Source organism: Mus musculus, chromosome X (assembly GCF_000001635.26).
Source record: "Mus musculus strain C57BL/6J chromosome X, GRCm38.p6 C57BL/6J".
Classification (NCBI taxonomy): Eukaryota; Metazoa; Chordata; class Mammalia; order Rodentia; family Muridae; genus Mus; species Mus musculus.
The window spans coordinates 98,504,801-98,979,768 of record NC_000086.7 but is presented as its reverse complement, the minus strand read 5'-3'; the positions used below and the strand labels follow the sequence as shown (position 1 = coordinate 98,979,768).

Sequence of the window (474,968 nt, the reverse complement as noted above, 5' to 3'; positions counted from 1 at the left end):
CAAACAATATAAAGTATCTTGGTGTGACTCTAACCAAACAAGTGAAAGATCTATATGTCAAGAACTTCAAGTCTCTGAAGAAAGAAATCAAAGAAGACCTCAGAAGATGGAAAGATCTCCCATGATCATGGATTGGCAGGACTAGTTTAGTAAAAATGGCCATCTTGATGAAAGCAATCTACAGATTCAATGCAATTCCCTTCAAAATTCCAACTCAATTTTTCATAGAAGTAGAAAGAGCGTTTTTTCAATTTCATTTGGAAAAACAACAAGAACAAAAAGAAAACCCGGGATAGCGAAAACTATTCTCAAAAAGAACTTCTGCGGGAATCAGCATGCTTGACCTAAAGCTGTACTGTAGAGAAATAGTGATAAAAATTGCATTTGTACAGTGACAGTCAGGTAGATCAATGGAATAGAACTGAAGACCCAGAAATGAACCTAAACAGCTACAGTCATGTGATCTTTGACAAAGGAACAAAAACCATTAAGTGGAAAAAAGACAGCATTTTCAACAAATGGTGCTGGCACAACTGGCGGTTATCATGTAGAAAAATGCAAATTGATCCATTCTTATCTCCTTGTACAAAGCTCAAGTCCAACTGGATCAAGGACCTCCACATAAAACCAGATACACTGAATCTAATAGAATACAAAGTGGGGAAAAGCCTCAAACACATGGGCACAGGAGGAAAGTTCCTGAACATAACAACAATGGCCTGTGCTCTAAGATCAAGAATCAACGAATGTGACCTCATAAAATTGCAAAGCTTCCGTAAGGCAAAGGACACTGTCATTAGGACAAATCAGCAACCAACAGATCGGGAAAAGATCTTTACCAACCCTACATCTGATAGAGGGTTAATATCCAATATATACAAAGAACTCAAGAAGTTAGACTCCAAGTCTGGTGGTTCCTCAGAAAACTGAACATAGTACTACCAGAAGATCCAGCAATACCTCTCCTGGGCATATACCCAGAAGATGTTCCAACTTGTAATAAGGACACATGCTCCACTATATTCATAGCAGCCTTGTTTATAATAGCCAGAAGCTGGAAGAACCCAGATGTCCCTCAATAGAGGAATAGATACAGAAAATGTGGCACATTTACACAATGGAGTACTACTCAGCTATTAAAAACAAGGAATTTATGAAATTCTTAGGCAAATGAATGTATCTGGAGGATATCATCCTGAGTGAGGTAACCCAATCACAAAAGAAGTCACTTGATATGCACTCACTGATAAGTGGATATTAGCCCAGAAACCTAGAATACCCAAGATACAATTTGCAAAACACAAGAAAATCAAGAAGAAGGAAGACCAACTCGTGGATACTTCAGTCCTCCCTAGAATACGGAATAAAATACCCATGGAATGAGTTACAGAGACAAAGTTTGGAGCTAAGACGAAAGGATGGACTATCCAGAGACTACCCCACCTGGGGATCCATCCCATAATCAGCCACCAAACGCAGACACTATTGCATATGCCAGCAAGATTTTGCTGAAAGGACCCTGATATAGCTGTCTCTTGTGAGGCTATGCCAGTGCCTGGCAAATACAGAAGTAGATGCTCACAGTCATCTATTGGATGGAACACAGGGCCCCCAGTGGAGGAGCTAGAGAAAGTACCCAAGGAGCTGAAGGTGTCTGCAACCCTATAGGTAGAACAGCAATATGAACTAATCAGTACCCCCAGAGCTTTTGTCTCTAGCTGCATATGTAGCATAAGATGGCCTAGTCAGCCATCATTGGGAAGAGAGGTCCCTTGGTCTTGCAAACTTTATATGCTCCAGTACAGGGGAACGCCAGGGCCAAGAAGTGGGAGTGAGTGGGTAGGGGAGTAGGATGGGGGGGGGTAGCAGTATAGGGGACTTTTGGGATAGCATTTGAAATGTAAATAAAGAAAACATCTAATAAAATAAAATAAAATAAATAAAAATGGGGAACAGAGCTAAACAGAGAATTCTTAACTGAGGAAATTTGAAGGGCTGAGAAACACCTAAAGAAATGTTCAACATCTTTAGTCATCAGGGAAATGCAAATCAAAACAACCCTGAGATTCCACCTCACACCAGTCAGAATGGCTAAGATCAAAAATTCAGGTGACAGCAGATGCTGGCAAGGATGTGGAGAAAGAGGAACACTCCTCCATCGTTGGTGGGATTGCAAGCTGGTATAACCACTCTGGAAATCTGTCTGTCAGTTCCTCAGAAAATTAGACATAGTACTACCAGAAGATCCAGCAATTCTTCTCCTGGGCATATACCCAGAAGATGTTCCAACTTGTAATAAGGACACATGCTCCACTATGTTCATAGCAGCCTTATTTATAATAGCCAGAAGCTGGAAACAACCCAGATGTCCCTCAACAGAGGAATAGATACAGAAAATGTGGTACATTTACACAATGGAATACTACTCAGCTATTAAAAACAAGGTCTTCATGAAATTTTCAGGCAAATGGATGGAACTTAAGAATTTCTTCCTTAGAATTGAAGACCCAGAAATGAACCCACACACCTATGGTCACTTGATCTTCGACAAGGGAGCCAAAACCATCCAGTGGAAGAAAGACAGCATTTTCAACAATTGGTGCTGGCACAACTGGTTGTTATCATGTAGAAGAATGCGAATCGATCCATACTTATCTCCTTGTACTAAGGTCAAATCTAAGTGGATCAAGGAACTTCACATAAAACCAGAGACACTGAAACTTATAGAGGAGAAAGTGGGGAAAAGCCTTGAGGATATGGGCACAGGGGAAAAATTCCTGAAAAGAACAGCAATGGCTTGTGCTGTAAGATCGAGAATTGACAAATGGGACCTAATGAAACTCCAAAGTTTCTGCAAGGCAAAAGACACTGTCTATAAGACAAAAAGACCACCAACAGACTGGGAAAGGATCTTTACCTATCCTAAATCAGATAGGGGACTAATATCCAACATATATAAAGAACTCAAGAAGGTGGACCTCAGAAAATCAAATAACCCCCTTAAAAAATGGGGCTCAGAACTGAACAAAGAATTCTCACCTGAGGAATACCGAATGGCAGAGAAGCACCTGAAAAAATGTTCAACATCCTTAATCATCAGGGAAATGCAAATCAAAACAACCCTGAGATTCCACCTCACACCAGTCAGAATGGCTAAGATCAAAAACTCAGGTGACAGCAGATGCTGGCGAGGATGTGGAGAAAGAGGAACACTCCTCCATTGTTGGTGGGATTGCAGGCTTGTACAACCACTCTGGAAATCAGTCTGGCGGTTCCTCAGAAAATTGGACATAGTACTACCGGAGGATCCAGCAATACCTCTCCTGGGCATATATCCAGAAGAAGCCCCAACTGGTAAGAAGGACACATGCTCCACTATGTTCATAGCAGCCTTATTTATAATAGCCAGAAACTGGAAAGAACCCAGATGCCCCTCAACAGAGGAATGGATACAGAAAATGTGGTACATCTACACAATGGAGTACTACTCAGCTATTAAAAAGAATGAATTTATGAAATTCCTAGCCAAATGGATGGACCTGGAGAGCATCATCCTGAGTGAGGTAACACAATCACAAAGGAACTCACACAATATGTACTCACTGATAAGTGGATACTAGCCCAAAACCTAGGATACCCACGATATAAGATACAATTTCCTAAACACATGAAACTCAAGAAAAATGAAGACTGAAGTGTGGACACTATGCCCCTCCTTAGAAGTGGGAACAAAACACCCATGGAAGGAGTTACAGAAACAAAGTATGGAGCTGAGATGAAAGGATGGACCATGTAGAGACTGCCATATCCAGGGATCCACCCCATAATCAGCTTCCAAATGCTGACACCATTGCATACACTAGCAAGATTTTACTGAAAGGACCCAGATGTAGCTGTCTCTTGTGAGACTATGCCAGGGCCTAGCAAACACAGAAGTGGATGCTCACAGTCAGCTAATGGATGGATCACAGGGCTCCCAATGGAGGAGCTAGAGAAAGTACCCAAGGAGCTAAAGGGATCTTCAACCCTATAGGTGGAACAACATTATGAACTAACCAGTACCCCTGAGCTCTTGACTCTAGCTGCATATGTATCAAAAGATGGCCTAGTCGGCCATCACTGGAAAGAGAGGCCCACTGGACACGCAGACTTTGTGTGCCCCGGTACAGGGGAACGCCAGGGCCAAAGGGGGGGAGTGGGTGGGTAGGGGAGTGGGGGTGGGTGGGTAAGGGGGACTTTTGGTATAGCATTGGAAAGGTAAATGAGCTAAATACCTAATAAAAAATGGAAAAAAAAAAAAAAAAGAATTTCTTCCTGAGTGAGGTGACTCAGTCACAAAGGAAGAAACACGGTATGTACTGTCTGATAAGTAGATCTTTGCCCAAAAGTTCCGAATACCCAAGATTCGATTCACAGATCATATGAAGTCTAAGAAGAAGAAAGACCAAAATATGGATGCCTCAGCACTTTTTAGAAGGGTGAACAAAATACTCACAGGAGGAAATATGGAGACAAAGTGTGAAGCAAAGACTGAAGGAAAGGCCATCCAGAGACTGGCCCACCTGGGGATCCATCCCATAAACAGCCACCAAGCCCGAACTTTATTGTGGATGCCCAGAAGTGCTTGCTGACAGGAGCCTGATATAGCTGTATCATGAGAGGCTCTGCCAGAGCCTGACAAATACAGAGGAAGCTCGCAGCCAACCATTGGACTAACCTGGGGGTTTCCAATGGAGGAGATGGAGAAGGGACTGAAAGAGCTGAGAGGGTTTGCAGCCTCCTGGGGGGAGCAACAATGTCAACAGGCCAGACCCCCTGGAGCTCCTGGGGACTGGACCACCATCCAAAGAATGTATGTGGAGAGACCCATGCCGCTGGCCACATATGTGGCAGAGGATGGCATTGTTGGGCATCAGTGGAAAGAGAAGCCCTTGGGCCTGAGGGTATTTGATGCCCTAGTGTAGGGGAATGCCTGGGTTGGAAGAGGGAAGTGGGTGAGTGGGGGAGCACCCTCATAGAGGCAGAGGAGGGGGGAGGGGATAGGAGGTTTCAAAGGGGAGAGTTGGAATGGGAAAAACATTTGAAATGTAAATAAAGAAAATATCCAATCAAAAATCTATTTTCAATTTTAAAAATTAAAAATAAAAAGTTGTTACCACACAAAAAGAAGGATGCACACACACACACACACACACACACACACAAAGGTGATGTAAATGGAAATGTTCAATAATAATGAGAGAGACAGAGCCCCAATTGAACATTTCTGATCTCCAAATGAATTCTCCCGTGCCAAGAATGGGTTACATCTAATGAGCTGTTGGCCAAAGGGGCACCCATGGAAACCCCAAAATAGCACAGTCTATTTCCAAGGCTATTGGTTGCACTCCTCAATCTGGTGGTATGGCCATATTGCTGGAGACAACACTTCAATAACTCACCAAAGATGGATAAGTTGACTTAGTGCCTAACTAGAGCCTGCACCCCTACTAGAAAGTACTTTTCATGCTGCTAGAGGAGAAAGGAAAACATTAGCCCAGCTACAAACTCTGTGATTTAAAAGAGTTACCTACTAGTGAGACATGCTAGTACAATAGTAGCACAAAGCTTGTGAGAGTAACCAACCAGTATCTAATTGGAATTAAAGCCTACTCCATGAGATGGAACCAATCTCCATCACTGCTTGGGTAGCCAAGAACCTGAGACTAGATAACCTAGGGACCTAGGGGGAAATTAAGGACTACAGTTCTGCTAAAGGAACTTAGCAATAAATGACTCCTAACAAATCATTTTGTGCTGGTAACTCCTGCATTATCCATGCATCAGCACCCCACCCAGTCATCACCAGAGAAGCTTCCTTCTCTGGTAGAATGGGAACTAATACAGAGACCCAGAGCTAGACAAGACGGAAAGACTTGGAGACCTTGAAACACTCAGTTCTAAATGAGATGTCTCCATCAAACCTCTCCCCCCCAGGGCTCACAGAATTCTGTGAACAAGAAGGTTGAAAGATTTTGAGAGCCAGTGAGGATGGAGGTAACCAAGGAAACAAGGTCTTCTAGACACAACAGGACTAATGCATATATGACGTCACTCACAGAGACCGTGGCGGCATGCACAGGGCCTGCACAAGTGTAAGCCAGCTGGAGTCCCAACATTGAAAGAAGAAGAATACACAAGCCCCCCATCCCTAACCCAGAAGCTATCTCCAATTAATAACCTCAGGCAAAGGAAAAAATTTGTTTTCTCCAACAGAGTCTCACTGGGTATAAAAGCCACACTTAAGGGAAGCCCCATGCCCAGCATAGATGACCAACACAAAATAAACTCACTGATATTTTTGGGAGGGGGTTTTGTCTCACCATGCTTTGTTTGAGATTTTCTTTTTAACCTTACAGATAATTTGCTTTTAAAAAATTAATTAATTAATTTACATGCAGATTGCAGTTTCCCTTCCCTCTTCTCCTCCCAGTCCTCCCCCCACCTCCCATCCCACCCATCCACTCCTCCTCCCTTTCCCTTCAGAAAGGGGAGGCCTGCCATAGTTTCCAATCTTTAATGACTTTTCCTTGTGTGCAAATCTCTGTGTCTCAGTGTGGATAAGTCTTTCTGGTGCTTTTTCTTGGGCTCTTTTTTTTTTCCTGTTGCTTTGTTTCTTTTGTCCAATTTACCAATTTTTATTGTATTTTTCCAGATGCCAGTTTGTTTTCAAATGAAAGAAGAAAAGGGAGTTTATTTGGGTGGGTGGGGAGGTGGGGAGGGTCTAGGAGAAGTTGGGGGAGGGGAAACCATAATCAGCGTATGTATTTAAAATCAGAGTATCTATGTATTTAAAAATCTATTTTCAATTAAAAATAAGTAAAAGTAAAAGTATTTTATTTGGTTCATATAATATAACTATTATAAACACTTATGTTCCTGACAATCCCCAAAATATGTGAAACCAAAATTTCATAATTGAAAAGGTAAATAGACAATTTAACAATAAGTTTAAAGATTCTGATACCCCATTATTTTTATTGTGGATATAACAACTAAATAGAAGCTTAATAAGAAAAGCTGAATAATACTATATTTCTATTATGCATCTATAAACTATTTCTCACAACTAAAGCAAACCATTCACTTGCATCAGTTGAACTTGGACTATTGGCCAGGGTAGACTGAAATGTAAGGACAGTTTTCAAAATCTTGACAAACTTAAAAGCCTGAAAAATCATATAAAATATCTTCAGTGATGATAGTGGAATGATTTTAGTAATTATGCCATACATCGCTTCTCGGCCTTTTGGCTAAGATCAAGTGTAGTAATTATGCCATACAAATTGGGTTGCACAATTCTATTTTCTATTTTATCTTATTATTGAGGGGACTAGGGCACTCACATGCCACAGCAAATATGTGGAGGTTAGACCTTTAGGACATTAATAGCTGTCTGACAGAAATGAAAAAGATGAAATGCAAATGTATGAAGTTGTATGGGCAACTGTAATTCACATATATTAAGTAACTTAGATAAATTAGACAAATTTCCAAAATTATCCAACTACCAAAAAGAACTGAAAAAGAAAGAGAAAATATGAATAAGCAACAAGTAAGGCAATTTTAAAAATTATTAAGAAACATCCTACAAAGAAACTCCTGGAGCTAAAATGGTTTCAATAATGAATTCTATCAAATATTAGCACCAATCTTTAACAGGAGATTCCAAGTAAATAAAAGAAGAACGAATGAGGTGCTTATTATCCAGCTGCAAAACCCAGACAATAATATCACAGTAAAAATCATCTAACACCGATGTATCTTAAGAATACAGACATAAAAATCTTCAATCAATACTAAAATACTGGGCCAATAACATAAAAAGACTTATTAGTCACAAGACAGTGTGCTATCCCAGGATGCAAGGTTGATTCAAAATACAAAAAAAAAAGCCACTGATGTAATAGATATGATAGAACAGAAAACACCTAATTGTCTCCAATTATAAAATCCTGTTCATTACTTTTTCACAAGTCCACCAAACTAAGAATAGAAGAGAGCTTATCCAATCTGTTAGAAGCTTTCGATGAATTATCTGACAGAAATTTTTTTCCTAAGACAAGACTAAAGACAAAATATGTTTTCATCATTTCTATAAGAAAAAGAAGTGAAAGAAATCCATATTAGAAAAGAATGTGAACATATAACTATTTGCAGATGATATTATATTGTGTGTAAAAAACACTGGGGACAGAGTGTGGTGATACATATATGCAATCCCAGAATTCAGGGGGTGAGGCAGGAGGATCACAGATTTGAGGCTATCCTGGGCTACATATTAAGACCCTGTATTAGAAAAATAAGGTAGAAAAAGTAACTATGGTAAACCCACAAAGATCTGTGTAAGAAAAAGCAAACAAACAAAAACCAAGGTCAGTAATGTTGCAATACTGAAAAACAAAATGCAAAATAAGTTTTACTTCCATTAATTAGAAATGGACAGTTTCAAAATTAAATAAAGAAAATACCACATTGGAATTACCTTCAATCTTTAACATGTAAGAATTAATTTTTAAGCCAGGCAATGTATCACACACCTTTAGTCCAAGCAGTATAAAAGCAGAGGTGAGCAGATCTCTGTGGGTTCTGGGACCAGCGTGGTCTACACAGCAAATTCTAGCATAATTATAGCTACACATTGAGATGCTGTCTCAAAAAAATCTATATTTAAAAGGAGGACAAGATTTAGATCTCAAATAAAGCAAAATACCATTCAGTGAAATTAAATGATTAATACATTAAAAAAAAATCCTAGGCTCCTAGGCTTTTAGACTGAATGTTAAGAGGGCAATATTCCACATTGATTTACAGATAAATGTTATCCTCATTAAAATTGCAGCTAATGTTTTTGCAGAAGTTAAGGAAGTGATTCTAAAATTCATATGAAAATGAAAGAGCCTTGGACTAGACAAAACAGTCTTAGAAATTTAACTTTCTAATCTTGACATTTTCTATAATGTAGGGTTCCTGAGGGCATAGCTCAATGGTAGAGAATGTGTGTATCTTGAGTGGGGCCCTGGGTTCAATGCTCAACACCAAAAGACTAATATAGGCTTAGAATAAGGAACTACACATAGAGAAATGGAATACAGTTAAGGTGCCAGGTATACAGTTTTCCATTTAAGGTCGATTGATTTTAGACAACTGTGACAGTATGATTAAACAAGGGAAAGAATAATTGTATCCACAAATGTTCTGGCACAAAGGGATGTCCACACGCAACAGAATTAAGATAGACAATCACCTCACATATACACAAGAATTTAACTCAAAATAAGCCAAAGATCTCCAAGCCAAACATATAAAGCTCTGAGAAGAATACATAGGTGAAATTTTACTTTCTTTCATTCAGGCTCTGGCTCCTAATACATGATATCAAAGCACAAGCAACAGCATAAAATAATAAATTTGGTTTCATCAAAGCTAAAAATTGGTGCATCAAAGAATGTTTGCTAGAATGGCCATTCTCTAAATAACTAAGAATTATGTTAGAGCCCAGTATGAGGCCCAACACACACTTGGAAGGTTTTGACAAGAGCATTGTGAGTTCAGAGTTAGCTTATGTTACAGAGTGAAACCCTGTATAAAAACGCACAAGCACAAATGCTGATGAAATGCGGAGAATATTGAACTCTCGCACATATTACTTAGGTAAAGAAGGACAAAAGCCTTTTAGATTTTAGAAAAGTTAGATTGACCTACTGATATATGACCTAGCCTAGCCAGTAGATCTCTCTTTCTTCCTATCTCTCTTCCTCCCTCCCTCCATCCTTTTCTTTTGTCCTTGTTTCAGTCTTTCCTTTGAATGTGATTCACAAGCCATCAGCTTCAAAACAAAACAAAAAACAAAACCCTGACAATACAAAACTGAGGAAAGAAACTTCTGCTTTTTTTTTTCATCCAGAAAGAATCCAGATTTCTGTGAGTCACTGTCATCAACCTCTGTCTCTATTGTTTATTGCCAAGCAATGCAATAAAATTAGAGTTTCTCTTTCATCTCAAAGTGTTATGTATACCATGGACACACATAAAGTGAAATACAGGGATTAAATCATGCCTAAAGGCCAACTAGAAGAGATGAGAGATACTGAATTCCAGACAACACCCTCAGAACCTAAGAGGTATTGTCTCCATCATTATTATTATTCATAGCAACTCTCAGAAGACAATGTTATTCATATTCTACAAATAAAGACTGATGTACATTTGAAATCACTCACAGAGACTGTGGCAGCATGCGCAGGGCCTGCATAGGCCTAAGCCAGGTGAGGCCCCAACACTGAGTGAGGAAGAGGATACAAGCCCCGCCCTATCCCTAACCCCAAATTAACTCCAATTAATAACCACTAGCAAAGGAAAGGTTAGTTTTCTCCAACAGATTCTCTCTAGTTATACTACTAACCACATTAAGGACAGACCTCATACTCAATGGGCTATTTGGAACCTTTTTGTTTGTTTGTTTCATTGTGCTTTGTTTGGGCTCTTTTTTTAACTATACAGATCTCTTGCTTATATATGATGTTTTTACATTTTTTTCTATTGGTTTTCTTTGTATGCAAATGTGTGTGTCTTAGTGTCTATATGGGTTTGGTTTTTTTCCCCCATTGGTTCTTTTTTCTGTTTGTTTTGTTCTGACCTGGTTTGTTTGTTTTAATTTTTATCTTATTAATATATTTGTTTTTTGTAGTTTAATGGGAGGAAGAAAGGAAATATGTAGACTTAGTTGAGTGGGGAAGTGGGAAATATCAAGGAGGAGTTGGGGAAGGGGAAACTATAATCGGAATATACTGTGAAAAAAAATGTTTTTGTTTAGTCTTATCTTTCCTGGAACTCACTCTGTAGACCAAGCTGGCCTTAAACCCATAGAGATCCACTTGTCTCTGCCTCCTGAGTGCTTGGGTTAAAGGTGTGTACCATCACTTCCCAGCTGGAAAAAAAAATCCACTTTCAATATCAAATAAAATCTTAAGAAGAAAATGCCCTATAGCCTTTCCTACAGCCCAGCTCTTATGATGGCATTTTCTTGATAGAGGCTCCCTTCTTTCAGATGATTTTTGCTTGTGTCAAGTTGACGTAAAATGAGCCAGGACAGAAGGTATAGGAATTTCTTTTTTTTTTAATTTTTTAAAAATATTTTTAGTATTACGTATTTTCCTCAATTACATTTAGAATGCTATCCCAAAAGTCCCCCATACCCTCCCCCCTACTTCCCTACCCACCCATTCCCATTTTTTGGCCCTGGCGTTCCCCTGTACTGAGGCATATAAAGTTTGCGTGTCCAATGGGCCTCTCTTTCCACTGATGGCCGACTAGGCCATCTTTTGATACATATGCAGCTAGAGACACGAGCTCCGGGGTACTGGTTAGTTCATAATGTTGTTCCACCTATAGGGTTGCAGATCCCTTTAGCTCCTTGGCTACTTTCTCTAGCTCCTCCATTGGGAGCCCTATGATCCATCCATTAGCTGACTGTGATCATCCACTTCTGTGCTTGCTAGGCCCCGGCCTAGTCTCACAAGAGACAGCTACATCTGGGTCCTTTCAGCAAAATCTTGCTAGTGTATGCAATGGTGTCAGCGTTTGGAGGAATTTCAATGTGCTATCCAGGTCAAATTCCTTTTGGAATGAGGTGGAATCTAGAAAAGAAATAGAGGCCACTTAGGTTCTCTTAGTCCCTCTAAGAGGACTCTTAGGCTTTGCTAGAATCTGGCCTTGGAGAGAGATGCTGCTGGCCTCTGCTGGGGACAGCTATGAAGATGGTGAGACCATGCTCACTCAGATCTGAAGCATCTGAAGCAGAGTGGATGGGCATTGCTCATGGATTGCCTATGGAGTTTGAGGAAAAAAGAATTCAAAGATGCCTTTGAAATTTTCTTCTGTTTCGTTAAGAGTCCCGAGAACCAGGCTCCTGTGGATGACTCCACATGCACAAATTGAAGCACAAATTGGAGTCCATGCGTTATTCAGGTTTTAAAAAGAACATGAAGTTGGGTGGGGTGTAGGGAAGTGGAGGCAGATCTGGGAGGAGTTAAGATGAGGAGCTGGGGTGAATGGGATCAGAATACATTGTGTGAAATTCTCAATGAATTAATCATTTTTTTAAAAAAAAATAATGGGTTAGATGAGCCAGGGCTTCAGCAGCAATGGCATCTGGTTTCCAGCCTCAGCAGAGCCAGCCCCTCCTTCCCACCATAGCAGGCCACTTTCCATGGTGATCAAAAGGCCAAAGCAATGCAACAGGACTCAGTGCAGTGTGCTCCTAGGGCTTTGGGAAAAGCTAATAGAGAAAGCGGTTGTGGCCCATATCAAGGACTTTGACAGCCTCACCTGGCTCTGCATCGTGAGGTAAAAGTACAGTAATGGTGTGACACATATAACCCAGGCATTTCATCTTCCATTAGCTGAACCACATGGCCATTCTTCTGTTCAAAGGCAGTTAAAATCATGGACTGTGCCAAACACCTCATGATCTACCCAGAAACAGGGGCTGCAGCTTAGCATACAAATATCAGAGACTGACACCCTAGGCCTTGCTAAGTGAGCCTCTTGCTTCCAGTCTTGATTATGTTTTGTACAAGGTGGCCTCTGTACTAGTTTGTGATCACAAAGTAATTAATAAGCACAGTTTGCATTTATTTATTTATTTATTTACTTATTTATTTATTTACTTATTTATTTATTTATTTATTTATTTTCGAGACAGGGTTTCTTTGTATAGCCCTGGCTGTCCTAGAACTCACTCTATAGACCAGGCTGGCCTAGAACTCAGAAATCTGCCTGCCTCTGCCTCCCAAGTGCTGGGATTAGAGGCATGTGCCACCACTGCCCAGCATGTTTATTTTTTATTCTGTACTTCTGTGCCCCATCTTTTCCTTGGTGCATTCCTTTAGAAAATAAATCCGTTGGGGGTTATAAGAAAAGAGTGAATGCGTAATAGTTGAGAGGATAAAAGGAAAGGAAAGCTCTTTGTATAGCACCCAGCTGGGGAGCTCTTGATAGTTGACCTATGGAGAAGCATGATGCATGATCAAGAATGGAAGAGTTTGTTTATAGGAATGAAGTCTTTGACTTGACAGTAGGCTATGAAGTGTGAGTTGGAGCCATGCTAAGGGCCGGGTGGGCTTGTCCTTTGTATTACCAAAGGCAGAGAGGATGAGGATAGATGTTGGTAGAGTCACGGGTTTAGTGGTGGAGGGAGAGGCTGGTTCTCTTTCAGACTATTTCTTTTTGAACGCCAAGTAGCAAAGTCATTTCTAAAAGCAAAGGAGAGAAAGGTAGGTAAGGAGACATTTAGAGCCAAGAAAAGTAATGGCCCATGAAATAATAAAAAGGTTGTACTTCCTGTGGTACCTCAGAGAATCAAGAATATATGGCATGATGTGTAATAATCAGCTCTGATCATCTTATAAAGTGGCTCTGAGTGCTCTGGCCTCCCCCCCCCCCATTACCCAAGGACATTGGTCATTCGTGTCCGAAGCTTTCCACGACTTGTTCTTTCCCCTTTTAAGCCCCTTCTCCATGGTCACTATTTCACTGTAGTCAGGCCTTCATTCAAATGCCTGCTTCTCAGCTGTGCTGGCCCACATCAGTCATCTTAGCACTCAGGCAACTAAGGCAGGAGGATCAGGAGCTGGAGGACAGCCTGGGATATTTGCAAGATCCTTTTCAAACAAACTAAGAAACAAGAACTCTAGAGAAGCCTTCCCTTACCACTCTGTCTAAAACAGAGACCACTCTTTTTCTTGCTATCTCCTTACTCTGCTTTTCTAAAAACAGCTTTGTTGAAGTACAATTGATATACAAAAGCCGAATATATTCCATGTATACAATTTGAGAAGTTTGCAAACACTTGTGGCATCATCAACACAATCAAGGTAATAAATGTATCAAATAGCTCCCATAGTTTCCTTTTGTCCTTTTGTTGCATGCATGTGTATGTGTTTGTTTGTTTGTGTGTGTGTGTGTGTGTGTGTGTGTGTGTGTGAGTGCGCGTGCATGAGCGCGCGCATGTGTATCTGAGTGATAAGAACACAACGTGACATTCATTTTCTTTTCAAAAACATACTTATTTTTCTCTTATGTGTATGAGCATTGGCCTGCATGAACACATGTGTACCGTGTGCATGCTTGGTTGAGGAGGTCAGGTGAGTGTCAGATTGCATGGAACTGGAGTTACAGATGCTTGTGAGCCTCCATGCTGGTGCTGGGAACTGAAACCACATCCTCTGGAAGACCAATCAATGCTTCTAACTCTCATTCCCCCATTTATAGCATTTTAAATTGCAGAACATCACTCTTTTAGTACACCTGAAACTGTCCTGCTGGCTATTTTTGGTTATCAACCTGACTATACCTGGAATGAATTACAATCCAGAAATGAAGGGCACACCCGGTGTGGAACTTGAGGCAGGAAGACATGACTTTGATCCAGATCTTGAGGCAGGAAGACACTGGCTTTTGATGTGGACCTTGAGGTGGGATGACACACGCTTTTGATCTGACATCCCTTTAATTTATATCGCGAGGCAGAGTGGCCATGCTTGTAAAGATCTATAATAAAAAGGAATTAAAGAACAGCTTGGATCTAGGCATGGTGGTACTTGCCTTTAATCCCGGCCCTTAGGAGACAGAGGCATGCAGATCTCTGAATTCTAGGTCAGTCTACAGAGCAAGTTCCAGGACAGGCAAACTTAGGCAGTGAAGGAGATGGAAAACAGAAAGCTGGTGATAATGTAATTGAACAAGGGGGCCATACTCCAGCCCCAGCCAGCAGCAGAACTTGGCAGCTTCAGACACATCACCCTGGCTTTAGAGTCAAGAATAGAAGTGGCTTATGAAATCTCCTTCCTGTGTGGCAGGGGTGTCCCTGTATGGAGGCCCAGAGAGGCCATGGCATGAAGCTGTGAAGGCAAAGCCTGGGTTGTTTTGGAGACCCTAAGAGGTTAGAAATGCCAGAGCCATTTACTAGGCTGTCTGCTTAGTAAATCTGCTAACAGGAAGTGGAACCAGCCCAAGGGGGAGAACTGTGTTGCAATCAACAAAGATGAAGAGAATTAGAGATCTGAAGAGCATTTTGACATCAGGCATGGAAATACAGGGTTTGGAGTCTGCCCAGCAGGTTTTTGGTCTTGCTTTGGTCCAGTATTTCTTCACTATGCTCCCTTTTGGAACAGTAATGTATATCCTGTGCCATTATGAGTTCAAAGTATGTGATCTGTGGTTTGATTTCGATTGTATAGCAGGTTATAGTTAAGAGATTGCATGAATCACAGAAGAGACTTTGAACTTTAACTTTTTAAGCATTGGTGAGACTATGATACACTACAGGCACTTTTGAAGTGGAACTGAATACATTTTGTGTTATGCTATGGCTACGAGCCTATGGGGGCCAGAGACTGGAATGTGGTGGTTTGAGTAGGTATGACCTCCCCCATCGACTCAAGTATTTCATGCTTGGCCCTTAGGGAATGGCATTATTAGGAGGTGTGGCCTTATTGTAGGAGATATGTCACTTCGAGGTTTCCTACACCTAGTGTGGTACACACTCTCTTACTGGATACCTTTAGATCAGGATGTAGAAGTCTTGGCTCCTCCAGCACCATGCCTGTTTGCATGCTGCCATGATGATAATGGACAAAACCTCTGAAACTCTCAGGCAGCCCCAATTTGCCTTTAGAAGAGTTGAGTTTCCCTGGTCATGGTGTCTCTTCACATCAATGGAAACCCTAACTAAGACAACTCTATACCTATTGGGAAACAACTGTACAGTTCCCTATTCTCTGCCCTGTATCTGCTGTCCTATTTCTTGCTAAGAAGACTTTGGCATCTCATTATACATGACTCATGTAAGTGTAACTATGCTGTATTGTCTAATCTATCTGTCACTTGCTTATTTTACTTAGAATAATTTTGTCCCTTGTGACCACTAGACATATCATCTACATGATCTCAAGTCTATGTGCCTGTCAGGAGCTAAAAGAACCCTTATATCCTCCCTAGTCACCATGAAGGCATTGAGGGGTTCTTATTCTGAAGATGTGGAATAGTGCCAGGGACAGGTTGACTAGTGTGCACCAAGGTTGCTTTCATGAAAATAAGGTAGACCATGGAGCAGAAAGGAAGCCTGATTAGCTTCCATATCAGGCTCTCACGCGGCTAGCAATCCTTCCTGTTCCCCTGTCTCAGTGAGCAGTATGAATCAGTGAAGAGCACCAGCCTAGAGTTCACAGAGCTGAAGCAGTGAGTGGAGCAGGCAAGTAGCAGAGAGAGCATCTCTTGTTACTGATGGGTAATGGCTCTAGGTAGAAGTGTGTAAGATATCAAACTTGTTTATCAGGGAGGGAAAAGACAGAAGTCAATGTTAGGTCATGACTTCTGTACCTCGGGGGCATCTTCTACACTCTCAAGAATAATATACAGTGTTAGATATCTTATGCTTAGTTGAAGTGGGAGGGGAGGGGAGGGGAGGAGAGGAGAGGGGAGGGGAGGGGAGAGGGGAGGGGAGGGGAGGGGAGGGGAGGGGAGGGGAGAGGAGAGGAGAGGAGAGGAGAGGAGAGGAGAGGAGAGGGGAGGGGAGGGGAGGGGAGGGGAGGAGAGGGGAGGGGAGAGGAGGGGAGGGGAGAGGAGAGGAGAGGAGAGGAGAGGAGAGAAGAAGGCCAACCTGCCTAAAAGGGAATTCTTACCTAGCAAATCTTACACTAACTACTTCATCCTCTCTAAGAACTTTAAGACCTGGTGTCTGTAGAGCCTTTCAACTAAGTGTCAAAGAGTACTTCATCCAAAACCATTTGGGCATAGCCACAGAGGCACCAGGGCACTTGGAGGAAGAAGGGATTTGCCAGCAGAGCTGCAGTGGGGTATTGAAATCTCCCTTTGACCCCACTTCAGCCATATTCAGTATGTATTACTGGATAACAAACAGATGACTCCCTAAATCAAAATATCTTTACAAACCATTTTATGGGGCAAAAATCAGGAGCGGCTTAGCTGGGAAGTTATAACTCACGCTATTTGCATGCTGGAGTGAGGATTTTTGGCAAGGGCTATAGGATTGAATGGGACTGGAGGATCTGCTTCCATAATGGCCAAGCCAAATGATTGTTGCCAGGAAACTTCAACCCTTCACAATGAGGACATCCACAAGTTACTCATATGTCATTGTGGTGTAGTAACAGTCTTATTCTGAACTGTGATGGCAAGTGTTTTGGAAGGAAGTGGTAGAAACGTCAAGAATTCTAGAGCTTAAGAGATGCCGCTGAAGGGGAAAAGTGGTTCTGGAGAGGGAGGGAAAGGAAGTGCAGCCTCTGGGAGTGACAGTTCTGACAAGAAATCTTGGGGTCCTAAAGGTGGTGGCAATGCAGTAAAGGTCAGACACATTCTGTGTGAGAAACATGGGAAAATCATGGAAGCCATGGAAAAGTTAAAGTCTCGGATGAGATTCAGTGAAGTGGCCACACAATATAGTGAAGATAAAGCCAGACAAGAGGGTGACTTGGGTTGGATGACCAGAGGATCCATGGTGGGGCCATTTCAAGAAGCAGCGTTTGCCGTGCCTATAGTGGGATGGATAAGCTTGTGTTTGCAGACCCACCAGTTAAGACAAAATTTGGATATCATATTATTATGGTTGAAGGGAGAAAATAAAATCACATGAAAGACTGAAAAAAAAAATTCTATAGCAGCCTGGGTTACAGAATAAAACCCTGTCTCAAACAAACCACCACCACCATGACCACCACTAACAAAACTTCTCCTGGAGTGAAACATCTAATGCAGAGCAGCCTGCATGGCCATCTCTTTGACCTGTTCTCTGAAATCACCTTTAAACAGGTTACCCAGTCTGTCTTTAGCAGATACATCAGAAGCAAGATGTTACAAGTGCTCACTTCCGGGCTGGAGAGATGGCTCAGTGGTTAAAAGCAGTGGCTGCTCTTCCAGAGGACCTGAGTTCAATTCCCAGCAACCACATGGTGGCTCACAACCATCTGTAATGGGATCTGATGCCCTCTTCTGGTGTGTCTGAAAACAGCAAGTGTACTCATATACATAAAAATAAATAAATGATTCTAAAACAAAAACAAAAACACAAACAAAAACAAAAACCAAAACAAGTGCTCACTTCCAAGTGAGGAGAAATCTGCATCTGCCTTATGAAAGAAGAAATAGAAAGGAAAGCACGGACATGTTTCTAAACTACTGCAGTCCTCTAATCACAGCAGCAGTTCAAAGATTTTCATCATCTCCAGCAAGGCACACACACACACACACACACACACACACACACACACACACACACGGCCCTCCTCTTTAAGTAAACTTTAAGTAGAAATCTCAACCTAATGACCTATGAACAAATTACCAGCCCCAAGTCAGAGGTTAACTTCATTGACTATTATTGAACAAAAAGGGGGTGGAGAGCTGGACATAGCGGAACACACCTGTGATCCCAGCATCAGGGAGGATGGCCTTGAGTTAAAGGTCAGCCAGAACTATATGGTGAGATCTTGCCTTAGAAAAAGGACTGGGGATGTAGTTCAGTTGCCTAGAATGTACAAGATCCTGGACTTCACCTCCACTATCCCCAAATGGTGGGTCAGGCACACACACAAAGAAAAGAAAAGAAAAGAAAAGAAAAGAAAAGAAAAGAAAAGAAAAGAAAAGAAAAGAAAAGAAAAGAAAAGAAGGGAGGAGAGAGGGAAGGAGGGAGGGAGGGAGGGAGGGAGGGAGGGAGGGAGGGAGGGAGGGAGGGAGGGAGGGAGGGAACACTGGAAAGAAAAGCTATTGTAGCTCTTGCAGAAGACCTGACTTCAGTGCCCACCACCCACATCAGACAGCTCAGAAGTGCCCATGAGTCCAGTTCTGGAGGATGTGATGCCTTCTGGCTTCTGTGGACACCCAGCCATATGCAGTGTGCATAGTCATACATAAATAAAATAAAGTACTTTTTAAAAGGAGAATGATTCTGAACACCCCCTGAGGAAATATGGAAAGGTCCTGGCTCAGATTGTACTTCTCCTCCTGCCTGGAAGTAATTAGCCACGGCGCCTGATTCTGGTCCCTGGGCTCTTGGGTACATCCTCTGGCTCATCTTTCCTTTCCAAGCAAAAAAGCATCCGTGTTTGCAACAGCATGTGATTATTTCAGCTTTAGTCTCACCAGTTTGAGCAGCCCATGGTTTCTTCTTCTTTTTATACAGTCTCTATCCGTTTTAGTCCATGCTGGAACAATTTTCTAAGTATAGCTGTCTTTCAAACTCTGTGAATCACATTAAGGTTTAGTCTATTACACCAAAGCTTCACCGGAAAAAAAAAAATCTTTGAGCTAAATCCCTCCTCACCTGAGGCTTTGGCAGATATCACTGAAGAACAATGCCTTTAAGCTTCTTAAGTACCCGACTGACTTGAGTCTTAGAGCCACAACCTTGGATCCTCTTATGGTTTTAGTGGTAAAGATTTTACAGTCCGACCTTTGGCTTTAGTTTTAGGCCACGCCTTCCTGAGAGTGCCCTGGATTTGATGTTTGTTTCCAAGCCATTTCTTATTTTAGTACTGTTCACCACGTGGAGGATTTAGGAATGCATCTTCAGAGACAGTGTATCCATACTCCCAGCTGCATGGTCCTCCACTGGTGTTCTCTCTGTCCTTGCATAGTTTGTTATCTGCAGTGGGAAGAAAGCAGGCAGCACCTTGTAGGCAGTTGGCAGGACGTTTCTCTAGCTGGACCATCCATCTCATCAGACACATTTCCTCCTTTTCAAAAAGTTTCATCTAAGGATGTTAAACTTCCAGTTACTAAGTAACACAGCATTCCTTTGTTTTTCAATAACTAGTTTTCTTTTCACCTATATCTGTACCCTTATTGGCAGTCTCCTCAAAGCCCAGACTGCTACTAACAATATGCTCAAGAAAATGTAACCATTCATTAGCCCAGCTTCTGCCAACTGCCTAATTCCTCAAATAGTCTCAAAATTGTAGATGTTTATCATTATAGCATCCCACTTCCAGGTAGTTCTGGATTACTACTACTGTGTAAGATGTAAGGATGACTCCAAAATTCAAATACAACAAACCTAGTGTTTTGTGGTATTTTTTAAAGATTTATTTATTGTATATCTATGAGCATTTTACCTGCGTGTGTGTGTACCCAGTGCATGCCTGGTACCCACAGAAGCCCAACAAGAGCCTCAGATCCCCTGGAAGTAGACTTATGGATGGTTGTGAGCTGCCAGGTAGGCACTGTGAACCTAGATCCTCTGCAAGAGCAGAAAATGCTCCTAACCACAGAGCTCGTATTAACCACCTGATGCTTGTATTTTTTTCCTCAGTACTGTAAATTTAATTGAGGGCCTGGCTGGACCTTATCCAGTGGTTCATGCTATACAAGCATCCAACCACGAGCTCCACCCTCACTGAAAATTGTAATTGTTTGTTATCTGACAGTTTCTGTCAGTTAAGGATTAGGGAGTGGTTCAGCTGGGAATTTTGGCTAAGGGCCTATCATGTGGCTGCACTTGAGATAGAACCAACTCGGTGGTCATCTCAAGCTTGAATAGTGATGGACGGTCTACTTCCAGAGGGACTCCTTTCCATGCTGTGGACAGAAGACTCATGTCCTCACCACATAACCCTGTCCTCAGGCTATGTTATTGTAGTGTCCCCATAACATGGCCAGTGACCTCCTTGTAAAAAGGAAAGCTCAAAACAAGGAAGCCTGCTTCTAAGAACCTAATCTTCCAAACTGCCTAATGTCTCATCAGTTTTCTATGCTTATTAGGAGCAAGTCTGAAAGAAAATTGAATTTAGATTTCACCTTTTTGAAAGGAGGAGCATCAAACAAAATTTGCAGCAGAGGGTCTTATGCATTTATTTATTTATTTACTTATTTATTTAGACACTTCACTATGTATCCAAGGTTACCCACAGACTTGCAATGCTCCTACCTCTCTATCTCTTCAGCGCTGGAATTGCAGGAGCATTCAGTGCCCATGCTCCTGCTGTTTGTAAATTACCATAGTCTCCTGTTCTCCCAGATGTTATAGCCAGAGAAGGTCTACAGAGTTCTCTAATCTAAATAGGGAAAAGGTAAGGCTCAGTCAGAGAAACTGTTTTTATTGAGACACTTTAATAATTTTCGTGACTCGGTAGAGCCAGGTATGGTGGTTCACGCCCATGACTTCAGCGTTCGGGAGCCGTAGGCCAGCCTACACCACAGAGCAAGACCCTATCTCAAAGCAACAGCAGAAGAAAATAAACAGCAACAAAACCCTAACCACAAACAAAGTCAGTAGAGCTTTCAGCTTGGGTAGGACTGAAGGTTGCCGGAGCAGATAGGAAAAGTCAGATGACGCTATGCCCTTGAAGAGTAATTCTCAGCAACAGTCTTTGTTCTCTCCCCCAGAAGATAGCTCATTTATACCAAGTGCCAATTTCGCCAGATGTGGGTCTCTACACCAAGTATTTTGCATACAACAGCCTAGGTAAGACTCATGAAACTACAGTAAAGGTTTGTATCTTTTTTTTATTTTTAATTTTTTTTTTTACAGTCCAGTTGTTACCTCCCTCTGGGTCCACCCTCCCACAATTCCTCATCTCATACCTCCTCCCCTGTCTCCAAGAGGATGTCCCCACCTTATCCCCAGTTCACAAGGCCTCCCCACTCCCTGGGGCCTAAAGTCTCTCAAGGGTTAAGCATATCTTCTCCCATTGAGGCCAGACCAGGCAGTTCTCTGATGTCAGTAGACTGGAATCAGCTGGTGTATGCTGCTTGGTTGGTGGCTCAGTGTCTGAGAGTTCTCCCGGATCCAGGTAGTTGAGACTGCTGGTCTTCCTATGTGGTCACCCTCCTCCTCAGCTTCTTCCAGCTTTTCCCTAATTCAACCACAGGGGCCCCTGGCGTCTGTCCATTGGTTGGGTGTATCTGCATCTGTCTCAGTCAGCTGCTTGTTGGGCCTATCAAAAGGCTAGGCCCCTGTCTATAAGCACACCATAGCATCAGTAATAGTGTCAGGCCTTGGAGTCTCCCCTTAAGCTAGATCCCAATTTGGGCCTGTCACCGGACCTCCTTTCCCTCAGTCTCTTCTCCATTTTTGTCCCTGCAGGTTTTTTGTTTTTTGTTTTTTGTTTTTGTTTTTGTTTTTGAAAGGAACAATTCTGGGTCAGAGTTTTTGACTGTAGGATGGCAGCCCCATCCCTCCACTTGATGCCCCGTCTTTCTAGTGGAGGTGGGCTCTATAAGTTCTCGATCCCTACTGTTGGGCACTTCATCTAAGGTCCCTCCCTCTGAGTCCTGAGAATCTCTCACCTTCAAGGTCTCTGGTACATTCCCCCCAAGCCCCCTTCCCGAGGTTACATATTTTTATTCTTTCTGCTGGTCCTCAGGGCTTCTTTCCTGTTTCCTACCCCCATACCTGACCAAGTTGTCATTTTCCCTTCCCCTTTCCCTCTCCCATCTAGGTCCCCCTCACTTGGGCCCTTCTGCTTCTTAACCTTCTTGAATTCTGTGGATTGTATCCTATGTAGCCTGTACTTTTTTGGCTAATATCCACTTATTAGTAAGTACATACCACGGATGTCCTTTTGGGTCTGAGTTACCACATTCAGGATGATATTTTCTAGTTCCATTCATTTGCCTGCAAAACTCGGGTTATCCTCATTCTTAATAGCTGAATAGTATTCCATTGTGTAAATGAACCACATTTTCTGTATTCATTCTTCCGTGGTGGGACAACTGGGTTGTTTCCAGCTTCTGGCTGTCACAGATAAGGCCAATATGCACATAGTGAAGCCTGTGCCCCTGTGGTATGGTGGGGCAACTTTTGGGCATATTCCCAAGAGTGCTGTAGCTGGGTCTTCAGGTAGATCTATTTCCTATTTCCAGAGTGGTTGTACCAGTTTGCAATTGCTTTCATATGTACAGAATATATGGCTCAAAAGAATTATGGTGATCCAAATGAAAATGGCTCCCATAAGTTTACAGGGACTGGCATTATTGAACATGTGGCCTTGTAGGAAGTGTATCACTTAGGGATGGGCTTTGCTACCTGTGGATCTGGATGTAGAACTCTCAGCTACCTGTACACACACACACACACACACACACACACACACACACACACATTTTTACCCCTCCAAGTTCTCAGATTATCCCCTTCCCCAACTTAAATGTATTTTTATACTTATTTTGTTGGTGTGTACATGTATGTGTGTGGGATGTGTGTGCCATGTCCTGCATGTGGAGGTCAGATGATAACATTCAGGAACCAGTTGTCTCCCTCTCTCATGTGGGGCCCAGGGATCAAATGCAGGTCTTTAGGCTTTGACATCGGACCCCTTTACCCACTGAACATCTCACCAGCCTACTCCTTAGAAACACATTTTAAAGACACAGGGGCACAGAGAGGTGATGTGACTTGCTCAAAATGGTCCTGTGTGATTCTGAAACCTGGGGCCACACCAGTGAGCTTTCACGAGTTCAAAATAGACCGGGGATTAGTAGAGCATTGGCAGGTGTTTACCTCACTTAGCCAGGGCTGTACCTCTGTGCATCTAGAGGGATATAGCAAACTCCTTCACAGGAGTTCAGTTGAATCAAGAATAGCTTGGTTTTAAAAAGAGGAGAAATATCCCACATGAGTCTTGCTCTCAGAATTTGACCACCTTGTTTCATAGTTCACTCGCCCCTACTATCCTAGAGATTTGCCAAGGGAACATAACTTGGTCTTCAGGGAAATAATCGAGATGTTATGTTGTCAGTAACTGAAAAAGACGGCACTTGTGACCGTGAGAACACAGCTGGTTTGTTACATTTATTGATTCAATGATTTGCTGGGAATGCCAGGGATTGAACTAGGCCTTTCTGTAAACTAGGCCCGCTTCTGTACCACAGAACCCCCCTACCGCCCCACCCCCCGCCACCGTATTACTGTCATTAAAAATAATAATTACTAAGGATTAGGAATATAACTCAGTAGTGGAGTGCTCACTGAGCTCGTGTAAGTCCCTGGGCTCTGTTTCCAGAATCCCGAGGAAACAAACAAACACTCCTTAAGATGACTGGAGTCTCAGTCAGCTGTCTCACGGAGTGCAGTTCAGAAATCTGACAGATTTGAAGACTCTGGAAAAGCAGAGTACTGGGAGGATTAGGAAACGTTGGAATTGAAAGTACTCACCACTGTTGAGCCTACTCGTCTCAGGGCCATGCTCTGAATCTAGCTTGGATTCAATAGGGTGCCACCTGAAAAGGAGCTCAGTTCTAGAGGCTGTCTGGCGAAGCCCTCCGATTCCCATACGAGGAGCTGAAAAGGGGGTCTCTCTTTTTAAAATATTTCTATTAGGTATTTTCCTCATTTACATTTACAATGCTATCCCAAAAGTCCCCCATACCCTCCCCCCGACTCCCCTACCCGCCCACTCCCACTTTTTGGCCCTGGCGTTCCCCTGTACTGGGGCATATAAAGTTTGCGTGTCCAATGGGCCTCTCTTTCCAGTGATGGCTGACTAGGCCATCTTTTGATACATATGCAGCTAGAGTCAAGAGCTCCTGGGTACTGGTTAGTTCATAAAAGGGGGTCTCTTAATGCACTAAAGAGAATGAGAGCACTTTCTACCCACTTCTCTTGTTTCCTTCTTCTTTTTGCCTTCTCATTCTCTGGTACCCCAGATCCCATGCATCCCTGTGCATCAGTGCCAAGAGCAGCATCCTTGTCCCTTGGGATGCAAAAGGAAAACACTGGAGGAAGCAAAGAATTCATCTCCAGATGGAACTGCCATGGCCCTGCATGTGCCGGTGGCATTTTCACCTCCCTTTGTCCTCATTCGACTTAGCTAAAATGTGAGCAGATTCATGCAGTAGATGGCAGAGCAGGCTTCCTGAGGTCCCTGCTTTCTGGCTAAAGCAGCCAGAGTACTCCTGAAAAGAACGCGTCAGGCAGCTCAAGGGGATATCTTTAAAGATGGTCATGGACCCTTACACGTATGCATCGGTCAAGCAGAATGTGCATGGATTTGACTCAAACGAACACAAAACAGATTTTTAAATCTAATACCTATTAACACTAATATTAAAAATACCATGGTGGGTTGTGATGTTGCCATGCATGCATACAGCATGTGCTAATCGAATTCAACGTCTATTTCTCCATCTTTACCCTACTCTGTACCCATTTTAGTCGTTAGTAATATTCCAAGTGTGCTTTTTAAGGTTTACATATGAAAGAACGTGTTGCACTTGCCTTTTAAACTACCAACCAAGGAGTACACATGGAGGGACTCATGGATCCAGCCGCATATATAGCAGAGGATGGCCTTATCTGGTATCAATGGGAGGAGAGGCCCTTGGGCCTGTGAAGGCTCGATGCCCCAGTGTAGGGGAATGCCACAGCGGGGAGGCAGAAGTGGGTGGGTGGATGAGCAGGGGGAGGTGGATGGGATGGGGGTTTTCGGAGGGGAAACCGGGAAAGGGGATAACATTTGAAATGTAAATAAAGAAAACGTAAAAAAAAAAAAAAAAAAAAAAAAAAAAAAAGATTGGAAGGAAAATAACACTGCAAAGTCTCACATTGGCCACTGGGTGGCGCCAGCCTGAGCAGCTTTGAATAGTGTGGCTGCTGAAAACAATGGTCCCAGAGACTGCAGCCCACTTGCAGGTCAGAGCCTACCCGCCCAATTGCTTGTGGCAACAAAAGCTATAAACACTCTCTTTAAAGTTTAAAGAGGAAATGATATTATTTCAAATGTTCAAGATACTTCCCAAAATTACTGTGTTTATGACGAACTTACAAGGAGAAAAAAATCCAAAGATTGATCAATACCCCAATAGCACAATTCTTGCTAATCTGACAAAAAATAACTTGCTTTAAGTCCTTTAAAAAATCTATTTTAAAGCCGGGAATGGTGGTGCACGCCTTTAATCCCAGCATTTGGGAGGCAGAGGCAGGCGGATTTCTGAGTTAGAGGCCAGCCTGGTCTACAGAGTGAGTTCCAGGACAGCCAGGGATACACAGAGAAACCCTGTCTCAAAAAACCAAAAAAAAAAAAAATTCCATTTTAACAATATATAAAAGCATTAAAGGTGAACTATTATCAGGAAAATATGCTGGTTTAATAAATGTTTATATTGTGAAATGCAATGATGAATTTGTTTGTAGATAGGGATTTCCTTTGTGGCCCAGGCTAGCTTCAAACTACCGTGATCCTTCTACCTCAGCTTCCCCAGTCCCTAGCATTCCAGGAGTATGGCCCCACCCCTCCTTAATGCTATGCTTCTTCTCCAGGACTTTATTGATGTGTATTCATTGGACATAGTGGTGCATTTGTCTTTTTTCACCTAAATTATTTTGTTTAATATGATTTCCAGTTGCCTCCATCCCACTCATTCATTGATATCCTAGACTGATTCTATAACTTGGGTGTATGAATAGCAGCATTATAACCGTGCATGTGACCTACATCTGTGATATGATCTTCATGTATATATCCAGAAGTGAAGTCATATAGTAATTATATTGTTAGTGCTTTTAAAAAAATGAACCTCCATAACTTTTTCTTTAGAAGTTGGACCAAGTGACACCATTTTAACAAAGCAAAGGTAATTATGTCTAGAATGAACAACATACTACAATCTAAAATAAAGACAGGATTAGCACGAGGGCTACATCGAGCAGTATTGAAGCCCAGAGCAAGGGCAAATCAAGCAAATAGTCCTGCCAAACAGTCTGAAACGTGCAGAGAAAGAAAAATAGAAATTAACAGAATCTCAAACAATAGCAGGACAAGGTTGAAAGCCCTAACACTCTTGCCTTTAGACTTGGAAGAAAAGAAGGGAGAAATGAAAGTTTATTTGTTTGTTTGTTTGTTTGTTTGTTTGAAAAAGCAATAGCTAAGAAAAAAAATCCCAGAACTTTGTGAAAGTCTGAAACCTACAAGTTCCCTAGCACTTGGGAGACTGAAGCAGGATGATCAGGAATTTGAGGCCAGCCCAGAGACCTTGTCTCAAAAGAAGGGGATTGGGGTGGGGGGTAGGGTATATTTCTGTAGTAGAATGTTTGCCTAGCATGTACAAGGCCTTGGCTCTGATTGATCTAGAGAACTGTAAATGAAATACAACCACTCTTCCAGAGCCTTGTGAAAGGTGTGCAGTGGCTCACTGGAGAAGGGAGATCTCAAGTTCAAGGCCTATCTTGGTGTCTTAGCTATACAACTTTATTATCAAACCTCAACAAGCATCCATGCCTAAACACATAATAGTAAGACTATGGGACAGCATCGATGAGAAAACATATCTGAAATCAACCAGAGAAGGGGGCGCATTCCTTACAGAAGCATACCGGTTACACAAGAAGGGCATAATATTCAAAAGTGCCGATAAAAGATGATTGTCATCTTTGGGTTGTTTATTAGGTAGAAATATGGTTTAGAAATTAAGTAAAAATATTCTCATGTATATGCTACAATTGAAACTAAGAAAAATTCATTGCCAGCAGATACATGTTCTTCACACAGAATTGAAATTTTGCTAGAAATGTGAACCAGCAAAAATGAAAGATTGAGATTCTCTCTTCTGTCGCTTCTATTCTATTGGTAATGCTTTCATCTGTAGTTTCTGACTTCTTTCCTAGGTTTTTCATTTCCAGGGTTACCTCCATTTGTGTTTTCTTTATTTTTTCTACTTCTACTTTTAGGTGGACCACTTTGTTCAGTTCCTTCATCTCTTTGTGTTTTTCTGTATTTCTTTAAGGTATTTATTTGTTTCCTCTTTAAGAGCTTCTAGCTGTTTACCTAGGTTTTCTTGTATTTCTTTCAGGAAGTTATTTATATCCTCTTTAAAGGACTGCATTATCTTCAGGAAATAGGATTTTAGGTCAGGTTCCTGACTTTCAGGTTCTTGGTGTATTCAGGGCTTGTTGTGCGAGAAATGGGTTCTGATGATGCCAAACTATATTGGCTTTTGTTGTTTATGGTCTTGTGCTTTTCTCTTGCCATCTGATTATCTCTGGTGTTAGCTAGTCTTGGTTTCTCTGTCTTGAGCCTGCCTCTTGTGTTCCTGGATTGCTGCAGGTCTCCTAGGAGGAGTGACTCTGATACAGCAGACCTCCTGTGCAGTCTTCAGACTGTGTTCTTCAGAGGGGCATGTACACCTGTTACCTGTTGGCCTGACTGCAGTAGTTCTCCTGGGTGGCCTTCAGACTGTGGTGGATGCATGATTGGCCACATGGGTCTACCTCTGGCAAAGTGTGGTGGCCTATGACTGTAACCCCAACACACAGAAGGTCTGTACATTTGAGGAAAGCCTGGGCTAAACAATGAGACTCTGTTTCACAAAAGGGGGCAAAAGGAAAGAAAGCAATAAAAGGAAAAATGAAAGCAAACACCAGTCTTAAAGTCTCAGTGATTCAGTCCTAGGTCAGCCATCAAGTTTTAGATACCTCTAGGGTCGGAGGAACCTACCTAGAAAATGAAAAGGAAAATGTCTTCTAAAAACCTGTCAGAGCAGCAGTTGGCTCAAGCACAGGACTGGTTCCATCGCCATTCCATTGTGGATTGGAGGGTCTCATAAGGCTTCAACCATCCCTGAGAAGTCATCCTCTCATTTAACCACTAGTAAATTGCTCTTGCTCAAGGAACATCCACTTCATGCTCATGGAAGCAATCCCAGCTAAATGCAGAGGAGCACACACATACAAAAAGATGTGGGGGCAGAAGGAGGACTTAAGAAGAAAAGAGTTTGATGGGAGGAGAAGGGGTTGACGATAATGTAGGGGGATATGATCAAAATATATCATGGGTGTGTGCAATTTTGAAAGATTTAAAAAATAAAAAGATAATCCGATTTCCAAAATTGAGCTCATTTATAAGGGTGGGAATGTAGCTCCAATGGTGGAGTGCTTGCCTAAGCATACGCGATGAACTCAGTCTAAATACTGGCAGTCCCCTCTCTCTAAAAAAGTTGCCCTTAAAATTGAACTAAGTGAAGCACTGTGATGAAGAGTACCTGCTGTCAATGACTATCCAGTCCCTAACAGCAGCACTCCAACTTGATTTGGGGCAGTGATGCACACAGTCAAGAGTGCATTTCCTAGCTTATCTCTGCAGCTAGATGCCCCAGGTAAATCTCCTTAGCAAACAGAAGCTGTCATCTTCTACAAAGGTAGCTGGTAGACAACTCAGCCACACAAAGCTGCCTGCTTGTCTTTTATGTCTAAATTCTAACTGCTGTGCAGGTACAATGAATTGGGCTCCTGCAGCAATTTTGGTCCATGCCACATTTAGGAGGGAAATTGAAAATGACATGAAATTTGAAATCTGGGGTTCTAGATGGTACTAGGAAACTACTAGAGTTGTTTGTAATTTGTCATCTTTACATTTCTTTTTTTTGTTTGTTTTTGTTTTTTTTCGACACAGGATTTCTCTGTATAGCCCTGGCTGTCCTAGAACTCACTTTGTAGACCAGGCTGGCCTCAAACTCAGAAATCCTCCTGCCTCTGCCTCCCAAGTTCTGGGATTAAAGGTGTGTGCCCCCACTGCCCGGCCGCCACACGTGTTCTTATTCATGTAGCCCTCTCTCTAGCCCTAGACATTGTTTTTAGATGAGAAATGTCTTAATTTTACTTAAGTCACCTGTTTCTGGTTTTTCTATTACATGCAGCTCATATTCAACTAATTCTAGCTGAATTGCTCTCCAGAGCCAAGTAGGCCTGGCTTCAAGTAGCAGCTGTATCACTTAGTATTTGTGTGGCCTTGGGTGTGGCATATCAGTACTTCAACAAGCCTTGGATGGGCAAAGGCTTGAATTAGAACATCCTCCTTATGAGTTGTACTTTGTGGTGTACATGCCCTGTAATCCCAATACTCAGGAGGTCAAGGAAAGAATGCTACTCTGTTATGTGGTAAGACCCTGCCTCAAAAAAGCCAAGGGATAGAGGTATAGCTCAGTGGTATAGCACTCACTTAGCAAGCACAAAGCCCTGGTTGTGACCCTCAGCACTCTAAGATGGTAATATCTTTACAGAAATAAGTGTTAGATGTAAATAATACGTGAAACCCACAGTGGCTTGTTTAAAACTCATTTACCATTTATACTTCTAATTCTTCACTCTTGCCCTTTAGCATTTTTCTCAAGATGGTCCAAGATCCCATGTTCCTTCGACACTAATGACACTGGTAGGCTATGACTACACTACCCTGCAGGCTTGTAGTTGCGGTCATCCAAAAGATATCACTTTGACAGCCGGAGGCAGTACCTACTCAGCCATTCTCAGAAGCATTCAGTCTTCTAGGCTTTGGGCTTCCAAATTATAGACACAGGGACACCCCTTTACACCTACTGTTGTCTTAATTCCATTAATCTCCATGTCCTTATGTATTGCTTTAAAGCCACCTTGAGCAAGATATTCTACTGAAAGCACTCGACTTCCTATCACTGTAAGCAACGTAAACTCTACCTTTATACTTCCTCAGTTTCCAATTACTATTTGCTCCACTCTTTGATGTCCCAGTTGTTCTTATGGGCTTGGAACACTTTTGATTACAAAAATTGTGTGAATAGAGGAGATACAATGTATTAAGGACCAATAAGGGTCTTGGCATACCTTATCTGCTCAATAAAGATTTTCCTTTGAAACTTGTTCCACACAATTCAACACATTGGATATCACCTTCCATGAATATAGTGCAAATATTTCTGTGCCTTCACTACAAAGGCAGACACAAATTTATCTCTTTCTAATGGATTTATTGGCACATATAACATCCACAAACCATTTTCCAGGTTTCTTTGCACAGGTTTATTGCTCATAGGAAAGACCAGGACTAGAGTAGAGTACCAAAGACCAGAAAGGAACAAGCTTTATTAAGGCAAAGTCTTTATTCTCATCACATCTATCCGAATAGAAAGGCATTCAGTACTTGAATGACTTTAATCTTAAGTCTTAGAAATAGACCCAGTACCCTAAGTGGTAAACGTGAAATGGAAGATTTTTAAGTAGTAGTTTGACTCTTCAAGCTTAAGGAAAAATTGATTGTGTGTGTGTGAAGAGAGGAAACGGGGGGGGGGGTCAATGAGGAGTAAGGGCCGTAAACCTGTCTTTTTAAGTCTGCCTGCTTTGTGTGCTCAGATGCCAGAGGTCATTACTCTGGAAAAAAAAAAAAGACATATCTACGTCCAATCAGTTCCAGGATGCAAAGGTGAGTAAGAGGGGGCATACTCTGGGAAGGAATGTGCTCATTCTATGTGCCTAAGAGTGTAATACAAACTGCATTTCATCTAATGTGTTCTTACCATCAATTCACTTGCATGCATCAATACATGATCTTGGGCAATTACATTTCTGTGCCTAAATTTTCTACTGTAAAATGAGAATTGTAGCACTTTCTGTTGAAGAGTGGAGGAACCAGGCATTGAGAATAGTACCTGGCCAAGATGGATAGAAAGCAGACTGGTAGTCCACAGGGACTGGAGGTGCAGAGAGAACAGGAGTGGCTTGTTTCTCTGCACAGTGATACAGACATTCTCAAATTAAATAGTGGTGCTGCTTGCGTAATTCCGTAAAGATAGTAAGGACTGCTGAATTGTACACCTTGAAAGGATGAATTTTCATGGTAAAGTGGACTTTAATAAAGCATTACAAAAGTTCTTTTAAAATTAGAATAGTAAATTGGTATACAGTAAATGCCCAATAACTGTTAGTTATTAATAATCATAAATTATTGTCCCTGTCAGTTCTATATTTATAACAAAAGCACACAGAATCTAGAGGAGGACCTCTAATTTACATACATGGATCCATCAACATTCATACATTTATTTACTTCCATCCAACCATCATAGAAACCAACAGTCTAGTTAAAGATCACTTCAGTGTTCAAACCATACTAACACGACTTGATGGTACCCAAAAATATCAACCAACAAAATTTCATTTTCATCTCCAGGAATAAGCAGGCAGCTAAAATGCAGTAAGTCAGCAGATTATATCTCCAAGTATAGGCTTAGTAGTCTTCTAATCACATTTTTGAGGGTACTATTTATAAAAGAGAGTCAACAGCTTATCATTAGTCTCATGCCACGTAACTTTGCCCAACGAAAAGAAAGATCCCACAATGAAAAGATCAAATTCAACTTACATAACTTTGAAGCCAAACCAAACACACACACACACACACACACACACACACACACACACACACACACCTCAATATCTGATTATAAACATATAAAACATTCAAAGACATTGTCATCACTAGAGATTTTGTAATCTGAAGCCCAATTAAATCAAGTCTCTACTCTTCCTATTGCTAAGCCATGTAAAACAGTGTCATGGTCTGAGATGTGGAAGCAGCAGGTGATCGTCGGAGTCGGCTACAATAGCCATGCGCAGTCTGCAAAAAAGCTTCAAACTCACCAGCAGCATGAAACTGCACCATCTTAGAACAGGAGGTCCTTCCCTGGGCGCTTCTGCCCTTCCAGGCCTCATTTCTACAGTCAACCATGTGCCTTTGTAGCGAACCAGGAAAAGCTAGATTACAACTTCCAGAGTCAGGACTTCATTTGTCATAGAAAGCAACAGATTTTTTGCATATATTAAAATATTTATATCCTCTGATCATTTAATTCCAGAAAAAAAGAAATTAGGCCTCCAGTTTATCCACCTTTTTTTTTTGGCAATGCCCAGGATTGAACCTAGAGTGCTGTGCATGCCTGGCTAATGCTCTATCACTGAACTACAGCCTCAGTCCTAAATTCCCCTTTTAAGCCATATAAAAACCATTCAGCAAATCACCCAAGGGCAACAGATTAACACACACAGGATCAAGCTGCCTTATATCCAACGTGTTTAACCCTCCAAAACCCTTACGGCTTGTGGCCTTAGGAATTTCAGAGGAAATGTTTCACCTGAGTAAAATCCAGTAAAGACTAAATTTGAGAAGTATGGTTACTTTGTTATTATAATTACTTGGGCATATTATGAAACAACTTAGGGAAGATATTTGAAGGGAAAGTTTAAAATTTTCGATACAGGAAAGAAATGATATTTTATGACAAATTTCAAATATTAGGGTTAGTTTTAAAGTTTTCAAGATTGAAATACCAGATTTATCCTTACAAGGTTTATAATTTAAAACATAAATTACAATGAATTCAAATCTATATCTCCAAACCATTAGGTAAGTAAGGTTGGGACAGAGAGGATAAACTCAGCAATGCTTTGTAACTCATCCCATGAACCCATTTGGCCTAGTGTTGCTCATTTGGTTACTTTGAGAATGAGAAAAATTATGTTTTTAGAGTTATATATTTATATGAAGGTAGTCTTTAAATACAAAAATCAATAAATATTTCAATTCTATGATAAAACACATGGAATAAGACATTTCTATCTTTACAAGTAAGTGCATATTTACAATGAATGTTCTCTGACTCCTAATCTTCATCTATTAGAGTTCAATATGACACATACAGAAGGCATCGGTGCTTACTATCTTACAGGAGTCCTGTTTAGCTGAAAATCAGCCTGCCCTAGATGTTCTGTTCCCTGAAAAGCCTTCACTCTTGTGCGTAAATATCTGAGAGGACAGGTAGATGCACATGTGCAAAATGTACATATCTAAAGGGAAGCTAATTAGCTTTACAAATAAAGTCTAAAACACACAAAAAAATTGTTATTCCCTAGCCCCCAACTCCAAAAAAAAAAATTCCTCCATATATAATCAAAACAAACAAACAAAAACAAAAAAACCCTGCTGAGCCCACTATGGAAAGGCAGCAGCTATAAACTCAACTAACCCTTCATCATGTATGTACGCATTCTTCCATTATCCAGTCTTCAGAACACTAGATCTCTATGTCCATTTGGTTAAATGCACGCTTCTGATGTAGCCTTTCTTTCTAATCTGAGGCTGGGTTGTACAAAATAGATTCTTTTAAATACGCAATAGCCAAGCTATACCTTAAAGGAAGGTACCCACATGACAATATGCACTACAAACCATAAACCTCGATTTCTGATCCTCTACTACTTAGGAAAGCTCAAGCATTAAACCATCAAGCACTTCAGTTAGAGTTGCATGTTTGACTGCTGTCACTGTATGAAAGGTTAAAAACTAGAATGTAAGCGGAGCCTCTGTTACACGTGACAGAAAAGTAAGTATACAAAAATATTTTAAAAGCGGATTCCTTAGATGTTATTTGCTTAAAAACAAACGACAAACCAAGTACAGCGGTACCTCTGATCAAAATCTGAAACTAGTTAACACGTTTTCTCTTCCCACATCTACAAACCTCGTTCCTAACCTCTTGCTGTTGCCTTCTCGAGTTTGGGGGAGAAAAGAAAATCAATGGATACAGACTGTTATTTATGAAAAGAGGCATATTCTAATAGTCATAAGGCAATGTGTTTAAGAGCTGCACCTGAACAAATCTTCTCCAAGCTGAAGATGGTCACCAACTCTGTAATCTGTAGAGTGGATCCACTTGCTCGAGTCACTGGGTCACACGAATAGCTTCATCATGCCTTAAGGAGGCATGTTACTATCTATGGGATGTACAAGTATTTGAAAAGAATAACATTAAGAGGAAAAGGACAGCCTTGCAAATATCAGTTTCTTATATAAATGACAACAGTGGCATGTGGCCCCCTTTTAATACCCCAACAATTGTACAAGAGTGGGAGAAGTTGTTGTTGTTGATAACCATTATCTTTCAGGTGAGCCTTCAGTTCATTGGTGTTGAATGTGTGTATCCTGACTCATGGCGTGAACGTGAGTATCATCCAACTGATGACAAAGTAGAATAAAAAGACAGGATACACTGCCAGGGCTTTTCTGTTTGGAGGCTGGCTGTCAGCAAGGAATGCTGTAGATGCTAAAGAAAACAAAAAGGAGTATTTAGTATGGTCCTATTATCAGAACTACAATATTTACTAAATTCCAATGTCATTGGCATAATCTAGATTATAGAAGTACACTAAAAGTTCCGTTTTATTAGTGGCTCCTCAGAGAATAATACAAGTTCAGTTATAGGGCAGAAGTGTGTATCTCAGTACTTGCTAAGCATGGACAAGGTCCTAGGTTCCAACACACATAAGCAGGGTAAACTTATAAACTTACAACAGCCCAGGGGTAGCTTCTTTCATATACTAAAGCTTCAAAAGGTTTTGGCTAATTTGGTACAAATCCTTCTTAAGCAAGTGTCTTAATCTATTCTAGAAAGACAGAGTTATGCTTAGCAGGTTTAAATGTGAGTAAGTTTATCTGCTCCTATGCTAAATGTCTCATACTGCTTCATTTTTATGAGTTAATGGGGGAAAGGGGTCTGTTTGTTACTGCTGTTATTGGCATTCTTTTTCCAAACAAGGTCTTGATGCTTGAACCACTGGCCTTGACCCTACCATGTAGCCAAAGTTGACTTTGAACTCATAATACTCCTGCTGCTACCTGTCCCCTGGGACTATGGGGACTATAGGCCTGCAACCTATCAGTTCTCTTTAACGTGCTATCATTCTATCCACCCAATAAAAGCCTACTCATCTTACTCATTAAGAAAACTCCTATATGCTGGACAGAGTGGTGCAGGCCAGTAGCCCAACAATTTAAGAGGCAAAGGCAGGAGGATCATGGGTTCAAGGCTAATCTGAGTGACACAGAGATTCTGTCTCAAAAAATGTGGTTATATACATCTTTTTGTTTATTTTCTTTTGTTCTGTGGTGCAGAGGCTTGAGCCCAGGGTCCATAAATGCTAACTAAGTAAGCACTCTACTATGAGGAGTACTATATTCCCAGCCTTGTTATAAAGTTTTCATTCTGAGATAGGATCTAGTTGTCCAGGCTGGCCTTGAACTTGCAAACTTCTTGCCTCAAGTCTCCAAAGTAGCTGGGATTATAAGTATACAACACCATACCTGGTGACTCTGCACATCTTCAGAGTTCAGATAGGCAGCTCACAAAATGTGGATATGATTACCTTTAATACTTATGTAGGACAGAAGAGTCTATGCATACTACTTTCATTTGACAGCAGAATTTCCTTGTTCCAAATCAGCTCTTTATCTTTAACTCGTGTCTTTGTTTTATCTTGGTTGTTTTATGTTCTGTTACTCACCCACCACGGACCAAGCGAACATCAACAACACTACAAAAAGCCGAATCATGAAGTTTATTGGTCCCTGTCCAGCCAAAAGCAGCAAGCGGCAGATCAGCATTGCGATGTTCAAAGGAAGAATGCAGTACCCTAATACACAGAGACTCTGAAAAAAAGAACTGCAAACACACATCCACAGATCAGAAGTGTCACTGAGTAGTATAAGACATAGCTCATTGCACAGATGTCTTATAGACATTCTATACACTACTGCCTCCTTCCTGCTAGCCTATCTATACCTTTATCCTAATGGTAATTTCATGGGTCTAGTCTCCTGTTATCGCATACTTTCATTTTCTCTATTCTCTTCCTGTTCCCTTCGTTAGTCCCCATAAATGTCAATTTTCTAATATCAAACAATCTACTCTAATTCTTCGAGGTATCCCACTGACCCTATAATATAGCTCTTAGTCTATTCTAGTTAAGAGACCAATCTGAGAATGTGTTGTACCATATGCCCCAAATGTATGCCTCAGAATAATTTTGCCTATAAGTTCAAAATTTAAAGAGAAAAGCTGAAGCTTATCAGTGAACTTTAAAATTCATTTCAATTGAGTTTTAAAGAAACTTTTTATTTGGTCCTTAAGTCAATTTTTCTTAAAAAAAAAAAAAAAGCAAAATAGCACTGTTTTCCTAACATCTCCCACGTGCTACCTAGCAAGCAGGAAAAAGGTACATATGAATACCCACATGTTTCCGCCAAGAAGTTTGGAATTCAGCGTGATGGTAACTGCTCCAAACCAGATGATAACAAATACTTCTGCGAATTCTGGGCCTCCGCCATCATTCTTCCCATCAATGGAACTTTTCTGTAACATCCTAAGAAAACAGTATGAAAACTACATAACCTTTTACACAAAGCGAGAAAGGCATGCATTCTCATCATACTGCGGTAACGTATCTCGTCTGAAATCAGTACATAATCTGTTCTGTAATGTGTACTTTGTATAAGGAAAACACTAACAGAACTGGCAAGGTTCCTTATTTAAAAACCCAAATGCCTGAAGACTATAAGGAGTGTTGCACTTTGACCTTTCTAGAGTGTTTAACTGGCTTACTAAAAGCTCTCTGTCCAAGCGGAAGTTATTGAACTTAAGGGCCGAACATAGCTCCCAAGCATGAGACTTTATTGTTGTTCATAATACATGGAGACTAGCTTTACATCTAGCTTGACAGTACTTCTAAGTTGGAGGGCTTCACCTAGGACTCTGCATTTATGAAGATGGCTTGGGTGATAATCCCAACCCTGGGATGATGGAGTCAGAAAACTCGAGTCAGAAGAAAAGAATGTACTTGTGTGCTGAGGATTATCTCAGTGGTAGTGTCTACCTAGCATGTACGAGGCACGAGGTTACATTCCCAAGCAAAACAAAGAGGGAGCTGTAGTTATGTGAAAAGTGACATTTTTTCACACCTGACCTCCATTCCAACAATACCGTCAGGTGTAGCTGGCAGGACAGTAAGGGTTTTCCAGTTATCAGATCAGTATTCTCAGGGCTTAGGTTACTTTCTAGCTGTTAGCAAATCTGAATGATGGTCTGTTTGCTTGCTTCTTTTTTTTTTTTTTAAACAAGGTCTAGTTGTGTGGCCTAGGCTAAGCCTCTAACCTGTCATCTTCTTGCCTCAGCTTCTTAAGTGCCAGGGTTACAGGCAGCATGCTCAGCTATGAATTTCTAATTCGTGCACTAAGGTTTTAGAGCGAATGCTTAATAGCAGAAATACTCTTTAAACTTATTTCGTTGCTGATTTTTAAAAATCAGTATATATATATATATATATATATATATATATATATATATACACACACACGCACATACATATATAATACACACATACACACATAAACACATATAAAATTTCTAAAAACCTTTGCCTTGAAGCTGAGTAAATACTGAACTGTCACTTAAATATTCTGCATCTAAAAATTTAATAGATGTAAAATGTTTTGAATTCTGAACTTAGAATACTTAGACTCAGTATGTTTTTCCTGAAAAATAATAAAAAAGTCCATAACCTCATATTACATAGGATAAAGATGTTATATATTAAGTCTTACCCGGTTACACTGCCTGATAGTATGTGCAGGCGTTTGTATTCTACGGCTGTGTGTGTTCTATTCCAAGTCCGGAGCACTGGGTACAGAGAATGTGCTGGAATCTGTTCTCTGGAACCCCTATCACTTGAGTATGGTCAGGTGGCAAGAATATGAACTAAGCTGGGAGGCAAGGGACCCAATACTGATGCTAGTACTATCACTAGACATGTCACGTGAGTTCATTTTAGGCCTACAGTTGTCTCTGAAAATAAGTGTAGTGAAACTACATATGCTCTAAGGTTAATCTTTTAAAACTCAGCAATATATATATTTTTTCAAGAGCTCTTAACACATATCCTTTCAAGGCACAGAACCAGTTTCCTTGATGTGATTATTAAAAGAACAAGAAAGTGAAACTACATTATAATCTAAATGAGTATACAATAAATATAAATTTTAAGTTATGGTGTGGTGGTGCATACTTGAAATACTAGGACTCAGAAGTTGGAGCAGGAGAAGCACAAGTTTGAGGCCAGCCTGGGCTACACAGAAAGTTCCAGGATAGTGTGGGCTACATACTACAACTCTTATCTTTTCTTTCTTAATAAATAAATTAAAAAAAATAGAAGACGCCCTAAAGGCCTAGTCAATTTTTTCCTTAATTCTGGAAAGCCCATTAAAACAAAACTAAACAAAAACAGGCTCCAGTGAGGAAGAAGTATAAATACTTACAATGCAAGTGTCACACAAAGTATCAATGGGCCCCACAGGTCCCCTACAATGAGAGGAAAGACAAGATGCTAAGAAACCAATATGCCATATTTTCTATCTTTACCTAATTACTTACCTTCCACTCAGAATCCTAGCAGCAAGGTTTACCTAAGCCTTCCCAACCTTTCTGTTTCCCTCCCTTACTTCATATATCCTTTAAGGTTTGTTATTTTCACGTGTCATAAATTACCCTTTCTTCATTTCCTAATCCCCATTCTAGCACATTAAGAGCTATGGACAATCTGTTCTCCACATGGACACAATATTCAAGTAAGATATTCTGCCTGTGATGTCAGGGCCTAGAGAGAATCTCAATCACCTTGGATTCCTAACGACAGCCAAATCACATTAGCAAATTCAACTGTGAGCAGGTTCTACGTTCATGTTTATTGGTGAACTTAATATGATGAGCCAGGCCTCTCAACTTCTGAAATTCTGTTCTAAACTTCTGCCAACAATTTCATTTACAGAACTGTTTAGTCCTGCAAAACAGCAGCATCCGCCTTATTACTTTTTCCTTTGCTTTATAAAGCAGAACCAATAAACTATCAATGGTTTGAAAGAAATCCTCAAAAACCTCATATACTCACAGTCTCTTAACAGTGCATTACTCTTCCTTGGATATAAAACATGCATAAATTTCCTTCCCACAGCTTTTAGATCTCGCATCTGAAAAACAAAAATAACTCCATGTCCTGTGCTGATCAAAGCACCATGAAGGCCCCTGTTTGCCAAGAACACTAACAACTCAGTCATAGGGGGACTCTTACATTTCAGTAGAAGAAATATATTTAAAAAAAAATCAAAGAACCAAACAAAAGTATTTCAAAGTATTAGTGCCTATTCGCTCCCATAACACTGAAGTGGTCTCTCAACTCGTCTAACTTACAATGGTCCGACGAATGGATTCATTCAGTGTGGAGCTGTCATGTTCTTGAGCACGAGCTCTGGAGGGGATGGTAATCTCCCCTTCTATGGGAATGTCCTGAGAAATTGACACATCAGACAACCCTGCAAACTGAGAAAAGATTGGGGGAAAGAAAATTAAGCTTACAACTGCAAAATGTCTCAGAAACATCACCATTTTCTAGAGTTGGGCCTGGCTATTTAAGGTTTTGCGTAGTAACTAAAAGTAGCTCAACAGACATTGGGCAATACAACTAATTCCTAAACACTCCTAGTTAACACAGTAAGCCCTGTCTACACATGCATGCGTGCATGCGTACAAACTTGCACACGTACTTAAACACATCACAGGCATTACAGAACGGGGAACAGTCTGGAGTAAAGGGAAACTAAGAACAGCTAGGTAACCTGTAACTATGTGGCAGGAGGCATAATGTTTGCATTAGTTTACATATTTTCACTATTCTGTGGTGAGCTTCATCATTTTCCGAACGTCTAAACTTGGGTTTAGAGAGACTTTACTCAGGGTCACAACTGATCCATAAGATGGCCCAAATGACCTTATCCCTTCAGTGCTGGAGATTGGACCGAAAGGGTCTTACGTATGTAATGCACTCTCTTTCCCGCTGAGCTCCAGCCCCAGATTCAATATCCTCCTTTACAGTTTCATTCCTGGTGCCTAAAAGACTGCCTGGAACACTCTAGATGCTCGAGAAATATTTTTGCTGAAGAGATGAACAAATAGAGCTAGTAAGCAGAAGAGCTGGGACTTGAACCAAGTTCCCTTGCCTCTCAGTTCAGTTCTCTGTTACGCTGCCAATTTAAAACAAAAGAAATGAAAGCAGTTACTGAGCAAACAGTATATAAGCAAATACTGTTTGGGAAGAAGAACGACAGGGCGTAACAACGACTTCCTTATACTCCTCCACTCATGACTGTATTAGGCACTTCATAGAAGTTATGCCATTTTAAAGGCAGGTACCTTCTTTTCAGTTTAAGAGTCAAAAACACCCTTCACTGAAACGAAATGCTCAAACTCACAAAAGCTTCAGTGCGAATGCACTCTAGCTCACATGGGGTTAACTGTGAAGCCAGTGTTCTTAAAGCAGTATTGGTGGCTCTTAGTGACATATGTGTCATGAAGGGGATAGCAAGCACCTGCAAATAATAATTAGCTGCTTTGAGTCACCCACCGGGCAAGTAAAGGTTCCGGTTACAACCAATAAAACGACAACGTCCTGTGAGAAGCAGTTTCATTACTTGTGTAGTACTTCACAATGACTGGTGACAAGTCGTGATAAATGACAGCGATAGAGGATACTTCAGAAACCACTCCAAGCTCGGCATTTAACTCACTGTCAAAGAACCCCTAGAGTGTGGACAGACAGCGGAGAGTCTCAGAAAGGCACAGAAGGCCAGCGAATGGAAGGGAGATGCAGCTAACTCAAAGACCAGGTGTAGTGTCAGCTGGTTGTAGACGCCAAGGGCCTGCAAAGCCAAGAAGCTCTGGCTCTCTGATCCCGAAGCCTTCCCGACTCGCTTCCCGGGAGCTCTGCCTCGCCCTCAGTCCCTTCTGCCACTGTCCTCTTAACTCACCAGGGGCTTGGATGCCGCTGCCTCCTGTTCTCCCGGAGAGTCCTCCGCTTCCGCCATCTTGATAAACCTCCAACTGCTCCCCTCCCATGCGTCTCTGCGAAACCTGAGACGTGGAGACCGGGGCTGGTCAGCGCGCGGTCGCGTTAAGACGGCGTCACCGCCGGCGCCTGAGGCTGGCTGCTGCGGCGCCCAGCCGAGTTCCGGTGCTCCGGTAGCCTCCGAGGCTCGAGCGCGAGCCTATTTGCTCACTGTTTGGGGACGCAGTTTCGCTAGGGGGCGCTCCGCCTTCCACGCCCACTGAGAGTGCAGGCTAGAAGCGCCGGCTCGCCCAGCGGTGCCCCAGGCTCCAGCAAACTCCCAGCCGAACCCAATGGAGCCCAGTGATGCTCAGCTGAACCCAATCGAGCCCCGTGATGCTCAGCCGAACCCAATCGAGCCCAGAGGCCCCAGCCAAACTTAGCCGAGCCAAGTGGCATTCAGCCGAACCTAGCTGAACTTAGCCGAACTTAGCGGAACCTAGCGGTACACAGCCAAACACAATCGAGTCCAGAGGCTCCCAGCCAAACCTAGCAGAGCCCAGAGGTGCACAGCCGAACCTAGCCGGACACAGCAGAGCCCGGCAACGCACAGCGGAATACAATGGCGCTCAGAGGCGCCCAGCCGAACCTAGTAGGCACACAACCAAACCTAGCCGAATGAAGCCGAGCCCAATGGAGCCCAGAGGCTCCTGCTAAACTTAGCGGAGCCCAGTAGCGTTCAGCCAAGCCCAGCAATGCACAGCCGAACTTAGCCGAACCCAGCGGTGCACAGCCAAACACAATCGAGCCCAGAGGCTTCCAGCCGAACGTAGCAGAACCCAGAGGTGCACAGCCGAACCTAGCCGAACACAGCCGAGCCCAGCAGCGCACTACCGAACCTAGTCGGCTCACAGCCGAACGCAGCCGAGCCCAGCCGCTCACCACCGAACCTAGTCTGATCACAGCCTGACACAGCCGAACGCAGCCGAGCCCAGAGGCGAACAGCCGAAGCTAGTCGGTGCAAAGCCGAACGCAGCCGAGCCCAGCCGTGCACCACCGAACCTAGTCGGATCACAGCCGAGTGTAGCCGAACGTAGCCGAGCCCAGCGGGCACCGCCGAACCTAGTCGGATCACAGCCGAATGCAGCCGAGCCCAGCAGCGCACAGCTGAACCTATCTGAACGCAGCCAGCGGTGGCCTGCGGCACAGAGCCACACCTAGCCGAGCCCAGACAAACGAAGTCGAACGCATCGGCGTTCAGCCAAGCGCTGCCGAGACCAATGGCGCCCAGTCGATCCCAACCGAACCTAACCGCACCCAGCTGAGAGTAGGCTATCCCACCACCAGCGCCACTGCGGAGCAAAGCGGAGCACTGTGGATCCAAAACGCGCCCAACTAGGACCATCTGAAAGCAGCTGAGACTAGCAGCGCTTGACAGAACCAGTTCACCAGAAGTGGCTCTGAAGTGCCATTCCTCGTGTCCCCAAGAAAAAGGCCTCCGACTTCAAGTTGAAGAACCTGATCCCCTTGTCTACTGCCGTCCTTGCCTTACTAGTTCCCTGAGCTTCATAGCCAGCTTCCATCTCCTTCAAATCCTCAAACCTTTGTATTGTCTCCCCACAGGTCCTGCACAATTATTCTCTCTTTCATCTCCTATCAAGTGGGAGAGCTTCACTCCACTAACTTCCCAAAACCACTACAACTTTGAAGTTGCTAAGCTACTTGGTGGCAAGTACTGAAAATGTCCTTGATCAGTAGAGGCTCCTGGGGTGGGTAGTAGGCGGGGAATGGGTAGGAGTCAGCTACTGTAACCAAAAAAAAAAAAAAAAAAAAAAAGAAAGAAAGAAAAAGAAAAAAAAGAAAAAGTTAAAACAAACAAACAACAACAAAAAAACCACCCCTGCCGGGACCAACTTTCACCCCTACCTCATCCTGGCAAACAATCAAGATGTTTCTGACTCCTGGTTGCTCTGACTCACCTCTTACCCAAGGCTCCAGTGAGGTCAAACAAGAGAGCCATTGTTGGCATCATCAACATTCTCCCTATGCAGTAAAATGCACTGCTTTATATATTTGGATAGGTAATTCAGAAAGGAACCCAGGGAATAGATGGGAGGAGGAGATACGTGGACTGTGGAAAGCCAGACTTCCCAGAATAAGCTTCTGGGGATGGCTATTAGTTATTTTACTTAAATATTAGTACAGTAATTCTCCTTCAAACCAAGTAAAATTTCAGTCCTTAAACAAACACTCGTGGAAGTGATAACAGAGTTGAGGCTTTGCCAGGGCTGTGGTGCTTGCTTGGAGTCCCAAAGGCAGGAAGACTGTTGCTACTTTGAAGCCAGTCTAGTCTACATAGAAAAGTTCAGGCCGGTCATGGCTACTTGGCAAGACCTCCTCTTAAATCTTTTAGGCTAGTTGATATGAACTCATTTTAATTACAAGAGGCATGCAAGGCACGACAGCCCAGGGCAGCTAGGAATGATATCACTAAGGGGTGGCAGGATCATCCTGGGGTACACAGACAGACTCTTACAAACCAATTATAACAACAGCAAAAATGTCTTATACAACTGCTTCAAGGACAGCCTTAGGCTCTCCATCCTAATCCTTCCTCCTGCTACCCCTCTCCCATGTCTCCCACACTTATCCATTCACTCAAGTTCCTTCCTACTTCCATTGGTAACTTCTAGTTTCTTGCCAGCCTCCAACATTAGTTCCCCCCCCCCCCCACCTGCAACCCAGTTTTCATCTCTAACCTCAACTCTTAGCATCTTTACCTTTCTTTAAAAATGTCATTGATGCTGAGTTAAGAGAAGGAAAGGCCATAAAACAAGCCAAGACATTTTCAGGATACCTAAGGATTATTTCAAACTCTTGGTGTTCCCTGTTCTCAGTTAACTAAGTGATACTGGCTGGATGTGATGCTTTGAGTTGACAAAAGAAAGGTTGTGAAAAACAAGGGTGGCATAAAAACTCTTAAAATAGAAACTTTCTGGTTTTCATCAAAATGTTATCTTCCCAAAGTACTAAACGAATCCAGTATCCTATGTCAGCTATATTTTATTGGTTTTGAGACAGGGTCTCTTATTCAGTCTGGCTTCAAACTCCTTATGTTGTGTGGATGACCTCAAACATCTGACCCTTCTTTCTCTGTCTCTGGAGTGCGAGCAGGTGTAGGCCACTATACCCTTCTGCAGTGCTACACATTAGATGTAGGGTGGGGTCTCAAGCATGCTATTAAGCTACACTTCCAATATTCACTATTCCTTACTATGCTTCCGGTCTGTCTACTCTCTGTCGGAACAGGTGAATCTGCAGGGTAGCAGGATTTGTAGGACAAGCAAAAGTTGCTTAGAAACTTTGCAAGTACTAGAATTCAGATTAATATTTTGTCTAGCAAGTATGGAGAATCATATTAGTTCTATATTTTCAAGACCATATAATATATAACTATAAACTATAAAATTAACTGAAAAACTTTGAGAAAATATTTTCTTAGAAAATAATAGTCATAAGTCAGAGGCCAGGCATGGTGGCACACACTTGTAATCTTAACACTCAGGACATGAAGGTAGGAATTCAAGACCATCTTCAATTCCATAGGGACAACATAAGGACTTTGAGACTAGCCTGAACTACAAGAGACCCTGTTTCAAAAGCAGATCAAAGTTAGGAATGGGTGTATATATTTCTGTAAGCCTAACACTTGAGACATCAAGATAGGAGGCTAGTCTGGGCAACATGAGATAGTCTCAAAAAAAGAAATTTTATTAGGACAAAATTTTGTAAGAAAAAAATTTAAATATATAAAAGGCAAGATACACAGTTTGTATTGAATGATACCATGTGAATGAAAAAGTACACATTGTATATACATTTATATATCCATATACTTCAATATTCATGAACAGACTGACTAAACCAGTAACTGCTGCCTCTAGGGAGAGTAACTGGGTGTGGTTAGATGTGGGTCAACTTTTGCTGGAGGACTGGTCTAGTGTAGGGCTGTAGGACTGACTATTCATTATGTGACCTTGAGTAGAGTTTGGTTTCTCTCTCTCTCTCTCTCTCTCTCTCTCTCTCTCTCTCTCTCTCTCTCTCTCTCTCTCTCTTTCTCTTCCTCCTTCCCTCCCCCTCCCTATCCCCCTCCCCCTCCTCCTCCTCCTCTTCCTTTCTTCAAACAGGATCAAACTGACCTCAAGGTTTTTATGTAGCATGGGCTGGCCTGAAACTGACAATCCTGCCTCAGCCTTCTGAATGCTAGGATCACAGGGGTGGAACTTAGCATTTAGCCCATCTGAAATTCTTTATGATTCATACATATGAGGTTTTTTTTTTTTTTGAAAACTGCCCAAAATATAAATGCCCTTAAAGTGTTGGACCCAGTGTTTTCCCAAGCCTTATTCCCAAGGTTTATTCAAGCCTTCAACATGTGGTAATTCCTACACCGTATAAATGTTCCCAGCGAAAAGCAAAGGGATGTTTGAAATTTATTTCAGGAACCTAGTATAACTATAATATTAAGTCTGACAAAAATATCATTTCAAGAGTTTCTATTAATCTCCCTTATAGTATGGGCAAATGAAGTCTGGCAGAAATATAAAGCAATACATTTCCTTGAAGAGTTAGAGTTTGTGTGTGTGCACTCATGTATGTGTATGTGTATGTGTATGTAGGCATGTATGTATGTATTCAGGCCAGAAGTCAGGGTCGGTGTTTTCCTCATGCACTCTCCGAACCTTTCTTTGAGGAAGCATATCTTATTAGACCCTGAGCTCATTGATTGAGCTAGGCTGACTGGTGAATGAGTTCCAGGGATCCACCTGACCCTGGCCCTAGCCCTGGCCCTGGCCCTGGCCCAACAGTGGGATTATAGATTTGGACACTAAAGGTGGCCTTTACATAGGTGCTGGGGGATCCAAACCAAAGTCTCCGGGCTTGTGCAGCAGGAACATCCCCAGGCCCAGTTAGAATTTTTTTCTCAGAAATATCAAGTGAGCTCAGAAATAGGAAATGTTCAGTAGTAATAAATGATTTATTACATTTAGTAGGTCAAATTAAAAAAAACAAAACCTCAATACCGTGATACCTTGATGCTGAACATGCTAGTTTTTTTTTTTCCCCTGGGGATTAAATCCAGGGCTTTATGAATCCTATGCTAGTGATCTACCACCTAGTTACATCTTTGGCACTCTTTTTCCTGGGACCACATACATTAATACAATAGGAATAAAAACTGAACATAACAATTCCTGGAACCACATACATTAATACAATAGGAATAAAAATTGAACATAACAAAGGATGTCTGTCTCCAAAGGAAAACCAACATCACGGTATACCTGGCTTCCACAGGAAGCCCCAAACAAGTAGGAAATGCCTGTTATCACAACTATTGTCATGCTGGAAATGAAGGACCAAAGGCACAGATGTCAAAGTAGTTTCCAGACTAGGAATAATATGAAAGTTTTAATAAAGACTATGCACTACGGACCTGCCAGGCAGGGTGTGCCCACTAGTGCAATGGTGACTGGTAGGTGGATAACTGATTGTTTGCTGGTTGGATTTGAGGCCTGCCCCGCAGGAGGGCATTCTTGTCTGGTATCTTAAACCTGGGAAACCTGTCCAGCAGGTAGGTTGTAGGCCCTGGAGGAGATCTGAAAGGATGTCATTTCAAAACCCAGCCATGGATCAGGCAGCCCCATCCTCACTTTCATCCCTGACTAGCTTAGAAGCTGATACCCACCGTCCCTTGAGTCTCTTCCTTAACCTGTCAAATCATTGCTTTACTTAAAAAAAAAAAACGTAGACTATAAGAACATAACGTTAGTATCCAGCCATTGCTCAGGCCACAATGTCTGCAGAAGCTGTTTCCTCCTCCCAGATATAGACAGGCAGGCATCCAACTGAGGTATTGTCGAGTCCCTAGCAGACTAGGGCCAGAATTTGTCTTGGGGGGCGGGCAGAGTTTACATCAAAAAACATCAAAGGTGTTGGTGTCCACACATCCTGCTTCCACCCCTTCCCTGCCTCTGTTTGGGGATCAGGCAGCTGGAGTGCAGGCCTGAAGCTGACTCCATCCTTTAAAAAATGTAAGAAGGTTCTCCCTGCCACGTTGTCTCTGGTGCTAGGACCCCCTACCATGCTCTTGCCTGTCTTTCCATGGGGTTAGTAACTATTCCAATAAAGTCCTTCCTCCCCAGTAATCTTTCTCAATGTCCCTCTTGAATACAACCTCCAGAACCTTTGAGGATGTCCAACTGTTAATTTGGTAAATAAATAGATTGTGCCCCCAAAACCCTTCCTTCTTTTATAGACTTATGTTTATGTCTACAGACAAATGCTGTCTCAGCTTTTCTTTTCTTCTCTTCTCCATAACCTCTCTATTTGCCTCCATTTCTTTCCCTTTCATTCATGCTATGGCCCAATCAGACCCGAATCCACTTCTTTAGTCCTTTTCCACTTCTTTGAGGCTTTATAACTTTTATTTCCATACCAATCTCTACAATCACTTGTCTCCCTAATCCCTCCACGATCCACGCCATCCCTGGACTTTCTAACAATTTCTGACTCAAGATTGCCTTGACATTGGGCTAGGAGGGGGTCCAGTGATGCAGCCCTTGCAGATGCAGTCAGGATTTCAGTTACTTTGGTATTCTTTCAGACTACACACACCTGCCCCCTGCTCAACCAACAGGGCCAGATATATGAAGGAAGTGAAGGTGGGTGCTCTGCATTTTGCATCGGCATTCATCCAAAGGTAAGAGGATGTGAAAGACATGCAAGAACATAATACAAACTGTCATATGGATCCTGGTGATGATGGCATATGCCTTTATTCCCAGCACTTGGGAGGCAGAGGCAGGTGGATCTCTGTGAGTTTGAGGCCAGCCTGGTCTACATAGAGAAACCCTGATTCAAAAAACAAACAACCAAACCCTATCATGTTTTCTTTATTGTTATTTGTATGTTAGTAAGGATGCTCATGTGATGGTGTGTAGAGGTCAGAGAACAACCCAAAATAAGGATGTATGAAAAGACTTATGGAAATCCATTAATCTGTAAACTAAAATTTAAAAGCCACTTAAAAGGAGGTATCCTGCTTGGGTAGATAAGAGTGCTCCCAGAAAGCCACTGATTATTAAAAAAAAAAAAAAAAAAAAAAAAACAATCGAGGGACAAGTGTGGGGAATTTCTTTATGAGTTGTGGGTCATAAAGTCCCAGAGATCCTAAAAACAATGCAAGTTATTGCCATTGCTCTTGGTTGCCCACCACAGCTAAATGACAAGACGCCGCTGTGGAAGACACTATATACTTTGGTTTTGTAACAGAGAGAAATCAAATTGGAACTTACCAGAAAACTTCCTTACTACTGGCTAAGTTTAACATTGCTGGAGGACACTATACAGGCGCTGAGAGACAAAAGTCATCAATGTTCTTACCCAGTGTTGAAGCCCGAATGTTGTCGTATGACTGTCAGGCAAAATGTGTCTGTCAATTTACCTGTGAAATAGTGACCTGGATGTTCTGAAGATAATTAACCACTTTCAGATTAGATTTGAGACCTGCTTCACAGGACAGTATTCATGTCTGTTACTCTAAATCTTGGGGCCATGGCTGGCAAAGTCCATGGGCTTTAAGGTTGGGAGCCTACTACTTTTATCTTGATAATTGGATATGTTGTCACACCACCATCTGACTACTTTACATTTATACCTGTAGACTACTACTGCTCTCAACTTGAGCCAGAGAAATGTCTTCTTGTAGTGGGCCATGGTTAATACAGAAACTTATAACTGATCCAAGTATTAAGAATACGTGACTGCTGAATACTTGGTCCTAAGTGGGGTACGTATGTATATCACCCCTCCAGGCTCAGGGAACATTATGAAAGAGGTGTGGGGAAAGTGTGAGAGCCAGAACATTGCAAAGAGGGCTGTAAAATTATCTTCTGGCCAGGACACAGCCATTGTGCTCATAAACACACCACACCTGTGGTTATCTACACATGACCCGAACAAAATTCCACCGTCCTGGATTGTTGAGGAGTTCTTGAGGCCCCACCACTAGATGAAGTGGCAGTTAATGACTTGTGGGAAGGGAGAGGTTTTTCTTTGGGTAATTTTTCAATTTTTCTTCAGTTAACAAGCTGTTGGAGGAGGGGGGCATATTTTTCTTTACTGGTAAGTTGCCCATGATGCAAACAATAGCCCTACAGTCATGCACATACAAACCAAATAAAGAGTACCAGAGAGAGTGGGAGGGAGGGAAAGAGGAGGAAGTGGGCGTGAGTATGATCAAAATACACTAGATATACATGAAATTGTCAAAGAAGAAATTAAAAAAGAAATGTCATTGGAGATAGCATTTGAAGCAAAGCTTAGGGCCTACCCCTGTGTTTCTCTTGTTGGCTATTCATGACAGCTGGAAGAAAAGCCTTCCCTGCTGTGGGTGCATAGCATACTCCCTTTGTAAACTGTGTACTTTATAAACTCTGGAAACCCTCACAGCACACAAGTGGCCAGGCTCTGCCCCCAGACTTCCCTAATGGTTCCAATGGCCTTTCCCTGACAGCTGTAATGGTCATTTCCAGCCTGAGGTGGGAGAGTGGCCAGGCCCTACTCTACAGGAAAAAAAAAATACCACCAATTCCTAAAGTTGCCCCAAGATTAGGCCCCAGAATCACTCCAATCCCAGACCACGCTGGAAAGCTCCGCCCACAACAAAAGCCTCTGTAGAAGCCTGTGTTCTGTGTTCTGTGTTCTGTTCTGCCCAGATCCCTGCTGCTTTCCCAGTTGCTGCCCTCCTGGGTTTTTTTCCTCCCAATAAATATCTCTCGCATGAGTTTTTTTTTTTTTTTTTTTTTTTTTTTTGCGGTGTGACTCTGTGGTATTCTTGGCTCCTGACTGCCAGGATACCTTTCCATCTGAACTGTAACACATCTTTCATCTTCTGGCTGCCAGGAGGTGAGCAGATTCCTCTGCCATGTGCCTCCACTGCTTCACTACAGGCCCCAAAAGACTAGGACAACCTGTAATCTCACTTGCTAAAAGAGGCTGACCCAGTAGGATGCTAGTTCAAGGCCTGCCTGGGCAACTAAGAACATGCCTCAAAATTAAAGATTAAAAAAATAAAAGGACCAGGTGTGGTGGTGGCACATACTTTTGATGCTAGCAATCAGGAGGCAGAGGCAGGTGGGTCTCTGGGAGTTCAAGCCAGTCTTGTCTACATAGAGAATTCTATGCTAGCCAAGGCAACATAGTGAGACCCTGTCTTGAAATAAGTTAAAAGAGAAGGGCCTGGGATGTAAGTCATTGGTAGGTCCCTTGATGAGTTTATGCAAGGCCCTGGATTCTAGCTTCAATACCACAAAAGCCAATTAGTCAAGGAAATATTTCTTCCCTTTAAGTTGATTGCCTTCAGCATTTTGTTGCAGTATGGAAGACTGGCAAGCATAAATCTTCATAAAGGATAAAAAAGATTGTGAACCGATGCCACTGTTCTACAGATCATTAGAATTCATTGCTTTTGTTTCATCATTTTTCTCTTTTTCTTTTTTAATCTTTGGGTTTTTAAAGACATTATTTTCTATGCATATGAATACTTTACCTGCATGCATGTCTGTGTACCATGTCTATGCAGTGCCTGTGGAGGCCAGGAAAGGGAGTCAGATCCCCCGGAACTAGAAGTAAAGATCGTTATGAACCATCATGTGGTTTCTGGGAATTGCACTCAGGAGCTCTGGAAGGGCAGCCAGTGCTCCTAATCACTGAGCCATCTCTCTAGCTCAAGGACTGTTATTTTTGTGTGGTGTAAGGATGAAACCCAAAGTCCTCATTCATGGTGGGTATATACTTTTTTGACTCAGAAATTTCTAGTGCCACTTTAATTTTTGTATTTATATTAACAAAAAGAGAAACAGCCTCATGAAGTGATTAAGTATAAAGTTCTAGAATCAGATCATTTGGATTTAAAAAAAAACCAAATCATTAGGAAATTATGTAATTTTCACCAAGTCATTTTACTTACATATGCCTCAGTTTTATCATTTGTGTAATGGACATAACAATAATACCTAACTTACAGAATTCTTTGATACCTAAATGAATTACATATTAACTTTTAATATTTATAATAATAGTTGAACACAATGATTCATTTCTGTAATCACAATACTCAGAAGACTAAGTTATTGAGAGTCAAACATTCCTCTTGGCTAGATAGCTACTCTGCCTCAGGAAAGGTATTTACAATGGGCATGTATTACAATAGAGATGCTTTGATTTTGTTTTTTTTTTAAAGAATATGTACATATAGCTTTTCTGCTTCTACACTGAATTAGGCCTTCTGCAAAGAATTTAGGCCTCTTCAAAGTGTGTGGTAGAATTAAAAGCATCCAATGGTCATCTGAATTGTGATTGGCTCACTGATGATCCCTGGTGGGGGGGCGATGAAAAGTCATTACTACAGTATGAAATGCTTGGCATAGGACCATATAGCATCTTTGCTACAGATATTTTCTCTCTCACTTTACTGTTCCTAGGTAGTGTTGGCCAAAATGACTGACACCAGAGAGATGGAGCAAAAACGTCAAGAAAATATTGCAAAATCTAAATGATTAAAAAATGATCAAAGGAGTAAACAGTAGACACAACTCATCTGGAAGCTTCTACAGCTTTGGAAGGACTCACTAAGGTTCCACTTGATTTCATCATAAGGTTATTTAGTAAATTAAATCGTGTCTCACTTCAACATAAAAGTCTGTTGGCATCTACTGACAGATATTTTAAGTTAGCTCTCATGCTACAGGTGGAGCATACCTAACCTTAAACTTTAAATCCTAAAGTGCTCCAAAATCTGACACCCGTGTTCAAACATGCTGCCAAAGTGGAAAATTTTGCATCAGATCTTCTGATGGGTTGCAGTCAAAACACAGGTATGTTAAAATGTTATGGAAAATTACCTTCAAGCTCTGAGAAATGTAAATGAACTTTTTTGTTTAGACTTAGATCCTATCCTCAAAATATTATGAAAATACTCTAAAATCTGAAAGAAAAAAAATGTATCACTGAGCCCAAGCATTTACTTTGAGGCACTCAGTAAGAAATGGGATGTCTTTGTCAACCCCTCCCCTCAGGGATTAAGAGACTATGCAGAAGAGGAGGTGAAAAGATTTTAAGAGCCAAGGGTGGTGGATGGCATCTAGGAAACAGTGTCTTCCAGACAACACAGATGATCTCAGATGATCTCAGGGACCGTGGCAGCACACAGAGAGCCTCCAAAGGTTCAAGCCAGAGGTCCCAGCACCGAAAGGGGGAAGTAAACATGTTCTCCACCCCCCTCACAAAGAAGTTGTCTGCAGGGCTGGTGAGATGGCTCAGCAGTTAAGAGCACCAACTGCTCTTCTGGAGGTCATGAGTTCAAATTCCAGCAACCACATGGTGAGAGACGAAGAAGAAGAAGAAGAAGAAGAAGAAGAAGAAGAAGAAGAAGAAGAAGAAGAAGAAGAAGTTGTCTGCAACTGATGCTAGCTGGCAAAGGAAACATGGGGTCTCTCCGATGGCACCTCTCTGGATATGTTAACCACACTGAGAGAGGAGCTATGTCCAGGAGTAGATGGCCAACACTAAACAAACAGTATTTTTGTTTGTTTCATATTGCTTTGTTTGGGCATTTTTGTTTTATTGGTTCTTTGTATACTTTGGCTTCCATTTTTGTGTGTTTGTATGTATGTGTGTTTTGTTTTTGTTTTTGTCTGTTTTTAAGAGGGAGAGAGGGAGAGAGAGGAGAAAGAGCATTAAGTTTTTTTTTGGGGGGTGTAAGAAGGATCCAGGGGATGATCAAAATCTATTGTATGAAAAAAACTTTCAATTAAAAAAGAAATTTGCAGCCTTGGCTTGATGCAGAAGGTTATGAGAAGCCAACGTCTTGGTTCCATAGGCAGCTAGCTGTTTCCTCAAAGGATCAGCTACTGTTTCATCTTCCGTGAAAATAAAGATGAGAGTAACACTCAAAACCATTTACTGCCAACCAGGCCCACCTGAAACACAGCCTGCAGAGGTGAGTTGTGCATGTGTCTCAGAGCCCCATTGTCTAGCTCTGGGCTCACTCCTCAGTCCCTGTGGAACCCCAAGAGTGTTCTGTTTCCCCATGGAAACCTTTGGGGGCCCCAAAACTAGCCAGTGTGGAACCTGGCCCCACTAATCCTATCCCAATTGGATCTGCCTGCCATCCCAGTTGTTATGCCTGTGACACAGCCTGCAGAGGTAAGTTGCCCACAGTCCCCTGAGCTCCATTTTCTATATCTGAACTCGCTCAGGATCTCAAGAACCTCCTACTACCCCATACAGGGCTGCAAAGATCCCAAGAACTACCAGCTTAGAACATTACCCCAAAAATCTCTCGCCAATGGAGTCTGGCTGAGGCATAGCCAAGAGAGTCCAGTATCCTGGCCTCCATTGTCTACCGCTCAGCTTCCCCCACCCCCCCACCCCCCACTAAAGTGGAAACTTCTGATTTCTTTGGAAAATCAGTTATGTCAAATGATGTTTTGCTGGGGCACACAGGTGAAAGGATGTCTTGCTAAAGCAAACACGTGAAAGGATTCATGATGTTAAAAAGGTATATATATATATATATATAAACCAACAGACTTTGAACACTAGATGGCATTGGTATGCCTTGCCATTCCTTACTGGTCATTGTTTGTCGTGATTTTATAGAGAGAAACACACCAGAAAACTCCTGATGGTGTTTTGGCAGCTTCTTGCCATTTCCACAGACTCGGGCAGATTGGCAGAGTGAAGTGGAAGTTTCTGGATATGTCAGCTGATACAGACTCACATGGTGTTTGGCTGAGGCAAGACCCACAGGCTTACACGTACTGTTTGGCAAAAGTATAAATAGGCTTCCATAGCTAGCTTTGCGATGCTTTGTTGGTCTCATGTCTTCATCTTCACTGATCTTCACTTCATTGAGAGAGGCATGGAAGAGCCCTTCTCCTGGTGTCCCTGCTGGTCCTACTTGCTCCTCCTGGTTAATGCCGATATGGTGGAGGTCTGACTGTTTCTGCTGGGACTTGCTACCACTTGCTGATTTGTGTTTGCTATCCTGACACTATTGAACTGGACTGCTGATATCCTGACAAGTCAGATTGGATTCCTTCAAAAGAACTATTTCTAAACAGATCCTCTTCTCTGTGTCCTAATAACCTTTCTTTTCCACTACCTCTGGCAGGTGGTTGGCTAAAAGGGAGGTTAAAGCACTTAAGAACCCTTATTAAAAGTAAATTTTGAAAAATTTAAGCCAACAGCTCACTTTTCCTAGAAGTCTTCCAGCCATCAGGATCAGCCAGCCAACAAGGGAAGAACAGATGCCTAAAGGACAGCTTAAGAACACAATAAGATCCAGGCCAATAGGGCACTGCCACAGCCCAGCTATCCTGCTACAACAAACCCTGAATTTTCTAATGAAAATGAGGCACAAGAAGAGGATCTTAAATTCAATCTTATAAAGATGACAGAGGCCTTTAAAGAGGACATGAATAAATCTCTTAAGGAAATACAGGAAAATACATCCAAGCAGGTAGAAGCATTAAAAGAGGAGACAAATAAATATAAAGAAATAAAGGGTCTGGCAAGATGGCTCAGTGGGAAAGAATGCTCTTCCAAAGGTCCTGAGTTCAAATCCCAGCAACCACATGGTGGCTCACAACCACCCATAATGAGATCTGATGCCCTCTTCTGGTGCGTCTGGAGACAGCTACAGTGTACTTGTTTTTTTTATTTTATTATTTTTTAAGATTTTTTAAAATTTATTATTGTACATAAGTACACTGTAGCTGTCTTCAGACACACCAGAAGAGGGCGTCAGATCTCCTTACAGATGGTTGTGAGCCACCATGTGGTTGCTGGGATTTGAACTCAGGACCTTCAGAAGAGCAGTCGAGTGCTCTTACCCTCTGAGCCATCTCACCAGCCCTGTACTTATTTATAATAATAAATAAATCTTAAAAAAAGAAATACAGGAAAATACAACCAAAAATGCGAAGGATATGAATAAAACTGTCCAAGATCTGAAAAGGGAAATAGATGCAATAAAGAAAACACAAAATGAGGAAGACATTGGGATATAAAGTGAATACATAAATAAATTTTTAAAAATAATTTACTTAACCTGTAGTAAAAAAAATCTTTAAAACTGACAGTCATTAATGTGCTTAGTGAAACATTCTGTGAAGAAAAATGGCTCTAGATTATAAATCCTATTCAAATGGTCTTTTAAAAATGGGAATTAGTTCTGGGTAGATGATATTAAAGTGTAAAAGAATTACCTTCTAAGGTGAAAAGTTTGAATTAAAATATACAGTATTTTTTGTGTTTTTATTTGAGACATGGTGTCTCTACATAGCTCTGACTATCCTGGAACTTGGTCTGTAGACCAGACTGGCCTTGAACTCACAGAGAACTGCCTGCCTCTGCCTCCCAAGTGCTAGGATTAAAGGCTAAATATATAGTACATTAACAGTAATTTAAAAATGATTTTTGCTTAATTCTTGGAATGAGTGTGTCTATTTGCATTTCTCTGACTTTAGCCTTGTGACACCTGGTAAGTTTCCAGATCTACAGCACTTTTAAACTTCATTTTTGAAAAGATTCTTACTATCTTGACCATACCTACATCAGTTCTTTGATTGAATCATTTTTTATCTGAGTGCTGCTACTTTTTTTTGTTTGTTTGTTTTGTTTTTTTAAGACAGGGTTTCTCTGTATAGCCCTGGCTATCCTGGAACTCACTGCACTACTAATTTCTTGAGTTCCTAAGGAGAATATCATGATTTAAAGCTAGCTGCGAGAAGGCCAAGCGCTGCCACTGCCTTATGTTCAGGTTTTTCTTGTATGCACTAGACTCACAGTTCTTTAGCACTGATAATTTGCTGATGAGATAGATAATACTTTAGTTGTTATGCCATCTGGTTGTCACTGTCATGGTAGTGCTGTCTTGTTACTTTTTACTCATTCATTTAAAGCAAATTTAAAATTTCAAATGTATGAAAGTCATACTTTATAATTGATAAAGGTTTAAATTTGAAAAAAATAATGCATTTAGTGGCAATTGCAGGAACTGGATAAAATGGCTCTTGGAAGTGCAGAGTTAAGGATCTTTTAGACTATTAAACACAGCTTTTATAAATTCATGGGCCAGTAACTTTATTCACTGCAGAGTTTAATTGCTTATTAACCTTTTCTGCTCCCCTGGTGATTAATTTTAAATTACAGTAACTATCAAATAATCTTAATTAAAAATGAAACTAAGTATTGAAATAAATTTGACACCTTTAGAATATGTAAGTATATAAAATATTTAAGGATATTTTAAAAGAAATATTTGTTTTCTTAAGGTCTTTTTAAAAATGTATTTATTTATATATGTGAGTACGCTGTCACTGTCTTCAGAAGAGGGCATCAGATCCCATTACAGATAGCTGTAATCCACCATTTGGGTGCTGGGAATTGACCTCAGAACCTCTGGAAGAGCAGTTAGTGTTCTCAACCTCTGAGCCATCTCTCCAGCCCTAAGGATTTTTTTAAAAAAAATGTTTGCAAATATTTGTATGTGTGTGTGTGTATGTGCACCATGTGTGTGTCTGGTGCCTGTGGCAGCCAGAAAAGAGTGTTGGAGCTCCTGGAACTGGAGTGATAGGTAGTTTTGAGCCACTAAGTAGGTGCTGGGCGCTGAACTAGGGTCCTCTGCAAGAACAATATATACTCTTAATTGTTGAGCCATCTCTCTAGCCCCATATCTCCTTTTTTTTTAAATTTTACTCTGCCAGGAATCAAATCCAGGGTCTTATGCATTTGAGACAATTGTCTACCACTGAGCGAAACTTCAAGCCCTCTATTATTTTATAAACTAATTTTACATACACATTGCTGCATTAAATTCTCTCTCAAATTCTATATGTCCTATTAGTATTTCTACTTCATAAGAAGATGAGATTCAAAGAGATAAATGGTTTGCTCTAAATTGTAAAGAAAGATGATAGTGATAAAAGTGAAATTAAAACTTAGGAATGAAGAAGGGATGCTGAAGTGGTTTCTGTTTTTAATTTACACCATAGCACTATGTACTTCATGGTGGATGAAAGATATCTAAAGATGGTGTTGGGATAACTGGATATCCAGTTGTAAAGTTCCAACTTGGATCTCCATGTGACACCTGACACAAAAAATAACTGAAAAGTAGATTATAAACCTAAAATTAAATGACAAACCTCTGAAAATATAAAAGATAAATTGGGTTTCACAGAAATTAAAACTTTCTTGTGCCTTCTCTTGGGCATTTTTCCTTCTGTTTGTTTCCCCCAATTTCAATGCTCACTTTTGCTCTACATTATATTTTATACTTAAATAAACAAATAACATACAAACAAAAAACTACCAGAAAATAATTGCAGGACTTACATTTTCTACCTTATCCCAAAGCTGAACTTTATTTTAATTTCCTGTCTGTTTCTTTGAACTTATGCTATTAGAGTTTGCTGTGGGTATTTTGGACGCTGCCTTAAATGTCCCAAGAAATAGAAGGTAGTGGATGAGGAGAGGGAGTTGTGAACATCATTTGGATGAGCACAGATGAAGATGTGTGGAACTTAAATGTAATAAGGAGTGTGGACCTTAAGATGAAAATTAACAAATTTCCAGACTAAATAGCTACTTTATTCAGAGATCTGTCTGTAATGGCAATACTGTATTGAAAATGAGCAGAATATAATGGATATATATATATATATACATATATATATATATATATATATATATATATATATATATATTCTCTCCACTTTTGAGTCAAATGACCTTAGTTTAATCCCAGAAGGCAGTGTGAAGGTAGAAGGGCAGAACTAACTTTACATAATGCAATCCACTCAAAATAAAAATAAAAAGTTTTTTAAAAGGGGGAGACTATGAAGAAAGAAGAAAAAGACAATCTACATAGTTGAAGAGAGTATTTAGAAAACAAAATATGATAAGGATCATGTATCTATAACATACAAAAAAAACCCAAACTCAAGGAAATCAGGCATGCTCAGGCCTATAATCCCACAACTCTGGAGGAGGCTAGAGGATTAGCATAAATTTGAAGCCAGCCTGGGCTACACAGTGAGGTCGATTCTAAATTACAAAGTCATACACTATTTCAAACAAACAAACAAATCCAGAAATTCAATAATAAAAATGAAATAAATGAGTTTTTAAAAGGGGCAAAGAAAAGGTGAGAGGGATGGCTCACAGCTTAAAAGCAGCAGGTGCTCTTTCAGAGGAGCAGGGTTCATTTCCCAGCATTGATGTGGCAGCTCAAAAGTATCTGTAACTCCAGTTCCTGGGGATTCTTCATGGAAATAGAAAAAAAAGCTACTTTTATTTTAATTTTTTATTAATAACTTTTTTTGGTCATATTTTGAAACAGGACCTCTTGATGTATCCCCAGAACTCTCTCTGTAGACCTGGCTGGCCTCAAGCTCACAAAGATCCACTTTCATCTGCCTCCAGAGTGCTGGGATTAAAGGCATGTGTCACTACTTCCAGCTCTAGAAAAGATGTTTAGAAATTTGTATAGATCCAGGATAATCAACACAGTCCTGAACAAAAAGCATAATGCTGAAAGTGCCACTATACTTGCTTTGTAGGTTATATACTACACTACAGAGCATTGCAACAAAACCAACATACTATCGGCACAAAAGCACACGCACCGGCCTATCAGTGCATGGATGTGGTAAAAACAGAAGGCCACACATATGTTTAAGCAACTACAGCTAGCTCATTTTTAGCAAACATCTCCAAAAATAAGCATCGGAAGGAAGATAGCCTCTTCAGCAAAGAGTGCTGGGAAGACTGAACATGCACATGTCAAAACAGATCAAAGCATTAATGTAAGACTAGAAATTCTGAAACTGCTAGAATTATGGGAAAACACTTAAAAACAAAACACTTAAAGCACCGGCTATAGGCAAAGACTTTCTCCATAGAAGTTTCATCACTTCAACAATGGACAAATAGGAGCCCAGTGAAATTCAAAGCATCTGCATAACAAAGGCCACAGCTAACTGAATGGAGAGCGAGCGAGCCTACAGAATAGGAGAAAACTCCTGCTAGCAAAACATCTGACAGAGAATTCATAATTAGAATCTACAAAAAAAAACCCTTCATAACTTAAGTAGGAAATCAATCAGCTTGATCAATAAATGGGTGAATAAAAATGAGTAGGCAGTTATCAATAGACGAAACTCAAATGCCAAATAAATACGAGTCATGAACGATGTTCAACTTTACTAGCTGTCAAGGAAATGCAAACAGACAAACATACAAAAAAAAAAACCCTGAAAAACTACCTTTTAAAAAACAACAACAACAACAACAACAAAAACTCCAGTTCTGTTTTACTCAGTCAGTTATTAAGAAAACACTTAAGAAGAAGTGCTGGTGAAAATGCAGACAGGACCCTTATTCACTACTAGCAAGGAGGTAACCTAGTTCAGCCACGACAGAAGTCCATATGAAGACTTCTTTTTTAAGCTCCAGGATAATTATTACAGTTTAAAAAGGAAGCTCCAACAAGCTGTAAATCTCACAACTGCCAGAAGGAGGAGTATGGAGACCGTGAGCTTTTGAGTCAGTCGCTCATAAGGACGCCCAAAGTATTAGGAGTTACAAAACATGTGTGTAAGCTCTGGCCAAAAGAAAAGGACATAAGAGGAAAAAAAAAAGTTATGCCTTTCGGGGTCAGGACTCAGAAAGGCTGATGCACCCAGCAGAACCTTCGGGTAGCAGCTCATAGAAACATGATGGTTTCTATGAGTTAAAAGGAGATCGTTCATTTGATCCAGAAAAGCCATCCCTGGGTATTTACCCAAATGCTTCAAGACAACATATCACAGAGATGCCTGAGCATCAGTGTTTACTGCTGCACTATTCACAACAGCTAAGTTATGGAACCAATCAAAGTAACTACCAGGAGAGGAATGGATTAGGGAAATATAGACACAAGGGGATTTTCTTTCAGCCATTAAGCAGAAATGGCCTGCTATTTGCAGCAAATGGATCCAACTGTAAACAATTATATTAAGCACATTAAGCCATTCTCAGAAACAAGTATTACATAGATATCATAAAGTCATGTATACACATATATGTGCGTATATATGTATGCATATGTATATATGTATATATGTATATACATATATACCTATGTATATGTATGTCATGAAAATGGAAATAAAACTGTGAAAACGGAGGGGACTAATGGAAGGGAGGTAAGAAAAGGGAGTACAAAAAGGAGGCAAATGCAATAAACATGGACAAAAGGTTAAATATTTAAAGAAGAGGGGGAGGAGAAAAGGAAGGAACAGTACAACCCACTACTTTGTAGACTAACATAAACAAAGACTTAAAAGAAAAAGAAGAAAAATACAATAGCTATGAGCAGCCTGCTCACATACTCACAGAACAGGAAAGAGACTAACTCACAGGAAAAAATAATACAAGCCTACAAGCAGCCACTTCCAGTGAGGACTTACCCTTGGCTTCCTGTGCGTCTGTTCCCTCTTGCCTTCCCACAGTTTGTCTCTGTCACCTGCCCACCTCAATTTCTGAGCCCCTCTTTCATTCTGTAGTTCAGGATGCTCTTTATGCCTCAAACCTTTGGCTTCTTTTGAAGCTTCCTGTTTTTTGAGACTGCTGTGCACATGTGTATCTATTACATTTGTATGCTTTTCTCCTGTTAATTTGTCTATTGTCTGCATTTCCCCCAAGACTGAACCTTTAAACAGAATGGGGAGAGTCCCTTTCTCTTCTACAGCATGTCTTACCTTCTTTCTTTGATATTTCTTGTCTACTTTAGGGATACATTTATCTTCTAAGCACAGCCCCTTCCCCATTGTTTTGGATTTTTGATACTCACTCTTGCTATGCAACAGTGGCATGCCTGGTACACACTATATAGTTTAAGTTGGCCTTGACTTCTTGGCACTCCTCCTGCCTCAGCCTCCCTCTCGCTGAGATTACAGTGTGTGAACATATATAGTCTCAAGACCATATAACCTTAAAAGTATAATGTAGCCAGATGTTTGCACAAGCATTTTTAGTCCCAGGATTTGGGAGGCAGAGGTGGGTGGATATGTAGGCCAGTCCTGGTCTACATAGCAAGTTCCTGGCCAGCCAAAGCTGCATAGTGAGACCCAATCTTAAAAAGAAAATGTATAGTTCAAAGCTTTTTCTGATTTACTTGGGATTAAGTTCTCAACAAGAAACCCTATCAGAGTCTGGCATGGTTTTCCAGTGTAAAATTCCTCATCTTCTTTTGTAAGGGATGGGTTTCTGTTAGGACATATTGTATAAATATCACATCACTTATTAAAGTTCAGTTTACTTTTGCAGTAAATTAAATTTTACTTTTGCATGTACAATAATAATCTGTACCACAAACACTTTTGCTTAAAGGAGGTGAGAAACCAGCATATTCTGAGCTCTAACTGTATAACCATAGCCCAGGGGAAAAATTGTATTACAGTGGATGCCATCTGACAACATGAAAAATGTTGTATACACTTTAATGTGCAAAGAAAAGAAATCCACATATCAAAGTGCTTACCGAATTCTTAGGTAGAGTCACAGCAGGAACTGGGCTAAGCAGCAGGAGGGAATTTATGTTACGTGGAAGTTGTTGTTATCACATCCTTGATTCTAAGTTTAGCGTTGGCTAGAGATGTGTCAAGCCAAGTGATACATCTGCAGGAATTTTATCTAAAAAATGGACCTTAGGCCACATTCAGATGTTTATAGGCTACGGCTGTTAAAAATGTCTAAAGGCTGAGTGTGGTAGTGCAGGCTTGTAATCCCAGTATTGGGGAGGATGAGGGAGGAAGATGAGTTGTAGGGCAGCTTGAACTACATAGTCCACCCTTTCTTATTTAAAAAATGTGTTAGAGTCTAATAAATTTTGAACTACAACCTCTCATCTCTCCACAATCATAATGCTTGACTTAGATGCAGCTTCCTCAGCGAATTTCAGTTCACGAATATAAATTTGGTATTATATTTTCCAGTCTCACCCAACGGGGTCCTACTCATTATCATTTACTTTAATAATTGGATTCTGCTAGACTCAGCTAGTGGTGGCCTTTTAAATGTAGTTCCTGGGTCCTCTCCTCTTTTTATTATTTCATGACACTAGGGATCAAAATCTGAGTCTTATGGACTTTAAGCAGGTGATACCCACTTATCTACACTCCCAACCCACTGTGGCCTTTTAGCCAGATTCTTTCCTTATTAGATTAATCTTTGCTTCTTGGAATAAGAAACGTTCTGTAGTTATATCTTCCCTATTCCAGATGCATGATCAATTATTTATCCCGGATTCCCGCATCTTTTTGATACTATTTAGAAGCTGAAGAGAGGTATTAGTCCTCTCAGCCATCTCAGTGGCTATAGCTAGATAATTTATGCATTTCATATGGGATCCCCATTCTTTTGCACTGAACACATCAGACACTATGTAACAGTCCGCACCCTGGTCAAGGTCACCCAGGTCCAGGGCAGAAACCCTGCCTTGGGTTATTCTGAAACCTACCATTCTTTGACGATCTTAATGCCTTTGGATCAAATTATTCTAGAAGGAAATGTTGAAAGTGGAATATGGTGGATGGAGTAGGGAAATAAAAAACAAAGGAAGAATGTAAATGGAAGAGTACCTGTATCTGTACCTAACTGAATGATATAGATGAAGGGGATAAGTTCAGATTTGATTGTTTGGTTATTTGGTTGATTGGTTTTGTGCTGACATGGTGCTGCCTAGGCAAGGAACCAGATTTAACGACTTTCATATAAAGAGAATAATTGAATATCTGAAAACCTAGGGTATAACTACTGCCACCACTGAACCACATGGCCCCAGGAACACAGAGAAGGGTGTTCAGATGGTATAAACTGTCATTACAATCTTGACCTAAGGTTTCTAGGCAGGCGTGCTGGAGCTAGGGAGATGCCCGATAGTAAGGCAACAGTTTTAGGGCTTGAGAAGGCTTTATGGTGAGGGGATCTGATATATGTGAGTGAGACTACTAAGAAGTCAAGGGGAATTTTTTGAGAGATGAATACATCTGAAACCTAGTGTTTTATAAACACCATGATTATTTGCCTCAATTTTATCCTGGCTTTTTGACCAAGTGGGTACTTAAAGCCAAAGCTAGGAGGCATGGGGGCAAGCCTTGAATGAGGAGTAGCTTTAAACTTTTGACATGTAGGCCAGTGGACCAGGGTCTGTCCCCAGCATTTGAGCAAGGACTCTCAATGAAATTCACTTTCTTTTCCCAACAGGCAGAAAGAAGAATTATTTGTTGTTTTTCTTTTGGCGCTGTTTTGGTAGGGTCAAGGTGGGGGTAATGGTGACAGGCTACTTGAAGGTTTATAGAGCCTTATCTATATGAGGTGTTCAATTTTGATTGAGGCTCATTTTCTGGCATCCATAAGGCCTCAAACGGAAGCTTAATTATAAGTCCAAACTCTGAAATCCAGATTCTACAATACCTCATTATTCCCCCAAAGAAGTGAAGTTGTGGCAGGCATAACAATGTGTGTGTGTGTGTGTGTGTGTGTGTGTGTGTGTGTGTGTGTGTGTTGGCTTAAAAAGTGTTGGGTGCCTGGAGTTATCACCTGTCTTAAGGACTATGCCTTTTGAGAAGATATTTGTACCTCCAGAGCACCACAAGAAACCATTCTGTACGGAGGTCTCATGGTCTGGGTTGGCAAGTAAGCAGGTTATCTACATACTGAAGAAAGACAGTAAAGGTGTTAAAGGTGAAAGGCCCTTACCTAAGACCTGGCCAAACAGATGGGGGCTACTTTGGAAAGCCTGAGGTGGGAGAGTCCAAGTTAATTGTTGACCAAACAGTAAGTCAGGGTCTTACCACTGAAAGGCAAAGGAACTGAGAGTCAGGATTACAAAGCTGTAATCAAAGCATCATTTAGGCCTAGGACTGTCTGGTAATTTGCATTCAGATAATATAGGGTTTTTGTACAACAAGATGATCATGGCTTTCTTATTGGCTATAAGCAAGGTACCAGTTGGTAAATGGCACCAGGTTCCTGGCTACCATTGTAAATATGTTGAAAGAGAAGTAACAAGGTCAGTAGGCCTTAGGTCCCAAACTTATGAATGAGAGGTTGTCGTCAGCTCTGGGATTCAGACTTCAGGGGGATATAAGTGCCCAGAAAAGGAACTGGGATCTTTGAGAGAAAAAAAATCTTGTGGAGGGGTTAAAGTGTGATCATCCAGGATAGGCCATTCCTCAGGGGAGAGCTTACTGGACATAGAGGTGACTCCCATACAAATTAAAAAATATATGTATATTCTAGGGGGTGGAGTGATAGTCCAGTGGTTAGGAGCATTAGCTGTTGTTACAAAGAACCAGGTTTGAATTAACTGTACCCACATGGCAGCTAACAACCAACCATCCATAACTCAAACTCTCTGGCAGCTGACAATTTCTACTGATTTCCAAAAGCACTGCACAGATGTGGTTTAAAGACAAGCATGCAGGCAAAACATCTACACATACAAAAATTAAAACAAAACAAAACAAAACAAAACAATCTTTACAAAGCTCTTTTCAAAAAGAATTCTAATTCTTGCCACATCAGGACCACCTGATACTTATCCATAAGGCCAACCTCTAAACTCTCTCCATCAAGCTGAAGGAGGTGCTCTTCCTCCATGAGTTCCTCTCGGATTGAGATCACTCTAACAGTCCAGGCTGGCCTAGCCTCTTGAAGTGCTCTCTAGTGACCAGCCACCCCCCCCCCCAGACTACTCTAACTGCCTTAACATCTATTTCCAGGCCCTTAAGATGCAGGTAGCCAAGCTCCACCCTATAGAAGGTGGAAAGCCCCAAATCAGGCCACCTTGGAAAGCCACTGCCTCACCCCCCCCAAAAAAAAACCCTTATATATATAAAGCCTCACTCCTGCTCAGTTCTTTGCTGCTTCTTTCAGGAATCTTTCCCAATAAATATCTTGTGTGAGGTTTGCTGTACAGTGTGACTTTCTTGACTCCCAACTGCCAGGATACCTTTCCCATCAGGGCTGCAACACTTGTATTGGGGAAAACCTTTCCCCTCAGAGCTGTAACACTTACACTCCTGCCTCCACCTCTCAAGTACTTGGATACAAGCAAGCATCACCACGCTCAATTTTACTCTAGTTCTTTAGAATACATCCCAAAGGACGAGGAACATTTCCTTTTTTCTCTTTTGAAAAACTTCTTTTTCAGTAGTTTAAAGAAATTATTGAGAACAGATCTTAATGCTCAACATTGTTGGATTTTTTAAAAAGAAGTTTATTTATTTTGGTGTTAGGCATCAGACCTAGGCCTTCTGTATATAAAGTAGGAAGTTTACAAATATCAAACCTCTGGGTGTTGTGTGACAGATTTTTTTTCTTAATGAAGACTTTCTGTCTCTGTCTTTCTGTCTCTCTGACTCTCTGTCTCTCTGACTCCGTCTCTCTCTCTCTCTCTCTCTCTCTCTCTCTCTCTCTCTCTCTGTGTGTGTGTGTGTGTGTGTGTGTGTGTGTGTGTGTGTCTGTCTGTCTGTCTGTCTCATCACAGAAAGGGAGCCCACAAGAGACCAAAGTAAGGATTTCATCAGTGTCCAGTGTGTGGAAGCAGTGAGATTTTGATTGGGATTACTAACAGGGGGATTGGTGTGGGGCAACTTAACCAGAAGCAGGAATGACCCAAAAGCAGCTGCATCACCAGGCAGCCCACCCTGACTGCCCTGGGTGAGAGGACTCCTGAAAACTGAAGCCCCTGGATTTGAACATTGTTCTCTCTGCAGTTGCGCTGATCAGAGCCTCCACCCACAGCAACTGTGACTTCCTTTCTTCAGTTCCTCGGGACCCTCCAGATTCTTCCAAGCTTCTATTCTTTCCAGATATATGACCACATGTTTACCTCCTGCTCACTCCTGAGGCCAGTGAGCCTCCCCTTCCTTCTAAGGGCAATTGTTTCAATTTGGAAGGAATGTTTCTTTTGGTAGGAGCATGCCATGCACAGGGACCTGGTCATTTCTCACTATCTTATAACGTCTTTATGATGTTTCAGATAATACCCATATTTTTCTCAACATTTGTGCACCCCTACAGTACCAGGGATGGAACCCAGGACTTTTTCTTTATGCGCTTGTTTTGGCTAGACAAGCTGTTTACTAAGTTACAATCTTAGCTCCAAAAATATGTTTTCTTTTTGAGACAGAGTCTAACAAAATAGCCTAGTAGGACTTGAATTTGTAATACTCCTGCCTTAGCCTCCAAAGTGCTAGGATTATAGGTTTGTACCACAAGCTTAGCTCTAATTCTAATTTTGTTTTCAAAGTGAGCCAATGCTCTTAATTTTCTGTTTTTTTTTTTTTTTTTTTTTTTGTTGTTGTTGTTTTTCTAAAAAAAAAAAAAAAAGCCACTTTTTGGCTGGACTTCATGACATGAACTTGCAACTCCAGCACTTAGGACACTGGCACAGAAGGATTTCCATAACTCTGAGGTCAGCCTGGGCTAAAGAGTGGGTAATGTTTCAAAAAAGCAAGCAAAAAAATTGTACCTTTTCCTCTTGATTAATAACAGTATGTTGATTGTAATCTTAAGCTCCTGTATCCATGGTTTTATTCATAAACTACTTTGTTCCAACTCTTTGTATTTTATTTTTTATTTAGTAAATTTAATTATTTATTAGTTGTTGTCTGGTTTACATTTCTAGCCTTGAGGGCTCCTCCTGGCTCAGCCTCAGAAGAGAACAGGTACTTACGACCTCACTCAGCTTGCTAAGGGTTTTTGGTCAATAGAAAGTATTGAATTCTTTCAAATTATCTTGTATCTACTGAGATAATCTCACGACTTTCCTGTTTAATTCTAGCAATGTGGTGTTATTGGAGGATTTTTCTCTATGAATGTATGCTTGCATTCCTGAAGTAGAATGGTTCGGTAACACAGGGTAGAGTAGGAATTTGGGGGTGGGGTGGGCATGTTTTACTGGTAACTTCTGTCACTGGAGTTGTGCTTCTGTTTCTCGGTGCTTTTCTGCTGCCCCACCATTCTTTTTATGAGTGTGTGCTGCTCTTTCTTAGGAATAGAGCCTTTGCATTGGCCTTGCTTTGAAATGGTTGTAGCCGGGAGGGGGTGGGGTGTAGAGCTTTAACAGGGACAATGCCTTGGTTTAAAGCCCAGCTCCCCTCTCCATATAGTTATGTCTAATCAATCTCCCACCACCACTGCTTTCTCTCTCCTTCCCATCCTCCCCCCTCCTTCCCTCCCTTCCTCTCTATCTCTTCCTCTCCGTCTCTCTCTACATTATTGGGGATTGCATCTGCAACCTCATGCATACCAAGCAGGTACTCTACCACTGAACAATATTCCCAGCCCTTTATAGTTTTTTATTTCTTTTTTGAGACAGTTTCTCTACATATCCCAGGATGACTTCACTACTCCTTGTTTGTTATAAATTAAGTTGTTAATTACCATAGACGTTCGCTAGGTAGTTTATCAATATACATACTTTTTCTTGTTTATACTATTAAAGTGTTAAATTATATACATATGTTTCGTGATACTGAACTATCCTTCTACTTTTTTGAAAATCCTCATTTGATCAAAAACTGTGCACATTGTATACTGTTTTGTCATGCTGGAGATGACCCTGGCACCAGTTGCATGCTAATGCCCTCCACCACTGAGCTGCCAGACCAGTTTTGTGGCTATATGATTTTTGTTTGTTTGTTTGTTTTTTGTTTTTGTTTTTGTTTTTTGAGACAGGGTTTATTTGTATAGCCCTGGCTGTCCTGGAACTCACTTTGTAGACCAGGCTGGCCTCGAACTCAGAAATCTGCTTGCCTCTGCCTCCTGAGTGCTGGGATTAAAGGCATGCACCACCACGCCTGGCTATATGATTTTTTAAAAAAATAAGTATTTTTTAATATATTTTTAAAAATTCTGGTGGATTTTTGTAACTACACTTACTAGTAAATTGAGCCTTTGCTTTTCATATTCTTGTATTATCATTGTATGGATTTATAATCTCAATAAATTAACTGTGCATATGTTGTATCAACTTTTCCTGGCAGGCATGAACAAAACTCTATTTATCAGATTAAGCACTGATGACAGACTAAAATAACTATTTCATCCAAGACTATCTTGCTAAACCAGTGAGTTTGTCGGGTGAATGCACAAGCACATGTGTAACCCCCAAACAGATGCATCTCCAAAAATTTCACCTCAGCACAGATGACTTTTTCATAGCTACATAGAAGGATTTGCTTCAGTTAACCCTCTGTCTTCTCCATATACTCTGGGTCATCCAGAGACCAAGTACAGCTGAGACAGAATTAAATACAACTGTGAGAGGGTACACAGAAAGTAGTGAGTGGTGGGAATCTTTAATCCCAGCACTCATGAGGCAGAGGCAGGGGGATCTTTGTGAGTTCTGTGGCCACGCTGGTCTACAGAGTGAGTTCCAGGACAGCCAGAGCTACACAGAGAAACTGTGACTCACAGAAACAAAATAAAGTAAATTAATTAATATTAAGCAAGTAACTAAAATGCGCTTCTCTGCTGAGAGGCAGTCCGCATGTATCCGTACAAGGATAAGTCTTTAGATGGCAGTTAGGAGCTGTATTAGTGGAGAATAGAGTCAATAACAAGTGGTATGGGAGGGGTTGCATTCTTGAGATGTTTTCTGAGACAGTCTTGCTATAAAGGCCCGGCTGGCCTGGTTCTCACTATGTAGGTCTCTCTGGCTTTAAACTCATGAGAATACTTCTGCCTCAGCTTCCCAAGTGCTCTGGTGAGAGTGCTTGTGTTTTTGTTTTCTTTTCCTTTAGTAAGGAATGGATCTTATCCTGGCATTCTCCTTATGCTTTGTTGTCTCCCCCATGTCCTTCCTCACCAGGGCACCACACCCCTCCATGGCATCCTCATTCTTCTCGGCCAGTCCTGCTTTCTTAGCCATGCAGGCCATTACCCTCTCTAGTTCCCACCTCCCATTTCTTCATACTCTTATGATCTCCTTTCTAGTCTTGTGGCCTATGCACATATAAACATACACACACACACACACACACACACACACACACACACACACTCACTCACACACACACACTCACACACACAATTTGAAAATTAGTTTCCTCATAAAATAAAACACACATCATTGTCTTTCTGAATCTATCTTTGGCAGGAGCTCATTTAGCCCTGTCTGCTCTCAAATTTGCTATGTAGTTGAGGGTGGCATTGAACTCCTGATCTTCCTGCCTCTTCATTGTAAATGTATGCTACTCAGTCCAGTTTTTCTTTGGGGTGGGGTGGGGGCATCTTATCTCATAATGTTCATGTCACAATTTATGACTGAAGGAGGTTAGGGCAGGAACTCAAGGCAGGAATCTGGAGGCAGCAGCTGAAGCAGAGGCCACGGAGGAGTGCTGCTTACTGCTTACTGCTTACCGGCTTGCTTGCTCCTATGGCTTGCTCAGCTGCCGCCTTCTTCTTCTTCTTCTTCTTCTTCTTCTTCTTCTTCTTCTTCTTCTTCTTCTTCTTCTTCTTCTTCTTCTTCTTCTTCTTCTTCTCCTTCTTCTTCTTCTTCCTCCTTTCTATTGAATTTTCTCTTTGTAAATTTTATATTCTGCATCCCAGCCCCAGTCATCTCCCTGTCCCCTCACATCTGCCCTTTCCTCTTGAAACTCCCCCACCCCAATAAATACACACCACACACAACAACAGCAGCAGCAGCAACAACGAAGTGTAGTATGTCTCATGATGTAGTATGTCACAGTGTGTCCCACAGTATATCCCTCTGTCGACTTATCTTCACTTGTAAATGTTCATTGTAAAGAGACATTGGTCTGGTTTGAGATCTCTGGCTTCTGTGACACCATCAATATTGGATCCTCACTACCAGGACTCCTCTTTGGTTGTCCTGTGTCATGGAGATTCTGCAGTTTTGGGTCAGCAGGATCTGATGGCCCTTTCACATGTCCCAGCTGTTGACAGATGATACAGAATTAGGGATGGGCCAACTCAGAGCCCTGGATCTGGGTGGTAGTCAGCCTGTTGGCTCTCCTTATCTGCACCACCAGAGCAAGCTCTTCAGCATTGTTCTGGCTAGGCCACCCAGGGCCACCACTGACAGGAAGCAGGATCAGCTCTCCCACTCTCATGCCCTCCCCACTCTCATGTCCTCAGGCTGGCTTACCTACATCCACACCTCCAGAGCCAGCTTCACTGTGCTGTCCAGTCGAGGCACAGGGCCCACTCTCCAAAGTGCTGCAGCCTGTGAGGGGCTTGGCCAGCTCTGCAGCTCTCACACCCTCACTCTCATACCCTTGGGGCTGGCTCACCAGTCGCTTTGCCATCAGGACCAGCTGTACTGTGTTGCCCAGGTGAGGTGCGATAGGACCCACTCTCCTGAGTGCTACAGGGAGTGCACATGCAGGGGCAGCTCTCCTGAACTCATACCCTAGGGACCAGCTTTCTGGGGACTACCCACAGCAGGTGGCAATGGGTGGGAGGGCACCACCCTGCAGTCAGGTCACTTCATAGCAGATGAGTAGTGAGGACAGCTCTCCTGTGCTCTCATCCTTGGGGCCCATTCACCTGCACCCCCACCACTAGGATCGGCTCTGCTGTGCTGTCCAGGCGAAATGCAGGGCCTGCTTTCTTGAGTCCCGTAACTGGTGAGGGACAGGGCTAGTTCTCTGGAGCACAAGAATCCGTAGGCAGGTTTCTTCATTGTCTGAAACAGCTCTCACACACTCATGCCCTCCAGGCAGGTTCACTTTTCTCCTCCCTGTCCTTAACCAGGTACAGCTCTACTGTGTTGCCTCGGCAAGGCACAGGGCCCACTCTCCCAAGCACTGCAGCCTGTAGCCAGTGAGAGGTGGGGAAGGTGGGACCAGCTCTCCTGAGCTACTGCATCCAGTGAGGGGCAGGTCCAGTTCTGCACAGCCCTTGGACATCCCTGTGGGCCCTGGCAACTACCCTGGCCAGGGACATCCTCACGCTCTCTGGTAGTAATATGAGCCACAAACATCCACAGGAAGCCCAGCCTCTGAGTAGCCACAGACTCAGACATGGCCTTCAGTGGCAGCTTAGACTGGGACTCTACCCAGGTGGCAGGGCTGGCCACTCAGAACAGGCTGCTCCTCTCCACTCTTGAGTGTCCAGTTTCATCTCTCTTCATAACGCTCAAGCTGCTCCGCTTCTCTTTCTCTCCCACCTGTCCACCACATACTTGTATAACGTGGTGACTCCTGCTGCAGGCTGGTCATGCAATGCTGGGTCCTCCTGTGGCATTGGACTGAGATCAGATCTGTGGGTGTCTTTTTCAGCCCACACCGTGTGGCATGGAAGAACACAGGTCTGTCTTCCTCGTCCCTCTCTATGCTGCCTGGATTTGATTCCATTTGAATTGATTATTTATTTACTTATTTATTTATTTATTTATTTATTTATTTATTTTGGTTTTTCGAGACAGGGTTTCTCTGTATAGCCCTGGCTGTCCTGGAGCTCACTTTGTAGACCAGGCTGGCCTCGAACTCAGAAATCCGCCTGCCTCTGCCTCCCGAGTGCTGGGATTAAAGGCGTACCTAGGCATAAAACAGCTTTGGCCACCAAGTCAGGCATCAGTTTAGGATGAACAAAGGACTGCCATCTGCTCTGTCCCTGACTGATAAAAGAACACCACCAACAAGGTGTCTCTTTGTCCAGTGCCAAGTCAGGAGGGGGCACAGTTATTTTAAGTGATAAATTGCTCTAAAATTTATTGTGGTGATAGTTGATCAATTGTGTGAATTAAATATTGTGAAAATACTAAAACTTAATGATGTGTACATTTAATAGGGTAAACTCTATGTTGTATAAAGTATATCTCAAAAAAAGTTGTTATATAAACCAATATGTTTCAGTACCATATTGGTTAGAGGAAAATTACAAGTTTTCAGTTGTATCAATTTTTTTCAAATATGTACAGAGCTGGTGATATGTGAATACCACTGAGCTAAGCTGCCAATTCCCAGAGATTTTAACTTATTAAAATAGAAGTGCACAATTTGGTAACTTTTACCTTCAACATTTCTACTCACTGTATCACAGAAATCTAAATACTCCTGAGTCGGAGGCAGGAAAGTGGAAAGCCTGAAGACTGAGACTCAAAAAGAGAGTCTTCATGACTCCATGTCAATGATATAATAGCAAATGATGTGCTATTTCAAACATGGTTCCTCACTAAATAGTCTAATGCTTCTTCAGAGAATTCTTGGTCAATCAACTCTCCCCACATCTTTGGGCTCAGTGGGATTTTTGTATGTACATACAAATCTGTGTAGGTGTCCTCATTGTGTGTGCCAGCTGTGTGTGGAGGCCTGAACTTAACATCAGAATGTCCAATTAAATTTCTTCTCCTGCCTTACTTTTTTAAAGGCTGTATTTATTTGTGTCTTTTATGTGCATGGGTGCTCTGTCTTTATGAACACCAGAAATGGGGATTGGATCCCATTAGAGGTGCTTGTGAGTCACTATGTGGTTGCTGGGAATTAAACTCAGGACCTCTGGAAAAGCAGCCAGTGCTCTTACCCGCTGAGCCATCTCTCCAGCCCCCTCCTCACCTCTTATTTATTTATTTATTTATTTATTTATTTATTTATTTATTTTTGAGACAAGGTCTTTCACTGAACCTAACTAAACTGGCTGGGTAGTAAGCAAGTGGGATCTGCCAGTTTTCACTAGCTCTCGCCCCAGTGGTGGGATTCCAAGAGTATGGCAGCACACTCAGCCTTTACATGGGCACTGGGGACTCAAACTCTGATCTTCCTTTTTATGTAGCAAGTATTTCACCAGCTGAGCTGTCTCTCCAGCCTGCAGTCCAGGCTGTGTAGAATTTTTAATATCATTATACGCTATTTTGTCTTCTACACACACACACACACACACACACACACACACACACACAAGGTTGGGGAAGGGAAAGGGAAAAGAGGAAGGAGAGGGAGAAGGGGGGAAGACTTGTTCACACTTGTGATCCCAGCACTCAGAAGGCCCAGGCAGCAGGGTGGCTATGAATTAGTTCATGGCCAGCCTGAGCTACATAGTTGAGATTACCCATAGCAGCAGCAACAACAACAATTACAAAGAAACAAAACAAAACAAAACAAAAATCCAACAAAAAAACTCCCCAAACCAAATAACAACAGCAACAACAACAATAATAAACAGGCTAGAGAGATGGCTGAATCTGTAAATGCCAGAACCTGTGTCAAAATGCTAGGAGTGGTGGGGTATGCTTGTCACCCCAGGTCTGGAAAGGGAAAGAAAGGCCTGTTATTAGAGAAAGGTGACTTGCCAGTCTAGCCTAAGCAATGAACCCTGGCCATTGAGAAATGCTGTTTTTTTTTTTTTTTAAAGTAAATAGTGCCTAAGAAATGGCATTTGAGGTTGACCTTTGACCTCCACAGTCATGCACATACGTGTATACTCCTCACCCCTCACCACACACACCAAACAAAAACAAACACAGTGCACAGTGCACATATGGACACAGTAGAACATACCTGTAATACCAGAACTTGGAAGGCTGAGTGAAGAAGTTTGCCCCAAATTTGAGGTCAGCCTGGGCTAGGTAGCAAGACCTTGCCTTCTAAAATCCCCAAACAATGAACAAATGAAATAAGTGAACAAAGTTCCTACCAGGCTGGTACCCGAATACAGTACACAGACTGGATGGTTCTATGGTACCCAGGTGGGAAAGGGGGCATAAAGTAGAGATAGCAGGACATGGAGATATTCACACTATTGTATTATTCCACAGGCTATGAGAGACTGGAGTTTTCCTGTGGACAACAGCTTTCAAGATTTTCTTAAAAGCCAGATATACATTATACATCATTTTAGTTACAGTACTTGGGAGGCAGAGGCATGCAAACCTCTGTGAGTTCAAGGCCAACTTGGTCTACAGAGTGAGTTCCAAGACAGCCAGAGCTACATAGTTAGACCCTATCTAGAAACAACAACAACAACAAAAAGTTCTTAACGCTTTTCCAATGGTATAAAATGACATTTCAGTACAAAAGTCAGGATGAAATTTTTGCTGAACCTGCGGGTTGAGGCCTGTAATCTCAGCCACTCAGGAAGCTGAAGTAGGAGAATTGCGAATCCAAGGTCTGCCTGGACTAGAGGGTGAGTTCAAGGTTAGTCAAAGCAACTTTGCTCGAGTCTTCTCAAAATGAAAATCAAACTAGTTGGTGGTAAACATCAGAGGATACTTGCTTCGAATCTGTAAAGCCTTGGGTATCCACTGGGGGTGGAAAAAGAGGATGTTCTTGCTCAGAGTGATTGGGGTGGATTCTAAGTGCACTTTAGATATGCTAGTTCACCTTTCTGAGTTCCAGTTTCCTCATCTGGAGGATGATATAAATGGATCATTGTAGTTGCAGGGACCAGGCAGATGACTCAGACACAGCAAATGCTAATGTTGGGATCTGGTTTCCTTGTAGTAATTAACATTACTAACTTGAAGTTCAATTTGTTTTGAGACAGGGTCTCTATACAGAGCAGAGGGCAGCCTGGAGCTCATGATGTAGATCAAGCCAATCTCAAAATGTCTGGCAACCTTCCTCTGCGGCTCAAAATCCACCCAAAGAAACCTAAAAATAAGCAGCACAATTTGGTGGTCTAATCGAGCTCTCTCTGATGGTTGAAATGCAGATTCATTCACCATTCTTAGCAAGGCTGAGTGAAGCTAGCTTCCTTCCTGTGGTTAGTGTTGGTACCATAATGGGATAGGGCAAGCATGACACGCATATATTGAGCCTTTGCCAGGGCACCTTGGTGTTCGTTTTCCAGCTTTGTGGTGCTTTCGAGCTCTTCCAGCCACCCTGCCACTGAGCGATGGGTGGATGCCCTTTGCCTTTCTTTTCTTTAGACAATCCAGCACCTGTGTGGTGTGTGTCCACTGCCTGTGTATTGTGTGTTCTTCATTATATGTTGTGTGTGCACTTACAATGTGGTGTTTGTCCACTGCATAATTGTGCGTGTTCACTGCCTACGTGGTATGTTTACACTGTGTACGTGTTATGTGTCCACCACCTGTACGCTGTGTTTCTACTGACTTCACAACGTCATCTTATAAAATTTATAAAATTTATAAAATTTCTGGCTTAAAACTTGCTTGTAAATTTTTGAGAAAGACCTGTTAACACTGCCTTAGAATTGTACATTACGAGGGTTCTTTTGAAACAGGGTCTCTTTTAGTAGCTCAGGACTATCTTGAACTCAATATGTATCCCACAATGCCTCATACTGTCTGCATTTATCCTGCCTTAGCCTTCTAAGAGCTAGGATTTCACTCAGCAGCTATTATACCCAACTTAGTTTTTGTTGGACATTTTATTTATTTACATTTCAAGCGTTTTCCCCTTTCCCAGTTTCCCCTCCGCAAACCCCATCCCATCCCCCTTCCCTTTGCCTCTAAGAGGGTGCTCCCCGACCCAGCCACTCACCCACTCCCATCTCACCACACTAGACCCTTCAGAGAACCAAGGGCCTCTCCTCCCATTGATGTCAGATAAGGCTATCCTCTGCTACATATGTGGCTGGAGCCAAGGGTCCCTCCATGTGTACTCTTCGTATACCCAGCTTTTTAATTCATTTAAAAATTCTGGTTCTGAAGATCAAGCTCTCTCTGCCACTGAGATGCATTCCTACCCTCATGGCTCCTGAGATATGGTGGCAATAAGCTACTCAGTCTGCTCCCGGACTTGGGATCCTCCTACCTTGGCCTCCTGAATGGCTGGGGTGTGGGTTGGCACCAACATGCTTTTAAATTTCATATCTTGGGATTTTACTGTGAGTATGACTGCACTTTAGTTTGTAGTCAGTGACATATTATTTTGAGCATTTGTCTTTTTTTATTGTAAAAGGAAGCGAATTAGAGTTAGAAAGCTGTTGGAAAACAGTTCAGTGACTTTTCTGATGTTATCTTTCTAGTGGTTCTATGACAGGAATGAAAATGGCCTCGTATACAGCTTAGTGTAAATGCTAGTTATTAAATTACAATTCATTTCATTATTAGCCTTAAATCAGATAAAAGATGAAACTAGTATGTAGTGGTTTGGGGCTGGGGATGTAGCTCAGTGGTAGAGTGCTTGCTTGGGATGCATGAAGTTATGGGTTCTTTCTATTCCTAGTAATGCAAGGGGAAAAAAGTAAATTAAATAAAAATTCAGATTTTCTGAGTCTTTCCCCATTGGTTTCTTTATCCCCTGTCCACACATTGGTTTCTCTATCCCTTGTCCCCACATTGGTGTGTCTCCTCTCCTCTCCTCTCCTCTCCTCTCCTCTCCTCTCCTCTCCTCTCCTCTCCTCTCCTCTCCTCTCCTCTCCCCTCCCCTCCCCTCCCCTCCCCTCCCCTCTCTCCTCCCCTCCCCTCCCCTCTCCCCTCCCCTCCCCTCCCCTCCCCTCCCCTCCCCTCCCCTCCCCTCCCCTCCCCTCCCCTCCCCTCCCCTCCCCTCCCCTCTCCTCTCCTCTCCTCTCCTCTCCTCTCCTCTCCTCTCCTCTCCTCTCTCCTCCCCTTCCTTCCCTCCCCATTTCCTCTTCCCTCCCTTTCTGTCTGTCTCTTTTTTCCATAAATTGCCCAGACTGGCCTGTATCTTGTGACCCTCCTGCTTCCTGCTCTGGCATAGCTAGAATTGTATGCTCCAGCCACTGGCCAGTAGCCTCCCATTTAATTAGTCTTCATTATTTTCAGGCCCAAACCCATATCTCAAAGAACATTAGAGTGTGCATCCCAGCAAACACCAAATGCAAAATGAAGTAACAAGGACCATTAGCAGAACATTAGAACATAGTTTGTGCTTATTCAGAAGGAGCCTCGGGGAACTGTTGCAAAGGCTGTAGTCATTCAACAGGTAAGTCTCCGCTCCACTCGTCTGCTTCTCCATCTTCTCCTCCTGTCGCGACCTTTCTACTAGTGGAGTTATGGATGTGTACTATTACATCTGACTCTACTTTCTGAAATAGAATGAAGTGGAGTAGCACATTGGACTTCAAGGTTGAAAAGTTTAAAAAAATGTCAAAAGTAATATAACGGTGCCTTTATTATACCCATAAAACTTCTTAGAAACAGTGCAGCCTCCCCTCCCTCTAAACTGTTGCTAACTGGGAAACAAATCGAACACAGAAAATACTCAGGTGTCTACCAATAAGTAGGTTTTGTTTTAAAAAATTAATTTTATTTGTGAGTACACTGTAGCTGTCTTCACACCAGAAGAGGGCATCAGATCCTATTACAGATGGTTGTGAGCCACCATGTGGTTTCTGGGAATTGAACTCAGGACCTCTGGACGAACAGTCAGTGCTCTTAACTGTTGAGTCATCTCTCCAGCCCTCAATAAGTAGTTTTGACATGGCTGTGCTAAAGTGAGAGTGTACTGAAAAACGAGAAATCCAAAAAATTTTAAAACTTGGAGGGCCTTTTTGAGTTCTGTGGACTGTATCTTGGGTATTCTGTACTTTTTTGGCTAATATCCACTTATTAGTGAGTACATACCATGCATGTCCTTTTGGGTCTGAGTTAACCTCACTTAGGATGATATTTTCAAGTTCTATCCATTTGCCTGCAAGACTCATAACATCCTCATTCTTAATAGCTGAGTAGTATTCCATTGTGTAAATGAACCACATTTTCTGTATCCATTCTTCTGTCGTGGAACATCTAGGTTGTTTCCAGCTTCAGTGTATAGGGTTTTATGTTGAGGTCCTTGATCCATGTGGACAGACAGCCAGTTAGACCAGCTCCATTTATTGAAGATGCTTTCTTTTTTCCATTGTATATTACAAATAAGGCTGCTATGAACATAGTGGAACATGTGCCCCTGTAGCATGGTGGGGCATCTTTTGAGTTTATTCCCAAAGAGTGGTATAGCTGGGTCTTCAGGTAGATCTACCTCCAATTTTCTGAGGAAACTCCAGATTGATTTCCAGAGTGGTTGTACCAGTTTGTACTTCCACCAGCAGTGGAGGAGTGTTCCTCTTCTTCCACATCCTCTCCAACATGTGTTGTCACCTGAGGTTTTGATCTTAGCCATTCTGACTGGTATAAGGTGGAATCTCAGGGTTGTTTTGGCTTGCATTTCTCTGATCACTAAGGACTTTAGGTGCTTCTCAGCCATTCAAGATTCCTCAGTTGTGAATTCTCAGATTAGTTCTATACCCCATTTTTCATTGGGTTGTTTGTTTTTTTGGTGACTAACATCTTGAGTTCTTTATATATTTTGGATATATAAAGCCCCATAACAACTGTTCTTTTGCTTGTTTATTATGGCTTCTTACTTTGCATTCTATTGGATGTAGTTTGTAGGTTGCCGATTTGTCTTTATCGACTATGTCCTTTGCCTTACAGAAGCTTTCCAGTTTCATGAGGTCCCATTTATCAATTCTTAATCTTAGAGCATGAGCCATTGGAGTTCTGTTTAGGAAATTTCCCCCTGTGCCAATGAGTTCAAGGCTCTTTCCCACTTTCTCTTGTATTATATTCAGTGTATAGGGTTTTATGTTGAGGTCCTTGATCTACGTGGACTTGAGCTTTGTACAAGGTGACAAATATGGGTCTATTTTCATTCTTCTACATACAGGCAGCCATTTAGACTGGTACCATTTATTGAAGATGCTTTCTTTTTTCTGTTGTATATTTTTGGCGTCTTTGTCAAAGATCAAGTGACTGTAAGTGTGTAGTTTATTTCTGGGTTTTCAATTCTATTCCATTGATCAATGTGTCTGTCTCTGTATCAATACCATGCAGTTTTTATCACTATTGCTCTGTTGTAAAGCTTGAGGTCAGGGATGGTGATTTCCCCAGCCATTCTTTTATTGTTAAGAATTGTTTTTGCTATTCTTTTTTTTTTTTTTTTTGCCTTTCCAGATGAATTTGAGAATTGCTCTTTCCATGTGTTTGAAGAATTGTGTTGGGATTTTGATGGGGATTGCATTGAATCTATAGATTGCTTTTGGTAGGATGGCCATTTTTACTATGTTAATTCTGTCAATCCATGAGCATGGGAGATCTCTCCATTTTCTGAGATCTTCTTCGAATTGAAGTTATTGTCATATAGGTCTTTCACTTATTTGGTTAGAGTTACCCCAAGATATTTTATATTATTTGTGACTATTGTGAAGGGTGTTATTTTTATAGGGATAGAAATGGAGAGAAGCCTGAGGAAAAGAAGGTCCAGAGACAGGCCCAAAGTGGAATCCAGCTCAAGAGGAAATCCCAGGGCCTGACACTATTACTGAAACTATGGAGAGCTCACAAAAAGGGATCTATCATGACTGCCCTCCGAAAGACCCAACAAGCAGCTGAAAGAGTCAGATGCAGACATTTAGACCAATGGAGAGAAGCAGCTGACCCTTGTTGTTGAAGTAGGGAAAGCTGAAAGAAGCTGAGGAGAAGGGTGGTCCTGTAGGAGGACCAGCAGTCTCAATTAACCTGGACCCCCGAGATCACTCAAAGAGTGGACCACCAAACAGACAGCATACACCAGCAGATATGAGGCCCCCAACACATATACAGCAGAGGACTTCCAGGTCTGTGTTCATTCAGAGATGATGCCCCTAACACTCAAGTGACTGGAGGCCCCAGGGAGGTTAGAGGTCAGGTGGGGTGGGGGGTGAGGATATCTACGTGGAGACAGGGGCATGGGGAGGAGGTATGGGATGTGGAACAGTCGGGGGAGGGTGGATCAGAAGCAGGGGAATAAAATATGGAGTGTAAAAAATAAAGTAATTGAAAAAAAGAAAAAAATTGATGGGTAAAAGTGCTTGTTGTACATGCTTATCATCTGGAACCCACGTAAAGATGCACAGAAGGAAGCAACTTCACAAAGTCACCCTCTGACCTCCACATACGTGTGCGTGTGTGTGTCTGTGATCATGTGATATATGTGTTCCAGGGTGTGTAGTTCAGTGACAGAGTGCTTACCTGGCATGTGCAAGGGCTGGGTTTTAGTCCCCAAATTACAAAGAATAAAGCAACACACACACACACACACACACACACACACACACACTCCAACCCACACCTCCCTCCCAAAGTTTTGGTGACTGTGTATTAGTATTAGCATGGGTTTATAAACACAGGGTCTTACCATACTGCCCAGGCTGGTCTTGAACTCCTGGGCTTAAGTAAGCCTCCTGCCTCATCCTCCTCATAAAATAGGCACATGTTAAAGCTATTTTTTTTTCACCAAGAAACACTGAAAGGGGGCAGGAGAGATGCTCCAGCAGTTAAGAGCACTGACTGCTCTTCCGAAGGTCCTGAGTTCAAATCCCAGCAACCACATGGTGCCTCACAACCATCTGTAATGAGATCTGACACGCTCTTCTGGTGTGTCTGAAGACAGCTACAGTGTACTTACATATAATAAACAAACAAACAAACAAACAAAGATTAAAAAAAACACTGAAGGGAATATGGGTAAGGGAATAAGTTGGGACTTGCATGTGCACAAACTTTGGAAGAGAATTGTTCCTTCCTTGGAAATCTTGCTGGATCTAGGCTCCTAAAACTTTTTAAGTCTTGGCTTTAGCTGAGGAAAGAAACTAGGCCAACTCAAGTCAGGGCAGGGACCAGGCAAGCGCCAAGACTGGACTGGGAACGGAGCCAATGGTAGTAAAGGCTTTAGGCCAGGCTGGAACTAAGGCTAGGCTCCAGTGTGGTGAGGCAGCAAACAGTTAGGCCCAGTGTTTTATGGCCTGCTCTGTTCGTTCTGGAAATTCTAGAGTTGAACATGTGGTCATAGGAGCCAGTCTGTCATCCAGCTCTTCAGCCTTGTTAGTCTTCCACCTTGGATAAGTTTGAATCATTTGCTATAGTTACCAGCAAGTGAGCAAAAACTGCTTTTTTTTTCCATATTGAAGTTCCATGTGTGCCCATCCCAAACGCGAGGGGTTGGAGATTAGATGCTTATGTGTTTGTTAGTCTGAATTACAATGGCAAGAAAAGAAAAAAAAATGGCTTCGGATTCTTCAAGCCTGGGTTAGTCTCTAGTAATTTGAGCGGACCAATTTACCTCCTGCATTTCAGGTGCTTGTGAGTAAAATGAAAAGGACACCAGGACCTTCTTCATAAAACTGTTGCACGAAGAAAATGAGATCACAAGGCACTAGTCCTTATCAGCCTTTTTTTTTCTCATCACCTAAGTTTTCCCATTAGTTTTGTTACATATAAACTCAATGCAGACCACATGGCAGTCTTAGCTACTTTGCTAGCTTGTGAAGGAAGGCTTGAATATTCCAGGACACAGACCTTTAGATTCTTGAAACATAGAGACTAGAAAATATTATTTTATATGTCCAGGACACATTCTTTTAAACCATACTTAATATTATTACTGAAGCAGAAAAAAATGTAATTTGGAAAATTATCTTTTATTCCAGTGTCCCATGCAATTTTTTAAAAATAAAAATGAACTTTTTATATACAGAGAAGAGTAAACAATCAACAAGCATTTTAAAGAAATATTTTAATGAAAGTAACCATGGTCCCAGATGGAGAAATGAAGCAGAAGCTGACATAGGAAGTTAACATGGTTTGGCTTTCTTAGCAAAGGTGATGTTTCCTAAAGCCCCATAACAACTGAGGGGGGCTGGCTTTGTTGCTTGTGTGTGTTTTAAAGAAATGATCTAGGTAGATTCAGCCGGCCTGGAGTTTGTGATCCTCCTGCTTCAATGTGTTGAGTGAGTGCTGAGATGAGAAGTAGTTCTGTCCTTTGATAGGCAATCCATGTAACCATAAAGGTTAGGTGTCGAGTAAGGACTAGGAGGATAGGGGAGGCTTTACTTAGGAAGGGGAAATAGAATAGAGAGTTACAAAGAGATGGATGTGGAGTTGGAGGAAGCTGAAACAGGAGGGTTAAATGGAGAGGGGGAGGAAAGAGGGAGGTAGGACAAGGAATATGGGGAGAGACAGCTAATACTAAGGGTCATCTGGGGGGGGGTCATATAGAAACCTACTACTGTAGAAAGTTCTTAATATGTACACACGAAGAATATATACATTTGACATATATGTGATAACATATATATGGAATAAATCTAAATGGAATTATCAAATTACCAGAAGAGAAAGGTAAACACATCAGCTAGAAACCCTTTAATCTACAATGGTGACCCTGCTTACATGATCTGCTGGTACAATACTGGCACAAAAGTTGTATGAGTAACCAATCACTATCTGGTTGGATTTAAGGCCCAGTCCATGAGATGGAATCCATGTTTGATACTGCTCTGTTAGCCAGGAACCCAAAATTGGATAGATCATGGACCTAGGCAAAAACCAAATACTATTGTTCTGCTAAAGCAATGTCTCAATATATTGACTCCTAATGACATTCTGCTATACCCATAATCAGTGTCTTGTTTAGCCATCATCAGAAAAATTTTCACTTGCAGTAAATGGGAAAAATATGAAAAATACGAAAAAAAAATAACCTACAACTGGACAATGTGCAGAGTAAGAGACCTCAGAACATCCAATCCTAAGTGGGATGTCTCCATCAAACCTCTCCCTTCAGGTCTCAGGGCATGTTGCAGAAGAGAAGGCAGAAGAATGTAAGAGCTAGTGGGGATGGAGGACATCAAGGAAACAAGGCCTCCTAGATCCAGCAGGACTGACACCTATATAAACTCACAAAGGCTAGCACTGGTGTGTGTGTGTGTGTGTGTGTGTGTGTGTGTGTGTGCCTGCCAGTTGGGGTCCCAGCTCTGAGAGGTGGACACAAGCCCCGGTTCTTCTTCATAACCCATACACTATCTTTAATTCATTACCACTAGCAAAGAAAAGATTAGTTTTCTCCAACAGAGTTTCATATAATCCATACTTACGGGCAAGTCCCATGCCAAGTAATAGATGGGCAACTCAAAAAAAAAAAAAAAAAGAAAGGAACACAATGTTATTTTTGGGAGATATTTATCTCATAATGGTTTGCCTGGGCTTTTTTTTTTCCTTTTTAAAACTTTACTGTTCTTTTGCTTGTTTATTATGGCTTCTTACTTTGCATTCTTTCTTTTTTCTTCTCTCATGTATTACATCCAGAATGTAGTTTCCTCTCTCATTTATATTATTTATATTCCCCTCCCTCTTTCTCTGTCTCTCTCTGTTCTCTGTCTCTGTCTCTCTCTCTGTTCTCTCTCTCTTTCTCGCCCTCTCTCTCTCCCTGCCTCTCTCTTCTCTCTCTCTTGGTGTTTGCATGTTTATGTGCTTTCCTTGTTTTTTTCTATTCTGTTTTTTTTTTCTATCTGCCTGTTAATTTTCTTTTTTTTTTTTTTAAAGATTTATTTATTTATTACATGTAAGTACACTGTAGCTGTCTTCAGACACACCAGAAGAGGGCGTCAGATCTTGTTACAGATGGTTGTGAGCCACCATGTGGTTGCTGGGATTTGAACTCTGGACCTTCGGAAGAGCAGTCAGGTGCTCTTACCCACTGAGCCATCTCACCAGCCCCTGTTAATTTTCTAAAGAGAGAGAAAAAGGGCATGGAGTAGGGTGGATGGGGAAGTGGGAGGAGATGAGGGACTGGAATCCATGTTCAGAATATATTGTATGAAAAAAAAATCTGCTTTCAATAAAAAGAAAGAAAATAGAATAAAAATTCAACAATAACAATAATAACAACAAAAAAAGGCGTGTGCTTGTGTTCATATGCCACTAGAGCAAGCTCAACATCTGGTTTCCTTGTTTCTGTTTCTTTCAAGTTGTCAAACTATTATGCAATGGCAAGAGACTGATCCTGACCTAGATGACGGCTTCATTAAGTCAAATGGTTGGGTTCCGATTCCAGCATAAATGACGGACACACAGATGGACACACAAACTGATAAACATCAAGGCCCCAGCTGGATAAACCAGGTCGAAGGGCATGAAGCCTTGATGACATCCTGCAACTCCACATTAGAGTGGTTTGCTACTTTGAATAACTCCAGGGTTTCAGGTTCTGGTTCTTTAACCCCAGAGGGGACAGTGACTTCACAGTCTAGGAACATCCAGGAAGTTGAGAGACCATATTAAACCAGCACAAACAAGGATAGTGGAGGTCACCAATTCTGCTGGGAATTGAACCCATAGCTTTGAGCATGCCAGGCAAGCCTCTATCAGTGATATACTCTGAGACTAGATTTTTTTTTGTGTCAAAATGCAATTTTTTTCTGAATAATAATGAATGGCTTTTATTGTCTTATATTGACAATGAACAAGTGTCACTGTGTGTGTGTGTGTTTAATCTTTAAGAATGTCTCCTAAGACTATCATTATGACTAATCTGATGACTTTCTACCTTTAGTGCTATTTATCAGAACAAGAAGCATGGAAGAGTACTTAGATATTACTCATATTAAGGAATGTTTGTATACTAGCTATTCTCTCTCTCTCTCTCTCTCTCTCTCTCTCTCTCTCTCTCTGTGTGTGTGTGTGTGTGTGTGTGTGTGTGTGTGTGTGTTTGCATGTGAGTCCAGGTGCCCAAGGAGGCCAGAAGCTTCAGATCCCCCTAGCATTAGCATTTCAGACAGTTGTGAATTGTCCTTTGTGGATACTGTGAACCAAAGTCTGGTCTTCTGCAAGAGTAATATGTGTTCTTAATACTGACAAGTCCCTTTAAGCCCTTAGAAGATTTTTTGTGTGGTGCTGGGAATCAAACTGAGGGTTTTGTGCATAAGTCTTAGGCTTAAACAGACTAACCAGGATTTTAAATATTGAGGTTAAGAATATGGATCCTGAGAAATCTTTGTTTTGCTTCCCTTTTTAAAGGAATCTTGTTTAACTCAAGGTCCTTTAGCTTACACTTTCTCTATCTTTCTTATCGAAGTTTCATGTCCAATCATTTTGTGTAGTAGCAGTATAGTAGTAGTAGTAGTAGTAGTAGTAGTAGTGATGATTATATATATGTATATATACATATATATAAGAAATGTATATGCATAATAGCAATTATAACTCAAATCAAGAGACATATATAGGAGCCTTATAGCTATCACAAGGAAATAATTTAATTTCTATTTTTGGCAATATTTTTGTTGGGAAGAAATTCAACATGGTAATCAATTGCAGACTTTTAAGTATAAAAATATATTATGGGTGGACAAAATTCTTTGAGAAATATGTAATATACAGTGTCAAATTAAAATCAAATGGTAGAACAATGTAAAAATTTTCAGCATTATGTGAGAAGTTATATTTCGTTTTGCTTTGAATGTACCCACAGTGAATTTAAAGTCTACTTTGGGTATTTTCTCAGAAAAGATAACCTTTTTAATTTATATCTTTGCTTTGCAATACTGGAGATCAAACTTAGCTTAGTGGCACATAGCTATAATCACAGCACTGTGGACACAGAGGCAGAAAAGCTATCATGAGTTTGAGGCCATCTGGGCTATATAGTGACATTCAATCTCTTTAAAAATCCAGCAAAAAAAACCCCCACCTAATAAACCAAACTCCTGGTCATTTGAGGTGTGTGATCTACAAAGTTACATCCCCAGCATTTGTTAACCTTTGAAATAATAAAAGTAGGCAATGGGGCTGGGGATGTGGATCAGTTCATAGAACTCTTGCCTTGCATTAGCAAGATTCTAGCTTTGACTCTTGCGCTGCAAAACAAAGAAACAGAAAAACTAGGGAGCATTCAGTGCTCTAGGACTTCAGTTGGAAAGTGTGGCAGCCTGGGGGATGTGGTCTTAAATTTTGTAGATCCCATGATTCCTTCCTGTGGTCTCCCCACCACCCTTTGCTCTCGCAGACCTACTTCTCTGGGATTTGACCCTTCCTTCATTTTCTTCCTTCCTTCATTTCCTTCCTTCCTTCATTTCCTTCCTTCCTTCCTTCCTTCCTTCCTTCCTTTCTTTCTTTCTTTCTTTCTTTCTTTCTTTCTTTCTTTCTTTCTTTCTTTCTTTCTTTCCTTCTTTCTTTCTTTCTTCCTCTCCACTGTAACATTCATTTTTTAAATTTTTTATTAGATATTTTCTTCATTTACATTTCAAATGCTATCCCTCCCTGGATTCCTCATTCTGCTTTATGTTAGTGATTGTGAACATCATTTCTAGAAAAACGGCCAGACAAGGTAATTCTAGAATTGTCACTTAATTAGCTGTGTGTTCTGGGGCAAATCAACTTCTCTTTAACCTAATTTCTCCAACCTTAAATGGGTATAAGGATCCCAACCCTATGAGGCTGTTTTGAAGACTTGTGAGGTGTGTCATTGTCATTGCTGTTTAATTTCTTGTATCCCCTGGCTGGACTAGATATGTAGAGCAGTCTGACCTTAAACTCAAAGATCAGCCTGCTTCTGTCTCTTGAATTCTTGGATTAAAGGGGTGCACTATCACGTCCAGACACATGTATGATGGTTTATATGATTTATATCAATTTATTGGAAGGTAAACAAATGGCCCTTCAGGATATTTAAATCCCTAGAACCTGTGACTATATTGTCTTAAATGACAAGGACTATGTAGATGTGGTTAAATTAAGAATCATGTGATAAAATGATTATCCTGGCTTATCCTATGAATCTAATGTAATTCTAAGAGTCCAGAAAAGGAGCAGGGAAGGCAAAAGAGTCAGGGTAACATTAAAGTGGCATGAGAAAAGACCTGGTAAACCATTGTTGACTTCAAAGATTGACAAAAGCTTTGAGGGCAGCTTTTAGAAGCTACAGAAAGCAAGGAAATGGATTTTTACTTGGAGTCCAGAAGAACATAGACATTCTGACATCTTGACTTTAGCTTAGTGGTGTTCATTTCCAGTGTTCACTCCCACAATTTAAAATAATACATTTGTGTTAATTTAAGCCACCCAGAGCAGGGCGGTGGTGGTGCACGCCTTTAATCCCAGCACTTGGGAGGCAGAGGCAGGTGGATTTCTAAGTTTGAGGCCAGTCTGGTCTACAAAGTGAGTTCCAGGACAGCTAGGCTATACAGAGAAACCCTGTCTCAAAAAAAAAAAAAAAAAAAGTAAAAACACAGCAATTTTGGCCGGGCAGTGGTGGCGCATGCCTTTAACTCCAGCACTTGGGAGGCAGAGGCAGGTGGATTTCTAAGTTTGAGGCCAGTCTGGTCAACAAAGTGAGTTCCAGGACAGCCAGGACTATACAGAGAAACCCTGTCTCAAAAAAAAAAAAAAAAATTACAAACACAGCAATTTTGGCCAGGCAGTGTTGGCACATGCCTTTAATCCCAACACTTAGGAGGCAGAGGCAGGCGGATTTCTGAGTTTGAGGCCAGCCTGGACACTACCGAGTGAGTTCCAGGACAGCCAGGGCTACACAGAGAAACCCTGTCTGAGAAAACCAAAAAAAAAAAAAAAAAAAAAAGCCACCCAGTTGGAGGTAATCAATCAGTTACAGAAGCAACCAGACATCAACACAGGTAGCTTAGCTATTATTACTGTATTTCCCATTTTTTCTTCTTGCTTTTACTGATATAATTTAATGTAAACACTGCTGCAAATATAGTTTGCCTAACTGCAGCCACTCTTAATTTGAGAGCTGTCTTTATAAGCAGTCCAGGTTCTCCTACAATAGACAATGAACAAAAGGCCTTTTGGATAAACAGAAAGACAATTTATAGTAACTTCATTTTAGGTTCTCCATTAACAGACAGCAAATCACATGCTGTAGTTATTAGCCTGACCATTGATTTGGGTCACAGAAACCACTCTGTGAGGCCCTCCCTACTCAGGAACATGTTCAAATCCACCCTCTGTTTCTTCACCAGAGGTTTCTGGGCCTAGAAGAGATGCTACAGTAGGCACCAAACCCCGTGAAAATTAGTGTCTTGTACTAGGAGACACAGAAAAAGGAGGAAAAGAGTTGGTGGGTCAGAGGAAGGGTGAAAGAGGAAAGAAAAAAAAGAGGACTATCCAACCGAGCACTCGTGAGAGACAGCCTCCCATTATCCATCCTTTTGGGTTTTGCTACATTTATGGAAACTTTGCACGCATCCTCGGGGGCCTGGGCGGTACACCTGCCTCTCTAGGATTGTTGTGCCTGGGGCCGGCTTAGGGAAGTAGAACTAGGAGAGCGGCCACCCTGGAGGGTTGGTGGGAGACCGCAGGGTGGAGTCATGGGACGAGAGAACGGAAAGACTACATATCCCAGGCCGCCACGCTTTCCAGATGGAGTCCTAGGGCGCTGACTGCTCCCCAGTTTCCGTAGGGAAGCGCCGGGCTACCACAGCTATTGTGCGTAGCGTTGTCGCCCTCCTCTTCCCGCTGCCTGCTGCTGTGTTGTTGGAGGAAAGCAACGTTTCCTTGCCGCCGGGCTTAACTCTCTAAGTGCCAAACCCCACATCACGATGGCTCCCGGGAACCAGTAGGCGGTCTCTGCAGCTTCCGAGTTGTGGGCGACGAGCCCTGAAGACCCGAGGAAGACATCCAAAGGGATCCTGTGCTCTCGTTCGGTCTTGGGGTTAGGGCTCGGCCAGCGTGAAAAGGTGGCATTGGCTTTAAGAAGGGGGAGGGGAGGCACAGTCTGCCTCTCTTGGGGAGCCGGGGAAGGAAGCCTTAGGCTGGCTTGGGAGCGCAAAGAGGCGGCCCCCGCGCCCGTGCTCTCCCCGCCTCTACCCTGGGACGCCCGGGACACAGCGTTGTGCTTTGGGGAGACGATGACCAGGGGGCGTGCTGCTCCCTAGGCTGCACCCTGCCGGCGTCAGAAGACGTTGGTAAGCACTCCTGGTCACCCGCAGCCACCACCGGACTACGCGCTCCAGCTACACACCAGCGGGCGCTCCCAAGAGTTTCATTGGAACAGGTACCTGCCTTCCAAAGGGAGTGAGGCTAAGAGTCGCTAGAAGTGGCTCCTGAACACAAGCCACTGACTGGGTCTATTCTGCCGATTATGCCACTGATGCTCTCGCTCTTTGTCTCTAATCCCTAGCCCCTCCGCTATCCTAATCATGGGGCATCCCCCGCTGGAGTTCAGCGACTGCTACCTCGACAGCCCCGATTTCCGCCAGAGGCTCAAGTATTATGAAGAGGAGCTGGAGAGGACCAATAAATTCATCAAAGACGTGATCAAAGACGGCAGCGCGCTTATCAGCGCTATGAGAAGTAAGTGGAAGGCTTCCATGAGCTGTTTGTCTGAGTAGGTGGTTCTGGCCTTTAAACCTTTCCATACCACGGCAGGCGGGGGGAGGGGGGGTGGCTAGGAAGATCTGCAGTGACTTTCAACCCAGATCTCTGGGTCTGATGGGTTTCTGAACATTTGACAGAGGGGTCTGTAGAAGTGGAAAGTGGTGAAGACAAGTAGAACTCTGGGGCCTTTCCCTTTGGTGGCTCTGACCTTGTAAGACTTAATCTGCAGCTGAGACAGAGACCCTCTAGCTTTGGATTCACTCTTTCTTAGTAGATTCTTATTGAGACAGCCTGCCCAACCTGTCGGACACGGGCAACATTGCAGTGCAATGCAAGCTGACTTCCATGCTTACCAAGGAACTACCCCACCACCCCCTAAAGAATTGGGAATGTAAGGCTTTAGCTCCAGTATAATGATGTTTGTCCTAGGCTCCGGTTATTGAAGAAAAGTGTGGGGCAGTAAAAATGTACCCTTCCCCAATCATTTTCTAATGATCGTTGATTGGCTTTACCTACTACTGAATTCTGTCTCAGCGTGGAACAAAGACCTGTCTAGTTAGTTCATGGTCCAGGGGGCCCAGATCCCCTGGGTCTAAAATGCAGGACCTAGGGTGTGGAGTTGCAGCCAGGAAAGGACTTTACCTAGCTTTGCTTTTTCCGTGGTCAGAGCTTCCTTTTTATTTCTGCTAGTTGTCAGGAGGCTCAAAGAAAAAGAATAGTGAACATCCCCAATGAGAAAGAGAATAAGCAAGCCAACCCTCTGTGCCAAAATATATATGCAAAAGAATGGAGGGTAACGATTAAGTAGAGCGAGGATTAATTAAGTGTTCTCTCCTTGGCTGAAATGAAAGATAATTGTGAAAGGTAAAGTCACAGTGCGAAGGAGTCTCTGTCTGTTTTGAACTTTGTTTTGAGTGGATTTACCCTCACCTCATCCCAAGTCTAGGTTGAGTGGTCCCTTGTGCTAGGCTGCTACAGCCAAGCAAGAGTGGAGGGAGACTTAGAAGCGTTGGTGTTTCGAGCCAGTACTCCTCGCCGGACAGCTCTAGTTCATGGTTGTCTAATTCACTGTCATCTGGCCACTTTTGGTCAGAATCCATAAACTGTTCAAGTTCCTTCGAGTTCTTCAACTGAGTTGGATCATTTAATGCTTTCTTGTCTTGCCACCTGGTCAAGAGTACATGTCCACTAACACCTCGAAGATGGGCTATTTAAAATGCTAATCCTCGCAGACTTGTAGGCTAGGTTTTTGGGTGTGTCTCCTCTTAATAGGGTTCATTGAGAGGTTGAGGATCTGGAGGTTGTGCCACAGAAATAGAAACTTGAGGAATCTGTGAACGGAAAGGGGCAACTGTTTGGGTTGTGATCCCTTGTAACTGCAAACTGCTCATAGTATTCGCCAGCAGTGAGAGCTCATTACAGGTGTGCTATTTCGCTAGGAGGTGCTTCTGTGATATGGATGGCAAGGCGAAATTATGCTTAAAATGGCCAGCTAAGGCATATCCAGGTGATTAAATTGTATAAGAAAACATTCAGTTCAAAAAAACAGTTTTGGGAAAGGCAAAATGCATGCACCCCTCCCCAAGTGATGGGAACTTAATTCAGGTCTTTGCATATGCTAGCTATACATACAGGTCTTGTTTTTTTTTTTTTTTTTGGAGACAGGGTCTTAATGTGAAGATTGGGCTAGCCTTGAACTGCTGCTCTTTCTGCTTTCACTTCCCAAGTGATCTTTTACAAGCATGCTGGTAGAGCAAAGGTTTTGTAAATTAAGAGGCAAGTAATGGATTGTCTTCTTTCTCTGTTTTCTGAGACTACAAGTCGAAAGACTTAGCAATCAGGCTCAAACCTTTGAACATGGGCTGCAAGTCTGACAGCTCTTAGGATAGGGGATTCTTTGAAATTTGCGGTGATTTTTTTATTTCAGGGCCAATGTATCTCATAATAGGATGGAGAGGTATTGAAAGCCCCATGACTAACCCTTGCCTCATTGCTTTTCTTTAAGCTACACAGGTTCTAAACACTTGAGTAGCTAGATGCAGAGATGGAATGCTTCCTACTAATTTTACCACAGTAATATTTGTCCCTCACATTCTGCTTCTTTCCACTGTGACTTTTTTCAGGGCAGGTGGGTGGGTACAAAACACAGGTGTGCTCCTCCTGAGTGAAGGAAAGAAGAAATCATCACACTGGGATTGGATTTAAAGACCTGGATTCCAGTTATGGCTTTCCCATTTTGAGATCTGGCACAAACAATTTCAATCATGAAATGTAATTCAAAAATTAAGAAAAAAATATCTTTGAGAGAGAAATGTTAAACTGTCCCAATTTGGTAAATACTGATAGTTTTTATGGTAATATACAATAATAGATTTGTACAATATGAAATTGGTGGTGGGCTCGGCATGTGGGCTAGGCCCATGTAAGGCCCTATATTCCATCCACAGTACTGGAATTTAAAAAATTGCTATATTAATGGTGGTAATTATACCTTACAGGGTCATTGTGAAGCTCAAGAGAATTAATTCTAAAAGAATTTTGTAAAATGGAAATGCCTAAAAAAGTATGTTGTTGAAAAGAGATACATAAGTATAAGTAGTTGGAAACAGCCTTTTTCCTTGTTGCCTGGCTGGAAAAGTTCACTCACCTGGGCACACTTTAGCAATAAGATTTGTATTCATGCTCATGGATCCATCTTAGGCTCTGGAACCTGGCAATAAAAGGCAGGGCAATGATTGACAATGAATTTGGGTGTCAAATCAAATGGCTAGCATTCCTGCAAAATCTGAGACATGGCACACTGAGCTGCAACACTCAGTAATTTCTCTTGAAGTTGTTAACCCAGGTGAAACTTGATGCCAATACTTTGTCCCACTGTGCTTTTGCATAGAGCTCTGGATAAGGCTTAAAGCAATAAACATGTGTGTCCATTAGTGCATGAAATGTGGTCCTGTTTGAACACTGTGCTGGTTCCTTGTTTTTCCCTTCCCTTCCCTTCCCTTCCCTTCCCTTCCCTTCCCTTCCCTTCCCTTCCCTTCCCTTCCCTTCCCTTCCCTTCCCTTCCCTTCCCTTCCCTCTTTTCTCTTTTCTTTTCTTTTCTTTTCTTTTCTTTTCTTTTCTTTTCTTTTCTTTTCTTTTCTTCTTTTTGTCAATTTGACACAGCAAGAATTGTGTGGGAAGAGGGAAAACCAATTGAGGGATTGCCTCCATCAGACTGTGTGTAGGAGGTCTATGGTAATATTTTCTTGGTTGATATATAGGAGGCCCCAGCCTAAGTGCCACTTCTGGGTGGTTGGTACTGGTGGAGAAAAAAAAAAGCAGCCTTCATTATCCTTTGCTTCAGTGCCTGCCCAGGTTTCTGTCTTGAGTTCCTGCCCTAGGTGGTGAATTGTGTCCTTGGAGTTGCAGGCAGAAATAAAGTCTTTCTTCCTCAAGTTGCTCTGGCCAATGTTTTTATTACAGCATCAGAAAGCAAACTAAGGACAAATAATTAGGTTCATTTAAGTCAGTGCACAGAGGTGCTTGATACCCACCAAATATGATGTATTTATAATTTTTGAGCATATGACAATGATAACTTAAACTGATAGAGAATAAAGCCCCATAACTGTGACAGATTACAACAGTTTTGCTTGTTTTTCCATGGGCCTTTACTGGCATCCTCTCCTTCTCTCTGTATCTCTCTCTTTGTGCGAGTGTGTGTGTGTGTGTGTGTGTGTGTGTGTGTGTGTGTGTGTGTGTTGGAATATGTGCATGCATATGTGCTGAGTGTGCTGAGTGTAGAATACAGGTTCCTTATGCATGCTGGGCAAGCCTTCCTTCTACTCTATTTCCTCACGCCTGTTCCTTTTTTTTTTTATTTTTGTGTTTTTCATGTTAAGAGTTTTAGTCTTTTGATGTTACTAAGTATTTGCTCTAGACATTGTTCAGTGTAAATGATATGACTCATTGCTTATAGCCCCCAGAAACCCAAGACACTTAATGTAGACTGTATATAGCTCATGGATCACATGCCATTAGTTCAGTGAATACCTGTGCATATACTATGTTCTGATCTTTGTTCACATGGCTGATGAGTATACAGAGTGAGTCACGGATGGATATTGACCTTAAGAAGTTCCAAGACTAGTAGGGGAGATGTGGACTAGTAGGAGAGATTAGTGCTTCATAAGGTATTAAAGTTCAGAGCTTTAGAGGTGGGTGGTGTACCTGACTGGATGTAACTAGCAAGAGAGCTCGTTTCTTGGGGGAAGACAGAGGAAGCAAAGGAGGAAATAAATTTGGAGCTTGCCAGAACTAGCAGCACTTTGACTTACTAAGCTCTTCTTGTATACCAGTGACTCCTTAATTAAAAACTCTTTTTAGATGGTATACTTTATGGACAGCCTATGTCAAAAGAAAGTTTTTGCTAGGTGGGAGCATAGTTATTTTGTTTGTTTGTTTTTGTTTTTGTTTTGTTTTGTTTTTAGCTTTCTTATAGGAAGATTCACTGAGAGATTATCAAGAGTAAGATGTTAGCACGCTCACACAGGGGTTTGTGACTTTTTATTTTTAGACAGGGTCTCAGTATGTAATTCAACTCAGGTTTATGTTGAATCCACTATGTATCCCAGGCTGGCCTTGACTTCATTATCTTTCTTCGTAAGTGTCTCAAGGGTCGTGATTACAGGGCTTGCCACCAAACTCCACTGGATTTGTGACATTAACATGCTTTGCTTTCTTTGTCTTCCTTCCTCTCTCTCTCTCTCTCTCTCTCTCTCTCTCTCTCTCTCTCTCTCTCTCTCTAAGACAGGATCTTGTTCTGTAGCCCAGGCTTGCCCAGAACATGCTAGGTAGCCTAAGCTGACTTCAAACTTTACAGTCTTTCTGCTTCGGTTTCCTGAGTGCTGGGCATAAAGGCGTGAACAAGCACATCCAATTTTAGAGATGATCTGTGTAGCTCAGGCAGGGTTTAGGCTCCAAATTCTACCACCTCAGCCTCCTGAGTGCTGGAATAATAGGCCTGCATCACCACCCCTGTCTGTACTTCTTATATATAGCTCAGAATCAATAAACCTTGCTTGTAAAGTATCATATTATGCACAGTTTAGGTTTCAAGGCCATGCATTCACTCACTACTCCGCTGTTCTGTAAAAGCAGCCATAGAGCAAGGGTCAGTGAATTAAACATTTTAGGAAACCTCATTAACATTGAACTGTGATTTTTTTCAACCCCTTTTCACATGTCATGGTACTTTATTCCTTAGAGTGTTCTCAGGTATTACAAATCTAGGTAGTGGTGGCATGTGCTTTTAACCTGGCACTCAGGAGGTACAGGCAGGAAAATGCAAACCTGGGACACGGTGGATTGTAGGGCATCCTGGGCTGTAACCTGGAGATCCTGTGCCTAAAACAATGTATCAAAAGAGAACTTCCCTAGAAATATGAAAACAATTTTTAGTGCTGCCGTGGGAGGGTGACATATAAAAATAGTAAACGGGGTTTGTTTTTACCAGCTGCAGTTTGCAGACCGTTGGTGAAGCCATTTCAATTAAGTGGACAATTGCTGGCAATGGAGCAAATGGAATTATTGGTAGGCTGCAATGTCACATCTCACATTTACTAGTAAATTTTATTTGGTATGCAATAAATTATGTCTGCTGTGGATTCAAGGATCCCCAGCTCAAAGGAGAGAAGAAAGAAGGACGAAGTGGCTAGAAGTGGGTTAATAGGGCTGCAGCATCTAGGGGGAAATCTAATAGTTTCTCCACCTTCAAAAGACCCTATTACACCCTTAGCTAATTATTTTTAAATGTTCATTTTTCTGGTGTTTTTATTTTTTTTTTCTATTTTGGTGTGACAGAGTCATGCTATATAACCCATGCTGGCCTTGAACTTGTAGCAATGTTCCTAAATTCTAGGATTATAGGTATGTGCCCTAACACCCACATACACTGCCTTTAACTAAAAGAAATGCTTTTCTTTCTCTTTTGTCCAGTGTTACAAATTGAACCTAGGACCTCACACATGCTAGAGAATTGCTCTGCCACTAAGCTATGTCTCCAGCTATGTCGATCAAATGTTCTTTGTAGGCTGGATTGAATGGATTGTAGTCTAGATTTATTAGCCAGAAAATCTTGGCCTCTTATATGCTAGGGAAATGGAGCAGGACCTTCTTCAGGGAGAAAGTTTTTCAAGGACTAGAAACTGATTTAGCAGAAGGAGGATTACAGTATAATGGCAACAAAAGATCCTAGACAAAGTACCCAGATACTTGGGTATGATTCGGTTTTGTGTCAATAAAAATGGGAAAAGGAGTAGGGCTTCTATATAGCTCTATAGCTATGTCGATTCAACTTCTAAAACTCCATTATGTGCTGTAGTTTAACAATTTCAGAAAGAATGATTAGACTAATTATGCAATTCATATGTACATCACTTTTCACAAAAATTTTAGTGTACATGACAGTAAACAAAAATAAAACAAAATTTAGTGTTTCAAAACTAAGAATAGTACCATATATGTATAAAACAGATGCCAGAAAACACACATAACCGTCACACATATGTTGCTTTGGATTAATGAAAGCAATGTTTTAAAGGATCTGAAATAGCTGGATATGGTTGCTTATACCTGTCATCCCGGCACTCAGAAGTTGGTGGCAGGAGGGTCAGGAATTCAAGGTCATCCTCAGCTACATAGTGAGTTTGAGGCCAGCTTGTGATCCATGAGTCCCTGTCATAGAAAAACATACATAAATGAATGAATCTAGTCTGGGGTGGTGATACAAAGATGTAATCTCAGTTCTAGTGAGGTGGAGGCAGGCATATAAAGAACTCAAAGGCATCCTTGACTATGCATAATTTGAAGCCCCCCTAGGTTACATGAGACCTTGTTTCAAGAGACGAATTCAAAGATGCTGTGTTAATCCTCTAATATTGCTGTGATAAAATATGGTGACCAAATTAGCTTAAGGGAGGACGAGTTCTTTCTAGCTCTGGCATAATCCATCATGTTGGGGAAGTCAAGGCATCGGGACATTGAAGCAGCAGGTCACATTGCATTCATAGTCAGAAACAGAGCGATGAAGGCTTGCTGCTGTTCAGTTCCTTGTCTCCAGCTTCACAGCCCTGGATCCCCTGCCCACGGATACTTCTGCCTACAATTAAGAGGAATCTTTCTGAATCAGTTAACGGAATCAAGATAACTCATCACTGGCATGCCAGAAGCCCATTTCCCAGGGATTCTAGAGTCTGTCAAGTTGACAGTTAACACTGACCATCACGGATGCATTCTGTATAAAAAATGTACACAAAGTCTGTAAAGTGATTGTAGTATCATTTATGTAATTTAATATTGTAGCCTTAATATTTTAAAAGAAAATTTTGTTTTCACAGTCTATGTTTTTATTTTGTTTTGAGAGTTAGTTACTGTTTTTTCCATATACATTTACAGACACGCATTTTACATGTTTATACCAAGGTCACCTTTAGGCATCTTTTCAGTTTATGATTTAGCGGCTTTGGTGCCTATCTATGTATTGCTTCCATTGCAAAATAGGCTGCTTCCAAGCCTGCTACTAGATAGCTCTCTGTGTGATCTTGAGCAAATCTTTGACTTTTGAGTATGAATTTTCTCATTTATAGAGTTAGGGGTGTACTCAGTGACCAGGAGGGTACCTTGTGAGATTAGCATTTTTTTTTGTTTGTTTGTTTTTGTTTTGTTTTGTTTTTTTTCTGATTACTGTTGCTCGGCATTTAGTGATTCTGTCAAAATCAAGCAAATACATCTTGACTCTAGGAGAGTAGGGCCATAGATAAAACAAAGCTAATGCATCTGTCATGGATAGATAACTTGAATCACACTGGCCTGTTTGACTGTGAACTTGTTTCAGTTCTGCCCAGAATAACCATGATTAGGGAGTCTCTGTGGAGGTGGGTGTAGTGTTTTGATGCACAGTGGGAGAGTGATATAATATATGTCCTTAGCCAGAAGTTCACCTGCCATTATGCTCAGTGCCATTGAGCATACGGAGATGTTTTAGACCCCCAGAGTAAATTGATCAGTTTACTTCTGTGTGATGTGGGACTGCTTTTAGTAGCTGGGAAGCCGCACTGAGTGGGATTTAATGCAGCTATATTACCACGTTCCTTGGAAGCCTTTGGAAGACTTACATTGCAGAGCAGACTGAGGTACTGTGGGAACTAGGGTGGCAAAATGGGATAATTTATAAGAGATGATGTTATCAGGGTCGGGGGACTAGTGCTGCCATAGGGTGCTAATGATTTTAGCTCGCCTATTAAGGAAAGTTTTCCAGTCGGGTTTTAGGATGGTGAAGGAAAATTATTTTCCAACATAGCTCAAACCACTTGTTTAATCTGGCATCTGTTCCTCTAATCAGCACCACAGAATTTTCCTAAAAGCTCACGAGGATCTGGAAAGATACACAGTTTTCCAGGGGTGTCCCCTGGAAATATCAAGCTGATTTTTTTTTTCTAGTCAGAGGGTCCTTATGAGGCTTACATCAAGTCCTAGACCTTGGGCACTGTAAAGGCAATTCAATTTAATTCAAGAAAGATTTACTAATCACCTACTGTGTGCCAGGACTGCCCTGGAGACTAGGGCTATCGTGGTGAATAAGGCTGCTATAGATTATGCTCTCTTGGAGCACCCACTAAATATCTAGTCATCTCTTTATCTTGTTGCAGTTTTGAGAAGGAGTACAAAGAGGAAGTTCAGGGTGAAATATAGTCTGTCATATCTTTTGAGGTTCAGATTTGTGGGGTAAGAAAAAGGAACTTGACTATGACAATGTATTATCTATTGGCAAAAAGAAGCAGGAACGAAGAGAAAGAGTACCCAAGTCAAACAGCCCTGTGCTTCAGCACTTTGGTAGCAGCTGTGGTAATGAGCAAGCCATTAGTAATTTTTTTTCCTTTTGGTATTTAGAGACAATGACATACTATGTAGACCAGGCTGGCTGTCAACTTTCAAAATATTTTGTCTTTTGCTCGTCTGTGTGCGTGTGTGTATGTGTGTGCACATGTATGATGGTGCACTTGTTTGTGTGTATATCGACCTTATTTTTAAAAATATCGTATTTTAATTTATTTGGTGTGTATGTGTGACTGTGTGTGAGCATGAGCAGGCCACAGTGTACATGAGAATATCAGAGGACAATTTCAGGACTCCATTTTCTCCTTGTACCAGTTGGGGCCCGAGGTGTGAACTCAGGTCGTCACTCCTGGCAGCTCGTGCATTTATTTATTCACTGAGCTGTCTCACTGGCCCCCATCTTAGTTTTTGAGATAGGGTCTCCCACTGGACTTGATCTTCACCAATTTCGATGAGCTGTCTGGCTGATGACTTTGAGCGGTCCTTCTCTCCCTGTCCCCTTAGATGCGAGTGCCGGAGAGCCAAAATCAGGCCCTCAGGCTTGTGTGACTGACACTTTAATAACAGAGCCATCTCTATAATCCCTGGCCTCCGACTTCTGTTTCCCTTGCTTCAGTTTCTAAAGTGTTGAGATTGCAGATCCATGGTACCATACCACGTGCCGCCATGCCCTCCTTTTCCTCCTTCTGAGTTGTACTTCCCCATTTTTTCACCCTAGAGGCAAGCAGTGCCAATAGTTTGTCTGTCCTTTAAAAGAGGACTTTATTTCAGTACTTCTTTCAATTTCTTCTTCTGTAGGAGTGGATTCTATTATAGGAAGGCATTGGTCTCTTTGGGACAAGCTTTCTTCAGTTTTATTTGTGGTTGAGACCAGGCATCAAGGTGTATGCCTGTAATCTCAGCACTTGGGGACTATTAAGTTTGAGGCCAACTTAGGCTACATGGTAAGATCCCAGCTTATCAAAAAAAATCGCCCCTGGATGGACTGTAGACACTGTCTAAAAGCAAATAGACACTGTCCTTGCACAGACAAGGTCAAATAAAAATTTTAGAGCCATAGATATTTATTAAATGTAAAAATAATATGCGGTGGTTTGTTGAAGAAAAGCTGTCGGATCTCTCTAACAGCTGTGTTGTAGCCCACATTGCTCTTCCTCCTTAGATTTGGTATACTGTAGAAAATGAAAGCTTACTAACAGTTGTAGCCTTGCAGCATCTTAGGGGGTAAAGCGGGATTTTGGCTCCTCAAAAAGTCTCATAGCCAGAGCCTCGCCATGTTTAATTACCTTTGAAGGCAGTCCACTAGAAAAGGTTCCTTCTTGGGGCTGCTTTAGACTGCACCTGGCATAATTGGCTTGCTGAGAACAGCACTACTTACAGGGTGTTAACACCACAGCTACCTGAGACTTCTGTGTTAGGCAGGGCAGGGAAGCGCTTGACCCAAAACATGAAAGCAATAATTGGGAGTTCCAACCTGTATGATATGCCATATCATTATTCTAATTAGACAGGGCAGTGGGGCAGGAAAAGTAAATGAGACTGCAGATGGAAGAAGTGCTAAAGCTATCTGCCTCATCATAGGACGTGATTCTGTGTAGTGCAGCAGTTCTCACCTTCCTAATGCTGAGCCCTTTAATACAGTTCCTCGTGCTGTGGTGGCCTCCAACCGTAACATTATTTTCATTGCTATTTCATAACTGTCATTTTGCTACTGTTAAGAATTGTAATGTAAGTATCTGTGTTTTCTGATGGTCTTAAGTGACCCCTGTGGAAGGGTCATTCAACCCCAAAAGGGTCTCCACCACAGATTGAGAACCACTGGGCTGTAGAAAAGTCTAGGGAATTTGCAGACGGTTACTCAAGTTAGTAAATATTGCAGGGTTGTAGGACATACATTCAGTATAAAAAAACCAACTGTATTTCTCTACGTTGGCTGATCTGAATTTGAGTTAAGAAAAAAAAAAACATTTACAATAGCACCAAAAGAATAAAAGCTTTATAAATGAAAATGTAAAAAAAAATGACATTCATTAATCTACATGTTTATGTGCGTGCATGCACACAGAAATCAGAGGACCAGATGTGGGAGTCAGGTCTGGCCTTCTACCATGTGTGCCTTGGGGACTGAACTCAGGTCTTTAGGCCTGACAGTAAGTGCCATTATGCACTAAGCCATCTTGCCGGCTTAATTACAAATACATTGAAAACATTCTAGTACCTTTACTCTGAAACTTAGAAACCATCATTGAGAGCTGTGGATAATGCAAAGCAGTAAGAGGGCCTGCCTAGCATGAGCAAGGCCCTGGGTTTGATTCCCACCCCCACCCCCAAAAATATCATCGAAAAAGATTAAAGATCTAATTTAAGATGGACGGCATGAAGGAAACAAGGCCTCTAGACAATAGGTCTGACACACATATGAACTCAGAGACTGGCAGCATGAACAAGGCTAAGCCAGATAGGATCTCAGGGCTAGGAGGAGAAATAGACACATACTCTGTCCTTAAACCAGAAACTATTTTCTTTTTTTTTTTTCCATTTTTTATTAGGTATTTAACTCATTTACATTTCCAATGCTATACCAAAAGTCCCCCATATCCACCCACCCCCACTCCCCTGCCCACCCACTCCCCCTTTTTGGCCCTGGTATTCCCCTGTACTGGGGCATATAAAGTTTGCAAGTCCAATGGGCCTCTCTTTCCAGTGATGGCCGACTAGGCCATCTTTTGATATATATGCAGCTAGAGTCAAGAGCTCCGGGGTACTGGTTAGCTCATAATGTTGTTCCACCTATAGGGTTGCAGATCCCTTTAGCTCCTTGGCTACTTTCTCTAGCTCCTCCATTGGGAGCCCTATGATCCATCCATTAGCTGACTGTGAGCATCCACTTCTGTGTTTCCTGGGCCCCGGCATAGTCTCACAAGAGACAGCTACATCTGTGTCCTTTCAATAAAATCTTGCTAGTGTATGCAATGGTGTCAGCGTTTGGATGCTGATTATGGGGTGGATCCCTGGCTATGGCAGTCTCTACATGGTCCATCCTTTCATCTCAGCTCCAAACTCCGTCTCTGTAACTCCTTCCATGGGTGTTTTGTTCCCAAATCTAAGGAGGGGCATAGTGTCCACACTTCAGTCTTCATTCTCCTTGAGTTTCATGTGTTTAGCAAATTATATCTTATATCTTGGGTATCCTAGGTTTGGGCAGAAACTATTTTCAATTAGTAACTGTTTGAAAAGGAACAAAGGGTTTTCTCTGGTGGAGTATCACTGGGCAGACAAACCACAGTTAAAGTCAATCCAATGACTAGCAGTAGATGGCCAACACAAAGCAGATTCAATGGTAATTTTGGAGGTGTGTGTGTGTGTGTGTGTGTGTGTGTTGTAGTGTGTGTGTCTCACCATCTGCTTGTGATTCTTATGCTTTTTCTTTGGCTCTTCCCCCCCACCCCCAATTTGTTTTGTTTTGTCCTTTTCTCGTTTGCTTTTATTGTATCTTATTTTCTTATTTTTTTTTAGATGACTTTGTTTTCTAATGAGAGAAAGGAAGGGTGTGGATTTGGGATGGTGGAGAAGTGGGAGGATCTGGGATGAGTTGGCAGGGGTGGGGGGTGGGGAACATAATCAGAATACATTGTATGAAAGAAAAGCTGTTTTCTATTTTTTTAAAAGACAATGCTGCTTTCATTCTTTCTGTCTTTCTTTCTCTTTCTTTTTTACTTTTCTGAGACAGGGTTTCTTTGTATAGCCCTGGCTGTCCTGGAACTCACTCTGTAGACCAGGCTGTCCTCAGATTCAGAGATCCGCCTGCCTCTGCCTCCCAAGTGCTGGCATTAAAGGCATGTGTCACCACCACTGGGCTAAAAAGGATATATTTGTTATGATGACAACAGCAACAAAAATAATCCAATTAGAAATGATGGAAGTAGCCATGGACGGTGGTACCCACTTGCACTCAGGAGGCTGAGGCTGGAGGGTCAAGAGCTCAGGGCCATTCTCAGCCACATAGTTCATTCAAGGCTCCCAGGTTATTAGAGATTCTATCATCTTAAACCAATGAACAACAACAGCACCAATGACAACAAAGAAAAAATAGGTTCAGGCAAGAGGTGGAGATACTTAACACCAAGCTCGACTACTGGATTTCCATCTCCAGGATCCATATTAGGAAAGGAGTCAACAGAGTCATAGCTATAAGTATGTATTCCTCTGGCCACCATGTGCATGCTGTGTCATATATGCACTCAGGCATACACACACACACACACACACACACACACACACACACAGTACAAACAAACAAATAAATAATAAAAATGGAAACAAACGGCAACACAGACAAACAAAAGTATGAGCAGTTGAGAGTTGTGAGATGGCTCAGTAGGAAAGGGTATTTGTTGTCAAGACGACCTGCGTTCCGTCCCTGGAACCCACATAGTAGAAGGAAAGAATCTACTGCTATGTTACTTTTGTACCCTGGAGCTTGGCTTAAAATCATTCTTTGGAGGAAATGCAAGTAAAAAACACAATAAGATATCATACCTTATTCACTAGGATGGCTATAATAACAAAACAAAATATTATTGGAGAATTTGCCCCCTCCCCCTATTTATTGTTGGGTAAATAGCATGTTTTAGCTACTTGGAAAGTTTAGCTGCTAGTCTTTGTCAGTTCTTCAAAAATGGTTAAGCAATTGACCCATAAATGAACTATTCTATTCTATTATCTGTCTATCTCTCTGTATCTACAGACACATACACACCATACACAGATACAGACATAGATACAGACACAGACACACACACAGAAACACACACATACACACACACAGACACACACACACACACACACACACACACACACACACACACAGTAGAATTAATATCTATAATGACCAAAAGTGGGAAATAACCTAAATGTCCATTAACTGAGAGTTGAATAAGTGTACAATGGAAAGCCATTTATAAAAGACTACACATTGTTTATGATTCCTTTACTACCCAGAAAGGCAGCCTACTAGAGTATTAGCAGGCTAGTGTTTGCTCAGAGTTGGACGGTTAATATGTATTGTGATTGCCAATGGGTGAGGAATGTCTTGTTTGGAGTGGTGAACACTTCTTAATTACAGTATTATGGTGGTTGTACAGCTCTGTGACTATACTAAAACTCACCTACTTGTACACTGGGTGAATTTTATGTTATATAAGTAGGATCTTCTAGCTGTGTGTAAAAGATACAATGACACTGTGTTTGGAAAAACAGAGGTGCTTCTCTATTAAATTTAGACCTCCCTTCAGTTCTCCCTTGAATCAGACTTGCAAGTTTTTGTTTTTTGTTTTTGTTTTGTTTTGTTTTGTTTTTTGTTTTTGAAAGATTCACATCTGTAGCATTGACTGTATATCCAGGGGAAGGAAGCCAAGAGAGAGAATTACTCCTTCAGTGACCAGGAACTAGAGCCCAATTTGGGACTAGCATGGGATTCTATGGTTTCAATTTCAGGCACACTCTGAAGACTCTGAAGCAGGTACCTTGCTTCAGTCTGTCTAGATGTCCTTTGTTGGGGCCAGGAGTGTGTTTGTTTGAAATGACCAGTTGGAAGGGAGATGCTGTATTAGTGGACCGTTCTCCTTTATTCCTTGCCTGTATCATGACTGAGATCAGGTGTTTTCCCCGTTAAGCAAGTCTCACTTCACCCTAATTAGCACCCGATGGTGTTTTGTTATAGAAGAATGGTACTATAGCCTCGTGATGTGACAACAGCCCTTTTTGTCCCTTCTCTAGGAGTCTGGAACAGCTGGTTGGGCAGTGCTAGTGAACCCCCATCCTCTCTGCTCATCTATCTACTTAATGCAAACAGCTGCTTTTTGAGTAGCGGGGAGTATACACTGGGAAATGTGTAGCATTACTTACGGGTGACAAATTTCTCTCCCCTCCCTACATTATTTTTGTCCTAGAGCAGCATGGAATTTCTCACAAGTGGCCAGCAGTAGGTCCAACAGTACAACACCATATTAGGAACTTCACAAAAGGCCATTCTTTTGCGAAAGGTTTTCATTAAGGACTACCCAGAAGCAGGAGGGCCACACTTCAGCTTCCAAATCTCTTTCCAGAGCCAGGCTGTCATGGTAATGCCTTTCTCTGTGAGTGGAAAAAAGATGTACTATGCACGTGGTTGTGGACAGCTGGAGACTACTGCTGAATTCACTCCTCCCTGATTGGAAGATGGGAGAGGACAGTGAGCAACAGTCCTGTAGAAGAGCTTTGCAGTTGCCCCTTACAATTTTCTTTAGAACAGAAAAGTCAGAAACAGGAGAATTGTAAGGCAAGTCTCCGCAGAGTTGACATGTTGAATTTCTCTTGTCCTTGAAACCCCGGTATGGCCATCTCCTATTCAGCTGATCTGGCAAGGCCATCTCCTGAAGTGCAAGCCTGACTTTCCAAGCTCTGCAGGATGGTTGTGACGGGTACTAGATGGGAAAGAAGAGTGAGCGGTATGCTAAGTGGCAGGCAGCTCAGCCAGGGCTTGCAGTTTCCCTGGTAAAAAGGAAGGGGAGAGAAAGCTGGGGTTTCTTGGCAGTTTGTTTGCCTTTCCTTTGTGAAAAAACAGATGCTGTTTAACCACTTTCATTCTTTCTTTTTTTTTTTTTTCTTTTGGAATGAGGACCTCAGCATATTGCCCAGACTGCTCTCCAGTGATCCTCTCACCTGTGTAGCGTCCCGAATAGCTCGGGTGTAGGGGCCATTGCACCTGACTCTCTCCTCTCCGCTGCCCTTTGTTCTCCTTCCTTCCTGTCCCTTTCCTTGCCTTCCTTTTCTGACAGTGTCTTATTGGGTAACCCAGTAATGACTTCAACTCATGATCCTTCTGGTATTACAAGGCCTGTATCCCATGCCCCCTTTCCCTAGTTTTTCACCAATGGACAGTGTCTTGCCAGAATAGACTCATAGAGTGCAAAGGGCCTTTGTGAAATTTCACTAAACTCTTGAATATTTCAAATGAGGAAAGGGAAGGCCAACACATATCCCAGAGCCAGTTAAGCACAGACTCAGTCCTGAACCTACTCTTTGTACCATTGCTATGCTCTGTGTGTGACCGTCCACACCGGAAGTGTCTGTTCTTTACCAACCGCTGTTTGCTGAGCTGCATTTTTTTTTTACTTTCAGAATTATTTTCGCCTTGTGAGAGTCTCTTCAGTGTTTCTAGCCAAGAATGCACCCCCAGTGTGGGTCTGCACACTGCATACTGCATATCTTCATAACACCACACATTTTACAGATCTGCTGGAATGAAGTAGGGGAAGGTTCAGTGACTCTGAAGATATTAAAGCTGTAGGGTTTTTTTTTTTGTTTTTTGTTTTTGTTGTTGACTTTTGTATGACAGAACCTGGTGTAATAGATGATCAAGAGAGCTTTTATAACACCACCCTCAATTTGTAAACGAGGAATAAATAATTGTAATATAGTCCAGTTAGAGTTTAAGTATATCAATGTTTGTTTTGGGTAACAAGGTAAGGGGGTGTGTTTGTTTGTGTGTGAGTGATTCTGCATGTGGATTTTAATGTAGATCAGAGTGTAAACTACCATTTGCAAACTACTTTATACTATACGAGGTCTTTTCTTTAAGTGATGTCTTTATTTATTCCTTGAGAAATTCGTACAGGGTATTTTGACATATTCTTTTTCTTGCCCCCAACTCCTCCCAGATCCTCTCCCACTTCCTTACCTACCCAGTGAATTCCTTCTTCCTGATAAGTTCATTTCACATGTATTCTTTTACTTAATCTGTGAAGGAAGTGTTAGTGCCTGCAGTTCATAGATGGGGAAGCTAATGCTTTGTGAACTTCAGTATGTCTTTGGGATTGCTGCACTAGTCAGTATCAGGTTTCTTTTGTTTGTTTGTTTGTTTTTTTCTTTTTGCATTTCCACAGTGTGAAAACTGTTAAGTGTTTGGGGACTAACATATATTGGATGAAATCAGTTATATCTTTAGATGAACTTGTAGCTATACTGATGCCATACATAACAGGGACTCATAAAAATAAAGATATCAGGGTGTTGGGATGTAGTTCGGTGGTGGAGCACAAGCCTAGCATGCATGAGGCCCTGCGTGTTATCACCAGCACTGCACAAAGCCCACTTTCTTTATAATATTTTTCAGTTCAGCAGAGTTTCACCTACCATCTCAGAGTCCCATGAGTTAGTCAGGCAGGACATTATGTTGTTGCACAGGTAAAGTAACCCAGAGCATGCAAAAGTCCCTGTTTTATTGATGATGAAATTGAAGACCAGTCATTTGCTCAGAGTTACTCAAGGCAGCAGTCTGGGCTGTAAACCCTAATTGGGATTCTGAGGGCTTTATTATTATTTTTTTCCTTCTAAGTCACCCAGTGTTAGGAGTCAGCTGTCATGCCTTGTTTGAATCTGTGACATCTTTGTCTCTGTCCTGTATACCTTGTTATTGCAGTTGCTTGATTCCCTCAGGTCTCTCTGACCTTCCTTCACTCTCAGTTTTCTGCTCCTTGAGCCCAGTCTCCTCATACCGTCTCCTTATGGAGCTTGCACACTTCCAGCACCCCTATCAGGGTCCTAAGCTTCCCCTTGCTGCAAGACCCTAGGAGCCCCTTTCAGGTACCTTGCCTTACCATGTCTTGGTTTTTCATTTGCTCTCTTAGCCAACCGACAATTTATCTGCTCCACTTCAAACAGTGATTTCAATCAAGTCTTTCAGATCCATCACTGTCACATGACAGGCAGCATCCATTCAAAGAGGTCACAAGTAGCTGCAAGGAGAGAGGGATTTAGAACTATTCCTTTGCCTCCCTCTTACCCATGTGCCTTCAATCAGTTCCTGCTTCCTTGGCAGTAGGGGGATAATTGGCATGGTTTTGTAGCAGTGCCCCATTATAGGGATTTCCACTGCAGTAGGCAGCTTTGTGCTAGCTAGCCTATGCCTGGCACCATTACTGAGGCAATTGTTGCTTTTGGGTCAGGTCTAACAAGTCCGGCAAGATCTGGCTGATTAAAGCATTCAGTTGCCCACTGGGCAAGGCAGCACTTGCTTGGTTGGTCTTCTTTCCAGGGAGAATTTTGAAGTGTGTGTGTGTGTGTGTGTGTGTGTGTGTGTGTGTGTGTCCTTTAAGGAGTTAACTCTTCTTGGTAATGTGTGGACCTCCAGTAGCCTCTGGCTATTCTGGAAATTTCTGATCAGTTGCGTTACACAGGTTTCTCATGACATGCATCTGCGTTTATGAGCCAAGCAAGAGTTAATAACATAATGTTCATTTTTTCCCCTTTTTAATTAACATGTAGTAACTCTATTATGGGCTACAGTGTGATAGTTCACTCCATAGATACAATACACACTGATCAAATAACAGTAAGTTTCATTGTCTTACAATGTTTGATATTTGTAGACACTAAGTTCTTTCTCGAGTTCTTTATAACATATATAATTACATTGTGAACTTTAGTCACCCTAATGTGCTGTAGAACAACACTTATTGCTCTTGTCTATATTTTGGTGCCCATCATTTGATTTCCCTCCATTTTCCTTCCCCTTATCCCCTTTCAGTCTCTAGTACTTAGTATTCTGCCTCCTTCAGTTTGAGGTAAACTTTTGAGGTAAACTTTCACAGATAAACAAGAACCTGCTGTGTTCATTTTCCTGTTCATGACTTATTTCATGCAGTATACTGTCTGTCCTCCAGTTCCATTAATTTTCTCACAAATGATAGTGCTTTGTCTTTTATGCCTGAATCCATTGCATGCAATTTTCTTAATATCCTGGTGTTTAAAGCCAGGCGTGGTGGTTCATGGCTACAGTTCTAGCACCAGAGAGGCTAGAGGATCGCTGCAAGTTGGAGGCCAGTCTGGGCTACATAGTGAGTTCCAGTCCAGCCAACACTATGTAGCAAGACTCTGTCCCCAAACAAGACAAAAATCTAGAAAAAATGTTAATGAAAAATTCTCCCATCCTCCTGGCAAAAAAAAGAGAAATGTACCACTGCTGTCATTAGCTTTGAAATGCTCTGTAAAGTTTTTCTTTGAAGATAATTGGTGGAGGGAAACTCTGTAGTCTTGCATCATTCCTCGTTTGCTCTTTATTGAAAGTTCTAGAACTAAAGGAAGATGGGGTAAAGAGTAGCCATTTTCTTTTCTGGAGGTCTTTTGTCTCTCTTTGTACTAAAGCAGGGGTCAGCATCTTACCCAACACTCATTTTTATAATAATATCTACTTTTTCAAGAACATAATCATAATGCATAAGCCCACCCCTTTGATTTGAGATATTCAATGGTTGGTGTGGCAGATGGCAGAATTAGTTCATTGAATCCGGGAAACAGTAGCACTCACAAGACTGAAATAAACAGAGCAATGTTGATTGGCTGTGGTTGGCTCTGGCAAGGCATCTCATTCCTTGACTGTGTCTGGTGTTGGCTGGGCTTGTGTAGTGAGGTGTGCAAGGAAGTGCTTCTGGAAATAGCCTACTTCCTCATACTTTATGAATGCTTGGTATCCAGATGGCACTCTGAGGTAACTTGCCACTTGAATGGGCAAAGGGTTGTTTTCTTAGTTCCCACCCTGGGGTATAACACAGTGTCAGTTCTCAGTTCTGATCTAGGAGTTTTGCTTTCTCAAATGCCCACTCAAAATCACAATAGTTCAATGGTTCTCTAGTATAAAGTTCTCTTCTCTTCCCTTCCCTTCCCTTCCCTTCCCTTCCCTTCCCTTCTCTTCCCTTCCCTTCCCTTCTCTTCCCTTCTCTTCCCTTCTCTTCCCTTCTCTTCCCTTCTCTTCCCTTCTCTTCCCTTCTCTTCCCCTCCCCTCCCCTCCCCTCCCCTCCCCTCCCCTCCCCTCCCCTCCCCTCCCCTCTCCTCCAGTTTGGACATAGTTTAGTTATGTTGTCTAGGCTCATCTCAAATTTCCAGTCCTCTTGCCTATTATGTTCTATCTTTGGGTATTTTGGATCATTTATGAAGGTCCTTTTGTGTGTATCTATTGCTTTGGAACTTTGAGCTCTGAGATGAACTTTTCAGTTGAGGTGATATAGAAGCAATCTGCAGCTCTGGTCTTAGAAAAAGGCAAGGTGTTGATGTTACACTCTCTCTTTGTCATAAGGTAACAGGGGCTCATTTCTCTCTTTGATAAGTTTGTGAATTTCTTGTTCATTAAAGGGGCCAGAGAGCAGCTCCCTTTATAGTCAACAATGATGTAATATACTAAGCAATGAAGGAGATGGGACAGGAACCACAGAAGTCACCACAGGGCACACTGCCCGGGCAGGCTGTTTGCAACTGGCTAGATAATATTTCACTGAAGCCTGAAGAAAAGGAATGGTGTGAATAACCTTTTAGTTTCTTCGGTTCCTATATATTCTTTGTGTTTGATTGTATGATTTTTATTTCAGTGGCATTATTTTGGGATGATTTGATGAGGATTTTTTTTTCCCTTGAAGTGTGTGGCAACTTATGTGATTTCTGATAACTTTACCAAAATGAAGTGAGCTGGACAAGCTTAGCTTGAGAGAGTAATCACAGGTTCTCCTTTGTAAGCAGGTCAGAGAGAATATAAAACTGACTTGTAGAAGAGGTTCAGAGAGGTGCTTGTGGGTGTGTGGATGGCGGGAGTCTCCCTCAGTTGTTCCCTATCTTTTTTTTTTTGAGACAGTGTTTTTCCTTGAACCGGGAAAGCTTCTGTTTGGAGTTAACCTTTGTTTTGCTGTCTTGAGACAGAGTCTAAGAAATGCCAGGTAGGCCTGGACCTGTCTGAGGGTGAGGATGCAACCTCATATATTTGGCTAGGCTCACTTCCCCTCCCCGCCCCCAGCACTGTGGTTACAGATGTGTGCCACTATGCCGAGGCTTTGCATGGATACTGGGGATGCAAAGTCAGGTTTTCGTGTTTGCATGGTAAGCACTTTATCCACGGGAATGCTTACCTATTCTCTACCACTTTCTTAAAGTCTCAATTTTCTCAACTTCATGGAGACTGTAGTGCCAACTTCAGTCACTGAATATATGTATAAGACAATGTAATTGAAAATAAAACCTTCCCCCACACCATGCATGTCTGCAGTGCTGGGGACCGAATTCAGAGCTGTATACATGCTAAGCAAGTGTTGATCTTTATCATCAGAGTTAAAAATTCTTAATAAACTATTTAAGTACTTACACATATATTTATGGTAGTATTTATGTGATAAACTTAAATGGGTAGTATCGGTAACTTGGCTGGAGTTATGTGTGCATCTTTCTTTGAAAATTCCGGAGTACCTTTTAGGAAGTGACAAGCAAAGGAACACGAGTGTAAATATCATCCTGCCATAGGGCCCTATGAGAAATTGAGGGACAGTAAAGTAGGAGCTGATAAGAGAGCCGTTCTAGGTCACCACATCTGAGCAGCCACATTCTCACACAAGGTATTGGTGTGTCCTCTTCCCTGAGACATGTCCCCCTCCCACCATTTGTAGTGTGCTAGTATATCTTCAGTGTGATAGTGAGGAAGGGGACAATCTTTGGATGCTGACAAAGTTCCTAACGCAGTTCCTGGTCCTCAGCATTCTTTATTTGATTTGAATGCATTAGAGAACCTTCTTTTTCTAGGCTATGGATTGAGGCCCCCAAAAGGTTAAGTGTCTTTTGAAAGGATCCACAGAGGCAGTGGCCATGTTCATAACAGGATTGGGTTGTCTGCTTTGCATCTTACCCACCATCCTTCCTTGTCTAGGCTTTTGTTCCTGTCACTTCATAAGAGGGATTTCCTTCCCCCTTATCAGCTGATGGCCTGCTTCCTCTTAAATAGGGAGATTGGCTTAAAAAGTGCAATAGGAATGGCATGTAGTAATTCACACTATACTGTTTTACCTTGGATTGTTTAGCTACTGAAAGAAATAGTAACAATCTATTCACAGTATTTTTATTGTGGTTGTTAGAAAAAAAATTCTAGTAAACCCAGGAATAGATGAACAGGATGAAAAGGAAGGAAAGAAATCACATAAAAAATTTGCTTACTGTAGCAGAGCTGAAGTTGGACCAAAGTGCCTGGGTGTGGGCAGGGAAGGATAGGCAGATGTGGTGTGGGTTTTCCAAACAGATGGGGTTGGCTAGCAGGAACTAATATTCGTATTAGTGTGTGCTGTCGGTGAACAGGGGATGAAACCTTCCCTAGAATGGAGTCCTTAAATCTATGTACACTCTCCAAGGGCATCATATTGATTATCTTGCAGTTGCTTTTTCCTAATAAAGCCATAGGGCCAAGCTAGTAAACACTTATTGCAATGTTCAGAGAACTCCTCTCAAAGAATAGATTGATACTGTCTCTAGAAAGCTGGCTATGTTTTTAACCTTTTACTATGCCCTAGTTGTTATAGAAGTCATTTTGAACCCCAGAAGAGATTCATACATATGATCTTCTATGCACAAGACCTAAACAAGTTAGAGAGGAAGAACTTTACTGTGACTGAAGACTATTTCACTTGCTTGTCTTTCCCTTTGCTTCTTGTTTGGCTTAGAATTATTACAGTAGCAGCCCTTTCTAGTGGCTGGCTGCAGTGACCAAGGTGTAACTGTAAACCAGGAATACTCATTCCTAGTCTAGTATCAGAAATCCTCCAAAAGGTTAATATTGGACAGTAAAGGAAACACTTCCAAATGAAAGTCTGTACTAGATTTCCACCTTCTCTCTTTTCAGGCCTCAAGTACATAGTTCAGATGGGACCCTCGTTTGCCTTTGTTTGAACCATGTTAAATTCTTTGAAGTTTATGAAACAGTCTTTTTAACTCTCAATGATGACATGGACAGGAAAGAGGCTATGTTAAATAGTGTCTGATAAATAGTTGTCTTGTTTAGTGAATCAGAGTCTCATCTTAGCCCAGGCTCGTCTGGAATTCACTTTATAGCCATGATTCTCCTTGAACTCCTGATCCTTGTGGCTCCATCTCTCATGTTCTGGGTTGTAGGTGTGTACCATGAGGCCCAACTCTGTTTGTTTGCTTGTTTGTTTTTGAAACGGGGGTTCACTGTGTAGCTTAGGCTGCCATCAAGGTGTAACTGTATTTTTGTCGATCTTCCTGCCTTTAGAGTGCTGGAATTGTAAGCATGGGCTTTTAATTTTAATGTGCATTGGTGTTTTGCCCCCTCCCCTCTGTGTGTGTGTGTGTACCCTGGAACTGGCAGTTGTGAATTGTCATGTGGGCACTGAGAATTGAATCCAGGACCTCTGGAAGAGCAGCCAGTGCTCTTAACTCCTGAGTCACCTCTCCAGCCCTATCAGGATTTTTTTTTTTTGTCTTCCTAAAATACCTTCAATTGTCTCAGGACATTCTGAATGTTGTCCTGAGCATTCCAGGACATTGCTGTCACATCTGTAAAGTTTATAATACTCTACTTAGTGATGGTTGTTATTTTGCTGCACCTCTAGTGTTTAGAATCAGTCCATATCTCCTTTTTTTCCCCCCTGGGGATAATCAAATGTTCTCATGGAATACTGTATTACACTCATGGAGACCATCCAGGGTGAGCTGTGGCTTAACAGGGAGAGTACTTCTTAGATCATTGCTAGCCATGTTTCTACATCATCATCATTCTACATCATCATTATCAGCAGCAGCAGCAGCAGCAGCAAATGATGATAATGAAGCAATAGCGGTGGCCATGGCAGCAATGATGATGTGGTCGTGCATGCCTGTAATCCCAGCACTTAGGACAAAGAGAGGCTGAGAGAAGAGAGTCATTGAGCTTGTGAGTTTCAGGCCATTCTGAGTTTCACAGCAATATTCTGTCTCAGAAACAACAATCTCCCCGAGAATCGAATGAGATAATAAAATAGAAAATTCTTAAGTTCTTTTGATAAGTCGGGAGTGGTGGCACTCTTTGGATGGTGACAGATGGATCAGGAGTTCAAGGTCATCCTTGACTAGTGATTCTGAGACAAGTCTGAATGCATGAGACATCATGTACACATTTGGAGATCAATTTTGCTGGTAATGTGGTTCAGTGGTAGAGCATCTAGCAGGAACAAAAAGTTCTGGATTTGGTCCCTAGTTCAAAAACTAAAGAAGGAAAGTAAGATTTCTAAATCTCACCATATAGAATAATAACTGGGAATCTTGAGGTTGGTCCCTCAAAGAAATTTCTAAATAGTTGAAGTGGTATTAGGCATTAACCCAGAGAGAGAATGCTGGCTCTTAATAGATAACTGATGTATGCTGTTTCTACCTCTTAAAGATTTAGAAACAGCTAGCATGCCTGCCAGTAATCCCAGAACTGTAGAGGCCTAGGAAAAGGATCATGTGTAACTTTAATTTTTTCAAATCCGATTTTTAATGATGGTTCTTAAATGCTTGAACTTCCCTTGTAGCCCACCACCCACCAGAGGTAGTGGAAAAGAAAGGATGGAGTGGGGCGTGGACCTTTTTAGAAAGGTTCTTTGGAGCAACAGTCTGTATTGTCTGGAAATTAGCAGTTCAGTTCACAGGTTAGCAGGCAGAGGTAGCCTCCGTCCATTCACAAGCATTTCATGGATAAACTCAGGAAATAACAAACCTTTAGAAGTAGAAACTAGACTTGAAGAAGAAAGCTAGAAACAAAATTTTGATAAGGAAGTGACAATCAAGAATGAAGTGAAACAGGAAAGGAAACTTGCAAATATCTGGGAATAAAAGCTGATTTAAGATTTGCGAAGCATGGAACGTTGGAGCCATTTTCTGTAGGGGTCAAGAGTACTATGCAGCTGAACATTCCACGCATACATGATAGTCTGACATGTTTGATGGAGTCACAGGAATGGGACTGAGTCATCTTCAACAATCTAAGAAGGCAGGCAGACCATTTTTTTTCAAAGATAAATTTTATGTATGAGTGTTCTAACTGAATGTATACCTGCATGTCAGAAGAGGGCACCAGATCTCATTACAGATGGTTGTGAGCCACCATTACTGGGCTCAGAAGCCCAGGAACCACACAGTTCTGAGGTGAGACAGTGTCCTAAGGGAAGGGCATCCTGAGACATGGGAGCCCAGGAACCACATAGCTCTGAGAGGAAGCCTCCTCAGTAGAGGCATTGCAGCTCCTGGGGGCCTTAGCCCCACTCCTTCTCTTCACTTCTTCCCTTCTTCTCTTCATTGCTTCCTGTTGTCTTCCAATGAGTCACACCAGCCAGCAAATCTCATAAAAGAGATTGGAGAGTCCAGGGAGATGAAGGACGAATCTAGGAGTGGCTGGCTATGCTCCTGGGAGGAGCAGACAACAGGGAGTTGGACAAAGCACAGTGTTTATATAGGAGTTCTTGGGGGTGGAGCTTTCTAGGGTGAAGTTTTCTAAGGTGAGGAGTGGTGGGATTTCAAGTCCTGAGCTTGGGGAAGCTCAGGGATTGGTGGGTTTTCCTGTTCAGGGATTGGTGGGTTTTCCTATTCAGGGATTGGTGGCTTTTCTTCAGACTTTTTCACCTAAAGTTAGCATAAACTGGGAAGGGTCCTGTTGAGGGGCTGGAAATGACCTCTGTGACAGTTATGGCAGTTAGGGCAGTCTGGGGGATGGGCCTGGCTGCTGGAGCTCTTCAGGCGGGGGCCTGGCCACTTTCCTGCCTTGAGCAGGTACAGAGTTTATAAAGTATATACAGTTTACAAAGTCGACAAAGTTTACAAAGGGGACCCACCACAGGGAAAACCTTCCCTGCCATTTGAGTGGCATGAATACCTAACAACTCCTAACTATAAAATTAATTTTGTTCCTCCTTTATACCTGTAATTTTGCTAGTTATGAATTGTAATGTAAATATCTGGTATGCAACCCCCAAAGGGGTCACAACCCTCAGGCTGAAAACTGCTGCTCTAAAGCTTTTTTTTTTCTCCAGGTCTTCCATATAGGCACCATCATTCATCCTTGTATTTTGGAACAGTTCTGGAAGCAGCTAGGGCATATAGACATCATCACCTCTTATCCCCATTTTACCATATGAATTAATGGAAGTGAAAAATGTCAAGTGACTAGCTCAAGGGACACTGATGACCAGTATAAGAGAAAAACATTTCATATGGAATAATGGGCTAGATGATGGATAAACAAGTGCTGCATATTTATGTAGCATTTGGCATTTTAGTGTAAATAGTGTACATCAGCTCTATGATCATGTTTGCATCAATTAATTCCTTTTAATTTATTTCAATTGTGTGTGTGTTTGTGTGGGACGCCCGACTTGCCAGCAAGTAAGATGCCACAACAGGATCCTTCTGCAACACGTTTATTGGGAGAGCATGGACTGCGTAGGCAAAAGACCCCGAGCCCCAGAACTGGCGCTGCTTATATAGGTCTAGGAGTGACGTTGTCCACACCTGATTGATTGTGCCCTCAGCACCTCACTCACATGCCTCAGGTCAGGCAGTGACTCAGCAAAAAACTCTATGGCACATGCACACATTGGTTCTTTACCCATATTCATGGGTGTTGGCTTATTGCCACCAGCGCCATCTTGTAATGGCATTTGCAGCTTCCCACATGTTTGCATGCTTACACACACTGGCTAGTCTTAATGTCAGCTAAAGTCATCAGAAAAGAAGGAGCCTCAATTGAGAAAATGCCTCCGTAAGATCAGTCTGTAGGCAAGCCTAAAGGGAATTATCCTAATTAGTGATTGATGGGGGAGGACCCAGACCATTGTGGGTGGTGCTATCCCTGGGCTGGTGGTTCAGGATTCCGTAAGAAAGCAGGCAGAGTAAGCCACAATGAGCAGTAAGCAGCATCCTTCTGTGGCCTCTTCATCAGCTCCTGCCTCCAGGTTCCTGCCCTGTTTGAGTTCCTGTCCTGACTTCCTTCAGTGATTAACAGTGAAGTGGAAGCATAAGCCGAACAAATTCTGCCCTCCCCAACTTGCTTTTGGTCATGGTGTTTCATTACAGCAACAGCAACCCTGACTAAGACAGTATGTGCTTGTGTGTGTGTGTGTGTGTGTGTGTATGCTGATGCTTATGGAGGCCAGAAAAGTCCATTCTCTAGCACTGGAGTTACAGGAGGCTGTGAGCCACTCTATGTGGGTACTTTAAATTTAACTGAGGCCCTCCACAAGAACAGCACACAGTCATCACCACTGAGCTCTCTCTCTAGTCCCAGCAGTACGTTTTTTAATGATGGTAAAAACCACTTTAAATTTTGTACTTTGACGGTTTTTCAAGTGTACAGTCCAGCAGGGATATGTATACTTAGTCCTCTCACCATTTCCATTTTACAGTAATGAAATGTTTTCCCTCTTAATATTAATTCTCTCGTCTTCCCCCAGACCTTTTCAAGCTTCTTTCTACTTTCCATTTATATTGTTTTGGCTCTTTTATTTACTTTATATGAGTGGAATACAATATTTGTCCTTATGTGACTGGCTCATGCTGCTTAGCATAAGGTCTTCAAAGTTCATTCATGTTATAGTGCATGTCAAAATTTCATTCAGTTTAAAGGCTGCAGCTATCCTTTGCTTATTGGCTCGCTCATCAGTGGACATTTGGGTTGTTTTTACCTTTTAGTGATTGTGATTGGATTCATGCTACAATGAACATTCATATGCAAAAACGCCTCTGAAGTTTAGGTTCAAATTCCATTGCCTATATAACATGAAGTGAATTACCTAATAGTTGTATTTAAAAATTTTAAGTGAACATGGTACTATTTTCCATAATTGCTGCACCATTTTGACACCTCAGGGCAATTTTTAAAAAATCGCTGATTTGTTACTTGTACGATAAGTAAGTCATTTGGCTTCTTTATCTGTACAAAAGCTTAATGATACCAGCCTTCTCTATCCAAACTGCTGTAGGAACTCGCAGAATGGTGCCAACTGTGCTTTGTCATGTGTGCCTCCTGTGTGATGCTCCGCTCAAGGAAACTGCTGAAAAGTGAAGTTCTGGGGAACATAGGCATTTTCCATGAACCTTGGTGGTATGCAGCTGCCCCATCTGATCAGGAACTTCCTGGCTCACCAAGAAGTGCGTAACATGCAGAGTACCTAGAGCCTTAGACTTCAGAATGCTGCCTCTGTTGGGATTAATCATTGCTCCTTTGACTTGTTTTGCTGAGTTCAGGATCACACACCAGGCACTCAAGAAAGAGCCAGTTGGCACTTTTCTGTGAGTGTCCACAGCAGTACATCTGTGATAGGGAACTCTTTATTTTTTTTAAAAAAGTATTTATTTATTTAGATCGGCCATAAGGCCTTACTAATGTAAGCCCAAGCTGGTCTTATCTACTGGAGCTCCTGCCCACATTCTGGGTACTGAGATGACAGGCATACTGCAGCCTCACCCAGCTCAGCTTATTTATTTGTTTTAAGTTGAAAGGCATAGTTTCTCTTGATTCGGTTACTAAGTAAGATGTTCCCCCGACCCCACCTAGATTTTTGCAGATTGGAAATGGACTGTCATTTCAACATCAACACCTTTGAAAAGAAAACATACTTACATATGTAAAACATTGCTGATCTGGAGGGAAGAGTAGCAATTTTAAAAAGGCTCCTGGCTGTCGCATACAGCTGTAATAAGCACTATAGTTCCCTAAGAACATTTCTTTTTTTTTCTGTTTTTTTTTCTTTTCTTGCATCTCTGTGTGCACATACTGTAGGTCATTTTCTATGGGAGGCAAATTGGATCACTTCAATTACTCTCCTGTAAGCTGTTATTATTGAACTGAGCCTGGAGTGCTTTATTTTCAATAAAGAAGTATCCTAAGAACATTTCTTACTGGGAGTTTTGTTTCCCTGATTTTATTTTATTTTATTTTATCAGATAGTGTCTTACTACATAGCCCATGCTATCTTTAATTTTATAGAAATCCTCCTGTCTCTGTCTCCCGTGTTACTGCTATGCATGGCCAGGTAAATGGTTTTGGCTGAGTCCTGGGGATAGAACTCAGGGCCTCCTGCAGGCTAGATAAACACTATCACTGTGGTGGTCCATTTGGAGCCCTATTTGAGAGTGTTTCATTGGACTTTTCAGTGTGCCTCTCTGCTTTAGGGATGATTCTGTGCCCCTCTTGGGTTCTGTATCTGGATTCTGAGGCTTGTGGTCTGAAGACTTTCAAAACAAACCTGCAGAGCATAGACACCTCTAATAGAGAGTGGTTTGCTGAAGTGTGCGGACCTGAAATCTTTGAAACTAGGTTTCTTCCCTCCAGAGTGCACAGCCATGCTCACTGTGTCTTTAGCTTTTATTTTTTCCATTGTCTTCTCACCTCCCTGTCTATCATTTGGTGGAGGCTTTGGAAAATTTCAATCCTGTGGACCACTGCCTTTCTTTTGAGGCAGGCTGATGCTCCTGTACAATTACAATCCTTTACTAGGCACTCTATAATTTATGATTAGCTGTTTTGGTTGCTTTATCACAGAGGAAAAGTGTATATGGTGTTGGTGGTCAATTATCAGTTTCAGAAAGTCCTCCTGGTCACGTGTGGATCTGTCTCACCCTTTTTCATTATGAAAATGAATGGATTCATTTGCAACTTTGTCAGCATGCCTCTGGACATCATGCCAGACTTATTTCTAGTTTGTTGTTTTGATTTGATTAGCATGTGCTTTGTGATATGTAGTACCACCTGTGAGTCTTCCTGGGCTGTTCAATGAGAACAGACCACAAAGCCAGTCCACATAAGATAGGTGAAGGGATTAATTTACACTTGGGCTTTAATTATTACATCCACTCTGGCATTTAGTCATTTCCTTTTCTTCGCTTTGAGTAAAAACCCAGCTCAGCATTTTCCTCACATCCCACTGACTTCCTTATTTTGGTTTCTGGTATTGCTAGCCAGACGTGAAACTTCAAAGACAGCCTGTTCATTTGTCTTCCCCTCTGCTGTCCCTCTCTACTTCCTTCCTGCCTTTTGCCCTGACATCTCACACGCAGTAGACGGCCACATCTGCGAGGGTTCCCTTCAGCACTGTGTCTTTTGCAATTACTGCAATTTTTCTCTTGCCCACTTGTCTCCTGCTGCTTTTCAAACCCTGCTTACTTTTATCTGAGAAAATAGTAGTTTCCTACTATTTTCCCCTTTTAGTTCATGTAGATGAAGTGCTCCAAATGGAAACACTCAGTAAGCAACCCCCAGAAATACTCCATGACTCCTCTCGCCATGGCCTTCTTCAGGAAAGCACTTGTTCCAGCTTCATGGTTTTCCACCATAAGTCCCCCTCCTCTGCAGTTATAGTTGAAAATTTTGAATACACTAAAAACTGGAGAGAAGATGAAAATTAACCTGTGTGTACCCATATCCAATGTCAACAATGAACTACTTTATGGCTATCCTGTTTTATTGATCGCTGTTGCCCTGTTCCTTCCCTCTTGGGTTTGGATTAATTTGAAGCAATTCTCAGATATCTTATTATTTAATTTCTAAGTACTTTCCATTAAATGTATTTGTTCATATATGTGTGTATTTCCGGGGACCAAATCCAATGCCTGGTGCATGCTAGGCAAGAAGTCTGTTACTGAGTGCCACTCACAGCTCTGAAAGTGATTTTTATGCTATTAAATTGTAGCAACGCTATCATAGTGACTAATGTTGGCTACTTTGGAAATGAACATTGAGAGACATCTTGGAAACCAGTCAGAGCTGATGACTTCACTTGGGCTGGGGAAAGCATAATTGGGCATCTATCATCAACAGGGATCATACATGTTCATAAGCGTGTAAGTCAGTGGTAGAATGCTTTGTCATTGGTGGTGCAGTAGAAGATTGAGCCCAGCACAATCACCACCATCCTGGGGGTGTTTCCTTAGGTTTTAGAGACTTTCACTCCAGTAAATCGGAATCCTTGACAACAGCTTACCCAGTTCATACCGTGCTGATGGTCAAACCCACGGCTTCTTACATGCTAGAGAATTGCTCTACCAACTGACCTTCCTCCCCTGGCCTGTCTCTGTGTTGGAATTCTTGCTTCTCAGCTGGTGCTGGGCTTCAATGAGGCCCCTAAATGAGTGGCTATTCCCCCCCCCAAACCTTCCTGAGTTTTTACCTTGCTTCATTCAGTGTCTGTGCTGTTTGATGCTTTTTTTATGAAGATTTGTAAAGATGTCATTGTTTGCTCTAGGCCAAGAAGGCAACAACAGATCAAAGAGAGATTTCACCCAAGTCCAGCTTGGAGAACCAATCAATTTATTCAGGTTACTCCTAGGGGTACGTGTGAGGGGTTATTTACAAGAACCCGAGTAACTCAAAGGAATTTATAGTCACCTTTATATTCTCTCCAGGACCACTGATTCTGGAGTCAGCAGGGAGAGGTGACTAGCTTCCCAGGTGAGAGTCTGGTTCCTCAGCATGCTCTCCTTCTAGAAAAGGATAATTCTCTCACCAGGGACCTAGCTTTCAACAATATTCTTCTGCTTGTCTCATTGCCATGACTGTGAGCCAGTGTATTTTGTAGGTCACCACAGTAACTCTGCTCCAGACTGGCACGATGGTCATGTCACATATGAAGTTAAATAGCTCCACTACAACAATCTGCTGGGCATGTGTGACACCTCTGCCATTTCCCCTCTGAACATTTTACAGTTTTAGCTCTTATGTCTTTGATCATCTTTCTTTCGGCAGCGCTGAGGATCATAGGCAGAATTTCACATGTGCTAGGCAAATGCTCTACCCGTGAGTTGTACTGCCAGCTCCCTTGAACCATCTGAATTGTTATTATTATTTTTGCATATGGTAAGGCTTCATTTTCATTGCTTGGCACATAGATGGATAGTTTTTTCCAGTACCACTTTTTGGGAAGATTGCCTTTTCCCCATTAGATAGTCTTGGGCTATTTGTTGAGAACTAATTAGCCATACTCTGTGGTTTGTTCCATTTGTTTATGTGTCTGTCTTTATGCCAGCACCACATTGTTCTGATTAGCATAGCCTTTTAGTAAGTTTTGAAACCAGAAGTGTGATTCCTCCAATTTTGTTCTTCTCTTTTTTCCAAGGTTGTTTTGTTTAGTTAGCGTCTCTTGAGATTACATGTGAAGTTTAGAACTTTTCCTATTTCTGAGAAAAGCACTTAGGGCTTGTATTGAATCTAGATTGTGTTGGGTGTTGTCCTCCTACAATATTACTTGTAATCTTTAGTTTCTTAAAGTGTGCCATGTGTTTAATTTCTTAAAGCACTGTTTTGTGTTTTCTCTTAAATGTATTTTTATATCCTACTTTAAATTTCCTTGTTTTTTGTTTAAGGCTGTACTAAATGAAATTATTTTCTTTATTACTAAAAGGATCCAGGTTTGGGATTCAATGTGGACATCGAGGATGATTGTTCTCTTGGGTAAGAGATTTATTAGAAGAGTTAGTAATGCCGCAGACGGGCAGAGAGCAGTATGGTGCCCATGTGGAAGAGAGAGAGTCCCTTACAGGTTTCAGAGAAAGCAGGATGGTTCTAAGCCATGTGATTGATGAGTAGCCTGTTGTGTGTGTTTGGAATCAGGCTGTCTTTGAATTAGCTAGGAGGGTAGGAAGGGCAAGAATATGGAAAAACCCGTTATGTCATTATTAATTTACTTTTATTTTATAGGTATGAATATTTGCATGTCTGTGCGCTTTGTGCTTGACTGGAGTCTTGGAAGCCCGAAAGAGGGGTTCCAATCCCCTTAATGGAGTTACAGATGGCTGTGAGCTGCCATGTAGCTGATGGGACCCTACCTAACTGGCTCCCCAGAAAGAGCAGTGGGGATCCTTAACTGCTAAGTAGTGTCTTCAGCTCTGAAAATAAAATAAGTTACTCTAGTTCTGGGACTCAGATTGCTGTAGTTTGGAAATTATCATGCTTCAAACAAAATGGGGGAGCTTTTCAAAGTGGTTGTGGCTTCAGCTAACATTTACCTTTTTGGATTGCTTGTCACTGATATAGATGATTGTAACTGATTTTTACATATCCACATAGTTTCTCCTAGGTGATTCTAAATCTAGTATATTGACAGTGAAGAGTCATCATGTCCTATCCTCATTGTTTGTAAGTGTATTAAACATTAAAATTTACCATTATTATTTTCTCTTTGTGGTGCTAAGGCCTTGGTTATGCTAGATAAATACTGGATCAACGAGCTCCACATCTAATCCCTAATTCCAAAGTATTTGTTTTCTCATTTGAACAGTGGCTCACTACATAGTCCTGGACAGGTTTGTACCTGCTCTGCAGCCTTGGCTGGCCTCAGACTAGCTCTGTAGCTGTGGATGAACTTGAGTTCTCGATTCTCTTACTACCACCTCCCAGAGCTGGGATTGTATAGGCCTGGGCTCTTATACCTGGTTTATGCAGTGCTGTGGAGTCAACTCAGGCCGTTATTCAACTTAGTTAAACACTCTACCATATCCCCAGCCCCTTCATGTATTTTCCAAGTCAGGAAACTTTGCTTATCCAAGTTCAGTGAATTTGTTCTCATCTGGGAAGTTCTCTGCATCACATTCCCAGTATAGTCAGTTCCTTTGAAGTGCTAGACAGAATCAAGAGCTTTTCTCTTCTTTCTTACTGAGTTTATGAAATACCTTTACTTATTTATTTATTTACTTATTTATTTTGTTGAGAACAGGCTTTTTTTTTAGAATTAATTTTTTTATTAGGTATTTTCCTCATTTACATTCTTTACTTATTTATTAATATATGTCAAGTACACAAGGCAATGTGCTTGACGGTGACATTTTCTTCTGTGTATATAGTATGCTTGATTATATTTACCCACCTCGTACTAGTGGATTTAAACAAGGGTTTGGGAGTTTCATGAAAGTCAGTAACAGTTGTAGAAAGTTTAGCTGGAAGAAGTCAGCTGGTGGGTGGTAGGGAAAATAATGGCCTTGTCAGAGTCAGTACCCCTGGCATGTATGAGAATTTGCTGGTAGCAAAAGATTATTAGAAATAAAACACTGATAAACAATAAGGCAGATTGTGCAATTTTGGGTTTGGCCTTCTTTTGAAATCTTAGGCCCTAGAGTTTGGATACCAGCCCAGCGAGGCCACTGGCAACCATCACTAGTGCAGATTCAGGATTTTTACAGTTCTGAAACTTCAGGCTATATTCTGGGAGACTGCTGCCAAGGTGGGGCTGGCCACAGAGGCCTTTTTTCTGCCATAAAATGACTGGCCTTTGAAACACATCCTTAAAGGGAATTGGTTTATTCACGGTAGTCTCTCAATTTCAGGAAGGGGTTAACATTGGCTTTGGTTAGCAATGGTTTTGGATAGTGTTATCATTATTTGTGCCCAAAACCATCAGTAAACCCGATTTTCCTTTAACACCATTCTTTTTAAGCCTCGATGCAGATGCTGGCCGTTGTCATAGACATTGGTGCTCTCTTTGCTTGTGTCAGTGAGTTCATTGCTGCTGCTCTGCATTTTGTAGTTAACTCCTTGGAAGTAGGGTCTTTATTTTAACTGATATACCTTCAAGTTGACAAGTCGCAGAAACAGAGACCTGATTGTTTCTAGTCTCTTAAAACAGAGTTCATACTGGGATTTGTACAGAGAATTTCGGAGCAGGCATTAAAAATAGTAAATGAAATTAATAAGCAAGTTTTTTTCCACTCCACCCTCTTGACTCCTGGGATGAAGCCGATGACCAACCACACATGTTCTTGTAGTGGTGTCTGCCGAGGGGACAGTATTACACTTTCCCAACCTTTCCTTATGTGCTCCCAACTCAGTTTTTACTTGAATTTCAAATTTGAGCAACAGAGTCTAGTGGAATTTACTGTTTGTGGATTTTTAAATGAATAGTTATTAAGGAACATCTGGTTGTACTTGTAAAAATTCTCTTTCTCTGAGTGTGTGTGTGTGTGTGTGTGTGTGTGTGTGTGAGAGAAAGAGAGAGAGAGAGAGAGAGAGAGAGAGAGAGAGAGAGAGAGAGATTCTTAACTAGTAAGGTTCCATGCCAGATCAGATCTTAGTCTAAATATGCAAAGATTTACAAGTGATTTTTCTCTTTCCTTTCTTCTTTCTTTCTATTTTCTTTTTCTTTTCTTCTTCCTTCCTTCCTCCCTCCCTCCTTCCCTCCCCCTCTCTTTCTCTCTTTCTCTCTTCCTTTCTCCCTCTCTCTCTCTTTCTTTCTTTCTTTCTTTCTTTCTTTCTTTCTTTCTTTTTCTCTCTTTCCTCTCCTTCCTTCCTTCTCTCCTTCCCTCCCTCCCTCTCTTCCTCCATCCTTCCTTCTTTCCTTCTTTCTTCCTTTCTTTCTCTCTCTTTTTTCTTTTCTTTCTTTAATTTATTTTTTATTAGATATTTTCTTTATATACATTTCAAATGCTATCCCGAAAGTTCCCTATACCCTCCCTCCGCCCTGCTCCCCTACCCACCCACTTCCGCTTCTTGGCCCTGGCGTTCCCCTGTACTGGGGCATATAAAGTTTGCAAGACCAAGAGGCCTCTCTTCCCAATGATGGCCGACTAGGCCATCTTCTGCTATATATGCAGCTAGAGATACGAGCTCTGGGGGTACTGGTTAGTTCATATTGTTGTTCCACGTATAGGGTTGCAGACCCCTTCAGCTCCTTGGGTGCTTTCTCTAGCTTCTCCATTGGGGGCCCTGTGTTCCATCCTATAGATGACTGTGAGCATACACTTCTGTATTTGCCAGGCACTGGCATAGCCTCATACGAGACAGCTATAACAGGGTCCCTTCAGCAAAATCTTGCTGGCATTGTGCAATAGTGTCTGGGTTTGGTGACTGATTATGGGATGGATCCCTGGGTGGGGTAGTCTCTAGATAGTCCATCCATTGGTCTTAGCTCCAAACTTTGTCTTTTCTCTCTCTTTTTTGAGACAGTGTTTCTCTGTGTAGCCTTGGCTGGCTGGCCTGGAACTCTCTCTGTAGACCAGGCAGGCCTCAAACTTAGATATCCACCTCTCTGCCTTGGAAATGCTGAGACTAAAGCCCTGTGCTACCATTCCTGGCTAAGTGATTTTTCTTAATCAGACATTTTCGAGAGTGACGTGAATAATTCCTTTCTGTTTCTTATCTTCTCTTTATTCGGTGCAAATTATCTCTCTTTCTCCACCTCCCTTTGGTTGGAGCTATATTTGAACTCATTTCTCCTGACTCTGCCTCTACTTCCTAAGTGCTGGGACTGCAAGTATGTCCCACTGTGCCTGGATTTAATGATGTGTATTCATTTAAAATCTAGAACTTCATATATTCTCTACCACTGAGTCATACCTCTAGCTCTCACGGTTTAGACTTAATAAGACAAATGGTAACAGTGTTTTTGTCTTATTAGCCTATGACAAAAAAATTGTAGGGCTTAATAAGATCTTAATTATTTTATTCAGTTTTTCCCCTTGGCAGAGCAAAAGTAATATGATCTTGTCCTCTTTGTGATTGTTCTGAAAATTGCTATTTATCCTGTGTTCCTAGATTTTTTATCTACACTATAATCAATACCAGTCTTGTTTACACATTGTCTAGGAGCAGTAATGCATTGAGTTTGAGAACTTCTGATCTAGTTTGAACCTCTCAAATTTCATAGAGAGAAATTGAGGACATAGAGGGGTCCACTCAGAGTTACACAGCTTGAAAGAGCACTCTCTTGAGTTTAACCTTAGTGCCTTTTATTGCAGTATATTTTGAGGGGCCCAATAGAAATGTTCAAGTCCAATGGAGTAGTCAAGGTTTCTGTGATCTTTACTAAGGGGAAGGTCTTGGCTAGGCATAAAGATGGTCAAATGGTAGAACATGGAATTTAAGTTAAGAATAATATACTTCTTTTTTTGTTGTTGTTTTTAAAGTTTTATTAAGTATCGGTAGGATAGGATACATGGGATTATTTCAGTTCTTCTGCTTTTGTTAAGTTTGGTTTTTTTTTTTTTTTTTTTTGTCCCAGCACATGATTTATCTTAGACAAGCTTCCATATGCTGTTGAATAGAATATGTCCTTTAAAAAAGCTTTGTATTGATTCTTTGTGAATTTTACATCATTCACCCCAATCCCACTCGCCTTCTCATCCCCGTGTACCTCTTCTCCACCCTTGCAACCTGAATAATATACTCTTAATTTTATTAATCCAGGAAATTTACTACATATGCTCTGTGACAGTGTGGAGAAAATGGTATACTTTTTAAGGCTGTGTTAAATTTTCTTTAAAACTTTTTCAAACAATGTCTGAACTTAGCCCAACTTACTATATAACTGATGCTGTTCTTTAACTCACAATAACCCTCTGGCTTTAGTCAACAGAGTACCAGTGCTATAGGCCTTCATTTTTTAACAAGACTATATAAGAAGAGATGGTGGTAGGAGTAAAATTACTTAAGGATCTAGAGCAGTGGTTCTCAACCTGTGGGTTGCAACCCCTCTGGGGTTTGAATGACCCTTTCAAAGGGGTCCCGTATCAGATAGCCTGCATATCAGATATTTACATTATGATTCGTAATTGTAGTAAAATTACAGTTATGAAGTAGCAATGGGATAATTTTATGGTTGGAGGTCAGCACAACATGAGGAACTGTATTAAAGGGTCATAGCATTAGGAATATTGAGAATCACTGACGTAGAGGGTGGTGTTATAGTAAGCTGAAATGCAATGAAATCTTTGAAACCCATTTTTTTTCCATTTTGCCCCCGAATGTTCACTAGGAGTAAAGTAAATCACCTGCCTTTTAAATTTGTAATTGTAACTCTTCTCAATAGTTACAGATTGCCATAGACATTTTGCCTCACTGCCCAGTTAGGGTTGGTCCGAGTGGGTGGGTGGGTGGGTGGGTGGTGCCTGGCAGATTTGTCCCTAGGGACAAATTCTGAACTTAGACCCCGCTGAAAGCTGAGTGCTCAGTTTTGTCACCAGCAAGGCTGAGGAAAAGGAGTAAACAGAGAACTCTGTCATGGGGCCTTTGCCTGAGGTTAGCAATGTCATTATATCTCTCACGGATGAGAGAGAGAAAGCTTGAGGGAACAAGTTAGGGATATTCTCTTTCTCTCTCTCTCTCTCTCTCTCTCTCTCTCTCTCTCTCTCTCCCTCCCTCCCTCCCTCCCTCCCTCCCTCCCTCCCTCCCTCCCTCCCTCCCTCCCTCCGTCTGGAATCCCTGGGGATTTGCTCTCTTTAGGACAGCTTGTTTTTTCCAGTTATTTGCCTTGTTTTTCACATTGAGTTTCCCTTAGAGGATTCTCCTCCAGCACTGCCTGTTGACTTTCTTTTTGATTGTGCCAGCATGTGTTTTTGAGTGAACCTAGTCATGTTGTACATGGTCTGAAATGAGAGGCAATTCACTTTTTCTCTCCTGCCACCCCTCATCCCATGTAATATCATTTTTAACACAAACTCCATGCTTAGCAAGATGGTGCTCACCCTCCTCCAGAGTAGTGCAAATGCTGTGATATCTTCTCTATCCCAATAAATGAAAGTGAACTTTGTGGAGTCTATAAGCTTTGATAAAATACTGTTTTCATTTACCTTTGTGGAAAGACATATTTTTTTTCCTTTTTTCTTTTGGTTGTTGTTGTTGTTCTTCATTCTATTCTAACTTGTTCGTAAATATTCCTTAATTTCCAGTTAGGGTAAAACCAATTGGGTTCACTGACATTTTCTTACGCACATTGTTGCACTGTGCTCAGGCTTTCCTCCCAATGCCCCTCCCTTGGAACTCCTCCCCCTCCCATTTCTGCTTTTCACGACATACACATACATATAGACAGATATGTTTTGCATACTAAAGAAAGCATGCTATATGTTGTCTTCCCTCCTTACTACCTTTTCTTATTCCACTTTCCCCTTCCCTTTAGCTCTCTCCTTCTCCCCACTGAGAGGACGACTAAAAGTGGGTGTCTCCTGCCTTCGGGGATCTTTTCTTTCTTGGTTTAAAATATTTTCCTGATGACTTAGCTTGGTATTTTAGTCATGCATCATGTTAGTATGTCTTCTATGGTCCTGTTGCATGGCTCTTGATAACTCACAGTATAGATACTCAAGATAAAAACATCAGCGCCTTCCATTAACCCTGTATGGATGGATCCTGGTGATTTTATTATATATATATATAGTTTTTTTCAGGCTTTTGCTTTTGGCAGTCGCTGAAATGTTTTCAATCTTTCTAATTTTGGCTTCTCTGAAATGTTCTATAAATGCAATCATGCAATAGGTGACCTTTTGAGATAAATTTTTCCCACTCAGCATAATTCCCTTATGACACATATAAGTGTGTCAAGAGTTCATTCCTTTTTATTGCTTAATAATAGTCCGGCGGCGTGTGTTTGTGCCAGTTTGTTTATCCAGTCCACAGTTGAAGGATATTTGGGTTGATTAAAGCTTTTGCTTTTTTTTTTTTTGATAATTACAATTGCAGCTGCTGTCATCTTGGGACTATGTCGATGAGTCGGTTGCCTCTGGTTTCTCAGTTAATACACATGTGTTTAATTTAACAAGAAACTACCAAACCTTTGTCCAAAGTGTAATAGTTTTATGTTCCCATTAGTGGTGTAAAAGAGTTGTAGTTTTTCTGTGTCTCTGCTAGTGGCCTTGACATAGGCACTGTATGTTATTTTAGTTATGTTAGTGGAGTATGTAATGCCTTAGTTTGCTGCATTTGGGTAGTTTTTATCTGTACATTTGATAAAGTATTTTGCCCATTATATAGTTGAGTTGTTTCACTACTTTAGAGTTTAGCGAATGCTTTATGTAATTCTGAATATGGATCTCTTGTCAGACATATGATTTGCCAGTATTTCCTAACAGCTTACCTTTAAAAAATCCTTTCAATGAGATATTTCACAGAGAACAAAACATTTGTAATTTTTTGTTTTATTCTATTTGTATGAGTGCTTTGCCTGCATGTATGTATATGTACCACATATGGTGCTCATGGAGGTCAGAAAAGGAAGCCAGAGCTCTTAGAAATGGAGTTAGCAGACGGTTGTAAGCCACCATATTGGTGCTAGGAACCAAACCTGGGTCCACAGTACGAGCAGCCCATGCTCTTAACCATGGAACCATTTCTTTAGCTCCAGATTTTCAGCTTTGAGGGACTCAGTTTGTTTCCTTTTCCATTAGTGGATTGTGTTTCTGAAGTTGTGTCTAAGGACACTTCACCCACTGCAGGTCACAATGATTGATACTATCTCTAAGTTTTCATGCACAGGTTCAGTTTCAGGACCTCACACATGCCAAGGAAGCTCCAACTTATAGCTAGAATTTTATAGCTTTAGATTTTTAATATACATTTGCTGTTTATGTTGAGTTGACTACTTTGGAAGCACTGAGATTTAAATGGGAGATTTTTGTTTGTGTGTTTGGAGCCTGAGGCATTTACCTTTGAGATCTTAGAAGTCACTTACACCTTCATTTGCCTCACTTTTATCTTTGTTTAATTGGGGATAAGGCAGACTGAGCAGTATACCTCAGGATACCTGTGGTCTCAGCTCCTCAAGAGAAGTCCAAGAATTTGAGGTCCGTTTGAGCTATAGATGGAAACCCTGTTTCAAAATAAAAATCAAAATGAAATGATGGTAGATCTGCATCTCAGGGTTGGAGTGAGAATTCCCAACTATAGATGTAAACATCTAGCTCTTAGCAGCCATTGCGTTTTACAGTTTCAAAGTTTGAGGTTTAACTTTGTAATTTATAAAGCTTGGTAAGATATACTATGTTGTCCTCCACCCCCCTTCCAAAGTCTTTGGGGCATATAGGCCAGTGCTGAGGTCAGATCCTGGCAGTTGGAGTCCACTTATCAGCAGGAAGAGATAGCAGTTTTTAGTTAGGGCGACTGAGACCAATACAAGGCAAGAATGTGTTGTCCAAAGCAAACGTGAAAAGGAAGTCAAATGCCATTGGACAAAGGGGTAAAAGCAACAGGGTTCAAGACGGTGACTATGGAGAAACTGGGTGTCAAGCCTCCTTTTATTGACTGCCACTGTGTGTAAAGTGATTAGCCTGGCACTTTCTCTTCAAAATGTCCTTTAATAGCTACGATTGGTGTTTGAAGCATCTACCCTTTGTTCTCCTAAGGAAGTCAGGCTAAGATGTGTTTGCTGTGAATGCTACTGCTTTCCCGACAGCAGCCTGGCAATGTGCTAGACACCCCTGTTGGGAAGCTTTCTAATACTTATTTCTGAGCAGGGTGAAAAGGCTGAAGAGCCCTGTCCGGAAGCTCACTGTGTCTGTGGTAGGTCTTGCCTGGGAGCCATTTCAAAGGCTGGATGCCACAGCCACTTTTTTGATCCCCACCATGCTTTCTGGCACTTAATGCACTTAATGCGGCCGGCTCCCTGGAAACTCTTCTTGCTTCCTCAGAGCAAGAACTGGCAGCCGCAATGGTGTTTTTCCTTTCTCTTTGTTCAGTGTTTTGCCAACTTACCTGAATAACTCTTTTGTGTCCACGTGTTCATAATGCACTGTAAGGACGTGCTGTTAACTGAAAGTCATAAGCAGTTTAAGCAAAACTCTTTGTGTAACAAGTGAAATGTTTTTACCTATGTGGACTGGCATTACTGGAAACTGTCCCTGAAACTGAAAGGATCCTTCAGCTAAGAGGCACAACAAAGCCAAAGTATTTTATTGCCTAGGATTGGGGAAATAAACATTGTGGAGTTTACATGCAAACTTCCAAGAAAATAATGACACCTGACTTCAACATGCTACAGATTAGAAAGTTCTGTCCTCCTTCTTTAATTTGATCTGAGAACAAGAATGAGGGCAGTAGGGCAGGACTATATAATGTTATATATAAGCTATCAGGTGGAGCTTGAGGATGCCATGTTGCTGTGCATGGTGGCTGATAGAACTGACTGTAAAGAGACTGAGTATATCTGACATTTTAAGGTTAAATGTATATGATATAAATTTGGGATTTTCTCCGTGTGTAAGGATGCTACTCACAACATTATTGGCATCTAGACTACAAAATCATCACTAATATTTCTGAAATGTTTTTATTATTCCCAATGGAAACTATAAACCATTAAATAATTCCCCTTCCCCTTTCCTTTCAGAGTATATACACCTGTCTGTATGACTGTTTATCCTACATATCTAATAAAATTAAAATAATATTTTTCAGATCTGTCCATGTTACAGTGTGTATGTAAAATGCCATTTCATGTTTTTCTTTTGTTTCTTTTTCTTCCTTCCCCTGTCCCCTTTTGTAGTCCTGTCTATCTCAAAACTCTCTATGTATGCCAAATTGATGTTAAACACACATAAATCCTGTGTGTGCCTCCTGAATGTTGGGAATAAAGGTGTACCCTACTATGTTCTGCCTTTCCTTTTACAAAAATACTTGCTGAAGTGGAAACTTCTAGTTCTTTTGATAGTTATGCCAAATGATGGTTTGCTGGGGCACACAGGTGAAAGGATGTCTCGCTAAAGCAAACACGTGAAAGAATGTTTCCTTGAAGTGGACACAGGTGATAAGATGTTTGGATCTAGCAAACCTGTGAAAGGACGCTTGATGAAGGAGTATAACTATGACCCCACAGACAGTGGGAGATGAGCACTGGAGCATTGGTTTGATCTGCCTTGCTATTCTTGGCTAAAGACAGACATGTATTGGTTCACCTTGCATAGTGCTGTTGAGCTGAACTTGTGGTAAAGCTTCCATTGAGAGAAACTCCCCCAAAGAACTCCTTGTGAGGTTCCTACAGCAGCTTGCTGCTTCTGTGGCCGCTCCTCAGGCCGGTTGGTGAGCCTGGTGGTTTCTTCAGGGTTGAACTACAGCTGCCTGTTGTCTGCTTGCTGAAAGGCCTGGACTGTAACTGCCAGTTCATGCCTGGTGTCTGCCTGCCTAGAGGAGTGGTCTGCAGCTGCTGAATTGTATTTGGTGTTTGCTACAGGACTGAACTGCTGCCCAAGTAGATTGAGCTCACTTCCAAAGAACTATTGCTGAACAGGTCTGCTTCCCCCATAGCCTAATAACTTTTCTGCTACCGCTGCTGGGTGGTGGGCTAGAGGAGAGGTTGAACCCTTATTAAGGTAGGTTGCTAAATATGTCTATGTAAAAGGGGGTTGAACTTTGGGTCTTTACCCATGCTAGGCAAGTGCTCTATCATTGCTTTGTCTCCTTTTTCCTCCTCCCCTCCCCTCCCCTTTTTTCTTCTCTCTTCTTACATTTTTATTGTGCTAGATTTCTTTATTAAAGTTAAAAAATTTTCACATTATGCTTACTCTATTTACACTAATTTTTCCTCTCTCTTCCAAGTTCTCCCATGCACTGCCCCAGTCTTCCCCCTCAAATTCATGTTGTTTTAAAAATCATTGTATATATATATATATATATATATGCACACACATATGTATATATGCATATATATATGCACATGCATGTATACATGAATATATAAATACAACTTTCTGAGCCCATTTAGTGTCTTTAAGGCTGACCATACCATAGAGTGTATATATCTGTTCATGTATGATTGGTGCCCCATGAAATTTCCCCCACCCATGTTTATATGTCAACTTGTTATTGTCACCATTCAAGTCTTGTTTAGACAGCCATATTGTTGAGATTTCGTGGGTAAAGCTTCCCTGTTCTATATAGAGGGCATAGTCTCATTGCTGACGTCTAGGTCCTCTGGCTTGTAGAATCTTTCCACCTCCTCATCCATGATGTTCCCAGAGCTTTAGGTATAGATGTGCTGTAGATCTATAAATTGGGTCTGGGCACCCACAGTCAGTTCTCTGCATTTTGACTAGTTGTGTAGCTTTCTGTAATTGTCTCCATCTGTTGAGAAAGAAGTTTCTTTGAGGGATGAGAGCCACACTTTAGTGTGAATAAGGTTTCTTCAGGGTTGAACTACGGCTGCCTGTTGTCTGCCTGTTGAAAGAAGTGGACTGTAACTGCCAGTTCATGCCTGGTGTCTGCCTGCCTAGAGGAGTATATAGAATGCAGCTGGACATTTACTGGTTTAGCAAAATGGCAGTGATTTAGGTTCTCCTCTAAGATCTATGACCTCACTAGTCATGGATAAGTTGGCTAGGTTTGATTTTCCTTCTGTGGAGTGAGCCTATAGTTCAAGTAGACAGCTGGTGGTTATTGCCAACGTATAAGGGCTACTATTGCACCTTTAGGGATATCTTGCCATTCGGGTCATTGTGGTTCACAGACTTTCCAACTATGTAGGACTGTTAATTGCTCCCCTCCCTTGACAGCTTCCAAAGCACCTTCTGGCACTATGAAAGCTAGACCTCATGGAGGAAGCTTTCAGGTCAGATCCTGTTTCCTCAGAGTCCTTTGTCTGAAGAGCATGGTGTCTTCCATAACAGACTTACCTTCAAATTCTGGAAGGGCAATGGCACTAGCTCATATTAATTTGAGAGTTTCTTGGACTCCTCTGACTAAAAACTTAAAAAGTGGTTTTTCATGCCTCACATTTTTGTTAGAGGGTCTATGGCTCTTATGGGAGCATTATCACCCCATTTGGCACAATATATTTAGGTAAATATAAAATGTTAAGATTCCCTATAGCTTTTCAAATATACTTAGTGTTACTTATCCATCTTCCCTTCCTCTGCCTCTGTATTGTCCTTCCTCTCTTTTTCCCATTTAAAACCCTCCTCCTAGTTCCCCTCTTATAACCTCTCTGTTCTGTTATTTCTCTCTCAAGATCTGGGGCCTCACTGTAGAGCTATGACTAGCCTGGAATTCACTATGTAGACCAGGCTGGCCTCAAACTTGCAGAGAACCATATGCCTGTGCCTCTCGAATGCTGGGTTTAGAGATATATACCAGTAGACCTGGCCTTTCCTTTCCTTTTGTTTGACAGAGACTTACTATATAACCCTGGTTTGGCCCAGAATGTAGAATACTGAATCCTCTACCCCCTGACTGTTAACATTAGAGGGTTGTATTAACATGGCTGGATAGAATACATGGGGGAGACTTTAACTTAAGTTTTCTTTTAGCATTTTATGTCATTTCACTCTCTTTTGGACTCCAATGATTCTGATGGGAAAATCGCTGTTAGTCTTGATGAAGAACCCTTTGATGAGATGAATTACTTTTCTCTTGCTGCTTTGCAAACTGTCTTTGGCTTATGGAAAGGATTTAAGTGTGTGCATGTACGTGTGTGTGTGTGCATGTGTGTTGGTGTCTACTTGTATATGTAGGTGTTGTACAAGTGTGCATGCAAGTGCCATCAGTCATGGAGGCCAAAAGAGGGAGTTAGATCACCTGGTGCTGGAGTTATGGGAAGTGAATTTGTACTCTCTGGAAGAACAGTATGCTTTCTTAATTGCTAATCTATCACTCCAGTCCTATCTATTTGGATTTTGACAGTCCACTTATTGTAGGTTTCAGCTTCTATCTAGTTGAATTTATCCCATTTAGGCTTTGGTGTTTGGTGTGTTGCTTGGTTGTATAGATTCCTCCTCCTCTTTCTTTTTTTTTCTTTCTTTCTTCCTTCCTTCCTTTTTCTTCCTCTTTCTTTCTTTCTTTCTTTCTTTCTTTCTTTCTTTCTTTCTTCTTTTCTTCCTTTCTTTCTTCCCTCCTCCTCTTCTTTTTCCTTCTCTCCACAACTTCCTCCTCAACTACTTCTTTGACTTTTTTTTAGACAGGGTTTCTCTGTGTATCCCTGGCTGTCTTGGAACTCACTCTGTAGACCAGGCTGGCCTCAAACTCAGAGATCTGCCTGTATCTTCCCCCAGAGTTCTTCGATTAAAGGCATAGATTAATTGTTTGAAAATTAATTTGGGGAACATTATTATTAGACCATTATTTCTTCAAATAATTTTTATTTGTTTTCTGAAAGTTACATTATATGCAATCTAGTCATTCTTTATCTCATATATATTATATATCATATATGATATCTCATATGATGTGTATTATATATAATCATATCATATATCTCATTATATATATATATATATCTCATGCATCATTATCATGATTCACTTTAGTTCTGTGTATTTTTCACTAGCTCTTTTTATGTATTTAAGACAGTCATTTTGACAATTTTGTTTCCTAAGTGTGGTAAATGGATTTTCCCCAGGTTGTCTTTCTTTTTTGTCAATTTATTCCTTTGATTTGACCATACTTGTTTCTTCATGTGACTTGTAATTTTTTCCATTAATTTTATTAACATGTAGATCATTATAGACCCAGGATATTCTAAAGGAAAATTTACACATACCATAACATGCATGTATGGTAAATTCAAGATCGTGCTCTCTTCAGAAGACAAATTATATTTTTACTTGATAGTATTTACCAGAGCTGTAGCAGTGTTTATGTCTTGAAGCCCTAATCCATCCCAGGGTGAGCAAAGTGAAAGCCACTAGTTTTTTAAAAATAGTTATTTTTGTACAGAATATTCTGATCTCCTTCCAGATCCTCCCTATCTTCTCATCCTTTCAACTCCATGCCTTCTTTCTCACTTTTAAGAAAACAAGCAATTAAAAAAGACAAAGAACAAAACAAAAATGAACAAGCAATAAAAATGAAATAGTATATTTCAGTAAAAAGGGGAAAAAGAAGAAAGAGGCATGAGAAATTTATACACATATACACACACATACACACACACACACACACACACACACACACATACAGCTTGTCAACTTGACTATCTCTGGAATTAACTAAAACCTAAGTGGCTGGGTTCACCTCTGAGGGATTTTCTTAATTAAATAATCTACCTTTACTCCACATCTTTTGAGGTGGGATGGCACACTTCCAATCTGGGTCACACCTTCTGTTGGCAGCCTAGATAAAGGGCATGGAAGAAGGAAGCTTTTTTCTTTTCCTGCTTGCCCTCTCCTTGCTAGCATATCCATTTCTTCACTGGCACTAGAGCCTACATCTTTAGGATTCCAGGGTCTACTGAGACATCCAGCCTTGTGAATGGAACAATTACTGCATTCTTGAACCTTCTGTTTGTATACAGCCATTGTTGGACTTGCTGGACTGCAGTCTATAAGCCATTGTAATCCTGTATATATTTTCCCCTGTAAGTTCTGTTCATCTAAAGAACCTTGACTAACACACCCATTAAAACCACAGAATAGGAAACCACAATTTACAAGCAAAGAGATCAGTAAGGTAAAAATAGCCCAAACAAAACAATATGAGACAAAAATAAAAATAAAATAAAAACCTTCAAAATATCTTTGACTTCATTTTGTGTTAGCCATCTGCTGTTGGGCATGGGGCCTGTCATTAAGTGTAGTTTGTCTACCCAGTAAGAGTAGATAATTACAGATAGCTTCTTGGTTGCGGATGGGGGCTGGTGTCTGTGTCTCCTCTTGGCACTGTGACCCTGCCTGGCTTGAACCTGTGCATACTGCCACAGTCTCTGAGTTCATATGTGTGTCTGTTCTCTTGTGTCTGTAAAGACATGGTTTCTTTGGTTTCATCTGATCCCTCTGGCTCTTACAGTCTTTTGCTTCCTCTTCTGAACAGTTCCTGAGCCCTGAGGAGTTTCATGAAGACATCCAATTTAGGGCTGGGTGTTCCGAGGTCTCTCACTTTCTGCACATTGTCCAGTTGTGGGTCTCTTGTTTCCCATCTGCTGCAGGAGGAAGCTTCTTTGGTGATGGCTGAGCAAGACATTGACTTGAGTCCAGGTCAAGTATGGCCACTGGGAATCCCAGGTGGAAAGTGTAACTTGTGATTTTTGTTGTTGGAAAGTGAACATTGGAATATTGTGATAATTTTGGTAATCAGATGTGCTTTCATTTTAGGGTTAGCCATTTATTCTTTTGATTACCGAAGTTCAAAGAGTGGTCTGGTGTAGAGTTTTTTTTTTTTTTCCTACAAAGTGTATTTGCAAAGAGTTTACTCTTTATCCTGTGTGGTCACAGGTATTGGTGTTTTCAGTAACAGTTTGACATATACTCTTTTCAGTAATGCCAGGAGATTACAAAGACACCACCACCATCACCACCACCTCCTCCTCCTTGACAGCAACAAACTGTTAGTAGGCTTTGCAGATGGACTCCCCTCTGTTCCACACCCTTATGCCCAAGCTCCTCTTCCTCTGTTCAGTTTAACCTCTGGTTGGCTTCATGCAGACGAGGCAAGTGTTTGCTCACTGAGTCATCTCTCTAGTCCACCCCGCTTTCTTTCTTTTGCTGGACAGTATCTTACTGTTCAAGTTTGCTATCCCTCATGAATAAGCTGGGATCGAAAGGTATGTCATTACACTCTGCCAGTCTAGTTTTGAAGTACTAGATTTTCTAGCCTGAGTTCAGTATCAGGAAAAATTACAAGTGTCTGGCTTCAGTCCTTCATGAAGCCCTCCCAAATTGGTTTGAATAGAAAGTCACAGGAGTTTGCAAATAAAGTCTGTTTTGTTTCCTGTGGAACGAGAGCCCAGAGCCAATGCTAGGATACAGAATGAACAACTTTAAAACATCAAAATGCCACTTTCAATAGGCCAAAAGTCAGAGGCCCAAGACATGTAAAATTGACACACACGCTCCTACATTTGAGGTTGCCTTAAAAAAAAAATCAGCTTTCAGTTGGTCATTGTGAACCTTTGCCTACATTCCAGAGCTCTGATAATGTCTGTTTAAAACTCTTTCTGCTTTATTTTGATGTTTCTGTGGGGGATGGGAACTGTCTTCTCTGTCCTTTTATTACTGTTACCCTGACTCCAGTTTAAAACCAGAAACTTCCAAGTTTTTATTTTGTAAGTTTAAAAGTAAGCATGCAAAGTTATGGGTTTCCCTCTGGCTCTTCTTACTGCTCAGTTAGCTGTATTCTAACTCCTCCCCCACCGTCCTTGCCTATTTAACCCCCGACTTAGCTTGCTGGTCCCTTCCTCCCCCCTGCTTATACTTCTTATGTCACATGTAGTTCATTACTGTCTTTTAAACACTTCAAAATATTTATCATTTATGTGTATTGATGTTGCCTGCATGAATGAATGTCTGTGCACCTTGTGTGTGCCTGGTATTTGAGGAGCCAGAAGAGGGTATCAGATTCCTTGGAACTGTAATTATAGATGGTTATGAGCCACCATGTGAGCACTGGGAAACGAACTTCAGGGTCTCTGCAATGCAGCCAATGCTCTTCAACATCAAGTCCTCTCTCCAGCTTCTTTGAACTCTCTCATTTTTTTAAATTTAGATTGTCTAATGTTGAATTGTGTACCAACCAGTTACTAGCTCTGTAGTCTTGAAGTAGCTACTCATTTTCCCTCTAAGACAAACATCTGTTTTTGAGGGTGGTAGCAAGAAATAACAGTCTTTGTTTGTTTCGAGACAGGGTTTCTCTGTGTAGCCCTGGCTGTCCTGGAACTCGCTCTGTAGACCAGGCTGGCCTCAGACTCAGAAATCTGCCTGCCTCTGCCTCCCAAGTGCTGGGATTAAAGAAAGAGCAGTCTTTCTACCACATTTATAATGGAATTTTCCATGAGTTAAGTATCCAGTAATATATTGTGCCATAGTTACATATACAACTACTAGATAACAAATGTCAAGGTATGATGTGCAGTATGATGTGCATGATAGTATGATGGATCATGATTTTAGAAATGTTAAAATGTAAAAACACGGCGGTTTCATCATAGTTTCAGGCTTTCTATTTTGCTTTTTGTACACCCAGTGCTGAGTGAACAAATGAATTGCTTATGGATATAGAGGAAATTACACTGTAACGTCATTTTGGATCAATGTCTCTGATGTATGTTGTATATATTGTGATATCAGGGGCCTAGTTGTCTCTCCAGTATAGTAGTTTGCCTTACAAATATTGTCTTGCTAAGTTCTCAGAGTTGCATGTATTGGATGTGTGCTAGCACATCTAAATGAATAGAAAAGGAGGAAATAACTGAGTGTGTGTGTGTGGTTGTGTGTGCGTGTGCTATTTTGTTTTATTTTTGCTGGCACTGGGGATCAAACCAAGGCCTTGCACATGCTCCATAAATGTTTTAACAGTGAACCTGTGACCCTATCCCTTGACCTTTTTTTAAATTTTTATGTTTTGAAGAAAATCTTAGGAAAATCTGGTAGGATGAATTGAGTCAGTATAGGGCTCAAAATCAGTTTGTTACTTTCTTGCCGTTAGACCTTGGGAAGTCCTTTTAATTCTCTGAGCAGAATAGTTTTAGAAATAAACAAAAAGAAGTAATTTTTACTCCATAAAGCTGTTTTAGCATATGAAATAATATCCTATCTAAGTATAGTGATGGTTACATGGTAGGGTTACACCAAATACTACTTTTATATTTTATTTCGTTTTAATTCTGCGTGCAAAATAGCTTTAGAAATCTAGTAAACGGAAATAATTTTTATTTCATAGAGATTTTTTACAGTATGAAATATTATCTAAGTACAGTGAGGAGTACATGGCAAGTGATAGATTTGCACCAAATATGACTTTTCTTTTCTACTTTATTTTTATTACGTCTGTTTATTCATGCGGATGTTGTGGGGTCTAGGTCAAAAGTGAACTTGTAGGGGCTGGTGAGATGGCTCAGTGGGTAAGAGCACCCGACTGCTCTTCTGAAGGTCCAGAGTTCAAATCCCAGCAACCACATGGTGGCTCACAACCATCCCTAACAAGATCTGACTCCCTCTTCTGGTGTGTCTGAAAAAAAAAAAAAAAAAAGTGAACTTGTTGGATCTCTCTTTACACCATATGGATTCTGGGAATCAAACTCTGGTCATCAGGCTTGGATACAAGAACCACGTAGGCAGCCCCCTCTCTCTCTTTTTAAATTTGTTTTGGGGATGATACAGAAATAGGTCCACCAATTTTCTCCCTTCTCAGCTCAAACCTTGCATGTAATTAAGGTGTATAAAATTAGAACAATAATTGGTCTCTGGGGTGAGTTTGTAACTGTGGGAAAGGTAGCAGCTGGAAGCTGTAATTCTCCAGGTGGGGGGTGGCATTCCTGATGCTGACTGCGGATGTGAGAGAAGACGATGGCTATAGCTTCATGTCAGTTTGTACATTTGGAAAGGCTTGCTTCCTGCTGGTGTTTTCTTCAGAGACAGTAGTAAACATGCCCCTATTCATTTGATACACCTTTTGTCAACCTGCTAGACTCTTTACTGCCTCTCCACATTGAGTTTTATTATTCCTCTCTCTGGGAATGTTTTCTTCATTTCCATGCCTGGGAAATGTGGACTAGGCCTTTAAATCGCTGCTCACATGCCATTCTCTTGTAAGGCCTTGGGGCGATCCTTCAGCCAATGGAAGATGTCTTATCTCTGGAAATACACATTATAATTTAGTTTATATCCTCCATGGGTATTTTTGTTCCCCATTCTAAGGAGGAATGAAGTATCCACACTTTGGTCTTCCTTCTTCTTGAATTTCATAAGTTTTGCAAATTGTATCTTGGGTATTCTAAGTTTCTGGGCTAATATCCACTTATCAGTGACTGCATATCATGTGAGTTCTTTTGTGATTAGGTTACCTCACTCAGGATGATATCCTCCAGATCCATCCATTTGCCTAAGAATTTCATAAATTTATTGTTATTAATAGCTGAGTAGTACTCCATTGTGTAAATGTACCACATTTTCTGTATCCATTCCTCTGTTGAGGGGCATCTGGGTTCTTTCCAGCTTCTGGCTATTATAAATAAGGCTGCTATGAGCATAGTAGAGCATGTGTCCTTATTACTAGTTGGAATATCTCCTAGGTACATGCCGAGGAGAGGTATTTGTGGATCCTCCGGTAGTACTATGTCCAATTTTCTGAGGAACCACCAGACTGATTTCCAGAGTGGTTGTACAAGCCTGCAGTCCCACCAACAATGGAGGAGTGTTCCTCTTTCTCCACATCTTTGCCAGCATCTGCTGTCACCTGAATTTTTTATCTTAGCCATTCTGACTGATGTGAGGTGGAATCTCAGGGTTGTTTTGATTTGCATTTCCCTGATGATTAAGGATGTTGAACATTTTTTCAGGTGCTTCTCAGCTATTTGATATTCCTCAGTTGAGAATTCTTTGTTTAGCTCTATGCCCCATTTTTTAATGGTTTTTTTTTTTTTTTTGGTTTTCTGCAGTCCATCTTCTTGAGTTCTTTATATATATTGGATATTAGTCCCCTATCTGATTTAGGATTGGTAAAGATCCTTTCCCAATCTGTTGGTGGCCTTTTTTTCTTATTGACAGTGTCTTTTGCCTTACAGAAGCTTTGCAGTTTTATGAGGTCCCATTTGTAGATTCTTGATCCTATAGCACAAGCCCTTGTTATTCTGTTCAGGAATTTTTCACCTGTGTCCTTATCTTTGAGGCCTTTCCCCACTTTCTCCTCTATAAGTTTCAGTGTCTCTGGTTTTGTGTGGAGTTCCATGATTCACTTAGACTTGAGCTTTGTACAAGGAGATAGGAATGGATCAGTTTGCATTCTTCTACATGATAACTGCCAGTTGAGCCAGCACCATTTGTTGATAATGCTGTCTTTTTTCCCACTGGATAGTTTTAGCTCCTTTGTCAAAGTTCATGTGACCATAGGTGTGTGGTTCATTTCTGGGTCTTCAATTCTATTCCATTGATCTACCTGTCTGTCGCTGTACCAGCACCATGCAGGTTTTTTTCACAATTGCTCTGTAGTACAGCTTTAGGTCAGGCATGGTGATTTCCCCAAAGGTTCTTTTATTGTTGAGAAGAGTTTTTGCTATCCTAGGTTTTTTGTTATTCCAGATGAATTTGCAAATTGCCCTTTCTAACTTGTTGAAGAATTGAGTTGGAATTTTGATGAGGATTGCATTGAATCTGTAGATTGCTTTTGGCAAGATAGCCATTTTTACTATATTATCCTGCCAATCTATGAGTATGGGAGATCTTTCCATCTCCTGAGATCTTTGATTTCTGAGACAAAGTTTGGAGCTGAAACGGAAGGAAGGACCATCCAGAGACTGTCCCACCTGGGAATTCTTCCCATAAACAGCCACCAAACCCAGACACTATTGCATATTCCAGCAAGATTTTGCTAACAAGACCCTGATATAGCTGTCTCTTGTGAGGCTATGCCATTTCCTGGCAAACACAGAAGTGGATGCTCACAGTCAGCTATTGGATGGAACACAGAGCCCCCACTGGAGGAGCTAGAGAAAGTACCCAAGGAGCTGAAGGGGTCTGCAACCCTATCGAAGGAACAATACAAACTAACCAGTACCCCCAGAGCTCGTGTCTCTAGCTGCATATGTAGCAGAAGATGGCCTAGTTGGCCATCATTGGGAAGAGAGGCCCTTGGTCTTGCAAACTTTATATGCCTCAGTACAGGGGAATGCCAGGGCCAAGAAGTGGGAATGGGTGGGTAGGGGAGTGGGGGGGGGGGAGGGTATGGGGTACTTTTGGTATAGCATTTGAGATGTAAATGAAGAAAATCCCTAATAAAAATAATAATTCCTTGCCCATGGAGAAGTACTGAGAGCTGAACTCCATTATGGGATGTATAATCTTACTAATCATCATGATCACAAATTTAGGAGATAGAGGTTAGAGAGAAGGTAGGTAAATCAATGTTGGGTAGTTGAGAAGCCTGGAGTAGAAAGTTCTGAATTCCAAAGCTCTCATCCACAGCACTGTAGTATGGTGTAGACCAAGAGAAGTTCTTGTCATTGTGGAATTGTGTTCCCATTAGCAGAGTGACTCTTTAGCTCTTGAAATGGGGCTAATGTGACTGAAGAAACAAATTTTTAATAGTCATGAATTTCTGTTTAAGGAATTGCATATAGGGGCTGGAGAGATGGTTCAGAGGTTAAGAGCACTGACTGCTCTTCCAGAGGTCCTGAGTTCAATTCCCAGCAACCACATGGTGGCTCACAACCATCTGTAATGGGGATCTGATGCCCTTTCTGGTGTCTCTGTAGACAGTGACAATGTACTCACATACATTAAATAAATAAATCTTTTTTTTTCAAGAAAGGAACCACATATAGAAAACTATACTCCCATCCTTAAACAGAAGTCTAGGGATTCTCTCTTGACTTTAAGTCAATTGATCTCTCAACTGGTGTTATTCTAAAGTTTAACTTTGTTACATGAGAAACTTCAGGTAAACCTAATTTAGGAGTTTATTTGAGCAAGGAATGATTCATAAATCAGGCACTGCTTAACTAGGAGAGGTTCAGAGAGCTCCACCCAGAAGTGTGGGCAGGGAATGTTTACAGAAAGAAACAGCTGGTTCCTTGAGGATGGGAGGAAACATGTGCCTTAAGTGGACTGGTCTGATCAGTTTGCATCCTGTGACTGGCTGAAGCTTAGCTTCAGCTAAGTTTGAGCTGGCTCAAATTCAACTACCTGTTACAAAAATAAAACTTAGGTTACAGGTTGTTTCTGTCTTAAATTAGGTTGCGGTTCACTGCTTATGAAGGCAGATTTAAGTAAAATTTAATTTAATGTAGTAAGAGAATCTGAAATTCATCTTGCTGGAAACAGTAAAATGAACTCTTATCTGGACATGGTGTCTTGGGGCCTATAATCCCAGCAATTGGGAGGCAGAAGTAGAAGGGTTTATGTGAGTTCAAGGCCAGCCTGGACTGCATAGCAAAGGACTTGCTTCCCCACGCCCCATCATCCCCCGCCCCTGCCCTTGCCCAAAACAAGTAAATCTTCAACTCTTTCTTTTGAAAACATATTAATTTATTTTTTTTATATCCCGTGCATGAGTGTTTTGGCTGCATGTCACATTTGAAAGAGTGACACATGTGTGCCTGGTGTTTGAGGCAGCCAGAGAAGGGAGTCAGACCCCTTGGAGACTAGTTCCACACAGTTGTGAGCTGCCTCCTTTTGTTTCTCTGTTCCTTCTATAGCCCCCAGTTATAGAAAACATTCTCTGAGTGAGAAGGGAGATACTTGTTTGTATTCCAGTGGTAGTGGGAAACTGGCTAGGTTTTGACATTTTGCTGTGAGTTTTCTATTAATGGTCTTTATTAAGTTGAGGGAGTTCTCCATATGTATTCTTTTTAGTCAGATTCTTTTGATAGAATAATATGCTTTATTCTTTAGCTTATCTACAGGATGGTTTTTCGTTGCTTAAAAGCGATAAACCAGCTTTGTATACCTGACATAGCCCACTTGATTATGATAAGTAATTTGCTTTGTGCTTTGATTGATTCAGTTACTAATATTTTGATTTTGCTAGTGACTTTTGCACTTATATCCATGGGCCCTATTGGTGTTCTCTCTTTCTGTCTGTCAGGGTCTTAATATATAGATCAATGTGGCCTTGAACTCATAATTGTCCTGCTTCAATATTTCAAGTGCTAGGATTGCCAGTGTATACTTGGAATTCTAGTAAAGCAGACTAAGTTCAGTGTTTTCCAATTTGCCTTTTTATTCCCCAGGTCACTTATATTAAGGGCATTGAGTTGATTTACCTAATGTTACTGACTAGTTTGTCAAATTGGAGTGATAATGTATTTATGCTCACAGATAATTGCAGCCACTGCTCTAATGACTTTATCCATTTTAACTCATTTAATACTCACAAGAATACCTTTAGGACGGGCGCTATTATGGTAGTAAAGTGTTCCAGGAGGCTTGTGTCTCAGAATCAGCTATTAGATTTCCATTGTGGGATTTCTTGTACTTCCTTAAAAATACTAAAAGCAGTCATTTCCTCCTCTAGCTATCCTGCTAAAGCCATAAGAGATCTAGGAAGTGTAAGCCTGGGAGGATTATAGCTACTATAAAGAATGTGGAAAACATACTCACCCTTTCATAGAATTACATTGTTAGCACAATTTTAAAATCCATCTAAAGAATAAAACAGTACTTCATATGCATTTTTTGCTTCGTTTATGTAAAAGTTACAATTATAATTTTATGATAAGTTTCAAAGACTGGGTGAGATGTGGAAAATGATTATATCTAGTAGGGTAACCATTGCTGAACAGAAAGGGTGACTCAGTTTATCTTTTTAGAAGCAGAAATGTATTAGTCAGGGTTATTTAAGGAACTGATCTAACTGGATTTTTTTTTTTTTTGCTAGTGTTTCTTTTTCTTTCTTTCTTTCTTTTTATTAGATATTTTCATTATTTACATTTCAAATGCTATCTTGAAAGTTCCCTATATCCTCCCCCTGCCCTGCTCCCCTACCCACCCACTCCCACTTCTTGGCCCTGGCGTTCCCCTGTACTGGGGCATAAAAAGTTTGCAGTACCAAGGGGCCTCTCTTCCGAATGATGGCCAACTAGGCCGTCTTCTGCTACATATGCAGCTAGAGACACGAGCTCTGGGGGTACTGGTTAGTTCATATTGTTGTTCCACGTATAGGGTTGCAGACCCCTTCAGCTCCTTGGGTGCTTTCTCTAGCTTCTCCATTGGGGGCCCTGTGTTCCATCCTATAGATGACTGTGAGCATACACTTCTGTATTTGCCAGGCACTGGCATAGCCTCATAAATAATAAAAAACGTAGGATAGCAAAAACTATTCTTAATAATAAAAGAACCTCTGGTGGAATCACCATGCCTGACATTAAGCTGTACTAACTGGATTTTTAAAATGTGATATCTTAGAATGGATATGGTCCAAGAAACCCAATAATGGCTGTCTCAGGGCAGAAAGGGTGAGAATTGGGTAGTTGTTCAGTCCATGAGGCTGGATGGCTCTTCTGGCAATGAAGTCTGGGAGGATTCCTGGAGAGCTGCTAGTCTTTAGTGACTTTGGAATCCTGAAGAAATTGGCAGCAACAGGATAGGCAGATTTGCCAGAGAGAGTGAGGGCAAGCTGACAAAAGGCAAAATTTCCCTTTCATGCCCTTTTATGTGGGCTGCCACCAGAAGGTGTGGCCCAGATTTAGGGAGGGTCTTCCTTCAAATAATATGATTAAGAATATCCCTCACAGGATTGCCTAGCAGCCTGGGTCCCAAATAATTCTAAATGGAGTGAAGTTGACAGCCAAGGTTTGCTATCACAGATGTGTCTAAATCTTAGGTTAAAAGGTGAAACCCTTTGAGTGAGGAAATGGCTCAGCAGGTAAGAGTGGTTTGCTGTGCAAATACAAAAACCTGAGTTCAAATTCAACAAATCCATGTGAAAAGACAGGTGTGTGCAGAGGAGTAGAGGGGTGTGGTGTGGAGACAGGAGGATTGCTGGGCCTTGGTGGCCACTAGCCTAGCTCCTAAATTCAGCAATTCCATGTCTTTTAGTATACTTGCAACCATCACTACAATCTTAGAGCATTTTGCTACCCCAACAAGAAGCAACTGTTCAATTAGCAGTCTCTGTCTCTCCCCCTTTTCTTTCTTCCTTCTGCCTCTCTTTTGAAACACTGGCCTTTTTAATTTCTTTATCTAACACAGCTCCTTGCCTTCTCCTCTTAGGGAGCAAACCTTAGGGTTTGATGAAATGGTAGACAAAATTCCAAACTCCAGGCAAGCTCCCACTCTCCTCTTTCCATATTATTGAAATAGGAAAGTATTTCATCTTGAAACCATTTGGCCCCTTGTTCTTGCCATGGATAGCTTACAACCAAACATGAACAGGATGAAGGAGAGGTTAAATCACATTTATCAGCTAGGAATTCAAGTATTGGATGTCAGGAGCATGCTCAGATTTTACTGGTCTGCATTCCATAGCAGACATTCATCTTCTACATTGAGCATCAGTAATACTATATGAACGGTTCTCTAACCTGCCTCTGTCTGCTGCTCACTTCTTACAGATCCCAGATGCAGTAGCCAGATTTTCACATGCAGTTAGAATGATTTCCCACTTCACAAGGAAGTTTTTCTAGTTGCTGCAGTGCAAGATTTGTGCAGTGCAAACTTTGCAGAGTTCGAGTGTAATTCTGCAGAGCTTGAATAGGTAGATGCTGAATAGTCCATAGAGGAAATGTCCTCAGATGCTTTAGTGTGATTCTGGTGACAGAGTCACATCCTGGGCCAAAGAACAGAGTGTGTGCAGACATGGTCAGGCTGTTCAGGCCAGACTCATAATTATGTGCTCTAGGTTTTGAGAGAATGGTTTATTACAGCTAGGAAATATTAAGAATTTGAGGACAGCCTGAAGGTTTTTGTTGTTGTTCAAAATTTGAAATAGACACTTGGTGCTCTACCTCATTGTGGCTTTGAAGCATTAGTTTCCCCTGCCTTACTACAAGTGGTGTTGATTGCTTAAGTCATTGTACTGCTGTTTTGTTAAAACTCATATATTGGCTTTATTTGAATTAACATGGATTTAAAATGTCTACCAGTGAATCAGAAAGAAACCTGAGGCTTTGACATCATATAATTTCATTAGCTTTCTTATTCCATAAGCTTGTATGTTTGTTTGTTAGTTATGTAGGATCGTGTTATATAGCTGCTCTACACCTTGTGATCCTCCTGTCTCAGGCTCCTGAGTGACAGGTGGGTGCCATCTTGCTTAGTACCTTTTTGGTCTTCAACATCTATTTTGCTGGTTTTCAATCACTGTGCTCTGGAATGATTGCTTGTTATATCACATGTGATGCATCTACAGATAGTAACATTAGGTGTGTATTAATTCAGTCTCAAAAAAATTACATGTGCTCTCTCATTGGTGGGTTCTAGAAGTTATGGGTACATATAGGTACTGAAAAGATGAAAAGTGAAACTGCATGGGGATCAAGAGGACTAATGGGAGTGGAGAAGGGAGACAGAGGGGTATGGGGATATGTTCAAAGTACATTAAATGTGTGGCCTTACATGACTGTATAATAAAAGAAAATGTTGAAAGCGTGGCTACCTATTTTACTTTTTTTTTTTTTTTCCGAGACAGGGTTTCTCTGTGTAGCCCTGGCTGTCCTGGAACTCGCATTGTAGACCAGGCTGGCCTCAAACTCAGAAATCTGCCTGCCTCTGCCTCTCAAGTTCTAGGATTAAAGGCGTGTGCCACCACACCCGACTTCTATTTTACTTTAACACTTCCTCTAAGAGTATATGTTAGGAAGAAAATAAGAGTTGCCTTATATAACTGTATTGAGTGTGTTAAAAACAAAGACATCACAATAGTGAAGCTTTATAAAGAATCCTAAAAACTACAATGGAATCTTAGAGATAATTGTGAGAAGGCATTACAAGAAATTATAATTTCTACATTAATGGATATTATCATGTTTCAGTGTTTTAAAGATTTATGTATATGTGTACTTTTGTTTAATGTTTATAGTAATGAATACCTCTAACTCCTACTATGCAGGAAGATCATGAGTTTGGGAAAGATCATGTAGGAAGATGCTTCCCCAACAAAAAAGTTCCTTGGTGGACTAGTCATTAGGATTAAGTGTCTCTCAAAACAAAACAAAATAAATTAAAAACATTATATATGTGTAGGTAACAGACACAACAGGTTTATATACTTTATATGAGTATATAAAGTTTATATACTTTAAATGAGTTGATTTTGTAGTATATAAAGTATTTCCTAATACACATATTTTTCTGGATTCTTGTTTTTTCCCCCTCAGTTTTTTCCATTTTTTTTTCTGGCTTAGGAACATGTTCCTTTTCAATGAGTGTGGCTCATTGAAATAGTGTGGCTGGAGGAGTTCATGGATAGGTTTATCTCACCATGAGCCCTGTAAGTTCAATGCCACATTTTCAGTACTTTGTTTACATTTAGATATCCTATGACCACAGTACCTATATCTAAACTATAAGTCCACTATTACTCTACATTTTAAAGCATGTACAGCCACACAACTATAAGGTATATGCAGACCAGAAGGCAAAGCTCAGATCTAGACAGCATCCATGTTTGTGGTTTCAGTTTCTGTGAGCTCCTATGGACTCAGCTTGGTTGATTCTGTGGCCAGTGTTTTCATGGTATCCTTGACCCCTCTGCATCCTACAATCTTTCCTCCTCCTCTTTTGTGGGCTCCCCTTGGCTCCACGTAGTGTTTGGCTGTATCTATTCCCAATAGTTGCTGGATGACACCATTCTGATAACAGTTGGGTTGGGCACCAATCTATGAGTATAGGAGAATATCATTAGGGATTATTTTATTTGGTCTGTCCTGAGCTATCAAGCCTTTAGTTCCTGGCCATCCAGCAGTGTCCTGTGGACTCCCTCTCCTGCCCATAAATTGGACCCTGCATGGGTTAGCCACTCCCCCCAAATTCTGTGCCACCATAGCTTTTGCTGGCAGGATAGACTGTAGGCTGAAGGTTTTGTGGCTGGGTTGATGTCCCAGTCCCACTACTAGGAGTCTTGCCTGGTTATAGAATATGGCTACTTTGGGCTCCATATCCCCTATTACTAGAAGACTTCACTAGGGTCACTTTGGTAGATTCCAGGGAGTTTGTACTGCACTAGGTTTCTACATCACTCCCCGAATGCCTCCCAATTCCAGATGTCTCCGGCAGTACTCTCTCCCTCTTTCCCCTGTCTCTGCCTGATCCCTCCTATTTCCATCCCCACACACTCCCATTCCACCCTCAAAATCTCTTAATTCACATTCTCAGAGAGATCTATGTCCCCCTTTGAGCTATCCTTGTTACTTAGTTTCTCTGGGCCTGTGAATTGTAACATGATTGTCCTCTACTTAACAGCTAATGTCCACATATAAGTGAGCAAATAGCGTATTTGTCTTTCCTGGGTCTGGGATACCTTTCTTTCTTGTTCCATCCATTTGCCTGCAAATTTCATGATACCATTGTGTTTTTTTTTTCGTTTTTAACAGCTATAAGAAAGTTTTAGTAGTAAATGTTCTTCTTAAAGAAGCTACAGAGACCAAAATCAATACAGGCACAAGAGGCAGGGTAACATGCACCATGTTATGTTAATCATGTACATGCACTGTTATATTTGGAGGCATTCCAGAGGAGATAAAATAGGAGCAGAGTTCTCTGAGCACTGAATAACAAGCACAGTTCTCAGAAATGATGAGCTAGGGAGTGAGGTGACCGAGAAGACAAAACTCTATTAATAGGAGGCTGGATCAAAGAACAATAGAGTCCACTGAGAAATGAACTAGCAGAGAAACAGCAGTGAAATGTAAGAGAAAACAAAGACATCTGCATAAATGGAAACCACAGCTTGCTCATCAGTCTTCACAATAAACAATCTGACTAGGACTGGAAATGTGGCTCAGCTGTAGAGAGCTTGTCCAGAGGTAGGCAGGCAGTAAGGAGAGATGATGGGGAAACTTCTCTGGGAATGGGAAATTTCTCTGGGAATGGGAAATGGCTGAGACAAATGGCTGTCTCAGAAGGATGCTAAACGTGTCCTTTGAAATTAGCAGGTCAACAAAGAAAACAGGACAGGAATCAGTCTATTGAAGCCAAGAAAGGGAACGTGGCCTTATTGAACCTTAATCCCAGGCCAGAACGCTTACCATCAACTTCAGATACTTTCTCAAATTCTGTCTGTAGATTGTAAATGATATTGCTTACACAAGAAAAATATGAAAGTCCCCAAACCATTACATTCTAAACTGTGTTAATCACAAACAGCTGCCAATAGAAGCTTAACCTCTCTCCCACTTTTGGTAATTTATATGCACTAATGACCTTTCAGGGTGTTTGTCAGAGCTAAGTGTGGTAATGTATGCTTCAAGTTCGAGCACTCAAAGACTGATGGAGGATTATGAGTTTGAGCAAGCCTAGGTTATAAAGCAAGTAAGTCCCTGACTTAAAAAATTTTTAGTAGTACCTACTTAATCTTCTTAAATATGGAATGTATTTAAGGAATGGTACCAATATATTTTGGGGAAAACTCCTAAGCATAAGCATGTCCAATAAGTGGTTTTACTTTCTGTACAGTCAGTTTGACTCAACATTTATTTGGAAGCCATTATGAGGTTGTGTTAGATCCAGGAAATATAAATGATCTCCATTTATGCCAATTTTCCTGACAATGGTAGAATTTCATTCTTTGTGCCAATGATAGAATTTTGTTTGTTTAATGGAGGAGTAAAACTCCTTAATTTGACTATTTTGAATAGTTCTGCAATAAATGTGGTTGTTTATGCATGGCAAACCTCCTAGTTTTTGAGATGATTTTATTATTCGGCTCATGGTCTTCTGTGAGTGCTGGGTAACAAACACTGTGAGTTGATGTTTTCCTGTAGTCCTCTGCTTCTGGCTGTTACACTCTTTCCATCCCTTCTTCTGCAATGGTTCCTGAGCTTTGGAAGAAGAGAGTGTGGTATGTATGTTCCATTTAGAGTTCAGCATTTTTCAGCCTTATATTCTCTGTACCTTGGTCAATTTTGGGTCTCTGTGTTAATCACAATTTACTACATATAGAAGCTTCTCAGATGAGGGGTGAAAGATGTATTGATCTATGGGAGTAACAATTAGCCGTTAGGACTTGGTTTAATATTATGTGGATTTAGTAAAATGATAGTGGTAGCTTCTCTCCTAAGGCTTATAACCTGTCTAGCTATAGGCTTGTTCTTGGCCCAACAATGATGCCTAGGTATGGGTTTCATCTTGTTGAATGGGACTTAAATCCAACCGGATAATTATTAGTTTATTTCATGATGTTTATGGCATTATTTCAGGAGTGGGCAAGGCTTGCCAGGCTAGTCATTATTGAAGCTCACAGAGTTCACAGCTGGGTATAACTGACGATGACTTTTCTGGTAGTTTGCTTAGTACCTTTCAGCACTGTGAGAGCTAGCCAGTAGGGATGAAGCTTCTAGGTTTGTACTACCTTGATTTCTCCATGTTCTGTGAGTCATGTATGAGGTATGGCCCTGCTATCAAGTTCTAGAGGACAGCCAAGAGCAATGGCAATGGCCTTGTAATGTTTGAGGGTCTATGAAACATGCCCATGGAAGTCTCTCTCCATGGCTGGTTTGAATAAGAATGGCCCTTAAAGGCTCATATGTTTGAATGTTTAGCCAATAGGTGTTAGCACTATTTGAGAAGGATTAGCTTTGATGTTCCGAAAGCTCAGGCCTATTGGATCTCTCCTCCTGCTGCCTATGAATCTGGATGTTGGACTTTTAGCTACTTTTCCAGTACCATGTCTGCTTTCGTGCCACATGCTCCCTGCCATGATGAAGTTGGTATCAGAGAGAGGGGTATTGTGATAGGCCTGACCATGCTACTTATTGGTGGAATGTGGACTTCCGGATTTTGGATTAGGAAAGGAGTTGAATGCTTTAAGTGGGGTTTAATGGATGATTCTAATAGGATCATGGAAGACACTGCTGAGGGTGATGTGAACTGCAGGGGCCAGATCAAGAAATTTCAGAGGGAAGATATTACTAAGTGGCCTAGAGACTGTTGTGATATTTTGGGAAAAAAAAATGTGTTTACTTTCTGCCTCTGTCCTAAAAATTTGCTGAGACTAAATTTGAAAAGTTTGGATTAATGGCAATTATTTCAAGGCAGCCTAGTATTGACTGTTTTGCTTGGTTATTAGTGGCCACTCTTACTTACACAGATCTATAAAATGAAAAGGAGCAAGCTGGGCAAGGAGAAATACAAAGTGTACAGTTTGAGGAGACAAGGAGCACCAGAAAGTGTAATGGAGCTATGTCCAGTGCTCAAGGAGATAAAAAGTTTGAAAAAAAAAAGACTGATGCTAAATGGAATGAGGGGAGTAGTGACCTGAGGACAAGAGCCCACCTAGATAAGCCTCTAACTTGTGGAAAGGGATTAAAGGAAAGCTTAAGCAGTGAAGGAAATCAACAACAACAGGAAGCTGATGTAGGAAGGGGACAAGTTCCATCTCAGCAAGCAGCAGAACTTAGAAGCTTTGACCACATGGTTCTGGCTTTAGAGTCAAGGATTCAAGAAAGGGGTTGTGGACTCTTCCCTCACAACTAAGGAAAGCCATGAGGTCAGGCATGTGTTAGGGATGTCCATGCATGGAAATCCAGAGAGTTCATTACATGAAGCTGTGAAGGTGAAGCCTGGATTGTGTAGGAGATCCAAAGATGTTGGAGATGCCAGAGTTGTGGGATACCTGCTGAGGAAATCTGCTAACAGGGAGAGCAAATGGCCCAAGAGAAAGACGTGTGTTGTAGTCAAAAAAGTTGAAAGGAGTTGCAGATCTGAAGAATGTTTGTTAGACATAGAGAGGTAGAATTTGGAGTTTTCCCTGCTGGTTTTCAGTTCGGCTTTTATCGACTATTTCTTCACTCTGCTTCTGTTCTTCCCTTTTGGAATGGTCATATATGTTCGACTCTATTGTATGTAGGAAGTATGTGAGCTGCTTTCTGATTTTGATTTTTGATTTATGGTTAAGAGAATGCTATGATTCTCAGAGACCTTGAATTTTTTTTTTAACTTTTATACAGTGTTTAGATTGTAATGGACTATGGGGATTTTTTTGAAGTTGACTGAATGCATTTTTGCATTATGATTTGGCTGTAAGTCTATGAGGGACAGGCAATAGAATGTGATGGTTTGAATATGAATGGCCCCTCATAGGCTCATATATTTGAATGCTTAGCCATAGGGAACAGTACTACTTGAGAAGGATTAGAAAGTGTGGCCTTGTTGGAGAGGAGTGCCCTTGTTATTGGAAGTGTGTTACTGGGGGAGGGCCTTGTAGTTCCAAAAGTTCAAGGCAGTCCCAGCGTTACACTCTCTCTTCCTGCTGCCCGGGATTTGGATGTAGCATTCTTGGCTACTTTTCCAGCACCATGTCTACCTGTGTGCTGCCATTACTCACTGCCAAGATGATAATGGAATAAACCTCTGAAATTGGTTTCCACTCTTATAAAAGAATGCTTTCTTTTATAAAAGTTAGTGTGTTCATGGTATCTTTTCATAGTAACAGAACATGGACCAAGATAGTCCTTTCGTAGTTTTCTGATGTTATTGGTATCCAAAATGAAACATGTATCTTAAGATTCAAAGCTAACATCCACAGATAAAAGAAAATGCGGCATTTGTCTTTCTGGGTCTGAGTAACTTATTCAGAATGAATGTTTCTAACTTCATCCATTTATCTGTGTTTTATAATTTCACTTTAAATTTATTTATTTTACACCTTCTTATAAAAATCATTGGAGATAAAGGCTATATATAAGTCAATGAACTCCTATATGGTTAGACTAGTCATTCATTCAGAACAGAAGCTGTGGATCCTCACATTGGCTTTTATACCTTCACTATCAAATATACTTGTATGCACTTATCCATCAATATCATTTTTCTGAATAGCTAAATAATCTCCCATTGTGTAAATATCCCACATTTCATTATCCATCACCCAATAGACATCTAGGCTGTTTCCATTCCTGGCTATTGTGAGTAGAGAATCAATGAACATGGATGAGCATGTATCTCTAGATTATGGTATGGAGTCCATTGGGTATATACTTGAAGAGAGGTATATAGCTGGATCAGATCATATGATATATCTATATCTTTCTGAAAAATCTCCATATTGATATTCATAGTGGCTGCACAGCTCTGTGTCCACCACCACCAGCAGTGAATAAGTGCGCCCTTTCCCCCACATTCATGCCATCATTTCTGTTTTAGTGTTTGACATTCGAACTAGGGTGAGATGAAATTTTAAGGTAGTTTTAATTTTTACTTTCCTGATGACTAAAGATGTTGAAAAAAAAAGTAAAATATTTCTCAGCTGTTTGTATATTATCTTTTAAGCACTCTACACTCTTATTTGTTTCTCTGTCCTATTAAAATGGGGATTGTTTTCTTGATTAATATTTTGAGCTCTTTAAATATTAAAGATTATAATCCTCTTCCAGGTATATCAGTGGAAAAAAATTTTCCCCATTCTCTAAGGTGCCTCTTCACTTGTTTGATTGTATTCTTTGCTGTATAGAAACCTTTTAGTCCTCCATTGGGGGACTCATTTAGAATTTTAAAGTTTTAGAAACTTCCAGCTGATTAAAGCAATGCTGCTGTCCTTCCCAGAAAAAAAAAAGAAACCTTTTAGTTTCATCAGGTCCCAGGTATTAAATGTTGGTCTTAATGCCTGTGCTATCAGAGTCATGTTAAAGTCTGTTCCTATGTCAGTGAACTCAAGAATATACCCCAATTTCTTCTTTATTCAACTTCTTGGGTCTTATTTTGAGGTCTCTGATCCATTTAGAGTTTTTATGGAGACTGAGAAATAAGGCTCTAATTTCATTCTCCTACATTCAGTCATCCAGTTTTAACAGCACCTTTTGTTGCAAATGCTGTGATTTCTCCAGTGTGTGCTGTTTGCTTCTTCATTAAAAATTGGGATGTGTGGGTTTGTATGGGGGCCCTCAACTCTATTTCATTGATGAGTGACTCTGTTTTTATTCTAGTTCCATGTTGTTTTTATTATTATAGTCTTACAGTATAATTTTGAATCTCTTGTAGAGATTCTAGTTTTAATATATATCCTCTATCAACTGAACTGTAGCCCTAATCTCCCTTCTCTGTATTTTTTTTTAATATTTTGAACCCAGAGGCTAGCTAGCTATGGAGTAGTATCTGAAAGTGTTTTCCTGTGATTTAAAAAATAAGTTGTTCCCAAGGGAGATGTACTACTATAGGTAAACAGAGTTTGTGCAGGCATCAGAGTATGTTAGCTTCTTTTCCTTAAGATCTCTCTATATAGACCCAGGATTCTCAGGATTTTCAGGATTTTTCAGTTTCCTTTTAATTTTATTTTTAATTTCTACAATGAGAACATATAGAGGTAAGACAAGTGGTAGAAGTGTTTGGTAGTTTTTTTCCTTGTGTATTTTGTGTGCCCACAGTTCGCCATTTTGTTTTCTTAAAGGCTAAATTTTTGTTATGGAGGCAGTGCCAAGGAGAGCTAGAATATTCTCTTGGGAATCACAGAAAACCCAGCCCTTAGACAATTGGAGAAAAAATAAAAAAACTCATATGCTTATAAGTATACACTGGACCTAGAAAGTTCTGCAGTTTGCTGGGCAGATTAATTGTCCAAGTAATATAACCTTTCCCTGGGCTGTGACCATATTCTGACTTTTGATATTGATTGAGAAAGTATCACAAAAGTGGCATTGTCTCAGAGGTCATCACACTCAACTTGGAATCAAGGGCAAGCTCCAAAAGTCACAGTAAGCAAGAAGCTCTGGCGCACCAGGTGCTATTTGAGTACAATGGTTTTACACTTTCTTTGGCTTTTCCTACTTTTTCCATGCCCTGTGAGACAGCTTAGCTGCCACAAATTTATAGGAAAATTGAAAAAATTCTCTCAGCTTTGGAAAGAGCACAGGAACCACAGTGAACAGCCACTTTCTTATTGTTATCTTGAGCACTGTCATAACTAATGCACATTTATACAGTATAATGGGTTTTACTGCAGCGATGAATATATTCTTTAAAACCATTAAACCATGTAAATGAAAAAAAAATGTAGGCTATGTGAATTAATTATTTTTTAATATATATTTAAAAAAATTTTTAATTAGGTATTTTCTTCATTTACATTTCCGATGGTATCCCAAAAGTCCCCCATACTCTCCCCCCCACTTCCCTACCCACCCACTCCCACTTCTTGGCCTTGGCGTTCACCTGTACTGAGGCATATAAAGTTTGCAAAGCCAATGGGCCTCTCTTTCCAGTGATGGCCGACTAGGCCATCTTTTGAAACATATGCAGCTAGAGTCAAGAGCTCTGGGGTACTGGTTAGTTCATAATGTTGTTCCACCTATAGGGTTGCAGATCCCTTTAGCTCCTTGGGTACTTTCTCTAGCTCCTCCATTGGGAGCCCTGTGATCCATCCATTAGCTGACTGTGAGCATCCACTTCTGTGTTTGCTAGGCCCTGGCATAGTCTCACAAGAGACAGCTACATCTGGGTTATTTCAATAAAATCTTGCTAGTATATGCAATGGTGTCAGCGTTTGGATGCTGATTATGGGGTGGATCCCTGGATATGGCAGTCTCTACATGGTCCATCCTTTCATCTCAGCTCCAAACTTTGTCTTTGTAACTCCTTCCATGGGTGTTTGGTTCCCAATTCTAAGGAGGGGCATAGTGTCCACACTTCAGTCTTCATTCTTCTTGAGTTTCATGTGTTTAGCAAATTGTATCTTATATCTTGGGTATCCTAGGTTTGGGGCTAATATCCACTTATCAGTGAGTACATATTGTGTGAGTTCCTTTGTGAATGTGTTACCTTACTCAGGATGATGCCCTCCAGGTCCATCCATTTGCCTAGGAATTTCATAAATTCATTCTTTTTAATAGCTGAGTAGTACTCCATTGTGTAGATGTACCACATTTTCTGTATCCATTCCTCTGTAGAGGGGCATCTGTGTTCTTTCCAGCTTCTGGCTATTATAAATAAGGCTGCTATGAACATAGTGGAACATGTGTCCTTCTTACCAGTTGGGGCATCTTCTGGATATATGCCCAGGAGAGGTATTGCTGGATCCTCCGGTAGTACTATGTCCAATTTTCTGAGGAACCGCCAGACTGATTTCCAGAGTGGTTGTACAAGCCTGCAATCCCACCAACAATGGAGGAGTGTTCCTCTTTCTCCACATCCTCGCCAGCATCTGCTGTCACCTGAATTTTTGATCTTAGCCATTCTGACTGGTGTGAGGTGGAATCTCAGGGTTGTTTTGATTTGCATTTCCCTGATGATTAAGGATGTTGAACATTTTTTCAGGTGCTTCTCTGCCATTCAGTATTCCTCAGGTGAGAATTCTTTGTTCAGTTCTGAGCCCCATTTTTTAATGGGGTTATTTGATTTTCTGAAGTCCACCTTCTTGAGTTCTTATATATGTTGGATATTAGTCCCCTATCTGATTTAGGATAGGTAAAGATCCTTTCCCAATCTGTTGGTGGTCTTTTTGTCTTATTGACGGTGTCTTTTGCCTTGCAGAAACTTTGGAGTTTCATTAGGTCCCATTTGTCAATTCTCGATCTTACAGCACAAGCCATTGCTGTTCTGTTCAGGAATTTTTCCCCTGTGCCCATATCTTCAAGGCTTTCCCCCACTTTCTCCTCTATAAGTTTCAGTGTCTCTGGTTTTATGTGAAGTTCCTTGATCCACTTCGATTTGACCTTAGTACAAGGAGATAAGTATGGATTGATTCGCATTCTTCTACATGATAACAACCAGTTGTGCCAGCACCAATTGTTGAAAATGCTGTCTTTCTTCCACTGGATGGTTTTAGCTCCCTTGTCGAAGATCAAGTGACCATAGGTGTGTGGGTTCATTTCTGGTTCTTCAATTCTATTCCATTGGTCTACTTGTCTGTCTCTATACCAGTACCATGCAGTTTTTATCACAATTGCTCTGTAGTACAGCTTTAGGTCAGGCATGGTGATTCCACCAGAGGTTCTTTTATCCTTGAGAAGAGTTTTTGCTATCCTAGGTTTTTTGTTATTCCAGATGAATTTGCAAATTGCTCCTTCTAATTCGTTGAAGAATTGAGTTGGAATTTTGATGGGGATTGCATTGAATCTGTAGATTGCTTTTGGCAAGATAGCCATTTTTACAGTGTTGATCCTGCCAATTCATGAGCATGGGAGATCTTTCCATCTTCTGAGATCTTCTTTAATTTCTTTCTTCAGAGACTTGAAGTTTTTATCATACAGATCTTTCACTTCCTTAGTTAGAGTCACGCCGAGATATTTTATATTATTTGTGACTATTGAGAAGGATGTTGTTTCCCTAATTTCTTTCTCAGCCTGTTTATTCTTTGTGTAGAGAAAGGCCATTGACTTGTTTGAGTTAATTTTATATCCAGCTACTTCACCGAAGCTGTTTATCAGGTTTAGGAGTTCTCTGGTGGAATTTTTAGGGTCACTTATATATACTATCATATCATCTGCAAAAAGTGATATTTTGACTTCCTCTTTTCCAATTTGTATCCCCTTGATCTCCTTTTGTTGTCGAATTGCTCTGGCTAATGCTTCAAGTACTATGTTGAAAAGGTAGGGAGAAAGTGGGCAGCCTTGTCTAGTCCCTGATTTTAGTGGGATTGCTTCCAGCTTCTCTCCATTTACTTTGATGTTGGCTACTGGTTTGCTGTAGATTGCTTTTATCATGTTTAGGTATGGGCCTTGAATTCCTGATCTTTCCAAAACTTTTATCATGAATGGGTGTTGGATCTTGTCAAATGCTTTTTCTGCATCTAACGAGATGATCATGTGGTTTTTGTCTTTGAGTTTGTTTATATAATGGATTACATTGATGGATTTTCGTATATTAAACCATCCCTGCATCCCTGGAATAAAACCTACTTGGACAGGATGGATGATTGCTTTAATGTGTTCTTGGATTCGGTTAGCGAGAATTTTATTAAGGATTTTTGCATCAATATTCATAAGAGAAATTGGTCTGAAGTTCTCTATCTTTGTTGGATCTTTCTGTGGTTTAGGTATCAGAGTAATATTGGCTTCATAAAATGAGTTGGGTAGAGTACCTTCTCCTTCTATCTTGTGAAAAGTTTGTGCAGAACTGGAATTAGATCTTCTTTGAAGGTCTGATAGAACTCTGCACTAAACCTGTCTGGTCCTGGGCTTTTTTTGCTGAGCCCCATTTTTTAATGGGGTTATTTGATTTTCTGGAGTCCACCTTCTTGAGTTCTTTATATATATTGGATATTAGTCCCCTATCTGATTTAGGATAGGTAAAGATCCTTTCCCAATCTGTTGGTGGTATTTTTGTCTTATTGACGGTGTCTTTTGCCTTGCAGAAGCTTTGCAACTTTATGAGGTCCCTTTTATCGATTCTCGATCTTAGAGCACAAGCCATTGCTGTTCTATTCAGGAATTTTTCCCCCGTACCCATATCTTTGAGGCTTTTCCCTACTTTCTCCTCTATAAGTTTCAGTGTCTCTGGTTTTATCTGGAGTTCCTTAATCCACTTAGATTTGACCTTAGTACAAGGCGATAGGAATGGATCAATTCACATTCTTCTACATGATAACCACCAGTTGTGCCAGCCCCATTTGTTGAAAATGCTATCTTTTTTCCACTGGGTGGTTTTAGCTCCCTTGTCAAAGATCAAGTGACCATAGGTGTGTGGATTCATTTTTGGGTCTTCAATTCTATTCCCTTGGTCTACTAGTCTGTCGCTATACCAGTACCATTGCAGTTTTTATCACAATTGCTCTGTAGTACAGCTTTAGGTCAGGCATGGTGATTCCACCAGAGGTTCTTTTATCCTTGAGAAGAGTTTTTGCTATCCTAGGTTTTTTGTTATTCCAGAGCATGCAAGCTCTCATCTTGCAGGGAAGGTGCACAGATGGTACTTGCCTCCTGGCAGAAGATGAAGGCCTGAAACATGGCCTGTCCCAGAAGCTGTTAGCTTCTGTAGTCCACACTCTCACCTGTGCAGACTAGTCTCGGAGGGATCTGGGAACCAAGATGGCTCCCCTAGGTGCTCCAGCAAAGCCTTCCCGGGTGGGGTGGACACCTCTCCTCTGGCAGGGAAGGTGCCTGGATGTCTAGAGCCTGAAACTGGGTGTACCTCAGAAGCTGTTCTCTAGGGACCTTGGGGGTGTCTGCCAACTCCACGTCCAAAGTGACCAGGTGCTGTTGCTGACCAGAAGGGACTTGTGCCCCTGGTCTGGTTGGGTTCTCTGCTTCCCTAATGCTGTCTCAGGTCCAGCATGTTTGGAATGGAAGAGAAGTTGTGTTCCACTCACCAGAGGTCCTAAGATTGCGTGGAGAGTCCTCTAGGGACCTTGGGGATGTCTGCCGACTCTGCCCCCAGGTGACCCGGTGCTTGTGCAGACCAGAAGGGATCGTGAATTACTTATTAGTAATTATTTTATTAAAATGATAAAGTTATATAGAATTATACAAAAAATCAATTGTCCTAACACTCATATTGGGGGCTATCTTTTCACTATCTTGGCATGTCATTTTGTGCATGAGTTTTTAATTTGACAGATTAAGTTTCCCTATTTTTCCTTTGTGGTCTATGCTTTGGTGCTGTATCTAAGAAATAATTGTCAATTCTATTGGCATAAATATTTCCCCTACAGTTTCAGCTTTGTATTTTTTAGCTCTTGCATTAGAGTTTGTTTGTTTTTCAGTTAATTTGTGTGAATTTTTCAGAAAAGAGTTCAACTTCATTTGGTATGGTATAATTTATTCAGTAAGCTTTGTTTATAAGATGTTTATAAGACTATGCTAAATAGTACATGAATTTAATCCCAGTACTCTAGAAGTAAAGGCATTTAGATCACTATGGCTTTAACACTATCTCAGTTTATATAGCAAGCTCTAGGCAAGGCTACAAAAAATTATTCTTGGCACACTTGTAATTCAGTTGACCATAAATTTTAGGCTTTCTCATTTGGCCATTAAATTCTTTTAAATGGGTCTAAATGCATGACCTTGATGCATGTCTATATTGGTTCAATTATGATTATTTTTTGCTACTGGGAAGTGGGAGGGGCTCATGATGTCCTTCACTTTCTGAGGAATTCTAGACAGTTAACAGTTTATGAAGAATGCAGAGACATTTTCTTCAGTGATGTATAGAAAACCCTAATGAAACTCGTTGGATCACATACACACAGAAAAGACATAAAATTATAAGGGGGGCATATTTGCAGAGAAGAAGACTTGGCATGAGTTGGACAGGTTAAATATGTATGACTAAAACAATATTAAGCATATGTACAAAAATGCAAATAGCAGGATATGTGCATTTTTCTAGGAAGACCTCAAATGTTTTAAAAGATTTCCTTTTATTATTTTAGTTGTGTCTTCATGTGGGTATTCACATTTGTGTGTAGATGTCCGTGGAGGCCTGCGACTTTTGATCTCCCTGGAGCTGGAATTATAAGTAATTGTGAGCTGTCTGACATGGATGCTTGGAAGTGACTTGGGGGCCCCAAATGGCATAGTTATCATATTCAGGTGTTTCCCAAGTAACTAATGCATTATGCTATAAAATTATACATATGCAAAAGAGTCACACATGGGTTGAGATCCATTAAAAATCCAAGATCAGTTTGGAGCTAGAGATATGAAAAGGTCACCAACACAGTTTCTGATTTACACATCGCCACTAATCTTTGAGAAACTACTCCTTGTAAGATTTTAGTTGGCCCTGCACTTTGCATACAATTTGAATGAGTCTCTCAGAAGTTTTATGCGCTGGAAGCTTGGTATCGTAATCTGACTATGGTCAGAATATTTAAGAGATAGTCTGAATAAAAGGCAATTAGGTACTGGTAACATTACCTTTAGTAGGCATTAATGAGATTTTTAGGACCTTTACTGATTTTTTTTTCATGAGACTGCAACCTGGAAACTGTTGGGCTTCCTGTCTTGCCATGTAACAGCTCCATTCCTCTTGTATAATACTCCTACCATGCTAACATCTTCTATATTGTGATGTTGCCAGAATGCCCTTACTAGAAGCTGAACAGATGAGGCATTTTAATTTTAGACTTCTAGCTCCCCAAGTGGTAAGCTGAACAAACCTCTTTTCTTACATAGTCCCCAAACCTAGGTGGTGGTGGTATAATAGTAAAGTGTGGCCGCAACAAAGATTGCTGTAATTACCTGAAAGGTTTTGCCTTTTTCCTTTTCCAACTAAATATTTATGAGAGAATAAGATTTCATATATCCTCAACCAAAAAAACAAAAATGCAAAACAAAAATGCAAAACAAATACCCAAATGTATCTCAGCAGACTGAATGTACAAGCAGATATGACAGTCTAGGTATTTTGTTATCTCAGATGTTAAACATATTTGCAAAATTACAACATAGTTACAATTCTTAATGCATTTCTCATTTTATAACATAAATTTGTTCTCATTAAACATTAATGTTGATATATAATTGTTTTGTACTATAATTTAAAATGAATTGGTACCTAAAATTAATATATTATTAATAGTTATAGTTTACATAAACAATGCTACTTGAAGCTAATTATATGAGAAATCTCAAGGCCATTATAAGTAAATTTTAAACAGGAAATTCATATTAGTAATGGATACATAACATTTTATACCATTAGTAGTGGATACATAACATTTTATACCATAAACACACCTTTATGGCGTGTTGCCATAGCTACGGTCTCTAGGGTTTACTTGTGGATTTTGACAGGTCTCCACCTTCTCTCCAAGAGCCAGTAAACCCTCACTGGGTGCCTCTGCGTCTACTTTCTGTTTTGGCATGTCACGATGACCCTGCTCATCTCCATTGAGGTTTTTGGGGTCCTTAGTCTGAAGGTCAGCTACCTGCTCCCTTTTCTTAACCAAGTGCCTAGGAATAGATACCTCCACGCCCATGGGAGTGGAGTCCTTGGTCTTTGCCATGGAGAGGTGATACATTTTTCCTGAACTTCTAGTAAGCATTTGAAAACTAGTCTTTGGGTTTGGTGGTCTTAGAAAAAGAGTGTCTTTAGGGGAGGTGGCAGGTATTGGCTACAGGGATTCTGTGCAACAGGAAGTACTTCCGGATCATTGGATAACGCCTGGCTGTTATAGCCTTTCATTGGGGGCTAGTCTGGCTTTTGTTTCTTGTTTTTCCCTTTGTCAATGATTCTTATTTTATAATCCATTTTCCCTTTATTCCAAATATATTTAAGCAACTGATAGTGAGGAAACCCAACTGATAGAAGAAACACAACCATTTTTCTACTCAAGAAAAGTGTCTGAAAAGCTCTTCACATTTACTCATGGGTCTCTGTTCCATAGGTACCACATTTATATACTCACCTACACATCTAATTGAAGAAATTTTGTTGCTTCCAAGTTTTATAACTCATGGGTAACAATGTTATAAATGTCTACAGAGCATTTTGCCCAAACACAAAAGAATATAGGTTGTTTCCAGCACCTCATGGAACCTTCTCCAAAACTGTGTGTATAGCTGATCACAAAGCAAGCCACAATAGATACAAGAAAAATGAAATAAGCCTTCTATCTTATTAGACCACCATAGATTAAAGATGGACTTCAACTGTAACACAAACAACAAAAAAACCTACAAACTCATGGAAACTGAAAAACTACCCAATGACCACTAGATCAGGTGAGAAATAAATACAGAAATTAAAGACTTTCTAGAATTCAATGAAAATGAAGGTACAAATCCAAACTTATGGGACATGATGAGAGCTGTACTAAGAGGGAAGTTCATAGCATTAAGTGCCTTCCTAAAGAAATTGGAGAGATCTCATACTAGCAACTTACCAGCACAACTGCATAACTGAAATCTCTAGAACAACAACAACAACAAAAAAGCAAACACACCCAAGAGAAATAGAAGGGAAGTAATAATCAAATTTTTGAATTCACCAACCAGCCCCTCATTGTTTCATTTTACTTAATATGGAGGACAGTTGTTGCCTGCCTGACTTTTTAAAAAAATGTCTTTGAGCAGATTTTTGTTTTGTTTTCAAGACAGGGTTTCTCTGTATAGCCCTGGCTGTCCTGGAACTCACTTTGTAGACCAGGCTGGCCTGTAACACAGAAATCCGCCTGCCTCTGCCTCCCAAGTGCTGGGATTAAAGGCATTCACCACCACCATCCGGCTTGCACATTTTTGTGTAGGCATATTTTATGAATTTTGACAGGTTTTGTTGCCTAGAAAATTTTAACAAAAATAGTATAAAAACATTAAATATAAGATATTTACTTATGCATAGCACAGATTTTACCAAATGATAACTGCTTTACAAATGTGTCTGTCATCCTTGTGCAATGGCCATGCTAGCATTTTCTATATCATTTCAACTTTAGTATATGTGCTGATCAAGTGACCACTGGTAATACATTTTTAATGCAGTGAAATAGCAAGGACTGCAATCACTAGTTTTTTAAGTTTAGGTAGATTTAAAATATTATTAATATTTTCCCATAAGGTCTTACTATGTAGACCACATTGGTCTGGAACTCACTTTGTAGCTCAGGTTTGCCTCAAATTGTAGATCTTCTAGCATCATCCTCCCAACAGCTGGGCTTGTAGGTTTAACGCACCATGCTAGGTTATTGTTTAGTTTTATAGCAGGCCCAAATTGTCTTTCCATCTGACTGCACCATTTTTTATTCCCACCAGCAACAAGAGTTCTAATCTTCCATATTCTCACCAGCATATGATGGTATGATCCTAGATAATTTTCCTATTGTTTTCAGTTAGGTTGCTTCCTTGTTAATTTTTAAGACTTATATGCATATTTTGGATAAGTTTTATTTTTTATCAGACATACCTTTTGCAAATATTTTCTAGTCTGTGGCTTGTCACTATCTGGACATCGTCTTGCACAGAACTGAAGCTTTAGAAAATAATAGAAGCTCATCAATGGTTTCTTTCATCAATTATTCTTTGATATTATATGTAAACTATCATTACTATACATGAAGCCCTTTCAGTTTCCTCTTATGTTATTTTCCAGGTGTTTTATGTTTTATATTGTTAGGGTCAGAGATTATACTTCAGAGGATTTCAGTTCTGTTAAACTTACCATGGCTTGTTTATTGACCTACTGGATTCTCTCTCTCTTGGGAAATCTTGTGAACTTGAGAAAACTATAGTTACTTAGTAGAAATACTTAAAATCTCTTATAGATGTGTGTTATGTCTAGCATGTTAACAGAGTTGTTAATGTCTTACATATATTTTTCAATGTTTCACCTGGTGGTTTTATCTATTTTAAATGTCACACTGATATTTCTATCTAGCTTTTGTTGATTTTATTCCTAAATTGCTATCTGTTTTTTTGTTTCAATGCTACATGGTCAGTGTGTTATGTTTGTAATTGTTAATGTATTTCTGATGTATTTTGCCTATTATTATACATTTTGTTGTCTCTAGTCATAATATTGTCTCTTTTGTTTGCTTTTAAATACATTTACTCATTTTATTTTCTTTATGTGTATGCATGTTTTCCTGTGTGAGTTTGTTTACCATTTCTAAGTAGTAGATCAGAGAGGCCAGAAAAGAGGGTTTCAGATCTCCTGGGATGGGACTCACAGGTGGTGTGAGCTGCCATGTCCATGCTGAGAATCAATAGCAGCTACTCTAGAAGAGAAGTAAGCTCTTTAAAAGAAAGTGTTGATATTAGTGATATTTTTCTCTTTTCCAATAAGCTTTATTGATTTATTTTAAATAGATTGTTTTCATACAATGTATTCTGATCACCATCTCCCCCTTCCCAACTCCATCCAGATCCTCCATTCCTCTCCACTCACCCAAATCCACACCTCTTTCTCATTAGAAACAAATAAGTAACAACAAAACAGTGTTGACCCAAACAAAGAAAAAAGAGCCAAAGAAAAGACACAAGAAACACACACAGATGAAGAGATACACATATTTGCTCACACAGAAATCCCACAAATCCGTCAAAAATATGAAACCATAGCATAATAAGCAGAAGACCTATAACATAAAAAGTGTACACATAGCATTATGAGATAAAGAACCTTACAAAAATCCTACTATATTCATTTTATTTTGGCCATCTACTGCTGGGCATGGAATCTGACCTTAAGTGTTGTCTGTATACCCAATGAGACCCTGTTGGAGATTCCTTAGCAAGCAGTTACCAGTTGGGGATAGCTTCTGGGATAAGGATGAGGGATGCTTGTTTCCACTTCCCCTCTTAGCTGGGGACCTCATGTGGCTTATACCTAAACAGGTCTTGTGTATGCTGCAACAGTCTTCATGAGGAACTCGTGTGTCAGTTCTGTTGTTTAGAAGACCTTGTTTCCTTGGTGTCTTCTATTTCCACCGGTCTTTACGACCTATTTGCTTCCCCTACTACAAAGTTCCCTAATCTCCCAGGGCAAAGATTTGATGAAGACATCTTTAGTGACATTTTTGAGAATTCTGGAATTTTGGTTTCTTTTAAAAACATAAATATTGTAAGAGTATGCTTTCATTTTAATCCCTGCTGTAGGGATGTGGGGCGGCTTTAGTCTGTCCATAGCAGCTGACCATGATTTACCTCATCGATGCTCTAGCAGATGCATGGTTTTGCCGCCTGAAGATAATTTTTATAGGCATAACATTTGGAATTCTGGGAACTTTTCAGAGGGCACATAAATGCTAGCTGCCCGAGAGGTGGGATTGGTGGTTGTCAGTTTTTAGGAGGTTGGTTGCAGTTTGCTAATAGCCATGATCAAATTAAAAAAATGAAAGAAAAAAATTAGATTCAGGGTCTTTTGTAATGCTTAATTAGTTACTAAATAGGTAACCTTACTGCATTCTTGCCGGATTCCAAGCTTCTAGGATCTTGGAACACTGGGGAGACTTAACTGTATCAGATTTTAATCTTAAAAGGCATTTATAGTAAAATACTAAGAGAGAGCTCATAGTTCCATACACCAGACTAGCGCGGGAATAGAGTATGAGTATATGGGTAAATGAGAATGCCAAAGTTCCAGGAGGTGAGTTTCCGTGAAACTCTTCCTCGTGGGTGCTTGCAGACTTTTCAGCCTGTCAAGCAGACTTGACCAGAGTGTGTGGCATTTCCCAGTGTGCAGGGTTCTTGATGGAAGAGTTGGAGAAGGGACTGAAGGAGCTGAGGGGGTTTTCAGCCCCATGGAGGGAGCAACCATATCAACCAGGCAGAATCCCTGGAGCTCTCAGGGACGAAACCACCAAATAAAAATACACATGGATGGACCCATGGTGCTGGCCGAATATGTGGCAGGGAATGGCCTTATTGGCATCAGGGGAATGAGAGGCCCTTGGGCCTGAGAGTGTTTGATGCCCCAGTGTAGGGGAATGCCAGGGCAGGAAGAAAGACGGGAGTGGGTGGGTGCCTCATAGAGGCAGAAGGAGGGGGATGGAATAGAGGGTTTCTGAAGGGGATACCTGGAAAAGGGAAAACATTTGAAATGTAAATAAAGAAAATATCAAATAAAAAAAACTAAATTAAAAAAAAGATTGGAGCTAATGTGACAATGGGAAGAGAATTTGATAATATATATATATATATATATATATATGACCCCAAAAATTCCACCAGAGAACTCCTAAACCTGATAAACAGCTTCAGTGCAGTAGCTGGATATAAAATTAACGCAAATAAATTAATGGCATTTCTCTACACAAAGGATAAACAGACTGAGAAAGAAATTAGGGAAACAACACCCTTCAAAATAGCCACAAATAATATAAAATACCTTGGTGTGACTCTAACTAAGGAAGTGAAAGATCTGTATGATAAGAACTTCAAGTCTCTGAAGAAAGAAAATTGAAAAAGATCTCAGAAGATGGAAAGATATCCCATGCTCATGGATCGGCAGGATTAATATAGTGAAAATGGCTAATGTGAGATCGCTCCATTTATTTTATGGAGGTGCATAGTGCTATGAACTTGCCTTTTGGAACTAGATTCATTGTGTCTTGTAAGTTTGGGTATGTTGTTTTTTTCATTTTCATTCAATACTAAAACAAATTAACTTCTTTTTTATTAATGCCTATCTTGACAGATTCAGTAATGCATTGTTCAGTTTCCACAAGTCTGTAAGCTTTCTGTTTCTATTAATATTTAGTTTTAATCTATGGTTGTCAGATAGGTTATAGGTTGTTATTTCAATTTTCTTGTATCTGTTGACCCTTGCTTTGTTAAGCAATGCAATCAGTTTTGTAAAAATTTCCCTGAGGTGCTGAGAAAAAGGTAGATTCTTTTGTGTTTGTATGAAATGTTTGTAAATATCTATAAAGTTCAGTTGGTTTATAATATCAGCTAGCTGAAACATTTCTCTAGTTTTTAATCTGGATGACCTATCTATTGGTGAGAGTTGGGTATTGAAGTTTCCCAGTATCAGTGTATGAGGGTCAATATATGATTTAAGATGCAGAAGTATTTCTTTTATAAATTTGGGTACTCTTGTGTTTGGTGCATAGATGTTAAAATCCTCTTGGTGGATTTTTCTCTTGAGCATGTAATGTCCTTCCCTGTTTCTTCTGATTAGTTTTGGTTTGAGGTCTGTTTTATTAGATAATAAAAATGGTTACTCTGGCTTACTTTTTGGGTCCATTTGTTTGGCATATCTTTTTCCATCCTTTTACCCTATGGTGATGTGGAGTATGTTTCTTGGATGCAACAGAAGGATGGATCCTTTTTCAAATATGTCTCTTTTGTTGTTGTTGTTATTTACATCCCTATCATTCCCCCACCTCCTGGCCTCCTCCTCACAGAGTCCTCTCCCCTTTGCTTCTGAGAGGGTAGGGCCACCCCGGGTATGCCACTCTTTGTGAAATTTTCTTCTTCTGTTGTTTGTTTGTTTGTTTGTTTGTTTTTGTAATTCTAACCTGGGTTTCTCCTCCTCCTTCTCTTTCCATTATTTTTGTGGATTTCATCTTTTCATAGTGTCCCAGATTTCCTGATGTTTTGTTCCTGAATTTGTTTAGATTTACTATTTTCCTTGACTGAGGTATACATTTCTCTTATCATATCTTTTTTTTTCTTTTTTTTAATTAGATATTTTCTTTATATACATTTCAAATGCTATCCTGAAAGTTCCATATACCCTCCTCTACCCCACACTGCTCCCCTACACACCCACTCCTGCTTCTTGGCCCTGGCGTTCCCCTGTACTAGAGCATATAAAGTTTGCAAGACCTAGGAGCCTCTCTTCCCAGTGATGGCCGACTAGGCCATCTTCTGCTACATATGCAGCTAGAGATACGAGCTCTGGGGGTACTGGTTAGTTCATATTGTTGTTTCACCTATAGGGTTGCAGACCTCTTCATCTCCTTGGGTACTTTCTCTAGCTTCTCCATTGGAGGCCCTGTGTTCCATCTTATAGATGACTGTGAGCATCCACTACTGTATTTGTCAGGCACTGGCATAGCCTCATACGAGACAGCTATAACAGGGTCCCTTCAGCAAAATCTTTCTGGCATATGCAATAGTGTCTTGGTTTGGTGGCTGATTATGGAATGGATCCCCAGGTGGGGTAGTCTCTGGATGGTCCATCCAATTACCAATATGCCAGCTCACAATCAACTATCACTACTTTTCCAGGGGATCTGATAACTTGTCCTCAATAGCGTCTATGCAGGCAAAATATTAATATGCATGAAATAAAATAAAATCATTTGAAAGTATTTCGAGATAATAAAACTGATCTGTTCATAAAATTGAATCATTTCTCACTCTAAGAGGTTGGTACCCCCAAAACCCCCTGGGAATGGGAGAGTGTGCCCACCATGCAGGGTCTGAGAATCAGATTTTATAGTTTGAGAGCAGTAAGCAGGGAGGGCCTGCCTTTGCCAAGCCCAGAAGCTGCTTTTGGTATAAATTGAATTTTGAAACTGCAGGATGGGGAAAAGTCAGATTGCTTGGTTTTGTAACTTTCAAGCTCCAGGGCATGCAATGGGGGTTGGCTGCTTTCTCCAACGTCATGGGGGCAAATCTCCTGAGAACTTTGGCCTGTTTTTATGGCCATATGTTTGGGGAGAGGATCTTCTTTATTTCAGACCCTGTAAATATAAAGATTAGAGGGAGTAATTTTCTGTCTGGCTACTTCTTGCTGGTGGAGTGGGTATTGTTTTGGAGTTTGGAGTAGGGACTACAGAAGAAATATTATTTTTGTTTTGTTCTGTGTGAGTAATGGCAGTGATTTGATCCAGGAAGAACTTCTGTAAAATGTTAAAAAGAAGCCAGGCAGTGGTGGCGCACGCCTTTAATCCCAGGACTTGGGAGGCAGAGGCAGGTGGATTTCGAGGCCAGTCTGGTCTACAGAGTGAGTTCCAGGACAGCCAGGGATACAGAGAAACCTTGTCTCGAAAAACCAAAAACCAACCAAACAAACAAACCAACCCCCCCCCAAAAGTTTAAAAGATGGGATAAAGCATAAGGGTTAGTAAGGGGAGGTAGAGTTGGGGGGTGGGGGGTTGGGCCAAGAGGAGGAGTTTGTTGAATTTTCTGAGCCTGGTTCCTAAGTCTTTGGACACTATCTTCAACTAGCCTAGATATGTTGGCAGCATTGTGTGTCAAGCTGATCCGAAATTCCTGCAAGGCTTTCTAAGAGCTGGTTAGAGAGGATAACTGATGCAAAGAAACTCCTACTTCTGCCATTCCCAGTCTAAGTCCTGAAAGAATGCCTAGAGTGGCAAGAAGAGTGATGAGTTCGATGGCCCATTCGACAGCTGGATAGGTATTGATGTCAAGGAAAACTGGAAAGCAATTTTTAGGAGCCAGCAGGTAACCACCAATTTAGCTGTGAGCAAAGAGGGTGGTAGCTGTGTATATGAAAGGATTTCCCTACAGCAGGGAAGTCAAATATTTCTCCTCATCCTTAGCAATACTGGGAACCAGCAGAAGACTCAGTTAGATGGAAAATGGGAAGACCTAACTGGTGGTATAGTGCCAGGAGGGCCATCTTGGAATGAAGTGTTTCAGAATCACCAGAGGTGGTGATGGCAAGATTGCATTGGTAAAGCTGGAGAGAACTGACAAGGTTGGAAATTGGGAAGGGGGTTGTTTATGAATACATTAGGAGGCTTTGTGAAGTAGGCTTAAAGTTCCTAGGGCAAGTGTTGGGGAGGAGTGAGTTTTATAAATTTTGCCAAAAGATGAGCATTATATTCCATTGAGAAAGCCCTCTCTACTCTTTCAAGGGTCCCCCAGAATTTTTACAGGTGAAGTGAAAGCCCAAAGACAATGTAAGCTAGATCCACAGGACAGGAAATGACTGGTTAGCAATTTTGGGTAAGCAAACATACCCAGCAAGGTGACAGAGGGGGGCACTTTACAGCCCTAAAACTCCAGTCTCTTCTCAGAGCCTATTTTTATTTTGAGAGGTTTCACTGTATTGTAGCCTTGGCTGTCCTCAAACTTTCTCTATAGACAATGCTAGCCTTGAACTCACAGAGATTTGCCTGCCTCTGCCACTTGAGTGCAGGGATTAAAGGTGTGTGCTACTACATTTAGCCAGGGCTTGGTCTTTCCCCTTATTTGTTTGTTTGTTTGTTTATTTACTTATTTGTTGAAAAGCTTCCATTGAGAAAAAGATTTAAATTACCTTCCTAAGCGGTTGAGAGTTTAACTTGCTCTAGTTGTCCAGGAGGCAAGATGGGTTATCCCTAGAAATATATGTTTTCTTTTTACCTTGTCTGTTTTACACATCAAGGTGAGAAGCACCTGAAGCAGAAGAGAAAGGATTTAAAAACAAGCTACACAATGCTGAAGGTCCTGTTGGTTGTAGTGATGTAAACTAAAGTAACCTCTTGTTCTCTGCAGAGGAGAGTAGGCCCCAGGTTGTGTCAGTTAGCCTGAACAAGCAAAAGCTAATGAGGAAGAGTGAGGCCCTGGGCTTTACATATGTGCTGAGAGTTCCCTGAAGGTCCCAGGGAAGATAGGGAAGGAGTATATTATTGGAGATGAACTAGATAGAGGAGGTGAACGAGGAGGCTCTCTCTGATCTCATGTAAGTCTATAGCATTTTTTTAAAATTTAGGTAGGAAGAAAGCATCATAATCACATATGGATATACGTTTTTAAAAATTGAATCTGTATTGGAAGAGGCTCTTTGTGACTTATCACATATAAATTGGATTTAAGTCTCTGCAAGCTAGAGACTAAAATACCAAGATTCTCCTGCCACTTCTCTGCCCACCTTTATCAGACCTGTGAATTCTGAACCATACAGACCTGTTACTCAGGAACTGTACAGCCCAAGGATACCCATTAGAGGCCTGCCACACCAGGACCATCAAGGGTCCTCCCTCCAATGCCAACCGTACCAATACCTTCTACAACAGAGGAACATCTAGGGACCAAAGCCATCCAGATAGCTAAAGGCCCTCAAAAGGACACAATCAACAAAGGCCATAGCCATATGACACCTTTAGAGCATACCTACATGTCTGTGGTAAGCCCTGGATATCTTAACACAACCAAAGCACAAGAAAATGACTTTAAATCCAATCTTATAAAGATGATAGAGGCCTTTAAAGAGGAAATAAATAAATCCCTTGAAAAAATACAATCAAACAGGTCTTTAAAGGGGAAACCAATAAATCTCTTAAAGATATACAGAACAATACAATTAAAGAGGTGAAGAAGGAAATAAATAAAACTCTGCAAGACCTGAAAGTAGAAATAGGAGCAATAAAGAAAACACAAACTGGGGGAATCCTGGGGATGGAAAACCTAGGAAAGAGAACAGGAACTACAGACACAAGTATCACCAACAGAATACAGGAGATGGAAGACAGAATCTCAGGCGTAGAAGATAGGACAGAAGAAATTGATACATCGGTCAAAGAAAATGTTAAATCTAAAAAATTCCTGGCACAAACCACCCAGGAAATCTGGGATACCATGAAAAGACCTAACCTAAGAACAACAGGAATAGAAGAAGGCAAAGAGTTGCAGCTTCAAGGCCCAGAAAATATTTTCAACAAAATCATAGATGAAAACTTTCCCAACCTAAAGAAAGAGATGCCTATAAATATACAAAAAGCGTATAGAACACCAATTAGACTGGACCAGAAAAGAAAATCCTCCTGCCACACAACAAAGAAAGAGTATTAAAAGCAGCAAGGGAAAATGGCCTGGTGACTAAAAAGTCAGGCCTATGAATTTATACCTGACTTCTCAACAGACTCTAATAGCTAGAAGGATCTGGATCGATAGCTTACAACATCTTAAAAACCACAGATGCCAACCTAGACAACTATACCCTCCCCCAAAACCTCTCAATAACCATAGATGGATAAAACAAGATATTTCAAGACAAACCCAAATTCAAACAATATCTATCCACAAATCTATCCCTACAGAAAACACTAGAAGAAAATCTCCAACCAAAGGAAGATATTCCTCTTCCCCCCAAAAAAACCCCACAGGAAATAAGTAAATTCCATACCAGCATCAACAACACACACACACACATACACACACACACACACACAAACATTACATCAAAATAACATAAATTAACAATCACTGATCATTAATATTTCAACATGAATAGACTCAATTCCCCAATAAAAAGACACAGGCCAATAGTGGATGTGAAAACATGATTCATCATTCTGCTACATACAAGAAATATACCTCTGTAATAAAGGTAGACATTACCTCAGAGTAAAGGGCTGGAAAAAAATTTCTAAGCAAAAGGATCCAAGAAGAAAGATGGAGTAGCCATTCTAATATCTAATAAAATAGACTTTCAACCAAAATTGATCAAAGAGACGGGAAAGGAGACTTCATACTCCTAAAAGGAAAAACTTCCAAGGTGTTATCTGTATCCGGACACCTACACTCCAAACACAGGGACACCCACATTTGTAAAGGAAACATTGCTAAAGCTTAAATCACTCATTGAACCACACACATTAATAGTGAGAGACTTTAAATACCTCACTCAGACCAATTGACAAGTCATCCAGACAAACACTAAACAGAGAAATAACAAAACAGTCATTATGAATCAAATGGACCTAACATACATTTAAGAATATTTCCAACCAAACATAAAAGAATATACCTTTTTCTCATCACCCTACTGGTACGATAGGGCACTAACACACCCACAAAACTTTCAACCTCAAATTTATTCTGTCTATAAGAAATGCAGGGACAAAGATGGAGCAGAGACTGAGGGAATGGCCAACCAATAACAGGCCCAACTTGAGACTCATCCCATGGGCAAACACCAGTCCCTGACACTATTAATAGATACTCTGTTATGCTTGCAGACAGGAGTCTAGCATGACTGTCCTCTGAGAGGTTCTACCCAGCAGCTGACTGGGATGTAGATACCCACAGAGAAACAGTGGATGGAGCTTGGGGACTTTTATCAAAAAATGGGAAGAATTGTGGGCCCCGAGGAGGATAGGAACCCCACAGGAAGACCAACAGAGTCAACTAACTCAGACCCTTGGGGGCTCTCAGAGACTGAGCCACCAACCAAAGAACATACATGAGCTGTATGTAGGCCTCCCTGCTCATATAGCTCATGTAGCAGATGTGCAGCTTGATTTTCATGTGGTTACTGAACAACTGGGGCAGGGCTATCCCAAAGCTGTTGCATGTATGTGGAATATGTTCTCTCTGGGCTGCCTTGTCTGGCCTCAGTGGGTTAGGAAGCACCTAACCCCCCCAGAGACTTGATGCGCCAGGGTGGGGGGTACCCAGGAGGGTCTCCACCCTTTCAGAGGGGAAGGGGGGATGTCGGGAAGGATTGTGGGAGGGAGTGACTGGGAGGGGACGATTGATAGGGATGTAAAGCGAATAGGTAAAAATAAATAAAACAATAAAAACAGACTATTTAAAAGAACTCAGAGGGTGAGGTAGTCTTAACCCTTTCTTGTTGTTACTGAATGGTAAAAGCAAAGGCAGACCCCATGGGGCAGAGACAAAAGCTAGCAGTTTTAAGGTAGTGGTGGAGCAAAATGTTCTCTCTTAGAGGGAGATGAGTCTGAATATACCAAGCAGAAATAGCAGGCATTAAGACCCAGCAGAGGCTGAATCTCCAGCCTCATTTCCTGCAGGCTTGATTCTTCCTTGACCTTAGCAGCTGCCCACTGGCAACAGCTTGTCCACCACCTGGCCACTTCTCATTTCAAGTACCTCCCAGTTGGGATCTGTGCTGTGACAGATCTTTGATTCATTCTTGGAGTAGCAAAGGTTAAGAGACTTGCTTCACCTCTTGCTGAAGGTAATGCTTTGGCCAAAATCATTTCTCTAAAGTGTACATTAATGTGATTTACTTTGTTGTGATTTAAATTTTTTGCCACCATTGAATACTTACAAATGCAAATTGAAAGTCATTGACAAAAATCAAAGCATACATCTGGTTATGCAATCACACTTATTTAACAAAAAAAAAAAACACATTGTTTTTTTGGGTTTGAACCCTTCATAAATATGCTGTGAATTCTGCTCGACAGTATCATATTTCAAGCCTCCATCTGATGAGTGTGTAAAATACCTAGGTAGTAGCTATGTTGTCATGGGATGGGCAGTGGAGAGGCAGATAGACCACCTGACTTCTAGATCCAGCTTTCTTATGTAAGTCTTGAATTCTGAGTTCCACATGTATAAAATTGAGCTAATTATTTTTTTTTGTGGGATGGTTGTTGATATTGTTGTATACAGGATAAGAAAATATTGGCATGTGCATAATGGAGAGTTCAATTAAGTAGTTTCAAGTCAAAGAGAAGGGGGATTGAGGATGAAAATACGCTACAAAAATGTCCAAGACTCCTTTAAATGGCTGTTTCGTTTGTTCAGACTGTCTTCTGAACATTCAAACCCCTTAACCTCCTTGTGTAGGTGCTGCTGCTTGTGCGATATGTCTGTGTGTTTCCCCTGTTTGCTGTAACTGGGAGGAGGGACTTGCTGAGAGGATAGCAGTGCTGACCATGTCTACTGTCCTCTTTCTTTGCAGATTACTCTTCTGCGGTTCAGAAATTTTCTCAGACACTCCAGTCATTTCAATTTGATTTCATTGGAGACACGCTGACCGATGATGAGATTAATATAGGTAAGTCTTCAGGAGCATGTGGCCATACAACTCTTAGAAGCTATCAGTCCCCACCTAACTTCCTTCCATTCTGGATAAAAAAAAAAAAAGAAAAGCATGGGAGTCTACCTCCACATCCCTTCTGGCCTAATGCAAGGCCTTGGGAGACTGCTTATGAATGTTAAGAAAACATCCCATATATTCTCATATCCCTAATCATACAGAAGCTTTGAAGATGGCTCCTGAACCACCACAAGGGCCATTGATTATACTGAAGGGAGACTTTCCTTTAAATCATTTAATAAGTTATCCATGTGATGTTGGACAATGTATTTGCCTTCTTTGAGTCTCATTCTTTGGCAAAATAGGGTTAATCTCTCTCTGGAAAAAAGTTCGGTATAAAGTATTTGCCAGGTTGGCCATGGTGCCTTTAATTTAATTTAATTTAATTCCAGCATCCAGGACAGAGGCACATGGAGTTCTTTCATTCAATGCAAGTTTGGTCTATATAGTGAGCTCCAGTCCAGCCAAGACTATATAGTGAGACTTTGTATTTATAAAAAAAGGAATATGAGGACAGTGAACCACATAGCTGTTATGAGTGGTATACTGTTATTGAAAAGACATGATGTATGTGGTTACACTTATAATCTCTAGGATTAAAACACAAAACATTATTATTATAAAACCTCATTGCAGCTAATTTGAATGATAATATATAAAGGATGCAATTACTAATGATACTACTCATGCATAGTTAGCAGCATAGTGGGCATACTGATATATTAACTTTTGAATATTTTCTTATATACTTTTTCCTTAAAATTTTGCTCTTTTTCTTTCTTTGCTTGAGACAAAGTCTTTCTGTGTGTCTCAGGCTAACAGTAAACTCCTTTTTAAAAGATTTATTTTTACTTACATATTTACTTAGATATTTCCATATGTCTGTGTGTAGATAGAGGTGTGAGTATAGTGCTCTAAGAGGCCAGAGAGCCAGATCCCCTGCAACTGGAAGCTGTTGTGAGCATTTCTGACACAGGTCCTGGGGTCCTTTGCAAAAAGAGTACATGATCTTCATAACTGCTAAGCCATCACCCTTTCTAGTCTCTGGCCTTGAACCCTTAATTGTTCTGTTTCAGCTTCATAAGTGCTGAAATTGCAGGCATATATGACCACGACTGGCTCATTTAGCCATTTTCTTTGCATGGAAATGACTTCATACAAAATTTAAACTGGGCATATAGCTCAGTTGGTAGAGTTCTTGTCAGGTATGCAAGAAATTCCAGATTTGATTTCCAGCACTGGGAAAAAAAAGAAAAAAGCATGCAGTTGCATACACCTATAATCTTAGCATTTGTAAGGCAGGCGTGGGAATATTAGAATTTCAGATTTATCCTTGACTGCATACCAAGTTTGAATGTAGCTTGGACTGTATAGATCCTGTCTCAAATAGTAACATTTTATTGTGGGGTTGGAAGTGCCCCATGTCCGTCCCAAGGCCTGGGCCACTTGGGGAAACTGTGCTTTCCCCCACTGGTGCCGGGTGGGCATCATGCTATGGGAAGCCAAGGGACCCCCCCACTCCAGGGGTGGGGGAGCACAGTCTGAGGTTCCCCCGGGACTGCCAGAGCTGGCTCAGGAGTCCCCGAGTCTGCTGGGAGATGAGGGACATCTGTTTCTCACACTCTTGAGCACTCAGGAACTTCTGGGAGCCGCTGGAGAGCTGAGAATGGAGTGGGGGCCAGTGGGTTGGATCTAGCCTGGGGCTGAAGGGGAAAAGAGAGAAGTGCTCCAGCTGGGTCCCTGGGGAGGAGAGAGTCCTTGGTTTGTTCACAGGTGTCTTGGCTTGGTGGAAGCCATGGCTGGGAGTGCTGAGAGGCCTTCTGCAGGAGATTAGCTGCTGGCTCTTTAGATGAAGGCCTTCCATTGCTCCCCATGGTGAATCCTGATGAAAAGAGACAGTCCATGGTTTTAAGTTGTTTACTGTTAAGGCAGAGAGTGGTGATGAGAAAACCATACCCCACTCTCTCAGGGTGGGCCTCAGGTTAAATACCTTTTGCAGGGAGGAGTGTTTGGGAAGGGGAATTAATTGGCTAATCCCTTCAGATCTTTAGGTACCTCATTAAAATGGAGATCTGTCTTGAGGCCATGTGATCTGTGGTCAAGTCCTCTACCTGTGTAGGGGCTTCGGGTGTTGCTCTTAAATGACTTATGGTCACAGACCTATGGAGAGCTGCAGCTCCTTGTCAGGGGCCTGGTGTCCAGGAACATGGCAAAATGCCTACCATTCCTTGCAGGGTTACCTGTGGGGTCACCAGGGTTTCAAATGGAGTTCAACCAGAAATCAGGCTGCCTTTTATGGTCCCACATTTAAAAATTTCTAACTTAAAATTTTATATTAAAATTTTTCTATATTGTTTTAATTTCTTCCCAAGTTTCACAAGAAAGCAAGGACATTGTTTCATTCCTTTTATTAACACATAAAAGAATCTTAGGCACATTGTAGAACCCATGTTTACTAAATGATAATAATAGGTATTCTTATTATTATATTTCATTTACACAGTTTTTTGATATAGTTTACTTTCTATTTAGCTACTTTTGAGGATTCACCTGTTTTATAGTTTTTACTATTTTAAATTGTGTTATAGAAACCTTTGTGTTAATAACATTGGGTTATTTTCATTAAATGTCATTTGTACCTTGTGAGGTAGGTACTTGTGTTTGAGTTGTTTCCACTGTGATTGGTTTTCATTCTATTTATGTAGGTCTGTCTTGCTCCAAGAGAATGAATTACGAAACTTATCAGTAGCTCTGGTGATAAACAGCCTAGGTTTAACTTGAAGATCTGTAGCTTAGTTGGTGTGGTACTTGGGCAACCAGTCTCACCTATTTGTTTATCTGTAAAATGGGCATATGAGTTACTTTTTATTGCTGTGACTAAGTTAAGGAAATCAGGGCTTACTTTGGCTCAGTAGTTGAGGGCATACATAGTCTTTCTGACAGGGAACACATAGTTATAGTCACATTGCTTCAATAATCAGGCAGGAGCGAGGCGCGGGGGGGGGGAAGAGGTGAGAATGCTGCTGTTTAGTCATTGGTTTTTCTAAACCTACTTTTAATAAGGGTTCTTAAATGTTTTAACCTCCATTCTAGCTTACCACCCACCAGAGGTAGTGGAAAAGAAAGGTTATTAGGACATGGGGAAGTAAACCTGTTTAGAAATAGTTCTTTGGGGCCATTCCAATTTTCTTGGTCAGGATACCAGCAATTCAGTCTACTAGCAAACCACCACACTCACATTGGCAGCCATGGTTCAGTCCACTCAGCAGACAGCACACATGAAGCAACAGGGGCAGCTTGATCCAGAATAAATTGTGAGTCTGTGGAAGTGACAAAAGCTGCTGGAATATCATGAGAAGTTCTTTGTTGAGTTACTCTCTATGAGGTTACAGCAAATGAAGGTCAACAATGCAGTGCAAGACGAATCAAAACACTAGCCTTGTCCTACTGTTTGTGGTCATATTTATATTCTTTCTAAGCATCATGTGTCCTTTCATATGTCTGCTCCAGCAAAACATCCTTTTATCTGTCTGCCCCAGCAAAACATGGTTTCCAAAGAAACCAGAAATTTCCACTTCACTGACACACATTTGGCTTTCTGCATTCCTCATTTTTATTTAGGCCAGGACACTAGGCTATTGGATATTGGCTGTACATTCTTGGAGTGGGGCTTCTCTCCTCAAGTGGACCTCTTTGGAAACTCTGTCAAGTCCAGATGTGCCTACGAAGGCAATTCTAAATCCTATCAAGTTGATAATGAAGATGACAGTTTGGATGAGATATTTGAAGTAAGATGTGCACAGGGCCTAAATAAATGTTAGCAATGTAATATTGTTAATATCAAAATCTAATTTATTTTTTCTATTTATTTATTAAAGACTTGGATGAATATGACATGTAATTCTTTTCTGTTAAAAAAGGACTTCCTGGAACTGCCTAATACCTGTGGGCATCTGTGGTCTACCTGATAGCTTTTGGCTGTGACATCTCAATGTGCGATTTATGATCGCTCTTTCACTTAGCTACTATTTGCCTGGCAACTCCAGACCTAGATAACATTTAACTATTGTTGTAGCAGATATGCCCAACCATTTTTGTGTTGTAATTCAACATTGTCATCTATAAAATGCACAATTGAATTGAAAAAATTAAGCTAGTTCACAATTTTGTATTTGGGCTTGATTCATAGCCCTATCCTGGTGGTACTTATAAGCCTGTAAAACATGAGTTGGACATATCTACAGAGATGATGACTCACTGAATTAACTTTTATTGAAGGAGACAGGAGACTGATTTTGAGAATTAATTGGCTTATTATAGCCACTGTTATTTTTGCATTTTTCATTTTCTAATCTGAGATTTATGGTAGTGTGAGGAAGAAGTGGCAGTGCTTCAGCATATGGGACTGATGCAGTTTGATGGTTTTGATACAAAAGTCTTTGGGTCTTAGTGGAAATCTATTTTGGGAAAGGAATACTTGCTCCAGAAGCTGATATAGCAATGTGTGCTGTGTCCTCCTGGTCTTGAGTTGTATGTCCTCTGTTTCACGAGAATAATTTGTACAAGTCCAGTTAGGATGGAATATAGAGTTAGAATGTTAGATTTTACATTGAATATGCAGAGGGCCCAAATTTCCAATAATGGGCTTTTGAAAGGCAACTTTTGCCATAGAGGGTAACAATTACCTAGGTGTTATTGTTTGACTGAGCATGAGTCATGTATTTGAATGCTTGGTTCCCAGTTGGTGGAAATGTTTGAGAAAGAGTAGGAAATGTTGCCTTGTTGGAGGAGGTGTGCTACTTGGAGGCTGGATTTGAGGGTTCAAAAGCCCACTATTGCCAATTGCCAGTTATCTGTCTCTATCTTTCTGTCTGCCTTCCTCCTTCCCTCCTTCCCCTCCCTCTCTTTCTCATACTTGTAGGTCAGATGTAAGCTCTCCAGCTATTGCTGCAGTACCATGCCTGTTTGTCCACTGTCATACTCCCAACCATGATGGTTATAGACAGACCCTCTGAAATTGTAAATCCCAAGTAGACATTTTCTTCTATAAGTTACCTTGGTCACGGTGCCTTACCACAGTGATAGAAAAGTAACTAGGGCAGGGCACTAAGAGCGATGGACATGATTCTAGAGGTCATAAAGCCCAAGACTTCCCTGCAGTACCACTTGGGTGTTCAGCTCGACGTATTACCCTGAACAGTTTGTGTTCAGTGGGAAAAGTGTAAGGCCAAACAAGGACATTTGTTTCATAAAGTTATGTGGAGTAAATTAAATAATCCGTGCAGACCAGAGTATATGCAACTTTGTTTCTAGAATAAGACATTCATTTTGGGTTGGTCTTTTCTCGACTATCATGGCTCATAAGATCTTTTAGTCACTTTTCTCATTGCTGTGACAAAACACCTGACTTAGAGGAGGAAGGTTTAGCCTGTCACCATTTGACAGTCAAGTTCATCACTGTGGGGGGTGAAATGAATGATGATAAGCACTTGAGGCACCTGTTCACACTGCATCCACAGGAAGCAAAGGGAAATGAACGTGGATACAGAGTTCTAATTCTCTTTTTTATCAAGTCTAGGACTCAAGCCCATGTAGTGGTGCTGCCGCCAATGTTTAGAGTGGGTCCTCCTTCCTACTCAGCTTTTCTAATCTAGATAATCCCTCACAGATAGTTTTAGAGACTAACCTAATCTAGGTAATGCTTTCCAAGTATGTTCCGAAGCTTCTCTCTTGCATTTTTCTCATCCTGTAAAATTGAACATATTAACCATCACAGAAGACAAGGTTTTTGGAGTCTTGTGTCTGTCTCACATTTGAGTTTCGTTTATGGTCTGTGGGATGTTAGCAATGGGACTTGAACCTGTTGAGCATCTGCGATTCTCTTCTGTGTCTGTTATGTAATGGCATTAGCTGTGAGCTCTTATTCATCCTGCTAGGAATTTTAGACTCTAAAGTATGGAAAAATATATTGGTTTATAATTGTATTTCCCAAATAACAAGGGATCTATAGATTCGTAACAAATGTCAGTGCTAACTGGCACCTGAAATAATATCTGGCTTGTTTATTTCTAACATAGATCTGCATTGGAATCATCTGGGAATCTTATAGTCTTACTGTCCTAGTCCAAAAGAATAAAAATCTTGGTTGTAGTACTCAGGGCTCTGATTTCCACAGTAATGATGATATCAGTAGGCATTCAGAGCCCCATGACAGGCCTTGGGCTCTTTTAAACTGTACTTTCTTGGGTCCTTAGTGTCTTCCATCCACAGAAGTTCAAAGGAAACAGCTACTTACATTGAAAATCCATAAAAGGACAACAACAATAGACATGCTAACATGGATGGAGTAAAGAAAAAATATATTTCTATTCTTTGAAATTTTCATACATGCACACAATGCATTTTGATCATATTTACCTGGGACTGCTCACCCTAACTGCTTCTAGATCCTTCCTCTCCTTCTCTCCAGAGATTTAGTTTTTAATGGACGCTACCCAAAAGAGAAAAAGAAAATGAATGAAATAAAAAGATTACTAGATCTTTAAATCTTATAGAAGTTACTTTTCAGGAGAAGGTCTTTCAGCTATTCAGGGGCATGTGACAATAGCTATCCACCTCTGTACTTTTGATCAGAAGCAACAGATATTAGAGTATACCTTCACCTAAATTAAGGTCTATTTGCTCACTAGAGCTCCTTTCAGAGATGTAAGCTAAGTACTATTGCTTAAGACACTATGCACTTTAGACACAGAAAGCCTCATCATGGTAGCATAAGGTACTCTGCTAGCTTTCAAAGGAGGAAATAGTAGGATCAATAGTTCTACCTACCTATAATGCCTATGAACCACAACAAAGATCAGCATGGCACAATAACCCTAAGGATGCAGAAGTGGCATGAGTGTCTTGGAAGCAACCAACATCTCTCTAATTGGACTTAAGACTGGCTAAACAAGAGGGATATTGGACCTGGTACTGGAAACTTAGCCAATGACCCAGGGTTAGTGAAATGGTGGATCTTAGAGGTGAACCTACAACTACTGCTTTGCTAAATAATCATTATCTCCAACTGTGAGGCTGAGAGAGCTACAAGTCTTGAAGAACATTGAAAAAAAGAGATAGCAAATATGGGGGAAGTGTGAGAGTAAGTTCATATGCCCGTGGGGTGGGGAAACTCAGGTTTACCCAGAAAAGATCTAAGAGTGTATGTGTATATCACATGCTGATCTTTGGCTGAAACATTATCTGCAAGATAACAATGATTAGCAATAACAAAAGAGAGGAAGAGATTCTAAAGGCAAAAAGGAAAGAAAATAAAAATAATAAATAAGATAGAAAAATGTAGAGATCAATGACATACCTCTAATCCTGGCACCTGCGAGACAGTGACAGAAAGATTAGAAGTTAAAGGTTATCCTTGCCTCCATAGTTAGTTTGAGGTTAGTCTGTAGTGCATAGATTCTATTTCAAAAAAGAAGAGAGATGGAGTCAGACAGACAGACAGACAGACACACACACAAAGACAGACACACACAGAGACAGGCACACACAGAGACAGAGAGACAGAGGCAGAGAGACAGAGATGGAGAGAGACAAAAAGAGACAGAGAGAGACAGAGATGGAGACAGAATTGAAGAGAGAGAGAGACAGATGGGGAGAGATGGAGAGAGAGATGAGAGAGAGATGGGAGAGAGAGACAGAGTCAGAGAGACAGGGACATAGAGACTGAGTGGGGGGGAGAGAGAGATGGAGACACAGAGAGACCGACATACAGAGGAAGACACACACACACACACACACAGACTGGGGGAGAGATATGGAAAAAGACAGTCGGAGATAGAGAGAGACAGAGACGAGGAGAGAGAGAGGCAGAGATGGGGAGGGAGAGAGAGAGTGGGGGGGAGAGAGAAAGATGGAGTTGGGAAGAGAGAGAAAGAGACGGAGTCGGGAGAGAGAGAGATATGGAGTCAGAAAGAGAGAGAGAGATATGGAGTCGGAAAGAGAGAGAGACAGAGACAGAGGAAGACACAGAGAGAGGTGGAGAAGGAGAGAATCAGAGATGGAGAGAGAGACAGGGAGAGAGAGAGAGCAAGAGAGACAGAGTCAGAGAGTGACAGAGACATAGAGAGATAGAGTCGGGGAGAGAGACAGAGATAGGGGAGACAGAGATGGAGTTGAAGAGGGAGATGGAGATGGAAAGAGAGAGAGAGAGAGTCGGAGATAGAGACAGAGATGGAGACGGAGTTGGAGAGAGACAGATAGAGAGACCGAGTCGGAGAGAGACAGAGACAGATAGAGAGACAGATTCATAGAGAGACAGAGTCGGAAAGAGGGACAGAGATGGGGAGAGACAGAGTCAGAAAGAGATGGAGTCGGAGAGAGAGAGGCAGAGACAGAGAAGGAGAGAGAGATGGAGTCAGGGGGAGAGAGAGACAGATGGGGGAGACAGAGACAGAGTCGAAGAGAGAGAGAGAGAACGAGAGAGAGATGGGGGAGAGAGAGACAGAGATGGGGAGAGAGAGACAGAGACAGGAGAGGGAGATGGGGAGAGAGAGAGGCAGAGACAGAGACAGACAGAGACAAACAGAGACGGGGGTGAGAGTCAGAGATTGGAGAGAAAGACGGAGATGGAAAGAGAGATGGAGTCGGAGAGAGACTGAGACTGGGAGGGAGAGAGACTGAGACAGGGAGGGAGACAGAGAGACAGAGAGAGAGAATTAGAAAGAGACAGAGTGGGAGAGGGGGGAGATGGGGAGACAGAGATGGAGTCGAAGAGAGAGGGAGACAGAGTCATAGAGAGAGACGGGGGGAGAGAGAGACAGACAGACACGGAGAGAGTGAGAGAGAGATGGAGACAGGGAGAGAAAGAGACAGAGGCGGGGCATGGAGACAGAGAGACATGCTGTTAAGTCCTGTTAAAGCCACATTGACCAGTTCCTCCAGTACAGACTATTAGATCTGTAGAACTGCTTACACTCCTTTTATTGATTTGGAAAGCAAGTCTAAAAATAACCCAGAGTACCCAGACCACAAGAGGAAAAGCTTTTAGAGTTTTTTTTTTTTTTTAAGAAAAAGATAGGCTTTCACATAGTGAAGACAAGCTTTGAAACTCACTGTAGCTGATTAGCATGGTGCTCTTGCCTCCACCCAAATGCTGAGATGACCTCTATTCACCACCATCCTATGTTTTTCCTTCTTAATCTTTAAGACCCCTTATAACAGTCCATAAGTTTCATTTGTGGCTTAAATTTTTGCTATAGCCCCAAGTGGAGCCATTGGGCTGTTATATTTTTAAAACAATATATTTTAATTTTAAAAATTATATGTTGAGGGGAATACTTGCGTGTTGGGTGCTCCAAGAGACCAGAAGAAGGTGGCCAACCCTTGGAACTGGAGTCAAGGGCAGTTGTTAGCTTAGCCACAATGCATGGGTTGGGGGTGGGGTACTAAGAACTGAATTCCAGTCCTCAGAAAGAGCAGGAAGTATTCTTAACTGATGAGCCACTGTTTCCTGGCCCCTGATTTTATTCTTGAAATGACATTTTATCCAGTCTTCCTCTTTTAAAAATGATTAGTGAGACTAGTGAGGCTAGGCACAGCAACTCTTCCCTTCTTCCCTTCTACCTTATTGACAATTTCCCAGTATACCATCAGGGTTGGCCTCACTTTCACAATCCCCAGATTTTAGTGTTCTAAGTGCTGAGATTGCAGGCATGCCTCACTGTGTCTAGCTTGTTGTATTGGGATATTGTCTTAGGGTTTTCATTGCTATGAAGAGACACCATGACCAAGGCAACTCTTATAAAGGACAATATTTAATTGGGGATGGCTTACAGGTTCCGAGGTTCAGTCCACTATCATCAAGGTAGGAACATGGCAGCATCCAGGCAGGCATGGGACAGGAGAAGCTGAGAGTTCTACATCTTGTTCTGAAGGCAAGCAGAAGAAGATTCTCCTTAGGCAGGTAGCAAGAGCATCCCAAAGCCTACTTCCACAGTGAAGCACTTTCTCCAATAAGGCCACACCTCTTCCAACAACAACAATAACACTACCACCACCACACACACACACACACAGTTTTCTTTCTTTTCTTTTCTTTTCTTTTCTTTTCTTTTCTTTTTTTTTACATCCCAAGGGCAGTTTCCCTGTCTTCTGCTCCCTCTAGTCTTTCCCACACCTCTCCATATCCCCATTCATTCCTCCTCCATTTCTGTTCGGAAAAGGACAAGCCTCCTATGGATATCAACTAAACATGGCTTATCAAGTTGCAGTAAGACTTAGTATCTCCTATTAAGGCTAGACTAGACAACCCAGTAGGAGCTAAAAGAATGCATTAAGCAGGCAACAGAGTCAGAGATCACCTCTCCTTCCACTGTTAGGAGTCCCACAAGCAAGAAGACAAAGCTACACAATTGTAACATATATGCAGAGGGCCTAGACCAGTCCTATGCAGGCTTCATGGTTGTTAGTTCAGTTGCTGTGAGATCCTATGAGCCCAGGTTAGTTGATTCTGTGGGCCATATTCATGTGGTATCTTTGATCCGCCTCTGGCTCCTACAATCCTTCCTCTCCTTCTACAGGATTCCCCAAACTCCACCTAATGTTTGGCTGTGGGTCTCTACATCTGTTGCCATCAGCTGCTGGAGAAAGCTTCTCTTATGACAATTGGGCTAGGCCTTAATCTATGAGAATATCATTATATCATTAGGAATCATTTTTTATATTAGATCTCTGGGCTATCTCTTGGTAGCTTCTAGGTACTGCCTCCCAACCCAGAAGGCAGTGCCAGGGGCAGGATGGAGGAGAGAGTTCTTGAAGAGACAACTACAATCTGGGAAGGTGGAATCTCTGGGACAAGCTAGAATTTTAGTACAATGGAAACTTCCAGAAATCTATGCAAGTGACTCTAGCTAAGACACCTAGCAATTGATAAGGAGCCTTAACTGACCATCCATAATCAGTCAAGAGTTCCAATGCAGCAATTGGGACACCAACCTAGTCATAAAACCTTTGTTCTACAATTTATCCTTCTTACAAGCTGTGCTGGGATTTTATTTTCTTTGAGACAGGGCTTCACTGTGTGATTTTGGCAAGCCCAGAACTCATTATATAGACTAAGCTGACCTAGAACTCAGAGAGCTACACATGCCTCTGCCTCCACAGTGCTGGGATTAAGAAGTATGCATCATCATATTGTTGGTCTAGCTTCTTTTCTTTTCCTGTCTTGCTTAATGGAATTTTAAATCAATTAATCTTGATTCATAAATTTATATATATGTACTTTTCATAAAGAACCACCTTTGAGTATGTTTTGTCTTGTTTGTCTCAGCATAATTTTCTGTAGTTATTTGTAATCATATTATACATATAACTTAATTTTACTTCATACACACACAATGTATTTCAAAAATTTCCTGCCATATTTTGATCTTTTTCACTTACATCAACTCTTCCCAGATCTCTCATACCTAACCCACTTTATGTTTTTCTCTTTCAAAACCCAATGGAAAACTTTTCTTTCATTTGTTTGTCATACTTAAAATTTTTTAATATTCTGCTTCTTTCATATAATGTGATGTCATAGACATTTTACCGTGCTCATAAAACTTTATGTAATGTTCTTTTAAAGAAGCTATAAAATTAGTCCATTAAGTAGATACATACAATAATTTCTTAGATGCTTTTTTTAGACATTTTAATAGTTTTTTAATTATTCACCTTCATAAATTTTCAACAAATGGTGCTGGCACAACTGGCGGTTATCATGTAGAAAAATGCGAATTGACCCATTCCTATCTCCTTGTACTAAGGTCAAATCTAAGTGGATTAAGGAACTCCACATAAAACCAGAGACACTGAAACTTATAGAGGAGAAAGTAGGGAAAAGCCTCAAAGATATCAGTTTGGTCTTAAAAACAAAACAAAACAACAACCACAACAAACCCCTCTGAGAATGTCTCAGGAGTACTGGTGAAGTCACCTTCACAGTGTGATTGTCTATAAAAGCAGCAAATGCACTGGGAAACATTTTCATCCTTAACCTTTTCTTAACTCAGAACTTTATCTAGATGAATGCAGCAAGAAATACAGTGTCTTCAGTTTTAAAAATGGGTTAATATTTGGGACAGAAATGAGCTTTGTGGCATTTTATGTTGGTGTGTGTTCCCACTGCCTTAAAAAAAATGCCATGCGGTAACTTTGAAAATTTTAATAATTTAATAATTGAATAATCCTAGAACATGTGAAAACCATGATTTTTGTAGCCATTCGAGAAAGCAGGATGACTTCTCACTTCCCCAAGTTCTGGGAATGATGGTTTATACAACTTGACTTATTTGAAATGACTCAGAGCTTACTTGTTTCCAAGTTTATTTTTCCTTGATCATTTTAAAAATAAAATTGGATGGGTAGGGAAGTTGGGAGGATCTGGGAAGAATTGGTGGAGGGAAGAAACATGATCAAAACATATTTTATTAATTTTTAAAAGAAATATAAAAAAGGATATACTCAATGGGGATGGTTTAGAACTCCAGTTACTGCAGGCAGCAGAAAGAAAAAAATAGCAAATAAGTTGCTGGACAGTAATCATAGAAGATAAAGGAGATTGAATAAGCACCTTTGAGAGCTCTGGAACTCTGTGGCATATTCTTGGAACTCTTGATCATGTGTATGTATAGAGCGTTGTACATGCCCAATTTTAGGTATAAAAGAGCTGAGAAAGCCCTGTTCTATTACTTTTAGATGGCTTGAGTCTCTGAACAAGAAGCAAGTGAAGGCTGGAACCAAATGGTAAATTGCCTGGGTATGTGCTGAAAGGACACCCCCTCAAACACATACAGAACAATTCAACAAAGGCTGTGTTAGTGATTTTATTGCTGGGAAGAGGCACCATGACCAAGACAACTCTTAATAAGGACAACATTTAATTGGGTCTGGCCTGCCTACATTTTCAGACTTCTATTCCATTATTGTCATGGTGGGAATATTGGCAGTGTGCAGGCTGCTTGGTGTTGGAGAAGGAGTCTAGAGTTCTACATCTGGATTGGCGGGCAGCCAGGAAGAGAAAGTGAACCACTGGGACTGGCTTGAGCTTTTGAAACCTCAAAGCCCACTCTCAGTTGAAACAACTCTTGCAACAAGGCCACATCTCCTAATAGTGCCCCTTGTTACGGTCCTACAGAGGCTATTTTTTATTCAAACTGCCACATCCTACTCCCTTGGCCCCCATGGCTTGTACAATACAAAATACATTTAATCCTATGTTAAAAGTGCCTACTGTCTAGCACAGTATCAGCACTCTTTAAACATCCAAAGTTCCAATCCTCTGTGAATGTAAAAGAAAAAAAAATCAGATCACATACTTCCAACATACAATGGCCCAGAATATATATTACCATTCCAAAATGGAGAAAAGGGAGCACAGTAAGAAAATACCTAGCTAAATCAAGACTGAAAAACTAGCTAGGCAAACTTCAAGCACTACACTTCCATGTCTGGCATCAGAGTGGTCTTCAGATCTGCAACTCCTTTCGGCTTTGTTGACTGCAACATGCTTCTTTCTCTTGGGCTGCTTCCACTCCCTGTTAGGCAGCTCTCCTTGGCATCCAGGCTTCATTTACCCTTACAGCTTCATGCAATCACCTTTTAAGGCCTCCATGCAGGGACACCTCTGTAACTTTAATTTTTCAAACCTTGTTTTTCATAATGTTTTTTAAAATGCTTTAACATCCCTTGTAGCCCACCACCCACCAGAGGTAGTGGAAAAGAAAAGATACAGGGGAGTGTGCACGTGGTTAGAAAGGTACTTTGGAGCAATTCTTGTCTGTGCTGTCTGGAAATTGGTTCAGTTCACAGGTTAGTAGGCAGCAGCACTTGCTCCACTCACAAACATCTCATGGATACACCAGCAATCCAGTTCAGTAGAGTCGGGTTAGCAACAGGAGTGACATGACCTAGCAGAGACAGGCAGGACTCAGCCTTGGCTCAAGTCAGCAGGAGGGACCAAAAGAAACACCAGGAGTTCTCTGCTGTGCCTCTCTCAGGGAATCGAAGATCAGCAAAGATGCGAGATATGTTAGTATTGCACAACTAGCTCTATAAGCAAGCCAAGCTCTGTCTCCATCAGTCTGAGAAGTCCTATTTAGACCTTCCAAACATCATGTGTCCTCCCTGTGCCTTGCCTCAGCATGGCTCTGTCTCAGCATTGCCTCCAATCAGCCGGCCTTGGAAGCAGCAAGAAACTGCAGCACATAACAAATTTTTTTTTGGTATGTTTCTCTCTATGGAGTCCCCAAAAGTGCAGCTCTACTATGCAATGTAAGGCAGACCAGTAATTGTTTATCGGGTAGCAAAGAATCCTTTATCTCATGGCTTTTCACATGCTTGCCTTAGCAGAACATCCTCTCTCCTGTGTCTGCTTTAGCAAAATGTTCCTTTACAAATCTGCCTTAGCCTTTCACACCTGTGTCCACTTCAGTGAAATGTTTTTCTACTTGTTTGCCCTAGCAAACAGTAGAGGAAGGCCACTGATTTGAGTTAATTTTATATCCAGCTACTTTGCTGAAGTTGTATATATCAGGTTTAATAGTTCTCTGGTGGACTTAGGGTCACTTATATATACTATTATATTATCTGCAAATAGTGATATTTTGACTTCTTCCTTTCCAATTTGTATCCCCTTGATCTCCTTTGTTGTCTAATTGCTCTGGCTAGGACTTCAAGTACTATATTGAATAGGTAGGGAGAAAGTGGGCAGCCTTGTCTAGTCCCTGATTTTAGTGGGATTGCTTCAAGATTCTCTCCATTTAGTTTGATTTTGGCTATTGGTTTGCTGTATATTGCTTTTACTTTCTTTAGGTATGGACCTTGAATTCCTGATCTTTTCAAGACTTTTATCATGAAGGGGTGTTGGATTTGTCGAATGCTTTCTCAGCATCTAATGAAATGATCATATGGTTTTTTTCTTTGAGTTTGTTAATATAGTGGATTATGTTGATGGATTTCCATATATTGAACCTTCCTTGTATCCCTGGGATGAAGCCTACTTGATCATGATGGATGGATGATAGTTTTGATGTGTACTTAGACTTGGTTAGTGAGAATTTTATTGAGTATCTTTGCACTGATATTCATAAGGGAAATTGGTCTGAAGTTCTCTTTCTTTGTTGGGTCTTTGTGTGGTTTAGGTATCAGAGTAATTGTGGCTTCATAGAATGAATTGGGTAGAGTACCTTCTGTTTCTATTTTGTGGAATAGTTTGAGGAGTATTGGTATTAGGTCTTCTTTGAAGGTCTGATAGAGCTCTGCACTAAACTTATCTGGTCCTGGGCTTTTTTTGTTTGGGAGACCATTAATAACTGCTTTTATTTATTTATTTATTTATTTATTTATTAGGGGATATGGGACTGCTTAGATCGTTTATCTGATCCTGATTTAATTTTGGTACCTGTCTAAAAAATTGTCCATTACATCCAGATTTTCCAGTTTTGTTGAGTATAGACTTTTGTAGCAGCATTTGATGATTTTTTTTTTGATTTCCTCGGTTTCTGTTGTTAATGTCTCCCTTTTCATTTCTGATTTTGTTAATTGGGATACTGTCTTTGTGCACCCTAGTTAGTCTGGCTAAGGGTTTATCTATCTTGTTGATTTTTTCAAAGAACCAGCTCCTTGTTTGGTTGATTCTTTGAATAGTTCTTTTTTTTTTTCTACTTGGTTGATTTCAGCCCTGAGTTTGATTATTTTATGCCATCTACTCCTCTTGCTACTCCTATTTGCTTCTTTTTGTTTTAGAGCTTTCAGATGTGCTGTCAAGGTGTTAGTGTATACTCTCTCCAGTTTTTTTTTTTTTAATTGGAGGCACTCAGAGCTATGAGTTTTCCTCTTCCCACTGCTTTAATTGTGTCCCATAAGTTTGGGTATGTTGTGGCTTCATTTTCATTAAACTCTAAAAAGTCTATAATTTCTTTATTTCTTCCTTGACCAAGTTATCATTGAGTAGTGTTGTTCAGCTTCCACATGTATGTGGGCGTTCCATTTTTTTATGTTGTTATTGAAGACCAGCCTTATTCCATAGTGATATTATAGGATGCATGGGATTATTTCAATTTTCTTGTATCTGTTGAGGCCTGTTTTGTGACTGATTATATGATCAATTTTGGAGAAGGTACTATGAGGTGCTGAGAAGAAGGTATATTGTTTTGTTTTAGGATAAAATGTTCTATAGATATCTGTTAAATACATTTGGATCCTAACTTCTGATAGGTTCGGAGTGTCTCTGTTTAATTTGGGGCTCTTGGGGTGTAGGGGACAAGAGGGGAGGGTGAAAGCCCGCGTCCGGTCAGCGTTCCTGTGCTCTGGGCAGGCAGACATGGGAGGGCTGCTGGGCACTTTCTACTTGGCCCCAGGTGGACATCTAAGCCACTGACGCCACAGGGTGGGGGTGGACAAGAGGTAGCCCCCGATACCAGGGGCCCCGGGGCGACACCCTTGGCCCCGGAGTTATGGGAGAGAGGGCAGAGGGAGAGAAGTTTCCACATAGGCGAGAGTCCTTAGTCTGGTCTGTGGCTGGACCACAGGAAGACCTTCCATCGGGAGATTAGAAACGGCTCATTAGGAGAAAGCCTATCCCATTGCCCAAACACAGCAGGCCTTGATGAACAGAGACAATCTATTGTTTTAGAGCTTTATTGTAGAAAGGCAGGGGGAAAGAGAGAAGGTAAAAGAGAGGGGGAGACCGGCCATGGCCAAGACGAGGGAAGGGGGAGAGAAAGAGAGAGAGAGAGAAAGAAAGAAAGAAAGGAAGGAAGGAAGGAAGGAAAGGCTAGAGAGTAAGAGGTTAGAGAGAGAGAAAGCAAGGAAAGAGAGTAAAAGAGAGTGAGGAGAGAGTGAGGTGGGGCCAAGGAGCCCCTCTTATGGTGGGCTTGTTATCTTGGTGTTGCTAGGTAACTGAGAGGAGTCTAGCCCGAAGGTCAGAAGCTTGGGACATTGTCTATGTGACTAAAAGCCACATTTCTCCTGTGGGGGCTGTGGGGGCAGTAACTTAGACAGGAGCCAGGAGTCCAGGAGATGTGAGGGAATGCCTACTGTCCCATGTAGGTGGGAGTTACCACCACTGGGTACCAGGGTTCCACACCTCAGTTCGACTGGAGACCAGACTGTGCATAGCCCATTGCCCCACAGTTTAGTTTCTGTTTCCATGATCCATTACTGACAGTGGGGTGTTGAAGTCTCCCACTGTTATTGTGTGAGGTGCAGTATGTGCTTCAAGCTTTAATAAAATTTCTTTTATGAATGTGGGTGCCCTTGCTTTAGGAACATGGATATTTAGAATTGAGAGTACTTCATGGTAGATTTTTCCTTTGAGTATGAAGTGTCCTTCCTTATCTTTTTTATAACTTTAGGTTGAAAGTCTATTTTATTCAACATTAGCATTCCTACTCCAGCTTGTTTCTTGGGACCATTTGCTTGGAGAATTGTTTTCCAGCCTTTTACTCTGAGGTGTCCTGTCTGTCTTTGTCACTGAGGTGCATTTCCTGTATGCAGCAAAATGTTGGGTCCTGTTTTCGTATCCAGTCTGTTATTCTATGTCTTTTTTATTGGGGAATTGAGTCCATTGATATTAAGAGATATTAAGGAAAAGTAATTGTTGCTTCCTGTTATTTTTGTTGGTAGAGGTGGAATTATGTTTTTTGTGTCTATCTTCTTTTTGGTTTATTAAAAGAAGATTATTTTCTTGCTTTTTCTAGGGTGTAGTTTCCCTCCTTGTGTTGGAGTTTTCCATTTATGATCTTTTGAAGGGCTGGACTTGTAGAGAAATATTGGTAAATTTGTTTTTGTCATGGAATATCTTGGATTTTCCATCTATGTTAATTGAGAGTTTTGCTGGGTATTGTATCCTGGGCTGGCATTTGTGTTCTCTTAGCTGTCCATATAACATCTGTCCAGGATCTTCTGGCTTTCATAGTCTGGCGAAAAGTCTGTTGTAATTCTAATAGGTCTGTTTTTATATGTTACTTGACCTTCTTTCCTTACTGCTTTTAATATTATTTCTTTGTTTTGTGCATTTGGTGTTTTAATTATTATGTGACAGGAGGAATTTCTTTTCTGGTGTTCTGTAGGCTTCTTGTATGTTCATGGGAATCTCTTTAAGTTCGAGAAGTTTTCTTCTATAATTTTATTGAAGATATTTACTGGCCCTTTAGGTTGGGAATCTTCTCTCTCTCCTATACTTATTATCCTTAGGTTTGGTCTTCTCATTATGTTCTGGGTTTCCTGGATGTTTTGAGTTAGGATCTTCTTGCTTTTTACATTTTCTTTGACTGTTGTGTCAATGTTCTCTATGGAATCTTCTGCACCTGAGATTCTCTCTTCTATCGCTTGTATTCTGTTGTTGATGCTTACATCTATGACTCCTGATCTCTTTCCTACATTTTCTATCTCCAGGGTTGTCTCCCTTTGTGATTTCTTTATTGTTTCTACTTCCATTTTTAGATCCTGGATGGTGGTGTTCAGTTCCTTCACCGCTTTGGTTGTATTTTCCTGTAATTCTTTAAAGGATTTTTGTGTTTCCTCTTTATGGGCTTCGACCTGTTTAGCTGTGTTCTCCTGTATTTCTTTAAGGGAGTTATTAATGTTGTCCTTAAAAATCCTCCATCAGCATTATGATTTTAAATCCAAAGCTTGCTTTTCTGGTGTGTTGGGGTATGTGTCACTTAGTATGGTGGGAGAACTGGATTCTGATGATGCCAAATAGCCTTGGTTTCTGTTGGTAAGATTTTTGCATTTGCCTTTCACCTTCTGGCTATCTCTGGTGTTAGATGGTCTTGCTGTCTCTGACTGGAGCTTGTCCCTCCAGCGGGTCTGTAAGCCTGTGTCAGCACTCCTGTGAGACCAGCTCTCCCCTGACAGAACTTGTATTCAGAGGACTCTGGAACAGCCCAAGCTCTGGGTGCAGATAGTGGACCGGAAGGATCCTGTCCCTGCTGTTCCATTGTTCCTTTGCCCCATGTGCTCCTGGCCAGTCCCACTCCAGACAGTTATTGGAGAGGAAGTGGCTATCTCACCTCCCAGCCCGGTAGTGAAAACACTCCTGCGAGAACAGCTCTCTCCTGGTGGGGACCCTTGCACAGTACACTGTGGAACAGCTCAGCTCAAGGGTGCAAATGGCGGACCAGCAGAACAACTTCTCATAAAGAAAATCAACATAAAGACTGAAAATATTGGTCTGGAGAGATGGCTTAGCCATTAAGAGCACTGACTGCTCTTCCAGAGATCCTGAGTTCAATTCCCAGCAACCACATATTGACTCACAACCATCTGTAATGGGACCTGATGCCTTCTTCTGGTGTGCCTGAAGGGAGCAACAGTATACTCAAAATAAATAAATCTTAAAAAAGAATGAAAATATTTTTTACAAGGAAAAATCTAAATATCTGCATTTTAAAAGTACAATAAATTAAATTCACCACAGTGGCTGAATATCAGATTTGTACAGTGAGTAGAAAGGATCAACAAACCCAAAGGGTAAAGGAAAATAATTGAAGGCACCCATTTGAAGGCCGGGGCAGTTCCTAAATTATGGATTAAAAAGTAACCTTTGATTGTTGTCTTAATTAGGATTTCCATTGCCTGGAATAGACAGCATAACCAAGGCAGCTCTTATAAAGGACAACATTTACTTGACAGCTAGCTGGCTTACAGTTTCAGAGGTTTACTCTGTCATCCATTATGGTGGGAAGAATGGCAGTGTTCATTCAGACATGGTGCTGGAGAAGAAGCTCAGAGTTCTACTTCTTGATTCAAAGGCAGTCAGAAGACTGGGTTCCAAACTGGGTGGAGCTTGAGTGTATATGTGAGACCTCAAAGCCCATCTCCATACTGACATACTTCCTCCAACAAGACTGCAGGTACTCCATCATGGCCATACATCTTAATAGGGACATTCCCTGTGGGCTAGCTATTCACACACAGGAGTCTATGATAGTCATTCCTATTCAAACAACCACACTTATTGTTTGTTTGATGTGCAACAGTAAAGAAAAGTGAACTTAGGGCTTAGCAGATAGCTCAGTGATTAAGAGCACTTGCTGTTCTTCCAGAAGTCCCAGGTTCCATTACTATTGGCCACATGGTGTCTTACAATGGCCTGCAACTCCTTTTACAATCCAGGGGATTCATGTCCTCTTCTGTTCTTCACCTAAGAAGTGTAGAGGAATCTCTTTTCAAGTGTATGTGGGATATTCAAGTGACCCTTTGTTAAATCAAAAAATAGGCTTCAATAAATGCAGACAATAAAAATTGTTTCCTGACCCCAGTTGATTGGCAACCAATAATGGCAAGTTTTGAAATGTACAAATTTGTGAAAATTGAATATCACACTCCAGAATAATTAATATGTTAAGAAAGGAATCTACCAGAAGTCTTTTTACTTATAAAACACTAATTTGGGGTCTGGATATTTTATTGCAGGCTTGTAATTCTAGCACTCAGGAGCCTTAAAGAGGCTAGTCTCAGCTACACATCGCAAAACCAACTAACAAACCAGTCAAACAAAGAAATATCTGCACACATTTGTTTGCCCAGGCTTCCATGTTTTCTGCAATTGAGATTCTATTTGAGAATGTTCTTGTTGCTTGTGGTGGGAAGTTGAGGAATTTGAAGACACAATAAAATCTATTTAGTTTATCTTGTGTGCATGAAAAAAAAAATGAAACTCAGGGTGGAGAAGTGAATTGCTGTCACCCTGCCAGTAAGTGGCAGAAGAGGGGAAATGTTAGTATTAGCTACTTCATATGCATACTCCACATTTGCAACATAATTTGGTTGTTGTTATGGAGAGCTAGGCACTTAAGTAGATGGTCATAACTCTTAATAAGTAAGGTAGCTGAAGCTTAGAGAGGTCAAGTCATTTACACAAAGACACTAAACTAAAATCCTTTTCATCTAATACACTGTCTTATGTCTTTTCTAATCTGTATTTTCCTTGCTTATCTATGATACTGTAAAATCTATATCTGTAGACATACTTAAAAACATAATGCAAGGCGTTAGGTTTAGGGTTAAGATAAAAGGAAGGAACTTTTATAAGTTCCTGAGACATGGGTACTCTGTAGCCCAGGTTGGCTTTGTTCTCACTGTGTAGCCAAGGGTCCTAACACAGTTTTGTTTGTTCATATGAGAGAAGCCCCTGGTAGTTTTATGTGTGACTATGAGGATTAAATACAATATTGTCTCTGAAATAATTCTCTATCTGGGGATTAGCAAAAAAAAAAAAAAAAGGAAAGACAAAGAAGAGCAATATATAACAGGTACTGAAGCTGTCCTCCTGGGTACTGTAGATCTGATGGCACTACCTAGCAACTCTCTGAAATTAAGGTACTGGTACCTATGTCTCCTTACAGGGATCTTTGCCTATGTATCAATATGTACTGAGACCAAATCTTTTGGATTTAGACTTCATCTTAGAGAACCTGACCTAAGGTTGAACTCAAGTTAACTAACAGGTTGGTTCCTAGTACCAGTTTCCAGGTTACCCCCAACAAGACCTGCATGTAGCACCAGCTTCCAGGTTATATCCCCAACAAATCTGCACCCCAGGTTGCAAGCCTGCCCCTAACCCTTCATTTCCTAACAACCACCATCATGTAAAAAGCAGAAGTTAAGTTTATGGCTTGGCTCCCAGCACCAGCCAATTATATTAAAGTCCATAATTACCCCCCCCCCATCAGATATGTACCGGGCTAGATACCCCTTTCTTCTTCTTCTTCTTCTTCCTCTTTCTTTTGAGACAGGATTTCTCTGTTAGATACCCCTTTCTTGTTTCTGTAAATGCTTGCCTAAACCTGGGCTCAGGGCCCCTCCCATTCTCCTGCTTTAGAGATGGTGATGTGACTCAATCTCAAGTTTGAATAATGAGACCCTAATGTCATTGTATCAGATTCAGCTCCTTAGAGGTCTCTTTGTGGTTCAGGAACATTTCATGGCACAACAGGACCCTTACTAATTTGCTTTATCTTTTCTTTTCTTATCAGCGGAATCATTCAAGGAATTTGCTGAATTGCTCAATGAAGTAGAAAATGAAAGGATGATGATGGTAGGTCACTGTATTGGTAAGGGTTCTGTAAAGCAACAGAATCATTTGGATGGGTATATATTAAAAAGGAATGTTTTAGATTAACTTACCCTATATGGATGTTTTAGATTAACTTACCCATAAATAGAAGAAACAAAGAAAGTATTTGCACGAGGAAAGGATAATCTTTTAAGAAATGGTGAGGGAGTAAAAGACCACAAGGCCTCAGTCCTAGACAAAGAATTATAGGTAGTTAATGAATACCAAGAACAATGTTCATTGGAGATGCTGGGAACCTAGTAGCTATTCAATCAATATGGCCAAATGCCTCAGAAATCCCAATATAGCACTGAAGGACTTCTGAAGTGTCTCTGGTCTTTAGCTTGTGCTCTGCCAGAACCTGACAAATGCAGAGGTGGATGCTTGCAGCCAACCATTGGATTGAGCATCAAGTCCACAATGGAGGAGCTAGAGAAAGAACCCAAGGAGCTGAAGGGGTTTGCAGCCCCATAGGGGGAACAACAATATGAACTAACCCCCAGAGCTCCTGGGGACTAAACCACCAACCAAAGAGTACACATGGTGGGACTCATGGCTCTGTCTGCATATGTAGCAGATAATGGCCTAGTCAGACATCAATGGGAGGAGAGGCCCTTGGTCCTGTGAAGGCTCAATGCCCCAATGTAGAGGAATTGGAGGGTGGGAAGATGGGAGTGAGTAGGTGGGTGGGGGAGCACCCTCATAGAAGCAGGGGGAGGGGGCTGGGTTAGGGGTTTGTTAAGGGAACCGGGGAAGGGGATAACATTTGAAATGTAAACAAACAAGATATCCTATAAAGAAAAAGGCCAATAAGCTGGGTTTTAATACCAAAGGTTGTCAGCCATAGCAACCATAAGGTAGAAATTTTTATCAGCAAGCAGTGAAAGGAGAATAAACAAAATATACCACTACTTTGCCCTCAGACCTCTGTGTATCTGGATCACTACTTTGGGGGGATGGCCTTCCTCTGTTCAGTTAGTCCTTCGGGAAGTACTTTCACCGACACTCCTGGGTTTGTTATCTTACTGGATCCAATCAAACAGACAAGCAAATTAACCACAATAAGGGTTTTTTTCAGAGCAGAACTAAAATTTTATTGACTTTCGCTCATTTCTTTCTTTTAATTTTTGTATACTTTTTGTGTGGCTGTTTTGCTTGTATATATACTTGTGTCTCATATGCATGTCAGATACCTGCAGAGGCCAGAAGAGGGATTGCCTGGAACTGAATTTACATACTGGTTGTAACTCATCATGTGTGTATGCTGGGAATTGAAGCCGGGTTCTTTAGAAGAGCAATTAGTGCTCATAAACATTTTAAAACGGCATTTCTAAAAAGTCATCATGAAATGTAAGAGCGCCAACTTTACTTATTCAGATATCTCTTATGAGTTTGGTACATTTGGGTCTATGATTTTCGAAGGATTCAAGAATCCTTCAAATTCTTTGTTTAACTTTTACCATGTGGTTATTGAGTTCCCTTTTCTCCACACCCATGCCAGCATTTTTTGTTGGTTGTTTTGTTGATCTTTACTCTTATGACTGGGGTAAGGTGAAGTATTAAAGTTGTTTTGATTCGTATGCCCCTAGTAGTTGGGGATGAGGCAATTTTTTCTCCCTTTGAGAGTTGTCTTCTCAGATACCAGTCAGTGTTTATTTTATTTTTTAAAAATTCTTAATATACTCTGGGTATTAGTTCTCAGCGAGATATACAGGTGGCAAAGTTTTTTTCCCCCCACCTATATGGTATAGATACTGCCTATGTTTACTTCTAGGAGTTTCAGCATTTCAGCTTTGACATTGGGGTGTCTGAACCATTTAGAGGTAGTTTTTAGGCAAGGTGATAGAGATGGGCCTAATTTCATTCTTCTGCAAGTGGAATTCCAGTTTTCCCAGTATCATTTGTTGAAGATGTTTTCTTTTTCTTTTCTTTTTTCAATGTGTGTTTTTGTTACCTTTGTCAAATATTCAATTGCTGAAGTTATTTGTACTCATGTTTGGGTCTTCAATTTTCTTCTATTGGTCTACATGTTTGTTTTTGTGCTTTTATTACTATGGTATGTTTTGAGATCTGGACTAACAATCTCTCCATCATTGTTCTTTTTGCTAAGGATTTTTTGGCTATCCAAGGTCTTTTGTGGTTCTACATTAATTTCAGGATAACTTTTCTATTTCTGTGACATATGAGATGGGGATTTTGATTGGGATTGCACTGAATCTGTAAATGTCTTTTGGTAAAATTTTTATTTTCATAATATTAATTCTACCTAGCTATAAGTATAGGGCGTTTTTTTTTTTTCCATTTTCTAGTATCTTTCTCTCTTTCTTCAGATGTGTAATGTTTTCATTGTACAAGTACTTGACCTCCTTGGTTAGGCTTATTTTTAAATAGTTTATTTTCTTTGAGGCTCTTCTGATTGGGATTATGTTCCATGATCTCCTTCTATTTATGTTTGATGGTGCATAGAAAAGGTATTGCCTTGTGCAAGCTGACTCTGTGTTCTGCCATCCTGCTGAATTTATTCATCATTTCCAGAGGTTTCCTGGTAGAACTTCCTATATATCTAATGTGTAATAAGTAGCATAGCATCTGCAAATAATGATAGTATGACTTTTTACTATTTGTATCTTTTAAATACTGTTTATCTTGCCTTGTTCAGCAAGTTTATTTGGGGTAGGAGCAAGGAACCGGTTTGTTTGGCTAACATATATATCTAAGGTAGAAACTTAAACCAGGTGAGCAACTGGAGGCAGGACCTGATGTTTAGAGGCCATAGAAGAATTCTGCTTACTGTCTTGCCCCCCATGGTTTGCTCAGCCTTTTTTTTTTTTCAAAAAATAGTTTAAATTTTTTTGAGCTAATAATTATATCTATTTCCTTGTCATTCTTCCAAACCCCCATTTCTTTCAAATTCATAGACTTTTCAATGCTTTTACACACACACACACACACACACACACACACACACACACACACCTGCCAAGTTTATATGTTACTTGTGTGTATGTTTTCATCGCTGCCTCTTTGACACCAGATGCTTTGCTCTTTCCTGATGAAAACAATTTTCCTGTTCTTAGTATTCATTAACTACCTATAATTCTTTGTCTAGGACTGAGGCCTTGTGGTCTTTTACTCCCTCACCATTTCTTAAAAGATCATCCTTTCCCAGTGCAAATATTTCTTTGTTTCTTCTATTTCTGGTTAGTGGATAAATTCTTTTATTTGTTCTCTAGTTCCACATTGTCTCATTACTGTGACTTTGTAGTAAGCCTTAAAAATAGGTTAACTTTAGAATCAGTTTGCTGATATTCCCAAAGTAAGTTACTAACATCTTAAAATGATGACTCTTTGTGTCTTGATAGATGGGTCATCTTTCTGTTTACTAATATTACTTGATGTATTTCATCAATGTTTTGTAACTTCTTTATAAAGGTCTTTCACATATATTTCTAGATTTGTGCCTAAGACAATTTTCTGTTTCAGATTCTAATCATTTTAATGGGTTTAAAGATAATCCTGACCTTAGTGTGGTAATACAAAAGAACTTGTATTCCCAGATCCCAGGAAAGATGTTTAAGCAGGATCATCAGAAATTCAAGGCAATATTTGGCTACATGGAGAATTTGAGGCCAGCCTGTGGAAAATGGGCTCCTGTTTTAAAACAAACAAGCAAACAAACAAACAAACAAACAAACCAGACAACATCAACCAACCAACCAGCCAGCCAACCAAACCTCCACAGAGAAAATGTTTTGTGTGGTCCATAGATCAGCAGCAACTACACTTCTTTGGAAGATTATTCATGGCTCCAACCCAAACTTGGTACCCAAATCTGGAAATAGATGGTTTGAATGATTCTCATTTGAAGGTAATGGTTTGTGTGTAAGGTGGGAACTCAGTACAGAATAGCAAAGGGGGTCTCTCTTCTCCATCCTTCGTGGGATGTCTTTTTATTGGCATCTAAGTTTTGTTAAAGAGTTATTTCCATTTTAAGTTGTTGTATTCATATTGTCCTGCCCCTTTCCAGCACTGTGGTAGTAGCTTTTTGGAATAATGCTACTATTTTCTAGACTCATCGAGAAGTATGGTTGAAGATAGGTTTTAAGGGTAGGGTATTTAGTATTTGAATCTGACTCAGCCACTAACTAACTTCTTGCCTCTGTACTAATCAGTTTGTTTTTCTTGTCCTTCCTTTACTCTTATAAAGTAAGGAGAATGATTGCCGCTCCTCTATTTATTATGAAGCACCCTTAAAGATATAATAGTATGGAAGTGCTTTATAAGTGTGAAAAACATTGATTATGTAAGTATTGTTTTTCGTATTCTCTGGTTGCTCATAAGAAATGACCGGAATGTTTTGAGTTTGAGTGTTTTCACTCAAGCCTCATAGATGGTTTACTAGCTCAGGCAGACTTGAGTATTCTCTAATGATGGCACATCTTTGGCTCACTGCCTGTGTGGTTCTCAGAGGCATTGACCTCTAGTTCATTCAGCTGTACCTAAAAAAAAAAAAAAAAAAAGCTCAGCTTGTCTTTCTCTTTAGCACTTTAGCACATCCTCATCTCTTTTGTCTTCTTGATAGCAAAATGTCTTAGGGTTTCAGTTGTTGTGATATAGCACCATGATCAAAAAGCAAGTTGGAGAGGAAAGAGTTTATTTGGCTTACATTTCCATATTGCTATTGCTGTTTATTACCAAAGGAAATAAGGACAGGCACTCAAGCAAGGCAGGAACCTGGAAGTAGGAGCTGATGCAGAGGTCATGGATGGGTGCTTCTTACAGGGTTTCTTCCCCTGGTTTGTTCAGCCTGCTTTTCATAGAGAACCCAGGATCACCAGCCTAGGGATGACACCACCCACAGTGTGCTGGGCGCTCTCCCATTGATCACTAATTAAGAAAAGTCCTACAGCTGGATCTTAAGAAGGCACTCCCTCAAGGAAGGCTCCTTTATTTCTGATGACTCTAGCTTGTGTCAAATTGATACAAAACCAGTCAGTACAGCTGATCCCTTGTCAAAACAAACACAACACTATTAGGCAACAACCCTTTCTTGTTGATCCCAAAGATCTTACATTAAAAACATAAATAACATAAAAATCGCACATTCTTTACAAAATCAAACACATTAAAATTTCAGTCCCTGTCTCTTGACTCTATTGTCTGCCTTTGGATCCCTTTTCCCTAAATGGGCTGCCCTGTCTAGCCTCAATAGGGGAAGATGCACCTAATCCTACTGCAACTTGATGTGCCAAGTCAGTTTGATATCCATGGGAGACCTTTCCTTTTCTGAGGAGAAAGGGACAGGCACACATGGGGAGGGGAGGAGAAAGTGAGGGACTGGGAGGAGACCTGGAAGGGGGGGGCTGAGATTGGAATGCAAAGTAAATAATTAATAAAAACCCCTTAACTCAAAAATAATTTAGTCCCTTTAAAAATACTACTTTTCTTTAAAATCCAATGTCTTTTAAATTTTAAAATCCCTCAGTTGTGGGCTCCAGTAAAATAATAATAATAATAACAAAAAATAATAATAACTAATACTTTACTTCAAGAGGGAAAAATCAGGGTACAGTCACAAATCAAAGCAAAACCAAACTCTAACTGTCCAATGTCTGGGATCCACTCATGATATTCTGGAGTCCTGCAAAGGGCATCTCCAGCTCTGTCCCCTGCAGTACATAGAACATCCAGGCTGTGGCTGGCTTCACTTCACTGCTGCTGCTGTTCTAGGTGGTCATCCCATGTTACTGACATCTCAATAACAGCTGGGGTTCTCTGCTACAACTGGGCTACACTTTCCCCAACTGAGGCTCCTTTCTATCTGATGACTCTAGCTTCAGTCAAGTTGAAACAAAACCAGCCAGTTCACAAAGCTCTACACTACTGGAACAGGAATCATCCCTTTCGAGATGTGTTTTTCCTTACTCTTCCTCTTGGTTCTCTGTTACACATTTTTGTTTCACAGTTTTACATCCTTTATAAAATTGGAATCTGAAACTAATTTGGATAACAAACCATAAGGAAGTTCCTGACCCAAGAACATGACAATGGTTCTTGCTTGGTCATCTCCATAAATGAATGTAAATTGTGGCAGGAGCTATGAAGAGAGAAAAGGTGGAGAACCCAGCTGTGGTATTCTTCAAAGTAGTTGTGGGTAGCTTTAGTATCTCAGAAGTGGTGTGTAAGCGTCTGGGTTGCAGACTTCCTGTATAATGAGGAAGCCTGTCTGTATGCTTTTCTTACTCAGAATGGAGTTGGTAAAGTACAAAGTTTAAGTTTGAGGAATGATGGAAATAACATTAAGAGGCCCACACCACTGCAAACAATGTAGTTTTGAAGCCATTTTTGGTAGCTTGTTTGCCATCAATGATTCCTGAGCAATCCCGTGATAGTAGAGTGGATACCATCTCTGTTTAGCTAGACATTATTCAGCTTTAATTTTGTTGTTATTCTGTTGCAATCTGATTCTCCAGGTTTAGGTTGTGGTTTCTTGTGGTTGTGTTTCTATCGAGATACAGAGTTGGTGGTGGTGGTGGTTTTTTTTTTTTTTTTCCATAGCAAGCTCACAAAACTTAATGCAGTGGTCAGAAAGGCAAATAAAGATAAAGCTTACTTAAAAGGGATTCCTTGGGTGAATGCTGAGCTTCTAAGAAATGTAAGGTTTTAGCGGTGAAAGAGTAATAGAAACAAGGGTTCAGCATGGTTTGTTCCCATAGTCCTAGCTTTTTTTTTTTTTCTAGCAGAAAATCGTGTTATAAAAATTGGGTGACGAGGCTCATCTTATCTGTTGTGGCATGGGAGACTGGGTGTTGCTGCCAATTCACTTTCAGTGAAGCATATGCAAATACATAATTAGCCTGGATTGTCTATTAGAAACCGCTTATATACTTGCTTGTTCAGGGCAGTCCTCCCTGAACATGAAAAACTGGTAACTGTGTCCTCCAGGGTCCATCTGAATATATTGGCCCAACTGGGCATCTGTACAAATAATCGCTATCAGTGGCATGTTTTCTTCTGTTCAAAGTCAAGGCTTCCTCGGTGTTTCACAGTCACATTTTTCTGTGAGTTTGGAGCTAGTTGCTTTATGAAAACCTATTCTAAAACCTAATGGCTTATAGTAAAATTGCTTAATTATAGGCAATTTGTTAGGCAGGGACCATTGAGTATCTCTTCTTTGCCATGTAGTAACACTCACTGAACACATGGCTCATTTTAGCAGTTTGAAATGGTGTTCCTGGCAAGCTTGGAAGCCTGGGTTCTGCTGGTAGGAAAAATTGACCAGAATGTCTGCATTGAGCAGACTTTTAATCTGACTTTTAGTCTCAGGGCTACTCACTTTTTTTTTTTTTAACAATACCACCTCATATCTTGCATAAGAAGTGTGCAGAGTCAGACTTCCAAGAGAATTGCTAAACAGTTATGACCTAAACTTAGAAGTCACTTAGTGTTATTTCTGGTTGATTTGTTCAAAACAGTAACATGCCCCAGACACATTTGGGGGTGGGGGTCTGAGGACTCATCTTGTAGTGGTAGGCATGTCATAAAGAGTAAGATCATGTTTTACTACTGCTACAGTAATAAAGAAAAAAATGCTTCACTAAATAGTTCTTAATTTTCTCCAAGTAAGTAAACAAAACCCACAATCCAGTGAAGTATAGAATGTGGTGGACAAGAAAATTCCTTGTGTAGTTTTCATTGGATGAAATATGAGTGTGAGTTTTAGTATGAATTATGGACCTCTGTAGAAAAACCTCCAAAGAAGGAGGAATCATGCAATATGAATATATGGTTTATTTCCATTGGCTGATGAATACAGTTAGACATAGGGATATTAAGTGTCATTCTGGGGGAAATATTTGTCTGGGTAGGACCACATAGGATCTGGAAGGAGGTGATCAGTAGAGATATGACGAGAAATAAGAGTCACAGATTCTGGGAGATCATATAGGTAAGATGACTGTTTTTATAAGAGGCAGCAAAGACAAGAACTATTTCTTTTGGAATTTTTAATCAAAAAATTATTTTGTTAAGTAATACATACATGAGTATTTACAGAATTTCCACCCATCGTCCCCTGACACGCCCTCCCCACGAGAATTTTGGCTTCTTTTAAAAAAACACAAAAATATTCTGGTAATATGTTTTTGTTTTAATCTTACGTGTGGGACGTGGCACTCTTCAGATTATGACTCTAGCAGAGGCATTGTTTTGTCAGCTGCAGATAGTTTCTGAGATTGTGTGACATTTGGAATTCTGGGAACTCTTCAGAGGGTATATAAATGCTAAGGCCCCAAGAGGCATGGTGGGTTGTTGATTAGTTGCTGTTTGTTAAGTAGTCACACACAAAGAAGAAACAACAACAAGAAATTAGGTATCCTGATGTTGAAGATCAAATTTGCCCCAAGAAACTTGATGCCCCTAATCAGCAGGAACTAGTTTAATGGTATATTTGCCTCCTTTCCCCTGTATCATTTTTTTCTCTCCTACCTAGTGTTAGGGGGTTGAAAGGGTAGAAGAAGAAGGGTGGAGAAGGGTGGAAGAAAACCCACAAAGTAGCAAAAGAATAGCTACAAGGGATAAACCAGTGCAAGAGGCTATAGCAACAAACAAATGAAGCTTATAATTTAAGAAACATAAAATAGAACTAAGTACACAAACAGATTTTTTAAAAAAAAGGACAGCAATCGATGGACACCTTTCATTAATAACCTTAAATATTAATGGCCTCAACTTACTAGTCAAAACAAACAAAACAAACAAAAAACTAGGTTAAACAAGCCTCAAATGAAGTTTTAAATGAAAGTTGTAAATGAACTACCACATTCAGTTTGGCTTTTTAAAAAAAGACCATATATTATATCTCTCTCCATGTGTGTGTGTGTGTATGTGTGTGTGTGTCTGTGTGTTTTATCACACAGACACATACACACTATTGCTGTCTTTAGACACACCAGAAGAGGGCATCAGATTCCATTACAGATTACTGGGAACTGAGCTCAGGACATGGAAGAGCAGTCAGTGCATATATTTCCAGCCCTTAGTGTGGCTTCTTATTCAGAGGAAGCTAAAATGTAAGTTAGTATCTGTTTCAAGGAGACAATAAGCCTAAAGTTCACTTAAAATAAATCTATGACTATATTAATTGAGACATAGGAAGATGCTAAGTAATGATAATAAAATAAGATAAAATAAAAATAAAAGCAAACAAATAAGGATAGGGCAAACAAAGAAAAAAGAGCCAAAGAAAAAGGACAAGAAGCATATAGATGCACACAGAAAACCCATAAGTAATCAGAAACCATTAATATATAAGCAAAAGATCTCTAAGGTAATAAAATAAAAATAAAAGGGCTTACCCTGGAAACTGACTGGCCATAATATCCAGGAAATCCAGTAGGACACCTTCGTTCTTCTTTCTGTTCCCCAATACTACCTCACCAGTCTTAACCCAAGCTTTGTAACAAACCACTTCCAGTGGACTCTGCCTCCACTTGGCCCCCAATCCCAGGGGATCATGTGCATCCTCTCCTGCAACCCTTTTCCATTACCTCATCCCTTTGTCTCAGCCACTAATTCCAGGAGGCACTTCCTGAAATTTGCCATATCTCCCTCCAGTCCAATTCCAGTCTGCCAGTCTTATCCCTATCTCTGAAGCATACTGCATGTTGTTGACTCATTATCCTTTCTGCTCCCATTTCTAGGGGGTCTAAGAAACTTCTGGTGGTATACCCAGGTTTCCTACCTCCTATGGAACCTCTCTGCACCCTTCTGTCCCATCCCCATTCTTAGTGTTAGTTCCCAATACTTAGAAACACTTTCTCCCTGGTAACTCTGTGGCCACTCCAATCAGGATCCCAGAAGAATTGCTTACAAGTCAATATATTTCTACCACACTCTTCTAAGAACTAAAGAGGGCAACAGAAACCAAGCACAAAATATCCACCTAACAAAGACAAGAGCAGATATTAGCATCTACAATTACAGTTATTGCAAAGCCAGAAGCACCTGGATAGATGTTCTACAAATGCTAAGAGACCAAAGATGCCATATTATACCCAACAAAACTTTCAATCACAATAGACGGAGAAAATAAGGCATTCCATGATAAAAACCAAATTTAATCAGTACTTATCTACAAATCCATTTGATCAGAAGATACTACGAGAGAACTTCATCCTGAAAAGTTTAATAACAACAAGAAAAGAACACACACACACACACACACACACACAGAGAGAGAGAGAGAGAGAGAGAGAGAGAGAGAGAGAGGGAGAGAGAGAGAGAATAAATAAATTCAGACTAGCAAATCAAAAGGGGGGCGGAACTCATTCCACAAAAACAAAATAGTAGAAATCAACAAACAGTGCACATTGACGACTCTCAACATCAATGGTCTCAATTCCCCAATAAAAAGATTCAGACCAACAGATTGGATCTGAAAACAGGATTCACCCCTCTGCATTCAAGAAACACACCCTAAAATCAAGGATAGACATTTCTTCAGGGTAAAAGGATGGAAAAAGATTCCAAGTAAGTGGACTCAAGAAGCAAGATAGAGTAGCCATTTTTTTTTTGTATTTGAAAACTTTATTTTCTCAAATGAGCACCAACACAGATCAGCAATGACAGAAATAACGCACTTCTTACTAATACTGAATCATTGTGTACAAATACCGGAAGGAGGTGAAGACAAATTATTAAAAATTAATTGCCTTTGTGACCTGGGGAAAAAAATTCCCACCCAAAAAGGGAACAAAAAAGGAAGAAAATGGTAACAACAAATGCAATTCCAAACCCAACAAATACAGTTTGTAAACACAGACAGACAGACAAATCCATGGTGCAGAGTCTTTGCAGGCTGGGAAAAGGTAGCTGACTCCTGTTCTCATCAAACCACTGTAAGACGCTGGACAGATCTAACCCCAGGAGGACAACGCCTTTCCGGTACATTTCAACCACAATTTCAAAGACAATCTTTCCTATTCATAGGTCTAGTATTTCCATTGAGGCAGATTTTTAAATATAAAAGTGTGTTCAAGATTTGATTTGCCAGCCTCTGCCTGAACCCCAAGCAATCTGACCTTAAAAAAAAAAAAAAAGCTATTACTATCCTTTTAAACCTGAACTCGTTAACTTCTTTTTTTTTAAAGATTTATTTATTATCTATAAGTACACTATATCTATCTTAAGACATTCCAGAAAAGGGAGTCAGATCTTATTACAGATGGTTGTGAACCACCATATGGTTGCTGGGATTTGAACTCATGACTTTCGGAAGTGCAGTCGGTGTTCTTACCCGCTGAGCCATCTCACCAGCCCCAACTCGTTAACTTCTAATATGACATGGCTTCTAGAACAGCCAGAGCCCTGGGATGCAAGCCTACAGCTGATAAATTCTCTCAGAAAATTACCTGGATACAAGATTAACTCAAAAATCAGTAGCTGCCTTATATTCAAAGGAGAAACAGACTGAGAAAGAAATCAAGGAAACAATACCCTTTACAGTAGGCTCAAAAAAATATCTTGGGGAAACTCTAAGCAAGTAAAAGATTTGGATAATTAAAACCTTAAGACATTGAAGTAATAAACTGAAGAAAATATTTAAAATGGAAAGATCTCCCATGCTCATGGCTTAATATGATTAGTAAAAGTTGCCATTCTGCCAAAAGCAGTCTACATACCCAATGAAATCCACATCAAATTTCTGACACAATTCTTCACAGAAATTGAAAGGATAATTTTCAGCTTCATATGGAGACACAAATAACCAAGATAACTAAAACACTCATGAATAATAAAAGAAGTGCCCGAGCTATTATGATCCCTGACCTCAAATTGTGCTACAGAACTCTAGTAATAAAAACAGTGTGGTGCTGGCATAAAAACAGACATGTTGATAAATGACATCTATATGACAACCCAGACATAATTTCAAACACCTATTGACACCTGATATTTTACAAAGAAACCAGATACATACACCAGAAAAAACCCCCAGCATCTTCAAAAAATGGTGCTGGTCAAAGTGGACAGCTGCATGTAGAAGAATCTGAATAGATCAACATTTGTCACTCTGCATAAAACCCAACTCCAAATGGATCAAACAATCTCAATGTAAGGCCAGGTGTCCTGAATCTGAGAGAAGAGAACTTAGGCCATAATCTTGAACTTATTGACACAGGAAAATATTTTTTTTCACTAAATACTGATAGTGCAGGCACTAAGAACAAACAATAAGTGGGACCATGTTGCAGGAAATATTAAAAACAAGCTGGCATGTTCCCATTCTTGTGCCAGCCAGGCCACTGGGACAGAGGAGCTCCCAAAACGTCTCCACCCAGCTCCATAGGTTCCCATACCAGCCCCATGCTTCAAAGCCCCCACAGCCTTTGTGGTGCACATCAGGCAAACCCATGCTTTGCTGCCCTACCTTTCTCTCTGAAACCTAGTCGAATCTCCAAGAGAAGATAAGCGAGAAGATAAACACCACACAAATATAGCTCAGAAACAATGGTAACTAAATCTCTGGGCGCAACAACTAAAACTTAATCTTGTAAGCCCTATCAAGTCTGATTCCTCTGGTGGCAAATCCTGACAGATCTGCCATTGAAACTGGGAGACACTCGTAATTACATCTGTCCTCACACTATCCCTGTCCAAAAGGACCTAACTCTCTCCTGCTTCCTCTCTTCCTCTGTCCAACCTGGAAGTCCTGCCTACTCGCCCAGTGATTGGCTCCTTTACTCATTAGGAGATTGGTTCACAAGAAGTCACCTGAGTGTGACTCACTCCTTCAGAATTAGCATCAACATACAAATAGTACTAGGCCAATCCACAACAGGACCTCAATACAACTGAAAAGCAAAGGACACCATCATTCAGACAAAGCAGCAATCTACAGAGTGGGAAAAGATTCTTGCCACCTATACATACAGTAGAGGGCTAATACTCAAAATATATAAAGAACTCAAAAACTGGACATCAAGATAACAAACAATTCTCAATAGAGGACACTCAAATAGCTGAGAAACACTTAAGGAAATGTTCAATATCCTTAGCCAGCAGGGAAATGCAAATCAAAACAACTTTGAGATCTCATCTCATACATGTCAAAATGACTAAGATCAATAACAAAAATGATAGCTCATGCTATTGAGGATGTGGAACAAAGGAAATACTTCTCCATTGCTGGTGGGTGTGCAAACTTGTACACCCACTATGGATATCGGTGTGGTAGTTTCTCAGGAAGATAGGAATCAAATTACCTCAAGATCCAGCTACACTACTCTTGGGCATATATCCAAAGGATACTTTATCCTATTACAAGAAACACTTGGTCAACTCTTCATTGCTGTTATATTCATAACAGACAGAAATTGGAAACAACCTAGATGTCCCTCAACAGAAGAATGGATAAAGAAAATGTGGTGCATTTACAAAATGGAGTATTAATTAGCAGTTAAAATAATGAAATCATGAGATAGATTAATTCCCATCTTCCCAAGGAACTGCCATACTGATGTCCATAATGGCAAGCTTGTATTCTCTCCAGCAATGGATGAGTGTTTTTCTTACTCCACATCCTTACCAGTGTGAGCAGTCATTTGTTTATTTCATCTTAGACATTCTGACAGGTATGTGTAAGATAAAAATCTCAGTATAAACCGGGCAGTGGTGGCGCACGCCTTTAATCCCAGCACTTGGGAGGCAGAGGCAGGCGGATTTCTGAGTTCGAGGCCAGCCTGGTCTATAGAGTGAGTTCCAGGACAGCCAGGACTACACAGAGAAACCCTGTCTCGAAAAACAAAACAAAACAACCCCCCCAAAAAACAAAAAAACCCCAAAACAGGAAAACAGAAAAACAAAAACAAAACAAAATAAAAAAAATAAATATTGTTTTGATTTGCACATTCTTGATTACTAAGGATGTCAAACAATTTAAGTGTTTCTTAGCCATTTGAGTTCCCTCTTTGTAAATCTGCATCCCACTTTTATTTGCGTTGTTTTCTTGATATTTAGTTTTTTAATTCTTTGTATATTTGGATATTAGTCCTCCATGGGATGTGAAGTTGGTGAAAATCTTTTCCATTCTGTTAGGCTGACACTTTTTTATAGATGATGGTGTCTTCTGCCTTACAGAATTTTCATAAGGTCCTATTTATTAATTGTCCATTTTAGTGTCTTTTCTTGGGGTCTTCTGCCTTACAGAATTTTCATAAGGTCCTATTTATTAATTGTCCGTTTTAGTGCCTTTTCTAGCAGTAGTATGTTCAGAAAGTGTTTTCAGGATGATAGATAATAATTTTAAGAAAAAACTCCAATGATAAGAAATAACAAATTTTATTTTCTCTCATATATTATAATCATCCTGTTCATCTTCAGTTTCTCCTCCCTGTCCTTCTCCCTGTCCTTTTCCCATCCACTCCTCCTCCTGTTTTCCTTCAGAAAAGAGCAGGCCTCCCAGGGATATCAACCAAACATGTCATATCAATTTGCAGTAAGAGTAGGATCCTCCCCTTGTATTAAGGCAGGAGGAAAGGGGTCCCAAAAGCAGGCAGAGGAGTGAGAGCAAGAGAGAGAGGGGGGGAGAGAGAGAGAGACAGAGAGAGAGAGACAGACAGAGACAGAGACAGACAGAGACAGAGAGAGAGAGAGAGAGAGAGAGAGAGAACATGAACACCACACTCTCACTATTAAGAGTCCCACAAGAAGACCAAGCTATATACATCCGTAACATATATGCAGAGGACCTAGTTCAGACCCATGCAGACTCCTGGGTTGTTAGTTCAGTCTTTTTGAGCCATTATGAGCCCAGGTTAGCTGATTTTGTGAGTTTCCTGAGATGTCTTTGTCCCCTCTGGGTCTTACAATCCTCCTCCACCTCTCCTACAGGATTCCCTAATGTTTGGCTGTGAATCTCTGCATGTTTTCATCAGTTGCTGGATGAAGCCCCTCTGATGTAGATTATGCTAAGTGTCTGTTTACCAGTATAGCAGAATATCATTTAGAATCATCTTAATGACTTTTAAAATTTATTTTATTCTTGCCAGTCATGTTTTTGCTCTATTCAAGGTCTCTGGCTATTGAGCCTCTGGTTCCTATCCCTACCTTGTAGTATCAGGGTCGAGCTCCCTCTTCTGCATTCGTCTACACACTGACATCCAGTTAGTTGAACACCATTTGTTGAAGTTGCTTTCTTTTTTTCCATTGTATAATTCTGGCTTGTTTATATAAAAAATCATGTGTCCATAGATGTGTGGATTTACATCTGGGTCTTCGAGTCGATTACATTGATCACCCTGTCTGTTTTGATGCAAATACCATATGGCTTTTGTTACTATTGCTCTGTAGTATGGCTTGAAATCAGGGATGGTGGATACCCCCAGAACATCTTTTCTTGTACAGGAGTGTTTTGGCTATCCTGGGTTGTTTTTCTATATGAAGTTATTGAGTGTTGTTCTTTCAAGGTCTGTAAAGAATTGTGTTGGAATTTTGATGGAGATTGCATTGAATCTGTAGATGGTTTTTGTAGATGGCCATTTTTACTATGTTAAGCCTACTGACCCATGAGCATTGGGAGACCTTTCTATATTCTGGTATTTTCTTCAGTTTCTTTTTCCAAAGGCTTTTGTCATGCAGGTATTTCACTTGCTTGTTTAGAGTCACCCCGGAGTTAATTTTATATTATTTGTGGCTATTGTGATGTGTATTGTTTTGCTAATTTTTTCAGCCCATTTGTCATTTGCATATAGGAGGGCTACTTTTTTTTTTTTTTGAGTAAATCTTGTGTCCTTCACTGAAGGTGTATATCAGCCGTAGGAATTTCCTGGTAGAATTTTTGGTGTCACTTATATATGCCTTCATAACATTTGCAAATAATGTTGCTTTGACTTACTCATTTCTGATTTGTATCTTGATCTCCTTTTGCTCTCTTCCTGCTCTAGCTAGAACTTCAAGCACTTTATTGACTGGATATGGTGAGAGTGGCAGCCTTGTGTTGTTCTGGATTTTAGTGAAACTGGTTTGCATTTCCCTCGATCGAATTTGATGTTAGCTGTTGCTTTTGTTATGGTTAGGTGTGTCCCTTGTATCCATGATCTTTCCCTGATCATGAAGGGGTGGATTTTGTCAAAGGCTTTTTCAGCATCCAATGAGATAATCATGTGGGTTTTTTTTCAGTTTGTTTATATGGTGGATTATACTGAAAGATTTTCATATGCTGAACCATCCCTGCCTCTCTGGGATGAAGCCTACTTGATCATGGTGGATAATCCTTTTGATGTGTTCTTGGATTCAGTTTGCAAGCATTTTATCAAATACTTCCACATCAATGTGTATGAGGAAAGTTGGTCTGAAATTTTCTTTTTTGTTGGCTCTTTGTGTTGTTTGTATATCAGGGTGACTGTGACTTCATGAATTTGGCAATGTTCCTTCTGTTTCTATTTTGTAGAATGATTTGGGTATTGGTATTAGCTCTTTTTTGGAAGTCTGGTAGAACTGTGATTAAAACTCTCTGGCCCTGGGGTTTTTTGGTTGGAAGACTTTTTATGATTGCTGTGATTGCTTCTATTTCCTTAGGAGTTATAAGTCTATTTAAATTGTTTATCTGATCTTAATTTAACTTTGATAAGTGGTATCTATCAATAAAATAATCCATTTCTTTTAGATTATCAGTTTTGTGGAGTATGGGCTTTTGAAGTAAGACCTAATGATTCTTGGGTTTCCTCGTTGTCTGTTTTTATGTCCACCTTATCAGTTTTGATTTTGTTAACTTGGATATGCTTTCTGTGTCTCTTAGTTTTGATAAACGTTTGTATATCGTATTGATTTTCTCTAAAAACCAGCTCTTGGTTTCATTGATTCTTTGCATTGTTCTATGTGTTTTTCTTTTATTGATTTCAACCCTGAGTTTGATTATTTCCTGCTGCCTACTCCTCTTAGGTATGTTTGCTTCTTTTTTTTGTTCTAGAGCTTTTGTGTGTGGTGTTAAGTTTTTAGTATGAGATCTCTCTACATTCTTTGTGAAGGCACTTAGTGCCATGAACTTTCCTCTTAGCACCACTTTCATAGTATCCCATAAATTTGGGTATGTTGTATCTTCATTTTCATTGAATTCTAGGAGCCTTTTTAACCTAAATATTGTTTTCTTTTTCCACTTTAGGTACAAAATGCTAGTGACTTGCTGATCAAACCCCTGGAAACTTTTCGGAAGGAACAAATAGGTTTTACAAAGGTATATTTTTGTATTAAATATATAATGTCAAATTTAATAGTAATGAAGTAGTTGTTTGGGCTACCACTCATCATTCTACAATGACATAGTGGTTAACTATATGAGACCAGAAGATGCTCAGATATCCCAGATAACTGATACCATATTTTGGAATTTATTTCTGTGGGTGTTTCCAAAAGAAATTGGCATTTGAATTGCTTGGCTTCCCTTACACTTGTGGATGGGTGTCATCTAATCTATTGAGAACCTGAGTAGACAAACGGGCTATCAAAAGGTTGAATTTGACTACTACTAGGCCACATGACTTGGAGCCTGGAGCCTTGACTCTCGCTGTTACTGTTTCTTAGGCATTCAAACCCAAATTGGAAGGCACATCAATAATTCTCAGGCTATTGGTCCTTCCTACTACCCTACTGGTATTCCTTACAGTTTCCATGTAGCATATCATAAGCATGGCAACTTTATCCTCTATAATCCTATGAACCAGCACCTTAGAATAAATCCCTGCCCCTGTGTGCTTTCTCTTGATGTCTCACACTCTCTTTCTTACTCTAACTCTTGATCTCACTCTCTAACTAAAACAGAAATTAGTAATAGGAAGTATACTGCTGCTGCAACTAATAGAGTTATATGCCACTTAGCAATGTGAATACATTCTGAGAAATGTATCTGTAGCTGATTGCTTCCTTATGTGAACATCATAGAGAATAGAGAACTAGATGGTGTGGATCACTCAGTGGAGTTTCTTGATACAATTAAGAAATGCAGTAAGCATGAGATTGTTCAAGCTATGCCAGCATGATATAGCATAATGTTTAACATGATGTTTAGCATCCTGTTTATATATGTTTTATAAGGTCTATTCTCAAAAATAATGATAAAAGTATGGTGTCGTAAATATATAACTTAGTGACATAGTAAGTTTTCTTTTCATGCATTAGGCACACAAGTGAATTGCTGCAGTGTTTGTGTTATTGGGAGTACAGTACCAAGCATCTAGGACATAGTATCAGGTGCCTGATACTATGATGCTAGTATAGCTATAAGGCCATGGGAGTGTCACAAACTTTTCTGCCGTTTTATGATCTCCCCCTCTTTCTTTTCCATATCTCCTCTCTTCCTCTATTTACTCTCCTCCTCTTCTGTAATCTCTTCCTTCCCTTTTGTTTTCTTCACTTTCTCAGACAAAATATTATTGTGGCTCAGGGGAGATTCAGGTCACCATTTTTAGTTTTTAAGGCTCTGAATGCTGGGCTTTCAGGCTTGCCCTACTACACCCAATTCTATTAATGATCTCTTGGAGACAGTGACATGTTTGCAGTCTGTTGTTGAAAAATGTCAAATGTTCATATGCAACATATAACTATATTTAAAACTGTGAAAGTGCCACCAGAACCAAATACTTGATGGGCTGCAAGAATTTTGAGGCACATACTAGGGAGCCCTGCCAGTGCAGTGGAATGTCTTTTATATCTGGTGAGCATTCAGGTATAAATGAGGAGAGTGATAGAGAAAAGTCCCAGTATATAGATTATAGATTATTGGTTATGTAGTGTTGTGAGAAATGTGGGAATTAAGAGTGATTATGATGAAATTGAATAGAAAGGAGGAGGATGTTATTATTGAGCATTTAGAAAAAGAATTTTCGTGGCAAAGAGGTTGGTGGATTTTTATTTGTATTCAAGTAATTTTTGGAAGGCGGAACTTGTTTGAAGCCGGGGATATCTATTTTATAATAAATTTTAATTTATTAGAAAAATTTGTGCAACTTTACAGTGTATATTGATCATATCCTTCCACAAATACTTTCCTTCCCAACTTCTCCTAGTGTTTCCCACCTGATCACCCTTCAGACTTCATGGCCTGTTTTATTACTAATATAACCACCCAAGCCTCATTAGTTCTGTGTATATGTGCTTGGCTGTGTGACTACCCACTGGGGCATGCGCAGCTTACCCTTTCTCTAGCTAAGAAGATTTTTTAAAAGCAGAGCATATAATAAGTAGCTAATTTTCTTCTGTCTGCTAGTAATAAAATTCAAGAAGAGAAAAATTAAAGGACTTTAAAAATTATCTGTAACTTTAAAATAATTGAACCAGTGTGTTCCTATTGCAAAACACACACACACACACACACAAACCTAAACAAACAAAAACCAAAGCAGGTTCTAAATAGAAGTTGTCTATATTATTATGGTTGGGGTTGGAGATAACTCCATAATTGAGAGTTTGGGTATTGCTCTTGTGGAGAAGCAGAGTTGGGTTTTCAGCAACTATACTACACTCAAAGTTGCCTGTAACTCCAGCTCTAGAGAATAGAACACCCTCATCTGGACTTGCTGCACACCTGCACTTACATGCACACACACACACACACACACACACACACACACACACACACGCACTGCACACAGTATAAATAACTTAAAAATAATAAGTAATCTTAAAAAGTAAGATTAGCATGGCTATAAGCTGAGGACCTGATTAACAATCTCAATGAAGGAATACATAGATAGAGATTATACCAACATTACCACTGGTGACTTAAGGGAAAAAAATTAGATTGGATTGAGTTGTACAAAATGTGCTGTTCTTCAAGAAAAGTATTCCAAAGATAATTCAGAAACCACTAGAGTTTCCATCCCCATTATAGGTCCTAGAGGCAGGGTTAGTTCCTTCTCATTTTAAAGACAGTACTGATTTTGAGGTAGTTTGACCCTAAGGTGTTCCTACACCAGGTCTTCCAAAGATGGGCCACTGCAGAAGGCATTGTGGGTCTACCCTCTTCCTCCGTAGAGGCTATCACAGTGAATAAATAGTGTTTAGGGCCAACCTTTCAGAAAGGTAAGAGTGATTTTACCTTCTTAGGGGCTATAAACCATGTCACTCAACCAAGGAGGATTATTCTGAGACTTCAAGTTCTCAACAGAGTTTGACCGATTTCCAACTTACCTGGCATCCATCACTCCTTCCCTCTCTTACATTTTTGTCTTCTAGAATGGGAGTGCCTTGTCTTATGCCTACACCTATATTTTTAGAAGTATGTTGGTTGTTTGGTATCAGAGGCCCACAGCTAAAGATAATTTTACAGCAACTATCAACTATATCTGAATTCTGTCATAAAATGAATCAGCTAAACTTTGAATTATAGACATTTGAAGTAATGCTAATGAAGTAATTTTGACTTTCAATGTTGTTGGGATGGAGTGGCTCTACTTTGCCTGTGAGAGAGGAGTGAAGTTGGTAAGGTCGAGGGGGTGGGGTTAGAATGTTATGTTCGTGTCTCCCTAACTTCAGATATAGAAATCCTAAACTCTGTAAAGATTTCAGTTTCCTTTCAGGATTTCAGTTACTTCATTTGGAAAAATGAGTCCCATGAAGACAATAGCCATCACTGGGCTAAGAGGATTTGTGTGTGTGTGTGTGTGTTTTCTATAACCACAGTAATCATTATGGGCATATGACAGAGGTAAATGAGACTTACACAAGACAAATAAAATGATAGAAGTTAGAGCATTAGTATCAATAGCCTGGATTGGGATACAAGGATCTTTTTAGCTTCAGATTTTACTTCTTTTCAAGTTAGGATCTCACTGTGAAGTCCAGGCTGGCCTGGAATGTCTTTCTCTTCATCCCCCTTGAGCCTCCCCAGTGTCAGAATTGCTGGTGTACAGCACCATGCCCAACTACATATTTCTGTTAAGCTATGCTGTCTAGATTTGTGCAGGATTGTATAGGCTTGTCTCTTACTCATGATTCTTCTGTCTTAGAATCTTGAGTGCTGTGCTTATAGGTATGCACAACTGCACCTTGCTTGACTTACCATTATGACAACCACCAGGTATTTAAATCTCAAGTCCTCAGGGTGGTTAGCCACATTTTAAAGCCTTAATAGTCACAGGATTCATAGTAATCATTTGGTTAGAAAGCTTATACATAGATCCTGCCCATCATCATTGAAAGGTCTGTTGCACAATACTATACCAGATGATTTCAGTTTCAGAATCCCTGTATCTCTTTTATTACTTAATATGTCAAAAGTGATATGAGAATTTTCAGTTTAATTTCTTCAGCCTAGTGTACAAATCTATTCCCAGTATATGCCCAGCATGTAGTCAAAGTATAGGTTAAAATGTATCATCTTGAACGAGCATCCAGTCCTAATGTTTGGAATAAGAATACACCTTACACTGTCTATTATTGTAATACCATGGCAATTGAGTTGGATAAATAATATGAAAGTAGCAAGAAAGAGACTTATTGTCAGGTCAAATATAAACTTCCACTATGAAAGGGAAAGCTGAGGTTATAGATCAGTAGAATAGTGCTTTCCCTGCATATGTGAAGCCCTGGGTTCTATGCCCACCTCTCAGATAAAAAGGAAAAGGAAAAGGAAAGGCAAAATAATGGGTGGATGCATTCCTACTGCTTGATATCATGGGTGAAGGTGATATGGGCTTTCAAGCATGGTGAATAATCTAGATAGCCCAGAAATACTGTATTCTACTAAGTTTCATCTGACATCTAATTAGTATTAATATTTATTTTGGGAAGAGTAGAATTGAAAGAAGAAATTACAACTATAATAGAAAAGTATTTGCTATTTGCTAGATTACAGGGCAGTTACTAACACTGACAAGGGTTGAAGTGGCCATGTGCTTTGAACTTGCTTTCAATCCTGGTTGAGACCAGCAAAAGAAATGAAAGGATTCTTTGGTGGCTGGCTGTCTATCTATCATGCAGAAATGGAAATGCCATGGTATATTTTGTATGTAATATGCCTATAGATTTTGTGATTTTTATCAATCCTGTCTTCTCATAGCAAACTCGTGAGGTAGGACTTAAAAATGTATTGTCTGAGTGAAGAGACTGAGACTCTGAAAGGTTGGAGCACCCACCAGTCTTTTTCCATTTCTAAAAACCCATCTTTATCAGTTGATCTAGCTTGCAATGCTACAAAGACCCACTTATTGTCAGTTATGTCTCAAATAGAGTACCTGGTATTATTCTGACAGTGAAATTTAGGCTAGAAGATATTACAGTTAACTAAGGGCCAGAAAAATGAAGTTGTTAGACTACCATTATGTTTTCTTGTTGTAGCTTCCTAGTTCCAAATTTACTCCTCCATATCTGCTCTGTGATAACACAGTTCCTTCAGTTATCTCTCTACAGTTATCATGGCATTAAGCTTTCTCAGTAGACAGCACTACAGATGGAAGGGACTTCAAACATTTTCAGGGCTGCGTGGTAGTGCCGCAGTGGTGGAGCTCTGCTCTAACTGTCTACTCAGAACACATGGTTTATCATTGAAAGTCTCTGTCTTTTAATAACATTCTCCAGGCTTGTCGACTTTGAAAGCCCCCCCCCCACATTCATGATTCATCTCAACCTTCTTTTGTAATTCACTACCCTATACACACATCATGGGGCCTGTCTGATGGCTGAAGCATTAGTATGATGCATTAGGTGTCCTTGCTGGGCTTTCATATAGTTTGATTGTGCTTATGGGATTCCCATTGAGCCAGACAAGCCCTGTGAAGCTCACATTAAACTTAGCATCCCCTGCCCCCTGCAAACTGTGTGCTGCTTATCTCTGGAGAGAAGATTTCCTCTTGTCTAGTAAGAGTAAACTACCAAGTCAAACAATTAGACTTCATTTCTACCCAGAGGGTTATATTACCATGTTCCCAGTGAGGTCTGATCCTTATCCAGTTTTTGTCTTGAATATTTAAATCTTTAGCCTTAGGGGACCATATAAAATGTCCTTAAATTGTATAGATACTCTGTTGTCATGATTTTCCTTTTGTATTATTAGAGGTAGAACCTAGGATGTTGTACATGATGGGCAAATGCTCTACCACTGAACTATATTCCCATTTAAAAGTTTTATTTTTTTTCTTTTTGTTTTGCTTTGAGACAGTGTCTCAAATTGCTGGCCTTGAATTCATTCTTTAGTCTAAGGACGACTAAAACTTGTGATCCTACCCCTGTCTCCAAGCCTCAGCCTCTAAAGTACCTGGAATAACAGGTTTTAACTACCAAGCCTGGTTTGTTATAATAATTCTTGGTAGTATAGTTTGTATCCTGGTTGGACTAAAACTGAATACACAAAACTCTTCTGCTAGCTGGGTTTGTGACTTCACTAGTGGTTGCTAGGTACTATCACCAGTGACAGAAACACAGCCAGTGCTGTTTACCACCAGTCTCCAGAGGAGGCCCCTCCCCACCTACGGACTTCTATTCAGGTACAGATAGATTTCTGACTATGGTACAGACAGGAAATTCTGGATGAATCATTATAAATCAACACTGGCGAATTTTAAAGTATTTATATAGAGAGATATATAGGAATAAGATAGGTTATGATCCTAAAACAGTGAGTGGGCTTCTTCAGAGAGAGTCACTCTTAGATTCCTTTATAATGACTATTTATATGACCTTGGGAACATTTGAAAGAAGGAAGTGGAATGGGGAAGGGAAATGTAATTATATTTTAATAGGACATAAAGTTAACTTACCCAAAGAATGTAATTTGCAGCAAGGTTTTCAGATTGAGCAAAGCTTATGTAAAGTTTAAAAGGTATGTAAAAACATTTGAGCTAGTGCATTTACATTTCTTAGTGAGCTTTTGTCAATGAAATGATGTCAATTTTTTGAAGTATTATTGTCTAGTCCTAAGTAAGCATCATTCATTTATAGATTTTAATATTCATATTGGAGATGTTTTAAGGAAAACATACTCTACTTTGCTTTTGTGGGTTGTGTTGAAGTTTCTTGACACTGAGTCAGCAGGAAAGACTAGATCCTGGGATTCTGGGATCCTGGGGTGATGGAAGGTTTTCCATATCATATCTCCTTAATTTTCTCTGCCTTTCTAACTTTCCTTAGTGCTATATGCCTTGCCAACACACACTCTCTCTCTCTCTCTCTCTCTCTCTCTCTATCTCTCTTTCTCTCTCTCTTAAGCTTTTGAATGATCTTGGAAAATAGATGCTGTTGTTCTCTATTACAGGAGTAGGACACTGAGGGTCAGTGTGATATGCTAGCTAAGGTCACTCAACCACGAATGACATTGCTAGGAACTAAGTTCAGGTTTCCCAGTTATAAGTGTAAGGCTCATTTCACTTTATATAATTTTCTCATATGTATAGTAAGAACAATGAATTGCTGGAGATACGTGGGGTGGTGGGCTGTGCACAGACAGCCTGGTCCCTGTTTAAGCAAAGGTCTGGAACCCTGGTGACTCGGTGGACTGTGATTTCCACTTGCATAGGACAGAAGGTGTTTGGCCACGCCTCTTCAACCCCCTCCTGTTGCAGCTACAGCTTTCCACAGCCCCCCCCCCCCCCCAGCAGAGAGGTATGTGGTCATCAGTCAGGTAGGAGCAGCACCAAGCCCTCCCACATGCAAATAAGTTTTCCCTAAAGCTCTCAGACCAAACCAATGAGAAGTACCTGTTGCCAATCCCTTACCCACCCCAAAACTGTACATAAGAATCCTATCTGGAAGGATAGGTGTGTGAGAACTACTCCATCATCCGAGCCTTCTGTCCTAAGAGCTGTAACACTTGGGAAGAGGTCTGCTCTCCCCAAGTGCCCCCTGAAGCTCCCCCTGGCTAGTTGGCCTCTCATCATGCAGTCCAACCTGACTCAGTGCACAGCGTGGAGTAACTGAGTAACCTGGAAGGCATGGCAGAGAAAAAGATGGAGCTGACTGCAGCAGCAGAAGTGATGTGGCAGGAGCGACCTCCCCTCTCTACCCACACTTTCTTCCCTTTGCTAGAACTCTCACACCAGGCTGGGCCAGAGATCTCTGTGGAAAGCCTCTGATACACAGGCCCACAGAGATATAATGAGTTAATTTTCCTGGGGAGTTGTGAACAAATGTCTGCATACCCCAGATAGGGCAGCAATGACATATCTATGTATGCCAAGCTATGCGAACCAATAAGAGAATGCTTAAGGTGTAACATATAAAAATAGGGTCACTCAAAGGTAAGTAGATTATGAAATAATCCCTCTTAAACATGGGTGAGAACTCCTGAAAGCTGCAGCATGGATAAATTCCCAAATACATATTAGTGATGACTGTGTGGATGCTGCATTATTGGGATCATGCCTTCTCTTGACTGTTCACTTCCTGTATACTCTAGCAGCTCTGCCAAGCTTCTTTGTATCCAGGGATAAGTGGAAATTGTTGAGGATCAGGCTTGCTGTGCTTAAGTTACTCCATGCTTTATAGAAGAGTGGTTTTTCAAATGGCCTTATACTGAGAGTCTCCATTTTACAAGCAGTTTTAGATTCCAGGTTGAGGACGAGAGATGATTCTGTGCCTGAGTAAATGTGTGAGTGGAACCATCTGGCCTAATACTTACAGCACAGAATGGTAAATGAGTCATGGTTTGGGATGAGTAGAAAATAAATCTGTTCATAGTGAATTAAGACCAGAGGCATATGGTGTATGAAGACAATATCTGGAAAGCCATACCTAAGAACTTAGGACATACACCAGGCAACAGAGGGGTATGGCTCCCTCCTGGACCTCATAGTGAGGTTGACATCCACCTTTGTGATGGTAGGTAACAGTCCCTACCATCTGTCTTCTCGCCATGAAGTGTTTATGTTTAGGACTGACATGCAGATAACTCCCATCTATCCCAGGGACTTAAACATGGCTTCCCTGTTGATGTGACTTACTTGAATTGACACTTGTCTATCCCATGTTTGCTTACCTGGGTTTTCTGTCTTGCCTATCCAGCAGCCCATTTCTTCATCTGCAACTTATAATGCTCTTTTGCCTCTGTATATAGAACTGATTATATAGCTTGTCTCTGATACTACTACTCAATTCTAAGGCTAACAACCAGCAGCTAGCACCCATAGCAGTCTTCTAACCTCTGTACCATGGTTCCATTCATTATCTTATCAAATACAAAACCTTTTTCATTCCTGTAAGTTTCTTGGCTTTCCTTCTTAAGTTATTTTGAAACTTGTAAAAGTCTTTACCTCTTTAACCCCTTACACTTATTGATATGTACGTATGTGTATGCGTGTATACACACACACACACACACACACACACACACACACATATATATATATACACATGTATATGTGTATCTATATGTAAAGTGTGATCTGAGAATTAATGTTAGAAATTAAGAATGGAATTAAAAGGTCTGTGTTTGCTCTAGGATAGCAATAACAAAAAGCAAATTGCTGTCACTGAAATAGCTGTATTTTGTAAATTCATTGTTATCCAGTATATTCTGACATTGTGGACAGACACAAATGTGTTCATTTGTGTTTCTGATGTAGTGCACTGCATTCTGTTGTCAAGACTACTAGGTCAAGCATTTTGGAGGTCATACAATAACCTCTGTTCTGTGCTTATCAGTGGTCACATTAGGCTTGCCCATCTAGTGGGACATTTTCTTTCTTTCTTTCTTTCTTTCTTTCTTTCTTTCTTTCTTTCTTTCTTTCTTTCTTTCTTTCTTTCTCTCTCTCTCTCTCTCTCTCTCTCTCTCTCTCTCTCTTTCTTTCTTTCTTTCTTTCTTTCTTTCTTTCTTTCTTTCTTTCTTTCTTTCTTTCTTTCTTTCTTTCTTTCTTTCGTGCCTGCCTGCCTGCCTGCCTGCCTGCCTGCCTGCCTGCCTTCCTTCCTTCCTTCCTTCCTTCCTTCCTTCCTTCCTTCCTCCCTCCCTCCCTTCCTCCCTTCCTTCCCTCCTTCCCTCCCTCCCTCCCTCCTTCCCTCCCTCCCTCCCTTCCTTCCTTCCTTCCTTCCTTCCTTCCTTCCTTCCTTTATAAGTATACTGTCATTGTCTTCAGACATAGCAGAAGAGGGCATCGGATCCCATTACAGATGGTTGTGAGCTACCATGTGGTTGCTGGGATTTGAACTCAGGACCTCTGGAAGAGCAGCCAGTGCTCTTAACCACTGAGCCATCTCTCCAGCCTGTGGGACATTTTCTTATTAGACTCATTCCCCAAACAACTCTAGCTTGTATCATCTTGACAAAACACTAGCCAGAATACTCCTATCCCAAACTTCATATCTTCTTTTTTAAATTTAATAACCTATTAGTCCAAATCTATGCTGTTTATATCCCCCTTGGTATAGGAGCACCCACTAGAGTGTGATAGACATACCAGAAGCCAAAGCCTTAAAGAAAATTGACTCTCTCTCCCCCAGAAGCATCAACTGTTAATAGCACCTAAGTTGGGGGTGAGCTCTCATGTGGTCCTCCAGATTGCATCCTAGAGTGTTGACTCGTCTGATCTTGTGCGGACCACTACAGATGCTATGAGTTCATGCGTGCAGTGGACTTGCAGTGCCCACAAGACACTATTTCACTCTGGTCCTTTCTGTTGGCTGGCTCTTATAATCTTTCTGCCTCCCCTCTTCTGGGAATGGTACCTTAGTCTTGGGGAGGGGGATATGATTATAGATCTCCCATTTGTGGCTGAGTAATCCCCCTGACAATCTATGCAGTTTGACAAGCTATGAATTTCCTTGCTAACTGTCATCCATTGAACAAAGAAACTTCTCAAATGAGATCTCAAAGCTGCATTGATTTATGAATAGAGACACAAATTTAGAGAGTAGTTTGATACTACATTCAGTTAACAGAATTATAGTAGTAGATCTACTCCTGAGACCTGTTAGTTCTCCAGCCATAGATTATGGCCAGTACAGTATCAGACATGTCCTGTGGCAGAGACCTTCAATTCAACCAGAAAGTAGTTGTGTACCTCAACAACATTCTCATACATGTCTAGCAATTTATCCACTTCTCTATTTTCCAGCGGGTTTTTTTTGGGGGGTGGGTGGGTGGGATGTAAGTTTTCAAAGTATTTCCTAATGATTATCTGGATTTTATTAGAACTTGATATAACATTCCCTTTCTCATCTTCAATTTTATTAATTTTAGTCTCTTTTATTTGATGTATTTGGCTAAGAGTTAAACTCTTAGTTTTTACTGACTTTCCTGTGCTGGATATTGAATCTCACATATGCTTGGCAACAGATCTGCCATTGAACTACAGCTCACTCTATTGCCTTTTTTTTTTTGTAAGTTGAAGATATTAGTGTATTCCTTTACCTCTGTTTTGCCTACAATTTTTTGGCGGCCATACACTCTTTTCCCAGTTTAGGATTGGTTGTAATATCCTTACAGTCTGGAACTATTAGTGAAATCTTCTTGTAAAATAAACTATACAATAGTTTATCAAAAACAGTTGTTAAATAAATGCAAAATTTCACCCATGTTTCTTTTTTGTGTTTTATATTGGGTTAATATATGTGTTAGTTTCTTGTAGCTAGGAAATACCAAGCATTGTCTTGGTGAAGATATAGCTCAATTGGTAGAATCTTGCTGAATGTGCATGACAACCCGGGTTTAATCCCCAGCATCATATAAACCAAATGTGATGGGTACATTCCTATAACTCCAGCACTCAGAGGTTAGAGGCATAGGGGTCAGAAGTTCAAAATCATTTTCTCTACATAGCAAGTTAGGGGCAAGCCTGGGCTCCAAGAGACTCTGTTTAATGAAACAAAAATAAAGATGTTTAACCCCCCGCCTCTATTTTTTGTCTGTTAGCTGAGTTATTTACTTTGTCTACCTACTTTTTGTTATTTCATTTTTTTTAAACAACAACCTCTTGCTGTGTATATCACTAGCTAGCTTGGTATTTGACATACAGCCCAGGCTGTCCTTGAACTTATGACTGTCTACCTACCTCAGTATCTCAAGAGCAGGTAATAAAAGGTACATGTCCAATATCTTCCTTGATCTGGGCATTTGTTGGATTTCTCTTCCATGTGTAAAAAAGCCCATTCCATACCAGATTTTGGAGTTTTCCCCAACCCTGTTAGTACATCATAGCTGTAACATGTTTAAGATAACTCTGCTTAACATCATCTCTCTTACTCCTGTAATATAACTTCCCTATCCCCTGACCCAAGATCAAGGATGACAAGCATGGCTTAGTTTAGCTCTGTTCATACATAATGAGTCTTTCATCCTGCAGTGTAGAATGCTGGACTGTGCAGTATAGATGGCAGTATAAAGATTCAGTGATCCCTTCTAAACACATGACAGGGAGAGTATTTGTACCCTTTGATTCATATTTTTAAAGTCTTGTCAGAATTGCCCACAGTATGATGTTTTCATTCTTAAGGGTCCTCTTGCCAGAGAGGATCAAATCCTGAATGAGGCCTTTGTTTAGATTTCTGGTGAGACCAGGGCCAAACCTTCTGACTAAGACATCTGAGTATGCATTTAACCCTCTCTGAGAGTTAAAGCTGGCGCAGAAGCAATGATACAGTGTGTTCTTCTTCAATGGATGGCAAGCAAGAGGCCACTGACAGCAAGACCTGGGTTTGTTACTCTTCTTTCTGTTTCTTCTTCATGAACAAGAGTTTATAGAAATAGTTTCAAGAAAGGGCTGTTTTGGTGGTAGATGAGACTGAGAAAATTCAAATGATAGAAAAAATGAAGCTAGCACTCTGAGCAAATAAAGCCAAAGGTTATTAGTGCTGGCTCTCACTCCAAAGGCCACTGCATGCCCTTGGAGAGAATGAAAGGAAGCAGCCACCAATAGCTTTCAAGCATTTGCATTTCAGATGTGCTTGCATGTTTTGGAGCTGGTGGCCACTAGAATTCATTAGAAGGGATAGTCAAGGTTTCTAAGAGCTAAACTTATGTGATGGTAGTCTATAAATGATTTAGAAATCAACAGAAAATACTTTATAAGCCTCATGATTTAATAATTATTGTTTCCTAGGGATATAGCCTACAGATGAAGAAATATAGTCACCACATAACATGTTTAAGAATACAGAGCTATTAAATATAGATTTTTGATACTTCAGGGACCTTTCTCTCTCTTTTTATCTGCTGTGTTCATTTATCACGGGGAGACACAACCAATCTTCTCTTTATTTTAGCTAGAACATAGATGGCAGCAAAGTAATGATTTCATTAAAGTCAACTTGGCAAACCAGGGAATTCTTACAGAATACAAGTAAGGTTTTATTCACAGGAATGTGAGTGACTCCTACCAGCTGCTTCATCCTAAATTCCCACTATGCCATGAATGACAACTTTATGAAAGCTAAATCATTGAGTCTCCCTTTTCCACTTTATTGTTTTTAAAGATTTATTTATTTTATGTATATGGGTACACCATCGCTGTCTTCAGACACACCAGAAGAGATCATCAGATTCCATTACAGATGGTTGTGAGCCACCATGTGGTTGCAGGAAATTGAACTCAGGACCTCTGGAAGAACAGCCATGGCTCTAAACCACTGAGCCTTCTTTCCAGCTTGTCTCCACCTTATTTGCTTTTCTATTTTATGCATACTATAACATTACCCAAAGTGACCCAAGGCAGAGTAATAGCTGAACTCCTAGCGAGGGTCCTGTGGCCCTTTCTTCCATCCCTTAATTAGAGAGTGTCAATAGTTCTATTTCTATTACCATAGATCTGGCTGTCATTGCAATGGTTTGTTATATCTACTTGGCCACATTTTCTCTACTTGAAGATAGCAATGAGGATAATCATTCTATACCTTAAAGGAAAACATCCATAGTATACCACAGTCACCTTGAACTTTGAGCTTAGCCTTTTGGCATTGCTGTGAAAAGTCAGATAAAGTGGTTGATGATGCCTAGGATTAGTTAAGTTAATAAATCCATGGGGATAAAGTTTATTCCTTTACAGTAGTGAGAACAAATGACCTAGAACGGTTATATGCCATCACATGGATGACTGTGACACATACATGCTGGAGTTTAAAAAAAAAGTTCTGTTAAACACTACATGCTATTTCTTCAAAGCTCAAAATTAAAGCAACAATGTAGATTACATTTATAACTATAACCTACTGAGTCTCTTTAGTGTTGTTCATATGTATTTGGCTTAGGGATGGTCACCTGGGACTGAATAAATGAATGTAAAGGGGGCCTTGTTCTTGGAGAAGACTAACTCCTACTCTCTCATCAGCCACTAATTGCTCTTTAAAGGATTTTTCTCATCCACATTGGCATGTTGACTGGTATTGTCATTGTTCAGATTTTACTTAGGCAACCATATTGTTGAGCTTCACTGTCTTATAGTTTTCCAACTTTTACAATCTCTCTGGCCCTCTTCTGTGATGTTCCCCAAGCCTTAAGTGTGTAGGGTTGTGCTGTAGCTGTATCAGCTTGGGACCGAGTACCCCATGGTCAGTTCTTTTCTGCTTCATCCAGTTATGAATTTCTGTAATAGTCCTCATCTGCTGCAAAAACAAGCTTCTTTGATGAGGGCAGAGATCTATGCACATCTGTGAACATAAAGATAAGTATTTAGAATGCAGTTAGAAATTATAGTGGCTTAGGAAAGCAGCAATAGTAGATTCTTCACTGGGCCCATGGCTTCATTAGACACAAGACTTGGCTAGGTTAACTGTACTAGGCATGGATTCTATTCTATTGAATGGGACTTACATCAAATTTGATAGCTATTTGTTAACCCCTAGATATAAATAAGTTCTCTTATTGAACCTGTAAAGATAGCATGCTGTTTCAATCATTGTGGTCCATAGGTGTCACAGCTAGGTAAGACAGTTTATGACTTTGCCCCCTCAGCAGCTCTGCTACTGTGAGAGCTAGTCCTCCTGGAGGAGGCTTCCAATGACGTTCCAGTTGGATTCCTCCAAGTCCTGTGTCTAAAGTTTGATGTGAATTCAGCAATAGGTTCTTAATTTCAACTTCTAGGAGGCAACAGAGGGTAATGGCAATACCCTGTATTGTTTGGGGAGTATCTTTGACTCCCCTGACCAATATCTTGGAATGAAGCACTGAGGATTTTGTTAGATTGGTTATGATTTTGAGGGAAGCATGGTCACCCCAAGTTGCCTAACTTCATTTAAAAACATGTATTTATATATACACACATACATACACACATACATATGTACTTACTTGTAATTTTCAGTAAAAGTAAAATAAAGTGGTCCCCAGTGGCTGTTCCAAACATCCTTAGTGTTACTTATCCTTTCTTTGTTTTTCTCCCCTTTTGTTGCTTTCCCTCCCTTCTTTTCAGGTAACTACTCTCAACAATTTTTCTCTTTTCCCCCTTCATAGCATCTATGTCCTAGTTTCCCTATCAAGACCTCTGCTACCATCGTCCATTTTTACTCTCCTCTCCTGGTAGCTATTGTTACTCCAAATTATCAGCTGAAGATCCAGAGCTATAATCCACAAATAAAGAGAACATAATGTGTTTCGGTGTCTTTAACTTTTTCATTGATAGTTGTTTCCATGTTTATGAGTGCAAAAATGTTTCCATAAAAGTGTTTTATATGTCATCTTTTGTGCATTTGAAATGCTTTTCAAGATATCTCTCTCTCCTCCCTCTCTCCCTCCCTCCCTCTCTAATATTCATATATGTCTGCATTCTAGGATCTACACATTTTTACTGGAGCTATTATCAAATGATCCCTAGGTTGTTGTAGTAATTTTTAACATCACTTGATACCATTAATGTAACAGAGCTTTGTGTTACTTTCCAAAGTATTTCCTAATTTAGAAAAATGCAAGAGAATTTGGTTTATCAAGTGTTTATAAACTCTTTGTAATATAGAAGAAGGAAGTTTCTTGAGTGGATGAATCTACTCTCTAACAAACACTTCTACTTAACACCAAATTTGACCATGAATGCGAAGTACCTGGCTCAGAGTAGATGGCTCAATAAGATCCTTTAACAAGGTGCTCTATCCCTGAAACACAGAAAAGTTACAATGTTTAGCCTAAAGAGTAGAGTTAAAAGAGAATACCATCCTCATAATAAAGATTAGTAGAACTTGATCTAGGAAAAGTCACATTTGTTTTCCATCTCCTTTGCCATCCTGCAGCACTGAGAATCTGTGTCACAGATCAAAGTCACCAATATCATCTTTCTCTTACATAATCAAAATGAGATTATCCTGTCTACCTTAAACTTTCCAGTGCCCTTTCCATTTCAACTCACCATCACAGCAGTTTATAATTTGTGAGAGTCATCTTTCTTGGGTGAACAAGGCCTACATGATCTTGTTATCATCAGCTGGTTTCAGTGTTACTGCTGAAGTACAAGGAGAGGTGCGAAATCAGAGCATATCACATTTTGCTTTAAATTGTCATTTGGATATTCTTCCCCTTTGTACCACCAAGGAAATATCAACTGTTACAAGACCTTAGATGCTGCACTTGATATGTTTCTAGTGCAATTGAAAAATGGGATTTTAGGTCTGATAGAACTCTGCACTAAACCCGTCTGGTCCTGGGCTTTTTTTGGCTGGGAGACTATTAATAACTGCTTCTATTTCTTTAGGGGATATGGGACTGTTTAGAAGGTCAACTTGATCCTGATTCAACTTTGGTACCTGGTATCTGTCCAGAAATTTGTCCATTTCGTCCAGGTTTTCCAGTTTTGTTGAGTATAGCCTTTTGTAGAAGGATCTGATGGTGTTTTGGATTTCTTCAGGATCTGTTGTTATGTCTCCCTTTTCATTTCTGATTTTGTTAATTAGGATTTTGTCCCTGTGCCCTTTAGTGAGTCTAGCTAAGGGTTTATCTATCTTGTTGATTTTCTCAAAGAACCAACTCCTCGTTTGGTTAATTCTTTGAATAGTTCTTCTTGTTTCCACTTGGTTGATTTCACCCCTGAGTTTGATTATTTCCTGCCGTCTACTCCTCTTGGGTGAATTTGCTTCCTTTTTTTCTAGAGCTTTTAGATGTGTTGTCAAGCTGCTAGTATGTGCTCTCTCCCGTTTTTTCTTGAAGGCACTCATAGCTATGAGTTTCCCTCTTAGAAATGCTTTCATTGTGTCCCAAAGGTTTGGGTACGTTGTGGCTTCATTTTCATTAAACTCTAAAAAGTCTTTAATTTCTTTCTTTATTCCTTCCTTGACCAAGGTATCATTGAGAAGAGTGTTGTTCAGTTTCCATGTGAATGTTGGCTTTCTGTTATTTATTTTGTTATTGAAGATCAGCCTTAGTGCATGGTGATCTGATAGGATACATGGGACAATTTCAATATTTTTGAATCTGTTGAGGCCTGATTTGTGACCTATTATGTGGTCAATTTTGGAGAAGGTACCATGAGGTGCTGAGAAGAAGGTATATCCTTTTGTTTTAGGGAAAAATGTTCTGTAGATATCTGTCAGATCCATTTGTTTCATCACTTCTGTTAGTTTCAGTGTGTCCCTGTTTAGTTTCTGTTTCCATGATCTGTCCATTGGTGAAAGTGGTGTGTTGAAGTCTCCCACTATTATTGTGTGAGGCGCAATGTGTGCTTTGAGCTTTACTAAAGTTTCTTTAGTGAATGTGGCTGCTCTTGTATTTGGAGCATAGATATTCAGAATTGAGAGTTCCTCTTGGAGGATTTTACCTTTGATGAGAATGAAGTGTCCCTCCTTGTCTTTTTTGATGACTTTGGGTTGGAAGTCAATCTTATCAGATATTAGGATGGCTACTCCTGCTTGTTTCTTCATACCATTTGCTTGGAAAATTGTTTTCCAGCCTTTCATTCTGAGGTAGTGTCTATCTTTTTCTCTGAGATGAGTTTCCTGTAAGCAGCAAAATGTTGGGTCTTGTTTGTGTAGCCAGTTTGTTAGTCTATGTCTTTTTATTGGCGAGTTGAGACCATTGATGTTAAGAGATATTAAGGAAAAGTAATTGTTGCTTCCTGTTATTTTAGTTGTTAAAGGTGGCATTCTGTTCTTGTGGCTGTCTTCTTTTAGGTTTGTTGAGGGATTACCTTCTTGTTTTTTCTAGGGCGTTGTTCTCGTTCTTGTATTGGTTTTTTTCTGTTATTATCCTTTGAAGGGCTGGATTCGTGGAGAGATAATGGGTGAATTTGCTTTTGTCGTGGAATACTTTGGTTTCTCCCTCTATGATAATTGAGAGTTTGGCTGGGTATAGTAGCCTGGGCTGCAGTTTGTGTTCTCTTAGTGTCTGTATAACATCTGTCCAGGCTCTTCTGGCTTTCATAGTCTCTGGTGAAAAATCTGGTGTAATTCTGATAGGCTTGCCTTTATATGTTACTTGACCTTTTTCCCTTACTGCTTTTAGTATTCTATCTTTATTTAGTGCATTTGATGTTCTGATTATTATGTGTCGGGAGGAATTTCTTTTCTGGTCCAGTCTATTTGGAGTTCTGTAGGCTTCTTGTATGTTCATATGCATCTCATTCTTTAGATTTGGGAAGTTTTCTTCAATAATTTTGTTGAAGATGTTTGCTGGACCTTTGAGTTGAAAATCTTCATTCTCATCCACTCCTATTATCCGTACGTTTGGTCTTCTTATTGTGTCCTGGATTTCCTGGATATTTTGAGTTAGGATCTTTTTGCATTTTCCATTTTCTTTGATTGTTGTGCCGATGTTCTCTATGGAATCTTCTGCACCTGAGATTCTCTCTTCCATCTCTTGTATTCTGTTGCTGATGCTCAAATCTATGGTTCCAGATTTCTTTCCTAGGGTTTCTATCTCTAGTGTTGCCTCGCTTTGAGTTTTCTTTATTGTGTCTACTTCCCTTTTTAGGTCTAGTATGGTTTTGTTCATTTCCATCACCTGTTTGTATGTTTTTTCCTCTTTTTCTGTAAGGACTTCTACCTGTTTGATTGTGTTTTCCTGTTTTTCTTTAAGGACTTGTAACTCTTTAGCAGTGTTCTCCTGTATTTCTTTAAGTGATTTATTAAAGTCCTTCTTGATGTCCTCTACCATCATCATGAGATATGCTTTTAAATCTAGGTCTAGGTTCTCAGGTGTGTTGGGGTTCCCTGGACTGGGCGAAGTGGGTGTGCTGGGTTCTGGTGATGGTGAGTGGTCTTGGTTCCTGTTAGTAAGATTCCTCCGTTTACCTTTCGCCATCTGGTAATCTCTGGAGTTAGTAGTTATAGTTGACTCTGTTTAGAGATTGTTCTTCTGGTGATTCTGTTACCGTCTCTCAGCAGACCTGGGAGACAGATTCTCTCCTCTGAGTTTCAGTGCTCAGAGCACTCTCTGCTGGCAAGCTCTCTTACAGGGAAGGTGCGCAGATATCTTGTATTTGGACCTCCTCCTGGCCGAAGAAGAAGGCCCAAAACAGGACCTTTCTCAGACACTGTGTTGCTTTGGCAGTTCCCAGGTGGTACAGACTCTCACCTAAGCAGACTAAATTCCTAAGTTCCTTGGAGTCCCGGGACCAAGATGGCGACCGCTGCTGCTGTGGCTTAGGCCGCCTCCCCAGCCGGGTGGGCACCTGTCCTCCGGTCCGGAAGGTGGCCGGCTGTCCCCGGCCCACACAGGGTGCTGCCTCAGCGCCTCTGTGCTTCTGCCTGTTCCAGAAGCTGTCAGGTTCTCTGGCGCACCCTCTCACCTGTTCAGACTAATTTCCTAAGTTCGGAGGGTCTCAGACCAAGATGGCGACCGCTGCTGCTGTGGCTTAGGCCGCCTCCCCAGCCGGGCGGGCACCTGTCCTCTGGTCCGGACGGTGGCTGGCTGTCCCCGGCCCACAAAGGGTGCTGCCTCAGCGCCTCTGTGCTTCCGCCTGTTCCAGAAGCTGTCAGGTTCTCTGGCGCACCCTCTCACCTGTTCAGACTAATTTCCTAAGTTCGGCGGGTCCCGGACCAAGATGGCGACCGCTGCTGCTGTGGCTTAGGTCGCCTCCCCAGCCGGGCGGGCACCTGTCCTCCGGTCCGGAAGGTGGCCGGCTGTCCCAGGCCCACACAGGGTGCTGCCTCAGCCCCTCTGTGCTTCTGCCTGCTCCAGAGGCTGTCAGGTTCTCTGGCGCACCCTCTCACCTGTTCAGACTAATTTCCTAAGTTCGGCGGGTCCCGGACCAAGATGGCGACCGCTGCTGCTGTGGCCTAGGCCGCCTCCCCAGCCGGGCGGGCACCTGTCCTCTGGTCCGGAAGGTGGCCGGCTGTCCCCGGCCCACACAGGGTGCTGCCTCAGCGCCTCTGTGCTTCTGCCTGTTCCAGAAGCTGTCAGGTTCTCTGGCGCACCCTCTCACCTGTTCAGACTATTTTCCTAAGTTCGGCGGGTCTCGGACCAAGATGGCGACCGCTGCTGCTGTGGCTTAGGCCGCCTCCCCAGCCGGGCGGGCACCTGTCCTCCGGTCCGGACGGTGGCTGGTTGTCCCCGGCCCACAAAGGGCGCTGCCTCAGCGCCTCTGTGCTTCTGCCTGTTCCAGAAGCTGTCAGGTTCTCTGGCCGCTTCCTGTTATTTTTGTTGTTAAAGTTGGCATTCTGTTCTTGTGGCTGTCTTCTTTTAGGTTTGTTGAGGGATTATCTTCTTGTTTTTTCTAGGGCGTGGTTCCCGTCCTTGTATTGGTTTTTTTCTGTTATTATCCTTTGAAGGGCTGGATTCGTGGAGAGATAATGGGTGAATTTAGTTTTGTCGTGGAATACTTTGGTTTCTCCATCTATGGTAATTGAGAGTTTGGCTGGGTATAGTAGCCTGGGCTGGCATTTGTGTTCTCTTAGTGTCTGTATAACATCTGTCCAGGCTCTTCTGGCTTTCATAGTCTCTGGTGAAAAATCTGGTGTAATTCTGATAGGCTTGCCTTTATATGTTACTTGACCTTTTTCCCTTACTGCTTTTAGTATTCTATCTTTATTTAGTGCATTTGATGTTCTGATTATTATGTGTCGGGAGGAATTTCTTTTCTGGTCCAGTCTATTTGGAGTTCTGTAGGCTTCTTGTATGTTCATGGGCATCTCTTTCTTTAGATTTGGGAAGTTTTCTTCAATAATTTTGTTGAAGATGCTTGCTGGTCCTTTGAGTTGAAAATCTTCATTCTCATCCACTCCTATTATCCGTAGGTTTGGTCTTCTCATTGTGTCCTGGATTTCCTGGATGTTTTTAGTTAGGATCTTTTTGCATTTTCCGTTTTCTTTGATTGTTGTGCCGATGTTCTCTATGGAGTCTTCTGCACCTGAGATTCTCTCTTCCATCTCTTGTATTCTGTTGCTGATGCTGGCATCTATGGTTCCAGATTTCTTTCCTAGGGTTTCTATCTCCAGCGTTGCCTCACTTTGGGTTTTCTTTATTGTGTCTACTTCCCTTTTTAGGTCTAGTATGGTTTTGTTCATTTCCATCACCTGTTTGGATGTGTTTTCCTGTTTTTCTATAAGGACTTCTACCTGTTTGGTTGTGTTTTCCTGTTTTTCTTTAAGGACTTGTAACTCTTTAGCATTGTTTTCCTGTTTTTCTTTAAGGACTTGTAACTCTTTAGCAGTGTTCTCCTGTATCTCTTTAAGTGAGTTATTGAATTCCTTCTTTATGTCCTCTACCATCATCATGAGATATGCTTTTAAATCCAGGTCTACCTTTTCAGGTGTGTTAGGGTGTCCTGGACTGGGCGAAGTGGGCGTTCTGGGTTCTGATGGTGGTGAGTGGTCCTGGTTTCTGTTAGTAGGATTCTTACGTTTACCTTTCGCCATCTGGCAATCTCTGGAGTTAGTTGTTATAGTTGTCTTTGTTAAGAGATTGTTCCTCTGTTGATTTTGTTACCCTCAATCAGCAGGCGTGGGAGACAAGCTCTCTCCTCTGAGTTTCAGTGGTCAGAGCAGTCTCTGCAGGCAAGCTCTCCTCTTTCGGGGAAGGTGTACAGTTATCTGGTGTTTGGACCTCCTCCTGGCTGAAGGTGAAGGCCCAAAACAGGATCTTTCCCAGAAGCTGTGTTGCTTTGGCCAGAAAGGTGGCCGGTTGTCTGGAGACGAAGATGGCACCGCCCCAGAAGCTCTGCGACTCTCGCCCGTCCCAGAAATGGCTGGCCTCTGTATTCCACACAGTCTCCCGTGCAGTCTGCCCTCCGCGGAGTCCCGGAGCCAAGAAGGCTCCCGCCGGCGCCTGTGACACAAACCTCTCAGGCCGGGCAGACCCCCGTGCTCTCACCAGGAAGGTGGCCGGCTGTCTGGAGCTGAAGATGGCGCCGCCTCAGAAGCTCTGTGGCTCTCGCCAGGAAGGTGGTCAGTTGTCTGGAGACGAAGATGGCGCTGCCCCAGAAGCTCTGCGACTCTCGCCCGGCCCAGAAACGGCTGGCCTCTGTATTCCACACAGTCTCCCGTGCAGTCTGCCCTCCGCGGAGTCCCGGAGCCAAGAAGGCTCCCGCCGGCGCCTGTGACACAAACCTCTCAGGCCGGGCAGACCCCCGTGCTCTCACCAGGAAGGTGGCCGGCTGTCTGGAGCTGAAGATGGCGCTGCCCCAGAGGCTCTGCCACTCTCGCCCGTACCAGAAACGGCTGGCCTCTGTATTCCACACGGTCACCCGTGCAGCCTGCCCTCCGCGGAGTCCAGGAGCCAAGAAGGCTCTCGCCGGCGCCTGTGACACAAACCTCTCAGGCCGGGCAGACCCCCGTGCTCTCACCAGGAAGGTGGCCGGCTGTCTAGAGCTGAAGATAGCGCCGCCTCAGAAGCTCTGTGGCTCTCGCCAGGAAGGTGGCCGGTTGTCTCTTTAAGTGATTTTTTAAAGTCCTTCTTGATGTCCTCTACCATCATCATGAGATATGCTTTTAAATCTAGGTCTAGGTTTTCGGGTGTGTTTGGGTGCCCTGGACTGGGCGAAGTGGGAGTGCTGGGTTCTGATGGTGGTGAGTGGTCTTGGTTCCTGTTAGTAAGATTCCTACGTTTACCTTTCGCCATCTGGTAATCTCTGGAGTTAGTAGATATAGTTGACTCTGTTTAGAGATTGTTCTTCTGGTGATTCTGTTACCGTCTATCAGCAGACCTGGGAGACAGATTCTCTCCTCTGAGTTTCAGTGCTCAGAGCACTCTCTGCTGGCAAGCTCTCTTACAGGGAAGGTGCGCAGATATCTTGTGTTTGGACCTCCTCCTGGCCGAAGAAGAAGGCCCAAAACAGGACCTTTCTCAGAAGCTGTGTTGCTTTGGCAGTTCCCAGAAGCTGTCAGCTTCTGTGGTGCAGACTCTCACCTGTGCAGACTAAATTCCTAAGTTCCGCGGAGTCCCGGAACCAAGATGGCGACCTCTGCTCCTGAGGCTGAGGCCGCCTCCAGAGCCAGGCGGACACCTGTCCTCTGGTCCGGATGGTGGCCGGCTGTCTGCGGCCCGCAAAGGGTGCTGCCTCAGTGGCTCTGTGCTTCCGCCTATCCCAGAAGCTGTCCGGTTCTCTCAAGTAAAATTTTATATTGTTAAATAGAAAAAAACCTGTAGGAGCTAGCATTCATTTTGCTTCTTACTTATGCATAAGGCTGTGATGTGCATCAAGAACATAGCATTCTCACTCTACCCCATGAAGAAGGTATTTGTTATTTTATCAGTGAAGCAGCAAAGGCTCTGAGAGGATAAGAACTTATTCAAGGTCACACACGATCTACAAAGTGGCAGAGCCAGGACTCAACTTCAAAGTCTATGTCCAGAAGGAATTATTTTTCTTCTACTTAGTTCTTTCTTTCTTTATGCCAGAGAAGCATAAAATTAAATTACTTAGCACAATGAATTCTAACTGCTAGATTTCATTAATAAGTGGAGCTGTGGAAATTCTAGTTTGTCTCCTGGGACTTTGGTAATGTTCAGGATGGTTGGAGAAATAATGAGTATCCAGGATGAAAGTGACTAAGTGAGTCGCTTGCCCAAAAATTATTCCTAATACAGGATTAGATATCATATATTAGGATTCTACAAAGAATAGACTTAATAAAATGTGTGTAAATATGCTCTCTGGTATATGATAGCTTTACTTTATAATTATTTTGTTATACTACTTTGATAAAGCAATATGCATTCAGTAAAAAGGATACTTAAAATTTGAACTTTAATGTTTCCCAGAATGACCGAATATAGTATGGTCATGAATATGTTGTGATGTTGGGTGGTGGCAAGAAGCCAGAGTTCCAAGTTGGCCACATGGTCACAAAACAAGTCCTACTTGATAATATACTGTATCACTAACCTTTTGCCTCCTTACTTGATGGTTGCATCTAGAGGTTTGTGCATTGCTAGGCAAGTGCTCCACCACAAAGCTAAAAACCCAGGCCTTTAAGTTCTTTAATAATTTTGTGACAAGGTTTTGTTAAATTGTCCTGGCTGGCCTCAAACTTCTGATCTCAACCTTCCAGGTGCTGTCATTACAGGCACTTGCCACCATGCTTGGCTCTGTAATTACAGGCACTTGCCACCATGCTTGGCTCTGTTTTTGATATTCAGGAAGTTAAATGTAGTTGATGTATTTCTGACTTACAACATTTTTTTCAGCTTATGATAGATTTATCAAGACAAAGCCCATTCATAATTTCAGGAGTATATGGGGGCTGGGGTGGGGAGTAAAGTGTTAAGGAAATGATTTTAGGAGTTGACAAGTTGGAAGCATAGATAAGAGACCAAATTGCAACTTATGTAAGAAGATAATCTTCCTTTGTTGATTCGAAAACTTTATTTCCTAAAGCCTCTATATTAGCTGAGTCTCACACTCATTCTGCTAGATAATACGGTTTGTTCCAAGTGCACTGATTAAGTGTTACTTGTTGTCTACAAAGTACCTTAAGAGCAACCCTTGGACAAGTATTTGACCAGATATTTGGGCAACATAGCCTAGCCACGTCGATGCATAACATTACCCAATATGATGGCAACATTTGTTGTTAAGAGCTCTGGAGGGTAGGAGGTTTCATGTTTCCCTAAGTTACCTTCAATTCTTCGTACTACAATTCTCTTAGTTGTTACTTTAAGGCCATAGATGCCACAGACTAATATATTACATTGGCATTTTTCAGTAAGAAAGAAGGGCTCCATTAATATTCCATTTTTATTCTTTTGTCTAGAGAGACAAATGTCTACTAAAAACTGCCAGCAGACTTTGCCTTATATCTCATAGGCTGAGTTGTGGGCCAGCTCTTAGGTCAGTAATTGGCAAGGACAAATGGGAATAATAATACTCCCCTTGGCTTAGGAAAATGGCTCTCCTTTCCCTGAGAATGATGTTTGCCTGTTTGATAGCTAAAGAAATAGGAAGGAGGAAGACTGTTAAGCTGGCTATGAATTCTGACCATTAATCATGGACTTTCATGAGCAGAGATGTTAAACTTAACCATGAACTTTTAGAGTATACTCAAAAGGCAGGGAAGAGAAAAAAAATTGTGACATTTTAATAAACACTAAAGAGTTTTTCCTTATTTCCTATCTTCTGTAAAGAGAATATAGTCAAGACTCGTCAAGGGAAATGAACCCCTCCAAGATGCACAGAAAATGGGTGGCAGTTTGGGATAGGTCCTATATTCTGACTCCTACCTTCTTTTTTTTGGATCACATTTAATGACCCAGAATTTCATAAGTATATTAAGTATGGAAGGTTCCTGCTGTTGTGTGACACTATTTCTGGGGAGATATAATTACCCCATATAGGGAACTGACTAGGGAACAAAGTACAGATATTGCTAAAATCCAATTTGGTGAACCAACGAGTTTTATTGGGTTACTTATAGAGATCTGGTTGAAGGGTTACTTACAGGAGCAGGAATTGCTGAAAAAACAACTGCATTACCAAAGACTACCCCAGTATGGGTGATAGATAGATCATAAAGCTGGGAACCTACAGCATAGTACAGAAGCTCCAGGCAGCTCAATGGGTTGGAAAGTGAGTGTATTCTCCCAGTGGCTCAATTGGTCTGAGCTTGACTGGTCTCTGTTAACTTAAGGAAGTTTGGTTTCTTCCAGGTTGTTTGGCCGATCTCTGATTCTTCGAGTCTGCTCAGTCTGAGCATTTCCTAGGCAGCTCAGTTTGTCTGAGTATGTAGCTCAGCAGTTACTACTGCTTATATACTCTTAGGGAGGGAAGGGCCTAATGGGCCCAGTCAGTTTCAGGGACCCCCTGAAACTATTTTGAGTTGTATACTTCTCTGCAGTGTGAAATGTTTCATCTTCCCTGATAACACTATTATCTCACATCCTTGTAAACATCCTTTATCTTAAAGAACCCCCTTCCAAGATGAAAGGGTTTAATCTTGGAGGAAACAGCTACACAATACCTGCCTATATAATATGCTTATTGTGATCTCTAATTTTTGTACAATAACATAATATGATCTACTGCTTCTAATTAATTTTGTATTATATCACTACTTGTCAGAAGTAATCACACGTTTCTTTCAAAGATGCCCCGCTGGTTATGGTGTTTTAGGTAGAGTTCTATTTGCACTTAGGAAATGTATACTCCTATGAGAAGACTTGAAACTTCATGTAGGCTAATAGTGCTGCAGTAACCTTCTAGGCCCAGAGTTATTACTTTCACATAATGCTATCTTGTCACTGGCCTTTTTTTTTTTCCAGACAGGATCAGAGCTTTATGCTCTGGTCCAGTTTCTCCTGTAATAAACCATGCCTTTGTAAGGTTCAGTTATCTCATCTGAAAATGGGTTAAATAATAAGTAGTAAAGCTCCTTTCTGCTATTAAAAATAACCACAATCTAGATGAATAGTAATAGTTCAGATTCAGTTTCTTTATCTGAAAATGATGAGAGGAGTGAGTTGTATAATTTATGTATTTTTAAAATTCAGTGTTTAAGACAAGCCAAGACTAGAACTTGGCTAGGCCTTTAAACCGCCATTTCAAAAGCCAAGGGATACATTTTTACGTTTAAAGGATACTGTAAGCCAAATATCTATCTAGATAAGTTAGCTAATATAATGTCTTATTTATTTGCCCATGTTTTAAACAAAGTAGATAGTTGTGTGTTCTGTCTCTTAGCTGGCAGTGTGTTGTCCGTCACACCAGGCACAACAGTTCTGGAAGACATCCAGTTTTTCATAGGCTGGCTGACTCTGAAAGAATCTTCTCCAGGAAACTAAATTCTGCTGACAGAGATATGTATACTCCCTGGGAGAGCATGAGCAAAGATTGTGTTGTTTGTGAGACAGGGTCTCACTATGTGTGCCAGGTTATTTTTGAGTTCATGATCTTCCTCCCTGAGCGTCTAGTAAGCGCATTACTACACCTGGAAAAATAGAGATGTATTTTGCATTAGTTTGTATAGCCTTTGTGTATTTGAGCTGTGATATACTTAGTTCCTTATAGGTTTCTTATATACTTTGACAATTAAGAGTTATTTGTTAGTAAGGGAGAATAAAAAGCTTTAAACCCCATTCCAAGTTTAGATTTGGGTGTTGGCAACTACACGTAGAGGATCATAGACGCTAAGCATATGACCTTCCACTGAGATAAAACCCACACCCCACCAAAAGAATTCTGTAGTCAAAGGGAAATATTTTAATGTTAGTATTTTCAAAATATTTACTTTCCCCTCTTTAACAATATCATAGAAGTGACTTTTTTCACCCCCATCCTTGTCCTTATCACTTATTTCTTTGATGTCCTTGGGTAGAATTTAGGAACAGACACTTAGCTCTGATTTTCTTGTCCCTGCAGAGAGATGGGACTCACGCATACTAGGCAAGTTCTCTATAGTTCAACTATATCCCAGGATTCCAACCTTGACTTGTTTGATATCATTTTACGAAAGTTATTTACTTTACAGATACTTTATCATCTAGTATTTTGTATGATCTTATCATCAAACTATTACCACTTAATGTTCTGTTCTGTTTTTAGTTCGCTTTTGAGAGGGGGTCTCATTGGGTCTCACTGGCTGGGCTGCAGCTCACTATGTAAAGCTGGATGGTCTTAAACTCAGAGAGAACCTCATGCTTCTGACTCTTGGAGCGCTGGGGTTAAAGATGTGCTCAACAACCCCTGGCTATTTTCACCTGGGGAATTAGGTTAAGTTTTCTTAAGTAGTTAGTAACAGAGCTCAGACTAGAACCTTAAGGTCTTTTCCTCATTCTAGATGTTTGTCACAGAACGGCAACTATTTGGAGGTGGGGGAGGTTCTCACTTCTCTGGTTCTCTTGAAATGAACAATTTTTCTCTAATTCTGTTACCCACATTGCCATGTTCATCTGTTTTCCATTTCCTGAAAGGTCTGGAGGAAGAGAAGTAGACCAAAATCATGTCAGGAAGGGTAGAAGTTCAAACTGAGGAAATATTTGCTCCATTCACTTGTGTTTTTAACAATTCTGACCTATAAGGGGAAGAAGTTGATAGCATTGGGCCCTCCCCACTACCCCCACTTCCCTGAGATATTTCAAAGAGACATCTGTTTCCATTTGATATCTTAATTTAGGTTATTCCTGGAAGAAACACAGTAGGCTAGATATAAATTATGGCCTCTTCTCAATTTGCAATATTATAAGCACATACATATGTTTGCATTTTCATAAGATGCTCATGTAGTATTCAATTTGAGGTAAGAGTCGCTTATTGCTGTTTCAGATTAGCACAATCAAATTAATAGCTAAAACCAAAGGCATAGAGAAGTGGCATACCTCCTGACTCCAGTATCCTATGCAGCTGTTCGAGTATCACAGCCCACTAGGAGAAGTTAACAGACTCATTTTTCTATTTGCTACTCCGGTGACGCGGAATCATTTTGACTTTCTTAGCATTGACTTTGTAGTACATGGGCAATAATCATGTCCATGTTGTCAGGACAATGTGAGAGCATATAGAAAATGTGCTTGAGGCTGAAATGTTAGTTCCTCTCCTGTGAAGTATTAATGTGAAACTTTCAAGTTTAAACTCTATATAAACTTTAAACTGTATATATTCCTTTTCACTTCTGCATTGTAAGTTTGTGATGCTTTCAAACCCTCATAAGCTCATTTTTTAATATGGCTTAAGTATTTGAACCCTTGTTCTCCAGTTGGTGATACTTTGGGGGAGGGAATGGAACCCAAAGAAGCTATGCAACCTTGCTTACTGGGAAATATTGCGTAGGGGGTAGGCTTTGAGGGTTTACGACATCTCCCCACTTCATATTTCTGCTTCACATTTTCCTTTGAAGACATAAATTCTCAGCTTCCTACATCTGCTGCCATCATGGACTCTTATCCCTCTGGAGTCATAAGCCAAAATAAAATATTTCTTCCATGAATTGCTTTTGGTCATGGGATTTTATCAAGGCAAGAAAATGCAACTAATTCAATCTTAGAAGATTTATAAATTTTATCTTTAGATTTATAATTTATAAACTTTTAGATTTTAATTTAGTATTGGAGTTTTTGAGAAATACTTATTATTATAGCTTAGGCCTTTTCTGGAACTTACAATACTTATTCTGTAGTCTCTTGAGTGACACCATTCCCAGAGGAATTATTCTTTTTTTTTTTTTTTTTTTTTTTGATTTTCAGTATCTTCTTCTTCTTTTCTTTTATTGAATATTTACTTAATTTACATTTCAAATGTTACCCCATTTCCCAGTTTCCACCCCTGGAAACCTCCTATCCCATCCCCTCCCCCTGCTTCTATGAGGGTATTCCCCCACCCATCCACCCACTCCCGCATTCCCACCCTGGCATTCCCCTAAGCTGGGCCATCCAGCCTTCACAGGACCAAGGGCCTCTCCTTCCACTGATGCCCAACAAGGCCATCCTCTGCTACATATGTGGCATGACTCATAGAGCCATGAGTCCCTCCATGTGTACTCTCTGGTTGTTGGTTTAGTCCCTGGGAGCTTTGTGGGGTCTGGTTGGTTAATATTTTATTCTTCCTATGGAGTTGCAAACCCCTTCAGCTCCTTTAGTCCTTTCTCAACTCCTTCATTCGGGACCTTGTGCTCAGTCCAGTGGTTGGCTGCGAGCATCCACCTCTGTATTTGTCAGGCTCTGGCAGAGCTGAGAGCTGAGAGGACACAGCTATATCAGGCTCCTGTCAGTAAGTACTTCTTGGCATCCCCAATAATGTCTGGGTTTGGTGACTATATTTGGGATGAATCCCCAGGTGGGGCAGTCTCTGGATGGTCATTCCTTCAGTCTCTGATCCACACTTTGTCTTCATATTTCCTCCCATGAGTAATTTGTTCCCCCTTCTAAAAAGGACTGAAGCACCCACACCTTGGCCTTCCTTCTTCTTGAGCCTCATGTGGTCTGTGAATTGTATCTTGGATTATTCCAAGCTTTGGGGACTAATATCCACTTATCAGTGAGTGCATACCATAAGTGTTCTTTTGTGACTGAGTTACCTCACTCAGGGTGGTATTTTCTAATTCCATCTGTTTGCCTAAGAATTTCATGAAGTCATTGTTTTTAATAGCTGAGTAGTACTCCATTGTGTAAATGTACCACATTTTCTGTTTCGATTCCTCTGTTGAAGGACATCTGGGTACTTTCTAGCTCAAGCTATTATAAATAGGGCTGCTATGAACACAGTGGAGCTTATGTTCTTGTATGTTGGAGCATCTTTTGGGTATAGGCCCAGGAGTAGTATAGCTGGGTCCTCAGGTAATATATATCCAGTTTTCTAAGGAACCGCCAGACTGATTTCCAGAGTGGTTGTACCAGCTTGCAGTCCCACCAACAATGGAGGAGTGTTCCTCTTTCTCCACATCCTCGCCAGCATCTGCTGTCACCTGAGTTTTTGATCTTAGCCATTCTGACTGGTGTGAGGTGGAATCTCAGGGTTATTTTGGTTTGCATTTCTTTGATGACTAAGGATGTTGAACATTTCTTTTCCTTTTTTTAATTATATATTTTATTTATTTACATTTCAAATGTTATCCCCTTTCCTGGTTTCCCCTCTGAAACCCCCCTATCCCATCCTCCCTCCTCTTGCTTCTCTGAGGGTGCTCACCCACCCATCCTGGCAGCTTTTTTTTTTTCCGAGACAGGGTTTCACCTGCCTCTGCCTCCCGAGTGCTGGGATTAAAGGCGTGCACCACCACGCCTGGCATCCTGGCAGCTTTTTTTGGCATCTGTGAATCCTTCAATGATCCTAAAGAATTCGTCCGAAGAAAGTAGCCCTGGATGCCTACTGTCCGAGGTCATTTGAATTCATACAGATTCACTGTTTATGGCTATATTTGCATTTCTTTTGAAAAGATCAAACGAATACTAACCATATGTGAAAACCACAGAAGGCAAGAAAGTGTTTTAGTAACAGAGGCCACCTTTGAGTGGTACTTTTGGAGCAAGAGCTTGCAGAGACTTCAGTTCTACCTGTAGGAACGTCTTTGGCTCAGGTAGGGTTATACAGGAGGACATCAAACCTGCTTGAGACCAGTACAAAACAGCACATTCTGCACTGACTATAGTTTTTTTTTTCCTTCCAAAGAGCTGTAGGAACTGACCATATGAAACCTGAAACTGTACCTTTTATTCTCATTTCTAAGTCCATAGTATTAAATTAATAGAAATTTAATGCAAAGCTTCTCTTCTCTGTCTAGGAAAGGAAGAAGAAATTTGAAAAGGATGGTGAGAGGTTTTACTCGCTACTGGACCGCCACTTACATCTGTCATCCAAAAAGAAAGAATCTCAGCTACTAGAGGTATGTTCACAAATGTCTATCCTTGCTTCCTTCTTGAGCTGGGCCTTAGAAACGAATCATTTCTGATTGTGAGATTTTTCCCATAAGATGGCTCAACAGAAGTCATGGAAACATTCAAAGGGAATACCTGAGGCCTGGGCTCCTTTAGTAACTTCCTTTAGTAAAGAACTCTATTCCTGGCTTCTGTCTCACTGTGTAAAAAAAACCAAAAAACAAAAACAACAACAACAACAAACCTCTCAGGTGTCACTTTCCATTCCGAGTTTCCAAGTCTGTGATTCTAGATTATATGTTGGGATAGATAAAATGTAGTATTGAGAAGTGGACTTTACCTCCTGTGGTGTTCCATTGCCTGTTTTGGTAGGGATGGGGATACTGCATTAGGACCACTGCTTCTATGAGACCAGCAATGACTTTAGTTCTTCCAAGCCACTGTTTAATAGATATCTACCAAATCCTTATGCTGGGTAGAACAAGGCTAGAGGGACAGTAATATGATGTCCTTGTCCTTGTAGGTGGGATTCTAATATAAGAATGTGCACTAATCTCATAGGAGCAAGGCTCTTTCTGTCTGTAAAATGCATGTTTATATAATAGTCTTAAGGGACCCAGGGAATGAGCAAGTGAAGACTTGTGTCTGGATAGAGAAAGTCCCTTTGTGGAAGAAACTTGCCTTTCCAATTTGAGATAATAATTTGAAAAAAGATAAAATATATGACAAACAGAAATGGAGAAATTGCTCTAGAAAGCCTCAAGGCTGAAAGGCATGAGATAGTCTTGACAAGTGATTTGTTGAGAATTGATAGTACTCTACAAGACTAGTGAATGGCAAGATGGGATAATCAAATGCAGCAGGCTTACATCTTGACTGGTGCAACAACAACAAAGAAAAAGGAAAGAAAATATGGCCAAGATATCAGAGAGTGGAGAAAAATTTATTACCTGCAGCAGGCAATGAGAGCACAGGGATAACTTCCAAAGTGATGCTGTCTGAACACAAGAAGGGTGAGGACATTTTTAGAGGGGCCCATAAAATAAGAGTTCATTCTTGCTTATCAACTGGGAACCCAACTGTTTTCCCATTATTTCTGTAAATGGTTCCCTAAATGATAATAGTGGCTCTCTGTGCACAAGTTGCCTGTGCAGACTGTGTGGCTTTTCTCAAATACCTATTCTTCAGACAGTCTAGAATTATAGCCCATGCCAGGCAGGGAGTGCCTATTTTACCAGACCCAATGAAAACCTAAGGGTATCATCAGTCTCTAAAGAATCTCCTCTGGCAGCTATTTTTGTTGGGTTGTTATAGCTTACAGAAAACAATTTTATGCATCCTTTGTGAAACTACTAAAGAATCTCTTAGAGGCATTCTCTACATTGTAGGTATTCTCCACAGTTTGTTGTAGATGGCTCCCTCACCTTTCCTCTTTGATGATTTTTTTTTTGTATCCTTTCACTGAAATAAATATCATCTGGGATTATGACCTTATGTTGCATCTCCAATCCTGTGAGTCCTATTAGTGACTAGCAAATCTGGGGCTAGTCATAAGAACCCATGGGGATACAACACATAGTTTGAAGGGTTTTTGTTGTTTCTTTGTTTTTCAGATTTTTAAAAATTTGCTATGAAGGTGTTTAAAGTGTTTGGACAGATTTATATGCTATGTCAGTGTCCTTGTTAACACTTTGGGAATTTTGATGTTTTCAAACAGGATCTCCCCCAGAATGTCCTGAGATCTCCAGAAGTCTCCCTGCCTCTGCCACATGCTGGTATGGTAGCTTGAGGCACCATAGCCAACCTTTGTTGACATTTCTGATGAGCAGGGCTTCAGGCTACAGTCTGTATGCTGCTCATTGAAAAGTCAAATAAGGGAACTTGATTTAGTCACTTATAAAAATTCAAAGAGCTTTTATTTTTTAGAGGCATTTTATTTAGCTAGGTGTGGTGGATAATGGTTATAATCCCAACACTCAAGAGCCCAAGGCAAGAGGATTGCTGTGAATGTGAGGGTATTCCGGCTACATAATAAGGTGTTTTTTTTTTTTTTTTTTAATAATAAAACTCTTAGAAATGAGGGAAAGATAAGAAGGACTGAAGAGAGAGAAGAAAGGAGGAAGAGAAAGAGGGAGAAGGCAGCAGTTCTAGCTCAGGAGTTCGAGGCCATCCTTGGGTACATAGAGGGGGTGGAGCCAGCTTAGCGTACCTGACACCCTGTCCTCCAGAAGAAAACAAAGAATCATATCATTGTTAAATCACTTTCAGTTTTATTGTTACATTGCCTTCTCTCTTAGAATTGTGTGAAAGAAGTCAAGAGATCCTACATAGGATAGTGTTAGGCTTTTCTTTTTTTCTTTTTCTTTGAGGGGACAAGGAGAAATATATACTGAGCTACATTCCTAGACAAGCTTTTTCCCTTTAACTTTGTATTTGGTAATTATAAATTCACATGTGGTTATAAAAATGATGCAGAGAGATTTTTTTATGTACCAAAATGAAAAGAAAAACTGTAAGAAGATAAATGAGAAGCACAGAGATAATGATTCTTGGCACATATTTTCACTATTAATAAGATCTTGTGTTCATTTATTACAATTGATGAGCCAATGGGTCTTATGTTCTGTGGGCTATGGATTGCCTGTTCTTATTTTGTTGGGTGTAGAACCCTGCACATGCTAGGCAGGCACTGTGACACTGAGTTACTCCTCTTTTATTCCCATTCTGTTGGATTTGACAAGTGTATAATGATACGTGTCTAGTGTAGTGTCTTGGAGAATAGCTTTACTCTTCTAAAATTCTATCTGCCCCATTCTCACTTATTTCAAATCCCAGGCAGCTATTTCTCTTTCTCTGGACTCCATATTTTTGTCATTTCTGTAATTTCATGTCATTTGAATCCTACAGCATGGAGCCTTTTCATGTTGGGTTATTTTATTTAGCAATAGGTATTAATTGTTGGTATTTGTTTTTTATGACTCGGTAGCCCATTTCTTTTCAGGGTTGTTGTTAGCTGTATCACATACATATCCTATATCCTATGGAAGAATTTTTCCTTCTGAATTTTGGCAGTTATTAATATGGGCATGGTAAATATTTGCGTGCAGATTTTGCTGAGGTTCTTTTGGTAAATGCTGTAGAGTACAAAAGTTGGATTGCATTGTAAGCCTATGTTTTATTCTGTAAGAACCTGCTATTTACCAACATGTACCATTCTTCTTTCTGACCAGTTCTGAGACTTTCTTTTGCATGACATCCTTATTAGCATTTGGTGTTATCAGTGTTTTTACTGTTAGCCACTCTAATAGGTGTGCAGTGGTATCCCATTTCTCTTGTCATTTGAAATTTACCAATGACATGTAATATTGAGCATCTTCCTATATCCTCAGCTGCCACCTGTCTTCTCTGCTGAGATGTCTGATCAGATATTTTTTTCTCTTTTAAAATTGAGTTGTTTTTTTTAAATTTATTACGTATTTTCCTCAATGACATTTCCAATGCTATCCCAAAAGTCCCCCATACCCTCCCCCCCACTTCCCTACCCACCCATTCTCATTTTTTTGGCCCTGGCGTTCCCCTGTACTGGGGCATATAAAGTTTGTGTGTCCAATGGGCCTCTCTTTCCAGTGATGGCCAACCAGGCCATCTTTTGATACATATGTAGCTAGAGTCAAGAGCTCCGGGGTACTGGTTAGTTCATAATGTTGTTGCACCTACAGGGTTACAGATCTCTTTAGCTCCTTGGATACTTTCTCTAGCTCCTCCATTGGGGGCCCTGTGATCTATCCAATAGCTGACTGTGAGCATCCACTTATGTTTTTGCTAGGCCTCTGCCTAGTCTCACAAGAGACAGCTATATCTGGGTCCTTTCAGCAAAATCTTGCTAGTGTATGCAGTGGTGTCAGCATTTGGAAGCTGATTATGGGGTGGATCCCTAGATAAGGCAGTCTCTAGATGGTCCATCCTTTTGTCGCAACTCCAAACTTTGTCTCTGTAACTCCTTCCATGGGTGTTTTGTTCCCAATTCTAAGAAGGGGCACAGTTTTCTTGTTGCTATGTTTTAAGAGCTCTCTATATGATGTTAGGTGCCAACCCAGTATCAGATATATGCTTTACAGTTTTCCAGGTACGTATCTATGTTATTTTGTTATCAGGGCCTTTGGTACAGTGGATGTTTTTGGTTTAATGAAATTTTGCATATCTATATTTTCAATCATTCATGCTTTTGATATATTTAAAAGTCTTGCCAATTTAAAGTCATGTAGATTTTCTGCTCCTTCAACATGTTTTGTAACAGCTCAGTGACCTCAGTCTTGTGTTTTGCTGTTTGAACTCTTAAGTACTGTCATAGGTGTTATTATCATCGTCATATTATTATCATGTTATCACCATTGGCTAGATTTTCTCTAACATTATCTTCTAAGAGTTTTAAAATAGTGTCCCCTAGATTTGATGAGGGAAATGGCATCCATGAATTCTCAACAAAATAGTTAATTGAACAAGACTGGCATAATTCCAATATCACTTGATATGCCAATGTGGATAGTAAAATATTTAAATGTAAAAATTTAAATTTTTAGTATGCATGTAAATATATTTCTGCGTGACATTTTTATGCATATATGCCATTATTCTTTTCTTATTTGCTCTACCCAGTTCTCCGTCCTCTTGCTGATACTCTTCCTTGTCCACTTCGGCTTTCATAACACACATCCCATGATCCTTTCTTGTTCTCTCCCCTCCCTTAGACATCCTGTTCACTCCTAGTGCTTTTCTTCTTCTCTGTCCTACAGAACCACAATACACATGAATTAAGTCCGGATTCTGATTGAGAAGAGTGATATGGTATTGTTTTCCCAACTTAGCCTCATTTCACTAAACCTGATGATTTCTAACTCTGAAAATGGCATCACTTTGTTTTTCTTTAGTACTAAATGTGTTTATGGCTCTCATTTTTAAAATTGGTCCATCTGTTGGTGGGCATCTAGGCTGGTTCTATATCATGGCTATTATGAATAGTGCCATGATAAACATGGATATGCAAGTGTTTCTGTAGTGTGCTGATTTAGAGTCCTTTGGTGTATACAGGAGCTGTAGCTGGTTAATTTTGCAGAACACTGTTATTGTCATTGAAAATATTTCTTCATTCCATTCAGTTTCTTCCATCACTTGTAGTCCAAGTACACATATGTTGCACATTTTGTCTAGAAGTTCTCAGCTGTGTTATTTTATGTTGTTTATTATCTTTGTTTTGACCTTAGTATTCATGTACATTCAAGCTTGCGGATCTCCGCCTCATATTGTCAGGACTCTTAGTCAAGGGCCCATTAATGCTCAACCTTAGACTTACACATTATTTCCTCAACCTTGTTCAATATGAAGCCAATGTAGCAGGCTTCATTTCTGTTACAATGTTTTAGGTTTCTGTCATTTCCTTTGGATCCATGCTTCCAAGTTTCATCTGTCTTCTAATATCACATATCTGTGGTTGCATGTTGTTCTCTTTTTCCACTAGAATACTTTGTATTTTGCCATGGTTGTTTAAAATTCAAGGCCTTATCCTTCTACACAGTGTCTGCCTTCTCTTAGTCAATTTCTGATGCTTTTGCTTTTGCTTCAGATTGTGGGGTATTTTTGCCTTTTGGCTTTTATGCTTGAAAGACAGAGAGACCATTTGGCAAAAGCAACCGAACTAAGTGCTCAGTGTGAGGTTTCATGCTTATTTGGCTAGGACTTAGCTTGGGCTTCATTTGCTCTTGCTGTAGTTCCTTTGGATCCCATGTTTTCTCTTTGTATTTGTTAAGCAATTTATTCTTAAACTGGCAGTGGCTCTTCAGTGAGGGTTGTGATCGCATTGAGCACTGTTTTCTCTCAGGCATCTGTTCTCATGAGCTCTGCTTCTCTCAAGTAACCTATACATTAGTTTTTTTCTGCTATGATTTTAATTTTCTGTGGATTTAAGAAGAAAGCTTTTCCAACTTGTTCAGCCTTTCCTTCATCTGAAAATATGTTTTATGGCTCCCAGGCTTCCTTCATGCTGGACTAGAAGTAGGAGGCCTCAAATCTTTTTAATCTCTTGGTCTCACATCCCCTCTCTGTAAAATAAAGTAAAATGGAAATAAAGAAAACAATAGAAAATAGGATAATTGCAGGTAGCTCAATGCCTCTTTAGCTGTAGAACCTAATTGATTTCTCTCATTCTTGACTTTCAAAACCACCCATGCCCCTTTGTGACATTTGTTGCCTTCTTTCTACAGGCAGACCTCCAAGTGGATAAGGAAAGGCACAATTTCTTTGAATCATCTCTTGACTATGTTTATCAAATTCAGGAAGTCCAGGAGTCAAAGAAGTTCAATATTGTGGAGCCGGTAAGTTCTAACTGATGGTGAATATTCATGTACATATATACATACACACACACACACACACACACACACACACACACACATACAGTATCAAATGCCCAAAATGCTCAAGTGAATGTGGAGAACTTTGGTCATAAAATTGCAAGCTCACGAGAATAAAAACATCAATTTATGTTCATGTTTAACAATATATGTCAAGAATATCAGCACACAGGTTTTTATTTTTCTTGTTCTTAGAAATGTTCATACTCTTCCTTACTACATTTATGTTATTTTGCTCCCCATTTATGACCATTTTCTTCATTTTTCTTTTTCCTTGATTCAATCTCTCCTCAAGACTCTATGTCACACTTTACTTTTCACTTTAAAAATTAGTATTTTTTAATTATTAGAGAATTTGATAAAATGTGTTTTGATCATATTCACAGCATCCCTTCTTTTAACTCCTACCAGACTCACACTCATACTCCCCAATTTTTGAAGAAAAGACTATTTCGTAGCAGCTTTCTAGCTTCTTAACAATATTTCGTCCCCTTTTCTGTGATGTTCCAAGATGTTCCCTTAAGGTTAGGGATTGTATTCTAAATGTATTGATTGGAGGCAGGGACTCTATTATAATCAGTTTATTTCTGAATTCTTACCAGTTGTGGCTTTCTATAATATTCTCTACTGCATAAATAAGAGGTGAGAGCTATACTTAACCTCTTTATAGAAGGATGCGTATTTCAAATGTAGTTACAGATTAGGTTGGTTTAGGAAAATGGCAGGAACAAGTTATTCTCTAGGTAGCAGGGCCTCACTAGCCACAGGTAGCTGGCAAAATTAATACTGCCAGGTATAAATTACCTCCGATAGAGAATATCTCTATCTACCTACCTACCTATGTACCTACCTACCTACCTACCTACCTATCTATCCATCCATCCATCCATCCATCCATCCATCCATCCATCCATCTGTGATATTGCTTCTCTTTGGGCTTCCTCTCTCCACTTAATGGATTTATCCTTAGCTGTGTAGAAGGTTTTTGGTTTTATGTAACATTCCACCTGTCAATTGTTGTCCTAATCCTTTCCTGCACCTAAATCTGGAAGGATACTGCCCATGGTTTCTTCTAGCAGTTTCAGTGTTCCAGGCTAAGATAATCAGTTTATTCTATGTGCTGAAGATGCCAGCCATGTTTTCTGCAAAGAATTTTGTCATCTTTGTCAAATGTTCAATGGCTGTTGTTAACATTTATTTTCTATTTTGCTCTCTTTGCTTACAAGCTTAATTTTGTGCAAGCACCATGTTCTTTGTAATCCTGTAGCCCTGAAATAAATCTTGAGCTCTGGAATGTGAATACTATTAGCATTTCCCTTTTTTATGCAGTATTGCCTTGGCTATTCTCCTCCTCCTCCTTCCCCCCTCTCCTTCTCTCTCTCTCTCTCTCTCTCTCTCTCTCTCTCTCTCTCTCTCTCTCTCCCTCCCTCCCTCCCTCCCTCCCTCCCTCCCTCCCTCCCTCCCTCTCTCTCCCTCCCTTCCTCCCTTCCTTCTTCCTTCCCTTCCTCCTTCCCCCTTCCTCCCAGTCCCTTCCCCTCCCTCCATCCCTCCATTCCATCCCTGCCTCCTTCCCTGGTTGGTTAAGTCCTAGGTATTTTATTTTGAGGCTATTGTGAGTGGAAATGCATTCGTGATCTCTTTCTAAACGTGTTTTCTGTTGACACATGGAGTTTTTACTGAGTTTTGTAAGTTATCATGCCATTTTCCTGAAATTGTGGACCATCTCTAGTTTTCTGGTGGAGTTTTTGTGATATTTTAAGTATATTGTATCATCTGCAAATGGGGTGATTCAACTTTTCTTGTTTTTATCCATTGAATTTTCATTACTTTTTTTTGTCTTCCCAGGATGTAATTAAGAACAGAACATGGGCTAAAATTTTTAACTCCCACATTTCTGAAGCTCTATCTATCTTATTCTGTTGTTCCAGCTAGTGTTTTGAACACTATATTTTAAAGTAGTGGAGACAGTGGATAGCCTTGTCTCATTTCTGATTTTAATGGAACCTTCTTTGAATTTTTCCATTTAGGCTGATGTTAGCTGTGGGTATGTAATATCCGGTCTTTATATGTTGCCATTTGTTTCCTCCACTCCTACTCTCTCTAGGACACTTATCATGAAGACATGTTGGATTTTGTCAAAGACTTTTTCTTCATCTATTGAGATGATTGTCTGAACTTTAAGATTATTTATATGATTTATTATATTTATTGGTTTACACATGGCGAACCAGCCTCCTATCTCTGGGAAAAGCCAACTTGCTATGTGCCTATACACAGTTTACAAGGATTTTATGGAGGATCTTTGCCTTTATGCTCATCAGGCCTGTAGGTTTGGTGGGTGCTGAGTCTTTACCTGGTTTCCCTATTAAATGATAATACTAGTTTTGTAAAAGACATTTGGAAGACTTCTTGTGTTTCTGTTCTTGTTTTGTTCTGTTTTTATTTTTAACAAGTTAAGAAGTATTTCTTTCTGGTCTCTTTTGAAACCCTTGCATCATCCTGTCCAGCAGGTCTCAGTTATTCATGGGTGCGAGGGGGACCACAAACCTGGGAGAAAATGGGATGGGAGAGAAAAGAGAAGCGAAGACCAGGTAGATCGTTCCTATCAAGGTCTCCGTTTATTAGGCAGAAATGCCGGGTTTTAAAGCTTGCATCGAGGGGAATAGGGAGGGGATGAGGGGGAATTAACAAAGAACAGAGAAGTGGGGATCAGGGGACAAGAGGGCTGAAGTCAGGCTCCAGGCGGCGTGCACTCTGTGTCTTATCTCTGGAACATGATCCTCCTTAACAGCCTTGGGTGTCAGGCCCGGCTCAGCATGTAACTCATGTCCTTGGAAGTCATGGGAGTCAGGAAGAGATATGGAAGAGGGGACTATAATTCAGCTTTTACAGCCTCAGGTGCCAGGAAGGGAACAGGGAGAAGGGAGTGACGACCCGGTCCTTAGCACAAGGCCATTTGGCTTGTCAGGGTGCAAGACTGTGAAGGGCTCGCTTTCTCATGGTATAGTCTCCAACATTGCATTACTCTGCTGTGAACACTTCTGGGCCTAGATGTTTTTTTTTTGGCTTTCTTCCCCTCATGCCTGCAGAAAGCTTTTAAAACTATATACCATATGCTTCAGCCTGTGCTAAGAACTCATGGCCTTACATTTAGTCACTTCCTGTTCTAATTCTTGTTCTGCTAGTCGACTGCCTTGCATAATTGTTCCTACTAAATTACCTTTATTACAAAACTTAGTGTACTTGGACTGGAAAATACGCTGACTTTTGATAACTTTTTATTACTACATAAGGGATTCATCACAAAAAAGTTTAAGATAGTGCATTTGGATGATCAAAAAATCCTTTATATAAAAAGAATATGTATTGGTTGTATAGTATTTTCCCCCCCAAATTGTTTGTGTATATATTGTATCTCTTTGTATGTGTATGATATGTACTATTGAGTGTGAATGTGTCTACATATATGGCACATGACTTACATTTATTGATGTCTACATTTTTATAATTATATATGTACTATATGAAAACAAGTATTCATTCATTTATTAAAGAAGAATCAAGATTTTGCTGTATTCCAGGCACTGTCTTTATTTTAATTTTATTATATTGCATATTTTCTTTATTTACATTTCAAATGTTATCCCCTTTTCTGGTTTCCCTCCCTCCCAGAAACACCCTATCACATCCCCCCCTGCTTCTATGAGGGTGTTCCTTCACCCAACCACCCACTCCCACCTCCTTGTCCTTGATTCCCCTACAATGAGGCATCTATCAAGCCTTCATAGGACTAAGGACCTCTCCTCCCATTAATGCATGACAAGGCCATCCTCTGCTACATATGCAGCAGGAGCCATGTGTACTCCTTTGTTGATGGCTTAGTCCGTGGGAATTCTGGGGGGTCTGGTTGGTTCTTCCTATGGGGTTGCAAACCCTTTTAGCTCCTCCAGTCCTTTCTCTAATTCCTCTCTGGGGGAACCCCACATTCAGTCCAATGGTTGGCTGTGAATATCTGCCTCTGTATTTGTAAGTCTCTGGCAGGGCCTCTCAGGAGACATCTGTAGGAGACTCCTATCAGCATACACTTCTTGGCATCGACAATAGTGTCTGGGTTTGGTAACTGTATATGGTATAAATCCCCAGGTGCGGCAGTATCTGGGTGGCCTTTTGTTCAGTCTCTGCTCTACACTTTATCTCCATATTTGCTGCTGTGAGTATTTTGTTCTCCTTCTAAGAAGGACTGAAGCACCCACATTTTGGTCTTCCTTCTTATTGAGCTCCATGTGGTCTGTGAATTGTATCCTGGATATTTGGAGCATTTGGGCTAATAACCACTTATCAGTGAGTGCATACCATGTTTGTTCTTTTGTAATTGGGTCACTTCACTCAGTATGATATTTTCTAGTTCCATCCATTTGCATAAGAATTTCATGAATTCATCATTTTTAATAGCTGAGTAGTACTCCATTGTGTAAATGTACCACATTTTCTGTATCCATTCTTCTGTTGAGGAACAGGTTCTTTCCAGCTCCTGGCTATTATAAATAAGGCTGCTATGAACATAGTGGAGCATGTGTCTTTATTATATGTTGGAGCATCTTCTCGGTATATGCCCAAGAGTGTTATAGGTGGGTCCTCAGGCAGTACTATGTCCAATTTTTCTGAAGAACCGCCAGACTGATTCCCAGAGTGGTTGTGCCAGCTTGCAATTCCACCAGCAATAGAGAAGTGTTCCTCTTTCTCCACATCCTTACCAGCATCTGCTGTTACCTGTGTTTTTGATCTTAGCTATTCTGACTGGTGTGTGAGGTGAAATCTCAGAGTTGTTTTGATTTGCATTCCCTGATGACTAAGGATGTTGAACATTACTTTAGGTGCTTCTTGGCCATTTGGTATTCCTCAGTTAAAAATTCTCTATCCAGCTCTGTACCCCATGTTGGTTCTTTGGAGTATAACTTCATTAGTTCTTTGTTTATATTGGATATTAGCCCTCTATCAGATTTAGGATAGGTAAAGATCTTTCCCCAATCTGTTGGTTGCCTTTTTGTCCTATTGACAATGTCCTTTACCTTAGAGAAGTTTTACAATTTTATGAGGTCCCATTTATCTATGCTTGATCTTAGAGCATAAGCCATTGGTGTTCTCTTCAGGAATTTTCCCCCTGTGACCATGTATTCGAGGCTCTTCCCCACTTTCTCCTCTATAAGTTTCAGTGTATCTAGTTTTATGTGGAGGCCCTTGATCCACTTGGACTTGAGCTTTGTACAAGGAGATAAAAATGGGTCGATTTGGATTTTTCTACATGCTAACCACCAGTTGAACCAGTACCATCTGTTGAAAATGCTGTCTTTTTTCCCACTGGATGGTTTTAGCTCTTTTGTCAAAGATCAAGTGACCATAGGTGTGTGGGTTCATTTCTGGGTCTTTAATTCTATTCCATTGATCTTCCAATACCATGCAGTTTTTAATCACAATTGCTCTGTAATACAGCTTGAGGTCAGGGATGGTGATTCATCCAGAAGTTATTTTATTGTTGAGAATAGTTTTTGCTATCCTGGATTTTTTGTTATTCCAGATGAATTTGCAAATTGTTTTTGATAACTCTGTGAAGAATTGAGTTGTAATTTTGATGGGAAGTTCATTGAATCTGTAGATTGCTTTTGGCAATATGGCAACTTTTACTATATTAATCCTGCCAATCCGTGAGCATGGGAGATCTTTCCTTTTTCTGAGAGCTTCTTCAATTTCTTTCTTCAGAGACTTCAAGTTCTTGTCCTACAGATCTTTCACTTGCTTGTTTAGAGTCACACCAAGGTATTTTATATTATTTGTGACTGTTGTGAAGGGTGTCATTTCCCTAATTTCTTTCTCAGCCTGTTTATCCTTTGAGTATAGGAAGGCTATTGATTTGTTTGAGTTAGTTTTATATTCAGCCACCTTGCTGAAGCTGTTTGTCAGCTTTAGGAGTTCTCGGGTGGAATTTTTGGGTAAGTATATGATCATATCATCTGCAAATAGTGATATTTTGACTTCTTCCTTTCCAATTTGTATCCCTTTGATCTTTTGTTGTCTAATTGCTCTAGCTAGGGCTTCAAATACTATATTGAATAGGTAGGGAGAAAGTGGGCAGCCCTGTCTAGTCCCTGATTTTAGTGGGATTGCTTCAAGTTTCTCTCCATTCAGTTTGATGTTTTCTACTCGTTTGCTGTATATTGCTTTTACTATCTTTAGGTATGGGCCTTGAATTCTTGATATTTCCACGACTTTTTTTTTTTTTTGAGATAGGGCTCCTCTGTGTATCCCTGGCTGTCCTGGAACTCACTCTGTAGACCATGCTGGCCTCGAACTCAGAAATCCACCTGCCTCTGCCTCCCTAGTGCTGGGATCAAAGGCATGTGCCACCATGCCTGGCTTGTACAACTTTTAACATGAAAGGATGCTGAATTTTGTCAAATGCTTTTTCAGCATCTAATGAAATGTACATGTGGTTTTTTCATTAAGTTTATGTAGTGGATTATGTTGATGGTTATCCATATATTGAACCATCCCTGCATCCCTGGGATGAGGCCTACTTGATTGTGGTGAAGGTTCATTTTGATATGTTTTTAGATTTGGTTGGCAAGAATTTTTTTTTTTTTTTTTTTTTTTTTTATTGCTGAACATCAGTATGTCACTTTATTATTGGATTATTTCCCATCTGTCACATACCTGTCAATGTTCACACAAGGAAAAAGACTGGTCAGAACTAGAGGCATCTGACCAATTAGCTGACAAGTTTGTGTTCTCAGCACATACCAACTCTGGCTCTAGGACATCTTTGTTCAGGCTCATGACTATTAAAATTGGTGTCAAGATTGTCACATCTTTAAATACAGATAGAATTCCAGAAGTACATAATTATATATATATACACACAGAAAAATACAAGACTAACTTTCCCACAATATTTAATTATACACTACTGTAACTCGGCTAGGGGACGAGTCCCTGGCTACAGCAAGGACGTAGTTTGGTCCACTATGGGTGTGGTGGTTCTGCTCCTTCCCTCTGTGACGACACCCGTGACACTGTGACGACACCCCGTGACACACAACACATGCACAGACATCCACTTGTCAACAAATGGGTAAGACAGCACTCAACAGACATTGTGTACCCAGAGGGTCACCAACCACACACAACTAATAAGGCTATGACACAGCTCTGCAGCATAAATGGCCGACACTGCTGATCTAAAGTGAGCACCGTATATACACCTGAATAGAAAACCACTGGAGACCAAACGCAGACGGGTGAGTGCAGAGGCGCCGCTCAGAGGCTGGCCGTGACCACAGAAGAGTATGTACATTACTTGGGAAACAGCTGCGACAGTTTATTGCAATTGGTTGGCAAGAATTTTATTGAGTATTTTTACATCAATGTCCATAAGGGAGACTGGTCTGAAGTTCTCTTTCTTTGGTCTTTGTGTGGTTTAGGTATCAGAGTATTTGTGGCTTCATAGAATGAATTAGATAGTGTGCCTTCTTTTTATATTTTGTGAAATAGTTTGAAGAGTATTGGTATTTGGTCTTCTTTAAAGTTCTGATAGAATTCTCCACTAAACCCATCTGGTCCTGGGCTTTTTTGCTCTTTTTTTTTTTTTTTTTTTGTAGGGAGACTATTAATGACTGCTTCTATTTCTTTATGGTTTATGGGACTGTTTAGATGGTTTATCTGATCCTGTTTTAACTTTAGCACCTTGTATGTGTCTAGAAAATTGTACATTTCATCCAGATTTTCCAATTCAGTTGAGTATAAACTTTTGTAGTAGGATCTTATGAGTTTTTTGAATTTCCTCAGTTTCTGTTTTTATATTTCCCTTTCATTTCTGATTTTGTTAATTAGGATACTGTCTTTGTGCCCTCTAGTTAGTCTGGCTAAGGGTTTATCTATCTTGTTGATTTTCTTAAAGAACCAGCTAATGGTTTGGTTGATTCTTTGTGTAGTTCTTTTTTTTTTCTACTTGGTTGATTTCAACCCTGAGTTTGATTATTTCCTCTTGTCTACTCCTCATGGGTGTATTTGCTTCTTTTTGTTCTAGAGCTTTCAGATGTTCTGTCAAGCTGCTAGTGTAAGTTCTCTTCAGTTTCTTTTTGGAGGCACTTAGAGCTATGAGTTTTCCTCTTATCACTGCTTTCATTGTGTCATGTAAGTTTTGGTATGATGTGTCTTCATTTTCATTAAATTCTAAAAAAGTCTTTAATTTCTTTCTTTATTTCTTCCTTGACCAAGTTATCATTGAGTAGAGCACTGTTCATTTTCCAGGCACTGTCTTATACACTGGGTATATTGCAGTAAACTGGAATGACAGTTTCTTTCTTTATGAATACCATACTCCCATGACGTAGAAAGAATGCATGAAAGTGTGCACATTATCAAAACAGTTGTTAGTTATGATAAAGTTATGAAATAAACAAATTATGTTGGTTTGATTCACCAACTTCAATAAACTTGGTCTAAACTGAATACAGGCATACATCATCACAATAGTCATCCATCATGACCAAGTTGGCTTTATTTCACAGATACAGCGTTGGTTCAATATATGAGTGCTAATAATGTTGCTGTGAGGAGCCTGATATAGCTGTCTCCTGAGAGGCTCTGCCAGTGCCTGACAAATACAGAAGTGGATGCTCACAGCCATCCATTGGACTGAGCACAGGGTCCCCAGTGAACATGTTAGAGAAAGGACCCAAAGAGCTGAAGGGGTTTGCAACCCCACAGGAAGAGCAACAATATCAACTAACCAGTATCCCCCAGAGCTCCCAGGGACTAAACCACCAACCAAAGAGTACACATGGAGGGACCCATGGCTCCAGCTGCATATGTAGGAGAGGATGGCCTTGTCAGACATCAATGGGAGGAGAGAGGCCCCTGGTCCTTTGAAGGCTCAATGCCCCAGTGTAGGGAAATTCCAGGGCCAAGAAGTAGGAATGGATGGGTTGGTGAGCAGGGGGAGAGGACAGGTTTCGGAGGGGAAACCAGGAAAGGGGATAACATTTGAAATGTAAATAAAGAAAAGATTTAATAATAAAAAGAAAGCTAATATCAGGGTCCTATCAGCACAATCTTGCTAGTGTATGCAATGGGATGGATCCCTGGATATGGCAGTCTCTAGATGGTCCATCCTTTTGTCTCAGCTCCAAACTTCGTCTCTGTAACTCCTTGCATGGGTGTTTTGTTCCCAATTCTAAGAAGGGGCAAAGTGTCCACACTTTGGTCTTCATTCTTCTTGAGTTTCATGTGTTTTGCAAATTGTAACTTATATCTTAGGTATTCTAAGTTTCTGGGCTAATATCCACTTATCAGTGAGTACATATCATTTGAGTTCTTTTGTGATTGTCTCTAGTGAGACTACGCTGGGGCCTAGCAAACACATAAGTGGATGCTCACAGTCAGCTATTGGATGGATCACAGGGCCCCCAATGGGGGAGCTAGAGAAAATACCCAAGGAGCTAAAGGGATCTGAAACCCTATAGGTGGAACAACATTATGAACTAACCAGTATCCTGGGGCTCTTGACTCTAGCTGCATATGTATCAAAAGATGGCCTAGTCGGCCATCACTGGAAAGAGAGGCCCATTGGACTTGCAAACTTTATATGCCCCAGTACAGGGGAACGCCAGGGCCAAAAGTGGGAGTGGGTGGGTAGGGGGGTGTGGGGGAGGGTATGGGGGACTTTTGGGATAGCATTGGAAATGTAAATGAGGAAAATACCTAATTAAAAAAAGAAAGCTAATAATGTGATATATCACATAAATGGACTTCAAGATAAAATCACATGATAATCTCAATAAATTCAGAAAGGGCCTTTGACAAAAATCCAGCTTTCTTTGATGAGAGTGAGGAATGTTTAGACATTCTCAAAAAATGCAAAGAAGTTGTATGTCCTGAGATACTGGTAGAAGAAAAGAGAAATTGCAGGAATTGATGTTCGACTGAGTCCCATTGGGGACTCATTGTCATGCAGTGTGATTTGAATATCAGCCTCTGCACAGTAGAAAGCCACTAAAAGGCCACTAAGTGTGCCCTATCAGAACAATTTTATTGTGCGGGAAGTGGCTTGGTCTAGGAAATCATTTAAAAAGCTATTATAGCCTGAGTGAGGTGGCACAGGCGGATAATGTCTGCACCAGGAGGCAAATCAGAGAATCATGAGTTTGAGGTCTGCCTGGGATACAAAACTAGACTCCCTAATTAATTAAAGAAATGCTGTAATGGTCTAGGTAAGAAGACACATTCCCTTAAATTGGTGTGGCACAATTATAAATAGTAAAGGATAGATAGGTTAGCACAATCGTTTGGAGGTTTGAGGATATGACTCAGTGGTAGAAAGCTCGCCTCACATGTGCAATGTCTTGGGTTCTATTTATAGCACCAAAAATGTAATTTTGGAAGAAATGCTAGCAGAAGGTTTTGTTGAATTGGACTTAAATGTGAGTTAAAGAGACCTGGTTCTGTAGTTCTTGATTTGAATGACTGGGGTACACTGATGCCATTTCCTGAGATGAATTTGGGGAGAAAACCAGGAAGGATTGTGGGTATAAGTGTCAATGTGATTGACATATCTCTCTACTATATATTTGTCATAATTGTCCATGTGTATTGTCTTGTGTATGTGTGAAATGTTCACACATTTCTATATTTCATTTATTTGCTTTCTACAACAAATGGAGCTGTGTTTACTTCTACCTTTTATACTTTAGGAACATTGAACTTTTATTTTAAATATTTATAATTGACAAGTGAGAATTATATTTTCTCTTAGTTTTGTTTGTATACATTTGGTTTTTAATAGGACTGAGTGAAATATTGATTTATATTGTGAGGAATATGCATGCTATGGCGAGTATGTGGACGACATCACATGGTAACGCTTTGGAATCTGTTTTGTCCTTTCAGCTTCATGTGGGTTCTGAGAAGTGGCCACAGGTTGTCAGACTTGTATGGCAAGTCTCTTGACCCATTGAGCCATCTCACTGGCCATGGATTGGATGTTTTGAAAATTAAAAGTAGACTCTCCATCATTTGTATGTCATCTTCTGCTAGAAGCACCTACTATGGGCTAATCCTGAGGATATTTATTTGGATAGCTGTAACCAAAAATGCTTGCCATCAGAAGTGGTTGGGATTTTTGAAAAGAAAATTGAAATATTTGCATTTAAATAATGAAATATCTTAAATGGGTCTCCAGTTTAAACACGTTTGTTTATATTTCTTATACACCTTGTACTTATAACCCAAAGATTTTATACAATATTTTTAGTGTGCTTACATTTTCCTCAGTGTATATGAGTCCTATCACATGAAGTTAGGTGTAAAATTTTCTTTTTTTTTTTTTTTGGTATTACATCTGCCCTTGACAATTTTGGCTTGTTTATTGTTGGATGAGAAATGCTGAACCCATTTAGAAAAGAGACATAGTCAGTTCCTGCAGTATGTAATTCCTGAGTGGCTTTGTATGCAGTCCTAAAAGGATCCGGATTTGCTGTTTGTTTTCTGAGACTGAATGCAGGTGAAGTATTTAACCTGATAAGAGAACACTTAACTGTATCTCTGCTTGTGCTGCCCTGACTGTTTGTGAAGGTGTACTCGGTCCATGCTCCTGACTTTCTTCCCTGTCTTCATGGGTCCTTTATTTGATCAGGTAGGAAGTGCTGATGCTAGATAATGGTAACTTTCTAAAGGTGATTTGTTTTTGTCTGTTTCCCCTAGGTCTTGGCCTTCCTTCATAGCCTCTTCATTTCTAACAGCTTGACTGTGGAGCTCACACAGGATTTCCTGCCATACAAACAACAGCTGCAGCTCAGCTTACAGAATGTGAGTTGCAGGTGGATGGCTTCACCTGTCTTTCCATTGGAATTTGAGCCCCAGTGGTCTTAACTTTGGAATTTCAGGCCATTTTACCACTACCAATTTAGGACAAAGTTGTGTAGTGTACAAACATTTTTAACAAGTCGACATGTTCTTGCTTTTTCAGTTTTGACTCTTGTCTGTCTTTGAGGTTTGCTGCTTCCCGTCATCTCTTCAAGAATGGCTCTATCTAGCCAGGATTTATTAAGCATTGGTACTTTATGTCTTGTACAGCAGAGTCCAGCTGTAGGCATATTTAAATGTGAGGTTTTAGGCCTTAGGCTAGTTCCCAAGTCAATTAAACCACTTGATTTATTATTTTGGGTATCTGTTATCTTTTCCTCTCATCACTTAGAGTTAAATGAATTTTTATCAACTTCTCCAACTTCATGCATATGCTAGTTCTTATAAATGACCATAGACAGAATATTTTATGTATCTAGACATGAGAATTTACTAATTTATCATTTGATGATTATGTATGGATACCATAAAAATATATCCTGTTTGAGACAGTGTGAAAGTCTCTAGCACACATCAAAATGAGGCACCAAGATTTGTATGTCATGCAGGATCATATATTTTCTAGAGTAGATAGATAAATCAGATATCCCTTATACTAATTTTTACTATATGTAATCAACCAACATCTAAAACATATTTATTTATTTATTTATTTATTTATTTATTTAATGTATATGAATGCTGTATCTGCATGTACACCTGCATGACAGAAGAGGGCACCAGATCACATTATAGATGGTTGTGAGCCACCATGTGGTTGCTGGGAACTAAACTCAGGACCTCTGGAAGAGGAACCAGTACCCTTAACCACTGAGCAATCTCTCCAGTCCCCAAACCAGCATTTTTAAAGGAGCATAGAGAATGTAATAATTGGTAGTCAGAGAAGGTGTCATTAAGCTTAGGTGACATTGGACCAGGTGCTACATTGCATGACATTCATAGATGTATTTTTAAGTTCAAAACTGCCAATAGGATGCTTGCTTAGGGGGATTGTGATGTACAGTTTTACCTACTTTTTTTCTTTCTGCATTTATTCCTTCCTTCTGGGTCCTCTCCTTTACCTGAACGTGAGAGTACCTATTTTCTGCTGACTTACAAAATCTTTCTACAATCAAGTTGACTCCTCTGCCATATGTAACTTGACAAATGTGAGCTAATACCAAGCGTTTGCATGTGTACTCATGGCTGACTCCTCGTTAGTGTAGTCCACATCTTCTTCACTAACATAAAGAAGTTGCCATGATAACATTATCTTTGGGAACCTTCTCTATAGTTGCCATTGTTGTAAAGTAAGGGTCAGTCTAACGTCAGGTGCTTCAAATTCCTATCTACTTGAAGCTTGAATTAATCCCACTGGGTAAAAGCTCTCACTTCTTGTGGCATCTGGGTTTTTGTTTCCTTTCTAGTACATAGAACCATTAAACTCTAGAATTATTTTCTAGTCACTACTATTCAGCAGTTTTCTATATGTTTTAGCCCATGTTGTGAGCAGAGAAATCTCTGTACCATATCTATGATGGATAAATACACAGTCCCGTCGATGATAATGGTGATAATGATTATAATGATTTCTTGACAGACAAGAAATCATTTCTCCAGTACCCGGGAGGAGATGGAAGAACTTAAGAAAAGGATGAAAGAAGCCCCTCAGACATGCAAACTTCCAGGACAGCCAACCATTGAAGGCTATCTCTACACACAGGAGAAATGTGTGTGGGCATACAGGGTCATCCTCTAGCTTCCAAGAGCCTTGCTGATTTACCTTTCTGAACTCTGAGAACACATGTGTCATTCATAGATCCATGGCAGACAGAACTCTTTGGAGGGCAGGGTGGGAATAGTAAAAATAGCAAAAGAAAGAAACTTTAGGGGCGTGTTAAATTTCTATGTCATAGAATACTATGTCTCTAAATTTTTCTCTTGAGATTCAAGATGAGGAATGTTAATATTGTATGCTGAACTTTGGGTCACGAAAGAGGTAGGACAAAGGAAGTAGAAAGATATTTACTTCACTTACGATGTGCACTGCTGTAAAAGCTTCATCCCATTTGATCTTTGATTCCACATTATGCTTAGGTTACAATTGAGACCACTGAGGCTTCGACCAGTCACTAGATCAAAGGTTAACTTCAGATGTATCTTATACCAAACCGGATACCCTTTCCAGTGTATTGTATCCCACTTACCACCCTCAGAGCTTGTACAGCAGTGGTTCTCAACCTGTGGGTCATGACCCCTTTGGGGGTTGAAGTGACCTTTTTACAGGGGTCACTTAAGACCATTGGAAGACACTGTATTTTGATTTTTTTTTTTACTTATAACAGTATGAAAATTACAGTTATAGAGTAGCAACAAAAATAAGTTTATGGTTGGGGACCACACCAGTTGAGGAACTGTTAAAGGATCACAGTGGTAGGAAGGGGAGAAGCCCTGCTCCACAAGTGGTGAGCAGCGTCCTAGTTTTCTCCTCACCTTGTGTTAGTAGGACCCTTCATACACAACAACCTAAACTGTCTACAGTGAAGTCAAAGTGCCCCTAGTTGAGAACTTCTGCTACATGCTGCAGGGTGCTTCTGTGCCTCAGTTTTCTAAGTTGTCACAAATGGCTGTCTGTTCCTCAGTTAAATGAATGCTCACCAAGCCATGTTTTTGCCAAATGCTAATGCAGCACATTGAGAGTACATTAACCAAATGAATCGCACATTTCTTTTTATTCTCAAGGCAATTGACAGGAGATAGAGGAAAGTATCTTTGTAAAGCATTTGGAGCACTCTCTTTGGGGCATATATCTAAGAGCTTCTCTGAGGAAGTGATGTTTGACTTAGAACTTAACTGTTCAGTGAGAGAGTGACTGGTTTAAAACTGGACTGAGGGTGGTAGAGAACTTCATGTGTCTGTTGCTCTATGAGTAGAGGCAGAGGAGAGTTGGAGAACATACATCATGCTTAGGTGTTGGTTTGTTGAGAATAACCCTTGTTGCCCTGATATAATTCTTCATTTTAAATACATGTTATGTTCAATCCATTCTTAACTACATGTTGAGTTTGCAGTACAAACTATATGGTCACTTAAGCATTGGACAACTGAAAATAATTCACTGACACAGGTGCATGGTGGTGAGGGTACCCAGTGAGAAAGGTAAATTTGATCAAATCATTCAGGGCTTTGAAGGTAGACTAAGTTGTTTGGAGAGACTAGGAAAGCCATGCATGACTTACAGCAAGGGAAATGACATCAATAGAATGATCTTTTAAAGTAATGTTCTAGCAAAATGGTGAAGAGTTGGATAGGAGCAAATCGGAGCTGGGGAAATGAGAGAAGCCTGCTTGAAATGGTTAATGGGAGAAAAAAGTATATTTGTAGTTTATTGGAAATGTTATAAGCATTAGGAAAGCAAGCTGATGATAACGTCCTCTAGCTAACTCATTGCTAAAGGAGTAAAGGAAGTAGAAATAGTTGAAGAAGAGACATGTGAAGAATAGAATGGACACAATTCAATGTTAGTTAAATGAGAGGTTTCAGGAAAGAGCAAACTGACAGGGGTTTCTAGCTTCTGGATGCATAGATGTCTCTACTCCCAAGGACTGTTGTAGGAAGAGTAGGCTTAGCATGAGCCAAGCATGGATATGGGAAGCAGTTGGTGAGGGTTAGCGTCTCTGGGTGCAGTAGGTAGGTAAAGATGGTGTATAGGCAAAGGGCAGAGATAGACCTGGGGTCTGTCCACAAAGAATAAGCAAGAGGCTGGGAATGTGCATGCTTTATAGAGGCCTTGTGTTCAATCGCCAGCACTGGAGGGAAAAAGCAAACAGTAAGCAGCTTCTGCTTTGGGGAGGTGAAATATTCTGCTTGTTAACTTTCTCCTGTCTTGTAGGGGCCCTGGGGATATCCTGGGCGAAATACTATTGTCGGTATGAGAAAGAGACCAGGATGCTCACAATGATACCAATGGAACAGAAGCCAGGTGCTAAGCAGGTCAGTTTTTGTTTCTGTTAGTTTTTGAGCTCATCTGTGTGATGGTATGTCAGAAAAGAACATATATTGACACAGTGTCAAATAATTAACTCTATCACTGTCGTGTAAAACTGAAACTTGGTTTGCTTTTAGAGAAAAGGCTGGCCTAGAACTCATTGTGTAGCACAGACCTTGAACCTATACCAAGTCTCCTGCCTCAGACTCCCGAGTGCTGGAATTGAGAGGTGTGTTATATCATGTGCAGCTCCTACCATCATAATGGAGTCTTTACCTTTCCAGACTATTTAGTATAACAATTGCCTATACTCGTTCAGAGAACATATCCAAAACATGAATGATTCTTTTAAGTAATGAGTTCTTAAAAATGAGAATTAATTTCTACTATGCCTTTATTAAAAGCACATCTCTATATGTGTGCATATATCCTAAAATTAGCATCACCTACACACCCTGTAAACTACCTATAAATAGTACCAATCTCTTCCTCCCCTCTTCAGGCCTTCTCCTACTTATCAAAATGCCAAGGTAAGTGTACCACTTAGAGGCTAGTTTACTTCCTTAAAGAACCTTCTCCTTTTCATGCACAGATGTCACTATAGGTAAAAAGTGATCATCACATCGTTCATTCTCTGAAAGTATCCCCTTCCCTTGCTTGCCTACGTGCTGTCACTGTGACCCTTTAAAATATTTACATATTGTTGGAAGCTTTAAGTACATGCATGAAGGCCCAATTAAGGTAGACAGGAATTTGGAGACAACTGCCAATTTCTATTAACAGTATTTTCTATAGATGACCAATGTGGTATAGCTTGTACATAGAAAACTAGAGGGGACAGTTTTGGTTACAGACTGGTTTTGCATTGGTCTTTAAGCACAGAGCCTACTATTGTACCTCAAATGTATGTTTAAGCTGGGGTACACTCTTAGGTAATGTGTCAACAGGCTTCATCAAATTTATCTTGGGCTATGGTATAGAATTTGTCCTTCATCAGCCTGAATCTCTCCTGTCTCTGAGTATCAAGTGCTTTTGTACAACACTAGCTGTAGTCTTTTATTCTAGTTCATGTTAGGGCATGGTGGTTGTTGAGATGGGGCTTCCAGGAGCCCAGACTGGCTTTGCATTCATTATAATGTAAAGCATGACCTTGAACTTTTTATGCCTCTGCCTTACTTCCTGAGTTCTGAAATTATCCCGAGCTTTTGTCCCCGCCGGCAAGAACACACTCAGGACAACTGGAATCTTCTGCAGCAAAGCTTTTATTGCTTACTTATCAGGAGGGAAGACCCCGAACCGGGAAAATGGCACTGCTTATATAGCCCGTGACGTTTCAGCACCTGATGTGGCATGTCAGCTCCTGATTCGTTGCTCGCCCATCACCCCACTATTACGCCCCGAGAATGGGCAGTGACTAGGAGTGAGTTAACTCTCGTGCCTGCGTATAAGGCTTGTTTACTAGTTAGGCACAGCGGAGGCCAGCGCCATCTTATAATGGCGATTGCTCGCAGCACTCACGGCTCTTCTCAGCGATTGCTCGCAGCATGCATGTGATTGCTCACGGCACGGCTCTCCACATGAAATTACCAGCATATGTCTCCACGACTGGTTTATGTGGTACTGGGGATGAATCTAGGGAGTTGAGATAACTTATAACTGGGCTAATTCCTAAGCCCCCATTGTTTTTAGTTCTACACAAATTATTATCTGGAGCTTGGGCACTAGCTCTGCTCTCATAGAACTATCTTTTAGAGTTGTTTGTCCTATTCTTGTTAAAAAAGAACATTTTGTCCAGGACAAAATCAGCAGAAAAGACTTTTATATCCCCTTAGCATATGAGAGCAATTTAGTTTTTCTTTCCTCCTTGTTTCAATGAGTGGAAGCTTTCAAAATTGCAATTGTGTGAGCCTAACAGTGAGCCTAAGCAGGGTTTTGTTTTATGAGATGGAGTCTCTCTCTATGAAGCTCTGGCTGTCTTGGAACTCACTATGTAGACCCAGGCTGGCCTTGGGCTCACAGAGATTCACTTGCCTTTCCATTTTGAGTTTTGGGATTAAAGCCAAGTGTGCCTGGCCCTGAGCCTAGGCAATTTTAATGTGGAATCCCTTAAGGGCTGGAAAGAACTCAGTTTTCCATTTAGAAAGTAGTGACAATGTTATATCATATGGCAGTGGGTGGAGGTAAGAAAGTACCTAGCTGGCTCATGCCAAGATATCCCCCTGAGAAATCATGCCATACAATAGACCTTATATAAAGGGAGTTATCTGGGGAAAGAAAGGGAGTGTGGGCCTGCAGAAGGGCTAGGGGCCTTTCTTTCCCATAAGAAAGATGGGAGCAGAGCCATGAGGACTGAGAAGGGGGACAGAGGACAAAAAGAAGGACAGAGATAGGGAGAGAGAGGCTGGCTGGGAACACTTGAGAATAGAGAAGTGTGTAAGTGTGTGTGTGTGTGTGTGTGTGTGTGTGTGTGAGAGAGAGAGAGAGAGAGAGAAAGAGAGAGAGAGAGAGAGAGAGAATAAGAATGAATGAATGAATGAATGAATGCACACACAAGAGAGAGCTAGGGTAGGGAGCATTCATCTTATATGCTGCCAGTCACCTGCATTTGGCAGCAGTGCTGGTGATGACGATCTATTGCTAGGTCTCTGGTCACCTGTAAGCCAACAGATGGAAGAGAAGAAGTTGTTACTGAATTCACTCAATTTGTATTTGAAAATATTTTCTTCTTGTTAGTCTTCTGATACCATTCCTAGTAATACTTTATGCTACTGAAAGGAAAATATCAATAAATGATGCTATGATGATAGAAGCCGCAGCAGTAGGCAAGAACCACCTTTTCCTAAATGCCAGCTGTCTTCAATGACATTTTCTACCACATACCTTATTTCCTCTTTCAGCAGCACTATGGAGCATATATCATCAGCCCGATTTAGAGATGAATGAATTTGCCCTCTTTCTTACTGTGACACTTACCAGTGTCCCCTAGTAGCTCAAGCTGTAAAGTCTAGTCTCCTCCAAAGCAGCATTTATTTTATCAGAATTTTACCCTTCCATGCTAGACATTAGTGGAAAAGAGTTAATGGAAGTCTGTAGTAGAAGAATAGCAGAAATGATTGGCCCATGAATGGCCAAACTCACTGCAAGAGGAACACCTGGTAGTTAGCTTAAGAATATCATGATCTGAGATTATTTATATATTGAGTTTGATTTATTTACTTATTTATTTTACATTTTATATTTTTAGACAGGATCTCACCATGTCATCCAGACTAGCTTTGAATTTGTTATCTTCCTCAGGTTGGAGTTTGGGGATTACAGGTGTGCATAGTTCATCATGTCTGAAATGGGTATATATAGATCTTAGCTCTGCGATCTGTTTACTTTTCAACGGAGTAATTGGTATTCACCAATGATGCATATTGTTTGGATGGAATAGTGACATAAGTACAGACCTGGCACATATGCAGTTTTTCTGTGTTTGAGACAGTAGGCCAATAGTGCTTTTGTTATTTAATAAATTGTGAAGTTAAGGCTCAGAGAGAGCAATTGCCTTGCCAGGGAGGGTCACATAGCTAGCAAATGCCATCCCTAAAGCAGTCTCCCAAATATTTTTTTCTTTCTTTTTTTAAAGATTTATTTATTTTATGTATATGAGTACACTGTAGCTGTCCTCAGACACACCAGAAGAGGGCATCACATCCCATTACAGATGGCTGTGAGCCACCATGTGGTTGCTGGGAATTGAACTCAGGACCTCTAGAAAAGCAGTCAGTGCTCTTAACCACTGAGCCATCTTTCCAGCCAATATTTTTCTTAAGATCTGAGACAAAGTGCTTTTTCTGAGGTTTTTGCTAACTTTTTGAATTTTTCTTTCTTTTTTTTTTCCATTTTTTATTAGGTATTTAGCTCATTTACATTTCCAATGCTATACCAAAAGTCCCCCATACCCACCCACCCCCACTCCCCTACCCACCCACTCCCCCTTTTTGGCCCTGGCGTTCCCCTGTACTGGGGCATATAAAGTTTGCGTGTACAATGGGCCTCTCTTTCCAGTGATGGCTGACTAGGCCATCTTTTGATACATATGTCCATGCTACTTGGACCTCACCACCTTGCATACCATTAAGAAATTTTACCTCTCACATTCACCTCTAAGGGTCATGGTGAGGGAAGCTTGTGTTAAACTACTTCAAAAAATAATAAACAACTAATTCATTAAAAATGCCTTGTACAGTATGTGGTTCCTTGTGTTAACTAAACCTTATACCCCTTTGGTACCACATCGTTCCCGTTGAGATAACAGTGGGAAGTAAACAATGAAGAATCAGGTGGTTTGTCTGTGGCCACCAAGGGGTTTGACAGATTTGTGTTCCTACAGGAATATTATGAGCCACACTACCCCACATGTATCTAATGTCAAAATGTTGCTTTGATTAATAAACAAATCTGCTTGTTACCATGCTTTTGTCCATCCTCTGGAGAGACCATTTTTATGACTTTTGTCATCTTGAAGGTGTGTACTGCCACATCCAGGAGGGCTTCAACACTCACCTTTTCTTGAACATTCTACCGATGGTCTCCGATTGCTAATTATCTAGTTGAGGCTTCCTACTTAGCAACCTCATGAAAATTTTATTATGTGTACTTAATGCCATTTGGGCACTCCATTTCTCTTGCACTGCCCTGGTGATGTGTATTGAGCCTCTGTTGTATCCGCTGTTCTTGGGAAAGGCACTGGCCTGCCCTGATCATTTACATTTTCACCTGGTCTTGGATACTGATACTTGGGACAAGATGAAGCCATCGACCATGTAATTCCAAGATTTGAAGGTAAAGGTTCTTAGTGAGTCAACTCATTGTTCCTTCTGTCTTGGTTGACACCATTCAAAAAATGACCCTGAGGACACTATGGGTGAAGGAAGAAACTTCTGGATTTTCAATAAATGCTTCTTTCTTATCAGGGACCGGTGGACTTAACTTTGAAGTACTGCGTGAGAAGGAAGACAGAGTCAATTGACAAGAGATTCTGTTTTGATATAGAAACTAATGAAAGGTAAGTTGGCATGCTGTGAACTGACAGAGTCACCATGTACTACTACCCATGAAGCTAGGTGGCTCTTGTTGCTGAAAAGGAGCAAGTTATATATAAGCCATTGCTGCTCTTGACTGTCAGTCTGTCCTTCACAAGGGTCCCTGTTAGACCAGGTCAGAGCAGTTTGGTTTGGTTTGGTTTGGTTTTCTGTATATCTCTTAGCCATATTTACCATATTGGCTCTGGCCAGAAAATAACATCTCCTAGAATTTAATTTAATATGTACAACTTTGTTTTTTTTCCAAAGTGCTGAAAAACTGAAAGAATAGCCATGCTCATTCGTTTTAAGACAGCTAAGTGTGACTTAGGATGCAGAGTGACACAATTTGGAACAGAGGGTCAAGGGGAGAGGTAGTACTGGGAAGTTGTCCCTTATTGTAAAATGATGCAAGCCGTTCCTACTTTGAAAATATGTATGTGAACTAGAATAATTTATTGACTCCCAAATATTTGAGCCATTGTTTGCAAATTTGGGGCATAGTTATAGTGTTTCTTTCCAATGCCTTCTATTCTTCTCTCCTCCCCCCACCTCCAGCTAGAAATAGTTTAATGAAGGATAATTATACCTTTGTCCGTTTTTTAAACAGTTGAAAAATCGTTGTTTTTTTTTTTTTAACAAAATCTATTCTGATTATGGTTCCTACTCCTCCCAAACCCTTCCCACCTCTTCACTCTCCCAAAGCCACACCTTTTCCTGCTCTCTATCATTAGAAAACCTGCAGCCTAGAAAATGTAAGATAAAATAAAAACAAACAAACCTGAATAGGACAAAACAAAAAATGAACAACAACAACAACAACAACAACAAAAACCAAATAGACAAAGAAAAAGCACAAGGAACGCACAATAGACTCAGAACACAGACATTAGCAAACAGAAATCCTATACAAATACAAAACTGGATACTATAATATATAAACAAAAGGCACCTCTATCCTTTGAAATGGAAGTATTTGACATTATTCTGGGGATACGCATACTTGCTGGTTAAGACGTTTCCCCCAAAATCAGTGAATATGCATGCTACCTGGTTTTATTGCCATCCATTATTTCTATATATTAGGCACTGAGTAATAGAGAGGAATTTGGCAAAATGATTACATTTCTAGAAAGGACCTTAATCAAGAAGTTAAAATATTAGGGAAAAATCATTAGGGACTGACATCAACGAGATCAGATACACTAAGAGATTAGAACATTTTCTCTATTATTTGCCTTATTTAAAAATTGGGATGTTTTTGGACCCTCATCATTTTGGGTTTGTGGGTCTCTATGATGTCTTTCTTTAAAAAAAAATAGATGATTCCCATCCAAAGGACTGGGATAGTCAACGATGTTATTAGTAACCATGTGACTGGCACTCATTTTCCTAATAACATCAGGCCCTGGAGGATGAGAAAAAGAACTGTGGGCTTTGACTTCATGCGTGAACCTGTAGCATCTCTGGTTCTGCAGCACTAAGTTAACCAATTTGAATAACACAGCTATTAACCTGGATCTAGGGCCCAAGGCCAGGTGTTTGAATTTCTCAGGAAGGCTGACTTCTTAACTAGTGCACTCTACTGAATATGTGGCATCCATTGCCTATGGGGTCCAGATGGGCAAGCGGAACTTCAGGAGAGCAAACAATTCATCTAAGGTTATAATGAATCCTATGTGAAGGACTCCGAACCAGTCCTTAGGTTTTTTTTCCAGTCTAGTCGTTAAGAGTCTTTAAATTTGACTATCCGTAGCACTGAAGACTCACCAAATGCTTCCTTACGAGTCAGACATTTACTCCTCTAGCTTCTGAGATCAGAAGTGAGCTGGCAGGTAGCCATCTGGGTTTGCTGAGTGACTCCCTCATCAAACTGCCCAACTGGTTTTCATTTGCTTGCTCTCCCTCCTTTTGGCTTTGTGATTTGGCTGATAGCTGTCTTTACAGAGGGCACTAGGCTTGCCAGTCCTACAAGGCATATTCCAAAGGATGAGGTTCTTAGAGAGAAAGGTAAATGGGAAACAGTTTTGAAAGCCAAGGGCTGACTTTCAGTTAATTTTATCTTTAAGAGCATTTAGCTTACCAGGCAAGGGGCATGGCAGGAATTCCCTGATGTAAGCACTGGGAAATAATTCCCAGAGTGTGTGTTCCAGTACACTTAGAGATGAGGAAGTGACAGTGCAGAGACAAAGGGATTAACCCAGCATCTTTAACTGTTCTTGTTATTGCTCTTCCAATCGTGCAACTTGATCTGAGGTGCATGGTGTAGAAAGGTGCGAGGCAAACTTCTCAGAGTGATATGGCTGGCTGGAGACTGTGCTAAGGCTTCATGGCTGCAGGAGTCTGCTCAATACCAAGTGTCCTGTTTGGATATGAAGGTCTAGATATATTAGAATAGGCATATCAATCTTTAGTGTCTCCGGAGAAAAACAGTGTCATCATTCAAGTTTGTTGCTTTAATGCCTGAGAATAGGTTATTCATAAGCAACAGAAAATTATTTCTTAGGGTTCTTAGGTTGGGACTCCAAGATCAGTGTGCTAGCAGGTTTGAAGTCTGAGAATCTTTGTTTCCAAGATAGTGTTTTGCCTCTTCCTTCATCCTCCAGGAAGAACATACTCCTTGTTCTCACATGGAAGAAGGGAGAGAAGGGAATGGACTCTCCACTTCAAACCTTTTTCTAAAGGTGCTGTGTCACTTCGTGAAGACCCAACGTATTATTCTCACATTGGCAATTACATTTCAATATAAGAACATTTTAGAGGGTGTGTGAGGGCGCTTGTTTATATTTTCAGACTATAGTAGATGCTGAAAAGTAAATAGAATCAAACAAAGTTTGGAGCAATGGCCATAGACAAGAGGCCATATAGTATAGTGGTTAAGAATTTTGTTTTAGAAGTATATTATATGCATGTAAGAAAATGTTCCAATATAAATCATCATTTTGTACAATGAATATCCATTAATTGAAACTATATGTTGAAAAAACCAAGCCAAACCAATGAAAGAAGCACAAGATAACACTCTCTCAGGTGAATGGTCTTACTTCAACTTGTTATTTTTCCACCCCAGACCTGGAACCATCACTCTGCAGGCGCCTTCCGAAGCCAATAGAAGGCTATGGATGGAAGCCATGGATGGCAAAGAACCTGTAAGTTATCTCAGACACTGGAGGCGGGTTGAGATGGGTGAGGAAGGAATCTCAGCAGCATAGGTCAGTATCGGAGTGCCCTCTAGTGGCAGCAATGGGGAAATGGTCATAGGTTCTTCAGCAGATTTCTGAATCTTAGTGCTAGAAAGAATTGCCACTTTCTCAACTCTTGTTTAACCCAACCTGAGTTCCAGACATGAGGGACTTCTGTAGGAATTTTATAGGATATCCTCCAGAGACAGTGCTAAAGCTACCTTCTGGCAATATTAGGCTCTTTAGCTATTCCTACAAGCTTTTAAGAATGGAAACTAATCCTTTTTCATAGTATAAAGTCGATTTGTCCATAGAGAAGGGTGGGAAAAATCACTGTCATAGATGTAAGTAAGCCTCCATTTAGCTTTCTTTTCAAAATGATTTTACTAACTTTCTTGCCCTCTCAAACTCAGCTTGTTCTCTTTCATGGGAGAGGAGATAAGAGCTGCTGTCCTTCACCATTTAGGCAGATAGAGAGGGGAAAAAAGTCCTTTAGAAGAGCCAGAATTAGTCCTACATTTAAAACAAAGCAGAAATCATTGGAAAGCATTGTCTTTTCAATAGCGTTTGGTGGCATGCAACAGAATATGAGCTTTGTGGTGTTGGAGCTACAAACACCTGGTCTTGGTTTTGCTGTTACGTGGCGGTGCCTTAAGCCCGGTAGTTTGCTGTCTGTCACTCAGTTTTCTTCTTCTTATTGAAATGGTTTCTTTCTTTCTTTTTTTAAAAAATGATTTCTGTTCTACATACCTTTCAGGATTACTTTGAACAGCCAGGTGAAAACCACCTTACACATGCCACAGTGCTGTATTAGTTTGGGGGTTTTCTTCTCTGGTTTGACAGACTACTACAGTCTTTGCATACAGTGTTACCTCCTGGCTCTCTTCAAGTGAAAACCTATCCTGTGGGGAAACATAAATATTTTTTTCTCCGTGTCCTCTGTTCTCTGTGGAGTAAAGAGGCATCATCAGTGCTTGTGCAGTTCATGGCTTAGTGGGTAAAGGTGCTTGCCATCAAGCTTGGGACCTCACGAGTCCAATGACCTGGCACCTACATGGTGGAAGGAGGGAATTGACTCCCACACGTTGTCCTTTGACCATCACACGTGTTGTGACATGCATGCCCTTCTCCTAATACAAATCAAAATGTAAGTGAAAGAAATGAAGAGTGTAGAAGCCAGCTCTGAGATTGTATCCCCAGCTGCCAGATACAGAGTGAGGTGCACTTCCTGGCAAGTTGAAGCTTGGCGCTTGGCATACCCATGGTGTTTCTCTCAGAGGATGCTAGGAGCAAGGCATTTCTATGTCCATCTCTCTCCTCTACTTGGACACCCTTTAACTTCTTGAATATCAGAAGTTATTAGAAGCTGATTGTGGAGAATGATGCTAAAATATGGATCCTCTGAACATGCAGCCTCCCCAGCTTGGCTGTGGCTGACTCCGCAGAGCCCTTGTTTATAAAAGTCACAGCAAATACTGCTCAATGAAGTAATTATGAGGACCTCACCTATGCAGCACTTTTGAAAAGGAGATAGTAGGCTTGCTTCTTCTAGCCTCACCTAACATTACTGTTTTATTCAACACAAAACCACTGATCATATGAGCCATGTGTGTGCCTTTGCTTCAAGTGTATCAATTAACCATTTTACTCTTACTGTGTACAATTTTGTACTTTGTTGGCTCTTCTTTTTCCAATGTCTTAAGTTGCCTCATTAAGTTATTCAAAATTTATCTGAGTTTTAATGTAGGTGATCAGAGCTATAAACTTCCACTTTAGGACTGTCCAAGAGTGTCCCATGTTTTGATGTATTGCAGTTTAATTTTTTAATATTTTTTATTAGATACTTTATTTACATTTCAAATGTTATCCCTTTTCCTGGTTTCCCCTCTGAAAAACCCCTTGCCTCACCCATCCCCCTGCTCCCAAACCCACCTACTCCCATTTCTGGTCCTGGCATTCCCCTACACTGTGGCATGCAGCCTTCTCAGGACCAAGGACCTCCTCTCCCATTGATGCCAGACAAGGCCATCCTCTGCTACATATGCAGCTGGAGCCATGAGTCCCACCATGTGTACTCTTTGATTGTTGGCTTAGTCTACAGTTTAATTTTTATTAAACTTTACGAAACTTTTGATTTTCTTTTTATTTCTTCATTGATGAATTCATCATTAAATAGTTGTTTAATGTCCATGAACTTGCGTACTTTCTGTTATTTCTCTTGCTGTCGATTCTTAACTTTATGTCATTGTTTCTGAGTGTACATTTCTTTGTATCTTAGTATGTGATCCATTTCAAAGTGAATTCCGTGGGTTAAGTATGTATGTATAGCCGGATAGAGTTTGTATGGAGTGTCTGTAAATTTTTGTTGAGCCTAGTTATCTATGATGCCATTTAGTTTCAATGTTTCTCTGCTACTTTTTGTTTTGTTTTGTTTTGTTTGGGTCCAATTGATCTGCATAATGGTGAGAGTAAGGTATTGAAAAATTTCACTATTATTGTGTTTGGGTTTATCTGTGATTTTTTTCCTAATGGTATTTGTTTTACGAAATAGGATCTGCCATTGTTCTGTATGTAAAGTGCGTGTATGTTTAGAATGGTATCAATTACTGGGTGTCCTTAAGAAGACCACTTCCTTTTTATAAATGTATTCTTGCTTCACCACAAAAATCCTGCCCTAACCTTAACTAAATAATATGTAAGGTGAGCCATCTGTAGCTTTAGGTGTGTGAACTATGTGACTATCCAGTACAACTTTCCGGGATTCTGTTTTCTAGGGATCTGGGTCAAGAGAACTTGGTTTCACCTCCTGTTTGTCGCTGTTACAGGTCTATCATCTCTAATGATTTTGATAGCCTATCTAGGAAATGAAACTGAATCCTATTTGTTCTACTTAACTGTAGTGAGTCACAATAACCTAGTCTTTTTCGGTTTCTCTTTTGTAGATCTACCACACTCCTATAACAAAACAGGAAGAAAGTAAGTAATTCCAATTTTTACTCTACGGACATCATACACTCAAAGCTGTCCCATTGACAGTAAAGGCTGGTATTGATGACATGCACCATTCAAGCAAAGCTGTGTAAAATGAAACCTAGCCCTGATTTGGAATTACATATTGATTGAATTAGGGAAGTTACTCCATTGGAACTTTTGGTGTGAATGCTACTGTCGATCCAGAGAAATACATTGTCTCCTTCTTGTTCTAGACGGATGATCAAAATTCTGTGGATTTCCACAGTAGCATTTCCTATTTGACATTGCTCATGTTTAGGGTAGACGTGATACAAAGGGCTAAGCTGAAGCACTTTGTGTTATAACAGTCTAAACCTACCCTGAGCATGGCATCATTCAGTGTGAGGGTGAGTGGAGATGTATACCTGCTCTCCTGGTTCTCTCACTGAAGTTCCTTACTGCGCCTCTTGAATCTTGGGTAGAAATGTATTGTGCAATGAACTAACTCTACTTTCCTTTACTCCAAACAGTGGAGCTGAATGAAGTGGGGTTCAAATTTGTTAGGAAGTGCATCAATTTTATTGAGACCAAAGGTAAGATAGAAACTATCACCTTGAAATTATTGAATTTGCACTCCCTACACCTCTGCCTTTACCCTAAGGAATTTCCTCTAAATTAAGAATGGCATTATCTGATGCTCAGCATCCATCTTCAGGATGACAACTTTTTATGAAGCTTATTGGGGTTAAGTCTCAGGAGAATGGAGCCTAAAAATGAGGCAGACTTAAGTCTTCTGCAATAGCCGATTTTATTCAGAGCCCCAAACAATTTATAGTCTAAGGGTTAAGAAGAGTCACATGAGGAAAGTGTACAATCATAAGAACAAACCGCAGGTGGAAAGTCACATATTTCCCTAGAGGCATATAAACGAATAGCAGTACCCAGTTGTGATGAATGATCTGAAGCAAACTCACTCCTATCCACTACAGCTGGAAGGAGCACAAAGACGCCTTCCAAGAGCAATTCCATCTTTTTGAAGAAACAGAGGTCACAGGACTCCTTTTTTATTTTGCATACATTTATTTATTTATTTATTTATTTTAATTAGGTATTTTCCTCGTTTACATTTTCAATGCTATCCCAAAAGTCTGCCATACCCACCCCCCCAACCCCCTACCCACCCACTCCCCCTTTTTGGCCCTGGGGTTCCCCTGTACTGGGGCATATACAGTTTGCAAGTCCAATGGGCCTCTCTTTCCAGTGATGGCCGACTAGGCCATCTTTTGATACATATGCAGCTAGAGTCAAGAGCTCCGGGGTATTGGTTAGTTCATAATGTTGTTCCATCTATAGGGTTGCAGTTCCCTTTAGCTCCTTGGGTACTTTCTCTAGCTCCTCCATTGGGGGCCGTGTGACCCATCCAATAGCTGACTGTGATCATCCACTTCTGTGTTTGCTAGGCCCTGGCACAGTCTTACAAGAGACAGCTATATCTGGGTCCTTTCAGCAAAATCTTGCTAGTGTATGCAATGGTGTCAGCGTTTGGGAGCTGATTATGGGATGGATCCCTGCATGTGGCAATCACTAGATGGTCCATCCTTTCGTCACAGCTCCAAATTTTGTCTCTGTAACTCCTTCAATGGGTGTTTTGTTCCCATTTCTAAGAAGGGGCAAAGTGTCCACACTTTGGTCTTCGTTCTTCTTGAATTTCATGCATTTAGCAAATGTCACAGGACTCTTATCTTGATTTCTAGGAGTTTTCTCACAAGCACTCAGAATTTCCCCTTGCACAAGTCCATTCTTGGACTGTGTTCTGATAGCTTGTACACTGGACACGATTTTTAAGATTTCGGCCAGTTCTAAACTGGCTTCCATCATAGTGTTCCTTATCCAACCATAGATGCATAATTTGTGGTTTTCACTTTTAGAGAGTGAAGCCTGGCAAGGATTTAGAATGCATTCCAAATTGGCACCTACTGTTCCTCAAGCAGTTTAGTGATGGTCCCACCCCGAACAACCAAGAGCTCATCTTCTACCACATATCATTTTGTTTGTTTGTTTGTTTGTTTTCCGAGACAGGGTTTCTCTGTGTATCCCTGGCTGTCCTGGAACTCACTCTGTAGACCAGGCTGGCTTCGAACTCAGAAATCCACCTGCCTCTGCCTCCCGAGTGTTGGAATTAAAGGCATGTGCCACCACTGCCCGGCACCACATATCATTTTAATGTCAATTTAAAACTTGATGGGTTCAAATCTAGACTCCCGGACATTGAGAATTAGCACACATCTCCCCTGACTGTTAAATGACTTTGTTTCCTTCTGAGGCTCTTTAGAATGCAAGTGGCTGTGATGTGTCAATCATTGTTTTTTTTTGAAGCATTGCATCAGCCTTTCTTAGTGGGAAAATGGCCTTTTGCTTCACATTTGCTGTACTGTGACCCTGTCCTTTATATCATAGCCCGAGAACAACCAGAAGATTGATATCACCCCCATATATTTCAATCGCTAGCTCCCTTTCAACCTGGCAGACTGTCTGCCAGCTACCTGTTGCGACTCATTGAAGCATATGCTTATTTACTATAGAGTGGGGATAAGTACAAGTGGAATCATGACAGATTTTTGGATGTATGATGAGGACTGTAGGCTTGTTCCTCTGTAACAGGCGAGGGCTGGAGAACTAGAAGAGAGAACGGAGCCTCTCTGTGTCTGTGAACTAATACCAGTGTACAAGGGCTCCCTTTTCCTGCTTTGGTGACCTTGAATGCTGGAGCTATGCTAACATTGATGACCTGATTTTTCTTTCCTAGGGATCAAGACAGAAGGGCTGTACCGCACCGTGGGCAGCAACATCCAGGTTCAGAAGCTGCTCTATGCCTTTTTTGGTAACAAATTTACATTTTTTTAAAAATTAAGATTAGTTTATATAGAAACAAATGAGACTGAAAGAGAAAGAATGCATTTCTCCGGAAGGTTGAAGAACATTTTAAATTTGAGTTGGGGTCTTGTTCTGTTGCTCAGGCTAGTTCCAAATGTTTATGCTCAAGTAATCATCCTGTCTCAATTCCCCAGGTAGTACCATACCTGGCCTGTAGAATAGTAAGAACTATTTTCAGAGGTGAATCAGACAAATATTTTACACAGCTTGAGTCAAAGACCATCTTGAATAAATGTCTTGTCACCTCTCATCCTCTCATCGCGTTCACTCCCCAGGCCCAAGAGAGCCAGCTCTTCTACTGCCTCTCTGCTCAGACTTCTCTGGCCATGATGATTGTGCGCATGCACACTTCTACCAAGTCCAAGAAGCACTCTTCAGTCTGCCTTCCTTGCTTTCCTGCTTGCACACATTCTCCTCCTGGGAACTGTCTCCTTATTTTTTTTAGCTTGGCATTATTCTTTTATCAGTGACTCTGCCTGATTATTTTACCCCCTTCCTACCTTATAATGGTATTTCCCAGAGTTCTATCTTGGGCACTCTATTACTTTTTCCTTTACTGGGTGATATTTATACTGGATATGGGTTATAGTTTCCTTTTAAACAGTGGTTTGTGTGTGTGTGTGTGTGTGTGTGTGTGTGTGTGTGTCTTGTGATCCTTTTTGGATGCTGTTATGACTTATGGAGTGTCTTATTTTCATGGAGTCTAAGACCATTGCGGTAGGGTTTGTTGTTGCTGGATTTGTTTGTAATTGTTTTTTGTAGGTTATCTATTCAAATTTCTTTGGAAGTTTGTTAGGTAGGCATAAAGTAATCTCTACTGGCTTGTTTAGACCTGCGAGTAAGTTTTAATGTCTCTTGTGTCTTCATTCTTGCTGACTAGAACACAAATTTGGGGCTGGCTAGATGGCTCAGTGGGTAAAGCACTTACCATGCAAACATGAAGACCCACATCTGGTTTCCCAGAACTCATAGAAGCCAGATAAGGTAGGGGCATCTATAATACCAGTGTACCTGAGGCAAATGGATAGTGGAGAGAGGCGAATTCCTAAAAGCTGTGGACCAGCTAACCCGATGTAAAACACAGTAAAGAAGTGACTATCTCAAAAAGTTTAGTTTGTGACAAACAGCACCTGAGAGGGTGGGGTACCCCAACCTCCACACAGGAGCCATGACACTTAAAGTCCTACACTCAGGCATGCACAAACATGTACACAAAACCAAAGGTACACATTATGTACATACATATTATGCACACACATTCAAAAGACAGCATGATGTCCACTTGCTCTGTGAACTCCTGGCGTTTTTCAGCATTATGCTCCATTATTTGACTTTTTTTTCTCCTTTTGCCTGGCCCGTGGAGTGTTATCCTGGCATTACCATTTATATATGGCTTTGTATTTAGCAGCTGACTCAGGAGGGTCCTTAGGTTTTGGCCACTGCTTTGTCTACATAGATCCTCCTTCTTTGTCACTGGGCTGGGTACATTTTTTCTTCTTGTGGTGTTGGGGATGGAACTCAGTGTGTTATGCATTCTTGAAGAATCTTCCACTAAAGCCCATCCATAGGCCGTGCCTTGGAAATTCTGTTTGTTTGGTGGTCTCTTCAGTTGAACAAGACTGTAGCTTGGGTTCTAACTCAATTTGTTATCCAGAAAGTGTTTTCAGCTAAGCAAGCTGTAGTGATAAGGCTTTCCTTTCTGTGTCTATCTCTGTGTCTGTTTTGTCAGACATAGGTTTGCACTATTAAGTCTTGTGCCAGTTGCCCCACTATATCTGCGAGTGAAAAATCCCTCTGTGTGTTTGGTACCCGCACTTATGTGCTGAATTCTTAGAATTTCCATTCCGGACATCTATGCATATACTGCCAATTAAACCTGCACTTCTCAGCCGTACTTTGGTCCTGGTACACATGAGAGTGTGTGCAGACTATCATCATTGTGTCTGTATAGCACACTGGGGACAACCAAGGCAGTAAGCTGTAAAGCTCAAGGAATCAATACTAGACACTCCACATAAGCTCTTTGTATAGATGGCCCATAGGTATGCACATTTTCCATGACTAACACGAAATTCGTGGTTTATTTTTCTTCACTGCAAGCCTTCTCATCTTCCTTTGTGAGTGATAGTGAGGTATTTGAGAAGGTAATTTTGACAAAGTGTCAGAGAACAAATTGTGTGGAAAGCCAAAGCCTAGATAGATTGTATAGTTTTCCTGTTTCCTTTAAAAATGACAAAGGGGAATGGAGGATACAAGTGAAATTGAGGTTGCTGATCAGGTGACCTTGACATGGACTTTTCCCTGGTTATCCTGGAAGGGTCAGTGCAATCCATAGATGCTTTAATGTGGGGGAAGGAGTTCAGACAAAGGAGTACCAGAAAGAGAAGAGAGCACCTGGGGATTTAGCCCAATGCTTCTGGAAGAAAAAGAGCTGAAAAAGTAACTGCAAAAACCAAGGAATAACGTTTCCTCTCCAGAAGAAATGTAGCACTCCTACAATTCCCTGTTAGCTTCATTTACTTATTCTGTTTTTTAGGAGACCTTTTCCACTTAATTTGTTGGCTTTATTCCTATGGGCTTTCATTATAACCATTATTTATGATTTTGTTCACAGTGTGATGTTTGTAAAACTGCTCTAGCCTCAAATCAATTTCCTTATGTAATCAGTTAAACTGCCTGAAATTATTGGGATGTACAGCAACCATTATGCCACCCTTTTATTAGTCCGCTGACCCTAATCATTGCTTCATAAAAATGAAAATGTCATTCTGTTTTATTCTCCATAGAATAGGAAATACACGTGTGGCTTGGCTGAGCCTTGCAGTGAGCTTTTTTCTAGCACAGTGTATAAACATATATTTGCATGTCATACATTTAAAAGAAATGTTGAGGTAAAAAATCTCAATAATGCATAATGGGGACCATTTTGCCCCGTACTGGGTCTGGAAAAAAAGTCAATGCTGATTATTCTATAACAGTTGGTTTCCTGGCAACCAGAACTCCACAATATGGCATACTGTTCTGTAATCTCAGTGTAGGATTGACATTGCATCATAGGGCTCTGTCCTGGAAAGCTGAACTTGTTCCATGGCTTTCCCCTATGTTCTAAGGATTTAAATCAGTGAAATTGTCTAGCTTAAATATTGGAATAGGGAAAGAAACATACTTCTTGGGGGTAAGAGAGATTAAGTCACATCACTCATTGGACATGTTTAAGACATCTTGGAGTTACCATGGAATAGACTAATTTTAAACTTTGCTGTATTAGAGAATGAGCAATTGCCAGTGTAGCTACAGTGAACTTGTAGCTTCAATCCCTGTAAGGGAGCCGAAGAACCTGGATTTGGATGCCAGTGAATGTCAGCAGTGGGAGTAACAAGGTGGAAAAAACTTGCCCACATGGTATAAAGCAAAAGGGTCTACCTCCCTGTAGCCTCCTCATACCTAGCCCAGAGCTAGAAAGTACTACTCTCAGTCAGCATGGATCTTCCCAGTTCAGTCCATGTAACCCAGAAAATCCCTCACACATGTAGCCAAAAGCTTGCCTCTTAGTTGATTCTAGATCCAGTCAAACTGACAACAAATGTTAATGTCCACACTAATAATGTCCCCAAAGTCACAAAGCTTACAATACGTTGATGACCACAGGATTATCTTGCTGTTGTTCTGTATTCAGATATCTCCCAGATATTTTGAGTAATAAATAGTATAGATTGTCACATCCATCATGGCTTGGCCTTGGAAATCTGACTGGGGTGATATGGAAATGAAGAAATAACAGACAGTGAAGAAACAGGATCCACATATGGAAAAAGCTGGGATTGGGCAAGCTCTGCTTGCTCTGATGGAGGATAACAACTATTATGCTGCAAACTGAGAGTTCAGTGTTTAGTATATGCAGCATTCAGAGGGCCTAGTGTGTATAGCACAAGATGGAGGAGTTAGCTATTGCTGATGGGAGATCTCTGTAGGGGATCAGTCTCAGGTTGTAGTTGGCTAAGAGAAGGAAGCTGACATTGCTAGTTTTTGTACACATCATCAACACCCTCTATATGAACAAGAGAGGGGCTTTGCTGATTCCCTGAGGCTGACCTGGTGAGGGTTTTGCCATTGCCATGAATCCGAAGGGCCAGGGTCCTTGACATATTTATGTCAACAATACATTCACTCAGTTTCACTGTTCCTCATGGTATAATTGTCAGATAATTTTTAATGAAGTTCCATATAATTTTCAAGTTAAAACAAAGCAAAAATTAGAGAATAACATCTTATTTTAATTAATTAATTAATTAATTTTACAGCCCACCTGCAGTTTCTCTTTCTCCCCTCTCCTTCCAGTCCCCCCTCCTCACCTCCACACCCATTCACTCCTCATCTGTTTCTATTTGGAAAAGTACAGGCCTCCCATGGATATAAACCAGCCCTGGCATATCAACAAAATAAATTCATTCATTAAAAATTCTCAGTCCCACTGAAGTATGAGTACAATTCTCAGTTGGTTTAATGGGGTAATCAGTCAATATGTCCATTCAGAATCTTGTATTACATAGGAGGTTATATTTAGAAAAACTGTGGAATATTATAAAGAGAACAGATTCAGATTGGAAGGAAGCATGAAGCTCACAAGTGATAGACTTATCCATATAGTTTCTTTAATTTTTTTTCTAAACAGGGTGTGGCTGTGTAGTACAGACTGACCTTGAACCCACTATATAGCCCAAACTGACTCTGAACTCACTACTTAGCCCGAGGTAATCTCAAACCTGCCATCTTCTTGCTTCAGCCTATTGAGTACTGGGATTACAGATGAGTGAAAACACATTTGATTAGCATTAAGAATTAGAATGAATTAATCTATGTCTTAACCATGTATAAAATATCAATAGATTTTGAATCTGTTGTTTGTGATGTTACAAATCAGACTTAAGTCAGGCTAAATGCTAGACAAGTTAGCACTCAGCTAACACTGAGCTATGCTCATAGCTTCTCTGAACACGTTGCTTCTTGTACCTATCATATTAACATTATTTTTGTATATGTGTCTCTTCTAGCAGAAGTTTTTTTCCCCTCTAAAACAAGAACCATCTATTACATGACTATGACTGACACTTGTGTACAAATTATCTGCCACATATTATCACAACCTGTAGTTACTGGGAACCCCTGCAAACAGTATTACTATTACTCATATCTGAAATGACATGCAATTAAGTCTTGGAAATAGATTATAAATGACAAACCACTAGTATTAAAATATAAGAAGCAAAACCTCTGAATGATACCTAAATCTTAGTCAGAAAGGATTCTTCATTTAATCCACAGGATTAGAACCAAGATGCTCCATCCTTCTCCTGGAGAGCATCTGTCTTAGGGTTTCACTGCTGTGAACAGACACCATGACTAAGGCAACTCTTATAAAGTCAACATTTTATTGGGGCTGGCTTACAGGCTTACAGGTTCAGAGATTCAGTCTGTTATCATTAAAGAGGGAGCATGGCCGCATCCAGGCAGGCAATGGTTCAGGAGACGCTGTGAGTTCTACATCTTTATCTGAATGCTGCTAAGGGAACATTGTCCTCAGGCAGCTAGGAGGAGGGTCTCAAAGTCCACCCCCACAGTGACACTCTCCAACAAGGCCACACCTCCTAATAGTGCCACTTCCTGTACCAAGCATGTTCAAACCACTACATTCCACTCCCTGGCCCACATAATCTTGTTCAAACACATGAGTCTATGGGGGCCATACTTAGCCATAGCATAAGAAAAAATACATTTAGCCCAACTTCCAAAGTCCCCATAGGCAATAGCAATCTCAACAATGTTAAAAGTCCAAAATTCAAAGTCTCTTCTAAGATTCATCCAGACACTTAACTGTAATCCCCAAAACAAGACAGGAAAACAGCTGGGCAAACTCCAAACTCTGCATCTCCATGTCTGATGTCAAAGGGGTCTTCAGATCTCCAACTCCTTTCACCCTTGCTGAAACACAGTTCTTTCTCTTGGGCTGGTTCTACTCCCTGTTAGCAGCTTTCCTCATCAGATATCCCATGGCTCTAGATTCTCAAACATCTTGGGGGCTCCAAGGCAATTTCAATGTTACAGCTTCTTGTTCCAGTGTCTGGGATCCACACATGATCTTCTGACCTCCTCAGAGAACTTGGGTCACATCCCCAGCTCTGCCTTCTATAGGATTCTAGGCTCTAGTTTGCTCCACTCCATTGTTGCTGCTATTCTTGGTGACCATCTCTTGCGCGCGCCCAACTGGCCAGGAAGAACGACGCTGCTACAGGATCCTTCTGCACACATTTATTCAGTCCTGTTTCTTCTTTCTCCATATATCTCCCTTGTTTATATCTCCCCTGTTTATATCTCCCCTGTTTATATCTCTCCCTTGTTTTTATATCTCCCTTGTTTATATCTCCCTTGTTTTTATATCTCCCTTGTTTTTATATCTCCCTTGTTTTTATATCTCCCTCGAACCCTGGGCCTCTCACTCTTTTATACTCTCAGTTCCCATCCACGCACAGCAGGCCACGCCACCTCACCAGGCACGCAGCTTCAGCTAATCAGGGCAGCAGGGGCAAATCTCCACCAAATTGGATTCACCTGTATCCTGGTACACCTGCGCAGCACTCAAAATGTTTGTGTCTTATATGAGGAAGTCAGGTGCAAGTCATATGACTTAGCTGCAGTCCCTGGCGCCTTTGGGACTGCCGCCACACCCGCTCCCCACAACCATCCCATGGTACTGGCATTTCCAATATATTGGGGTCTACAACTAGGCTTAACCAGTAGTCTCTCATAGGCTCTCTTCATGGTGCTAAGCCTCAACTTCTTTGCATGACCACTTCAGTCCTGGGCCACCAATTGCAACTGGAGCTGCATCTTCATCAGTGGCCTTCCCTGGCCTCTCATAGTGCCAAGCCTCAGCTGCTCTACATGACCTCTTCTTGCCTTCAATACCAGTACCACCTGGGTGATTCTTACTCATCACTAAGTCCAGCTGCAGCACAAGGTACACCCTTAGCTATCTCTAGAGCATAGCTTTTTTGTTTGCTCTTAGAAAACACTTCCCAGAAGATGTCACCTCAGTGATCTCTTCTTCATTGCCACTCATTTCTTAGCTCCAGCTAACCAGCATCAGTTTTCCAGTAGACCCTTCTATTCTTGACTCTATAGCCAAAGCCACATGGCTGAAGCTGCAGAGTTCCGCTGCTTGCTGGGGCTGGAACATGCCCTCTGCTCTATTCTACTACCAGCTTTTTGTTTTCCAACTCCCTCACTGCCTAAGCTTGGCTGTGGTGGAACTTACTATGTAAATTGGCTTTGAAGTTATATATGCATGGCCCTGTCTCCTGAATGCTAGGATTAAAGGCATGTACCACCATGCCTGGACTTAGTAATTTCTCTAATTGTAACTTGTTCTAAAACCAGCTGTCCTTGAACCTAGTTATCTGCTTGCCTCTCTCCTGGGATTAAAGATGTGTACTACCATGTTTGGACCTATGTTTAGCTGTGTAGGAACTTGCCCTGAGATCACTATTCCCTTAATCTGCTATCTCTTTGAACATAGAATTCAGCTCCATTTCACTTCCTGTTGTCCCTTTATTACTTGAACTATACATTTTATATTTTTCCTTTCTCAGCTAGCTCCTTTTCATTAAAGCACTCCTCATAAGACTAAACCAGAGAACATAGTCTCTCCTGGGCTTTTTTGAGACTTCCTTTGTCAATGGAATTAACATTAATCTCTATTCCTTAGCCTCATGTAGACTCTTCAGACAAGGGCAAAAAAGCAACCACATTCTTCACCAAAATATCACACAACAGTCTCTAGACTACATACTAACATTTTTCTCCATTGAAACCTCTTGGGCCAGCAGACCTACACAATTCAAATCACCCTCAGCACTGTGATCTTCCAAATTCCTACTAGGATGGCTCATTAAACTCCACTTAAAACATTCCATAGCTTCCCAAACCCAAAGTCCCAAAGTCTTCATTCTTCCAAACTGAAACATGGTCAGTCCTATAGCAGCAATACCCCCATCCCTGCTACCAACCTTTATCTTAGGGTTTCACTGCTGTGAACAGACACCATGACCAAGACAACTCTTATAAAGAATAACATTTAATTGGGGCTGGCTTACATGTTCAGAGGTTCAGCCCATTATAATTAAGGGGAAGCATGGCTGAATCCAGGCAGGCATGGTGCAGAAAAAGCACAGAGTTCTTACATCTTCATCTGAATGCCACTAGGAGAAGACTGTCCTCAGATAGCTAGGAGGAGGGTCTCAAAGCCAACCCCTACAGTAACACACTTCCTTCAACAAGGCCACACCTCTAAATAGTGCCAATCCCTGGGCTGAGCATATACAAACCATCACAGCATCTCTTATTCCATCTTCTCAATCCCCTGTCTTTCTTCCAATGGTATTGTTCATTTGCTTGCTAGATCCATGTGGCTCTCCTTGAGCATAAACTATTCTTTTCTGCTTAGTTTAGAGTTCATTCTTTTTCCAACTCTCATTCAGATTTATGTTTTTTTTCTTATTATTTATTTCAAGCTATAGTATCCCTTTAGTGGAGCAATTGGCACCTTAGATCAAGAAAAGCTATGTCATTCATCTATGCAGTCAAGACAGTTTTGTTATTCCTCTATATCTGTCTGCTTGGGTATTCTGCTAATTACTAAAGTTCCCTTTTGATATTGCCAGGGAAGGAAAATACTTTTCTCCGTATCTAGGAAATGAGTAGTTGTCACAGAGGGTTTGTTTGTTTGTTTTGAGTTAGAGCCTATGCAACATCTTCAACAATTTACAGAAAAATGACAAGGCAGAAAGAAAGGACTTTGAGATTAAGGGCAACAGCTTGTGAAAAAGCAGCTACCTAACCAAGGCCTGTTAGTGGAGCTTGTTCATTCCTCTGGCACCCTGTTCTGGCTGACCAGTTCTAAGCTGTGGCCAGGCAGTGGTTAACCCTTTGTTTTCTTTGGTAGAGTGGATGTGGGATTCCTTTTATCTGTAAATCTATGTCCTGCTTTTATAAATGCAGTGAGGGTGTATGGCCTTGCTGCAGCATCTGCTGCTGTTTATTTGTCTTTGTTTTCTTGTTTTTTTTTTTTTCCTGCGATACTGGGTTTTGAACCCATGATCTTACATTTGCTAGACAAGTGCTCTGTCACTGAGACACCCCCCCCCCTTGCCAGTTTCCTTGCTTGTCATAATCGTTTTCAGTTGCACAGTGCTTCCTTCCCATTTGGGATGGCATATTTGATTCTTTATTAGCACAGTAGCTTCTGAAGTGAAAGCTCACTTTTCATGTGTGTGTGGTGTGTATAAGTGTGTGTGTGTGTGTGTGTGTGTGTGTGTGTATGCTAGTCTTCTTGCCTGTGCAAGTGCTCTTAGAGGCCAGAAACTGACCTCAGAATCTTCCTCTCTACCTTATTTACTTAAGATATAGTTATTTTATGTATATGTGTACCTGAGCCCTATGTGTGCATACTATACACATGTGCGTACTTGTGGAGTCCAAATGAGGTGTCTGATACCTGGATCTGGAGTTACAGTTTTGAGCTTCCTGATTCGGCTGCTGAGGATTGAACCCAGCTCCTCTGCAAGAATTACAAGTGCTCTTATCAGTTGTTTCTCCCTTCCCATTATAATTGAGGCAGGGTCTCACAGGGGACCTGGAGGTCAGTATGTTAGCTAAATTGACTGGCTAGAGATTCCAAGGATGTGCTTGTACCTCCTGCAATGTCCAGTGCTGAGTTATCAGACACATGCTGCCATGCCCACCTTTTTATATCAGTGTTGAAGATCCAAACTCATGCTCTCATGTTTGCATAGCAAGGGCACTATCCACTGAATTATCTCCATAGTTACCCTTACAACCTCATTTAAAACAACACAGTTAGGCACTCCTTTTTCACTAATAATTCCGTACTTTTCTCTCTTTCTATTATTGTGAATGTCCTAGTGTAATATAAATATTTTGTGGTTTATCTGTACTGTTTCACCATGGAAAGGGTGTTTCTACTGTCTGTCTTTCTTTTTTTTAAGGATTTATTTATTATTATAAATAAGTATGCTATAGCTGTCTTCAGACACACCAGAAGAAGGCATCATGTCTCATTATGGGTAGTTGTGAACCACCATGTGGTTTCTGGGATTTGAACTTAGGACCTTTGGAAAAGCAGTGAGTGCTCTTATCTGCTGAGCCATCTCACCAGCCCCTCTTCTGTCTTTCAAGGAAAGGCAGCATCTCTTAATCTTGTTTGCAAATCACATATACACTCCTATTTGTGGTGTGCAGGATTTTAATGTACTGGAATGTCTGTGGACAATTATACCCTCCACTACTCTCTGAAATATTTAGAAAATTCTAAATTTGAGTCAGAAACTGTTGCCATCAAATTACTTGAATGATCTTTAGAAGTTCTTTATAAACAGAAGATGAAGCAAAAATTCCCCTATTCACAGCTTTCTTTTTCCCCCATAGATGCCTCTTTCCATTGTTATCTCTTGCCTTAGGTTACCCCATGATTCTCCAGTCCTTAGGCTAAGACCAGCTCAGTGTGCATTTGTTGTTGTATGTGTGGTGGTGCTCCTGACTGTAGGAATGTGCCACCCTACAGAAGGAAACAAATACTAACCTTCCAAGTTAGTCCTAAGATTTTATCAAACAGTACTTGCTAGTGTAGTCCTGTCTGTTCTTCATTATAATGCCCATGGTGCACCTATTAACCTTATGTATACTGCTGTCTGTAAGATCCTTCCGGTTACTCACTTTGACAGGTGAATTACATTCTGCCTGGATGAATTACATTCTTTAAAGACTCCAGGCATTAGGCTTCTGATTCAAGTTCTAGACAGGGGATTTTGTGAACTCCATAGGATTGTTCTCAGAATTGAGATTCTGAAAGTGGAGTTGTGTTCCATATAATATAATATAATATAATATAATATAATATAATATAATATAATGGTTGAGGACCATTGCCAAATTTTGCAAGTCAAAATACAAGTCTCTCATTTCAATTAAAATTCTAATCTTACATATACGTGCCGAAAGCTACTGTTTTCATGAAATTCAACTTAACTGGTCAGTCGAAGTTTTATCTGGCTATCAATCTGGTGCCAGGTTCTACAGGACTGTAGTCCTCCTGGGCAAAGATTTTGCTATTTAGGATAATATCGATGTGAAGCCCCAGAGGTGTTTTATGAATTAGATTTGCATCCTGATAACTTGATGATCCCTAAACCTACTAAAATAGACTGCTAATCAAATGAATCCAGGTTTGTTATTTAGAGCACAGAGTAAAGCCACTACCATGACAACACTGTCCCTGTAACCCCTTAGAAAGGGGAATCAGTATAGGGGAATGCCTGGGCCAGGAAGCAGGAGTGGGTGGGTTGGGGAGCAGGGGGAGGGGGAGAGGATAGGGGATTTTCATAGGGGAAACTAGGAAAGGGGATAACATTTGAAATGTAAATAAAGAAAATATCTAATTAAAAAAAGCTTTAAAAAAAGAAAGGGGAATCAAAGGTTGCAGTGTATATTTATGATGTTTTTGGAATCTGGTTTCAGCAGGTCTTTGATGGGATCTGAATGCTTAAAATTGGATAAAGTTAATGATCTGATTTTTATATTAATATTATATCATAGCTTGTGACTTAGTTCTTTAAGGGCTTTGAAGGAAACTTTGACAAGTAAATAGGCATTCGACACGCTCGTTTTGACACTGTTCTAAGAAGTCTCTGTTTATGAGTCCAGATGAGAGCTACTTGATAGCTTGTTGTTCAGATAAATGGATTTCCAGGAAGTTTCTGAAATGAATCTGTTTGCAACTTCCACGTACTGGCAGGAATTTCCTGGAATAGTAATTCAAGTTAATGCAGAGAATTAAACCATAAATTCATACTATTCAAGACAGTAAATTGTAGCCCTTTTTAATGTTGAATAATATTTCACTGTATGTGGGAATATGTGCCACATTCTGAGTGTTTATTCATCTCTTGATAGTTGAGTTGCTTCAACATTTTAGTTGTTATGAACAATGGTGATTATAAAAATAGATGTATAAATATCCATCCTTTAGTTTCAGTTTTTATTCTCTAGTGCTTATTTTTCATCCTGAGATGCCTTTCAAACTTTTTATTTGAACGTAGTTTTAATCTCACTAATTTTCTATGGTGTCTCAAATCCAGAAGTATCTAACATGTTCATTTATTAAGTAAGCAATCCAGCCAGCTTATCAACTATGCATGCCCTTGAAACTTAGTACCCCTTTCATTTTATTTTAATTTGAGATAGGAAAAAAATAATGTGTAGGTTACCAAACAATTAGCATAGCATCTCTGAAGAAAATATAAATCTATTTTTTGGGCAACAGACAAGATCATCTATAGTGTGCCTGCATATTAAAATTTCCCATAGAATTACTCAAGCCACCACTGAGGGGTATCTACTTTTTAAAAAATGTTACTTTTTACTTTGAATTGTGGTAAAACATATGTAATAAAATCAGCAATGTTAAATGTGTCCACATTATTGTGCAGCTAATATCTAGAGCTTTTTCCATCTTGTACAACCACAAATCTGCACAATTAAGGAACAACCTTCCATTTTTACTTTCCAGTCACTCCTGAAAAGTGCCAGTCTACTTTCTGTCTGTGAATTTGACTTCCCAAGAGTCAGGAGACCTCACATGTGTGGAACATTTAATACCTGTTTTACTTGTTATAATCTTGCAAAGAGTCACTTATATTGTATTGTGTATCTAAAATTGTAGCCATTTTTAATGTTGAATAATATTTCACTGTCTATGGGAATATGTGCCACATTATGATTGTTTATCTCTCAACAGTTGAATTGCTTCAACGTTTAAGCTGTTATGAACAATAGTGATTATAAAAATAGATGTATAAATATCCATCCCTTTAAGATTCTACTTTTATTTCTTTGAGTATTTAAACAGATATGGAATTGCTGAATCCTGTGGTAATTCTATTTTTAGTTTGTGTGTTTTTTTTCTTTTTTGAGAAACCATAGACAATTTTCTCTAGCACCTCTGCTTTATTTCCTTTAGGAGTTTCTTTATTTTTCATGTATGTTGACTATGTATGCAGTGCTTGAGGAGGCCAGAAGAGGGTGGTGGAGCCCCAAGAACTGGAGTTATAGATAATTGTAAGCTACTATGTGGTGTTCACTTTTGTTGCTACTGCATAACTAATTTCACTGGTTATGAATCCTAATGTAAATACCTGTTTTCTGATAGTCTTTAGGTGATCCCTGTGAAAGGATTGCTTCCTACAGGCTGCAAGCCACTGAGCTAAAGGATATGAGACAGTATTTTGTTGTGGTTTTAAAATTGCATATCTAAATGCTGGCTTTGAGCACCCAGTTCTCTTCCTGCCTTTGCCTCCCAAGTTTTTTTTTTTTCTTTTTCTTTCCAGTAGTTATATGTGTGTCTGTCATAGACTAATCCATTTTGAGTTCATTTTTGTAGACAGTGTATTGGGTAGGTCCAGCTTTATTCTTTTGTTTGTAGATGGTATCATTTGTTAAAATACTGCCTTTTCCCACCCCTGTTAAATGATCCTGATAACCTTGTTAAAAATCATTTCAGCATACTTGTGAGAGTTTCTTTTGAGCTCTGCTCTATTATATTGTTCTACATGCCTATACTGTTTTGATTCTTCTAGCTTTGTTAAAGACAAGATGCACTGGATAATTAAAAGGATACTTTTGTTCCTCTGTTGTGGCAGGGGAAATTTTCATTGTTGAGGAATTTCTCAAGAAGAAGTAAATTTGAGGTTTTATAGAGGCACACAATCAAGGGAGTCATTGTGAGGTTTATATGAGTCATGAAGAAGGTTGGACATGTCTCCTATATGGAAGGGTGGGGTGATTCTTTGAAATTATTTGTTTTTCAGAACACAAAGGCAAAGGGGATCTCCCAATCATTGTGAATGTTTCCTTGGGACACAGGGTTCAGGCAAAGTTCAACAAATTGCTCTAATGAAGTAAACTTTCTTTGCTTTGCCTGGATGTTGAACATAACGTAACAGTGATTTGTTGTTGTTTTTCTATTTAGATGTTTAAATAGGGAAAGAATCCTGTTTTGGTTAAGGAGTCACATTTCTTTTTTTAGTTACTCTACAACTTATTTTTCCAATTAAATACATTGTAAACACTGTGTGCTCAGATTATTCCTAGCTTTCCAAAACAATGCTGTGTGACTCAGAATAGACTTTTAAAGACGTATTTAGAAACCATATTTATTAAGTTTACAATATAAAACTTGTGCCCCAAAACTACAGTTTTACAATTGAAAAATCTTACACATAATGATCGTAAGCCTTGCCTCTTTATCCAGGAAGAGAGTCTAATAGCTAGTTGTCTGACCTATGATCAGATGTCTCAGCCTCAGGAAACTCATTTGTACTGGCACATGACCCATGGCTCTTGTCCGTCCAGTTCATTCCTGCCAGCATAGCCACTGTCTAAGGGAGCCTTAAGTGGATTAAAGTTAAGTATGTGTGTGTGTGTGTCATTCTGGTGAGACAGAAGAAGCATCAGAATACAAACCATGAAATAAGAAAACAATCCTAAGATAAAGTGGGTACTGGTGGGCAGTCTCATTGATTTTAGGGGCAATATGCTTAAACTTCAGATAAAAGTTAGATTGGCCTATAGGATGAGGTCTTCATTTGAGTCCAGGGAAATAGCCCAGGCAGGATTTCCATAGAGAATTTCAAATGATGGGTTTAAAGCAACCAGGTGCAAATTTAATGTGGTTTCAGTGTGGAAGGAAGGCTGACACAGTGCGGGGGCATAGGTCATGCCTGTTATGCTGTAGGAATATAGATTGTTGGACCACCACACTGAGAAGCTTAGCAGACATGGAGAACTGGAAGTTATGTTGAAGGTGAAGTACTAAGCCCTGCTTCAAGAATAAGAAGGTTAAAATGGAATCTGAGTCAACAAAGTTATCTGACTTCGTTTTAAAGTTATGAGACTATTAAAAAATACCATTGCTATGAATGTTCTAGTACACATCATTAATTAAACATGTCTTTTGGTTTTGAGACAGGGTTTCTCTGTGTAGCCCTGGCTATCCTAGAACTCACACTGTAGACCAGGCTGGCCTCAAACTCGAGATTTGCCTGCCTCTGCCCCCTGAGTGCTGGGATTAAAGGCCTGTGCCACCTAAGTGTGTCTGGCTAAGTGAAAATGTCTTTAGGTGAACATGTGCATGGATATCTGTTTGCCAATTCACTTAGAAGTAGAATTGCTGGTTCATGTGTTTAGGTTTAGAAGCAATCTTTTTTTTTTTTGAGTTATTTTTTACAGGTCAGGACACTACTGATATGAACTGTACAATTGAAAGTTTTTCATTAACATTACTGAACAATTCACACATTCTATAATCCTGTTATAGAAAATTTTCACAACTCCATTAATATCTACCTCCAGTGTTCTACTTACTTTTTGATAGTATGTTTACCTTTTTGAAATATTCATAAAAATTGATCTTATATATGGCTTCTTTCATTTGGCATGCTATTTTCTAAGATAGTGGTGATAAACTCATGCTTCTTTGGTTCTTCCCTATCTATTGCTGAATAGAATTCTCTGGTCTAGGTTGCTGCACGATGTTATTCTGTCCCACCCCCCCCCCCATGATCATTTGAACTATTTCCAGTTTGGCACTATTTCGAATAAATATTTGTGTCTTAGTCATGGTGTGGGCGTATATCTTTATTTTTATTGGATAGATACCTGAGGGTGAAATTACTAGGTTGAATAGTTAATTGATGTTTTAACTTCTTGAGGAGACACAAAACTATGTTCTAAAGTAACTGCACTGATATCTGTTTCTACCAGTGCTGCCTTAGGGTCCTTGTTTCTCCACATCTTCACCAGCATTCACTATTGTCTGTCATATATTTATAAGAATTTACAAGAGTAGAGAGTGTTAGTCCACCATGGCTTTAATTGCCTTTATGACTGATAGTGCTGAACGTTGTCCATGTGTTCTTTAGCCATTTGTGTAACTTATTTGATGAATGTCTGATCATATTTCTTTTTCTTTTCTTTTTAAAATTTTTATTAATCATTTTATTCGTTTACATTTCAAATTATATTCCCCCTTCCTGGTTACCCCTCTACAAACCAAATGCCCATCCCATTCCCCCTCTCCCCCCTCCCCTTTGCTTCTAAGAGGGTGCTCCTCCACCCATTTACCTCTTCACTGCTCTAGCATCCCCCTATGCTGGAGCATCAAGCCTCCCTCCCCTCCCATTGATGTTAGATAAGGCCATCCTTTGCTATATATGAAGTTCTGGCTATACTCTTTGGTTGGTGGTTTAGTCCCTGGAATCTCTGGGTGGTCCAGTTAGTTGATAATTTTTTTTTCCTATGGGATTGCAATTCCCTTCAGCTCCTTCAGTCCTTTGCCTAGCTCTTCCATTAGGGTCCCTGGGCCCAGTCCACTGATTGGCTGTGAGTATCTGCATCTGTCTTAGTCAGGTGCTGGTAGAACCTCTCAGGGAACAGCCATACCAGGCTGTCAGCAAGTGCTTCTAGGCATCAGCAATAGTATGTGGATTTGATGTCTACAGATGGGATGGATCCCCAGGTGGGGCAGTCTCTGGATGGCCTTTACTTCAGCTCTGTTCCACTATTTTTCCCTGCTTTTCCTTTAGGCAGGAATAATTCTGGATTAATATTTTTGAGATTGGTGGGTGGCCCCATTCCTCAATTGGGGGTCATGCCTATCTACTGGAGGTGGTCTCTATAAGTTGTATCTCCCTTTTGTTGGATATTTCAGCTAAAGTCATTGCCATTGGCTCCTGGGAGCCTCTCACTTCCCTAGAGTCTGGGACTTTCTAGTGACTACCCCATATATTTTGATCACTTTTTTTTTTCATTGATCTGATAAGAATTATTTTTTATCATATTCCCCAATCTGTTGTTGCACTTTTGTATTCTTTTTTAAATAAGCTTTTAATTAAAATATTTCATCATTTTCTCCTTTACTTTCTTCCCTTCAAACCCATCTCATGCCCTCAGCTCTCAAATTCATGACCTCTTTTTTCTTTCTTTGAATATGTGTGTGTGTGTGTGTGTGTGTGTGTGTGTGTGTGTGTGTGTGTGTGTAGTCTTGATTGTATTCATATGATTTCAGGGCTGACCACTTGGCATTGGCTAAGTATGAGATTCATTCCTTGGAAAGGCTAATTCTCTGTGTTTCAGCCATCACTATTTACCTGCAGTTCTTTGTCTCCTAAGAACTTTGAACCTTGAGAGATTTCCCACTTCCATGATAGCATGGCTAGGTGTTGTCACCGCTCAGGTCCTGTTTAGGCACCTGTGTTGTTGAGATAGCATGGATATAGCTTCCCTGTCATTTCAAGGACATATAGTCACACAGAAGATTCCCTATTCCTCTGACATTTATAATCTTTCCATTCCCTTTTCTGCTATGTTACCTGAGCCTTAGGTACAGTAGTGATGTTGTAGTTGTGGTCAGTGGTACTGAACACCATATCACAAGTTGATCTGTGAAATTTGGCCAGTCATGGCATTTTTGTAAGTGTTCACTGCTGCAAAAAGAAGCTCCTTTGATGAGAAATGAGAGCTTTATTTATCTATGGGTGTAAGGAAAGTATTTTAATTACCATTATGGATTATGCTAGCCTAGTAAAGTGCCAATAGTATATTCTTCACCACCACTACCTACCACCCTCCACCCTCCCTGTCTTAGTGACTTGAGTTTGCATTGACAATACTGATGAGATTTACACATTATTGCTTGAGAGTTTTCTCTTGAACAATGAATCTCCAGAGCCTTTCACCTCTCTGTTCCTTCCTTTTTTTGTTGTTCTTTTATTGGATATTTTCTTTATTTACATTTCAAATATATTTTAATTAGATATTTTCTTTATATACATTTCAAATTTCAAATGCTATCCTGAAAGTACCAAGGGGCCTCTCTTCCCAGTGATGGCCGACTAGGCCATCTTCTGCTACATACACAGCTAGAGACACAAGCTCTGGGGGGTACTAGTTACTTCATATTGTTGTTCTACCTATAGGGTTGCAGACCCCATTAGCTCATTGGGTACTTTCTCTAGCTCCTCCATTGGGCGCCATGTGTTCCAACCAATAGATGACTGTGGGCATCCACTTCTGTATTTGCCAGGCACTGGCATAGCCTCATACGAGATAGCTATACCAGGGTCCCTTCATCAAAATCTTGCCCAGTTCCTCCTCCAGAAACCCTCTATCCCCTCCCCTCACCCCTGCTTCTTTGAGGGTGTTCCCCCCACCCATCCACTCCTGCCTCCTTGCCCTGGCATTCCCCTATATTGAGGCATTGAGCCTTCATAGGACCAAGGCCTTTTCCTCCTATTGATGCCTGACAAGGCCATCCTCTGCTATATATGTGACTGGAGCCATGTGTACTCTTTGGTTGGTGATTTAGTACCTGGGAGCTCTGCAGGGGTCTGGTTGGTTGATACTGTTGTCCTTCCTATAGGGCTGCAGACCCCTTCAGCTCCTTGGGTACTTTCTCAAGCTGCTTCATTGGGGACCCTGTGTTCCATCCAATGGATGACTGAGAGCATCTACTTCTTTGTCAGGCACTGGAAGGGCCTCTCAGAGACAGCTATATCAGGCTCCTGTCAGCAAGCTCTTGTTGGCATCAACAGTAGTGTCTGGGTTTGGTGACTGTATATGAGATGGATCCCCAGGTGGGACAGTTTCTGGATGGCCTTTGTATGCACTGGCACCCTCTCTTCATGCAAGGTGGTGTTTCACACACTTCCTGGCTCACCTTGCAATCAAGAAGCCAGACTGCTCTGGATATGTTTGTAAAGAAAAAAATACCACTTAACTTAATTTCTTTATTTGTTTGATTTGTCGCTAGATAATTCTTATATATGGCGTGTGTATTGGAAGGTCCAGGTTCCCCCCCGCCCCCAGTGCTGAGTATTGAATCCAGGGATTTGTACAGGATGCTAGGCAATTACTGAGTTATAGCACCCAGGTGTTTGCTTTGTTTGTCTCTTTTTCTGGGGACAGAATTTTTCCCATGTAACCCTGTTCTGAAACTCCCAGTCTTGCTGCCTCAGACTCCCCAGGGCCAGGATTGTATGAATTTGCTACCACCACTTAGCTTGAAGACTTTTAAGGAAATTTAAGTGATCAAATTGTCTCAGTAGCATAATAGTATCAGATTTACTTTCTCTACTGAATTTTACCTTTGGGAAAACTTAATTAGTTATGAATATAAGAATTTTTTCTAGCCTCTCAGGTCCATTCTCTGATTTATATATTTGTCTTTACATAAACAGGTTTAGAAATCAGGAAATGAAAGTCCTTTCAGTTTTCTTTCTAGCTTTGCAAAATTGTTTTTACTATTGCAGGTGTTTAGCATTTCTTTTTAACTTAATGTTCTTGTCAATTGCTATAAAACAGCCTGTTAGAATTTTTATGGGAATTGTATTGGATATGCAAATTAATATTGGGGAAAATTGCCATTTTGACCCTTTCAAATGAAAGAAGAACCCATTTAATTTCCTTTTACAAAGTTTTCTGTATACAAAAAGTCTTACTCTGAAATATCTTTTTATTTTATAGTGCATGAAGTTCTGCATTCTTTTTGATATTATTCATTAGTCATATATGGAAATGCAATTGAGTTTGTTCAGTGTTAAACATCTAACACTGGGTGTTATACATGTTAGCCAAATACTCTATGTCTGAATATAAACCTCCTAACAATTGAGTTTTCTGTATTGACCTTGTGAATCACTCCAGTTTTGGTGGATGTGTGATGAATTTATTGCCCACTGACATACATTTCAAATTTTACTTTTTTCTACATCCCCCTTATTTTTATATATTTTCTTTTTTATTAGATATTTTCTTTACTTACATTTCAAATGCTAACCCAAAAGTTCCCTGTACCGCCCCCACCCCGCCCTGCTCACCTACCCACCCACTCCCACTTCTTGGCCCTGGCTTTCCCCTGTACTAAGGCATATAAAGTTTGCAAGACCAAGGGTCTCTTTTCCCACTGATGGCTGACTAGGCCATCTTCTGCTACATATGCAGCTAGAGACACGAGCTTCGGGGGTACTGGTTAGTTCATACTGTTGTTCCACCTATAGGGTTGCAGACCCCTTCAGCTCCTTGGGTACTTTCTCTAGCTCCTCCATTGGGGGCCCTGTGTTCCATCCAATAGATGACTGTGAGCATCCACTTCTGTATTTACCAGGCACTAGCCTGGTTATGCCTTATTTTTTCTTTAGATCTTGTTTCATTATTTCTGGTTTTATCTGATCACACAGAATCATCTAGTACAAGCTCCTATAATCATATGCATTGCTACAGATAACCTCAGTCTCTCTTTCCCTGGACAGCAAAATCACACACTAAGATCTTGGTGATCATTTCTAGTGGTGTGTGATCACATCTAGTTCTCTTCCTTGTATTAAGGTGGCATGTCTGTAAAATAATTCAAATATTCCAAAGTAAACCAATATTCATATATATATATATACATATATATATATGTATATATTATTAAACTCATTAGGTCTGATGATTTGTGTAAGAAGAGTTTTTTTAGGATTATCTATACATGGAACCATTTCATTAGGAAAGAAAACTTAAGGGCTAGGGAGATAGCTCAGTGATCAAGAGTGCTTATCACACAAACCAACGGAATGGAGTTTAGATCCCAGTATCCATGATAAGCTGGATATCTTTACAAATGATTGTAACCTCAGCACTAAGTAAAGACAGAGACAGGAGGATCACCTTACGGGATTCCAACCTAGTTGAGATGATGTGAGGTCAGGGTCAGGGAGAAATTTTCTTCAAAGGAATCCATGTACAGTGATAAACAATGATACCTTCTTTGGCCTTTGACACATGAGTGCAGACACTATACACCTATAAACATGTGTATACATGCATAAAATAAATGTTTTATAAAAGAAAATAAAACAATGGACAATTAAAATACAAAAGACTGGGCATCTTTATCTTTTCTTCACCCTTAGAAAACATTTCTTCCTTCTCATGTCATTTATTATGTGAGAAAGTTCTCTTCTAACTTATGTTTGTTAGTATTTTTTGTTATAAACCAACATTGAATTATGTCAAGTGGATAGGTGGTATTATGGTTTTGTCATTTGTTTTATGAGTATGCTTTATGATATTATTGAATTTTCAGATATTAAACCAGTCGTGTATAGCTGGATAAATCCTAGGTGGCTACATTAAACTCCTTTATATGTTTTGGACTTATTTCCTAATATTTTGCTGCAAATACTTGCATTTATATTTAGAATAAATATTGCTCTATACTTCTTAGTGGTGGTAATATTTTTGGCTTTGCTATGATGCTGTCTTTGTAGAATGAGTTGAGAAGGAGTATGCATCCTATTGTCTATAATAACTTGATTATTGGCATTGACTTTTTTAACAATAAAAAGCACTAGTGACAATTTCTGGGCCTGGACTTTTCCTCATGGCAAGATTTTGAATGGCTAATTTAAAATTTTTATAGGGCTCATTAAGCTCTATATGTTTTTATAAGTTTTAGTATAATTCTTTTTAGGATTCTTTCCCTCTTGTTGGAATATAAATTGTTGGCATGTATTTACTCATAATATTTCTTTATAATCCTTTTAGTTCCATCTAAACTATTGGTGTATAATTTTTAAAGATTTATTTTTATTCATGAGTATGTGTCTGCCACATGTGTGGGTACCCATAGCGATCAAAAGAGGGCATCATATTCTATTCAACATCCTTTTACCTTGTTTTTCTGTTTATGGCTTTGATACAGGTTACAGGCCCTTATTCCAGTATATCTGATCTATAATTAGTTATGGCAAGTTTATATGGCTCAACTGAATATACAAATAGATATCTGTGTACTGACTTGTGTTATTCAAATGATAGCACAGTGCAATATTCTCCTTCCATTTACTCTTCTCATTCATAATTATCCTCTAGTAATCTGTCCATGCTGCTGTGCAAAGCCCCATTCTTCATCATTGTTCCTATATAGTATTCTATTATGTAAATATTTCATAAGTCTTTTGTCCATATTCTTACTAATTAACATTTATTATTTCTTTCATATTTCTGGTATTTGACTCTTATAGATAATGTTGCTACATACTTTTTTTTTTGCTCATAATCATCAAATCCTATTTGCTCATAATACGTAGTATCCATATATAATTAAAAGGGGTAAAATTGTAGGGACTTGGATATACAAACCTTAATTTTTAAATTTTTTATTTAAAATGACCAGAATTGTACCATGAACAATTTAAATGATGTTCCGTTTTTTTTTTTTAACCAACGATTTTTTTTTAGTTTTTAGATTTTACTCACCTGGTAGATAAATGTACTATCCAACTGATATTTTAATTCATATTTTCTTTGCCAATGAAGTAAAAGAAGAATAAATGTTGGGGGGTTCTCCTGTTTAGATAACTTCTTTTTTAAATTAGGTATTTTCTTCATTTACATTTCAAGTCCCCCATACCCTTCCCCCCCCACTCCCCTACCCACCCACTCCCACTTCTTGGCCCTGGCGTTCCCCTGTACTGAGGCATATAAAGTTTGCAAGACCAAGGGGCCTCTCTTCCCAGTGATGGCCGACTAGGCCATCTTCTGATACATATGCAGCTAGAGACATGAGCTCCTGGGGGTACTGGTTAGTTCATAATGTTGTTCGACTTATAGGGTTGCAGACCCCTTTAGCTCCTTGGGTACTTTTTCTAGCTTCTCCATTGTGGGCCCTGTGTTCCATCCAATAAATGACTGTGAGCATCCACTTCTGTGTTTGCTAGGCCCTGGCATAGCTTCACAAGAGACAGCTATATGAGGGTCCATTCAGCAAAATGTTGCTAGTGTATGCAATGGTGTCAGTGTTTGGAGGCTGATTATGGGATGGATCCCCAGATATGGCAGTCTCTAGATGGTCCATCCTTTTGTCTCAGCTCCAAACTTTGTCTCTGTAAAATGAAATTTTTTCTTGAGATAGGGTTTTACTTTGAAGCCTTGGCTAAACTTCATCATAGCCTTATGAGTATTTGGGATTACATGTGTGCACTCTACCTCTGTCATGATTTAAATACACTCACACACACACACACATATACACACATATATTTGAAAGACGGTAAGGAGAAGTATATGGGACCATATAGAAGGAAGAATTTGGAAGCAGAAATGATATAATAATACAATCTCAAAAAAGGAAAAGAAAAATTCAAAAAAAATTAAATTAAAAATTATAATTGTAGCACCTCCCCATTCCATTTTCTTCTCCTTTCCACCCTTTCACTGCCTCTCAGATTCCTGGGTTATTTTTAGTTCTTGTTACACATACATATATGTATATGTACATGTATATGTGTATATGTATATATGTGTATATGTGTATATATGTGTGTGTGTGTGTAACAACCTGATGAGACCTGATGAGTCCATTTACTGTTGCTTATATGTACATGATTTCAGGAATAATCACTTGGAATTGGATAACCAATTATGATTCTCATTCCCAGTAATGGCTAATTTTCTTTCTCTCAGCAGTGCTTATTTCCCTAAGTTTTTGTTTTGTTTTGTTTTGTTTTGTTTTGTTTTTTGTTTTGTTTTGTCTAGGGTGGGTTGCTATGAGAACACCCTTCCATAAGAACATGACTATTGGTAGTGGTGGTGTTCAGGTTCTGTTTAGGCAGCCCTATTGTTGTGGTACCATGGATGTAGCTTTACTGTCGTTTCCAGGAGATAACAATCGCACAGCACACATTTCTTGTTGCTCTGGCATTTATAATCTTTCCCCTCTTCTCTCATGTTACCTGAGCCTTGGGGGCAATAGTTGTGTTATAGGTGTATCTGTTGGGGTTTGGTACCCCATAATCAGTTGATCTCTGGAGATTGACCAGTCATGGTATTTTATTATTATTCTTTGCTGCAAAGAGTAGATTATGTATGGGAATAAGGATATGTGTTTAAAAACCAGAAAGGAATTATGCTGGTCTAGTAAAGTGGTGGTAAAATGTTCTTTAAGATCCATGACCTCATTAGCTCTTAGAAGTGGTGTAGGTTTACATATAAGGTATGATTTCTGCCCTATTGAGTGGTTTGTAAGTCACAGTTACACCACCATTAGTTACTGCCAAAATATGAGTGTCATTATTGCAATTTTAGGGATATTTTGCCATGCTAGATATTGTATGAACAACAACATATCAGTTTTTCCATTTCCCTCTTCACGTCACTTATATCCTGCCATTCCCCTCTTGAGTGCCCCTTTCTAATAGTTCCTTTTAACACTCTGCTTTCCACTATTACTCCCGGTGATCTACTCCCCATTGACGATTTTAAGCTAGGAACCTCAGATGTGTGAGAACATGTGATGTTTGTCTGAATCACTTTCCTCGATATGTTATATTCTCATTCCGTCTATTTATCTGCAATAAAAGCTGAATAGTATTCTATTATGTTTATGTAGCACATTTTCATTATCCATCTGTCACTTGAAGGACATTTAGGTTGTTTCAATTTCCTTGCTGTTGTGAATAAAGCAGCAGTGCACATGGCTGAGCATATATTTGTGGAGTAGGATGTCAAGTCCTTTGGACAGATACTAAGGAGTGGTTCTGGTTCATATGTTTATTTTTAACTTTTTGAGAGCTCTCCAAATGACACTCCAGAGGGACTGCACAAGTTTGCAGTTCTAGGAACAGTGAATAAAGCTTCAAGTGCAGTGATAACCAGGTCAACAAGCCCAAGCCCACATGAGTCATTCAGTTTTAGTCATCTGGTTTTTTTTCTATTAAGTGAATATAGTCTACTGTAACATTTACTTTATGAATTTTCAGTGTGTGTGTATATATATATACATATATATATACATATATATATAAACATACATACATACATATACACATATATACATACATACATATACATACATATATATATATATATTTATGCATTTTATTTTCTTAGTTTCTGCTGTAAAAGTTAAAACTTCTACCTAGATTTAGCACAATTGGTTTAAATATTCTGTTTGAGTAATATACGCAAGTGCTACTTTTCTTTGCCTGGTTTCTTTCCAGTTTTTTCCTTTTTTGGTTCTATTTTTGCTATATGTGTTCTACAATATTGTAACTACAAACTACATTATTATAATATGAATTATTATAATTAGTATAATACAAATTTTACAATTTTTATATCTCCTGAAAAAAACCCCTGAAGGATGGAGAGCAAGAAGATATTTACAAAATATGCTATATTAAAGATTCCAGTTAGTTTTTCTTGATTCTTTTCATTTTTTTCTGTAGATTCCCAGTACACATTTCTCCCTGACCCACATATATTTATTCTGATATTATTGTGAAATAGGTTTTATTTTTTAATGTTTTGGGTCTAATAGTCTTATAGTTTATATAATTTGTCTTTAAGTCAATTAACCAGAAAAATGTGTTTATATTGTCTTTTGTCATAGCCTTTATTCTGAAAAACAAAAAAAATAATAAAATAAAACAAAACAAAAAACCTAAAAGCAACAACAACAACTTCTTTGTTTTGTATTAGTCAATTTGAATTGTTCTATCACTAACTTTTACTCACGATAATGGTTGTGTGTGTAACAGCATAAGAGTGTGTGGATGCACATAGTGCAGTGTGTGTGTGTGTCGGGGGAAACTTTGGCAAATGTAATCTATCTTGTTTTTGAGATGAGCCAGAGCTCATCCATTTAGCCAGGCTGGCTGGCTGCTCACCCCTCAAACTCTAGTCTTCTTTCTTGGTGCTGAGATTTGTGACTATGTGACCTGGCTTTTTATGTAGGTGCTAGAGCCTCAGGTTTATTTTGAAAGCCCTTTACTGACTACGACCTCTCTTGCGCTCCAGCATCAACATTTTTTTTTTAATGCTAGTAACAGAATTCTGTAACTTATTTTGTTTTCAAAATAATCTTGATCTCCATTTTGCCATTTTGGAAAGATAGATTTGCTTAGCATGCTATCTGTGTTTTAAAGTTATTTTTTCATTTGTACTTACTTATTTTTGTTTAATTTTTTGGACACAAATCAGCAGGTTCCTTTATACTTCCATGTAGTATTTTGTTTCAGTTGGTTTTCCCCCCTACTCTACTCCATTCCTTGCCTCTTGAAGTCCATTCCCTACTTAAACATTTTTGATCCCTAGAAGTTCCCTTCCACTTTGATGTCATATGTGTTCTATCACACTTCCCATGGCCTGCCCTCAATGCTTGCTCTTGCTCTTGATGGGAGATTTCTTAGTTTCATGCACTATTCATATTCACCCCTCTTTAAAACAAAACAAACAAAAACAAACAAACAAACAAACAAACCCAAAAGCTTCACATGTACAAATTAAACACTTAGACAAACATATGATACAGAAAATGTTGTATATGTTATTCTGGGCATGGGTTACTTCACTCAATATAATCTTTTCCAATTCTATTGACATACCTGCAGACTTCATTTCATTTTATAGCAGAATAAAATTCCATTGTATGTTTGTACCATATTTTTATTAGCAATTTGTTTATTGATTGACATCTAGGCTGATTCCATTTCTTGTAAAGAAAACAATAAGCAAGAATGTGGAAGGATGTCTGTGATATGATACAGAGTCCTTTGGGCATATACCCAGGAGTAATATACCTGGGTTATATGGTAGTACTGTTTTTAGGTTTTTGTTTGTTTGTTTTTTATTTTTGAGCAACTTGACACATATTTCAAAGTAGTTAATATGTAGTATATATATATATATATATATATATATATATATATATATATATATATATACGCACACATATGTGTATGTGTGTATTGTGTTGTGTTTTATAAATAGACCAGGATATGCTTTATAGAGCACAGTGAGGTAGCAGGGGTACATTGGCAGACCATGCTGAGGCATCCCTTCCCCTGAGGTACCAACCATGATAGGTATAGTGTAAAATAGAGTTTAGGGTTTAGGAAAGGAGTAGAGACAGAGAAACAGAGGCAAGAAGAGAAAAGAGCCCAGCCAGGATCATGTAGAGAAAGTGGGGGGAGAGGAGAGAGAGAGAGAGAGAGAGAGAGAGAGAGAGAGAGAGTGAGTGTGTGTGTGTGTGTGTGTGTAAGCGTGAACAAGCAGAGAACTAGAATATATACCAAGCCAGGCCTTCCTGGCTGTTGCCAGGTAAACTGTTAGGCAGAACCTAGAAGGAATGCTAACAATAAGTAACTTCAAAATTTAAATACAAAAATAAAAATCTTACTAATCAATAAGTGGATTAAGGCACTGAACAGAAATTTTCCAAATAGATACAAATGGCAAATAAATATTTCAAAATGTATGTGACATCCTTAGGCATCAGATACAAATAAAAACTGCTTTGTGATTCCACCACACTCAAGTCCAATGGCTAAAATTGAGAAAAGAGACAAGAAATGCTGGCGAGGAAGTGAGGATGGTTGTCTTCCATCCATTTGACTGCAGATTTCATTTTTTTCTTAACAGCTGAATAATGTTCCATTATTTCAAGGTACCATATTTTCACTAACCATTCTTCAGCTGATGGACATCTTGGCTGTTTCCATTTTCTAGCTGTTACTAATAGAGCAGTAGTGAACACGAGGAAGTGTCTCAATAGTAAGATGTAGAGTCCTTTGCATATATGTCTTAGAATGGTATAGCTGAATCTTGGGGGTAGACAAATTTTCCGTCTTTGAGGCGCCTCCACACTGATTTCCATAGTGTCTGTACCAGTTTGCACTCATATCAGCAATGAATGAGCGCTCTCTTTTCCAAGCATCACTACCTGCACGTGTTATCATGTTTTATTGACTTGGTCATTCTGTCCAGGGTAAGATGAAATCCTAAAATAAGATGAGTACTTTTAAATGTTTCTTAGCCATTCTTAGCCTCATCTTTTGAGAATTGTCTGTTTATTTCTGTACTTTATTTTTAAATTGGGTTGTTTTCTTGACCTGTTATTGGCCTTAGAACTACTATTGGTGTCCTGTTCAGAAACTCCTTCCCTATGCCAATAGGGAAAGTCAAGCCCAGACCTTACTTTCTCTTTCTCTTTACTTTCTCATGTTCAGAGTCTAGATTTTATGTTGTTTTTTTTTCATCCATTTGGAGTTGGGGTTTGTGCAGGCTGGTAAATAAAAAAATCTGTTCTCATGTATGTTAATCTCTATACAACCATCTGGTTTGACTGACATCATATTTCAAAGATGCTGGGGTTTTTTTCTATGTATTTTTGGATTTTTGTCAAAAATCAGGTGTTCATATGTGTGTGGGCTTATGTCTTGGTCTTCAATTTTATTACACTGATTACCCTGCCTATATTTAGGGCAATACCATGTAGTTTTTGTTACTATTACTCTGTAATAAAAAGAAATCTGGCATGGTGGTACCTTCAGCAATTCTTTTGTTATTTAAGATCGTTTTAGCTATCCTGATTTTTTTTAATGTTTCTCTATGAAGCTAATAACTGTTTTCCCAATTTCTGTGATAAATTGTGTTGGAGTTTTTAAGGGGAATTGGTTGAATCTGTAGTTTGCTTTTGGCAGGATGTCCATTTTCACAATATTTATTCTGGTGATCCATGAACACAGGAGGCATTTCCATTTTCTGATGTCTTCTTCAATTTATTCAGTGTTTTTTTTTTTTACTAGTCTTTCACTAGCTTGTTTAGAGTCATCCCAAGAGGTACTGTTTCCCTTTCTTTCTCAGTCTGTCATTTGCATATAGGAAGACTACTGGTTTTTGTTTATTAATTTTGTTTCCTGCCACTTTGCTGAAAGTGTTAATCAGCTGTAGTCATTTGCTGGTAGAGTCTTTAGAGTCTTTTAAAAATAATTTATATCATCTGAAAATAAAGATATATTGCCTTCTTCCCTTCATATTTCTATCCCTATGATCTCCTTCAGTCTTATTGATCTAACTAAGACCTCAAGCACTATATTGAATAGGTATGGAGTGAGTAGCAATCCTTGTCTTGTTTCTGATAATTTTACTGGAAATGCTTTGAGTTTCTATCCATATAGGTTGATGTTCATTGTAGATGGACATGTAATAAACTGTCTTTATTATGCTGAGGTATGTCCATTCTATCTGTAGTCTGTCTAGGACTTTTATCATAAAGGTATGTTGGATCTTCTCAAATGCCTTTTCTACATCTAATCAGATGATCATGTAGTCTTTGTATTTTTTGTCTGTTCATGTGGTAGATTACATCAATTGATTTATGTATGTGGAGCCATCCCTGCATCTCTGGGATAAAACCAACTTGATAATGATGGATAAACTTTTGGAAATATTCTTGGATTTGGCTTGCAAAATTTTTTTGTGTTTTTGCATCTATGTTCCTAAAGGATATTGATCTGTCATTTTCCTTTACTACTACTACTACTACTACTACTATTATTATTATTATTATTATTATTGTTTGGTCTTTGCATGGTTCTGGTAGCAGGGTAATAGTGCCTTTATAAAAAAGATTTAGGAAATGTTTCTTCAGATTTTATTTTGTTAAATAATTTGAGGAATTTAGACTTTAGTTCTTCATTGAAGGTCTGGTAGCATTTTGCCTTGAATCCATCTGACTTTTTGGGGGGTTGAGTGGTTAATTACTGCTGCTACTTTCCTAGGGATTATGGGCCTGTTTAAAATGCTTATTTGATCTTGATTTAAACTTGGTAGATGGTATACATCAAGATTCATCTATAATTTTAGGTTTTCCAATTTGGTGGAATATAGATCTTAAAAGTATGTATTTATGATTCTCTATATTTCCTCAGTTTCTGTCTGCCTTTCATCTCTAATTTTACTAATTTGGATCTTCTCTGCATTCTTTGGTTAACTTTGTAACAATTTGTATCATAGATACTCTCAAAGAATCAGCTCTTCCTAACTTGATCTTTTATATTGTTTTTGTTTGTTTTTATTTCACTGATTTCTGCCCTGAGTTTATTTCCTCCCATCTATATTGTCCATGGGAATTATTTCTTACTGTTTTTCTAAAGCTTCCAAGTGTGTTAAGTTATAAATGTGAAAATTCCCCAGTTATTTCTTTTATGTAGGTACTTAGTGTAATGCTCTTGCCTGTTTGAATTGCCTGCATTATATATCACAGCTTTGAGTGTATTGTATTTTCATTTTTATTAAATCCTAAAAAGTGTTTACCTTTTCTTATTTCTGTCTTGTTTCATTGATTTGCGGTTGTTAAATTCCCTGATTTTTGCATATTTTCTGCCATGTTTTTCTCTTGTTGCTGTTATTGGTAGCTAGCTTCAGTCCATGGTTGTCATAAAGGCTGCAACATGTTATTTCAGGGTTTTATATCTGTTGAGACTTGCTTTGTGCTCTAATATGTGGTCAATTTTTGAAAAAATTCTATGGGCTACTGAGAAGCAAGTATATATTTTTTGGTGATTGGATGGAACATTCTATAGATGTCTGTTAGTTCCATTTGATTTATGACATTATTTAACTCCAGCATTTCTTTGCTTAACTCTTCTCTTGGGGACCTGTCTATTGTTGAGAGTGGAGTATTGAAGTCTCCCTCTATCTAAGGATCAATATGTGATTTTAGCTGTAGTGGTGTTTCTTTATTTATTATTAATTATTTTATTTGTTTACATCCCAAATGTTGCTTTCTTCCCTGAACCCCCTTGGAGAGTTCTTCCCCTATCCACTTTCCACTTTGTCTCTGAAAGGAGGGTGCCCATAGGGCATAAAGTCTTCAGGATTAGGCACATCCTCTCCCACTGGGGCCAGACATGGCAGCCCTCTGCTACATATGTGCTGGGAGCCATGGACCAGCCCATGTATATTCTTTGTTTGGTGGTTCAGCCTCTGGAAGCTTCCAGGAATCCAGGTTAGTTGACACTACTGGTCTTCCTGTGGGGTTGCCATCTACTTCACTTCCTTTAATCCTTCCCTTAACTCTTCATTGCAGTCCTTGACTTCATTCTAGTGCTTCGTTGTAAGTATCTGCATCTCAATCAGCTGCAGGTAGAGCATTGGTAGTATTTCTCTTATGAACTTGAGTGCCCTTATGTTTGGGGACATACATGATAAGAATTGCAATATACTTTTGGTGATTTTTTCCTTTTTCTAGTCTCTTCTGAATAATTTTGGTTTGTAGTCATTTTTGTGCAGATTTTAAAATGGCTACCCTGGCTTGATAATGGAGTCCATTTTCTTGGGAAATTTTTTCCATTCTTTTATCTGGGGTGATGATATCTGTCCCTGGTGATAAAGTGTCTTTCTTTGATACAGCAGAAGAATGGGTTATTATTTTATTTTGTTATTATTTTTATTGTGGTATTAGACTATTAGTATTTAGGCTTATGAATGAGCAGTGTTTATTATTTCCCTTGTTTTGTTGTTGTGGTGTAGGTTTTCACTTTCTCTTTTGACTAACTGTTCTGTGGTATTTATTCCTTGGGTCCTTTTTAATGTAGTTATTAACTTTCTCTCTGTACTGAAATTTTTCTTCTAGTGCTTTCTGTAGATCTGGATTTGTAGATAGATAGTGCTTATCTTTGGTTCTATCATGGATTGTCTTTCTCCCTTTATTGTGATTGAAAGTTTTATAGAGTATAGTAGTATTGGCTGGCATCTGTGGTCAATTAGAAGATATAGAACACCTATTCAGGTCTTTCTGGCTTTCAGAGTCTCCATTGAAATGTCAGGTGTTAATTATAATAAGCCAGCCTTTATATATGACTTGGTCTTTTTTTTTCTTGCAGCTTTCAATATTCTTTATTTGTTCTGTACATTTAGTGTTTTGATTAGGTGTGCCTAGTTTCTTTTGCGGTTTTTCTATTTGATATTCTGTATACCTTTGTATTCATCCTTTTCTTTTGGTTGGAAAGATTTTTTTATCTATGATTTTGTTAAAAATATTATTTCTGCCTTTAACTTGGGTTCTTTCTTCTTTCTTAGTCTATTATATGTAGATTTGGTCATTTCATGGGATCACAAATTTCCTGGGTATTTTGTGCTGGATTTTTTTTTTTAATTTAACATTTTCTTTGACTGAGATATCCATTTCTTCTACCATTTTTCAACACCTTGAAGTTCTTTCTTCTTTGTCTTTTAATATATTGGTGAGGCTTATTTCTGAGGTTTGAAATTTTTATTTCATTATATTTCAGATTTATTTTATTGATTTCACTTATATCCTGCTTTAATGTTATTAATTTTATTATATCATTCAACTGTGTTTTCATAGTCTTCATTACAATATTCATTAACATCTTTTTAAAAGTCTTTGAACATGTCATGATTGCTATTTTGAAGTCTTCATCTTGTGCTATGGATAAATTGCTTTTCTCGGGCCTTAATACAATAGGGATTCTGGAAGAGGCAGTACATCTTGGTTGTACAATTTTGTGTTTTTGCACTGGGATATAGGTACCTTGGAGGTATAGTGTTTAAAGTGTTTCTTGATATGGATATCTTATCTCATCTTTGTTGAATTGATTGTCTTTGGTTTCTGTTGCTTAATTGTGGGAGCTGTAAGGTCCCTGGTAGATGTTGGTGCTGTGTCTCATCCAATGTAGTAGGTGTGAGGTACCTGGTATAGATCTATTCTGTTGGTCAGTGGGGAGTCACAAAGGAATGGAGTTGAGCTAGAAAGAAAAACTGAGATGAGTAGTGGGAAACAACTTAGGGACCTGGGTGCACAGCAAAGATAAAGTTCACAGGAGATGAAGAAGGGAGCTCCTGTGGTCAGGCTGAAGCAGAACTAAGGGCAAATTGGGAGACACAGAATGAAAGACAGGGAAGGAAGTTGAAGGTCCCCTACATGAGTCCCTGTCTAGTGTGGTAACTTTGGATCCCTGATAAGGAATAGGTTCTGTGAGTTTGAGGTGTCACAAAGGACTGGAACTTAAAGAGTCCACCAGGAATAACTAGAGGAACCTTGTATCTACACCATGAGGTTGAGTACCTAGGGCATAGGAGTGGGCTGGGAGGAAGGACTCCTGTGGGTTGGTAGCACCAGAATAAACAGTAAACCTAGAGGACCCTAACTACTGTATTAATTCTAAAATCCACTAGTATTAAATATATAAAGTGTTTGAATAACTAACATGTATATGATGCATAGTTGAACTAAGTCAAAATGGTAGCATCTTTCACAGTGATGCATCTTCCTACAGCAGGACATTTAATTATATTTCTTTTCAAATTTTTATCTTTAAATATTTTTATTCTTTGATAATTGTATACATTTGTACAATGTATTTTGAGCATATCTATCTATTGCTACTGCCCTTTAATTCTTCTTAGTGGTCCTCTAGTTTTTCTCCCTGCTTTAAAAATAATTTTCTCTATTTATGAATTGGATAGTGCAGTAAATGATTCATGAGGCTCTTTGCATCACTATTTCAGAAATCTCTCTTTTAATTTGGTGAAGTCTTTGATATAGAAACATTCTGTAATAGTTTAATCAGTCTTTCCAAATGACAATAAGGTTCTTTTTCTTCTCATTCTGTGTTTCTTGCATAATTACATAGATTTTACTTTTACTCATTCGTGTGTCATTGTGGTATAGGTGCACAGCTTTTGGAGTATGCCCAGATGTTGCTGTAAATATTATTTGGGGATTTCTATCCCACCTTAGATCATTTAGTTCCCAAATAAAAGACACAAAACCTTAATATTTAAAATAAGCCTTAAAGCCCTAAAGCTGGCCGGATATCAACCCTCTATGCTATTTTGTCTACTTTCCTGTCAATAACCCCAAGATATCACTTGCCCATGGTGACTTCTTATCTCTTTTTCCTCTCTTTTATTCCTCCTTGTCCCTGCTTCAGACCCCAAGCCTGGAAACCAAAGCCCCACCTACCTCTCTTTGGCTCAGCTATAGGCTGTAGACATCTTTATTAACAAATACAGGGGATGAGGTTTATACAACAAAAGCTGGTATACCTGAGGATCTGTACATCTGGGAGCAACCAGGTCTAGAGTTACAAAATTTAGCATTTGATAAAAGCAACATCAAAGCAACCCATCACACCCAGGTTCTGCCTGCCAAATGCCCCTTTATATGCTCATCTTCCTATTTTACATTTCCACAGATTCAGTACGTATTTATTCCAATCCTTATATCCTTTTGGAACACTTTCATCACAGAGACCCAGTCCACTATTTTAAGAACAACACCGCCTCATCTATTTTATCACCTCTAAATCGATGTCATCCACTTTGCTTTTGTTTATCCTTCCTTCTGTGTCACTAGCACTCAGGCTCCTCAGAGGGGCTTCATCAGGTTTGTGTGTTGTGAGATTCCTAGAGTCATTTGATACTTCACATATAACTGATGCTCCCACCCCATCTTTTGTGGGTTTGTTTGATAATTATGGAAGCGAGGGCCTCATCCATGCTAGGCACATATTCTACTATTGAATGTTGATACCCCCAGGGCATGCAGTAGACTTTTAATACATATTTTTAGAATGAGTAAATGGCTTAGACTCTGACAATTTTATGGATCTGGAGACCAGAGCTGTCCAAAAGGATTTTCTACAAAGATGGAAATATTTTTATCCATGTTCTCCAGTACGATAGGGACTGGGTTATTGAAGCCATCAAAATCTGAAATGATGCCTAGTACAGCCGGCTTTTTAAAATATTTAAATTATAATCGCCAAGTGTGACTTTTGCCACTTTAAGGGCATAGTTTCAGAGAGCCATCTACCTGTCTTCACGGGGTTTTTTCAAAGCTTATTTATTTTTAAATTTTTTTTAGAGTCATGAACAAAGTTTATTCAAACAGAAACATTTTATTAGAGCTTAAAAGAAAAACTCTAAGGCAGACAATTGTAAGTCTCAGCAGCTGCCGGGAAGAGGAGAATGAGAAATGGACCTCCATGTGGAGGTCAGCCACATGGCAGGCAGTAAGCCACATAGCAGCAGAGGAGCTTTAGGGAAAGCATGGAAAAGCCCAAAGTACCAGAAAAAAAATACTTAAATTTTAGTTACCATCCAAAAGAAAGAGGCTAAATAAATAAATAAATAAATAAGTGGGATGGATACGCTTTTTCATTTAGAAAGGTGGACAGACTCAACATAAGCTCATGGTGTCCTGTGGAGCCCATGTTAGAGAGTAAGAAAAGGTTGTATTTATATTCATTCAGCATTCCTATATATTCTATGTGCTCTAGGTCTTTAGGGTCCTTATAGAAATTCCCTTTGTTCATAGTTATTGTGAATAAACAGGCCTGGAATTCTGTGAAATTCTCTGCTGATGATAATAGAACTTTCTAATTTTGGCCTACTTCAGAAAAAGAGCATCTAGTTGTCTCTCCATTACTTGTTTCATGAGATGCTTCATGAAAATATGGACTTTGCTGTATCCAATATAGTAGTTTTCCGAAATAAATGTGCAACATGTAACATATGGAAGAATTTTGAAAATATTATACCAACAGAAAAAATGTGATAAAATATCTGATGGTGGGCTAAGACTATAGATCATTTATTGATTACTTGCCTACTGTATATGGAGCTCTGGGTTTGATACCCAGCACCACAAAAAAAAATCAAATGATATAGGCTTGCTTGTAGTTGTACGAACTTTCTTATTTGGCTAATCTACAGGGAATGTACATTAGTGGTAGTCTAGGGTAATGGGAAATAAGTGGATACTATTACTAAAGGGTCTAACATTTCTTTCCTTTCTTGAGTGTTGACAGCACCCTATTATAGTCGTGTGTATCCAACTTTAAAAATATACTTAAAACCTGTCAATTACAACCTTAGATATGTTTGTGTTCACACAGTTTTTTAACAACTACTCCACTCTTGCTAAGTAGATCTTAGATTGCAATTCATATTTCTTAATAGGGTCTTACATGGTCCAGTCTGGTCTTGAACTCACTAAATATTAGAGAATGACCTTAAATTCCCAACCTTCCTGCCTTTATTCCCAAGTGTCAGTATTAAAAATGTGCACAAATGTGGTGACATTATATTTTGAACTAACCTTTTTAGTTCTTGGTACTACTAAGGTGTTTATTTGTTCTGTATATGATATGTCAATGCTACTTTATTAATTTAATGATAGGCATAGTATCATAATGGTACTTAGATGTCTTTATCTCCTAAGTTGAAATTTATTCTTCCTTTGTATTCTATGAATAAACAGGACTGTATTTGCCCTACTATACTCTCTACAGCATACACTGCTAAACCCTCTTTTTCTGCAATAGCTCGATCTGCTGACAGGTATCTGAACCTGAAGGCACAGGTACTTAGTGTGATGATTATATATTTCTGAATTCTTTTTTTTCTTTTTTTTAATTTTGTTTTTTTATTAGGTATTTATTTCATTTATATTTCCAATGCTATCCCAAAAGTCCCCCACCCTCTCCCCCCTCCCCCCTCCCACCCACTCCCACTTCTTGGCCCTGGCATTCCCCTGTACTGAGGCAGATAAAGTTTGCACCACCAATGGGCCTCTCTTTCCACTGATGGCCGACTAGGCCATCTTCTGCTACATATGCAGCTAGAGACACGAGCTCTGGGAGGTACTGGGTAGTTCATATTGTTGTTCCACCTATAGGGTTGCAGATCCCTTTAGCTCCTTGGTTACTTTCTCTAGATCCTCCATTGGGGGCCCTGTGATATTTCTGAATTCTTATCATGTCCTTATTTACATGTAATTTGTGTGCTTTGTATTCCTATGTTAACAAAATTATACATATGCATGCATACATGTATATGGTCATTCATTAGTATCTATATGTGGCTGACTCCTTTCCCCTATGGATCCCAAAGTCTATGGATGTTGATATTCCTTGTATATGATAGCAAAGTATTCACATAAACCTATGCATGCCTTTGTTTATTCTTTAAATCATCTTTAGAATACCTATAATACGTAATATAGTTTAAGTCCTCTAGTAGTCCTGTTATATTGTTGAGCAAACAATGACAAGAAAGTAGTATACACAAGTCAATACCTCATGATTTTCCCACTGTGCACTTTAACATGCCTGTGCTGTCCTTGTTTAGTTCATGTTTAATAGTCCTATTGGTAAAACTTTTTAGCTGTAGCTTCTGACATTACCAGGTGATACAATGTCACAACAAGCTTTCTGATCCTCTGGCTCTTAAAAATGTTTCTGTCCTGCTTTCCACAATGATCCTTGAGCCTTAGGAGCAGGAGTTGTTGTAGATGAATCCATGGAGATTGGAGCTCCCAAAACTGCATTTTAATTGGCTGTCATTTTCTGAAATGATCTTCATCTGTTGTGAATAGAAATTTCTTTGCTGATGGGTGAGACTTCCACTTGTTTGTGGGTATAGTGACAAATATCTAAAATATAGTTAGGGATTTGTTTATTAAACTGGTGGTTTTAGATTCTCCTCCAGGATTCATGACCTCACTTGCTCTGGGTTTCCAGTACTGGGCATGATTTCTTTATTGTTAAGTGGGACTTAAGTCCATTAGAGAACTGCTGGTTACTGCCAAGGTATGTGTGCCACTGTTGCACTCTTAGGGTTATTGTGCTATGCTGGTCATATCTGTGGTTCATATGAATCATATCTGGCTGGGACTATTTAGTTGATTCGCTGTTTGGAAGTTCGTGAGTACCTTTTGATACGATGAAAACTAGTCCACAGGGGGGATGATTTCAGTTCAGTTCTAGCTCAGAGTCCTCTAGGCCCCAATTTACTTTTAATAGTAAACTCTTAATGAAATGGTAAGTTATACTTATAGTAACTATTACCATTATGTCTAGGCTTAATCTCTTTAAAATAATTATAAAATGACTACCATGTTTTAATATTGAATTATTTCTCATTGAAATAAAATTCATGTTTTTCATAAGTGGTTGAGTAGCACTTACTATAACATCATTTTTAAATAAGCAGTTGAGTAGTGTTTAATATAACATCAATGTTATACAACCACCACTATTATCTAATTTCGAAACTTTTTCATTGCTCATGAAAGTAAGTGCCATATCAGTTGAACGGTTCACTCATTCCCTTTCCCTATGAACCACTCTTTTTTTTTTTCAGTGTCTTTTTTAAAAATTGTTTTTGGGCAGGGTTTTCACTATGTAGCCCAGGCTTGCCTCGGATTCATGGCAGTTCTCCTGCCTCAGCCAACCAAGTGCTAGGAATATGGATATAAGCTACAAAGCTTGCCCTATTTCTGCCTTTGTGGGTTTGTCTTTTTCAGTATTCTAGATCTTGATGATTTATGTCGACAAAATTATGCCATAATGGATACTATAAGAAGTTTCTTTCACTTAGAATATTGCTTATGAATTTCATCTACTTATAAACAGCCTCAACATTTCATGTTTTATGACTGAACTAATAATGTCTGTGCATACTGTGAAAGTCCTACAAGGTCAAATGATTAAACTTCATGATCATGGAGAATTAAAATGTTACAGACCAAAGCCAAATTACCTTAGGCTATTTTTTGTTCTTTTGAAAGTCATTTATTTTGCACCCCTTTATTTAACCTAATATCTTTGTGACTACCAAAACTGTATTCTTAGCAGACTTAATTTCCACCAATTCAAAAGCTAAGAATGTGACCAGATAGCATCTGAAGCCTGTAAAAGATTTCCCTTCTTTGATATAATGCACCCGCTTGATGCATCCTCCAGTATATTTGAAGCTGTGAAGATTTATGACTTTCTTTGTTGTGTTATTAACAATAACCTTATAAAACTGTTACCATATTGTAACTTGGTATTTAAGGTAACCAAAAATCTATATTCTTGGTTCATGGTCACTCGTATTTGACTCCAGAAAAAAAAAAAAACCCATTCTTTCTTTTGAGGTGAAAGTTGTGTTTTTACATTTACACATATGTCCATGAAGAACAGTTGAGCTAATTTATTCCTTTCAGTGCTGGTGACTAATGCTACATGAATGCATGTACTCATTGGCATCCTAGTTTTCACTTCATATAACATTTCATTATTGTATGTAGTGGTGTATGTGTGAGATATATATTTATAATTGTGTGAGTGTGCAAATGGATGTCAGAAGAGGATGGCTGGTGTCCTTCTCTATTCCTCTGCCTTATTCCCATCCTTTCCTTGAACCTGGAACTAGGTTGTCAGACACAGTCCAGAAATCCACCTGTGTGTGTCTACTGCCCATAGTTCTGGGGTTACAGGAACATATGTTTATATCTGGGTTTTTATGGGGGTTCTGGGGGGTTGAACTTAGATTTTCATGCATTTACAGCAAGTGTTATTATCTATTTAACTATCCTTCCCCTTTCACCATGTATCTAGGAATTGAATCGAAGAATCACATATTAACTCTGTATTTTGCTTTTTAAAATGACTTGCTAGTATTTTTGTATAGTAACTGAACAATGTATAGCTGGCAAAGATTCTCTCCCATTCCACTAGCTTCCTTTGGTTTGAATGATTGTTTCTTTAGCTTTGCAGAATCATTTTAGTTTTATGGGGGCCCAATTGTCAGTCATTGGCCTTCATTCCTGAGCAAATGGATCCTATTCAGAAAGTCTTTCCTAAACCCATATCTTGTAATAAACAATCTAATTTTCCTTAACAGTTTCAGTGTTTAAGGTTTCATATTGAGGTGTTTGATCCACTTGGAGTTGACTCTGTGTGTATATGTGTGTGTGTGTGTGTGATAGATATAAGTCTAATTTTATTTTTTTCTATGTATACATTAATTTTTCCCAGCACCATTTGTTGAAGATGTTGTCTTTTCTCCTGTGTTTGTTTTGGATATCTTTGCTAAATACTAGATGTCTGTAGTTATGTATCCTCATGTTTGAGCCTTCTATCTTTCTTCCATTGGTCTACATGTCTGATTTTATGCCAGTCTCATACTATTTTATTACCATAGCTCTATCATGTTTTTGGAAATCCTCTAGGATTCTTGTCTTTGTTACTCAAGATTGCTTTGGCTATCTGAGGCCCTTTGCAATTGTGTGGGAATTTTAGGATTTTTTTTTCTTTTTCTTTAAAGAATGTTGTTAGCATTGTGGTTGGGATGTCATTAAATCTATAAATTGCTTTTGTTACAATGGTCATTTTCCTAATATTAATTTTACTAATGGGCATGATTTTCTCCTCTTCGTGCCTTCCTCTTCTCTTGCTTTAGAGATCTAAAGTTTTCATTAGAGAGCACTTTCACTTCACTAGTGCAGTTTATTCCTAGATATTTTATTTTGCTTGAAGCTTTTGTGAATGGGAGTGTGTCTATGATTTTGATCACCCTTTGATTTGCTTATTAACCATTAGTATATTTTCTCTCCATCATTTTCCATGTTTACATTTTTCATGATAAAGTTAAGAGGTAGGATATATATGAAAGAGTATTATCGTAAGAAAAAGCACATTGGTAGAAAAATCTGAACCCTCAGGTTAATGGCTTCATACTACTGTGAACAGTGTACCTTATTGTTAATTTAATGCACACTGGTTAAAACTTTGGCAAACATCTCATAAATTGGATTGAAACATGTTCATTAAAGCCTGCCACTCAAAATATAATGATAGTTATTTTGACCATTTACAAGGGATTTGGAAAGGTTAATATATGTAAGTTATTGTTCACTGAATCAATTATTTAAATTGTATGCATTTTAAGTCTGAAGCTGCAGGTGTAAGGAGTTATTTTCTGGGGTGATTTTGGCAGAGCCTTTAGATTACAATTCTCAGCTATGGCTTTGTTATTCTTCACAGTAGTACTCCTGAATTTGAAGAATGTGCCAAGTAGCTGCAGGACCTCATTGTGTTTAGTGTTTGAGACATTTCATTGTTTCATTACAAATTTTCCTCAATAAAAATATTCAAATAACTTTTAGAAATATTAAAAATTTGAAATTATGATTGCATTCATTTAGATATGATTATTGTATAAGCTGTAGTGTATTCCTAATTTATTTCGATTTTAAAAGAAATAGAGAAAGCCTACACAAAGTATCAGGTGACCTAAACATTATTCCTACTGTGTACAGTGGATATTAGCTCTACATTTCTATATATTACCTCATACTCTGTGTTCCTTTGAAAGTTTTATCTCAGCCAAGTAAATTCTTAAGAATAAGGTGTTCCTGACTGGGGCAATGGTAGTGCACACCTTTAATCCCAAGCACTCAGGAAGCAAAGACAGGCAGATCTCTGAATTCAAGGATAGCCTGATCAACAAAGAGAGTTCAGGGACAGCCAAGGACCATTATACAGAGAAATCCTGTCTCAGAAAACAAGCAAGCAAATAAACAAACAAAAAAGAAATAAGGTGACCTCACTTAGGGTGATATCCTCCAGTTCCATCCATTTGTTTATGAATTTCATAAATTCATTGTTTTTAATAGCTGCATAATACTCCATTGTGTAAATGTACCACATTTTCTGTATCCATTCCTCTGTTGAGGGACATCTGGGTTCTTTCCAGCTTCTGGCTATTATAAATAAGGCTGCTATGAACATAGTGGAGCATGTGTCCTTATTATAAGTTGGAGCATCTTCTGGGTATATGCCCAGGAGAGGTATTGCTGGATCTTCCGGTAGTACTATGTCCAATTTTCTGAGGAACCACCAACCTGATTTCCAGAGTAGTTGTACCAGCTTGCAATCCCACCAGCAATGGAAGAGTGTTCTTCTTTCTCCACATCCTTGCCAGCATCTCCTGTCACCTGAGTTTTTGATCTTAGCCATTCTGACTGATGTGAGGTGGAATCTCAGGGATGTTTTGATTTGCATTTCCTCAGAAGCTCAGAATACCCAAAATACGATTTGCAAAACACATGAAACTCAAGAAGAGGGAAGACCAAAGTGTAGATACTTTGATCCTTCTTAGAAGGAGGAAAAAAATACCCATGGGAAGAGTTACAGAGACAAAGTTCAGAGCAGAGACTGAAGAAATGACCATCCAAAGACTGCCCCACCTGGGGATCCATCTCATAAACAATCACCAAACCCAGACACTATGGCAGATGCCAACAAGAGCTTGCTGGCAGGAGCCTGATATAGCTGTCTCCTGAGAGGTTCTGCCAGTGCCTGAAAAATACAGAAGTGTATGCTCACAGTCATCCATTGGACAGAGCACAGGGTCCCCCAATGAAGGAGCTAGAGAAAGTACCCAAGGAGCTGAAGGGGTTTGCAGCCCCATAGGAGGAACAACAATATGAACTAACCAGTATCCCCAGAGCTCCCTGGGACTAAACCACCAATCAAAGAAAACACATGGCAGGACTCGTGGCTCTAACTGCATATGTAGCAGAGGATGACCTAGTCAGTCATCAACGGGAGGAGAGGCTCTTGGTCCTGTGAAGGCTCGATGCCCCAGTATAGGGGAATGCCAGGACCAGGAATCTGGAGTGGGTGGGTTGGGGAACAGGGGGAGAAGTGGGGTAGGGGATTTTCGGAGGGGAAACTAGGAAAGGGGATAACATTTGAAATGTAAATAAAGAAAAATCTAATAAAAAAGAATAAGGTGCTCCTTATAATGAATGGTTTTGTAATGTCTATTTTATATAATGCAGATCTAAATGAATTTACCTTTTCATTCATTTCATCAGGGAGCCAAGGCCATTTAATTTTCATTTTCTTTCTTACATGTGCATTATTACTGATGAATCTCTTACTTGCTGGAAAAAACCTTGGACTAGGCCTTTAACTAGGTTAAGCAGTGGTAAATGGGGCGTGATTAGTTACGTTTTGTAATCATTTGATTTCTATTGGCAGCACTGGGAAACATATCCTTTCTGCTCAAATCAAATGGTACCCAAAAACCAGTATCCTAAACACAGTTATAGAGAACAGACCAGATGTGGCATGATATACAAGTTAGTGGTTAATTCCTCCTTTCTCATCTGTATTGGCTATAATTAACATTCTGTGTCTCTTGTTCCATATTTTCAATTAAATAGTTTTAGTTAATGTGCTGGTTGGTTTTTGTTGTCAACTTAACACAAACTGGGGAAAACTTAACCGAGGCAGAGTCTAGATAAGACTGGTCTGGAGGCATGTCTCTAGGGCATTTTTAACACTAGAACAGTTGGCTTACCAAATAATGAGTTTCATTAGGATGTTTTCATGTATGCCTATCATTTTGTTCCCCATTATTGCTTCTTTTTCTCTTTGTTCCTCCGACTATTAGTTGTTTCTTCATGTCAAACAGATTTTTTGCAGTTATTTTTTTCTGCATATATTGTTTGTTTTCCCCCATTGCCTTCTCGTTTCCCCTCTCTTCACACATATATGAGAAAACATATTTAACCGTTACTTATTCAACTTAACACGATCTAAAGTTCCACCCATTTCCCTGCAAATGACAGAATTCCAGTCGTCTTGTTCTATATTAGTGCCCTAAATCTCATTGCAAGTCCTTCTCTTCCATCACTGGCATTTTGACTCAATGACTTCCCTGTCCTGTTTTCCATAGAGTATCTTCTGGCAAGCTTCTTTAAAATCTTCCTCTTCATTACAGTTACAGTCAGAGCCCCGGTCCTTTCTTCTTTATCAGCAAGAGTGAAGAGAATAGGTTTTTGGATTGTCTTGCTGAGGGATGTTGCTCAAATCAGCAGCATAGAAACTCATTTAGACAACAAGTTGATCAGAGATCTCTGGTTCCAGGAAAGTGCAGCACAAATTGGATTTATAGAAGACATTAATTTTTTGATAGCCATGAAGCTTAATAAAATTGATTCCTAGCTCAAGGGTGGTAATTTGCCAACCCTGAACTTAAGTAGGAAATATCAAAACATGTATAAATCTCAGAAACATAATTTGACTAATTGAAGAAAGTTTCAGAAAGATTCATACATTTTATTACCATTTGGGTAGAGTTTAAAGACTTGAAACAAAATTGTGTGTGTGTGATAAATACTGACTTCATATTAACTAATGATAGTGATTGTCTCTGAGTAGAAAGGAACTGGTGCCTAGACTGCATCAATTTAATTATAGTATTTTACTATTTGTACAAGTGTCTGGGATAAATCGGTTATGAAGATATGATTAGCACATTTTTTTAAGTTTTTCTTCTCATGTTTGAAATGTTTTACAGGTCTTATTAAGACACCCATCATAAGTCAAACAAAATGTCTTTAGGTTGAAGCTGACTCAGATGCCATCTTTACCCCCTTGCTATTTATGGAAGCAAGTATTCTCTGTGGTAGAAAATGAAGTGTCTTTATGTCAACAGGTTGGAATCTATTCCACATGTATCTGGAAGCTATTCATACACTAGCAGTTCAGGATGAGTGATCTGGATTCTAACCAAGATGTAAGCTGGTTTTCATCAACCTTTATGTACTTACTTTCCTTTGGAAAATCATTGCAGAACTTCTTCACAATATATACACATTACAGTTACTTCTTTATGACCTTGTTTTCTATCATACTTATGTCAAGTTTTTATTCCTCTTGTGGATTCATAGACTCATATACAGACTCAGCTTGTTCTGATTAGATCCAATTATTTCATAATCCAATTGACCACTTCTATTCATCATGGAAGGCCATTCTCAGATTGGCCGCTGGCTATCTCAGCACTATGTTAGAAACCCTGGAAAGCATTGTGCCTTTCTAATAAATATGATGTTCCACATTCATTGTGTGTCTTGTGCCAAGATCAAGGCTTTCATGCTTTTTTGTTGACCTTGAACCCACTTAGTTATGAGTTATGGAATGATTCATATATTGAACCTCCAGAGGGTAGAATTTTTATTTTATTTTATTTACTGTATATTCTTAGCTCCTTGAAACAGTCCTTGGAACAGAATAACTACCTAATATATGCTGAATAAATGTGTCAATAATGACGTTATTCTTTTCAGTGGACACAATTTCATTGTGGTTTCTTGGGGGATGTTGGACTAGTCTTTTTGTTGTTGTTGTTTTCAAGACAGGGTTTCTCTGTGTAGCCTTAGCTGTCCTGGAACTCACTTTGTAGACAAGGCTGACCTTGATCTGAGAAATCTGCCTGCCTCTGCCTCCCAAGTGCTGGGATTAAAGGCGTGCGCCACCACTGCCTGGCTGGACTAGTCTTAATGCAGTTTAGATACCACAGTGAGAGAGTAAAACCTTCACAATTCTGAGTTTGTGCTTAATTAACTTGGAGTTCTACCATTTTTCTTCTTCCTTTAATTATAATTTGATTTTTGATTTCCCAGTGATTCTATTTTATTTTTCATAAATCCAAACACTTAAATGCTAACTTCTGTTCCTTTTAATAACTGGAATGTCTCTATATGTCTGTGCAAACTTTCTTCATATTCAGTTCCTATATCTTTGTCATTTCAGTGTTGAATTTAGTACGTTACACTGAGTCATCATTGCCTATGCTATAACATGCCTAGTTAGTTGAAATTCCCAAAGTTTAAAAAGGAAGTTGTATGTCTTCCATACCAAGTCTCCAAAATATGTCTTTCATATGTCTTGTAAGTCACCAAATCTACCTCCAGGTTTGGTAAGTAGAGAGACTGGCAAGACTTGGCATATAGTCATGCTCATGGCTATGATTTATTGTGGTCAAAAGACAACCCAAAATTAGCAAAAAGGAAATGTGTATGTGATCAAATACAGAAGAAAGAAGATACAAGCTTCCAAAAGTCTCCTAGCAGAGGTACCTGAGATACACTCAGTTCCTCTAGTCTTGGTTGTGATAGAACATGCAATATGTTGCATGGGGGAGATAATCAGATTCTGATATGCTAAGACTTTTATCAAGGCTGGTTATAATGCTATATTAACAGGTTGTTTGTTTCCAAGACAGAAGTTTGTAATACACTGAAATACTCATTAAATTAATTCATACTAAGCAATTGTATCGAGTTATAACTTTGTCCAGGACCATGTTCTCATACTGTATAATTTTGTACCTTGCCGGCATTTTCTTTTCAGATACTCTCAGTATGACCCTTGCAGTGTCTCATCTCTGGATAGACTTTTGTTAAACTTTTCCTTAGTTGAAGAACTTTAACTTTATTTTGTTGTTACTTGCTGTGGTGTTATGATCCCCCCACACCCTAAGCATATTCCGTTATCTAACTTTATCACTGACCATGGCTAAAATCCTTGCTCTAGAGCAGCCTTCTGAGATACTTCCTGTTCTACCATAGACATTACTGTAAATAGTTAGCATATAATTTTTTAAGGTTTCTCTTTATGGCCAGAGTTGGTTAATTTCCCCTCCATACAGTTAGGTTATATGTGGGAGATAAGTTATGACTTCAAAGAATATGGAAATATCTTGTTGTTAGCTGGGCATAGTGATGCACACCTTTAATCTTAGCACGTGGGAGTCAGACATAGGCATATCTCTTGAGTTGGAGGTCAGCCTAGTCTGCATAGAGAGTTCCAGGTAACCAGGGAGACCTAATGCAACCCTGGCTAGAAAAAAAGACAAAGCCAAAAAATACCTTGTTTACTGAAGTAGACTTGATAGTTCCAGAATTTTTTTAATGACCACAGATCTTCTCAGTAAAAGAGGACTTGCTCATTTAAATCCAGGGTAAAGGAACTTATCTATAACTCTGTAAACTTACCCAGAAAGTTTGTTAAATGTTACTCTTCAAAAAATAAGAGAACATAGCAAACCCACCCACAAATTTGGGGAAACTAAGCTATTTAAATTTGATATAACAAAAAGATCACTGCAAGAAAATAGATACTAAAAGCAGTATCTATCTAGACAAATTTATCTAGAGTTTTGAAAATTTTGCCATTTCCATTAGGGTACTTACTTGTATTACACATCTCTCTATAAACATATTATATATACATATATACATATATATGTCAAGTTGACAATGAAAAATAACAAATACTTGTAGTAATGGAAGGTATGGAGCCTGAACCGGTGATCTTCTATAATCAGGCTAGGCTATATCAGTGCTGGGGCTGAGACACCAACCCAGGCACAAAACCTACAACCTACAACCTGTCTTGCCTGCAAAATGTGTTGGGGCAATACCAAGGGGCCTCTCTTCCCTGTGATGGCCAACTAGGCCATCTTCTGCTACATATGCAGCTAGAGATATGAGCTCTGGGGGTACTGGTTAGTTCATATTGTTGTACAGGGGAATGCCAGGGCCAAGAAGCGGGAGTGGGTGGGTAGGAAGCAGGGTGGAGGGAGGGTATAGGGAACTTTCAGGATAGGATTTGAAATGTATATAAAGAAAATATCTAATAAAAAATAAATAAATTAAAATATGTGTTGGGGCAATGGTTGGTAGTTCAGAGCTTGTAGGAGTGGCTAACCAATGACTGATGTTACTTGAGGCTGAAGCCAGGAGAGGGAGCCCATACCCAACATTGCCTGGATGGCCAGGATCTGAAAGGATGGCTAAGAGACTTAGGGTAAAGCCAAACATAAAATATGGAGATTATAATTACACCATCCACCTTCCAGATCTTTCCTGATTCAATCCTGTCATTTATCCCCTTGTTTTGTTTCAAATTGATGGCCTCTCACTTAAATTATTGTTATATGTATATGTACATATTTACACATACACACATACACACACACAATGTAAATTCAACTTTCTTAGTCCATATAATGTTACATGTATATATGTATGTTTTCAGAGCTGATCATTTTGGTATTAGAAAGCAATTGGGGCTCTCTTCTCACATTCAGCATTTCTTACCAGTTCTTTGTCAAGGCCTTATGAGTTTCCCTCCTTCCATAGCATATCTATTGTGTCTCCTTGTTGGAGTGTTCTTTAGATATCCATGATGTTGAGACTGCCTTGACATTTCAAGGAGATGAAATCTCACAACAGACTTCCAATGTTTGGCTCTTGAAATTGTTTCACCCCCTCTCCCAAACTGATTGCTGAGCCTTAGGTGCAGGAGTTGTAGATGTGTCACTTGGGAGTAGGTTCCTTAACTGTGAATTTGGATGGATATTGTTTTTCTGCAACGGTCTCCATCTGGTGCAAAGAAAAGTTTCCTTGATGAGGGGAGGGGTACTGATAATACTTATCTGCGGGTATAAGGCCAAATATTTAGACCATAGTTAGGGATTATGCTGATATAGTAAAGTGGTGGCTGTCAGTTCTCCTCCAAGTTCCGTGGCTTTATTATTATTATTATTATTATTATTATTATTATTATTATTTTTAGCCATGGGCAGTTGACCAGGTTTCTGCTATCAGGCATGATTTCCCTCTTGTTGAACAGGTTTTAAATTTTAAAGAGATCTTATTTTTTGTAGGTTTTATATGCATATATATATATATATATGTATATATATATATATATATAGAGAGAGAGTTCTTTGATTTACAATGTAAGTTGCAAATACTAGAAGTCTGTATCCTAACTCATTAAACATTGTCATTTAGCAACAGGCACCTTGGTGTAAGGGTTGGATTGTAGTTAGAGTAATTGGAGCTAGGTACCTCACTCACTCTCAGCAGTCCCTCCTCCTCCTCCTCCTCCTCCTCCTCCTCCTCCTCCTTCTTCTTCTCTCTCTCTCTCTCACTCTCTCTCTGTGTCTATCCGTCTGTCTGTCTGTCTGTCTGTCTGTCTGTGTCTTTTCTGATGATTTCTTCATGCATTTGTGGTTTGGCATTTATCATTAGTTTTTTGAAATTCTTAGTTGTTCAGGTTTTTTTTTTTTTTGGTCTGCTCTTTATTCTCTCTTTTGTTTTCTTTCCCATTCCCCCCCCCCCCAGCACTGGGAACTGATCTCAGGGCTTCACACATGCAATAAAAACACTCTGCTACTGAACTACATCCAAAAATCTCTTTTTAATCTTTTCTTTTTAAGAATCACTTCTCAAGGTGATTCTTTTTTTATTATATATTTTCTTCATTTACATTTCAAATGCTATCCCAAAAGTCCCCTATACCCTCCCCTCGCCCTACTCCTCTACCCACCCACTCCCACTTCTTGGCCCTGGCATTCCCCTGTACTGGGGCATATAAAGTTTGCAAGACCAAGGGGCCTCTCTTCCCAATGATGGCTGACTAGGCCATCTTCTGCTACATATGCAGCTAGAGACATGAGCTCTGGGGTACTGGTTAGTTCATAATGTTGTTCCACCTATAGGGTTACAGACTCCTTCAGGTCCTTGGGTACTTTCTCTAGCTCCTCCACTGGGGGCCCTGTGTTCCATCCAATAGATGACTGTGAGCATCCACTTCTATATTTGCCAGGCCCTGGCATAGCCTTACAAGAGACAGCTATATCAGGGTCCTTTCAGCAAAATCTTGCTGGCATATGCAATTTTGTCTGTGTTTGGTGGCTGATTATGGGATGAATTCCCGGGTGGGGCAGTCTCTGGATGGTCCATCCTTTCGTCTTAGGTCCAAACTTTGTCTCTACAACTCCTTCCATGGGTATTTTATTCCCTATTCTAGGGAGGAATGAAGTATCCACACGTTGGTCTTCCTTCTTCTTGAGTTTCCTCAAGGTGATTCTTGTCACGTGTACATGATAACTTGCATAGCTTTAGATTCTGTTTTCTCCTCTTCATCTGTTTTTGTTTGTATTTCCATTTTAGAAATATCCATTGGCATTTCTTCAGACTCACTGATGTTTCTCTCAGCTCTGTTCAGTTCCTAAAGGCATTCTGCCTTCCCATTATAGTGCTTTAATTTTTAGCATTTGTTTTTATGCTTCTTGGATTTTGTACCTATCTTCTGTTTCATCTATCTCTTCTTTTACATTGTCCACTTTTGTGTATTATATAGCCCTTAATATTAATCACAGCTGTTTCAAATTCTGAGGTTATATTTCAAAGTATCCATATCAAAGTGTGGTTCCCATATTTTTCTACATCCTTCAACAGTATTTTCTCACTTTTTGAAAGCTAGACATGATGTGATGGATAAAAATAATGGAGGTGCATGTACCTTTAATATGAAACTTTATGTTTTGCTCAGATTACATTTGTGGTTTTGACTTTTCTCTATCTTAGGTTTTCCATAGAGGCTTAGTGAATTGTCTCAATCTTTTAGTCAGAATGGGTACTGTTAGTATGCAGAAGGCTGATTGATGTGGTGGTCGGGTGTTGTGGAGGGGGGAAGTATTCCATAACTCCTTGATATTTTGTCTTCTAGTGCACTGTACCCCTGGCCTGTGACTTTTCCCAGTGCCTCTCAGTTTATTTTTGATGTCCCCTTTTAGGAGGTACAGACTGGGTGTGGAGTTGAATTTTTTTTCAACTACCCAGTTCATTCAGATTGTGGTAAAACTGCAGTAGTAGAGTATGGTAAAATAGTTTCTGTTAAGGCCTCAAAGCGCTAGGTACATGGCTACTTTTCTTCCACTTTTACCAGAGTCAGGAATTTGTGGGGGGTTTTTCCTCTTAGAGTTCTACTCTGTAAAACTGATATCATTCTTAATGTAAAATTAAGAGAGCACCCAAACCCACAGGGTTCCTTAATGGGATTTGGGCAGTCAGTTAGTTTTGCCTCTGAAACTCAGATATATTGGGTCTTAGCAAGTTTTTCATTTACAGATTAGGTTTGCCTGTGTTGGTATTGGTTTCCATGGAGTTGCTACTCTCGAGCTTCTGCCAACAAGTGCTGACTTTGTAGCAGGCTGTTTGTCTTCACAGTTTTCCAGCGGCAGTTGTCTTTGCCATTGCAGAATTTTAGTAATCTGCAGTTTTTTTTCAGTTCCTTTGGCTTTTTTTTTTTTTTTCTCACAGGGCATTTAGAAGTGATGAGTTCCAAATTTCTTACATACTGGGCCAAAACACAAGAGAGTTTTTGAAAGTAGAATAGACTTTTTTTTTTTGTAAAATTTTGGTCTCTTGAAAATTCAATTAATCAATTATTTCTAATTAATATACTTCATTTTAAAAAAGAAGGTTACAGATAAGGTTTGTTGGAAGATTAACTGTTTTTATTGTTGTTTTGTTCTTCTCTTAGATCCAAAATGTCCAGGGGATGTTGATTTCCATAACAGTGACTGGGACATTAAGACAATCACAAGCTCTTTAAAATTCTACCTCAGGTATGCTCTACTTGAATTGGGATTTTGCTCTTCCTCATTGGTGAAATTTGTCTGGATAGAGATTGGAGTAGAGTCTTAGGTTCAGAAAGTTGGAAAAGGTTGCTAAATAAAAGAGGAGTTTTTCTAAGAATGTATATAAGATGTTTTTTGTTTGTTTGTTTGACTTTGAGTCAGGGACTATGTAGCCCAGGCTAGACTGGAAATTGATATAACCATCCCGGCTCAGCCTTCTGAATGCTAGAATTATAGTCATGTGCCATCAGCTTAAGATATAGAAAACATACTTTATGAAGATTAAGATTTGTTACTGAAAAAATACAGTTTTAAAACTATCATAGCTCTGAAATAGAAGATGGCTATACTGTGCTGTCATGTTTTAATCCATATAAATGGAATTATAGAAGAAAATACAATGTTGGAGATAAATGAACTAACAGCAGTAAGAAAAATATTAACTCACTAGCAAAATTTGGGGATATAGTGCTAATAAAATTAATGTCCTTTGTATTTGCATAAGTATATGCTATTTATAATATATTTGAATATGTATATATGTGTTTTATATATTTAAAGTACCATATACATGTACATATACATATACATATACATTCTATTAATTTTTTGCAGTAGTGTCTCACTTTGTAGCCTGGCCTGAAACCTCCTATGTAGACCAGGCTGGCCTCCAACTCACAGAGATCCACTTGCCTCTGCCTCTGGGAAGCTGGAGGTAAAGGTGTGTGCTAGCACACATGGCTTCTCCTTCAGTTTTTTCCATTAACATTCTTTATGCCCTACAGTATTTGAAACCCAAGTGTTTTCAATTTTAATGATCATTTAGCATTAAGATAGGTATTTAAACTCTCATTATTCCAAACAGCTGGGTCATGCATGACATTACTGTTGAGTGACCTTCCAGTATAACATCATCTTGGTGTAGTTCTAGCTTCATATAAATGGGAATGCTCTTTTCAGAAACTTGTCTACTCTATCTTCAAAAGAAAGGAAAGGAAATGCTGTTTGAGGGCTTACTGTGTGCTAGGCAGTGTGCTAGTTGCTTCTATTGACACTTTCATTGATATTTTTTATCTCAATAGTTGTGTGCCACAGGCAGTGCAATACTCTCTTTTACAGATTGGGAAACTGAGGTTCCTGCTTCCCCAACAAAGTGTGTTTGTGGTTATAGGTGGTAATTTTTTAAACTTAAATTTATGCTTTAAGACGTGGCTTGTCCTGGGGTGTCTTCCTCCATCCCTGTTTTCAATGGCCTGTCTTTGGATTACATTGATAGTTTAATAAAGAGAGAGCAATCTTATATGAATGTTCTCCAAAGACTTGGGATAATGAGAGTAGGTGGTGACTAAGTGGTGTACTGTCCATATCCTCCTTGAAAGGAGTTAGTATTTTCAAAGATGTGTTTCAAAGACTTTTCTCAAATTTAAACCCTTTCTAGCTCAAGTCTGATCAGCAGAAGGGGGAGGTTAAACCTAAAACTATGACAGTGCAACACATTTAGTAAGAGTTGAGCATTGCTGAGGCTGTAACATACACTAGCCTGCCACCGCTATTGATTTATTTAAATATAGTTTTTAAGGAAGGAGAATTTACTTTGGCTCATGGCAGGGACGTGGCAGTAAGAACATGAGGTCCCATTGTATCTGTAGTCAAGATACAAAGCTTATTTATTGTTATTTTTGTTTATATAAAGATCCAGATCAGGGAAAAATGGTATGAAGAGTCTGTGCATGGAGTTCTCCCATCGGTTGTGTATGACCATGAGGGAGAAAGTAATCTGGTTTGGACTAACAGACAGAGTAGGAATCAGTCTGCAAGAAAGTGAATGTGCTAGACCCTAGAGACATCTGGATTAGCCATGGAAAAAGAATGTTTATTAAGAAATTAGACATAGGGACCTTTTTGGGCCTTTCAGTGGAAGGAATGGAAATCATAATTGTGCTGGTACTTAGGTCCACAAGAAAAGATGCCCCGCTGATTCAGGAGAGATAGCAGACTGTCAGGAAAAGAGCAACACAAAGTTTTATGACATCTCTGTTTTGTACAGTGGTTGATACCACTAAAATAGAATCAAACCAATGGACAAAATATAAAGATGAGTGTATTCTATATAAAATTATTCATTTTCCTTTTCGAGAAAGGGAAAGAGCTGAGTCATAAGTTAACATGCTTATTTACAAAAGTCAATGTGGCTGCTGTCTGTAGAAAAATAAAAGCACTGTCATGAAAATGCCATTTAAATATGACATGTACAGTATGAAAATTGCATAGTATCTGTAGATATTTAAGTTTTCCAGCCCTCTAGTGTTGTAAAAAGAGAAAGGAACCATGATAAGTTCCCAGAGAAAAAGGCCCAGAAATGCCAAAGTGGTTGAGAAAAAAAAACAAAATCAAGTGATTCAGCAGACTCCAAGAGGTAAGTCTCAGAGAGGCTTGTTAACAACCACAAATACCGCAACAAGGTCACATAAAGAATGACAGTTGCCTTTGTGTGGTAAGAACAGTTTCCTTGGAGCAGTTTGGGTGAGTCAGGTTCTAATGGATTAAGAGAGTAAACCATGGGATTCCAGGACTAAGAAGTAGAAATGTTAAAGTACACTACTTTCTATAGAAACCTGGCTGGAAATGTGTACAACATCTTATCAAATGCTCTTGCTTAAGCTTCTGCTTTTATGGTTAGTGATTTCACAGGTTTTTGCTCCATCTCATAACTCATCACGTAGTTTCAATCTCACTCTACTTCATAGAATCAGTGGAAGGATCAAATAGAACAGGTACGAAAGTGCCTGGGAAATTCTTCAGCTCTCTCAGCTTGTAAGCACATGCTCATGTCTAGAGTGGGTCTATTTGAGAATTGACCGGACTAACTTTTCATTTCCTTTCCTGTCACTTTGTGGAGCTAATTGGAGACCTTTGCTAGGGGCCTCGGCCTATATTTTTGCAGACCTTCTGTTAAACTTGGATTCCACTGGTAAAGCTTTCATGAAATGTATGTCATCAGGTTAAGTTGTGGGGCCTTACTTCTCCTAGAACTGAGTCCAAGGTTACTCCTTACTCCAAAAAAAGTGATGATCTGCATCCATTTCAGGAATCTCTCAGAACCTGTCATGACTTATAAGCTCCATAAAGAACTCGTCTCTGCTGCCAGTAAGTATTTGAGTTACTAGATCAATTGTGTTGTCCTGGTTTCTTAGTAACTTCATAGCAGTAAGCTAGAAAAACTGCTTTGAGGGGAAAATTCCCAAGTCGACTTAGATTTTGCACACTGCCAAGTGAGACTATTTCTGCTTGCTAGCTTTCAGAGGTAGATAATTTTTATAACCAATGTTAGGGGCATGGTTGTAAGAGAACTGGTTAACTTGAGACATGTGGTGCCTGCTGCTGGGCTCCTCAAGTGATTGACTTTGGAAGGCAGCAGCCTTAGTATCTCACACATAGTGGTAGGTGCTGAAATGTTTCTTACTAGAGGCTCTGCTTGGATCTTTAGAGAAAACCTGCTGTGACTGCAGTTCTGCCTGCCTCTGAGACTGTCTTGTCTACTCTCACTTTCTAATTTCTTCATTTCTCTAGACCTGTATTTTGTTTCTTTTGCTCTTTAATCTCTCCTTGCCATGTTTGGATTTGTTTCTATTTTTTTTCTCATTTATTCTGTCTGTGCCTATTTATTTACCTGGTTCCTCTCATCATCCTTTTTACTCTCTCTCTCTTTCTCTCTTTCCTTCTCTTCCCTGTTCTTCCTTTTATCTTTCCTTTCTCCCACCCTTCTCCCTTCCCTGTGTTCAGGGGTGTGTGTGTGTGTGTGTGTGTGTGTGTGTAGACATGTGAGAGTTACCTTAATTTAGTCACCTTGTAGCTAAACCATCTCTCTTTGTTCTCTCTGCCAGAATCTGACAACCTGGATTACCGTCTGGGGGCTATTCACTCCCTAGTATATAAGCTACCAGAAAAGAACCGGGAGATGCTGGAACTTCTAATCAAACACTTGGTAAAGTAAGTAGCTGCTGGGTTTTCAGAGTCTCTGTTGAAGGTGCAACACACATCATATGATTAAAGAGAAACTGCCTTTAACCCATTGAGCACTATCCTTCAACTTTTTCTTGGGCCATTTGAATATTCTCTGAGCAAGGTCAATTTTGCCTTTACCCATTTATGAAAACTGGAGTCAAGAGGCCCCAGTACTGTCTTAGATGAAAGGCAGCATTAGAGTAAGTATGCTGTGCACCAGGACAAGACATGGACTTTATTGTTAGAGAAGTCTAGTTTTGTATTCCACTTCTATAACTTACTTAGCTGTCTAATAGCAAGCTGGACTCTGAGCATCTGTGTTCATCTCTATGATGACAATACTGATGACTATGAAGTAGGAGTATCATAGATTCAAACAAATATAGAAAAAGCATATGACATATAGTAAGCTCTGAAGACATGCAAAGTTTTGCAAGGCACAGTGTGTGTGTGTGTCTGTAATCCTAGCATTTAGAAATATAGTGTAGAATTTTGAGGACAGACTGTAATGCTATGTAGTGAGACTTTGACAAAATAAAGAAGAAAAGGAAGTAAAGTAGGAGAGAGAAGAGGGGAAGAAGAAAGAAAAAGAAGGGATAGAGAAAAAGGAATGGACTGGTAGAGGAAGGGAAGTAGGGAAGGAGAGAGAAATGGATAAAAGGAGAGATGCTAGGATTCTAGTCAACCTAGTCTGGTGTGGTAGACAGCAGTAGACATAGAAGGGTACATATGCTCTGTGGTGGTTTGAATATGCTTGGCCCAGGGAGTGGCACTATTAGATATGGCCTTGTTGGAAGAAATATGCCACTATGGGGGTGGGCTTTGAGACCCTCCCGATAGCTGCCGGAAAAGAGTCTGCTCCTGGTTTCCTTTAAATGTAGATGTAGAATTCTTGGCTCCTCCAGCACCATGCCTGCCTGGATGTTGCCATGCTTCTCGCCTTGATGATAATGGACAGAACCTCTGAATCTGTAAGCCATCCCCAATTAAATGTTGTCCCAACATTGGTGATGGTGTCTTTTCACACCATTGAAACTCTAAGACAGAAGTTGGTACCAGGGACTAAGGTATTGCTATGATAGGCTTGACCATACTTTTGTTTTGAAGAATGTGGATTTGGGGACTTTGGATTTTGAAAGTGGTAGAATGCTTTAAGTGGGGCTTAATGGGTCATCCTAGTAAGAATATGGAAGACTTTGTTGTTGAAGGTGATTTGAACTATGGAAACCTGGTTATAGAAGTTTCAGAAGAGAAGAATTTTAGTATGTGGTGGAAAGACTGTTAGTGTGATATTTTTGGTGAAGAATGTGGCTGCTTTTTGCTCTTTTCTGTAGAGTCTGCCTGAGGCTAAGGTGAAGAGTCAAATTAATTGCCAATCTAGACTGTGCTGTGGTTTAGTTTCATGAAGAGCATTTTGATGAAGTGTAGCAAGCTTAATATGTCCAGACAAAGCTTAACAGATATTTATAACAGGACTGTCCGTAGTTATTCAAAGCTGTAAATAAACCAGTCACCCATCACCATATAAATGCATAGAGAAAATACTGCATACTATAAGGAGTCACTGGTATTGGATGTAGTGTTCCTTTATGGTATAATGAAAATTTCTGGAATTAGACATTGGTGACAGTTACATTACTCTATGAATATACTAAAAGCCATTGAACAATACCCTTTCAAATGGGGAACCTTACAGGAATTATACCTCAACAAAGTTATGAAAATAATGAAAATGGCTATACATGGGGACAGGTATTAATGCTATGAAGGGTTAAGGACAAGAATTAGATTCCTTTAAGTCACCTCCAATATAGTTTTTATTTCAAATCAATACTAATTTGTACAAATCCCAAAATAAAATTAAAACAAAGCAAATATTAGGAACCCTAAAACAGTATTCTGAATAAACAGATGAATGTTTATCAACTTGATAATAGAAGCACACACAGCTATTTCAACAAAGGTGTCAGCACATGCCTCTGATTCATCCTTAATGAAACAGCCTTGAAAAACAAGAAGAACCACAAAGACATTTTAAGTATCATCCAATAGGTTTATTAGTAATCATAATCTAAAATACATACATATTTTATAAGGAAGGAACAACTATGTGTGCATACATATTTACATGTGTTTATACACTAGTTTAACATAAACTAAGATTCATGATGTAGCTGTCTCCTCAGAGGCTCTGCCAGAGCCTGACAAATACAGAAGTATGGATACTCTCAGCCAATCATTGGACTGAGCATGGGACCCCCAATGGAGGAGTTAGAGAAAGGACAGAAGGAGTTGAAGGGGTTTGCAACTCCATAGGAGCAACAACAATATCAACCAACCAGACACCCCAGAGTTCCCAGGGACTAAACCACCAACCAAAGAGTACACCTGAAGGAACCCATGGCTCCAGCCACATAATGTAGCAGAGGATGGCCTCATCTGGTGTCAGTGGGAGGGAAGGTCCTTGGTCCTGTGTAGGGGAATACCAGGGCAGGGAGCCAGGGAGGCAGGGGTGGGTGGGTGGGTGGGGGAACACCCTCACAGAAATAGGGAGAGGGGGGATGGGATAGGGGCTTTCCAGAGGGGAAACCGGGAATGGGGATAACATTTGAAATGTAAATAAATAAAATATCCCATGGGAAAAAAAAAAGAAATGAGGAGAGGAGTATTACAATATTTATGTTAAAGGGGAACATCTTTCCCTTTTATTTTGAATTCACAATTCAAAGTAAAACGAAACTATCTTCTCCAACCTTGAAACAATTATTCTTTTAAAAAGGGGGGAGTACACCTAGTGCCCAGTTTTTTGTTTCTAAATAGTATTCCCTTTTCAAGGGGGAATGGAATGGCTTAGAAAAGTGGTCATTCCGGATCTGGGGTTGAAAAACACAGAGATTCTTGGATAAATTATAGCACAATGAAAGGAATTTGCATGATGGTGATGATTCTAATGACATTTGGGGAACTTGAACAACAATATTAGCTAATAACACATTGAAGAAGCAGGAACTTATGTGTGGGAGTTGGTAAAGAAAGAAAAAGCCCTTCATTTAGAAGAACAGCAGCTAATGAATGTGGGAATGACAGCAAATCATTAGTTTGCAGTGGCACTATCTTTTTTTTAAGTACTGATCAGTGAGTGACAAGAGGTCATTTCAATGTATTGTCTCAGTCTACTAATTATAAATGGACAGTTTGCATCTTTACAATGTGGCTCTGTGATAGATACTGCCTTAAATCATTAATCAATGTTACCATAACCAAGAATGATGCAAGTTGCCACTACATGTGTCCGAATTTGAGAGAGCGTGAAGTATAAAGCATAAAGTATAAAATGTGTAACAAGTTCAAACTAAGAAACAAAAGGTTACAAATATAGAGAATGTGTGACATACTATAAGACTATTGACTTTGACTTATCTAAAAAAAAAAATGTCCGTGTCATGGGAAAAAGAGGTAGGGATCCTATGAAACAAATGCAGTGCATGGACTTTTTAAACTCCATATGAAAAACTTAGTTTAAAAGACTTTGTTTTCTTTGACATTTGAGAACAATTGAGTATTGTGTGCATGGTAAATTATTGCAAATTTTCTTATACATGAAAATTTTGTTATGGTCTACTAGGAAATTTTGCTTTGTCTTTGAGTATGAATGCTGGAAATTTAGGGATTAATCAATCTACTTCCAGAGACTTTAGAAAAAAAATATCTAGAAAAAGCAAACGTGGCAAAATATTGATTTCTTAAGCTCCATTCAGTGTAGGGTGATGAAATGTCCATGTTACTTGTCTTAGTCTTTCATCACTGTGGCACAATACTTGAACAAAAGGACCTATGGGAAAAATATTTCTTTTGGCCTATCACTTGATCTTAGTAGAGTGAGAGGGGATGCCTATGGCAAAACAACACACCTTATATCATAGTGATAAGGATTAAGAAAGGGAAAGAGGCAGAGAGTGGGGGAGAGAAGGAAGGAAGAGAGGGAGGGAGGGAGGGAGGGAGGGAGGGAGGGAGAGAGAGGGGGGGGGAGGGAGAGAGAGAGAGAGAGAGAGAGAGAGAGAGAGAGATTGGACAGAATGTGAATACAAATATGCCAGTTTAGTGGGCTTTGTCCATTTTCCCCTTTACTTCACATGTGTCCTAAGCCTATGGGATGTTGTTAGTACTTAGTTAATACTCCATGGAAATAGCCTGACAGAAACACTTAGAGGTGATCTTTACAATTCTAGGTGTTTCTCATTCCAACAGTTTCTACTCTAGAGTAATCATCACAGTAACTATATCCAAAAATTTTACATGTTTTAAAACCTTTATAACTATATATTTAGGCAATGTAGATAAAAAGGGTTAGTACTGTTTAGAAAACTTACATGGGGAAAAGAAAATTCACACACTTTTAAAATGCACATAATTACCCTTGCCAATTGTTGCTTAATAGTGTATATGATGATTATATATGTACCTTTGTAATATAGTCTTGCTTCTTGTCTATTTTCTAGGTTAATAACAGGCAAAAATAAATAGACCTCTGCCAGTTTGAGGTTCTCAGTTAGCTAGTTCTTTGTGTGTGTGTGCCTGTAATTTTCATTAATTAGAAATAGGAGATCAATAATGGTTTCCTCTCCAACAATCTCACCATTAGTGGAAAACTGCAATGGAAGAAAATGTCATGCCTGATTCTACCATTCATACGTGTGTTTATCAGTAAGCAGACACAAAGGGAGTTGTACAGCCTGTTCTGTAAACTCAATGAAGTCCCATTTTCTTTGTACTTTCAGATGCTTTGACAACATCTTTTGTGAAAGTTTTACTCAAGGCAAATAAGAAAATGCAGTAGTATAATTGGAATCAGTCAACAAAATCCCATGATCTAATAGGGGAGATGTAAGACTTCCACAGTCCTAGGCCTGTACTGCCATTTGGATGGTACAGGGCTATTAGGTTAGTGGACTCTTATTTTTGTAATAATACCCCTTTTCAGAAGCAGTACTATAGAAATTAGAAAGCGCAGAAAAGCAAATGAAAATTACCTTACATTATTCTCCCACTCTATAATCATCACTGATAATCTAACACATATTATTCTAAATCTTTTGTGCTGATGTGTTTATAGATAAACATATCTGTATTTGTTAATAATATGGGATTATAGTCTTCTTCAGCTTCCCTCCCTACTTTTTGGAGATAGTCTCAGGTATTATTGGTAGGCATGAATGTAACTGAGGCAGGCTAGGGACTCTTGGTCCTCTTGCTCTGTCCCTTGAGTTCTGGGATTAAAGTTCTGCACTACCATGCCTGGCCTTTTCTACTTACCATCTTTACAGTTTTTGCCTTTCTAGACTATATTAACATGTTCCTAGTTGACATTAAAAACTGCCCTTTAAAAGTGTTTGTCTAAGTATATTAGATATATTATCACATAGCCTACCTACCTTTTATGCCCTTTTAATCTCTTTAAAGGCTGAACAGATTCAAGTTAACTGATTTGTAGCTAGAGCAAATAGTAGATGATTAGTATGTACCTTCATTTACATCACATCTTGAGATTCATAGTTTTACTTTATTCGCTTTACTGATCTTCACATTATCCAGTACTATAGCCTTCTATCTGCTCATAGAGGGCTGTGTGACTGTGTAATTCACAGTCAATAGCTATATCTTGTACACTCCTAGCTCATGAGAAATAATTTTTACTGCTTGTCATGCTAATTAATTAGCAAAGCTTTCATTGTTGACTGGAGATAGTGTTGGCAAAATTTTTTCTTGTTAGTCTTTTAAATACAACTAGTCATTCCTAGAGCATGAATGTATAGATTCCTGATTATAATAATCATAAATATATGAGAATACCCATGCAAACTAAAGAAAACCTATGAAAAATTTTCTCATTGGTTCTGAGGGCACTTTTCTTTTTCAAGTTGTTATCTGCATTCTGGAAGCATCTTAGAATCAGCAGTTTATTAAGATTACCATTAGTTTTAATGTAATTATCATATTCTTTGTATGCATCAACCTGCTGATAGCTGCTCTATTTGCATAGTGACACTGATACAGTTAAGTTATATTCATTTTCAGTTTGTTTTGTATTTAAAGTTTTAAAATGGTATATGATGATTTGACAAGGAAATTGTTTTTCTTTCTTATTGCTACAATACATAATAGTTTGGTTTTAATTGTGGCATTGAAGAAGTTTAGGACATTGTACTATGTTGAAGTTTGTCTTGTAAATTACAGATAAAATGCTACTTATGGAGAAAGAAGCTGTCTACCCTTAAAAGAGGGCACCGTTTGCAGGGAGAAGGACTAGTTATTTTGGGAACTGACTATGTCTGTTATGGCTTTTCCTTTTGAATAAATTTGTATAATGCAAGACCTCTTCTAGTGTATGTATACAAAAATTAAATGAAGGAAAGACCACAAGGAACTCTGTCTCTCCATCACCCAGATTCAGCTATTAAGAACATTTTATTTTATCTATATCCCCAGTTTCCCCCTTTCTGTTGTATAATTTTTGAAATAAATCCATGACACTCTATTTATTTCATTTGTAAGTATTTTAGCTTCATCTTTATCTTTAAATGATGAGAACTCTTCTAAGTACATGCATAATTAAATTGTAATAGCTGAAAGGAAATTAATTATAATATTCTATATTCAAATTTATAGTGCTTACAAGTATGTTGTTTCTTTTTGTTCATGGATTTTTAAAATATTTTTATTAGGTATTTTCCTCAGTTACATTTCCAATGCTATCCCAAAAGTCCTCCATACCCTCCCCCCCACTCCCCTACCCACTCACTCCCACTTTTTGGCCCTGGCGTTCCCCTGTACTGGGGCATATAACGTTTGCAAGTCCAATGGGCCTCTCTTTCCTGTGATGGCCGACTAGGCCATCTTTTGATACATATGCAGCTAGAGTCAAGAGCTCTGGGGTACTGGTTAGTTCTTAATGGTGTTCCACCTATAGGGTTGCAGTTCCCTTTAGCTCCTTGGGTAATTTCTCTAGCTCCTCCATTGGGAGCCGTGTGACCCATCCAATAGCTGACTGTGAGCATCCACTTCTGTGTTTGCTAGGCCCCGGCATAGTCTCACAAGAGAGAGCTATATCTGGGTCCTTTCAGCAAAATCTTGCTAGTGTATGCAATGGTGTTAGCATTTGGAAGCTGATTATGGGATGGATCCCCAGATATGGCAGTCTCTAGATGGTCCATCCTTTCGTCACAGCTCCAAACTTATGTCTCTGTAACTCCTTCCATGGGTGTTTTGTTCCCAATTCTAAGAAAGGGCAAAGTGTCCACACTTTGGTCTTTGTTCTTCTTGAGTTTCATGCGTTTAGCAAATTGTATCCTATATCTTGGGTATCCTAAGTTTCTGGGCTAATATCCTGAGTGAGGTAACCCAATCACAAAGGAACTCACACAATATGTACTCACTGATAAGTATGTTGTTTCTTTCGTTACATGAGCGTCCAGTTTGAAAGTATACATAGCAATCTGATGAAATGTTTTTCAAGCATCTAACTTCTTGCAGATTTTGGCTGGATAGTACATATATATGAGGCTTTGTTAACTATATGGGTAGTCTGTGTCACATCTACACAGTTTTATAATTATAGCTTTGAAGTAGACATAGATAGTATTTAAATGAATAGAAAAGGTGTGTTCAAGTAAAACTTTATGAAAAAGAGATGGTACTGTGATTTGGTTTTACTGCTTGATCTATAGTATTGTTTCTCAAATTTTATTGTATATTAGACTCACCTGTAATGTTATAAAGCACACAGAGGCCCTGGCTCTGCCAGGTATCTTAACAATTTTATATATATATATATATATATATACATACATACATACACATACACACACGTACATACATATACATATATATATATATTTGTAGAGTCAATATGTACATTTGCCTACAACTTTCCTTTTTCTTGTGATTTGTTAAAGAGTTATTCATCTTATAAAGTTTCTTGTAATTAAGAGTTGAGTATAGAGGCTTGCTTTGCTCTGATTCCAGTTGCTACCCCTACCTCATATGTGTCTGTTTAGAATGAGGAGAATTTACCTAATTGATGGTTTAGAAGACACATAATGTGTAGCTCTCTCTTTCCCATTGTTTTTGAGAGCAGATTTTCTTAGATTCATTTCCTGGCAGACTAAAATACACTTTCGATCACCTAATAACTTTTCACCTTACACATGACAGAACAGATTCTTAGGGATGGGGAAAGATAGGCACAAAGCCACATAGTACATTAGTAATAGAACAAGGGATATGATTGGAAGTAGCCTCCTTATTTGAGAGTCAAAGTACATTGAGTTCTTCAAATCGCTGAACCCTAAAGCTGAATGATACCGACAAGTCACATAAATAGCTTCTAGTTCTTTTGCCAGGTATCTTTGCAAACCAGAGGTCTCACTTAACTGAATAGCCTGAGGATGATATTCAGAGTACAAGTATGTTTTATTTATCTTAGACTATTTTGGGTAAAAAAAAAAAAGATTTAGCTCCCAAATTTTAATTTTTCAGTAACTCACATTAATTCCTTGATTTCAGGAAATGAGACAATTTGACTTTGAACATACCAGGTCTTGTATGCTGGAGTTGAGTAGTGGTTTGTTTATTCTTTTCTTTTCTTCCTTCCTTTTCTTTGTCTTTCTTTCTACTTTTTATTATTAATTTATTATTTTATTTATTTAAATCCCAAATGTTCCCCTGAGTCTTCCCATCATCTCCCTCCCCTTCACCTCTGAGAAGGTGCCTGCCCCCAATCCACCACCCTGGGACATCAAGTCTCTACAGGATTAGGTGCATCCTCTCCTATGGAGGCCAGAAAAAGAATCCCTCTTGAAGTGGAACAATTTGCTGACTTGCCAGACTCCAGTACTCTCTATTTGTTTTTCCCTCCTTTGAGGAGTTCATACAATGCATTTTGATCAGCCACCCAACTCTTCCCAGATCCACCTCTCCTTCCCTACACGCTCAAATTTGTGATTTTTTTTTTAACCTCAAGGCTAATTTGTGCTGCTCAAATATTTGTGGACCTATGGCCTTTCACTGAAGTATGGCCAACTTATTACTCTTTTAAAAACTGATCCTTCATTTCCCAACAACTGACAATTGCCAACAGATTCTCTTTGAGGGGTGAGGTTCTATGCCAAGCTCCCTTATCCATTTTGGGATTTGGTATATCCTGGGCTTGGACATGCCTTGTGATTGATGTCACAACCATTGTAAGTTCATATTTGCAGCTGCCCTGTCATGTAAGGAGGATACTTTCTCCTTCAAGTTACCTATCACCTCTAACTCTTACACTTTTTCCATTCCCTCATCTGTAGTGATTAGAGTTGATGAAGGTCATTTCATATAGCAAGAACTATCATTGAATGCTACCATGGTGGTTTTGACAATGTGTGCTTGTTTAAAGAGGTCAGCCACTACTTCTAGGGCAATATATTTCATTTACATCACTTTGCTCCTCCAGTCATCTCAACTTCTTTCTTCAAATCTAAACCATTGAAGAGGGTTGCTGTTTTCTACATTGCAGAGTACCACCACCTCCTCCAAATACTCATTCTTTTCTTCTGAAATTTTTATTAATTAAATTAGTTCTTTGACATTTTATATGTGTTTGTAGTACATTCTAATTATGCTCTCCATGCCCTCTTTTGCCTTCTTTCTTAGGCCTGTCATCTCCCCATCCCCTCCATATCCTGGTCCCAGATTAATGACTTTTGGAGTTGTTTCATGGACCACGTAGTTAACCAGGGCCATATGTGTAATCATTAGACTGGGACTATCCTTTGAAGCTTGTGGGGTCACTAGTGGGTGCATAAGTAATGATATGAGTATGATTATCCTCTCCCCAAATATATCAGTAGCAAATAGTTCATCAGTGATAAATAGGCCCCCCTGAGACCTCTTCCCTTTTGTCTGACAGAGACAAGGTCATGCTTGTGCAGACTCCTAGCAGACATCCCCAGTTGTTATGAGTTTGTGGTTGCAATAGTTGTTTCTTGCCCAGAAGATAGCATTTCACAACCCCCTTTTCTTGTCTTCTGTCTTACAGTCTTTCCACTCCCTCTTCCTCAATAGTCTGTGAACCTTAGAGGGGATGATATTGATATTTTGTTTAGGGATCAGCCCTTAACTGTTACTAATTTGCAGCAGCTCTTGTGGTCATAGATTTCTATATTCACCCCTATTCCCTAGAAAGAGAGAGAGGCTTCTCTAATTAAGGCTGAGAGTAGTATTTGTCTATGGATATAAACATATTTAGAATTCAGTGTGATGCTATGTCAGTTTAGCTAAACATTAATTCTGATGCTGAAGTTATAGCCATTTGTTCTAGTCCTTGCAAATAAAACAAAACATGATGCAGTGAGATTAGTGAGACACAAAATATACACATCTTAAGGAACCTCTGTATTTTGTGCTTTTGCACATAAATTGTACCTCCCAGTGTATGTATTATCATTTTTCAAACCACTTTTTTCATATATCATTTTGATCATCATTCATTACTTCTCCATTTAAAGTCTTGTTACATTTTGCAGGCTGGCTCCAAACTTTTGTGCTCAAATGATTCTCTTACCCCAACCTCCCCAGTAGCTAGGACTACAGACCTAGGGTACTGTGATCAGCTCTCCTCTTTCATTTTAGCTAATGGGTGATAGTTAATGCAGAGAGTCACAACTAGTCAAAATGCAGAGAATACATGCCTATAGAGTGCTCACTTACGTCTACATTGCTACCTCCTCCTCAAGATGCAGGGAGAGATGATAAGAAAGATGATAAGGGTGGGAGAAGAACAGAGCAAGAGAATGATGAAACATGGCAGAGCTGTTGCACTTAGGAACTCACATCAGCCATGGCTGCCTGCTCATGATCAAACTAACCAACATTCTAGCATGGAAGGACATGGATGGAGAAGGGGTTCATTAGTGACCCCTCTACTTTGGTACTATGGAAATTTGATGGTTTCTATGGGAGGGAGAAATGGTTTTCTTTAAGGTTGTGGCTCTGGGTAGGACTACCCACTCCAGTAGATGGCCCCACACCCTAAAAGTAGATGAATAACACAAATTGGAATCAAATAGGTTGTTAAACAAGAAAAGGGGCATGAAGTTGTATGGGTGCAGAGAATTTGGAGCAATCAGTGGAGTGTAATTTTAATCAACATACACTGTATGAAAGTCTTAAAGAATAAAAATATTTTACCTGAAATGAAAGAAAAAATGTGTGCATTAAAAATGGTTACACATGGACAAATATATGGGGCTTTGGTGTAGCTCAATGATAGAGACCTTGACTAATGAGTGAGGCTCTAGTGTCCATCCCTTATACCACAGTGTATATAGTAAGAGGAGAGATGACATTTGCAAAGAAAGCCCCCCCCCCCCGGTTTCATTAGAAGGCCATGAAAGGCAAGCATCCTAAATGGGATAGCAGGAAGTTCCTTCGGAGCAAGTAGAAGTAAGCCCAGTTTAAAAGCCTCTCATAGAAGCTTCTGTTTTCCAAGTGGAGCTACAGAAGCAGCAGTAAGATGCAGTGGAAAAATGGTTACACTTGAATACCAACAAATACGGGTTTGAATCTCCTGCCTTTCCAAATCTGAACCCTTGGTGCTTCAGCCCAGGGCCTCAGAATAAAATACCCTTCTTTTGGCAATTATGAACATTCAGTGAACTGCTCTGGTACTGAAGAAACTTCATGTCCAGGTTTCTTGCCTACTAGGTGGTGGTTTAAACATTGGAGATCACTTGGTAGCAACATGGGCATTCTTTTCTATTTTAATAACTAAACAAATTCTGTCACTAAAGAATAAAGGTTAATTGCAGAGGCATTTAATCTGTTGAAAAGGACTGATCAGCAGCCAGAAATATCAAAGGCCTGAATGCTGGCAGCTCATTACCATCTGAATGGCACCCGGCCTTTGTTAAAAGCATAAGAGTTTTTATTATAAAGATTGGTCTAAGAATTCTGTCCCCCTTAATTACCCACTTAGTGTCAAGAACTTGCCTGTCACTGGGTCAGTCTCTCAGGGCCTTTGGCTTGGGTGAGTTGGGGTATTCGTAGTTTGAGTGGGCAGCTAGCCCACTCCTTATTCTAACCTCTACACCTGCACAGCCAAACTGGCCAAAGGGCTGCATGCCTTTCACTTGCCTGCCTCTAGTAGTTTAAAAGAGCTTTGGTGGAGTTCAGTTCCTATAAAAATAATTAATTTGTAACTGTTGTGTGCCAGGAACACAGTTGGAAGTTGTTTACCACCTAGTAGAAGAAGCAGATAATTAAACTGAAAGTTGCAATGTAGTAGTCTCCTTGCCAGTAGTATCAGTTAAGTTGAAGACCGTACCAAGCACTCACATACATACAAGTGACACAAAATGGACTCAGCAGGTTGTATTGATAAATATATGCATATGTTTATATGTAACAAGAAAAATCAAAGAGAAAAGGAGATAAATTTAAGAGGGAGTAAGCAGGGAATGGGAAGAAATTGAAGAGGGGAATGGTGTGATTGTGTTTTATCCGTTTTTTTAAAGAAATGGAAACTTGAAAAGAGTTTTTTAAGAAAGCAGGAGAAAGAGAGACCAAGAATCCTTTGTTTTCTTCCCACCCAGAAGCAAGGTTGTCTTCCAGGATGCTGCCTTTTCGTTCTCAAATCATTTTTCTTCATATTCAGGAAACAAGGCCATAACAAAGATAAGGACTGTTTGCTGTGTCCACCTGTACGGGGGTAGATATCTGACACCTTAAGTAAATCTCCAAGAACAATTAGACATAGATATGGGATTGGAAACATTCAAGGGAAAGGGGTAACTGTGGCATAGCCTGAAGAAGCTAATCTAAGAAGTTTAGTGTAACCCTTGTCAAAACTAGCAATGCATATAGTGATGGATCTTAGAAAGGTCAGAGCGTTGGGTAGTACCATGCTGGAGAAATTTCCCACCACTTATTTTCTACTACTCTAAAGTAGATATAATTTACACAAGTTGGAAAACTGAAGCTCAGAGAAGTTGGAATTAAAACTCCCTGTTGTACAGCTTGTGAGTGGCATGGTCGGGATCCAAACTGAAGTCAGCTGTATGACTTGGGCTATACATAGCTATTAGAAATAGGAGGTGAATTGCAGGAGGCTTGAACTGCCTTCTTTAAAGACCTGTTGCCTTCTGCTCTAAGGAATCAGGAGGCAGTGATGAGACTTCAAGCAGAGTGAGTGGAGATCTAACAACCAGATTGCAGGACCTACTTCCTCCCTTGCTCAGCAATTGTGATTCCAGGAAAATATTTTTCCATGTTGTTTTATAAGATGAAGAAGACGATCAAGTGGTGATCAACCATAGGGTCCTTTTTGTCTCTTTGTGGTTTCTGCTTCTTAAACTGTGGGACTAAAATGGCCAGATTCCTCCCTAGAATGACTGGTAGGCCCTTTTGTCACTGCTGTTCTTTATGGTAGAAAAGCCCTCTACCTCTGGGTACACTTATCTCCTTTGCTGTTCCTTAGACCTGCAGTTCCCCTTGCCTTGAATGAACCCGGGCCTTTCTCCTGCCTCCCCACACTCTTTACTACCTCCAAGTCTGTCTCCAAACTCCTTCACGATTGTTAGCCCAGTTCCCAATCTCTCACTTTGGCTCCTACTCATAGACAATGTGTTACTTGCTAGTTATTCCTGTTTTCTTATCTTTTCCATATGTACTGTAGATCTCTCCTTTCCTACCTTTGGGTGTCTCTTATTTCCATTAGCACCTAGCATAGTCCCGGTTAGTAGAAAAATGAATCGTTTTCATTGTTTTCTTTTTCTTCTGGCAGTGTGTGTGAGCACAGCAAAGAGAATCTTATGACACCTTCCAATATGGGGGTGATCTTTGGGCCCACCCTGATGAGAGCTCAAGAGGACACTGTGGCTGCTATGATGAACATCAAATTCCAGAACATTGTGGTAGAAATCCTGATTGAACACTTTGGCAAGGTAACCATTCCCTATCTTTACTATTTACCTCTGTCCTGTGTATCTTTTAGCTATGTTTTTCTATCTGCCTGCTTCCATCCCTCCTTTTCTATCTCTATTCTTTCTGTTCTTTAGGTTTTTAAAGCAAAATATTCTATAAAAGCCTTGGCTCTCCTGGCACTTAGTGTGTCATGAAGATCAGCCTAGTATTAGTGATCCTTTTGACTTCGCCTGTAGACTGTTGGGATCACGGACACAATGTTGTACATCTTATTATTTATTTCAATTTGACAGGGAAAAGAAAACCCTCTGTAGCACACTCTCAATTTTTTTGAAGATCTATAGATTAAAACTAGGGCTTTGTATATGCTAAGCAAATGCTTCACCATTGACCTATCCTCCACCCCTCTTTTCAATTTTTAATTTGAGACAGAGTCTTACCAAGATATCCAGATCACCCATGAACTTACTCTGTAGCCCAGGCAGGCCTTGAAATTATGATTCTCCCAAGTACTTGGTATTACAGGCCTGCACTACTAAACTTGGCCACAGTGATTGCTGTTTAACATTTACTCAAACACTTAGCATTTCATCTGTTAATAGATTCATTGTTTAATAAGAACCCTGTTTGGATTGTGGAGGCTGATACAGTCTGAGCCTATCCACAAATCAAGTCCAAGTTTGGTCACTTGTTAGTTATATTAGGCATAATATAAGCTCAGGTGCTGAGATGCTACACCTAAATATACCATGGCAACAATAGAAGAAAAGTTTATTTCTTGGTTGTAAAATAATCTAGCTAAGGTGACTTGATATACTCAGGCTTCATTGTTCTTTCTTAGTGCTCTGAGAAGCCTAATATCCTGATTTTCCACAATGGTCATTCATCATCTACATCCTAGTTGTTGAAAAGAATGAAAGACAGAGTTTATTGCACTTACCTTCCAGGTTAAGATCTGGGAGTTAGATGAAATTTTTATTACATTTCATTGTGTAAAATTTAATCTCACAATCATATTCACTGACAAAGGCAAGAAAGTAGTTATTCCCTCCCCTCCCCTCCCTTTAGTTTTTTCTTTCACATATTCATTAATTATGATTGTTGTTGTTTGTTTGTTTATTTTAAGTCACAGATCAAATAGGTTCTTCCCACATTAAGGGATAGATCTTCCCTATGTCCACTTCAACTCACATGTAACCCCTTCTGATAACACCTTCCCTCTCACTCTCAATAATGTCTTTAGAGGTTCCTTAATCCAATCTGTCTGATGCTTAAAATTTGTCACCAGAGATTCTAAAGTTGAACAAAAAGAGACATAGGGAAAATAAGTTCCTCAAGCAGATAACCTATCATGATCAAAGGCCCAAGACCTGATAATGTGTTATTGGAACATGAAGTAGAAACAGGAGCAGTGGTGGTAGACATGAATCAGGCCTGGTAAACAATTGATTGCCTAGTTGCTAAGTTTGGAATGTGTGGAATTTTTATCCTGCCACTACGAGGAAAACATTTTTTTTATGAATACAGAAGTGCAAAAGAGTCAGTCTTCTATAGGCTATAGTTTGCAGAACAACTCTCACACATGGTGGGGAAGCAAGGGAGGGAAGGGTCAGTGCTATTATTTGAGAAGAAGAAATTATAATCTGATTTAGGGCAGTGGGAAGAAGAGGAGAAAGACAAAAGCATTAAGACTTAGTGATTAGAGGTAGATGTGGGGGAGGGCCTTCCAAAGCCTAGATTCCTTATTTGCCTGACCAAGTGAATGCAGCCACTTTATTATAAGGAATATAAAGTGGGAACATTTGGGCAAGATGAAGGAAAGTTCAGTCTGGGGTTAAAATTGATACTTCTAAAGGTATACATAGAACTTAGCTATGTGAATATAAAGCAGGGGTCAGTGAACTTGTTTTTACACCATATAGTAAACATTTTAGGCTTTGGAGGCTATAGAACTTTGTCACAACTGGCCAGTGCTGACTATAGACTGTATGGAAGCAGGTGTGGCCGTGTTATGCTAAATGCTTATAAAATAGGCAATTAGGCCCATAGCCTGTAATTAATTCAACCCTGGCTTAATGACTACATGCCATTTATTGATAAATAAACTTATTTATACAGCATGATCATCTATTACCTATTGTTGTATCTATTGATCTTTTATCTATCTGTCTGTCTGTCTGTCTGCCTGACTGACTGTCTGTCTGTCTGTCTATCTATCTATCTATCTATCTATCTATCTATCTATCTATCTATCCATCCATCCATCCATCCATCCATCCATCCATCCATCCATCCGTCTGTCTATACACCCTTCTGGTTTTGTTTAGACATAGGAAATAGGAAACTCTGTATAGAGGAAGATGGGTTCAAAAAGATAACAAAGGAAGTAGTAGGACTTAGAATCCACTGGGAAGACTTTGGCCTTTCTGACTTTTACAAAAACTAGATTTTTCAGCAGGGGAATGACATAATTTTACTTATTTTTCTTAGGACTATTCTGGTTGATGTGGGAAAAATAGCTATAGTGGATGGAATTATAAGTAAGGAGACTAGTTAGAGGCTAAAGCATTTTATTCTTTAAATTTTATTTATTTATGTATTTATTTACTTGTACACTACATCTTGTGTACAACTAAATAAGTACATAAATACATACACAAATAGACATGATTTTCCCCTCCTCAAACTTTTCCCAGATCATCCCCACATCTAAATCAACCCATTTCATGTTTTTTCTTTCTTCTCTCTTTCAAAACAAGAACAAAAGACAAAAATGAATTCAAATCAAACAAGAAACCAGTGATACAACTGGTAAACCAAAACAAAAATCTATAAAAGCCTACAAAGAATGTACTTCACTTTGTGTTTGGCTAACTTGCCTGCCCTGGAATGTGGCTCATATACCCAGTGACACTCCATTGGAGAAAGCTAATTTTTCCTTTTCCAGAAGGTATCAATTGCAAATAGCTTCTTGGATATGGATGAGGCTTTCTGTCCACATCTCAGTGCCACGATTTAGTCCAAAGTCTCTTATTCTCTGTACACTGTCCAGTTGTGGCTCTCTGAGTTAACTCCCATTTACTGCTTCTCTGATGTAGGTTGAATGAGGCACTAATCTGTGGGTATAATGATCTCACTGGGGCCATTTTATTGCTATATTCCTTTAGCACAGAAAAAATGCTAGTAGTTTTTTTCTTAAACCCATAACTTATCTATGTAGTCTTAGGTATTTGGCTTTTAATAGGGTTATCATCTCATGGAGTGAACCTTATATCCACTCAAAACTTGGCTGGTTATTTCCACTCAAAACAAATGAAAAATTTGAATATAAGCCTAACAATGCATTTGTTGGAGTTATATGCTAAAACTACAGAATGATGACAAGAGAATTCACAGAAAATATAGGTATACTAAGAAGCACACTGTGTTCAATGAGTAGAATAAGCAACATAGTAATGATATCATTTCTTTCCAAAATGATCTGTATGTTTAAGACAATGACAAGTTCAACAGAATATTTCTGTAGGTAATGACAGGCTTATACTAGGTATAGGAATATAAAAGGAACTATAAAAGCTAATACAATTTTGAAAAAGAACAAATTGAGATTCATTGTTAATATTAATGGTTATGATATTCAAAACCTAAGACAATATACACTGAGCAGATGGACAGACACAGACCAGTTGAACCAAATAAAGAATGTGTAAACAGTCCTACAAAGTTTGGATAAATTATTTTTCACAAAGATAGAAAAGTGGCTGGGGATGTAGGTCAGTGGTAGAGCACTTGTCTTCCATATCTCAGGCCCCAAGTTTTAAATCTCCCAAGTACTGCAAAAAGATTATTAAAGAGAGAGAATATTCTTTTTAATACATTCTGTGGGAAATTGCATATACATTGCTAATAAAAGTGAACTTCATTTTTCAAAGCATGTGCAAAGTCAACTCAAAATAGATTGAGTAAAAAGAAGCAAAATTAACAGCAAAATATGGAGTATTCAGTTGCAGATGAAGTTTTGGAAGAGGTTTTCAGTGTGCTGCCCAAAATACACCTCAGAAAGAAAAATAAATCAATGGATTGGATTTTTATCAATATTGATAACAAGTTGGAAAGGATCCATACCTAGAATATAAAGGACTCTCAAAGCCAACCACAAAGAATCAGACATTCTAATTATTTAACTGGGTAAAAGTAATAAACTCTATCTACAGATGGCAAGGAAGAGATTAAAAGTTGTTCAGGAAAACTAACCATTAGGGAAATACAAATAAGACCCAAATGAGATATTATTACATACTTAACAGACTAGCTAAATAAAAAATAGGGACAATCTAAAATGGCAATGAGGGTACACAGAAACTCAAACCTGTCATACATTTCAAATGGGACTATCATGTAAGACAGCCTCTCTGAAAAATGGATACACAGTTTCTTAATTAAAACAAAATGAATGAAGCAAGGACTCTCTGTGCAACCCAGATTTTACTTTCCTGAGTTTTTGTCAAAGAGAAACAAAAGCTGTTTATATGAAACCTCTGCAGGGATTTTAATTTATCCACCACATTTCTACTATATATCAGGCATTATTGGAAACTTTCCACCTAAGTTCATATTTGGAGGATTGAAGGTGTAGTCAAGTGACTTGTACAGGGTCACAAAATGAGAACGCTTGGGAACTCAGATTTAACATGAACTCAAATGTATACTAGGCTAGTTCAGAGTCTTTGCTGAGTGCTTGAAAATGAGTACTTGCATTAAGTGGTGGGGGATAGTCATTAGAGATTAAAAACCCAAGGCTATAGTTGAGAGTAGACTTACTTGCCAAAGGACCATCCACACAGTGAAGCTTTGTGTTAGAAGATACCTGGTCATTTGAAGGATAGATGTCCCCGATAGTTTCAGAAATTTGAACATTTGGTCCCTAGTTGATGGCACCATTTGGGGGGAAAGCTCTTGAAACTTTAGAAGGTGGAGCCTTGCTGAAAGAAGGTCAGTTTGGAAAGTTAAAAGCTTTGTCCTGCTCACCTCTTTTGTAATTTGCTCTGCTCCCTCTGTTTCCTGCTAGTGGATAGGAATATGGTCTTGCTGCTTCCTGGTCCTGCTATCATTCCTGGTGCCATGTGTCCTCACCATTGTGGACTCTTCTTCTGGGACCACGGGCCTGAATGATCTCTTTCTTCTTCAAGTTGCTTTAGTCATGGCATTTTATCTCAGCAACAAAAATCACCAATTCAGTATCCAGATTTTGACGTTTGGTGATCAAATGATGAAGAGTTGAACTCCAGGCAAAAGGGAGCCATGGAAGTGCTTCAGTGCGTCCTAACTACGACACTTCAAATGTTTCTATTCATTTGTGAGTGCATAGAAGAATGATGATATGTTTATTATTTTATCAGTTAAAACTCCCACAATTCTATAACATTTATCTTTATAAATTTTAAAGACAAAAGGCCAACTTAATTTTACCAAAAAAGATGCACTCTTCAGTGAATGAACTTAACCCCAATGGGGTTTATAAAAATGTGTTTTTCTCTGTGTTTGATCGAGATCCCAAATTAAGTATTGTAGCATTGTATGAAGAACAGCAATAAGTATTGGCTATCTGTTGTCCACGGGCTCCAATAGGAGGTCATTTCTGCTTACCGATGCTCAGCAGCGGAGTGAAGTTGTCACACCTTACTAACGTATAAATATGCATTAAGTGATTGTGGTTCTGACCTTTCTATGATACTAAAGATATATACTGGCTATGTTGTCAGAAAGCAACATGATAACTAAGAGTCTTTACTGATTTATAATTTACTTCATGGTAGACATCCTATGTGAATATAGAAAATGAGCTTCCAGTTTATCGTACACTTATCAAATTGCCGTTTTTGAAAAAGAGAAAATTATGTATGAGGTTCTTCCAGAAATTATGGACCGTCTGCAGGTGTAACTACATAGAATAGTTGTGGGGATTAAAAGAGATAATATATGTGAGAGTTGAGGCTGCTCTACAAGTATTAGGGATTATATGTTCCTGCCAAGTTGTTCAGCTAATGGGATATTATTTTTCATTTGACATATATTATAATTTCAGTAGTATTTTTCCACTTATGCTTGCCCTTTCATAGAAAGAGGCTTAAACACAATGGGCTTAAGTTTCTCTATCAGCTTCTCTTTTAAGGGTATCCATGGTGATAGTCTGTAAATAAAACTTAAGTGTACTGGGCGGGCTGATGATTAAAGGAGTCCATTCCTAGGTCTGTCTTAACGCTGTTACTCTTTTTTTTTTTTGTAATAATTTGAATCATCTCTAAATTTTTAAATAGGAGAGCAGGTAAGTAACGAGGGAAAGGACATTGTCCCCTGACACTAATCCCCTAGAACAGCACTATCCATTAGTCTCAAGTCCTCACTCTCTTTAGCTCATGGAGTAGTGTGGATCAGGGTGCTGGGACCTGCTATACAGACACAATTTGGACTGACAGAGGAAGGTTGAATTTTGGTTTCTGAACATTGTGTTTAGGGGAGCTGCTGGGAATTACAAGGGGAAGAGAGAGGTCAGCTGTGAAGGCGGTTCTTAGTGATTTAGTTCTGAGGACAGAATGTTATTTCACTTAAGGAAATGGAATATGGGATGGATCCATTTGAATATCAGAATTAGAAAGTGACTTTAAAGATCTTCTGGCCCCAGGCACTTGATTTTACATAAAACTCTTTAGAAAGTGCATCTCTCCAACTTTATTCCTACTTCCAGTTTCATAGCCCACCCCGCCAATTCTTCTCGGGTAGATTATAAAAGAGCTCAGATGCCAGCCTTGAATCCTTGCCTATCTATTATCTCGAGTGTACTTTGACAATGCTTTTTGTCGGCAGCATAGCCAAACATTAGCACATTCCTCCTTTATTGCTCCTGATCCCACCATGTCAATGCTACAAACTAGTTGTTCAGCTTCCTCAGACTTAGGTTTTTGTGCAATGACCCTGGAATTGGGCTGAGTGCAGTGAGATGCACTGTACTCTCAGCTTGTCTAGTTCTCATTCTGACTCAAAATGATGCATATTATTGATTTTCTAGATACAGAGAAACCGAGTGTGTTAAGTGGCAAAACTCAGACAAATTTTGTTCTGTCAGGATAAGGCTGCATCCCGATGTATGGAGACCTATTGATTTTTAAGTGAAATACTAAGTTCTGCTTGTCTTTGCTTCACCAACACTGACTTAGGTACTGTTACTATTGTTAAGTTCTCTCTGTACTGCTAATCTGTGTATTACAATACTTTCATTTTTTACATATATTTTTACTACTGGGGATGTAACACCATACACACTATGACTGCTGTAACAGTGGGCTACAATTCTAGTCCAATATTTCCCTTCTAGTGAGTAGGTAATTATTTTTCAGTTGTACACAATGATGCTTCATGGTGTTAGTATAGTTTTCTGGGAAAGACATTATTTTCAAGATAATTAGGAAATCCACTCCTAATATGTGTCAAAGTGGGTTTTACTGTCTCTAAAGATGAATGTCGTTAAAAGTCATGGTTAAAGGAACAGGAATACTGAATGATACAGCTCTTGTTGCAGAGGATTGAGGTTAATTCTTCTTGTAAACTGGCCAGAGAAAGCAGGATTGTTTTCAGTACAAAGTTTGTGCAAACTCAAATGCAGCCTATGTTCCCAAATGTCTAAATAGGAACTTATCCAGGAAAAAAATTGCATCGATGTAGCAACATGACAGATTTGAGGAGGCAAACAAGAGTCACTTTTTAAAAAACAACCTTGATTTATGTATTTTTCTGACACCCAAATCTAGCAGCCCTGAGAACACAGACCACAATGCTTGTCTGTTCCTTCTTTTTGAAAATTGGCTTTTGTGAATTCGAGTCTGCCACTAGAGGGCAGCAAGAGAACAGAAAAATGTGTTTCTCACCCTCTCCTTTTTGAGTAAACACACACACACACACACACACACACACAAATATACATACTATGTACATATATAAATTTTAAATGTAACTGATAAATACAAATTATGTATCTTACTACAAAACTTGTGTTTATACTTTAAAATGTGCCTATCTTCATGTGGTGAGAGAGGGGGGGGGGAGGGAGAGGGAGAGGGGGAGAGGGAGGGAGGGAGGGGGGCAGAGGGAGGGAAGGAGGGAAGGGGGATATATAGAGTAGCAAGAGAATCTAATTAAGTCAGGTCTGTACTTCATTGTGTTTAATTTCTGAGATGATAAGGTTAAGCTAAAAGTTATTAAAAATAACATTTTTATTAGCTTGTACATGTTAGGACATTTTCAGAATCTAATATGTAGTTAGCTGAGAATTTGGCAAACATTTCCAAATGAATCTTCAAAAATTATCTTTAAGTATGAATATTAAGATCAAAGTGTAACCTGAAGAAAAGTATCTTTGAACAGAGAATTATTAAGATTGAGAAATTTCAGATGTGTTCATTAGTCATAGTGAATCTTTAAAAACAGTTTTTGAGATTTCAACCCTGGTTGAACTGAGATCTTCGCATGTTCTCTAGAAATCTTGTTTGCTTAGGCTTTGGGAAAAGGTTAGGACTTGTTGCAGGTGAATAAGCATGTCCAAACCTGATGAGATGGCGTGTGAAGTACAGGGTGCATTTGGGAGTGATGTTTGCCCCCAGTGTCTAGTGACCTGAAATACTCATTATGAGTCACTCTGTCGATTCTGGTCATCCTGATAGTTCTCTTGAATTTCAGCAAAAGATGACAGTACACGCTCCTCCCCATTTCTTTTTTCCAGCTGGTAGTGAAAACAATAGATAACATTTAATGAGGACTTACTATATGCTAAATCTTTGATATTTAATATCCTTTTGAGTCCTTCCATCAACTCTGAGGTCTTCTCCCATTTTACTTGTAGGTAACGAGACATAGAAATGCTATGTTTGTTGTGGGAGATCAAAATCAAATGTCTTTTTGTTTATGTCTAGTTCGCATGACCAGGTGGAAACACATTATAAATAAAATAATCAGATTTTAAAGTTGTTATTAACTTTCTTATTGTTGATGTTCGATGTTCTGGACATGAAACTCAGGGCCCTGCACTGTGGACTGTTAGGAAAGTGTGCTATTACTGAGTTACATCCTTAGCCCTTGAAGATCTAAAAAGATTTCCAAAATCATATAGACTTTTTTTTTTTTCCTCAGTAGGTAATGTTTGTTTCATAGAATTTATCTCTGCCTCTGCCATTGCTTTGGAGTGCTCTGAAGTCTCAGGTCAAAGTCTAGACGATATAGCAAGACTGGGGTCAGTAGGCTAGAGGGCCAGATGGTCGAGTCTGGCAGCCAGACTTGGAGCAGACTGACTTTCTGTAGTCAGACAGTTGTGCCAATAGGAGTTTTAGCAGCTCGGGATCAGTAGAGAAACACTGAGAGATTGTGTGGTTTATTTCTGTCCTCTAAGATTTTTGTGGCTGATGATTTGGGTCACTGCTACTTCTTTGGATTAAGACAAAGAAACCCGGAAGTGTCCAGGTTACTTCTGTAGGGTTTTCAAATATATCTAGTAATGAGAATAATGCAAAGAATGGAAAAGTAATGTTAGAACCAGACGGCACTGGACTGTAGTCCTAATTGTATCCTTTGCTAGCTGGGTGGTCTTAAACAAGTCAGTTTATCTCCCTGAGCCTTTTTTGCCTTCTTTTAAAAAAGGAGACTAATGACTAGCCCTACCTCAGAGTTAGGAGTATTACATATGATAAAGGTGTCAAGTACTTTGTATTTAGCAAATTGCCCATCTCCATAACCTCTCTCACCAGTATTTTATAGTATGGATAAAAAGCAAACTTGATCTTAGTGGTGACATTCTCCTATAATCCTTTTACTTTATGGTCTCTTCATTCATTGTTGGAAAATAAGCTTGTGTTAGAAGTTCTTAGACGCTTTTTTACTTCTATTTCCTTGTGGTAAAGAAGCTCTTAACTTCCACAGCCTAAATCATCCTATGTTGGTCCAAAAGAAGCACTCCACTTGATATCTAACAAGCCATTCTTAGTAGAAAACACATAATTATCAATTCCAGTCAGAAACATTCTTAGCAGGATCTTACTGTATTCCCTTGGTGTTCTCATTCCAAGGAAACCAACCAGGGAAATGGATAATCAGCGCATGGATTACACACCTAGTAAATATAGTCAATGGGAGGTGACAGCTATTTTCTCCAGTAGATGCTATACTTTAAGGGAAAAGGTACCATATTGAGTCTTAGAACTTTCGCTCTGATCACAACTCTACCTTCTACTAGTTTTGGAGTCCTGGGTAAGTCATATCTCCATTTTGGTTTCCCCATAAGTTCAATGTATGAATAGGACTAGATAGTATTCTACAATATTATATCTAAAAAAATATCGTAAAGTCTATGTGTTGCTGAGTCAAAAGACAGTCTTAATGACAGCTCTCTTTTAAAACTTGGCTCTTGTTTACAACAGACGTGACATTTTCAAAGTTCTGTACATACTCCAAGCAAACTTGGTGACATATTTGATGTTTAAAGTAGTTTGTGCCAAATGCTAAGAGCTTATTTTTGACCCCATTGCCACCTTTGTTCCTAATGTAGTTCAAAATACATTTTCTGCTAATATAAACGGACCTCAGAAAGCTCAGTCTAGTATCAGCCAGAGTATAAATGGAGAGCTGGTAGAAAGCTGGGATTCATCAGGGCCAAGTATTATGGCTTTAATTTATAGAAAGTCAAGGTAGGTTTTTCTTTCTTTCTTTCTTTCTTTCTTTCTTTCTTTCTTTCTTTCTTTCTTTCTTTCTTTCTTCCTTCCTTCCTTCCTTCCTTCCTTCCTTCCTTTCTTTCTTTCTTTCTTTCTTTCTTTCTTTCTTTCTTTCTTTCTTTCTTTCTTTCTTTTCTGGTACAATTTGGTATATGCAACCCAGAATCCCCATCTGGGGTGAATCTCCATAGTTGTTCAGCTCTGTGAAGATTGGCAAGAGTTGAGTTTGATCTCCCGGTCTTGGACAATTGGAAAATGACCATCTTACATTAAATTTCCTTTCACATCTAAATACAGGTCAGGAAGAATTCTACAGTAGGGGAAATGTATCACCAAACATAGGCAAGCCAATCATGAACCCTGATCTCAGTTAACATAATCCATTTTTGGCTGAGCCTCAAAACCCAAGTGTGATCACTCAGATTTAGTCCCCAGAACCTGTTAGAAAGAAGAGCAATGTCATGGAAATGGACATGTGCCTCCTACCCCAGGCAACAGTTAATATCAGAGGATAATAGACTTGGTTACTGATCTCTTTTAGATCAAGCCTTGAGCATTCAACTCAGTGGGTTGAGTGAGCATTCACTCAGTGCCAACCATGTGTCCACACATGAGCACTAGTTTGTTCCCATATTCTATTCTGACCCCTCTCTGAGATTGACTTTCTATACTCTCAGTGACCACAAGTACCTATGTGTTCTTACCTAGTTGCAGAGGGAATCCAGTCAGTCCTATGGTTTCTTGGGTTTTGTTGGGTGGGAAAACAAGTTCTACCAAAACCTGTTCCCATTCAAAGAAGTAGTTGTTAAATCTTAAATGTTGCCTTCTTATATAGTCGAAAGAGTATTATCCTTGAAGTCAGACACTTCTGAGTTCATAACATGGCTTTGCTACTTATTATCAAGTGGCCTTGGAAAATAAATACACAGTCTTTATTCTCAGCCAAGCCCTTGGCCTCAAATTCCCTCTCCAGCCTTCTCTCCAAATTGGTCTAGTCTGTCTGGTTAAGAATCTCCCCTTACTGTTTCAATTCCATGAGACCCCAGCGTCCAGAGAAGGGATAATGAGGACCGATGCCTTGTCAAAGTTTAGTGGTAATCATTTACCTCTCCATTTCCAACCATTCTCTACTCTTTTAATATCATCAAAAGGGTGGATAGATATATGAATTCTGTGCTGACAGGAGTTGACTAATCATGTACTTCAAACTCAATTTTTCTTGGGAGAAAAAAAGAAATTGGGAAGTGCCACTAAATAAGGAAGTATATGCGAAGTACTTAGAACTATACCTAACGCAGGAACATGATATAAGAGTTTTCCATGCAAACTGACCCTGATGCATCACTTGACCTTGGGAAAAGTTTATATTATCAAAGCTGTACTATAGTCACTTTTCTGAGTCAATATCTAGAACCACTGTTCTATCTTTCCCTGGTATTGTCATCACCTTCTCTTTACAACTATAGGAAAAAGTGTAAGACAGCTTGGATCTGTATCTTACATCATTAGCCCAGTAGAAAAGCCTCATATCCTGTGAGTTTTGGATTTGTTTCTTCTCCTTAAATGGTATACTGTCCTTTATCAGAACTGGCTTGGATTGAAGTCCTTCCATGGATAGTCAAGAAATCAGTGGTGGGATTAAGCAGAGAATACTGGGGTTCTTTGCTTCTTTCTCTCCAATTCCCCTTTCCTAATGAAAATAAAAATAAAATGGTTTCTTATTAAACTTGGGCTGCCAATGGTAAATCAATTACAGAAATCAATAAAGTGAGTTCTAAATAGTAAAAGAGAGAGCTCTTCCATTCTTTCTCTTCCTTTACCCTTCTCTTAAGAGAAACTATGGAGTCTCCCTCCCAACGTTTTCCTTCTTACGCTCACATAAGTTAAATCCATAGGTTGTGGTCCTCTTCTCAAGGTCCTCTTGATATCCATTCAAGAAATGGTCACTACATTCATACTGTATGACAATCAAAATTTCAGGCCCTGGGAATACTCCTGTAAATAAAACAAAAGCCTTTGAAAACGAGTGTTAAAAAAAAAAAAAAGAAAAAGAAAAAAGAAAGAAAAAGAAAATGAGTGTTCTCTTCTCCTGGAGAAAAAGCAGTATTTATCGAATGATAGTAAACACTTTGGGAAAAATAAAGCAAGATAAAGGTTGGTATTTATAAGCTACTGACAGAAGGCCTTTGACGGGGGAAATTTGGACAGAGATCACAATGGGGTAAGCATATGAGCCGTGGTAGCTATGTTGGGGGAAAGAACAGTTGTATGAGGTAAATACTGAAAACCCATTACATGGGCCCTGAGTCGGCAGAGGGATGTTTAGCATCTTGAACAGTAAAGATACTATATTGGCTGCAGTAGAGTGAGCAAAGTAACCATTTGCTTCATTTCTGCTCTCAAAGGCAATAGAGTAATACATAGTCTACATTTCATAAGAGTTAAGGAAAGGGGATAGCATTTGAAATGTAAATGAAGAAAATATCTAATAAAAAAGAGTTAAAAACATTAAAAAAGAGATGTGGGCCTGGCAACGAACAACTAATTACAATACTCTACAGGCTGAGACAAGAGGATTGCTGTAAATTCAAGGCCAGCCTGAACTATATATAATGAGTTCCAGGACAACCTGGGCTACAGAATAAAACCTTGTCTCCCAAAGTAACCAAAACACTGAAAAATATCCCGAAAGTGAGGTCTTTGGAGGGCCTACAGAACTGAAAGAGGTAAATAAGTTCTTCTTACCACAGGAACTGCCAACATTTCCACATTAAAGTTTGGCTCTATGGTGTACATCTGCAGACCAGCTTTGGAAAGGATGTTGCAATCTGTGATGACTTTGGGGTTATGCAGGCCACATTTTAATTTCAGAGTGGTCATACAACAGGAATTATATGGCCCTTTGCTTTTCTAGACTTCACTCATTCAAACAGAGTACAGCTTTAAGCTTACCACGTACCTTCTCTGAGGCCTGCTTACTGGTATGTTGGTAGCACGAGTCTCAGAAGGGTCCTGTTCAGTGTCTCAGTCAAGTTGGCCCTGCTCTGTAAAGAGAAGCAGGTTTCAAGGGCGTGCGGTTGTCAGTGAGATGGAGATGCTTTGTGTAATGAGGAGAGGAATAAAAGATCATTTGATGTGGTGGAAGACTTTGAAGAGTCCTGAGTCCATATCCTTCCTCTGTTCTGTGTACCACAGAATCATTCAAGCCAAACTATTTCTTCCTCCCTTGATCTTTCTCCCTGACTGCATACATTTCATTCTGACTATGTCTTTACCCAAGTAAACATGGGTGTAAATTATTTCTAGTGTTGGTAATAATCATAACAATTACAACAATTACCATATATTGATAGCCTACAGTGTTACAGTTTAAGTCCATAATCTCATTCAATGGCCACAACTCTATGAGGTAGTTATTATATTTGTATTGCAGCTGAATCCTTGTGTCTTACCTATGTTTGTCTAGCTAGTAAGTAGCAAGGCCTCAACACAACTGAACCTGACTTGAACCAGATTCATGGGCCTCTGTGTGATACTCTCTTTTTCCTTTTCCAGTTGGAGAAAGAACACATGATAAAAGAGTCTCTGTTATTTAATGTGCTACGGGGCCTAGTAGCCAAGATTCATCTATTAATTGGAACAACTGTCAGTGAACTGCAGCTTTCTTTCTTTTTTTATTACGTATTTTCCTCAATTACATTTCCAGTGCTATCCCAAAAGTCCCTCAAACCCTCCCCCCCACTTCCCTACCCACCCATTCCCATTTTGTTGGCCCTGGTGTTCCCCTGTACTGGGGCATATAAAGTTTGCAAGTCCAATGTGCCTCTCTTTCCAGTGATGGCCGACTAGGCCATCTTTTGATACATATGCAGCTAGAGTCAAAAGCTCCGAGGTACTGGTTAGTTCATAATGTTGTTCTACCTATAGGGTTGCAGATCCCTTTAGCTCTTTGGGTACTTTTTCTAGCTCCTCCATTGGGGGCCCTGTGATCCATCCAATAGCTGACTGTGAGCATCCACTTCTGTGTTTGCTAGGCCCCGGCATAGTCTCACAAGAGAAAGCTATATCTGGGTCCTTTCAGCAAAATCTTGCTAGTGTATACAATGGTGTCAGCGTTTGGAGGCTAATTATGGGATGGATCCCTGGATATGGCAGTCTCTAGATGGTCCATCCTTTCGTCACAGCTCCAAACTTTGTCTCTGTAACTCCTTCCATGGGTGTTTTGTTCCCAATTCTTTTTTTTTCCATTTTTTATTAGGTATTTAGCTCATTTACATTTCCAATGCTATACCAAAAGTCCCCCATACCCACCCACCCCCACTCCCCTACCCACCCACTCCCCCTTTTTGGCCCTGGCGTTCCCCTGTACTGGGGCATACAAAGTTTGTGTGTCCAATGGGCCTCTCTTTCCAGTGAAGGCCGATTAGGCCATCTTTTGATACATATGCAGCTAGAGTCAAGAGCTCCGGGATACTGGATAGTTCATAATGTTGTTCCACCTATAGGGTTGCAGATCCCTTTAGCTCCTTGGGTTCTTTCTCTAGCTCCTCCATTGGGAGCCCTGTGATCCATCCATTAGCTGACTGTGAGCATCCACTTCTGTGTTTGCTAGGCCCCGGCATAGTCTCACAAGAGATAGCTACATCTGGGTCCTTTCAATAAAATCTTACTAGGGTATGCAATGGTGTCAGCGTTTGAATGCTGATTATGGGGTGGATCCCTGGATATGGCAGTCTCTACATGGTCCATCCTTTCATCTCAGCTCCAAACTTTGTCTCTGTAACTCCTTCCATGGGTGTTTTGTTCCCAATTCTAAGGAGGGGCATAGTGTCCACACTTCAGTCTTCATTCTCCTTGAGTTTCATGTGTTTAGCAAATTGTACCTTATATCTTGGGAATCCTAGGTTTGGGGCTAATATCCACTTATCAGTGAGTACATATTGTGTGAGTTCCTTTGTGAATGTGTTACCTCACTCAGGATGATGCTCTCCAGGTCCATCCATTTGGCTAGGAATTTCATAAATTCATTCTTTTTAATAGCTGAGTAGTACTCCATTGTGTAGATGTACCACATTTTCTGTATCCATTCCTCTGTTGAGGGGCATCTGGGTTCTTTCCAGCTTCTGGCTATTATAAATAAGGCTGCTATGAACATAGTGGAGCATGTGTGCTTCTTACCAGTTGGGGCATCTTCTGGATAAATGCCCAGGAGAGGTATTGCTGGATCCTCCGGTAGTACTATGTCCAATTTTCTGAGGAACCGCCAGGCTGATTTCCAGAGTGGTTGTACAAGCCTGCACTCCCACCAACAATGGAGGAGTGTTCCTCTTTCTCCACATCCACGCCAGCATCTGCTGTCACCTGAATTTTTGATCTTAGCCATTCTGACTGGTGTGAGGTGGAATCTCACGGTTGTTTTGAATTGCATTTCCCTGATGATTAAAGATGTTGAAGATTTTTTCAGGTGCTTCTCTGCCATTCGGTATTCCTCAGGTGAGAATTCTTTGTTCAGTTCTGAGCCCCATTTTTTAATGGGGTTGTTCGATTTTCTGAAGTCCACCTTCTTGAGTTCTTTATATATGTTGGATATTAGCCCCCTATCTGATTTAGGATAGGTAAAAATCCTTTCCCAATCTGTTGGTGGTCTTTTTGTCTTATTGACGGTGTCTTTTGCCTTGCAGAAACTTTGGAGTTTCATTAGGTCCCTTTTGTCAATTCTCGATCTTACAGCACATGCCATTGCTGTTCTGTTCAGGAATTTTTCCCCTGTGCCCATGTCTTCAAGGCTTTTCCCCACTTTCTCCTCTATAAGTTTCAGTGTCTCTGGTTTTATGTGAAGTTCTTTGATCCACTTAGATTTGACCTTAGTACAAGGAGATAAGTATGGATCGATTCGCATTCTTCTACATGATAACAACCAGTTGTGCCAGCACCAATTGTTGAAAATGCTGTCTTTCTTCCACTGGATGGTTTTAGCTCCCTTGTCGAAGATCAAGTGACCATAGGTGTGTGGGTTCATTTCTGGGTCTTCAATTCTATTCCATTGGTCTACTTGTCTGTTTCTATACCAGTACCATGCAGTTTTTATCACAATTGCTCTATAGTAAAGTTTTAGGTCAGGCATGGTGATTCCACCAGAGGTTCTTTTATCCTTGAGAAGACTTTTTGCTATCCTAGGTTTTTTGTTATTCCAGATGAATTTGCAAATTGCTCTTTCTAATTCGTTGAAGAATTGAGTTGGAATTTTGATGGGATTGCATTGAATCTGTAGATTGCTTTTGGCAAGATAGCCATTTTTACAATGTTGATCCTGCCAATCAATGAACATGGGAGATCTTTCCATCTTCTGAAATCTTCTTTAATTTCTTTCTTCAGAGATTTGAAGTTTTTATCATACAGATCTTTCACCTCCTTAGTTAGAGTTACGCCAAGATATTTTATACTATTTGTGACTATTGAGAAGGGTGTTGTTTCCCTAATTTCTTTCTCAGCCTGTTTATTCTTTGTATAGAGAAAGGCCATTGACTTGTTTGAGTTTATTTTATATCCAGCTACTTCACTGAAGCTGCTTATCAGGTTTAGGAGTTCTCTGGTAGAATTTTTAGGGTCACTTATATATACTATCATATCATCTGCAAAAAGTGATATTTTGACTTCCTCTTTTCCAATTTGTATCCCCTTGATCTCCTTTTGTTGTCGAATTGCTCTGGCTAATACTTCAAGTACTATGTTGAAAAGGTAGGGAGAAAGTGGGCAGCCTTGTCTAGTCCCTGATTTTAGTGGGATTGCTTCCAGCTTCTCTCCATTTACTTTGATGTTGGCTACTGGTTTGCTGTAGATTGCTTTTATCATGTTTAGGTATGGGCCTTGGATTCCTGATCTTTCCAAAACTTTTATCATGAATGGGTGTTGAATCTTGTCAAATGCTTTTTCTGCATCTAACGAGATGATCATGTGGTTTTTGTCTTTGAGTTTGTTTATATAATGGATTACATTGATGGATTTTCGTATATTAAACCATCCCTGCATTACTGGAATAAAACCTACTTGGTCAGGATGGATGATTGCTTTAATATGTTCTTGGATTCGGTTAGCAAGAATTTTATTGAGGATTTTTGCATCGATATTCATAAGAGAAATTGGTCTGAAGTTCTCTATCTTTGTTGGATCTTTCTGTGGTTTAGGTATCAGAGTAATAGTGGCTTCATAAAATGAGTTGGGTAGAGTACCTTCTACTTCTATTTTGTGAAATAGTTTGTGCAGAACTGGAATTAGATCTTCTTTGAAGGTCTGATAGAACTCTGCACTAAACCCGTCTGGTCCTGGGCTTTTTTTGGTTGGGAGACTATTAATAACTGCTTCTATTTCTTTAGGTGATATGGGACTGTTTAGATGGTCAACTTGATCCTGACTCAACTTTGGTACCTGGTATCTGTCCAGAAATTTGTCCATTTCGTCCAGGTTTTCCAGTTTTGTTCAGTATAACCTTTTGTAGAAGGATCTGATGGTATTTTGGATTTCTTCAGGATCTGTTGTTATGTCTCCCTTTTCATTTCTGATTTTGTTAATTAGGATTTTGTCCCTGTGCCCTTTAGTAAGTCTAGCTAAGGGTTTATCTATCTTGTTGATTTTCTCAAAGAACCAACTCCTGGTTTGGTTAATTCTTTGAATAGTTCTTCTTGTTTCCACTTGGTTGATTTCACCCCTGAGTTTGATTATTTCCTGCCGTCTACTCCTCTTGGGTGAATTTGCTTCCTTTTTTTCTAGAGCTTTTAGATGTGTTGTCAAGCTGCTAGTATGTGCTCTCTCCCGTTTCTTCTTGGAGGCACTCAGAGCTATGAGTTTCCCTCTTAGAAATGCTTTCATTGTGTCCCAAAGGTTTGGGTACGTTGTGGCTTCGTTTTCATTAAACTCTAAAAAGTCTTTAATTTCTTTCTTTATTCCTTCCTTGACTAAGGTATCATTGAGAAGAGTGTTGTTCAGTTTCCACGTGAATGTTGGCTTTCCATTATTTATGTTGTTATTGAAGATCAGTCTTAGGCCATGGTGGTCTGATAGGATACATGGGACAATTTCAATATTTTTGTATCTGTTGAGGCCTGTTTTGTGACCAATTATATGGTCAATTTTGGAGAAGGTCCCGTGAGGTGCTGAGAAGAAGGTATATCCTTTTGTTTTAGGATAAAATGTTCTGTAGATATCTGTTAGGTCCATTTGTTTCATAACTTCTGTTAATTTCACTGTGTCCCTGTTTAGTTTCTGTTTCCACGATCTGTCCCTTGATGAAAGTGGTGTGTTGAAGTCTCCCACTATTATTGTGTGAGGTGCAATGTGTGCTTTGAGCTTTACTAAAATGTCTTTAATGAATGTGGCTGCCCTTGCATTTGGAGCGTAGATATTCAGAATTGAGAGTTCCTCTTGGAGGATTTTACCTTTGATGAGTATGAAGTGTCCCTCTTTTTTTTTTTTTTTTTGATAACTTTGGGTTGGAAGTAGATTTTATTAGATATTAGAATGGCTACTCCAGCTTGTTTCTTCAGACCATTTGCTTGGAAAATTGTTTTCCAGCCTTTCACTCTGAGGTAGTGTCTGTCTTTTTCCCTGAGATGGGTTTCCTGTAAGCAGCAGAATGTTGGGTCCTGTTTGTGTAGCCAGTCTGTTAGTCTATGTCTTTTTATTGGGGAATTGAGTCCATTAATATTAAGAGATATTAAGGAAAAGTAATTGTTGCTTCCTTTTATTTTTGTTGTTAGAGTTGGCATTCTGTTCTTGTGGCTGTCTTCTTTTTGGTTTGTTGAGGGATTACTTTCTTGTTTGTTCTAGGGCGTGATTTCCGTCCTTGTATTGCTTCTTTTCTGTTATTATCCTTTGAAGGGCTGGATTCGTGGAAAGATATTGTGATAATTTGGTTTTGTCGTGGAATACTTTGGTTTCTCCATCTATGGTAATTGAGAGTTTGGCCGGGTATAGTAGCCTGGGCGGGCATTTGTGTTCTCTTAGTGTCTGTATAACATCTGTCCAGGCTCTTCTGGCTTTCATAGTCTCTGGGAAAAGTCTGGTGTAATTCTGATAGGCCTTCCTTTATATGTTACTTGACCTTTCTCCCTTACTGCTTTTAATATTCTATCTTTATTTAGTGCATTTGTTGTTCTGATTATTATGTGTCGGGAGGAATTTCTTTTCTGGTCCAGTCTATTTGGAGTTCTGTAGGCTTCTTGTATGATCATGGGCATCTCTTTCTTTATGTTTGGGAAGTTTTCTTCAATTATTTTGTTGAAGATATTAGCTGGCCCTTTAAGTTGAAAAATCTTCATTCTCATCAATTCCTATTATCCGTAGGTTTGGTCTTCTCATTGTGTCCTGGATTTCCTGGATGTTTTGAGTTAGGATCCTTTTGCATTTTGTATTTTCTTTGACGGTTGTGTTGATGTTCTCTATGGAATCTTCTGCACCTGAGATTCTCTCTTCCATTTCTTGTATTCTGTTGCTGATGCTCACATCTATGGTTCCAGATCTCTTTCCTAGGGTTTCTATCTCCAGCGTTGCCTCGCTTTGGGTTTTCTTTATTGTGTCTACTTCCCCTTTTAGTTCTAGTATGGTTTTGTTCATTTCCATTACCTGTTTGGATGTGTTTTCCTGTTTTTATTTAATTATTTCTACCTGTTTGGCTGTGTTTTCCTGCTTTTCTTTAAGGGCCTGTAACTCTTTAGCAGTGCTCTCCTGTAATTCTTTAAGTGACTTATGAAAGTCCTTCTTGATGTCCTCTATCATCATCATGAGAAATGTTTTTAAATCTGGGTCTAGATTTTCGGTTGTGTTGGGGTGCCCAGGACTAGGTGGGGTGGGAGTACTGCGTTCTGATGATGGTGAGTGGTCTTCATTCCTGTTAGTAGGATTCTTATGCTTGCCTTTCGCCATCTGGTAATCTCTGAAGCTAGCTGTTATAGTTGTCTCTGTTAAGAGCTTGTACTTCAGGTGACTCTGTTAGCCTCTATAAGCAGACCTGGGAGGGTAGCACTCTCCTTGGTTTCAGTGGGTAGAGTATTCTCTGCAGGAAACCTCTCTTCTTGCAGGGAAGGTACCCAGATATCTGGTGTTCGAACCGGACTCCTGGCAGAAGTTGTGTTCCACTCACTAGAGGTCTTAGGATCCCGTGGGGAATCCCATGTGGGCCCTTGCGGGTGTCAGCGACTCAGCTAGCAAGGAAGCCGGGGACTCGAGTGGAGCAGAAGGGGCTTTTGCCCCGGGTCAGGCCCGGGTAGTCTGCTTCCCTATGTACTGCAGTATCAGGTTCCGCGCGATTGGATTGGGGCAGGCGCTGTGTTCCACTCACCAGAGGTCTTAGGATCCCGTGGGGAATCCTGTGTGGGCCCTTGCGGGTGTTGGGCAAGACTCTGCTGGCAAGGTAACCCGGGGCTCGAGTAGAGCAGAAGGGGCTTTTGTCCCCTTGTTCCCAATTCTAAGAAGGGGCAGAGTGTCCACACTTTGGTCTTCATTCTTCTTGGGTTTTATGCATTTAGCAATTTGTATCTTATATCTTGGGTATCCTCGTTACATAGATTAACTATCTTAACTTATAGCTAGTGTTCCAATTGTATTTTTTTTCCATCCAGAGAGAAATGGAAAAGAGGCAGAATGGAACATATCCAGCTTCTTTGTAAAAGCACAATTCAAAGGGTTGTTTGTACCCTTTTTTCACTTATATTCCACTGTTTAAACCATAGTTTCATGGCCTCCCTTCACAACAAGAGAGGCTAAGAAATGCAGGCATGGGTACTCACTAAAACACAATGCTCTCTATTAAGGACAAACAAAAGGGTGAGAGTTAGGATGCACAATGAGTAGCCTCTACCATAAGAAGGAATGAGGTCTGCCAGTCATAGAAGCCCTGGATACATACAAGAATGAGAGAGCAAAAAGCTGTAGTCAATGAACTGAATAACTAGGAGCAGAAAGAGCTATAGCTCAATATAGCTCATCATATTGGTAGTCTAATGAGAAGGGAGCCAGACAGGAAAATGGAGACTATGAGCAGTTGGGCAGGTTTTAGAGTACCCCCTGCTAACTAAGGATTTTTATTTGAACTTTGTCCTCAAAACAGTGAGGGGTCACTGAAATATTTTAAGCTGAGGAACAGCATAGTTAAATTTGAGTTAAGAAAGATCTCCAAGTAGACCAATGGAATAGAATTGAAGACCCAGAAATGAACCCACACACCTATGGTCACTTGATCTTCGACAAGGGAGCTAAAACCATCCAGTGGAAGAAAGACAGCATTTTCAACAATTGGTGCTGGCACAACTGGTTGTTATCGTGTAGAAGAATGCGAATCGATCCATACTTATCTCCTTGTACTAAGGTCAAATCTAAGTGGATCAAGGAACTTCACATAAAACCAGAGACACTGAAACTTATAGAGGAGAAAGTGGGGAAAAGCCTTGAAGATATGGGCACAGGGGAAAAATTCCTGAACAGAACAGCAATGGCTTGTGCTGTAAGATCGAGAATTGACAAATGGGACCTAATGAAACTCCAAAGTTTCTGCAAGGCAAAAGACACCGTCAATAAGACAAAAAGACCACCAACAGATTGGGAAAGGATCTTTACCTATCCTAAATCAGATAGGGGACTAATATCCAACATATATAAAGAACTCAAGAAGGTGGACTTCAGAAAATCAAATAACCCCATTAAAAAAATGGGGCTCAGAACTGAACAAAGAATTCTCACCTGAGGAATACCGAATGGCAGAGAAGCACTTGAAAAAATGTTCAACATCCTTAATCATCAGGGAAATGCAAATCAAAACAACCGTGAGATTCCACCTCACACCAGTCAGAATGGCTAAGATCAAAAATTCAGCTGACAGCAGATGCTGGCGTGGATGTGGAGAAAGAGGAACACTCCTCCATTGTTGGTGGGAGTGCAGGCTTGTACAACCACTCTGGAAATCAGTCTGGCGGTTCCTCAGAAAACTGGACATAGTACTACCGGAGGATCCAGCAATACCTCTCCTGGGCATATATCCAGAAGATGCCCCAACTGGTAAGAAGGACACATGCTCCACTATGTTCATAGCAGCCTTATTTATAATAGCCAGAAGCTGGAAAGAACCTAGATGCCCCTCAACAGAGGAATGGATACAGAAAATGTGGTACATCTACACAATGGAGTACTACTCAGCTATTAAAAAGAATGAATTTATGAAATTTCTAGCCAAATGGATGGACCTGGAGGGCATCATCCTGAGTGAGGTAACACATTCACAAAGAAACTCACACAATATGTCCTCACTGATAAGTGGATATTAGCCCCAAACCTAGGATACCCAAGATATAAGATATAATATGCTAAACACATGAAACTCAAGAAGAATGAAGACTGAAGTGTGGACACTATGCCCCTCCTTAGATTTGGGAACAAAACACCCATGGAAGGAGTTACAGAGACAAAGTTTGGAGCTGAGATGAAAGGATGGACCATCTAGAGACTGCCATATCCAGGGATCCACCCTATAATCAGCATCCAAACGCTGACACCATTGCATACACTAGCAAGATTTTATTGAAAGGACCCAGATATAGCTCTCTCTTGTGAGACTATGCCGGGGCCTAGCAAACACAGAAGTGGATGCTCACAGTCAGCTAATGGATGGATCACAGGGCCCCCAATAGAGGAGCTAGAGAAAGTACCCAAGGAGCTAAAGGGATCTGCAACTCTGTAGGTGCAACATTATGAACTAACCAGTACCCCAGAGCTCTTGACTCTAGCTGCATATGTATCAAAAGATGGCCTAGTCGGCCATCACTTCAAAGAGAGGCCCATTGGACTTGCAAACTTTATATGCCCCAGTACAGGGGAACACCAGGGCCAAAAAGGGGGAGTGGGTGGGCAGGGGAGTGGGGGTGGGTGGATATGGGGGACTTTTGGTATAGCATTGGAAATGTAAATGAGTTAAATACCTAATAAAAAATGGAAAAAAAATAAAAAAAAAAAGAAAGAAAGATCTCCCTACATATAGCATATAGCAGAGTAAACGGATTTAAGAATGGAGTAACTGGAAGCCGAAAGACCAATTAGGAGGCTATCTATATAGTAATCAGGAATAGGCATAACACTGAGTGAAGGCAGTGGCAGTAAGCACAAGAAGGGGATTGGAGAGCTATAAGGAGGTGTAATTGGGAGAACTTACTGACTAAATGGATGTGAAATGGGAGACAGAGGGCAGATGTTAGAATAATGTAGAGATTTCTGGCTTGGACATTACTGTTGCTTTATGTACAAAGTTAGCCAAGAGTTAAGTATGGTGATGATTGTAGACATGTATGAGATGCTTCTGGGTTGGCCATGGCATCACTGAGTATCAGATGCACTGGTATACGAAACACTAGACGGGTCTGGGAGTGTAGGAAGTAAGAATGGATGGAACTGCCATGGCAAGTCTATATTCATGAGGGTGCAAGAGCACCAAGAACACAATCTTGGACAATATTGAGATTTATTGAGAACCAGGGAAAGACATGGGACAAGGCTCAGAGTCAAACAGAAAGTGAGAAGGAATGGGGAAGACATTGCTAGGAAAGTATTAAGTAATTTTTGGAATACTTACAAAAAGTCAAAGTGAGGATTAAAAATAAGCCTTTGGATTTGGCAAATAGGATAGTGGTGATTATTGTAAATAATATTTGGGGCTGGAGAGATGGTTCAGCAGTGAGGAGAAACTACTCTTCTTCCAGAGGATCAAGGTTGAATTTTTTTTTTTACATGGAGGATCAAAACCATCTGTAATTCCAGTCCTGGGGTGCCCATGCCCTGTTTTGACCTTCAGGCATAACATACATGTAGTGCACGGGCAAACATGAAGGGAAAATGTTCTGGTGTGTTATAAATACTCAGCAATAATTACATCTAACTGAGCAAGAGGGTAGCAATGATGAGGATGTCTTCAGAAATTGTACTCATTTTAGTGCTCTCAGAAGTATTTGATGGATGGGTGGGTGGGTAGGTGAATGGATAGATGGATAGTTGATTTTAAAAAACCCACCAATACAGTATGTATTCTCTTTCTTCACTGTATTGAACCTTTTCAAAATATATTCAGAAACACCACCCAGGGTAAAATATTTCTTGGATTCTATCTACGTTTAGTAATTATTTGTCATTATTATTCAGTTTTAATATTGCAAAAAATTTTAAACTTGACTTTATTTTAGAAGTTTGGGCCAATAGTTCTTAGTTGTGGATATTGTCCCATATATTACATGACTGAGATGTTTAACAGTATCCCTGGCCTTTCTTGACTATATACCACTCTCCTTTCTACAATTGTGACAACAAAATATTTCATTGTCAACATTAAAGATGCCCTGGGAGTCAAAATTGCCGTTAGTTGAGAAGTTCCATCTTAAAATAGATGGGGGGGGGAATTAATGCTAGAGAAGTACTTATATTTACCATTTGATCATTATAACTGTAATTGAAGATGGGCGTAATATCTTTGGGCAGATTCGCATATTGAGGCCCAGAGAAGATAAATAGTTTTACCTATGATCATTAGGTAACATGATACAGGTAAGATTTGAACTCAGGCATGCTAGATTCTTAAAATATATATTCTTTGTTAAATGGCACTAAAAAGCAAGTAAATGTTAATACAGACACATATAAAACTATATTTAAATTATGTGCCATATTCATTCTGCCCTGTTAGGTTCTTTAAAACACTTACTAAATCTTTTCATGTTATTTCCTATGAATCTACATCACTTTTTAATAGTTACATAGTATTCATCTCTAGATGAATCATAATTTATATAGCCATCTTTATGATATATGATTTTAAAAATTTTATTTAGAGAATGCTGCATGGAAGTTATCAGCATATAATTATGTTGGTATTTTTGCTTAGTGAGGGTCCTAGAAGTGTTGATATTCAAAAGAACATTTATAGTCAATGAATTCAAATACAGCTAAAACAAATCACTCTATCAACAACGCTTATAAAATGGATTTTGTCCATCTTTTACTAATTCTGTATAATATATTAGTCTAATTGAGAAACATGTATTAGTCTTTTAATATACATTTTATGATTGCCAGTGAAGTTGTTAAAATGTCATGTTTCTGAGCTATGTGTTTGCTTGTTCTTATATCTTTTAAATGCCTTTGTCTATTTTTCTGTTTTAGCAGCTTGCTTATTTCTTATTATTTTAATGGCTCTTTAACTATTATATGCATTGTATTTTCTCATAATTTACCTTAATATGTATTAATAGTATCTTTTCTTCTAACTTAATTACTTTTTTATAATAGCTACCATTTGTATTTTGCTTAGGAAAGCATAATTGGATTAGTTTGAAGGTTTATACTAATGGTATAATATGCAAATTTACCTGTAATATTTATTTGCTAAGGTTAGAATTCTTTCTCTCCTATGACACAAAATAACCTTGACAGGAATATGTTATTTAAAAGTTAAAAGAAGAAAACATTAGTTAGAAAAATAGTGGCAATATATTTTAAGATCTTAATGCAGAGATAGTCTTACTAAGCAAATATTTTTGAAACAAAAAAGTACTTAAAGCTATTGGTGGATGTATAGATTGTATACTACATTTTGTACAGCTTTATAGGAGTGTAGAATTATAACTTATGTAAGATAAAGCACACTTACTATGTGTACAACTTAGTCTTGCCGTATCTACACATCTCTGAAATGATCACCATCTTCAAGTTAATGGGCATATTTGTCTCCTATACTTTCTCCTGGTTTCCTTGAAGATTCTTCCCTCTGTTTCCTACCTTGGAAAACTACTGATCACTTTCTAATAACACAGGTTAATTTTTATATTTTTTATAAGTGGAAACATGTAGCTTTCTGATATTGTTCTTTTACTATAGATTTTGTTTTCATCATAAATACCCGAGTAATAATTCAGATCATTCCATAAAAGACTTCCCAAGAGATCTGCTGCAGTCAGGGTCATAGGCCTCCCAGCAGATCTGCAGCATCCCAGGGACACAGGAGGTAGGCTCCAGACAGAGACCCAGGCCAGCTAATACCAAAGATAACCAGATGTCGAGAGGCAAGCAGATGGTGAGAAGCCAATATACTTTGGCATCATCAGAACACAGTTCTCCCACTACAGCAAGCCCTGGATATATCAACACTCCTAAAAACCAGGATGCTGATCTAAAATCCCATCTCATGAAGATAATAGAGTCCTTTAAGGAGGATATAAATAATTGTTCTGAATTGCCTTTCTGAAAAAAATCTAATCATCTGTATAGTTATTAGTCTATGTTTAGATGTTCTATTATATTCCATTGATATATCAGTCCTTCCTGATACCAGTGCCAATGGCACACTGTCTTGATTATCATAAGTTTATATGTTGGTTAGGTTTTTTGCATTTTCCTATAAATCTTCAAACAAGCTTATTTCTTTCAAAAAGCTTAATTCTATTAGGGTTGCATTCAATCTCAAGTATTTTGAAATTTTTGGTTGCTAAGCAAACTATATCCTCTCTGGTAGTCTCCATGATAAGTTCTTATTTCCTTGTCATTTCCACCTCTAAGAAAGGGTGCTGCTGTTTTCCACTTGGGCGTGTGTCTTCATATGCTATGGTCTGCAGAGTTCTCTGCCATTTACAAGTGTGATAGTCACAACAAGGCTGGCCTTGTTTTTTTTTTTTTTTTTTTTTTTTTTTTTTTTTTTTTTTTTTTTGTCACCTTTCAGAAACCAATAGCTGTCATTGCTACATTCTCAATGTCTCAGAAACCATTGGTGCATTTGTTTCTTCTTTGTGGTTTTATTTTCTTCTTTTCCTTCTTCTTGTGTCAGACTTAAAGAAAATAAAGACTTATTACCATATCTTGGAGTGAAGTAGTTGAAATGGTGTTTTCTGGAGGTGGGGGGCATTTGGCCTTGTGTATCTTATTTATAATGTACTTGATTTTTGAATCACCAGATCTAGGTGCTCTCATGGGTGTCTGAGACAATGATTAACATAATATACTTGCTTTTATATAGCTTAAAATCTAGTGTAGTCATAATGGAAATTGGTGTGGAGATTTCTTTAAGGAAAGAAAGAAACTGTCTTAGTTAGGGTTACTACTGTTATGAAACACCATGACCAAAAGCAAAATGGGAAGGAAAGGGCTTATTTGTCTTAAACTTCTATATCACACTTCAATATCAATGGAAGCCAGGACAGTCACTCACACAGGGAGGGAACCCAGACACAGAAACTGATGCAAAGGCCATGGAGGGGTATACTCAGTTTTTTTATTCTGTTTTTTTTTTCACTATACATCTCATTCAGCTCCCCTCCCCACTCTCTTCCTAGTTCTACCCTTACATATCCCTCCCTTATTGCCCCCATCTCTTCTCATCAGAAAAAGAGAGCCCTCTTGGGTATCACCCCACTCTAGGAAATCTAGTCTTAGCAGGTCTAGGCACATCCTCTCCCACTGAGGCCATCCAGGCAGTTCAAGTGGAGAGGGGAGGAGATCCAATGATAGGGAACAGAGACCTAGACAGCACCCATTCTTCTTCTTAGGGGAACTACATGAACACCAAGCTGCACATTTGGCACAGATGTATAGGAAGTCTAGGTTGTTTTCTTATAGAACCCAGGACTACCAGCCCAGGGATTGTATCACCCACAATGGGCTGGGCCCTACCCCATCAATCAGTAATTGAGAAAATGCCTTATTGCTAGATGTTATAGAGGCATTTTCTCAAGAGTGGTTCCTTACTCTCAGATGACTATAGCTGGGTCAAGTTGACATAAAACTATCCAGCACAAAAACCACCAATAAAACTACTATATCAATCAGCTATCCAATTCCTGAGCATTTACGGAAAGGACTCTATACCCTTTCACAGAGATACTTATGCTTCCTTGTTTACTGCTGTTCTGTACACAATGGCAAGGAAATGGAACCAGCCTAGATGTCCACCAACAGATGAATTGATAATGAAATGAGATACACATACACAATGGATTGTGTTCAACCATAAAAAAAATGAAATCTGCAGGCAAGTAGATGGAATTAGGAAAGATATCGAGGCAACCCATTTCAGAAAGAGAAATACTGCCTTCTCTTTCATATAGAGATCCTAGCAAATTTTAAAGATATGAATTTGTGTGGTAGTAAATATGTGGAGATGCCAGGAAACTGGAAAGGGTCCTGTGAAAGGGGACAGAAGTGGTTTGAAGAGAGAGGAGCTGGGAGAGTAATAGAACATGTGTGGTCCAGACATGAGAAGAGGAATGCTGGGTATGGGAGTGTTTGATAAGACATTGGTGAGGGTGGAGGTGCAGAGAGATGAGGGAGGGGAGAAGAGGAGTCAACAAAAACTTCACTATATATGAAAATGTCGTACGAGAACTTTCTGTATCTTAACAACTACAACAGTAACAGCAACAACAATAATAATCTAGTTAGGAGCCATGAACTGTTATGTTTAAAAAGTGATAAGAAATGCTAAAGTCAAAATAACAACAACAACAACAACAACAAAAAGCAAATGGTCAGGGAAGAAAGAACTAGGAAGTGATGGGTAGAGGGAGGGTTGTCAATGTTTATGTCCATTGAGTTGGAAGGTCCTTATAAGAGTGTTTTTACTGGAATTCTGCAAAGTAGTGTGAGTAAACTACATGAATAGTTGGAGTTATCTTCATATTCCAATTGTGAGAGACTGCTTAAAGAGGAGGCTCAAAGGTAGATGTCTTAACCTGAAGTCTTGCTGGGAATAAGTATAAAATCCATGGATGCTTTGTTGCCTTTTTTTTTCACACTTCTCCACAATAAGGGACCATTGCTATGCACTCTTCATGATAGACATCTGAGTACTTGCTGGTAGTTAGAGGGAATAAGGAAATTTCCTTAGTCCTAATATCAATTTTAATATTCATATGGTTGACCAGACACACTGCTGGAATGTATCCATGAGTCCTTTGGCTAATTGTCTCCTGGATATCTTTGTTTCTTCTCTACAGATTTATTTAGGTCCACCCGAAGATAGCCAAGTACCTCCAGTGCCTCCACCTCGAGTGACAGCAAGAAGACACAAACCAATCACAATCTCAAAGCGCTTGCTGAGAGAAAAGACTGTGTTCTATACTTCTTCCCTGGATGAAAATAAAGGTCAGTGGTTAGCTTCAGCATTATGATTACATACAAAGAAAATATTAAAGGGGAGAAAAGGAAGTGTAGCTATTTGTTCCATACAATGATGGGCCTTTTCTACTTCTTTGGATTGTAAGTAGTCAGGAGAAGCAGGGCTTATAGTTCATAGTCTAAGAGAAAATTAGATTGTTGGCAGTTGACAGTGCAGGGCTGAATCTTAAATGGAAGCTAAATGATCCTTACAAGGCTAGGAGTAAATTTAAGTTATTCTTAGGTTACTCTAGTACATTGAAATATATGATAAAGGTTCTTGCTAATGTTCTGGGGATGTAATTCCAATACAACTACCATGGATTGAATAGCTGCTATGTTCTAAGTAATATTCTAGAGGCCAAATGAAATTGTGCCACATGTCCTTGTGTTTGTGGAGCTTATAGGATAAAGATATAGCTATGTAAAAACAAACAAATGTCACCATCCAATGGAATGATTGTTAGTGAAGAGACTACAGCTTTTCTAAGTGAGCCTTAGTTCCCTGCCATTCCACTCAAACCAACTTTATTAATGTTACCTATAATTTCCACATGACCAAGCCAAGTACGCCACTGTTCTTGTGAGCTAGTGAACAACATGTGACAGTCAACTCCTCTCTCTTCTGTGGAGCACTAAATTTGCCTCTCAGGACACCAGGCTTGTCCCTTCTTCTTCCATTTCATCTGCCTCTTCTGATTTTCCTTCTTGTTTTACTATTTTTTTTTCTTTTTTTTTCCTTTTCCATTTTTATTAGGTATTTAGCTCATTTACATTTCCAATGCTATTCCAAAAGTCCCCCACACCCACCCACCACCACTCCTCTACCCACCCACTCCCTCTTTTTGGCCCTGGCGTTCCCCTGTACTGGGGCATATAAAGTTTGCATGTCCAATGGGCCTCTCTTTGAAGTGATGGCCGACTAGGCCATCTTTTGATACATATGCAGCTAGAGTCAAGAGCTCTGGGGTACTGGTTAGTTCATAATGTTGTTCCACCTATAGGGCTGCAAATCCCTTTAGCTCCTTGGGTACTTTCTCTAGCTCATCCATTGGGAGCCCTGTGATCCATCCATTAGCTGACTGTGAGCATCCACTTCTGTGTTTGCTAGGCCCCGGCATAGTCTCACAAGAGACAGCTACATCTGGGTCCTTTTAATAAAATCTTGCTAGTGTATCCAATGGTGTCAGCGTTTGGATGCTGATTATGGGGTGGATCCCTGGATATGGCAGTCTCTAGATGGTCCATCCTTTCATCTCAGCTCCAAACTTTGTCTCTGTAACTCCTTCCATGGGTGTTTTGTTCCCACTTCTAAGGAGGGGCATAGTGTCCACACTTCACTCTTCATTTTTCTTGAGTTTCATGTGTTTAGGAAATTGTATCTTATATCTTGGGTATCCTAGGTTTTGGGCTAATATCCACTTATCAGTGAGTACATATTGTGTGAGTTCCTTTGTGAATGTGTTACCTCACTCAGGATGATGCCCTCCAGGTCCATCCATTTGGCTAGGAATTTCATAAATTCATTCTTTTTAATAGCTGAGTAGTACTCCATTGTGTAGATGTACCACATTTTCTGTATCCATTCCTCTGTTGAGGGGCATCTGGGTTCTTTCCAGCTTTGGCTATTATAAATAAGGCTGCTATGAACATAGTGGAGCATGTGTCCTTCTTACCAGTTGGGGTATCTTCTGGATATATGCCCAGGAGAGGTATTGCTGGATCCTCCAGTAGTACTATGTCCAGTTTTCTGAGGAACCGCCAGACTGATTTCCAGAGTGGTTGTACAAGCCTGCAATCCCACCAACAATGGAGGAGTGTTCCTCTTTCTCCACATCCACGCCAGCGTCTGCTGTCACCTGAATTTTTGATCTTAGCCATTCTGACTGGTGTGAGGTGGAATCTCACGGTTGTTTTGATTTGCATTTCCCTGATGATTAAGGATGTTGAACATTTTTTCAGGTGCTTCTCTGCCATTCGGTATTCCTCAGGTGAGAATTCTTGTTCAGTTCTGAGCCCCATTTTTTAATGGGGTTATTTGATTTTCTGAAGTCCACCTTCTTGAGTTCTTTATATATGTTGGATATTAGTCCCCTATCTGATTTAGGATAGGTAAAGATCCTTTCCCAATCTGTTGGTGGTCTTTTTGTCTTATTGACGGTGTCTTTTGCCTTGCAGAAACTTTGGAGTTTCATTAGGTCCCTTTTGTCAATTCTCGATCTTACAGCACAAGCCATTGCTGTTCTGTTCAGGAATTTTTCCCCTGTGCCCATATCTTCAAGGCTTTTCCCCACTTTCTCCTCTATAAGTTTCAGTGTCTCTGGTTTTATGTGAAGTTCCTTGATCCACTTAGATTTGACCTTAGTACAAGGAGATAAGTATGGATCGATTCGCATTCTTCTACATGATAACAACTAGTTGTGCCAGCACCAATTGTTGAAAATGCTGTCTTTCTTCCACTGGATGGTTTTAGCTCCCTTGTCGAAGATCAAGTGACCATAGGTGTGTGGGTTCATTTCTGGGTCTTCAATTCTATTCCATTGGTCTACTTGTCTGTCTCTATACCAGTACCATGCAGTTTTTATCACAATTGCTCTGTAGTAAAGCTTTAGGTCAGGCATGGTGATTCCACCAGAGGTTCTTTTATCCTTGAGAAGAGTTTTTGCTATGCTAGGTTTTTTGTTATTCCAGATGAATTTGCAAATTGCTCCTTCTAATTAGTTGAAGAATTGAGTTGGAATTTTGATGGGGATTGCATTGAATCTGTAGATTGCTTTTGGCAAGATAGCCATTTTTACAATGTTGATCCTGCCAATCCATGAGCATGGGAGATCTTTCCATCTTCTGAGATCTTCTTTAATTTCTTTTTTCAGAGACTTGAAGTTTTTATCATACAGATATTTCACTTCCTTAGTTAGAGTCACGCCGAGATATTTTATATTATTTGTGACTATTGAGAAGGGTGTTGTTTCCCTAATTTCTTTCTCAGCCTGTTTATTCTTTGTGTAGAGAAAGGCCATTGACTTGTTTGAGTTAATTTTATATCCAGGTACTTCACCGAAGCTGTTTATCAGGTTTAGGAGTTCTCTGGTGGAATTTTTAGGGTCACTTATATATACTATCATATCATCTGCAAAAAGTGATATTTTGACTTCCTCTTTTCCAATTTGTATCCCCTTGATCTCCTTTTGTTGTCGAATTGCTCTGGCTAATACTTCAAGTACTATGTTGAAAAGGTAGGGAGAAAGTAGGCAGCCTTGTCTAGTCCCTGATTTTAGTGGGATTGCTTCCAGCTTCTCTCCATTTACTTTGAAGTTGGCTACTGGTTTGCTGTAGATTGCTTTTATCATGTTTAGGTATGGGTCTTGAATTCCTGATCTTTCCAGAACTTTTATCATGAATGGGTGTTGGATCTTGTCAAATGCTTTTTCTGCATCTAACGAGATGATCATGTGGTTTTTGTCTTTGAGTTTGTTTATATAATGGATTACATTGATGGATTTTCGTATATTAAACCATCCCTGCATCCCTGGAATAAAACCTACTTGGTCAGGATGGATGATTGCTTTAATGTGTTCTTGGATTCGGTTAGCGAGAATTTTATTGAGGATTTTTGCATCGATATTCATAAGAGAAATTGGTCTGAAGTTCTCTATCTTTGTTGGATCTTTCTGTGGTTTAGGTATCAGAGTAATAGTGGCTTCATAAAATGAGTTGGGTAGAGTACCTTCTACTTCTATTTTGTGAAAAAGTTTGTGCAGAACTGGAATTAGATCTTCTTTGAAGGTCTGATAGAACTCTGCACTAAACCCATCTGGTCCTGGGCTTTTTTTGGTTGGGAGACTATTAATAACTGCTTCTATTTCTTTAGGTGATATGGGACTGTTTAGATCGTTAACTTGATCCTAATTTAACTTTGGTACCTGGTATCTGTCTAGAAATTTGTCCATTTCATCTAGGTTTTCCAGTTTTGTTGAGTATAGCCTTTTGTAGAAGGATCTGATGGTGTTTTGGATTTCTTCAGGATCTGTTGTTATGTCTCCCTTTTCATTTCTGATTTTGTTAATTAGGATGTTGTCCCTGTGCCCTCTAGTGAGTCTAGCTAATGGTTTATCTATCTTGTTGATTTTCTCAAAGAACCAACTCCTCGTTTGGTTAATTCTTTGAATAGTTCTTCTTGTTTCCACTTGGTTGATTTCACCCCTGAGTTTGATTATTTCCTGCTGTCTACTCCTCTTGGGTGAATTTGCTTCCTTTTTTTCTAGAGCTTTTAGATGTGTTGTCAAGCTGCTAGTTGTGCTCTCTCCCGTTTCTTCTTGGAGGCACTCAGAGCTATGAGTTTCCCTCTTAGAAATGCTTTCATTGTGTCCCAAAGTTTTGGGTACGTTGTGGCTTCATTTTCATTAAACTCTAAAAAGTCTTTAATTTCTTTCTTTATTCCTTCCTTGACCAAGGTATCATTGAGAAGAGTGTTGTTCAGTTTCCACGTGAATGTTGGCTTTCCATTATTTATGTTGTTATTGTAGGTCAGCCTTAGGCCATGGTGGTCTGATAGGATACATGGGACAATTTCAATATTTTTGAATCTGTTGAGGCCTGTTTTGTGACCTATTATGTGGTCAATTTTGGAGAAGGTTCCATGAGGTGCTGAGAAGAAGGTATATCTTTTTGTTTTAGGATAAAATGTTCTGTAGAAATCTGTCAGATCCATTTGTTTCACCACTTCTGTTAGTTTCAGTGTGTCCCTGTTTAGTTTCTGTTTCCATGATCTGTCCATTGGTGAAAGTGGTGTGTTGAAGTCTCCCACTATTATTGTGTGAGGTGCAATGTGTGCTTTGAGCTTTACTAAAGTTTCTTTAATGAATGTGGCTGCCCTTGTATTTGGAGCATAGATATTCAGAATTGAGAGTTCCTCTTGGAGGATTTTACCTTTGATGAGAATGAAGTGCCCCTCCTTGTCTTTTTTGATGACTTTGGGTTGGAAGTCAATCTTATCAGATATTAGGATGGCTACTCCAGCTTGTTTCTTCATACCATTTGCTTGGAAAATTGTTTTCCAGCCTTTCATTCTGAGGTAGTGTCTATCTTTTTCTCTGAGATGTGTTTCCTGTAAGCAGCAAAATGTTGGGTCTTTTTTGTGTAGCCAGTTTGTTAGTCTATGTCTTTTTACTTGTTTTACTTTTGATATGTTTGAACAACACAAAGGTATTAATCGTCCTTATCCTTTATTTTTTTGTACACAATCTCTGTAAGTCTCCTATATGTAAATATGATGTAATTGCTCCAGGTGACTGGAACAATACAGGATTTAATACAGGATTCATTCTCCTATTTATTGTTATCTCCAAGTTTCCATTGAAATGTTCTCCATAGGTTGACTCATTGAGATATAAAATTTGAAATTAATTCAAGATGATTAGCATGTAATTCGAATTGTATTTTAGTGTGGTGGCTGGAACCTAGGACTTGGTACAATGAACAACAAGTGTTCATTCTACCATTAAGCTGCACACACCCCTTCCTCAGCCCAAAGCACAGTGTTTGGGTACCTGTTGTTTCTGACCCTAATGTTCTTGTGAACACTTCCGCTTTCAGCTCCAGCCACCTGAATACTGGGGTCAAGAACGTTGATCTTTTCCTCCTGGCTCTTTTCCTTTTCCTCTGACATCAGATCCATCAATGATTCCTTCTGGCTGTGGCTGCACATCACATGTTAAATCTTAAGCTTCCCTTGGACCACACACACATACACACACACACACACACACCCAGAGAGAGAGAGAGAGAGACAGAGACAGAGACAGAGACAGACAAAGACTCTGCACCTCTTCCCAGCTGTCATCGCTGGCCTGCTTGACTGTTTCTAATCCATTCTCCAAAGCAATCAGTAAATCGTACATCCTTTCAAAAATATTAAGCACGTGACCTCATTTCCCTCGTCTCCAAACTCTCAGTGACCTCTCTTCATGTTTGAATAAAATTTGTTTTTCATGCTGTTTTCTGTGACCCCTGCTTATCCATCTGAACTTTCTTGATGTACTTTCTGTCCCCTTTGCTGTTTCTCTTCTAGTTTCATGAGTCTTGCTGTTCCTAATGGGTGTCAAGTTTACAAATGTCATCTCCTTGTAGAGACTTTTTGTGAGCACCCAAGTTAAAAAGTTATTCCTTCCTATCCCTTACACTGCTTTCTTTTATTCATGTCACCTGCTACTACTTGATGACATATTTAGTATCTATTTTTTCCCCATAAGAATATTAGATGTATTTTTTATTACCAGGTCTGAGGACAATTCCTACTATACATTGTGCGTGTTTAGTACATGTTTATAATGTGATTAAATGGATGTGTTAGGAATATGGAAAGAAATGGATTATTGAGCTTAAGGGATCACTTTCATAGAAAAGGATTAGAAAGTGAAAAATGAATGTGTCCACTGGATGCTTTGCTACCCCATAGTTTGATATTTTATGGAATAAATTTATTTACAACTTTCCAAAATCAAAGTTTATACCAGTAGATACATTTTTAGGACTCTATCCCTGACACCAGCACAGAGCTTGCTACGTAGTAAGTGTGCAATGAACAATTGTATTAAATTAATAAGCTGGAGGTCAGTAGACCTAAAGTCTAATTTTATTTTGGTCACTAGCCTGTTAAGTAGCTTGAATTAGCCACTTCCCCTATCTGGGGCTCAATTTCCCTTAGTCTGTGGTAAGGACTTTGTGCCAGATTTTCAGTGAAATTGCAGTCTACACAGTGACATTTTTAGTTTTGAATTGATAAAGAATGCCAAGGTCACAAAAAAATCACCCTTTTCAATTGTATATCTTAGGACAGTGTATTTTGTGCAACCAGCTTATTTGAAAATATTTGCATTCGCCTAAAAGGAAACCTTCCTACACCTCCTCCTTGCCAACTTCTGGAAAATACTTTCTATCCCTAAAGACCTATTCTGAAAAATGTCATAGAAATGGACTCATATTCTGCAGTCTTTTATGGTTAGCAAATAATTCTAAAGTATATATACATTCTACTGCTGCATAGTATTTCAGGGTATAAATATACCACATTTTGTTCATCAATTCTTCAATGAATGAACACTTAAATTGTATTTGTGTTTTAGCTATTATGAATAACACTGTGATGAATATTGAGATTATTGGGTGAATGCCTCACTTCAGTCATCTTGAGTATATTGATGACGCATATGTTTCCTCCAAAGTTAAGCTTTTGGAGAATGACCATGCTAATTTACAAGGCTGGGGTGCAATTTTCTTTTCTTTTTTTCCCCCCCTCTGGGCTTAATGGTCTTCAGCCTTCTTTTTTTTTTTTCCTTTTTGTAATTACGTATTTTCTTCAATTACATTTTCAATGCTATCCCAAAAGTCTCCCCCACCACTCCCCTACCCACCCATTCCCATTTTTTGGCCCTGGCATTCCCCTGTACTGGGGCATGTAACGCTTGCCTGACCAATGGGCCTCTCTTTCCAATGATGGCCGACTAGGTCATCTTTTGATACATACGCAGCTAGAGTCAAGAGCTCTGGGGTACTGGTTAGTTCATAAGTTGTTCCTCTGATAGGGTTGCAGGTCTCTTTAGCTCCTTGGATACTTTCTCTAGCTCCTCCATTGGGGGCCCTGTGATCCATCCAATAGTTGACCGTGAGCATCCACTTCTGTGTTTGCTAGGCCCCGGCCTAGTCTCACAAGGGACAGCTATATCACCGTCCTTGCAACAAAGGCTTGCTAGTGTATGCAATGGTGTCATCGCTCGGAGGCTAATTATGGGATGGATCCCTGGATATGGCAGTCTCTACATGGACCATCCTTTTGTCTCAGCTCCAAACTTTGTCTCTGTAACTCCTTCCATGGGTCATTGTTTCCAATTCTAAGAATGAGCAAAGTGTCCACACTTTGGTCTTCGTTCTTCTTCAGTTTCATATGTTTTACATATTGTACCTTATATCTCGCTATACTAAGTTTCTGGGTAATATCCACTTATCAGTGACTACATTTCATTTGAGTTCTTTTGTGATTGGGTTCCTCACTCAGGATGATGCCCTCCAGGTCCAACCATTTGCCTAGGAATTTCGTGAATTCATTCTTTTTAATAGCTGAGTAGTACTCCATTGTGTAAATGTACCACATTTTTTGTATCCATTCCTCTAATGAGGGACATCTGGGTTCTTTCCAGCTTCTGGCTATTATAAATAAGGCTGCTATGAACATAGTGGAGCATGTGTCCTTCTTACCATTTGGGGTATCTTCTGGATATATGCCCAGGGGAGGTATTGCGGGATCCTCCGGTAGTACTATGTCCAATTTTTGGAGGAACCACCAGACTGATTTCCAGAGTGGTTGGACAAGCTTGCAATCCCACCAACAATGGAGGAGTGTTCCTCTTTCTCCACATCCTCGCCAGCATCTGCTGTCACCTGAATTTTTGATCTTAGCCATTCTGACTGGTGTGAGAAGGAAACTCAGGCTTGTTTTGATTTGCATTTCTCTGATGATTAAGGATGTTGAACATTTTTTCAGGTGTTTCTCAGCCTTTCGGTATTCCTCGGGTGAGAATTCTTTGTTCAGCTCTGAGCCCCATCTTTTAAGGGGGCTATTTGATTTTCTGGAGTCCACCCTCTTGAGTTCTTTATATATATTGGATATTAGTCCCCTATCTGATTTAAGATAGGTAAAGATCCTTTCCCAATTTGTTGGTGGTCTTTTTGTCTTATTGACGGTGTCTTTTACCTTGCAGAAGCTTTGCAGTTTCATGAGGTCCTATTTGTCGATCCTCGATCTTAAAGCACAAGCCATTGCTGTTCTATTCAGGAATTTTTTCCCTGTGCCCATATCTTCGAGACTTTTCCCCACTTTCTCCTCTATAAGTTTCAGTGTCTCTGGTTTTATGTTTAGTTCCTTGATCCACTTAGATTTGACCTTAGTACAAGGAGAGAGGAATGGGTCAATTCGCATTCTTCTACATGATAACCACCAGTTGTGCCAGCACCATTTGTTGAAAATGCTGTCGTTTTTCCACTGGATGGTTTTAGATCCCTTGTTGAAGATCAAGTGACCATATGTGTGTGGGTTCATTTCTGGGTCTTCAATTCTATTCCATTGGTCTACTTGTCTGTCACTATACCAGTACCATGCAGTTTTTATCACAATTGCCCTGTAGTAAAGCTTTAGGTCAGGCATGGTGATTCCACCAGAGGTACTTTTATCCTTGAGAAGAGCTTTTGCTACCCTAGGTTTTTTGTTATTCCAGATGAATTTGCAGATTGCTCTTTCTAATTCGTTGAAGAATTGAGTTGGAATTTTGATGGGGATTGCATTGAATCTGTAGATTGCTTTTGGCAAGATAGCCATTTTTACAATGTTGATCCTGCCAATCCATGAGCATGGGAGATCTTTCCATCTTCTGAGATCTTCTTTAATTTCTTTCTTCAGGGACTTGAAGTTTTTATCATACAGATATTTCACTTCCTTAGTTAGAGTCACGCCAAGATATTTTATATAATTTGTGACTATTGAGAAGGGTGTTGCTTCCCTAATTTCTTTCTCAGCCTGTTTATTCTTTGTGTAGAGAAAAGCCATTGACTTGTTTGAGTTAATTTTATATCCAGCTACTTCACTGAAGCTGTTTATCAGGTTTAGGAGTTCTCTGGTGGAATTTTTAGGGTCACTTATATATACTAACATATCATCTGCAAAAAGTTATATTTTGACTTCATCTTTTCCAATTTGTATCCCCTTGATCTCCTTTTGTTGTCGAATTGCTCTGGCTAATACTTCAAGTACTATGTAGAAGAGGTAGGGAGAAAGTGGGCAGCCTTGTCTAGTCCCTGATTTTAGTGGGATTGCTTCCAGCTTCTCACCATTTACATTGATGTTGGCTACTGGTTTGCTGTAGATTGCTTTTATCATGTTTAGGTATGGGCCTTGAATTCCTGATCTTTCCAAGACTTTTATCATGAATGGGTGTTGGATCTTGTCAAATGCTTTTTCTGCATCTAACGAGATGATCATGTGGTTTTTGTCTTTGAGTTTGTTTATATAATGGATTACATTGATGGATTTTCGTATATTAAACCATCCCTGCATCCCTGGAATAAAACCTACTTGGTCAGGATGGATGATTGTTTTAATGTGTTCTTGGATTCGGTTAGCAAGAATTTTATTGAGGATTTTTGCATCAATATTCATAGGGGAAATTGGTCTGAAGTTCTCTATCTTTGTTGGATCTTTCTGTGGTTTAGGTATCAGAGTAATTGTGGCTTCATAGAATGAGTTGGGTAGAGTTCCCTCTACTTCTATTTTGTGGAATAGTTTGTGCAGAACTGGGATTAGATCTTCTTTGAAGGTCTGGTAGAACTCTGCACTAAACCCATCTGGTCCTGGGCTTTTTTTGGTTGGGAGACTATTAATGACTGCTTCTATTTCCTTAGGGGATATGGGACTGTTTAGATCGTTAACTTGATCCTAATTTAACTTTGGTACCTGGTATCTGTCTAGAAATTTGTCCATTTCATCCAGGTTTTCCAGTTTTGTTGAGTATAGCCTTTTGTAGAAGGATCTGATGGTGTTTTGGATTTCTTCAGTATCTGTTTTTATGTCCCCCTTTTCATTTCTGATTTTGTTAATTAGGATGTTGTCCCTGTGCCCTCTAGTGAGTCTAGCTAATGGTTTATCTATCTTGTTGATTTTCTCAAAGAACCAACTCCTCGTTTGGTGAATTCTTTGAAAAGTTCTTCTTGTTTCCACTTGGTTGATTTCACCCCTGAGTTTGATTATTTCCTGCTGTCTACTCCTCTTGTGTGAATTTGCTTCCTTTTTTTCTAGAGCTTTTAGATGTTTGTCAAGCTGCTAGTATGTGCTCTCTCCCGTTTCTTCTTGGAGGCACTCAGAGCTATGAGTTTCCCTCTTAGAAATGCTTTCATTGTGTCCCATAGGTTTGGGTACGTTGTGGCTTCATTTTCATTAAACTCTAAAAAGTCTCTAATTTCTTTCTTTATTCCTTCCTTGACCAAGGTATCATTGAGAAGAGTGTTGTTCAGTTTCCACGTGAATGTTGGCTTTCCATTATTTATGTTGTTATTGAAGATCAGTCTTAGGCCATGGTGGTCTGATAGGATACATGGGGCAATTTCAATATTTTTGTATCTATTGAGGCCTGTTTTGTGACCAATTATGTGGTCAATTTTGGAGAAGGTCCCGTGAGGTGCTGAGAAGAAGGTATATCCTTTTGTTTTAGGATAAAATGTTCTGTAGATATCTGTCAGATCCATTTGTTTCATAACTTCTGTTAATTTCACTGTGTCCCTGTTTAGTTTCTGTTTCCATGATCTGTCCATTGATGAAAGTGGTGTGTTGAAGTCTCCCACTATTATTGTGTGAGGTGCAATGTGTGCTTTGAGCTTTACTAAAGTGTCTTTAATGAATGTGGCTGCCCTTGCATTTGGAGCGTAGATATTCAGAATTGAGAGTTCCTCTTGGAGGATTTTACCTTTGATGAGTATGAAGTGTCCCTCTTTTTTTTTTTTTTTTTTGATAACTTTGGATTGGAAGTAGATTTTATTAGATATTAGAATGGCTACTCCAGCTTGTTTCTTCAGACCATTTGCTTGGAAAATTGTTTTCCAGCCTTTCACTCTGAGGTAGTGTCTGTCTTTTTCCCTGAGATGGGTTTCCTATAAGCAGCAAAATGTTGGGTCCTGTTTGTGTAGCCAGTCTGTCAGTCTATGTCTTTTTATTGGGGAATTGAGTCCATTAATATTAAGAGATATTAAGGAAAAGTAATTGTTGCTTCCTTTTATTTTTGTTGTTAGAGTTGGCATTCTGTTCTTGTGGCTGTCTTCTTTTTGGTTTGTTGAGGGATTACTTTCTTGTTTGTTCTAGGGCGTGATTTCCGTCCTTGTATTGCTTCTTTTCTGTTATTATTCTTTGAAGGGCTGGATTCATGGAAAGATAATGTGTGAATTTGGTTTTGTCGTGGAATACTTTGGTTTCTCCATCTATGGTAATTGAGAGTTTGGCCGGGTATAGTAGCCTGGGCTGGCATTTGTATTCTCTTAGTGTCTGTATAACATCTGTCCAGGCTCTTCTGGCTTTCATAGTCTCTGGTGAAAAGTCTGGTGTACTTCTGATAGGCCTGCCTTTATATGTTACTTGACATTTTTCCCTTACTGCTTTTAATATTCTGTCTTAATTTAGTGCATTTGTTGTTCTGATTATTATGTGTCGGGAGGAATTTCTTTTCTGGTCCAGTCTATTTGGAGTTCTGTAGGCTTCTTGTATGTTCATGGGCATGTCATTCTTTAAGTTTGGGGAGTTTTCTTCTATAATTTTGTTGAATATATTTGCTGGCCCTTTATGTTGAAAATCTTCATTCTCATCAACTCCTATTATCCGTAGGTTTGGTCTTCTCATTGTGTCCTGGATTTCCTGGATGTTTTGAGTTAGGATCTTTTTGCGTTTTGTATTATCTTTGATTGTTGTGCTGATGTTCTCTATGGAATCTTCTGCACCTGAGATTCTCTCTTCCATCTCTTGTATTCTCTTGCTGATGCTCGTGTCTATGGTTCCAGATTTCTTTCCTAGGGTTTCTATCTCCAGCGTTGCCTCACTTTGGGTTTTCTTTATTGTGTCTACTTCCCTTTTTAGGTCTAGTATGGTTTTGTTCATTTCCATCACCTGTTTTGATGTGTTTTCCTGTTTTTCTATAAGGACTTCTACCTGTTTAGTTGTGTTTTCCTGCTTTTCTTTAAGGGCTTGTAACTCCTTAGCAGTGTTCTCCTGTATTTCTTTAAGTGAGTTATTAAAGTTCTTCTTGATGTCCTCTACCATCATCATGAGATATGCTTTTAAATCCGGGTTAGCTTTTTGGTTGTGTTAGGGTGCCCAGGACTAGGTGGCGTGGGAGTGCTGCGTTCTGATGATGGTGAGTGGTCTTGATTTCTGTTAGTAGGATTCTTATGTTTGTCTTTCACCATTTGGTATTCTCTGGAGCTGTGCAGGATACACTAGGCGGGGTCCTGGAACCAAGATGTCTGTGCAGGGTACACTCAGCAGGGTCCCGGAACTAAGATGTCTGCTGCCAATGCTCAGGCAAAGCCCTCCCGCGCCAGGCAGATCCCTATCCTCTGGCCGGGAAAATGGCCAGCTGTCTGTGCAGGATACACTCGGAGTGGTCCTGGAACCGAGATGTCTGCTGCTGATGCTCAGGCAAAGCGCTCCCGCGCCGGGCAGATCCCAATCCTCAGAATTCTTAAGATTGCGTGGCTGGTGTTGTGGGTATCTGTCGGTAGTCAGCCGACTGTGCGCCCTAGCTACCCCGGTGCTGCTCGGACCGAAAGGGGCTTGTGCCCCTACTCCGACCGGGTTTTCTGCTTCCCTGAGTAATGCAGTCTCAAGTCCCGCGCGATTGGATTGGAGCAGATGCTGTGTTCCACTCACCAGAAGTCTTAAGATTGCTTGGTGGGTGGTGTGGGTAGCTGGCGGTAGTCAGCCGACTGTGTGCCCTAGCTACCCGGTGCTCGCAATTTTATTTTCTTGACAGCAATGAATGGTGGCTCAAATTTCTCCATATTCTGGTCAGTGCTTGTTATATAGTATGACCTCTTCATTGTTGGCATATCAAGTTACTGTAAACCTATAATATCATATAATACTCATTGTTCCAGTATGAGGTAGGTACCTGAGATTCATTATATAAAGAAGTCTTTTGTAGCTCAGGGAAGGTAAGTAATTTGTCCAGTTAATGCCACTACCAAGTCAGAAGACAGTAATTTGCATCCATCCATTTCATCTCAAATCACATTTGCCTACTAAATGTAACATCATACTTCTTAAAACATGCCTGGAAGAAGTCAAAATATCACATTTTGCAGATGATATGATAGTGTATATAAGTGATCCTAAAAATTCCACCAGAGAACTCCTAAACCTAATGAACAGCTTCAGTGAAGTAGCTGGATATAAAATTAACTCAAGCAAGTCAATGGCCTTTCTCTACACAAAGGATATACAGGCTGAGAAAGAAATTAGGGAATCAACACCCTTCTCAATAGTCACAAATTATATAAAATACTTTGGCGTGAATCTACGGAAGTGAAAGATCTGTATGATAAAAACTTCAAGTCTCTGAAGAAAGAAAGAAGATCTCAGAAGATGGAAAGATCTCCCATGCTCATGGATTGGCAGGATCAACATTGTAAAAATGGCTATCTTGCCAAAAGCAATCTACAGATTCAATGCAATCCCCATCAAAATTCCAACTCAATTCTTCAACGAATTAGAAAGAGCAATCTGCACATTCATCTAGAATAACAAAAAAACCTAGGATAGCAAAAACTCTTCTCAAGGATAAAAGAACCTATGGCGGAATCACCATGCCTAACCTAAAGCTTTACTACAGAGCAATTGTGATAAAAACTGTATGGTACTGGTATAGCAACAGACAAGTAGACCAATGGAATAGAATTGAAGACCCAGAAATGAACCCACACACCTATGGTCACTTGATCTTTGACAAGGGAGCTAAAACCATCCAGAGGAAAAAAGACAGCATTTTCAACAAATGGTGCTGGCACAACTGGCGATTATCATGTAGAAGAATGTGAATTGATCCATTCCTCTCTCCTTGTACTAAGGTCAAATCTAATGGAACTCCACATAAAACTAGAGACACTGAAACTTATAAGTTTCTCTATAGAGGAGAAAGTGGGGAAAAGCCTCGAAGATATGGGCACAGGGGAAAAATTCCTGAATAGAACAGCAATGGCTTGTGCTGTAAGATCGAAAATCGATAAATGGGACCTCATAAAGTTGCAAAGCTTCTGTAAGGCAAAAGACACCATCAATAAGACAAAAAGGCCACCAACTGATTGGGAAAGGATCTTTACCTATTCTAAATCAGATAGGGAATTAATATCCAATATATATAAAGAATCAAGAAGGTGGACTCCAGAGAATCAAATAACCCCATTAAAAAATGGGGCTCAGAGCTAAACAAAGAATTCTCACTTGAAGAATACTGAATGGCTGAGAAGCACCTGAAAAAAATGTTCAATATCCTTAATTATCAGGGAAACACAAATCAAAACAACCCTGAGATTCCACCTCACACCAATCAGAATAGCTAAGTTCAAAAATTCAGGTGACAGCAGATGCTGGTGAGGATGTGGAGAAAGAGGAACACTCCTCCATTGTTGGTGGGATTGCAAGCTTGTACAACCACTCTGGAAATCAGTCTGGCTGTTCCTCAGAAAATTGGACATAGTACTACCAGAGAATACTGCAATACCTGTCCTGGGCATATATCCAGATGATGTTCCAACTGGTAAGAAGGACACATGCTCCACTATGTTCATAGGAGCCTTATTTATAATAGCCAGAAGCTAGAAAGAACCCAGATGCCCCTCAACAGAGGAATGGATACAGAAAATGTGGTACATTTACACAATGGAGTACTACTCAGCTATTAAAAAGAATGAATTTATGAAATTCCTAGGCAAATGGATGGACCTGGAGGGCATCATCCTGAGTGAGGTAACACAATCGCAAAAGAACTCACATGTTATGTACTCACTGATAAGTGGATATTAGCCCAGAAACTTAGAATACCCAAGATACAAGATACAATTTGCAAAACACATGCAACTCAAGAAGAATGAAGACCAAAGTGTGGACACTTTGTACCTTCTTAGAATTGGGAACAAAACACCTGTGGAAGGAGTTACAAAGACAAAGTTTGGAGCTGAGATGAAAGGATGGACCATCTAGAGACTGTCATACCCAGGGATCCATCCCATAATCAGCCTCCAAACGCTGACACCATTGCATACACTAGCAAGATTTTGCTGAAAGGACCCTGATATAGCTGTCTCTTGTGAGGCTATGCCAGGGCCTAGCAAACACAGAAGTGGATGCTCACGGTCAGCTATTGGATGGATCACAGGGCTCCCAATGGAGGAGCTAGAGAAAGTACCCAAGGAGCTAAAGGGATCTGCAACCCTATAGGTGGAACAAAAATATGAACTAACCAGTAACCCCTGAGCTCGTGTCTCTAGCTGCATATGTATCAGAAGATGGCCTAGTTGGCCATCAGTGGAAAGAGAAGCCCATTGGTCTTGTAAACGTTATATGCCTCAGTACAGGGGAACGCCAGGGCCAAGAAGTGGGAGTGGGTGGGTAGTGGAGTGTGGGTGGAGGGTATGGGGGACTTTTGAGATAGCATTGGAAATGTAATTGAGGAAAATACATAATAAAAAATTATTTAAAAAAATAAAAAAGAAACTTCTGAAACTTCTACTCACAGGACAGAAAAAACAAAAACAAAAACAAAAACAACATGCCTGAACACAATTTTTCTTGACAAGTAGCATCTCATTATTTGACCTTCAAATTTATATTCTATTTGTAGATAATATTTTAGTCTGTCCTTTCCACATCATCATACACCGTTTGATACCCTATATCAAATCCTTGGTCATTTTAAATCTGTTTTGTTTGATGCACAGGGTCTTGCTAAGTGACCTAGGTTAGAACAGAACTCACAATCCTAACTCAGCTTCCTGAGTGTTTGTCAGTATTATCGGTGTGTACATGCACACCTTACATGTATTCTATTTCTTAAAAATAAGACTGTTCTTTACTGGTGCTATTTGAGTTTAGGTCATTGTCAGTAGCATTCTCATCTTGTCTACAAACTTCTAATCTGCTTTTGACACTTAACCCCAGCAGATGTTCTGAAAACATATATTTAACAGTGCTCCCTTTCTGCCTACCAGAGCTAACATTCTTAGGTTTGACAGTGAGGCCTCAATGAACTAGCGCTAAACTATCTTAGATTCAGATCTAGCTATCCACATCTTGTATCACACATGTTCAAGACAAAGTGAACTTACTATTTACTCTTTAAAGGTGTTTTCTTTTTGCAAAACTATTTTTCATTTTTGAGATTATTAATGTATTTATAGCATTCCCCCTTTCTTTCCTTCATGGCCTCCCATATCCCCTTCTTTGCTCTCTTTCATATTCATAGCCTCCCTTTCACTGATTGTTATTAATACATAAATGTGAATATATATGAATATGTAAATATATATTTGTAAATATGATCTATGTGGTCTGTATAATATAATATCTTCTTAGACAAACCATAACTTTCTTTAACTCCTCCAAGCTATTGTTTGTCTGAACAATTTTGATTCATGTAGACCTCTATCCATTTGTTCATGGTATCCATGTATACTTCTATCCAGTGTTCAAGTAACTTCAAATGATCATTATAATAATTATATCTAAATGAAAAGAAAGCAGAGCAGTCATTCCTTAAGACCAGTCCTCTAGTCAGTGTTCAATTTTCCAATTATCTCATTACAAAAAACAGGTTCCAAGTAAAGTCCCTGTGTTATGACTGGTGAATACATTTCCTTTTGCTGAAGAGAGATTGTATCTTTAACTACTATAGTCTAATATAGCTTTATTTACATGTCTGTTTTTATTTATTTTTGTAGTGCTGGAAAAGGAACTCATAGCCTTGCATATTTTATATAAGTGGTCTATCACTAGGCTGTTAGCCCAACCCTATGTTTCCTATTATTAATGAAAGTGAAAATTTCCATATACTAGATATTATTAGTCTGGTGAATTCATTGATTATTTCTGGAGATTGTGAATAACTTAAACGTTAAAAAATTTTACTGTGTGTGGACTTATTTTTCTAGAAAAATAGATTCTTTGGCTGTTATTGTGTTCTCAGAAGCTACAACTATATTCAGAATCACTTAAAAGCTTATTCCAATGGCCATAGGAAATTATGGGCCACAAAAGGCTAGAGGAAGAATGTAAATTGGCTATTTGAGGATATCTTCACATGACGGAGAAAGAGATTAAGCTGTTAGGCCTATTAACTTGAAATTTGAGAAACCTTAAAAAATTGCTTTTAAGCGAACTACTTGAGAATTAGTTGATGCATTTATTTAGAAAGAGCAAATTATGCAATTGAGTGTGCACTCTGTCCTTTTTGAATTACTTATCCCCTTGAATAAAGCAGCTTGGCATACTAGAGTTTAGTTAGTTGGATTGATAAAAGTCATATGGAAATCTTAAAGTGAACTTTATTTGAATAAGAGCTGTGACTCCATAGGAATTGGGCAAGGTGGAGACTGTTTTCATGGTATGTACTCTGTTTGTACTCTAATAACAATTTTGAAATTGTATACTAATTTTCAAGATCAAATATTTATGCATGCATCAAAACAATATTATTAATCTTTCCTCTTTGTACCAACTTTTTTTTCAGATGAAAGTCACCATCAAACTCCTAATGGTACAATCACTAGCAACCTGGATCCCCCCAAGCTACTGCAGCACCTCAAACCACCCATGCAAAAAAGTGGGGAAACTGACCCTGGAAGAAAGTCCCCAAGCAGACCTGTTTCTGACTGTCAATCGGAGCCCTGCCTAGAGACGGATGTGGGGAGGTTGTTATTTAGGTTGCAGGATGGAGGGACCAAGGCTACTCCAAAGGCTTCCAATGGACCTGTTCCAGGCTCTGGACACACAAAGACCTCCTCTTTCCATATAAGGAGACCAGCTCCCAGGCCAATGGCTCACCACAAGGAAGGTAAATGTTTAGGAATCCTATGGGAGGCATTACTGAACCCCAAATTACTTTGCAGCTTGCAAACATTCTAGGGTTGGAGGCATCTTCCTTCCTTGTTTCTCTCATCATACTTCCTCCTATTCAGTGCATTTTAAATTTAAAATCTTTAAATTAGCTTACAAAGTAGTAGGCTTCAGGATGAGATTCTAGTACACATTTCGTTTTAGTTGATTCTCATCCCCGTCCTCAATCTCTTTGACATCCTTTCCTTACAGTATCCTTTTGTCCTTAGCATTCACCCTTTCTTTTTGCTCTATTGTCTTCCTTACATGCTTCCTTAGAGCCTCTTTTGTTTTCTAGGCACTGGGCATTTTCCTTCACTTTACTCCTATTTACTGCCACCAGTGTAGATGTATTTTACAGTTTGAAACTAAGATATGCATATGAGAGACAATGTACTGCCACTGTCTTTCTGAGTCTGGATTAACTGGCTTAAAATAATTTGTTTTCATTTCTATTCATTTTGCTGGCAATTTATTTCATTTTTCTTTATGGCTGACTAAACTCCCTTTGTGTATAGACACCACATTTTCATTATCCATTCATCTGTTGACGACATCTGGGCCTAGCTATGATAAACAGAGCTACAGTAAACATGGATGTGCACATGTATTTGCGGCAGGATATAGAGTTCTTTGAGTTTATGCCCAGAAGTGCTATAGCTGGGTAAAAAGAGAGTTCTAGGTTTGGCTTTATAGATGCTTCCATACTACTTTCCATAGTGGCTTCACCAGCTTGCACTGCACTCCTACCAACAGTATGAAAGTGTTCCTCTTTCTGCACATTGTTTTCTTTTTTTTTTAATGACATTAAAATTTTTTATTGGATATTTTCTTTATTTACATTTCAAATGTAATCCCCTTTTTTAGTCTCCCCAGAACCCCCTATCCCATTACCCATTCCCTGCTTCTATGAGAGTGTTCCCCTACCCACCCACCCACACCCACTCTCCAGCCTTCATATGACCAAGCTACATATGCAGATGAAGCCATGTGTCTTTCAATGTGTACTCCTTGGTTGGTGCTTTAGTCCCTGGGAGCTTTGGGGGAGGGGGGTCTCATTGGTCGATATTATTGTTCTTCCTATGGGGTTGCAAACCTCTTTGGCTTTTTAAGTTCTTTCTCTTACTCCTCTAGTGGGGACCCCATTGAGGACCTTGTACCCAATCCAATAGTTGGCTGTGAGTATCTGCTTCCGTATTTGTCAGTCTCTGGCAAAGACTCCCAGGAGATAGCTATATCAGGGTCCTGCCAATTCCAAAGCTATAGAGGACTGACATATTCTCTAGTGCATTCTTTTTTTTTCCATTGTTTCCTTGATTGCGGCCATTCTCACTGTTTGAGATGGGATCTCAAGGTTGTTTTAATCTACATATCTCTGACAGAGATGCTAAACATTTTATAATACATTCATTGACCTTTATAATTCTTCCTTTGAAAATTCTCTGCCTTAGTCACTGTTCTATTGCTGTGAAGAGACACCATAACCAAAGCAGCCCCTTATAAAAGGAAACGTGTAATTGAGGGCTTGCTTACATTTTCAGAGGTTGGTCTGTTATCATCATGATGGGGAGTATGGCAGTCCATAGGCCAATATGGTGCTGGAGAAGTAGTTAAGAGTTCTACATCCTGATACATAGACAGGGAGGGAGACTGGGTCTGGCATGGGCTATTAAAACCTCAAAGTCCACACTCAGAGACACAGTTCTTCCAACAAGCATATGCTTCTTTCAACAAGGTCATACCTGGTAATCTTTGTGAATCTGTCAAACAGTTCTACTCCCTGGTGTCCAAGCATTTAAATATACCTTTTAAAGTTTTAAAACTATTTATTTTAGATATTAATTCCTTTTATATTCTTTAGCTGATGAAAACTTCCCCCATTCTGTAGGCTATTTATTCTATTGATTTGTTGTTATTGTTGAAGGTAGTGGTGGTGCTGGTGATGGTGGTGTACAAAAGCTCTTTAAGTTCATATGGGTCCATTTGTCAATTCTTGGGTTATTGCCTGTTCAGAAGTTTGATGCCTATAGATATATCCCTAAGTGTTTAGCCTTTGTTTCAGTGTTTCCAGTTGAAAATACAGGTCTCTGATCTATTCTGAGTTAATTTTTATGCAAGCTGAGAGATAAAAACTAATTTCATTATTTTGCAGGTAGTTACCAGGTTTTGATGATGCTGATAGTTGAACGGGCTGTATCCTTTCTCAGAAATTAGGAGCCCATAGTTGTGTGGGTTTATCTCTCCTTCCTCTGATCTGTTTTCCTGGTATCAGGAAAACAGAACAGAGGAAGGATAAACCCATACAACTATATATATATATATATCTGTCTGTCTGTCTGTCTGTTTTGTCCCAGTATGTATGTATGTATGTATGTATGTATGTATGTATGTATGTGTATATATATATATATATATATGTATATGTATGAATGTGTGTGTGTGTGTGTGTGTGTGTGTGTGTGTGTGTGTGTGTGTAATGTCTGTTTTGTCCCAGTAACTGATTTGAGGTCAGGAAATGTGTTGTCTCTTTCACTGCGCTCCTTCTGCTTACAATTGTTTTGACTATGTTCTTTTGTATTTCCTACATATTTTAGGCTTATTTTTCTGTCTTTATGAATAGTGGATCTCAACATGTAGCCCATTATGGCCTTGTTTGTTATATCCTCCTGCCTCAGCCTCCTGACTGCTGGGATTATAGGCATGCACCACTGCACCTGGCCAGAGATATTTTTCTGACTATCAGCACAATGCTAGGACACAGGTTAAGAAAAAATGCAGTGTAGAGTAAGGAACTGGGAAACCAGAGGGTAGAGAAATTGCAGGGATGAGTTGATGTGCAAATTGTGCATGAGGCCTTTCACACTTTAGAGTAAGGAACTGGGAAACCAGAGGGTAGAGAAATTGCAGGAATGGAGTTGATGTGCAAATTGTGCATGAGGCCTTTCACACTTGCTGGAATAGCATCAAAGATTTTCTTTGAGAGAGGGGAGAGAGACAGAGAGATGGAGAGAGGGAGATACTTTATAGTATACATGAATGCAGAGGATCAGTGGGGGGAAAATAAGCCTGTCCAGATAAAGCAGAGGAAAGACATTGTGTTGTTGGTGGCAGGGAACAGTCTTAGTACATGCTGACAGCACTGTCTTTGAGCAGTTTAGTAAATGCTATTTTGTATGGAGGCCAGCAGGATTTCCACAGAGCAATTGACACTTTCTAATTCTCTGGTTTGGCCCTCCACTGCATGTGCATGCTCACATTATTTTCCATGTCTGTATCTTGGGTTTTAGATCTTTAACATGGGGAAGAGGATCACCTAGAAATAATTTTTAGGATTAAAAGGAATAACAAAATACCTGGTCATAATCAGAAGATGAGATATGTTACTAATTCTGTCCCTCTGTCCTGTCTTCCCTCCCTACAATTTGCCTCTTGTAGGAGGCAGCCAGGAAAGGCCAGACATCTATGGAGACATCTGCTTCAGTTTAGAAGTCATATATTGATCATCACATTAACCAAGTAGAAAGTTGTGTAACTGCACTTCTACCCCCCATGGTTAACTTGGCCCTGCCCAGTGTCAAGGCAGATCCTGTCAGCTCAGCACATACAGTAACTTTTACCCCTTCCACTTCAGTTCTGCCTCAAACATCTCTGGATATAGAACCCAATCCCAGTGCCATCCCTTTTGTTGTTTCTCTCAAACTCCTGTCCTTTGGGCTGCTGGCAGCAGCAGCTGTGATCTAATGGCATCAATTACTATAAGAAATGATCTGACTTGTCCAGAGTCATCCAGGCTTTCTCAATCTGAGCTGCAGCATTGCCAGACTTTTTTCCCTCTTAAATCAGTTAGCAACAAGCTGATGTGGTACAGTTATACTCAAAGCTTCTGGCTTCCAGCCTTGGCAAAACTGGGATGGGTTGGACCATAGTAGAGCCAGCCAAATCTCTGGTAGAGTTGCCTCTTGAAAATTTCCCCACCTATCATTTCACCTCTGCTTCCCTCTCTCCTGCCCTACTTTTACTGCTGTTCATGGTAAATTCCTGGACACCAGAAGAGTTATCAGTTAATCAGTTGCTGCAAATAGTTCCTTGCCTGAGCTACAGCTGATGATTAACCCCAAGTGCTAACAAGCAACCTGAATGACTGGCTTTGGAAGAAAGTTGTCTCTTTCGCTTGCCCCTTCTATCTATACCAGTTTTTTTCTTTCTTTTTTTCACCTTTGTTGTTGAAGAAGCTTCATTTCTTCAGTTATTTTAAATGTGTCACTGCCCTGCCCTCACCTCATATTTAGCCCTTTCACTGATCTAGCATGTGAATGGACTTTATCATTCGCCACATCTTTTCCCCAATAAAATTAGATATCAGAAGCACATGGTAAATGGCTTACATCCATAATGATCAACAACTTAGTAATATCCACTATTGTTTGCTGATAGAATTTTTATTCAGAACCATTTTCTATTCAAGACACGGACCAGTATACTTTCTCTTCTTCATTGTATATTCTTATTGATAAGTCTATGGGGTAGGTTTTACTGCACCCATTTCAAAGATAGAAAGGGTGGCTCAGACATAAAACTTGCCCAAAGTGTGTTGGGTTATAAGATGCAGAGATTTTGTTGGAAACTAGGCTTCTTGGATTAATGGGATTTTTTTTTTAGTGCATTCAACTTTAAAGATTTATTTTTATGTATATGAATATTTTCCTGCATGTATTTTTATATCACCTGTGTGCCTAATTATAATAGCCTGTTATCAAAGCCAAACAACTACTTCCATTTACAGGGTAGGTGGAATGGGACAGGTATATACATGTTATTCTTCCTTGTTATAGCAATCCAATGGGTACAATTATGATCCTCTTATACAAATGAGAGGTTTAGAGATGTTATGATTTACCTAAAATCCCACAGAAGTTCCATGGAAGCCAGGAGTGTGTGTCCTGTCCTCTGGAACTGAAGTTATAGATGTACATGAACCAAGATGTGAATACTGGAATCCAAATCAGATTCCTTCACAAGAGCCATTTCAACAAACCTGCAGTGCTTTGTTGTTGTTGTTGTTTTCCCCTATGTTAGCCACCTTCTTCTTTTCTGTCAGATACTTACTTTGGGGTATACAAAATTAGCATGTCACCTTTTGACCATTTGATGTTTTCTTTTAAATTGATTTTCTAGATTATCATATAAAATAATGACTGGATCATCATGGCATCTCCTAGTCCATGTGCTATACTTTGTTACCATTCATTCCTTCCCTATGCCTCCTCCATCTGGTCATCCTTCTTCCCCCAGTTAGCCCTCCCTTCTGCTTTCCTATTACATTTATTCAATAATTTTTCTCCATCTCCCACTTCATTTAAGATCTCTTCCTCCACTCTTCCAACTTTCTATTTCTGGGGCCCTCTACATAAACTCTCTCCTCCTGCACACACATTAGTTGAACTCTAGGTTCTGTATGTAAGAGAAACATATAGTCTTTCCTCAATTCGACTTTCTCTTATCAGTTCTGGTCTTACAAAATGCAAATGTGTGGTTTTTACAAAAAAATACAGGACTGTTTGGGAGAATGAGGAGGAAATAAGACTGTATGTCTCTTGCTTACATACATTTGCATGTTAATTCAGACATCACACTAAGCAAAGGGAAAGACCAAAGATGAAAAGCCGTAATCCTGCCTTCCCAATGTTCATGGTAAAAATGGCCCAGTGATGTTCCGGATGGGTGATGAGAATATTCCAGTAAAAGCATGGGAATAAGAAGCCCTTGATTCTGCCTGAAGTATTGAGATTAAAGTGTGTAGCATACCACATATAGGGACCCCATGGCATATGGGTTTCCTTGCTTAGTTTTTTTCCTCTATCTGATGATATGCTCTGGACTTGAGGAAAGGATGCTTGTAAGACCTTTTTCAGTCACACAGCCATCAATTCTTCACTGGAGTGACTAATGCTGTAAGTGGCATTCGTATCTGCTCTAAAAGTATTAGGAACAGACTTACTCTTACAGTAATGGGTGTTGCTGGCCATTATCCACATTTTCTTGTTTGGACTTATTATGCTTATTATCTACTGTTTGATTTTCACTCTGACTTTCCTGGAGTCTAACTTCAAATTGTTCCATAAGGATAATTAATGGCTAAAGGGAAAGGAAGACTCTATGATGGGCATGGAGGAGTGTCATAGCAAGAGATCATTCTAGAAGACTTCAGGGAACTCTAAGAAGATATAATCTCCCTGCTCTGTACCCCAAGGTTGGGTATAGGTGGATATAAGAAAAGGTACAAGAAAGTTGCAAAATGTCAAAAATGGATGACTGTTGCATCTCCATGCATTTGCACATGAGATCACATGCCATCATCATTTGACAGAGGATGGAAAAGAACAAAATGATTTGGAGAGATCAATCAAGTTTGAAGGAAAACTCATGTTTTGGACCAAGATTCATAAGCAATGAAAGAATAGCCATTTAGTTAAATAGCATAGGCTAGAGAAAATTTGTAATTAAAACCCCATTGCCTCTCTTGGTGTGTGTCTTTAATTTGACTCTGTCTCTCCTAGCTGTGAGATTTTAGGTAAATCATAACCTCTCTGAACCTCTCATTTGTATAAGAGGATCATAATTGTGCCCATTGGATTGCTATAACAAGGAAGAATAACATGTATATACCTGTCCCATTCCACCTACCCTGTAAATGGAAGTAGTTGTTTGGCTTTGATAACAGGCTATTATAATTAGGTCAGCTTTACTTTTTATTTTCCCTTTGTGAGTAATGTGAGATAGCACCTCCATTACAGACAAGGGGTGTGTGTGTGTGTGAAGGTATATATGGTCTATAAAGCACCTAGTTATATAGTAGTTGCTCGAGTGGCAGAATACAAGACCGAGAACATTTTCTTTTCTGTATTTTAGAGCCTTGGAGAAACATCAAGCTTAAAAATTTTGAACGGAGGAAAAGAGTTCAGAACTTTTTTTTTTTTTTTTTTTTTTTTTTTTTTTGGTTTTCAGCCTGTCTATACACATGATAAACATCCAGAATGAAAAAGCATTGTGAAGGGAAGGGGGCAGAGGGGGTATTTTAAGCTCTTCTTTAGTCTTCAAGTGTAGCTTGGTCCATGGATCTGACAGTCCTCCTCCAGTGTGTTCTTTTATACCTCACTTCTGTGAGCCCCACACTTGGCCCTGTACTGTGACTGCCACATCACGGTGCTCTCACTTACTTCCCATATCTATGACTTCTTATCCAAGTTTGGCTTTAAGACCCCAGGGAGACTATATCAGGTCCGTTGTATGCATTCCTCAAGAGACACAAATGCCCTCACAGCATTCCCAGTATATTGAATGCTTACTTTAGGCTTCTGAATACTTTTGAAGCTTGGGTGTATTATGCTTTTTGTGTCACACAAAGCTTAGTTGGAAGCCTAAAAAGGGAAAGCTTTCTTTGCTGTCCTAAAAGTCTGGACTGCATTTTTCTTTACTCAATAAATATTTGTTGAATATCTGCTGGTTACACGCAGAGCAATTTACTTGGGTCTCTGGGGAATACAGAGATGATTCCCACCTGGATCTTGCTCTCAAGTTGCTCCCATTCTAATAGGGGAGAAAAAGTCATGAAAACAAGGAGCCAAAGTACAAGGTTCAAAGTACAAGACAACCAGTGCCTTAAGAGCTACAGAAAGGAACTTGGAGAATCTTAAGCTTCCTAAGAGACATGGCACTTAAGTGGATGCAAATTTGGGCGTGTGGGAATAGGATAAATAGCATCTTGGGAAGATGATTAATGGCAAGACACGCACACAGAACAATAAATAATGTTTGTCTGGACTGTAGCATATGTGAAGAGGAGTGGTAGAAAGCTAGATCAGAAGGGACTGCTGAAAGGGAAGAGGGTACTGAATGCCAACTTAAGCATTTTGGGTATTTTCTGCAGGCAACAGGGAGCCAGGGAATTGAAATCCATTTCTTAAGAAGTAAAAGGAAGGTGGAGTAAAGGAAGGGGGAAGAGACAGATAAAGAAATCAAGGTTTCTATGGTATTCCCAAAGTAGCATACAAAAGTCATCAGAAAGAGGAAAAGGTTTACAGACTGATACCATCTGCTGATTCACCTGCAAAACAGTCCAGTTTTATACTGGCAGAGAAGCGAACTGCTGACTTAACACAAGCTAGTTTTAGTATTAAGAAGAGAATCCAGGTTTCTTGACTCCTAGTTATATGACTTCTTTCTATGCCTTGCCAGTTTGACATTGTGGCTTAACTGTGACTGAGACAAATTAGAGGCAAGAAAGAACAACACCGGGGTCTTTCAGCCAAGAAAACTCTTTGCTGCTACTTCAAAGAATGACTTGCAATGAATCATCAAGTTGGAGTTGCATATAAAGGGCCTAATCAGACAAACAGTTAATGGTGCTCACTTTGCAGGCCCTAGTTAGATGTCCATTTTGATGTGACTTTAAAGGTAATGAGTGAGGCTCCTGTTTTGAGGATGCTATCTGCTGTAGTCTTTAAGAGAAATAAACCCTAGCCTAGGCATGACTTCCAGTAGAAGTATCTTCTGGCTCTGAAAGTAAAATATCCTTCTTATCAAATTCCTCACTCCAGTAACTAGTAGAAATGGGACATCGCTGTCATCTCTGGGCATCTGTGACCTGCAGTGAAGAAGTGGTATCATGTGGCTTACAACTTTGCAACTCACACTGCCCATCATTGTATTACTTGGGGAGCATTGGAATACTCATGTACAAGTTCTATCCCATTCAAACTAGGTACTCTGAGGATGGGATCCAGGTACTGTACATTTAAAGGTCTCCACATGTTCTAATGTGTAGCCAGGGTTGAAAGCCACTGCAGCACTGCTAACTAGAACTCCATAGGTTTCAGGAAGTACATGCACATGGTAAACTTTGAGGTTCCTTTTTCTTTTGGAGTATATTCCTCAAAAGTAGAAAGGGCACAACATTTGTGCAAAATTATGGTCAAACTTAACTATGAAAAAATGTGTGTAAAAAGAACTAAGTATAGCGTTATAATAATACTTGGAACAGAACTGGTGTTTAATAATAAAAGTAGCCAGAACTGGAATTGTGCAAGACCTTGAGATTAAACTCTGCACTGCAAAATTGGTCAATAAAGATAAATAATAACTATAACTTTACTTATATTTTTCCTTACTGTTATTTGCAATTTTATATTGCTATTACTAATAACAGGCACCAGGAAAAGTAGTAGATATGGACACAGAAGATAAGAATTTCAATCATTATTCTATCACAATCTAAACATGTAGGTAAAATGTATTTACCCTTCTGAGCTTTGGTTTCCTTCTCTGTAAAACAGAAATGGCATGAAGTCTCTATTCTTTCCTTCTCAGGTTACTATGGAGATCATATTAGAGAATGTTTCAAACAGTATAAATTTGTTAGGAAAAATTGATTATTATTATTTATTTATTTTTGCTAATGCAGTTATAGAAAATCAGCCTGATGCTAAGGGGAATAGCATTCCCATTAATGTAAGATGGAATCTAGATGGGGAGAGAGAAGTGCGCTCTGTGTGTGGGAATCGTGTTTTCCTCATTCCTCCACTAATATACTACTTACTCTCTACTATCAGGATCACTTGAATCACTTTATCTTCTTCCCTAAGATTCAATGGATGATTATTTTTAATATGTAGCTCAGATTTGACCTGTCTCTCATAGAACAAAATTGTAACATTTTTTATTATTTTTTTGAGAATTTCACACTGACATACAATATTTTTTTATCATATTTACCCTCCCTCTCCCTGTAACTTTTTCCAGATACCTCCATCCTCTCACCCTTTCCAAATTTGATTCCTCTCTTTTGTTTTTATAAAACCAACTGAGTCTGACTCGTGTTTCTGATATACTCATGAGTTTGGAGGTCATCTACTAGAATATGTTTGCCACACCAGGGTTCACACTGTAAAGAAAACTGACTCTCTGGAGACTTCCCTAGTAGCCATTGTTTGTCAGTATCTCCTCAGCTGGGTGAGTGCTTCCATGCCTGTCCTCTCTCTCCTGGAATAGAAGGTTGGCTAGCTTGATCTTACCCAGGTGTGATGCATACAACCACAGCTGTGGGCTCATGAGTATAACCATCTTTCAATGTCCAGAAGCCACTGGGTTGCTCTTATAATCTTTCCATTATTTCTTCTGCAATAGTCTCTGCACCCTGGAAAAAGGAAATATGAAACCATAGGTGCCTATTCTCTACTTTGATTAGTTTTGAGTTTCTGTGTAAACTGTTATCCATTGAGCAAATAAACTACTCTAGTGGTATCTGTGAACTATGTTAATCATATGTATAGAAACATAGACCAGAGGGCAGTTTAATTCTATTTCTGTTTAACAAAGTGATAGAAGTAGATTCATCCTTTGGCCCAGTGAGCTTCCCAACCATGGATCTGAGGATCTGAGTACCAGGCATATGCTTCCTCCTGTGGTGACCCTAAATCCAATCAGGAAGTAGTTGGTTACCCTGTAATATTCATATCATTATTGCACCAATGAGCCTATTTTTCCAGGCCAGTTGTTATTTTAGCTTATAGGATTCATATCTAGGTAATGACTGCTGATGGGTGCCACCCCCCAGCACCCTACATAGAACCTTTTGGTATCCTGAAAGCTAGCCATCAGGTTGGAGGCTTCCTGATCAAACTAACTTGATTTCTCCATGTTCTGTGCCCAAAGTGTGTGGTATATGCCCTCAGCAATAGGGTCTTACCATCAAATTGTCGTGGAAAGCTAAGAGTAGCAATAGACAGTGTTATTTTGGGGTCTCCAAGACATCTCTGACTACTTGGCAGTGGACCTTTTATTTGGTAACCTATGGCTTCTGGGAGTAACCATATTCCTTGTGTATGGTAACTCCAATTAAATTATTTTATGTATTTAAGAAACTTATAAAATAATAGATCTCCATATGTTCTTTTCAAGTGTCCTTACTGTGACATTTCCCTCCTCCTACCCTTAAGGAATAGTTATATCACAGGTGATGTGAGCCCAGGGGTCCATAGAAGGAAAGAAGAATGTCTAACACTTATTGACCCCTGCTTGTTTGGGATACTATATGCCATCTAACTTAATTCTTAACCTTGTGAAAAGGCATTGTTATATATCCATTTCCCAGGTAAGAGAATGGGAGTCAAGCAGAATAAGTCACTGTCCAGGTTCCCAGTGCTTGGAATTAATAGGAAAATCCACATATCCAGGTCTTTATAATTCTAGGCCTTCTGTACTTTCTTCTACAGCATATTACATAAACTAGAATTAAGACTTGTTTTGATGGGCAGGCGAAGAAACCAGTTTGATAGAGTAGACTTGGTACATAATGTCAAAGGTGATGATTCCTGTGAAAATGATTTGGGCCTAGCTTAAAAGTGATCTTGAACCTTTGTTGAGAAGTTTGAACTTTATCGTGTACATTTTAGAGCTACTGAGAATAACTTGAAGAAAAGTCAAACTGTATAAACTTAAGTAAATCCTAAAGCAGTATAATATAAATGGAACTTAATGCTTTTATATTTTTCCTTTAAACATTTTGCAGAAAGAAAGAAACTCAAGATATCCTAACCTTGATCAAATATCAAGGTCTACTAATGCACTTGCATTGTTACATATGTGGTTATTTTAATTTTGTCTTCATTGGGACATAGTAATTTTGTGGATTTTTTTGTTGTTTCTTTTTTTAAAATAATTTACTTTTGTATTCACTTTATATCCTGATCAAATCCTTCTTCGCTCCTCTCTTTTCAGTCCCGCCCTTACAAATTCCTCCCCGAATTGCCCCCTACCTTTCTCCTCAGAGAAGAGGAAGCACACCTTAGCTACCACTGTTGAGATAGAGTCGTACTCTGTAGCTTAGGCTGGCCTGGAACTCACTTTGTAGACCAAGCTGGCCTTCAGCTGATGTCAATCCTTCTGCTTCAGGATCCCCTGTGTTGGGATTACAGATGTGAGCTACAAAGCCCAGATGTGTGGATTCCTTTTTACTTAATATTATTTCATATATACATTTGTCTTGACCTTGTCCAGATTCTTCTCAGTTTATATGTAATATGCATTGATTAATTGCTTGTAAGAATAAATTGTTTGTTTAGCCTTTGTGGTTAGGGCTAACATTTTGCTATTAAGGTATGTGTTTTGTGCCAATTGGTTTTTCTTATTTTTATCTTGGATGGGTTCCTTTGCACTTTTTTCTTCAAAGTGGATTACTGGATTTACAAGTATGAATTATTGTTTATGCACAATTTTATATTTCATCCAGATTGTTGCAGAATGCTTGATATGGGTATCTAGAGAGAATAGGCTAATTTATAGTACTACCAGTATTCAGTGTGTGAATACATCTGATTTGCCATAATCCTGCCAGGACCATTTCATAAAAAGTATATGTTTATTTCTTTCAATTAATCTGCAAGCAAGAAAAGTGGAGGTAGGAAGGTGATTTAGGATAGTATTTTAATACTGAAAAGTACTTGGGATTTTTTGGGATTTTGTTTTTTAATTTTATGTGCATATGTATGTAGATGGGCACGTGAGTGTAGTTGCCTACAGAGTTAAGAAGAGAATGTTGGATCACCTGGATCTGGAGTTAGATGATTGTAAGTCGTCTGACATGAGTACAGGCGACCTAACTTGGGTCCTTAGCAAGAGCAGTAAGTACTTTCAACTGCTAAGCCACTTCTCCAGTCTCAGCATCTGAATTTTAGTGGTGATGAATTTCTCGAATTCAAGTTTCTCATCAATCACTACTGTGTAGCTGGCACTGTAGTAGACATGTTGGTTCCTAACTTAATCCCTTCAATTTATGTAAACTGCTATGTCACTACTCTTAATTATAAAGCCAAGCAAATGTAGAATTCAAACATTCACAACAAACAAGTAATTGTACAACCTGTTTTTGGTTTTTCTGTGCAGAGAACTTTATTGATGGTATTCCAGAAAGTAGGGAGGGCTCCCTAGGCCCCTCCTTAACGTTACTATGGGGGTCTGGGATGGAAATTGTGAGGGAGGTGCTCAGTGTTGGGGGCCAAGTTGGGATAGGGACTAGTCAGCAACCAAGGGCCTCTCTCTTCCTCTCAGTGTCCTTGCTGGGGTGGGTGTTCCAGGGTTTCTTACTCCTTGGAGGCCATGTTGGCCATGATGTCCACCACCCTGTTGCTGTAGCCATATTCATTGTCATACCAGGAAATGAGCTTCACAAAGTTGTCATTGAGAGCAATGCCAGCCTTAGCATCAAAGGTGGATGAGTGGGATGTAATGCAAATGTAAGCTTTCTAAAGGACAGAGGTCAGAAGCATTTTAAAACAAAAAGAAAGAGCTGATATTAGCCAAGAGGAAATGGGTCCCAGAGAAAAGATGGTCCAGGCAACCCCAGTCAATGTGTCTAATAATGCTTGGTGTTCTATTTGGTTGACTGGCTGTTGTTTTCTCTTCTAGGCGATACTGACGGTTTCAGCAAAGTCCGGCCCCCAGGAGAAAAGCAAACAATCATCCGTCCTCCGGTGAGGCCCCCAGACCCTCCTTGCCGGTCCATCACTCCACAAAAGCCAGAGCCAAAGCCAGAAACAGGGTCTGGCAATGCAGACGAAATCCCATCATCCGTGTAAGTACTGTGCTTCCTCAACTGGACCTAAGATCTGTGCTGACCACTAGATGGTGCCTTCAGGATCACCATCTCTGCTTGCTAAGTGTATACAAACACATGACTCTGGAGTATCATTCACTTCATAATCTAGGGGGACCATCCAGTGTCATCCTTGTCTGAAGTATTCCACTCATCACCCAGAGTTGGGCTATTTCACTAGAGAGAAAGACCTCTGAATTTTTTTTAAATATATAATTTTTCTTAGCTGCCTTAATGTTAGTAGAGTAGAAAAATTACTTGTAATTTTTTTTCTTTTTGCTCTAGAAATCTTTGCCTTATTTTGTGTTGTTGTTACTGGTTTTCAAGTAATTTAATGAATGCTATTTTTTTTCCCATTTAGTCGTGCTTGGGGCTTTTTTTCTTTATTTCTTGCAAGGAAAAGGTATGTTTAAAAAAATCCTCCAAAATGACTCGGGTCCTCTAAAGATCCTCTCCCAGGACAGGAGCTGAGCTGGCATCCAGGCCTTTCTGGTGCCTGGCAGTAAGTTGGGGAGCCAAGGAACAAGCAGACCTAAGGGCCCTGCTTTGCTTGGCCAGAGCCAACCTGATTGGCCTCTCCTCAGCCTTCTTAGCATTTTGCCTCCTGATCCTCCTTTTTCTTGTGTCTCTTGCTTTCCATAGTTGTAAAATTGGGGAAAGAACAAAGCTAAATCAGCAAAGCATATTTACAAAGTGCCCTAAACCACACTTTGAAATGAAAGATTGTTTTCATTTATTTTTCAAGACAGGTCTGAATGGACCACAGACTTTGACCATTTGGATCAATAAGAAATAAAGGGTCTTGTTTGGTGCCTTGGGGTGCCTATGGCTTCTGAGCCATTTAGCATTCTGATATTTGAGTTTCTCTCAAACCCTTGGCTTTTTTGCCAGCATAAGTAAGGCCTGGTATTGGTGACCTATGTGGTCCTGAAAGTCATAACCTTTTTCACTGACTCTTGGTGCTCATTTGTGTTTCACTGCAACTCATTAGTCTTGGTTGGCTTCTATTTGCAGGGTGGCATCTAGGACCAGATTCTTTGAAACAGCTTCCCGGAAAACTGGAAGGTAAAAGAAATAGGAGACACAAGAGAAAGCAAATGCATTTCAAAATAAATGCATCAAGAGCATCCCATCAGTTTCTGCTCCTCCATCTCCTTTCTGTTTCTCTATAGTTCTTGTTCTCTCTCCACTCTCTCTCTTTTCCTTGCCCCTCCTTCTTCTGCAATTATTACAGAACAGCTTCTATTTCTAATCTGTGTTATGCCATTTTCTCTTACTTGTTCTTACTTGTGTCTCTAACATTCTCAGTTGCTTTCTGTATTTTTTTCTTACCTCGTGTCTTCTTCTACCGTCTCTTTTCTTAATCATTTTACAGTGCTTTTCTTCTGCTTCTCTTTCACAGACATACATTTGCACATATAAACACTGTTTTATGTGTCCATATCCTGTCCTGGTTAGGGTTCCTATTGCTGTGATGAACCACCATGAAATTGTGGGGGAAAGGGTTTAGTTGGCTTACATTTCCACATCACTCTTTGTCATCAAAGGAAGTCAGGACAGGAACCTGGAGGCAGGAACTGATGCAGAGGCCATGAAAGGGTATTGTTTACTGGCTTGTGTCTCATGGCTTGCTCAGTCTGCTTTCTTATAAAACCTAGGACCACCAGCTCTGAATGGTACCACCCACAATGGGCTGAGCCTCCTCCATCAATCACTAATTGAGAAAACACTTCACAATCTTGCCTACAACCTAACCTATTATGGAGATATTTTTTACTTGAGGTTTCCTCCTCTCAGATGACTCTACTGTGTGTCAAATTTACATAAAACTAGCCAGCTCACATCACAAGCTATATTGGGGAAAAACTTTACACCTAATGAAGGCCTTTTTGTTTTCTTATTTTGCTTATTTAGACTCCATAATGTATAAGATCAGCTAACAAACGCATAAAGAATATAACATTCTTGTATCTGTGGATTTGGAGTCAGTGTAAAGAGTTGGCTCAATCAATGATTATCACACCGACTATTCATCTAAATGTCTTGAAAATTTGTAAAAAAAAAAATATATATATCCCAGATTCCTGACTTCCACTCTAGACTCTCTAAAAATTGATCATTAGAGCAGGGCCATTATTCTCTCCTTTTGTTCCTCCCTCCCTGGTTTCCCCTTTCCTTTTCTCCCTCTGTTCACCCTTCCTTCCATTCATTTTTTTAAAGTTCTCAAATGCTGGTACAAACTGTTCAAGCCCTGGGCATTTGGGAGCATTTGGACAAAAGCTCCTGGAGGAATGATTGCTAAGCCTTCAGGGTATTTGCTTTGAGTTTGTTCTATGTGACTAATCAGACAGTTTGAAAATTGTGCTTCCTGGTAAAGAACAAGAGTGAACTCTTTCACATGGTCAGTTAAAAGCAGAGCAATGCACCTTTACCATTGAAAAGGTGCCAGAATAGGTTTGACATCCTCTTACTGAAACCATGGGAACTAATTAAGATGTGATTCCATATGATGAGTTACCCTAGTGTAGCTTGGTAGTCACAGGCAGCTCTGAGCTTAGCCAAATTCAGTTTAGACAGGAACTTATCACTTATTCTACTATAACAAATGAAAGTGAGGTCAAGTCACTGATTTATTTTACCAGGATCAAGAAGATAAAAGAGTTTTGGATCTAAATCTGGGGTTTGTAGCTCAGCGCTAAGTTATTTTCATAGCATACTTGCAACCTTGGGATCCATGGATTGGTGTTGGGGCAGAGAGAGACAGAGAGACAGAGACAGGGAGATACTGAGACAGAGGCAGACAAGACAGAGAGATTGATTGATTATGAGGTTACTAATCAGATTGCCATCTATGAGCATCACTACTTCCAAGCATCCTTTATCCCTTCCCAGAATAAATCATTTGAGAAATAAACACCAGAGAAATTGAGAAAAATAAACTAGAATGAACAGGAAGAATTGAGCATGTTTAAAAGAAAGCTTTTGAGAAGAGTTAATACGTAAGCTGAAGCTTGATAAAATAGAAGACAAATTTATGCAATTTGGAGGATTGGTCTGTATCTTACTGTCTGTCAAGGCAGTAAGAGGGGATATTAAAGAAGCTTGAACAAAGTCTAGAAAAATTCTTAGTGCAGACTAAGTTTCATTAGGAAAACTATAGCTAAATTGATTTTGAGAACATGGAAGGATTGACAACATTGCCAGTGGGCTGGGTTTTGCCAGCCAGTGATCACGGCAGACTTAGACCAACGACATACCCAGAAGGCCTTGGTCAAAGCAGCCACTTCAGCCTATACTATTCTAACCACTCTTTTTAATCTGGGCTCTAGAATATAGACTTAATTCTCTCTGTCCTAAAAATACACTTTGGAAGCAATGTGTAAGAATAAGATGTACCTGCTTTCAATATGCCATCCTGACTACCCATAGGGTCTCCTTACTTATAGAAGCCACATAGGAAAAATATTCCTCCTACCTTGAATCCACCACATCTATTAGTGTATCTATATCCTGGCTACTGAACAAGATATTACTAGTAATATGGCAAATCCCTTATTTGGTCATTGCTGCTGACTTCTTCTATCATCGAAAATAAAAAAAAAAAAAATGCTGAGGTGTTTAACTATTGTCTTGCCCCTTTTGGTTTTTCATTTGCCTACTTGGCTGCATCCTATCATTTCGATAGCATCTGTTAGTTATTCCCTTGCCCTCTTCAACAATTAAAAAAGAAAATTTCAAAGGAAAACTTACTAGAGATTTGTCAGGAAAAGAAGGGAGGAGAGAATATTTCATAAGGCAGTACAGCTTCAGAAGTGATAAGTGTTCCTCTTTGTCTATAATGTAGGAGTGAGAAGAGAAATCTTAGCTGAACATACAACTAGGAATATGGATTAGAGCCAGACTGCAAAGGTCTTATATAACATATTAAGGTGTTTGCTCTGTATTATAGTCTACTTGGGGCAGGTCATGGAAGACGTTTAAGTGGAGGTGCACATTCTGAGCTGGCTGAGTTGTAAAAAGATTACTCTGGTGGTAAAGATTGGAAGCAAGGAGACCAATTAGGAAACAGATCTTGCTGGCAAGAGTTGATGAAAGTCCTGACCTAAGGTGTTGCTGTGGGAATGGAATACAAGGACAGATTTGAGATCAGTTCAATTAGACCCTGCTGACTTTTCAAATGTGAGGCATTGTAGAAGTGCGGAGAGAGAAAAGTCTAACTTGGGCAATTTGGTAGATGGTACAATAATTAATCATAAAGGAACAGGTTTTCTGAGAAGTTTGCTGTGCTCAATTTCAAACAGTGACTGTGAAGACAGTGAGAGCCATTCAGGTAGAAATGCCCAGAGAGTAATTGCAATTTACAGTAGTTGCCAGGGTGGGGCCTATGGAGATCCAGTAATAGAACTGTTAGGTATAACTGTGGTATTTTAGAACTCTAGTGTGGGGCATCTATATATACAGCAATATGAGCAGTGATACTTTGGAGGATGAGTTCTAATATTTGCTGTATAGGAATAAGATAGTTTAGGCAAATTGTTTAAAGTGGTTTCAAGAGATGAGAGAAAAACAGAAGGCGATGGATATAGCTGTGGGAGACAGGTGTTATATGGGATTTAGGCTCTGTAATTGTTCCTTTCTCCCAGTTGTTCTCAGCTGAGTGAGTAAGGTTAATTTGGGGCTGATCTAAGCTCACCAACAGTCCAAACATAGCAGGTTTGGCTTTTAAGACAAAGAAGGATTTATCTTTTACATTGTATTTCTCCTGCCTTCTTGCCCTTCTGGCCAGTAATGATAATCACAGGATGTGAACTATGGTCTGGGCCAATTTCTCAATTGTGTCCAGTCAGCCACATTCTAGTACTCAAAAATTGTTTTGGTGACTGAAAGGTTAGAATACTGAATTCTCAAAATCTGCCCATTTTAGAAGAATGGAGCTACATGTAATAAGAGATCTGAGAAGAATGATTTCCTAATCAGAAAATGTCATTCATCAAGTGACTTTTTGCCATTAGCCTTTTTAGTCCTAATTTCAAGGGTTTTATTCAAATCTCTTTCTTTTGCCTACAGTTCTCAAGGAAAACTTCCTGGAGATGAGAGTTGAGGCCACAGGTATGTTGTTTCCACATTACAAAACATTGTTCAAATAATTCTATTTCATGGCATGGAAGAGTTTGAAGACTAGAGTATCACATAAGTCCAGATCGTGGGAGCTTACTCCATGCCTCAGTCCACTACCCTAAAATGGCATAGCCTTTGTGAGGTTTTGTATAATTGGAAGTTGTCCTTTTCTCCTGGTCTTCCTCAGCCACTTTATTTTCATATTGCCTTCTGGTTGAATTCATTAGAAATCCCAGGCTGTCATTTCTTGGCCAAACATGTTTCTTTTGCTTAATCTCAATTTCTGTTTGTAAAATGAGATGGATGGACTTTCTTACCCTGACACCCTTTGAGCCTGTACAGAAAGTAGTGACTTCCCTTTTGATAGTATAACAAATGTCAAGGTGTCTGTAGTGGGATTTCATTCCTTCAGACCAAGTCACTACTTCGGTCCTTCCTACCTGAACCATCATCTTTAAGTCTTTTATATTTTTCTAGCACAAAGAACTTTCATATCCATGATCTCATTTGATCCACATCACATGCCAGGAGTAAGGAGGATACTATGTGTTCTAAATCAACAAACAAAGGAACTGAAGTTCAGAGGGAATAAGTGACTTGCTAAGGTCACAGGAGACTTGGGGGTCAGGGAAATGTCTCTCTCTGCGTAGGACTTTTGATTGCTTGGTTATCAGATCTCTGGCATGACATAAACCAATATGCACATTAATGAAGTCCAAGTCTCTGGAGTTTGGCTTGCCATGTGCTCCTTAGCCTTCTATTGTTTCCTGTCACTGCCAGTCCTCCATGACCTAGAGATAGATAAGCCTTTTCTTATCAGCTTTAAAAATGAAGGCCCGCTCAAAGGAATGTTGGAGATAATGAAAGGACCAGAAAGGCAGTGGCTACAAGGGTGGAGAGTGGGCCAGTAGTCTTAGAAGTCCTGCTCTCAGGATTTTGCTTCCTCTGTTGATAGATTTTTAGGGAATCAGAGGTGGGATCATAGGTGCAGTCTCTACTTCTAATTTCAGCAGTTTGGGGCCTATTGCATATCGTCTGAAGTAGTAAAGTCCTTTTTCCAGGTTAGGTACCAGTTCAGGGTAAGTAACTGGAGAGACCCTACCACTGCTCAATATCTGCTAAATATTTACCAAGGCCTAGCTAACTTCTTACTTTCTTCTTTCTCTTTTAGGTTTGAAAGGACTTGGCCTTGAGGGACCCTTTTTTGGATGGGAAAGGGTCTACTTCAAACCCTTGTGAGCTATTGGTGCTGAAGAGCAGCTCTTTCTGGCCTTGTAGGGTTCAGTGTCTGGGAACCTATAAAATAAGGAACACATGTCTTAGGCACGTGTTTGTTTCTCCTTTGTATTCTGTCTTCATCTCCTCAGAATTTCTGTTGTGAGCAATTCCTAGGACACTGGATGGCTGGATTCTCTCAAACTCCAAGCTCTACTGAAGGGAAAATACCCACTGATCTGTATTGAAGAATAGAGCCTAGTTTCCCAATCTTCTCTGAACAGCTTGTTTCCGCAAACGTCATTGGATTCTGCATGAGTCAGGTCTAAAGACTGTTCTTAGGGGGTCTTACTCTGATCTAAAGGGTTGGGGACATTGTTTACCTTATTTGGAATAGGGGTAGGGATGTTAGCTGAATATTGGAGAATTGTATCATGTCTCTTTCCAAGGATGTGGATGCTGACTAATTCCAGATTGGTGCCCTGGTACATGTTACTGAAATCCAGAGGGGCTAAACCGCATGAATAATTCCCACCCAGTGTCCGTCCCCAGTATGGGTTTAGGAAGATAGACTTTTGTCTCTTTGCTTCCAGCCTCTGAGGACAAATCTGCTAAGCATGTTTTGCATGTCAAAGCCTAGGTCTGTCTGGATTTTCCTTCTTCCTACTTTCTCGCAGTAACTTCCTTTTCAGCAATCAACAAATAAAACAGAACAGAAAACATTTCTGTTAAAAAAAAAAAAGAGGGGGTCAAATGTTAGGAAAAATTAAGCGTCCAAAGAATTGTTGCTCTTGCTTCTATTTACCTCCAGCTTACATGGTCTTTTATCCCACCCCCCACCCCCGCCATTAAGAAAAAAAAAAAAACAAGCAAACAAAGCCACAAACAAATGAAACCAGATCTTAACCAGGTGCTTATGGATTCTGGAACTCCATGATGCCCCTAAGATGACATATACAATTCCATGAGGGTAATGCCTTTTCTGAGCAGATGGTTCATAACATTCTACTGAATTTCAAATGGGACTGCAACCCAATAAAGGTTAAGAACCGCAGCCTTTGAGATAAAAGACTCTTTACAGCCCATAAAGGGTTGGATTAGAAGGAACTTTCAAAAGCATTTATACTAACAACAGCTTAGTTTACATGAAGAGCAAGTTAGTGACCACAGCAGGACAAGATCCCAGGTGTCTGAGCTCCTACATAAGGTTCTTTTTAGTACACCACATTTATCTAGGAAGGGACCTTGTAGGTGGTGGCTTTAATGGCCCTTTTGGGAGGTATTGGCTTTTATCCTCTTTCTAGAGCCTCTCATATTTGCCAGCAAGTAGAAAATTTCAAGATGCAAGCCTCTGGTCCCTTTGACTCCTGCTGGAGTCATTGACAGCGCACTAAAGCAAAGGCAGTGAGTGCAGTGAGGAAGGAATCTGAGCAACAGACAGTTTTGAACCCTAATGCTTCTGTTTCTGTGCAGATGCCTGGGCCACAGCCTCCAAGGCTTTCGCGGCTCTTATTGAGCTCTGCTCTTGGAGCTGTAGCCTATCTGTTAATGATTGAAAAGCAAGCATATGGGCAGAACTTGGCCACAGGAGTGGGTTACTAGGTCTTCAGATCCATGAAAGATTATAAAGACAGTTTCAGTCTGGGTTTTGTGAGGGAAAATACTGCAGTAAGCACTAAAAACATAAGAACACTATTGGAAGGCAGAGAAAGACATGGCAATCCCAATTGAAGAAGTGTCTAGAAACTTGGCACTGTGATTGCAGTATTACACGTGAGTCATGGATGAAAACTCAGCTGGGAAAGGTGGGGGCACCAATTTTGGAGGCCAGAGAGCAGTTGGTGGGGTAGTTCTGCTCCTGCAGTTAACTCTCTTTAAAGACCGAAACAAACCATCTCCCTTTAAAAATCAGAATGGGCTGTGGTGAAGATACTCTTATGAAATGGGATTGGCTTGCCCATGATGCATAGGCACTTGCTCAGAACATGTGATGGTGTGAGTGGTAGCTGTGGGAAATTAGCAGCAACCCTGTCAAGTAAGTGAGAGAACTGTTAAGTCTTGGACAGTGCTAACACAAGTGCTAACCCTGATTAATCACCCACTAAGTACTGGGTACTTCAAATGCCCTATTCTTCATCCCTATAACAATCATGTAAGGACTCATCACCTTGTCCAGATCAAGAGTACCCAGTTGCATTAAGTTACTGGTCTAGTACACAGACATCATGAATACCAGAAATGTGATTTGTATCCAGCCCTTTCTGCCTTTGCATCCTGTGAAATTTTCACTGTGCCATTCTGAGGTAGGTATTTAAATAGAGGCCACATGATTGGCAGTGGATGGACACTTGATTCCTGTGTTCCTAACAAATACCGAAAGGAAATCAGTGGGGTTGGGGGGAGGGAAGTAGTGCAAGTCTACTTCATAAGGTTAGTAAAATATAGGATAAACTATACTCCAGAGTTGGATTTTCTTTTCACTCTGGGTTTACCCATTTGGTAATATGTTTTAAAAGATCACACAACCTCACCTTGTGAAGTGAAGAATTTGTTATGATTAGTAGCTGTGAATTCTTTGCCTTAGTCATTTCTTTGAAAGACAAAGAGTTTTTCTAGGTGTTGCTGTGCTTTCTGAGTATGCCCTGGTTTCATCCAGAAGGCTGGTGACATCCAAACATGCAGATTGAAGAGGAAAGTTCTCTGTGCTTCTGTGGAATTAGATGCCCTGCGGTCATATCCCTACAATGTTTTTCTGCGGTGAAAGCAAAAACCAGGTCATTTAATAAAAGAAATTTCACTGGGTTTTTTCATTTCAAGTTGAAAATGAAAAGGAGGTGGTATGGAGTATCCAGCCACCACGGGGCAAAACTAAGCATTCAATTTAAATAGTAAAACTCTGTCATGTAGGGTACTTCTGAAATAATGGGCTACAATAGAGAAACATCTTTCCATGTTCAAGATGTTCCTTTATTCTGTAAGAACTACAAAAAGTAAAGGAATTAGTTCAACAACTTGTAAGATAATTGCTTTTGAGAGAACATAGATCAGTGAAGCTGTTATTAAAGTAGCAGCAGACAAGTGGCCTTGACATATTACAAGCCTACAAAAGCTTTAGAAACAACAGCAACAGAAAATCCAGACAGAAGTAAAGTAACTTGACAAGATATTTTCAATGAAGAAAATCCTTCATTTTCATAGGGAGATGCAGTACTTTATGTCAAGGACACTAATAGAGGCCTTAAAAGATTGCCTATGTGTACCGTGTGTATGAAACCAGAGAAAAGAATGAGATCCCTGCGCCCATTCATGTGCTTCTCCGTTAAGTGTGCAGAATCTCTTGTATGAATGTCCTCCCTCTGCAGTCTCATCATGGAAGTAGTCTTTCAACATATCAGGAAGGATGGTCCACCCACTACCTACCACTTCTGCTGCCTTGTAAGACTCTAAAGAGAACCCAGCACAAAATTCTTTTGGACCTAAGAGTCTTAATTTAGTCTCCACTTTGCAACATAGCCTTGTCATTCTCTTAGGCCTCACAGCATCAGTACATGATAGCTGGCAATTCTGTCTTGTACATAAGGAAATGTGAAGCCCAAGGAGCTGAAAATGAGTTGTCCATGAGCAGAATCTAGAAGTTGATAAAAAAATCCAGGGTTGAGAACTTTATCAAACAGTCACAAAGCAGTAGTGAAAATGAATCCCAGGGCCAGAGAGATGGCTCAGTGATTAGGAGTTCTGGTTGCTCTTCCAGTTGTCCTAAGTTCAATTCCCAGCAACTACATGGCTGCTCACAAACATCTATAAATGTAGCTCCATAGGATCCAATGCCCCCATCTGCATGCAGACAAAATGCCCATATACAACAAATTCATAAATACACCTTTAAAAGAAAATGAATCCAAAATGTAACTGGAGATGTTTACAAACAGGATTAATGAAAACATAAGTATCAGCATTACATTACCTGGGGACTTGTTAGAAATGCTGATTCTTGGGATCTACCCTAGACATCTGGAATAAGAATCTGTATTTTAACAAGACCCCACAAGAGATTTCTATGCACATTAAAAATTTGAGAAACACTTGCCTTTGTCTGATCTAATCTGTTGATTGTCCAAAACTTCCTGCTTCTTGCATTGGTTTGCACGTGGCCTGTAACTTTGCTGACAAGTGAAGTTTCTCTATGTCCAAGAATAGTAGAAGGAGTCTTGGGAATAAACAGACTGAAAGTTACTTGGCAGTCAGACTGCAACAGAAGCAGTAGAAAGACAGCATGTGGCACTTAGAACACTTCTCAGGATCTCTATGGTCAAGACTCGGCTTTGTCACTTCCTCTCCAAGATGCCAAGTACGTCATTCACATTGTCTATGTTAGTCTCAGAGGATCTTTTCAACATTTATACACGGGCCTTGTGATATAATGAAAATGGACACCTCTGCTGGTCTGTGGCCAGTTTAGCATCTTCATTTCACATAAGAAGATTGGGAGAAAATTTTAATCATAGCAAAGCAGCATTTACAGACATTGCAAAAGACCAGGAGGAGCATGGTTAGTTAAATGGCTGGAAATTAGTTTTCAAATTAAAGTATGACAAAGTATGCTGAGATTCAGCTGCTGCAGGCCACGTACTCGATGAACCGATTCATATTGTAGCTAAAGCTCTTCTTGCATGATTTAATAAAAACAAGATTCCTTGCCTCAGGCCTTTTGGGGGGATGGTTTGGTGGTGGCAGGAGGAACTTTACAACCTAGGGGAATTTCCTGTTTCCCATCATCGGCTCCTTTCCTCTCCAGGTGAGTCTAATGCTGGAAAGTCTAACGTGAAAGTCACTGGCTACAAGGTAACTTCTTACAGCTAGAGAAACAAGCTCCGAGAGGGAAAGCTACTTGCTTAAGGCTGCACACAGTAGCCAAGGATAGAAACAAGGTGTTCAGAGCACCACCATAAAGGACTTTCCTTGGGTTATCTGTATGCCAGAGTTTAGACACCTGCTCCCAACAGCAGGACACCCACGCAGAAGAGGAATCCCATACTTACCATCCAGTTTTGTTTGTCAGAAAAATATTGCTTCATTTGTGTCTCACACAGCTAGTTTATCACCTAATCGAAGCAGGTGTGATTTTCCCATCTTGCTGATGCTCCGAGGGGTATCGCGGCCCAGGAAGCAGAGTGGGCCTTCAGTCTTCCTAATCCTCCTATGCTGTGCTACTTCCCTAGGAACCCTTAAGCTTTCTCCTGGGGGAATATCATGAACTCTAAGTTCTTAATTGCTTCAGATCAGTTGTTTCAAATGAGGTCGATTGTTTTTCATATTAGAGCACATAACAGTTGCCTGACTTCAAATGTTGCATTGCAGAGGAGCACTCTTAGGTTCTTTACATCAGTTTGTCCTCACACCAGCCACTTCAAGGGACAAAGTAGTGTTTCCCATTTTTTTTTTACAGACGGGCAACTTGAAATCTAGCAATGTATTCGTCTTCTTTTCCTGTTATATCACAAATTATCACAATTTTACAGCTGAGAGATGGCACAGGGGCTAAGCATACTTGTTGGTTTTCTAGGGAACCTGGATTCAGAACTCAGCAGCCACATGGTGGTTCCAATTCCAGGGGATATTCTGTCCTTTTTTGCCCTCTAAGGGTACCAGGTAAGCATGTGGTATGCTTACATACATTTAGTTAAAGCACTCAATCCAATTTTTTAATTACCAAAAAAATTAGCACTACCTAATCCATATATTGTCATCTCATTGTTTCTGTTGTTCAGACGTTTTCCTATATAATGATTCAATTACTTTAGTGGTTACCTTCTGAGATACACACTTCTCCTTTGAGTTTAATCAAGGTTGTTGGCCTAATTTACTTTCTTCTGGCAGGACTGAAGTCTTTAAATTTTGTTTAGTTTCTTTTAAAAAAAATTTTTGACATATAAAATTTTGATCATATTATTCCCCCCCCCAACATCTCCCAGATCTTCCTTCATCTTTCTGCCTGCTCAATTTCATGTTCTCTCAAATAAATCCCATAGACCAAAAAAAAAAAAAAAAAAAAAAACCAATAAGACAAAAAATATAACAAAACCAAACCTCCTCCATCTTTAATCCAACTGCACAAATCCTTCGTTTGTTTCTGCTTTTGCTTTTCCTTTGACTTCTTTTTTGCCTCTTCTGTTTAGGGCTCACCTCATAACAATTGTTGAATCTGCTGAAATCAGAATTTTCTCCATATCTTAATATCTACATCAGCCTTAATTGCATCTTAATATTTCTTTTGTAATGAATCATAGTTTTGTATATGGAATTTTCTTAGGGGATATAATGGATACTTGCAAAAAGCATGAAGTAGCTATCTATACAATCCCTACTTTTCAGTTCCCCTAATGATCTGAGATGGTAAGTATACTTTCTATTGCCATATCAATTGGCTGTAACACTTGTTTTACTAAATGAAAATGTGTTAAAATTCTTTGAATTTGACTTAACATTCCTGAGGTGTCCCTTGGCACTAGCACATTGTAAAAAGGAGATAGTGGGGGACATGGATCCCAAGTTTTTACTCAAGTTCCCATAGTCAGGATATAGTAAATTCAGGATTCAAATCTATTTTATTTTTATTTAATAACTTTTTTATTATCTATTGAGAAAATTCTAATGTATAAATCTGGGAAATTCCAATAGAAAAGAGGTAGAAGCATATTTGATTTTAAGGATGTTCTAAGCTTCTTTCCTATTTCCTTACATTTTGATAGTACAGCTAATACAAATGAGATTCTTGAAGATTTTTGTTCATATAGAAACGTCCTAGGTTTTGTATGATGGAGTATAATCAATCAATAATCTCTGTCTCTCTGCCTGCCCCCCCCCTCTCTCTCAGGTGAGGATCATTTGTGATGGGTAAAGCACCAGGAATTGGTTCTTGAGCAGAGCAGCATTTCCATTTGAATGCTTCCCATGAATAGACCAGAATCTTCCTATTCTAGTGTGTGGTGTCTGTCAGGGGAGAAAACACCAGATAATCAACTTTGTTTTGTCTCACTTTTGGAGTTTTCAGTCCATGGTCATTTGCATCTATTGCTTTGAATGAAACATCATAAGGGAATGGGGAGCAGATGGCAGAGCCAATCCACTATACTCATAGTCAAACAGCAAAATGAGCAGAATACAAAAATGCTCAAGGCATGCTCTTATCCATCAAAAGTAAACCCTCAGTGATATGGAAACTTTCCACTAGTCCCCACTTACAAAGTAGTCATCACTTCCCAACAGTGTCATAATAGGAATTTTTACAGGAGGAACAAGCTCCAGCCAGAGACAGCTAGAATATCTAACCAGACATTACCAGATGGCAAAAGGCAAACATAAGAATCTTACTAACAGAAACCAAAACCACTCAGCATCATCAGAACCCAGCACTCCCACAACAGAGAGTCCTGGATACCCCAACACACCCGAAAAGCAAAATTTGGATTTAAAATCATATCTCATGATGCTGGTAGAGGATTTTAAGAAGGACATTACTAACTCCCTTAAAGATATATTCTATATCCAAAGAACTTACACTCAATTTCTATTAATTTCTCTGAACTCTATAAAGTCTGCCTACACAGGCCCTCAGAATCCCTGAAAAAAATTCACCTACAAATGAAGATATACTGAGTCCCTCTCTTACTTCCTCAACTTATTTTCTAGACTGGTTAGACTCTCACCTGTATGTTCCCACCCCAGAAGCAATGCTAAACACACACACACACACACACACACACACACACACACACACACACAATCTCCATAGATCATAATGTTTGTCTTCAGTACTCTCATTTCTCTGGATTTCTATGATTAAGAGGAACAGACCTTTTCCAAGAAAATCTCAGTTGCAAAGTAGTTTCTTGGTTGGATGGGGCTTTGCATTACTTCCACATTTCAGTGCTGGGATATTGTCTGGCTTGAATCTGTACAGCTTTCAGGAATCCTGTCATGGTTTCTGGTAGTTCAATTGTGAATCAGTTCTTTTGTGTCTAAAAGACAATGTTTCTTTGGAGTCTGGTTCTTAAAATCTTTCTACATAGATCCCTGAGCCTTGAGGGGAGAGCTTTGATGTAGACATCCCATTTAGGTCAGTGTTCCAAAGTCTCTTTCAGTTTTCTGTAAGTCATTGTGTATGTCAGTCACACTCCATGTTTTTGTTTGTTTGTTGTTATTGTTTTATTTTGGTAGGGTTTGTTTCATTTTGTTTTTTTTAATCATTTTGATTTATGATTTATGTTTTCTTTGGGTTAGTGTTTTTTTTGTTGTTGTTGGTTTTTTTTGTTTTTTGTTTTTGTTTGTTTTAGAGTCAGAGAGAGACAAGTTGGGCAGGTAGAGAGGTGAGTAATATCTGGGAGGAGTAGGGGGAGAGGAAAACATGATCAAAATTTATTGTATGAGTAAAGAGTAACAGGCCTCAAGGTAGCCTCTGTGCTTAGTAGCTGCCACTGCAGCAAGTCACTCAATGTTTTGTTGGCTATTGATAAGCATTCAGTATTAGTCATTATTATGGTCATTAGTGACAGCGATATTTCAGTGGCTTTCTAGGAATGAAGAAGTCTTCTCTATATCTATTGTGACCCAGAGCATTGAGCTCTAACACAAAAGGAGACATTCCTAAGTGCAAATCACCATCTAATCTTTTGATTCTTCAATGTGTTTTAACATGCTTCAATTGGAAAATTTCATGTCTCTCAGCCATGAATGACTATATTGAGTTGTGCCACCAAGCAGTATCTATCTATATATGCCCATAGCTGAGTCAGTTTGTGTATGCTTTTCTACCATGTACAGGTTTTCTGTTCATACCTCAGAGCCACCTACTTGGCCTTGTGCATTGGCCAACAATGATACCTTGTGGATTCTTATGTCTTTAAAATCTGATAAGGGCCGGGTGTGGTGGCGAACGCCTTTAATCCCAGCACTCGGGAGGCAGAGGCAGGCAGATTTCTGAGTTCAAGGCCAGCCTGGTCTACAAAGTGAGTTCCAGGACAGGCAGGGCTACAGAGAAACCCTGTCTCGAAAAACCAAAAAAAAAAAAAAAAAAAATCTGACAAGGGCTTTTTTATTATTATTATTTTTATAGCTCAGCTCCTGGTGGTGTGGCATGGTTAACTTCAATCTCCTGACAATCCCACCTGACATCCTGGGAAGTAACTCTGTCCCCAATGCTCTATCACTTTCTTCTTTTATGTTTTGCACTCCTGCTGTCATAACAATTTCTCTGTGGTGTTCATGACCAGGTACTCAACAAGGATCTAGCTATGTCCTGGAGAGGAGAAAGGAGGTGAGAAATGGTATACTAAGGGGTCATTTCTTCCATAATTGGAAATTAACCCTGGACTCTTGGCTATCTATGTTATATCACATTTTTCCCCCTGAGGTGGAGATAGCATCTCAAAATTCTTTAGAAAATGGGTCTAAATATAATTTAAATAGGTTTTGAAAGCTATAGGAAAGAGGCACAGACCAAAGAGTTATGCCAGTCCCCTTGTGACAAAGGATGGGCAACTCTTAGCTTTGACATGGGGACAAGGGATGAGAGTAATACTCAGAGCTTCTGAGTTTGTTCAGTCTTGACTGAAACAACCTATAAGGAGCCAGAACACTCTAATCAAATAAAGGATACAAATATCATTAAGCATCACTTATATAACAAGCATGATATGGTAGGAGCCTAAATCCTTGGAACTTCACAGTGGTCTGGGAGTAGAGTTAGAAAAGTAATTTGGTAAAAGAAAATACTGGTTTTTATACATGCATGAGAGGGAGGGAGAGAGAGACAGAGAGACAGAGACAGAGGGGGGCGAATAAGAATGAAAAAGAAAAAGGTGGAGCATTTTATTTGAGCATCATGCCACCTAACTTTAGTCCCATCTTACACATAAAGAGATGAGATTCGTAAAAATCATTAGTTGCTCAAAGTCACAGTAAGTAAATAATGAAAACCAAAGTAGAAATAAAAGCCTATGAGGCTCCAGAGGCTATAAAAAGATTTCCAGTGCTGAAAACTCCTTTTATTGTGATAAAATATCTTGAGAAAGTAACTCAAGAAAGGGTTATTTTATCTCAGAGTTTGGGGGTACAATCAATCTATCACAATAGAGAAGACACAGTGGCAGAAACTTCAGGAAGGTCACACTTTGTCTTTAGCCTGGCTGAGGCTCCTCATCTTTGTTCAGTTCAAGATTATAGACTAAGGGAGGGTGCTACCCACAGCTATGGCAGACCTTCCTTAGTCAGCCTGATCTAGAAAGTCTCTCACTTATATGCCCAGATGTTGATCTATGTGATCAGTATTATCAGTATTATCAGATTACCCAGCATCTCTCAAGCTAAGTGTTGGACTTATGACTGAGAAAGAAACTTGTACTTATGCATTCTGTGCTGCTGAGGTTGGACCATAGTGGTAAATAAAGGTGTGGTAAGTGCTTGAGATAAGTGGAGGATGAAAGATCTACAGGATGCCTTTGACCTTGTGTATAGAAAAGATTCTACCTTCTCAAGAGTTTTAATGACCATCTGCTAGAAAATTGTAAATACACATACAACCTTTTTTTGTGTGTGTGTGACAAAATCCCTGTCAGAAACGAGTTAAGAAAGGAAGGGTTCATTTTTCCCAGTTTGAGGGTACAGTCTATTATGGCAGGCATGTCATGGTAGCAAAAGTGTGAGATAGCTGATGATATTACAGCTATAGCCAAGAATCAGAGGGCTATGAATGTTGATGCTCCGGCCCCTTTCCCTTTTTTAATTTTGTTGAGTGTGGGCTAAAATGATGGCCCATGTCCACCTGTCACAGGTCTAGGGCTGCTCGTGGAGGCTAAATGCAGGAAGTTTGATTGCATGCACCTCATGCTACCACCTGGCAGGCGTCAGATTGTGAGAAGTACAGGATCCTGCTCTGGGGGTGGGAAAGCACAGTCTGAGGTCCCTGCAGAACTGCTGGAGTCGGACTTAGACTCTTGGGCACCACAGATGCCACTGGGTGCAGCAGAAGAGGCGGCTCTGAGGCCCCCAAACCTGCGTGGAGGCTGAGGACAACAGCTTCTCAAACTCTTGGGCATTGCAGATGCTGCTGGATGTCTCAGAAGAGCTGAGAACAGAGTGGGGATCTGCGGGGCTGGCTTTGGCTTGGGTCTGAAGGGAAAAGAGCAGGAGGAGAGCACAGGCTCGTTCTCACAGGGATGAGAGTGTCCTCGGCTTGCTGGGTGGGCTGCTTGACCTAGTGGAAACCATGTCTGGAAGTGCTGAGAAGCCTTCTGCGTGAGACTAGGCATGGCTCTCTAGAGGAAGACCTGCTTCATTGCTCTAGCATGGCAGATCCTGATGAGAAGAGAGGAAGTCCATGGTTTTAAGGTGTTTATTGTCATGGTGAAGAGTGAAACCATACCCCACTTTCTCAGGGTGGGCCTGAGGTTAAATACCTTTTGTAGGGAAGAGTGTCTGGGAAGTGGAGCTAAGAGGGTAGTAGAGGCAGAGAAAGGGAGAGAGAGGGAGAGAGTAGAGAACCAGAGACAGGCCATAGCCACATGGAGAGAGGGGAGAAGGGAATTCAGAGGTGGGGGGAGGGAACAAGAGAGCAGGAGAGAGAGGCAAGAGTAAGTTAGAAGGAGGAGGGGCAAGCAGCCCTTTTATAGTGGGCCAGGCCTACCTGGCTGTTACCAGATAACTGTGGGGAGGAGCATAGCCAGCTGTTGCCAGTAACTGTGGGGGTGGAGTCCAGACAGAATACCAGGGCCTTGGGGTGTTGCCCTAAGTAGATTGATGGCCACAGGATTATGGAGCTGAGGCCTCTTGTCAGGAGTCTGATGTCTAGGGGTATGGCAAACACCTTCCGTTCCTTGCAGGAACACTTGCTGTGTCTCTGGGGTTTAAACCTAGCTCAACCAGAAAACAGGCTGCCTTTCAGGGTCCCACAGTTAAGGATCACACCCATGAGATGGAGTCACCACACTCAGGGCAGATCTTCCCTGCTCAATGAAAATTTTTAGAAAAGCCGTAGTAGATAGACCCAGAGCCCCATTTCTGTGATTGCTACCTCCACTCCAGTAGTGACAAGCGTGACAGGCCCCCAAAACCTGGGCCCTGTCCCGAGGCGAAAAATTCACAGAAACTTAGTCTCCTGGAACCATAGCATCCTGTATAACAAATGCTCCAATGTCCTTGCTTTAGTTGATAAACAGATCTGTGTGCTTTCGCTTGATATTGCTTTATTATAAATGCCTCTATTTGACATATAGTTAAGTTAGATTCTAGGCAGTCCTTGAGCCGACCCTGGGCCTGGATAGCTAAGTCACTGCCCTACACAGGAATTTACCATTATCAAGGAAGAAGGAAGTTTGTGATCTAAGGAGGAACCAAAGTAGATACTTAGAACTATAAATAGCTGAGTTACACCCTTACACAAGTATTTACAATGGCCTAGGGGGAAGGTGGACTATACAATAGACTAGAATAGGAACTATGGCAAGGGCATGAAGCCCTTGCCCCTGGCTTCTAAATTTAAACTGTCTTTAGGTGGAGCTGTTTTTGATCCCAGTCTTTAACATTGATTTTTATCCCAGTTGGTTCCTGCCAGTCCTTCTGGATTTGCATTCCTCTGTTTTGTGTAAGAATTCGGGAGGCAGAGGCAGGTGGATTTCTGAGTTCGAGGACAGCCTGATCTACAAAGTGAGTTCCAGGACAGCCAGGGCTATACAGAGAAACCCTGTCTTGAAAGACCAAAAAAAAAAAAAAAAAAAAAAAAAAGAATTCGGTAACCTCATTGTACCTTGCCAGTGTATCACCTGACTTCCCTATTTTCTTCTGTATAAAAAGTTTGATGCTCGATTTGACAAATTGCATTCAAATCCACACTCCCTGTGTTGAGTCTGTTTGTCACCCCAATTTCCACCGACTATGCCCATCTGCTGGAACCCCGATTCCCACAGATTGAGGGGGGCCAATTAGGCCCGGTCCGTGGCATGTGATGACTTCTAAATCCAGTCAGTTTGACAATTAAAACTCAGCATCATAATTAAAATCAGTATAGTGACACATTTAGGCTCATGACTTAGACAGCTATGGGTTGAAATCTTTCTTCTTTCATTCAAGTGATCAATTGAATATGTCAGTTCCCCCTGAAATTTGTAGTTTTGCATTTTTTGCTTGTTTTAGTAGTACTGGGGGTTGAAACTAGGACATCTCTATCTTAACTGAAATATATCTTGTCCCTGTCACTTTTCCGATGAACACATTCTCTTATTAAGAGGTTGTGAAGGTTTGTCAAGACACAGTAAAACAAAGAATTTGACCTATAGAAAACTTGCAATACATGGGAGAACACATCATGTTTTGGCATCATGCATGCATCAGGTCACCAAAATTTTTAGTATACTTCGTTTGGCAAAAAAATAAAAAATAAAAAAATAAATAGTTTTTAAAGCCTCCTAGCCTTTAGCATCCATATGTGAGTGTATCTTCATCCACGTTGCCCAAGCTATGTGCTAGCAATCACATGGCCAGAGTAGTGTTTGTAGACCTGGAACTCACTGTTATTAATGAAGTTTGCATTGGTACCTACTGCCAGCTTTCCACCCTGAGTTGCTCATAAAAGGCAACAAAAATATTGCCAATAGCTATGGCTGTGGACAATATACCCTTGGATAGGACAGCATTGACCTAATATTGGACAAAATTCTCAAGCTAGCTGACCAGTACATAGGTCCTCAAGACTTATTTTTCACAGCTTTAGTAGGAGAATCAACATCACAGCCATTGATGACTTCAAATTTGACCTGATGTCTGTGGAACATGTCTTTGTAGGTGGGTAACAGCATTGAGGAAGGGCAGCTTTATGAGTCCTGTGAGGACATGGCTAGCCTAGAGAAGGATTGTGAGGAGACTTGTATGAATTCTGTTGGACGAGAACATGAGGAGAAAGGAGAAGAATGCTAATCCATTCCTTTCAACATATCAAAATTCTACTTCAGCTTCAACACTAGTTGTCAGGCTTCCAGGCTTTCTGATTAGGTTATCTTCATTCAGTGGTTATGTCTTTAGTTTCTATATGGACTTGTGAGTTTATTCTATGATGTCTCAAAGTAAAAACTTTAAGAAGAAAACCTTTCTTGTATAGTCCCTTCAAGCTCCACCTGCTCAGTTTGTAATGCAAAATGCCATACGAAGCTCTTTGGTATGCATTTTGTGTCTGAACTCCTTTCTCTCCTCCTTCACCCCTTTTACAGCTGCACACCTTACATTCTCTGAAGATGGATTCATGGATGGTCTCACTTATATTTATAAGACTTGATGAAAACTGAATCTGCAATTCCAGGAATTTAGACAGTAAAGTGTACCAAGGAATAGTGAAACTTAAGATCTATGAGCAGTAGGAAGCTATGAAATCCTTAGCTTTGAGGGTAAAGGTGTAGCACATTATTACCATGTCCAAATAAGACCTGAACTTGTGGAGAGATTCCTAGTAGGAGCCAAACTCAGGGAATATTCCAGTCAGTAGAGATACGAGTCCCAAAGCATTGGAGGAAAGGGGAAACTAGGACACCTCTCTCTCTCTCTCTCTCTCTCTCTCTCTCTCTCTCTCTCTCTCTCTCTCTCTCTCTCTCTCTTCCTCTCACCTGGAGATTCCACCGATTAATATTAAAACCAGTCTAGAATTCGAGCATATGACTACCTAATTGATATAGTTCACAAAGAGTTTCCTGGGATACAAAGCATGGAAACTATGGGCAGAGAATGGATCTAGTGTCAGAAATGATCATCTCAGAATAACCAACATATTGATTATTTTCTGCTACTATCTTTCACATATGAGGACCTCAGCCTGCAATGGTCTGTGCACAGAACATCACCTTGTCCCTCCCTAAGCAAGCTTTCACTTTGTTGTAGTTATTCCTTCCCAAGTGATACTCCTTTTACCATTGATAATACTAATTATAACTATTTCTTCCTGCTTTACTCGGGTGACTGCATTTATCAGGGAAAGAGGGCCTTGTTTGGTTTTTTTAAATTAATTTATTTATTTATTATATGTAAGTACACTGTAGCTGTCTTCAGACACTCCAGAAGAGGGAGTCAGATCTTGTTACAGATGGTTGTGAGCCATCATGTGGTTGCTGGGATTTGAACTCCGGACCTTCAGAAGAGCAGTCGGGTGCTCTTACCCACTGAGCCATCTCACCAGCCCGAGGGCCTTGTTTTTTATTTTAACTCTGTGCTCTAATTTCATAGCACATAATCTAGATCACATGTAGCCAATATGGATGAATACTTGAAGTGATCACTGAAGGGACATGAGATGGATTGTTGGGAGTAATTTATTAAAAGAATTAGTAATGTCATGGACAGACAGATCAACAACTTGGTGGAGACTCTGAAAAGAATTCAGGCTTCAGTGCCAGAGAGAGATTGGTGAAGGTTCTGGGGAATGGATTCAGGGTCCATGTGGCAGATTCCAGATTCTCATAGCTCTCTGAGTAAGGGAATTCACAGCATGAACAAGCAGGCTCTCTTATTTTGTGGCAAGAGGCAGACAATAGGGTGGGGAATAGCATCATGTGTGGCCACTAATATCCCTTTGATGTAAACTCACTTGTCTGGTGAGAGAAGCCTGTTGGCTAGAGACTCACAACGTCTCAGCAGGGTGCCTGTCAGTGTCTTCCAGGAGGGAAGGGCTGCTACAAGTATAGTGGCCTGAGCAGCAGCTGCATCCTAACATTACATTCTCAAAATCAATGGTACCTATTTATGGACTACTGGAACACCTGAAGGGGCCTATCCTGCAGATCCAAGTTGCAAGATCTCCGTGACACAGGGCAACAACAGGATATTTGACAGGAGTCCAGGCAAGGATCCAGTATTGATGTGTAAGCAGAAGCCAAAGCCAAGCCCCCAATCACAGCAATGACTCATTGCAAGTAAAGATGTGTAAACAAAATGGTATACTGTGTAATACATTGTGATACAGCACAGCTTTCACGGTGAGATATTTTTAATTATTTGTTTAATTTATTGTTTTTGTTGCTTTTATTTTTTGTTTTCTTTGTAGAGGAGGGTGCCAGGGAAAAGGGTGAATATGGAGGGAGGGGGAGATTGGTGGGTTTGGGGTGCATGATGTGAAATTCACAAAGAATCAATAAGCTTTGTCATGGAACAATAAAATTGCTCATCATTTTCTAGAACCCTGCCTCTTTCCTAGGGAGCCAAATGCTATGACACATTATATTATAGACTGAGTTCTATTCAGAGGTCTCACAGAAATTATTTTTTGGTAGTTGCCCAAACAAAGCTTTTTAAACCACTTCTCCTCAAAAGAGAAATCTCACTATTTACCATTTGAAACATCAGAGGAAAAACACAATGCTTTGAAACAAGGCAGCTACATTTTCCACCTATTCCTGAGTATTGCTTTAAGCCTTGCTAGCTTCCTGACTGATCTAGGAAATCAAATAAAGGCTGTGGAAGTAATGAGCTGTTGTGACAAATGTTAGCTCAAGTAGGCTTCTTCCCCCAATGGGGCAAGTTCTCTTTGGGTGGCCTCTAGAGCATCTGCATCCTCCAGAACAGCTTCATTTAAGGTTAACGACCAGCAAGAAGTAGAATAGAAATTACCATTCTTCAAGAACAAAATGGCAAGGGTGTTACCTAGAAGTTGCTTGTATCTGCTGTCGACTTTTGTAAAGACTGATAGGCTGTCCTTCTACAAAGACAAAGTCAAGAATTATTTCCTCAAAAACCATTCCAACACAGAATGATCTTTCAGTGATGGACATTGGACCCAAGACCCTTGTGTGTACTAAACCAATGTTCCACCACTGAGCCCCATTCTCCATCTCTAGAGCCTTTTCCTCATAGTTTAATTCAATCCTTCCACTAACTCTCATATTTGAGTCTGTGCCACTGCTTCTATATAGAGGGAAATATGGAAAGAATTCTGGGAATGTAGGCACTAGTTCTGTCATTCAGTTACTGTAGGTTGTAGTGGAAGTCCTTTTATAGTTTGCACCAAAGCTTCTTCATGTGCAAAATAGAATAATGATGATTATGAATTGCACTGGAAAGAAAGGGATCAACCAAATGTAGTAGAAAAAAAGGTTCTAGACACAACATGGGATTTGATTGGGTTAGACATAGAAGTTTGGTGAGTAGATTAGAGTTCTCTAGAAGAACAGAACCAATCGAATGAATATGTATTCAAAGGGGGCTTTATTAGATTAACTTACACTATACAGGCTTGGTAGTACATCAATGGCTATTTTCACACCAGGAAGGCTGAGGATCTGGTACTTCCTTTGTCCACAAAGATGGGTACCTCAGCAGTTCCACTGATCTCCCATCCATGTTGGAAAGATGCTGGGTGGAATAGTAGCATTGGTGGCAGCAGTGCTCAGTAGCAAGACCCCAAGGATTTACCTCTACAGAGCATCTCAGGCACATGCCTCTTGATTGATTCTAGATTCAGATAAGCTGGCAATGACGATTAACCACCATAGTAGGGAAGGCAGCATGAGGACGCTGCAAAGTAAATGATACAGAATCAGCTGTGCTGCATGCAGGAGAGCCAGACATCAGACTTGGACAGAGAAGCTTTCATTTAAACCCTTCTGTGAAGAGTCCTGAATGTGTGTAGACCATTTGAAGGTTAATAACCAGGGAGTTGACATGACTGTTACAAAAGAACCTGACATCACATATTTTTGTCTCAGGAACTTTTTACACTCTTAATAAATTGTTGAAAATCTCAAAGAGCTCATGTTCCTGTGATTTATGTCTGTACATTTTTGCCATGTTGCTCATTGAAAGCAAGAACTTAAAACTCATTTAAAATCAATGTAAACAAACAAACAAAACAGTTGCATATTATTAGAATGAGTTTGTTGAAGGAAACAGCTATATTTTCAAAATAAAAAAGGAAAAGGAATAGTATAATTTTTCATTTTAAAACCTTTTTGTTGTTTTACTTTTTAGTAGAACATAACTGCTTTCTCAGGTGCCCTGTTCCGGTTTTGTTAGAAGAAATGGGATACCTAGTATGTGAATATTCCTCTTTGAGACTATACCCAAGATCAACAACTGCAGTCTCTTAAAAGTTAGTTGCTATGTGAAACCAGAAATCATATTAATGGCTTTGCATTTTCTGCTACATTAAATCTATTGGTCTATCTTATACTTTTAATGAAGCTTCCAAAACTTATTCACGTACTAGGGTGTGTGTGCTTTACTTATGCATGCTTTAATAGCAACATGGATCTTTGATTTACATGTCTGGCCCCAAATCATGTGAGTATTGCATGTAAATTCACTCTATAATATGATTTTAATTTTTCTAATTTGTGGGTTAATAGCGCCACAAAACTCATCAGGAATATCAGCACATAAACTTTTTAAGTTCATTTAAAATTCAAGCTCATATAACTTTTCTAGAATTCTAATTTTTACTTGAAAGAGCCAACTTTTATCATTGGCAAAAACATCATCAGTTATTTTCCTTAAGACGAGATTACATCATTTATTTGTAAGAAAAAACCTGCCAAATATTCAAGTTTGAATTATTATAGTTCATCTGTCACTTAATACTGCCATTTAAAAACATGTGTTCCACAAGAAAAAAATTCTACTTCATTGTGGAGCTCACAAGTCCTTTTTCCTGTGAAAAGCATCAACTTTGTTGTATAGCAGTGGTATATTGGTACAAGTATGCTCCATTGTGTCAAGCAAAGTATTAGTTGTGTATTTAAGGGTTGAAAATCAACAAAATTAATAAATTTACTACTTAATAAGAGGATATTCTTTTAAATGTGTTTTTATTAATTTGTCTGAAGATTTTATACATATACTTAATGTATTTTAATCATTTTCATCCCTAGTCATCCCTCTAACTCCTCTATGCTCTATCTTATACCCCACAGAACCCCCTTAAAACTTCATGCCCTCTTCTTTTAAAGTAACTTATTGAGTCAAATTAACATTTCTCATATAAGTATGTGTATAGGACAATACATTGCACTGTCAGGAACTACACCCAAAACAAAACAAAACAAAACAAAACAAAACAAAACAAAACAAAACAGGGCAAAACACAAAAAACCTCGACCCTTGCTCCTCCTACAGCCATCACCTGTCAAGAGCTCCTTAGCTAGGGGTCGGCCTCCTAAAACCCTCCCCTCTCCATGCTGGAATTATGATTGGCTTACTTTTGTGTTATTCTTGTGCAGACAATCACAGCTGCTGTTAATTCTTGAGTGTAGTAATATTGTCATATCTAGAAGCCTCAGTATTGCCTAGTCCAAGAAGAACATGGATAAAACTTGGAATATTGCTAACATAAAAATGTTTTGGAAAAAAGAATATTGGAGACAGATTGACCCATTAGGAAGTGGCTAAAAATAACACCTCGGAGAAATGGTAGGTTTAGAGGGAGTATGTGAAAATGCAACAGAAAAACCAATTAAGCTGTGATTGAATAGCTTAATCATATTTTCTGTATCAATACCTGTCACCCTTATACACTGAACTAATGGAACCCATAAACCTACCATTTCTATGCAGGATTGTTAATACAGATTCTACCTCTATCAGTACTTTCTCCTATCTTTTGTTGCTGCCATCTCTACCTCCTTTTATATTATTCTCCATCTATACATAACTAATCAGAGAGAGAGAGAGAGAGAGAGAGAGAGAGAGAGAGAGAGAGAGAGAGAGACCTAGTATCATAAATTCTCAACTTTCAACCCACCCCAATTTGGTTTACACTGTCAACATTTGACATTACTCTTGCCAAGGTCATCAAGCACCTTGGTGGCATTAAATTCATTGCTATTTCCAGTGATGTTTCTGTTTATCCTTTCTGCCATATTTAATCTAATAATCAATCTTTCCAAGTTTTCCAAGTTTTCTTAGTTTTGTCTGTTGATTGCTTCTGTTCTGGTTTATAAAAATCTGTACTTTCTGGACTTCATATAAACTTCATAAAGCATCTCTGTCTCTCTGTACCTCTTTCTGCCTCTCTCTCTCTCTCTGCCTCTCTCTATCTCCCTTCGCTCCCCTTAATCATTTTCTTCCTCCTTCTAATTCTCTCTCTCACTTGTATCTTTATCTTCTGAGTTCCATGTCTATCTGTCCAATTACTTACTTGACATTTTTATTCCATTGTCTCTTCTACCCCTCAAATTTAGTGTATTCAAAACTGAGCTTTTGCTCCTTTCTTTATAGTCCAAATCTACTATGTTTTTACCTTTGTAAAAAATTCCACCAGAGAACTCTGATAAACCTGATAAACAGCTTCGGTGAAGTAGCTGGTTATAAAATTAACTCAAACAAGTCAATGACTTTCTCTACACAAAGAATAAACAGGCTGAGAAAGAAATTAGGGAAACAACACCCTTCTCAATAGTCACAAATATATATAAAATATCTTGGCATGACTCTAACTAAGGAAGTGAAAGATCTGTATGATAAGAACTTCAAGTCTCTGAAGAAAGAAATTGAAGAAGATCTCAGAAGATGGAAAGATCTCCCATGCTCATGGATTGGCAGGATCAACATTGTAAAAATGGTTACCTTGCCAAAAGCAATCTACAGATTCAATGCAATCCCCATCAAAATTCCAACTCAATTCTTCAACGAATTAGAAGGAGCAATTTGCAAATTCATGTGGAATAACAAAAAACCTAGGATAGCAAAAAGTCTTCTCAAGGATAAAAGAACCTCTGGTGGAATCACCATGCCTGACCTAAAGCTGTACTACAGAGCAATTGTGATAAAAACTGAATGGTACTGGTATAGAGACAGAAAAGTAGACCAATGGAATAGAATTGAAGACCCAGAAATGAACCCACACACCTATGGTCACTTGATCTTCGACAAGGGAGCTAAAACCATCCAGTGGAAGAAAGACAGCATTTTCAACAAATGGTGCTGGCACAAGTGGTGGTTATCATGTAGAAGAATGTGAATGGATCCATTCCTATCTCCTTGTACTAATGCTAATCTAAGTGGATCAAGTAACTCCACATAAAACCAGAGACACTGAAACTTATAGAGGAGAAAGTGGGGGAAAGCCTCAAAGATATGGGTACAGGGGAAAAATTCCTGAATAGAACAGCAATGGCTTGTGCTGTAAGATTGAGAATTGACAAATGGGACCTCATGAAACTGCAAAGCTTCTGCAAGGCAAAAGACACCGTCAATAAGACAAAAAGGCCACCAACAGATTGGGAAAGGATCTTTACCTATTCTAAATCAGATAGGGGACTAATATCCAATATATATAAAGAACTCAAGAAGGCGGACTCCAAAAAATCAAATAATCCCATTAAAAAATGGGGCTCAAATGATGATCAAAAGATGGCCTAGTTGGCCATCACTGGAAAGAGAGGCCCATTGGACATGCAAACTTTATATGCCCCAGTACAGGGGAACGCCAGGGCCAAAAAGTGGGAATGGATGGGTAGGGGAGTGGCGGGGAGGTTATGGGGTACTTTTGGGATAGCATTGGAAATGTAAATGAGGAAAATACCTAATTAAAAAAAAAAGAATTGGTCCTTTCTAAACTGGTGGCGGTGGTACGTGCCTTAAATTCCAGCTCTTGAAAGGCAGAAGCAGTCAGATTACTAAATTTGAGGCCAGCCTTTTCTACAGAGTGTGTTGCAAGACAACCAAGGCTATAAGAATCCACAGAGAAACCCTACCTCATCCCCCCCATAAAATAAAATAAAATAAAATAAAATAAAATAAAATAAAATAAAAATGAATGTGGTCCTTTCATGGTATTCCATACATTTCCCAAGTTCTGTTCATACTTCTTTTGGTTTTATTGTTTGACTATCTAATTTATCTACCTTGTCTTCAATTCTAGATATTCTGTTTCTAATTGATCTGATTTATTGATGACATGTTTTACAATGTCTTTAAATTTTGACTTATTGAGGTTTACATTTCTAAAATTTAAAATTGATCTTTTAGTACTTTGTTTCTTGAATTCCTCAATAACATTATCAATGTCTTGATTTCAATAAGTTTATTCAAATTCTTTTTGAATTGATTATTTGATTTCATTGAACATTCCGTTGGAAGTCTGCAATTTCCCTTTGTTGTATTTCCCTCTGTAGGTGTCTTAGTCAGGGTTTCTATTCCTGCACAAATATCATGACCAAGAAGCAGGTTGGGGAGGAAAGGGTTTATTCAGCTTACACTTCCATACTGCTGTTCATCACCAAAGGAAGTCAGGACTGGAACTCAAGCAGGTCAGGAAGCAGGAGCTGATGCAGAGGCCATGGAGGGATATTCTTACTGGCTTGCTTCCCCTGGATTGCTCAGTTTGCTCTCGTATAGAACCCAAGACTACCAGCCCAGGGATGGTCCCACCCATAAGGGGCCTTTCCCCCTTAATCACTAATTGAGAAAATGCCTTATAGCTAGATCTCATATAGGCATTTCCTCAACTGAAGCTTCTTTCTCTGTGATAACTCCAGCTGTGTCGAGTTGACACAAAACTAGCCAGTACAGAAGGTATTGAATTAATATTTTTTGGGAGCTAATGATTCACAATTTGCTTTCCTTTCTCACATGTACTATTCAAGATGAGTATCTTGATTTTTTTCATGTTTCTTGTTTGTTTTTTTTTTTTTTTGTTTCAATTGGATCTTGCATAATTGAAATCAGGTCTTTAAAAAAGATCAAAAAATTTAAAATTCCCTGTATCCTCTCAACTGAAACATTGGTAATATTCTAGTGAGTCTAGGTTACACTAGGGTCAAAGTTTAGTTTCTCTCCTCTAGACCAAGGTGTAGTATTGGTAGCTCAGGGCACTGCATACAATATTTAGTACCACTCTGAGAGTATAATACAAGCCATGAAAATACTTGAATACAGAGTAAAGGTATTAGTAGGGAATATAAATATTGGAATCTCCAATGATGTGGAATGGACTGACAAGAACTGGGAAGGGGTAGGAACATGGACAGTGAGAAGAGTAGAAGTACTACTATCTATCAGTGTGGTGCAATGTGGTGGATTAAAGGGAATTTAACATGGGAAAAAGCCACCAGACTGGGGAATCCAATACTCATCTTGAATGGTATATGTGAGAAAGGAAAGCAAATTTTGGATCATTAGTTCTCAACAAATAGTCATTCAACAAAAAGTCATATCTACTATGAGATGTTAATCAATTTTATACAAAAACTCACTAGGATCAAATCTTGGCACAAACAAGTTATTTTTATCTACCCCTCTTGGAGTTCAGAAGAATATATACTATAGGGAGGTAGGGTGTGATGGAAACATGTGGTAGAAAGAAGTTACCCCAGGATTTGGACTTTGTTGGGTGATTTTTGAAAGGACTGAAGGAAGTAGGGTTTCTCTCCAGATTGGATGATGCCAGAAAGTAGGGGCAATTTTATGACCCTGTTTCATTCTGTACTTAGATGAAATTATGAAGTGCCTTTACTTTGTTTCATTTTATTGTGATCTCAGAGTAACCTTGTCTGAGGCTGTTTTCTTTGACATTGTTTATGCCCAACAGAACAAAATGGCCTGGTTATGATGTCAGACCAGTTTTAAATATTGTTGACTACTATCTGAATGCCAGATGAGTTCTGGATGTCAGAAACTGATTGTTTTTTCTCAGTTTTGCCTTATGGATAAAGTTATATAAATCCAAGCTACAAGACATCAATGTAATAGTGTCCAGATTTTAACATTTGCCAACAATTTGTTTATTAAGCTCAGAAATTTTCCTTTGGTTGCCATCTGTAGGTGAACCACAATTAAGCTTGCTTCTGTTGTAGGATAAACTTTTGGACTATCAGACATTACTTTGACTGTTTATTATTATTATTTAAGAGTATGAACATATTATATCAGGCATAATAATCATATCATAATCAGTTATTGTAAACATCTATTAGTCCTTAGCCAGGGTTCCAGCTTATGTAATTTGGGCAGCAGAAGTAATTTCCAGAATTGTGTAGGCCTGTTTTAGACATACAGATGATTTTTCTTTTAGTTTAGTTACGGACTGTTCTGGGTGTCATTAGTATTTATATAGATGCAACCAAAATGTTGACCAGAGTACAAACTTTCTCTTTGTTCGTTAAGAGAAAATAAAAGGCTATACAGTTGTCCATAATAGTTCTAGTCAATGAATTTAGACTAGTTTCTTGATTTCTATAGAAGAATATTATGATTTCATGAATTCAGCTACAACCAGAGACAAGTATTGACTTACTAGCCTTTTCTGGTGTATAATGCCCACTTGAGAAATTATAGCTCATGTGAGAGAAAAATTGCTCCTCTTGGACGTTTTCTAGAATAATTAGACTTCATTTTATTTTGGAGACTTCTAGCCATTTTTAATAGAAACATCATTTACTAGGTGTGTGGTAGTTTCAGATATCTAGAAATGTCTAATTACCCCTGTGGAGAAAATAGTGTTTATTATATAGATAGAAACCTGATGTTCATCAATGGTAGGAGAGGCCCTTGGTCTTGCAAAGATTATATGCTTCAGTACAGGGAAATGCCAGGGCCAGGAAGTGGGAGTGGGTGGGTTGGGGAGGTATAGGGAACTTTCAGAGAGGAAACTAGGAAAGGGGATAGCATTGAAATGTAAGTGAAGAAAATATCTAATGAAAAAATTAAAAAAAGAAACTTGATGTTCACTTAAGGAATACTATCTTGTTGGAGCACAACTTGTATTGGGATCATATATATATATCACTTAATATAATAGAAATGAATTAATGGTATTTCATTTGTGAATGTATTTCATCAATTAAATCAAGCAGCTCTATGTCTTGCTCCATCTGCATTCTTACAGAACCAAGGACCATCAGCCCAGGCACTGCCCACAGTGGGTTGGGATCTCCCATGTCAACCAACCATCAACCAATAAAATGCACCCCAGTCTTGCCCATAGACCAATCTTGCAAGGACATTTTCTCAACTGAGGTTCTCTCTTCCAAAATGACACTAACTTATTTCAACTTGATATAAAACTAGCTACCACACCATCCGTGTATTGCCTGGGAATATCTAAGATCCATAATTGAAGTGAAAACTTAAAGGTTCTCTGGAAAGTCAGTTGTGTTGGATGGTGTTTTGCTGGGGCAAACACATGAAGGAGTGTTTTCCTGAAGTGGACACAGGTGGAAGACTAAAGCTGACTTGTGAAGGAACTTTTCCTTGAAGCAGACACAGGAGAGAGAATGTTCTGCTGAAGCAAACATGTAAAAGGACTGACTATTACCTATCCAGAAAAAGATGGGATCAGCTTAAAGGCTGAAGTGTGTTGGAGCTGAAGGCTGACAGCTACCCCACTCCCTGTAGAAAATGACAGATTTCTTCTTGGAAGAATATTCAGATGTCATTACTTCATGGATGCCTCAACAGAATTTAACATTTTCACTTGCAAGCTTATTCTTAAAAAAATTAAAGCAATACATCTATGTCATAATTACTTTAAACACATAAAAAACATAAAAAGAAAAATAAATGAGTTGTCATCACATTAGAGATTTTCTACACAATAGTTCTAAATGGATGTCATTGTATTTAAAAGTAACATTGTGTCCCACATATTATGTCTTTTTTACTTAAAATCTAGACAGAATGATATGCACTTAATTTCTATAAGCTTTTGTGTTTTGTAATTACTGTGCAGTGTTCCTGGGTATAAGTAAACCTTAATCTGTTAAAAAAAAAACACTAAAATAAAATAAATCAAGCAGCTTCTGTAAACAAGTCTTACATGTTTTCAAAAAGAGGAAACTGTCATGGCTATGCTGCTTTCAATAGATATGTCTAGTTTTGGTTCTGTTTTGCTTATAGGATTTTAATGACCTCAGTATTTGGCACATGGGAGGTGAAAGCCTATTTTTTTACAGGCTGAAGATGGGGGATTGATGATCTGTGGGAAACTTAAATGCCAGAAAAACCCCCACTAATTGGTAAGAACAGCTATCAAATTTTTGTCAGGAGATTCAGAGGAGTGGTGATAGGTCTAGAACCCTGATAAATTCACAGCAATAGTTATGTTCTTCGAAAATATAGAGAGAGCTTTGTTTTAGAAAGACAGGAGATTATTGAAAAAACAAAAAAATTAATATTGACCACTGGATTCTATATATAATTTCTATATAATATCTTATATATTATATACTATATACATTCTATATAGAATATATAGATATTCAGTGGAAAGGAGGACATATATAGAGATGTTTGTGGTTGATGATTGGGCATATAGGTCAGTTGCAGAGCACATGCTTAGCATTCATGAGGCCACAGATTTGATCCCCAAAATAAACACACACACACACACACTCAAAAGACATAAATATTTTGATTTGGGAAACATGAATGCCAGCAACAATACGTTGACACTTTATTGATATTTCAGTCATTAACAACACCTGATGAAAGGTTTGTTTATCTTTCTGAGACATGGAGTCCTACTATACAGCCTGGGCTGCCTTCTAACTTGAGGCCATGTACTTCAGCCTCTAGAGTGCTGACATTATGGATGCGTATTACCAAGGCTTGCTAGTAAGACCTTTTAAATCAAGACCACGGGAATATTTTCCCCCACATCTTTTAGAAAAGAGTAATTCTTTTTTTTCCATTTTTATTAGGTATTTAGCTCATTTACATTTCCAATGCTATACCAAAAGTCCCCCATACCCACCCACCCCCACTCCCCTACCCACCCACTCCCCCTTTTTGGCCCTGGCGTTCCCCTGTACTGGGGCATACAAAGTTTACGTGTAATTCTAAAGGCTATAGGTTATGTAGAGGCTTTTTAGATTTTTAGGTGGGTGTTTTAGAAATGTATCTAGTGCTTCTAGACAAAGTTTGAAGAATAGATTGGCTCTCATGTAGTAATGAATCATAATTAAATCTACTTGCTATCCTAAATGAATGTAATAACCTATGATGATTTTACAAGGAGGCAACCTGAGAATCGCAGAGGGCATCAGAGCAAATAGTAATAATTTAAAATCTGAAAGTCCAATAATTTCTGATAATGATTTTATTCTTAGTTTAATAATTTTATTAGTCCTCTCTAATTTTTCCTGAGAGCCTAAAGATGAACATTTTCTGGGAAGGGTAAAAAACATTAAGTTTCTTCATAACAGTACTAGTAACTTTTTGTCACAAAATAAATGAAGTTTTCCAGGTTGAAGAAAATCAATCAGTTTTGGAGGGTGAGAAGGCAATGGGATGAAGTGGAATAGAGATAGTGATGGAAATGGGACAAAAATGGGACAGTCATAGGGAGGTGGCTTTCTAGTTAGGAAAAAGGTTTATTCATCCCTGAAAAGAAGCAAATAACAACTAGAAAGTAGTCATAACCTATGTAATGATTTGAATAAAAATGGCCTCCATAGACTCATCTATTCGAATGGTCTCTAGTTAGTAGGAATGGTACTTTGGGAAGGATTAAGAGGTATGGTCTATTGGAGGAGATGTGTCACTGGGGAAAGGAGGGCACTTTGAAGTTTCAAAAGGCCATAACAAACCTGTAGATCCCCCTGCTCTCATGAATCCTTGGCCAATGCAATCCATGAGGACAGTGTGAGCAGACATCTAACAAGGGTGTTTCGTGAATACATACAGTGAAACAACCACATGGGGACCTGCAGCTGAGTAGGCAGATCAATTTTATTTATGTTGATTAGAGGCTAATTATAAAGTATTGGAGGATTGAGGGTAGAGACATCCATAATGGGCAAAGGACATTGGCTGGGGCTTAGGGTACCTAGAATGCCTCATTAGCATGGGGAAGCATTTTTAGAATCTCAGGTGCTGGCTGAACGGGTTTTGTAAAGAGAAGGGACGTTGATCCTATAAACTAATTGAGGCTACATGGCATTCCTGAGGTAGAGGCATATATGGGGTCTTAGAATTCCCCCAGACAAAGCCAGAGAAGGAGAAAACCTGTTAATGAAGGAAGTCTCCCATATTGTGCCAAGCCCAGAAGCTACCTGGTCATGGTGGAACTTTGACCATAATTAGCAGAGTTTTCCCACAACTTTTTTTTGCCTCCTTACATCAGGATATAGATTCTCAGCTACTGCTCCAGCACCATTCCTGCCTACTATACTTCAAGCCATGATGATCATGGACTAAATCTCTGGGACTGTAAGAAAACCCTCAATTAAACACTTTCTTCTATAAGTTGCTTTGGCCACAGCAATAGAACCAATACACTATTGCAGGAGATAATTGAATAATATACATTTAGACGTTGGTCTTCAAGGAGTCTTAGACATACTGATTACTGAATGCACACCACCACCACACCTGTTTTGCCAGGATAGTATCGTTGATAATTAGGACATATTTTGGAATATACTAAATAACATCTCTAAACTGTACAAACAGTGATTTAACAATATTTCCACCTCATCATAAAACTACAAAACATTTTGTTTCCAAAACTTCATTTAGAGTTCTTTAGTTCAGTCAGTTAGACAGTCTGAGAGTGATTTAGTATTTCTTTTGGAGGAGACAGGATTTTATTCTGTAGCCCAGACTGGCCTTTATTTTGTCATTCTACCTCAGCTCCTTCCCACATGCCCCACTATTGGGAGTATAGTCGTGGGTTCTCACATGGCTCTAAATATTGTTTATGCCTAAAGTCTCCTAATTTTCCCCATCTTTCATTTCTTTCTTTTTATTCTGCACTTCAATTTTCTCTTTTATTGGTTATTTTATTTATTTACATTTCAAATGGTATCCCCCTTCCTGATGTCCCCTCCACAAACCCCCTTTCCCATCCCTCCTCCCTCTGATTCTATGAGGGAGCACCTGTCAGCAAGCACTTCTCGGCATCAACAATAGTGTCTGGGTTTGGTGTCTGCAGATGGGATGCAGTCTCTGGATGGCCTTTCCTTTAGTCTCTGCTCCACTCTTTGCCCCTGCATTTCCTTTAGACAGGAACAATTCTGAGTTAATATTTTTTGAGACACGCGGGTGGCTCCCATCTCTCAAACGGGGGTCGTGCTTAACCTCTGGATATGGTCTCTACAGATTCTCTATCCCCTTTGTTGGGTATTTCAGCTAATGCCATCCCTGTTGGATCCTGGGAGCCTCTTGCTTTCTTGGTATCTGGGACTTTCTAGTGGCTACTCCCAGCTCCCCATCCCCCACTGCTAAAGCACATAGTTAATAAGAACTGTTTGAGTTTTCCCAAGGATTCATGTTTGTGTGTCATTTTTGTTACTATGGTCAGTTAAAGCCTTACTTGGAGATTTTGGATCTTTGTAATTTGTGTGACCATATTTTTATTATAGTGTGATACTTTTTCTTAGGTAAGAGCAAAATGTGTAAAATTTTTTCAATGTATTGTTTTGTTTTGGCTTATCCAGGGTTTACACACCAATTTTCCTTGGTTTCCAAAGCATTTCAAACTTCTAAATTGGAGGGGTACCTCCCCCCAGTACATCAACTGTCAATATAAATACTTTATTTTGCTTTTTCCAGTTGGAAGACAAGGGTAAGGGTAAGGGTAATTATTTTAGTCATGTGAGATGATTTAATTTCTGAGATTAGTTTATATTTTAAGAGGGCATTCAGACCAATGGTACCATTTTTTAAAATGAGCAAATAAATCTAGCTCAAGGCTATCCAACAGAATCTCTAATAAAATGATTTAAGATTGTGCTAAAAGCACTATGTGTTACACAATAATTTTGCAAAAGAAAGAGACCTCTAGCAATTTTAGTAACATATAACTTACAGATTTTATAGGAAAAGTCCAAATTTAAAATTTCTTTGTTTGGTACATTATTTATTAAAAATACAGTAAATATTTAATGAATCTAGACATATATAGACACAAAATATGTAATTAGTTTATAATACAGGGCTTTAACTTTTAAAATAACTTTCATATCTATCATGTTAAATTTATCATTTTAATGAAAAATGGTAACTTTGAGAACTTAAATAATCACATTTGTCCATAATAATCCATTATATTTTATTTAGTTACATACAGCTTTATATGTATACTTTTTTAACTTTGAAGAAGCTATAGGAATAATGAAAATATATTTTATTCATGAAGGTAAATATGGAGCAATTTAAGAAATTTGAATCATTAGAAATTTATCTTTGGTCCTAAACAAACCAAAATATTATAACTATTTTTAGCAAATTGGCAGTTAATAGAAACACATGAAAATTTTATCTTAAAATTTAAGACTTTTACTATTTAATAGCTGCAATTACAAAGCTATTATAAAAATATACTTTTTATTGTCCACAAAAGTAGAGCTTAATAACTTTTCATTCTTTCAAGAATTTTGACTGTTTATCTAAACTGCATTTTCCAGGCTATATATATAATAACTGGTTAAATTACAATGAGTTAGTCTTCACAGTTTTATGGCCAAGAAAAGAAAAAACAAGTACAGAAAGATAAGAGAAAGACAGTTAGCTAGCTAGTTATGCTAGGTAGTTTCAAATACAAAAATATATTGTAACATATATGTGAATTGCTAATAGTATAGTATTCCAATCTGGAGGAAGGACCAGAGTTTAGTTCTTAGCACCTATACTGGATAGCATACAATTGCCTGTTACTTCTTGTCACTCCAGCTTCAGGAAACCTAATCTTCAGGAAACCTAACGCCATTCTGCTCTGTAAACACACAAGGACATACGCATGCATGCATGCAGAGTTTACACAAATATAGATATAAATACAAATTTGAAAGTGAATCCTCAGTGTATTGTAAAACGTCTAGTTAAGGAAATCTCAGGTCAAGTGTATTTTAGGAAAGCAATTAGGAGGCTCCTAATATTCATTAATGAAAGCAGAGTATGGGTTAGTTTTATTTTTGTTTAAAGTCACCTTTCAAAGAGAAACATATTAGTGTTTCTCCGATGTGGCCTCTATGGTGCTATTTTTTTCTACATCAAATGGTGTCAGTTTTAAAGATGTACACAAGAGTTTATACATATATGTGCTGTAATATGTATTATATATGTTGTTTTATATATATGAGAAACAGTGGCAAATACATAAGGCCTGCACCACATCCATAAGAATTGTGCTTAAATTATGTATATATACTGGAACTCTGTTCTATGCCAGTAATTACTGGTCAGAGCATGATTAAAACTTCTGGATTTTGAGAGTTTTGAAAATAAAATACCTGAAGTTCTCAAGGACACAAAAACCAAACTGAAAACCTCCTTATAAGGTTTCAAAATTGTGACCTGGGGCAAAGTTTATCCAAAGGACATTGGTCTGAGAAGGAACTTGCAGAACATCCCAACCTCAAGGCTAGCTGGAGTACAGAGCCAGAGTCCATCCAGTTCCTACAGACATTTGCTCTTAAAGGCAGATAGCATTCAAGATTTTAGCAATGCAGACAGAGTTACAAAGCATTAGACAAACAGGTATTAGAAAGTAGAAACAATTCACCAAGAAATAGTACATTTTTTTTTTGCAAATAAGCAAACCTCAAATAAGAAGTTATTCCCAAGAAAACAAACACAAACCTAAAAGATTTCACTGAAATAGAAAGAACACAATTCAGTACCCATTATTATTATTATTGTTGTTGTTGTTGCGTTGTTGTTGTTATTTTGTTCTTTTAATGAAATACCTGATGCATACTGGCTAAACAAGAATGAGATTTATTTAACTCACAGTTTGGGGAGGTTTAATGTTCAAGATGGCTTAGCTTCACTGCTTTAATTCCTAGTGAGGTCAGTGCATGGCACCACATTTGGATAGATGCCTGTGAAGAATCCAGTGGTCATATAGCCAGACAGAAAAACTGTTGTGATGCATGATTCTCTGAGCCAAACTGCCATTATCTTCATTAGATTAAATGTTCCTAATTGCAAGGCCTCCTATATACTGTTGACATCATAAAGCCTCTGGATCCTCATGAGTTTCCAACTATTCCTCACAGTTGTATGTATGAACTCTGGCCTAATTTTTCACAGTCTCAGGGGCTCCACAAACAGCTATGTATATATATTGGGGAAGACTAGGGGAAGGGTGCTACATCAACACAGCTAGATGAGAAGCAATCATCCAAGCTGGGTGAAGACTTTCCAGTGAGGCTGCTTTTGGGCCAGACACAGTTTTGTCAGTATTTTCTCACTTACTGTCTGTAAATGATCCCAATACACTTATTGATCACTGGGAGACTGTGGATAAGTTGCAATTTGGTTTGTCATTAGGACCTTAGGAAATCGGAATAGCTATTCTCACAACAAATTCTAAGAGTACAGGAGTCTCTAGGCTTGCTTCTTCTATAACAAACCTATCCTGAGAACTACCTTGAGGTTGATGGGGAATGCTGTCCCAAACAAAATTTCTCACTAGATTTCACTTCTTAAATTTTTAGACATTCCTGGAAACTAAACTTTTAGTGTGGATCTTTAGGGGACAACTAAACAATAACCAAACCATAGCAACAGTGAATTTGTTGTTTAAATAAAGATATTTGTTATTATGAGCACATAGAAACCAAAAAGGACCCTAAAAGCATCATTACTTAAATAATAATAATAATAAATTTCCTCTCCAAGCCAAGGTCTCTGCTTTATAGTCCTTGACTCTTTTGGCAATTCTGAAACCTCTCAGTATTAAAGACGTTCTCTTATTTTTTATTAGTTCTTTGAGAATTTTGTACAATGTATTTTGATCATATTTACTCCCTTCCTTAAAGGTTTCCATGATATATATATATATATATATATATATATATATATATACATATCCATCCTTCATTACTAACCTGTAGGCTTAGACATTTTTCAAAACCTACTTTTAATAAGGATTCTCAAGTGCTTTGACCCCCCTCTTCTAGCCCACCATCCAAAGGTAGGGAAGAAAAGATGGTAAATAGGACAAGGGAATGTAGAACTGTTTAGAAGTAGTTCCTTGAGGAAGTTCCAATCTCCAATTGCAGGATACCAGCAGTACAGTTCAGTAATGTCAGGATATCAAACACAAATCAGCAATGGTGACACGATTCAGCAGAAACAGTCAGGCCTCTACTAAACCTGTTCAAGTCATTGGGAGTGGCTAGGATCAGCAGGGCTGCCAGGAGAATTTCTCTGCCATGCTTCTCTCAGTGAAGTGAAGAGCAGCTAAGTCATGAGACCAACAAAGCATTGCAAAGATCGCTATGCAAGAGTACATTCACTGTCCATGGAGTCCTATTTATACACTCTTCAAACATCACGTGTCCTCCCACAGATGGTGCCTCAACAAAACACCATATGAGTCTACATCATATGACACATCATGAAACATAAATTACAGAATGTTTTCATGTTGGGAATAAGGGAAAGAAAGAGTTACTTATTTGAGATAGCATAGAGAAAAAGTGGAAAGGGATTTCAATGCTTCACATTCATTTTCAGTATAATCTCAAGAACATTGTTCAGGTTCAAAGGACCCCTGTGTTATCATGCAAACTCATGTTACTCCCATGACTGGATTGCTACATTGGTATTGAGTTTTCCAAACTCCTCAAAATGATGTGCTTAAAGGTCTAGGGCCACATAAACATCATATACTTTAAATGAATTCCCCTAAAGCTATGCATTAGAAACTATGACAAGGGATGGCCAATTGCGACTCCATTTTTCCTCATTATTTGGAGACTTCACTAAGATCACCTTCATATATCTTAGGAAGTTTCCACTTCACTAGGTTTCCATACCATCCCTCAAATGCCCCTCAATTCTAGTTGTCTTTTCATACATAACATCCCTCGACCCATCTCCACTCCTGCTCCCTACCTGAGTCTCCTGTTGCATACCCAGTCCACTTATAAAATCTGTTCTATTTCCCCCTCCCAAGGAAATCCATTTGTCTTCCCCACCCAAGTTCCTTCTATACTTAGCCTATATGGGTCAATGAATTGTAGGTCGGTTATTATTTATTTAATGGCTAATATTACATATAAGTAAATACATTCCATATATATCGTTCTGGATCTGGGTTACCTCACTCAAGGTGATTCCTAACTGGCTGTATCTTATCATCCAATGAAGCTTTCAGTACCAGGACTGGGTTATATTCAACTGAGTTATTGTCTAAAGGGGTCCCATGGAAATACCTAGAAGCTTCCTCCTGCAGCAGATGAGAACCAATTTTTGCCAAGACATTAGATATCTCTCCACAAAGAGACAGCAAGGTCCCATTACTGAAGACAACACCCACAAGACTCATTGAACTTGGAGAGGTCAAGTTGATGCCTACATAGAACCTTTACCCCTATGTTCTGGTGTCTTTGGTATGGCAAGGTAATCTATAGACTATCAAAAGAAATATAAACACTAATCCAGCCACAAACTCTATAATCCACAATGCTGTCTTGCCTGAACAGTATGCTAGGAAAATAGTGGTATAAAGCTTGTTGGAGTAACCAACCAATATCTTATTTGACTTAAGGACCCCTCCATGAGATGGAATTTATACTCAACACTGCTTGGGTGAAAAACAACCAGAGACTAAATATCCAAGAGACCTAGTGTAAAACTGAACACTACTGGTATCAAAACAAACAATCAAACAAAAAACCAGTACTAATAAACTGACCCCTAATGATATTGTGCTATACTGATAGATCAGTGTCTTATTTAGTTATCATTAGAGAAGCTTCCTCCTGCAGCAGATGATAACAAATACAGAGACTAACAAAGAGACCTTGGAATACACACAGTTTTAAATTGGATATCTCCACCAAATCCTTCTCCTTGAATCTTAGGGAACCTCACAGGTTCCCTAAGGGGAGACAGAAAGAAAGTAGGAGCCAGAGAAGAGAACAAGGATCTCTAAATCAACTGAGCAAAGCTTATATGAACTCAGAGACTGAAGCAACATACAGAGAGCCTGCAAGGGTCAGTACCAGGTCCACTGTGTTTATATTATAGATTTCAGTTTAGTATGTTTTTGAGACATCTGATTGTGTGAACAAGTGGGATTTCTGATTCCTGTGTCTTCTCTCAGAGCTCTATTCCTTTTATTGGGCTACCATGTCCAACTTAGATATAATTTTTGCTTCATTTTATTATCTTATTTTGTCATGTTTGGTTATCTCTTAGAAGTTTGTTCTTTTCTAGTGAGAGACAGAAACCGAGTGGATCTGAATGAGAAGCTAGGTAGGGAGAACATGGAAGGTGTAGAGGGAAGGGAACTGTAATCAGAATTTATTGTATGAGAAAATATTCTATTTTTAATAAAAGGGAAACTGTTGAAGATTCAAAAATAGCCTTAATTTACAAAGTTAATAATGGTGGTGGTGGTGGTGATGATGATGATGATAGCACTGACAATGGAACGAAGTGATGTAACAGACCATGGCATAGTTTGTGGAGGCTCAGTTGGTTAGGGAAGGTTGCTATAGGTGAGAAGAATCTGGGTTACAGTTGGTCAGATCAAGACTCTGACTGGAATGAAGTAAATGATAGGAGAATTTAGCTCTGGAACAGAGTGGAAACAGCTCCATAGTAGAGTGCTTGCTTGCTATGTGTATAACTTTAGGATCCACCCCAGCTGCCCTAAAAAATATAATAAAGGTTTGTGGTGAGGAAGGACTAAGAGGGTGTACTGAGTAGTGAGTGTGAGATGATAGGCATGTGAGAAGATGTCAGAAGCAAATCAACTTTTAAAAAGTTCCTGCAATCTAATTTGATAGAACAGGAACAAGTCAGAACAGTCTCAAATTCAGCAGTAACTAGATTAAAAACTTTCACAACTAAACTGGGGAGAAATTCTAACTCCAGATTTCAATTTGCTGCTGAGTCTAAAATATCTTCCCTGGTTTCAGGCTGAAGCAGGCAGCAGACATCTGTAACTTCAGCAAGAGGTGGCTGGGAGGAGTACAGACCCTACCAGCTGTTGGGATTCCAAACTTTTTTTTTTCTTTCTGAACATCCAGTTTGTCCTGCCTGTCTTCGCTCCAAATCTTTTGATCATGGTAAGCCGACATGATTTCTCAGCTGGCTCAGGAGGGATTTTGCTCATTGAAAATTAATAAATTGACTCTGGTTTCTAACCTTGTTTCTGGTGGTTCAGTGAGTATAAATCAATTTCTTAAGGCAATTTGTGCCCAGGGAAGCTGGTGCCATGGTGTTTATGACTCTATAAAGTTGGAAGGAAAGCTCTCAGGAGGAAATGGTGATTCAAAGGTAACTGACTTAAGGGAGGACTTATAGGTCTTGCTATTTTACTGGTCTAGGTGTTGGGCATTGCCACAGAATTGCCCAAGAATTGTTCTTTTTTTTTCTTTTCATTTTTCTTTTTTTTTTAAATATTTTTATTAGGTATTTTCCTCATTTACATTTCCAATGCTATCTCAAAAGTTCCCCATACCCTCCCCACTACTTCCCTACCCCCCCACTCCCACTTTTTGGCCCTGGCGTTCCCCTGTACTGGGGCATATAAAGTTTGCATGTCCAATGGGCCTCTCTTTCCAGTGATGGCCGACTAGGCCATCTTTTGATACATATGCAGCTAGAGTCAAGAGCTCCGGGGTACTGGTTAGTTCATAATGTTGTTCCACCTATAGGGTTGCAGATCCCTTTAGCTCCTTGGGTACTTTCTCTAGCTCCTCCATTGGGGGCCCTGTGGTCCATCCAATAGCTGACTGTGAGCATCCACTTCTGTGTTTGCTAGGCCACGGCATAGTCTCAAAAGAGACAGCTATGTCAGAATTGTTCTTAAGATGGAAATATCACTGTAACTGCGGATGAAACTTTAGTAGCAATAGTTTGTATAAATTTTGCAAGAATTAGCTTTTCAAGTAATTGAGTAGCGTAAAGGAAAGTTTTCTCTTTGCTTTTTGAGATATGGTATTGCTGTGTAGTTCAGACTGGCCTTGAGTTAATGACAGTATCACTCAGCCCCCTAAGTGGTGTTATGACAGGTGACTATTGTACCTGGCTAAAGAATTACTTTTGAAGCCATAGTGTATCACATAATAACTACATGAATTTGGATGTATATATTTCTAATACTGCCTCTTAAATAGAGAAATAAGGTTTTAAGAAATCAGTTACTGAAATAGTAACAGAAAACTCTGGGGATAATACAAAAAAACAGTGGTTCAAGGTTGCTGAGTAGCAAAGAAAAACAATGCATATGTAGAGCAGGAATCTGCACTTTGAGAAAGTGACCAATATGGAGTAGCTGTTCCACGTTTATTACCTTACTCCTGGGGAAACCACACTTGCGGCTTAGCATTGTGATACAGGAAATTATGGCTGAAATCCTTCTGTGTTTTTGGCTACATGGACTAAAAGAAGTTGCTCAGGGACAAAGTGTCTATAAAACACTGAAGAAGTGTGCCCCCAAACAGGACAGTCTTTATTTTAGCATCATATATAGCAGCTAAGATATGGAATCAACTGAGCCATTAACTGACAGATAAACAAAACAAAGATGATAAAGGTACACACACATAAATAGGGATATTATTTGATCTAAAAATATTGCCATTTCTTTTACAAGCTGGGAGAAATTGGAAATTAGGCAAAATAAGTCAGACACTGAAATACAAAACATGCATGTTCTTACTTGTAGGTGAAAACTACAATGTTAATTTTACAGAAAGGGAAGATAATAGTGGTTACTAAACAAGCATGTAGTAACAATAGAACGTAATAAAGAATAAAGGAATTAACACAGTATTCTGTGGCCATTTTATTATCAAAAGGTTCCAAAAATATACATTATAGGCCAGACAGCTTCCTCAACAAATGCTGATGAAAAGAACTAGATATTTACATGTAGAAGATGACATCTCACCCCTACCTCTGGAGGACCTTTGTGTTAGACCTTTGAAACTACATAAGGAAATCATAGGGAAATACTCACAATGTAGGCACAGGCCAGGGATTTTGAAATACAACTCTAATAGGTTGGTAAATGAGAAAAAAATTGCCAAATGGGATGCATGAAATTGAAAAAAGTTTCTGTTCAACAAAGAAATCAATCAACAGTGTTTTAATCAATGCAAAACATTTTCTAGTTTTTCAAGACATAAGAAAATGAGAAAAACAAAGGCAGTGCGCTAGTGGTGAAAGGATAAACAGAGAGATCAAAGGAGTTTAACACTTAGCACAGTTCACTTTTGATGCCACTCAGTTGAGAAAGTCTTTCTAACAAATGCTTCTGTGGTTCTAGAACAACTGAACATATCTGTACAAAAAAACCCTTTAACCTTTACCTTACACTATATCTGTGATACTCTATTTCTCACCAATCATCCCTCTCATTACCTCACCTCAAACAGTAGAAATCACTGATATTTTCTTTGGAATTATATTTTTGCCCTTTAGAGAGCTTTTAAACAAATGTAATGGCAGAAGGATACAAGCATTTCATGCTTGTTACATTCAGCATAATTCTTGTGTGATCTGTTCAAGTTGCATGCATCTTTGTATGTTTCCTTTTATTTATAATTTTTTAAACAGATGTACCATTGTTTATTAGTAGCGATAGATATTGCTATCCTTCTAGACTTCCCTCATACATTTACAGACATAAATATGTCTAGATACATTGTATATAGTAAGATGTGTCATTCAGCTGTCCCTTTAAGAGAACTTGCATCAGGGGATTTAGTTGATTGGCAAACTGAAGTGCAATATGTATGGATTCAGTACATCACGAAGATTGAAATCCTGCTTCCTCCAGAATGTTCAGAGCCCAACATTGAGCATTCAGGGAGTACTAGAGGTGATTTCTCCAGTGGACTTTGCTTATGGGCTCTAAATTAGCTTAGCAAAAGTATTCTCAGATTTTCAGCACCTCTCTCCTTTTACATGTATCAGACCTTCATGAAGGCAGAAGGCTGTCCCTGACTGATTACTGCTGACTTCCTTTTTATCACACCCAAGTGTTCCAATGACTCTCCTATTCCTTTAGTACTGTTTGGCATTGCTTTTATGATGATCAGAAATCATAGTATACAAGCATATGGTCTTATTTTATATTGTTCAAAATGTAAATTATTTCATAACATGAATACTGTTCAACAACTTTTTGTTAACCAAATCAGTAATTTATTTTTGGTAGAAAGAATGTAAGAGCCAAAGGAAGGGGGTCAAGTGCTGTGGAATTTTGCCTTACAAGTCATAGTGTTTCTGAACTCACAGTTGCTATAATTAACTGTAAAAGGCCTACAAAATGTAGACACTGGAAAAGGACCCATGCTTCTATAAATAATTCCTCATCTATGTTTCTGTAAGCAACTGTGATGCTGATGAACATTTGGTCACCAATCAATAAATAAAAGACATGAAGAAGACATAGTGGGAAAGGAAGAGGGACGAGAGAAAGTAATGAAGAGCAAATATGATCAGAGTAATATATATATATAATATTGTATTATTATATAATATATTATATATAATATATTATGTATCAAAAATATATAAATATATTGACATATATATGTCAAATTACCACCCATTATTATGTATAATTAATATATGCCAAAGCATTGAAATGTAATTTTGATTATTATAAAACTAGTATCTCATCATTTTATGTATTTATGTATGTATGTATATATGTATTTATTTATCTATTCTTCTGTCATATATTATATCCTAGCCCCAGTTTTCCCTACCTCCTCTCCTGCTAGTCCCTCCTCCCCCATTTTCCCTCTCCCCTAGATCTTCTCCTCTGTTTCCCTTCAGAAAAGAGCATGCCACTCATGAATATCGACCAAACATGGCATAACAAGTTACAGTAAGACTAGGTAACTTTTGCAAATAGTGTCAGATAAGAATGAATATATCAAATATATTAATATATTAATATTAATATATTAGCTAATATATCCATATGTGTACACACACACACATATTTATGCTGATTTTTTTCCAAACATGGCTTCTGGTTTCTCTGTGTAGCCCTGGATGTCTTGAAACTTGCTTTATAGATCAAGCTGGCCTCAAACTCATAGAGACCTGTCTGCTTCTGCCTCCTGAGTGCTATAATTAGAGATGTGTACCGCCACCACCTGGCAAGAATATTTTTTAAAGGATAAGCAGATGTTCCCAATTTATGAATTAACTCCAACTATTCTTTTCATATTAATGTGAACTATCACCTCTACCATACATCAGCTCACATCAATATCTGTATTTACATCTATTTAGATCTACATTTCTAGTGTCTATTCCTCGTATCCTCTCAGTTTATCCCATTAATTAAAAATATTTAGTACCAATTATAAAATTTTAGTTATTATAGCTTTATAACAAGTTTTGATATCTCTTAGGACCTATCTTTTTTTCTACTTTTATTTCCAAAATTTCTTGGCAATATTTATACATTTTTCTCTTCCAAATAAGTTAAAATGATCTCATTAATTTTATATAAATAAAACAAATTAGATTTACTGAGATCTTTTAGCATTTATAGAGCAATTTGGAGAGCATAGCCATTAAGTTAATGCTTAGTTGGCCTGTACACGTCAATACATATCTCTATACTTTTTCAAATATTAAAATACCCTTAAATAAATTTTATAGGTTTATGTCATATATTAGTACCACATGTATTGTCAGGTTTATGTCTAAAATTTTTATTTTAGGCTTGGTTGACGTTATAAATATTATCTTTCTAGAATATTTTCTAATTGGAAATTACCAATGTATATTGATTTGATATCTGAATTCTTTTATGCAAGCCTATGCTGTGCGCTCCTTTCCTTTTGTTTTTTATTCTTTATTTATTTTTGTTTGCATTTGTGTATGTGTGGAGATCCACCTGTGCTGTTGCATACAGGAAGATCTGAAGGAAACTTTGGGAAGTCAGTTCTCTTCTTTTATCATTTGGGATTTGGGGATCAAACAAGTCACAGCAGCAAGTACTTTTACTTCCTGAGCCGCTGTTTAGTTAGAGTTACAATTACTATGATGAAACATGGTGACCAAAAGCAAGTTGGTGAGTAAAGGGTTTATTTGGCTTACACTTCCATATCATTGTTCATCATCTATGGAAGTCAGGACAGGAACTCAAACAGAGCATGAACCTGGAGGCTCATACAAAGGTCATGGAGGACGGCTGTTTAAGGCTTGATCAACCTGTCTTGCTCAGCCTGCTTTCTTGTAGAACCTAGGACCAGCAGCCCAGGGGTGGTATCACCAAGAATGGGTTGATGAGCCCATCCCCATCAATCACTAATTAAGAAAATGCATTACAGGCTTGTCTACAGACTGATATTTTGGAGGCATTTTCTCAACTGAAGTTCCCTCCACTCAAATGACTCTATCTTATGTGAAGTTGACATAAAACTAACCAGACAGCCCCATCACTCATCCATGTTGTCAGTTTTTTAAGCATTCCCATACTTGGCCAAACTTATAGGACAAGTGAAATTCAACTTATAGCTAATAAGTCAAAATATTGACTCAGCTCTGTTTTTATTATATATTTTATTAGATATTTTCTTTATTTACATTTCAAATGTTATCCCCTTTCCTAATTTCCCCTCAGAAAAACCTCTATCCCCCCTCCCCCTGCTCCCCAACCCACCCACTCCCATTCCCAGTCCTGTCCTTCCCCTATACTGGGGCATAGAACCATCACAGGACCTAGGAACTCTCCTCCCATTGATGACCGACTAGGCCATCCTCAGCTACATATACAGCTAGAGCCACATGTCCCACTATGTGTTTTCTTTGATTGGTGGTTTAGTTCCAAGGAGCTCTGGGGGTACTGGTTAGTTCATATTGATGTTCCTCCTATGGGGCTTCAGCTCTGTTTTGAACTTTTACTAGAGTAGGCAGTATCTAATTCTCTTTCCATGGTAGAAAGGAAAACAGACTTTAGTTAATTCTAAGGATGATTACTATCTAAGAACATTTATTTCCTCGTTTCATTCATCTTGTCCTCCACGGAGCCCCTTTACACCCTCAAACATGTTGGTTTACACTGAAGCTCAGTCTTCAGCTTGCTGTGTTACTAAATAACAGGACATGCTTACTGCTGCACTGTTTTATGGTTTTTTGGGTTTTTTTTTTTTTTTTTGCCTCACTCTTTCTGGACTACACCCAGGTCATGTCATTCTTAGATTGTTATATTTCTAAGGTTTTTTTTTTTTTTTTGGCACACAGTGGGTGCTATAGAAATATTGGCTCATTGTTTTCAACTTCTAATGTAGTAATACTACAAACTAAAATAGAACTGTGGCAAGTCTGGGGCACCAATTCAGTAGTAGAACACTTAGTGAGAATGTACAAGGTCCAGGGTTTGCCAGAACTGAAAGAAGTTGCAAAGAATAGGCAGAACTAAAAAAATAAAAATAAAAAAATTGAAAGGAGTGTTCAAATACTCAAATAAAGTAGGTGCCATGTTCTGTATACTATAGGAGTGTTGCATTGTATAAAGAGTAATAGTGCTCCTCTAGCTCTAGGGGGACACTCAGGTTTCTTCAACTCCAGAAGGGAGAAAGAAATAAAAAAAGATGTCATTGGATAGAAATTATAAAGAGCATGAGGTTTAAAGATAGGCTTTATTTCCCTTTTAGGCATGATTTTCAGGATGATCTACTGGAAATTGGAGATCAAAAATTCACTCTCTATAAGATTCTTAGGAACCTGTGTGGGAGCACGTGAGAGGGTCAGCTCCTGAGTCACAACTCTGTTATCGAACATTCCCAGCCTGGTCCAGCCTGAATCTGGAGTAAGAAGGAACAGGGAGCTACATTGAGACCACTGAAATGAAATAGAAAGTGTATGTTGGCCTGGAGTGTCTATTCTCTGAGCAGTATGTTCTTTGAGGACATAGCATGATGGTCTGCATCTGGTCAAGGAAGCAGAATTGTGGGGATCCAGCCAAGATCTTTTCTCATCAGAGGCAAAACTATAGTCAGTGCCAATATCTCTTCTAATTGTTGGCAGATGTGACCAGACATCCATTTTATTTTTAGTGACTAACTTGAAGTTCTGAAATGGGAACTGTGTTTACTATCATTTGGAAACTGAAACAGATATTTGAATACTTAGCTCTTCAGATCCCAGCCCACAATCCTAATAGGCTCCCCAATCCTCACACCCATTCACATCTGTGGCTCCTTTCTGCCTGGTGACATGCCTCTGAGATGCTGCCTGAATCTCTCCATAAATCCTATTCTGTTTGTCTCCATTAGTGTATTCTATAAGCTCACTAGATGACTGTTGGGTTCTTTGCAAAAAAAATTTTTTTAATGTACTTAAAGTTTACTTTTATAGATAACATTAAATTTTTCTTTATGTGTCACATCATTCATTCCCATTTTACTTCTTTCTTTCCTAGAATCAGTTATAGTAGTTAATTTAATATGTATGATTTCTTATTATTTTTATCATTTTAATATTTTATCTTGGTTTCCTTTACTATCGCTGTGATAAAATATCTTAACTAAACAACACAAAGAGAAAGTATTTATTTTGCTCTCAGTTCCAGGTTAAAGTTCATCATAGGAGGGGAGTCACAGCAACAGGTGTTTGAAAGAAATGATTGTGTTACATCTATAGTCAAGAGTAGAGCCCCAGCCCTCCCTACATTCTGCCCCACACACCACAACTTCCTTCTTCAGCACTCCTGTGGCAGGGGTAGGGCTCAGGGGTGGACTGGCAGAAGAGATAGCTAGTGTGTGCCCTCACAGAAGATCCAGATTTTACTCAACTCAGGTTGCACATGAGCGGCCACTTCTGGGCTCATCAAGGAGTGGGGAGGGTGGGCTCCCTGTCTCTTCTGGCACCCACGTGGTGGGGAGGATGGGGACAGGAGAACCTGGAGCAGAGATGAGGAAGTTGTTTGGACTGTGCCTCCTGTTAGGGCTGAGGTGTAGCAGTTTCTTCCTAGACTGGTGACATTGCAGTGAGTTTCCTCATTCTAAAGCTGCTTAAGGTAGCATGTAACTTCTAGACCTAACATACATTTCCTTTTAAAAAGGGGGGGGGGATGACTATATGGAACGGCCTGACTATTTCATGGCGGTGGCTTTCTTACCAGCTCAGTGAAGCAAGAATTCAAATTCCCAGAATACAGAAAACAACATTCTTGGGATTCGATACGATGGAATGTGAAAGGGGTTCAGTGACAACTTATTGTCTTGGAGAACAGCAGAAAATAGCTGACTACTAAATATCTTTATGTGTGCCATGCCAAGCTGAACACCATTGGGAACAAGAATTCAGCTGATATGAAGGGCTGCAATATGATCACTGCTTTGATCTCACGTAATGAACATGCTGAGTTCATCATCCAGGAAGGTATACAAGAAGTTATTTTCATGTCAGATAAATACCATGACAGTGAACAGACAATGGGCATTAGGCTCGTGATTAAATTGCCTGGGGTTACATTCAGAAAATTCACACTGAAATGGAGCAAGATCGTCATTGACTTTGATTTAATTAATAGCCGACTGAGTCAGAAGCCCCAGTGAGTTCTATCTCGTTAAAGCGCCAGAAGATGAGGACTCTTCTAAGAAACTGCTGGTGCCTTTTATCTTGAAGTTGCACATAACTTTTTAATAGCCAGTGCAGCATAAGTAGACATCTAAAGAATATGAAACCTTGAATCTTCTTTACTGTCACATGGATCTACATCTGTTTAAGCTATTGATTTAGTTTGATTTGGAAACTAAGGGCCTGCCCACCGAGCTGAAGTGAAGGTCTCTCCATTGTCGCAGCCTATCTGGTTAGGATGAGGGTGTCTCTTCAGAAGAGTGTACAGCTCTGTCATGGAGATTTCAACAGCCACTCCTTGATCCTACATGAGCTAGTAGGACATACAAATAATTGCTTTGCTTTCTTAGCAGGGGTGAGCAGAAACATTGATGTGAATATCTGACCCAAATGAAGTATACCTTGTCATGCACTTGGAGGAAAATTAGGGGAACTCTCACTCACCTACATGGAGACTCTTGAGGATGGCATGTGTCCTGGCACCATGATCAGTACAACTGAACCAGGAATATCCTCTCAGTTCCCGCTCTCCTGACCTACACAGGGCAGTGACACAGTATTGCTCTGGAGGGTAGGAACACCTGTAGTTCCAGCTTCTTATCCTTGGTTTGTTGGTTACATAGCACTGATAGCTTTATCCAAGTGATAAGTAGTTCCAGAGGAGGCAGCTTACCCTTTCCCTCTAGACCAAGCACTGTGTGTGGTGACAGCTGATGTTATATGGATGAGTGATGTGGGGGTAATCCCCCATCCTGTTTCTCCTGTCACCCATGCTCCCTGTTCCAATGTGGTTCCTTTCCCTGGACATTCTACAAAGAGAGTATATATTAATTTCTGTCCTGGAAGAGAATTGTGGGAAATTCTGCTCACCTGGAGACTGGGATTCATTTGTGTCTCTGGTGTTGTGCCTTCAGCCACACAAGCAGCATCTTCCTGATCAATGTGGTTTACGAATGCTCCACTGTGTACCTTGTTTGTAATTTCATTTAAATTCTTCCAAACATGCTCACTGCCTTTGATAAAATGTTTTTTTTTTTAATCTTAAAGATTATTACCATTTTAAGGTGACCTTTCAGTTCTTATTTTGTTTCTAGGATTTTTTTGTGCTCTGTATTCTGGGACATTTTGTAATTTGACTCTGCCAGTGTTATTTAAAATTTACCAGTGTGTGTACATATACATTCACACACACACATACATACACACACACACACACATGCAAGCATGTGTGTATACACAGCACACACACACAGAATAGAGTAGGGAATTATGGCATGCATGCTAGTGCTCAACTTGTTTTCTCCATTGTTCCCACACCAGATTAAGAAGTAGTCCACTATATAAGATATATTTGTTAATATTACTAGGATTTTTGCATTCATAAGCAAAATCTTGCAATTATAAGCAGGTCTTGATTAGGAATAGGAACTCTGAGCTAATATTACAATTCATTCATTTGTAAGCATTGTGATATTGAGACAATTAAGTATCATTATCTTTTCCTCATTTGTCAAATAGATATAATAATACTAGTTATTCCATAAGACGATTACATGTGTTCATATATACTTGGTTATCTATTCCTGCAGAACAAATGCATTGGGTATATGTCTATAATGGTTTTCATGGGACATGCCAAGTAAATTTCTGGTTCTACAAAATTTATTGGCTTAAAAACATTTTTTAACAATGAATTGAAATAAAATCATTTTTATAATTCTGTGGATGTGGCTGAGTAGTGCTCTTTCTACATATTCCATCACTTTAGGAATCTAAGATGGTTTCCTGGTATGCCTGACAGTTGGTGCTAGAACAACTGGAGCTGTTATGATGGATGCCTACAAGAGGTATATTTATGTACTGTAGGTTTCTCACAACCTGGAGGTTAGGTATTTATGAAGTGTTATAAGGGAGAATATTAAAAAAGGAAACCATAGATACTAGGAGGCTTCTTCAAACTCAGAGTTTTAAAGTGGCAAAATATCAGTACTTCTTGGGTTCAGTAATCTTATTTCAAGCACACAGAGACAGTATATTGGCCGAATTAAGTTATTTATGGATGAAGGGCAGGGTTTCCATTTACTTCCTTGTTGTCAGCTATAGAAAGGGAATTAGTATCCTTAGATGTCACCGTAAGTTCTTAGCTGTGGAACTCTGTCATAACATGAAGAATCCATTTCCACTGTTAAATTAAAGGTTAGTTATGTATATAATATAACATAAACATAAAATTGATGATTTCATGATCTGTTTTTAATTGTCAATCTTTTATTAGTTATTAATTTACTTTACATCTTTATTGCAGCTCATAACTTCCCCTCCCTCTTCTCCCAGCCCCACCCTCTCTCCTGCCCCCACCACTCCTCCCTCCTCAAAAAAGGGGAGGTCTCTCATGGATATCAAACAGCCTTAGCGTATATAGTTGCAGTAAGGCTAGGCACATCTTCTATTGAGGTTAGACAAAGCAGTCCCATTAAGGGAAAAGGTTCCAAAGGCAGCCCCTTCTTCCTCTTTAGGATTTCCACATGAAGATCCAGCTACACAATTGTTACATATTTGCTGAGGGCCTATGTCAGTCCCATGCAGGCTCCCTGGTTGGCAGTTCTGTCTCTGCGAACCCCTCTGGACCCAGGTTAGTTGATTCTGTAGGTTTTCTTGAACTGTCCTTGACTGATCTCATCATCTTTTACTTAGGACATACCTCATACACAGAATACATATTAAATCCTATTCACAGGCACTGATTACATTCTAGGGGGAAGCATGTATGCAAGGGGGAACTTGGGTCATTTTAGCATTCTGTATATTAAAACTGTCAAAAGGATATGAATAGGGAAACCACAGTAATACAGTCATTCATTAATATATGAAATATGGTATCAGTAAGGTAAAAGACAAGGCTTTTCTCTTTGTGAAATAAATGAAGAGGACTGATCATTTCATTTCTACTTGTTCTTGTAAGTCTAAATCAGTATAATCATTCTGAAGGGTAGTGCGGAACTTAATTCTCATCATTCATATTCCCTAAATTTGTGTTTCTATCACCAGAAGAAATTAGTTCAGATGATGATCCAAATAGGGCTGTTTTTCTTGTTCTTCTTGTAATCACAAAAGGATTTATAATGATGTTAAGTGTATAATAATGTAAATCAGAATGATTATTATGTAGACTCTATGGACCTCTTTAAGAATTTAGAAATATGTTCTTTCCAAAAGCAGATAAAATTTTTGGAATCCTTTCATAAATAAAATTCCCATATTCTGATGTTAAAGGTTCCTTGGGTCTGAGTATCTCATCTCACATATGTAGCAATCACTATACAATTTCTAAGACATCATCTCAGTCTGCTATTGTGTGAGACATATATGAAAAAGAGTGAATGGAAAGGTTGTGGTGATATTTCTGCTAGTTAGAAGTGCTTAAAAGGTGGGCGGGTAGGGGAGCACCCTCATAGAGGCGGGGGGGGCAGGAGGAAATAAGGGGCTTGTGGAAGGAAAACTGGGAAGGGAGATAGCATTTGAAATGTAAATAAATAAAATAACCAATAAAATGGGAAAAAAGGTTTATCGGTAACTCTGGTTTGCAATGCTAGTTTACATTGCAAAGCAATGTGAAGACAGAGAGTGTGGGATAAGGAAACAGGATACTTATATTCTAGTTTCCTTGACTAAGCTCCCATGACACCTAGCACATTTTTTCCCTGTATGTGAATCCTCATTTACCTATACTTAGACGGAGAAGTTTGAACTAGATCAACTCTTTATCCCGTTAACTGCATGTTCAAAATATACAAGGAGCTTTAAAACAAGTGCTGACACTTAGAGTTTATCCATGAAAATTTCGATATGAATCATTGGGAAACAGGGACAAAGGGACTGGTATTTTTGTAAAGACTGATTAGCCTTATCACAGGAAAATTTTCTCTCATTCCTACAAAATGTCTCAATTCAAATATTTGATACCCTATCATTGTTGGAAAGTTCAAATCTTGACACTGAGTTCATAATTTTTAGTGGTTATGACAACCCTTTCTACGAATTGGGCATTCAAGGTGTATGTGGATCATGGGGCTCACAGAGAATGTGATAGAGCCAGCTAACAAGGACTGGTGGGAGAGCAAAGCCTACATAGGATGGAATTGATGTTCGACTCTTTCTCTCTCATGGATGGTAAGCTCTTTATGTGACTATCAATAACTCTGAGATGCTGAACATAGGGAACTTTGGCCATCTTTGATCTCATCTTTTCTTTAGGTCAGATGAAATGCATTTAAATCATTTTCCTCTTATTTCAGTAATGGCAGCATTGAAATAATTCAAAAAAATTAAAGGAATACAAATGACAAAAAACAGAGAGTGTGTGGTACTTATAGAGGATATAGCTTTAAAATGCATGGCCTAGCTGACTCACAGCATATAAAACACTGGACCAATTTCTCATCTGTTCCCTTCAAACTGGAATTAGATTTTGATGTAGCTCAAAACATCCAGAATTTGGCTTGGAGTGCATTTAAACAAGGTGTTGAGCCAAGTGTTCAGTTATTTGACCTAATTACAAGGCAGTCTCCTTTGTCTGAGGTTTGTGCTTCCTGTTACAATCTTTTTTTGTATTAAATATTTTCTTCATTTACATTTCACATGTTATCCCCTGTTACAATCTTGACCCCGAGACTGTTTCCATCCCTTGGAGAGGTTTCTCTGTCACCTGGCCTCTATTCACTGAGCATTTATCTCTTGATATCCTTCTTTTGGGACCCTTCAAAGACTCCATTTCCTAAGAATCTGACTTTGTCTTCTTGTTATAGTTTTAGGGAGTCTTCATTTGCATGATTTACATTCATTTCCTTGGACTTTGTTGTCCCTCTTTGCAACTGTGCTCTTTAACCTATTGATTGCAGCAGATGAATCTTGTCCTTCTAAGCCTGTAACAAAGAAAACTTTGTATGGAAAATTCTAAATTTTTTTCTGTCTAGGATGATTTGAGAAAATGAATATCTGAAGGAAAGCAAGGACAAGGTGAATATATAGAAAGACCAAAAGTCAAAGCTAGAAAGATGTATTTAGTCAGCAAATTCTGAAAATGAGTACAGACCAGTGTATTATTTTATTCTACAGTATTATCACAAAATGTCTGAACATGGGTACTTAAAAAGAGAAGGTTGCAGCAGGTAAAAAGTTTACTGTACAAGTCTGATGATCAAATTTTAAATCCCTGGAACCCAAGCAAAGACAGAAGGAGAGAACCAATTCCCCAAAGTTGTAGCCTGTACAACTTGCTCATCATGGCCACATATAAACAATAATAATTATAGAGAAGAGGTTTTAGCTCAGTTTTGGAGGGTGAAAATCCAGACATCTTTTTGTACTCTAGCAAGACATCCAGAGCTTCATTACCTTATTGTGGCACTGGAATGACAGGAGCATATGTAAAAGGGAACCATCACATTACTAATTATAGTTATAACAAGGTTATAATTCAGAAGCCAGTTATAGATTTTTATAAATGCTTGTTCTTATATGAACTACATCAGTGACCTGAAAGAACTATCTTTATACTTTTCAAGCACATGCTCCCAGTGACCTAAATATTTCCCAGTAGGCCTCACCTCCTGACACTATCATCCCAGAAACCAAGACTCTAAAACATAGACCTTTGTGGGGGGAAAGCCACCTATCAAATAATAGCAGCCTTAGACAAGAAGAAAAAGCAAATATCAGTTAAAGCAAGTATGTAAAAAAAAAGCCACAAAAAAAGAAAGCAGGAATGAAATAAAAGAACAAAAGAATTGCCTTGAAAGAAATCGAAGAGGCATGAAAGTCTCAATTTATTGTCTGCTTTGTGAATGAATTGGCCTTTAAAAAAATTCTTCACTGGAAGGCCTTATTTTAAAGTACAGCATCTAAACTCGTTAATATTAAAGTGCCTTCAAATTTTCCACTTCTGCAGTACACCTGGGAAGCTCTTGCCTTTCATTTCTGAGAGCCATTGTGATCCTGTTTCAAGGAATGGTCCTGACTAATCTTATTTCTCCTATGGTTACTAGATCCTCTGACTGTGCATCCCTCTGACATTAGACATTTAGAAGCCTATCATCATAAACTCCTCGTTTAACATTTTATATTCCTATCAAGAAAATAAACAAATTGTAAAGAGGATTTGAGTCTACCTCTACCTGTTAGAGGACAACAGATGAGCACTGAGTAAGATAGCAGTGATGGGAGGCTCTAGACCTATATTTCCTAGAAATAGGGTAGCCATATAGTATAGAAAGAAGGCTGAACACTGAATTTTGCAATGTGGAAAGCCAATGTTAACCTTTCTTATAACAGAATGTGAGTATGTGATTTAGAATTAGCCAAGTAACTTCATGTCTCAAATTCTGTTTTATTTTATGCAAAATGATGTTCGAGTAAGACTCAGATTCTACTATTGTTGTGAAGTTCCACTAATGTGATATATACATGGAGAGTCTGGCACAGTGCATGGCTTTAGTAAGTAAATGGAACTTATTATTAATTTTACTTGTTGTCAGAGTTTCCTGTGATTCCTAGATCTCAGTTCCTTCTACGTAAGAATCCAGATGATAAAACCCAGCCTGCCTGTCTATGGAAGGGGGTGAACCAAAGATAAAAGCACTTTACCAGCTCTGATGGCCTGCTGTAGCTTCACTTTAACCAGATAGAGTCAGATTGCTGAGATAAGTCAACATTCTTCCATCTGTTTCCACAAAGAACCAATATACTAGGAATTTTCTTCTCCATGTCTTTCTGTAGAAAACAGCATCCAAGCATGTCTGAATGTGGCTCTATGCAGAAGATGTTAATCAACTGGGAAAGTTACAGATAAATCTCTCATCTAGTGAAGAATAAAAATGTGTTTGGAGGGACTGAGTGAAATTCTGTATGCAAGTATGGCCAGCACATGCCTGAAAAAATATTAAGTTATGATCTTTTTCTTCTTTATCTCCCTTGATTTTATAAGATATATACATAGGATCCGTTCATCCAGCTTGGAAGATGACACCTTGCTAAGGGGAGCCTCTGGCTTCATGCCCTATGACTAATTGTGCAGAAACATTTCCTGAAATAGTTTTTTTTGCATAGACATAACTCCATAGTTCCCACCAAAAGAACTAGTCAGTTTAGCAGATTATAATTACAGAATTACAAAGTCATAGCATAGTAGCCAAGAAAGTGTTGTCACACTAAAAAGTTACAAACCTTTCTCCCACTAGCATATAGGATATCATGCTTCTGTATGACTTTTAAATCCACTCTTAGGTTTGTTTAACCCCCCACCCCCCGTCCCTTCTCGCTTATTCTCCTACCTTCAACATCAGTTCAATTTTTACATACGAAATATTCTTCTCTACTTCCATGTCGCATGGATTCTATAAAAGAGCTCCTTTAGAACCTATTTCTTCTCCTCTACTAATAGTCTCTTTCTACATTCTGAGCTTTACAGGAATCCATGTTAAGCCAACCTGAGAATTTGTAACTATCATCCATTTAAGAAAACAAACAAACAAACAAACAACTTGGGAATTTGCCTTCATGGGCCTCTCTGTATTTTCATGTTCTGTACATTTTCTTGCATATACCTGGATGAAATCACCTCATGTATGTGCCACAATTTTATTTTCCATTGATCAGTGCATGTATATCTAAGCCAGTTCCATTTCCTGGTTATTGTGACGAACATGGATGTGCAAGGATCCCTGTGAAGGACATAGAGTTCTTTGAGTGTACATCCAGGACTGACATAGCTAGATGATATAGATCATGCATTTTTAGCTTTTTGAGAGAACTCTACAGTGATTTCTATATTAGCTGAATCAGCCTTCACTAGCCCCAACAGTGAATAAAGATCCCTCTTTTGTCATATTTCCAGCATTGATCGTTATAATTTGTTTTCTTGATTATGGCCATTCAACCTGGTGTGAGATGGAATTTCAGAGAAGGATTTGACAGAATGAGTCAGAGATAGGATATGCCCAATTCTCTGGAGAATGGAAAAGAGAGAGAGGCTTCCTAAGAGCATGCAGGAGAGTGAAGGCAGGTCAGTGAATTTTTCAGTGTGTTGGGAGTTAAGTCAGTGGGGAGTCAGTGCAGTGTGGTATAGTGCCTTGGAGTTGAGGTAGTTCTTGAATTTATGCAGTTCAGTGCAGGTCATCAGAATCAGTTGAAGCTAGAGAATAAGAAATATCCAGAAGGTTAGAACAAATTGCAGGAGTTAGTGTGAGGCCAAGCAGAGCAGTCCAATGAGAAGCTGAGAGAAGCCAATTTGAATCACTCAGCTTAGAGAGGAGTTTGACCAAGAACATCTAGGTTGAACCTGTTGTGTTTAATAAAATGAAAGAGACCAGAGATATGTTATGTTTGGTGGAGGTGCAGTAAGGTTTTGGGGAATGGGATGCCTCTGTGGGCCCATGATGAGGCATCCTTTCCTCCTCTGAGGTACCAGCCAAAAGATGGTATAATTATAGAATAGAATTTATTCAGGAGGAGGAGGAGGAGGGAGGAGGAGGAGGAGGAGGGAGAACTGGCCATGAGCATGTGGAGAGATATGGGGTTGGGGAATGGGAGAGAGAAGGTAAGGAGTAGTGGAGCAAGAGAACAAGAGAAGAGAGGAGGGGGCAAGCAGCCCCTTTAATAGTGAGTCAGGCACACCTGGCTGTTGCCAGGTAACTATGGGGCAGAGGCTAGACTAACTGCCAACAGAACCAGCCAGGCAGAGTGCAGAAAGAACTAGAAAGGATGAGCATATTCAGAAGTAAAAGTCTTAGATGATAATTCCATCAGGCAAATCAAAGTTACTTTTACAGGTGACCATATTGTATGGATTTCTGTACAGTTTTGTAGCATAACCTGGAAAGTGTATGGTGATATATCCAGCATTATTCTTTAGTCGTTAGTATTTTCTGCTTTTGTGTTTCCATGCAATTTTCAAGATTTTAAAAAATATATCTCTGCAAAAATGTCAGAGGAAATATAGGAATCACATTTGGTTGGCTAGTCATTTTTACTGTATTTTAGAAAGGAATGAGCACAGACAGTCTTTCCATTTTATAGTGTCT

The 474,968-nt window shown here is 39.7% G+C and overlaps 2 protein-coding genes, 2 non-coding genes and 3 pseudogenes across 13 annotated transcripts; 4 read left to right on the top strand and 3 right to left on the bottom strand.

Moving 5' to 3' along the window:
- The first annotated feature begins 7,272 nt into the window (after positions 1-7,272).
- Gm52477 lies at positions 7,273-7,386 on the top strand (annotated as a pseudogene).
- Positions 17,281-17,703, top strand: Gm14813 (predicted gene 14813; annotated as a pseudogene).
- On the bottom strand, positions 30,748-43,453 carry Yipf6 (Yip1 domain family, member 6). Of its 4 annotated transcripts, none has more exons than XM_006528337.3 (8): positions 43,424-43,453; positions 41,481-41,583; positions 39,868-39,996; positions 39,569-39,647; positions 38,940-38,982; positions 36,863-36,991; positions 36,134-36,291; positions 30,802-34,896 (listed from the first exon to the last, which is right to left on the bottom strand). In XM_006528337.3, exons 1-8 carry the CDS (start codon positions 43,426-43,428, stop codon positions 34,781-34,783), a joined length of 762 nt encoding a protein of 253 aa, XP_006528400.1. In that variant the 5' UTR covers positions 43,429-43,453; the 3' UTR covers positions 30,802-34,780. The 4 variants fall into 4 exon arrangements, with proteins under 4 accessions (NP_997516.1, XP_006528400.1, XP_006528401.2 ...); XM_006528338.4 differs by lacking the exon at positions 43,424-43,453 and adding an exon at positions 42,397-43,284; XM_006528339.4 differs by lacking the exon at positions 43,424-43,453 and adding an exon at positions 42,448-43,284.
- A 28,723-nt stretch (positions 43,454-72,176) lies between these two features.
- LOC115489231 lies at positions 72,177-72,317 on the bottom strand. Its single transcript, XR_003953193.1, has one exon. It is a non-coding gene; the product is annotated as a small nucleolar RNA SNORA48 (small nucleolar RNA).
- A 16,369-nt stretch (positions 72,318-88,686) lies between these two features.
- Positions 88,687-425,489, top strand: Ophn1 (oligophrenin 1). Of its 7 annotated transcripts, NM_001313754.1 has the most exons (26): positions 88,744-89,071; positions 89,270-89,388; positions 89,515-89,687; positions 176,589-176,684; positions 198,752-198,813; positions 215,993-216,064; positions 247,303-247,404; positions 253,654-253,764; positions 265,558-265,662; positions 267,299-267,428; positions 269,591-269,691; positions 274,648-274,739; positions 277,826-277,904; positions 280,880-280,913; positions 281,420-281,482; positions 283,696-283,770; positions 334,775-334,859; positions 337,960-338,018; positions 338,756-338,861; positions 352,696-352,855; positions 382,594-382,741; positions 401,062-401,385; positions 414,888-415,053; positions 416,089-416,139; positions 420,142-420,183; positions 421,364-425,489. In NM_001313754.1, the coding sequence occupies exons 3-25, from the start codon at positions 89,534-89,536 to the stop codon at positions 420,173-420,175; spliced, it is 2,409 nt and encodes an 802-aa protein (NP_001300683.1). In that variant the 5' UTR covers positions 88,744-89,071; positions 89,270-89,388; positions 89,515-89,533; the 3' UTR covers positions 420,176-420,183; positions 421,364-425,489. The 7 variants fall into 7 exon arrangements, with proteins under 7 accessions (XP_011245995.1, NP_001300683.1, NP_443208.1 ...); NM_052976.4 differs by having other exon boundaries at positions 88,744-89,388; XM_011247694.3 differs by having other exon boundaries at positions 89,018-89,388; positions 265,558-266,867; positions 421,364-422,149.
- Gm26000 lies at positions 164,888-164,994 on the bottom strand. The gene has a single exon (XR_003953156.1). It is a non-coding gene; the product is annotated as a U6 spliceosomal RNA (small nuclear RNA).
- Gm14815 (predicted gene 14815) lies at positions 465,339-466,931 on the top strand (annotated as a pseudogene).

Bases quoted from the DNA above. Each gene is read 5' to 3' on its own strand.
- Ophn1 (NM_001313754.1), top strand. From the start codon at position 89,534: ATGGGGCATCCCCCGCTGGAGTTCAGCGACTGCTACCTCGACAGCCCC. The intron at 176,685-198,751 runs GTAAGTCTTCAG...TTTTCTTATCAG, and splicing joins CGATGATGAGATTAATATAG to CGGAATCATTCAAGGAATTT. The intron at 338,862-352,695 runs GTAAGTAGCTGC...TTCTTCTGGCAG, and splicing joins CTAATCAAACACTTGGTAAA to TGTGTGTGAGCACAGCAAAG.
- Yipf6 (XM_006528338.4), bottom strand. From the start codon at position 42,902: ATGGTCCTAGTTGGGCGCGTTTTGGATCCACAGTGCTCCGCTTTGCTC. The intron at 36,292-36,862 runs GTGGGTATTCAT...GTGTGTTTGCAG, and splicing joins AAACTTCTTGGCGGAAACAT to TTCTTTTTTTCAGAGTCTCT. The intron at 34,897-36,133 runs GTGAGTAACAGA...TGTTTTCTTTAG, and splicing joins GTTCGCTTGGTCCGTGGTGG to CATCTACAGCATTCCTTGCT.